This window comes from Callithrix jacchus, chromosome 17 (genome assembly GCF_049354715.1).
Source record: "Callithrix jacchus isolate 240 chromosome 17, calJac240_pri, whole genome shotgun sequence".
In the NCBI taxonomy this organism is placed as follows: Eukaryota; Metazoa; Chordata; class Mammalia; order Primates; family Cebidae; genus Callithrix; species Callithrix jacchus.
In genome coordinates, this window is record NC_133518.1 from 68772833 (window position 1) to 69349548 (window position 576716).

A 576716-nucleotide genomic window follows, 5' to 3' on the forward strand; every position below is an offset into this window, starting at 1 on the left:
AGGTCAGATTCTCTAGGAAGTGGACTCTGAGATGGTTGTGAGCAGGAAGTCTGGGGAGAATCCTCTAGAGATCTATAACAGTAAGGGGGTAAGGAACAAAGGACTGGAAGGAGAAAGAAGGCAAACTGTGACGCAGGTCCTACAAAGATGCAGTTAATTTCAAGAGAAGCTGTAATACAAGATGATCCTTCAGTGATATCCAGGTCTTGGCTCTCTGCACCAGTGGGTCATGGGATGCTTGCTGCCTCAGGCATATCACCTTGGTGAGGAGGACAATTCCTATGAAAACCCATCAGAAGAAAAGATTCCTGGCCGCTGAGTGATCAAATACCTAAGTATTGAACTGGGGATGTGGAGACCATATCATAACATTCACTACACAGGGCCGCAATTTTCTGAAAACTCTCCAACATCCCAAAAACATAATTCTCATAAGTCCTCTTCCCACAACCACACATCTAATAAATTACACCTTCAAGAAGTCTCCACTGAACAATTCTGAGTGATTTCCTATCCCCATCCATTCTTTGATGCAGTGGGTATTTTTTTCACTTTCTAGTAGATCATCCTCTCTAATAGGGTAGCTCAACCAGTTCATATTAACAATACTCCCAAAACTTGTTATAGATCAGTTAGTCTCAAATTAAAATGATCATTTCTTGCTGGTATCCTTGGATAGTTCATTAATTGATATCAAATAATGCTGCTATTCGTTGCTTTTAATCTCTGGTTTTTCCATGATGGTCTGCCTACCTCTACACATGGGAAGCACTTCAAGGAAAGAGGGCTAAAAATTGAATATAGATATTTGTGGATCTCTCTCCAGATGGACTAAACCTGAATCACTGAGGAAGAAGCACAGCAACCCATTCTTTATGTTTCATGATATTTTTATGGAGATAAATGTTCAAAAACTACTATTACAAGTTCTCTAATCTTTCTTATTTTGAGTCAAATCATCTGGGAGTCATGGGCTCACAGCTCTTCACATTAGCCTCAGTAGCTCTTTTTTTTATTTAATTGCACTTTAGTGAGATGCCAGGAGTCAACACTGAGGTGTATGAAATACATTCCTCTGAACAACTTGTGTCTGTGTTTACTGCTGAGATTATGTTTACGACAATATATGGCATCCCGTCTGTAAAGACTTGGGAGAAAATTCTGATCTCATTACAGAATTGTTCATCTCTTGAGCAACTCTAGAGAGTTTTAATGTTATAAGTAGTGTGACTCATTCACCTCTAGTGTTCCTTCTTCTCATTGGCTGGCAGAAACTTAAGAGTCAAGTTTTTGGCAAACCTCTAGCAAATATGCATGACTTCGTTGTGTGATTTTCGTGTCCTGACCTATTTTTACTTTTACTAAACTTCCCTGAGTCATTTTTTATCATTTATTTGCTATTTTCCAGGTATCTTATTAAATGGCTTTAAATCCTTTCTGGAACAAGCCTGGGTATACACAGTCGACTGTATTCCAGTTATTAACACATAACAGACACTCAACAAATTCAGTCCATCAGTGAAATACCTTAACAGCAAAGAAGTGGCCTGTGCTACTTCTTTGTAGGACCTGCGTCACAGTTTGCCTTCTTTCTCCTTCATATGTGCTTTTGCACAGAACTCTGGGTGAAGAAATTCTAGCAATGTTGTAAGCAATTAATCGGGCAGGATTTCAACTTTTCACACCAATAACTGGTCTAACAACATTCTGTGAATTGGCATATCAGTGAACATAGGAGAAAATAATAGGGCTTGTGCATTTCCAAACAACTACCAAGGAAGGAATTCGGAAAATGTCCCACAACTTTAATTCTCTTTTCTTTTTACTTTATCTTCCTTGCTTATGCATGCATAAGCATAAAAATAGTATAAAGCTTACAGAACCCCCAGATTTCATTTAAATCTTCCTGGCCCTTTGAACGTTTACACAGTGCAAATTCCCTCTTTTCACCCACTCATGCGTTATACTTTGTTATAGGATGTGGAAATTCCTAATAAACGTCATCATGATTTAGTTGACTTTGAGAAAGTAAGGTTAAATTTAAAATATTTAGAAGTTTGGAGTTATTACATTACAGATGGGTTTGCATGTCTTCGTATGTATTAACTGTAAGTGTATACTAGAATAAGTGTTAGATGTTGCCTGTGACTACATAAAGTATCTGAGTCAACCAGAAATGAGCTCACCCTTCTAATAACTTAGGCATGAATGAGTGAATCATAAAAAAAGCCCTCCATTCCTTTTACTGAAATAATCCTGGGAAAGATGGAAACAGCACAGGCCTCTGCTTCTGATAACAGATATGAGAAGGAACCATGGAACAGCCCTGGAAAATCTCTTCTATTGTGACGACTGGTAACACACAGCATATTAGTTAAGCAGGCTCTGGCGTTAGATTGTTAGGGGTAAAACTCCAGCCTTAATGAATATTAAGTGGTCAGTACCGGGATATCCAACTTAGTCTTTCTGTGCGTCAGTCTCTCTTTCTATAAAGTAAGAATAATGATACTACCTATCTCAGAGTTGTTTCAAGGATTTAATAAGTTGATCTATAAAGGGCTCTTGGATCTAGAAAATAATAAAATTTTAATAAATATTAAATGTTAAACTCCTCTCTGGATGATGCCCTGAGACACAGATTTACCTGTTTCCTTATTAGAAGATTTGATAGGAAGTTCAGGCCAAGAAGAGCCATTACTACCGTCGTTGCTACTAGCTCCATCCATAATGGAAGATGCCATTACACGGTAGCCAGGTTCAGAACGAGCAAGGCTTGTATGCTTTGCTGAGGAAGTGGAACTTTATCCTTGAGACAAACAGGAGTCGCTGGAAGGTATAATGTAATAGGAAGTTAAGTGGTCAGATTTGGCTTTTGCAAGGATTATTCTGTAGATAAAGCACTGTTGAGATGAATGAGAGAGAAACACACACACACACAAGATAGAAGTGTGTGTTGTGTGTGTGCATGTGTGTATGCATGTATGTGTGTGTGTATGTGTAGGTTCTGGCAGATTTTTCCATTTGCCATGTAAATGAGATCCACTTACATGGCTAGTAAGGCAAATTCTTACATGGCTAGTATTCTCACACTGATCCCTGAATCCTCTATTCTGCTTGCTTCTTCATCCTCAAAAATGTAGATTCACTTCAAATTCCAGGGTGGCTACTCAAAATGTAGTCATTGTGTTTTCGTTCCAGAATTAGGAAAGGCAAAAAAAACGAACCTTCCCTTAAGAACACCTCCTAGAAGTTATGCGTGAGACTTGAGCTTACTTGTCCTTGTTGGAGCTTAGTTATATGGTTACTTTAGACACAAGTGAAGGTGGAAAACGTGTTGCTTATTCCAAGAGGCCATGTAATTAACAATATTCAACTATTAAGTGAAAGAGGGGGAAAGGTAATTCTAGGGGAGAAGTAGGAGTCTTCACCATCTCCAAATAGCTAGTGAAGAAAGCTGTATCTTATAAGACTGGGTCACCAGTTTCATGCAAAATGACCAGTCAAGGAGAATCACAGGTTTCTTCTAGTTTGGTGAAAGGATAGGGGCAATTTCATTCATCAACATAAAAAAAAACTGCTTGGTAAGGAAGGTCATGAATTCACATTTACGCATATTAAGCTTAAGAAACTGTGGGACAACTCAATGGAAAATATATCTAAACAGTTGTATCTGAATTTGAGGGACTCAGGAGATAAATTCCCACTAGATATACAGACTTGCGAGTCATCTCTAGAGCAGGTGGTTAAAAACAAGAAAGAGAATGAAGGAGCATGGATCGACTCTCCCCTTTATTACTGTGGCCTAAAATGATGAGATCAGGCAGGTGGTAACTGCACCACCCCACAGGCTCTAGAATAAAGGACTCTCTAGCGTGGCCACTCCAGGTGCTGAGGGCACGGGTTACTCTGTATCTTCACACAAGTTGAGATGGAAAGAGGAAGCATAGTACAGACCAGAACAACTGAAAAAATAATTCCGTGAAGAGTCTGTGGAGACAGACGCGTTTATTTAGAATGAAATGAGATTCCACAGGTTACAACAAAAAGCCTGCGGAGGAGATCAGGAGGGCAAGGAAGAAGCCCTGGGAAGGTATCTAAGAAAAGAGCTGACCAACAAGGCCCACATTTTTATGGGCGGCCAAAGATGGAGATAGGAGTGTCATGGTAAGATTCCCTGACAAGAACTTTCAGCAGCTGCTAATTCTTTAGGAAAAGAGTTTTCTCAAATTAGAAATAATTTGATTAAGACACGGTTTTTTACTTAGGAAGTACAGGGTTCTAAATCCAAGCAGAAGCAGAGGCCTGATGACTCCACATGTGGTCCTGGACTATAGCCTTTGGCCTACATTCAGAGCTTGAAATGGAACCAAGACAAGGAGCAGCTCTGGGACTGTGGAAGACCTTTGCAGGGGCAGATTCTTTGTCCAGGTGGTAGAGAGACTAAATTCTCTCCTTTCTGTTAGCAGCAGTCGTCAATGGTGGAGGCATATCTTTAATATATTGCTGATGATGGTAACTTAGATCAAAGGACCTGCAGCCCAAAGGCCAAATCAGATCTACTGCTCATTTCTGTAAACAAAGTTTCATTGAAACATAGTCACAACCATTCATTCAATATCATCTCTGGCTGCTTCAGTGCCACAATGGTAGAGCTGAGTAACTGCACAAAGACCGTATGGCTCACAAAGTCTCAAATACAGTATAAGTTTGCCAACTCCTAAATTAAGTAGACTATATAGAACCCTGAATATAATATCTAGCACATAGTAAGTGCGAACAAATTACGCTTGTTTTGTTTTTATTTTTAAAGTTAGATCTTGATTACCAGCATCTTTTTTATTGGCAATATGATTTTAGACACTCTGGGGAAGCGATTCATCCTTGCTCATTTACATGTTGTTGGTGGTAAAATTTACACAACTCTCCATTTTATCTAAAGGCTTGTATATGCAATTTCAGCCATATGGATTTTATGAGTGTGGAGATCATGGCTAATTCAACCATATGGAAATTATTTTAACTCAAAGGCATTAAAAACCAACAAATGATTTCATCTCTTATATATGCAATTATAATAAGAGTCAGAATGTCCTACTTTCAGATCCCAGGACAAATGAATTTAAAGGGTGTTTTAAATCACTAATACTGAGCATAAAAATGTTAGTAAAAGTGAGATTCTATTTAAGATGTAATAGTAAAGGTTGTCACATCATGAAAATTAAAAATATGCTACAATAGCAAAAGAAAACAAAGCAAGACTCATGGATCCTACAATCCATTCTCTATTTACCTTAAGCCCAAAGTTGAAAGACTTCAGCATTAAAATTAAAATCATGTGATATGACAATACACTAAATGTTAATCCAAATGAGTTTAGGGTTTGGTGGAAAGAAATTTCTCCTGGAGAGTATAGGCATTATTCCTATTTAATATATTTGGTAAAATTTGCTAGAGCATATAATTTGAGAATGGGCAGATAGAGTTAACACCTCATAGAAAAAAGTACCAAAAAGTATCTTGTTAAATAAAAGGGAGTCATAGCACAATTCCACTGCAAGGAAGCTTCAGTGTTGAGCTCAGATACTGATGGAAAGGAAATGACTAATTTGGGAAAGTCTGTTTGTGGCGTATTCAATACTTAGCATCCTGGAGGACCAGAAGAATTCACATCTTACAAAGTGTCAGGCCTTGGCCAAGATGACATGTGAACTAGTCATAGGTTGTTTTAAATGCCTGGCCAGCAACGCTTCACACTTACATACATTTTCATGAAGTTTTTCCCTTTCCTCATAATACCAATAGTTATGATGAAAATGCTCCCTATCTGCACTATGCAATGTGGTGAGCTTTATCCACATGTGGCTACGAAACACTTGAAATGTAGCTAGGGCAACTGAGGAACTAGATTTTTAATCTGATTTCATTTTCATGGGTTTAAATTTAAGTGTGTATTTCAATAGCCATAGGTAGCTAGCGACTACCATATGAGACATCACAAGTTTTTTAAATTGAATAGGGTTCTGATTATCTACAGAACAGAGAAAAGTGCTGAGGATTTTCTTTTTCCACAAGTGACATTAATTATTGTTCAAAGGTGTCTTTAGGTAGGAGACCCACCCGATCTGACCTGCTACACTCTGTACCTTTCACCCATCCTTCAAAATTTACTTATCTGTGACTCATTTCTGAAAAGCTTATCTTCCAGTTACTTACCTGATAAATTAACACAGTAAAAGATAGCCAATCAAAGCAGAAAATGTCAAGAAACGGTGCCTTCCCCTAACCACACTTTTTTTTTTTTTTTGAGATGGAGTTTCGCTCTTGTTATCCAGGCTGGAGTGCAATGGCGAGATCTTGGCTCACCGCAACCTCCGCCTCCTGGGTTCAGGCAATTCTCCCGCCTCCGCCTCCTGAGTACCTGGGATTACAGGCACGTGCCACCATGCCCAGCTAATTTTTTGCATTTTTAGTAGAGACGGGGTTTCCCCATGTTGACCAGGATGGTCTCGACCTCTTGACCTCGTGATCCACCCGCCTCGGCCTCCCAAAGTGCTGGGACTACAGGCTTGAGCCACCGCGCCCGGCCTAAAGACACTTTTAAATCTAAAAAGAAACATCACAAATGTATAAGAAAAAATAAATCTGTGCATGTGGGTCAGGAGTAGAGGGTAGATGGAAAATCTGTATACCTTCCTCCCAATTTTGCTGAGAACCTAAACCTGCTCTAAAAAATTAAGTTTTGTAAAATCCATTAATTAAATAACCAGTCAGTCAGGTTAGGGTAAGATAGGAAAAAATTCACTTAGAAATTGTAGAAAATCCTTAAAATATAATATTTGTAAGATCAAATATACAAAAAATAATACTGGTTTTGTTTATATGTACAATCCTTAGGTGTCCAAGTTATTGGATAAAACAAAAGTGTTATGGTTTTATAAAAGGAGACACAAGAGTAAAAGGACAAAGCTGACTCTGTCATGAGAGAACTTTCTGGAAAATATGTAAAAGGGAAGGAAGACTTATATGACCCCGGACTTATTCATTATTCAATCTGTCTATTGTGGTAATGCAATAAAAAATTGTGTCAACCCGTCTTTGACTTAAGTATCTATCATCCACAAATCTACCATAATCTTTTCAGTGAGCTTGCTGACTCATAGATCAGGAAATTATATTATTTTTCTCTGTTCCAGTGTTTCTATCTCAAATGGAAATCAAACACCTGTGTGACCTCCCTACAACTGAGAATTGTGTGGGGACCTCCTACAAAGTCTCACCAGGCAGTTGTGAGTGGAAAACAATTGCATCTTTAAAGAGTTTTAAAGAGTAGAATGTGCTTTCCCCACATGGCATTCCTTTTTACCCAGTTCGCACATTTTTCTTTTAGAGCCATTGCCACATTTTAACAAGTAATTGGAAAGAACTGGTCTACTTTTCTCTACTCAGGGCTTAGCTACGTTGCTGTTTTGCTTCCAGGTAGTGCTTCTGTTACTCATTCTCATTCTGATAATAAAAAGTGACTTCTCCAGCCACTAAGTCGAACCTTGGGAGAGAGAAAGCTGCATATTTTTATAAAAGAAAAAGACTCATTCCTTTTTATTTTTTATTGATTGATTGATTGATTTTTATTGAGATGGAGTTTCGCTCTTGTTACCCAGGCTGGAGTGCAATGGAGCGATCTCTGCTCACCGCAACCTCTGCCTCCTGGGTTCAGGCAATTCTCCTGCCTCAGCCTCCGGAGTAGCTGGGATTACAGGCATGCGCCACCATGCCCAGCTAATTTTTTGTATTTTTAGTAGAGATGGGGTTTCACCATGTTGATCAGGATGGCCTCGATCTCTTGACCTCATGATCCACCCGCCTCAGCCTCCCAAAGTGCTGGGATTACAGGCATGAGCCACCGCGCCCCGCCCTTTTTATTTTATATGAGTTCCACCTAATCCACCTAAAATCTACCTCAAACCTCAGGGGTATTTTACCTCAGCTACCTTGTTGCTATTTATTTTGCTGTCATGTTCTAGTTTCAGTTGTCTATATTCTGAATACTTCTCAAATTTATATAATTAAAATGTTTTTCAATAAAATTCTTAAGATATATGAAAAATTAAATTAACATTTGACATGTCCATAGAAAAAAGATATTTTCATTTTGGGGGGACACCAATCATGATAATTGACACAAAGATATGTTTTGGTAAACTTAATATCAACAGAGAAATAAATATCAATAAAAGCTAGTGCCTTAACTAGAGCTCTCACACTTTTACAAACTCTTTGAGGTGACACAATAAAAGACAAAAGTGTACTTCGACTTTTTTTTTAATTACCAATGACAGAAAGATGAAAAGGGGAAAGTTACATAGGAAGGGGGAAGCACAAAACAATTGTGTCAAAAACCTAAAGTCCACGTAATACTTTAGTCCACAAATCATATGCTGAGAAAGAAAACTAAGCTCCTAAGCCTTTCAACTGTCTAAGCAGACTCCCCCTTGGCCAAGGGACTGCAGAAAAATGTTCTGATTCCTCGCCATGACAGAATGATTAGACACACCTCAGTATGCCCCTTCCTTAGTAACTTTTAGAAACAAGAAACAAATCACGTATTCTTTTATTGCCTTTAGACTCTCATCTGAGGCCACAACTAGACCTCCCTCTTCGCAATTTCAGCTTGACAGCTCACCTGTTTCACAATGCACCCCTTACTAAAAACTGACCACCGTCCCCAGACTAGTTTTGGCCAGCTCATGGAATAAGGGACAGGGACGGTAAGGGTTTTCATATCCTCTGCTTCCCTTTTCAATTATCAAAAGGCCAAAATCACCACCATATTATGCTGACATGGCTGCTTTTGAACATGTAACCCATGAAGAGTCATGAAGCCCAACTGCTCATGTTCATGTTCCTCCTTTCCTAAAGTATTCATGGCTCCTCCTATGGCCTATTGAGTATGTGTAATACTTAGCCAACCCACTCAGCATACATTTCTGTTCCCTTTATCCTGCGTCCCCTCCAAGCGTTTGCCCTTGGCTTCCGCCAGAGACTATGCCTCTCTGCAAGATGACCAGCCTGCAGACTAGAAACTCTTTATGAGAAATAAAGCTCACCTTTCCAAATGTATGAATCTCATCATTTTTCAGTTGGCAGCAACAACCGTATCAATACCCAGTATTAAAACTGTCAGTCCTCACCTGCACTTGATAGACACTTCTCCACTTGAGTCTGCCACTCCATTCTAAGGAAACTAGGGAAAGGTCCATTTCTGAGCCTAGAGCTCAGGAAAAGAAAAACCTGTGACTTCCACATTAACCTGGGCAGTCAGAATACTTTCCTGTTCTATGAAGTGGGCCACAAGTGACATTTATAAACCAGATATATTTTTGTGACATAGTTGTCAAATCATGAGCTAAAAAGGAAGTTTCTGTGAGTGGAAAAGACATTGTTTTGAGCTGAGCTTTGTCCCCCTAAAATTCCTGTGTTGAAGCTCTAACCCCCAGAACCTTAGAACAGGAATGTTTTTGGAGCTAGGCCCTTTAAAGTGTAATTGAAAGGCCCTAAAGTGTAAATTTAGTTAAATAAAGTCATAGGAGACAGCCAAATGCCTAGGCAGATACAACGGGGTCCCTGGAGAATTGCCAACCAGCCCCACAAGTGTTGACATCAGATGCTTTTGTGCAGATGAGGAAACCTGCCAGGGCCCTGCTGAGCATGCCCACATGTGCACTGGGAAACAGGGTGGAGCCACAGTCAGCAGGAGGAGCTTGGCTTCTTCAGTTCCTGTGTGGTGGCCTGAGATTGAATCTGTGAGGTTGTAGGCCTGTTAGCAGGATGCCATCTTGCTCTGTTGCTTTTTTGTTTTATTTTGCTTTCCCCCTTTTTGCCCAGTAAAATCCTGCTCTACTTACCCTTCAATGTGTCCGCATGTCTAAATTTTCCTGGTTGTGTGTCAAGAACCCGGTTTTAGCTAAATTAAGGAGCAAAATTCTGCACCATTATGGGTGGGCCCTAATCTAACAAGACAAGGTGTTTTTGTAAGAAGAGACGATCACAGACACACAGAGAGGGAAGACTACGTGAAGACCCAAAAAGGTGGACCTCTGTGAGCCAAAGAGAGGAGTCTTAGAAGAAAGCAATCCTATTGGCACCTTGATTTGTGATTTCTAGCCTTGAAAATGGTTAAGAAAATAACTTACTGCTGCTTAAGCCACCCAGTCTGTGGTTGTTTGTTATGGCAGACCTGGCAAACTAATACGGGCACCTCTCCAAATTTTCTAAACCCAGTTGTTTCTCAAACCAAATGGCACATGGAAGAGCAGTTAAAATGAGTCCTCATGACTATGAAAAGAGTGTCATCAACCCTGGTCTGATTTCTACAAGCCTGTCATGCTGATGGCAAGACTTTCTCACTCCACTTTTAAACGCAAGATTTTCCCCAAGCCAGAGAGGATGCAGCCTGTTCACTTTTCTATTTAAAAATGCCTAGCAAATGGAGCTGCTAAGTCATTTATAACGTATGGTTAACAGGAGAACTAGAATAAAAGAAATGGACAATCTCTCCATGGCATTGTTCTCCAGACCTTTTTTCCAGCTGGGCTTCTACCAAAGGAACCACTCTGAAAAGAAGCAACTGAGGAGCAGTCTAAAATGTGAGACGTAGGAAACAATCAACCTCACTTCCCAGCACTGTGTCTTTGTCAAGCAACAGGAACACCAGGATTGCCCTAATGGAGTGGAACAATGACCTATTTATTCTGATATCCTGTCTCCTACTGCGACTTATGCCAGGTTCTTTTGAGGAAGGGCTAAACACCACATAAGCACCCTATTGTGTGCCACTTGATTGCATATGGAGTTGGGAGGCTTTGGAGGGTGTGGGAAGGGTGTTTTTCTTCCTGAAACACATGGGATGTATAAACATTATCCAGTCATTTGCCCCCCAATTTGAATTTCTAGAGACTTTGGTTAGCAGGATTTCTGAGCTGCAAAGAATATAGAATAGTAGTAGTCACACAAACCACTATGTATTTTGTTATTTTCAGCTACCATTTGGTTTCTGTACCTTGTCTGCTTTGCTCTTGTGATCATACTACCACCTCCTTAAAACTTTTTATTTTGACTTTCAGTAAATGTCATGTATTTAATTTCCCATGCCTGCATACAGAATATGACTAGTTTTTAGTACTCCATACTGATAAAATTTTAAGCTATATCTGAGACAGAGTAGGACCAGGGCTTCATTTCAGTTCATCCCCACTAGAATGTTCTCCCACGCATTCCCACTGATCACAAAACCCATACCACCACCTGACACTGTACCATTAACTCAAGGCTTTAGTCATAGAAAGAAAGTAACGTTCTATGTTGTTTCTCTGTGCTTTCATCATGTTTAACCATGCCTTTTACTCAAAGAATTTCAGGAAGTGGCCTTAGGAAATTCAAAATATCGAACCCAGGTTGCAGAGTGTCTCACCTCCGGAAGAAGTGCTGGACAATCAGTTACTCAAGACAGCCATCATAACCAGACAACGCTGACCTGCATACCTTACCCCTGATACCCATTCCTGCGCTTTTCCTACTATCCCAGCTGACTCTTTTCAGAGAGTGAAGTCAGGGATTCTCTCTTGTGCTGTCTCTCTTATGCCCATGCATGAGCTCCAATGATGCTTTGTCTGGGAGAACTCTTTTGGCCTCATGTCAATTTCCATTGCACTGAAAACCCACGAACCCATGGTTGGCAACAGATCCATGAAAAATTTATGATCCTTAACTTTGGTTGGGCATCAGAACCGTATTTTATTTACCTCTATTTGATATCTATTTTTGTGAGCGGTGGAAGATATCTGAGTTATCCCGAGTTAGTTACTGGCGGCAAATCCAGATGGGTTCACAGCAACTTCAATCCTTGCTTCCTCAGAAGAAAGAATTTGACCGAGGGGCATAAAGCAGAAAAAGAGACCAAGGCAAGTTTCAGAGCAGGAGTGGAAGTTTATTTTAAAAGGCTTTAGAATAGGAAAGAAAGGAAAATTCACTTGAAAAAGTCCATGCAGGCACTTGAAGATCCAGGAGAGAAAAGAGAACAAAAGAAGACAGCAAAAATAATCTTTGCCCATGATCCTAGGACTTTGTAGGCTAACCTCTTTCCCATGATACTTCCCTTAGGGTGGGTTTTCCTCATGCTCAGTGCTCTCCTTACTTTTGGGAATTGAACATGCACAGTATGTTTAGGTAGTTATGCACGTGCCCATCTGAGGCTTTCTTCCCTTTTCCAGTGGAGTGTGACCCAGAATATTATATCTTCTTTTTTATTTTTATTTTTATTTTTTTTGAGACAGAATCTCGCTCAGTCGCCCATGCTGGAGTGCAGTGGTGTGATCTCAGCTCACTGCAGCCTCTGCCTCCTGGGTTTAAGCAATTCTCTGCCTCAGCCTCCCAAGTAGCTGAGATTACAGGCACCCACCACCATGTCCAGCTAATTTTTGTATTTTTTTTTTTAGTAGAGATGAGGTTTCACCATGTTGGCCGGGCTGGTCTTGAACTCCTGACCTCGTGATCCATTCACCTCCACCTCCCAAAGTGCTGGGATTACAGGCGTGACCCCCTTCCTGATCCAGAATATTATACCTTAACATGCATGCCCTGGGAAGTTGCTTCTTCCCAGGGCCTGCATTCAATTTTTATCTATCTTCTTATAGCTCTCACCATATAAAAGATTTCACATTATACAGTTTGATGTTAACAGGTATGGATGATCAGAAAATGGCCTCTCCCTAACACTGCTGAACTATCATTTTTAGAGAGGAAATGTGATAATTGCTGAACCAACACCTGACATTTCTAGTGAGTGGGAGGAGAGCCCTCTCCCTCCCTGCTCATGCCTAATTACCTGTAGCATTTTCACACCGCTGTAAATAAACAACAATAGGACAAAAACTACTCTCTCTTTGAAACGCTTTCAAAACCTCAAATTCACCCACATATTTCCTACCACTTGCATTATTTTGTTAGATATCCAATGCTGACCCAGTCAATTATTAGCTTTTGTATTACATAACGTTTATTTCTTTTTTTTTGAGACGGAGTTTCGCTCTGGTTACCCAGGCTGGAGTGCAATGGCACGATCTCGGCTCACCGCAACCTCCGCCTCCTGGGTTTAGGCAATTCTCCTGCCTCAGCCTCCTGAGTAGCTGGGATTACAGGCACGCGCCACCATGCCCAGCTAATTTTTTTGTATTTTTAGTAGAGACGGGGTTTCACCATGTTGACCAGGATGGTCTCCATCTCTTGACCTCGTGATCCACCCACCTCTGCCTCCCAAAGTGCTGGGATTACAGGCGTGAGCCACCGCGCCCGGCCATAACGTTTATTTCTATTCATGAAGTTTCAAACTACACCAACAACTTTAACTTGCTAATGAGTAGCTGTTGATGGGGCTCAGAACACACCACCCCAAAATGTGACTGTAGATCTGAATAGGCCACTCCAAATATGTCTTTTTCCACATAAGGATTATTTTGAGCTGGTTATATTCACAGGCATAACTCTTAAAAGCTACCTTTCTGTAAAAGAAATTTATATCTATACAGCAAGTGTCCATTTGTAAGGGTATCTTCCTCTGTACCAAGAAGCGAAGGACTAAATCACTAGAGACTCCATAATCCATGGAGAAGGCGTCTGCATAACAAACCTCACCTTTCACTTCTCTTGCTCATCTCACCTTAGCTGGGCCTTTCCGCACACCCATCACTGTTTCAGAATATGGTGATATTTAAGTCTCAAGTTTAAATGCCTTCTTCGAGATCCATTCTGGAGACTTCTCATTTCTCTGTTTTTTTCTGATGTATACATGAGGAATACATGTTAACTCACTTCTATTTTTTTCTCTTTTTTTTTTTTTACATTTTTAAAAAGGCATTTCTCTTTTTAATGTCTTTTGTTAGGAGTCCCAGTTAAGAACTATGAACGATCGAGAGAAAATTATTTTTCTTTCCCTACGCTGTATATTCTCTTAAAAAGAAATTTACAAATCTCATGGCATATTTACATTATATCTGTCCCTGGTTCTGTCTCTTGTTTGTCACACTGGTGATGTGATGCCCTCAAACTGTATAATGTGAATCTTTTATATGGTGAGAGCTATAAGAAGATAAATAAAAATTTACAGCAAACATTGTCAAAGCTATCTTCTCTGAACAGAACACCCTGACTAAAGTGACAATGGAATTCGGATGGAAGAATTCTTCATTAGAAACACCAGAAGCCCAGGGCATGTTCAGAGGACTCTTCAGGGTAACCTGAGGGAGTGGATGAAAACACAGTAGAAGATGAAGGGGCTGGTGACATTGACATTGCATTTGAGCTTTCATTTATTCTGGTGAATCCTTTGTTGTCTAGTTATTTATGTTATATGAAAGTAATTTTATCGAACTCAGTGCATCCACTGATTCGAAAGCATAAAATACAAAGCAATATGCCCATGTAACCTGAAGTTTATAATAATGCAACCAAATGGGGGAAATATCTGAAAACAAAAAGATAATGGAATAAATAAGAAAAAGGAAAGACCCACAGTTGAATCCTATTAGATTCGTTCGATCAATGAACAGTCCTAGTCCACATCACTTTGCAGGATGCTTTGCAGAAAAGGCAGAGCACATTTCCCATTTGGTAACATACTACCATATACTAACAAATGTTCACAACTCACCACTTCTTAGTATTCTGGTTCATTAGAGAATGAACAGACTTCATTTTATCTCAGGGAAAATGCTAAATTTAAGAGTATAATCTGCTACAAAGCCTTTTATTATATAACAGGGTTTGGAAAAAGTTTTCTATAAAGAGCCACATAGTAAACACAAGATCAGGACTGCAATGAGGTAAGTCAGGCACCTCAGTCACAACATTTAAGGAAGCTCTTATTAATCCTGACCCTAAATAAATACTTGAGGCTTTGCAATCTAGTTAGTCTCTTACAACTACTCAACTTTGCCATTGTAGCACTAAAATAGCTAGAGATTATACTAACTGAATGGGTGTGGCTATGTTCTAAGGAAACTATTTATGACAATAGGCAAAGGGCCAGATTTGGCCTGAGGGTCATAGTTTGCTGACCCTAGTTTTATGGGAATACATAAAATAAATATAAATGTTTTATTATTTAATTTGTACATAAAATTTTGTCAGTATGTAGAAAGTGTTTAGTTATGCCAGCAAGTGATTTTTTTTAAAAGAAAAAGTTTCTAGAACACAATTTGAACTTATATAACACTGGAAAGAAGGTTCCAGAACTGGGATCCAAAATGTCACTGATTCCTTTAATACTTAACCCTATGCATATATATGCTCACATCTTTTAAAAATGTTTTCTTCTCTCACCCACCTACTTTCTAGGTCACCAGTCTAAAATCCTACTCATTCTCGCAGTGACTCATGCCGGTAACCCCAGTTCTTTGGGGGCTAAGGCAGGTGGATCACCTAAGGTCAGGAGTTTGAGAGCAGCCTGGCCAACATGGTGAAACCCTGTCTCTAATAAAAATACAAAAATTACCCAGGTATTGTGCTGCACTCCTGTAGTCCCAGCCACTGGGAGGCTGAGGCAGGAGAATTGCTTGAACCTGGGAGGCAGAGGTTGCAGTGAGCTTAGATGGCACCGCTATACTCCAGCCTGGGCGACAGAGCAAGACTCTGTCTCAAAGAAAAAAAACGTATTTTCTCTCTAGGAAACTGTCTCTCCTTGCCTCATCTCCTCACATACAAAATGACTCGCACTCCCTCTGTGCTGATATAGCTTTGGTTTGGAATTCTATACTGAAAGTCTTCAAATTGTCTTAGGTTATAATTAACTAATTAACTATAATTAACTATATATGTGTCTCTCTCCTTATGGAACTGTAAGGGCAGGGCTATCTTAAACTAACCTAATTTTTCTGAAATAATAAAGTATGTTGGATTATTGATGATCTTAAATATGGATTGAAATAAAATGAATTGACTTTTTTTGGCAATGAATTGTTCTTCAGGTTTTATAAGGTGCCACTCTTAAATATCTTGCTGACACTACTGCACTTGAGAAAGAAGTGCCCTGAAGCCACGTGAGAAGCATGTGTGGCAGACTCTTGGCTCTAGACCATGATCACAGCTCATACTTTGTGTTTTAACAAGCTGATATACCACCCACCAGTTAATAATTACACTCTAATTTTCTGATGCTATGTAACTCCTATTAAGAAACTCTAAGAGTCCAAACATGCTATCCTTTATTAGAAAAAGATTCATTGCAAAGTATTTTTCAAAGTTATTAAACCAAATGCTATGATGTCTGGAATTTTTTTAATAATAAGTTAGTGGGGCAGGGAAGAAGTAGCGTAAATGAAATGAGAATAGTCATGAGCTGATTATTGCCATACTTAGGTGCTGAATAACTGGGGCTCATTTTACAATTCTCTCCAGTTTGTATATGTTCAAAATATTTCAATAAAAATTAATAATAGCAATTACACTAAAAAGTAGAATATTTTGAATTCTTCCTCTGCTTTTAGTGTACACACACACACACAATTACACACACTAACGGCCTTTGCCTTTGCTTTTCTTCTTTTCTTTTTTTTTTTTTAGTCAGAGTCTTGCTCTGTTGCCCAGGTCGGAGTGTGCAGTGATCCAATCTTGACTCACCACAACCTCCGCCTCCTCGGTTCAAGCGATTTTCCTGCCTTGGGCTCCCCAGTATCTGAGATTACAAATGCACACCACCAAACCCAGCTAATTTTGTAAATTTTTAGTAGAGACAGGGTTTCATCATGTCAGCCAGGCTGGTCTCGAACTCCTAACCTTCAAGTGGTCCGCCCACTTAGGCCTCTCAAAGTGCTGGGATTACAGGCATGAGCCACCACACCCAGCTAAACATTTTTAATTTTTCCCCTTTTTCTACCTGTTATTTGTCTTCCCTCAATTTTTTTCTAGACCTTCATTCACTGGTCAGGATTTATGTTTACAGCTCTGGTAATTTTTTTATTGTTCAGAAAATGCCAAAAGCAGTGTATTTTGGGATAATGGGGATGAAAAAAGAATTCTCACATTAATACTAGCTAGTATTTATTCAGTACATGATATAGACCAAACACTTTAGTGCTAGGTGCTGATATACTTTATTCTCCTTGTACACCCGCTAGTGAGTATACAATCCTATTTATTATCCTGTTTTAGAGAAGACTTTATGTAACTTGACCAAAGACAAACAATTTGCCAATGGAGGATTGTGAATTAGAACCCAAGTGCCTGGTCTCAGAGCCCCTACTTATAACCACTTGGCAGTATAATATAAAAGAAGACATCTGGCAAAATTTAAAGTATTTACCCACCCAAATTTATATTCCCATTCTTAGTGGCTGTCCCGACTTCCCAGCTTCCAGTCACAATTTCTTTCTTAGATTATCATTTTTGCACTTTCGCAACTTTCTCCTTGGACTACTTCTCGTCAATGAATTGTTGAATCCTCTTTGTATGAGTTTTGCTGCAGTAACAAAAACTCGAAATTCTTACTGGCTTACAACAACAAAGGCTTATTCCTTGCTCATGTTATATTTCAGCTGTGGATTGACTGCAGCCAAGCTATAGGTCTGTTTCACATGTCTTCTCATTCAGTGAAATAGATGAGAGAGGAAGCTTGACAGCACAGGAGAAGAGCAAGGGCTCTGTTGCAAATTTGTGATGCTTCATAAGGATTCTATGTGAAATTCACATTCCGTTGGCCACAGGGTCAAGCTTAAAGTTGATGAGATAGAATGTTTACTCTTCTCCTAGGAAGCAAAGCAAAATGTATTGGAATAGGAAGGAATGATTGTTCTCTGATAAGAAAAAGATAACAAATAATAGTGAAAAGTGATTTAGTCTATTACTCTCGCTCTAATATCCATCTATATCACATTATTTACTTCACCAATACTCTTTGATCGTGAGGTACTGTTTTAGCATGCCTCTACATGCTACCATTCTCCATTCCCTAGTTCAAGGTTTTTCTTGAATCATACAAATACACGCCTTCAGAGTTCTTTAGTCCAACCTTCTCATCTTAGAGAAAATGGAACTTCTTATTCATTCTTATTACAAGGACACGGGTGTCCTCAAGTGTTTTCTAGTGTACTGTCCATGGTTCTCCTCAGAATGGAGAAATAAAGGCTACCAGCTCCCAGACCTTTGGTGACCAAGGTTACATTTGGAACTAAGAAAAGTATTGTTTAGGGTTTCATGCAAAACAAAGAACATAAACCCTAACTCATGGCCTTAAACATCTAAGGGGTCCATTTTCCTTATATGATTAAAAACCCCAATGGAGACTTTCCTGGACTGGTACAGTCAAGAACACAAGTTCCTTCTAATTTTCTATGTCACCTATAAGCAATGTTCTACTTCATACTTACATGAAATAAACTGCCTCTCTAGCCCCACGTCTATGTTGTTCACAGAAAGAAAGGTAAAAGAACAGAGAGTAATGCCCTTCTTAAGTAAGATAAAGGGGCTAACCCAGGATCACCACCTGCTTATATCTCATTGGTCGAAATTAGTTCACTAGGGAATCCTTATTTCCAAGGAATTCTGAGGTCAGTATCTTTATTTTGTTTAAGTTTTTATGTTGAAATAATGACAGACTCACAAGAAGCTGCAAAAATTACATCAAAGATCCTCTGTAGCCAAGATGTTGCATCCCGCAAAGGTAACCCTTACATAACTAGAGTACATTATCAAAATTAAATCTGCATCAGCAGTTCACAGTTAATTAGTGTAGATGACAGGCCCTCCTAAGATTTCACTAGTTCTTGTGTACATTCAGTTTTCAGGTTCTTATATGTTCATGTACATAGTTCTGTGATTTTATCACCTGTATAGATTTCTATAACCATGGCCACAGTCAAGATACAGAACAATTATATCACCGCAAAGAAACTCCAGGCGATGGGTCTTTTTAACTACACACATTGCAGTTCTGAACATAATCAGAGATCCTGCTAGGAAGGAAGAAGGGGAAATGGATTTGGAATAGGCAACAAGCAGTACCAGCCACAAAGGACAGCTATTTTTAAGAGAAGGAGTTTTCTGTGATCTTGGAGGTATAAATAGAGCCCATCCACCCCCATCCTTCCTCCTGACACATACACTTCTTTTGTTCTTTAGAAACCACTCAAACAAATGCCATACAATTTAATTTATCTCATGCTGTAAGGCTGTAATGACTCCAGTGAGATGTGGAATTCAAGATTTCAAGAAACAGCAAATATATGTCTGAGTTCAATACCACTAAAAACACCCAAGAGACCAATGAAAGAACAAAGGGTTTTTGTTGTTATTGTTCTAATGAGAATAATTCCTTGACACAGGACCAAAAATCAACCAGTGGAGGGAAATGGAAAACCCAGAGGGTCTCAAATTACATCATGTTTGGGTAGGGGGTTGGGGGAAAGAATGTCCTCTTAAACAGAGGCCCAACCATTACGTGCAGTCCAATTCCAGAATTGCCTGAATAAGATCCATCAGTTTCCTTACTACAGGACCTGGGGAACATTCCATGCTGTTCTTGAACAGGAAAGTTCTTAAAGTGACAAAGGTGAGGAGAAATGAATATGAAGGTACATACGGAGAATGTTCCTATTCATAATGAGATAAATATATTTCCCAAAAAGTACAGACATATGTGAGAAAATAGGGCCATTTCCTAGGTGATCTTTGCTTAAATGTTGGACAGAACAAATATTCTATCAAAACAAGGCCAAGCTCGATCCGATTTGATTGACTGGTGACTAATAAAGGCAATCTCATGATATTCTGATAGTTTATACAAGATTTTTTTTTTCCCTGCAATCGTTAGCTATTAGTGAGTCTACTGAAAGCCCTGCTAATATAGTCAGCAGTAGGCTGATCCAACTCTGGGAAAAATGGACCCAGTTCAAGTAATTGAATAGCTACCAAGAAAGCAGTTTGCCTTTTGAGCACGTCTTTTAAAACACTGCGTTTTTCACGACGTTTGAGGTAGGCTTCAGGATAAGATGAATGACAGAGACACCAGAGTATGCAGTGTAAAAATAAGAGTCAGGGCTGGGCGCGGTGGCTCACGCCTGTAATCTCAGCACTTTGGGAGGCTGAGGAGGGTGGATCACCTGAGGTCAGGCCTTAGAGACCAACTTGGCCAACCTGGTGAAACCCTGTCTGTACTAAAAATACAAAAATTAGCTGAGCATCATGGCAGCCACCTGTAATCCCAGCTACTTGGGAAGCTGAGGTAGGAGAGTTGCTTGAACCCAGGAGCTGGAGGCCACAGTGAGCTGAGATTGTGCCACTGCACTCCAGCCTGGGTGACAGAGCGAGACTGCATCTCAAAATATAAAAATAAAATAAAATAAGAGTCTGGATTGAAACCCTTGTGGTCAGACTTCAAGACAGCCAGCAACAGTAACCTGACAGTGATAACCACTGTTACGTTCCAGCTCTCCCACCATTGAGCAATGCATGCATCATTTCTCTCTTCCTTCAATTCACCATGGCCCTAGTTCTAGGACCTACCCTCAATAGCTAAGAGTACTGAAGGAAGGAACACTTTTTTTTACTTTTTTTTCTTTTTTTTTTTTTTTTGAGATGGAGTTTTGCTCTTGTTGCCCAGGCTAGAGTGCAATGGCATGATCTTGGATCACTGCAACCTCTCCCTCCCAAGTTCAGCAATTCTCCCACCTCAGCCTCCCAAGTAGCTGAGATTACAGGCATGTGCCACCACACCTGGCTAATTTTTTGTAATTTTAGTAGAGACGGTGTTTCTCCATGTTGGTCAAGCTGGTCTCGAGCTCCTGACCTCAGGTGATCTGCCTGCCTCAGCCTCCCAAAGTGCTGGGATTACAGGCATGAGCCACCAGGCCCGGCCGAGTAATACACTTTTTAATGGACTCATTTTGTTTTATGTTGGAGGTTAGCTTCTGAGCTCAAAGATGCTAAAGATCAGAGAAGGCCATAGAGCTAATGAGGACTTCTCAAGTTCCAGGTGCTAAATAGGCAACATACAAAAGCAAAGCAGATCAGCGTATCACAATACGGAGTAGGAAGGTCTGTGCCTGAGTATCATGAATGCTTACACAATGACTTAAAACAATAAAAATGTAATACAGAACACATCGACGAAGCACAACAATGTGTTTGCTGGCTACTCTGAGGGACAAATTCAATCTGGGATCCTCCACTATGAGATTGCGACCAGGTGTAAAGCGAATATGAGACCCCTTGCATTCTTCCAAAACTTCTCACTCTTTATTGAATAACTTCAATCCAATTTTCAGCCTTTCTCATAGTTCCTTCCAGTCATAAGCATTTTTGCAGAATATGTAGCACCTGGAACTTGAGAAGGCCTCATTAGCTCTGAGGCCTTCTCTGAATATTTTATTATTGGTCTCTAATACAGGATATTCACTTTTCGGTTGATATACAAAGCCTGAAAGTCAACATGCTAATTAGTCTTACAGATTGAATACTGAACTGTGATGACTGGAGTCATCAAACAGCTTCTGGTGAGTAACAGATGACTAAGCACAGAATTGTCAAGGTCTGAGGGCTTGAGTTTTCTTGTGGCCCAATTCTCAGAAGAGAAAATAGAGATAGCTGATTTTATTTTATTTTATTTTTGAGATGGAGTTTCACTCTTGTTACCCAGGCTGGAGTGCAATGGCGGGATCTCGGCTCACCACAACGTCCGCCTCCTGGGTTCAAGCAATCTCCTGCCTCAGCCTCCCGAGTAGCTGGGAGTACAGGGGCGTGCCACCATGCCCAGCTAAATTTTTGTATTTTTAGTAGAGACAGGGTTTCACCTTGTTGACCAGGATGGTCTCGATCTCTTGACCTCATGATCTGCCCACCTCGGCCTCCCAAAGTGCTGGGATTATAAGCGTGAGCCACCGCGCCCAGCCTCAATAGCTGATTTTAAGAAGAAATCCTGTGTTTCACAATACAAACTAGGTTTTAGTGCTACCAAGAAAATATTAAATGATTAGTAGTACAGTGTCTTTTTGTGATCAAAAGACTTCAAATAAAATTTTTTCTAAAAAAATTTAAATTATGTATATCCTTATATTGAAAAGCTTTAGCAGCACTATGCCACTGAAGAAGGAATATGGTCGCATGAAATGATGTAGTGACGCATGTCTCAGACTGGCCCAGGAAGGTATATTTTTGATGTGGTGGATTAAAGATGGTTGGGAGTTCTTTATTCTCTTTCCATTGGGATATAGAGTTTAATTCTTTCCCCCTTGAACTTACATTGACCTTTTATGTCATGCTTGAACAATAGAATGCGGTAGAAGCTACATTCTGAAACTTCTAAGACCAAGTTTGAAAACACTTTGCTACTTCCACCTGGGTCTCTTGGAATACCGACTCTGTAAGAAACTTGAGCCACTATATGAGGAGTCCGATTGCGTGGAGGCTGCCAGGCTGGATAGGTCATGCGTAGGCACTTTGACAGTCTTACCTGAGCTCAGACTCAGACCAGAGCAGCCACCAGATAAGTACCACTGAGTGACCCTAGTCAGTTCTTTGAGCAGCAGAAAAATTGTCCATAGGAGGCCTCCCAAATTTTCCACCTACACAATCATGAGATAAAATGTTTGCTTTTTAAAACTACTAAATATTAGGCTTTTATGGGGAATCGATAACTAGAACCCAGATGATTTATAACACGGTTTAGTTCAAAGCTCATGGTAGAGCAAGCTCTAAATAGGATAATGGCAATCACTAATATAATACTTATTATGTCCCTGGCACTGTTTTAAGTAGCACATGTGCTCCTCACAAAACTTCATAATTAAGTACTGTTATAATTCATATGAGGAAACTGAGGCACAGAGGATTACGTAACACGTCCACAGTCACTCAGATAATAGGCAGAAAGGTTAAGATTCAAAGTTAGGCAACCTGGCTTCAGAATCTGAGTTCTTAACAGTTACGTTGTAATCACAACACTTTTTTTAAGAAGTTAGTTTCCATTACTCAACCCAAGCAAAGGTTATCCTAGTGTGCCCACGAATCCTTTTTAACAGGATTCCTGTTTAGACTCACTCTGTTTTTCTGTGCTTTACTTTCTGTGCAATAAGCTTCATGAGCCAGGTGTGATGGCTCACATCTATAATCCCAGACTTTGGCAGGCTGAGGCAGAAGGATCGCTTGAGGCCAGGAGTGTGAAACCAGCCAGGGCAACATAGTGAGACACCATCTCTGTAAAAAAGCTTAGCCAGGCATCATGGTGTGCACCTGTGGTCCCAGCTACTTGGGAGGCTAAGGTGGGAGGATCACTTGAGTTTTGGAGATCCAGGCTGCAGTGAGCCATGATTGTACTACTGCACTCCAGCCTCGGTGACAGAGTGAGATCTTGTCCCCCCAACAAAAAAAAAAAAAACAGCTTCACAAAGGGCCAGGCACCCTGGTGTGATGATGGAGGCAGAGGTCCCAGGATACCATACTACAGAGCCTAATTACTACACAATACTCTATTTATAAGACTTCTCAGGGAAAAATTCCTTCCTGACATCTGGATCAGGAATAGTTACAATTGTTCTGAACAATCGGTTTGCTTCAAATAACTACTAGTACTTGGTTTAAAAATAAATATATATATAGCATCTCAGGTTATGCTTTTTTTCTCTTTCTCTTTACCTAGGCTCTATATCATGACTCAGCTCTTGCTTCTCTTTTGATTTTGCTCTAAGTCTTTCTCTGTAATTTGTACATAGTTATACGTTTTTCTAAACACCTTTTGGAGGAAAGCAAGGTATGCCTATTAATCAATGTCTGACATGATGACTGACAAGGTCATTTTGAGTGCTCGTGAGAGTTACGTAATTTACCTTTGGGTATTCTGATCTTGAATCTGAACTAGAAATGTACGTGTGTGTGTTGTACACATTACACCATTGGTCACCCAGCTAGAAATGCTTTCAATTTTTAATATCATATTACTTCAAAACGTTCCTGGGAAAATATTCCACTAAAAGAAGATGACCCAGTGAAGAAGAAAAAAGTTTGTTACAAACAACATCAATTAGAATGCTCTTAGGTAAAAGAAACAAAAATACAGCTAAGAAGGCCTACAATTCAAGGATATTAATTTTTATATAACAAGAAACTTAGAGGTAGACGCTTCTGGCTTTCAGTTATCAGCTGCACCATGGTCTGGCAGAAAACAAGTGGCTCTGTCATTCTTCTGGCCTCTCCTTGGGATGACGAGGCAGCTGCCACCATTTCTGATATAACTTCATGTGACCGCCTCCAAAGGCAAAAAGCAGAGGGCAGCCAAAATGTCAAGAAAGCTCTCTTCAGGTATCCTGCTGCTTTTATCACCAAAAAAACCCTTTTTCATACTGGCTCCAGAAGACTGCCTCTTACTTATGTTTGTTCGAAACTGGGTCGCATGGCCGCTCTTGGCTACAAGGGAAGCCAAGAAGGTCAGCATTGGCTTTTTCATCCTTTTTCCATCCTGCAGTAGAAAACTAAAAAAGCCCAAATGAGGATGGAAAGGGTTGTTAGGCAGCCAAATGTTGCTTTCTTTCACAATTCAATCAAAAACACAGGTGATATAAAACAGTTAAAAATGGGTTTGCCACTGGCTGGGCACAGTGGCTGATGCCTGTAATCCCAGAACTTTGGGAAGCCAAGGTGGGCAGATCACAGGTCAGGAGTTCGAGACCAGCCTGGCCAATATGGTGAAACCCCGTCTCTATTAAAAACACAAAAATTAGCTGGATGTGATGGTGGGCACCTGTAGTCCCAGCTACTTGGGAGGCTGAGGCAGGAGAATCTAAGCTGGGAGGTAGAGGTTGTAGGGAGCCGAGATTGTGGGACTATACACCAGCCTGGGCAACAGAGATAGCCTCAAAAAAACAGAGGCTCAAAAAAAGGGGGTGTGCCAGGGAAATAACTATCAGAATTGAGGTAGCCTTGAAAATCTGACTGTCTTGGGGCTGGCCTGTTATATGTTAGACTTGATTAAAAACCACATTCCCCCACCCCCACAAATGTTAGTGAAATTCTCACAAGAATGTTCATGTTAACTTTTTGGTTCTTTCCAAGGGGAGATACAAAAACTATTGTTTAATCAAGTTTTGAGGTTGTCAGTAGTCCACAGGGATGGATTACCTCTTGAGGTTGAAGGGCATGCCAAGTAGGCCAGTCTTGAGAATGACAACGTGCCTTTGTCAGAGCAGCTGTTTTGTTTCCATCCTGGGTTTAAAAAAGCATTTAGCTGCTAGCAAAATATCCGATAAACATGAGTAATTTGTTACAGCTGCAGTGTAGGGCTTCCCAAAGTGTCATCCTCATCAGAATCTCCTAAAATCTAAAATTCAGTTTCCTAGATCCTATACCAGCCCCATAAATTAGGGTTTCTGATTCCTAGATTTTTGGTAGAGCCCAAGTTTCTGTATTTCAAGTAAGACTGCAAGGTTCTTCATAACCCATACTGCCCTAAAAAGACACCTCTTTAAATAATCGAGGATGTGTCCAAAGATTGACATGTAAAGATGATTGGTTGTTTTTAATTATATTTTTTAATTTTTCTTTTGCTTTAAATTCTTGTGTTCGACATTTGGCTTTGAAATTTTCTTAGAGATTCTGAAATTACGTATCTGGTTTCTCTTTGCTTGTGTCCATTTAAAGAGTAAAATATTCATTGAAAATGTTATGTATAAATCACTTCTTGGCCCCTGCCAGAAATGTCTTATTCCTTTCATCAATGAGGCAATATTTTAGAATAATTGTTTTAAATACCTGATATGGTTATTTTCCCCCAGGAATTTAATAAAAACAGGCAAGCACAGACAAATGCAAGTGGTTTGTAAATGGCTGAAATTCAGGTACTCTTTTATTAGATCACAGCACTGTGAAACAGATTAAATTTCAAGCATGGAGACTTTCAACATTGTTCTTGTGATTTCACAGCATTCAAATGCATTCCTTGGCACTAATAATTACTCTCTCCAATAATGCAATTGTTCTAGAAATTAAACAGACAGGTTCTAAATAAATTATAGTTTCTTTTTGTTTCTCACAGTAGTCAAGAATAAACTGTAGATTAATTAAATTCTCTTGCATTCGTTTTTATATGGTATTGATTTTCAATTCAGAGGTAAAGCTTATCCTCTCATACTGAAAAAGCCTGTTTATAAGATCATTTTAATCCTCTTCTGAAAAGATTTAATTTATAATTGTGTTCTCTACTTTAATTGATTATAACGAATGATGCAATGCATAAATTATGCTTCAAAAATGCCCTTTATTACATGGAAAATGGGGACTGAGAGCATTCTCATACATAGACTTTCAGTATGTTTTCATAATTCTTCTGGAAATGATATTATATTTGAATAAGTACCCTCTGCTATTACAATGGAAGCATTAAATAAAAGAATGAGAGCATGGATTTCTGTCACTCAGGAAAGTCCACTAGACTCATGACAGTCAAGAGCAGCAGCATTGTTTAGTGACCAACCATGATAATTCTGTTCAGGCTTCCTTTCCCCAGTCTTTGCCTTCTTCCGGTCCCCTGCTTTTCTTTTCTCTTTTTAATTCCAATTACTTTTCACTTTTTGTTGATCTTTAAAATTCCTTATACTTTGTGTAGTTTAGGAAAATATTAAGGTAATAAGGAAAGAATAAAAATTGAAATGGACAGTGAGCCGCAGTACATTGCAAGTAAAGCAAACAAACAAAAATGTATCCCTGACTTACCAAAGCAATTAACACGAAATGTTAGCACCAGAGAAAAGGAGTATGTAAAGAGACAGCAGCAAAGACCGTTCTTACCTTAATTAACTCTTTCACCGTAAAAATAAAAGAGGTTCATTAACATGTAGAGAATCTGTACTTTAATTTTGTCTGTTCAGTTTGGGAATTTTCATTTGTCTCATTTCCATTTCCATTTGTATTTATATCTTAATAGAAACAGCCAACATAATCCCAAATGGACCTCAAAGTCATGATGTAGAATGGAAACCACTGACAAAAGATAACGCTCCTTTTCTCCCAGCCTAGTGGGTGCAAGCTGGATCGATTAAACAGATTTGGACCAAACTAACAATGGTTTATAAAAGGTGAAGCTGTGAGCTTGGCATCAGATCAGAAACCACTTTTTGGATGCTCTACCCAAGGAATAAAGTCAAGCTCCTCTTATTTAGCATGATGGAATCACTTAGGAAACCCAAGAATAAGAAATCTCACAAAATTCAGAGACCATAAACTGGCCAGTAGATATGTATCTGTCTCATCAAGGTTTTAATTTTCAACATTTCATTTCCAACATTCAAAAGCATAGGATTGAACATTTAAAAAGAAGGTAATTGATCTTTCTGGAGAAGTAAAGGTATCTAGCAATACCAAGCCTGCCTGTGGCATTGATTGGTGAATATGGAGCAGATGTTACCTGCTTGGCACAGAATGTGGTCTGCCAGGTTTTTACAGTCTCCACGCCTCCCTTTTACTCAGTCCTTGCCATCTACACTCACGGTTATGACCTCCTAGCCTCGGTAGGGATGTGTGTGTCTTCTGATGTAGCCTAACATCTGCACTTTTTCATATGAGGAGACACAGTTGTAAGAAAGAGAAGCCTTGGCTAAGGTTGCAAGCCTACAGTCGGAATCGGCTGACCCCTCAGTGGGTGAAGGAAATTGTAACACAGTAAGTCAAACTTCTTTCTGCTGAAAAAGATGATGTGGTAGCATTCCAGATGCAGGTGAGTGAGAATCTCAGAGGGCAGAATGTGCAGACGGAATTCCTTACCTGGATATGCTTCTGCTTTCTCCTAATAAACTTCAGAGTTTCCTACTGAAACCGAAGGCTAACCGGATTAGACCTGCCAAACTTGCCTCTTTGTTTTTAGTCACTTGCTTTCGGATGACTTTGAAACACATCTAGCCAAAAGTCACATAAACAATATATATCTAAACTCTCACTAGTTTCCTTATAGATAACATCTCCAATGTATGGGTCACCATGGCAACAATTGCTTCAGTTGTTTTTCAAGAATTTGGGGTCAGTTCTTGTCCAGTAAACCACCTGAGGCCACTGGCCCTTCAACTGGGCCTATGTGAATGTTTGATAGGTGACCTTTTGACTTCAGAGGGCGAATAACTCCATCTTCCAATCATGCCACACCACTGTGTGAATGAGTTTTGTGAAGAGCCATAAAGCTTGACCACACTAGTGTAGATTACCAGCTGCCTAATATTTCTTTATCTCCAATCACCTTTCTCCACTCCACTTTGCTCCTCTATGCAATAAATATCCTTAAAACTAGTCTGTGGGTGGTGGATTTGAGATCTGTTTTCTTATCTACTTACTTAGCTTCCTGGTGAGTAAACTCTTCCTTTGCTACAAAACTTTTCATCTTAGTGATTGATACACTGAGCAACAAGTAGAATGGGCCTGATGCAGTATTGATATCAGGGATTTGAGGTCTACTGGTATTATTATCAGCAACAATATTAACCTTAATAAAAAGACAAAACCTATTTTCTAGTTCCCAATTAGAGGTGATTTAGCCCTACCCTCTATCAGATTTTCCAAGAAGAGTGGCGTTCCAAGGCTGGGCCTGCCAAAGTTGTCAGCCTCACACACGGTGCAGTAAGACAGATGTAGTGCACAGAGCAAATGGTAAAATAATCATAAAACTAACTAAAAGTCAGTCTACTTTATTAACACTATGCCTTAGTGGGGAGGTGGAGCAAGAGGGAATAGAGAGCTCCACTGATTGCTTCCCTGCGCCCCAGGCATTAACACCAAGTCAACAACTTATCTTCACAGAAAAATACTTTCATAAGAACCAAAAATTAGATGAACACTCATAGTACTTGGTTTTAACTTCATATCACTGGAAGAGGCACTGAAAAGATAGAAAACACAGTCCTGAATCACCAAGGCCACCCTTCCCCCATCCCCCACAGCAGCAGCATGGTAGGAAGAGCATCTCTGGGCACTGAGGGAGGGCGAACACGGCAATGTGGGGGAGACGGTTAACTCAGTACTGTCCTGTTAGAGCAGAAAGAAAAAAGAAACCAAACTCATCTGAGGCTTGCCCATAGAGGAAGCATCTAAAGCAGCCTGGGCCAGAGAGGAATTGTGGATCACAGAAATCTGAATTTGAGTGGCCAAAAACCTCACTACTGAGGGCCAAAGTGCTCTCAGTCTCTAAGTAAACTTAAAAGGTAGTCTCAATTATAAGGATTAAAACTCATAGGTGACTACTAGGGCTGAACTAGGCCCAAAGAGAGGGGTCTGGGGAGGCATGTGACATACTGAGACACCAGCTGGGTAGTCAAGAGTGTACTGGAGTCACCCCTCCCTTAGTACCAGGCTGCATGGTTCACGGCTCCCAAAGAAACCCCTTTCTTCCATTTCAGGAGAAGAGAGGGAAGAGTGAGAAAAAATTTGTTTTACATCTTGATACCAGGTCTGCCACAGCAGATAGGTGAGCGAGCTTTGGGTGGCTCAGAACAGAGAAAGAGAGACTCCGTATGCTTGAGAGAAACTATGGGATGAGACCAAGAGTCTCTGCCTGGTAATGCAGAGAATTTTCCCAGATCTTGTCCAAGACCATTAAGACGGTACCTCTATAAGCCTGCAAGAACCACAGTGTTATTTGGCTTGGGGTGCCCCCAAAACAGAAACAGCCTAGGTCACAACAAGCAAGTCCTTTTAAATATCTGGAAACCCTTCCCAAGAAGGGATGACTACAAATAAGCCCAGACAGTAAAGACTACAATAAATATGTAACTTTTCAATGCCCAGACACCAGAGAACATCTACTAGCATAAATGTCACCCAGAAAAACATAACCTCATCAAATTAACAAAATAAGGTATCAGGGACCAATCCTGGAGAAACAGAGATATGTGACCTTTCCGACATGGAATTCAAAATAGCTGTGCTGAGGAAACTCAAAGAAATTCAAGATAACACAGAAAAGGAATTCAGAATCCTACCAGATAAATTTAACAAAGAGATTGAAATAATTTAAAAGAATCAAACAGAAATTCTGGAGCCGAAAAATGCAATTGGTATACTCAAGAATGCATCAGAGTTCTTTAACAGCAGAATGAAGCAAGCAGAAAAAGAATTAGCTTCAAGACAGGCTATTTGAAAATACACAGAGGAGACAAAAGAAAAAAGAGTAAAAAACAATGATGCCCACCTACAGGATCTAGAGAATGGACTCAAAAAGGCAAATCTAAGAGTTACTGGCCTTAAAGAGAAGGTAGAGAAAGAGACAGCAGTAGAAAAGTTTATTCAAAGACATAACAGAGAACTTCCCAAACCCAGAGAAGGATATTAATATTCCAGTACAAGAAGGATGTAGAAAACCAAGCACATTTAACTCAAAGAAGACTACCACAAGGCATTTCATAATCTGACTCCCAAAAGTCAAGGATAAAGAAAGGATCCTGATGCCAGTAAGTCAAAAGACACAAATAGCATCCAATGGAGCTTTAATACATCTGGAAGCAGACTTTGCAGTGGAAATCTTATAGACTAAAAGAGAGTGGCATGACATATTCAAAGTGCTTAAAAAACTTTTATCTTAGAATAGTATACAGTGAAAATATTCTTTAATCATGAAGGAGTATTTATGACTTTCCCAGGCAAACAAAAGCTAAGGGATTTCATTTATAACAGACCTGTTCTGCAAGAACTAAAGAGAATACTTCAAAAAGGAAGAAAAGGACATTGATGAGCAATAAAAAATCACCTGAAAGTAGAAAACATACTGTCAATAGTAAGTATACAGAAAAACACAGGCATTAGAACACTGTAACTGTGGTATGTAAACTACTCATCCTAAGTAGAAAAACTAAATAATGAACCAATCAAAAATAATAACTGCAACAACTTTTCAAGACATAGTACAATAAGATATAAACGTTAACAAAAAGTCAAGAAGTGGGAAGATGAAATTAAGGTGAATCATTATTAGTTTTATTTTTGCTGTTGCTTTGTTTATGCTAAGATGGTTGAGTTGTTATCAGGGTCAAATAATCAGTTATAGGAGACAGTATTTGCAAGCCTCATGGTAATATCAAAGCAAAAAATATGACAGACACTCAAAAAATAAAAAGCAAGAAACTAAATCATATCCCCAGATATGATTGCATTAGAGGAAGACAGGAATTTTTTTAAAAAGGAAGAGAAGACTATAAAACAACCAAAAAACAAATAACAAAAAAATGACAGGAGTAAGTACCTACTTATTAATAATCATATTGAAAGAAAATGGACTAAACTCTCCAATCAGAAGACAAAGACTGGCTGAATGAATGAAAGGGCAAGAACCATTTATCTGTTTCTACAAGAAACACTTCATTTATAAAGACACCTCGAGCCTGAAAATAAAAAGATGGAAAAGATTTTCTATGCCAATGAAAATCAAAAAAGAGCAGGAGTCACTATACTTACATGAGCCAAAATGGATTTCAAGACAACAAGTAAAAAAAAGAGACAAAGGTGGTCACTACTTAATGATAAAGGGGTCGATTCATCAAGAAGATATACCAATTTTGAATGTATGTGCACCCAACATGGGAGCCCCAGATATATAAAGCATATATTTTTAGAGCTAAAGAAAGAGATAGACTTCAGTACAATAATAACTGGAGACCTTGCCCCACTTTCAACATTTGACAAATGTTCCCAAAAGAAAATCAACAAAGAAACATTAGACTCAACCTGCACTATAGACCAACAGATCTAACAGATACTTACAGAAAATTTCATCCAAGAGCTCAGAACATATTATCCTCAGCATATGGATTATTCTCAATGATAAACCATGTGCTAGGTCACAAAGCAAGTCTTAAAACATTCAAAAAATTGAAGTAATATCAAGTATCTTCTCTGACGACATTGAAATAAAACTAGAATTTAAGAAACTATACAAATACACGGAAATTAAACAATATGCTCCTGAATGACCAGTGAGTCAATAAAGAAATTAAGAAGAAAAGTGAAAATTTCTTGAAACAAATGATAATGGAAGCACAACACATCTAAATTTATGGGATACAGCAAAAGCAGTACTATGAAGAAAGTTTATAGTTATAAGTGCCTATATCAAAAAGAAGATAAATTTTAAATAAACAATTTAACAATTTACCTTAAAAAACTCGAAAACCAAGAAATCAAACCCAAAATTGGTAGAAGAAAAAAATAATAATAAAAATCAAAACAGAATTAAATAAAATTGAAATGAAACAAAAGATCAATGAAACAAAAAGGGTTTTTATGAAAAGTTAAACAAAATTTCCAAAGCTTTAGTCAGACTAAGAAAAAAAAAGAGAAGATCCAAATAAATAAAATCAAAAATGAAAAAGGAGACATTGTAACTGATAGTGCAGAAATTCAGAAATGAGCAACTATGTGCCAATACATGGTAAAATCTAGAAGAAAGTCACAAATTCCTAGATACACAAAACATATCTAGATTGAACCTGGAAGAAAACTAAAACCTGAACAGATCAATAATAAGTAACAAGATCAAAGCCAGAATAAAAAGTTTTCCAGTAAAGAAAAGCCTAAGACCTGATGGCTTTACTGCTAAATCCTACCAAACATTTAAAGAATTAATACAATCCTACTCAAACTATTCTGAGAAATAGAGGATCCAGGAATGCTTCAGAATTCATTCTATGAGACCAGTATTACCCTGATACCAAAACCAGACAAAGACACATCACAAAAAGAAAACTACAAGCCAAGAGCTCTGATGACTATTGACACAAAAATCCTCAACAAAATACTAGCAAACAAAATTCAACAATACAGTAAAAGGATCATTCATCATGACCAGGTGGAATTTATCCCTGGGATGCAAGAATGGTTCAACATAAGCAAATCAATCAATATGATATATCATACCAACAGAACTAAAGATAAAAACCATATGATAATTTCAACTGATGGTGAAAAAAGCATTTGACAAAATTTAACATCCCTTCATGAAAAAAAGCCCTTAAAAACTGGAGATAAAAGAAACATGCCCAAACATAATAAACGCCATATACAACAGATCCACAGCTAGTATCATACTGAAAGAGGAAAAGCTGAAAGCTTTTGCTCTAAGATCTGGAACATAACAAAGATGCCCACTGTTACTGCTGTTATTTAACATAGCACTGGAAGTCCTAGACTGAGCAATCAGACAAATCAGAAATTTGTAAAGGGCATCCAAATTGGAAAGGGAAAAGTCAAATTATTCTCACTTGCAGATTATATGATCCTATATTTGAAAAAATCTACAGACTCCACAAGAAAACTATTAGAATTGGTAAACAAATTCTGGAAAGTTGCAAGATTCAAAATTAACATACAAAAATGAATAACATTTCTATATGCCAACAGTGAACAATATGAAAAAGAAATTTAAAAAATAATCTCATTCACAATAACCACACATACAATTTAATACATAGGAATTAACTAACAAAGTGAAAGATCTCTATAATGAAAACTATAAAACACCAATGAAGGAAATTGAAATGAACACACACAAAAATGGAAATAGATTCCATGTTCATGGATTGGAAATTGTCCATACTACCCAAAGCAGTTGACAGATTCAATGCAATCCTATCAAAATATCAATGACTTTCTTTGTGGAAATAGAAAAAACAATTCTTAAAATGTATATGGAGCCTGGCACAGTGGCTCACACCTGTGATCTCAGCACTTTGGGAGGCTGAGGTGGGGAGATCTCAGGAGTTCGAGACCAGTCTGACCAACGTGGAGAAACCCTGTCTCTACTAAAAATACAAAATTAGCTGGGCATGTTGGCACATGTCTGCTATCCTAGCTATTCAGGAGGCTGAGGCAGGAGAATTGCTTGTACCCAGGAAGTGGAGGCTGCAGTGAGCCAAGATCATGTCACTACACTCCAGCCTGGGGAACAAGTGTGAAACTCTGTCTCAAAAAAAAAAAAGTATATGGAATTACAAAAGACCAGTATAGCTAAAGCTATCCTAAGCCAAAAGAACCAAACTGGAGGAATCACATTACCTGACTTAAACTATGTTATAGAGCTAAACTAATCAAAACAGCATAGAACTGGCATAAAAACAGACACATAGACCAATGGTTTAAAATAGAGAACCCAGAGACAAATCCACACAGCTACAAGGAACTCATTTTTGACAAAGGTGCCAAGAACATAGACTGAGGAAAAGACAGTCTCTTCAACAAATGGTGCTGGGAAAACTGTATAGCCATAAGAAATAGAATGAAACTAGACTTCTATCTCTTGCCATATAGAAAAATCAAATCAAATGGGTTAAAGACTTAAACGTAAGACTTCAAAGTATGAAACTCCTACAAGCAAACTTTGGGGAAAATCTCCAGGATGATGGTGTGGGCAAAGGGTTTTTGAGCAATACCCCACAAACACAGCAAAAGCAATCAACGCAAAATTAAACAAATGGGATCAGATCAAGTTAAAAAGCTTTTCACAGCAAAGGATACAATCTACAAAGTGAAGAAATAACCCATAGAATGGGAGAAAATATTTGCAACCTACCCCTCTGACAAGGAGTCAATAACTAGAATATATAAGGAACTCCAAAAACTCTATAGAGAAACAAATCGAATAATTTGATTTTAAAAATGGGCAAAATATTTAAATAGACATTTCTCTTAGGAAGACATAGAAACAGCAAACAGGCAGATGAAAAGGTGCTCAACATCCTTGGTCGTCAGACAAATGCAAATCAAAACTGAAATGAGGTATCATCTCACTCCAGTTACACAGGCACATAGTAAAAATGGCTTATAACCAAAAGACAGGCAGTAACAAACGCTGGTGAGGATGTGGAGGAAAGGGAACCCTTGTCCATGTTGGTGGGAATGGAAATTAGTGCAACCGTTATGAAGAACAGTTTGGAAGTTTCTCAAAAAACTGAAAATAGAGCTCCCATATGATCCAGCCATCCCACTGCAGGGCACATACCCAAAAGAAAGGAAGTCAGTATAACAAAGAGATATCTGGGCTCTTATATTAGTTGCATCCTGTTTACAGTAGCTAAGACTGGGAAGCAAACTGTGTCCATCAATAGATAAATGGATAAAGAAAATGTACATATACATTATGGATAAATAGCCATAAAAAAGAATGAAATCTTGTCATTACAACAACATGAATGGGACTGGAGATCATCGTGTTAAGTGAAACAAAGCAGGCAAAGGAGGACAAACATCACATGTTCTCTCGTTTTGGTGGCATCCAAAAATAAAATCAATTGAACTCATGGACATGAAGAATAGAAGAATGGTTACTAGAGGCTGTGAAGTATAGTAGAGGGCTGAGGGGGGGTGGTGATAGTTAATGGATACCAAAAGATAGAAAGAATAACCATTTGAAAGCACAATAGGTGACTATAATCAATAACAATGTAATTGTATATTTGAAAGTAACTTAAAGAAGGTAGTGGACTGTGTGTAACTCAAAGAATAAATGTTTGAGAGGATTGATCCTCTGTTCTCCATGATGTGCTTATTTCACATTGCATGCCTGTGTCAAAACATCTCATGAATCCTATAAATACATATACCTACTATGTACCCACAAAAATGTTTTAAAATAACTTTTTTAAAATACTATTACTAGCAAATCTGAATAATGTCGGTGACATAGAGATTTTCCTCTGTAAAAATTGAAATGTGTTGTCGGTTTAAGCTCTAAAAGTTGCTGCGGTTACAGTTGAATTTTAACCATATATATCTGTGTGTGTGCGCGTGTGTATGTGTGTATGTTTTAGTCATTGTGTGTGTGTGTGTGTGTGTGTGTGCACTGCTGAAAAGGACACCACAGACTGGGTAATTTATATTGAACAGAAACATATTGGTTCACAGTTCTGAAGGCTGGGCAATCTGAGATCAAGGGGCTGGCAGCTTGCAAAAGCCTTCATGCTATATTGTTCCATGGCAAAAGGGCAAAGACGGGTGGTAGGGGGAGAGAGAGAGAGAGAAAGAGAGAGAGTAAAAGGGTACCAAACTCTTCCTTTTATAACAAACCCATTACCACAATAATGAACCCACTTTTGCCATAATGGTATTAATCTACTTACTTTCCTCTTACAGCCTAATCACTACTTATTAGCACTCACATTTCAACACTATTATATTGGAAATTCAACTTGATATCTGTGGTGTAAGAGGCAGAAGAGGCAGCATCATTAATCTCCAAAGTGCCTTCAGGGTCATTCTTCCAGTGTCTCATGGCTAGCCTCTGACTTCATTCTACCTATGCTAATCTCACTATCAAATGGTCTCTTGGCTACACCCTTGGTTTCCTCTTCTGAAAAAGTTCTTCCATTTTCTACAACAGGGCCAGATTGAGAACATTTAAATCCTAAAGTAAGTCTAAAAAGTTTCATATTTTTACTACAGTTCTCTTCTGAAACCTCACAGACTCATCTTACTGCTCTGTTTATGGCAAGACAGCCTTTTTCTTGCCTGTTTCTCCAAATTCTTTCACTCTCTGCTCATTACCACCAATTCCAAAGAGCCTTCCACATTTTTGGGTGTTTTCTATGGCAACGCTACACTTCACTAGTACCAGTTTCCTTTGTCCATTTTGTGATGCTGTAATAGAATACCACAGACTGGGTCATATGTAACAAACAAAAATGTATTGGCTCATGGGTCTGTAGGCTGAAAAATCCAAGATCAAGGGGCCAGTATCTTGCAAGGACCTTCTTGCTATGTCATTCCATGGCAGAAGGGCAAGGAGAGGTTGAGAGAAGGAGAAGAGGGGGCCAAATTCTCCCTTCTATAATGAATGTACTCTTGTAATAATACAGGTTTTAATCCATTCACTCCACCGTCATGGCCTAATGGCTTCTCATTAGGTTCTACCTCCTAACACTGTTGCATTGGGGATTAAGTTTCCAACACATAATTTTGGGGGAAACACATTCAAACCATCACAATATATAAGTAGCAAATTAGCATATTTTATAATTTCTACATTAATAAATTTTATATTCTACATGAAAATTGAGAGAATCCTCAGTTAGATAGCTTGACCCAGAATACCTAGACTCAGCTATATAAATTCACTTTGAGAGGAAGTCGTAACAGTGTGAAATCCTTTGAGCTTGCTTCAGGCTAAAGTTCTGTTTCCGACTCCTACTGCGCTACGTATTCCTGTGTTTAACAGTAGCGTCAGAATAAACAATGATAGCACAGTGATTGCACAGACAAGAAACAAAATTTAGGTGACTTTAATATGTCATTGTATGATGTTTTAATTTCTGTTTACAATTCTTCAAGAGCAGAAACATTTAGAAGCTTTAGAATCAATTACGCTATTGAAAAAGAAACAAAGTTATGGGTAGTTGCATTTTCTGAAATTTATTATAAAATGGAATTATCATCTCTGCCAAATGTATCCTTGTGTTTAAGGCTTTACATAACTATTTTGTATATGTTGCTTCATGTTAAATATCTTTTCTGAAATGAAAGGTAATCGAATGTATTATTTGATCAACTGTGAATGAAAAGGGTTAAAAACCCTAGCTAGACTATTTTGTTTTCAGGAATATGGTGAAGATGATTAATTTTGATGAAGTCATCAACAATGACAGAAATTAAGCCTCAAACCAAACTAATGTAATTATTTATTAGTGTAAGTTACCAGTAGGAAGGTATACACATTCCTCTTTGTTCAAAGAATTGTTAAAGTAATTAAAAATATTAATCTATTACATTGCATTTCCTTTCTGGTCAGTTTTATTGTTATTTCTTTTACTTTAGGGTGAATATTGAAAATAATTTTTTCTTATAAGAAGTGTGGTGTTCACGAATGTTCATTGCAGCACTGTTTACAATAGCAAAGACCTGGAATCAACCCAAATGATAGACTGGACAGGGAAAATGTGGCACATATACACCATGGAATATCATGCAGCGATCAACGATGAGTTCGTGTCCTTTGTAGGGACATGGATGAACCTGGAGAACATCATTCTCAGCAAACTGACACAAGAACAGAAAATGAAATACCGCATATTCTCACTCATAGGCAGGTGTTGAACAATGAGAACACATGGACACAGGGAGGGGAGCACTACACACTGGGGTCAGTTGGGGGGAATAGGGGAGGGACAGCTTGGGGTGGGAAGTTGGGGCGAGATAGCATGGGGAGAAATGCCAGATATAGGTGAAGGGGAGGAAGGTAGCAAATCACACTGCCAAGTGTGTACCTATGCAACTATCTTGCATGTTCTTCACATGTACCCCAAAACCTAAAATGCGATTTAAAAAGAGAAGGATGGTGTTAAGTAAGATAGGATCAGCTCTGGGTATCAGTAATGCTAGATCTTTCATAACGCAAAGCACTACCCTCACCCCAAACTACATTCTCATGATTTGTCAGATGTAGGAAGCAGATGTTCAGCTGTCCTGCATCTGGACTGAATTTAGTGCCTGCTTATTATCTACATTAAAATTCTGTGCACTGTGATGTTTTCCCAGACGTCCCATTCCTAGAGAGGAAGACACTAATTCTCTCCTTGGTTGATCCTGTTGCACTTTGTCCACAAAAGTCATGAATATGACTATTTATTATATGTCATGAATAAATAGATGACTGACTTTCTTAGGAGACATGAGCCCCTATGAAACGTGGAATGTGCATCAATTAATTTCTACCACATTTCAGATTCTCAATAAATTTCGTGGAATAGATGAATAAATGCATGCATAAAAGAATAGTGCTCTCATCTGTGAACATGAATACATGCCATTTATATTCCTATGAAATTAAATAGATACATTTAAAAGGAACGGTACTTTTAAAGAGCATATTCTAATCTAATATCATTGATATCGCTGTAATATCAAAACTTGTATGTATCAGTAAATCTGAATAAATTCTTTCAAAATTCTCAAATAGCCAATCAATGAAATGAGAGCCCAGAATAATTTAGTTTCCCAAACATCAATCACCGTGTACCACTTCATTATTTATTTATTTATATATGATTACTTTGCTCTAGCTCTTCCTATTTAAAATAAAAATCTTAAATACATACCTTATCCCTGTTGTAAGAAAGAATATCCATGAATATTAGGATTTTATGTGCCTATTACATTTTTTAATGCACACTAAAATAAGTGCATAAATACTGAAATATATCATGTCTATACTACTATCTAAAATCACCTTGTATATACCATGAGAAATTCTGGCAGAGTGGAATTGGGGCTTTGGGGTGAGATGAACTGGTATTCATCTTCGCCACTTCCAAGGTAATATAACCTCTTTATGTGAAGCATTTAGATCAATGATTCATATAAATATAGAGATAGCACCAGCCTCAGAAAATTTTTGTGAAAATTAAATATGTAAATTATCTAATGGAAGCCCTGCATAGATTATTAGGTGCTCCACAGTTATAGCTGCTAAGATGATACATGATACATACGTCTCACCGTTCAGAACAGACTGCACTCCCTCTCTCTCCACTTCTCACTTTCTCTAATAATCTGTTGGCCACTCTTATTATCAATATAGCCTCAAAGAACAAGTGGCCAGATGTTTTTTGTTTGTTTGTTTGTTTGTTTGTTTTGAGAAGGAGTATTGCTGTGTTACCCAGGCTGGAGTGCCTTGGCGAGATCTTGGCTCACTGCAACCTCCGCCTCCCAGGTTCAAGCAATTCTCTGCCTCAGCCTCCCGAGTAGGTGGAATTACAGGTGCCTGCCACCATGCCTAGCTAATGTTTGTATTTTTAGTACAGAGAGGGTTTCCCCATCTTGGCCAAGCTAGTCTTGAACTCCTGACCTCGTAATCCACCCGCCTTGGCCTCCCAAAGTGCTGAGATTATAGGTGTGAGCCACCACACCCAAAGTGGCCAGATTCTATGCTAAACAGATATTACTTATAGCATTGCATAGGATAAAAAATAAATATGAACAATATAGGGTAAGAGCAAGAGACAGAATCGGGGCTTCTTCTCCGGGTGCTGCCTTCGTAAGTTATCTGCCACCTCAAATATATCAAATGGGCTCTCTGGACCTGTCCCTTTATTTAATAAAATTGAAGGAGAAAATTCTTCTATTTAAAAAGGTTGATGAAATGTTTCAATGTTTGGCATCCTTTTGCTTTCTTATTTTTTCTCTCTTAAATTTTTTTCTGATTCTTACTATGAGAGTATTTGTGGGGCAAGGTTCACTGTGAAATGAAAGGCCTTCTACTGGAGTTTCACAAAAGGGTTTTGCAAGTTCAAACAGTTTTCACTTCAGGTCCTGAACCCTTCTATTTAACCATCAGCTGAGACCCTTATCAGCGTGTTCTAACTTCCTCCTCCTCTTTTACTCAGGTGGCACTGACTTGCTTGTATTTATTCTCTTGTTGGAGGACTTGCACTCTCAGAGAGAAAGTCAGTTAAAAACAAGAGCAGAAATCAATAGCTGGAATCTTACCAGTGGACAGGAATTTTAGTTTACTTTTTTTTCCATAGGGAGAAGAGTGCTTAGAGTTTTGATTGTATGGTAGAGACCTCCAAAGCATTTAATTAAGATGTCTGAAGCAGATAATAACAAATTTAGAGGGCTCCATGAATGATCATCCAGCAGACATCCTGGAGACAAACACACACCAAATGCAAAAACATGTTTCTCCTTCTGCCTCTTCATCCTGTGGACTCAGCAGGCTGACCAAGCATGTCCCCCAGAGGTCAGTCCCACTGTGGTTAGAAGAACATAGATTCTTCCTTAAGGCAGACCTGAGTTATTATCCTGGATCTACCGCTATCAACAGTAAGACTAAACGTTACTTAAGATCTCTCACTCTCAGTTTCTACCTATAAAAACTGAGTTGAGAAATAAAAATGAGATCCCCTATCCCCTAATCCACTGAACAGACTCCCTTCTTGGCCAAGGCAACTCCAGAGAAACCTTCAAAACTGTGTTCCTGGCCGTAACACGACCAGAGGTTGGATATGCCTCAGTATGCCCCTTCCTTATTAAACTTTAACCAGAATTCTTTCCTAAGAAGTAAGCAGAAACAAACTCTGGAAAACTAGCAATAAAGGATTCATTTCTTTATTGCCTTTAGCTAGTCATCTCGGGCTGCAACTGGCCTCCCTACCCCTCTCTGTGGTTGCAACATGACAGCTCACCCGGTTTCACAATGTATCCCTTCCTAAAAACTGACCACTATCTCCAGACTGGTTTCGCTGGCTCATAGAGGATGGAAAGTGATGGTTTTAGTGACCTCTGCTTCATCTTTTGATGTCAGAGGGCCAACCCAACCCCTCGCCACATCCCTGCCTGCAGATCATGCTAAGGCTGCCATTTTTTAAACATGCAACCCATGAAGAGGCATGAAGCTCAGTTGTGCATGCCCTTGGTTCTCCTTTCATAAAATATTCATGACTTCTCCTACAGTGTATTGACTATGTAAATTCAGCCACTCTGCTCAGCATAACTTTCTGTTCCCTTTACCCCTCCCTCAAAGTGCTTGCTCTCATCTTCTGCCAGAAGTGATGCTTCCAGATAGGATGGCCAGCCTGCAGACTGCAACCCTTTATGAGAAATTAGGCTCTCCCTTCCAAATGCATGAACCTCATCATTCTTCAGTTGACAGAGTTGATACAGAGTTTTATGGTTTACTAATCAAAACAGTTTACTGATAAACTGTTTCAACTATTTATTACCACCTAACAAACCACTCCGGAACTTGGTATAATAATGAGTACATTAGGCCGGGTGCGGTGGCTCACGCCTATAATCCCAGCACTTTGGGAGGCTGAGGCAGGTGGATCACAAGGTCAAGAGATCGAGCCATTCTGGTCAACAAGGTGAAACCCCGTCTCTACTAAAAATACAAAAACTAGCTGGGCATGGTGGTACCCGCCTGTAGTCCCAGCTACTCGGGAGGCTGAGGCAGGAAAATTGCTTGAACCCAAGAGGCGGAGGTTGCAGTGAGCCGAGATCATGCCATTGCACTCCAGTCTGGGTAACAACAGTGAAACTCTGTCTCAAAAAAAAAAAATTGAGTATGTTATTATGCTTATGAATTTTTTATGTCAGGAATTCAGATGACATAGCCAACATGGCTTGACCGTACTCCACAATGTCTGGAACCTCAGTTTGGATGACTCCAACTTGAATGGCTAGAATTATCTGGAGACTTTTTCACCATCAGGTCTGATGCCTGGGTCGGAAGGACTCATAGCTAACGCTCACCGGCCTCTCTCTCAATGTAGTCTCAGGGCTTTGCCTTGTGATTTCTCCTCCAGGCCTCTTCATCAGGTAGACGTCAGGATGGTCAGACTTCTTATATAGAGCTCAAATGCCAGCAGTGAGTGTTTCAGGAAACAAGGTGGAAGCTGAGCAGTCCATAATAACCTAGCCTTGAAAATCACATAGCACCCTTTTTACCATGCTCTATGGGTCAGTGCATGTTCTTTCTAGCCCTGAGATTCAAGAGGCACATACATACTATATGTGAAAGCATCAGTCCTAATACCTGGAATATTGTTGGAGTTCCAGAAATGTTATAGATCATATTGCCATAAATCAATTCTCTGTTGTAATAATACTGTAATAAATAAATCATAAAATATGTGAGCCTATACTTTATAAGGCACTTTTGCATTCATTAACTCATTATGTCACAATGCTCTGGCCAGTTAAATCTTTTTCCTTATTTTGGAAATAAACAAAATAAAATTCAGGAAGGTTAAAGTTGTTTACTAGAATCATGACAGCTAATAAGTGGTGCCATTGAGGACAAAACCCAGGATTTCTGTGGCAGGGTATGGTGGCTCTTGCCTGTGGGTCCAATGCTTTGGGAGGCCAAGGCAGGAGGAGTGTTTGAGGCCAGAAGTTCGAAACTGGTCTGGACAACATAGTGAGAAAACATTTTTCAAAACTTAGCCAGGTCTGGTGGCACACACCTGTAGTCCTAGCTACATAGGGGGCTGAGGTGGGAGGTTTGCTTGAGTCCAGAAGTGAGTTTTGTTTGATCCTACTATTCCAATCCAGCCTAGGCAACACAATGAGATCTTGTCTTTAAAAATACCACCATCAAAAACAAAAACAACAACGACAACAAACCCCAAAACAAACCAGGATTTCTAATTCACAATGCAATCTGCTTCACTTTGTAGAGTGAATGGTAAATAAAAATACATGCAGTTATGTAAGTACACAGTGTCTTATATCAGGAAGATCTGGTAATCATTGACAATTTCATCTCATCAGCTATAAAACTTGCTCATGTGTGTGTGTATACTTATATATAATACAAGTTCTTTTTATTTATGTTTCTTTTTACTAAGTTGTTAGAAAAATAAAGAGGTAACAACTCACATTTGTAATATGTTCTGTGAAAATATTCTTTGGCTAAATCCTCCCCTTTTTGCATTATAAGAGAGAAAAATTCCTAGCAGACAGCCTTCCTAGAGCCCATTAACGGTTATTTATATCTCAACACAAATTAGATTCTCAGCCTTTCCACTATGAGTTGTGTGCCTTGAAGGTGACACTCAATAGTCTATTTCACTTCTCCCTCAGTGGGAACTGATCTTATATCAAGGTGTGAAACTGATGGGTAAACATTTAAACCCATCCTCCTCATTAAAGAAAGTTTCAGGAATGATCATATGACCACAGTTTGGCTAAGAAGCAAGAGAAAGTTTGTTGGGGCTTCTTAGAAGGTTTTCCTAACTCTTTGGAGAGATATAGGAATTTTCTTTTTCTCTTTCTGTTTTTTTTTGAGATGGAGTCACCCAGGCTGAGCGCAGTGGCGGATCTCAGCTCACTGCAACCTTCACCTTCTGGGTTCAGGGGATTCTCCTACCCCTTCTGGGTTCAGGGGATTCTCCTACCCCAGCCTTCTGAGTAGCTGGGATTACAGGTGGGCGCCACTACGCTCAGCTAATTTTTGTATTTTTAGTAAAGATGGGGTTTCGCCATGTTGGCCAGGCTGCTCTCTAACTCCTGGCCTCATGTGATCTGCCTGCCCTGGCCTCCCAAAGTGCTGGGATTAGAGGAGTGAGCCACTGTACCTGGTGGACTCAGGAAATTTAACACTGACTCCCTCAGGATCTGCATCAGAAAAGCAGGTTTTCCAGGTGAGAGGGGAAATGCTGAAGATAAAATCCATACATAGAGAAGGACATGTCCAAGAGAATCAGAAAAATGCAGCCATATTAGATGCTGGGAGTACCTTACCCTGATCCCCTAACCAACTAAAGCATGCCACTGCTAATAGCTGTTCTTTCCGCCTAAGAATTGCTCCATTTAGATGAGAAGCTCGACTCCCCTCTGCTGGAAGTGACACACCTCGTTCATTCCTGAAACCCTCAGCAAATGTCTGACTGCCATAGAAGTACGGAAGACCACCTTCCTGTTTCAAGGTGGGACTGGCTTTGTGGTGCAATTCACACCCCGAGTTCCCTGTGGAATTAGGCAGAAGCCAATTCCAGTTGATACCACATCTTTGCTTCACTCCTCCTCTGCCCCATCCTATTTTCCTCACTCCCTTTCTTCAGAGGGCTTTTCCTCCACAAACTACATAGACCCAAATACCTGTCTTAGATTCTGCTTCTTGGGAACCCCAACTTAATGCAGTGCCTGAAAGCATTATTCAGCCATGCATGACACCTGCCCTGTCTGTGTTCTGCCAGTTGTGTGCATTAGTACAGTTTCTTGTGTTTGGAGACAGTATGTATAAGGTTTTTCTGTGACTTGTAGCCTGAAGTTTCCTCAGGAATAACAGAAGTGAATGGTCTTTGGGAAATCTGAGTCAGAAAAGGTACATAGCAGGAGCTAGGTATAAAGGACAAGATTTGTCTTTTAGTGTAGGACAGAACACAGGAATCTTGCACTCAGTGAAGGGCAAGGGGTTTCTGAGATAAATATTACTGAAGGTATGCAAAATATGTGTTTCTGTGAGGTAGTATTTGCATGTACACCTTAGGAATTCCAGGAAGTCAAGCCAAGTCATATCCATTAATGAAACTGTAAGACGACTGAGAGGAAGGAAGCAGGAGGAGTTCACTCAAATGACCAAATATCATTGCCACTATCACACATTACAATGAAGAAAAAACTTAATCCCTAAAGGGGTTATGTGGGATATGGAATTTTAAGGACTTATCTTGAGTCACAAGACCCATGTCCCCATCTTTAGGGTGTAGCTGGATGTGGTAAGATCTGGGCCTGTGCTGACCGATACGATTGCCATTCATCACAGGTAGCTACTGAGTACTTCAAATGTGACTTGTCTGAATTAACATGTACTGTAAATACAAACTATAAATGAAAAATCAAATTGACACAAGAACAGAAAATGAAATACCGCATATTCTCACTCATAGGCAGGTGATGAAAAATGAGAACACATGGACACAGGGAAGGGAGCACTACACACTGGGGTCTATTGGGGGGAATAGGGGAGGGACAGCGGTGGGGGGGAGCTGGGGAGGGATAACATGGGGAGAAATGCCAAATGTGAGTGAAGGGGAGGAAGGCAGCAAAACACACTGCCATGTGTGTACCTATGCAACTGTCTTGCATGTTCTGCACATGTACCCCAAAACCTAAAATGCAATTAAAAAAAAAAAGCAAAGCAAAGCACCTGTGAAAAAAAAAAAAAGAAGAGCTCGATTTGGACAAATCATTGCCTCAGCTCCTGGCTGTAATAAACTCCTTCCTCCTGTAAAAAAAAAAAAAAATAAATAAATAATAAAAATAAATTAAAAAAAAAAAAAGAAAATCAAAGACAGTACAAGAAAATTAAAATGTCTCTAATAATGTTTTAGTGATTTTTGTTTTGAACTATCAATGTTTTATGTATATTAGGTTAGATATTATTAAAATTAATTTTGTTTCTTTTTATATTTTTTAATGTGGCTGCTAGAAATTTTTAAATTACAACCGTAGTTTACCTCAAATGGCTATTAAACAGCACTGATATGAATAGTTTAAGGCACAAATCTGTGTCATGTCAATAACATGAAGTTCAGGTGTGCATCAAGCTACTAAAATTTCCTAAAGAGAAGCAGCTTGTATTTATAGGTACTATTAGCATGAAGACATCATGATTAACTAGATAATTAAAAGCCAAACATCCAGGAAATCTAGAGAAGATGAAATCATAATAGGTTCAGTTGAATACTTTACAAAATGACATGCAATACGTATACATGTGGGTTTTTTTTGTGGCATAGTAAAAATGGCTGAAATAACATCAAGGTACATTGTAGCAACAAATTAAAAAGCAATTTGTCAATAAACTTACTCAGAAATTCATAGAAGATGTTGCCAAATGTTAGAGCAAATCGCACAGCGTAGAAAGATGATCTACAAGCTGAATAAAAATACAGATGTGTTAACTCATCTCAACTAAGATTATTCATTAAATTTCCTTTGTGATGTACCAATGCCTTGAAGAAATACATTTTGGAGACTGTTAAAAGGAAAGATGTGCATAGAGGAAATAACATATTCTTAAGATATTTTAGCAAAGCATTGTGACTGCTTTGACAATTAATAGAAAAAAACAAGATTCTGAAGCAAAATAGCAGAAACAGCATTCTCTTCTTCTGTGATAGTTGGATCATCTTCAGCTAAAAGATTATATTCCCCAGTCTTCTTTATAGCTGAGTTATGGTCAAGTGATTAGATTCGAAACAATTAGAAGTTATTGGATGGAACCTCTGAGAAGTCCCCTTAAAAGGGGAGAACATGCCGGGCGCAGTGGCTCAAGCCTGTAATCCCAGCACTTTGGGAGGCCGAGGCGGGTGGATCACAAGGTCAAGAGATCGAGACCATCCTGGTCAACATGGTGAAACCCCGTCTCTACTAAAAATACAAAAAATTAGCTGGGCACGTTGGCACGTGCCTGTAATCCCAGCTACTCGGGGGGGCTGAGGCAGGAGAATTGCCTGAACCCAGGAAGCGGAGGTTGCGGTGAGCCGAGATCGCGCCATTGCACTCCAGCCTGGGTAACAAGAGCGAAACTCCGTCTCAAAAAAAAAAAAAAAAAAAAAAACAGGAGTGGGGAGGAGAACACAGAAATAGAATCCTTCCTTTTTTTCCCTTCTTGGGCCCAGATAAGATGATCAGGGCTCCGGTTGCCATCTTATCACTTTGAAAGGAGAAGCCACATGAGAAGTATGGGGACAGAACAGTATAAGGAGCTTACGACACCATGGAGCCACCATATAGGCCCTAAAGGTCTTATTTTATATAAGGGAAAAAAGTTTGTATTTTCACATTTTTTAAACTGATAAAGGCATACAACCAAACATTTTTGGAGATCCCTGGCCTGTGAGAAAGCATGAGCACCCATGATTGGTGGTAAGGACTGGATACAGCAAAGAGTGAGTAAACTAGGTCACAGGGGAATAGGAAAAAGTTTAGGGAGGAAGAAAAATGCCTTTCAGAACTGCACCAAGCTCCACTAACATAGTAATTGAAAGCCAAGGAGCTCTCTTTTGCTTAGGTTCCTTCAGAGGCACCCTAGAGCTTTCTTGAAAGAATAAACTTCATCATCAGCCTTGGCCACCACTCTATTCTCACTTCCTGCCACTCCCCTTCCTCTCTTTTGCTCCACCGTTCCTTTTGAAGACTTGTTCAAACATTAATTCTTTATCAAAAGGGCAAAGTCCAGCGGAAGAATGAGAGAGAAAAGCACAGAAATGTAGATAGGCCACATTAAAATCATTAAACTACAACTCATGACCAAGACCAAGTAGTCATATTATTGGTTGACGGTTAAGTTTTGATTGTAAGAGGTTGTAAAACTCAAGAATCAAGGCAATTTTTTATACAGACAAGTAGAAGAGTCCATTCGTTTCAAAGCATTGTGGCACTAACTTCAACAGAAGTCTCATGGCTATTGAACTCACTTTCAACATCACAAAGAATGAGTTTTTGCACTTTTCTGTCTATTCCTTGCTTGTTAACAATATAAGGCATATGGTTTCAATTTTTGAATCAGAATATTTAAGTTGCATCTCCACTTTTTCACCTTCAATAAATAAATTTTTCTAAAAGCAGATTCTCCATATAACAGATTGACTTTGAGCCCTTTTTGAACTCCTTATGAAATCTTACCAAAAATCTTTGCCATGTTTATTCATTCAACAAATGTAAGGTCAAAATCTTAAAAGCTCAGACTTGTGTCTTCATAAAGAAAACATAAATCTCATAATCATAAATATATATATATAATATACACACATAGATCATTTCACAAAATACTTCATTTAAGGAAATTGAGCTTGAAGGGCTGTATGATTTAAGTTTACACAATGGATTCTCATGATTTCAAAGTCCTAGCCCTAGCTGCAATGAAACATTGGTCTTGTTTCTTTTTAATATAAAGGATTTTTATTTATACTCAAATCATGATTTGACTGACAACCAAAACAAATTAATTACAGAGATAAAATTTTCTTTTTTCTTTAATATTCACATTTGACCACTTCCTAAGATTATTAAATGGTTTGTAGCAAGCAATGTAATATTAGGTATACAATTGTAATGCTTTAACATAACTAAAAAGGAACATAGGTAATCAATGCTATTGTTATTGCTAGATAATGCAGACTAGAGTCTATGTTTACATTATTTGCAGTGTGACATTTTATATAAAATAGATTTTAATTTAAAAAGTAATTAAGATTGTATCAGTAAGGACCCTTCATATGCATGTTATAGAAAGCCCTATTCAGATTGATTAATATAAGGAAATCTATTGACTCATGAGGTTGAAAAGTTCAGAATTAGGGCAGGTTTTAAGTTTGATCCAAAGGTCCACAATGTCATCAGGTCTCATTTTCCTGGAATTCTCTTAGCTTTACTTCCTCTGTGTATTTTCTTCATCCTTTAGCTGGCTTCCCTCATGTCAGAATGTTAAGAAAGCCGCCAGTGACTTCTAGGGCTCCAGGCCTTCTTCTTCGGTGGAGGAGATTACTTTCACCACAACCATCAATTAAAAAATCACATGATTGTATCATCCTTCATCATCTTATGACTTTCAAACTAAAGATGTGAGAAAAAAAGATGCAATTATCTTGATTGACTTGGGATCATTGTGACTGCTAGAGATAGGGGTGTAGTCAATCTCATACGAACCTTATGTCTGTTATTTGAGGTAGAGTGAAACAAATCCATGAAAGACCATCAGAATGTTTCCTGCTAAGGAGATAAGCAGTATTTCTTTTCTTTTCTTTTTTTTTTTTTGAGATGGAGTTTCGCTCTTGTTGCCCAGGCTGGAGTGCAATGGCGCAATCTCGGCTCACCGCAGCCTCCGCCTCCTGGGTTCAGGCAATTCTCCTGCCTCAGCCTCCTGAGTAGCTGGGATTACAGGCACGCGCCACCACGCCCAGCTAATTTTTTGTATTTTTAGTAGAGACGGGGTTTCACCATGTTGACCAGGATGGTCTCGATCTCTTGACCTTGTGATCCACCCGCCTCAGCCTCCCAAAGTGCTGGGATTACAGGCATGAGCTACCGCGCCCGGCCGATAAGCAGTATTTCTAAAGCATACTGTTTACTTGCCCTAATATTATGTCCAGTCATGAAAATATACAGTTCTTGCTCTGGAAGAAATCACACACTAGACCGTGTAAATTTTACCTATAAGGAAATTACAGTCTAGGAGAGGAGATAGTGAAGTGATCAATAAATGTAATATTGTGTGACAAGAACTGCATAATCAAAACATAATCTTGGAATTACATCGAGCTTGAACTCAAGCTCTGCTATACTACTGTAGTTGTGAAGCCGTAAACACATTCCTTGTACTATGTTGGTGTTTGCCTTCAGTGTTTGCCAGATGGCTACAGGGGATGCAACCATCTCTTCATACAGTCATGTCAACAGACCTCAAAGAGAAAGTTAAGATGTTAATTATAGGGAACAGTGGGTGGGGGTGGGTATATGGGAACTCTTTGTACTGTCTTTTCATTTTTCTATAAAGCTATAACTGTTCTAAGCAATAAAATATATTTTTGGAAAAAAAAAAGAAGTTATGCATCTCTTAAGAGCGACAAAATTCTGTCTGAATCCACCTCTCGCATCTACCCACTATTAGTCCCAAGCACACAGTAGGTATACAATAAATATTCGTTGACTAAATGAATGACATACCCTAATTAAGTGGTAGCAGTTTGCACTACAATTAGATTCACTTGGGAAGGCAACCAAAATACGTCCTCCTAAACCGTCCTCACAGTTAGTGTGTGGAAGGATCTTAGCATAGTGTATAGTAATGCAAGAGCTCAATCAATGGTTATTAATGTTGTCTTAAAAATATTTCGTCTGATCAGGGAAGCTTTTCACAAGATGAGTCACTCTGACCATTGAACACAGAGGCAGTGTGAAATCTCCCAGCTGAGAAATGACAAAAGAAGGAAGCCAGAATTAGTGAGGGTGGGGAAGGTAGACTAAGGAGATGCTCAGTACTCAATTTCCAGTTTGACATCATCTGGCATAGAAGAAGAGTCTAGAAAGACCTCAAGCTTTCTGGCATGATGGAACTAGTATTGGTAGATGTTGGTGTCATTTGTTAAGAAATGAATGCCAGAGAAGTGTTTGGTTTGATTGCAGAGGCAGAGGTGCCAGTCCTGGGAGGAACATAATAAATCAGAGGTGTCTGCAGGACATTCTAGTGCAGATTTAATTATAGTGCAAACTGCTACCACTTATTAAGTGTATGTCATTGATTCAGTCAACAAATATTTGTTGTATACCTACTGTGTCCTTGGGACTAAGTTTAAGCATTGATAAGCCTTCTCTTGCGTAATTTTTGAGAGAGTTGGCCAGTGATCTCCAGCCATCACTTCTGAGGCCAGTTTTGGAATCCATCCACTGCCACATCATTGATAGTTGATTATCTTGTTGGCAGCAACAAAGGCCACATTACATGTGTTAACCCAGGAGTGTTTTCATCAATCTCTCATTATAATTAGAATCAGGCTGCATCCTCATTAACTATTTCTCTTTCCATAGATGTTGGAGAACCTGACAAACAAATGCTTGAAAATGTATTGAGTGCAGTTAACTGATGAAATACCAAATTCAAATACCTGTTTAAAAAGCTCAATGTTATACACACACACACATATATAAAACTTTTGTTATATATGTACATATATATATAACAATATGCATCCATGCTTTACAAGTTATAAAGAGTTTTCATAGATATGATCACGTTTGATTTTTAAGAAAACATTGACAGGCACGATTTTTAAATTAACCTTTTATTTTGAGATATTTGTAGCTTCACATATACGAAATAATACAGAGAGATTCCGTGTACCCCAACTGAGTCTTCTCTTAGTGATAACATTGCAAAATATGCAGTGCTATATCACAACCAAGAGAATGACATCCATACAGTCAAGATACAGAACATGCCTGTCACCTTAAGCTTCCTCATGTTGCCTCTTCGTAGTCACACCTGCTCCCTACTGCTTTGCTCCTTCCTTCACTCTTGACAACGACTAATTTGTTCTCCATTTTTATATTTTTGTAATTTCAAGAGTATTATAAATAGAAGCATATAGCATGAAAGTTTTTGCAATCAGCTTTATTTTGTTGGCATATTTCTCTGGATATTTATCCAGGCTTCTGGTATCAGGCTGCATGTATCAGTAATTCATTTTCTTTTATTGCCGAGTACTATTCCCATGGCATAGATGTATCACGGTTTGTTTAATCATTCACTAATTGAACAACATTTGTGTTATTTCCAGTTTGAGGCTATTAGAATTTATCTGCTATAAACATTCCTGTCCATTTTGTGTGTGTGTGTGTGTGTGTGTGTGAACACACATCTTCATTTTTCTGGAATAATACTTAAGACTACTTCTGTTTTCCTATTTCTTCTGGTTCTTAGTTCTCTGTTTACATTTTTCTCCCTCACTCAAACATTTTTTCCAAAAATTATATTTTGCCTGGCCTATAGCATTTTGAGTGCATTTCTTTGTACAGCTTATTTGTGGTTTTACTGGTTATATACATAACTTATTGCAGTTCACTGGTGCCACTATTTTATCAATTTGAATGACATATAGAACTATCACCTGTTTTTTTATCTTTAGCCCTTCTTCATTTGCAATAATTGTCTTAAATATTTCCTCTACATACATTTGGAGCCCCATCAGGTGGTGTTATATAATATGATTTAGAAAACTCTAAAGGAGAAGGAAAATTTATTGTGTTCACTCATGTTTTTACTCTCTGTATTGTACATTTTCCCTTTCTGATTTCCAAGTTTCTTTTATCATTCTTTCTGTTTAAAACACATTTTTAAGGATAAGTCTTGAGGCAACACATTCTCTTAATTGTACTTCATCTATGAATGACTTGATTTCCTTTTTGTTCTAAAGGATATTTTTATTAAACACAAAATTCTGGGTTTAAATTTTTTTTCTTTCAGTGCCTGAATATATTATGCTGCTTCCTTTTTACCTTCATAGTTTTGGAAGACAAATCTGCTATTATCCTTATTTTTCATCTATAAGTAAGACGTTTTACTCTGGCTGCTGCAACATTTTTTTTTTTTGTCGTAGGCTTTCAAAATTTGAATTATCATATATCCTGACATCAATTTATTTAGCCTTATTATTTTCAGGCTGTGTTCAGCCTCTTGAATCTATAAGTTTATGTCTTTTCCAAAAGTGAGGAGTTTTCAGCCATCATTTCTTCAAGTATGTTTTCCGTTCCTCCCTCTTTCTCTCCTTTCAAGACTCTGGTGTCATAAGTACTAGATATATTATTACAGTCTCACAGACCTCGAAGGATCTGCTCTTTTTATTTTTCCTGCCTATTTCTCTTTTTCTGCTCAGATTGGACAATTTCTATTGTTCTGTCTTCCAGTTCATCAATTCTTTCCTCATTCCTCTCCAATCTGTTTTTTATTCCATCAAATGATATCCTTATTTCAGTGATTATATTTTTCATTCTAAATGTCCATGGGTTTATTTTTCATACTTTCTATTATTTCTTTGCTGAGATTTTCTATTTCTTGGTTGAGGTTGTAATTTTGTACCTGGCATTGGTCCTAATTGCTTGTTCTTTAACATTTTTAGCAGATAATTTTAACATTTCTGTTTCTTGGTGTTGAAATTTATTGACTATCTTTTTTCATTAAGTCTGAGTTTTTCCTGGTTCATGGTATGATGAATCATATTCTATTGAAACCTGGACATTTTTGCATCGTTACATAATTTATGATTTATTACAAACCATTTAATAATTTTGACACTGCTTCAATGAGATGGGAGGCACCACTTTTTTACTGCTCTTACTTACCACCTTGTTACTGCCAGAAGAGCTCTGGGTTCCCCCCTTGACATCCAATGACACCTGTGTAGTAGAGGCAGGGAGGAGAGAAACATCTCACTATTTCTGGGTACAGGTTGGAGTTCCAGCTTCCCAGGTGGTCTCCATGGATGTGGTAATGGCTTCATTACTCTAATAGTGAGAGTCCTGAATTTCCAATAGGTCTCTTCTGATGCCACCACAGCGAGGAAGGATAGAGATACCTCGTTACTGCTGGATGTGGTTCAAGCTGCTCACGTGGTCTCCACTGGCACCATGAAAACAGAGGGAAGCAGAGTGGGGATGCTATTACTAGCCAGTAAGGATGAAAATCCTTCCTTCTAACTTGGCCTTCTTTGATGCTACCATCGTAGAAGTGTTAGGCGTCCTCATTACAGACTCACAGGGTAGAAACCTAGGCTCTTCATATATCTTTTATTGACATAGATAGGTGTGAGGCCGCAGTATTTCACATGGCATTTTGTTGGAGAACTTATTGTATAAAATGTTTCTGTCTTGATAGGTTGCCTTTTTCCTAATGCTTTGGCTAGAGAGAAGCTTTTGCTGGAGCTCAAATTTTATTTATTCTTGCCTATTGTGTTTATAGGTTTCTGGCTTCTTCAGTTCATATCTGAGATACATGAAGCAAGTAGGAAGCCCACGACAGTTACTGCCATGTGCTTTCCCTAGGTCCGGGCATCCCAGACTGTCTTGTCTTTATCTTTCCTCCTTTTATAGCCTTCTTCCATTTGCCTAATACAGAATGTCTAGGGTTTTTATGGTACTTATCAATAGGAATAGGAAAAATGTTCATCTTCATGGAAATGAAAGTCTGGCATGACTATCAAAAATAAATTGGACTCAGGCATGTGGAGTAAATTGCTCAGGGCCACCCACTTAGAAAGTGAAAAATCAAGAAAGAAGTCAATAATAAGCACCCTAGAGCGCAATGGCCTGAGTTTGGTTTCTAGATCTCTCACTCACTCTAAATATAATTAGCAAACTGTTTTTGACCCCAGGCCCCTTTGAGAATAGGATAAAAGCTTGAAAAACATACTTATGTAGAAACATATAACATATACCAATTTGTACTTCATTTGAATTAGGAGATCCTGGGATCTCCTAACCTAGAATTCATGTTTTGGAGAAAAAAATCATGTTATAGGCCTGTATGTAGGGAAGAGAGAAGCCACATTTATAAGAACAGAGCAGAGAATCACATTCTGAAAGGCAGTTTGCTGGTTCAAGTGTGGCTCTCAGAACCAAGAGGCTCTGAGGCCTTGAATGAATAGAGAACAACCACAGGGGCATCATGCAGTGCCAAGAGCAGTGATTATACTAGAAGACACCATCCTCATCCCCACTTCCTCAGGGATGATTCGCCTGACCAGACAGCTCCACTGGGCTCCTCTGTATGTGTAGATATCATCTGCTAACTGATGACCACCAGGCTAGGTAAGCTAGAGCAATGCACTCAGGGCGCTCTGGCTCCAGAGCACTTTTGGGCCCTTTCTGGATAGGAATCAAATGATATTACTTGGATATTGATATAGGATATCCCTTTCTGGATAGGAAGCAAATGATTTTGCAAATGGACTTAAGCACACCAGTGTACCCGAGCTGGGGACAGCGGTAAAAGACTAGCATAGAGTTTGACACCCAGGACAACAGAAAAGAAAGGTTAAGAAAGCTACGAGGAACAGAGGAAGGAACAGTCAGACAATCAATTTGTATTTTGGCATTTACTAGCTAGGTGGCCTTGGACAAGTCACTAATGTCTTTGAATATCGATGCCTTCATCTGTAAAATGTTAATAACATAAACAATAATTATATATTAATAATTTTCACATCATGTTTTTTTCACATCATATAGTTTTCATATGTAGTAAGATAACATACATAGAGTCTCTTTGTGAACTGGAAAACACTATACCAATACTATTTTCTAGGTCGAGCCAGAGATTTATACTTCTTCCAGGAGTAGAATTTTATGTAGAGAATTGTTACCTTTTGTAAGATATTTATGTAAAAGATCGATATGAAAACACAGAACAAGTCTACAGTAAAACTGTGAACTAGTTTTCTCTACTTAGAGGAAAATGTCCTAGGGAACATGGGTGCTCCTTATAAAAAAAAATATGTTTTATTGGAGCAGATGGCTGAGGAAAAAAAAGTAGAGTGTAATAAAAGCTATCTACAGAATTAGTCAAATAAAACATTAAGTGTTACAAACAGTTCAATGTTGTAACTGTCTTTTAGGGGTTTTACAAGTGGAGGCAAAATGATGATGATAAATATCAAAGGCAAACTCTCAACTATTTTCTCTGCAATCCTGAAGAACTGGGAGCATTCTGATAGCCTTTAGGTGAGGAATGACTCAGTGAGGAACAGATGATTCAGTTTTGCTGTAAGTCAGAGACAGGCATTCGCCATGGCAACTCTAAGCAATAACCAAAAGGTCCATTGTCAGATTCAGGAAGGAGGCAACCCTTTGAAATGCCTGAAGGCAAAAGTGGCACAGGGTGTTCAAATGGTTCTGTGGGTTAATAATTAAAAACCTCTTGAGACTTGCGCAAATGATTATGCAACAGCACCTATCACACTGTGCATGCCTAACCTCTGATACACTAAAGCATCAGTGTTTTGTTACCAAATAGTATTTGCGATCTTTCTTAGCCATTAATCTTAAGTTTCTGCATTTCGAGAGCTGTTGTGAATTGACCAAAGTCAATTTGTCATTGATAAATATTTAGTTAGCTTTTGTAGATGGGAGGAGTTAGAAATGGGTAAGAACTCAAGGTCTCCCCACATCCTTTATACCCAGGTAACGTTTAACAATAGAAATAAATCTCAGATTGAATTTTCTACATGTACACATTTTTATTGGCAAGGCCGCATGGACCTCTTCTGTAAACTAAGTGAAGACTTTGCTCTTGATCCTTCAGCATGCTGTGACAGTATTTTGCAGGAAATCACCGCTTTAGAAAAATGTGAAAAATGTGGAGCAGTAGGATACAGTTAGTCTGAGATCAAATGTCAGACTATTACAAAAATGGCGTAAGACAGGACTGGAGGCTTAGGCCTAGTTTACTCCAAAGGGTGTAAGATCGTATGACCTATTCATGCCACAGGAGGCATGCCTGACAATCCTGTAAGCCAGTCTATATATTTGGAGCACAAACCATGTCAACAATGAAGATTTATTTCTGACCTCCATTATGCAAATTAACAAAGTTTCTGAAGTTAAGAAGAAAAGGATTGACTGAAGCAATTGCAGAAGCTTTCCAGGGGTGCAGACTTGAGAAGACTTTTCCAAATGCTACCACATATTTGAAATATTTATTTTTGATTATGGTACAAAATTTCCAGTAAATCTGAAGTATTTGTCGAATATAACTAATATGCACTCATTGTATATGTTTTAAGATGTATAGTATCATGAATTTGAAGTACATACCCATTAAATATAACTCTTAAAACTGTTATTGTAATCTTTTTTCTGATAGCAACTAAATAAATCCACCTTAAGGTAAATATTTTTAAGTCAATTAACCTATATTGGTAAGTGGCTTTGTACTTTTGAAAAATGAATAATTAAAACAATTTGTTGTAATTAAAGGAATTAGGTTTGATGAAGTGTCTGACTTCCAAGGTTTGTGGCCTAGTTTGTTTAGTAACTATTAAACTGAATGACTGTGGCACTTGGAATGTAATGTCCAAATGGGAGTGTCATCCAGTATTTTTAAGGAAGCACATATTGAGTTAGAAAGACTGAAACTGTTTGTTGTAATATTCCTTTTTTAAAAATTAAGAATTTGAGATGAATGTTTTACCGTGATGAAATTTATTAACGTAACTATCAAGGATATAAATTCTCTCTCTGGAAATGAAATCTGTCTTCATCTGCTTGTGCCATTTTCACTTTTACAAAGCTTATTTCAGCATTTTAAGAAGTTTTGTGCAGGTGTTTAAATTCTGTGATGAGCATTATGACCCTCATTTTGCGGTCAGGCGTTGTGGGGCCAATCCAGATTTTATTTCTGAAATTCACAACTTTCAAAGTCCCAGTTCTTAAATATTACAAATGATAGAGTTTAGTCACTGAAGCATCCTCTTATTCACTGGTAATCATTGAGAAAAACATATGGATCAGGCAAAAGAAGCTAAAGATGCTAAAGACATGGTCCCTGCCTCAGGAAATCACAGCCTAGTGAGGGAAACTGAGAGGTGGCTGGTGTCATGGCAGCAGATGACAGCGTGGCTTAGAGCCTGGGTTCTACAGCCAGGTGTGCTCAGCCAGAATTCTGACTCTGCCATCTCTTAACCTCTCTCTGGTTGTTTCCCCACCTATAAACTGATTATGTATGACACTATCTACCTTATAGGATTGTTTTGAGGATTAAAGTCATTTATTCATATAAACGTTCTGAATGGCGGATGGCATGTAGAGATAAATGTGCCCGACAACACATGTTGTCTATAATTATTATGTTAAGTGTAAGTTGCTTTGAGAGCTGTCTCCTGCTAGAATTTCTGTGTCATTCCATGTCAACTCAGGTAGGCATTCCTACCAGACCGAGCTCCGTATTACCTTTTAAATCTATTGACTTCCCTCTAGTCTCACGGTTATGACTTTTTGGTTATTTCACACTTGTTTTCCTGACAGTCGTATGTCCTTGGATACATTTTCCAGACTTTGTAATCATTGACTTAAAAATCTAATCTGATTATCCATTATCATCTCCCTCCCATGATCAAAATCTCCTTCAAAGTCTTTTTATTATCCCCATTCTGAAATAAAAAACAGGGCCTCTCAGACCCCAAAAGTTATGCTGGACCACTCTTGGGTGTTGAGATTCCTTAATAGTGTGTAAAAATAAATAAAGCCTAAAATAAAAATCATGAAATGTTTTACATTTATGTGTTTGTAACATGGGATCACTTTAAACATATACAATACAGAAATATGCATAACTGTGCAATTCACAAGATAACTAAAGAAACCATGCAATTCTCAATTCATAGCTGATGTGCCTTTGTATTTGGTACACAGGTTAACAGATTCTGGTAACTGAAATGTCCTCCTCTTTCAATTTCATCAGTGGATTTCTCTGTATTAGAAATGATTTGGGCTGGAACTAACAGTTTATGCAATATCAATTATTTATCATAGTTCTGCAAAGTGGGGATCATCTTGCTAGTTCTCCTCTCCCTGGTATTTACTGGGGCTAGAAAAATCCAAGATGGCTTCTTCACTCACATTTCTGGTGCCTCAGGTAGGAGGGCTAGAATGGTGGGTAGCTGGCCATTTCTCCATGTGACCTCTCATATGACTAGCTTGGGCTTCCACGAGGCATGATAGGCTCTGGGTATTCAAACTTTGTACGTGGTAACTGATTATATTTTTTAAATTGTATTTTGTTTATTCTTTTTTTTGATACAGGGTCTCACTACGTTGCTGAGGCTCGACTCAAATTCCTGGGCTCAAGCAATCCTCCTGCTTCATAGCTCCCTAATAGCTGGGACTCCCTAGTCTCCCCAATGGCTGGGACTACAGGTGCCCTCCACTGCATGTGGCAAAACTGGTTTCTGAGAGAGGAAGTCTCTTTTTGAGGCCAGTCGCAGAATTGGCACTAATGGTCAGTATCACTTCCACTATATTCTACTGGTGAAAGCAAGTTACAAAGCCAGCACAGATTTCAGGAAAGGGAAAATAGACTCTATTCTACCTCTTATTGTGCAGACCAATGTGTGAGTACAGTGAAACAAAGAGGAGATGGGGGCCATCTTTACAGATTATCCACCATACTCAAATAATGTCTGCATTGAGGCAGTTGCTGGTATTGATTCAGTGGTTCTATGCTGATAGTTTTGGCCTTCCTCTTGTTGTTGACAGGTGATTGGAGCATGTCAGACTGTTTTACCCTCTTCTAATTATGTTCAAAGGTAGGAAACAGGTGAGGGTGAGGAACAGAGTCCGTTTTCTTAGGCACTTCTTTTTGAAGCGGTAGAAAAAGAAATTTCCCATGAGCCCCCATCAGATTTCTTCTTGCAGCTCACTGACAAGAACTGGATCATATACCCACCCTTAGACAAGATTGGCCTTTTCCTTAAGAGGAGCTGTTTCCAAATCCTAAACAAAATTAGTGAACTAATGGCAAGATGGGAGAGAGAGTGGACTGTAAGTAAACAAGGAATGACGTTGGTCATACTCTTTAACTGTATGTATAATTTAATTTGTAGATAACCCTAAAAGTCTAAATTGGAGTCCCACTGCCTTCCTTATCTTTAGCCCCCATAACAAACCTCATGGTAGTTCTTGTCTACAAGATTTGTAGTTTTACCACCTGAAAATTATTTAACCTTGCTTTTCTATGATTCCTTACCCTTTACATCCCTTATGTCTCTTAGCTATTGCCTCAAAACTTCTGGATAGCAAACCAACCCAAATTTAGTGATTTAAACAGCATTGACTTATTCTTACTCAGACTCCTACGGATAAGCTAGAGGTAGGCTTGAGATTGGCTGATGAAGGTCTGGCTTAGATTCAATCAGGAGGTTGGTTCATATCGGTTCCACATGTCTGTCATCCTCCCTGCATTTGACGTTCTTTAAGTGCCTTCCACTGAAAATAACCAGTATACCAAAGCAGCGTGTTCTGGGGTGGCATTTCCTGAAATCCTTCACTGGTCAGGTGGCAAGGACGAACCATCTGATCAACTTGTTCTGGAGAGTGGAACAAGTCTGGAGCTAGACAGGACTAAGTTCAAATCTGGGCTCTGTTCTTTTACTAGCTATGAGACCTTTGCCAAATAATCCCTTTAATCCTCAAATTCTTCATTTGTAAAGGGAAAGATTAAAATAATACTGCAATGACATGCTCCAAAATTTAACAAAGATTATTTTTGGATAATAGGGTTAAGAATCCTTTTAACTTCTGCCTTAAAAAAAAAAATCTATATTTCCTACCCACAATTAACATATATTACCCTTGTAATTTTCAAAAAGCTATTTTTTCAAAACATACTATTAATGCTTTCTGTACACGTGACATAATTGCAAGTTCTATTAATATCTGTGAAGAACTGCAAATAAGAGAATGGATTAAGAAAACTGATATTATTTTTCTCTCTATTGAAGACAAGAAACACACACTGACTATTATCTGTAGAGCACAGAGTGTGGTTCTATGTTGAAAAAGGAATATTTTGTGCTTTCAAAAACTTTACAACTGGTATGGAAGCATTCCAATAACAATAATGCACTCCATGTTAGAATGGGGCAAACATTTTAAAAAATGGTTGTATAAACTAAATGCTCCCTGGATTATCCCTGGGAAAGGAGCGAGCACAGTCGGTGAAGCATCACAGAATACTTCCTGGTGGAGCTAGCATCCAGGATGACCCACAAACACTGTATGACCCTCACAAACTAACTACAGTCTCAGTGCTTATTGGTTTGCTTCACAATAAAAGGAAAATTGGTCAAGAGATAAGAGCTGAGAATGAGACTGGTTAATTTATAAGGAGAGGAATCTCCCTGTTAACTGCTCTAGCTGACAGTAACCTCAACAGCTACATGACAAAAAGCTCAGGTAAGCAGGAAGTTCTTCCCTCATCATAGCTGAGAGATGCAAGCTTTAAATAAACCACACTTTGATTCAGTTAAACTGTGTGCATGTGTGTGTGTGTGTGTGTGCCTGCATGTGTGCACGGGTGCATGCAGAGTTTGTAAAACTGGTAAAATAAAGATTGTCAACTTTTAAAATTTCTGTTCAAATTGATATTTACTGTTTTTCAACTCTTTAAGGGCTTAAAAATTATCTTCCTTGTTTTTTAAATACTGAATCAGGCTATTATTCTTTTGTTCGCATTTGCACACGGCCCACTTTTTGACATGTATACATTAACTGCTGATATGAACGCACAAAATATTACACTAAAGCCTTATGTGGGAAAACAATGTCTTGATTGAGAGTATCAGACATTCCTTTCAATAAGAATTTCAAAAGGAAGGGCATCATGACAATTTTTTTTTCTTTTTTTTTTTTTTTGGTTTGTTTTTGAGACATGGTCTTACTCTGTCTTCTAGGCAGAAGTGCAGTGGCAAAATCATGGCTCACTGTGGCCTTGATCTCCTGGGCTCAAGTGATTTTCCCACCTCATCCTCCTGAGTAACTGGCCCTACAGATACACGCCAACATGCCTGGCTAATTTTTAAATTTATTTTCAGTAAAGATGAATTCTCACTATGTTGCCCAGGCTGATCTCGAACTTCTGGGCTCAAGTGATCCTCCCATCTAGGCCTCCCAAAGTACTGGGACTGCAGGTGTGGGCCACTGCACCCAGTCCGATGAATTTTTAAAATTATCAAATTGCAATATACATGAGTTTACATCTCCATTATTTTTATTATGATGATTTTCAAAAGACTAGTCTGTACTTGGCAATGCTGAATTCTGATTTTTCTCAATTTCACAGGAGACTGAAGATTAAATCAGAAATGTTAAGGGCCAACAAAATCAAAATCAACGTTAATGATGTATGATGACGAAGAACACCAGTTAAACATTCTCCCATGGATTCAAATACCTAGCCACCAACAATGTAAAGCATCTGTCTTTGTGAAAATTATGGAAAAGAAAGCCTTTGGAACCTATTGGACATTTATTTGCCACATTGCATTTTGAGGAGAAAGAAAGTACATGTATGCAATCCAGAGGAACTCCGGCATATGAAGGAAAAAAACAACAACAACAAAAAAGAAAGAAACCCACATACTTCTCCATTCTTAAGAAAAGGAAGTAATGGTGACACCATTCTCGGCTAAAATGTAGTCTGTTTTTATCTCAAACTATTAGGTAACAATGTCTTCTCCAGAGTTATGAAGTAACCAGAACGATCAATTTCCTTCTAAATTTTCTTCTAAATCTTTATTGCTTGATTCATTTATTCATCCAACATATATTTATCAAACATCAATTATGTGTTAGATGCTGAGGAACGCAATAGTAAGTGGAGGGAAAGATATATCATACCTGCCCTCAAGAAATTTGGAGTTGAGTGGAGGATAGGAATAGAAATTAAAGAATGACACAAATAATTATAAAGGAATGGCTGTAGTAAGTGCTTTAAAAGAAAGGCATATGGTGCCACGAGAAACTATAATAAAAGATCTACTCATGGAGGTCAGGGAAAGTTTGCCCATCAAAGAAGTTATGATTCAATCCACAAAGACAAGGAGTTGGCTGGGTGAAGAAAAAAAGGACAGAGGAAGGAAGTTTATACTGGGGAAGGCTCTGTGCATAAAGAGTAGGAGGAGTACAGAGGCACATTCATGGAATTTGGAGAAGGCTTTCAGCAAGCAAGGAGAAGCCAAAGGAATGTTTTACAGGAGAGGTGGAGGCTTGAAGGCACGTTCAAGTATCTGGTTTTTATCTTCTCTTTATCTCAAGAGCAGTGGGAAGCCATTAAATGATTTTAATCAGAGGGTTGGTATAACCAGTTTTGTATTCAGCTCTGGTTTGAGAAACTGAGTGAAAGAGCCCAGAATGGCCGTGGCTGAGAGTGACTGGTGGGAGACTCCTACGTAAGGGACGGCCGTGGCATGGGCTGGTGGCAGAAGAGGCAATAGGGAGAAGATCTGGAACTCAATCTTCCTCCATTGCCAAAGTCACACCAGCCTTGGTAAGGCAACTAATTGGTGGGAAAGAAGATGCCTAGCCCTCCTGATTTCACTGCGCTTTCTGCATCTTCAGCATGAGAGCTGGGAAGTGTCAAAACAAGCAGAGGCAGCTTGGCTGTTAGGTGGAGCAAGAGTTAAAATTCCAGGGTGAAGCAAATGAACTCTTAGAATCACAGGGAAGATTTGGGAGTTGGCTTTGGGGGAGGGCTATTTACCTTTATTCCCTGGAGACGGCGGCACAAACCCTGGCCTCTGCCATCTTCCTCGTAGGTAAAGGAATTCATTGAGTCGCTGGAATATCTGACCAGAGGGCTGTACAGAATCATATCTTTGAGAGCTGGAAGTATGTTCATCACATAGTTTATTATCCAGTCAGGACATATCAGAAAGAGAAAGGGGGTTCTATTAATATTTAAGCTATAAAACAAGTACACCAGGAACATCTTGGGCAAATCTGGTTGCCCTAGCAAGAAAGGAAATTGGAAAGTTACTCCTTTTGCACATGAGAGGCTAAGTATTCTCTTTCTTGACCTGTATTAAGGGAATAAAAGCACAAGCATTCAGCTGACTCCCAAGCCACTTTTAATTTTACAGTTTCTGCTATACTCTATACATTCTGAAAATTACATTTCCAACCATTATCGCTTCGTGATAGGTGATCATTCAGTTACTCACTCAGCCTCAGGAAGAGGCGGTGCAAAGTGGGAGGCTCTATCAAGGTGCTCACTAGAAAAGCAGAATCTCAGCCTGCCTCCTAGACCTACTGAATTAGAATCTGCATTTTCTTTTAACGATATTCCCGGTGATCAAGATAGACATTAAAATTTGAGAAAAACCTCTAGACTTTGACCTACAGTAAGAAAAAATTTTACAACTTGACAGTGTATGCACATACATACATGGCTAGAGACACAACTGAAGCAAAAGTTTAGTGAAGTCATACTTACCGTTACTATTTTATTCGGGAAAGAAATGTGCTCCCGACTCACTAGATTTGAGTATTGACTGCTGAATCTCAACGTGTCATTTGAAAGCGCATCTCTCAAGCACCTAGGGGCAGGGCAGGCTGCAGACAGCTGAGGGGAGGCGACCGATGTTCTGATGGACCAGGGGAAACGTGGACGTTTTCTGATGTTACTTTGTGAACTACGTGCACTTAGTCACTCCTGAGTAAATCCCTGGAGCAAGGAACTCCTGAGTGGGGCGGGAGGGCGGTGAGGGGCAGCGGAAAGTCGGCCAAAGCGCTCGCAGGGGCTGGGCTAGGAAGCATGATTGGCAGCTACGAGAGCGCGGGGGCCGGGCGCGGAGGAGCGCAGAAGGCTGTCGGCGGAGCGAGGTCCTGCCCAGCTGTTGGCGAGGAGTTTCCTGTTTCCCCCGCAGCGCCGAGTTGAAGTTGAGTGAGTCACTCGCGCGCACGGAGCGACGACACCCCCGCGCGTGCACCCGCTCGGGACGGGAGCCGGCCTCCTGCGCTGCTTTCCTCGGCCGCCGGGGGCCTCCCCGCGCCTCACCGGCCTCCAGCCCCTCCTGGCTGGCGAGCGGCCGCCACATCTGGCCCGCACCTCTGCGCGGCCGGCCCGGCGCGGGGTCCAGGGAGGGCGCGGCGTCCACGGAGGGCGCGGTGCGGAGGCGCTGCCAGGGGTCCGGGAAGGCGCCGTCCGCTGCGCTTGGGGCTCGGTCTATGACGAGCGGCGGGGTCTGCCATGGGTCGGGGGCTGCTCAGGGGCCTGTGGCCGCTGCACATCGTCCTGTGGACGCGCATCGCCAGCACGATCCCACCGCAAGTTCCGAAGTCGGGTGAGTGGCCCCCAGCCCGGGCTCGGCGGGGCGCCGGGGGTCTTCCTGGGCTCCCCGCCCCTCCGCTGCGCTTGACAGTCGGGCCCGGCCACCCGGCGCCCGGGCGGAAACCAGGAAAGTTTCCCCCGCGGCACCCGCGCAGCCCGACTCCCGTAGCCGCGGGGATGTATGAGTTTTTCTCGAAAAAGAGAAGGAAAGTTCAGCTGCCAGGGGCTCGGGGCACGTTCGGTTCCCTTTGTGCGAGCAGGAAAGGCGTTGTGCGGGCCGCGTTCGAGGCGAGCCCCCACCCCCGGAAAGGGAAGTTTGAGAAGTTGGTTATCTGAAGGCGGCCGGGAGCCGCGGCGCGGGGCGGCAGCCTGAGCTGCCAAAGCAGCCAGCACACCTGGGCCCCTCCGCCCGCGGCGATGCGGCGCGCCCACCCAGCTCTTTCCCAGCCACCCCTTCCAAAGGCCAGCTCCTCAGTCCTGAGCGCCAGGACACGGCCACGCATGCCCTCAGGGCCGCTTCTTGGCCCGGAGTTATTGGATACAAGTTTCAAGAAAATAAGCGATTTCCAAAGGAAAGTTAGCTGGCTCCACTGACGCCTTGGCATCACGGATGGGTAGGGAGTGGAGACGCTCAGGGAAAACCGGGAATCCTTCAGTAAATGCCTACTAGGTGCTAGGGGCTGGAGATTTTGCCTGGAACAAGACAGTCCTGTCTTCAGGGAGTTGGTGTTTCTCTGCAATGATCGTTGGTTGGAAACCGAAGGGTTAAAAATCCCAACTAGGCTACCCACCTGACCGCTGTCTCTGAAGGTTTTGAAGAAAACACACACACACACACACACACACACACACACACACTATATATATATCTATATATCTATATATATGCATATGCATGCAGGAAAGGGGGTTCTTAACTATTTGTTATGGAAAGTGTAAAACTCCTGAGACTTCAAAAGTTAGACGTTTTTTTTTTTTTTTTGTTTTTGTTTTTTTAAGACTAAGTCGCCAGGCTGGAGGGCAGTGGCACGATCTCGGTTCACTGCAACTTCTGCATCACAGGTTCAACCGATTCTCCTCCCTCAGCCTCCTGAGTAGCTGGGATTACAGGCGCCCACCACCATGCCCAGCTAATGTGTGTATTTTTAGTAGAGACGGGGTTTCACCATGTTGGCCAGGATGGTCTCGATCTCTTGACCCCGTGATCCAACCGCCTCAGCGTCCCAAGGTGCTGGGATTGCAGGCGTGAGCCACCGCGCCCGGCCAAAAGTTAGACTTTTTGCAGCTATGAGCCAAATAACAGTATCTGCAGCTTGTCTGCCAGATATTTATCTGCGTATTTAGGCAAGTCATAGAACTTTTTCTAGGCGGTAGTTTCCTCATCTGGAAAATGGCAATGTTGAATCTGAGTAATTTTACATCATCTTCATGTTTAACATATTATGTGTCGTGCCCCTCCCCTCCTTTTCCCCCTGGCACTTCTGGTGACTTGGAGATGAGCCATGTAGACTTTGGGTGAAAGGAAGAGGAGCTGACAGTCCACATCACCCCGAGGTGTTCATTTTATGTACCCAGGGGCAGATTCACCTTTAGGTTTGTCTAGGGAAAAATGCACATCACAGTCTGCTGTAAATTTCAGAGTACATGAAATAGATGGAGAAGTTTTAAAAAATTATTGCTTACATTAAAGGTGACATGGAGATGGAAGTTTTTAATCAAATTATGAAGAAGCACTATTGCAAGTAAAAAGTCTTAACGCAAATTTGAGTCGTATGGTTTTAATAAAATCTGAGTGTTTTGTTCTTGGCATTTTTCCTACATTGCAGTACCAGAATGTTCAACTGTCTTTCATTTTCCTCTAGACTCTTAAAACCTGAATTATATTTTGCTAATAAATATTTAAAATGGCACCCTTAATTTTCTGTGAATGTTAAAAATCATTAAAACGTTTGTTCCAGTGTATAAAAGAAGGAAATTAGTAGGCCCTGATGTTGTTAGTTAGATTCTGTTTACAAGGATAAGATTTATGATTTGCAAATTCCAGACCCAATAGTCATGAGTCAGTTTCATTTCATCTATATACACACTTTTAAACAATTAGCTTAAAAGTGTGGTGGCTTTTTATTTGGGTTTTTACACAGTTTTGCAAGGCCAACAGATTTCATACTTTTATAGAATTGAAGTTGCAAAATGGTTGAATTAATGAATCATTTTTAATTTGTATTAATTTGATTCGAAGTAAACTTTCAAAGTTGGCTGAAGGTTGAAGACAGATCTATTGAAGACAGGAAACCTAATTCTACTTACATTTTAATTTTTCATGTAAGGAAATAGTTTCAGATTTTTTCTAACAATTGGTAAACTGAAAACGTTTTTCAAAATATCTTAATGCAAGATAAGATGTGAGGGAATGAGACTGTTTATAAAACAACAGGCTGCTTTTATGTCACCTATAAAAGCTGAAAAATCTGTCTTCTGTTTGGTAACTTGACAAGTATGCAGAGGATTTACATATAAGAACAAATTTCACTAAGAAATACATAACATTTTTTTGTATTTGTTCTTGACTTTGTTTAGATTCACTCTTCCTAAATGATCAAAACTGAGAAATTACTCTTTTGGGGAAAACCGTAAAGTGTACAGTAACTCTTCAGGTCTGAAAAATATGACTTTTACTTTTCAGCTTCCTAAAAGTAGATTCTTATTGAGGGCAGAGAATTTATAAAAGTGTCATAGGAATACAGGTTTTTCAGATCACTATAATAACATGCTATTGTGTCAGGGGAAGAGACTAGACATCATTAGGCCTCAAAGCTGATCTTTGGTCTACTTGTGCTTTTTTTTCCACTCATAAAACGCATTTTCACCTTTAGGCCACTTCCTTTAACAACATCTTATTTTTAATGAGTTACGGTGTATACAAAGTACTCAGCACGTTTTCAACTCATTGCCTTCCTTTCAATGTAGCAGCCCCTAATGATGACTGTTGTCCCTGTAGTCAACATAACTGCTACATGTTTTCTACTCAGTTATGAGCATGACTTTTTAATTTTTTCTGTAAGGTTAGTTTTTAACTCTGGATCAAAACGGCATCTCATCGATATCATTGCAAAAAGTGGCAGCTTTTTCTTCTACCTTCTCAATCGTATTTTCCGAGTATCTCTTGCCAGGCAGGACGCTCAGACCTGGGACATCATCTGATGATGAAAAAGACAGACCTGGTCTTTGCCTTCATTGAATTTAGCAGCTGGGAGCATGTTATGAGCAAAGAAAAGGATGCATGTTTTAACCTTTTATCCTTGGAAGCATTATCGAATACTGGTGTTTTATTTTCTACCCCTCATTTTCAAAAGCCTACTCTTTATTGTTGCTGTATACACTAGGAGGATGTACGTGTTGAATGTTTCCTTCTTGGTCCCCCTGAATATATTTTTGAATCAATTTATTTTCACTTTCCTATCCCTGCCTTATTATGGAGCCTGAGTTGAGCTGCGTTTAATTGCATTCTCCATGCTGTAGCCAGCATGATGGACCCGACGCGTTCATTTAGTGGTTCTCTTTGAGGATAGTCTGGTGGTAGAAGAGTGAAGGGTATAAACTTTGGAATCAGGCCATCCTGGTTCCAGAGCCACTTCCCGTTTACTGGCTGTTCAGCCTGTTGTAGTTACTTTACCTACTAGTCGTCCCTGCTCTCATTTGTAAAGGAGAATTACGGAGTTATGGTGAGAACTAAATAAAATATTGTTTTAAAATGTTTAACATGGTGCCTGCAACATAGTAAGTGCTCGGTAAATATGAGCTTTTGTTATTACTATTATTAACTCCTGAACTGGTCTTACCAAGGGCCTCCAACCTGGTTTTGATTTGACTCTGCTGCTTGACATCTCACCACAGCTCACACTTTCCCAGTCTGTTTGTGTCACTGCACATACACATAGTGTGAGCAATTTAGGCAGCTGTGCCTTTGTTCAGGGTGTCTGGAACTCCTGCTACCTGGTTAATTTTCACTCATCTTTTGAGACTTAGTTTAAGTGTCATCTTCTTGAGGGTACCTGCTTTGAAATGCCCCAGTTTGAGGTAAGTATCTCCTATGAGATACACACCTCTCACTTAGCTGGTAACAATATCGAACTGAAGTCATACCTTTACGGAACTCTCTTGCCCATTAAACCTTTCATCCTCTCAATCTTATTCGGTTGTCTATCTCTGGGGTCTCCAGCAGTGCCTGACACATCATTTAGCGCCCAGAAAATGCTGAGCTGAGCCTCCGCTTCATCCTACTGTATCGAGTGCAACTGAGGTCGACCATTGAACTAAGCAGTCACTGTTTACTAGGTGTTTTTACTTTCAGTTAGAATAGTTCTAGCTCTGATCACAATAAGCGATTTGACTGTTTTTAAACTATGGAATTGGTTCTTGTATTCCAATGAAATATGGAAAAAGATGTTTCAACTTCTGACAAACATGATGGAAAGCTGCTAGAAGTTTTCATGCAATTCTTTTAGCCATAAATTTTGAACTGGTGTAGGACCTTGAAAGCCACTGCAGAACATTAGATAAATTCACCAGAGAAATTAGCCAGTAGCTACTGATTCTTCTTTTATTTTTATTTTTCTAGAAGGATGTCGGAGAGAGAATTTTATTACCAATGAAGTGCTGCAACCTGAATTCAGTTTTTAAGTTTCATTCTTTGTCAGGTTTTATGTTTTGGTTTACAAAAGTGAAGCAGAGATGGGTTGAAGGGAAGTGTGGTCCTCTAGCCACCACTGCCTACTCTAGAGTAGTGTGGATATTATTTAGGTCTGATGCAAACCACCAAAACAGTTTTAAATAGGGTGCAGGAGAAACACACTTTCTTGCTATAGCCATGGCATTATTTGGCCAAGTTCCTCATGAAAGCGTAACTCTGGTACCTTGCTTAGCGTCTACCCTCAGGTTCTTACCTACAGCTTCAGCAGATTAAGTTGGGATTTTCGGTAGAACAGATATGCATTCGCAGTAGGAATGCCCGTCACTTATTTTGCACTCTCTGCTTTCCTGGTAATATTTTGCTCCACAGATACTTGTTGCTTGTGACTGAGGCAAGATAATGACTCTTAGACTTCATTGCTTGGCATGCCAAGAGGGTTTGGAATGCTGTACCAGCAGATTGGCTCATCTCAGGGAGAGAAGCTGGGGAGAAGGAAGAGAAAGAGAATTAACGTTTGAGAACCTACCCTCAGCCAGCCACTTCGCATTACGTATCTAATTTAATCCTAGGAGGAAATCTCCAAGATAAATTTTATTATCTTTACTTTATAAATGGAAAGATGGATCCTGCTCAAGCTCTCTCTGGAGATTTTCCTGGGTGTATGTGTGTGTGGCCCAAGCTTCTCCTGCTTGCGTGCTGCTGGGTTCTTTTCTGTCGTCTCTCTGTGTGTATGTGTTAGGAGGGAGGCTGAAGAAGGGTGAATGGATATCAGATTTGAGAGCCGGGAAGCTTAGCATCTAATGCCATCAGTTCACTGCTCCTGATGTAATTGATTTGCTTTGCTTACATCATCTGCCTCCTTCCTGACTGACTATCTTTGTGCCACAGAAAATCAAGATAAGGCAGAGTTTCTTTGCATAAGGAAACGCTACACCCTGCAGGTTGATAATCGTGTCTTAGTGGCAGGAACCATGGTAGGGGTCCTGTGGTTTAGCCACTTATAGCAGTTGGACATATCCCATTTGCAAAGATGTGTATTGTAACCCCCAAATTCTAAGCATGTACGAAAATCATTTGTGTGCAATCAAATGTGTACAACTGCTGATGAGGGCAGGAAGAGCAGTATCAACATAACAGGAAGAAAGGGACAGTTTGACTTTTGAAGAGGGCAATTTGAAAACTCGTAGTAGGTTAAGATCCTCTTCCTTACCCGTAACATCAGGATTACTTCTGCCTTTTACTTGCCACAGTCAACTTTTTAGGTCTTAGCACCCAACAAGGAGCAACTGTCCTCTTGGATGCAGTCAGTTTAGTCTGTTATGGCCTCCTGCTTAGACTCTTGCGGGTTCCCTAGCATCTGTGTTTTGTTTGGAGGCTTGAAGCTATCCTTATTAGAAGAGATTTAGCTTCAGGGCCCGTATCTATGACTGGGGAGATTCTACCTGGGAAAGCTCAAGGCATGCAGCTCTTTTCTTTTTTCTTTCTCTCTTTTCTGTTGGAATATTTTCCTCCAATTTCTTTCAGCTCTACAACTAAAATACAGGCCTATTGTTATGAACACAAGTGGCCTCTGTCCTGGGCTTTAGATGGCATTCTGCTGTCATTCTTCTCTGGTCAGAGCTGTGCCTATGGGGTGAGGTGACTTCTGGGCCTTCCAATCTTACTCTTTTTATTTTTAGACTATGATTTGGTTACCTGGGAACCCACATCCCCTGCCCAGAAGCCCCTGAACTGGTATCTGCAGTTTGCATGGATCCTTGGAGCCATCGTCCTGAAGGCCTTCATTGCTACTGGTTGAGCAGTCTGCCTGTGGGTGCATCAAGGGATAGCTGTGTGTGTGTGTGTGTGTGTGTGTGTGCGTGTGTGTGTGTGTGTGTGTGTGTGAGAGAGAGAGAGAGAGAGAGAGAGAGAGAGAGAGAGAGAGAGAATGAGCACTTGGTTGTCCACATACACACATATCACAAGGTCCCTCTTGATGGAGCAGGCAGTGGAGAGGAAAGCAGATAGATGGATTATCAGGGCACAGGATAATGTCTCTCTTCAAACCGTCCATTTCTAAGGAAGGACTATGAATATTGTAGGAGTTCTAAAGCTGTACCTGGTCTTCCAAGACTTGAAAAGATGTATTTGTCAGTCAAGGCAGAAGGATAAAACCTGTTTTATTGGGCAGTTTGCTAGCTTGATTTGTAACTTTAAACGTTTTGACTTGTGGTAAATGGGCCTCTCTTTGCTCACTTGCCTTAGGCCTTCCCATGTTGGGGGTGGGTCTGCAGCAGCTGCAGTCCTTTGCAGAGATGTTAGGGAGAAATTAGTTTGGTTAATTGTATCATTTTTTCCCCTGGAATAGATAGCATCAAACATAAGAAAAAGATAACGGCTGCTTTGTATATTTCCTTTGGGAAACGTAGTTTTTCTTAGTGTTGTCCTGAAGGGAACTTGAGCTCTATCCATTTCACTTGATCTAGCTGCTGTTTCACTGATCTTTTTTTGTTTTTTTTTTTTTTTTTTGTAGATTTCCTAGTGTCTTAGTTGCATTTCTTTGTGTATTGAGACCACCAGAGCAAGGCGAAGTTTATCTGAATGTTTTTTCCTCCTACTGTAAATATTTTATTTGAACCATCCATGGTTCAAATAAAAAAGAGGCTTGCTTCTTCTCAAGCCTCTTTATAGAAAATAAGGAAAAAGTCTTCCCAATGCTTTGGAAGATATAAGGCTGTCATTGCTTCATTTTAAAGAACTAGGGATTTGGCTGAACTAACATGAATGCCTTTGAAAGAAGATACGGGTTGGATACATATTTTTAGTATATGATGTAGCAGCTCTTTTTAAAAATATAAATCATTACAAAGTCTTCATTTCCTGTGTGTGGGGGGGAGGACGATAACATTGCTGCTTTGTGGATGACTACCTTTCATGCCCAAACTCTGCAAACTTTTCTTCATAGGGAAATGGAATTGGCCTTATGCCCCCTGTAGCTTTATTCAATACACTTCATGGACTAATTTCCCAATAATCACAGCAGCTACCACTTAGTGAGATCTTGCTACTGCCTGGCTCATGCTGAGTGCTTCAAATGTATTAACCCTCAAAACAACTCTACAAGGTAGGTTGTATACTATGCTTATTATAAATCCTCCAGAGTTGATAAACTTGCCTACATCCACCTCGTTAGCAAATGAATAGGTTGGGATTGGAACCAAGGTGGTCTGTTTGGGGATCTAGACTCCTAATTGTTATACTGTACTGAGACTAGTCTGCCTTAATTGACATAAACTACTTGTCCATTATAGCATGGGTATTGGAAGCCTAGGGGTTAAGAGAAATAATATCCAACATTTTTCTAGTATTTTAGCATTCTTTCTGTATTATCCCATCAAATTTCCTTAGTGTAATAAAATAACACATGGTTCATACACCAGGTAGTCAAGCATCATGCCTGTCTTGTGACCTAAATGGGAAAATGAAGTATATACCTCAAGTGATACAGTCTTAGCTGAATCATGGAACAATTATGCCATCAGGGAGTTCTGAGTAAAACAGGCGATTTATTTGAAAGAACTGGGAGAGTTGATAGATCCATCAGATATGTTGGGGGTATATATGCTAGGCTCAGGTGGATATGCTATGAAGTGCTTGAACTTCATCTTCAAGGCTACCTATAGACTTTCTCCAGGTTCCAGGAGAGGTCCTGGCAATGTGCTTAACAAGTGTCATCAAGTTAAATATTATTTACGAAATCTTGCAGTGCTCAGAATCATACAGCTCACCTATAAAATTAACCTGATAAATGTTTTCCAAATTTGGGGTCAATCCAAAAAGTTTGTATGACCTTACCTTCAATGAGTTATGAGGCTAAAAGGAACTTTTCCAAATTATTCTGACTTACAGTTCTAAAGGGAAGACTGAATTATTTTTCTATTATCTCAATAGAGAATATTTAAAATGTTATTGGAAGAGATGCTCTAAAAGTGTGCAACCAAAAAATATAGGAAAAGTACTTCCAAGGTATGTCAGTCAGTTAATAAAAATATTTGTTTTAAAAATACTTCATATTTGTAGTTTTTATAGCTTTTAAAAATTTGTTGTTTGTATGATACTGTTTTATTTTTATTTTTTTTGTTTTTCCAGAGATGATATCTCACTCTGTCACTCAGTCTGGAAAGCAGTTGCATGATTATAACTCATAGCCATGGGTTCCTAGGCTCAAGTAATCCTCTAGAGTAGCCGAGACTAAAGGCATGACCCACCATGCCCAGCTAACTTTTTTTTTATTTTTGTAGAGATGGTATCTTACTATATACCCAGCCAGGCTGATCTTGAACTCTGGGGCTCAAAGAAGTCCTTCTACCTCTGCCTCCCAAAGTGTTAGGATCACAGGCATAAGCCACTGCACCCGTCCTGTATGTCATTTTAATTTTAAATAAATATTAACTTTATTTTTAATTTTGTATTCTTCCTCTTAAAGAGTGCCCCTGAAATTTGCAAGCTTTAGATTCCAAAGACCTGAGTCTTTGACTAATGGTAGGATTTGTTTGTTGGTTTAGAAAATAAATGTTAAAAGATGCCTCCTCCTCCTTCCCCTGATCACAAACAGAGACTGAAATCTGCATTGTTATTTCACAAAACCAAAATATTTTTCCTCCAGGTCTAGCTAAACCCTTCATCATTTTCCTACTTTAGAGCCCCTTGCCAAGTAGAAAAGAAGTTGCAAAGATGTAATTATCACAGACCTTCATCTTGGATGAAAGATAACCTAGCGCTGACCCTTAGTTTGAGACTAGAAAGACTCTACGCAGGAGACAGCTGGTAAAGACTTAAGGTTGTGCCAGGAATCGAGGTGTCCGGGTACCCAGGCTGTCTTTCTTCCTGCTGGGTTTCCTTTTCCTTCTATACGTTGACAAGAATTGGATTAGATAAGAGTTCCAGTATTTTCTCTTCTGAGACTTTTTTTATCTTTTTTTTTTTAAGAGATGAGAGACCATGTTGGTCAGACTGGTCTCGAACTCCTGACGTCGTGATCTGCTCGCCTCAGCCTCCCAAAGTGCTGGGATTACAGACGTGAGCCACCGTGCCCGGCCTTGAAACATTTTATTCACTCTTACCTCTCTACTACTTTGTTAGTAGAATAAATCATTGAAGTTGAGTTAGAAAATCTTTAGCTAATCAAAATAAAAAACTAACAAAAGTCCTAACAGGTCAGAATTGAGAAATACCACAAACTTCCACTGGTGTTTGTTGGAGATGACTACTATTAAAAAAAGAAAAGAAAACAGCATAGCTATTTTGAGAATTTCCTACTACAGGTGTCTGAGCATACATCCTGACTAAATAGCATGTTTACTTCAGCTAGAGCTCGCTCCTTGCTAAAGAAAAGGCTCAACTTGGTTTCCGTGGTAATATTATTTCTCTTTGGTTAGTTATGGTGTTTTCATTCTCCCCTTCCTCTGAACTGGTAACAGTGTCTGGGAAAGTTTTTCCTAAGGTAGAAAATTATGAAATGCTCTGCTGTGCCTAGGAGAAATAAGGCTAAATGAACTTTTATATTGTTTGGGAAAAAAAGGGAAACTATCCATTATAGCATGGGTATAGATATAATTAGTGTTCTGCTGCCCTTCAAATATTTCTCCACCACTTTTCTTAAAATATTCTCAGAAAAGACAGAATTTGCAACAGATTGGCAGTTTTCAGACTGCTGTTTTAGGCAGGGGAGTAGCTGCTGGATCCCATAATGGCACTTCTGTAGAGTGTTTAGACAATTGTTAGCATAGACTAGGAATCTTTCAACTTTGGCTGTGAGTGACTACCCTGTTACTACATGTCGAATTTTCATCCCATTCTCTAAAGCTCATAGTATTGGGTCAGGGGGAGGAAAGAAAAAAAAGAAAAAAAGATATAATTTGTCCTTCAAGTATGTGAAAATGAAAAAATCTAATAGCAACATCTTTGATACTCATTATTTTGCAGTTCTTTAGATTGCATTGTTGTAAAATCTAATAATCTCAATCCCTTTGGGTACTCCTGCTTTTATTTTTATAATTTATATTGTTAGAATGAATTTCTGTTCTCTTAGGCCTTTGTTCATTCTACTTTCTTAATACTTCAGGAGCCTCATTCCTTCCTGAGTATTACGTTTCATAAGTTAGTATATGCATCGAGGCCCAAATCTTGAGCTCCAGCATTCTGACCCTGAAAATGATGGTTTCCTAACATCTTCTGATAACAACATCTGAAGATGTTCTAATACCTTGCTGCTCCTAGGAGATCCAGGGACCAGCAGCATCAGCATCACTGATGATTTATTGGAAATGAGAATTGTGGGCCCCTCCCCAGACCTCCTGCAACAGAATGTGCACTTTGACAAGGTCCCCAGGTGATTCCTGTACACATTGCAGTTTGAGAAATCCTGCTGTAATAGCGTTAAATTATGTTCCCAAGAGTAACCAAATGATCTCCAATGGTTTTAGTGGATCACATCAGGCTTGTTTTTGTCAGTAAAGAAGAGAAGCATTCAAGGAAGAGTTGTACTTATTTTTACGAGAGTCTTCTGACTCCTCCTAAGCTGTTTTAACTGTATGGTAACTATTATAACATGCAAAAGCTAGCAGAAGACAGAAGGCACTGGGGCAAGTCAACTAAATCAGCCAGTTTTTAACCAGTCTGTTTCCCCAATCATCCTTCATGAGTCTTTTGTCCACTGATTGTCCTTCCCTTGACCATGGTGAACTGTAGAACCCAAGGACCCATTTCTGTGCTGCACTCACTGCATTAATCATGTTTACCTCATTAGGCATTTACTCACAGATTGCTTTGACATATGTAGGCCTTAATTCATTCCGGAGCTGTTAGACCTCAGCATTTCTTAAAACATGTAGCACTCTGCTCCATACAAAGCAGGTACTCAATAAATTAGTGATTCGATGACGGGTTTTCAGGAAGTGGTTTTACTCTTCAACATTTTTTAATCCTTCTCTTTTGTCTTGAGGAACTTATCTGTCTGATGCTGGGGAAAGACTCACTAATTCTTTCTTGAATCGCTCAACATTTGTTTTAGACTGTGCTGAGAGTGCCACGTAGCCTTTTTCATTGATTTGCTTCTTTATTTTGACACCGTAAGGCAGCTTTTTGTGCCTTGGTTACTTTTGCCTTCCAGAATTATGGGTCTGTGTCAGTTAAGAGTCCTCTTAAGTAACATAGTGGTCACAATAACGAGTCCTTACAGGCAGTTTCTAATGTTTCCAAATAATTTCATTTTCTGACATTTTTTGTTTTGTGTTTGACATCCGAACTCTACTTGGCAAGAAAAAAAAAACATAAAACTTTCCATTGCAACTCATATCTCATGTTGCTTCCTGTTGCATCAAATCTCAAGTTATTCATCAGAAAAGTTACACAAACCGTAACCATTCGCTTTTATGTTTGCCCTTGAATTATGCCACAGTAACAGAAAGCTGAACTCTTACTTTTGTCATCTGTAAAAATCACCTAATTGGTTTCTGCTTATGGACATGTTTTGTTCCTTCTCTGTCAATAACGCAGGCATTGCCATCAGTTAAATCTCCTCCTAGACAGCATTCTGAATAGCTGGCACCTGCTAGAAAGCCTTCCATGGATTCTATGAATCCTAGATCATCACAGGGCCTTCCCTTTCTCTTTGAGCATGGGGGCTGCCTCAGTGTCCCTTGGCTTCTAAGAGAGTGCCTTGTGCAGATGAGACACAGGACCAGTTTGATGACTGCACATGCAGATGAAGCCATACCTCTTACCCATCTTCTGTTCCACCCTTGGCATCCTGCATGCCCTGGTCCCACTGGAACCCAGCTGCCTCACACATGTTTTTTGCTTACAAATTTTCTAGCTTGTGACCATTCTCCACCACTTCCCCTGAGTTTTACCATTCTCTACCTGTGCCCTACAACAGCTCCACCCTTTGAAATAATGCCTGGTCTAAATGTTGCTTCTTCTATTGGGTCTTCCTTGATTATCCATCCACTGCGATTCTTTCTCCTGCACATAGCCTCTCTAACAAGTCTTGCATTCTCATTCATATGACCTTGCTTGCCAAGCTACCTGCGCTATCTCTGTGTGTTTTAAACTCTTATGAGAATGAAAACTCTTTGAGGGAGAAACTCTGTGTGATTTTGCCATAGCTCTTCACACACATTCTCACTAACTGTGTTTGTTTATGTGTTGTGTTTGTTGCTGCTTGGAATTCATTGCTTTTAAAGGCCGAGGAAACTTGCTTTTAGATCCAAGGCTAGGAGTGCTACCATTTTTTTGTCTCCTAGATGACTTACCTCACCACCAAGTATGAATGTCAGTGGCTTAAAGCCACCTGTGGCATTGTTTGGCAGAACCATAGGCTTGTGGAAAATCTTGTGTGATCTGCTTTGTGCAAATTGGTCTTTACAGTGGAGACTTGCTGTTTCTGTAGTCTTTAGTTTCTGTGAATTTTGGGGAGCTGTGGAGTGTGGGTGTTAAGCTTGATTTTCTCTCTATCACCAGTTCCACCTTTGATTCATTTATCCTCTCATGTGTGAATCCTTTGCAGAAGGCTCAGTGCCTTATGACTACAGAGGCCAGACAAAGTGATAAAGTAAATCACACCATCTGACACAGACAATTTTTTGCCACTCCTGCCTTTCCTCCTTATGAATTATAGATTATCTCAGTCCTTGGGATTGCTGGAATAGGGATGGCTGAAGGTGTCTTGGTACAATGGAGAGTGCCTGAAGATACTCTTCTACCTACCTGAGGGTAAATAATCCCATGTTGCAGAGGTGACCTCCGGTTGTACTTTTTGGAAAGCCCTATTAAAATGACACATGCTAAGGAGACTTAAGTTTGAAGCCTATCTTACATGGGTACTTAATAAAAGTAGGTTTCCAAGGAAGGTCTTGAAGGTGGCCTTCAGCCTTTTCCTCTGCCATAGTTTCCATCCATCTGGAATAAACATGCAGTGTAGGTACCACAAGTAGTGTTCTCTAATGCAAGCAGAGCTTCCAGATGTGTCTCCTGCCTCCCTTCCAGCCAGGTTATCACCCATGTAACCCCTCCTCTATGGGAATTCTGGAGCTACCACTGACATCATAACATGACATAGATTTGGACTGGCAATGCCCTACCTTCTCTGTCTATAAGGAAAAGGAGATGAAATAAGAATTTTAATTTTTTTTTTTTTGAGACAGAGTTTTGCTCTTGTCATCCAGGCTGGAGTGTAATGACATGTTCTCGGCTCCCTGCAACCTCTGCCTCTCGAGTTCAAGTGATTCTCTTGCCTCAACCTCCTGAGTAGCTGGGATTACAGGCGCCCACCACCACGCCTGGCTAATTTCTATATTTTTAGTAGAGACAGGGTTTTGCCATATTGGCCAGGCTGTTCTCAAACTTCTGACCTCAGGCGATCTGCCCACCTCGGGCTCTCAAAGTGCTGGAATTACAGGCACAAGCCACTGCACCTGGCCAGAATTTTAATATTCTTAAGTCTTAATATTATGTAGCATTTACTGGAAATGGTTGAAATATAATGCTTTTAATTTAGCATGTCATTGTAGGTTTCAAAACTACTGAAAACCCTTATCTTCCAAGATTTTAAGATGATGTTAGTGAGAAATGTTTGTGATAATTAGATCATCACTTAAACTTATTCAGCACTTAACAAAGCATTTGCATGAACTCTGAGTATCTGGTTATCAGTTTATTAATGAGATGCCTGAGGTGTCTTCAGGGAAGAGGAGAGGATATGTTAACTTACTAAATGACTGCTGTAGCTATAGTAATCCACCGATGAGCCAAGCCTATTGGCTTTGTTACTCCCAAGGTAGAACTTATTTCATATAAAAGCAACTTGACTAAGTATTAGATGTCTCTGTAAGTCATTTTCTGCCAGCCAAAACAATTTTGTTCTTCTTTATATCTTTCTTCAGACATACATCGTTAATAAGTTCTGGGAAAGGAAGTGCAAAACAATACTTGACCTCTGATACAACGTACTGTTTTGATTGTGATCGACACTTTAATAAAATCTATCATCAAGAAAGTCTTTGGAGTGAGTCCGTGAAAAGCTTGGGAAAGTGATCGATAGGGTGTCACTTTTCTTAAATTATCTTCCCATGTTGCTTAAGATGACCAGGGAGGCTCACTTGGCTCTTGTGCTCTCTAAATTGATGTGTCCTCAAGTTACAAGAAAATGAGGTGATCAGACTCGGCAGATTGTGTTGGTTGAAAGCAGCCACTTAGACCTCAGTTTGCTATGGGCTTCTGTGTACTTTATTGGTGGTGACCAAGATGCAATGAAAGGTCCTGATTTTGTCCACATTTCTGCCCACACCCTTTTTGGTGCATACCTTTTGGGAATATATAAAATGCTTTTCATTGTTAAAATAGCTGTTAAATAATATTAAAAGCCAAAAAAAAAAAAAAGCCATGAAAACAGTCATTTGTCTACTTCTGCAGACAGGTAGAAAATTAGTACCAGGAAAGCAGAAAAGAGAAGTGATTTGAATAATTTTGCTATGACTGAGACATACGGGTGAAAGAGCACCAGAGGGAAAAATGTGTAGTCTGATAACTTTCAGGAAAACATATTGACCATGTCTAGTTATAACGGTCTTTTAATAATCTCACAGTAATGGAGAGCTTCATTATTTTCAAAACAATTTCACTTGCATGCCATCTGTAACCTTAAAAACAACTCTCTGTGATGGATGTAATTATCCTGTTTTACAGATGTGAAAATGGAGCACCAGAAAGATGAAATCATCCGTCCAGGCTGTAATAGGACTGCCCATCCACTGACACATAGTAAAGTATCATTAATTCATCTTTTCATGTTTCTATTTTCAGTCATTGTGCTCCCTCACTGCTTAATTTGTAAGTAAATCTAAGATAACAATCTACAGTCTCCTGGAAGTTTCATAGCTAAATTGTCAGGGAGGCGGTTGGTGGCAGTGTAGTTGGCGGCGGACTTTTCTTGCCTCAAACACTAAAAGCCCTATTTAAGACTAGAGAATTTCCTCTTTGAGGGTTTTGTCCACCAGTCATAAGAGAGTTCAGACTATGTAATGAGTCATTTTACTTTTCCCCTTTTCTCATGGGCACCGCTTCTCTTTTGTACACTGTGTGGCCTTCCCTCTTGGAAGTTATGTCACCATTGTCAATAGACAAATGCTGCCCTAAAGGGCTATAGTTCAGTCCTGTAGTTTTGCTGTTCACTAGAACTTCAAGTTGCCTCACCTAATCAGCGATCTGGGCATCTTTACATAGGAAGTGTACTTCTTCATCATATAGACATACAGGTCAGGTATTACTATCTTTGGCTTCCTTTCTCAGAACTTCTTAAACATGAATGGCTGAATAAAGATACAGAGAAGAGACTGGGCGTGGTGGCTCATGCCGGTAATCTCAGCACTTTGGGAGGCTGAGGCGAGTGGGTCACCAGAGGTCAGGAGTTCGAGACCAGACTGACCAACATGGTGAAACCCCATCTTTACTAAGAAATACAAAAATTAGCCCGGCATGATGGCAGGCATCTGTAATCCCAGCTACTCAGGAGGCTGAGCAAGATAATCGCTTGAACCCAGGAGGCAGAGGTTGCAGTGAGCCAAGATGGCACCATTGCACTCCAGCTGAGGTGACAGAGCAAGACTCCATCTCAAAGAAAAAAAAATAGAAAAAGAATCACTTTGATTAGCAGAAAGTGTGTTTGGCTTGCCATCATAGAAAGCTAAGCTATACTTCTGCTTTTCTACTACTAGCCTTATAGCTTTGTGTGAATGTTATTTTTCCCCACAACATGAAAGAAAAATTGGGTCATGTTGTTTTATTTAATTTTTGTTAAAAAGCACATTAAATTAGCTCTCAGATCATGGTATGGACGCCTTTCTCTTTTCCACCAGTGTTCTTCAGGGTGATTTTTCCAGTGGGCTTGGTTGGGGCTGTGTGGATCCTTGTGATGCTTTGTTCTCCGTGGGGATTTCCCAGCAAAGAGGAGCTTCATTAAACAATGACTGAGCTTATGGATTTATAATTGGAGTGATTTTCTTCGACTGTAATAAATTTCAGTGTTACCTTTTTCTGAACGTCCTTTTTAAAAGGGATACCATAGCAAATCTTCTGGAATAATACCTTTTATATAATCCTTTAAAAATTGTCATTTTTACATACTGATTCCTGTTAAGGCAGATGTTATTGTATCAATAAAAGACTCAAATTTTGAGCATATTAGAAATTTTGTTTCTTTGGGTCTGGTGTGTAGGTGATGCTCAATGTATATTTGTTTAATGGAATAAAAAAGAAAAATATCACAGATCCTAGGAAGAGAAATTAAGTTGCAGGGATATATTGTTTGTGTAATGTCTGTTTAGCATTGCGATTTTCTGAAGGGAAGGCTAGCCACAGCTGTTAATTGCGATCTAAGGAACTATTTGCCTTCTTAACTTCTTTGCTAGATTATCTAAAGGGAGATATGCTTTCTCACATTTGTTTCCTTGAACTCACTCCTCATGTTGCCTTGTAGGGTCAAAACTTTAGAAATACAGTTTGTCAGGAAACCTGCTCCTCAGATCTTTCAGACATGTCTTCCTTTAAGCTTACTGTCCCCTTGGGAATTGGCAAAGGATTTCTACCCTTTAAAAAGATAGGCACTTACACACTTAAAAATTAATCTAAAATTATTTTTCAGGAAGAATTTATACAATCACAATTAAATGCCCTGCAGCCAGTTATGTTTATGATTCCTGCCTCATCTCCAAATGGTGTTAGAGTTTGAGTCATATGTGAAATTATTTGGGTTGGGCTTGATGGTACATGCATGCATACATATATAATAAGGTTCTGGTTGTAATGCAGTTTGTAGTTTTTCTAGTTACAGCTCAGGGCAAAGATGAGAAGCGTCTCATCTTTGGGCCTGACTGCCCCTGTCCAGTACTGCCATGCCCCATCTCTAACTACTACATTTTTTCCTATTGAGTTCTCCAGTCCATGTAGGATAAGTCCCTTCCTGAACTCAGTTTGTTTTTCTAACCCTGGCTGCACGTTAGGATCACCTGAGAAGTTTTAGAAGAATTCCAGTGTGTGAGCCAAGCACCTAGAAATTCTGACTCATTGCCCTGGGTTAGGACTTTGGCATCATCATTGTTTTAAAAGATCCCCAGATGATTCTGACGGAACCATGGAGAGAAACACTAATCTAGCCTAAACAAGTGAGGTTACAAATGAAGAATTTAACCCAAGAGGTCAAAGTACTTGATTTCCCACTGCAAAGAAATGCCATTTACTGGGTTCAAAACTCCCATCTATTGACTTTAAATCCAGTATAACAAATATGTGCAAGGTTTTAGAAGGTTTAGGAAACTTATCTGCAGAACAGAGTAAATATAGGCCCTTTTAAAAGGATACCTCACAATAAAGATGGATAAAAACAGAGGCAGAGCACTGTTGGTGGGGCTGGTGGTGGTGGGTATGGATGACTTTCAAAAAGAGAAAACACTTGACCTGGGTCTGAAAGGCTGGGTGTGATTGAAGGCAGGCACCATTGTTCACTTGTTAGCCCCAGGGCCGTGCTACTCCACTTTTTTCAAGGAAACAAAGGGAAGCTGGCAAGTGCCTGTCTGGGGTATGTGTCTACCAGCCATGTAAAGGCAGTTCTTCAGCTCTGTCAGCCAAAGCCAAAGCAGGCAATATTTGAGCCACCTTGGACCCCTCCTGAGGGGCAGCATCAGACACCAGGCACCCTTTCAGACATCATTCTTGGAGTCTCTTCCCACCTTCATGTAAACCTCACAGCCAACAGTGAAGGCACTAAACTCTTTCCAGGAGCTGGGTAGGCTGCCTCAGGGATGCTCTTCTTGACCTTAAAATCTACCTGCTAGATTGGGTAGGGGAGTAGAAATTTTGGTGGTAGAAAAGCCAGCAGTTGTCAAGTCAAAGGGTTTCTGATAAAAGAAGTTTTGTTCAGCAGAAAGGTAATCAGATTATGGGAGCCTGAAGTGCCAGTTTCGGCTAAATTCTCTGAGTCACGGGCACATTGTAAGTAGGGGAATGATGTAATAAAACCACTGGAAGGCCAGGAGTTTGTGATGGGAAGGTGTGCAATCCCTTTCTTGTTTTCCCGTATGGCTCTGCAGATAGACGAAGGCAGAAGAGTTTGTGCATCAAGGCAGCACCTGGACCTTCTTATTTCTGATCCCACAGTGGGTCTAACATTGCATCATCAACGTGTTATATTTGTTTAAAAAACAATAGTTCCCTCATTGAACCTCTAAAGATGTGTGGGGAAGCTCTTAGAGGATCAGGACTTTCAGTATCCCTCAAGTTATTGTTAGGTTCCGTCCAGACCTCATTCCACATGCAGTAGCCTAGGGACATCTCTGGAACAAGGTGTGACAAAAAACAAGGAAATACATTTATTAATTTCAGAAAATGCCTTGTTTTTTGTTTTTTTTTTTTGAGCTGGAGTCTTGCTCTGTTGCCCAGGCTGCAGTGCAGTGGCACGATCTCGGCTTACTGCAACCTCTGCCTCCTGGATACAAGCAATTCTCCTGCCTCAGCCTCTTGAGTAGCTGGAACTACAGGTGCGTGCCACCACACCTGACTAATTTTTTGTATTTTTAGTAGAAATGGGGTTTTACCACGTGAGCCAGGATGGTTTCAATCTCCTGACATCATGATTGGTCCACGTCAGCCTCCCAAACTACTGGGATTACAGGCGTGAGCCACCGCACCCAGCCAGAAAATGCCTTCTTTTTCCTAGGCCTCACTCATAGATATTTTCCTGACAAGTCCCTACTTCAGATTTCACAGAAATATGCACCATCCTTTGGAATTCTGAAGAAACTCAAGATTCAATTGAGCTGAGTCTCAGTGGCATGCATTTTATTACATCTAATGCCATTGTAATATGTTTGAAACTGGGGAGACAAGACAATAGGTCCTTACGTATAAACCACTACAAAGAATTCACCTGAGTGTGGAAGGTAGCTGGTAGCTTAAAAACCCTGTATTTTGGAGGCTGTTACTTCATAATCCCTGTTATGAAATTGGGAAAAATGATGTAGTTACTCTCTAAGATGGTCTTAGATGCACAGTTGAATAGAACTTTCTGCAAAGATGAAAATATACCTGTGCTGTCCGGTGTCATAACCATTAGCTACATTTGGCTTGAAATGTGGCGGGATAGATAAGGAACTTAATTTCAAATACAGATATAGTTTTAATTCAGTTAACTTGAATTTAAACAGCCACGGGTGGCTGCCAGCTATCATCATGGATAGGACAGTTATAGGGCATCATTAAAGTTCCCATTCTTCTCACACCCCAGAGAGGTACATTGAGTTAGTTTCTTAGCACCTATAATCATAGTGGGATAGATTAAATTACTTGTACCTCTCCATTCCTGTGCTTTGGAATTAGAGGCTGTTTGTCCTGGAAACCTGGCAGTCTAATGTTTGTGGAAATACTCCTTAGTAGTGCACTATAATTATAATATTTTATTGTGGGGGGAACCAGCCAGGCCTTTTTTTATCATCTGTGTTTTTAGTTTTAATCTTAAAAGGATTGTAAAAATAGTACTGTCTTGTGGGAGAAAAATATGCTTAAAGTCTATGAGCATGGAGTGATAGAAATTATAAACCATTCAAAGTTCTCCTGGAAGTTCTGGGGAGAGGGAAGTTAAAGCATAGCAATCTCCTAGGAGAAAACATGTCCTGAAGATTTGCTTTTAATTGGGTTCAGTTTTTATCAGAAGAACCCTGCAAAAGTGGGTTCCCGGAGGGCATTTGGATTTTCCCCTGGGAATATATTCCGCCCACCTTGGTCACCTCTGTGCTGTATTCTCCTAGAAACTCACCTTTATTTGACTTGCTGTGACTTAAACGTCCCCCCAACCCAAAAAAAAAAAAGCTTTGGAAAAAAAAAAGTCAGTTTTTTTCTTTTTTAAAAAAAAAAAAAGTTAATTTCCTTTATTTAGGCTTGTGTGGGCTTTGACTGGAAACTTAATCTGTGCGCCTGGGCTCTGATTAGGTTTCAGTCATTGAAATGGAGCTTAATAAGAATTACTTGATACCTTAGGAGCCAGAGGAGCCTCACTTTTATCTTAGGCTCAGGGATTTGCATTTGGAGAGGTTGTGCCAGCTGACTTGAGCCTTTATAGGTTTCAGCTTGTTGCAAACCTAGTTGGGTCCATTTCTCTCACTTCTGAGACCTTTTGCTGCTGCCACTCATAGCTAACGGATTTTCCATGGAACACTACTCCTTGTCACTAATTGTCTTCTCTCCCTACCTCAGCAGTGACACTACAGACAGCCAGTCATTCAATACTAGACACATTCCTTAAGAAGCTGGGAAAGAACTTGAATTACACAAGGCGTCCAGGCCAGCAGTCATGGCCCTTTCCAGCGATTACTTTTCTAGCTCTGCTCTGCTTCTCCTTCTAGGTCCCTCTGGGCCTTCGTTTTCAGATCTCCTTGGAAGTTGAGGAACTCAGGTCCTTTTGAATTTCTTTAGATTGGTGTTGTCCTGTAGCAGTTTCTGCAGTGATGAAAGTGTCCTGTCTCTCTTCCTGGCCCGATGTGGCTATTAAGCACTTGAAAATGGTTAATATGACTTGTAAGTGAATATTTGATTTCATTTAACTTTAGTTAATTTAAATTTATAAATCTACATGTTCTCATGGCTATTGTGCAGCTCCAGATTATGCCCTTGACATGTACACAGTGTGTCTTAGAAGAGTTCTTTTGGCTCTGGCCCTCTGCTTTGATGAACCAGCTCCTCCCAGGGGGGAAAGAAAAACTCTCTTTGACTTCAGAACTGACTTCCTTTTGTTGCTAATTTAGACAGGCTAAGCCTTGAGCTTTTTCTCTTTAAAACTCTTCACCGACTGTTTATACGCTCCCTACCTGGCTTCAGCATGTCCTTTTTTCTTTTTCCTCTAGTCCTATTTTCTCTGTGACCATATCCTTATTTTTTATCCAGCAACCACAAACATGCATTCATTTTCTACAAATACAAATGTTTCCCCTGGAACTTAAGGATGAGGTACGAAACTTGGCTTCAGAGGCCTTTAGGGATAGGAAGGCTCTCAGTAAGTGTTTATGGAGTACCAGCTACTGTGTGCCAGCCAATGCTTGAGATTTGGGGAGTGCAGAGTGAATTAAACAAAGTCCATGTGCACAAGCTAACAAACAAGATTCTCTCAGTGTGTCAGCAGATAAGTACGGTGCAAGGGTCTGAGAATAACCGTAGATGCATGTAATTTTAGAAAGGGTTGTCAAGAATGGCATCTTTGATAAAGTGATATTTGAGCAGTGATTGGAATGAAGTCAGGGGCTGAAGAAGCAGATATCTGGGTTAAGCTCATTCTAGTTGGAGGGAACAGCAAGTACAGTGTCCTAAAAACAGACTGTGCTTGTCATTTCCTCCCCTCCTCCCCCGGTTTCTCATTTTTGCTTCTCCATGCATTTTGCATTGCATGGCATGTTACCTTTCTAACAAGTGAACGCTTGTGTGGCGTTTTTACTGCCTAGAGGATTTTCACATGTGCTTCCAGCATGTTTCCTCTTCATCATGACCCTACATTTGTAGAAATACATTTTTACACTGGACATTACAGGAAATTGAGTCAGTTCGCAGCTCCACTGGTGTTGGTAAAAAGATTATACTCAAATAGATAAAAGACTATGAAACATAGTCAAAATGTACTTCTCAGTCACCTCTGGCCACAGGATTTCTTTTTTTTTTTCAGACAGTTTCACTTTGTCACCCAGGCTGGAGTGCAATGGTGTGATCTCAGATCACTGCAGCCTCCAACTTCCAGGTTCAAGTGATTCTCCTGTCTCACCTCCCAAGGAGCTGGGATTACAGGCGCACACCACCACGCCTGTCTAATCTTTGTATTCTTAGTAGAGATGTGGTTTCACCATGTTAGGCCGTAGGATTTTATGCATCTGGGTTCTTATCCCGAATGAGCTAGGTTTAATAGATAAGATTCAGTGTGGGGCAAATTTAAGGTACCAAAGTTAGGTACATACTAGAACTTTCATAAAGAGCTGTCTTAAGAAATAGAAAGCATTGTAATTTGACTAGCCAAAGGTAATTCAAAACATTTCAAAGTTTAGGTCACTTATTCCACTCTTATCTCTAGAACTAAATGTTATTTCAGCACACAAATGTGGTCATTCCCCATGGATGGAAGGAACCACCTGTGTTCCAGAACTATGTTGGAAGATTGCACTTTGGAGACTGTGCAGGGTTCTCATTTTGCATCTTAAAATCACTGCTGGAATCTATCTTGACTTCTGTAGCCCATTGACAATTGTCATCATGTAAATACTGTCCTTTTTTTCTCACCGACTACCATGGTTGATGTCTCCCCTCAATTTGTGTTGAAACTTAATCCCCATTGTGGTGGTGTTAAGAGGTGCAGGTTTGGGGGAAGTGATTAAGTCAGGAGTAGATTAGTCCCACGTAAGAAGGCTGGAGGTAACCAGCCTGGGTCCTGTTGCCCTTCCAGTCTCTGCCATGAGATGAAACAGTGCTGATCCTCTCTAGAGGACACAGCAACAAGCTGCCATCTTGGAAGCAGGAAAGGGGGCTCTCACCAGACATCAAACTTGCCAATGCCTTTATTTTGGACTTGTCAGCCTCTGGAACTATGAGAAATATGTTTCTGTCCTTTATAAATTACCCAGTCTCACATATTGTATTATGGCAGCCAAATAGACTAAGTCACCAACCTTAGTGGGTTTGGTAGCAGGACTGGGGAGGGAGTAGATCTTTTATTGTTTTTTGTTTTGAGTCAGAGTCTCGTTCTCTTGCCAGGCTGGAGTGCAGTGGCATGAATCTCAGCTCACTGCAATCTCCACCTCCAAGGTTCAAGCAATTCACCTGCCTCAGCCTCCCAAGTAGCTGTGACTTCAGGTGTGGGCCACCATGCCCAGCTAATTTTTGTATGTTTAGTAGAGATGGGGTTTTACCATGTTGACCAGGATGGTCTCCATGTCTTGACCTCATGATCTGCCTGCCTCGACCTCTCAAAGTGCTGGGATTACAGGCATGAGCCACTGCGCCTGGCTGGGAGTAGATATTTTACTCACAGGAGGGTAGCATTGTGAAAGTTGCAGCTACTCACCACAAGGAGACCTTTATGCTCTTTACTGCAAATAACATCAAGGTCATGACAGCAATGAGTAACGCAGAGGAAAGGCAAAGATCAGCCTTACACTTTTCATCCAACTGCACTGTGAGAAAACAAGCAAAATTGCCCAGTTTAAGGGCAGATTCTCAGATTTTGTTTCAGATTTCCTGCCCTTTGTTGTCCTTTCCAGAAGCTTTAACAATACTTGAAACCTATTTCTTTCTTTTTTTTTTTTTCCACTTCCTCTGCGTGAAAAACACGAAAGGGGGTGGTTTCAAAATGTTTGGTGTTATCTTAGAAACCAAAGTGAATCTGAATGTGCCTTTTTGTCCTTTGGGTGTCATTTTTAAATGAAAGGGACCTTTAAGTTCATCATGGCCAACCCACTTGTTCGACTGGTTAGCGAACAGGCACGGCGTTGGGTAATTGCTCTTGACAGCTCATGGTCAGTTCAGGGCCTTCTCTACTGCAACCTGCTCCCACTCCCGGCGTGGTGAATTCTCCTCCAGTAGAAGTCGTACAGCAATGTTTTATAATTAATTTTTACATGAGCAAATGAGCTCCAGGAGAGAAGATTAAGGAGTATTGCTTTCCATATATCTGGATGGTCAGAATCCTTTTTAACTAGATATTTAAAAATCTAATACAATTATTGTGGCTCATATTCTTCTGTAAATCTTTCATCAGCTGTGAATCAAAGTATACCAGTTTTATTTCCTTGAAAAATAAGCCAAACATAATTTTATTTCAACATTTTAGAATCCCACAATCTTAAGGCGCATCATTGCCTTCCCATCTCTGCATGTCAAACTTTCTAATTTTATTAGCATGTTACGAAATAACACACTAAGTGTCTCAAAGCCAAATTAGATCAGCTCTCACCTGATGAATGTGCAGGAGTCAGCAGAGGATTTGAAAATTGAACTCGATTCTCAAGTTACTGCCTCTTTGCCAGACTTATGCTCGTTATGAACAATATTTAAAAACCAGATTATTTGGTTCTAGATGGGTTTTTTTAAAGATCCTAAAAACACTCTTGGTAACTTTATTGTAACAATGATTGATTCCATTATATCTTTGAAAGCTTCAGGGTGCAGTGGTAACAAAAAGTTAACTATATTTCAGTTTATCTATTCATTCATATTTCCCAAAAGTTTTTTAGAAGTTATCAAACTGCTACATTCTAGTGATGAGTAGGAGTAGATTTACCAAACTCATACTTACCTTGTCATTTCTTTCCTGTAATTTTCTTCAGTGTGAAGAGAACACTGAATGGAATATTACCTTTTTAACAAGTGAACATATGTGGGGCCTTTTTTATTGTCTGGAAGATTTTCACATGTACTTCAAACATGTTTGCTCTTCATCATGACCCTATATGGTGCCATTTCATAAATCAGGAAATGGAGATTTCAAGATATTAAGTGGCCCACAGCTAATACATGTAAGAGCCTGAACTCACACTCAAATTTTTACCTTAAAACTCTTTGGCTTCACCAAGCCGACGTTATTATATACATCTCCTAAAATAAGTGAAGTAATTGCAGAGAACCAAAGCTCTTGGGTAAGAAACTTACTGCTTTCCTGTCCTCTGTATACTTCCTTCAACTCCTAGTGACCACATCCATGTATTTGCCTTGTACCGGAACATGTGTAGAGTTCTACTCTTGAACTTTTATGATGGAATGTCTATTTCATTGTTGACTGTCAGGAAGGATGAGGGCTTATGTGTCACCACTGGCATTGTCTCTCATTAGCTTTCTCTCATTGACCTTTGATAAGTTATTTCATCTCTTTGACCCTTAATTTCTCCATCTATAAAATGGTAATGATACAGTTATATGGTGGTTGAGATAAGTAAATGAAATAATCATCACAGTACTTAGTACTGGTCTAAGCATTTGGTCTGCATTCAATAAATTGTGGTAATGGTAATAGTAATCATTATCACATAGATCTGATTTCTAAAGTAGATGGCCTCTTTCCTTGAACTGAAATGTGATTATCCACATTAGAGAATTAAATGCATGTTAAAAATATCTATATCAGAGAGTTAAATCGTGACTTTTTACATTCTAGTTAGACCCTAATATTAGAAGAAAGAATTGAATGGGCAGATGAAATAATCATTCATTGTAAAATTTCAGGTGACCACAGGGGCCAGGTGGGGAGTAGGTGACATGAAGGAGTGTCCAGGAGGAGGCAAATTTGAGGACACAGACACCTTCTCAAGAGGAGCATCACAGCTCACAGCCAGCTGACTGTTACCATGGGATGAAGTAGGCCCACTGTTGTCTTTTTTATTATTTTAAGTGGAATTAAAAAACCAGCTTGGCATGTGAAATCTCCAGATTTTAAAACTTGATTTGTGTTTTAGAAAGAGTTCAGGCCAGATGGAACACGTCTGTGTTCTGTATCCAGCTCTTGTACCCACTGGAGCAATTTCTGCTTTAGCTTTTCAGTCTGTGCCCAGGTTATCTGGTTAGTAGAAACTAAGTACCTTGGACTTGTTATATCACCTTTTAAAGGGATGCCTTTCCCAAATATGGTAGTACTCTGGCCCTTTTCCAGAGAAAATACAGAAATCATCTGTTTTGAGCAATATTTTCACATATTTAATAAAACCGTAATTAAAAAACCTTTCGGGTACCAGGCATGCACAAGAATCCTGCAGCATAGTTTGAAAAAATAGAGCAAAAGCCTCCACAGAGAGATGTATCAGTGAAAATTCTGCTCTCACAGGAAATTGATATTCGGGCGAAATTCCATGCTTAGTTGAGGCGACTGGCTCATTTTAGGGGCTGATTTTTCTGATTCTCTGTTAGTCACTACCTTTTAAAAGTCTGTTCTTATGAGATTTTGTATTAGTTTCTTCATTTTCCATTAAGCTACCTCAGTACTTCGAGATAAAGAATTGTTTAAATCCTAAATGAATAACTTAATTAAAAAGCACACCTTTATTTAGACCTTTCTAATTTCCAAGGCTTTTTTGAAGAAAATCATTTTGTGCATTTAAAAAAATTCCCTAGAAGGACTTAAACATCTTGAGGAAAGGACCATGGCTTAGCCTGTCCTCCCTTTCTTCAACGGTTAAAATTCGAGGGCTCTCACAGAGCAGCAGATTTTTGTTCATGTTGACTAATTTTGCTCATAACAAATTACATTATTTGAATTGGAATGTTATAAAACTCCGTAAATCGTGTGTCATTATCTTACCTCCCTGATTGTGCCATTTACCAGTGTTGTTCTGAATGTCACCAAGATCGTTATTTAATTATCTTTTATTTTCAATAATAAATTATTTTCCTGTTGCTACAGTACACCAAGTCCTATCGACTGAGGGAGAATTGTTTTCTCAGTTGCTATCACTTTAGGTAAAGTACCAGCTTTAAAGCACCTCTCAGCAGAGGCATAAAGTTATTATTTTGACAGTCCATGACATAGTGCTGCATTCTACTCTTTCATTTGATCTAATAGACCAGTTGCATTTGTGCAGCTTAATTTTTTCAACTGGCTTCCTCTTTTCCTCAGCCCCAAATCCTACATTCTGGTTTTCAGCTCATGTCATAGTCCCTCCAGTCAGTCTTTGCCAGAGAAATCCACTGTTAAAGTGAGCTTTATCAAGGAGAAACTTAAAAATGTCATGTATTGATGTCAGTATTTGCTATAAACTGCTTGCTTCTCCCCAGCTTTCAGAAATGTATTTTATTCACAGGAGTCGTATTAGAGATGAAAGAGCATGCATGATTGAGAAAGCTAAAATTGTTTTAGTTCTTTGAATATGGCACAAGTGGTCTAAAATACTCCCTTTGGCCATGATGTAGATATTTCCACCTGCAAGAGTCATTTACAATGTTTAGGTTTCTCCTGCTATGTGGCTAATATCTCAGACAGATCCCCTGCTACTAAAAATAAACAAATAACAGAAAAACAAATTAAAATTCAGCAAGTATTGGGGGGACTCAAATTGTACTTCATTCCTTGCTGATACAAATAAGCAAGAAAACCAAATATGTGTTTTTAGGATTTACTTGGAGTCATTGGGGCTGGGAAGTGTTAAATAGGAAAGGATGCAACTGAAATTCCAGCTCAGTTATTTTATATTTGTCACTGGAGAAAGCCAATTATTTTTCCTTTCAGCTACAGCTTGTTTCATTCTGTAGAAGACTTAAAAAAAAACTTCCTTGTATATTACATTTAAAAAATTTTAAAGATACAGCCAAGATTTCAGTTTAATGTACCTCATTGGATGAATTCCTTTGAAACAAGTAATAATTCCTTAATCCCTTAATTTAATTGTTTGGTAAATACAAATTTATGTTTATGCAGTTTTTTTAAAGCAGTCATAGCAAACTACTAAATTCATGAGCCAAAATGCTAGTGAAACTCAAACCTACAAAGCTAAATTCCCTCGGCTGAACAAGTCCAAATGGGGAAATCACACACATAAACACATAAACACACGCACACACTTCCTGTGTCAGCTCTCTCTCCATTTCTGACCTCATGTTTGCATTTAAAGGCAAGTAAATATTCACGATTCACGGGAGGTTGCAGTTGTTAATTTTGCCTCTCAAACTAGAATATAAGCCACAGGAGGGCCAGGACCAATCTGGTGTTTGTTTTAGATCTCTTTGTTGTGTTGACGGTATCCCAGACATTTGATATCTTTAATTGTTGGCCTGATGGTAGGCAGTTTCAGTGTGAAAATATATATATGTGTGTATATATAAGGATATTTATTTTTCACTAGGTTTCTTTACTAGAATTATTTATTCTTTCAAAGAGATTTTAGAGTATTATGTCATTCTTGAAAGGTTTTAAAAACAATATTAGTAATACAAAAACATGTGCATGAATAGGGAAATGGATGCCTTTGAGCTTATCTTTATTTTCTGCCCAAGTGGTGGTCTCCCTATTAGGTCTGGTTTCTCCACTTGTGATCCTGGTGCCCACAGGCTATATGGGACTGTCACTTGAATGAAAGCTGCATGCATCTGCCATGACAGAATCTGCCTTGAATTTACTTACTTATAATGAAAACAATTTTTTTTAAGTACAGAAAAATAATAGAAAATTCAAAAATGACAGAGGGTATGAAATAAAAAGTTGCTTCTCAACCTCAGTTTTCTGACCATTTGTTTTCCTTTTTCAGGGTCAAATAATGTTTGATTTTCATGTTCTTGCATCTACTCCCAGAGGTAGTCTACATGTATAAGCACACATGAGTGTGTGCACGTGTGTGTGTGTATTCTTTAATAAGCAATAACAAAACAGAAATGGTGGTGTGTCAGCCAGGGTTCCAGTTGCAAACAGATGGCACCCTCAAATTAGGGAGATTTAAGGAGAGTTTAATAAAGGAAGTACTTACAAAGGTGTGGACAGAGTCAAGGGAAACCACCACAGAAGGGGAGAAACCGTAGAGCAGATACTTGGGATTAGTAATTGCTGTGTTGACTTGCTAGGCCTGAAGGCACAAGGAGAGGGAAGAAGTAAGTCTTGGAAGTGACCTCCTCAAGGGAACCTGTGATCTCCAAGTAAGGGACTCAGCCAGCTGGAAAAAATTCTCCAGAGAGGGAGCCAGAGCACAAGTATTATAAAGGGGCTCCTCATTGCTTCTTTTATATATTGCTGGGTCTCCCCATTGGCCAAACTTAATGGAGATTGAGGGCAAGACAGCTGATGTAGCCCATAAAGATGAGCCTCCTGGAGCAGAGAGGCTGGTGACCAAGGGTGGAGAACAGATCTCTAAAGGCAATAAAAGACACCCAGCCCAAGTAGTAGCTCTGTACATTGGTCTCTACCTTGCTTTTTTTTTTTTTTTTGAATGCTATAGGCTGGGCTTCAACACTTACAAAGATAGCCACAGGGAGCTGCCCCCTGCTTTTTAATCATTGCTTTGTATACCTTGTTTGGATGTGTCTAATTTATTTTACTAGTCTTCTCCTGGTGAATGGTTGAAAAAAAGAAAAACCTATTTGTCCTTACAAACAGCACTGCAGTGAATTTATCAATGAATATCATAAAGTTTCAGAAGTGAAAGTGCTAGGCAAAAGGTCATTTGCATTTGCAGTGTTGATAGGTAGCAATAACATGTCCTGAGATGTTATACCAGTTTACACCCCATCATTATGAGAACGCTTGTTTCCCCATACTTTGCCCAGCTTACTGTGTTATCTGACTTACGGATCTTTTTCAATATGAGTTAGGTGAAATATGGTATGCATTTTTAATTTGCATTTCTCTTATTAGCAATGAGGTGACATCCTTCACTTTTAGAGCTTATTCTCTGGTGGCAGGGTCAGGAGTTAATATTTAAAGCAGCATTTTTTTAACACAATGTAGAGAACTTATATGTTATTTGATTCCAGTAAGCATTGATAATGATTTTAAATTATGTTAGTTCTTCTGGCACTTGTGAGTACTTACTATTTAAAAGCAAGAATTATACGGCATTGCCATTTCACAGAGATTTTAGAGTATTAATTATGTCATCCTTGAAAAGTGTTTAAAGTGGTATTACTACAAAAATATTTGCATAAGAAGGACAATTGATGCCTTCAGGTGACTTGTCTCTGTTTTCTTCCTGCACACATGGTCTCCCTGTTAGCTAAATGATGGTTTCTCTAGTATTGACCCTGGCATTCCAGATACCATGTGGACTGCCACTGAAGGAAAACCCTGCACCTCTCTTCTCTCAAAGGTGCTTACAATTACAGAAAGCATTAGGGTTCAAATACATTTTTTCAAACTAAAAAGAAGATATTGTATTAGAAGTTCCAATGGTAGTGTGCAATAGATTTTCAGAGAAAGGAAATATTCCTAAAATGTTCCTATCTTTGGCTTAATCACAGAGTGTTTTTGTTTCTTCGGTTGGTTGGATGGTTGGCTGGTTGTAGTAATTGGCCAAGGTATCTGATTGGCTTGTGAATGTCTTTCTTTCCTGAAGCATTATACAGGGAATCCTCCCAGATTGCTTGACTTGCTTCTTTGTTCTGGGTGGGAGAAAGTGTGTGACTGGCCAATAGCCTTGTCCTACCTTGTCTCAAGGGTCAGAGCTGCTATTACCAGCATCACAGGCTATGGTGCTGTCTGCCAAATGGCTGCTTCAGTATCTGACTCGGAAATGCTGGAGGCAATTAAAAACGTTCTTTCAGAGAACAAGGCTTTCAATTCTGGTCCCATATGGTGATCAGGGCCCCTGAGCTTGCAGTCATTTAAGAGGTCAGGCTCAAGAGAAAAGCATATGGAAAGAACTGGCAGATGAGAAATGCCTGTAAAAAGTTGAATAATAGGTACTTAATTTCACTTAACTGCCAAAGGAGTGGAGAAAGGGAAACAATTATCAAAAACTGGGTTGTCCACAGCATTCCCACTCAGAACGTGGTGGGCTGGCAGCAGGGCATCACCCGGGGCAGAGCTCCCTTCTTGTCTGTAAGGTCAGTTTTGTGTGTACGTGGCTAGGTTCTGATGCCAACTAATCTCGATGTTGCTGTGAAGCGTTTGTTGTAGACGTGATTAACAGCTAAAATCATTTGACTTTAAGTAAAAGAAGTTACTCTGTATAATGTGAGTGGGCTTTATCCAATCAATTGAACAGCCTTAAGAGTAAAAACTGAGGTTTCCTGAGGAAGAAATACTGCCTCGAAACAGCAGCACTGATTTTTGCTTGAGTTCCCAGGCTGCCAGTCTGCCCTGTAAATTTCAGACTTGCCAGCCCCCACAGTACCACCACGCTACACCTGCAGGTTAAAAATATTCCCAAAGGATTTGCGTGTATTAATATTTGAGAGGCAGTGCTCTAAAACAGTAAATTCTATTCACCGGTTGCTATGGATTATTCTTTGAGATGATACATTTAATTGTGTCAATTTCAGTGGTCTTACTATGAATACTTAACACTAAGCAAGACATCCACAGGTATTTGTAGAACAAATAAATTTCTTAGTTTCCCGTACAAACATTCCAGAAAAACAACAGTAGGTAGATACATGAATTCAGTGATACACAAATGCATGAATTCGGTGACACGCAAATACATTTCTGACAAAGTGTTTAGGATTATTTGTTAAGCGTTGAGATTTTACTTAATGGTTCAACTAATAATAACCACCATTTCAAAGATTAGAACTAAGGTCATATTCAGAATTCCTAATATTTATCTGAAATGGGTCTAAATCTTATTAGGCTGCTCATCTGACCCTCAAGGACAATAGTACTGTTCCAGAAATAGACACAGCTAAGCAGTCAATTCATATTCTTAAGACCTGGAACCTCTGTCTGTAGGCAGTGAGTTTGGGGAAAATGTGAGATAAAATGGGGAAGATGGTATGACCCAGAGTGAAGGTTTTGATATTATTCATGGGCTTATTTGAGGAGAAGTGAAATACTGTGGACCATGTGATACTGTCATATGCTGAGACACACTACCCATGTTTATTTCCTTTAGTGGATGACTTTTTAGGTGAGACACATTCTTATTGGAACCTCTTTTTGGAGAACTTTATGAATAACAAATGTGCCTGTTAGGGGTAGAAAATTCTCTAAAGATGGTTGGTTGCTCACAGAGTCTGTAGGAACTGAAATACAGTTATCTCTCAGCGTCTGTGGGGGATTGGTTCTAGGACTTCTCAAGGACGCCCATGTCTACAGATGTTTAACTCTGTCATGTAAAATTCTGTAATATTTACATATAACCTGCACACATCCTCCCATATCCTTTAAATCATCTCTAGATAACTTGTACCTAATACAGTATAAATTCTATGTAAACAGTTGTTATACCGTATTGTTTAGGGAATGATGACAAGAAAAAAAGTCACATTCAGTATAGCCACAACTATTAAAAAAAAAAAAAGTTCCATCCACAGTTGGTTGAAACCACAGATACAGAACCCACAGGTACAGAAGGCTGAATATATGCTGCCTTAATATGAGAATATCTTAACTAAAGAGACTTCAACTAATTTGACAATCTGGATTAACAGCAATTGTGAAGTTAGTTTAGGGTTTGCTATAGGGTTGATTAGGTGGGTTTTGTATCCTTGTTTAAAGGAGAATCTTGGTTCCTAGCTATGCACATGTATGCATTTACTTTCCTTCCCATTCCTTTGACTTTTTAAACATTACATATTAAACATAAGGAGATGTTGTTTGATATGTGAGGTCGTGACTGATAACATCTTTTCCTGTGGATTGGAGTGCACAGATGCAATGTCCCACACAGCAAATGACAGTTACCCTCCCCTCCCACTGGCTCCCATCCCACTCTGACTAGCAGTATGCTACTTAGCACGTAATTAGTGACGCTTGAGGATTTTGGGGTTGGCTTGAGATGCTTTAACTGGAGCTTATGGGCCTCAGAGAATCTGGGAACCCTGTTAGATGATCTACAAATGTTGTATTTGTTTCTCTGGCCCGACTCCAAAGTGCATTCATAAGGCTTATATCTAACTTAGGTGACCCCAGCAAAGGTTAAGAGTAGCTTTACCCTCTGAAGTTAACTACCTGTTCTACCAGTACCACGTGGTATGCATAGAAGGACCTGACGGCCGCTGTCACACAGAGGAAAAGAATACTGGTTTAAAACACAGCTTGGAATGTATATGACCTCAGGGGCTAGCTGGGATTGTTAAGCTTGGGAGCCTCCGAGGGTCAACTAATAGGGAGTTGCTGGCTGGTGGTGAACCTGTCCTGCACACAGGCTTTGCAAAAACATTCTGGTTAAGTTGTAGCAGTGGTGGCTTTTGGTAGCTTCTGCCATAGCAAGGAGAAAAATACAGCATCCCTGGCTGGATCCTTGTGAAGGGATATGCTGTATCTTTGGCAGCTTTTCCTCGTACACAGTGGGTGCTCAGCATGCGTAAATTCTTACTGTATGCTGCCCCTCCCCCCATGTGCCTATGCCTGTATTGCAGTACAGTTGCTTGTTTGGCTTTTCTTCAAAATTCAACAGAGAAGATTCTCTTGTTGGGTCTACCCATAAAGTGACATGTACTGTATCTCTCCAGGGGCCCCATTACAGTGGCTTGCCTGGAGCTGTGCAAATTAGTGGTCCTTCTCTCTCTCTCGTCCCCCATTCTTTCCCTCCCTCCTCCCTCCCTTCCTCTCTCTCTCCTCCCATCCTTCTTTCCATTCTCTCCCTTTCTTTTGATGGTCCTTTTTTTCTCTTCCCTGTGGACTGTGTTCTGCAAGCATCAGACCTAAACCACTTGCACTTGTCAACACATCTGTGGCCACCACTGCTCCTAGCCCCCATCTCCTGTGTTTTCATTTCTGTCTTATCACTGCTCACTCCTGTCACTTTTCTCACATTTCTAAGCTCTTGCTAGAAGAGGAGTGGCCAGCACAGAAAAGAAATTCTCTCTATCTGAGGTGTGAAAGAGCCAATCACCTCTCCTTAGATGAATGTTTTTCACAAGGGAACTTTTTCCAGCCTCATCCAGGTGCTGTCCCCTCGGCATAAGTTGTCTATGTGTTTGCAGTGGTGGGAGAGAGGATTGCTGTTTTGGTTTTTGCTTGTTTTTTTTTCCAGCTAATTATAGGTCAGGGTTCTCAACCTTGGTTGCACATTTAGAATTATCTGGGCAGCTTCTAAAAATCCTGATGCCTCAGTTACCTTCTGGTAAATTAAATCAGACTATCCGTGAGTGGGACCCCTTCACTATTTTTTAAACTCCCCAGGCGATTGATTTCAACATGCACTCAAAGTTGATAACCACCAATCTTAGCTAAAATTCTAAAATGTTGGAAGGCTGAATTTCAAGTCATGGAAATTTGATTTTATATTTATAAACAACAAACCTTCCTAATCAGCAAATAGATGCTTGTCCAAAGCACATTCTATACAAAAAATACATTAAGTATGAAATAAACAAAACATGGTTTCACGTTTTTTTTTTTTTTGCTTTAACAATGGTAAGGAAACATAAAGGGTTAAATTGGTTGTTTCAAAAATTGATCCAAATATAACCATTTTAGAAGAAAATACATATTCATTGTTGTGTTTCTCCCAAATTTAACACACAGTTCAGAGAGCATTTCTGCCTATATTTTTAGCTAAGCATAGAGCTCTTGGTCTGGGAGACACTGAGAATTTCAAAATAGCTTGTTACCTAAAAATATACTTCCTGAAATGAACTTGAGGCCTGAGAGGGATGAATGGCTTTATTTTTTTCTTCTATATTTACTGTTACCACAAGAAAGCAAATCTTACATTTATATGTGTTTATATTTTTAGAGACCCAGGAAACAGGTGCTATGCCCAAGCTACAAAGACAGTTGCAGGGCAAAGTATCTACGACAGAAACCTAAAATTCATAGGACAGAGAATGACTGTGGAAGCGCATTGAAAGTGCTCCTCTCTAGGCAAGAGCATACGGAACACGAGGCTTTGCTTGTGCCTCTCTAAGGGTTGTGCCTTGGAAAAGTATCTCACGACGTTCTGTGGCCCAGCAACTCGTCCAGCACCCCATGCAGTCTAAGTCCTTAATCCTTCTTAGTCCAGCCTGTGAGTCTTATTCCTGTTTGTTGGTTGAATGCCTAGTAGCCTTGTCATACTTCACTGACTGTCCAAACTAATGTCTTTAGTTAACACCATCACCATCTCATTGAGGAAGAAGATGGGGAATGGGGTGTTACACCTTTTTAAAAATTGCCTTTAGCATGCAGCATGTGTTTTGCAAAGAATAGCCTGTCTTCCATATTTTATTGAATGAATGTGAATGAATATCACATTTATAATCACACTCTAATCTGAGTGAAGAAGCTCTATATCCTGTCCTACTTCACATCAAGGGTCAACCATGAACTGCTTGTGTTCATCCTGTGTTCACTCATTTATCCAATAATCATTTTTGTATGTCTTCTATGTGATAGGCTCTCTTCTTGGCACTGGAGCATCGTGGGTAAATGAGATGGATTATTAGCAAGTACGTGTTGCAGATAGTTTGTGCAGACAATAAAACAGACTCCTATGGTAGTTACTTGCGGGTTGCTGGAGGATGAAGAGGTGGCATTTAATCAGAGACCAGAAGAGTGACAGGAATCTCAACAAAGGGAATAGCAAGTGGAAGGCCTGAGGAGGGAATGAACATGGCTTCTTCCCAGAAAGGGGCAAGAGGTTGGTGATGGTGGTGGTAAGGGATGAGGTCAGAGAGGGACAGGAGGCAGATCCTTAGGTGGACTCAGCTTTTATTTGCTGTGATCCTAACTCCAATGTCTCACCAGTGCTTGGGATTGTGTCTAGGAGGCACTCAGAAAGTGCTGGTTAATCAACGGATCTTCCTCAAACACAGAGAGAAGTTGGTAGAACTAGTCCCTTGAAAAGAAGAGCCTTACAGCTCGCTCAGGAGTAGGTCAGAAAAATGGCAGCAAAGTCTTGTGCCTCCTTTTGCATTGCACTTCATGACTCTGTGAGGTTGCAACCTCCCTGCCCAGCTGGGCAGTGACACTCGCCTGGCTCCCACATCCTCTGTGCTGCCCTCTATTTTGGATCACCCTGACTTGGTCTGTTTCCTGTCTTCTTCACCCAGCTCAACTATAATTTCCTTAAGGGTACTTTTATTTGTGGGCCCAGTACTCTGTACAAATAAATAAATTTGTGGGCCATCTAGGATTTTTTACTGAATGATAAGGTTTCTGTAGAAAGCGGGTCTTATGACAGTCATTGACAAAAGCAAGTGGCTACTCAGCCATCCCCACCCCTCAGCACCCCTCACCACCGTACGATGGATTTGATGACAAATTGCAAACATTAGGGAATTCTAATCTGATGTGAAGGAAGTATTTTGCCTTTCTTCAGAGTCATTCTCACGACATCAAGTTCACTTAAAATTGCATAACATCTTCAGGAATTCATTGGCAGGCTGCCTAGCAGTTGGATGATCATTTAATGTATCTTTCTCTTCCCTCAGTTAATAACGACATCATGGTCACCGACAACAATGGTGCAGTCAAGCTTCCACAACTGTGTAAATTTTGTGATGTGAGATTTTCCACCTGTGACAACCAGAAGTCCTGCATGAGCAACTGTAGTATCACCGCCATCTGTGAGAAGCCACAGGAAGTCTGTGTGGCTGTATGGTGAGAGAGCCTTTTAAGAAGTTATTCTTTCTTTCCCTTTTTTACATAATATGTTCTCATAGTACATAGAGGCAGTGTATCTCTGTCCCCTAAGCATGAACATCTGTTCCATCCCCTTTCCTTTAGAACATCTCTCTCTTTGGATTATTAAATGTAGTTTCCAGGGCATGTATGTGTACGTTTATGTGGGTATGTTCTGGTATATAAAATGATCTTTAATATAATAAATCTGGAAATTCTTCCTTGTATCAAAAGAGGGATTTGCCACTTAGTAGTCATTTAACTGATACCTCCTCAGTGCCCCATAGTGATCGCAGGAGCTTTGTTCTCCGGAGGCAATCTCAGGTCTGGAAGAAGAGGTGATGAAAAGTTGGCTGTTGGAAAAGAAAACCACCTGCCAAAAATGGGGAATCTACTTGGAGAACCAGAAAAACAACTATTTTTTCAGTCAGAAATCCTGGTTATATCATTCATATAACTATGGGGATAGATATGACTTCTTTCTCTTGGCTCAAAACAGCATATTTCTTTTCTTTTTTTTTTTGAGATGGAGTCTTGCTCTGTTACCCAGGCTGGAGTGCAGTGGGGCAATCTTGGCTCACCGCAACCTCCACCTCCCGGGTTCAAGTGATTCTGCTGCCTTGGCCTCTTGAGTAGCTTGGATTACAGGTTCCTGCTACTACACCTGGCTAATTTTTGTATTTTTGTAGAGATGGGGTTTCACCATGTTGGCCAGGCTGATCTCGAACTCCTGACCTCAGGTGATCTGCTTGCCTCTGCCTCCCAAAGTGCTGGGATTACAGGCATGAGCCACTGCGCCTGGTCAGAACTATGTATTTCTATTTGATCACATTTTCTCCTCTCTCTCTCTCTCACTTTCTCTTATTCCCCCCAAGTCATATACACATCTCAGATAGTTCTTATACATACACAGTGAATACTCATGAATCATCTGGTTAATTCATGGTTATAGATTGTGAGCATGAACAAGATACAACTTTAATCTTTAGAAGAGTTGTAATTTATAAAAGTGCATAAATTTATTAATGGGCTATGACATTTTGAAGACTTATTCTAATGTTTGGAATTTATTGGCCATTTTTAAAAAAGTAACTTCCATGGCTCCTGGCTAGTTGGCAAACCAGAATATAAAGCCAAGTATCTCTCCCCCTTTTTTGGGAATTAGTCATTTGATACCCCCAGACCATGCAAAGCCAGCCTTGATGATAGATTTGGAAACGTTGAAAATTTCTGTACCTACCAGAGGATGAACTGGTTTCTTAAGAACTGAAGGATTGTTAACAGCAAATACCTGTCATGACATACTTGCCAATATGATGCGGTACATATCCATGTCCACTTCTAGGTAATACTTTCAAAGAAGGGATTTGGACAAAGAGTGTCTTCAGAGGAAAGAGACCATTGTGGTTAGAGGCCTAGAAATTATGCTGTCTGAGGCGTGGCCTGGGCAAGTCGATGTGGTTAGTGCAGTGGAGAGAGGTCGTAGGTTCTGCTGATTAAATGGAAGGGCTCTCAGGTAGAAAGTTTAATAAAGTTGTTCTGCATGACTCTGAAGGAGGATCCGTAGAGGGAGGATCCATAACATTTACAAGAGGACAGACTTATGCTTAGCATAAGTTTAGAGATTTTCACAATCATGGTTTCCAAACAGCAGAACGGGCTTCCTTTTCTGTAAGCGCCAAGTGAAGATCAGGAGAGGCTGGATGACCATGTGTCAAATAGAGTGCAGGAAAGACAGACACCAGACTTCGATGGCCTCAACACTTCCTTCTGTGGTTTCTTAAATATCTACGGTGGTGTGAGCGCTTATTTCTGCTCCCAAAACGCTCTTTTAGTTAATAATTTTGTTTTGTTACCAGTAATAGAAGCCCAAATTGTTGAGTGTGAATCGAGTCTCTCTAGAATAGAAGCTTTGCTAGCCTCAAAAAATATGAGCACTTTGAAGAGAGGAGGCCTTCCTGTCTTTTCTGTGTCCCAGCTGTGAAGAGTAAATACAGTGAACATTATTTTGACCTGTCTTGGCCAAAGAAAATTCTCGTGTGATACAGTGGTATTGATAATGAGAAGGGCAAGTATAGGGGGCGCTACAGTGCCCTCCTTGATCCTCCTTCATGACCAAGGCACTCTCCCTGGGAGGGCTGGCTGCTGAAAGGTCGCTGCCGAGTTTCCCCTCCAGTGATGAGAGCTGCTTCATTCATCTTGGACACTTTTCATGGGTAGCCAGCATCCCATGGCTAGTTGATGCAGAGAAACAAATTCCTGGTTATTTTGCTTTAATATGGGACATCTTTGAGGGACCATGTCACTTTCAGAGCTTCCAAGGGATTCTCTGAGGCCTTTGCTGCAAGCTGCATTCTCGTTTAGCTCTTTCCTTCTGTGCAATACTGCTTGCTGCCTGTAGTCCCTTACAGATGCATCTCCAAAAACCTCCTGCACAGAACTCTCACAGCCTCAAGGTCTGTTTCCAGGAAACCTAAACTAAGTCAGGAGGCTATTGTAAAAATAGCCAAATGTGGAAACTGAAAGGCTCTACTATGATTATAGATTTTAGTGTGTTTTTTTTTTTTATCAGTTTTAGTGTTGTTTTCATTCATTCATTCATTTAACTAAGGTCATTTGTGTGCCCATTCCATGTAAAATGCTTAAGCTCCTTCCAAGGCTATAGGAATAGTTTAGAACCAACATTAATTTTATCATATTCGTCCTTCTTTCAGTGGAAATTGACAACCTCTTCAATGTCTCAGAGCAAATGTCACAGGACAAAAAACATGAAGTCTGTATTTACTTGCTTGTATTTACCTTTCCTTGCTCAGCTGCATCCAGAAAGGCTTTGAAAAGTTAGCTGTGCCTGGCAGGAAGCCCTGTTACAGGAGTGAGTGAAGAAAGCACTTAAGGACTTTACCAGGTCTCAAGCATTACAATTGTTTTCTCTCTGTGAGTTTAGTTCTCTAAGCAGCGAAAAAGTGGAAAACCAGAGGCTCTGGAAGAGCTGCCCAATAATTACAGAGCAGCTGTTTTTCATGGCACACAGTTCCCTCTTTGGCCTCTATAGTCGTCACAAGGAAGAGGGACCATGCCTTTCCCTGGGCACAGCATGCCTTCAGTTTATTACCAAAACCAAAAACAACCTACACACACACACACACACACACACACACACACACACACACACACACACAGACTGTGGAAGCAGGGAGGAAAGTGCTCTTGTTCCCTGACTGCAGCAGATTTGAAGACTGCTCAGTAGCTTTGGGGTTAAGGCTGGGTAGATTTCTAAATGACATCACTTGTATGATCATGCTGACTTTCATTTAGATTCATTTGGTGTCCTGATAGCCACCCTCAGCTAAGTGTTCTGCTTGCCACTCTTCCTGTCACAGCAGGGACCAACTTAGCAAAGCCTTGCTCCTCTTGTGCCTTCTGGAGCTCTACTTTAAGAACCTTGAGCCCTTTCACAAGCAGACACATGTACCTCCACTGGAGTCCACTTTGGGCTGCATGAATGTCAACACTGGCACCATTCCTGCCTGGGCTGTCCTCACTCATACCCTTGCCCTTATCCCTTTGTCAACATATCGTCCTTTAGTGTCCTTGACTTAAGCACTAAGAAGGTGGTATTGGTCAGAGTTGCTCTTTCTCTCATGGGGATGGCCCCACATCTTTTACAGGTGCAAACTGTGTCTTAGCTGCTGCTCACTTCCAGCCTGCCTTCCATGTTCCTTGTGAGCAGTGAGCTTTTGTGCATGGGGCAGGGAGGATTAGGGGGAAATTGGTGAGCACAGGCATGCATTGGCTCATGTGTGCACTCAGAACCTTCATAGAAAATTACGCTAAAAAACTGACTGGACCTAATTAGCCCTTCCTTCCTTCCGCTCCAGCTCTAGACAGAGAGAATGCAATTTAAGACAATAGGTATTTTGGATCTGAAAAGGACAGAGGTGAAAAGGAGGATGTTAGACTAACCTTATTGGACAGTCATCTAAGATAGTATGTTCAGGAGGGAGCAGAGTGAAGTGGATAGAGAGGTGATGCCCTTTTTCAAGAGAACCAAAGTGTTCTTTGGGCTTTTCAATTACAATAGTGGGCATTAACCATGTTGTTTTAAAATCTAATCTATACTGAGAGCTAATTGAGCACTTCCTAGGGCTTAGGGAAAATTCTGTGTGAGAAATTCTCTGAGCCCTGGGCTGAATTAGTCTTCAAATATATGCTAGGAAGGGATACTAAATGTAAAAGTAGTTAATGACAGCATAAAATATTTCATTGAGCTGTGAGTGAAGAACACCCTGAAATCCTTTCCCTTTTTTTTTTTCCTGATTGCGCCTTTCTGTAATTTGGGAAAGACTGCAGTTCTTTATCTGGGATGGTTCTTCCCATTTTTCTCAGCAGAACCAGCTGTTGACAAGGAGTATGCCCTTCATACACAATGCTCTGAGGCCCAGCAAACAAAAAAAGAGGAACTGTGACTATCTCCCCAGGCACGCTCTTTGAACACAGTTTAGCTAGACAGGACAGAGTTTGCCAGTTCAACTGAGGGTGTGATGTGAGCTTTGCATAACATTCAGGATGGAAGATTTAAAACGATCCTGAGTACCTAGGAATGTTCTTTTTTCCCATGCCTTCTCCTTTAATGATTTAATTCAGACTTAAATATGTAAAATTCTCCAGCAGGACTGCCCCCATGGAACACTGTCTGCTCCATGTGATGTTTATAACCACAAATGGGTTCCGAGAATAAACAAAGGAAAAACAGAAAAAAGTAGAAAAGCACAGGAGACCAGAGGACAGCCTGCGAATGCTGGAGAACAGGAATCAGGGGCCTTTGTTAGGGAACAACTTTGTGAAGGAAAAGTAGTCCAGATTGCCTTCCTGTATGGAGGCCATAGTATTCATTTATTCTCCTCCTCTCTCTCCCTCTTCCCTCACCCTCAATGAATCTCTGCACTCTAGGAGAAAGAATGACGAGAACATAACACTAGAGACTGTTTGCCATGACCCCAGGCTCCCCTACCATGACTTTATTCTGGAAGATGCTGCTTCTCCAAAGTGCATTATGAAGGAAAAAAAAAAGCCTGGCGAGACTTTCTTCATGTGTTCCTGTAGCTCTGAAGAGTGCAATGACAACATCATCTTCTCAGAAGGTGAGTTTTCTCCTCAGAAGGGACTGGGCCTGACATCTGTGCCAGTTTTTTGCACTGTTGATCTGAAGTGTCACGGACCAAGTTCCTCCTGTGGTGGATTCTGTACAGTGGATTACGAGCCCGTTCCGCTGGTGGGAAGAGGGGCTTAGGGAGGAGCAAGGTTTGTACTGGATCCGATCAAATCTAGTTGACTGGGGCAAACATTATTATTTGTCTTTGACAAATAGTTTCTTTCACCTAGAGCAGTGGTTCTCAAAGTGCAGCCCCTTGAGCAGCCAGCATGAGAATCACCTGGGGACCTGTTATAAATGCAGATTCTCAGGCCCCACTAAATCAGCAACACAGCGGGTGAATCCCAGCTATCTGTATTTTAACAAGCCCTCCTAGTAGTTCTGTGCAGCTAAAATTTGATGACCATTATTCTAGAGATTTGGATGGGGTTGTTTAATCCTGGAGGAGGACTTGCTTTATAACTGAAGCTGTTTCTTGTACATCGTCCCAGGTAGGGTACTGGTCATTGATCCCATTTGAGAGAAACATTGAAATACAGAGAGGAAATAATAAGTCAAAGTTTACCCTTGGAGCCAGGAAAAGAGTAGATTAGATACTAGCCTTCATCTTTGAAGTTCAGGGTTCACTCAGCTTGAAAGGAAGGCACACACTCTTCCCTCAATTTTTAATAAGAGAAGTGACGTTCAGTGGTTGGTTTTTAATTACAAATTAGTATATGTTCTTTATCAGAAATTCCAAACAATCCAACAGTGTGTGAAAATTAAAAATGAAAGTACATTTCCCTCATCCCCTCACTCCCAGTGCAACAGATTATCTGTATTGACAATGGACTGGACGCACACACTGAATGACAGTATCTCTGTCATTCATTCATATCTCCCACTCCCAAACACTCCCTGTCTTCCTTTCTCCTTCCCTCCTTTCATCCTTCTGTCCATCTTTTATCTGTCCCATCCACTCATCCATCTTTCACTCCAACTGTTTTATCATATTGTAAATGTTATATTGCAACACTTTTTACACCCAACCACTTTTACAGTTCTTTCTAAACAAGATGGAACACATAGTTATACTGTACATCTTTCAATTTCAGTCTAGAATTTCATATTATCTTCCGTGATGGATCTAATCATGACCCTGTGCATGGATTATTTTTGTATCGTCAGTTTTTCCACTTCGTGCTACATTAAATATCTTTATCTCATGTATTTGTGCTAATATTTCTGCAAAACAGATTGCTAGAAGTGAAATCTCTGGTTTAGAAATATGTGCATTTTAAATTTGAATAAACACTACTAAACTATTCTCCTCCCAAAAAATATGTAAACACATGGATTTTCATGTGCCTTCTCCAACACTGGGGATGGATACATCTTTTAATTTTACCATCGTGGTAGTGTAAATAAATATTAATAGTACTCTTTTGGCTCTAGGAATGTAAATTCAGGGAAGCGAAAGGTTAGTTTAGTCAACAATGGGTCTGATTTAATTAAAAAATCTTTTTGGAACACAAGTGCTGGCTCTACACCCTATCTCTGCTGCCACGTGTGTTCCACCTCCGAGAAGGGATGTGTCCTCGTGTTTCGTGTTTGGTGCTCAGCAGCACTGCACATCCAGCTTGTTCTCTTCCTGTGTCCTTCACCTACTGCCATTCTCCCTCTTCCTGTCCAGCTCCCCCTAGGCCAACTTCTCAGTGAACTGAAGGCAGGCACACCTTGTCAGGGCAACACTTTCCAGATCACTCTTCCTTCCTATGTTCCCTTCCTACAAATGGTCCATTTCTCTCATTTTCTTTCTTTCTTTCTCTCTTTCTTTCTTTCTCTCTCTCTCTCTCTCTTTCTTTCTTTCTTTCTTTTTCCTTTCTCTCTCTCTCTCTCTCTCTCTCTTTCTTTCTTTCTTTCTTTCTTTTTTAGATGGTGTCTCGCTCTTTCACCAGGCTGGAGTGCCATGGTGCAATCTTGACTCACTGCAACCTCTGCCTCCCAGGTTTAAGCAATTCTCCTGCATCAGCCTCCTGAGTAGCTGGGATTACAGGCATGTGCCACCACGCCCAGCTAATTTTTGTATTTTTAGAAGAGAGGTGGTTTTACCATGTTGGTCAGGCTGGTCTCAAACTCCTGACCTCAGGTGATCCACCCACCTTGGTCTCCCAAAGTGCTGGGATTAGAGGCGTAAGCCACTGTGCCCGGCCTCATTTTCTTTATGTGATTTGAATTAGGAGGGAGATCCAAATGATTAAATCATACTAAACATAGTAATACCCGATATTCTGACTTAACCACATCAGCTTTCTTCAAGTAGTTCACCTTTTAAAAGAAGGCCTAGGCTAAGCCAAAGGAATTAATCTGTAACACTAGAATACCCAGGCACATTTACTAGCACTGAAGAAACTTTTCCCTCCTTATGTATAGTGGCTTGTCTACAGTAGACACGTTTATTTTATTCAAAAGGACAAAAATTGATAAATGGCCTGCAAGTTGGATCTATATTTTAGTATTGAATTTCTTTGTAAAAACATCTCATACATTTTCTATTTTACCATAAGCCTTTCAGATATTAATGACCTCCATTTTCAGAGTGTTTCAACTCAGGTGATCATCATGGGCATCCATCATATTTTTCCTCCTATTTATTCTCAGACTTTCTTATGAAGTGAGATAATAAGCATAAAGGCGATTTCTCACTGTACAGTTCAGGAAGCCTTTCACAGCTGATGACTCAAATGTCTTGGTGATTTCAGAGTCTTCTAAAATGTTCCAGGAGGTGGGTTGGTGGGGTGTTTGCTGTGTAAGCATCTCTCTTAACTGTGGTGGGATAGTTCTTCCACCTAAAACAGCAGACAGTAGGAGCAACATTTTGTGTTCCATTTCTCCTTATTGTCACCATCTCTTCTTTATACTGAGGAATGAAAAGTTTTTGTTTTTTTTTTTTTGAGATGGAGTCTTGGTCTGTCACCCAGGCTGGAGTGCAATGGCATGATCTCAGCTCACTGCAATCTCTGCCTCCTAGGTTCAAACGATTCTCCTGCCTCAGCCTCCCGAGTAGCTGGGATTATAGGCATCTGCCACCATGCCCAGCTAATTTTTGTATTTTTAGTAGAGATAGGGTTTTACCATGTTGGTCAGGCTGGTCTCCAACTCTTGACCTCAGGTGATCCACCCGCCTCGGCCTCCCAAAGTACTGGGTTTACAGGCATGAGCCACCGCACCTGGCAGGAATGAAAACTCGTGATGTTTATTTCTCTACTCCAAGTCCAACAAGGTGGTGAACACAAAAGCTATGAAGCTCATTGTGGCTGTGTTATTAGTGGTACAGCACTCTTCTTGCTGCCAGGTTTCTGATATGCAGCTGCACAATGGATGTTAATTACGTACATCTTCCTTTTCTTAACATGTAAGGAAAAAAGGGTTGGGCCGCAAGATTTTCTTTTTAAGTATAGACCATTATTTCTAGTGCTACTATTAATGACAGTTAATATTCCAAGAAAACATACTGTTGCTGTGTAGGGAGCTCAGCCCTTTCCAAGCATGACCTCATTTCATAGCCACCCCATGTGGGTAGGCACTGTTAGTATCCTTATTCACTCAGGAGAAAAACCAGACTTAGAGAAATGTAACACTTTATCTGCAATCAGACAACTAGGGAGTCTCAGAGCTGGGATTTATATTGAGATATGTAAGGCGCTGAAACCTGTGAAGGTTTCCTGTTGTCCTTCTTTCTTTCTTTTCTTCCTTCTTTCTCTCTATCTCTCTATATATTTCTAAACAGATAATATATGCACATGAGAAAAAAATTCAAATGCTAGACATATTCAAACACCTACACTAAATGGTGCAGAGGTTTAATATTTTGTTTTTGTTTTTTGTAAACTAGGCTTAGTTTTCTATAACGGCAAAGGAACATAGTAACATCTTGACATCAGAGACTGGGTACCTTTTTCATAGATGCCCATTCTTCAGAGGACTGAGGTCATGGTTTTTAGAATGAAAGAGTTAAAGAAACCTGGCTGTTTTTTTCTTTGAAATAGGTACCTAGCCTTAACTGTGAAATCCCCCACTGGGACCTAGTGCCAGTTCCCCTGCCTCCCTACAGTGGCCAAGGGCAGGCAGGAGTCAAGAAGGAACTAGAATGGGGCCGGGGTGTGCCCTGCACAACTATTCTCTCCCAGTCATGCTTCCTTCCCAGTCTCTCAAGATTCCCTCCTGCCAAAACATTTTGTGTAGCATTCTAAGGAAATCAGAATCTACTCCTGTACTAACCAGTATATAAAATTCCTGTTAGAAGAGAGGGTGTTGGGATTGGTCATGATGGGTAGCCTGGTGACAGCTGTCAGTCAGACAAGACCTGGTGGGCACCAAAACTGAAGCCAGCACAGGAGGTAGGAGAGGAAAGAATCCTGAGCAAAATAGCCACCCTGTTTACTTGCAGATGACATCCCCACTTTGCAAAAACTTGATGTGGTTATTGAGCTCTCACTGAATCTGTAAGAATCAAACACAACAACTCAGTTTATTCATTTCATAAATGGTTTCCAAGTGCAGTGAAGACATTTGATTTGCAGAACACCGAGCGAAGAGGTGATTTCTGCTGGTTTAGGTAAGAGAGAAACAGTCTCGTGGTAATGCTCAAGAATGAGGCGGTTCTCCTGGATTTAAGGCCTATTCTACGGCTCATTAGCTCTGCTGTGTTGGGTCAGTGACCTGACATCTCTGTGCCTCAGTCTCTTCATCTGTAAAATGGAAATACAAAGCGGGTAGGAGGTGCTGTGAGGATTGAGTCGATTAATGCATGTAAAGTGCTTGTAGCATTGCCTGGCATGTCACCGTCTGTTAGCTCTTAGCAGTAGTTGGCCTTTCTATAGAGGGTTGGGGACTTGTCCTAGTCTGAATACAGGAAACCAGGCCTGTTTAGCCTAGGTCTGTTCTAACACTGAGGTTTTGTAGTTGAGTGCTGACTCTGGTGCATAAGCCGAGCATTTGGATACCTACATATCACATACACCACAAGGTTTTGGAGGGGCTCACTCTGCTTTAATCCCTGTTTCATCCAGTTTCTTTTTCTCTCCACATGCCTTCACAGAGGCAAGGGGAGCATGCTGAGTCTAGAATTTCTAATCAAAGCTAACCACATCCCTGACATTGTTGGATAATATTACAAATTAGGCACATTGTTCCTGTTTTGACTCAGAATCACAGCGGGAAGCAGCTAAATAAAACTGAAACAACTCACAAGTGCCTTTCACATCAGTGATTAGGGTAATCGCAGTTATGTCCTTGCCAAAGGGATTCATTCCCTCTTCATTTTTTCCATGGAAAGCCTGCTTTGGGCCACAAGGCCTTCTCTTTGAATGACTGTGCCATTATTGGCCGAGTAGTGCTGATAAATGGTACCTGTGGGTTGTTGTGGGAATCAAGGAGATGATGCTTGGGAGTGCCCAGCACAGTGGCTGGCACACAGTAGGTGCATCCTTTCTTACTCCTTCCCTGATGAAAGAGAACGCTCTGAGCCAAGGCACATACCTCTTCTGAATGGTATAAACCATTGCTACTGAAAGTGTCTAGACCAGCAGCAGCAGGATCACCAGGGAACTTATTAGAACTGCACAGCCTCAGGCCCACTGGGGCCTCTTGCATCAGCATCTGCCTGTAACAAGGCCCTCAGTGATTTGTTTGCATATCGAAGTGTGAGAAGCACTGTTGTGAACTCACCAGGTTGGGATGGAACCAGAGATGGAGGTCTTGTTAACTTCACGCTAGTAACTCCCTGAGCTAATGAGCCCGTGAGGAATAAATTTGATCTAAAACCTGGTCACTTGGAAATGAGCATTACTCAGTCAGCTTGTGTAACAGAAGCTTCCAGTGGCATATGGGTCTTTTTGAGCAGTGACTATAAAGGTTATTTTTATTTTTATTTATTTTTGTTTTTTTAATTTTTTCAAAGGGAGTCTCACCTTGCCCAGGCTGGAGTGCAGTGAGTGTTGGGATCTGGGCTCACCGCAACCTCCACCTCCTGTGTTCAGGAGAATCTCCTGCCTCAGCCTCCCGCGTAGCTGAGATTACAGGCATCTGCTATCATACCCAGCTAATTTTTTGTATTTTTAGTAGAGATGGGGTTTTACCATGTTGGCCAGGCTGGTCTCAAATTTCTGACCTCAAGTGATCCACCCACTTCGGCCTCCCAAAGTGCTGGGATTACAGGCATGAGCCACTGTGCCTGGCAATAAAGTTTATTTTTTAAATATACTCCACAAATGTTGCTCTAGTATGGATCTTAATGTAGAGAAAATCAGACACCTTTACAGTAAGCATTTCTATTGTTTCCATGATCATGTTCATGTTCATTTATTGCATTTGTATTAGTTTATCTGTGAGACTGTCCCCTGTTATTTCTCAAAGCAAGAAGACATTTGTGAATGTTTTCAGGATGCATTTTACAAGGTATTGTTTTGAATTAGATCTACAGAGGAAATGTTTGGTAGCCCAGGAAAACCCTGGAGAGTAATAGTGTGGGGCTAAGAAGAGTTGGCCTGAATCAGTCCGTTCCTGGGTATCTGCTGGAGGTGGGTAAATGGAAAGCAGGACGGTGAGCCAAGGAAGGTGAAGGGAGGCATACCACTGGACCACTTGAGCTCCCAAATGACTGTATCTTGGCCATCCTGCTTTTCCTGCTAACTTAGACCTGAACTGCTTATTCTAGAAAACGAAAGGCACTGGGGCCACGTGGGAAAGGGAAAGCACTGGACTTAAGTCCTGGACTTTGAGTAGTTTGTTTGCAAAAGCAGTGTCCCACCCTTTTCCAACTGAAATGTAGGCAAGGTGGCGGCAAGCCCATGGCCTTGGATGTGGGAACGCAAAGAACAACCGTGGTGATGATGGCTGCCTTGGACTGCAGCCTACTCTGAATGCGCACACCTGTGCCAATCGCTTTCAGGTGTGTGGTCTTGTTTCATAGAATCATTACATTTTTATGATGAAGTGAAACCTGTGAATTGTCTCTTCCAGACTTTTCATTTTAATGGCAAAAAAAGTGGGTTTCCAGAGAGGAACTGGAATTTTCCAGGATCCCATAGTTGGTTCCTCATTTTTTGTCCATAAGAGAATCATAGAAGAACCAGCTAATCCCATCTCCTCCTGAAGGAATACCCTTACCCTTCCACATTCCTGTTGTGGTGGTGTGTTTGCTTTCTTATCAGTCTTACACCCATGGGAGGCTGCACACCTTACATAAGAGGCTGCCTTTCTGTTTGCTGAACAGCAGCCCAGACCCCTGCCTGGCATGTTCTTGGCAAGAAGTGCAACTTCAGGCTGACGCTGTTTCCATGTGTGTGAGAAATGATGTGTATAGATGATGGCAAATAAGATGCTTATCTATTGGGAAGACAGCTGAGGGCAGGGCTGAGAGCATGGCTTTCCTGCTGAGATGATGTGTGTTCAGATCCCAGTTCAGCCATGTCTAAGCTCTTTGTTCTTGGGAGGACTGCTTCACCTGTTTTCCTCTCTGAAAAATGGGAGTAGAAATAATGAATACTTTTAACAGGATTATTTTGAGGATAAATGTATTTATTTATGCAGAGAACTTGGCATGGCAACTGGCATAGAGCAAGCACTTAGTAAATTTTGACTGTAAATAGTTATTACTGTTCCTAGATTCAAATTTCTTATCTTTGGCTTTAGTCAGATGAGTGAGGAGCTTTGTACCAACGTCATGTATTCTCCTCCTCCCTGAAAATTCCTCCACCTGAGTCATATTGAGGTGCTACCCATCATAAGGAGTCCTGTGAATCAAAGTGATGTGTTTACGGTAAAGAACGTTGGGGATGTGGTTCACTACATGGTACTGGTATCTTTATGAGGGAGCCAGGAGAAATTTCTTTTGGCTTTGTTTTAGGAAGGTGTTTTCTTCATGAGGACCTGTTTGCTTCTTATCGTAAGGATACTTTGAAGCATACCGAGCAGGGATCAGCAGACTTCTTTGATAAGGGGCAAGATAGTAAATATTTTCAGCTTTGCAGGGGATAGAGCCTCTGTCGCAGCTACTCAACTCTGCTGTAGTAGCAGCCACAGACAGTGTGTAAGCGATTGGACGTGGCTGTGTTCCAGTACGACTTCATTTACAGAAACAGGTCTCAGGCCAACCCCTGATAGAGATGTTCATGGTTTTTGTGTTTCTCTCTCAAATGCTAACTACCAGCAAAGCTTAGAGTCAAATCTGAACCATGCTTTGAGCTAATACGTACCTACACATTTAGTATACTGACATCAACCTTGCTTACCAGTTTTTACCCTGTTTTCTCACATTTACCTTAATTCTAGCTCCTTTCTTGATCTTATCTTCTTTCACTATGTGTTTTTTTTTTTTGGAATGGGATAGGACTGTAAGTAAATAAATCAATTATTTTTTGCTAGCTTTGAAACAAGGACTTGAGAAACCACTTCTGACTCAAAGTTCAATCTGTGTGGTTAAATAGGGAAGCAGACCATAAGATGTATGCTGTCACCGAGTGGCACACGTTGTGACTCTCAAGCTATATGCAGGCATTAGCAGTTGGTCTGGTGATACACGCTGTCTAACTTGAGAAGTTGAGGGAAGGGTGGAGAAGAGGACTTCTTGTAGCCACAAAGTTTCATTCCTTCTCTGATTGTTACAGCATTTCTTTTAAGTAAAAACAGCCTTTTTAGTTTGCAAGCCTAACTCTGGCAGGAACACAAATGATTTTTTTTACAGTATCAGACACGCGGTTTCCTGTCTATGTTTAACTTGCTAACAGAACATCTCAGCCAGCTGGTTCCCTCTGGACCCATTGTGTCCTTAATGTCGTTGCTTTACGCCATCCAGCAAACCCACTCGGTGTATTGATCGCATGCCTTGAGCATTTTCTTGACTTGTGTTGCTTTCTGAGTAAGGGAAGTCTTAGAAATGTTGCCCTCTTTCTCCCAAACCTCATTTTGTGTTTGTTCAGCTCCAACATCAGGGAGCTGGCTTCTTGGGGAAACGCTTAGTTCTTGCGTGTAAGAAATGAAACGCATAAATGGTGTTTTGGTAGCTCTGGGGGATTTTGGGTATGCTGCCTTGGAACTGTACACTCAACACTTCAAAATAGCTGGCTTTCCAGCTGTGCATTTTTGTTTCAAAAGAAACAAACCAGATTTACTTTCTGGTCTAAATGCAGACAAAAAAAAATAAGTGTGGAAATATGGTAGAGAAAAGTTGTTAGAAGAGGAAGAAAATTATGGATTAAAGTTGCTAGTCTCATTCCTGGGAAGAGAAATCAGTCATTTGAGGTGATGACTCAGAGCTGAAGTAGCCTTTGGTTGTGAACCAGCCTTGGTTAGAATTCATCCATATGGCCCTGTGTCTGGCCAAGGAAATAATAAAGATTTTGCATGCTAAAGGACACTGTGACTCAGTTGAAGGAAGCTTAGAATGTATTTGAAGTGACTTAAGGCAAAAGCAACTCGCTTTTCAAGACTTTTTTTTCCTAAGTAGCAAAGTAAACAAAACTGCGTGGAGGCCAGATGTGATTTCTGGTTGTGAATATTTGTACTCTAGAACCTCATTCTGATGTGAATCATGGCAGAGTGGAATCCAGTATGGACACAGACTGTCTCAAATTCCATCCACTGGAGATGAGTGGCCAGGAAAGCAATCAGACCCATGCTGCTGGTGCTGTAGCAAGGTTCTGGTGGCTTCTACGAAGTCCCAGCTTCTCCCACTGTGGCCTCCATGTGTTCCATAGACTGTACACCCACGAGTAATGGCCAGAAGGGTCCACTTTTGCTGCTTTGAAAGTGTCTCAGTGTTTCACCAGGGGGAAAGAAAAAAGCTCAGGTTAGCTAACCACAGTGAAATTGGCTTTTCTTTCCACCCATATAAACTCCAGCATTTGGACATCTGGGGGACTTGCCTTTGGAAAATCTTTTTTGATTCTAAATTGCTCCTTCATGTTAGCTGTTATGTAAAATATCAATTTTACCATGACAAATTATGCTAATTTTTAAAAATGAATGTTGACTTTTAAAGAAATAATGCATATTTGCTTATTTACTTTTAAAAATATGCATAGATATGCTTTTTGTTGTCTAATTAGAGGATATAGTTGGTTCCATTGTCAAGAACAATTTACCTGAAATTTAGTCATTAAAATTCTTTCCATGCCTTCCATTTTCCAGGCCCCATCCTATTGAAAATACCTATTTCTTCCACCAGGCTGATGTAGTCATTCTCAGCTTTGGCTGCACATTGGAAACAACTGAGGAAATTTGAAAACTACTCATTAACTGGGTCTTACTCCTGCAGTTTCTGACTTAATTGGTCTGGGGCCTGGTATCAGGAATTATTCTTTAATTCTTCAAGATATTTTAATATACAGTCAACATTGGGAGCCACTGGACTCAAGACAGTTTGTTCTGCCAAATCTTTTTATATATTCATCATGTTCCCCATGTGAGCTGGAAAGGGACAGTAGCAATTAAAGAATGGCAAGCACCACAGGAAGGAGCCAAAATTCTGCCTTCTAAGGTTAGACTAAAAGAAAAACCAACACCTGTTTTACCCCATCCACGGAGGAATAACAAGATTCTGTAAGAGAGGATATTACTGTGTTTTCTACAATTTACAAACAATTGCTTTAGAACAAGGTCAGGGTCCTCATTGGGAATAGGCATCTGAGAGTTTAAAACTGATTTAATTATACATTAAAGAAAAGCACGTTTTAAACCTCAATGTGTCCAGAAGGTTGGATGGCAAGGTTTGGGTGCCATCGCCTTGGCAGAGACAAGGCAGGGACCAGGGAGGCTGTGTGTGTGGTTTTAGGAAGTGAAAAAACTTAGGTGGGAAGGAATTGCAGAAGCCTGTGATTCACACAGAAAACGAGAGAGAGGATGTATTTTAGCGACCTAACAGGTATTGTGAATTATGAATGTGCTTTTCCAAAGTGGTCTGGTCTCCCTGTTGGAGAGGATCCTAAAATAACTTAAGAAATGTATCTTGCTTTCAGGTTTCCTGAGAACATGAGGGCCCCTCGACAGATTACAAGGTATAATTCAGACAGGCAGCCAGAAAACGAATTACAGAATCTGGGTAGGTGTGGGGATCCTAACAAAACCTAAGCTTTTAGTAGTCAGAGGACCGTAATAACACCGAAAGGAAAATGAAAAACAAAAGCTTGCTCCAAAGCACATATATCAGGTATGAAGCTCTGTCTGTGGAGGGACAGATGTGTCATCATTTCCTGGACAAAGCCTGGTACCTTCTAGGCACCCTCCTAATGTTGCTTGCCCTCCTTTTAAAGTCAGAGCAAGAGCAGTAGCAGGAATCTATATCCTAAGGAGGAACATGAAGGGTCAGAGCACAATGGAAGGGGTGCCTGACAGTAAAGGCTGAATCAGGGTTTTAATTGCCCAAAATGACCAGTTTTCCAAAACTGGCCGGATAGACGTAAAATCAGACACATAGGTTCAAACCATCAATTGCAAAGGAGCACTTATCAAAACACTGGCTGGGCATCTGCTCGTGATAAAGACCCTAGGACTTAGAGATGAGTTAAGGTCATTTTGAAATCAGGATGATCTGGCTGAAAGAATCAAAGCAAAACCGAAAGAACAAACCACCAAGAGCTTTAAAATTCACTCGGTGGAAAGGAGGTGAGAGTCTCCTGTAATCTTTGCTACACAGATTACATTCCAAGTATTGTATCTGTGTCTAGCAAAACACATGATGAAGAATCTTAAATAGCAAGCGTGGTTTCAGAGAACAGATCACTTTATCCTTAGGAAAAAGGTCCTGGCGTTTATTGGGTGCTATATGCTGGGCAGGCTGACTTTAGGGTTTGATAAATATGTCAGACTTTAGAATCTCATAAATACATGTCTTGAAAAGTAACTGAAGAAAACATGGCTGTTCAACCTGAAAATGAAATCATTTAGGGGACATGCATTTAATGTCCAGCAGGAGTTTACGAGCTCTCATCCCATGGAAACTGGACGCATTTGGTTCCCTTTGGCTTCAGAGAACAGTAGAAGGGTCAATAATAGCAGTACACAGAGGTTACATTTGACTTAATGTAAAAAAATCATTTTAAAAAATCCCAATGTTTAGACTTTATCTCAAGATATCTGCAGCTAGAAATGTTGGAATTTGATTATGGAATGATAACAAAGGAGCGGTGTCTTTCTACCATCACATTTTCAGGTAGAGCTTTTACCTCTAGCTCTCATGGGTATTCTAGAAGAGGTTGTCATAGTGGGTTAGAATACGTGCAAAGCTTTTCCATATGGGAGGGAGGTAAAAGAAATAATACAAAGGAGACTGTGCATTGGGATAGGAGAGGTGGGAATAGCTTTGTTCTGAAATATGTGCAGTTAGAATAAAACAACCACATTGATTGGAGAGAAGACTTTCATCATTTGATGAAAAAATACTCTGAAAGTATATCCAGAATGTCAAACAATACTATCAATAGCTGGAAGTTAAATTCAGTCCTGCATTGCTAGTGAGCTTACTGTCCTTCAGTTACTTAATTAAAATGATTTTTTTATTGTTTGCCTAAATTGTGTGCTTTTTACTGGGATGATGGATAGAGAATCATATCTCATTCTACATTCTTCCACCAGTTAATTGACTAGAAAATTCTCATGGACCATTTTCTTATTGGCTGGTACCGAATACAGTTGTACGAAAGCTTTGCAAACAATTCCACTAAGAAATTTTTTGTAGGAGGAATGCATCTCTATGGCAGAGTACCAAGAAACTTTATTTTTGCTAAACTCTTTAGCAAAAATAAAATTTACCTCTGAAACTTGAATGTGTAAATGAATTACCAAGAGAACTTTTAAATGCAGATTCTGATTCAGTTTGTTGAGGACAGAGCTAAGACTCTGCATTTCCAGTAAGTTCCCAGGGGATGCTGTTGGCTTCTGGGGGCTCACTTAGAATAACAAGGTACAAGTTATTCTTTCTGTAACATGCCAACGAAATTTTTTAACATGCAGAAAACAGTGGTGACATCTTTGAACTGTACAATGTGAAGCATATATGTGAGTGCTTAGCTTTCTCTCTCTCTCTTGCTGTGTGTGTATACAGACATTCAGACACAGATACACTCACATATATACATCTAAATATACGTCACAGTCCATATTCAAATTTTTTCAGAGTTATGGGTCTCTTGTTTAAATTTAGAATCCAGTCAAGGACAACACATTAAACTTGATTGCTGTGCCACCACACTGTGATTTTTGGTTTTCATGGCATTGACTGATTTGAATAGGCCAGTCCATTTATTTTATAAAGGCACTTTCTAGATTTGTCTCATGGTTTGATTAATTTGGATTAAACATTTTTGTAAAGATTCCACCAGTATTTTTATTGTAGGAAGTTTTTTAAGAAAAGTAATTCTGCAAAAAAACAGGGTTTTCCATTTGTATTCAGTCATATTAGTAGGAAGACTGCGGATGCATACTTGGATGATAAAAGAGTTTTAAAAATACTCAAGGGCTGGGCGCATCTGTAATCCCAGCACTTTGGGAGGCCGAGACGGGCGGATTATCTGAGGTCAGGAGTTCAAGACCAGCCTGACCGAAATAGAAAAACCCCATCTCTACTAAAAATCAAAAATTAGCCGGGCATGGTGGTGCAGGCCTGTAATCCCAGTTACTCTGGAGTCTGAGGTAGGAGAAGCACTTGACTGCAGGAGGTGGAAGTTTCAGGGAGCCAAGATCGTACCATTGCACTCCAGCCTGAGCAATGAGAGCGAAACTCCATCTCAAAAAAAAAAAACTCAAGAAAACGAAAACTGTAAAAGTCAGGAATAATAACTACTTTTTAGAGGAAAGTATGGATCTCCGATTGAGTTGGGGAACATGAACAGTTCTGGGGTGGCCAGCAAAATCATTTTCTGATTTCTGAGAAATAAATTTGATTCAAAATACAGATATAGAAAAGAGCATAAAACAAGTGTCTGGCTTAGTGAATTATTATAAGGTCAACACTCTTGTAACCACTGGCCAGGTCAGAAAATATTTTTACTGGCCACCCCAGAAGTCTGTTCTGAGAAACATTAATTTTCTCTCTCTTTCTGTGTGTATGTGTGTGTGTGTGTGTACAGACATTCAGACACAGATACACTCACATATATATATCTAAATATATATATACACATCTAAATATATATATATACACACACACACACACACATTACAGTTTAAAAATCTGTGTTTTCAATCAAATTTAATATATTGTCCTTGACTAGATTCTGAATTTAAACATCAGACCCATAACTTTGAAGACATTTGAATATGGACTGTAATGTATATATATTTAGATGTATATATGTGAGAGTATTCATGTCTGAGTGTATACACACACACACACACACACACACACACAGAGAGAGAGACAGAGAGAAAGTTGATGTTTCTCAGAACAGACTTCTGAAGTGGCTAGCAAAAATATTTTCTGACCTGACCAACCCAGTGGTTATAAGAGTGTTGACCTTATAATAATTCACTAAGCCAGACACTTGTTTTATGTACTTTTCTATAACTGTGTTTTATTTTGGAATGAATTCTTTTTCATAAGAGAGAAATCAGAATAATAATTTATGAAGGCTATCCCGTGCTCTTGGGCTAAGTATATTTATTATTTTAAATATTCTTAGGATAAAGGAAAGAGGGAGAGAGAGCTAACTTTTGGAGACAGGGTCTCATTCTGTTGTCCAGGCTAAAATAGACTGGCGTCATAGCTCACCGCAGTCTTGAACTCCTGGGCTCAAGTGATCCTCCTGCCTTAGCCTCCTTAAGTAGCTCGGATTATATGCCCATAACACCACATCTAGCTACTTTGTTATTTTTATACACACAGGGTCTTACCGTATGGCCCCGGCTGGTCTCAAACTCTTGGGCTCAAGTGATCCTCCCACCTCAGCCTCACAAAGTGCTGAGATTACAGGTGTGAGCCACCATGTCTGCCCCCTATTTTTTAAAAATCATCTGAGTGGCTTCAAAGCTTTTATTCTTTGTGTACTACCAAGCTGTCTCCTTAATAATGAACCCAGAGATACATTTAATAATTCTGAAAATATCCAACCACTTCAGTCACAAATAGAGGCCAGACTTAGTTGCAGATAAGGAGCCGTTTGCAAATGTCAGAGTCTTGATACATAAATACGTTTTTAAAGACAAATGTCAAATTCTTTTTTTTTTCTGTCTTCCAAAGATAAATGTTAGTATGCCATAAAAAAATACAAACTGGCAGAAAACCTCAAGGGGAAATCGTATGATATACTTTCCTTTGGAGTGACTGAAAAGTAAACCATTTGTCTTACCACTTGAATATGCATGTACGCGCACACATGCGTACACGCGTGCATGCATACACATTCTTCCAGCCTCTTTTAAGTCCTTTGTTATGCTGACATTAGTTTCTAAAAGGAACTTAAAACGGAACCTCCCTAAATTCACTTTTAAATAAAAGTCACTTGGATCAAAAAATAAGAACATTCAATTAAGGCCAACTTGGTAAATAAAATTCTATGTGGATCAGTTAATGTGTCTTGATAAAAAACAAATCAACATAGCGGAATCTGGGAGATAGGCTCCTACTTTAATATTTGAAGTAGGTTGGCAATTCCTCCACTCAATAAAGGAGTTGAGGGCAAAAATTTACTAGGATACTAATTTATCTGAGCAATAGAAAGGGACATGGATGATAGTTTTTCACATACCTTGGTATATTAGTACACAAATGGGCATCAGATCTCAAGAGAGATATTTGTGAAGTTGGCAGTGAAGCTGTAACCACAAGGATGTTCACATGCCAGCATGTTCATCTAAAGCAAGAGTGTAGATGCAACTGGCTGAGATTCAAAGAAGGAAACTGTGCTAAAGAGAGATAGCTGAGGGGAAGGAAGAACTTCCGGTCTCAAGTCATTATGTTAATTATAACATTAAAAGGACAGCATTCATTTATTGAGTGCTTACTAGGAACAACTTTTACTTAACAAGAATACTTATTTACCAAGCAGACAAAAACGTAGATGCAACCAAGACTCAGTTTCCTCCTTTGTTAAATGGGGGTAAGAGAATCTGACTCTTATATAGGGTTGTTGGAGAAATAAAGTGAGATCATGTTTACAAAATAAACTGCTCAGTGCCTAACCCAGCACTGCACATTGTATATGAGTTATCTTTCTTACTGCTAGAAGATTTCGAAGGAGGGCTTCTCCTCATTCTCCTCTGCAGAGCTCCCTTCCCGTTCCACAGAAGCTCTGACAGCATCCAGAGTTGTCCACGTACAGCACAACAAATCAAGCCGGGCAGATCTACCACCGGCTCTAGTTACCAGCTTCCAGAGAAACCCAGCAATCTCACAGTCTCTGTTCTAGGCAGTCCTGGAGAAGAGACTAGAGCCCAAATGCCTTCACTCTACCAAGGGAACTTCCCTTTTTGTGTGTATGTGCCATGGACTTCTTGAAGTAAGGAAGCCTGTGGACTTCTCACAGTGATGTGTTTTAAATGCATAAAATTGAGCACAGAGTATTTCAAAGAAAACCAATTACATTGAAACACAATGATCACATATCTTAAAAATGAATTTGTGTTACAGTAATATGTATTTCTATAGTAATCCTTTAAATAACAATAGCAGCAGATCTAAACAATTGAAATGTCTAAGTGATGAGTGTCAGTTGCATGCTGAGACATATGCAGCAACAAAATCATAGGTCCAGCTAATACTAGGAAGTGTTATTTTCAATTAAAGGTTAGAGAATATAAAAAATGCAATTTTTGCCCATTCAAATTCACAGACCCACTGAACTCTATCGAGGTCAGGCTAAAAATGTTTACGATTATAACCTCATTTTTTTATGGGCCTTGGAGAAATGCCACCCTTGTTTTCAATGCCCTTCAGAGCTATATCTAGTATGGAGGGTCCCAACAGTGCAACAATTATGTTTCAAGCCCTGCTAAGGTCTAGGCCCTGAGAATAGGTTCTGAGAAAAGATAAAGGTTTTAAGGTTCTCCTTCACAGAAAACGTTATTTTCTGGCAGGAAAATGATGCATATTTATAGAAACACTGCTAAAGTGTGGTTCTTAGTTCAGAACAAAGGAAAATAATCTCTAAACCCAAAATTTACTCCTTTAGACATATTATACTAGAATTGCCAGTGTCACTTGGTGGATGGCTATAAAATCACTTGGTCCAGGCTACACTAATAACAAACACTTTATCAAATTGGGTGGTTATATAAAGTCATTCTTCTTTTTTTTTTAACTGGGTCTTGCTCTGTTTGTTACCCAGGCTGTAATGCAATGGCAGGGTCATAGTATGCTGCAGCCTTGAACTCCTACCTTAAGTAATCCTGCCTCAGCCTCCCTCGTAGCTAGGACTACAGGAGGCACCACAGTGCCTGCCTAATTTTTTGTTGTTGTTGTTAGTTTGTCTAGAGACAGTCTCACTATGTTGTCCAGGCTGGTCTCAAACTCCTGCGCTCAAGTGATCCTCCTGCCAAAGTGCACGAATTACAGGCATGAGCCATCACACCTAGCCTAAAGTCATTGTCATTCTCAGTTGGTTCTCACCAATACGAAGTTTAGAAATCAGGCATGGGCTGGAGATTAGAAGTCTCTCCAATCAGGCAGTGCTCATTTTAAATGCCAGCTTTGCTGTTGCCTAAATTTTTCATCTTGGAAAATTACTTAGCTTCACTATCTGTAAAATGGGGTTTATAATAATAGTAGTTTCTACCTCATAGGGTTTTCCTGTCAATTAAATTTAAATATTCTATAAAATCCTTAGCACACAGCCAGGAACTTAGTAAGTGTTCAGTTTATGAGTTTCTCTGAAATTGGCAGCTGATGAAAAGAAACATTTCCTGTTGGTCTCCCAGTAAAAGAGATGCTAGCGTACCTACACCTACGGCTGTTGGTTTTTCTAGTAGCAACCCAAGGGTTAATACTGCCAGAAGGTGTGGGTGGCTTCTGTTTAGACAAAGCCACATCCCAAAGCTTCCTTCCAGCCTTGGTTGCTATTGTTAGAGTTTTTCACCACCTCTTTGAAGTTTCAAGATTGATAGATGTTATTCAAGAATTCCCCCCCCCACCCCCCAAATTTATTAAGTGCAAGTTTTCTAAAGAAATCACAGGAAATTTTAGGAGAAAGTAAAACTTTGGCTTCTGACATTGAACTAGGGATTTCTAGAATCTTCTTCAGCCGGTGCTGCACATAAGGGGATTTCTGTTCATGTGTTTCCTTTAGGCTAAAAAGGAATTGAAATTAGCAAACAAGACTATTTTTATAGATAGTTAGGAATTATAAAATAAAATTGTCCATGACGAATCAACATTTCATTTGGATGTTTTCGTGAATTAAGGACACATCTAAGTAGTTATGTACTTATTATTTAATTTTTTTCAAATTTCATTTTCATATATGTGAAAAAAAAATTGACTACATATTCACATTTGGCCAAAGTGAAGTCTCTTCAGATTCTGCCAATGAGATGTTATGATAATAACACCTCTAGGACAGGGGTCAGCAAAGTTTTTCTGTGAAGGGCCAGATAGTAAATACTTTACTTTCTGGGCCAGATAAGGTCTCTGTTGCATGAACCTCTTAGTTTTATTATTTTTTTAAACAACTCTTTAAAAATGGGGGAAAAATCATTCTTAGGTCATAGGACTGTACAAAAGCAGGCCATGGGCTCTTGAGCAATAATTTGCCAAACTCTGATATAAAATATAAAAAAATTGAAGAAATATTATTCCACATAAGTAATCATTAAGCTTCTAAAACAAACGTTTGTTGAACACTACAAATTGCCCCATTCTGCCCCAGGTGCGGGGTATATCTTGGTGATCAAAATAGATCTGGCCACTACCCTGCTTTGTCAGGAGAGAAGCAATCGGATAATCAACTGGATTTATGATTATAAGCATTCCATGCAGTTACAGACACAGAGAATGGAGACAAGTGGGTACTTCAAGCTAACACATTCATTGGATACCTCAGATAATAGAGGTGGAGTTTCAGGGAGGGAGCACTGTGGAAGCGGCAAGTCTAAGTGGAAATGCTGACTGCTCGATTGGCTGTTTGAACATTAGTTCATCTGCCCCCTTAATTTTATTCTCCAGGTTTATACTTTGCTGGACAATAGGGACAGTCCATACATCTCCACAAGAGCGTCTTTTTTTCTTTTGCATTCAAATCGTTCTGTAATTGCTTTATCCGATCCCATTTCTGCCCTACTCTTGCCTGTTCTTAGTCCCAATCCTAGCCTCCCAGAGTCAGAATTTATGTTTTTAAGGGTCAATCACCAAATTTCCTCACTTTCCCTGTATTTTTAAAATGCATTCATGTGGCTTTCCAAACAAATGATTTTTTTTTTCTCTTGGAATTCTCTTGCTGGAATTCTGATATCTTGGGGTTACTATTCTAGTTATTAGACCCAAGATTTTCATCTAGAATACTCAGTGGAAGTTGGCATTTCTACTTAAGAACAAGTAATCATATTAGACTTAAGCCTTAAAAATTGATATGTACTAGCATCATTTCTCACTGTGTTTTGTTAAAGTATGAGATGCTGAAAGAGCTATGTTGTCTGGGGTATGTCACCTGGGGTTCATCATCATGAGCCAGGAAAATTTAGGACATGAACACACATGAGGAGTTTAGGAGCGTAGGTTTAACAAGCGGAAGAGAAGTGAAAGAGAAACAACTCTATAGAGAAAGGAGCCTCCAGCAAGTGGAAAGGACAGGCTGGTGAGGCATGCGCTGGATTTTATGGTCCGGTTTGAGGAGGCGGTGCCTGATTTACATGGGCTCACAGATTGTTTCGATCAGCTGTGATGTTGACATAGTATGTGGGGAAGGCTGGTCACCCCACCCTAATTTCATTATGCAAATGGGCCTTCCAGTTGATCGGTGCCATTTTATCTGCTCTTTACCATACACATGGCTGACAAAGAGAAGGAAAGATGGAGCCGCCATCTTGAACATGTCTACTCCTTAGTTCCTGCCGGCATTCACCAGTACAAGCTCCCAGCTTGCCTGTCTATGTCTGCAGCTCAACTTTGCAGGCTGCTCTTTGTTAGAAAATGATTCGGGGCTGCTTTTTATTACAAAGAAAAGCCTTACTGAGGACTCCCATGACCTTATTATCTGCCCAAGTAATTTCGTCTTGACTCCTTTATCAATACCATTTAGCTAATGGGTTCCCTTTGAGGCAACGTGGTAAACCTCATTCCACCTGGACCATATTCTTATCACTTTTTGTTCGTTTTTTTTCTATTCAAACACCTACAGTAGGTAAAAACTGACAATTGAATAATCAAAAAATCATTCTTTGACATGGAATTCAGTTCCATAGCACCCACCCATTTTTTTTCCTTTCTACTCCCCAGGTGTGGAATGGTCAGTTTGGGAGAATTGCTCTTCCTTAGGCAGATTATATATTCTTTCTCCTTAACATAGCACTATTTCCACTCATCACTGACTTCTCCCATTCTTCAGAGACCAACTTAAAGGCAGTTTTTGCTACTGTGCCTTCCACGTTTCTCTAAGCTTTTCCACATTCCTCTAGTATGCAGATTGCACCGTACATTTAGCTGTATCCCAGATGCCATATATTGCTCATTTGTATATATGCCCTAAGTCCTCTGCTGAGTACTCTTTGAGGGCAGTGCCATGCTCATCATAGACACTCAGTAGTGATATATGTGATGAATGATTCCAGCATCTGAGCATGAGGCCTCCTCATTAATGGGTACTTTGGAGGGCAGGTGGATGACACATAAAGCAGTAGAATTCTGGCATGTTTGCCCAATGAAAGCAGCCCAGCACAAGCTCCCATTGAACTAGAGCTGCCTTTTGCTGTCTCCTGCTCACTGTATGTTTCTATTCATGTCCTTCTTCCAAAGAGGGAAAACTGTTTCACCAGTGCCAACAAGGTCAGCACATGAACCAAAGTTTGATGCACAAGCTATTATAGTTAGATGTCTGGTGCTAAGGACTCTCCTCTCCAGCCCACAGGGGCCCGCATCAGTATTCCAAGTCATAAAACTGCAGCATTTCCATTTTTAACTCATCTTACCTTTGTGGCAATGTTTTCATTGTTACTATTATTCTATGAAACTACAATTTGCATGCACACTGAAAAGAGGAATGTTGGGTAGATGTAACATTACTGTCCAAAGAGATCCTTTCCACGGACTCCTCCCCTTTTCACCCATAGGCCCAGAGCTGTTGTTTCAGGGTCGCCTGAATGCTGATCACAGCAGAACAAGTTGGAGCTTGAAAGAGCAAAGACCATGGTGGAAACTGTGGCACTCCGTGTGTTTTTACCAGATGTCATACTTGCAAGTTTTTTGAAGGCAGAAGCTGTGTCATTTTCTTCAAGATTCCCATGCCCTGAGTTTAGGTAACAGTCAGTGAATGCTTCTTTTTATTCAGAAGCTATGTCATTTTTTTCCATATTCCTAATGCCTTGAGTTTCAGATAACAGTCTGTGAATGCTTTCTCCTTTTATTCGGCACTATTGAGGACCTGCTGTGTGCTAAGTGCAGTTTACGGTAGCGAAGAAGACATGGTCCCTGCCAGCATGGAGTTCCACATCCACTGGGGGTGGTGCGAGTGGGGAAAGACAGATGTGAAATCAAGAGGTGGAGTCCTAGTTCATTTAAGTTGTACTGAATGGTTAACTAGGAAAAGTATAGGGTGCTATGAAAATGTATAAAATAAGACAATTTTCCAAGTTTTTCTAGGCCTTCCTTGAGGATTGACATATAAGTTGAAGTTTGAAGGAAGAGTAGGAGACATCAAATAGACGGCCAGAGGCAGAGAAGATGGAATGAGTGTGCACTGACATCTCTGAGATAAAAATTAACAATATAGTATCTACAAAACTATGCAGGTGTTAAAATCTGTAGATGTGCGGGCACGAACCCACTTCTCGATAGAACTTACCTACTACATCCAATTCCTTCTCTCCTTGTTTTGTTTCCACATCAGACTATAACACCAGCAATCCTGACTTGCTGCTAGTCATATTTCAAGTGACAGGCGTCAGCCTCCTGCCACCACTAGCAATCGCCATATCTGTCATCATCATCTTCTACTGCTATCGCGTGAACCGGCAGCAGAAGCTGAGTTCATCCTGGGAAACCGCCAAGCCACGGAAGCTCATGGAGTTCAGCAGCGAGCACTGTGCCATCATCCTGGAAGATGACCGCTCCGACATCAGCTCCACGTGCGCCAACAACATCAACCACAACACGGAGCTGCTGCCCATTGAGCTGGACACGCTGGTGGGGAAAGGTCGCTTTGCTGAGGTCTATAAGGCCAAGCTGAAGCAGAACACTTCAGAGCAGTTTGAGACAGTGGCAGTCAAGATCTTTCCCTATGAGGAGTATGCCTCTTGGAAGACGGAGAAGGACATCTTCTCAGATGTCAACCTGAAGCATGAGAACATACTCCAGTTCCTGACGGCCGAGGAGCGGAAGACGGAGTTGGGGAAACAGTACTGGCTGATCACCGCCTTCCACGCCAAGGGCAACCTACAGGAGTACCTGACACGGCATATCATCAGCTGGGAGGACCTGAGCAAGCTGGGCAGCTCCCTCGCCCGGGGCATTGCTCACCTCCACAGTGATCACACCCCTTGCGGGAGGCCCAAGGTGCCCATCGTGCACAGGGACCTCAAGAGCTCCAATATCCTTGTGAAGAACGACCTGACTTGCTGCCTGTGTGACTTTGGGCTTTCCCTGCGACTGGACCCTGCTCTGTCTGTGGATGACCTGGCTAACAGCGGGCAGGTAAGTTAGAGCTAGTGCTGAATCCCCTTTACCTTGCACCTGGCCTCACCCTACCTCTTGATCCCTATCTCCTGGCTCTTGTCTCAAACAGCCCTGTACTCTGGACACTGGTCTAGGGAATCTAGCCAAAGTATGGAGTCTGCCTTGAGCCTTCTCTGCTCTCTCCTGTCTGAGCAGTTTTGCTAATGGACAGCATTTCTCCTCCTGTCTTCAAATCCCTTCCAGTTCAGCACATGTTCCCTCCTGGATCCATCCTCATTTCTCTTCCAGCAAATGTTTTCTCTTTGCTTCAAGCATTGTTAGTACTTGACCTCTGTTTTCTGCCTCTGTTATGGTCGTACTCAGTCCTTTCTACTCTGTACTAGCTGTAGCTTTGTTGGTTTCTCTGTATTAATAGCATCATGGAAGGTAGTCTCCCTGAAGTCCAAATCTACATCCACGTGGTCACCCAAGATATCTAGCACAATGCCTTGAGCAGTGAAAGTAAAGTAAGTACTTGTTGACTGAGTGAGCACTTGCACTCGTGAAGTTCTCTCACAGATTAAAATGGAAACGTTTTTGGCTTAGAAACTATCAGAAGGGGATGAGAAATCACCACAACAAGCCCTTATAAGTGATCGGCCCAGCCTTTTCACACAGTGGTGTCCTTGGAAAGCGGCACTGTCTTCTTTTTTTGAGACAGAGTCTCACTCTGTATCCAGGTGCCAGGCTGGAGTGCAATGGCTGAATCTCAGCTCACTGCAGCCTCCGCCTCCCAGGTTCAAGCAATTATCCTGCTCAGCCTCCTGAGTAGCTGGGACTACAGGCATACACCACCACACCCAGCTAATTTTTGGATTTGTAGTACAGATGGGGATTCACCATGTTGGCCAGGATGGTCTTGATCTCTTGACCTCATGATCCGCCCACCTCGGCCTCCCAAAATGCTGGGATTACGGGCTTGAGCCACCACGCCCGGCTGACGCTGTCTTCTTGAGCCAGGTGACAGGACCCACGTTGAAGCGTTCTGTTACTGCTCGGCCAGCCCTGTGTCCATGGCAGCACACACAGTATTGAGGTAAACATGTCGAAACGCGGACAGACTAATGTGCCAGGATAATGAGCCATGCAATGACCTCTTGAGAAGAAAAATTTTTTCTAATACAGGCCAATAAGAAGCATTCCTTGGCATGATATCAACTCACGTGGCTTCCCTAGATCCTTGGGAAGGGAGGACTTGATCGTTATTTAGTCAGTCAATACATACTACAATACTAAATATTTAAGTGACCCATTCTCTGGAACATGTTTTTTCCTTTTTCATATGGATCTCATGTTTGCATATTATCAGTCAGAGAGATTAGCACAGACCTAAGTGTCAAAATAAAACTACACGGCCCACATGTCAAAATGATAAAGTGATCCAGATTTGGTCTTTTACTGTGGAAATACTTTTATACAATTTAATTTAGTAGAGATGTTATGCAATTATATTATATCCTTTGCACAATGGAATGTGCCATGGGATAAACAAAGATTAAGACTCAGTCCTGAAGTGACCAAAACTGATAGCAATAATTATTTTTACTAAGTCTTGGGGCTTCAGGAATTAAAAAATATTTAATTTTGAAAAGCAAAAATAAACATTTAAAATATCACAAATATTATCTCCCAGGTTATCTGTAAGGATGTTATTGAAAAATGTGATGACATAAGTCATGGGGTTAGATAAGGCAGTCTGGGGTTTGGCACTTCCTTATTTTGGCATGCTTTGTTTATAGTCTTTAGAGGGTTTTCAGGGAGAGAACATCTATTTTTAAAAACAGTCATCTATCTGTACCTTTCTGTGCATTTCTCACTATTTAAAAGAACACTGTGAGTTTTTTTTAAAGATCCTCTGCACGTGTCACAGACCAACATCAGCTGTATTGTGAAAATTAAAATGCAGCTGGAATTAAATGATGGGCCTCACTGTCTGTTTTTGCTGTAGGTGGGAACTGCAAGATACATGGCTCCAGAAGTCCTAGAATCCAGGATGAATTTGGAGAACGTTGAGTCCTTCAAGCAGACCGATGTCTACTCCATGGCTCTGGTGCTCTGGGAAATGACATCTCGCTGCAATGCAGTGGGAGGTATGTATGGATCAGCATCATTGTGTAGTGGTAAACTTGTCTTCAAAATAAGATCATGTGTTGCTTCAAGCATCATTCCAGGGGTTACAAAGCAGTTATTAGAGCTAGTTGAGATCTGGTATTATACAGCCATTCCAAAACTGTTTGGGGTTAGGCCAAACAGCCTGGGTTTTTAAGCTGAAAGCTACATTTGGAGCATAAAGCTATATTTGGAACATAAAGCTTTCTATCTCCTTTCATAAAGCTTTGTATAATTACTCTTCTCTTGACACATCTCTCCACAATTATTTAAATATCTGGCAAGAGATGAATTCTAATACAGTGTATAAGAATTACCTCTAATGATCATATGGATAATATTCAGATAAGCATCTGAATTCTTTTTCTTTGTGTTTTAAGGTTTTTCAGAATTCTATCTGGGAAAAGAATTTGATTAAAAATTTACTTTTATGGACATGACATTCTTTGGTTGGGCAAAAAAATCATTGTTTGAGATATTTGTTTAGGTTTTGATAATTCTAGTGAAGAGTTTATTGAGGAAGGCCATCCTGTCACTCGTTAAGCCTACAGGACTGATTGGGAGACCTAGTTTTCTCCTGCAAAGCCCAAGGTGTCCAGCTGGCTTGCTCTTTTTTCTCCCCAGTTCAGCCACCTACTTATCTTTCCTTTTAGGATTATTTTTCCCTGAACACACTGCCATAGCCCCCCAGATGCCCTCTGCTCTGTCTTCTCTGCAGGTTGTATACTGAGTCCTTTTCATTGTTAGAGGCTATTACCACTATTGACCGTGAGACTGTAGACAGGATGGCCACAGACCTCTGGGGTGCCAGGGCGAGGCTGTTGTTTAGGGAGCATTGCTCCCTGATTGCAGGAACAGTTGAGGTTTACATTGCTATACCCTTTCCTGACTCTCTCCTCAGTCCCTTGGCGGGCAGAAGAATGACACACAAAGCAAGGAATTCTGGCATGCTTCTCCGATGAAAGCAGCCCAGTGCAGGCTCTCATTGCACTAAAACTGCCTTTCCTGTCTCCTGTCCACTGTATGTTTCTATTCATGTCCTTCTTTATTTCTCAGGTGAGACAGGGTCTTAGGTCTCACCTGAGTAATCTGTGTATCCAAGTTAGTCCTGGTTGGCTGCCCATATATGAGGCCAAGCTAACTCCATTTCATTTTTAACTTTTTGTTTTGTGATAATTTTATACTTACAGAATAGTTGCAAAAATAGTGGAGTTTCCATATACTCTAAACTCAGCTTCGTCTGGTGTTAATATCTAACCTAAACCATAGTATGACTATCAAAAACAGCAGATGAACCTGGGTTCAGTGTTCTTAATTAATCCATATGCCTATTTGTACTTTCAAGTCCCCAGTAATGTTCTTTTCTTATCTGGGATCCCGCATGGGTCTGATGTGCTCGCCTCCTTAGGTCTCCTTGACCTGGTGACAGTTCCCCAGTCTATTTTTGCCTTTTATGACCTTGACGCATGTGAAAAATTTAGAACAATTATTTAGACCATCTCTCACTTTGGGTTCACTGATGTTTTCTCATGATTAGATTGAGATTACATATTTTGGGCTAAAATACCACAGAAAGGATAGCGTGCCTATCTTCAGTGCGACATGTCAGAGGGAACAAGATGTCTATGTGTCTGATTATTAATGTTAAATTTGGTCCCTTGGTTAAAGTGGGACCCGCTGGGTTTCTCCTCTGTAACAAACACTGTTTGTCCACTTGTAAGTATACATACCTTTGACCTGTTTCTAAAGATACTATACCTGTTTAGTAAAGGTCCTAGAACTTTCCTATTCATAATTTACCCAGTAATTTGATGATGTATGACTAATTCTTGCCTATAACAATTAATACTGTAATGTTTGCTTAATGAAGATTTTCTGTTTCTCCTGTTCCTTCTGTATTTATTGATATGCATTCTAGTTTAAGAAAGAACTGTCTCTTCTGTCACCATCCCTATTTTTTGTTTACTTATTATGTATTTATATCAGCAGGGGATTTGGGATACTTGTTTTATTATATGGGTATCCAGTATTGTCATTTTTTATTTTGTTGCTTAAGTTGCCACAGCTTGGGTCACTGGTCCAAACTACCCAACATTTTGCCCACGGCAGATTCAGTTGGTTACAGGCTGGCTCTGACTCTTCATCCTATTCAGAATATGCATAGCCAATTCTCCAGCATGGGTCCAGGTCACCCTCTCCCATCCTGCACCCTGCTGAACCTCACGTGTTTTCCTGAGACCCTGGCATGAGGAAGGCACTTCCTATCTAGCTGACATATTTTCTAGTTTCCTGACTGAGACTTCTTCCCCAGCACACTTCCAAAAGTTAACTTTGGTTTTCCTTGCACAGTGAAATTTGTTTAACCAAGTTTCGATCACTGAGAATAATTTTCTGCTTGAAAGCTTGGACAGTTCCAAAATGAATCTTTAGACAGGTATGAGTTGTGTCAGGGACAATGCTGTTGTCACTGTCAGAATAAATTTACCTAGATTTCGGTATCGTTTCCTGTCCTTTCAACCCTGTTATTCCATAAACATGAGCGAGAGATTGTGTCTGTGTCTTTCCCTCTGTCAGTGCAGCCAGCTTATTAAGGCCCTAGGTGAGCTCCCAGCTTTCATTGTTATCACTGACAAAAACCCTTTCCTGTTGATATTTGCTGAGTGTGGAAGAATTTAAGCTAATGAGGAAGAATGGAGTTCACCAACTTTTACGAGGTCTAAAAACAGATACAGCATAAACAAATTTTCCCAAGGAAGGAACTGGTTTGTTCAGCTAGTCTCAAAAAATCTTTCATAACCTTAGGATAAGAACAGCCCTAGGGAACCGGAAAGAGGCCATCCCACTTCTCATTGCCTTTGATCTTAAGCCCGCAGTCCTGTTGCTCCCATCTTCGCTCAGGCTGCAGACACCAAGGTTATTTATCCATTCTCACGCTCGTCCTGACACAGAGCTCTTCACTTGATTAACTGTGTGAACTCACATAGTAAGCTCCTTCTCCCACCTTGATTCCTGCTTTTAAATGCACTAGTGGTTTTTGTTTGTTTGTGGGCTTATTTTGGGTATGTCTCAAAAACCTCAAAGACAGATTTTCAGCCAGGTCTTAGTTTTGGAGATTTTCTTTCACATTTAAAAAGTCCTTTAGAAAGCACACGAAGCCTAAAGACAGATACATTCCCTCCAACTGACTGTATCTTCCTGCTGTCCCCACTGTAGCTTTTGTAGAAACACAGTTGGAAAGACACGTCTTGACCTCAAGAAGCTTGTAGTCTATAGAAAACAGTCATTTGGTTTTTTTTCTTTCTTTCTTTCTTTTAAAAAATTTACACATGCAGATATGTTTTTTTACCTTACAAATCAAATAAATAATGAATCCCTGTATTTGATGTTAGACTTTTAATTTTAAGGTATAAGGAAGAGGGAATGCTGTAAAAGGTCTTTACTAAGCTTGAATGTTTGCAGTTTGCAGTACAACATACGTAATTACCATTTTTTAAATCAGCAGTCTCATTCCAAAAAAGGAAACGTGCAATATGCTTACCTTTGTATGACGAATTATAGATGGACAGTAAAGGGAACCAGATCTCCAGGGTCCTCTCTGTAGCCTGGAGTCTGTGTGTGCTTATGGGATCACAGATGGGGGCCACTTCTGTGCTATGGAAGGCTTATGATTTGACCCATGGAGCCAGTGAGCAAGCACCTACAGAGAGACCTACTTGAGAGGTGTGGTGCACCTCGACTGCGTGCAGAAGGATGGTGGGATCCAAGTCTCCAGTGAAAACAGCTCATTTACATGACAAGTGTAGTGATCCACCCACTGAAGGAGCGTAAATGTGGCTGCTTGGATTTCTTAGGATGACTGCCACTGGTAATGTGGATATAGCACCCCATCCTGTACTGAGAGAGTCCCCAGTTGTACTGAGGACTTTTTTAAGCTTTGGAACATTGACCTTTCTGTTACCAATTGTTAATGAGCTGTTGCAGAAGTGACGATTTGTTTTAGTTTCTTAGATGTTAACATTACACTACTCAGTACTTGAAGAAAAACGTTCTAAGTAGCAGAACATCTAACTGAATTAAGTAGGATCCAAGCATTAGGGACAGAAGAGTCCACAGAAGAATGTGAAATCCCACCTGTCCTGCCTGTAAGCGACTCCTTATGTTTGAGCCCAGACTCGTCACATGGAGATTAAGGCTCCAAGCTCACCTCCACACCCACTTCTCATTCTGTGTTCATCAGTTCATCATCATGAATGTACCGTAGGTCTCACCTCCAGGTCACGCTATTTACTGGCACTGGCACACTTAACTAGACCGTTTTTAACAGGCAAGTGCAGTTCAGTTGTGATAAATGCTTAGGAAGGGAAGGCAGCGAGCTCAAGGGACTGAACGCCCAGGTTGGCTACAGGGAGGGCAGTGTTAGGGTCAGGGAGTGAGAGCTAGGTCAGCTCTTGGAGGAAGAGGAAAACTGGGACGTCCTTCTGAGTTACTTCTTATCAGCCAGCGTCTCCTCTGCACAAGGGACCACAGGGAAAGCAGGAAGAACAGCACTGCACTGGAGAAGCCTCACTTGTATCAGGTGAGAAAATAAACAGATGATAATAGAGCTCTTCAAAACTTCTGTGGTACAGCTTCATTTAGCACAAAATTCCACCTGGGAGCTCAGGAGATGTGTTGCAGTTAAGTGGAGAGAGAGGTCAGAGAGAAAGGCTTCTCACTGAAAGTATGCTTGGTCCAGATGAAGAAAGCCATAAAGGAATAACTACCACCTCCTGAACACTTGCTCCAGACATTAACTCATTTAATCTACCAAAACACTTTGAGGTATGCACTGTTATTAATCCCATTTTAAATGAGCAAACTGAGGGCTCGGGAAGTGGGAAAGTTGTTGAGTCAGGAATCAAAGCCTTGTTGTCTGACTCTGCAGCTCGCAGGCCTTACCATTCCTGATATACTGCTCTGGAGAATGTGTTTAAAAAATGGTAGCTATGACCAATGGAGAGTGTGTTTAAAAAATAGTAGCTATGGCCGGGTGCGGTGGCTCACACCTCTACTCCCAGCACTTTGGGAGGCCAAGGTGGGAAGATCATGAGGTCTGGAGTTTAAGACCAGCCACCCAAGATTGTGAAACCTCATCTCTACTAAAGATACAGTGCAGTGGCTCAAGCCTGTAATCCCAGCACTTTGGGAGGCCAAGGCGGGTAGATCACAAGGTCAAGAGATAGAGACCATCCTGGTCAACATGGTGAAACCCCGTCTCTACTAAAGATACAAAAAATTAGCTGGGCATGGTGGCGCGTGCCTGTAGTCCCAGCTACTCAGGAGACTGAGGCAGGAGAATTGCCTGAACCCAGGAGGCGGAGGTTGTGGTGAGCCGAGATTGCGCCATTGCACTCCAGCCTGGGTAACGAGCAAAACTCCGTCTCAAAAAAAAAAAAAAGGAAAAAGATACAAATATTAGCCAGGAGTGGTGGTGGGTGCCTGTAATCCCAGCTACTCGGGAGGCTGAGGCAGAGAATTGCTTAAACCTGGGAGATGGAGGTTGCAGTAAGCTGAGATCATGCCAGTGCACTTCAGCATGGGCAACAGAGCAAGACTCCCATCTCAAAAAAATAAAATACACACACACACACACAGTAGCTGTGATTCCTATGCTCATTATGGATAGGGTAGTCAGAGCTACTCTCTGCATCCTGGCAGTTGATATGAAGCCTTTCCAGCCGTAGCTGAGGGGACAATTACACATTTGAGGAACATTCAGTGATGGCCTCACTTCTCTGGGTGAATCCCTGTTAACAGCCCCTAAGGCTGTTAATTTCTGTAGCGGTGTCACAGTATTGATGCCTTAAAATTTGAGACAACTGCTTTATCTTAATTTCTCTAAAGATGTATTTATTCATTCATTCACTCAAAAAGTATTTATTGAGTACCTTTTGTGTCGCAGGCATTATTTAAAATGCCACGGATACAACAGTTTAAAAAGCAGTATCTTTCCTTGAGGGACAGGAAGTCTAGTGAAGAGCCAGTATTTAGAGACAGGTAATGAACAAAGGGATATAACGTGGGAGGTGGGTGAGGTGGATGGGATGATTTTAGGAAGAAAAATAGGCCGGGCGTGGTGGCTCGAGCCTGTAATCCTGGCACTTTGGGAGGCTGAGGCGGGCGGATCACCAGGTCAGGAGATCGAGACCATCCTGGCCAACATGGTGAAACCCGGTCTCTACTAAAAGTACAAAAATTAGCTGGGTGTGGTGGCATGTGTCTGTAGTCCAAGCTACTCGGGAAGCTGAGGCAGGAGAATTGCTTGAACCCAGGAGGTGGAGGTTGCAGTGAGCCGAGATTTTGCCACTGCACTCCAGCCTGGTGCCTGGCAGCAGAGCAAGACTCTGTCTCAATAAAAAAAGAAAGAAAAATAGACTTGGGGGATAGATAACGAAAGAAGGTGTCATTTCAGACATTTTAATCCTCTGAAAGAATTCAAAAGAAAAAAGAAAACAAATCTTTCAGAATTGTTTGAAGTAAGAACAAGACAGAAGGAGGTGATTGGTGTGTTACTGTTTTATGAAAAAAGAGAAAATCCTTCTTCATGAAATCGCTATTCAGCAAGGACAGAACTGGAGACTGGTTCTCTTTTACAAAGAAATCTCTGTCCCAGGCGTTCAGTCTGTTTGGTGTTCATGCAAGTGTTTGTGTGTTGTTTGGGAGGCGGGTGAAGGCCGTCCATTCAGGGCCCCCGTTGGTGAACACAGCAGGCACAATACGCACGTCATCCCCAGCCAGACTGGCCTACAAGCACACTGACTTCCACATCCCCAGTCATTTAGGCCTTTGAATAGAAGCTGACACACAGCAGCCAGCTGAGCAAGTATTTCACAAGGAGTAGCACAACTCCAGGAAGGGGTCCTTAGCGCATTGGCAAGTTGCTGCAGCCTTGTGGGATGGACAAAACAAAGTGCAAATGAACCAAAAAGAAAGGGAAGGGGGTGGGGGGAAGAAAAAGAGAAAAAACAGGGAGGCGTTGGAGAGAAGGCTGAAAAGAGACCGGGATTGAAACACTTCCTTTTCCTGGATTTCAACAGAGCACGGATTGGAAAGCAGATATGAAAACTCAGGGGTACCACTTTAGGGAAAACCATCAACAACTTTGCTGCCCGGTTACGTTAAACTACAGTCAAAGCAACAGCTGTGCACCAGATGCTGACTCTGAGGGATACCATTGCTGTCCCAGAGACCTGCCCTCTGAGTGTTGCGGAACTGGGAAGAGACAGGCAAGCATAGTTTTCTCTCAAGAGCCCTTTGAGAAAAATTATAAGAAGCTGCAAGGGCCAGGCAGTTGTGGGTGGCTTCCATCCACGAAAACACTGCAGGGAGAGATAGTGGGAGGGAGATGGAAGGAAGAAAAAGTTGTTTTCAAGCAGTGAAATAAAGAGGTTTTTAAGAAAAGACTGTTTGAGGCACTCAAGGAGATCTTGAGCGTTCAGCTCTGCTTGTCTGGTTTCAGAAACAGTCTGATGATGAGACAAAGACTTGGCTTGATGAACTAATTCTGCTGTGTAGGCATATGTCTTGGGTGGAGTGCCTCCCACCCTGGAACAAGAATTCGAGTGCAAGTAATTTATTTGGGAAGAGATTGCAGGGAATGCCAGTAAAAGAATGAGGAAATGAGTCAGGAAAGGGACGGAAGCCAGTAAAGGATATCTTATCGAGTGAGTTCCCACCATGGGCAACTGGAGTGCCCCTGCGTGCAGTGCAGAACACACACCTCAGTGTCATGCTGCCTGACTCGAAGGTAGCTGGGTGTTTATCTTTCCAGCCCCATCAGCCTTTGCTGGAGGGTTTGCTCCCCAGCCCTCCTCGCCTGTTCCACCTGGAGTTGTGCCAGCCTAACTGGAAGAGCCAGTGCAATGGGGTTGGGAGGCGGTGGTGCAGCTGGCACTGCAGGATCACACTGAATGATGGCAGGCGGCATGTGTGACTGTTCTCATTTTGTGGATATAGGAAGTGAGGCACAAACTCTCGACATCTCTCTTCCAAGTCCTCATACCTACTTTTTGAAGGAGTTAGGGCAGAAACAACAAACAGTACCTACGATGCACATTGTTAGCTCTACCGTTTTTTTTTTTCTTCTTTTTTTTTATTGCATTTTAGGTTTTGGGGTACATGTGCAGAACATGCAAGATAGTTGCATAGGTACACATGTGGCAGTGTGTTTTGCTGCCTTCCTCCCCTTCACCCATATTTGGCATTTCTCCCCATGCTATCCCTCCCCAGCTTCCCTGCCGCTGTCCCTCCCCTATTCCCCCCAATAGATCCCACTGCGTAGTGCTCCCTTCCCTGTGTCCATGTGTTCTCATTGTTCATCACCCGCCTATGAGTGAGAATATGCAGTATTTCATTTTCTGTTCTTGTGTCAGTTTGCTGAGAATGATGTTCTCCAGATTCATCCATGTCCCTACAAAGGACACAAACTCATCATTTTTGGTTGCTGCATAATATTCCATGGTGTATATGTGCCACATTTTCCCAGTCCAGTCTGTCATCGATGGGCATTTGAGTTGGTAGCTCTACCACTTTTTAAGTGCTAAACTCAGTCTTACTCTCTCAGCCCTTTGCTTTTTTCCTTAGCAGCAATTCCAATTTTTTTAAAAAGGTGTTTCTTATTATAGGTTAGCCAGGTGTAACATTTTCTCTGGACTCAGCCCACGCACTCCTGAACTTGCTTTCTCTGCAGTTCTTCACAGGAAAAGAGGCCCAAGGTCAAGCATCATTTGATCACATGTGCAGAGAGGAACTGCATTAATTCTGTTGCCAACTATGCCCTGATCTGATGCCTGTGGTGAAAATGAGATTCTCATCCTTACCTCACCACCAGTCACATCTACTTCCCGAAACCCAGAAAGGACAAGTGTTTTGGGCTTAACGTTGGTAAATAATAACAGCTAAGGAGAGGGCTGCTCTTTGTAATTTTTTTTTTTGCATAACTTGTTTAGAAATGACAACTAATAACTTTCCAACAGATCCCATAAAGTTCCCTTCTCACAGTTATATGCTGAGGAGGGCCCCATCAAGGCAGGAAGGGACACCTTGCCACGTTTGGGAAGGGCATATTCCTACCGGGGACTGCCCCAGCTCTACTTGCTCTGGTTAGGGGAGAAATCTCTGAAATGCTTGGCAGAAATGAGCAAGCATGAAAGCTTCCTAAAAAGGAAACGCAAATTTCTTCAGAGTAGCAGTAATACAGTGTACAATTCTAAATGCCCTTCCTGGAATCCAGTGTACTCTTTGGGCCTCAGTTTTCTCAACTGTAAAATGAGGATGTTGGATCTCATCTCTGAAGACTTTTTCAACATTCTTTGTCTGACTCATCTGAAACCCTTAAAATATATTTAATAACTTGTGTTCTTTTTCCTGTGTCAAAACGCATCTCACATTCCTTATGACGCATTTAGAGCAAAGCTACCCCAGTGTGGTCTTTGGAAGGTGCTGGGTCCTCAAACTCTCTGTTTCTAATTTGCAATATAAAGACGGAAACCAAGATGTGTTTAGTAACTTTAATAGCAGTTTGATGTTGTGACAACACTCAAGTGGGATTCATTTTTTTTTGTAATTAATTTCTACTATATTTTACCAAAGCCTTTGTCCCCAGTGAATGCATGGCAAAACACCTTGGCTTGTATAAAAAAATAGATTGAGAAGTGCTCATTTATAAGGGAAAAATTTTAATCACTTTGACTCTCACTATTCAATCTAAGCCACTTTTGTGAAAGAAACAGTGGTTAGGAACTGGGGAGAGAGTTGCATTTCTTTATACATGATTGTTTAGCAATTTCATAGTTTTAATCGCATACATTTTCCAAAATAAAAATATTTTAAGCACTATCATGAAAAATAAATAAGATACGCAGTTTGGACCCAAGGATTTTGCCAAAGTGAATTAAACATCCCCGTCTCCAGCTGCCTGAAACCCTGGGGAAAAAGTCGGAGTGTCAGAGGTCTCAGGCCATCAACTTGTTGCCAATCGCCAGCTCTTCCCAGTTCCCCAGGATGGCCTGGGTTTTGTTGTATGAGGTCTCATCCTAGGATGGACCATTGGTGTCCATCTGGGCTTTCTGCCTTCTAACCTCCTGTCACAGGGTTCAGAGTTTCACCCAGGTGTCTCTGGCCACCTTCTTCTTCCGCTGCTGAGTCAAAGCAAATGTCTGAGGCATTCTGAGGGATACTTACAACTGAGGAGCAGTTGAGAAATGCCGTCCCGGAGGGAATGGCCTCCATGTTACATGGTCATCCTACAAGTCCTAATGGAGGCCCTGGGAATGGCATTGCCTTAATGGCCATAGAAGGAAGAACAAGCAGCGTTGCCTGATCACTGCAACTGAATAGCAAAGATGTTAACTGAGAGGCACATGTATACACACTGCCAAACGTTAAACCATCTCCATACACATGGCAGGGCATCCGGAAAAAAATGGGGGTGGGAGAAGGATGTCCAACACGAGGGAGAAGGGTGAAGAAGAATTGCAAAGATCCATAGTTAGAAAGAAAAAGCAAACATGTGTTTAGCTGTTTTGGAAAATCTATATTACATGAATAGGACATTTTTCAGAAGTTGAAGAAAGGCCAGCTTAAATCATGCACATACTGCTGATCCCCATCCCCACTCCTGATCTGAAAAACGAATATTAAAATATTGGAGTATGACAGTTTCGGTCAAATGATGATCCTGCCTCTCCAGACTTGTCTATTTTAAACTTAGGAGGAGCCAGAAGAGCCATAAATTCTCTCAGTGGGGCACAAGGAGCCAGTCCTTTGCCAGCACCTTTCAGACTACCCGTGACCTCCCTTCCTCTTGAAATTACCCGTAAGTCTAAGATGGGAAGCAGGCCTTGTATCCCTTGGGAATATCAGGGAGTCTTACAACTTCCCAAGATTTTGGAAAACTAGGAAGTGACCCATTTATAAATCTCTTTGCTCTGGGAAGGGATTATTGCCTTTGTCTTCCTTTCTCTAAAAGCATTCATTAATTTTTCTTTAAGTAAAAATATGCCTAGTGCCATCTCATCTCATTCCCCATGGAAACTTGCTGTGATCCACAGAGCACTTACACAAAAATTAAAATAAATTCTGTAGTTTATGTGATTCAGAAGATTAGGACTCGAAATGAATTGGTTTGGGTTTATAGTCTCAAGGACAGGACTTTTTCTTTGTTCTCAAGGACCATCAGCCATGAGATTGACAGCTGGGGTTTATTCTGATCCCATTTTCCTCCCCTGATGTTAGTCATGTCCTCCCCTGTCACTTCTGACCGTGAGTATAGGGATTGTTGTTGATCAGAGGAGAAAGAACTCTCTGAAATGCCTGGTGGAAAGGAAAAAGCATGAAAGCTTCCTAGAAAGGCAAAGGCGTTTCATCAGAGTAACAGTAATACAATGTGAGATTCAGAATGTTCTTCCTGGTTTAGTAATTTCACCTTCACGAGAAGGGGCTACATCAAGTCTTCCCCAGGGTAACTTTGCAGCCACAGTCAGATTGTGCAGATTCGCGGAGACAAAGGCTTGGGCAGAAAGGAGAAAGCACTTCCTTGGAAGTTGTATTGGGCCAGCTCTTCTAGAAGTAGAGTCTGACACAAAGACTTTTGTCCAATAATTTATTGAGGACAAGCTCTCAGGAGAAGTAAGTAAGAGAAGCAGGAAGAGGAATAGAAGGAGTTAAGTAAACTTGTAGTTCAAGAGAGGTCTAACCTCAGCCTGATCGCACAGGAAGCTCTGGGGAGTGTGAACTGCACCAAGAGCCAAGAGAGTTGGTCTATTAAACTTCAACATCAATTTGTCATTGGCGATAGGCCATCTGTGAGAGTAAGGCAGTCATGTCCAGGAATCTCCAGGATAGGCATCTCCCATCAGCCAAGGACAACCTCCCAGAAAAGGGTGAAGGTGTGAGCCCTTATGAGCCAACACCTGTGGCAGCTGGAGGCTATTGGCCCTAGCTTGGTAAAGGAGACCTCGGCAGGTACCAACTAAAATTGCTACAGAAGCAAAAACAATTAAAGATGGAAACTCTGTGGACTGTACCGTATCTAAGGAACAATTTACTTTTTATTTATCCTTTACTATTACATTGTAGTACACACATCTCAAGGTATGGTATCATATTTGATTAGACTGGATTACAAGATAAATTTAGAGAGGAACATGGAGGTAGATCAGTTCAGTCTGTTCATTTTATAGAAAAGAATAAATAAGTATGTGAGAGTAAACACTTACTGGAAACCAGATCTGATTCTCAGTTTTCTCTTTTGCTTGAATTCAACCCAACTCATGTTTATTAAATTCTTACTACGTATAAGGCACAGTTATAGGCACTGAGCAGATAACTGAAAGACACAAAATTCAGCCACTGCCTTGGGCCTTCGGCGTTTACAGTCTGGTAGAAGATAGGGAATAGAAGAAAAAAATAAGAGTGTAAATATTATGCAAATCACAATTCAGATCTCACCCAAGAGCAGTGTGGACTTAGTGCTTGCGCACTTGAAGGCAAAAGCATGACACACAGGAGGATGGTTTGTGCTTGTCTCAATGTGATGGGAGACCTTCATCCCAAATTCTCCTGTATTTAAAACTATAAAAGAGAAAATATCCTGGCAGCTCTACTATTTGGGTGAGGCTGAAGAAGATAAATATGCAAATAGGGTTCTGGGAAAGGGGAAAAAAGAAATCAACACAAACAAGCCATCCCTTTTCAAAATGTCATCTTGCCATGAAAGCTTCTTCAATTCTTAGCCTAGAGGTGCAAATTTATTGAAAGTTTTACTCATTAAATAAGATTATTTTGAAGCAAAAGGCTAAAAATGCTACTTAATTTGGAGAAAAGTGTTGAATCTAGACCGTTCTCTCCTTTCAGCCCAGATATGTTTTAGTATCGGGTGTTCTGTCTTTTTAACTATCCTGTGCTCCATTGACACCTGTATTAGTCTGCTCATTTAAATCGGTGTTTTGTTGTCTTAGTCATCCAGAGTTTACGTACTGCCACTTTGGAGAATCTAAGATTCATTCATTCATTCACTCACTCAACAAAGCATTTGTTGGCCGGGCGCGGTGTCTCAAGCCTGTAATCCCAGCACTTTGGGAGGCTGAGGTGAGTGGATCACGAGGTCAAGAGATCGAGACCATCCTGGTCAACATGGTGAAACCCCGTCTCTACTCAAAATACAAAAAATTAGCTGAGCATGGTGGCGTGTGCCTGTAATCCCAACTACTTGGGAGGCTGAGGCAAGAGAATTGCCTGAACCCAGGAGGCGGAGGTTGCGGTGAGCCGAGATGGAGCCATTGCACTCCAGCCTGGGTAACAAGAGTGAAACTCTGTCTCAAAAAAAAAAAAAAAAAAGCATTTGTTGACAGCCTGTTGCATGGGAGACCCTTGCAGTTGTCACCACGAGAATACAAGACTGCGAAAGGGACTCAACTTGCATCCAAATGCTCACAGTCCAGTTAGGTGAAAAAAATAAGCAGGTGAATACATTAAATAAAATATGGTACATGCAAGAATAGAGCGCTGCCCAGAGCATCTAACCAAGATTGTCTCTAAGGCTGTTCAAGGAAGTTTTTATGAAGAAATGGAGCTTAGCTGAAGCCTGAAGCCTTGGTGAAGGGTCACCTCCCCCGTCGTTTATTTTATAGAGCATTATCTTTTTAAAATTTTGTTGATGTTATTGTTAATCTGTCCCCTCTGTCTTCCCACTAAAACAGCATTTTTCCTCTTTTAAAATCAGTGATATAATAAAGAGTCTTTGTAGACAAGTTTTTTGTTGTTGTTGCTGGTTTTTTATTTTTTATAGATACGGGATTGCACTATGTTGTCCAGGTTGGTCTCAAACTCCTCGACTCAGGCAGTCCTCCTTCGGCTTCCTAAAGTCCTGGAATTATAGACATGAGCCACAGCACCTGGCCTGTAGACAATATTTTTTCCTAATCACTACTCTCCATGATTTTTTTCTATAGCAAAATAGGCATAAAATTCATCTGAACCATCTTTCAGTGTTCGATGTACTGGCACTGAGTGCATTCCCAGTGTTGTACAGCCATCACCGTTACTCGTTTTTCTGTAACGTTTTCATTTGCCCAGCTGAAATTCTCAACCCATTAAAGCATAACTTCTCATTTCCCCTTCCTCCCAGGTTGCCCCTGGATAATCACCATTATACTGTCTCTGAATATACCTGCTCAAGGTGCTGCAGATAAGCAGATTCATACAATATTTGTCCTTTTATGTCTGGCTTATTTCACTTGGCATAATGTCTTCAAGGTTTATCCACGTTGTAGCATGTGCCTTTTTATGCCTCAATACCTACATGAAACTTAATACCCCATTTTAAGTCTCTTTGTATATTCTGGGCCTTTGGAGGCTCCCAAACTATTGTAATACGTAAGATGTTTCCACTTCCCAAGAACCGGTTTCACTCTTTTGGTGCAATATCACCCTGTAGAGAATGCCTGTGTTCAAATGTAAGCTCCGTGACCCTGTTGATCACTCTGTCCCCAACTGTTAGCATAGCACCTAGCACACTTTTAAGTACTCAACAATCATTTGTGGAATATTTCTCTAGCTCTTCCCCTAATCACTCCTTCCTTCTTACTTCAATCCATTATTATTAAAATTTGCTCTTCATCACGAATTTGTTACTTTGTGCTTTATGCTCCCTGGCCAGGCATCTCACCACGCCCATTTCCTTGGCTGCACACGCCACTCTCAGTGACCCTGTGTTTGCTGGCTTTCTTCACAGAAGTAAAAGATTATGAGCCTCCATTTGGTTCCAAAGTGCGGGAGCACCCCTGTGTCGAGAGCATGAAGGACAACGTGTTGAGAGATCGAGGACGACCAGAAATTCCCAGCTTCTGGCTCAACCACCAGGTAAGGCGTGACTGTTCAGAAAGGTCAGTAAGATTCATCCAAAGTTGTCTCTTAGGTGACAGAGAATTCTGGAATATTGGGCTTAAATCTGAGGGCAGGTCCCATTGTGTTCTATGGTCCTGTTCAAGTTCATTTATAAAGAAAATTTCAATGAAGTGGATGACCCAATTATTATAGGTTCCAACCAGCTGATAGATACTCTGAGAACTCAGAGATAGGCATCTGGAGGGCATTTGTCACCTTCTCCAAGCCCCCTTGGTTCTGGGTTAAAACATTCTGTTCGTAACCTCTGCTACTCACTCACTCCTGAGCCTTCACGTCAGGAGTTTACATTTCATTCCCTCTGGATTCCAAATGTTTTCCTCTGGGAATCTTCAGGTCTATAAGGAAATACTTAGCAGATGCAAAACAAGCAGAGTTTGTCAGGCAGCTGGACGGAGAAGTGACTGTGACATGCAGAGGGTTGTGGACAGGTGTCTGCAGGCTGTGCTCACAGACTTTGGAGCTCTCAGAGAGCACACGTGGGAAAGAAGAGACCTACTCCTCACTCTGGAATTAAGGAAAGCAAAGAAGAGAAAAATGCTTGGGAAGGAATGAGAAACCTGTCTGCTGGGAACATCCTAACGGCCTCTTATATTTTCTTGTCTGGAAATGGTAGCTAAGGCTGTCGATAGCAGGGCAGTCATTCTGGACTTAGAAAGAGGCCGATCCAGATTGTTTGTTTGGGGGCACTTGGATGAGGGCAATGGTCAGAGAAAAAAGAACACAATAGTTTGTGAGTGAGACAGAGGTGGCCATGTGTTTGACACACCCAGGAAAGAGCCCTTCGTGGAGAATAAGAGAGAACAGTGTGGCCCAGCTCACTGAGAAAACTGTTCTTCCTACTGACTAAAACCTCTTATTGCCTCTTTTGGATGAATTCCCTCAACCATGAAGGCTGAGGCTAAGTTGTAGGTTTCCCTAAGGGCAAGGCACATTCAGATAAGAAACAGAAACAAATCAGGCACAATCGGGAAGACAAATGGAGCAGGAAGCCTGGTCTCTGCCAGTCCTGGCCCAGAGCCACTTCAGCAGACAGACCTTACTAAAGTCCTTGGAGGGGCTGGGGGTGAACCAGGCTGTGGTGGGTCACGGGCTTCTCTGGACTTGACTCTGAAGAGTCAAGACTTCTCTGGAGTCTTCCTCCTTGACACTAAAACTGTAAGAATGTTTCACATACATTCTGAAATCAGAATATGCTGGAGTGTTATGTTTCTTTCAAACTCTGTTGCCTCCTCTGCTATATGGTTCTTGTAATGAAGCCAGTATTCATGATGAAAAAATTCTGAAAAGAATTTGCATAATACATTTTTTCTCATAATGAGGTTTGTTGCCCTATTGATTTCAAGTTAATGCTTAATATTTAATTTAATTTACTGCCTGTAATTACAGTGCCAGAATAAAATAAATGTTACTTGTGTACCAACAGTAGCACTCTAATCTTAATAGGGCCATCAGTCAATACTGTCAATTAGGTGAATTATGAAGTTAATTTAACATTATGAACTCATGGGGTGGGGAAGGAGAGATAGGCTCCTAGGTGTGTTTGGAAAGTTGTTGGTATTAGAAGGCAAGTAGAGAAAGTGCCAGCTCTCCCAGGTAGTTTTATGATTTGTCCACCCCACTCCAGCCCACCTGTGTGAGGGATCGCCATTGGCAACGTTGATCTCGTAACTGGGGGGAGCACACTCTGTTTCCACTTATCACACCATTTATTTAACTCCTGCCTGCTTTTTTTCCAAAAAGGATTGGAAATGATAACGAAATTATTTGCAATGCGAAATAAAAGTTAGGCCAGTGAGAGAAAACTCTTGCCACTTCCTGGGTGGGATCTCCTGGATGGGCTCCTTGGATGGGGCCTTGATTCGGTTGGGGTGAACCTATGAAATGGCGTAGCGTTAAGCATACCTAACCCACAAAGGCAGCTGTTTCATAGGGTCCGACCTGATGTTGTGGGAGAGGAATGGAGCATCCCGGAGGTCACCCATGGGAGCTTGTAGACGCCGCTACTGAATCACTCCACAAGATGCGTGGCCTTTCCAAATAAAACCACGCCAAGGCCTGCATACAACTCTGACTGGGGTAGTCAGCCCTGTTCTGACAGAACAGTGTGTACGACCCAGTGTATATGACACTCTAGAAAAGGCAAAAACTACAGGCACAGTAGAAGATCAGTGGTTACCAGGAGTTTAGGGGACTGGAGGGAGGGATGCATACGTGGAATGGGGGGCGGGGGCAGATAAACTATTCTGTATGATACTATAATGGTAGATGCGTGTCATTATACATTTGACAAAATCCATGGAGTATACAACACCGAGAGTGAGCCCTGATGTAAACTCTGAATTTGATTGATAATGATGTGTCAGTGTCAGTTCATCAGTTATAACAGATGTACCACGTAGACGCATGATGTCAAGGGGAAGGCAGTGATGTGTGGGGAAGGGGTTTGTGAAAACTCTACTCTTGCCATTCAATTTTGCTGTGAACCTAAAACGGCTCTAAATAGAAAGGTGTGAGAATGATATTAGCGGCTACGACATGGGGAATTTTCAGGTGTTGTGAGTGTTAGTGTACCCCAGAAGCCCAGCAGAGGGTCCCAGTGCTCTCAGGACCTATTGTGATCAGGTAGTACCAGAGCCAACAGGTATGACAGGTTTCCATCATGGCTGCCACCAGTACAACCCCCTCTTTCCACGTGGAACTGGCTGGCCCGCAGCAGAGGGCGCTCCGTCAGCACGCGTTCAATGCATAGGCACTTTTGGACCCTGCCCTCACGATAGCAACAGGGTCAGCAGGCCACCTTGCCCTTCGCACAGCCCAGCAACTCATGGTGCCCTTTCCCGCTACAGGGCATCCAGATGGTGTGTGAGACGTTGACTGAGTGCTGGGACCACGACCCGGAGGCCCGTCTCACAGCCCAGTGTGTGGCGGAACGCTTCAGTGAGCTGGAGCACCTGGACAGGCTCTCGGGGAGGAGCTGCTCTGAGGAGAAGATTCCTGAAGACGGCTCCCTAAACACTACCAAATAGCTCTTCCGGGGCAGGCTGGACCAAGTCCAAAGAGGCTGCCCCTTTCACCAAAGAACAGAGGCAGCGGGAAGCTGCCCCTGAACTGATGCTTCCTGGAAAACCAAGGGGGTCACTCCCCTCCCTGTGAGCTGTGGGCCTAAGCCCAAACAACAGCAGCAGGGAGTGGGTGACATAGAGCATTCTATGCCTTTGACGTCGTCATAGGATAAGCTGTGTTAGCACTTCCTCAGGAAATGAGATTGATTTTTACAATAGCCAATAACATTTGCACTTTATTATTGCCTGTATATAAATATGAATAGCTATGTTTTATATATATATATCTATATATTTCTATATCTATATATATATAGATAGATAGCCATACCTTGAAAAGAGACAAGGAAAAAGATCAAATATTCCCAGGAAATTGGTTTTATTGGAGAGCTCCAGAACCAAGCAAAGAAGGAAGGGACCTATGACAGCATTAGGTCCCTTTTTAGCATTTGACAATCACACATGCAGTGGTTCTTTGTAAAACAGGGAACTTTGCACAGGGAAAGAGGCTCCATGTCTCACAGCCAGCTTTGACCACATGGCACTTGCTTTTGCAAAATAATCATTCCCTGCCTAGGGGTTCTCTTCTGGCCATGGAACTAAGTATAGTGGCACTGTTTGGGGACCTGTGTGCCTTTGTTTCTCCTGGACTTTTCAGTTAAGCTCCAGGCACCACATCTGAGGGGCTCCTTTAGAAACTCTCTCTCAACGTAGTTTAGAAACTCCGCCCCATCTTTTAATAACTTAAAGGTTTTGAGCCCCACTTTTTACCTTCCTGGGTTACAGAAAAATCGGAACAGATTTCCCCATCCATGCAGTGGCCCCACCATCTACTAATGAAAAATAGGTCTTTTTTTATCTTCCCCCTAAACTTACATTACTAGTCTCTGCTCCCAGCCTTCATCCTTTCCTAAAAAGGAGCAAATCCCCACTCAAGGCTTCATCTTTTTCATTACTTTTTTCATTATACTTGACTTGATTCTCTAATTTTGTATTGAAACACCAATCAATGGGTTCCATCTTTCTGGGCTCCTGAGTGTTCAAGTACAGTTTGGCCTAATGAAGAGGCTTTGAACTGCACAATACTGTCATTGTCAGGATAAGACCTTGGGCACTCTAAACATATGTATTATTTGGTCAGCTCAGAGTTTCAAAAAGCGAAGCCATGTTATAAATATTTGGAGATTTTGCAGAAAAATCTGGATCCCCAGGTAAGGATGGCAGATGGTTTTCAGTTCTCTGCAGTCCATGTTCACAAAATCTGAAGGTGTGGAGATGCTTACAAAGCCGCCTCAGTCCTCACTGTAGACATTAGCTCTTTCCAGTGCCTACCCCGACCCTAGTCTAGGAATTAAATCCGCACCTAACCAAGGTCCCTTGTAAATCCGCACCTAACCAAGGTCCCTTGTAAATCCGCACCTAGCCAAGGTCCCTTGTAAATCTGCACCTAACCAAGGTCCCTTAGCATTTATTCTCTGGCTAGATATGATTTTGACTACCTTGTCTGGTGTTAAGATTTGAAGTTGGTCTTTTATTGGACTAAGGGGGAACTCCTCTAAGGGTCCCAGTTAGCCCAAGTCTCTTTTGCTTCTATGGTAATAGTTTTACCCTCTGCATTGAAGAGAGGAGCCCTTTACTCCAAGAAGCTTTTCTCATGGTTACCGTTCTCTCTCCATCATGCCAGCCTTCCCTACCTTTGCAGAAATTGCTGGAGGACTTGAATGCGGGACATGTAAGTCCCATTTTGCAGTTAGGAAATTTGTGTCCACAAGGACAAGAACAAAGTGTGAGCTTTAATACTCCATAGGAAACTTTTTAACCAACAGAGAAGCATCAATGCTGCGAGTGATCTCTTTTTTAAAACTGTTCTGGAAGCTACTTCTTTTCAGCCAAATAGGAATATTAGAGAGGGACTGGCAGTGAGAAAATCAGCTCTGTCTGGATGTTGGAAAGTCTCATTTTATTGAGATTTTAGGATACATGCAAAAGTTTGGAACTAGACGGCACCTCTGGGCACCCTGCTCTGTGTGGATGGGCTGAGAGTTAAAGCCAGTGTGGCCGCAGGTGCATAGATGTGCCTAGAAATTCCACTTGCACCGTTGGGCATGCTGATACCATCCCAATAGCTGTTGCTCGTTGACCTCTAGTGGTGAGTTTCTAGAATACTGGCCCATTCATGAGACATTCAAGATTCAAAAGAGTATTCTCACTTCTGGGTTATCATCAGCATAAACTGGAATGTAGTGTCAGACAATACTGTGGCATGTTTTATTTATGTTTTTTTTCTTATTCAAGAAAAAAGACCAAGGAATAACATTCTGTAGTTCCTAAAAATACTGACTTTTTTCACTACTATACATAAAAAGAAAGTTTTATTCTTTTACGGAACACTTCAGCTGTACTCATGTATTAAAATAGGAATGTGAATGCTATATACTCATTTTATATCAAAATTCTCAAGCACTTATTTTTGTTCTATGCATTGTTTGTCTTTTATATGAATAAAATGTTTATTAGAGCGAATAAAGCAAAATACTCAGGTGAGCGTCGTGCCTCCTGTTCCCATTCCTAGTAGCTAAGTCCATTTGCCTCATTTGGTTGTTTTGCAACTTATGTGGAAAACATCACCAGATAAATCACCTCCAACTTTTTCATCTTACCATCTTCCTCAACTGACAGTCTCACACTCCTTAAAAAGAAAGTCACAGAAGGCCGGGCGCACTGGCTCACACCTATAATCCCAGCACTTTGGGAGGCCAAGGCAAGTGGTTCACGAGGTCAAGAGATTGAGACCATCCTGTCTAACATGGTGAAACCCCATCTCTACTAAATATACAACAACAACAAAAAATTAGCCAGGCATGGTGGCGCACACCTGTAGTCCCAGCTACTCGGGAGGCTGAGGCAGGGGAACTGCTTGAACCCAGGAGCTGAAGGTTGCAGTCAGCCGAGATCGCGCCACCGCACTCCAGCCTGGGAGACAGAGTGAGACTCCGTCTCAAAAAAAAAAAAAAAAAGTCACAGAAGCTCAGTAATTGAGATGCAGTGAATGCTGCTCATGCCGTGCCCTCCATGCTGGCATTATGGCATAATGTCCCTCTGACTGCCCAGAAGACCTCGTCCCACAGTCTCAGGCACTGCCTCTATCCATGTGGCTGTTTCTTGCAGGATTTTCACAGCCGATGCTGCTTCTGTTTTCTCTGTTTCTCATACTAGCAAGCTGTTGGCTCTCTTCTTGACTCTTGTCATATTCTATGCTTCCCTTTTCTGTCCAGATACCACATCCATTTAGTCCTTTTAATTAACTAACCTGAATGGTGAGACGAATATGCCTTAGGAAATTGGCTCCAGGTCATTCCTTGTGGCAAAGTGCACGAGACTTTCTGCCTGAACTTCATGCTACGTGTTTTGGAATCTGGGAGATTCTGTGGCTTTTCTCAGTTATCAGCTGGGCTCTAAATAGGTTATGTCATAGTGCCTGCACCAGGGTATTTCAACCTGAGCACTGCTGACTTCTTTTTGCATTGGATGATTGTGTGCTGGGAGGAGGGAAGCTGTCCTGTGGACCACAGGGTGTTCAGAGCATCCCCGGCCTCCACCCACTAGATGCCAGTAGCACCCACCCCACAGCTATGACAACCAAAAATTTCTCCAGATCTTGCCAAATGTCTCCTGAAAGGCAAAGTCCCTCTCAGTGGAGAACCGCTGAGCTAGATGATGTGGTCCTCTGGGCCTCGGTTATCGTCTTGTCTTTACTAGTAGCAATTTTAGCCATTACTAGTTGTAGAGGCTACTTGCTTCTCCATTTAGCAGCTTTGTGATCTGCGAGAATTACTTAACCTCTCCATGCCTCGGTTTCAGCATGTGTAAAATGAGATTTCACAAGCCTCATCCTACACAAGATAAACTGTGGTAAGAAGACACACTAGGTTTTGAAGATGGGTCTTAAACTTTTTGGAAAGCCTTCACTACATGCTGGCCTATGTTAAGTTGGTTTAGTATGCCGAGGACTGCTTAGGCAACGACGCAGATTTTTAGGTAAAACAGAGGAGAATGGGCACATTCCCCAGGTCTGCAGGACAGGAAAGTGCATGTCCTGTGTGAGCACTGATAATCTGAGAGCGCTCACTCACCGAGTACTGGCTGTGTCATTGGATCAGATCCACCACTAGCTTGGTGAAGTACGTACTATGCCCATTTAACAGACGAGGAATTGTATGGTCAGAGAGCTCAAATGAGAAGCTTAGGTCTCAGCAGGTAGAGTCTCTAGGCAAGGCCAAGTTGTCTTGGAACTGGAATTTGGAAAACCTGACATGCCTGGTTCTTTACTTCCTGCTGTTTCCTGAGGGATCAACCTGCCCAAGCAAGACCAAAAGGCAACCCCATGAAGAAAAGCCCTGCTGCTGGGTCACTGTTGTCATCGCTCTCTGGGTCTCTGCTCAGTGGAGGCAGAAAGGATGCTTTTCCACTTGGATTGCCTGACTTCCTCTGCATTCACATGATAAGTGTTGTCTAGATGCTTGCTGAGAGAACAGTGGAAGATGAGTGAATGTGTGTAGACTGTGTTTCCTAATGTGTGAAATGTGTGCTCGCATCTGAGATGATTTAAGATTGTGACACCTTTATAAAAATAGATCCACCTTTATTTTAGTGGATCATTAACATGTATTAGAAAAATTCATTAGCACAGTAAGTAAGCCTGGGCTTTTACAAATAATGTTGCTCAAAATATGGCTGAGATTAAAAACTTGAATTGATTTTTAAAATACATTAAGTAGATGATACTTATTCATGGCAACTACAGGAGGTGTGAATGCAAATGATTGAAATTAGGGAGCTCTACCCAAGGAGGCAAATTCATATTAATTGCTAACATTTATTGAGCAATTGGTAAAGGCCAAGCACTCTTCTCTCTTTTACCATCTTTATCTGCTTGAAGCCCCTCAACAACCCTGTGAAGTATCTTACCCCTATCTTATAGAGGAGGAAACTGAGGCAGAGAGCAAGGTCTTGTAAGGGTTGCAATCGTTAGCCTGAGAATTTGAGCTGAGACAGCTGGACTCCGGAGCTCAAACTCCCACCTTGAACACAAGATAAAGCTGGTGTTAGAGGGTAACAACATGGAGCCTCTGGAGACCTCAAGGGTCTGATTCACCAGTCCAGAATAAGGAGGAGGCAGATGCAGTTAGCACTGGAGAGGAGGGAATTAGCCACGAGGGAGCCCAGGGAGGAAAAGTTATTCCTCAAATGCTCATGGACTCTGGGCTCCAGCCCAAGAGCTTCAGCCAAAACAGGAGCCAAGGTCTTCTAACCCCTCTCCCTTCTTCCATGCTCTGTTTTGCTGGGGTTATTTTAGTTCCTGCTACTGCAAGGTCAGGAACATTCCCAACTGGCAATCAGTCTCCAAGTGCCCTCAGCACGGACTCAGCCCCTTGCACCAGTCAGCATCCTTTGAATGAAGTCTGTATTTGTGCCCAGGAGTTCTTATTTGTGGTGGCAGTTTTCATTTTAAGCTTTTTATGCAAATGACACCCTAATGGTCCTATCCTAAGGAAAATTCTGTCTTCAGGTGACAGAGAACTTTTCATTCAAACAAGTGTATCTATCCTTTTTTTTTCACTGAAGCCACAACAGTTGGCATCTGCTCATTTTCTTCATTTTCCTCCTCAGATAGGCTAACTAATCATTGCTTATCACATTTCCAATTAGTTTCTTTTTTTTACTCGAATAATTACAGCTCCACACTCTGTGGGTTTGGGGCCAGGCCTTTCAGGCCTACTTTGCAAACCGTGCTGATAAAGACAAGATTGTGAACTTGCCCACATTACATGGGCTGCCAATCAGCCTCACACGGTGTAATTTAATTCTAATATACCTCCTGATCTTTGGTGCATTTAAAAATAACTTGTTAATAGTCTTCCTATTCTAATTAAGCTAAAATTGCACACACTGTGAAATGCTTGCTCTCTTGCTCTCTCATGTACACACACGCACACCCCATTGATCCTTAACAATCATTTCTATAAACAGCCTGTGTAGCACAGTGCTTCTGAAATTCTCCTCAAAGTCTTCCCCTTACCTACATGCACAATAATAGAAGACAGAATAAAATAACTGTAGCCCTGTACCCTAGGTTCATTAAAATGTTCATAAGAAATTATCTAAATATTTATAACAAAGTGGTAAAAATTGGAACCTCTACAGCCAAATCTCCTTGGTTCAAATCCCAGCTCTGCCACTAACTGTAGCTTTGTGCAGGTGTTTTAACTGCTTTTATTTCTTGGTTTCTTAATGTGTAGAATGAGGATACTGATAAGATCTACTTGGGAAAGTTGTAAGAGTTAAATGAAATACTGAATTTTTAAATGGTTAGAACAGAGACCGATGCAGGTAAGTATTTATTATTATAATTCAGTTTTTGCATTCTTTAAAATGAAGCTGTGTTTTTGCAACATTTTAAAGATATATCGTTCCCAAAATCTTTGGGTAAAATTTACTCTAAGGAAGATGAGTGGTGTTTAAACCGTAATTGTGAGCAGACCACCCTTTTTCCTTGAGGGGCTTTCTCAATCGGGTGAATGGCATGGCTGTGGTGGGACATATAGGGTCCTGTGAGACAGGAAATCTGGGGGGCTGTCTAGCTCCATTACCACTCTTTTTTAAAAAATATTTTGTTGCGTTTTAGGTTTTGGAGTACATGTGAAGACTATGCAGGATTGTTGCATAGCTACACACATGGCAATGTGTTTTGCTGCCTTCCTCCCCATCACCTATATTTGACCTTTTTCCCCATGTTATCCCTCCCCAACTCCCCACCCCCTGCTGTCCCTCCCCTAGATCCCCCCCATAGACCTCAGTGTATGATGCACCCCTCCCCGTGTCCATGTGTTCTCATTGTTCAACACCCGCCTATGAGTGAGAACAGGCGGTGTTTGATTTTCTGTTCTTGTGTCAGTTTGCTGCCACCCTCTTCTTTTATGGATTCGCTGTCTTGTTCTTTGGTTTCATGTGAGAATCATCCCTGCCCTGCCTACATTTCTCCAGAAAGCTAGAGAAAAATGAAAGAAGTAAAAACACATGGAAAATGTATTAAAATATTAATGCAAGGAAGCAAGGCATAAGCTTTGCTGGAACGTTAGCTCCTCATTCATGAGCAACATCACCACAAGCATTTGGAAATATGTATTTTATGTAGGACCTGTATTTTACATATATGCTAATCATCCTAGAAGCCCTACAAGGTACATATTATTTTTTTCCATTTTTCAGTTAAGGAAATTATCTAAATTTACACAACTTGAACCTAGGTCTCTGTCAGTACAAAGCTATCTACTCTTCCAAAGTGTTTTATCCGTATTTATCTCCTCCAGCAAACATTAGTTGAACTCACAGTGGAGTATCACCCAAGGTCGGCTGGCATCTTGAAAGCAATAACTATGTCAGCATCTTGTCACAGCACCTAGCAAAGAGTGGAGGATGTAACAGTCTTTCAACTAAGTTTTGTTGAAGAAAGAAATGAAGGCCCTTTGTCTTTAGAAATTCACAATTCAGCTGAGGAGACAGACACATACTAACCAACAACAGCACATGATCAGCATGTCCCAATCGGTAATGCCTCTGGAATAGCACAGCCTGTGAAATGTCTGACTTTTGCTGAGAAGCTCCTAGTATGAGTTTGACTGCTGTCCCACAGCTACTTATGTGGCTGTAGTGCTATAGCCTCTGTTGATACCCTGAGAGGACAGCCTTGTTCTTCCAGGGCTCTTACAACTCTCTCTCAAGGAGCTTTTATTAGATCCCTGGAGCGACTATAAAACATTGCCCCAGTTTTGGAGACATAAACCAACAGAAATTTATTTATTATCTCACAGTTCTGGAGGCTAGAAGCCTGAAATCAAGGTGTCTGCAGGTTTCACTCTCTGGAGTTGTTTGTGAGGACATTTTTCATCTGATTTAGGACCCCCTGGGTAATCCAGGACGATATCATCTCAAGATGCCTAACTTAATTACATCTGTAAAATGCATTTTTCCTCATAAGGTCACATTCACAGGTTCTGAAGACTAAGGCATGGACAGATCTCATTGGAAGCTATCATTCAACCCACCACAAAGCTTTAGTCAATTCCCCTGGGATGACATCGTGGAATGCTTCCACGATGAAAGGATACCGAGCTCAAAACTCTCCTTGTTCACTGGAGGCCTTCCCAAAGATGACCGACAGCTTCACAGATTTTATTTGGTTTCATTTCCTATCTTAATGGAAAAAAAAGTGGGAATGGTCATACTGTATAATGATTAAAACATCATGTAAGGATTACTCCTTATCTAAATGTTTGCCCATACTTTGTGAACATCTGTCATTTTTCCAGCAGTTACAATTTTTTCTTTCCAGGAATATGGGAATGAGGTGAATTTGACAACTTCTCCCCCACCCATTGTATCCTCTTTTAATGTCACCCTGTGTTTACAGTCCCTGACACAATGTAGGAGCAATCCGTGGTACTCAAAGAATGTTACGGAATTTAACAGCATGCCAAAGTTAGGAATAAACTATGACTATGTAAATATGTATCTCTGTCTTGATCCAGTCTCTTCTCATTAGATTACGCTGGGCCACAGGAATACCTTGGGTGAAAAGGGAAAGTTGGGTTCTAGCCCGAGTCCCGTCACTAAGTCTCTTAGCTCCATGACCCTTGGATATTCTAGGTATTACTACTACACAACTTAGTGGCTTAAAACAGCCTTTTTATTTTGCTCAAATTTTCTGCATCAGACGTTTGGGAAAGGCTTAGGTTGAATAGTTTTCACCTGGAGTTTCTTCTACCATTGCAGTCTTTCTTCTGATGGGTACTTTCTTCTGATGAGAAACCAGCTAGGCTGGGTACTCAAAATGCCTCACTGTAGTGGTTAGTGCTGGTAGTTGACTGGGAGCTCAGTTGGGGCCATCATCTAGGATACCTGCACATGACTTTTTCGGCTGGCAGTTTAAAAGACAATAGTTCTAATATGACATCTGGCTTGCTCTAGGGTGAGTGTAGAACCTGTGGAAACTGCAGGGGTATTTATGACATAGCCTCAGGAATTATATAGTATCACTTCTCGCATACTCTATTGAGCCACGCAGTTGCAAGTCACCCAAATTCAAAGCAATGGGACATAGCTCCCCACCTCTCAATGGCTGACGTGACAAAGAATTTGGGAGCAATATTTTAAAATCACCACAGGTACTTTATACTATGTGAGAGGCTTATTCTTATTTGTAAAGTGGGACTACGTTTCTCTAAGACTCTTCTAGGACTTCAAGTCTATGGAGCACTCTCCTTTAATAATCTTAATTTATAGGTGCTTACATTAGTATTCAGATGCCAATTCTATTCTATCATAAAATACTCATAGTGCATAGAAGTTTAAAAAATAGAAAAAAGCTCCATTTCAATGCCTAAATCTTTATATATCTATATATTTAGAGTTGTTTTCTGTGTGTAGTGCCTGTGTGTGTGTGTGTGTGTGTGCGTGCATGCGCGCGTGTGTGGTGAACCTACCAGTACATTTTGGCATCTTTTTTCAGAATTAAACAAGCCAGAAAGACATTCTAAAATTTTGTTTTTAAGGACCATCAGTTGCCATTATAACCAAACATACTATAAAACAGTAACATTTAATATCCTAATTATAGTGGTCGTTGACCTTAGATTGCAAACTTAGGTGTGTAAGAAATATCTTACTTTGCTGTAAATCTGTGTTAATTTTTATTCTGAACCCCTGTCCTGCTGAATTGGTGTCCTGCTGAAATAGCGCTTCATTTTTGAGACAACCTTCCCCACTAACTCCTGAGGTTATGTCATTCATCCAGGCCTCACACAGTTGGAACAAAGCGGGAGGGGCTGAGGAGTTGTGGTACTCAATTGTTCGTGAAACCAAATTTACTGGGAAATGCCCATTATCCCTGTTTGCTGGGCTTGTTCAGGTCTGTCTCTCCTGTGGTTTCTTGCCTTGCAGGGAGTTTGCTACTATTCTCCAGGAAACAGAGTGTGTCAGGTCTAGACTAGCTTTCTGGTGCACCACAAGCAACTTCCTTATATCCTCCATATCCTCAGGGTCCTGCCTGGGAGCAGTAGGCAAGCGCCCTCTGCTCTGGAGGTCACCACAATTCTCTCTCCTTCAGATCCTACAGATTCCATATCCTCTGCCTTTTGCCTTGCCCAGGCTCTACTCCTGCTCTTTTCTCAATAGTTTTTGATAGCCTATCAGTATCATTAGCAACCAAATGATAGCAACCAAATGAAGCATCAGGATGATGCTTCACTTCATCCTGAAACCGTCCCTGGGGAAGGAAATATTTACATTCCATCTTTCTACTGCTTCAGAGAAAAGAAGAACCAAATGACTATTTTTTCCACAATAAGAGTGAATGTTCACATCCTGCTACAAAAGAATACATCAGGCTAATTTACATGCATTGCATATCCTCCAGTATATAAAGGGAATCACACTTCCATCAGATAGGTTTTGGAGTCTGTGTTCAACTGCTTCCTAAATCTCCTGGGTCTAATGGAAGATCAGCCTCTTTCATGACTGATGACACTGAAGAACTGCCAAAGAAAGAGAAAAATGGCAGACTCAGAGTTTATTGCTGGGATGAGATAATACAGATTCATAATCCCAATGTGATGTTTCACATTCAAAAGCTCGGAAAAATCGAAATAACTCCTAGCTCATTTGGCTTCTAAACCTGACCCGGAGTAATATGAGGCTATTTTTAAGTTTTTATTTATCACAACGTGGGTGCATATTTATGTGTTATATACCAGAAATATCCGTATGATTGATTATGCGAGTGTGACCTACTTTCTGCTGCAGGGTTTCACATGTTGGGGCTCAGAAAATCAAATCCTGAAATATGCTGCTTTGAACTTCCAACTGAGAGGACCTGAGGAACCCCAAATGCTGAGTTCCTTATTTGACTAAGAGAGTTTCTTCCAGAGGACATTCAATTGTCTTTCCCTCCCACCCCTTCACCCCCATAATTTCATCAAATGGAGGAGACTAACTCATAGGAAAGAAGATTGGAGCTGACTCCACACTTGGAGCCCATAAAGACGTTTTCTGAGGCTACTGTCTGTTCTTTAAAATATCATATGTTCCTCCTCAAAAATCGTCTATATCTTCCACTTTTCTTTCCCCTATGAAAAGTGTTGAGGTTTATTCTGAGCCAATGTGAGTGACCATGGCCTGAGAACTGTCTCAAGACCTTTTTAAAAAGTGTGACTGAGCTGGTCAGGTTACAATTTGATTTTATACCTTCTAGGGAGACAGGAATTATAGGTAAAATTATAAATCAATATATAGAAGGTATACATTGGATCAGCCTATGTGGTAGGATTTCTTGAAGGCAGGGTTGAGGAGGTGCTTATAGGTCATAGGTAAATTTGAAGATTTTCTGATTGGCAGTTGGTTGAAAGAGTTAAGTTTTATATAAAGAATTCAGTAGAAAACAAATGCTTGGGTAAAGATAAGGGCAGTTGTGAAGGCCAAGATTTTTGGTGTGTAGATGAAGCCTCACAGATAGCAGTCTTCAGAGAGAATAGACAGTAAACATCTCTTTTCAGACTTTAAAGGTGTCAGACTCTCCATTAATCTCATCTAGATCCACGAAAAGCCTAGAAAGAGAAAGCCTGACTCTGTTAATGGAGATTTCATTCTACAGATGAAAATTTCTCCCACAAAAGATGGCCATGCAGGGCCATTTCAAAATAAGTTGAAGAAATGTATTTTAAAGTAAAATATGTTCACTTCCTTCAGGGTCTGCTATCTGTCCTGTGATGCTATACTAGTCAGATTGGAATTTGATGTCTTATTGCCATAGTCTGTCTACTCAGTTTTATGATCACTATTTTAACGTTAACGCTGGTCAGTTGTGTCTACACTCCAAAGGGTGGGGGTATGATGAGGCATATCAGATCTCCATTCCCATCATAGCTGGGAATTCACTTTTTCAGATTTCTCTGGGCTCTCCCTGGACTAGAGAGGTTCTGATTGAAACTGCCTTTGCAAAGATTGTGTCAGAGAAATCTAGCATGGCTGATTCCGATTTGCGTCTAGCCTCACAACCTGGCTGTTTTTACTCATTCTTTGGTATAGGCCAAGCTAACCATGAAACAGGACTGAATTCTGCTAAGATCTACTCTCTATAATCCATTACTGCTCAAGAGTCAGGTGACTGGAGGTCTCAAGATTTGTGACTTATTTCTCCTTTAGATAGCATCACTATTGTAGAACCTAAGATTGCTTTTTTGAGATGTTTTTGAGACTTTTGCCTTCTGGCAACCACTCACTCCCCCCAGACTCAGGACTCAACTGGTCCTGTGGCTGTTTACCCAGAGTGCCCCTCCAGCACACAAGGACTATTTTCCATGCCCCTGTGATTGCATCCCCAGCTAATCAGCAGCACCCATTTATTAGTCCCCTGCCTACCAAACTATCTTTGAAGAACTCTAATCTCCAAGCTTTTAGGGAGGCTGATATGAGTGATAAGTGCAGTTCTTCTGTGTGGTCTGCCTCATGTCAATTAAACTATTTGCTTGCTACAATACCACAATCTCAGTGAATTAATATTGTCCATGTAATGGGCAGGAAATGCTCACCAAGCAATTACATGTTTAGTTAGCTGAGGGGGCTTAGGATTTTACTTTTGGTTTGGAAGGGGATTTAAGTTTCAACCATCTGAACTGTCTTTGAGTTTTCATACTTTTTGTGACTATTGTATATTTGCTTGTTAATATATTTGTGTCTTTTATCCTGTTAATCTGTTTATTGTCAGTTTATTTAGACAGACTCAATGATTAAACCTTCAGAGGAGAAGTGTAAGCTTCTCTGCACACATAATATCTACCATATTATTTTTTCAGAAAGTTGCCCAAAATTCTAGCTTTCTAAACCTATCTTATTCTAGGGATTTGAGATAAGGTTTGGAATATATATATGAATCAGTAAGTCTCTTTTTCATGGTATTTCTTCATGTGCCCATTACAGGAACAGAAAAAATAATTTTTCCTGGACCCTTGTAAATTCTCAGCTGGGGCCCCAATATAAAATGACAAAACAAAAGAAAAACAAACAGAAGTTCATTAACATGTATAACACGTAAAACAATGACTTTTTCTGTAGCCTCTGCCTCCCCCAACCCCTGTCCCCCCAATCTTTATAAACTCCTACGTTTAAACCATGAGACTTAAGGTTTTAAACACGAGCTGCCTGAATCTCCTTGCTTCGTACCCTACAATAAATGTATACATGAGAGACACTGAGGGAAAAATGAGGAAATCTCAAAAAGATAGCTTAGAATTCAGGCATAAATACTATCTTCAGCTAAAGACAAAACAGAGAAGGGTGTCAGGGAGGAGGAGGTAACTAGGAAAAGTATAGCAAAGAAGAGTAAGTTTTGTAATGCAGATGTCTTTAGTGATTTACTGTCTTTCTCTTATGCAGAGAGAGAGAGACACACTTAACAAACGGAGATTTCTTTCATAAATGCAAATTTCCCATAGAAAAGGGTTTACTTCTCCTTTCTTTTCAGAGCTTCTCCTGTGTCTGCTGTTTCTCAAAATAATTCTTACTCTAAAGAGGCATATTTTTGGGCGGCATATTCTGGTCTACATCATTCAAGCTAAATCATGGGGCAGGATGATTTTCAGCATACCGTTGTTAAAACTGAATACCAGGAAAGACTTTTTAAAATTTCAAATGCTTGTGTTTCTGAATATCAAGAGGCAATCTGTGAAGACATTCAAAGCAAGGAAGAAGACAAGAAGCATAAGAACAAAAACTTCTGATTTCCCCACCACCAAGTCTGGCTAAAATTTTCCACTTGAAGAGAGACAAAGGAACTAAAATGAGATAAGATGTTCATGGGGCTGAGGGGCAGTGTGCTGCAGGCTTGGAGGAACCAGGCAGACTGAAGCCAGACCCCACTGGAGTAGCACTTTATACTGTCAGCCCATGACAGCAGCATGGATACTAAATCAGAAGCTCCCAAGTTTCAGATCCATTCCAGTGAGAATCATGTCTCTTGTGCCGAAGAATAACAGCAATAGTTTTTCATACTAGCAACTGGTAAGAAGCTCCCATCCATAGCAGCCTACTGCCTCCTTAATGTTATTCAGTACCATTTCCAGTGGCCCAAGAGACTTTTCTCAGGCCTTGTTGGGAATTAACCTAACTCAATTTTGCCAGTCAAAATTATCAAATTCTTTTGGTTATCAGCAGTTTCAAAATGCGTGGAAGCCTAAGGTTACAAGACTCCTCCCAAAAACCTCCCCAGCAGACTTCACTGAAAACAATGTCAGTTTGCTTTAAAACACAGTCTCACAATTGAGACAGAGCAGGGACCCCTCTTAGAGGCCTGCAGCCCACCCCCCACCACCAAAACATGATAATAAAGGAACATCTTGAGTTCCTTTAAGGGAAATTCACACCTAGCTAACCCAGAGAAGTAAATGAGCAGCTTGATAAGCAAAAAGATGAAGATAGCCTACCTAAAACAATTGCTAAAGAAGTTAGCATCACAAGATGTTTTGTTCCCCATAGAAACTAAAGATAATATCTTAACCTATCTTCTGGAATTGGTTTATAGAAACCCAGACTCCCACCAAATGGATCCATTGGCACATAGACCTCAGATAAGGGGAACTGAGGACTGAACTATGATCTCGTTCCTCGTTCTAAATTTCTTTCTGAGGGAGGAAGTTAAACCCATGAGCTAAAGCTAAAATTCTTTTCTGCTGATCTCAGATTTTTAGACACAACTTTACTCTTGATCAATCACAATTCAGAAAGTCTGAATCTACCTTTGACCTACAGGCCTCTGCTTCACATTTTTAGGTGAAACCAATGTATAGCCTCAGTGTATCGATTTATAACTTTTTCTGTAACCTCTGCCTCCCTATCTTTATAAACTCCTACTTTTAAACCATCTGAGAGTTCAGGTCTTAAACATGAGCTGCCTGAATCTTCTTGCTTGGTACCTGCAATAAATACCTTATATCTGTCATCTCCATCCCATTGTCACTGTTTGGCTTTGCTGCACTGGGTTGGCAGACCCCAGATTGGTTTGATACTTTACCATAACCTCAAGGAAGTCCCAAGTCTCTCTCTTTAGGTACCATCACCAGACCTCACACTTGAGAAAAGAGCAACAATGTTCTAAAGTTAGGGAGCAGCCACTTTACAGTTGGTGTCCAACAACCAGAATCTAGTAAATTAGTACCTGGACATTGTTTCAAACCGAGCTTCAAATACCATTATAAAAGATCCAGATGCCTGAGCTAGCTGGACTCCATTCACCTGAAGATGGGAGGGATCTTCACAATATTTTTAGTCCATCCACATAGTGCTATAGTTTGGATTTTTGTCCCCCAAACCTTTTGATAAAATTTGATCTCCAATGTCATTAATAGGAGCGTTGGCCATCACTTTTATCATCCTCAGGAAATGCATCCCACCGCTCTCTTCCTACACGTCTGTGCTCTTTATTTTATTTCTGTATTTCTGTGGGCTAGATTGCTTCCATTTCCCATTTTCCACCATCAGGAATAATGCTGCAATTAATATTTCCATGTAGCTTTGCTATGTTTTGTTATTTCCTTAAGATATGCTATAAGAGGTTATGAGTATTTTTATGGTTCTTATGGTCTCTAGCCAAATTATTTCTCAAAAGCATTGTATCCCCTTTGATTCCCACCAATATGTAAGACATGTATTTCACAGAACATTCACTAGCTCTACATATTAGCATTTTTAAATTTTAATATTCAACAATTATGCCTCACTAATGTTATTACTTGCATCTCTTTTATTCATAGAAGTTTGAGTTTTTTCATATATTTGTTTAGAAGTTATATTTTTGTGCTGGGAATTATCTGTAATGTCCTGTAGGAGAGAACAGATAGTATCTTATTGTCACACATTGTAAGATTATTGCCTAAGATCCCTATAAAAAAAAGAACAAAAATAAAAAAACAGATTAACAGGAGAAAAGCATAACATTTTTATTTAATGTAAGTTTTACATGACACACGAGCCTTCACAAATGAAGACCTAAAGGCCCAAAGAAATCTATGTAGTTTTGTGGAAAGTTGTGTAACGTGTGACTGGAGGACAAGGGGGCGTGATCTAATGGTAATAAACGGGGGAGAAGCCAGCAAGAGCTGTCTGTTTAGAGTCTTACTGGCCTTCAGGTATAGGACGGGGCCCCTCTGGAATGAAGGTCTCATGTCCTAATTTCAAGGGAGGTAGGGCAGGGGATTCTTTTATGGCCTCCTTCAGAGGAGACAGGCAAAAGAAGACCAGTGAGGCTTCCTGTTTCTGTGAAGTTTTTTGTCAGTTTACTTCAGCTTAAAATAGTCATTATGCCAAAGAGACATATTTTGGGGTATTGTGTTCTGAGCCCTGACAGTCCTTTACGTATTTGTCTATGACGCCTATGTGATTTTATGAATTGTAGTATTTGCCAGAAACAATTTCCCAGAGTATAGGGAATTTATTTTACCCATCACTAGCTTCACTGCTAAAATTTCTGTAACAAAAGATAGATAGAAAAGAAAAGAGCAGGCAAATGTATTCACTTGTAAATTTTTTTGTGACATGGGAGTCTTCAGAAAGGAGGACCGAAAGAAACAGGGAAACCATGTATTTTCATGCTTGGGTTTAATGAAGAGTGGACAGTTGTAAAGTATGACTGCACACAGAAGATATATTGTTATGGTAATAAACTGGGGGGAACCTAGCAAGGCCTGTCTGTTCAGATTCTTTTCTCTCCCTGTGTCTTCAGAGATAAGGATGTTCCTTCCTCTGGGCATAGGAAGGGTACCTCTCTGAGGGTCTTATGTCCCACTTCAGGGGAGAAAGGTGAGCAAAACATGAGAACAGCCTTCCCGGTTCTGCTATTTCTCAAATGTCAAGGTGACAATTTTGAGAGTAGGGTGTATTAAACCCCACCACCAGACTTTCATTTGCCTTTTAATTTTCTTAACGTGTACTTAAAAATATTCGTGGAGTATATTCGCTCACTCTATTTCCTTATGAATTCTCCTGTTACATTCATATTTAGAAGTGTTTGTCCAAAGATCCAGTAAATGTCCACCTCTATTTTCTTTAAGATTTTCTATGGCATGATTTTAAAACCATTAATTACTCTCTCCAGAATGAATTCAGGTGTATAGTGTGGGGTTGATTGAAGATTATTTATGTTTTCTAATTGCTAAACAGATGCCCCCAACATCATTTAATGTGGAATAAGAAAGAGAAATTTTCATTTATTGTCAATTTGTGTTTCCTCGTGAAGGACGCAGTACATTTGTCCTTGTAATGGAAACATCTTTGGACCATTTTGCTCCGTAATTCAGATTTCAGTACAAGTCTGCCATAGATAATATTACTTCTAATTAATGTTTGTGTATTTTAATTCCAGAACAGCAACAAAAGAATATTATGGCTGTTAATGTTTCTGTGTTTGTTTTCATATGCTTCTTTTTTTGTCTCATCATAAATTATTTTATTAGAATAAAAATTAAAAAGTCAGGCCTATAAGATGTAGTCAGCGTTAATAAAGACATTTTGTCATGTTTGTTTCAGAAGGTAGCCTTTCATTTGAAAAGTAACATAACATTACAAACACATCAACATCTAAGTAACTGTCTTTACTTCCTAGTCTGTCTCTATTAACCCTCCAAGTGCCCAGTTCTCTTATGACTTAAATGTGGATCTTTCCTATCCATAGATGTATCTAAAATCTAAAGTATTATTTTCTGTATATGTTCTGTTTAATTTATGTAAATGGTTTTCTGTATATATTGCTCTACAACGTTTTTAAAATTTAAGATTACACTTTTGAGAGCTATGTTGATGAAAATAATTTATTCATTTTAATTGCCATGTAGTGTTATCACATGAATATAACAAAATTTCTTTATTTGCCTTACTCAGAGACATTGGGTTATTTCTAATGCTTTTTATAATTAAAAAGTACTGAGTAGACAGCCTTGATCTATTTTATTAGAAGAGAAAATATCAAGGTTAATTAACAAAAACAAAATAATTTAGATTATAAAAGTCACTGAAAAGATTGAACATATTTTGTGAAGAAACAGATGAAACAGATAGTGTAAAGAGTAGAAGACAATGTATTTGTAACCTCAAAATGGAGGATAAATCTGTCAGTTTAAGCTCTAAAAATTATGTCTAGAATCTGTATGATGAAACCTTTAATAAATTAATGAAAAAAGAAAGATAAACATGAATGAAATGCTAAACTCCAATCACGAATTGGAAGACTCAATCTTAAGAAACCAATTCTCCCCAGATATATCTGTAGACTTAATGTAATCCAATCAAAATACTAGCAAGAATATTCTAAAATTTATATAGAGATACAAAGGAAATAGACTAGCCCAAACAATTCTGAAAAAGAACTAAGTTGGAGGTCTCATACTATCTGATTTTTTTAAAATGCCTATAAAGTTACAGTCATCAGAATAAGGAGCCCAGAATAGTAACTTATTTCTAATAACTTTCAGAAAAATCTGAATAACACAAATAGAAAAAGAATCTCTTATGAATACATAAAATCTCTCCCTTCACAAAAATAGAAGAGAGGCTGGATGTGGTGGTTCATGCCTGTAACCCCTGCACTTTGGGAGCCCAAGGTGGGCAGATCACTTGAGGCCAGGAGTTTGAGACCAGCCTGGCCAACATAGCAAAATCTCATCTCTACTAAAAATACAAAAATTAGCTGGGCTTGGTGGCGCATGCCTGTAATCCCAGCTACTTGGGAAGCTAAGGTACGATAATCACTTGAACCCAGAAGGCGAAGGTTGCAGTAAGCCAAGACTGTGCCACTGCACTCCAGCCTGGGCAAGAGAGTGAGAGAGACTCCATGTCAAACAACACAAAACAAAAAACAAAGGTAGGGGAAAAAGAAAGCAATTTTATTATTCCATAAGCATTAAACTATAATGTAAGGAGCATCACAGGCGATTGGCTAAGGGGATTGTAAAAACGGAAAGAAATCACTCCACTTTGTATAGCAAAGCAGATGCAATACATTACATACATGTGAATTGTCTTTATCAAAAAGAATAATAAATCTTCTTATATATTTGTGAAAAGCAGGAAGTTACAATAGGAGCCAAGCACCTAGGCTAAAACTCCCACAGAAACTGGAAGACAGAGCTCATCTTCCTTGATGTTGGCATTTCAAAAAGATGGCCCAAACATTCCCCATGAACAAAAAAAATCTCTGAAGTGAAAAACTAGCAAGAGACTCATTTAGCTTTTAAAGAGATTTAAATACATCTCAACATGACAGATAAAACATTTGCAATCTATTTACTAAAGGAAGTGCTAAGCAGAAAGAAAGGGGGATAATGATTTCTCTGTCTTTTGACATGAAAAAAAATTACATTTTTAGTATTTATGTTTATACTTTATACAATATACAAAGAGAGCTTAATGGATAAAGAATAGTCCTTTCAATAAATATTAGAAAAATTTAGTGTCATATACAAAGTAAATGAATCTCAACACATGCCTCATATCTTATACAAAAATGAGTTCAAATGGGTTATAAACATAAATTAAAATGTGTAAAATTAGAAAACTTATAGAAGAAAATACAGGAGAAAATCCATGTGATTTTGAGTTTAGAAATGGTTTCTTTTTAAGATATGACACCAAAATTAAAAAATTAATACATTTCAGTTGATTAAAATTTAAACTTCTGTTTTATGAAAGACACTAATAAGAAAACAAAAGGAAAACCACACGTTGGGAGGAAATATTTCTAAATCATATATCAGTAAAAGACTTTTATCCAGAATACATAAAGAACAATGTAAAGCTTAATACAAAGAAAACAACTCACATTAACAAAAATGGGCAAAAAGCTGAACAAGAACTTTATCAAATAAAAATACAATGGCAAACAAGTATGTTAAAAATATCTCAACATTATCAGTCATTACAGAAATGCAAATTAAAACTACAAGAATGTAGAGGATTCTGCAAGGATGGTGGAGTATAAAGCATCAAAATCTGACTCCTCAAAGACAACAATTGCACTGGCAGAATTTGCCTGATATAACTATTTTGGAACTCTGAAGTCTATTGAAGGCTTGCAACTTCTGGGGGAAAGCTTGGATGGCAAATTGCAGTTATTTTAGTCCATTTCAGCTCTTAAAATAGTGGTAGATACTACTACTAGTAGCTCTACACCAGGGGTCTCCAACCCCTAGGCCACAGACCTGTACTGGTCTAGGGCCTGTTAGGAACTGGGCAACACAGCAGGAGGTGAGTGGCAGGTGAGCAAACATTACCACCTCAGCTCTGCTCCTGACCTCTGCCTCCTCTCAGATCAGTGATGGTATCAGGTTCTCATAGGAGTATGAACCCTATTGTGAACTGTGTATGTGAGTGATCTTGATATCACGCTCCTTATGATAATCGAACTTATGCCTGGTGATCTGAGGTGGAAGAGTTTCATCCTGAAACTATCCCCCATACGAGGTCCATGGAAAAATTGTCTTTCACAAAACTGGTCCCTGGTGCCAGAATGGTTGGTGACTGCTGCTCTACACCTCAGCCACATGGCACGCTATTGTGCACATGTTCCTGGAGCAACTTGCACCCAGCTTGTAGGACCCAGGGTGGACAAAATTAATTCTGCTCTAAACAGTGGGGATCCATGCTTAATTGCTGATTGTTGCTTCTGATCACAGGGGTGCAGACGCAGGTGATGGCATTGTTGTTGTACCTTCCCTAATTGTGCAAGAGTCTTTTCTAGCTGAAGTGACTTCCAGGAGATGTAAAAGCTCGTGCTCCCTCCTCTTCATTTTTCTCTTTTTCCTTTTTTGGGACTCAGAAATGAAAGGTTATGGCATTCAAAAGCAAACACATATATGAAAGAAATTAGAAAATCACTATGTGTGTCCAAGGAAAGACAGAGGCTCAGAAAAGATCTGAGAAGACTTTTAAGTTCATATCTGAGGTTGATTTATGGCAAAGATATAGTCTACAGCAACAATGATAATCAAAAACAAAAAACCATAATAACAATACCAAAATGTACTTAAATCCCAGGGAAGGCAGAAAATCTGATTTCCAGAGTTAGCATGTTATTATTTACAAATGTCTAGTTTTCAACAACAACAAAAATTACAAAACAAACAGGAAAGAATGGCTCATTCAAAGAAAAAAAAATGATAAAAATAGTGCCTGAAAACAGATCTACTAGACAAAGACTTTAAAACAATTATCTTAAAGATATTCAAAGAACTAAAGGAAGATGTGGAGAAAATCAACAAAATGATGTATGAACAAAATGGAAATAGCAATAAAGACATGTAAAACCTAAAAAAAAAAAAAAAACCCAAACCAACAAAAACCAAAATTTTGGAGCCAAAATGTCAATAACTGAAATGAGAAATTCACTACAGATATTCAAAGGTTTGAACAGGCAGAAGAAAGACTCAGTGAATATGAAGGTAAGACAATGAAAATTATTATGATAAGAAGTAGAAAGAAAGAAGATTTTAAAAAGGTGAACACAGCTTTTGGGACATCATCAAGTGAATCAACACACACATTGTGAAAGTCCCAGAAGGAGAAGATAATAATGGAGAGACTATTTGAAGAAATAATGACTGAAAACTTTCTAAATTTGATCAATGATATAAATATAAACATTCAAGAAGCTCAATAAACTCCAGGTATGGTGAATTCAATGAAACTCAAACCAAGATATGTTATAATAAATCCTTTAAAAGCCAAAGGCAGAGAGAATCTGGAAAGTAGAGAGAATTGACTCATTACATATAAAAGATCATAAATGAGATTATTAGGAAATTTCTCATCAGAAACTCTGGAGGCCAGAAGACAATTGGCTGATATATCCAAAAGGCTAAAAGAGAGGAAAAAAACCTGCCAACCAAGAATTTTATATCCATCAAAACTGTCTTTCAAAAGTGTGGGAGAAATGAAAACAGTCCCTGAAAAACAAAAGCTGCAGTAGTTATTACCATTAGACCTGCCCTGCAGCCAATACTAACAGGAGTTCTGCAGGTTGAAATGAAAGGGCAGTAGACAGTAACTTAAATTTGTATGAGAAAATAAAGATCTCAATAAGCACATGAGAAATTTGAAAAGTAGTATTATTGTAACTTTGGTTGGTTACTCCACTTTTTGTTTTCTATATGCTTAGGAGATTCACACATTTTTTTCAAATTGTGAGTTTAAAAGCTAATATTGTATTTATTTGTAATTTTATGTTTTGTTTTCTACATATTTTGAGAGACTAATTTATTAAAAGAAATTTTTAGTTTATGTTTTTGGACATGCAATTAAAAAAATGTAATTTTGTTATGTTAAAAATTGGAAGAGATGGCTATGGAGTAAAAAGGAGCAGAATTTTTGTATGTTATTGAAGTTAAGCTAATATAAATTCAAATTAGAGTGTTATAAAATTAGGATGTTAAATGAAATTTTCATGGTAACTACACAGAGAAAATAGCTATAGAATATACACAAAAGGAAATGAGAAAAGAATTTAAATATTTCAATACAAGAAAAATCAAATAAACATGAAACAATAATGAAGGAAATGCAGGACAAAAGGCTATAAGGCATGTGGAAATAAGACTCTTATTTTCAGTAATTACTTTACATATAAGTAGGTAAAACTCTCTAGTCAAAAAACAGACATTGGCAGAGTGGATATAAAAATATGATTCAATTATATGGTGTGTATAAGATACTCAATTTAACCCCAAAGATACAAATAGCTTGAAAGTGAAACGATACAAAGAGATATTCTATGCAATATTAACCAAAGAACACCTCATTTCTACTAAAAATACAAAAAAAATTTAGCCAGGTGTGGTTGCACATACCTTCGGTCCCAGGTACTCGAGAGGCTGAGGCAGGGCAGGAGCCTTGCTTGAACCTGGGAGGCGAAGGTTGCAATGAACTGAGATAGCACCACCACACTCCAGCCTGGGCAACAGAGTGAGACTCTTGTCTCAAACAACAACACAAAATTATTCAGAGGAGACTTCAAGGGTAGGGGGATTTTTGCCTAACTAACATGAACTCTGTTTATAGGGTTCTTGCTATAAACAGGCCAAGGTCTTGGACATCAAAGGTAGGGGATGAAGTGCCTGATCAAATATCAAGAAAGGAAGATTCTCCCTAAACTGATTTTGCAGAATTCTGGCTAAAACTGGACTGCACAGGATGTATGAAAGCCCAAGATGAAGGCCTAGTTGAGAAGAGTGCTCAGAGGAACCTTTAAAGATTGGTTAAGGGGAGAGTCTATCCATAACTGGAATGAAATGTAGATTGTAACAAATAAATCTAGCAGTAATAAAATGCATGAAGGGGATAGGGAAAAAAACTTCACTGAAGGGGATAGAGAGACAAGAAGCTGACCTAAGTAACTTTGGAAAACAATATTTTTGTGTGGGTACTGTAAAGCCAGAGAGCAAAAGAACTGTTCATAGACACCATGCTCCAACTGGTAAGTTTTTTCGCACAAAAGCACAGGTTAGCAATTCTAGAACTAATCTACATGTATAATACTCTATGTGCATAATACATTTGAACCAATAAGTAAATGTATTGTAGATAAGACAGCCAGATTTCTTATTGCCAGAGAAAGGAGTTACAAATAATCAAGGGATGGAGGAGAGGGGGAATGTGAACATGAACCCTGTGATGTCCCATATCCTCTAGCTACCAGGTCTCCCCAGTTTTTCAAATCTGTCTCTTTAACTCAAAGAGTCTGCTGAGATCCACCTGGGTTTCTCTTCCTGTGCCACACTTAAAAAAAAAAAAAGAAACCAACCAACAAACAAAATAACTTTCATTCATTAAGCTGGAGAATCACTGGGCTCATTAGCTTCCTATTTCTCAGGGATCACTGTCCTTCATTACTTGATGTCCAGTGTCTTAAAACCTTGTTTAATGTATTCGTCTTGCTGTTTTGTTGTTTCATGTGACAGAATCTGGTTCCTGCTACGCCATCTTGTAGAAACGAAAGACTTTCTTTACATTCTTTAATTCTAGCTTTTACATTATTTTATCAGCCAATCTTTTTATTGGTGTGTTTATTTTACTTAGGACAGTTTTCTCAAGCCAATCCTGTGCTTAATTCATCTAGAACATCAAAGTATTTTATATTTATTCATTTATTATCTAAATGTCCAATGATCATTGCTAATATCTGCTGTTTCTAGTGCAGAGGTGAACGATAGAAGCACAAAAAGTATAGGCAGAATACATCAGTTACTGAATTAATAGAATAATACTTCCTCTTTGGGATTATTTAAAAATTAAGTAATATCTGAGTAGACATCAAGCACTATAATATGTTTAAAAAATAACTATATCTTCTACCCACAATTAAATCTTACCCACCCCCCAATCTCCCTCTCTTTTTCTGATTCTGTGAGGTCAATTTATTACTCCTTTTTCTCCCAATATGCTATGATGTTTTCCATTTCTTTCCCAGCGATTCAGGTCTGTCCTTTAAGTTTGTGAGAAGCCCATAGCAGCTTAAACTGGTTGAGTTTGATGCTCTACTTCGCCACTGTAGCTCACTCAGGTCAACTCTCTACCAGGAAGGAAACTGGCATCTAATCTTTGTGAAACCTAAAATATGCTTGACTCTTGTAATCCAGAATAACTGCTGCTGAGTATTTTTTTCCATGTTTTCAGGATTTAATGGCTATTTTGGTGGAAAAGAGAGAAAAGGGATTTCATGGGCAATTACTCTTCAAATTAAGAAAAATCATCTGTAAGCATCAAACTCACAATGGGGTCCATCCAGAGTCACCCAAACATGCAGTGACTGCTCTTAATTCAGCAAACTCTTTGATAAATATTCATTGGATTTTTTCATTTTTTATTTTGAAGATAAGAACCAAAGGCAATCCATTTAGATAGTGTCAGGCCTAAGACTGTAAGACATCTAGTTATCATTACAGCAGGCAGCATCACACAACAGTCAGCAAGCGGGCTTTGAGAGCAGCAGCAGCAGCAGCGTAGATGCCAGTCACTGACTTCTAATTACCAAGCACTTCTTAGAAGACAGCAGTTGGCACAGTGGCTGGTGATCCAGTTTTGCTTCAGTTTTCAAATGCGGTAGTAAGTTATGATTGTTGATGTGTTTCAGTTTTCTGAATTGTGTTACATCTCTTTTTGGAAGTTATTTACTCATCCAAATTCATTCACCCACTTGCCTACTTAACTAGCTTACTTCCAAATTTCCAAAAAATGACAACCATTTTTTCCACTTACCCATAATCAGAGACTCAATCAACCTTCCACAAATGCCTTTAGTCATAATAGTGCACCCTTACCATTGGTCCTTTAGAATAGTGTGATCCACATGCAGCTCCTATATTAAGCTGCTGACTTGTGAAGGTGAAGCTTAAACGTTAGCTAGTGTTCGGGTCAATGGCCTTGGTACCAATTTGATCTCTTTTAGAAATTAAGTATTTGTAGCTCTATCAGGCTCTGTTAACTCTGCCTTACTTGCCATCTTTGGAAATTGGATTTTATTGTTTAGGCTTGGCCTATGCAGCATTCAATCTATTCTTTTCCCAAGGTGTAAAGTACAGAGGTGTTCACTGTATTTCAGTTAAAAATCCTGTACTTCCTTTTTGGCTTTAGAGAACCCAGACCTGCTACCAACACTTGGCCAACATCCTAACCAAGTCAGCCCCAGCCCTAAAACTACCATGCCTTCAACCTAGAATCCAGTCCCCAGCCTGTAACTACATACGTACACCATAGGCCAGGAGTAGAGCTGTTGTGTTAAATCTGTATCTATTAAGATATTTTCATGATCTTAAAACTCAGACCAATAGAGACTGGAGACACTATGCTAGATCATAAATATCCAGGATTAGTCACATGAGTGTTATTGTACTGGTTTAGCTAGCTATAGCAGGGGTGGGACAGGCCTAGGTGCCATACAATTACTTTATTCATAATCTCTAGGATCTGTTCTTCACCCTTGTTTGTTCACCTTAAAAGAAGAGATGCAGAAATTCTCACCTAGACCTTATTATGCAGCTACGACTACATATGGACATGCTGAGCTTGCAGAGAGTAAAGGTTTTTAAAAACTCACAATTTTCATACCAGATTAGGAAGATATGTGTGCTCTTCGCTTGCAAGCAGCAAGTCACTATAACATGAATGTGAAAGCTCCCTAGATGCCATTCAGGTTGGATTGTATAGCTCTGCCCTCAGAGATGTGAGAAATGGTAAAATTTATTCACAGGCTCCAGACGGCAGACAGTAAAACACTGGGTTGGGATATTTGTCCCAGAATGAGAAGATTTTCTCCTATAGATCCAAATTAGAGGCCTTAGAGGGTTCTGAACACTTGACCTAGTCATTCAACTAAAAAGTCATCCCACGTGTTGACTTAGATATGAGATGAAAGACATATTTTTATATTTAGCACACATTCTTAAATGTGTCCCAAGAGAAGGGAGTTGAGGAGGTAATGACATTTGCTCAAGCATCCATTGCTCATGCTCTTACGTACCCAGCCCATCAGCAGAAAGGGACCACACCTACAGAGAGAACAGCTGTGTTTCCATTACGTTTTAACAGTTTTCTCATCCCTTGATTTCGGGCAGATCATGACTTACCTGGAGAAACCTCAAAGCTTTCAAATAACAGAATAAAAATCACTTCGGACTCACCATCCACATGAACCATCATTTGAACTATGTGTATACTACATGGTTATCAGCTTTCAGTAAGAATTTCAAATTCCAGAATATTTCCAGTGTGAGTCTGTATGCTGTCCACGGAGTGCTCACTGCTCCATTCATGACTTGTAAAGTCTTAAGATGGTTGCTCTCTTCTCATACTCTATTGTGAGGAAATATTTAAAAATCAAAATCATGCTTAAGAAGAAAATTGTTCCGAGATAAGTCAAGTCTAAATTTATTTTTAAGAAGAAACTTTTCTCTTTCCCTGTAGGGGCACATTTACGAACCAGAACACATTATGTCTCAATTTGTAGCATGTGTTTTAAAATTAGAGGTGACTTTAGAGCTTTCTCTAAGGCAATCGGTTAGTTGTGTTGCATTTATGATATGTCCCTCAATTAAAAAGTCATCTCTAAATACAAAAGCACCCATCTGCCAATCTTCCTTACTTCCATAATTATATATTGAGCAATTAATTACTATGTGTCAAACCCTCTATAAATATTAAAGTCTAATTTTTTTTAATGCACAGAGATACGTAATTACAAATAGTCTCACCTATATTTTAGGAAAAGTACCGCAGCTTATATTGGTGCAGACACCGTTTGGGTGGGTAGAGGGTAGGCAGAGAAGCCATCCTTAAGGAACTGAAAATCAAGCTGAGATCTGAACTGTAAGGACAAATTTAGTTAGGTGTAGAGAAAGAAGAAGGAAATCGGATTTGAGGAAAAGAGAGTACATGCAACATCTAAAGGTTTTGACATTAAGAGGAGAGGAGGGGACAGCTGAAAGAAGACTGAATTTTCTGGACCCCAGCATGAGAAAGGCAGCAAAACATAAAGCTGAAACTTCATGGAACCTGGAGGCATGCAGAGCTTTGGAAGCCACTTGCAGAATTTTATCCTTATCATGAGAATTCAAATCACTGGCTTCCATATAGCTTAACTATTAGGACTGAGAATGAAGACCACTTACACCATTGATATTTAACTGTTTATTCTTATTGCTCAGAAAGTTTAGGTTGTAAATCAATGAATAACTTTATTGTTTACTTTAGGAAATTCCTGCCAACTAATTTATCCAAATACTTGACTCATCTCTCCCATCAAGACAAAAGGATGCTCACCTACAGAAACAGCTTGCTTCTCAAACAGCAGTTTATTTATCAAGACTTTCACTTTGCTGTGTTCATCAGACCTAAACAATTACATGACAAATTGTATTCCAGTCAGTTTGTCTTCTAAGCCACTTATGACCAGACCCAAAGCCTATAAATATCCTCTTCCTTCCCCTTTCTGGGACACCACTAAAACTCATTCAAGGCCGTAGGATAAATGGACTTAGCTTTTCTTCACTAACAGGCTTTCTGGTAGTCTTTGGCAGACTTGGCAGTTGCCAATCCTGGGAGCAAAAAGCTATTGAAGAGTTTCAAGAAAGTGAAAGATATGACCAGTGTTTTCATTTAGTTGCAGTTTGGCGAGGAGATTGGACAAAGCACAGAATCAGTGTGTGGATGAGGTGGTAAAGAGGCCATTGCTATAGTCCAGGGGAAAGGTACAGAAGCGTGGAATTCAAACATGACCATCGAGGTAGGATAAATGGATGGATTGGAGATGTGTTTGAACGTAGGTCCAATAAGGTACACTAACAGTGGAGGAGAGGGGAAGTTAGTGGTGTTAAGCATTAATTTATGAATTTTTGGTTTGCCAAACTAGATAGAAAGCAGTGTCCTTCACTGAGATGGAAAACATAGAAAAGGAATAGGTTTGGAGAGGAAGGTGAGGCTGGGGATAGGAAATCATGAGTCAGTTTTGGACATGCTGAGTTTGAGGTGTCTTTGAGAACCTCAAGTGGCATTGGCAAATAAGCATTTGGACATGTGGTCATGGAGCTTGGAAAAGGTCTGAGAAACAAAGCAATGGCCAAGTACTCAGGAAATAATTATTCTCATTTCCACTGTGGTTCCTGTTTAAATTTCTTGGTATATGCACTCAAAGAGCCCTTTATACTGCTATCCTCCAGCGTTAGTGGCAAAAAGCAGAAAGGAAAATTCTTGAATTCTGGCTTCAGAAAGACGTCAGGGCAGTATGATGTAATCATTGCCTTCTAAGACCAAATGGGTTTTTAATGGCCTTGACTTTCCACATAGCTATACCAACATGACGAAGTTAAGATCCTCAGCTCTGGGGTGAGGTGGGTTTAGATTTGACTCTTGAATCTATAACTTTTGAGCTTGATAATGTTAAGAAATTTTCCTAAACTGAGCCTCAGTTTAAGTTTCCTCATTTATAAATTGAGGATAATAATAACTACTAATAACTCACAGGGTATTACGAGAAGGAAGGAAGTGCATGTAGTGTAGCTGGCCTAGTACTTGATGTATAGTATGGACTTGATAAATATTAGCTGTTGCTCTAATCATCCTTGGATTCCTGCAGTAGAGGATTCTCAAGCTTGTAGAATTTTGGCCATAAGAAATGCCATGCCTGCAAAATTAGAGAGTTAAGAAAACAGGAAACCTATACTGTGTTTCTACTGTACTTCACCCCCACACCCAAACGCACCCCCAACCCCATAGGACTATACTTTAAGGATCTGAGTGTCCAGCGCTTCATTTGACTAATCTAATGCCCATAGAGAAGAAGTGGAAAACAGAATGAAGACTGAGAGCTCACAGTTTTTCTCCCCTTGTGACTTAAATTTAACCTGGGGTTATTTTTGCATCATTAGGTGAGTTTTCCCTTAAAAGCGAGTCAAGAGTGCTTTTATTGCACTGTTGCTACTGAACTGTGGTCCCTAAAGCTAAGAGATTGATGAAGAGGGAACTCCTTTCTGAATCCAGTTGGATTAAGTGATTTAATCCATTTTTTCTTGAGTTAAATGATATAAAATAAATCCTGCAAACATTTGAACAAATCAAACAAGTTCAACTTGGTTAAAATAAATTTCCACATGATCAAACTAGCTTACTTAGAATGTGCTCAAAACAGAGAGACATAAAAATTACTTCAAACTGCAGTTAGGCCAGTTCAACTTAGCTTAGGCTACTTCGGACTAGTGTAAATCAAAAGGAATCAAACTGGTCCTGAAGAGCTTAATTTGAGTCTGTTTTTTTCCTGTTCAAAACTGGCTCTAATTGAGTCAAGGGGATTGAGACATTTCAAGTTGTATTAGGTAAGCATGAACCAGGCAAGCTGGCTCTGATCAGCTAGGATGAGACAAATTGAACTCTAAACAGTTTAATTGGAATCAAGCTTTCTCAGTCTAGGTTAATTTCTGTACTGACTGGAAAAACAAAACATTGCTTTAAGAACTGGTGTCCCACCATGCTTGTGTCATGGTGGCAAAGACAGTGAGTTGACTGCCAGTGTCCATTCTCATAGTTTTCTTGATTACTAACGGAACTACTTATGTGGTTGTGGACGTCAGTGTGTCTCGCTAAAACAAAGCAAAAAACAAACAAAAAGCTACATTTTCTAGTCTCCCCTAAAAAGCAATGTGGCAAATGGAGCAGACACTGAAAAATAAATTTCTTCTTATTTCTTGTGCCTGAATTGTGGAAGAAATGGCTGGAAGAAATGGCTGGAACCACAGAGTTGCAACCATGAGTAAAACATGGTGACCTCATTCATCTCCATGAATTAAGGATAGCAGAATAAAAATATATAAGGATCCTGGGTCCCTGATAACATATTGAAGGTACCATCCACTGTTTCCAAAGCTGTCAGTTCTCCTTCCAAATCTCCTAGGCACTTACCAGTCCTACTGAAGACTTTAGCTTCAAGCATCTGTACTCTCTGTCCAAAGGATTCCTGCCACAGGACCCGTGGTGGGGACTGCCAGAGAGCTACTGCCCCTGGGATCAGTTATCAACCAATTTATCAACCAATGGATTAACACCCGTTCTTCCCAACCCTCAGATGGGACATTCCAAGGTATATTCTATACCCTTTCCCAAATGTAGTGGGTAGGATTAAGCTTCTGTTGCTCAGCACTAATTTGCTCACTAAAAATCACTACTGATTCTCTTCCCTTTCCTGTCTCACCTTACCACTTTCAGAACAGTGTTTTCCGGCACCACCAAACGAATAGGCTACTTGCTCTAAAATCTTTGTTTCATGCCTGCCTGTGAGGTTACCAAATGTAAGACCATCTCTGAATCGTCTGTCTTCGAACTTCTTTTGAATTAGGAAACATAAACCCATTTAATTAAATCAGAATTATTTGAGCATTCTCTTATTTGCTGCTAAACCTCATCATATCTGATTCATTTAGCAGTGTAATAATTTCTTAAGCTTAAAATCTCTTTGTTATTACTAGATTTTTTTCCAGGGAAGAGCAACTACTAAAAACTGAAAACCAGAAGAGGAATTTTAAAGCCTTTGGATTTAATAAGGACTGATAAGCACTAAAATAAATACTGAAAATTATATTCTAAATGTTTACTTTTAGCAAATACAATTTCAACAAGTAAATGGCTTCTGCATTGCTGACTAGTAAGTTTCAGTTCTTACTTGACTCATCCACAGCTTTTGACAGAGTCGGTCCCTTCCTCCTTTCTGAAAAATGTTTCTTTAATTGGCCCGTGGGCAACCACTTTCTCTTGGCTTTCCTTCTGCCTCATTGGCTGCTCCCTTCCAGTCTCCTTTGCTGGTTTTCCCTCATCTCGAGCTGGTATTCCCAGACTCAATCCTTGGCCCGTCTCTCCTTTTTATCCACAAGCATGCTCTACATGATATCATTCGATCCCATCATTTGAAATAGCACCCCTAGGTTGATGGATCTCAAATTTACATCTTCATCCCCAACTTCTCCCCTGAAGTTGACACTCATAACTAATCATGTATAGTCCATCTGTGGTTGGCTGGCTTTTAGACAGCTCAAATTTCACATGGCCCAAACCAGGCAAAACCACTCTTATTGCAAACTTCAACTCAGTAAATGGCAACTCCTTTCTAATGGTTGCCCAGGCCAAAAGCATATGAAACTAGCCACAATTCCTCATTTCTCTTTCAATGATCCACTCCGTAGCCAACCCTATCAACTCTACCTTTTTTTTTTTTTTTTGAGACGGAGTTTTGCTCTTGTTACCCAGGCTGGAGTGCAATGGCACGATCTCGACTCACCGCAACCTCCGCCTCCTGGGTTCAGGCAATTCTCCTGCCTCAGCCTCCTGAGTAGCTGGGATTACAGGCATGCGCCACCATGCCCAGCTAATTTTTTTTTGTATTTTTAGTAGAGACAGGGTTTCACTATGTTGACCAGGATGGTCTCGATCTCTTGACCTCATGATCCACCAGCCTCGGCCTCCCAAAGTGCTGGGATTATAGGCTTGAGCCACCGCGCCCGGCCCTCAACTCTACCTTTCATTGCTTCCAGAATCTGACCCCTTTTCACCATAAGTCCACCAACATGTTAACATGAACTACCATTATTTCGTGCTTGAACTCCTTAAACTGCTTCCTGTTTTAGTTCCGAGTCTACCCTTTCCCCACGAACACTTAATTCTCTAGGCAGTAATCAGTGTGATCTTGATTCAAATATAAGTTGAATTACATCAATACCCTGTTCAGATTTTCCACTGTATATTCATCTGACTCTAACCCTTTACCTACAGAAAAGCCTTTACCTACAGACCCGAGAGTCACCAACTCCCAGACACTGTTTATATTCATCTAACTCTAACCCTTTACCTGCAGAAACCTGACTCCTAGACACTTTTTTACTTCATCATTTACCACTCACTGTCATTCACTTGGCTTCAGCCAGACTCACCTCCATGTTGATGCTTGGGTATGTACCCTGAATGCCTCTGACTTAACCTCACCCTCTATTTGGAAGATCTTCTCACCAGCCACCCTCATGCCTCCCTTCCTCACTTCCTGGAAGTCTCCACTCAAATGTTACCTGAACAGAGTCCACAACTAACCAACTTTTCTACCATAGCACGGCCCACCACTCTCTCCCTTCCACACTCTATCCCTTTACTCTGTTTTTCTTCAGAATATTTATCACCACCTGACTTGTTATATATTTATGTGTCGTCTGTCTCCATTAGGATGAAAAGGTTAGAAGAGACAGGACTTTGTCTATTGTATTCACAAGACTAGAATATAACAGGTACACTATAAGTGTTTTAATGAAAGAACAAATGCATCATAGTCATACTTTTATCAAAAAATTATTTTTGATTTGGTCAAATACCTGATTATTATGGTATATTTGAATATTTCAAGAAAAAAATTATGGAATTTTCAAAATTTCTGGTAGCAGTTTTGTTTTTCATTGATAAGGAGCTGCCCTCTCTCAAAAAAAGGCACAGCAGGAGTTAAGCTGCGGCTGAGATCCCCATGGCTTACCTAGTCATTAAGAAAGACTAAACAGTAGAGTCCACCGTTTGCTATAATCGCTTTTTCCATTTTATTCAAGATGTTAAACTAAAATACAGACAGCTTTCAGCCTACTTTTTCAGTCAGTAAGCTAAAAGGCCAACCAAGTCCAGTTCAATTCTAAAATGTATTGGTACAATCCAGTAAGGAATTGTACGAGGAAAGAAAAGGCAACAACACTAAATATAGTTATGTTCCTTTTTGTTTAATGAAACCCAAATCGTTGCAAACATTAATTTTAGATATATTTTATGGAGATATTAAAACAAAAAGGCAAGAAGAAATGTAAAATAAACACACACACAAATAGGTTGCACCTGAGAATCTGAAGTAATCCAGAGAAAGATGTAATATTCTTTGACCAATAGAGATACTGAGAAACCAGGCACACTAAAATGAAAACAAGCAATAAAAGCAAATAGTCCTCAAAATTTAAATGACATGAGTTAGCAGTGGAGTATGAAAAGGTTATTGAACATGCTAAGTCTAATACCTTAACACTCTTCAGTCATTCATCTTCTAATGCACAGCTTTAATTAATCATAACCTTATCTTGGTGAACTCTACACCCACACCTATGAATTCTGTCAATTTCTTAGTGAAATAAAACTCTCCTAGAAATCTAGGACCAGTGTCAGAGTTAGAATTAAATTCACCCACTCACAGGAGAAATGGAGGAAGTGTTTCCACTGAAAGGCTACTGATTCCCAGATTCTCTCATCTAAACCCTTAAGAAGCTATATTGACATTTCCAAGCTTAGAAAAGGGAATGTTGTACAACCCTGGACTTCATTCTGTTTATTCCCTATGAGGCATGGAGCAAGATAAGAAACAATCTCCTCAAGCTAAAAGAGGAACACAGAAACAAATATGTGTGTGTGTGTGTGTGTGTGTGTGTGTGTATATATACATATATATGTATATATATCACAGAAACATATATATATATATATTTCCCAAATTTGTTCCCAAATTTTTTTTAACTAAAAAGCACCCCAGTTCAGGTATCTTGAATAAAGAAAATTAGTCACAGATGAAAACAAAAAAAGCCTTCCAGTGTCTACCAAGCAAAAACTAATATGGATATTATGTGCAGTTTTATTTTGAAGACTAACAGCTTATTAATTTATTAATAGAACCTCTATTTTTCTTTCAGTTATTGTGCTTTGAATTACATATATATATATAAAATGTCCATCCTTGGCTAATGACACAAATGACATTGGGAAGTGAATTAGGACTATTGATCATTGACTGAAAGGGCCATACTATGAAGTGTTTGCCTTTTATTCTAATCTCTAACTGAGAAAAGAATAGAATAATGTTTACTTTTGAGATAAACTTTCAGCCTGCATAAAACATACATCTTTATGAAGTAAACATCTTATATAGTTTCTCTCTTTAAAAATAGCTTTGACATGCTTCTGATGTCCTTAAATATTTGTGCTCCAGATGCCATAGTTATATTTTTCAAAGAGTGGCTCAGGGGCTTCTGAAATATTAGATATCCCTTTGCTGGCATAACATTAGTGAGTATTAGATCATTACAAGGTTTTCCTCAAACCAGTGTTTCTCGGATTTTACTGTGCATCAGAATTCCCTGAAGGGCTTGTTAAAACGCAAAATACTAGGCTTCTCCCCCAGAGTTTCTGATCCAGTTGGTCTGGGGAAAGCCTGAGAATCTGCATTTTTAACAAGTTCCCAGGAGGTACTTTGATGCTGATATTCCAGGGACCACACTTTGAGAAATAGCGCTTTAAACTGTTAGTTTATAAGTTCTTTAAACAGCAATGTAAGCTTAGAATCCAGAACCCACATGGCGCTTCTTAAACTGTCTTCAGAGCTGTGTTCCGGGGACATTCCTTGAGAAAATCATTTTTTTTTTTAACATTCTTTTAGCAACAGTAATGCCAAGGCAGCTAGAGAGTCTTTAATATTCTTTGCTTAGCTTTTTGGTTTTGCTGGACCTGGACTGGTAAATTTCCTATTTCTCATCAGAAGGGCTGCAATCTGCTATGTATCTCCAAGATGTTCTGGATGTAAACTCTCCCAGGACAGGATCTATGCCTCTGGGGGACCAAAGCCACAACTACATGTCTCTACCCAGTAAGTCTATCTCATCCAGGAGGAAGTCCATGTCCTCCCGGCTCACTTGCGGGCTGATCACCACCTGGCGGAAGAAGTTGACCTTTCCCCTGTGCGGCTGGTAGCCCAGCATCAAGCTTCCCTTCTTCATCATCCTCTCTTTAATGGCTGGGGCCACCTGTGTGGGGAGAAAAGGGGAGGAGGGTGAAAGACCATAACACCAAGGCATTTCAACAGCATCTTCACCAGCCATTTGACATTTACTGGGAATCCACTGGTGTGGATCCCGTTCTCATGCACACAAAGTTGACACTAATAATAATTTATGGAGGACTTATGACATATGAGTACTGATTCAAGTGCTTTGGACATATTAATTAATCTTCAGAATAACCGTGAAGAAGATACAACTACTATGCCCATTTATGGTAGAGAAAACAGGCACATGGAGATTAAATAAATATCTCAAGGTCCCAGACATTTTCTCCCTAAGCCCATACTCTTAAGTGTAAATCATTATTCAATGCTGCCTTGTTAAAAACAAATCAGGTGTCCACAGGGATTACAGTCTCATTCCCAAATTTGTCTTAACTAAAAATCGCCCCAGTTCAGGTATCTTGAATAAAGAAAGTTAGTCATAGATGGAAAAAGAAAAGAAAAGAAAATCTTCCTGCTGTCTACCAAGAAAAAATGTGGATATTATGTGCATTTCTATTTTTGAAGACTAACAGTTTATTACTTAATTAATAGAACCTATATTTTTCATCAATTATTGTGCTTTGAAAATTTAGGGCTAAGGTTCCTAGAAAAAAATGAAAGTTAGATATTATTCTCACATATGAAATATAAACACTGTCTCTAATTCAGAGACGTAAATGCGGTAATAACATAGGAAGCCCATATTTTAAAGATCTGTAGCTGACATGAGACGTACAGGCCCTGATAATCCAGATACACAGATTTTTCTAAACGTTTAATGTTTGAAGAAACTAGTCTAATTTAAGAACCATATGGGAAAATCTCAGTAGTATGACCACCAAAGAGCTAAGTTTATAAACTTTCAAAATAATGACGTTCATTTTTTATATACTAAGTTAAAATATTAAGAATGCACATTTACTATCTTGGAAATACAAGCAAAGTTTTTCCATTTGAATTTTACTTTAAGTCTGAAAACTTTTTGAGTGTGTCCTATGAGAATATATGGAAAGAGAAGATGAGTTTCTATGTTTGCCTTCTAAGGAAGATGAGACTTACTTCTCCAGAAAGGAGGAATGCATATAGAAAGAACACCAGGCAGGGTGTGCTTTTAAACTCCTTAGGTGAGGGTCATGAATCTTGGTTCCCATGAGTTCTCTCTCTCATAGTGTGACAATCCCAACCCACTCCAGTTTTTGAACATACCCACATTTTGTCAGCAAGTCACACTACTTCATATGACACTCACCACAATCTTAATCTGCTCCAAAACTGATGGAAGAATTGAGTGTGTTAGACCTCTGAAGATATTATGTGTTGGGCTTAACCACAGACACTTCTCAAGGGATGTTTTAGGGTAATTTGAACTCAATACATTTTTTTCCATATGTGCTCATTTTAGAATATAGGCCTCACAAAACATGGACTATACAGTGCCTACAATAACAAAACAAACACCCTATTGAGCAAAATCACATTACCGTTGTAGCAAAAGATTGGAAGTTTCTTACAATATAACAATATACGGAAAGAAAATATATGGGTGTAAAGAAAAAGTGTAGAAAAAGATGATGTTGGAGGTCAAGTTAGTGAAAAAAGCCTGGGCCACAAGGTTCTATACATTTCTGGATGTGTGTGACATATTTTTTTTTTTTTTTGAGACGGAGTTTCACTCTTGTTACCCAGGCTGGAGTGCAATGGCGCAATCTCGGCTTACCGCAACCTCCGCCTCCTGGGTTCAAGCAATTCTCCTGCCTCAGCCTCCCGAGTAGCTGGGACTACAGGCACGCGCCACCATGCCCAGCTAATTTTTGTATTTTTAGTAGAGACGGGGTTTCACCATGTTGACCAGGATGGTCTCGATCTCTTGACCTCGTGATCCACCCGCCTCGGCCTCCCAAAGTGTGTGACATATTTTATTCTGAGCTTTCTACAGTTTAGAAAAAGGTAATTAAACAACAGCCTCCATTCACTTAAAAAGAGTGACAAATGTCCAGTTGATGCCGAAAGCTGGAAGCCAGGCAGTTAACTCTCTACCATACTCATGCACAGCTGCTTGAAATCCATGGATTTGTATGCATTGGATGAGTTTTCTTCCAAATCCATTTATGCAAGTAGTATTTGTCATTAGAACTGTAAAATCTAGTAAAATAATATGTAAGACAAAGATAGATGAATGCCAAAAAAGTGATTTGTACAAAAACTAAGTTGAGTTTTTTGGAAAGAGCAGACGAAGGGGGATGGCGAAGCATCATGGTGGTCACATTAGGTGGGGTGAGAGAACTGTAAAAGCTTTTGAGAATCCAGACTGATGTGTGTTGAGATCACCACACAGGTGTGTGAGTACTTACTCCACTTGAAGAAAGCCGAGCTGCCTGAGATAGGTGATTCTCAAAGAACGTAGTTTATGCAAGAACAGCGAAGGGTCCTCTGGTCATCAGACCTCTCCTTAAGAAAAGCTTCACTTGCTTTTGAAAAGTATTTGGAAATCCTCACTAGATGGAAAAAACCTTTCCATCAAAAGATACTGATGTACAAATATAACATTAAAAATTTAAATACAAATATACAAAGATTAAATGGGAAAATATTCCACATCATGTATGCATTACATTATTTTCTAAGAGTATTTGCTTTAACTGACTAATCCTCCTCACCCTAGGTAGGAGGGCTTCTCATGCGTATGGAGATATAAATGGGGCTTCATGCATAAGCCTGGGGGTGCGTGGGCATGTGTATATACACATTAATGTGCACACTCACATATAATTTAAACCTCTAACCCACCATACTATACTGCTCACAAAATCTCTCTCGCCACAGGGCAAGGGAGAACCATGCTTTGACTTAGGTTCATGATGAAAGTACATTTGTTTTTAATTCAAAGAACAAGTGGCCTTCAGAATGTAAACTGTGAGAAAAAGACAATAATACTACCAGTGCTAAATCAAGATTACAAAGACCTGGTCTACATTCATCAAATGTCTGGCCAGAAGGGCCGCAAATGATCACTTTTGGAGCTTACAGCTTGCGGTTCTGTGGTTGTTGTTTTTGAAATCAAAATTCTCTTCATATTCATCTCCATCGTCCTCCAGGTACCCAGATGTAACTGGCTCTGGCTTATAGCCGATTTTAAATTCAAAACACGCATGTTCTTGGCTCAGGCCTAATTTGCATAGTCTATTCCTGTTTACTTTTCAATACTTCTATTTTTTCTTCTAAAATGGGTTTTTATGCCTTATCTTTGGAGAGCATTAGAATTTTGATTCTAGCACATAATGTATCTGAGGCTCACATGAGGCAATTATTAAAATGAATCTGTCACGTTTGTATTTCTTGTGAGGAAGCCAGAAATATTTTCTAACGCGAACAAGAAAGGTAAAGGAAGAGGGCACCTCGGATGTTTTAATATAAAGATACTTTGGATGTTTAAATTCTTGCTCTTATGTAAAGCACATGAATGAATTTCCATGGGCAAAATGCAGGGAATGAAAACTAAACTTCTAGGACAAATTTTGTTACTGACTTTCTGAGATTACAAAGACATAACTAAATATATGACTCAGAGAACTAGCTAAGCAAAGGTTTGACAGTACAACACACTTTTATTTATGAGTCTATAAACTATAAGATTAATTCCTAGAGGTATTTACCACCAGGCAGAAAAGGAAGGGCTCCCTCGTCTATGAACACTTCATGGGAAAGAGAGTAATAAGCAACACCAAAGCTGATATTCATCAAATCTCTATCACAAACTATTCTGCTGGTAGTCGTCGTTTTTAACAAATATTTTACCAGTTCTTTACAATTTGCAATGTTCTTTCACATGTCTGAGTCCCATAAACTCAAATTAAGGCTTATTTGGAAGGAATCTACATTTTGGCAATTTAGGGATGGACCAAGCACGTTCCCACTAACAGTGAGCTTATCACCTTTGTGCTTAAAAAAAAAAATCAACCATTTTCTATTTATGAAGCATCAGGCATAATCCAGTGCTAGGTAATTTGGATATTCCTTTTCGCTGATCACAGCAGAGAAACAGTCCCAATCTGACAGGATGGCATGGTCACAGGAGAAGGAAAATATGCATGAACTAAATGTAGGTATCTAAATATCACTCCTAAATAGGGCACACATAGAGGAAAGCAATTTGGCCAGAGTGAGATTGCTTTCCAGCTCTCAATTATTTTACCGCTGTGTTTCCTTCAAATTGTAAATCAAATTCTTCCCTTGTGCCTCAGGGTACTGGTGTCTGCATCTTAAATGGAGGAAGATCCTGACATTTCTATTTGGATCAACAGTGACTTAATCTACACATTTCTGTAGAATTTCTGTCTCCCCGCCCCCACCCTTAAATTATGTTCCATCAACAGTTTAGTCATTTAAATAGAGTTTTGTTGTCACATCGCTGTAGCACGAAATAGGATTTGATATGTAAAAGTTGCTTAAACTCAAGGAAAAATAAAATAAAATGACCTTCTTTCTGACCAAGTACAGCAATTTGATAAAAAGCTTCTGACCATGCATCATTGTTGCCTTTGATTAAAATAAAATGATAATTTCTATAAAATGACATTTCTTCTTAAGAGCAGATTCAGTGTTTAACAAGAACAGTTTTAAAAAAATACGAAGTATTTTTCAGGGCAGGGTATGGTGGCTCACACCTGTAATCCCAGCCATTTGGGAGGCCAACACGGATGGATCACTTGAGGCCAGGAGTTTGCGACCAGCATGAGCAACATGGTGAAACGCCGTCTCTACTAAAAATACAAAAATTAGCTGGGCGTGGTGCTGCATGTTTGTAATCCCAGCTTCTCAGGAGGCGGAGGCATGGGAATCATCTGAATCTGGGAGGCAGAGATTGCAGTGAGCCAATATCACGCCACTGCACTCCAGCCTGGGTGATGGAGTGAAATAAAAAATATAATAAGATACAAAGAGTTTTTCAAACTCTGTTGGAAAGGATCAGTTTTTTCTCCAATGCATTATAAACTAATACTTTTGTAAAATACAATAAAAATCAATTACCAGCAAAATGAAATAAAAATACAAGCCCAATTTTCTTCATTCTTAAGTTCAGTAGTAAAGTTAATTTGTTAAGGTGGCTATAAAAGTTTCTAGATGGAAACTGAGGATTTCCATAAATTTCTTATTGCAGACTGGTAACACAGATGGGTTGGGATTGCTGCTGGGGCTTTCTTCCAGTGCAGTTTTTCTGGAACAATCACAAAAACTCATTTGCTTTCTACTTTCCTCCCACATAATCCAGGTTCCCAATATGTCCCACTTTCTGTGTCAACTTGAGGAGGGTTTTGCTGAGTGGGATATTGAAATCTAGTTCATGGAAAAAGCTGGCATGCAATGTTCATGCTTGTACCTGGCACCCAAAACTATCACTGTGACTTATATACCTCCTTCCCTCATAAAGTCATCTTTTTCTTTCTTTTCTTTCTTTTTCTCTTGCTTGCTTTTCTTTTCCTTCCTCCCTTCCCCCTTCCCTCCTTTCTGCCTTCCTTCCTTCCTTCATTCCCCCTTCCCTCCTTCCCTTTTTCTTTCTTTCTCCCTCTCCCTCTTTCTTTTTCTTTCTTTCCTTCTTTCTTTTTCTTTCTCTTTCTCTCTCTTTCTCTTTCTTTTTTTGTAGTTTGGGGTCATCTTAGATTTTCTGAGGCCAGGTGGAAATACACCGTGTATCAAGGCAGGGGCCAGAATTCAAGGCATGAACAGCATCAAGGGGAGAACTTAAGTGAGAGGATTTCAGTCCAAGAGAAGCATTAACATGTCAAGACAATTCAGACTTTGATGGGCTTTCCATGTGCCTCCCCCTTCTAGGAGGGTGCACCAATGCAGTGGTAATCTAGAAGGCAGAGTTTTCCCTGCCTCACTCTACTCAGGAGAAAGTAGCCACAATCCTCAAAGGCTGAAGCTGATTAACTATCTGAAGAAAAGCCAACCTAGAGAGTCTTGAATGCCAGCTATTGCAGATGTGAAAAATTAGACATGTGAGAAGGCATGAAATTCCTTTATTTGCTTATTAATTTTTCTGGTATTTATCTTCATAACTAAAGCATTATGGTTGGCAGTGAATGTAAGGTCATCAGAACCATGGTAGATCACAAAGTCTCATATAGATTTACATCTCTGTTTTCCTTTTAGTTGCAATTTTTGTTTAAGTATATTCTTCAGTGGAAAAGTGGATTTCATCTGTTTCTGTTGATAAAAGAGCTCAACAATGTGTCTCATACAAGTACTTCTTAAAATCTAATGAACATTCTTATCTCTGAACTTCATATCTGACCATAAATATGAACTGAATTATTCTGCCTGTAAGCATGAACTGAATTTTCCTTTACATGTGCAGCTCACAACATGTAGAGATGAAATGGGTTTCAGATTTGGCTAAATATATATCCTCCAGTGTGTAACCTCCATGTTAGCCAGGACGGTTGTTACTGAATGAACAGCTGTTGACAGAAAGCATTTCCTTATGGTCTAAACATGTGATAGTGTGAAAAGGAAAGTGATTGTTTTAGTCTTAAAGAAAAAGTTTTTCGTGGTAATGGTTAGCTTTACATCTTTACCATGTACTAAGTGGAATGTCTCACCAAATTAAAAAAAAAAATGCTAGCCCACAATATAGAAGCTTTTTTATTTGTATATCCAAATATGTCTGCGTAATTTGTCTCTTGTCCCAAATGAGACAACCTACGTATCAGACATTTGCCCTTCCAACACAGCTTTTGTCCATAGCCATAAACTGCAGAAATTTTGATTATCCTTCGTCACATAGTCTATTTCCACCCCCGTTAAGGAAGAAACTATTTGCCAAAACAAGTACTTAGCACCTTCATATTTCTTAGAACACCTGACAACTTAAGAGAGGAAAATAACAGCTTTCTTAGTTTGTGTTCAGGTACCATCTAAATCGCTCCATTGTTTTTTCTTCCTAATTTAGTCTTAGGTAAAATGATCTTATTTCTCGTTTTTTTCATCAAGTTACACATTTTCCTTTTGGAATAGATAAACAGCAAGAGTGCTGCCCTTTGTTGAAAACTAGTTGATCGATGCAGCAAAGGAAACAAAATCTCCCATTGCATTGTGTAGAAAGGGTCACACTCCGCAATTTAACCTTCTGGGCAATTGTTTGGTAATGAAGAATTTAGAACATTTTTCTTAAAATTCCAAATCAAATGAAATTATTGCAAATATTTTTTTTCTCCTTCTTTAAATTGGTGTTTTGGCTGTATAGTCTTAATGAAAAAAGAAATGTGAATGTTGACAGCAACTTTATTCAAAGCAACACAAATGTGCTCAAAGTACAGAATGGATAAACAAACTGTGGTATATCTATACAATGGAATACTATGCAGCAATCAAGAGGAATAAACTACCAACACAACATGGATGAATCTCTAATGGATTATGCTAAATGAAAGAAGCCAGACTCAAAGACTACCTTCCAAATGTTTCCATTTATGAGGCATTCTGGAAAAGGCAGAATCAAATGGCTAGAGAAGAAATGAGTAGTTGCCAGGACTTGGGCTGAGGGGAAAGGTGACTACAGGTCCTAGGGAATTTTGTGCCTCAGTGCACTGGTGTCTGCATCTTAAATGGAGGAAGATCCTGACATTTCTATTTGGATAAACAGTGACATAATCTACACATTTCTGTAGAATTTCTGTCTCCCCCCCACCCTTAAGTTATGTTCCATCAACGATTTAGTCATTTAGAGTTTTCTTGTCAAATCGCTGTAGCACAAAATAGGATTTGATATGTAAATGTTGCTTTAACCCAAGGAAGAATAAAATAAAATGACTTTCTTTCTGACCAAGTACAGCAATTTGATAAAAACCTTCTGACCATGCATCATTGTTGCCTTTGATTAAAATAAAATGATAATGTCCGTAAAATGACATTTCTTCTTAAGAGCAGATTCAGTGCTTAACAAGAACAGTTTTAAAAAAATACAAAGTGTGTTTCAGGGCTGGGTATGGTGTCTCACACCTGTAATCCCAGCCATTTGGGAGGCCAATGCGGGCGGATCACTTGAGGCCAGGAGTTTGAGACCAGCATGAGCAACATGGTGAAATGCCGTCTCTACTAAAAATACAAAAATTAGCTGGGCGTGGTGCTGTATGTTTGTAATTCCAGCTTTTCAGGAGGCTGAGTGGAATAATGGGAACTGCATGGGTCAAGGATTTTGGGGGACTCTGCCACACATCAGATAGACATATTTAAATGTATCCAACATACTTATTAACTATAATTCTTGTGTAACTATAGAAGATTTCAGTTGAGTTGTGATTGACTGAGTTAACATAATCTTTATTATGTTTCATTTTTTAGTTTTCCTTCTCCATTTTGGATCCATTGTTAAAACTAGCAAGTATTTTAATGTGGCCCTACTGAATTCTATGCCCTCCATGCTTATTTTGCCTGATGATTAAATAAATGAACCCTGTTCACACTAGTGTGATCAAATATCCACTTTGCTCAGGAGAGATCCACTTTATACCTCTTCCTGTAATTATCAATAAATAACCTCTCTTTTCACGGCCATAAGCGTCCCAGTTCAGATGATAAACTTTATGGATTAGACTGACCATGTATAGACCAACAGACTAGCTTAGACTGACTTGCAACCCAATTCCTAAAATTCTCTGTGACTTTGGGCCAATATTTAGTCCCTCTGGGAATAATCTTTCTCTTCCATTCAGAGCTGATAATCCTTTGCAGGGTCCTTAGGTGGAATAAGTGAAATAATGAGAACTCAGTGAGTATAGTGCTTGGCATGTCAGGCACTCAGTAATGGGAAGTAATATTATTTATTTCTTAAAATAAATTTGTTTTTAATCAATTTACACTCACCTGTGGACTTTAATTACATTATTTCATTATCTTTTGAGACATGAACATTTGCAAGTGCTACAAAAAACCTGTCATAATTCATTTTCTCCCCAAAGTGTCTAAACTCTATTTAAATATTTGTGAGCGAGGCTACAAGATTGAAGTTTCAAAATTAAATATTGCACCTCGTGTATGCCATTAATCTTCTATTTAAATTCCAAGATTTTTTCGAACGTTGATAAACTTGTGTTTTTCCTTTAAAAAGTAACATAGTCATTGATAATCTTGGCAGATTTTTTGGAGGGAAGTTTTCATTAAAAAATACGGGCAGGGATGACTTTTTGTCATCTAGAAATTTCTATCTGTTGTATAAGTTGTTAGAATACAAAAACATTTTATAAGTTAAAAAAAGTTACCTTTTCTTGGACCCATGAGAAGGCCATATACTTAAAATTCATGAGCTTGTTTTCAGCATTGTGCATTCTCCTTGTGCTTTCTTGTCATTTATGTCTTTATCAAAGAAGGGTTGAAGAATACTATTTTGTATTTCCCAAACGTACATGAAAATACAAGTCACCTAGATCCAGGCCCCAATCAGAGCAGCTAAGTTTGAATTTCAGTCGGATAAGCCTCGTGGTCTGTATATTTACCAGGCAACCCAAATGCTTTATTTCGTAATGTAAGTTTGGGAAATATTCATGAATTATGGCCTCTTACTTAGGACTTTGGGAGAGGCAATGGTGAGGTTGGAGGTGAGAGATGGTGAGAGGAGTTTAGAAAAGGAAAAGCAATTTTGACAGAAGAGAGGAGAGGAAATTGAGAATTTCCTTTTCTTGCATTGCTTATGTCGATTTTGTAATAAAACAAACCAGCAACCTTCAAAGAAGTTGTTAGCCAACTTTTTCGTTAATCATAAAACCCAATAATGTGTTTAAAATAGTTAACCATGGCCCAGGAAACAGTGAGCCTCTTAGTTTTGATTGCTCGAAGAATCAATTATTCTCTCTTAATATATTTTCTGCCTTTTTTTTTAACTGTCTAACCCTTACTCATTTCCCCTGATACCTTCCCTAATCCATAATTTAGAGGTAAAACGCATTAGTATAAGTCTCTCAAGCTTAAATTATGTAAAATCGGTGGTCTATAGCCCATGAAATCATATGCATCTAAGATCATTTTAGCTTGGCAGAAATGAAGAAATAAGCCATACTTTGATTGGACATACCATTTTCAAATATGAACTTTTACCCTTATTTTACTCCTGGGTATATCTGAAAATCAGATATGCACAAAGTAAAAAAAAAAAAAATGCCTTATTCATGTTCTTTCCAACACAGCTGAGCAAAGCCACAGATACAGAGTTTAGAAACCCCAAAAGCCAACACAGTGAGCTTCACATTTGGTGTTTACAACGTAGCGACGACGATGACAGCAATTCAGATAAACCTAATGTCAGTCGTATATTCAAGGCAGCTGAAATGAACAGTCATAAAAACAAACCAAACTGAACTGAAAGCTTTAGCTGAAGAATGGACACAATAAACATTTTATACACTCTATAAAGCAAAAGCTTAATACTCAATTGTGCCTCAGCAGCCATCTGGGCTAATAGCTCCCGAGTAACCGGTGTGGTCCAAGTCCCAAATTTCCTCCTATGTTGGGAGACCCCTGTACTACTCCCTAAATGCAGTTATTCAGTAGGTACCAGAGGTGGTACCAACTCCCCTGGGGCATTCGGAATCATGGCAAAGCATTTTGGTTGGTTGCAACGACTGTGGAGTGCTACCTGCAGTTAGTGTCCCATGGTTAAGGGTCCCAGACACCTCACAATGCTGAAAATAAATCTGCACAAGGAAGAATCATGTTATTCAAAATGCCAGTAGCGCCTCTGTTGAGAAACCCTTTTAAACCCCCATAATCCCCCTCGACACCTCTACACTTTTTCTTGACACCTTCTGAGACCTTTCAGTTTCTCTGAGGAGTCATGAACCTTGCTTTGGCCCAGAGCAAAGTAAATGGCATCTTAAGTGGCTTAAAGGTATGTTCATGTTGTTTTCCAAGGATTAGTAACATATTCAGTGAGTATCACTCCATCTGAGAGGAGAGAATGAATACAATTCCAGGTTCCTCTTAGGTTTGATGGGCAGTGGTCCAATATTTCTGAAGATTGTGTCTGTCCATTTTAGCAGAAACACAGTGCTTTAGTTCCAGCACTTCTGCCTATTACAATAAGTGGGTCATATTCATGAGTTTTTAGCCACACAGATGCCACATTCACACCTTACCCACACACTTAGTGAGATGAGGAGCACCTGAAATACACTCTATAGCAGATGAAAATTATGACTCATTTTCTCATGGGTTTTCTTGGGGCAACTTTCTTTGAGAATCCTATTACTTTTCAATCTTTGGCATTGGGAAATTAGCAGCTAAAATTTTGTCTTTTGATTTATTCCACTCTAACTAGCTGCTGACAGCCAATGAGGCTCTTCTGGGCATAAATGCAAAACCCCTACCTAGCAGCACAGGCACAGATGTGGGAAGTGGCCCCTGTGTTGGCACAGCAATCATTTTACATTGTAGAACCTGCATATTAGGCTTGGGAGGCTTAGCTTCCTGAATTACAGAATTACTGGTTTTATAGTAGATTCACAAGAAGTGAGCCATGGTGTTATGCCGCTCTGACCGCAGAGACAGCTTGTTCTGCACAGACTGCCCAGACATTCCAATTATGCCTCGGTGAGATTCCTGTATCCACTAGCCTGCACCCTCCTTCCTGTACCTGTCCTCCTGTGTGACTATCTACCTGCCCCCACCAGCCCATGCCCACCCGCCTGCACCCCTGCACCTGCATCCTTATCTTGTGTATAGGTTTTTTACCACTGATTATTTGCTTCAGGAGTAAACTGAAGTCTAAATTATCTTTCTGACTTTTTTATTTGGTGGAATACAGGTGTTCATTACCCACACACAGTTAGTTGCACACACACACAGGGTGTGTTCTCAGCTCTCCCTATACCTTCTCTTTGCATCTCTGTTTCTAAGTCGTTTTCATATGTTCTGCACTTCTTCATTCAGCTGTGGTGCATCCTAAAACACCTTGGTATTCCAACCTCAGAGGCAAAACCTGAACTTTGAGTCATATGTTTTATGTACCTTACTTTACTTCTGTCACCATATCAAAAAAGCTACCATGAGGACATTTTAAAATAATTAGTATTCCTGTATTACTCATAAAAATATTGAGAAAATCTTAAGTGTGTTTGTTCCTCCTTGAAATCTTTAAAAATACTATTAAAAAGTCCTTAGCATTAATGGTGTAAATATTAAGCAACAGTTTTTAAAAGCAATCTAGACCATTTACTTAAGTAATGAAATGCTTTTGACTTGCACATTTTGAGAAAATTAATGAAAGCAAGTTACACATTGTTTTATATGGAGCTCGCTCAATACTCTGACCTGATGTTTAAGGTTGGAAATTCCTCTTTCCTCTAAGTCATGATGTTTCTATTGTGTCCAGGGGGCTACAGGCGACAGAGGGATAGAGGGGCTCCCACAAGAGGCAAGAAGAAAGCAAAGCAGGCAGGACCCACCTCTGCCTAAACCAAGCTCTGCTTCACCTGCTTCATATGTCAGAGTTCTACAGAAGAGTTTGTGTAACAAAAAGGGCTCTGGCATTTAAAACACAGAATTTGAATTCAATTGGTAATGTATTTTTGTTATCATTCAAGATCTTTATTTGGGAATACCTGCAAAATAGCCCTCAAGATGTCAGCTAAGGGAATTTCTACACACCACGTCTAAGGGGAGAAAGTTGCTCTTGGAGTCTGGCATTCTTTCCCAATTTGAGGAAATTGTGAGAAAGGTCCTAGAGGGACATGTTGCTTTGCTAAAACCAAGCTTCTTTTGCTTAGGAGTTTAGGGTAAGTGACATGGTGTCAAGTTATGTTCAAGTCAAGTAATGATAAAATAAATTACTGTTCACATAACTGAACCTCTAAGTAGGTCCTAAAGGAGTTACATAACAAAGCACTATCATCTTCCCACCAGGTAATCACTATTCAGCTCCGATTTTCTTACTCTCCCATATGTACCCCCAGGGTTTCAAGGTATCTACTAGCCATTTGAATGTCTTCTTTTGTGAAATTCCTATTCATGTTCTTTGCATATTTTTGTTTTGGGTGACTGTCTTTTTCTTACAAATTTAGAAAAACCCAATTATTATTAAGAACACCAATTCTGATTTTACCTGTTGCAAGTTATCTGCTTTTTACTTTGTTTTTAGTTATTTCCTGAACAATTTTTATATTTATACAAACATATGAGATTTTCATATTTATACAAACATGTTTCACATATATGTTTGTATAAATATAAAAATTATAAACATATATAACACATGTTTATATATGAGATATAATGTATATGAGATATATGTTTGTATAAATATAACAAACATATCTCACATATATGTACCACATATATAAACATATATGTGAGATGTTTGTTATATTTATACATATATACCACATGTTTATATATATGTGAGATATAATGTATATATATGTGAGATATGTTTGTTATATTTATACAAACATCTCACATGTATGTACCACATATATAAACGTATAAACATATATGTGAGAGATGTTTGTTATATTTATACAAACATATATCTCACATATATATAAATCTCACATATATATGTGAGATAGGTGGTTTGTTTCTATAAATATATATAGGTGTTTGTATTTTATATATCTGAGATAGGTGGTTTGTATAAATACTATATATATTATATGATTCTATATATGTTTGTGTGTGAGTGTATTCCAACTTTGGTGTCATACTTAAGTGCTCTCTGCCATACCAAGATTACAAGAATGTGTGTTATTTTCTGATTTGATTATGACATTTAAACTTTAATCTGTTTAAATATTCAATTTTTTTTACCTTGCATAAATTAGAGATACACTCCTATACCCACATTGAACCAGTAGTCTCAACACTGCTGATGGAACAAGCTGCCTTTCCCCAGTATGTATTACTGGAAACATGTTCAATTCCTATAAATACCTGGGCCTAAGCCTTCTATTATGTAAGACTGATCTGTCTAGTCTCAGAATAATCCAAGTTGTTTTATTTATATGATTTTATAATATGTTCGATTCCTAGAGAACTCCCCTCTCAAAATGTTCTTGTCTGTTCTTACCAATCTAGTCTGAAGTGTTTTTGATGAGTTTAAGAAATCATTTAATTATTATGATTAGAATTCTATGAAGTGCATGTATAAATTAGAAAAAAATTAATCCTCTCACCTAAAATCATGGTGTTTTTCAGTTTCAAAATGAGGTAGATTTAAAAAATATGACTACAAGTGTTTTGACACTTTTCTCAAAGAGATTTCTTGAATGGAAGAGAGCTTGTGGCACATGAATCACCAGTAGGCTGCAGTAGAAGGGATCCTGTATGGCCTCCAAGGCAAGGTCAGGAGAGCTGGACCATCATCCACCTTGTTCTCAGGTAAATTGACTCTTCCAAGCTCAGCTCTCCTGAGCCACCATGAGGAATCTCAGGCCACATGGAGAGGCTTTCTTGTAGGTGCTCTGATTGACAGTTCCACATGAGACCCCAACTAAGGGCCAGCATTAACCACCAAACCTGTGAGTGAAGACGCTTCCAGAATATTTCAGCCCAGACAGTAAATCACCCTCAGTTATTTTAGTCTTTCCAGATGAGACTCCAGACAGCATATTCCCTCTGTGCTCTGTCAGAATTCCTGACCCACGAAATCCAAGAGCATAATAAAATATCTCTTAACGGTGCTACATTTGGAGTGATTTGTAAAACAGAAATTGTTACTGGAACATTAAGGGTTTTTTTCTTTTTTGGCCTTAAACTCCTATAGTTTTCTTCCATAGATACTATATATTTAAGTTAACGCTTAATTATTTAATATACTTATGTTATTATGGTGATAAAATTATGCTGACTAAAAAGCTACCTTCTGATGTAATTTTTCATTTTCTAGCTTCTAGTTTCTTACATTTTATGTAGTTATTCAACTTTGTACATCTACTAAAGTTCTAAAAGTATTTTGTTCAATGTCCTTAGGTTTTATAGATACACAATCACACAATTTAAAATGAACCTATTTGGGTCTTCTCCGTTCAAATATTTTAAAATCCATGTCTTTTCTGGCCATTATATTGGCTACTACTCCCAGAACCTCATCAACTCTCGGTGGGAAAGCCAGACGTTGCTAATTTGTTACTGAGTTTAATGGGAAGGCATTTCATGTTTAATATATATTGGTCCAAACATAACACAGGAAAACAAAATAATATGACCATGAGATAACCTCTAAGCCTTACTATTAATCTGGTAGGTCATTCAACGTGTATATTTTAGCACATTTCAAGTAATTTCTTTTTTGCTCCATTTATGCCAGAGAAGTCATTTTAGATTACGTTTTTGATTTACTTGTTCAGAGATGGAAAGAAAATGATGAAATTGCCTTTTAAAGGCTGCTTTTGCTTAGCTTTAGAAATAATGGAGATCTGCTGAATGAAGCAATAAAAACAGAACCTGTGCGGGGTCCCGTGTGCTACCCTGGCTGACGAATCCATCTCCTCAGACGGTTTTTCAGAGTCCAAAAATGCGACATAAATTTTTTTTTGACCTGCGTGAGTGGATTATTGCGCGGCTTCCTGAAATAATCCTCTCATCTTTTAACACAGCTCTGACCCAGTTTGAGAGAGTGTCTTTAATATCTTGTTCTACTTCACTGACCTCGAGGCAGAATAGCCAGAAATATATGCATTTAACAGGCAACTTTCATCTTCAGGCTCACAAAAGGTTCGGCTTTCTTTAAAAAGGAAATGGAAACTTATATCACCGGGCAGCTTTTCAGATGATTTTACTTTCTGTGTTATAACTCCAGCAAATAGGAAGCAGAGACGTGGTGTGACCGAAGGGCCTCAGAATAGCGCATTCCAACCGAGGGAAGCAAACCAACAGCTGTCACAGGGTCTGCTTCTACCTCACCGTTGATTATTCATCAGGTCAAGGGCTGTCATCCCAGAGAGAAAAACAGAAACCCACGTATGGTAGACAAGGAAAGTGGGTTGCTGGAACCAAACACAGAACAGTAGCCCATCCAGAGCAGTGGGCTCGGGAGGTACTTTCAGAACACGGTAACTCTGAGAATTTGTAACACACGCGGATTACCCACGTGGGTGGCTCAGGAGCATGGGTGTTTTCTAGTTGGTAAATAGGAGACTGCTTTGTATGGTTATGGCCTGTGGTAAATTTTTTTTTTTTGAGACAGAGTCTCGCTCTGTTGCCAGGCGCCTGGCTGGAGTGCAGTGGCACGATCTCGGTTCAGTGCAACCTCCAACTTTCGGGTTCAAGCAATTCTCCTGCCCCAGCCTCCCAAGTAGCTGGGACTACAGGTGCGCGCTACCACGCCCAGCTAATTTTTGTATTTTTTAGTAGAGATGGGGCTTCACCATGTTGGCCAGGATGGACTCGATCTCCTGACCTCATGATCCGCCCGCATCGGCTTCCCAAAGTGCTGGGATTACAGGCATGAGCCACCGTGTCCGGCTGGCCTGTGGTAAATTTTGTTATTGTTCTTCATTATTGAAATGTCATTCTTGCCTTCTCCTCATAACCCATACACAGGGCGTGCTGCAGGATGAGTACAAATCTCTGTTCCATTGCCAAGTGACCACTTCTGAGCTGAGAGTCCTTGTGTGTTTCTGCCAGGCTTTCTTTCTCCTTTCCCTTTGCCACAAGAATAGCATTTCCCGAACAGGGGTCCTTCTTCAGTCTGGATGCCGGGGGAAAGACCAGGTAGCATAGCAGAGCTGTGCCTGACCCTCAGGGCATGAAGCTTGATCAAGAAATACACCTTTGTATTGTAAACCATTGAGTTTTGGCTGGGAAAGGTGGGTGGGTGTAGGGAGGCTTATGAAACCTCAATCATGTAACTCAAACAGAGGTATATTTGGTTAGATCTAGGTGAGTTCTACTTTAGAGGAAATCCTGGTAACTCTTGTTTTTTTGGAAGTCATAGCTCTAATTAATTTTCTCGCCATTCAAAGCCCCCAAACCCTGCATTTGGATACCATGCATTTAGACTTCCTTAGGCAAAGTCCAGGCAACAAACTGATGATTCTAAGCTATTATTCAAGGATTATCTGCCACCATAAAGGTAGTTTAGTCATGTAGATAATCTCAATCTATAATACAGGGGTTGGCAAAAATAGCCAGATAGTAGCTGGGTATGGTGGCCCCTAATCTCAGCACTTAGGAAGCCAAGGGGAGAGGACAGTGGGAGGCCAGGAGTTTGAGACCAGCCTTGGGCAACATAATAAAACTCCATCTCTATAAAAAACTTTAGAAAAAGTAGTCGGGTGTGATGGCTCATGCCTGTGGTCCCAGCTACTCAGGAGACTGAGGTGTGAGGATTGCCTGAGCCCTGGAGTTTGAGGCTGCAGTAAGCCATGATCACGCCACTGCACTCCAGCCTGGGCAATACAGTGGGGCACTGTCTCCAAAAAGAAAAGAAAAAAGCTAGGTTGTAAGTATTTTAGGCTTTGCAGGCCATACAGCTTCTGTCGCAACCACTCAGGTTGTAGGTGAAAGTAGCCATAAATAATAGAGAACAAATGATAGTGGCTGTTTATTTACTAAAAATCGGCAATGGGACGTGTTTTGCCTGTAGACTGACCCTTGCTGTAGAATAAGAAACACTAACAGCAGTGAAAAAATTCTAAATAACAAGCCTAATGAAGAATGTTCTGCAACTGTGTTTGTATGGTTTTAAAATGAAAAGCTACCCAGGAGCCACTGAAGTACATGGTTAAGTTCTTGGTTTTCCTATATGTAAAATCCAGACGGTAAAATCTATTTCATAAGATTTTTTAGGCATAATTAGGATGAAATATAAAGTGTGCACGAGTGAGTAAGTGCTCACTGAATTTCAGCTTCTTTCATCTTTGTGCTACTATTCAAGACTCAAAGTAGATTCTCAGTGAAGGCCTGTTTAATTCATGGCAAGTTAATGAATGAGGTCAAACAGTAAGAAGGTGAAGCAGAGAATCCTTTAAGTCAACATTTGCTGAGCAATTTAAACATACGGTAATGAAGAATAAATATTAATATATGTCATGATTTACATGTCTATTAATTAGATCCCTAATGATATTGATCTGACATGGAAATGCCTTATGTTTATTGCAGGGGCACATTTGGAATGGTAGAAGATAATTATCTGTGTTCCACACCCGAAGCATGAAATTCTGTCCATGCAGGACAAGGGATAGAAAATCAAACCGTATTGCTATCTGCTGTATTAAGAAGCTGCTCAATTACACAGAAGTCAGTTTTGTTATTCATTAAACTCAGATTGGGACATCAAATTTTGTCTCAAAAAGCAGTGAATCTCGATATGTTGCTCCATGTTGTGTTAAACACCTTTTATCATGAATAATTAGTGTCAAATGTGCTCAGGAGCTCATGGCCCATATTCATCGTCTTTGGTGCCTGGGCCATAGTGAAAAGTGTTCAGATATCTGCACTACCTCTTGCTTTTTGTAAATCTAAATGCCACTAGAGAAAAGCATATTTATTTTTCCAATATACCTTCTGTCTAATTTAACATTTAAAATTTATCTTCCTAGGCCTCCACTTGGAGTTCATCCTGTTCCAAAAATATTAAAATTCTCTCCCCTTATTCTTTCCATTTCTTCTTTTCGTTTTTTTCCTTTTTTGCATTCCAGCTCTGCGGCCCGGGCTGGAGTGCAGTGGTGGGATGTTGCCTGACTGCAGTCTCCACTTCTAGGGTTCAAGTGATTCTCCTGCCTCAGCCTCCTAAGTAGCTGGGATTGCAGGTGTGTGGCACCATGCCCAGATAACTTTTGTAGTTTTAGTAGAGACAGGTTTTCACCATGTTTGCCAGGCTGGTCTTGAACTCCTGCCCTCAAGCGATCTGCTGGCCTCACCCTCCCAAAGTACTGGAATGACAGGCATAGGCCATTGCACCTGGCCTCCATTTCTTCTATTGCCTATATAATGACTAACATTTTTAACAATCTCAGGATGTCTGGTCTGTCCACATGATGGATAACATGGCATGCATCAAGACACACAATTATCTTTGAAGACATCAGGTCATGTGTGAATACCTCCCCTCCTGAACTGATGTAAAAAAATAAAAATAGAAATATTTTTCTGTAAGACCTAGGCATATGCTTCAGGAGAGTTCCACCTTATTCACAGAGTAGAAGAGATGTTTAGGGTGAGTGAAATTTCTCTGAGGTGACAGCATTGTTGTGGGCTTGAATAAACACGTGGGGAAAGGAGTACAGAACCAGGAAATGACTTAATACACATTGAATCCAGATGCTAACGTAATTGACACATAGTGGCAAGGGAGATAGCAGCAGCTGTACCAGGCCCCCATTCATCTTGCATAGTGTTTCTAGAATATGGAAAAGTTGCCTTGGCACCACCTGGACATGTTTCTTAAAATTACACAGGTACTACTCACTGCAGACCTACTGAGCCTTCAGTCTAAGAAGTTGTTTCTAGAAATACAATTTTTACCAAATTTTCCCATGATTCTAATGTGAAGCCAAGTATGGGACCCTCCTTATTAAAGGAGCATGAAGAACATGAGAGATGCCAATAGTCATCGCCACCAATATTTTCACAGGGGCCTGAGAAAACAGCACCAAGGCACAACTCACGGGGTGAGAAGGCGACAGGTGGACCAACACTTGCTATAAGGAATTTTCTTCTCTTTTTACTTTGTACCTTTCCTTCAGCTGGGAACAGTATCTAATCCTGGGCCATCAGATTTCTCACACACAGAAATGCCAACACATAAAAATGATATATACTGGAGATGCAAGAAAAAAATTGGCATTAAGATAATTGACAATAAAAATTTCTATTAAAATAATTTTTAAAAAGTGAACCGGATCTATCCTATGTACAAAACTACTGTCTATAAATTCAACGTTGTATTTTGGCGTTTCTGAGGGCCAGCAACGCTGGGGAGTGAAAATGAGATATGTGAGTTTAAGCATTAAAAGCCTGAAGGATACTGAGAAATCCCTCAGTAAAAGAACACAATTTAGGCCAGGAATTTTCCACTCTTCATCCTCACAGGCCCTTTTTGGTACCTTGTATAATCATAGCAGACATATAGGAATGTCTCTGCGACATCGTGCCTGTCAGGTTCCTGCATTTTTCTTTTTACCTCTCAAATGATTTTTACTATCACAGGCCCGGAGTACGTGATTTGCACATGAAGCATATGAGCAGATCAATCAATTAGAATCAGGCTTTGTTCTGTTTATGTTGACAGCCAAATGATCACAAGAATAACCAGGCCATTGTTCCCTCCCCGGGACTTAGCATCCAGCACCTTGGGTTGTCTGAAAGTTCTTTCCAGGGAGCTGCCTCCAGACCTTAAACATACCATGAAAAATATGTCTCCTTGGCTACTGACAATAATGAATCAACTCTATATATGTATCTATAAAAAGCATGGTGTATTTGTTTATCTGAATACTAGAGAAGGAAGGGTAGGAGAGAGTGAAAGAAAGGTGGAATTGACTAGAGTCTGACATTTCACAAACTTCTATTAAAGGATAAATTCACATCTATCCATACATTTTTTTGGACAAATGTGCAAAATCCTCAAATCTAATTCCTTCTGAAAAGACAGTCTCCAATATATTTTCTGAATCAAATGGATTTTTAGTTTTTTTTTCTTTTAAAAAAAGTTAATTTATAATTTCCTTTGAAATGAAGACTCTAGACATCGCCATATCTAAGAGAATATAAACCAAAGATTTAAATAGAAACATGCATGATCAATCCACTTTCTTGGGTTTATCCTATTCTGTAAATATTTTCAATCTATTACCCATCTGTCCACCCTACTCTACTAAACTGATTCCAGTTCTCGTCAGGACTGTGGCCTGGTTTAACTGACTGCCTTTGTCAGGGAGTTAAAGTGAATCCGTTCCTGACGGACAGCACCAGCTAGATCATTAGGGCCACCAGTGATGAGTTTAGCAAACCTCCCTGCCAAAAACACAAACCCATTCAATGGCTTAAAAATGCTTCCTGTCCAAACTATCCCTCAAATATTTACAAGTATATCCTCCCAAAAAAATTCAACAGCATCCAAACCTAATTATTCATCAGATAGTGATGAAAAGTCCAGTCCTTCTTGAAGCCAGAGAAGGGAAGTTAGGTGAGTTAGAAAGGGATGGCTTTGTGTTTTTCTCTCCTTCCTCCTGGACCAAATCAATGGCACAGACACTATGGATTGATTTGGAACACCATCTAGTGAAGGATGTGAGGAAGTGCACGAACACAGAAAGAAAAACCCCACATTAATTCCTGCTTCAATTCGTTTAACGTTTCCTTTCAGACTATTTTAAATGGTTCTGGGATGAATAATGATGTAACTTTTTTTAAAGTTATGGAAAAAGCAAAACAAAATGACCAGTGTGTACTCCAGTACCAACCAGATTCGACTAATTAGTCCACCTGCCTCTTTCTTTCTTAGCCCTTTCCCACTGAATACAGTAAGGCTGTCAGAAGCACTCCCGTGCAGTTGGTACAATCAATATTCTCCTTCTACCAGAATGCCAGCGTCTGGTATGGCACCAAACGTTTTGAGAAGAATGATGCCAGGGCACCAGATTTTCAAACAAGCATCTATCAGTCAAGGTGTTTTTCAGTTAAATGAATGTATAAGAGGCTTTAGCTATCAAAAAATTAAAAAATTTTCTGGAACTCAATAGCTTTTATCGCCAGAAAATCGGTACCAACAGCACCTATTTCACAGTGTGCTGCACAGAAAAAGCATTCAATAAATATAATATTGTTCAATAACGAGAGGTGGCAGCTAGAACTTTTAACCTGGGAAGAAAGCTGAATATAATTCAACCATTACCTTTTGAATTCTTCTATATACAACTGTGTCCTCAGCTTATTTATTTTTGAACTTCTCAACTCCACATTTCAATCTGCACCCCTTGGAATATTGATCCGTGTGCTGTTAGCACTGAATAAATGTTATATGACTTCCTCTAAACTTCCCACAGAGATTAAAAAAAGACAAAACAAAACAAAAACACAACTCCCCACATTCAATATTGTGGTTCTTTTACTATAATTAATTATCAATTCCCTAATCAGTCTTGCCTTCATGTATCTTATTCTGAGTTTCAGGAAACGGCACTGCACCATTTGTGATTGGAAGCTTGCTTTGTGTTTTCTAGCTGTTGCTTTGAAGTCACATGGTCAGCCTGCCATTTGAGGTATTATAGTCTCTATGAGTAATTGATTCTAGCCAGTCTTAAATGGAAATAAATGCTGTGTTTGTGTTGCTCAAGATGCTAAATTTTCCTTTTTAGGTGAAGCAAAAAAAGGTTTCATAAGGTCTGAAATCCTCAGTGAGAGGCCGTTAGGAAGATGGTGACCTCCCATTACACCACGGTCTTCTCTCTCTAATCGGAAGAAGACAGGCCAGAATGCTAGAGTGTCTCTCACTTTCTCCTTTCAACTCTTCTGTTGTTTGAACAGTGACTAATTAGCTGCCACTGTGTTTAATCCAGCAATGAACTAACTCATGCCTATTTTTAGAAACAGGTGAATCTTGGGTCATTTCTTCAAGAAGCCAACACTTTGGACCAATGGGACCTACTTTGATCTTAGAGAACAGAACAGTTTTCAAACACTTCAACTGTGCTTCCCTGATTGTGTGTGTGTGTGTGTGTGTGTTCCTTGAAATAATAGGGAAGGAAGGTTTTGACCTGACAACACGTTTTCAATCTTTGCTAGGCAACACCTGAGAAGCACCTGAACGCAGGCAGAAGGCCTCTACTGAGTGGCTTAGAACACAACAGTTCATTCGCCCCAGCTGAACACCAGGTACGAGCTCCAGAGGCCCTCTACTGAGGATGATCAGATGATTAGCATGTCCCTGCCCAGGGAGAGGCAATAAAACATGAAAACAACTATGATGTAAAATGAAAGGGTTAGCTGTCATAACTGAAAAATAAACTGTGATGGAGATTTAAGACAGGGTATTCTACAGCCAATGATCAGGGCCAATGGAGAAGAATGCTTTGGGCAGGAGGTTTTGTACTCGAGACAAAGGTCAGGAGATCGTGCTGCCACTCAGCTGTGTGTTGTGTAGGCAACTTATGATCATTCAGGTTAAAGTACGCGAATTTGCAAGTAACTCCTCCTCCTCGTGCTCCCTCTTCATTAAAGTAATTTAGAAAAGTCTGCAGATTATCCCCACATAATATTCCTCTCACTCTGGCTCTGAAATGTTTTCATAAAAATGGGAGAGAAGGCATTAAAATTATAATCAGAAGGGCACCTAACTGGGGATGCTGGTTTCATAGAAAAGTACTTATTTCTCTACATTGTTGTTCTGGTGTGATTATTAAAAGAATCCTTTTCACTTTCAAAAATGTCCTGAATTGGGCAGTTCATCCTCTGGTCACCAGACACCCTTCGACAGTCTATCTTACGAACTTTGTAACACCACATGGAGTGGCACAACAGGGCATGCTGCATCGTCCACATCCACTGACAACACTGTCACTGTTGGCTTCCCTCTGCTTAGGCTTCCAAAGCACCAGGCTACTGAGATACCCAAACATCACAAAGGCAGGGTTATGTGAAATGCTTGTGGAAAGAGTACCAACTGATGTCTCCAGTGGGAACAAAGGATGGAGAAGCCCACTGGATAAAAATTTCTATCTATCCCTTTTCTCTCCTTGTAGCCATTTTTTTAAACACAGTTGCTACAACTAATTGTCAATATTAGCAGCATGTACAATATAAAATATACACATACATATGTATAATTTGTCCTGTGGCTTCCTATGGATTTAAATTCTTATCTTCTCCCAACTAACTTATTTTCAGCTTGACTAAAATGTTGCTAATTCATCCACCTTAGAGAGCTCATTTTTTTTTTTTCGATGAACACTAGGCCCTGGGAGATCCTATAATAAATACAGCATTGTACATTTAAATATTTTTGGAAGATACAGGACATTATCTGAGCCACAGGGTCAATCTTTGTAACAAACAGAAGTGTACTTTGAGAGAAAGAAGTAAATAAGTATTGAGACAGCAGAATAGGAATGAGAGTAACTGGGGTTAAGACAGAACCAGAAATACAGCAGGTGCAGCCAGTTCTAGCAAGATTGGGCCGCCCACGGGCCATATCCTGACTCCTGAGACAGCAACACAGGAGTCTCCAGTTCAGCCTCTGATTGCCTGCGGGCCAAGCCTTCACTTCAGTCTCTGATTTGTCACAGACCAACCCGTCATAGGGTGTAACCAATTGGAGCCCTCCAAAGGGCACCTAGGGGTGGTGCCAAGTTCTTTGGGCTTTATAAAACCTCAAGATTTCAGTAACGAGCTCCTTAAGCCGCTTGTTAAAGAGGTTCTTTCTGCTCTGTGAAGTGTCTTCAATTAATCTGCGCTTTCTCTTTCCTTACTCCATTTTCTGTTGCTTCGGTTTTCGTTTTTTTTTTTTTTCCGTTATTTCATGCCTTCAACTTCCAAGAACCTGTGGACAACTGGATCTAACACTATTTTATAAGCAAACTGACTATATCTGGCTGAATAGCAAAAAAGCTTTCTAGAGTTTGAGTGGAGGTTTCTGTAGAAAAGAGGCTAATATGAAGATTGAAAGAGAAACAGTCCGTCTAGACTTAGCTACAATTGTGTCCTGTAGACACGAAGATCTATGTGCACCGAGAAACTGAATTAGATTTCTGCTGCGCTGGTGCCCCCCGATGGTCTTACCATTTCACGGCCCATAGTTTTTAGGGAAAAGCCCCTTGAAAAGTTTTTGTTTCTGACTAGGCACAGACGTAGGATTAAGTGGTAGGGCTAAATCTATTGCTTTCCTTCTCCCTAACCAATCTTTTCTCTTCCTAACATCCCTTTGAATGGCGGAGGGTAATGAGGCCAAAGATGAAAAGAAGAAAAGAGGCTTGCTTATGGCTGTCTGAATAAGATAGGACGAGATTCTGACGTTAAACCCAGCAGGCGGAATGCTTCCAAAGGCCGCCCAGGCCCTTGTCCTGAAACCTATTTCATTAAAGCCCTGTCGTGGTTTCTCATTCCACATACAAAGTGGCACCTGAGTACTTCACTGAGAAGCTTGAGCAGAAGATGCAGCCCTCACGTACTGCTGCTCGTCAGATTTTTGAGATAATTTCAGGGTTATCACATTCAGAGACGTGAAATACTAACCATATCTCAAGTTATTCAGAGATAATTTCAGGTAACAGCCTCTTCTCAACTTAAGGGAGGCCAGATTCACAATCCGAGCACTAGCACAGGCTGGCACGAGACAAAGCTTAACTTTGATTTCAGGCACTGTACGGCCTGCTTCTGCCTCGCTGACAGTTACTGACTGGTGCAGTTTAAGCACAAAATCCATTTACGTGGTGTACTTCACATGGAGGTGTAGAAATGTAAGAGGATAGGAGTAGCAATGGAGTCTGCTCTAGCCAATCTCCGCTTTTAAATAATGCCTTGCATCTAATAACTATAGTTACTATAAACTTATGGTAGCCTTGGGAATCAGGATGCCGTGGGATACTTCGCATCTTTAAATCACAACCACTCATAAGCCCAGTTTGAAGTTAGCGTCTTTGTTTTGTTTCCCTTAAACATGTTAAAGGAAACGTTAACTAGGGCATACTTCATAGCACCGTGACAGTAGCGGAAGGGACAAAGGGACTGAGGAGCTTCTCCCTAGCTTTTCCTTTGTGGGTATACAAAAAGCGTTGAGGTCCAAGGATTTGCTTGTTAGCATTTGAGCGATGTTAACGACAGGTTAAAACAATCTAGGCTGCTGGAAGGACGAGTGTTCTATTTAACAGAATTCTCAAGTTCTTGAAAAAAGCAGATAGAAGTCAAACCAGTATAAAATGACGGCAAACTGTACAGCTTCTGAATTTATTTGCAAACGATCTTCTCGCCAAAAGTTTCTAACACTCCGTCAGCAATACTTAAGTACGTTAAAATATTTAGATCCCTAAAGGAGAACCATAACGGGCATCTTAAATCAGCTTTAAAAACGAAATGCTGTTACTGCCAAACAAATGCAATGGTTTTATTAACAGAAAAATTTCCTTCTTTTGTTCTCTAATCCTGCTGTGACTTCAATCTTCTAAGTAACCTTGTGAAATGCTAACCACATTCCACGAGCCTCCACCCCTGACTGCAGGCAAGCTGAAATTCCCTTCAGATTGTGTGAATGCACAGTTCCAGTTTACGTTACATGCTCTACACACAAGTGTTTTTTCTGGCATTTACTCCTTTGATTCAGAAATCATTCCTCAAAACCATGTGTTTTAAATCCTAGTTTCAAATACACCTTTTAAAAATATCTATGGCAGGTTTATGCACAATATGCATTCTGCTTATTTATCTTGGTTAATAGAGGCTTTTCCTCTATTTTTAAACTACCCCCCCTCCCCCGCCCCCGAGACAGTTTGGCTCTTGTTACCCAGGCTGGAGTGCAATGGCGCGATCTTGGCTCACCGCAACCTCCGCCTCCTGGGTTCAGGCAATTCTCCTGCCTCAGCCTCCTGAGTAGCTGGGATTACAGGCGTGCACCACCATGCCCAGCTAACTTTTTGTATTTTTAGTAGAGACGGTTTCACCATTTTGACCGGGATGGTCTCGATCTCTTGACCTCGTGATTCGCCCGTCTCGGCCTCCCAAAATGCTGGGATTACAGGCTTGAGCCACCGCGCGCGGCCTATTTTTAAACTTTTTAGGAAAATCTCCAGGTGTCTTTTCCATCTTAAACCCAAATTCTGTTAAGGAAGGATAGTTTCTTGTAGAAAATAATTAAATCCCTGCTTTGCCACTTACTATTGAAAGTTCTTCCAAGTAAGCATCCAAAGACCAACAGACTCGTGATAACTTGTTCTGAGCAATACCTAAATCTTTGTTTACTGTGGGATGTGGCTTACACAGAATCTCAACTGATTTTGATAATGTGAATCCAGTGGCACAAGTATAACCATAAAAGGAAAACTTTTTAATGATTAAACCTACAAACACATGTGTTCCTTTGCAATAGTTAATTCATAACTTGCAAAAAACAGCCTCCTTGTACGCTTCAATCTGAGGCTCCTCACTCAATACCTTTGGTTCAGTGGACCCTGCAAATAAGGTAACTAGATCATTGGTGAATCAGAAGAGGAAGCAGTTGCCTAAAATGACATCACTATTCTAGGAGCACACTAAAAGCCACGGTCACCTACTGATTTTCCCCAGGAGGAGAGGCAAGGGTTACTTGCATTACCAAATGTATTCTGTATTTTCCACCTTCAAATAACTCAATTAGTAACAGGCTTTTCTGAAAAAGCAACTGATTGCTAATGAGGCCTCCAGATGAGTTAAAAACCCTTCTAAGAAAAATAGATGAGGTTGTGTTAGCTGGCATTTGAAGTATGCCTTCATCCTTTTGCTTTCCCCATGGGTTACTGCAAGTTCAAGGTAATGTGAGGGCCAGAAAGCCTGCCATTTGTGTAAAAAGTACCATATGCAAGCCTTTTGGGGATCAAACTATAATTCTGTCAAACTGCTGAAATAAGTTATCAAGTAGCATCTTTTCCTCCAGGAAAGAGAATATCCAACCATAAGCTTTAAAAGCATACATTCTAAAGGGATATGGAAAAACCTCACGGGAATGCCAATGACACTCCTGAATCCTCAGTTCTAGAAGCATCAAGAATATGGAGTCCAAATTCTGCTAAGCTTGACAGATGACAAGTGTATTACCTCAATAGCTAAATATTTAAGCTTCATGGAGTGGAAGATATTTGACTGTAAATGAGCCAAGAATACAAAATTTAAAAAACTGCCTGTGAAATTATACTGCAGACATAAAATCTCAACTGCCTTAAGAGCTCCAGTTCTTTTAAAAGCCATAGCTGACAGAGCAAATTAAAGCAGTGAGATGTTTACTATGTTTAACAGATAAACTGGTAAATGTAGAAGATGTAATTACCCAGCATGTTTTTTTAAAAACGAATTTTAACTGTTCTATGAGGTGGCAAGAACTACAGGGAGGGCACTGGTTTACTTAAGTCTCATGTGCTTGGGGAGAAATTTCGTTTTTCAGTAACTGATAATAAATGGTCAAATATTGAAAAACCGACTTGCATGGAGAAAGGTCCAAAGGGAAGCACTTGACCATTTCAGCATCTCTGAAAAGGTTGAATACTGTTCAGTCTAGCAAGATACCCAGAGGATTATCCTATCGGGGATAAAGCCGTGCTTCACACAGAAATTAGCCATTGAAAGCTGACTTGGGACTCTGCATATGAATGTCAGGTACAGACGACCTCCCACCACAATACACGTACCTTACTGTACATTACATCCCAACTGTATCTTGCATACAATAGGAGATAATTAGTGACTTCAAAATATAAACGAAGATGTTTACATGGTAAAACCATCAGCTTGATCATTAAATAATAATCAAGGGCACTCTTATTAAATAGCAACAGTGCGAGTTGCAAGCCAGCTCTTGGAAGAAGAAACTATTTTAAAACCTTAGAATAACTGCATAGAAACTTCTAATAAGCTTAAAACTTCTCTAAGCCAGCACTGGAATAAATGATGAGTATTCACACATTTAAAAACTTCAGTAACCTGAAGGATAGGTGAAGATTTTTCCGCACTCTGGGAATTTCTTGGGCCTGTCCTAGCAGGGATAGCTCCTTTGCAATATCATTAAGATGGGTTATTGTCCATTTTTGACAGTTGCAGAGAACATATTAGCCTGATAGTAGTAATGTCACCCATCAGACTACAAGCTTATGCAGGTCTTGGAGTCCTAGAACACCGACACACTGGAAATGCTCAAATCTTGTTGAGTGAATGAAATTTAAAAGGCAATGAGCGGTTGTGGCCACGCTGCCGACCTCGAGTGGCAGTCGGCTTCTCCACGTAGAACCTTGGAGGAGGAGACTTGGAATCAAATCTTCTCCCTCCCCCTCTCCTGCCCCCCGTTTCTGGCTTTGTGAGAAACCTTATCCAACACAATGGTCAGCAATCTTGCCAACAAGCCTAATCCTCGCTCCATGAACTCCTGTGGTCAAGAAATCTGATGTAGAGGCAAACTGTGGGCTTCTCTGTTCATTAGGGCTTTGCCCTCGTTCATTGTTAATGAGAAACGCTTGCTCTGCTGTAGCAGAGGATGGCAGAATGATTGCTGGCCAGGTTTTGGATATTAACCTGGCTGCAAAGCCAAAAGTGAACTGAGGAAAAGCAGGTGTGAAACAATCCGCAGCGGGGATACGTACGGGTCAGTAACAGAACACCCTTCTCGGTCCCCTCTACTCGGCTCTTTTGACTTGTACTATGACTTAGGACGTACAAAAATGATTTTGCACTTTTTCCATAGAAAAGGAATAGTGTGCTAATTCTGAGCCAAAGCCTCAAGATAACTGGTCTTGCAAATGTTTGCTCTCTTGAAACCTTACCACTGGCAGGAGAACCCTGGATTAGCCTGATTGGGCAGCAGAGATCATGTGGAGGTGAGTTTAGTTGTCCCAGCTGAGGCCTGCCTTGTCCAGCCTTCAGAAACGGCCAAGCTTCCTACCTGTCCCATAGCTGGTGGCAAGTGTGAGACAAGCCAAGACCAGTAGATCCATCCAGACTGTAAATCCATGAGGAATGACAAAGGCTGACCATGTTAAACCACTGAGTTTGGGGGTAGTGTTTGTATGTAGCAATAACTGGTTCAGCATTGTAGCCACCAATCGGAGTCTCTGGGGACGTGCTGGAAAGGAGTGGTAACGGGTAGAAAATGTGTGGGTCTTGAGAATTAATGACAGCTCTTTCGGCATTACTTCTCAGCTTCCATCAGCGTTTCCAGGGTGGTATTCACAATGTCTGGCTTTAAGACTAAGATTGAACTTCTGATCTCAGCAGAAAGACTGCACTTAGAGTGCTACGTGAACAACTAGACCTCTCCTTCCAAAATGTCTTTTAATAAGATGGTCTCCTGGACCCTATCAAATCTCTTTACGCTGTCTCAACAAAAAGTCAAATACCCAGACAGGTCTTTTAAATATAGCCTCTGAAATCAACCTACCCAGCCTGACATTTAAAAATCGGCTGATACAGAATGGCAGGAAGGGGATTAGTTAGCAAAAGTGAGAAAGTGACTAGATCAGAGGCTAGGTCATCAGAAGCCTATAAAAAGCATAAATGTCTAGGACAATTTGCATGGAAAGTAACAACTCAGTCCTTTATTTTTGCAAGTATATGCTTGTTCACAGAACTGTGTACAGCCAAAGCTAATGTAATGCCATCAGTAAATATTCTAAGGATAATTACAGGCCTGTGGATTAGTGGAGTTCTGTAAGGTTGCCTCTTATTTCCCAGGGCATAACGCCTCCCACAGAATGAAAAAAAACCAGACCTAAAATTTCAATCCAGATAGTTTTTGGGATTAGATCAGATTCACAAAATAAGAATTTAAAGGAGTTCTACAACTCCTACAAATATACCCCTGTTTAAACAGTTCTTAGTGTATCTTCTGGATCTCAAGTCTTCCTCTTCTCTTATCAGAATACACCCGTAGCAAAGCAGCTCAGAGTATCAGCAGTTCAACAATTGAATATGTGAGCTTACGATGGAAGGGTCAGGTACCCAGTACTAACAAATGCAGGTAACACTTGCTGAACACGTTACTATGTGCTGAGTACCATGGTGTTCATTATCTCAGATTTGTTTTCTCAACCATTCCATGAGTTAAGTATTAAACCAATTTTACGGATGAAACTTCACAAGATGGAGTAACTTGCCCTAAGTTTCATAGCTTTCATAGTTAATTGCATACAGCCAAGAGCAAAATCAAGTATGGATGCCAAAGAACTGCTCCAACCATCTGAACGTCTTGCCTTGGCTTAACCCGACATTCTTTGTACAACACATTATCTGCCAAGTACTAAGGCAGTCACATATACAGTTGCGTGAAGCAGGTATTTACTCTTAGTGAACAGAGATTGCTTGGCAGCTTGGTGGAGCACTCGCTTTCTGAAGGAGCCCCTCCTGAGCTAATGAGTTTTCTCTGGGCTGCTACTTGCAGCCTCCCTCCAGCTCTTCCTTCTGTCAGATCTCCATTTCCTATATTTTGCTTTGCGTCGCCCTTGATGTGTGTTCCCCTCTCCTCGGCAAGAACCCCAGTGATTGCGCTTGAGACCTTTAGGATCAGATTGGCCCTGCCAGTAACTGACAAGCTAACAACAATCTACTTCAAAGAAAGGATGGGTGAGAGGACGAAGTGATTATGTAACGGGCCTAGCACAGTTAGCTCAAACATAAATGCAGCCTTCCACGAATATATCGACTTGGTGGAAGAGTAAACTATTGTTGGCTTATTACTGAGGTTTTCATGGTGACTCCATCCAAAAGGACTCCATTGTGTTTCCATAAGGCAAGTCTTTATATTGCTTCATAATTATCATAAACGGAATCCTGAAATTTCCTGATTCAGGAAAATTTAGGCAGCACTTGGTAAAATCTGATACAAGTGTCATCTTTTTGATAGTCCTAAACTTCCAGTGAAAGATACAGGGGATTGATGGAACATTTGTTCAATCTCCTTCTAAATAAAGTCCCTTCCTCTATTGCAGAGGCTTACACTTCCAAAACTCCCTTGCAGTAAGAGTCTGACGTAATTTAAAGTTAGCCACATGTACCAACACATAAGCCATGATTTCAAATGAGTGTTAAGTGGGAGAAGAGTCATAAAAATTCGTCTTCTCCAGTGCAGATCATGGTAGAGGTGGTTGGATTTAGTGGTGGCTGAGGCAAATTCACAATTCAAGCCTCTGCAGATTGGAGCAGAAGCAGCAGCTCCCTGGGAAGCCCAGTTCTGGGGTAGGACTTGGACATTCTCTTTTTAGCTCTCCAATGATTATGTAAACCTTAAATTCGCTATAAATCTTCCAAAATTAATGTTCTCCATGCACTTGGTTTCTAAACAATAGCTGAGGAGCTCTTGTCCTTCTTCCTGTACTTCAGTACTTGTTCCTGCTCATAATTCTTGTTACACTGGACGTTCTATACAGTAACTCTTAAACACATCTCTCTCTTCAAGTTGAAAGCTTGGGAGATGCTATGTCATTTTCACCTTTATTTCCCATAGTGCTTGGCCCAAAGTATTTGCTGAATTGAACTGAAACCAGTTTCCACAGTAACTGTGGCAGGCTCAAGCCTAATTTTGAATTGTCACTAGCTTTCATTCCACATTCTGTACATGGCAAAGTTATGCCTAAACTGCTAGTATTAAAAGTGGTCATCCTTTGTGGTAGATTAGGTTCTTGAGAAATAATAGTGTGTACCCTTCCTTGGGAGGAATATTTCCCTGCTCCACTGACATTGGATTTGTGCATATGGCTGGATGTGGCTAACACTGCAGTGGAGTAGTCTGCAATATTTTTTAATGCTGGGCTTAGTTACGCGATTCACTTTGGCCAAGCCGATGTCAGCAGATACGATGTAACAGACTCAAAATGCTCTTATGCAGCTGGGCTCTGGTGCTCTGCCTCTGCTCCTGCCATAAGAACATGCCTCAGTCCAGTTCAAGGAAGAGGAGAGATTCACAAGAGCAGAGCCACCCCCAGCCAAGTGCAACCTAAATTAGCTACCTAATATCTCCTCTTACCTGCAGATGCATGAGGGATAAATGCTTACTGTTTGATATCACTGAAGTTTTAATTGCTTCACAGCATTGTGCCACTGAGTCATGTTTCGGGAGAAAAATTTTCTCAAAACCAGAAAGAAGGCACACCCTGGTGTGAAGTTTCATACTTCCCTCTAGGACACCTTCCTGCTCAACCGTCTTCCTCCAGGCTCATCTCCTTCATTTCCACAGCAATACACATCACTCCTACCCCAGTTACCTGCTGCTTTACATCTTTGCCTTATCAAAAGATGGTACTCAAAAATTTCGCGCTCTTCATTAAGCTTTCTTCACTCATTTAGCATTTTCAGGCACCTTTATCACTCTACAGAAAACTCCTAAATCATCTGTCCAGCCCTGAACTTTCTTAATTCATAGGCACCAAGTTCTAGCTACCAACAGACTGTCTCTAGCTGGCATTCCTCCTAACATCTCTTACATAAAACTCAAGCCACATCCAGCAAGGTGTCCTCAAAACTTGTTTCTTCATCTTCCAGGCCATCTATACACAAGATTTGCTATCTGCCTCTCAGCATGCCAGACTCCACGTTTAATAATTACCACATATCTTTAAGTGCTCTGACAAACATTCCAAAGGAGTTACTTACGTTAGTGGAGCTTGCAAATCAAAGGAATACTATTTGAAGTCATCTTCATAAAGCGAAGTGACTTTGGTTGTGACGTGGTCCTCAACTGGTTCTGATTTCGGGACTTTTACTCCATATATTTTCAGTTGGGGGCAGACAGGGTGGTGAGGGCAGAATGTGCATCCTCATATGCTGACAGATCTCAGGTCATCTGGTAGAAGGGAGAGGACACGGGGAAACCAACTATTCCTGCTTCAGTTATTAAAATTAAAGGCTGATGTCCTGTGATGGTCTACTCAAAAATCAATGTAATAAAAACATTGACCCAGACTGGCAAAACAAAGATTAAAAGTTACCATGCAGAACACTACCCACATTTTTGCAACTAGATTGTTTTCATTCAAAAAGGATATAACGCTCTCAGGTTTCATATAGGCATTTAATGAAGGATCTCTGGGGAGACTCTGGATGTAAATCTTGTATGTTTTATTTACTTAAAATTCCAGCTTTCCCCTAAATCAGGCTATGTCTATCCCATTATACATTATTGAGCAATGTTCTATCATGGATGGCAATGAGAATTCTGAGCCTCCACAAAGACAGCCTATCGGAGCTCCTCACCAAGCTGTCAAAATTAATTGGTGAATTCTAGGCATGAGCAAACAAGTTAACCAAATATATGTGGGGTTTATTGAAAAAGCCAAGTCTTCCAGGCACCCAGTGTCAGTGGCGCACACACATTTTCACATTGAATTAAGTGCAGAACCTAGGGGGAGAGATGCTCATTTTCACTGCATGGCATAGTTTAGCTCCTACAGTAGCCAAGTTTTAGTGCAAATAGTTACTGGCTAAGCTTGTTCCCTGACTCTGAAGCTGACCTTTGTTCTTTGCCCAGAAAGTCTGAGTCTTAAACCAAACTTGATGCAATTGAAACTATCAATCTTCAGCTGCCCATAGTGATTACCAAAAAAAAAATGAATAAGATTTTGAGGTATCCATTTGTGTGAGGGAAATGGACAAAGTAATTTTATTAGACCAGTAAGTAAATCCCGATCACTCTTTCTATGCTATAATTGCCACAGAGCATCCCCTCCACCCAGCACCTCTACCAATTAGATTCAAACCTATGGTCAATATTTTTAACTGTAATCCTGAAACAGTACAACATAAAAATGCTGCCTTTCAAAGGATACCTAACATGCAGTTCACATGCATGTGTACTTGTATTATATGTATGTAACATCTGGGGCTGTGGGAGGCGTTAGTCCAATACAGTGTCTGGAACCAAGGCACAAAAGAGCTGAGATCTTGAGCACAGATCTTCGCACTGTGACCTGGGCAGGTGAGAGGTTTGACTACAGGAGGAAAAGTCCACACCACTAAATGCCTTGACTGTCCTGCTTAGAAACTCATCTTTTACAGAGAAGGCAGCAGGGAAAGTCTAGTGAAACTTACCAGCTTGACCGTAAAGACCCCCACCCAGGCATTGCTGAGGGCATTAAGAAACAGACCCCCAGATGGCCCCCACTTAGATAGAACGAAGTGGGGCTAGCAGCCTTCCGAGCTGAAAGCCTCAGGGGCTGATGGCATTCCAGGCTGTGAGGGCCTTGAACAGACTGACCCACTTATTCTCTGAACAGGTGATTATTAACAGGTGTTCAGTGTTTTCTCAAAGAACCAAGATAAACTAGCTAGGCAGCTGGTGCCAGCTTACCACTGATTCTGGAAAGTATTATCCACAAGGGAGACATGGAGGCAGCGTCATATATCTCCATGCTTAAATAATTGTTCTAACCAGTGTGTGATCATATACTGTTTTGCTACTTTAGAATGCCCAGGTTCAGGGTGGAGGCTAGGTTTTCCTTGCCACTGTTCTTAGAAAACAAAACATTTTATCATACACTCAGAATTTCTCAGCAGTCATACACTTAGCATTTCTCAACAGGAATCGGAGTCAAAGGCTGTTTAAAGGCCTCTAACAGCCAAGAGAAGCCTGGGGTTATAGGCAACGCTAGGAGTTAAGTGAATTATGTTGAGGTGATTTGTGGCAGTAATCTAGAGAAGTGAGGACATATGCTTCAGAAAGCTTCCTTTTCTACCTGGTAATTCAACATAAAGTCCTTTGGCAGACTAAAGTTCTCATGTGACTTTGAATTGTCACAGCAGGAAAAACAAAGCATTTCTGAACTCATACTTCAAACTGACCTTCAAAGTCAAATTCGAAACTTAACATTCTTATAAACCTTGAATTTTAACTTGTGGGCACATATAGTAGGTGTATATAATCGGGTACATGAGATGTTTTGATTCGGGCATGCAATGTGAAATAAGTCTTTAGGGCCATATCTTAATCCATGTTTACATCCAGAGAGACATATAGCTATACATAATCTTTAGTCAGCATTTGACCAGAAAACTCTAAATGAAATGCGAAGTTTGAGAATCTTTGACTATATTTGGAAAATGACTTCACAAATACTCTTGCTAATACAAAAATCGTTCTGTTGATTTGCTTTTTCTTTGTAACAAATATAGGGAGGCCGAGGTGGCTAGATCATGGGGTTAGGAGTTCAAGACCAGCCTGGCCAAGATGGTGCAACACCATCTACTAAAAATACAAAAATTAGCTGGCCGTGGTGGTGAGCACCTGTATTCCCAGCTACTCGGGAGGCCGAGGCAGAGAATTGCTATAACCTGGGAGGTGGACGTTGCAGTAGTAAAGCCACTCACTGCACTCCAGCCTGGGCGACAGACTGTCTCAAACAACTTACAGGGTATTCCTAGTAAAATTCAAAACTCTAAATAGAGGATACAGGATTTAAAATCTTATTTCATCACTTAGAATATAGAAAATCTTAACATAAGAATGCAATGTATATCATAGACCTGTTAATATTTTTACTGAAGTGATCTTTTTAAACTTCACACAAAACAGATTGCCTAAGATTTTCAAAATTTTCAAAATTGAGCTCTTAAACAACTGATGCATCTAAAAGTCATAAGATTTTCTTTGAGACATTTTCCCTACTCAAACTGAGAAGATATACAGTAGAAACTAATTGCTAAGACATGATCTGATTCTGGTGTGTTATAGAATACAAGAGAAACTTTGTAATCTAACTTTGCAACTTATAACTCATAAGAAAAGTAAAACTCAGGACCAGTGCATTATAAATTGAAAATCAAATTGAGCTTTCCTCCGTAATAAAGTGGAGCCATTCAGTATAGTTATATTTTCTTAGTTTCTTTCATGCTACCCAGTCCCTTGTTAGAATTTTTCTAAGCCCCTTGATGAGCATTTTATTAAATGAAGGAGGGATATGTCCCAAGCATCAAGAGTGGCACAGAATAGATGCTCAATAAATGTTAGTGAACCGGCAAGTTCCCATGAGAATTGTCTGATCATCTTACACTGAATTGTTACTTCAGACGATACACATGATTCGTACCTAATAAACTGCCACAGTATTCGAGTCTACCTCAGTACACTTCAGTGTCAGCTCACCCCAGGTTGTACTGACAATCTCCGTCCAGAATTATGCAGGTGATATTAGCCGACTAAAGCTCTGCTGTGGCCCTGCCAGCATTTAAATTGTCTATCCCTAAAGCAGTGAGGGACTACCATTTCTAGAACATCTGCAAAGGACACTTTCATGAGAAATGGCATAATCCAAGGACAAGATTGTAGGAAGAGCCTGACAATGGAGGTTTAGCCATCTGTAGTCACATGTGTAAATTGACTTTTTTCATCCTGACCTGATTTGGCCAGCAGAACCAAAACTAGATAGCAACTTACAACAGGAACTTTACTAGATTTACACAAGACGGAGGTCGTCATTCAAAGGCAACACAAGGAGAGCCATCAAAATGTTCATCTCCCCTAAAATGCCTGCCTTATTAAGCTGTCCTTATCCTGAGACTTCCCTACCCAGATCACCACTCAACGTGGTGGCTCTTGGCTCTTCTGCACATCAAAAGCCAGATACAAAGATCCTAGGTTTTCGCTGCAGACCAACTCGATCACATGTTCACGATGAGGAGATACTCTGTAGAACTACAGGTGAGATAATGGACACAGAACCACAATGTCTCCAGGAAACCACGATAACCATGTCACCCAAATTCATTTCATGCCTTAACTGATTCAGAAAGTTATTACGCCTCTACTATGTGATAGCAGCACTGTGAAAACGTATCAGAAGAACAATCAACCCCCTCATTACTCAGTACCAGGGCTTGTTTCGTGGGTGAGCAGCTTGTGCAGCTGAACAAGGCCCTGCCCTCAGAAGGGCATGCTTGGTTTAATGCTCTGCTGTCGGCATCTTGGAATTCTGGGTAATTTTGGCACAAGGAGCCCCATGTCTTTATTTTGCATGAGTTTTTGCACTAGCCAGGCCTGGAAGGTTGATACTCAAATATGACTAACCCTAGTATGACACATCGCCCTACCTTAATCTCCTCTGCAACCTACTAGATCACAGGGGAATGGCAGTGCATTATCCTTGGATTAAAATTCAGCTATTTTCTCCTGTGCATTGAATAATTTCTCGTTTCTGTCGCCTCTAACTTGACATCTTTTCCAACCCCCTTGAATGTTACTTTACAACTGCAACTGCCGAGACGGGGGAAGTAAAGATGTCAGAGCATCTGGAAAGGGTACTCATGCTCAGGTGCCAGGAAATAAGTCCTGGGAAAGCTGCGGGCAAATCTTCTAATCTTATGTTGGAGTCAGATATAAAAATTTTCTGGTTAAATGATATTCGCTAAAAGCTACAAATGCCTTACACAAGACTGCATCATGCCCCATTCAGAGGAGAAAACAAGTATAGATCTGGGGCTCCCGGGAGGAAACTTAACATGACGTTTCAAGAATGAAGAGGTGGTAGGATATAGGAGCGGGACACCAGGGACGAAGAAAGCAAAGTGAGGGTACAGGGAGATAGGAATGCTAACTTCACTCTAACCCCGAGCTCCAGGGCTGGCCTCGGGATGAGCAACCTGCAGTGTCGCAAGGTTCTGAGCTGGCAAGGGCCCCATGCTTGGACTTGGTAACGCTCTACTGTTGCCATCTTGAAACTTTTGGTAACTTCTGGAAAAGGGACCCCACACTTGTTTTATATCGGGCTCTGCAAATCATGTAGCCTGTCCTACTTAGCACTACGTAAAGTGGTTTACACGTACTGTCCTACTTAGTCCCCGAAAATCTGTAACATGACTGATTTTTCTTTTTTGGATGAGGAGACAGGCATGGAGTGGTAATGTACTTTGCCAAAAGGCACACCACAAAGAAGTGATGAAGCCGGAACTTGTATTCGGGTCCTGGGTTTTTCTGACTGCCAAGCCAGTATGTCTAATGACAGTGGTAGGCTGGCTTTCCAAGTAGACAGGACCAGGTGGCTCAGCTGGCTACACTGCAGGGGACAAGGTAAGAAGGTTGAGTAGATCGGATCCCTGTAGTTCCTGGATGATGGACTCTTTCCTATGGGAGGAGGGGAAACATGAAAGAGTGACATAATGAGAGTTGGGTTTTGGGGAGTCTATTGTGATAGTGTTAAGGTATTTTGAGGGGTAAACCAAGTCAAGACCTCTGGGGCTCATGGTCCTTCAAATATGAGGTAACAGGTTTAATAATGAAAACTTTCAAGTATTTACTGTCAGGCACTATTCTAAGCACTTTACAGTATGTAAGCATGATGCCATTCAATCCCCATCAAAATTCTGCAAGGTGTAGGTAGCTTTTAATATCCTCATGTTATTGACGGCAAAATGAAAGGGAAGCAAGTTTTTTCAGTAACTTGCTCATGGTTATGGAGCCAGTGAATGGCAGAGGCACTATTAACTCCAGAATCAGTGATTTAATCTTCAGTAAGAATCTTCAAAAATGTCATTTTCTAACTCAAAATATTGTTCACATTTATGGTTAGAACCCTCTTATCAAAGAATGCTATATTACAAAGGATCCAAGAGGATAGTTTAGCAGACTTGAGAATCTATCTTAAAGCAAAGTCATTTAAATCCTTGTGTTATTGGCACAAACACAGATCAATAGAGCAGACTGAAAATTTTTTTAAAGTAACACATAAGTGCCCCATAATAGTGTTGGGAATTACTTTAAAAAATTAGAATAACTGGATAATACTGAGAAAATGATCAGGTTAGATTCATACCTGGTGTGGTACACTAAAATAACCTCAATGTGGATTTAGCAGTTAAATAAAAATTGAATGACAGTAAAACCAGCAGGAGATGGAATGGAACATCAGATTTATGAGAAAACAGTAACTTCAGCCTTGAAGGGAAATAAATCATGAAGGAAAGAGACTGATTCGAATACGCAAAAAATTAACTTTTGTTCAATGAAAATGGCAAGACTAAAGGACATCATACTGAGGGCAATACTTGCATTCCATGTTACAAAGACAGCTTTAAAACCCAAAGCATGTTACCCTTACTGAAATGTATAAGGGAAATATCAGATCTCAAAATACACTTAAAATAGGAATAAATGCATACATTGCAACAATCGGTAAAGAGAAATTGTTCACCCTACTAACAGTTAATACACGTGTAAAATAAGACAAACTTGATAGAATTTTTACCTTTCTAAACTCTACCCCCTACCCCTACAACACCCAATGTTCAACACCCAATGTCAGATTGAACCTTGTGTACTCATTCCTTACTGCTGGCATTGTAAATGTGTACAGACTTAAAAATTAGCAATACAAAGCTAGTCGGGCTCGAAGTTGCATGAATTTTTTTCGTAGTCAGCAACTACATTTTGAGCACTCTACCTTCTGGAAAAATAGCAAAAGTAGATATGAGCCAAATGTTCAACTGTTTACAACGGCCCAATCCTGGAAATCTAAATGCCCCACATCATGGGAATTGTCTTATAAATGAAAGGCACCACTTATAGGGCAGGACATTTGAAGATTTTTATTTTCAGGAGTTTAGTCCAAAGGGATGAGGAAAGAGACCGTGAAGCAGCTTGGGGGTGGGGGGGGAAATATTAAGGAAAAATTGTCATTATTTCTTTCATTGAAGCCTGGACACATTTATCAATTGAGGGGAACAAGGTAATAGAGGAAATAAGAATGAAATTTTGAGGAGAGGAAGAGTGAAAAGGAAGGGGGGGGGGAGAAGGAAGAGTGACTTCAGGTGGAATGGCCTTCCCAGGCAGAAGCCTCGAGGAGGAATGTGGGAAAGTTTGAAGACGGGACATGACTTCCTCTGAGGCAAAGATGAAGAAAAACATACTTGAAGAGAAGGAATAATTTGATCCTGAGAATTTGACTCCTCAGGTGAGTCTTCCTTGGTCTGGCAGAATCTGATGCCCCTGCCACGTGTGATGCTGTAATTCTCTAACGTTTTCACAGCATTTGTTGAGTCTGCATTTAGTGTCATTTTCCAACTACGAAGGAAACATGAGCAGAAGTGCCACCAGGGGGCAGGCTGGGTACTGGCAAAAGAACTTCAAAGACCCCCATGGAAAGCGGTTTTGTTTTTTTCCCCTTTTGGTCCAGGGTCCGTTCTTTGTTTTTGCAGCAGTAAAGACTGCATCAAGTCCAGGGCAATTTCCTTAATGCTTGTGTTGTGGGTATGGATTTTGCTCCATAAACCCAAGTGTGCAAGAAATGTCACAATACTGGATTTTCTCTAACATTAAATATAACTGCAAGCCACCATAACACTAGTCCAGGTTGAAAGTCATTATTACAGCTCCCACAGCCCCAAAGGATTCCATAGAGGTAATGAGGATCTTATTCAGTGCTTATGTTTAGGTTATTGGTTCATCCTAATTACTGGTGAAATACGACCTGAACCAACATGTCTTGGTATACTGACAGTGCTGTATCCTACCCATTAGGATATGGGCAAAAGTTCCAACATCTGGAACTTCTAGGTTATGCACATCAGGAAAGCTGAGGATGATTTCTATCTGCAGAAATTCCATCTCTGGCACCCTCTGGCTTGAGAGAAATTTCTCTCCTGCTTCCCCCTGTGCCTGCCTCTGCCTCCTTTATGGTCTCATCATGGGCCAGCTTAGGCTATCAGAAAACCTAGGAAGATGGACATCTTCACACACAAACCTCAGGAGAAAGGCATGAAGCCCAGAGGCCCCGTCTAGTTCTTTGAATCGGGAAAGGGGAAAACAAGAACAAAATGCACCCACACCCGTATGTCTAAATCATGTTGCCATATTTGCCACAAGGTTATAGACCTAAAAATATCCACTGGACAGGTCTGATGGTGTGACAGTTTTCTGGTAGATGATGGAGCTCAGGTATCCTTCAGTCAGTGGTGGGCCAACCCCAGAATCGTGGCCATGGGGAGGAGCAAAGATGAAGGGACAGACTCTCAAAGAGCTAAGTCACACACACACACACATACACACACACACACACACACACACACACACGTAATCAAGGATTAATGAATCTAGGTAAGAATTGCAAGCTAAAAGCCTGAAAGCCAGATCCATGTTACATTTTAAAATCACTTGCCAATACTGAAAACATTAAAAACAAAGGTTATGCAAGCGTCTGTATATTTAACTTCTTAAAAAATAAGATCTGGCAACCCCGACCTGCGTGCCTGCGTGGCAGTCATTAGTAGGAGCTGAGCAGAGGTTGCCTTCTTTAGCTGGGGCCAATATCCTTCAGTTTCAGTCCCTGTCACTCCTTACCAGGTTATGCCCAGGCTCCTCTCATTTATGCTACTTGTCTAGCTTCTATACTTATTTAGGTTTGCAACTCAACTGACTTAGATAAAATCATACAGACATGGTGATAACTGGCCCATAAGCATTAATTAAGCTGTCTTTCCTCGCTGTTCACCCTGATACATTTGGAAATTCAGAATGACTTCGGTTAGACCTTACATGAACAAGACACTAAAGCAACAGACTTCAGCGATGGACTCGGCTCATGTGGAAATGTTACACAAAGCCAGGGCACTGCAGTACAGAGAAGCCCGTACTCAAGCCTCGTGCCTGTGTGCCAAACAGACCCAGCGTACAAAAATGTTCAGAAAACGGCTTTAACTGGGTTCCTTAGCCTCATTTTCAGTCTCACTGAGGGTTCCCAATGGATCAGTCGGTCACAGTGAATGAGTGTTGACTGTTGTGAGCTGTGGGTGTCCACTCCCATGGAAATTCCTCAACCAGTCTCATCCTGCCCTCGGGCCCGTGAGCTCAGCCTTAGCTTGTAGAAACGCCAGCTTCATTCTAATTTTCAACAGGCCAAACTGGAAACTTGAGCCACAATAAATTTCAACAGTCCAACAGAAACGAGAGGGGAGACTATTAAACTCGGGGAAAAAAATTGAGGCCATCTGTACTTGTCTGGCTTTTGGAGAGTCAAGTTATCCATCAAAACACTTATGAAAATGTTTAAAGGCTACAAAATACATGAAATAAGCAAGGTAATAGTTTAAATGTGTGTTGAAAGATGCTAAAGGAAAACGCACCATGAACTTCCCCTTGAATATGTGCATCCAACAAGAATTTTATTGGAATCTTCTGTTAATTTCATAAATCCAGTGGAGTATAGTTAGAAAAACAATGATTAACTGGGAAAGAGATGAGCTTAAAAACAAGAAAAGCACTGAGTATTCCCTGCCCTTCAGCTGAAGGAACACTCCAGCTTCTTCAGCCGATTGCTGAAGCCGGCCATACTAACATCAGAAGAACCTAAGTGGCTTCTTGACCCTGAGTTGCAGAATGGCTTAAGAACAAAACTGGTTACTGCTAGAATGCACGACAAACTGTCCATAATGTCTACCTGACGGAATACTCACAATAACATCTTATCCGAGGTCTTAATACTTTGGGGAAAAGAGCATATGATATCTGCAAAAACGTAGGAAATTCATTAAGCATTGAAATCTGTATCCCAGTCATGCTCCAAATAAGGGGAGCTTCTTAGTCACATTTAGAACTACCTTCTTTAAAAGGCACTTCTACATTACTCTCCTTAAACGCAAATTTTGAAGTACAGCTTGAAAGTGAGCGATACCTACTAGGAAATAGGATTTTTGAAGGATATGCTACAAATTCTATAGCACAAGGTTTAAAAACTTCATCCCTGAACATTTTTTAAACTGCCGCAACTTTAAAGACATAGGTGCTTTTCATTTACAACTGAAAAATGAGTGAATATACTGTTGATAATGACTAAGAAAATCAGAACTGTGAAATACACTGAAGCTTTCGCTTGTGATGAACTCGTGCACAGGTGTGTGTGTATGCATATCCCGAGTCCTGAGAGATCAGAAGACATACACGGAATTGCTGTTAAAGCGGCTGGAAATGAGTCCAGATATTAGACACGCAAAAAGACATTCAGGAGATAAATGCAGCGAGGAGAGACACCGAAACCCTCCCTAAAATCCAAAGCAGCAGCCTGTGCAGGTCTTTCCTGTGAGGCTTCCATGGAAGCACGTCACCCTACCCGGTTTATGCAGTCTCATCTTTTAAGTGCTGTTAATCAGAAACCTACCAGGGAGAATACTAAATTCTTGCTAAAGATACTTGGAATACCGAGGTTTATCACCAAACAATAAAACAACAAACCCATCAAGTAGATTTTAAAAGATTTATTCCCCCTCTACTCTTGAGGAGAAAAGAGCTTGTTATAAATGACGAACATTAGTCATCTGCAGGTCAGCAAATGAAAGTCAAAATAACCATGCATGAATACAAAGACAGCTTGTTAATTTTAAGAATGTAAATCTTGTTGGCATAATGTAGAATTTATGAAATATTTGCAAAAGAGAACCTACATGAGAACAGTGAGTAATTATGGAGCAAAACAAGTGGAATTTTCAATTAAATTCCTTGGGTCTAACATCTCCCATCTTTGCATTCTATCCTCAACTTCCTCATCAATATCTGGTCACTGAGGTAGGTTCACAAGGAACAAACACACAAACTTATTTCAGGAAGTTGCTTTAGAAAGCAAAGTACAACTCTACCACAATGCCGGAAGCTTTTGGAGAAATCTAGGAAGCCCATTGAGGATCACCATGAACCACCATTAGCAATGCCTCTCAACTTAAAACCAGTGCAGATACTGGATTTCAGCAAGCGGGGAGAGATAGGAAGCGATGGCATTAGACACGGTACCTGGGAACATGTCATGAGAGAAAATAGTTTTCAAACTAATTGAATATTGTGTAATCATGATCCCTAAAGAATACTACAAGAAGAAAATATTAAAACATACTTTGATATTTAAAAATTGGAAACTCATTCTGATTAAAAACTTCATGTGTTAAATGTACATGCTATATTTCTAAAGTAATACATGTAGATAACTTACAAATGGTGAAAACATACCACATCGGGGTGAATGCTTGATTTGGGAACACAAGTTAAATCCCTTGGGTATACAAGGTTGAAACCTGGATAATTTTGTCTAGATGAAGCACTCAAGGAAACCTATAGCTTCATTAGATCAATTCTCCACTAAGGTGTTTTAATACTGTTATTTTCACAAGCATACACTGAGTATAGAAAAATTTCAAATTACAGGGACGTATAAGAAAAAATCACCTACAGCTTTATCTCTAGAAATATTTTGGCACCTCTTATGCACCCTTTAAGCACACGAAGTATTTTATCTACTTAAGTATATATAAGCACAAAATTTCAGTATCCTACTACAGTGGCTGTGTTAAACCCCTTTTTGTGAATTACTTTGGAACACAATTTTGTGCACTAATTTTATAAGTTATACACTAAAATTTAACCAGTTCTCTCTAGTTGAACATTTCTAAAGTATTTGCCATTTTAAAATAATGCCTATGAATGTCTTAGTAGCTTTTTCTCTCATATTTTTATAACTTTAATTTTAGAAACATTGAAAGAAAAATGAAGATTTGATGTCTCAAAGTTGGTCTCCAGAAAAATGGTACAAAACTTATGTACCCATGAGCGGCTTACAGGAGTCTGACACTCGCCACCAGTGGGCATAACCATTACACACTACAGTGTTTGTCAATTTGATTAGTGGAAGGTATCCATGACCTAGTTTCCCACGTGTTTCCTTACTCCTCAGGCCCGACTTACTCAGTACCAGGGGTCTCAGTACAGAAAGTCTCAATGGATTGAGTTTGAAAAGTGCCTTGGGATCGGACAAGGAGGGCTTTGGATGCCCAAGAAACAAGATTTGGATTCTAAGATATGGCAGGATTGGACTTCATGCTGTGGGACAGTGGTTCTCAGGGAAATGGTACTACATTCCTAGAGAATATCTTGGAAATGTGGGCAAATGCTTCTGATTTTCATGAGTTTGAGGGGGCTGCCACTGGTGTCTAGTAGTAGGTGGAGACCAGAGGTGTCAGCTACCCTGCACTGTGTAGAGCAATCTTGAGTGACATTGAACTGGCCCATGTTTTACACAACTTTCAAATGTCCTAGTGGAAATGCATGAAGTAAAAAGCCTGATTGTAATTCAAGCCCAGAATCTGTTCTACATACCAGGGCCAAATATTTTGTGACCATTCTTAATAGTTTTCTATGTAAAGCAAGGGAAAAATTGTGTCCTCAGTTTATGAAGTTGTTCATTTTTGAAGAGTGTCATTAGTACCACACTGTTGCTATTTTCATCACCAACATCACTTAAAATAGTCCACGTTCGCAAATGGCTTACATTCACTGTTTCCAAGAGTATATGCAGGAATCTCACTTTCTCATGTCCTCCGATACTGTCATGCTCCAGCATTTACGTAATGAAATTTTTAGTTAAAAACTAATTTCTTTCATGTTGTATAGAAGGTCTTATGTTGCCTCTTAAACTGTAGGGAGGTCATCTATTCCATTGGTTTCATTTTAGAAGAGTAAAGTATATTCTTCAATGTTTGCTGTAAATAGTGATTATTGACTGACAGGGTTGAGTACCTCTGCTCTATGGGATTAGGGGACAGGAAGCAAGTCAGACCTCCAGAAGAGTGACATAATGAAGCAGAGATGGAGGTAAAGGGCTGACAGTAAAGAAACTGGAAAAGGAGATGGCAGGAGGGAAAGAGAGAGATACAAGATAGGGAAGTAACGAAGACCTGAGCGAAGATATCATAGTAACAGTAAGAGCATTTTATGGAGGCCATGTTAAAAGAAGTCATTGGAACTAGGTGATACAGTATCAGTTGTCACTGTATTGCTAGGCCATAGGGTGATTGTGCGCATATGTGAGACTACTTGAGAACACATACTTGCAAGCACACAATACGCTTATACCCTCCAACTCTCCAGTTTCATTACCAAATAATTCCCCTCTCCTGCCAAAAGGAAGATTTATCACACCAACGATTCTGAAATCTGACAGCTCAACCTGACAGTCTGAATCGGAGGGGCAAAGCCTTGATTTGTGATTCTCAATCCAAGATAAAGCCTGAAATAAATTTCAAGTGTGCGTTAAGTATGCTACAGGTTATAAATCATATACTTGCATTCTCATTCTACAGTAAGCATAAAACCACAACATTGATAGATGTTTCCCTTCCCCCTTGCCAAATTCATGCACACATCCCAACTTGCACAAAGAGAAGCTTAGAAAATTAAATTTGGGACCAATGATAATTTGTCTGCAACAAACATTTTTTCTATTCAGTAGCAACTATAACAAGTTGTGTGTTATTAGATAGGCAAGGAGAAACCATGGTTGTAAATGGGGGAAAAAGCATTTCCAAAATTAAGGGAGAGTCATGGGTATTTGCCGTAAGGTAATCCATGTTGGCAAATATTGGGGATAAAAGAATGTCCCAACTCATGTTTAATTTCCAATTAAGATAAAAAGTGCATTAGGGGCCAGGCATGGTGGCTCACACCTGTAATCCCAGCACTTTGGGAGGCTGAGGTGGGCTGATCACCTGAGGTCAGGAGTTCAAGACCAGCCTGCCAACGTGGTAAAGCCCAAAACCCTATCTCTATAAAAATACAAGAAACTAGCCAGGCATGATGGTGGGTGCCTATAATCCTAGCTACTCGGGAGGCTGAGGTGGGAGAATGGCTTGAACCGTGAGGCAAAGTTTACAGTGAGCTGAGATCTTGCCATTGCACTCCAGCCTGGATGACAGAGCAAAACTGTCCCAAAAAGAAAGTATTCTGCATTTTCTGAGATTAACTTAAACATCCATTTTCTAAAAACGAGAGTAAAACGTCCCCAAACATAGCAAGTCTATCTAGTTCTTCTAATCCCCATTACATTGTTTTTCTTAATCAAAAACCAATTTCTAGCTTAGTGAGGAAAAATGGTGACCGTATCTTGTGATTTCTCTCTAACCCACCAAGAAAGTCAGCCACTTTCCATCAAATTGAAAAATGTTCCTCTAAACCTCACCACTAAATTCTCATTGTCTAGTTCCTGTTTCTTTTTGTGGGTTACTTTAACATCTGAAATGCTTTCTTAAGCACTTTGCTATTTTGCGTGTGACCAAAATAGACAAATCCCAAGGTCTATGCTAACTGCCTGAAATGGGTAGGAGTACAGATAACACCATCTCTTCCCCCATCTTTGCTACCTGATAAGGTTTGATAAGAGGTAGAATACTTCTGCATAGGTCATCTATTATGTTACACGTTAGGAGGTTTGAGCCATGAATAAACAGAAAATGGCCTGAAGCTAAAAGGACATGCTGCCAAGTGAGGCAATCAGTGACCATGACTTAAATAAAGGCTATGCTCTGTCCTCTTCCTTCTAATGAGGCTGGGGCAAAAATCCCAAGCTCTCTGCTGCGGAAGACAAGGCTCCCTCTGCCTCCTTCTGCCTGTTGCTCTTATCTTACCTCCCATCACTGCTGCTTTGCACCCCTCTGGTCTTTACATCACTTATCTCTTGAGCCTGAGTCCTTATGCTGTGATTCTTCCTGGAATCTACTTCACAACTGTCCTGACATCTGCTTATTGTTCAAGACTCAGCTCTAGTAACACACATTGGGGTAGATAACCCTTTCTATTTTCACCACAGTTAATCTCTTTCAGGCACTTACTCATTACCTTGTGATTGTCTTTACTCATTGTTTCTGGGAACATTGAGCTTCTCAAGGGCAAATATGTCCTTGAGATGTTTGTATTTCCAGCAGTAGCATAGTACAGTGGACCTCAGCAAATGTTTGTAACTTGCCTGAATAGGGAGGTGTTATTTTTCTTTTAAACTGCAAGTAGAAAGGCTATGGAACAAATTGCTTACAAGGTTCCCCCTGATGGGGGATGGGGAAGGGTTTGCAAGTCAGCTTTTACTAACCAGGGTCCTAACCACTCAAGGGGTAGGGAATTAGCTGATCTTGATGGTGCCAACTCATGAGAACTTGCACTCCACATGTCATGGCCGCATAATCCCCAGTGGAACTCCCATGGATTCATGGTCAATATGCATTAGGTTCACAGAGCCAGAAAGTGGGATGAAGTAGTGTTACTCATGAGACTCCATAGTTCTTGGAAATCTGGGTTAGAGGCAAGATTATAACTGGCAGGGCCATGCTAGGTGAAGTGTAGATGAGACAAGCAGAGCCTGGAGCCAGGGTACTCTGCTCACCCTGTATCGTCAGTCCCAACAGCTGTGTGTGAAGACCCTTTCAAGCACATCTTGTTGATCAGCTGCAAACCCATTGCTTAGCATTTCTTAATCTCCCTGGGTGTAAGACAATCGGCCTTTAGTGAAGACAGAAGGTCTCACGCTCAAAGGGTATCGGATTTAGACTTTTAACATTATTTTCAAGTAAAGTGACATAACGGTCACAGATGCAGTTGCAGAGTTGAAATCAGTAGTCATCACACAACTTTAACTTTGATCAGACGGCAATTCCTGAAATGCACCATGAGCCAGAACTTGTAACAAATTCTATAATCTCACAAACAACGTAATTGTCTTTGTGTGAGTGTGTGTCAACCATGTTAACTTGTTAATGTCTACAACTGTTTGGCCTGTCATTACTTTTGAAAGCACTGGAAGACACTTCTCTAGATAAGGCCTAGCAAGCCCAGAGTTATTTACAGGATCAACCGCTGACGTGCACTGAATCAAACTCATCAAAAAAAATGCATTTACTTACCAAATTAAGTTTTGCCCAGTACTCAGGTCCTTCTTCCATCTCTCTGAGGCTCGGTGGAATGTACCAAAAGCAAATGTTGGCATATTCAGGCTAGAATTAGACAAAATTTAATACTTGTGTTATCCTAAGGTTTATCTTAGAATGCCGTTAAATACTTCTAAAACTCTTAGCTTGTTTGAGTTACCATGTGTGTAAAACTTTGACAAATCAATCTGGGAGTAACAATCCCTTCTGCCTTACTTCTGATTACATCCTATTGAAAACTTTTCTTCTCCATAGTGTGCACCTAGAGGGTTCTTACATCTTGACAAAAATGTGCAAAGATCCGGAAGAAAACAGTAAAGTCTGAAGCGGACTCGAGCCAGCTCTGATCATCAGTTAGTGCCTGCTTACACACATGCTCAGAGGTCTGGATCCTCTGTCAACGGTGATCCTTAAGTTATTTGCTATAGCAACATAGGCTTCCAATAATTACTTTTTGAGGCAGCCAAAATTGGTTTCTATACCTGACGATTGCAAAAGCCCTGATTACCTGTGACTTGATAGCAGCGTGACAAGCTGGGTTTCACCACCCAGCACTATGACCCTACCCAACACTGCTTCTGAAAGAACATCACCTTGACTCTTGGCTCTCAAATATCAGTAAAAGTGAATTAGCTGGGACACCTATTCAAAATAGGCGTAAGATTGAGTTTGTGTTCAGAACATCCGGTGTCTGATTAAGTCCATCCTAGAGAAGGTTAAAGAATTGGCATTTTATGAAGTATGTCAAGTGATTCTGAAGTCGAAAGTGTATGTTGTATGAGAAACTCATCTATACAGAGATCAGAACCCAGTCATCTTGCCTGCCAATCTGTTTTTCTATCAGACATGATTTGCTTAAACATGGGATCACATTCTAACGGCTTTAGCCCAGCCTTTGTCACACAGACAAGTCTTTGTCCTCACTGGATGAGAAAACAGTGCTATGATCAGAAGCCTGGTACTCAGTGACTAGGAGATTTGGGCCATTATGTTGGAAGTTCACAAATTAGAATTGTATTCAGGACGGTCATACCCGCCTTCCTCATTCGATGCCTCACACTGACGGTATTTGAACTGATACTCGTTTTCTGCTGTAAACAGTTTAATACCCAATGTTATGACAGTTTTCAACCGTCAGAATTAGGCTCCAGTATATAGTTTCACAGTATTTCATAAAGAGGAAAGACCTATTTTACCTTAAAATAAAAACTGGTGATACAGTTGTGATTTTAGTGCTTTCTAAATCATAAGTGAATGCCCAGAAACATTTCCAGTTCAGCGAGATAAGTTCTTGATCTTATCCTTTCATCTCTGAAATTAACATTCTTATCGGAATTGACAAGAAAAGAGCTACAAATCTTCAAGAGTAGTTAAAAGTACTGTAACTCAATTTTTGCAAACATTTATCATAAGATGATCCTTCTTACAAATCTACACAATTGATACTTGGTTTGATTTATTGAAAGCAATGGCAAAAACTGCAATGACTTTTGCACCAACCTAATTGATTTGATTTCTCTAGGATAGACTACTGAACTTGCAAATTCTTTGACCATTTAATGTGAACACTTCTCAAATGAAGTTACTATACCTGACTAGAAGTAGAAGAAAAAGATAGTAATTATCTGTCACTAGATTGTGTTATGTCAGTTATCAATTTATTGCCTCTCAGCTACAAATCTACCCTTTTTGGGTATCCTAAAATAATGTAGGTGGACTCTGCCGATATTTCTTCCTTGATATCTGGTCCAGTCTTAGACTTTGTCAGCAGAGGGTGCTGGAGGGATAGTGGAAAAGGAGGGAATGTCTTTCTGGTGTGGTATGCCTACCTCACGGGTTTCCTACTATCTTCAGCACTGGTGAAAAGAAACATGAGCAGACCCCCACCTGCCAACCTCAGCAGCTTCCCCTAGCACACCCCTTTCAGGTGACCTCACAGTTGACAGGCAGCAAGTGGAGGTCCCATAAATGGCTTTTCCTGGCATAGTCCCCTCCGATAGTTTCATAGAAGAGATGCTAGCTAGGCACCTTGTGTTGGATGACTTTTCTGACTCTCTGGTTGGCTTCCCTCAGCTCAGCACTCCAGACTAGATTTCTAGTGAGTACCACCAATGCAACAGCCCGGTATACTTTTCTGCTATTCTGTGAGCCAAGGTTATACCCTGAGGTCTAGACCTCAGCCCTGGGAAAGGATGGCTTCTTCCTTGGGCGTTCTATTTCAGTTCCAGGAGTGGTGGCTGCTCTATCTGCTGCTGCTGTGTATTTTTAGGGTTTTCATTCTCTCTCTGAGGCAATCCTGCATTACTTCAATCCCTTGTTAATTCTTGATATTACACTTTCCCACTTTAAATTACCATGCAGTTCTTGTCTTCTGAATGGACTCCTAACATATCACCAAATTTGTTATTCTCTTTCATTTGCATAGGAACGTTATAAGAGTTGATGCTGTTTTATCTGTTTTAGGCTCTATTTTACAAGTTAGGACTTCGACCTAGATCTGTGATTTCTTTTGCCCAAACACATTAGAAAGGAATGGCTTCAGTGCTACATTGCAAAGCTTATAAAGCCCTTCCGACACTTCCTTTCATTGGAAGAAATTTGATGCTTCATCTGGAATCTCTTCACTTTGTTCACTTCCAAAATTAAGAGTTGAAAAGAACATGTTTTTGAATTGTCACGCAGATATATTTGTTTCCTGTCTCTTTGCCTCTATAGCTTGTATTTTACATAATTTTTTTCCAGAGAATTCACTTAATTGATTTTCACATGCAGGCAACCACTACCTCACAGATGAATATTTGCAGTACAATCACTATGCAATTTACATATCAAGATAGAGGTCATAATTTATTCAATATTATCCTTGGTAATTATTGAGCATTTTAGCTTTCAATACTTAAAGGCAAGTATATTCTCTGAATCCCACAAAGGAAAAGTACTCGCTAATATAGTAAATTAACATAATGGACTCTATGAATTAAGCTAATTACTTGTTTTTAAGTCTATACAACACAAAAACCAATGAAATATAACGAAAATTACCACCTGCATCACTGTTAACTGATAAAATCACAAGCAGTTATGCAATCACTTACTTCCATCAGTAACTTGAATCCTTCTCTCTTCTTGATTTCATCTACTAGGTACCTAAAATTAAAAGCCAGAACATTTATAATCTACAACGTAAAAATGTCATGAGTATGACTGATGTATGGCAAACCTGATTCAGACAGGGCTTGGATATAAGAAAGATACAGGTAACAGTCAAGGTGTAGGCAGAGCTATGGATAAATACTCCGAACTTAATGTAATTTCCTTGGCCGGAGTAAAAGGATGCATCTTTTTGAGAGATCTGTCACATGTTAGCATAGACTTTAACCCAGCGTAAAAAGCCAAACAAAGCAGGTTGGATATCTCTGAGCATGTGGGTCTTACACTCATTCTAAATGGGGGATCTAACATAGAAACTTACATTAAATAGCTGGCACAGGGTAAAGTGTGTGTGTTAAGATCAAGGAAGATCAATGTAATCTTAGGCCAGCATAGAGAGAAGAGGGGGCTGATGAGTACCATGCTAAAAATAAGTGGGCCGATTATCCTCAGCAAACTAATGCAGGACCAGAAAACCAAACGCTGCATGTTCTCACTTATAAGTGGAAGCTGAGCAATGACAATACATGGACACACACTTGAGCCTGTCATGGGAGGATGAGGGAAGAGCATTAGGGAAAAGAGCTAATGCATGCAGGGCTTTATGCCTAGGTGATGGGTTGATAGGTGCAGCAAACCGCCATGGCACATGTTTACGTAACCTGCACATCCTGCGTCTGTACCCCAAAACTTAATACAATGAAAAATGGCTTGAGGGAAAATAGTGAGCTGTAGCCGTTGATAGAATATCTATAAAGTCAATGTGAATGTCAGGTGTGATTCTTTACCCCAAGTAAAGAATATAGATGAGATATGGTATATGAGTGAGAAGAGACTAAAATAACATTGAGAACATGGTGCTCTATATAATAACATTGACTCGTCTTTTCTAGGCTTGGCTTTTGTCTGTACAAAAAAGTAAAGATGGTTGGCCTTAAACTAGTGATTCACGAGTCTCGAAATACTGGGTAAACTGTTGTGAATGTTTAAAATCTAGGAATCAAATCTAAGGAAATAAGACATGCTGACAGAGATGTCTGTCAGAGCATTTATTAGGATACTTGTACATAAAAACCAAAAACACACCGAACATAAGGACTGCCTTTGAAAACTACATTCTAGTAGTGGAATTATGATGCAATGATCATGTCACTAAATCATATAGTCAACAAATATTTAAAGATAAAAACATGTTCCTTTTGGGCCTCAAGTCTCCTACCTGTAAAACTAAATATAATCTTTTCCCATCTGAAATGGTTTTTTAAAAAATTACAAACATGAAAAAATACCGACTATGAAAACAAACTGTTAACAGCATTTTAGGAAGGCCATTCTATAATGTTGAATATGGAATACACTAGTTTGTAAGGTGTTTTTTCCACATTTATATAGCTTTTTATATTAGGTTAAATGTGGATGTTTGCATACAGTTGTCTTTGAAATATATAAACTCAGTATTAACTAGTAAGATGGGAATCTGAGTAATGTTGAGTATACACATGGGCACACGTTCAAAGCATTGAACATCATTCTCAACACTTTCAGAAGATGTTATGTAGCTATACAATTTTTAAACCTTTTATCACACTTCCTAGTTTCATAAACCATTCCATTCCTCAGTACACACCAGAAAGTGTTCAAAATCGGTGACAATTGAAGTGCAAATTAAAACCATATGGGCATCCCTAGGGGGTACTATAGGTTCGGTTCCAGAACACTACAATAAAGTGAATGTTGCAGGAAAGGGAGTCGCACAATTTTAGGGGTTCCTCAGTGCACATAAAGGTTGTACTTACTGTATACTGTAGCCTATTGAGTGTGCAATGGCATATCTAAAACATAATGCCCATGCTGTGATTAAAAATATCTCATTGCTAAAAAGTGCTAAGGATTATCTGAGATGTCGGTGAGTTGTAATCGTTTTGCTGCTAGAAGGTCTTGATGTTGATGGTTGCTGATTGATCAAAGTGCTGAAGGTTGAGGTGGCTGTGACCGTTTTAAAATAAGACAACAGTGAACTTTGCCACATCGCTTGACTCTTCCCAAAAGATGTTTTTGTAGCAGGCAATGCTGTGAAACATTTTACCCAAAACAACTCTCAAAAGTGGAGTCGATCCTTTCAAACCCTGCTGCTGCTTTGCCAGTGAAGTTCAGATAATACTCTACATCGTTTTTTTCAACATTCACAACATCCTCAGTAGATTTCTTACAAAACCACTTTCTTTGCTCATCCATAGGAAGCAGCTCCTCATCCATTCAAGTTTGATCATGAGACTGCAGCAATTCACTCACATCTTCAGGCTTCATTTCTGATTCTAGTTCTCTTGCTCCTCTCACATCTTCAGTGACCTCCTTCCCTAAAGTCTTATACTCTCAAAGTCAACCATGAGAGTTGGAATTAACTTCTTCCATACCCCATTAATGTTGGTATTTTGACCACCTGCGAATCATCGGTATCTTCAATGGTGTCTAAAAGGGTAAACCCTTTTCAGAAAGTTGTCCATTAACTTTTCTCTGATCCATCAGAGGAATCACTTTTATCACAGCTATAGCCTTACAAAATGTATTTCTTAAACAAGATCTGAAAGTCAAAATAACTCCTTGATTCATGGGCTGTAAAACGAACGCTGTGTTAGCAAGCATGGAAACGATATTAATCGGCGCTCCGGGGTGACTGCATTGTCAATGAGCAGTAACATTTTGAAAACATTTTTTTCTGAGCAGTAAGTCTCAAGTCTAAACAGTGGGCTTCAAATATTCAGTGAACCATGCTATAAAGTGGTGTGCTGTCACAGGCCTTGTGCTTCCACTTACTCTGCCTGTGCTCTAAGTTTAGCATAAACCTGAAAGGTCTTAGAACTTTCAGAATGGTAGATGAGAATTGACTTCCACCTAAAGCACCAGAAGCATTAGTTGCTAACAATAGATTCAGCCTGTCTTTGAAGACAAGCATTGACTTCCCTCTGGCCATTAAAAACCTCCTAGATGGCATGTTCTTCCAATATAAGACTGATTTGCCTACATTAAAAACCCATTTGATGTAGCCACATTCTTCAGTGATCTTAGCAAGATCTTTTGGATAATTTTGCTGCAGTTTCTCCATCAGCATTTGCTGAGTCACCTTGTACTTTGATGTTATGGAGACGACTTCTCAAAACTCACGAACCAACCTCTGCTAGCTTTCAACTTTCTGCATCTTCCTCACCTCTCAGCCTTCGTAGAATCGGAGAAAGTTAGGGCCTTGCTCTAGATGAGGCTTTGGCTTAAGGCTGTGTCACGGCTGGTTGGATCTTCTATCTAGAACTCTAAAACCTTCATATCAGCAATAAGGTTGGTTGGCTTTCTTCATGTGTTCACTGAAGTAGAACCTCTAATTTCCTTCAAGAGCTTCTCCTTTGCATTTATAATTTGGCTGTTTGGCGCAAGAGGCCTAACTTTGTCTATCTTGGTTTTTGACATGCCATCCTCACTAAGCTTAACCATTTCTGGTTTTTTTCTTTTTTTTGAAGCGACAGCCATATGACTCTTCCTTTCATTTGAACACTTAGAGGCCATTGGAGAGTTATTCATTGGGATAATTCTGATATTGTGGTGTCTCCGGAAACTGAAAAGCCTGAAGAGGGGAGCGATGGGGGGAACGGCCAGTTGGACAGCAGTCAGAATACACATTAAGTTTGCCGGCTTGTACGGGCACGTTTTATGAGCCCCAGGACAATTACAATGGTAACATCAAAGAACTGATGACTCAAACACTTTTATGAGAATTATCAAAATGTGACAGACATGAAGTGAGCACATGCTGTTGGGAAAATGGCCCTCTCCAGGAAGGATTGCCATAAACCCTGAATTTGTAAGAACCCCCAAAACACAGTATCTGGAAAATGTTAAGCACGTAAAATGAGGTATGCATGTATTAACCATGTTCCTCAATGATACCAGAAACACATTTTAGTGACAACATTCAGTGCTCGTGAGAATATAGTAGAAAGCCGCTACAAACCTTTTAAAATTAACACTCATCTTAAACCCAGTTTTGAAATACTGGTGTACCCAGAAAAAAGTTAATACCAAGGATATAATATATATAAATACATGTGCACATAGATGCTGTTATATCTGAAGCTCTGTACTGTGGGTACGTAGGTGTATTCCATACAAAATAACTAGAAACGATTATTTAGAAATTAATGGCAAATTAAAATGTTCTATAGTAACAATGTAACATGATGTAGCTGTTAAAATGAATCAATTATATCTACTTAAAGCACAGGATGATAGTAAAAAGTGAGATGCTGAGGGATAATTTGAGTTTTTAAACAATCTCTATCCACATGTGTATATAAACACAAAATGTGGAAGGATACTTTGTGGGTGCGGGGGGGCTATCCATTCTTTTTATATCCCTTTTCAGAGCTTCAGGTGTGGCTACTTGTTCAACTTTTGAAAAAACTTAGACATGTACTTTCTACCTATTAGAAAAGCTTTGTGAACCAGCCTTTTTCTCACCTTTTCAGGCACAAATGTACTCACAATCTGGTAACTCAAAAGTTTGAGTTATTTCAGCCTGTACTGAGGCTATGAAGAAAGCTTTCTCCTGAAATTTTGGGATTCACTTTACAAGATTCTAACTGTACAGCTAAATAACTTTGTGAATCTAGGCAAATTCCTAAGTCTTCCCTGAGCCTGCCCCCGTTTCCTCATGCATGTAAAGATGTACAACAAAATTGGTAAAATCCTTCCCTAACAGATTATGGCTACACAAAACTTCCATGTATTACCCGTAGTATAATTTTAAAATGCTTCTGTCAAACTGGCTAAAATCCTCCTGGGGGAAAAGCATCCTAAAACAAAGCTGAATAATTTGTCTGCTCTTTGCTAACCACGTTGATCTGGGTTTTGTGTTGGGCTAATGTTCCTGCTACAGTAACTCTGTAAAGTCTGCTGATACCATTTGGCTGTCTCCTCACTCAGATGTCATCTTGAATTGTAGCTCCCCTAATCCCCATGGGTCATGGCAGGGACCCAGTAGGAGGTAACTGAATCATGGGGTTGGCTTTCTCATCCTGTTTTCGTGATAGTAAGTCTCACAGGATCTGATGGTTTTATAGAGGGCAGTTCCCCTGCACATAGTCTCTTGCCTGCTGCCATGTAAGACCTGCCTTTGCTGCTCCTTCACCTTCAGCTATGATTGTGAGGACTCCCCAGCCACATGGAACTGTAAGTCTATTAAACCTTTTTTTATTTAGGTTCTGGGGTACATGTGCAGATCATGCAAGATTGTTGCATTGGGTACACACATGGCACTGTTTGCTGCCTCCAACCCCCCATCACCTACATAGCAACTTCTCCCCATGTTATCCCTCCCTTGCCCCCACCAACAGACCCCACTGTGTGATGCTCCCCTCCCTGTGTCCCTGTGTTCTCATTGTTTGATATCTGCCTATGAGTGAGAACATGTAGTGTTTGATTTTTCTGTTCTTGTCAGTTTGCTGAGAATGATGGTTTCCAGATTCATGTCCCTACAAAGGACACAAACTCATCATTTTTTATGGCTGCATAGTATTCCATGGTGTATATGTGCCACATTTTCCTTGTCCAGTTTATCATCAGTGGGCATTTGGGTTTGTTCCAGGTCTTTGCTGTTGTAAACAGTGCTGCTATGAGCATACGTGTGCATGTGTCTTTATAATAGAAGGATTAATAATCCTTTGGGTATATACCCAATAATGGGGTTGCTGAGTCAAATGGAATTTGAATTTCTAGGTCCTTGAAGCACCACACTGTCTTCCACAATGGCTGAACTAGTTTACACTCCCACTAACAGTGTAAAAGTGTTCCTATTTCTCCACATCTCTCCAGCATCGATTGTTGTCTCCAGATTTTTAATGATCACCATTCTAACAGGCGTGAGGTAGTAATCTCAATGTGGTTTTGATTTGCATTCCTCTAATCGGTGGTGATGAGCATTTTTTGTTGGCCTCCTATGTCTTTTGAAAAGTGTCTGTTCATATCCTTTGCCCACTTTTGGATGTTTTTTTTTTTTCTTGTAAATCTGTTTGTTCTCTGTAGATTCTGGATATTAACCCTTTGTCAGATAGGTAGATTGCAAAAATTTTTTCCCATTCTGTTTGTTGCTGGTTCACTCTAATGCTTGTTTCTTTTGCTGTAAAGCAGCTCTGGATTTTAATTAGGTCCCATTTGTCTATTTTGGCTTTTGTTGCCAATGCTTTTGGTGTTTGTCATGATAGTCCTTGCCTATGCCTATGTCCTGAATGGTTTTGCCTAGGTTTTCTTCTAGGGTTTTTATGGTGTTAGGTCTTAGGTTGAAGTCTTTAATCCATCTGGAGTTAATTTTAGTCCAAGGTGTCAGGAAGGGGTCCAGTTTCTGCTTTCTGCACATGGCTAGCCAGTTCTCCCAACACCTTTTATTAAATGGGGAATCCTTTCCCCATTGCTGGTTTTTGTCAGGTTTGTCAAAGATCAGATGGTTGCAGATGTGTGGCATTATCTCCGAGGCCTCTGTTGTGTTCCATTGGTCTGTTTCGGTACCAGAACCGTGCTGTTTTGATTAGTGTAGCCTTTTTCTTTATAAATTACTCAGTCTCGGGTATGTCTTAGCAGAACGGGAACAGACTGCCCCACCCAGTATAACACTCCAGCTGAGTTGAAAGAGGTGATTTGAGGCAAGAGGGGATGCAGCTATTACTATGATAACAGAGGTCTTGCACCAGAATTTTCAAACTATGCTCCATGATATACCATCGTAATGGTTTTCCACATAAAAGGTTCCACTATCTAAGTTTGAACACTGCTAGGCATGTCAACTAAATTCTTGTCTACACTTGGAAGGACACTTGGCCAGGCATGGTGGTTCATGCCTATAATTCTAGCACTTTGGGAGGCCGAGGTGGGCAGATCACTGGAGTCCATGAGTTTGAAGACTAGCCTGGGAAACATGGTGAAACTCCATCTCTGCAAAGAGATACAAAAATAGCTGGGCATGGTGGCTTGCATCTGTGGTCCCAGCTACTTCAGACTGAGGTGGAGGATCACTTGAGCCGGGGAGGTAGAGGTTGACGTGAGCCATAATTTCACCACTGGCACTGTCTAGGTGACAGAAAAAGACCTCAAAACAAACTACTTGGCTTAACTCATGAGGCCATTTGTCAAGCTGGTCGGATTGTTCAGTAATATCAGGAAACAGTTATTTACTATAATTTCAGCTAGCCATGCTCAGTGTTGGGGGGGGGGGGTTTCCTCTCCCGTTCACAAGACAACTGCTACAGCTCCATATGTCCCATTTCCACTAAGCAGCCTCCCAAGAGTGGAGGGGGCTATAGAAAAAGCACTTTTAGGGTGGGGCACGGTGGCTCAAGCCTGTAATCCCAGCACTTTGGGAGACCGAGGCGGGTGGATCACAAGGTCAAGAGATCGAGAGATTCTGGTCAACATGGTGAAACCCCGTCTCTACTAAAAATACAAAAAATTAGCTGGGCACGGTGGCATGTGCCTGTAATCCCAGCTGTTCAGGAGGCTGAGGCAGGAGAATTGCCTGAACCCAGGAGGCGGAGGTTGCAGTGAGCCGAGATCACGCCATTGCACTCCAGCCTGGGCAACAAGAGCGAAACTCCGTCTCAAAAAAAAAAAAAAAAAAAAAAAAGCACTTTTAGGTAAGACTATTTTCCCCAAAAGTCTTCACCAGATCTTGACTGAGCCACATACCCTCCCCTGGACTAATTGTTGGATTGGTTAAACCAAAGTTCCCAGCTTGAACGTTGCTATGTGACCAAAATCAAGGGTTCTACTGGGAAGAGAATTGTCCTTGGTGAGCGATCAACAGTGTCTGCATATTGATTAAAGTTAAAAATGCTTCATTACAGGACCTCTCAGTTTCAAATGCCCTAATGAGTACTTTGAATTTCCGAGAGAGGAATAGCATGTCCTAAACATTTAACCATGGAACCATTTTTTTGAGGGATCATCTATGAAGATCTCTTGGAAGTCGACTAGCCCACATCATACTTTCATAAATGCTAGCGAAGAAGTGTTTCTACTATAAAGTACCCTATCCTCTTCTTAAATTCTTCAATGAGTTGGGAGCAAATCCAAAAAGTTTTAGGTCACCTCTGCCTATGTTTCTAGGGATGATTTATTTCACAACTCTTTCGATATATGAAAACAGTCTAAAGACAAAATACTTTTAAACAAACTAATCTTATGTACAAGTCAAAAAAAAAAATGTATTTTCAGTTTGGGGACATATCCAGAAACCATAAGCTACTTCTATCAAAAAGCATTCAAGTAAGTGGACTGAAAAAGCAATAACTTCATAAAACTCATCGTCCCTTCCATTAACCTTGGCACAAAAGAGAAGAGGAAAAAATATAAGCAAGAGTTTACGCCAATCGTACTGGGGTAATACTAATATTCTGGCTTCATCTTGGCATATAAATTAATGATAAACTTCCTGCAAAAACAATTTTTCTTTACAGATATGCTTGTAACATTAGAGAATCTGTTTTCAGACTGGTTTTATAAATCCCTCCCCCTTTTTATATCTAGTCTTTTGCAAGACATTCTTTCATTTCTGAAAATAGCCTTTCCAGTCCCTTTTTCCTCAGCAGCCATTTAGAGCCTCTCTGGACCACTTTTGACCAAGTTTCTCTCCTAGTCTCATTTGAAATTTCTTCCGATGCACTGAGCCTCCCAGAACTCCTGAGATTTTTCCATCCGCCTTCTGTATGCTGGGCATCTATCAGCACATATCACATGGCTTGTGTAATTCATCAGACACCCATGTGCTCTATTCTGTAATTGTTATCTTCTAAAAGAGCACCATTATAAAGATAAAAACAAGGATTGTTCCCTGGTCTTCTGGACTCTGTGCCTCCCATCACCTAGAGAGACACTGGCACCAAAGCACCATTGTGTAACTGCTCACCTTTTCCATACTGATAACAATAAACCCTTTGGTATCGATGCAAGTCATGAAATAATTTCCATCTGAGAGATTACAGAGATAGTGTGTCAAGGGAATAGATAAATGATACTCTGGAGACCAAACGAAGCAGCAGAGTAGGAGTTCCTGAGCTGTTTGTTGTTAAAGACTTACACACATGACTCTTCTAGGCCTGCTTGAAGAATTACCCCTTAGTGGATATCTATTTAACCTGAATGCCATAACAAAGTCCTGGAAGGTGCCCTCAGCAGCAGGTAGCCTTGGGTATAGTAAAACATTTTATACTTTTCTAGGATAATACCGGAAATGTACAATCATTAATTTTAATCATCACATGCCATTCTAGGCTCTTGATGTCACTGATTTTCAAACAACCAAAGGAAAACATTTTAGTCGTTAATATTTTGTGGCAGAAATGTTCTCTCTCCAATTGGGTTGACAGGGTCAAATGGAAATTAGGAAAAGCCTTAGAGGTCTCCTAGGCACTAATTTTTTCCTTCTTGCTAAATTTCTGACAACCCATAAAATTGGAATCATTGTCCTCTTAAAAGTGTCTGCTCTTTCTTTCCCAGGGGAAGAGGAAGAGGGCTATCTAATCAGTGTAGTGATCATCATTAGTCTATCAAAATCTTGTCCTTAGATCTTAGCCACAAAAATTTCAAAACTAAGTTCCGTTTAGATTTGGGAATATGGAAACATTATTTCTATGGAATCAGTATAATTCTTCCTGTATTATCAAAGGAAGAGTCTCATAGCTTTTCCAATATTTTAGAGACCCTGACCTAGGGTCTAGGGAAGTTGATATTTTAGCTATAAGAGCATACCAGTAATGTGCTCCTCAAATATTAACACAATGTGCAGCTTTACTTTTCTAGAGTTACTGGCTCTCTTGGCACTGGGAAGAGCGTCAACTCCTCTTACAGAATGTGTGTACTGAGCCTAGATGAGGAAGGTACCACTGCATCTAGGCTTCAGCAAACAGAAGAGACCCCAGAATTGAGTGAATATTCTGCCATTGCTAAAAACTATAAATGAATCGGTAACTTGAAATCATAAAAACGAACCCCTTCTGTTGCTAACTTATAAATCTTATTTCTAGAGAAACTCTCTCCAAGTTTATAATTTCACATTCATAGCAAATTACATGCCTCAAAGTACTTTGCCCTTTTTCTTGGCATTGGAGGCAGACTTTTGCCCACCCCAGAAAGAAACTGTTGGATATCAAGAGTGTGGAAAGAAAAGGCAAAAAAAAAAAAGCATTATGAGTAACAGCAGGAAAGAGGAGGGATTATTTTTCAAATATTTAAATATAGGTCACAGTCTGCAGCAGCGCTCACTAAAATGTTAATTCAACTTGACAAACATTTACAAACACTAAATGTTTGTTGAATTGAATTGAAATGTTAACATTTATCCTCCTGTGATATTTCTCCACAAAAATTAGAAAGCATTCTTAGACTGTAAACTGAATTCCACCCTGAGATGTTAACTTTATAATAGTCATAAAATATTTATATCTAACCTTATTTCAAGACACCTCCCATTGAATTATTTCAAAGCTTAGACAAAATAATGCAGAGATTCTACCCCATTTAAATAGTGCAAGAAAACCCACAAAAAGGGAACAACTTCCTGGACTTCTAATTTAGTGGGCAGCTATAAATATTTATGGTAGACCCTAGAGTGTCTTTTCACCACTGGGTTATCTCCCCACTTCTAACAGAAGCACTTTAACCCTACCTCTGACAAAGGTACCTTCCTCGTCTAGGCTCAGTACACATTCTGTAAAAGCAGTTGACGCTCTTCCCACTGCCAAGAGAGCCAGTGAATCATCACAACTACTGAGGGCATCACATTACCCTGGCAACCATGACTGATTCAGAGATGAATACTGACCTCACTCTCAAATAATGAAACTTTCCTCAGATTGTTGAGAGAGGAGTGCTGTATCTTTTTGACCTTAAACTTGAGATCAGAAGAACATAGATTTGCACTCTTGCAGCCACCTTCTTCCATAAGAATAAACCCAATCTGAAGGAAAGAACTGAAAGATGCAAAGAGACTGAGGACTGATGTTGTTTAAGCCCCTAGACCAAGCCTTCCAAAAGCCATCACTGCGTTATTCTTTAAAGCCTTAAGTTACCTTTGCTTATAATACCTTGAGTTAATGTTTCCGTCACTTACTACCAAGAGTCCTTATGTAATCAGATTTTCAAATTACTTTATTACCATAATCGCCAGAATTACTGACTTCTACAAGTCTTCTGAAAATGCCTAAAGCCATATCCAAGAATTTTGCCACGTAACTTTGCAATTCTTCCTGCAAAAAGGGAAGAGGATACTTCCCACCTCTTCTACATTGGGCTTCGCCCTATGAATTTTCTTTGACCAAGGAAGTGGAGTGCCATCAGCCACAGAGATGATGCAATCAGGCGTTTAAAGTGGGCTTACATAATTGGCTTCCCTTCTTGGCCTTCTGTCATGGCTATCAGAATAATATGTGCTGGCTCATCTGCTGATTCATGGAATATGATACATGGAGAGTAGACCTGAACACCCAGCCACTACGGTATCTAAAGCCCCGTTAGCCAACATGCAGACCTCTGGGAAAACACTTGTTTTAAGACATTAGTTTTCGGACAAGTCTGAATTCCAACAGGGCAGTCAAGTTCTAAGGCTCCAAAATGATCTCCTTTGACTCCATGTGTCACATTCAGGTCATGCTAATGCAAGAGGTAGGTTCCCGTAGTGGAACAGCTCCACCCTGTGGCTTTGCAGGGTACAGGCCCGCCCTCCCAGCTGCTTTCATTGGCTGTTGCTGAGTGTCTGCAGCTTTTCCAGGAGCACGGTGTAAGCTGTTGGTGGATTTCCCATTCTGGGGTCTGGAAGACGGTGACCCTCTTCTCACAGTTCCACTAGGCAGTACCCAAGTTAGGTATTTTGTGTGGGGGATCCAACCCCACATTCTTCTGCACTGCCCTAGCAGAGGTTCTCCATGAAGTCCCTGCCCCTGCAGTAATCTCTTGTCTGGGCATCTGGGTATTTCCATACATCTAAAATCTAGGTGGAGGTTCCCAAACCTCAATTCTTGACTTCCGTGCTCCTACAGGCTCAACATCACATGGAAGCTGCCAAGGTTTTGGGTTTGCACCCACTGAAACCATGGGCTGAGCTGTACCATGCCCCCTTTTAGCAATGGCTGGAGCAGCTGAGACACAGGGCACCGAGTTGGTAGGGTGCTCACCGCATGGGACCCTGGGCTCAGCCCATGAGATCATTTTTCCTCCTAGGCTTCTGGCCTGTGTTGGGAGGGGCTGCCGTGAAGACCTGTGACATATTTTCCCCCATGGTCTTGAGGATTATTCAGCTCCTTGTTACTTGTGCAAATTTCTGCAGCCTGCTTGAATTTCTTCTCAAAAACTGGGTTTTTCCTTTCAACTGCATCATCAGGCTGCAAACTTTCTGAACTTTGATGCTGTTTCCCTTTTAAAATAATGCTTCTAATATCACCCAAGTCATCTTCTGACTGCTTTACTGCTTAATTTCTTCCTCCAGACCTAAATCTCTCAAGTTCAAAGTTCCACAAATCTCTAGGATAGGGGCAGAATGCCAGCAGCCTCTTTGCTAAAACACTCCACTTTGTTCCAGTTTCCAGCAAGTTCCTCATCTCCATCAGAGACCACCTCGGCCTGGACCTGATTGTTCATACTTCTGTCAGCTTTTTTGGCAAAGCCACTCAAGTCTCTAGGTGGTTCCAAACTTTGCCACCTTTTCCTGTCGTCTTCTGAGCCCTCTAAATGTGCCAACCTCTGCCTGTTAAGCTTTATTCAGCAGCACCCCATCTTACCAGTACTAATTGACTGTATTAGTCCATTTCCATGCTGCTGATAAAGATATATATCCGAGACTGGGAAGAAAGGTTTTAATTGGACTTACAGGTCCACATGGCTGGGGAGGCCTCAGGATCATGGCGAGAGGTGAAAGACAGACACTTCTTGTATGGCAGTGGCAAGAGAAAATGAGGAAGATGCAAAAGCGGAAACTCCTGATAAAACCATCGGATTTTGTGAGACTTACTATCACAGAGCAGCATGGCAGAAACCGCCCCCAGAATTCAAACTACCTCTCACCAGGTCCCTCCCACAACACACAGGAATTATGGAAGTATGATTTAAGATGAGATTTGGGTGGGGACACAGAGCCAAATATGATACCACCTTCTCTTCATTAGGTCTCAGTTGAAAGTCATTTCCTGCAAGGAGCCTCTGCTAGTGCCCCTCAGGAACACACTAGAGAGCCCTCCGAGTGGTCATGGAGACTCTACCTCACCTTGCCAAAAAGGAGGGTCATTTTTATCTGACTGGGATCTTGGAGGGAGGTGGTAGGATTACTGTTTACGATTCCTAACACATAGTAGGTACTGAGAAAATGTGCATTCTTTTTATCTCACCTAATACACTTTGAATAAAAGAAGATGCACTTTGCAACACATCCCAAGTGTTACTTTCCTTATTCTTCCTATTACAGACACAAACGCACAGACAGAGGGGCTAGTACCTAGATAAAGCCAGAGCACGATTAACTCTTTCTTCAAGGCCTAATGTACCCAGGGCCTTCCAGGTCATCCAGAACTTGAATGCATCTGGTCTTCTGCTGCATTGGATAGACTTGTCTCCTGTGTCATAGCTGACATCGTAGAATTTATCCTGCTGGAAGAGGTAAGATGCCTTGGCAGAGTAGCATTCTTTAAGAAGATCCTTTGAAAAAGAAGAAAAAGATTACAAGACTGTTCCACTTCAGAAAACACTTGGTTTTAAAAGCAAACACACATGCACACCATGAATATATTCTGCCTATGCTAAAGGTACGTCTCACTGTCTTACATCAGACACAGGGTACACTGACATACACAGTACCCACAGTGTTATCAAAAGCTCAGAGTTGACAATGCTAAAATCCATCTTTCACAATTTTACTGAGTATTGAGAAGCTGAGAGGACCATGTCATCACTGAGATCTAGGTGGGCCAGCTTTTCGGTATGAATAAAACCATATAACTCAAATCTTTCCATTGGCAAAAAAAAAAAAAAAAAAATCTGACATGTTACACAATTTCCTAAGCAAAATAATTTTTTCATATCCATTTTCATATCCCTCTTTCTCATATCCATTTGAAAGGCTAGATCTGACATAACCCAGGGATAAAAACCCAGGGAAAGAGCTCTGGAAGAGGTAAACAAGACCCAACAAGTTTACACTGCCTCAAAACATCAGCTGTAATCCCACCAGGCCTTTTGTGTTTGTCTCCTGTTGGTTTCATTTGCAACAAAATTCCATTTGCATTTACTGACTTGTTAAGTAGGTGATAATTTACATTCATCACATTATAGGACCTTTGCTTTGACCTCAAATCATCAAAGTTGAAGCCATGTTGTCTTCAATGTCACCTAGTGTCTACAAAAGCCAAGATTGCCCAATGGATCATTCACAGCCCTGACGACTCCCAAAGCATCTTCATATCCAGAAAACATTAGCTACTTGTGCTCTTCAGTGGACCCGATGTACTCAATTTCCCTGAACCACTACATCATGTCTCATCTATGTCTTGTCTTAGACTGTTTGCTTGAATCTATTTTAGGATACTTGACACTTTCCCAAGAATATATGCCGTCTATAAGCTGTGAAGATTACTGACACTAAACATAATCTGCCTTGTTTCCTAGGTCTGCCCTTCCAACAGGTCCCATCCTAACTTTCTTCCCTTTTACCTTCCTCTGCCCATCTCATTGGGCTCAAAAGAATAACTTGGGTATTTGGCTGCTTTCTTGGCCTTGCTCCTGTGCTTTCCCCATGCGATGAGCAGACACTACATATATTCTTCTTGTGTGGTTAAACAGGTTCTTGGGAGCAGGGATCATTCCCTATCCATCGCCATATCCATGTAGCTTAACACTGTGCTGGGCACAGAGCACTCTCACTAAGTATCAAGACAATGACTCCACTCCCAGTGCCCTGACATGTGGAATGAATCGAATAAACACAGACAGATGAGCTTCTCATTTGGTGCATTTTCGAAACTTTAACAATGCAAAACTAGTGCTGTACAGGAAGCCACAAGAAAGTTTCCCAGTAGACACAGGGGTCCTAGAAAATGTTCCCTTCTAATCAAAGTGGATTAAATGTGCTTCATTTGACTCAATAGCTTGTGCTAGTTAGTTGAATGAAAAGGAAATCGCCAGGTATCACATATCAAATGAAAGCATAAGTTTGCTGTCTCAATTTAAGCAACATTGTCTTGTGTAGATACTAGTCGGGATCTAAATATGTTCCATTACGAAAAAGTATGATTTTATACTACATAAAAATTGTATACCAAATATAACCAAGAATTGCTACATCCCCTCATCCAGTATCCACAGTAAACTGAGTATGAACCAATGACCAGGCTGGGCACTGTGGCTCACACCTGTAATCCCAACGCTTTGTGGGGCCGAGGCAAGAGGATCACTTGAGGCCAGCAGTTTGATACGAGCCTGGTAGACAGTGAGACCCATTTCTACAAACAAAGTAGCTTGGGCATGGTGGTATATGGCTGGGGTTCCAGATACTTGGAAGCTGAAGTGGGAAGATCAGTTGAGGCTGAGGTTGAGGCTGCAGTGGGCTGTGAGCACATCACCACTTGCCAGCCTGCACAACAGAGTGAGACCCTGTCTCTAGAATAATAGCAAAAGGAGTACTAGTTTGCCTTCAGCCTGGTTACAATGGGTATTTTTTTTTCTTTTTTTGGGGGAGGGGAGATGGAGTCTTGTTCCGTAGCAGGTTGGAGTGCAGTGGCGCAATCTCGGCTCACTGTGACCTCTCTTCTGGGTTGAAGCGATTTCCCTGCCTCAGCCTCCCGAGTAGCTGGGACTACAGGTGCGCACCACCACACTGGGCTAATTTTTTGTATTTTAGTAGAGATGGGGAACTCCTGACCTCGTGATCCACCTGCATCAGCCTCCCAAAGTGCTGGGATTACAGACATGAGCCACTGTGCCCAGCCCCAATGGATATTCTTGATAGATACAGGGAAAGAGCAGATTGTTCTGACCTGAACATAAAGTAGAAAAATCCCTTACTTTTAAGTCTTAGATTTTATTAATATCTCTACACTGGTCACAGCTGCCACTGTTGCATCTCCCTGCCCTCAAAAGTCAGGAAATTTGGTGGTTCCCATGGCAACTACAGTCTGACCATATATTATAACACTAAAAGGCCACTGTTGGTACTTCAAGAACAAATCATGCACACACATTCACAACACAGGCGCGAGCACACACACTTGCCTTACGATTATAAATTTACTGTCACCAACCATGAAAGATTAAAAAACTCCAAAGAAAATGAACTTTGGCCGTTTCTTGAGCAAGTTTTAGGGGCCCTATGGTAGTGATTGAAAGGGAGAGGAGGCTCATCCACTATCGGAAGACAAATTGTATCATAAGTAGAGAACCAGAGAGCCCAGAAAGCAAAGAGCAGAATGAACAGTTGGCCTGCAGTAGTGGCATAAATTTATTGCACTAAATTCTCCCACCTTGGGAAGGTTTCCTAAAGAACAGCTGGAAGCTTGGGATTTACTTTATCAAAAGCTTTGGGAGAAAAGTTTTCACTTTGCATTTTAGTTTATGTCCTTGTATTAAAATGGATGAGGTGTCTTTTAGTTTTAAGACAACTAAAAAGATGCTCAGATCTCCAGAGAATACACTTAAAAATATGGTAAAACTTCATGGAAAAAAATTGTTATGCAATCAAAGAGAAGCACCATATTTATCTTGCTCATCTTCATAATCTTAATCCTAGCAGGACAACAAATATTTGTGTGGCTTTCAGAGACAAAGATCCAGTGGAAATAGAAGTTGCTTTATATTAACTCAAATTGTTCTCAGGGATTAGCAGACATTGTATTTAGGACTTTAATACAGTGGCAAGTGAAAGAAAATTAAAAGGGTATTTTTATACGCTTGTGTTTTTGTAAAAAAAAAAAAAAAAACTAGTCATATGTAATCTTCAGGCACAGCTGAATCTAGTACTGAATAATACCCATTATCGGGAATATGTCCTTGCATCTTGTTCTATCGTATTCTGTATTGGCCTAACACTCTACACAGAAAGCTGGTAGAAGCTGTATTACTAGCACCACCAGCAGAAGTTGTCTGTTCATTTCCTGTATCCAAACAGAGCCTCTCTCCATGCTCAGATTTCATTTAGAAACTTCAGTTTTCAGGCTTCCTCTTTTTGACTCATATTTAGTCTTCTCTGAGCCCTCGAGGTCTCCACCTTGACATTTATCTCGCTGTAAATGCATCACCCCATTGTAGCAAGAGTCTTGCTAGTCAGTTGGGAAAGAATCCCCCACCCCAATATCTCATCTTTATCTGACCAAATTCTTCATCCTTCATACTTGTTACCTGATTATTCTAGCCTGCCTTCAACAAGAATCTTGTGAGATGCCTAACCTGTATCCTCTTTTATTCCTAATGTTTTCTTAGTCATTTTCCACCCACTGACTCCCAACCTGCCCCTTGGCTAGGAATCCCTACTTGTCCATGCTGTATTCAGAAGTGAACCCAGTTACAATGAGGTCTGTCTTCCCCACTGCAGTAGTTCCTGGGTAAAGTGTTCTTACGACTTTACTCTCTGGTTCTGGTTTTAACATTACCCACGTAGACAGACTCTTGGCCTCCCAACCTCAGTATCTTAACCTTTTTGTGCAAAGCTAGCAGGAAGGCAATGGGCAAAGGAGCCTTAAAAACAGGGCTTTTAGGAGTCGGGCCCTTTTGCAGAGCAAAGCAGAGGAAAGGAATGAATAGACTGGATTATACAGGAAAGAGAAACAGGCAAATGGCAAGCATGCTATATGAATACGGAAACCACAACTTTCACTTTCCTTCCTTGCATTCACAACACCTAACCTAGCATATAACGATAATGATCAGAACTAACGTGTTAGCTCTTACTATCTTCTACACACTTCATATGTAAGAACTCATTTAAATCTCACAATAACGCGATGAGAAATTCTTTTGGTCAACTCCATTGTATATTTTGCAACACAGCAAGTTAATTACCTAAGTTCATGTAGCTACTAGGTGATAGGACTAGGTTTCAAAGCAAAGCTGCTTAGATTCAGGTCCCTAACTCAATTCTACTTTATTGTATCAATAGTGGGCACTTAAATACACATGAAAGAGGGTGCCCCGTAAATACTCATTAAGGGTTTTGGAGAGGCTGGTGAAAAGGAAAATGGCAATAGCACTCTGAGCTAGAGGTCAAAATAACTATAAGACCCTGTTCCAAACTGTTTTTCCCTATAAATGACTTGTGATCTTACCACTGGTAATACCCTGTTTATAAAGCATTTTGAGATCTTTATGAATACTTGTGAATCTAGCAATATTATCCATAATGCATCTGTAGGTTGCATATTCTCCTGACCAAGATTAGCCAAGCCATCTTTGATTTCCACAGGCCAGATCAGATTCTGCGGTCTCCTTTCAGTCACTGACCACATGGATCTACTAAGCCAAGATTCTGTACCCCAGCAGTCCCCAGCCTTTTTGGCACCAGGGACCAGTGCTCATGGGAGACAATTTTCCACAGATGTGGGGTGTGCTGTGGGGGAGATAGTTTCGGGGTAAAACTTCCATTTCAATCATCAGGCATATAGAGTATCACAAGGAGCATGTGACCTAGATCCCTCTTATGCACAGTTCACAATACGGTTTGCCGTATGAGAATCTAATGCCATGGCTGATCTTACAGGGGGCAGAGCTCGGGCAGTAATGCCTGTTCACCTACCACTGACATCCTGTCTGACCCAGTTACTAACAGGCCATGAACCGGTATATGGGTCGGTGGCCTGAGGGGTGGGGATCCTTGCTGTACACCACAAAAACCTTTGTATCTCTTCCTTGCAATCACATTTTTCAGCTCACCAAAGCAGCAGCCAAAAGTTCTTCCTATATGGCCCTTCCTATATTCTGTCCTATGTCTTCATATTTACATGCAAAGAATTGTCTAAATGACTTAGAAAATATATTAATCACTTAATTCATTTCAAAATTATATATTGAGGACCTATTATACAACAAGGACTCTCATACCCGGAGCCTGGGGTATACAAGCTCATGAAGGTGCTAAGTATCTGGGCTAATATTTGTTGACATGTACAAAATCAAATTTTGGTGCAAATGAAGACTTGCTTGTGTAATCTAGAATGTAAAAGTGAAACTCTAAAATGATACCATGTGATAATGGCTTTCTTTATTGAACAAGCATTTGGTTGGGTACCTTAATGTGAAAGCTGTGCTAAGCACTAGAAACATAACAGTAAATAAGTCACCATCCTTAAGACGTTTCAGATGAGAATAGGAGCAGGAAAAAAAGGCCACTGCTGTCCAGTGCTAGAATAGGAGAACAACGTGCAACAGCACAAAGGACGATCATCTTCACCACCTTAGATGACAGAGGTGGCTTTTCAGAAGAAGCTGAGAGCTGAAAAGTGAAGAGCAGCTGGACAGACAAGAGGACAGGAGTGAATGAATACAACTGGAGCTGATTGAGGGTGGGGTGTAGCTGGAGAGTTCAGTCTAGAAACCAGAGTAAGCCAAGTCACCAAGCATCTTAAATACTACAGTGATAAGTGATGGAATCTTCCCAGGCCCCTACAGATATTACAACTTAAACTTCATTCGTGATCTGGCAGAATAAAGTGAGTCGGCAGATGTGAATTCTGCTTTTGATTTAATCACTTGATGTCAGAGCTCAAAGCCTGTCACTTAATATCTTGGGCTTCATTTTTCTCACTGGCCTAATGAAAATGCTGTTACTTGTTCTCACCATACATAAATATTACAAAAACCTAAGGAACTAATGTTAACTGGGAATACTCTTTAGTCTTAAGCCAAAAATCTTACCCACCATTCCTCTTTCACATATTCCAGTATCCCCTGACCCCTTCCAGCTGTCACTACCTATTCTTCCTTTGGTTTATTTCCCCAGGCAAGCTGCAGAACAGAACATCAGCTCTAGACTTCCTCACTGTTTATGAAATGAACATATTACAACCCTCACCCACCTTCTTAATGGGATGTATTTGTCACACAGTTACAGAAGTAGGCTGAGCTGACAAACATATTACAAGAAGTTTTAAAGCAATAGGAAGAGTTATCCATGGTCTACATCCTTTAAATGAAGCTGATCCTGACGTAAGTTTCCATACTTGATGGCCCTTGTAGACGCTGTGGGTCTTTACAAGTCTCAGAGTAGTTTAAATGGAAGACCCCAAAGCCATCACATAAAATTAGAATGACCCGGGGCATGTGCTAGGTGGACTGAGAGCTAAGAAGCCATCAAGTGGCCAGGTGTAACTTCAGTTTTCTCCAGATTCCTTAAGAGGGAAAAACTGTTAACTCCTGAGTAGTTGGCATGGGATGGAAGAGTAAACAGAGGACAATGGCTGTGTGGCTGGACGTGGTGGCTCACACCTGCAATCCCAGCACGCTGGGAAGCTAAGGCAGGTGGATTACTTGAGGTCAGGAGTTCGAGACGAGCCTGACCAACATGACGAAACCCTTTCTCTAAAAATACAAAAATCAGTCAGGTAAGGTGGCATGTACCTGGAGTCCCAGCTACTCAGGAGGCTAAGGCAGAAGAATCATTTGAACCCAGGATGTGGAGGTTACAGTGAGCCGAGATCATAACACTGTACTCCAGCCTGGGCAACAAAGAGACATCATTCTTACCACCCCCTGCCCCCCCCCCACCAAAGTCCGTGTTTTTCCCAAAAGGATGCAAATCAGACTGAACCATGTAGAAGGTCAGTGTGTTAGGTTGGGCCATGAATGGTCTGAGATGGAAGACAAGGAAGAGGATGGGAATGAGCCAAGTGGAAGACAGGGCAAAGAGGTGTAAAAGAAAAAGGATGCACGGTCTGGTGTGATGGCCCCTGCCTGTAATCCCAGCACTTTGGGAGGCCAAAGCAGGTAGATCACTTGAGGTCAGTAGTTCGAGACCAACCTGACCAACATGGTGAAAACCCTGTCTCTACTAAAAATATAAAAGTTAGCCAGGTGTGGTGATGCAGCTCTCACCTACTCGGGAGACTGAGGTAGGAGAATAGCTTGAACCCCGGATGCAGAGGTTGCAGTGAGCTGAGGTAGCATTACTGCACTCCGGCCTGGGTGACAGTGGGACTCCATCTCCCAAAAAAAAAAAAACCCTCAGCTTTGACTGCTATCTTCAAGTGCTAACGTACAGGTCAGTGCAAGGCATCAGTTTAAATGGGTGCATTCTGAGCTTGTGGAAATGAGCAGACCATTTGGATATCATCTAACAGATTCTTAAATTAGCACGCCACTTTTATGAGTCTTGCCTTTTTTTGTCTAAATATATGCTGCTGCATGCAGTCGGAAAGTAGGAAAAGAACCCGCTCTTCCTTTCTGTAAATGTAAGTCTACTACTTTTGTCTGTTTCCCTCAGTATTACAAATGTTCCCTCTTTCTGGCTTTCAAATGTATACAACATATTACAAGTCCTATGGTAAGAATAAAAGCAGGTCCTCAAAATCATGTGAAACCTCACAACCTTTGCCTTTATCTTCACTCTCCTGTGTCTGTTCCGTGTAACCTCTCCTAGTCTCATGCACAGTTACTGAATGATGGTGGGGGGTGTGCTTCATATACTCAGCTCTACTGTAAGATATTTACTCATAATTGGAAATTTGCCTTCAACTTTAGCCAGTACTCCTTTCCTGCATCTACTCACAATATTTCTGCACTTTGCTCTCTACCTGCTTTGTAATATAGGTGAAAATATAATCTTCCATTTCTAATGTCTTTAAATAGACATATTTCATTGTTTCCTATGCCATGTCTTTATCTCTTTACTTGGATTTAGTTAATTCATTACCTTTCTGCTGTAGCTTTTTCATTCTCCGTCAGAGTAGAAAATATTTAAAATCTGGTTTGCACACAGCTTGGGGAAAAGTTTTTTTTTAAAAAGGGTCAGTTTTTGTTTTTTAATTTGCCACCAAATCTGAATTCCTATTTGCCTTTTCCTCTGCAATCTGAAAGGCTAATTGAAGACACATTGTGCTCCATTGGACGTTTCAATGTCTGTGGGAGGTTCAAATCATGATATAAAGGTTTGCTTCTGTTGCCAGTTCTGAATCATTTTTTTGATACTGACTCAACTATCTTTCCCATTCCATTCAAGCAATTTGCAATCACCTACAAATCAGTCTCTGCTCAAATCTTCAATTAGTCCTCCAATTTTCACTTCCCTCCTTCCCCTGATTGCTTGTACTTTCTGGAAGACGTTGTATGTAGACATTTGCTGATTTTTTTTTTTTTTTCTGGTTTGTTTTTTAATAGCTTATTTTCAGAGGTGGGATTGTAGGAAACTTTCATTTGAGTTTGTTTTTATATTACTTGGATCTATTACAAGTATAAAGAAAAATGAGTTTTTAAATACTTATTCCTCCAAAAAAAAAATCATTGCAGAAAATTCATACTGCAAGAAGAGTCTATGCATATTGTGTGGGGCTATATACTTTTTTGTCTTAATCAAATTTAAGGAGCATGAGACTACAAGGAGATGGCAACCTTGCTCTAACATTTTCTCAAATACTCTGAAGTTTGTAAGCTAAGTAATGAAGTTTGCTAATACATAAGGTGCTTGTGATTGAATTTTTGTTCTGGTGAACAGTCTGTTCTCTTCTGCCATAGTGATATATTTGAGATCGTTCTGACATTTTGACGTCCCCTTAAGTTTATTTTAATCTAGCTTCTCAAAAACTGCTGTGCTATCTGCCCTCTTGACAAACTGGCTCGATGGTTTGCCCGATTCAAGCTGTTTCCGGAAAGTTTCTGGGTGCTGTGTGCTAGGTTTCCAACAAAATGTGATTTCCTCTTGTTTCAGTTGATTGACATAATGCTTTTAACTTCAGTTACGTGTGAAAATTCATTCTTTGAGAAAACATCAGCATTTCAAGTTCATGATATGAAAGAAACGTTTTACATGATATATACAGACGGATATAGACAGTGATTGGCCCTACCTTTGGCCCTTTGGTTGATACGCTCTTGAAAATTCTTAAGTTGCCTTACAAAGCTGAGGTCCGTTGCTTTTCTTAATACATTTGACGTTTTTTGTGGTTCAAAATCCTCACTTTCCCCCTGTGCATATTTACTTCGTAAGTTATCAAAGAGCTCCTACAGCCCTGTGCCCAGCTCAAGGCAGAAGGGCAGGAAAGGAGGCGCGTGCGCAGTGGGCGGTACTCCCCAGGTCACTCCCGCGAGCCCCCAGCCCTCTTGGCGGCACCCACCTCTGGCTCGCCTTTCTTCTCATTTGTCACCCTAGCTACACTCTCTCCCAGTCACCCACAGTAGTTTCACAGCAAAATGGGAGGATGAAATAGCAACCTTCCACGCAAAATGAAAGTGGGAGGGGGAGGGAAGTCCCGCCCCTGCATGCTACAAGGGCGGGGCTGGGAACACACCAGCCTTCTTGATAGCGGTTTACACGTTCCCAGCCATGAATTGCAGAGAGGTCACAGGCACTGGATCCATTTGACATCTGTAAAAAAACACTGACTTCTGGAATACTCTAAGCACGTAATGTTGAGATCAAGACTTCCTTTTCCCTTCCAGAAAGCCTCCTGGAAGATTCCAGAAAGCTTTAAGTTTCAGGGCTTGCAGACCTGTTAGGGATTTTCGGAGAACTGCTTGCGTACTTTAGTGCAAGATCTGAGATATTTTCTCCCAGAGTGTAAATCTTCCCTAAATACCCCTAAGGGTTAGAGTGAGCTGCTTAGAAAATGAGGAGACTGAACTAAAAAATATTTTTAGAAATGGAACTTAATAATTTTAAACCATAACGCTGCCTACGAGAGAGGAAAGTTGGACTCGGTTTCTTAGAGAATGTGTAAGTGCCTCTATAAATAGATAAGAAACATTTGATAGTGCAGAGATCACTTGGCAATACCTCTGCATGCCCTACAAGCATTTAAAAATAGTACAATCGGGCTTCTCTCTTAGGACAGATGGAGATTTTTCAACTTTTTTCCCTAGGCATCAATCAGCACAACTTCTCTATTAAAGATAATCTAAAACAGTGTTTTTCAAACTGACTACAACTCGTAGTAAGAAATGTTTAAATACTGACACAGTATCCACCCTACTACACATGAAACTGAAAGTTTCATGGAACAGTACACATTATTACCATATGGAGTGCATACTGATTTTTTTCTATTTCAGTCTATTCGGTACTTTAAAAGGAAAAAAGCTGCTATGACTTACAACTGAATGTGTAACTCAAGACCAATTAGTACAGTAGTTCTTAACCCTGGATAACATTAGAATCATCTTCTCTCCCACCCCCACCCCAAAAAAAACTATTTCAGGGTTCCTACTCCAAGCCAAAAAAACACAGAATTTTCAGTGTGAAGTAAGGGCAGTGTTATTGTTTAAAATGTTTCCCAGGTGATGCAGGGTGCAGCCAGGATTAAAAACCACTGCATTGATGGGTCTTGATCTCACACTGATAAATCCTGATCATCTAGACATTTCAATCAACATTACATTCAGGTTAGGACTAGAGAAGTCTGAAATGTTGTTTTTCTGATAACATATAAATCAGGATGACTATCTGACTTTCGGCTATTAGTACCCATTATAAAGAGTTTACTCGTGTGTAAATACAAGTGAAAAAGGTTTTTTTTTTTTATGTAACCCAAAGAGAATATGGGTTACATGTGGTCCATGCTGAAGTCTTAGTGGGAGAAAAAAGCTCCAAACTACAAAACCTGTGTCCATGGGTTATGCTGTGGATGAAATGTGCAAACAGAACCGAGAACCTTTGATCTATTTAACCTTTGCTTTGCTATGTGTGTTATTCTGTTTTTATGCTGCTGATGGATACACCAGAGACTGGGCAATTTATGAAAGATTTTAATAGACTCAGTTCCACATGGCTGGGGAGGCCTCAAAATCATGGTGGGAGGTGAAAGGCACATCTCACGTCAGCAGACGAGAGAAGAGAACTTGTGCAGAGAAACTCCCAAACTCCCCTTTCAAAAACCATCAGACCTTGTGAGACTTGTTCACAATCATGAATAGCATGGGAAAGGCACGCCCCCATGATTCAACTTCTTCCCACTGGGGCCCTCCTACAACGCAAAGGAATTGTGGGAGCTACGATTCAAGATGAGATTACCAAACCATATCACTGTTGTGACATGGAAGAAAAAAACCATTCATTTTCAGAAGCTAATATCAACACAGATAGAACTTTCCTCACTTGGCTCTGATAGGAAGAACTGTGATCCTTCCTCTTCCCGTATTACTGCTGAGTTTCTGGGATTCCATCTGAGACCCTACTTGGGGATTTACTTACACCCTACTTTGCTGCAAAATGGATTTAAGATAGCCTACAATATATGGTAAGGTTAGAGGACAGGAGGAAGGAGAGAAGAGACAGGAGAGGTTGAGGGAGATAGAGTAGATGGAGGAAGAGAAGGGGGAAAAGAGGGAGAACAGGTGGAGCAGGAAAAGAAATGAGATTCAAAGCAAGAGAACGCACTGAGGAAGCCTGACTGGTGTCTACACACAAAATGCAATGGGAAGGGAGATGAAAGGGAAGAGACTACAGAATTTGACAGTTTTTTGCATACCTAGTAACGGATGCATAGTGTAGCAAAGACATTCAGTAATCATTTGCTGCTTCTGAACTTTGGGTATTTATTGTGTAACTGTCAACTACATCACCTTGCTTCATTTTCATTCATCTGTAAATTGAGGACAATGATATTGCATTGCAGATCTTTGGATTACTTATGACATGTTTAAGTAAATGCCTGGAAAATATTAACACAGGACTTCTTCAGTCTAGATGGATTAATTGCTTCTCTCCAAAATAGGTAGACGGAAATCTTCTTTCAACTTGGACAAAACAGTGAGTGTGCTGCTTCCGGCTGAGGCTAGAAGCGCAATTCAAGAACACAATACTTAACAAAATCAATTATGTCCCCAGCTTGTTGTGATGCTGTTAACAAAGGCATGGTTTTCTTTTCAACTGAAAATTTCCCTTTAGCAATAAAGCCTGTGGTCTACATTTCTTGGAGTTTGAGCGTTCTTGAAGTCTGGCCTCTGAGGCCTGGAGTATAGGTAGATTAATTTCACAGAAAGGAAAATGCCATGCAGGAAGGCAAGTTCTGAAACACGAGTTCCCTGCCCTTCTTTGTATAAATCTTCAATGGGATTTGTGGGACATTCCTGACATTATCACCATGAGCAGTCCTATTTGAAACTATCCTTAAATAACAGTTAAAAATTTAGGAAGTACTTGGCAGAACCTTTGAATAGAATAAAAATGTAGTGGACAGTATTATTTTTTTCCAAGGACTTATAAAATACAGAAATGTACTAAAGTTGACAGTTTTCACTATAGTAATGGATATTTAGACAGAAAAGTCTGTATTTGCACATGGCTTACTCCTTAACATCGACGTAACAAGGAAAAAGGAAATCATTTACCGTGCGCTTACTACCAAGTTAAGAATACACTGCACACATTTGAACGTTGGCTCATTTAATGTTAGAGTAGTTTTTCAAAACAGAAGCTGTCTTCATTATACAGATAAAGTACCAAGGTTCAGAAAAGTTAAATGACTCATCAAAGTCATGCAAGGCAATCCCAAGAAAAATAATTTGAACACAAATCTTGCTGGGTTTTCAAGGTCCATAGGTTAATTTACACACTGAGAAATCCTATTCAATCCCAGAATTTCCCAGTTCAAACCACAGCCTTAGAGACTGAGTAAAGTCAAGCCTCTTCTCTGGATGTTCTAAAACAAGGATAAAGCAAGTGATTTCATCCTATGTAGGACAAATAGAATCTTATCTTTTTAGGACCAGGTAGTAAATACTTGCAGGTTTGCAAGCCATATGATCTCCATCACAACCACTCAACTCTATGGTTGTAGCATGAAAGCAACCATAGAGGATACTTAAATGAGCATGACTCACTGTGTTCTAATAAAGCTTTATAAGAACAGGTGACAGGCCAGGTTTAACCCAAGGGCCATAATTTGTAGACCTCTGCTTTAAGAACTTCAGTGAAGACACACTGCATAAGATGGTCATTTCCAAATTTGTAGAGGTAGAAAAAGTCAAACATTTACCTGAAGGCTCCAAAACCAGAGACATTTTTCTTGATTAAAAGTATTCAAGACCAGCCTGGCCAATATGGTGAGAAACTGTCTCTACTAAAAATACAAAAATTAGCTGGGCATGGTGATGGGCACCTGTAATCCCAACTAGTCGGGAGAATGAGGCAGGAGAATGGCTTTAACCTGGAAGATGGGGACTGCAATGAGCCAAATCGTGCCACTGCACTCCAGCCTGGGCATCAGAGCCAGATTGTCTCAAAGAAAAACTGTCATTTTCATTAAGGCAAATTTTTAATCCCTTTTACACAGTAAATATTTAGCTTCTAAAAGAGATACTTAAACTGCCATTGTTTATTTTCCTTTCTGGATTTGAGAAACATTTTACACAATTCCTCTAAGAATGGCATTTGAAAATCAAGACCCATACTGGCTTATAATTTCTAATTTTCATTGTTCCCCCCATATCCCAAGAAGAAAAATTATTCTGTAATAAAAGCTGGTTAAATTCAGGTTCATCTTGTTTTACTGAAAATAGCAAGTGGAAGCTATTACTGGCAAAAGGAGCAAAAAAGGAAGCGGAGAGGGAAAGCAGACAGGTCTCTGGTCAGTTAGGAAGAGGGATGTGTGATGTTTATGATTCTCTGGCACAATCCTAGGTCTCTAGTATGAGAATTAGTTTCCAAACCAAACAAGAAAACTGTTGTCTGACAAATGGCAAGTGTCCCGAAGGGAACAAGAGAACCAGATGTATTTAGAACAACCATGACTGCAAATCCTAGGGGGGAGTGACTATATCTACAAAATTTCTGTACAACCTTGGCTGAAAAGAAAAGTGTAATGAGAAACCCTACAGGCATGAGTCTGGGGACCAAACGGAGTTAGGCGGAGATTTATAGGTCAGTTTAACCAGACTGGCTGCGGAAATGAGTTAGAATTAGCAAAATCATCAGCATTATGACTTCATTTTGTGTAGGTTCCAGAGGGGATTAAACAATCAGGTTGTATTTTTCTAAATCAATGTTTTCTATTTCTGGAAATTATTGTAGCTTTAAAATTCAGTTTTGGGCAGGAAGCGAGGTTGATCCATTACCTGCCATCTTGTTTCAGGCACATATGAGTGTGGTTAAAAGCATGGATTATGGACTGAGCAGGACTGACTGAATCCCAGTTCCATCCTTTACAAGCTTCCTGGTCTTTAGCATGTTATTTATGCTTTCTGTATTCAGGCTCCCCATCTGTACAGTGGGAAGGGGAATAGTCCCTACCTCATGGGACTGAAATGTGGTTTTAATGGATACTATATTTATACACTCGTTTTATCTGTTGAACTTGCCAGGACATGAGAATCCTCCACAAGGTAAGGAGCCTCTAGTTGAGTATAGATGAGAGGCTAATGGCTTCACTGTTAAAGGAATTTGTGATAGGTACTGAACAAATGTTTGGCTAGAGAGGAGGTCCCTAAAGCACCCTGGAAAAGCAGAAAGGCCCTCTGGAAGGAGTTGATGCTTGAGGTGTGTTTCGTGAGAGAAGCAGTAGGACTCAAGCAGGCAGAGTATCTGGTTTTCCACACACAGGGAATAACTTGCCTATAGGAAAACAAATGCACTTTTAACATGGTGTTTTAAAGGCCTCCGTATGTGATCTGAAATTGCTTCCAAGCCTCATCTCCCAGAACATTGTTCCTCAGCCAGATACCTGGCACCTCACTTTGCTCTCCCCGAGACCACATTTTTTTTTTTTTTTTTTTTTTTGAGACCATCTTACTCTGTCACCCAGGCTGGAGTGTGCAGTGCTACTAACGCGACTCACTGCAACCTCCACTTCCCAGATTCAAGTGATTCTCCTGTCTCAGCCTTCTGAGTAGCTGGGACTACAGGTGCATACCACCATGCCTGGCTATTGTTTGTATTTTGAGTAGAGACAGGTTTTCACCATGTTGACCAGGCTGGTCTTGAACTCCTGACCTCAGGTGATGTGCCTGCCTTGGCTTTCCAAAGTGTTGGCTAACAGGCATGAGTCTGGCCCACATATTCTTAATTTCTGACAGTTCAGTGCTTGTCAGAAATTGAGGGATAACTGTAGTTGACAGTATCATACAGTAAAGCATACCGCACCCTATTCGTGTCCCGTGTCCAACCACTGATACAGTCCCCAAGCCTGTTGGTGCCCAGCATACCCTCTAAAAAGTCACCATGGGCTCACAAATAGTGCCCACATCCCAACAACCTAAAATGAACCCTGGACATTTTCCTTCTCCCCTGCCTTACAAAACCCATGAACCTGTTACAATGAGAGGCAACATGTCTTCTCTATAAGCTCGTCTAGCCTGGCATGCATGTCTGTTTTTGGTTCTAAATAATTATAAATACCTTGAGTGTAAGTGACAACCTTTCTCAAAATTGTCTAAAGCTATAGAGGCATTGAGACAAATCCCCATACAGGGATTGTTAAACTCCATGAGTTCAAACTAATTTATTACGTTATAAATCCAATATCGGATTCTAGAATATACTTAAGATTCCAGCTCTGTGAAATTAACCTTGCCACCGATCACGGGTGAGTCATTTCCTCAATCTCAAGCTTTTTAAACGAAGAAGACATCTGAAGAACCCTACTTCCCTAGAGATTTTCCTTTCAGATTTCAATTGAACCTTTTAAGTGAAGGGCCCTGTATCTTTCAAAATTGGGAAATGAAATCTATTAGAGTGGCTAACCCTCTAATGCTTGATGTTGTGAGCTCACAGGTAGAAAACAATCTTTTCCTTATTACATAAAAACTTGTGGTTTACAACAGCTCTGAAAACAGCTACGTATTTCATTGCGTTTCACTACCTCTCTGGCAAGTTGGATATTGAAATGGCACAAAGATTCTGACAGTACTCTAAATGAATGCATCAGTATCTCTAACTGGATGTGTAGAGGGTTTCATCTGCACTATGGCGCTAAGACTGGTAATAAAAGAATACAGTGTCAAGGCAAAATCAAAAGGACACGTAATAGCCACATGTGCTATTCCATGACAAGGGCATAATGAAATGTACTGGGAAGAAGGTAGCCTTATAAAAGAAGTGCTGAACTTCTGATAAACTGCTATGGAACTGGAGAGGGGGAAGATAAATTATATCTTCCTTGTTCTTTTTCAGTATCTGGGTTACATTTAAAAATTGGCAAGACATTGTCACAGCAAGAAATGAAAGATGTTCATTGTAGGCACACTTTAGGCTCCTTGCCCAGTTCACAATGACCCCTTACTTCCCCTCTCATCCATAGAGATGGGCATAATGAACACTCGCTCCATCTCTTTGCCCCACCAATTGGACCAGAGACTAAGATTTAAAAATTTGCAGTTAACAGAGATTCTAATTTAGCTTTGTTGGTCTCTTGGGCAGAGACAGAAACATACTGTGGAGGTGCCATATTTTACCTGTCATGAGAACATAACAGCAAATATCATTGTTAGATGTCTTTAAAATTATATCACTTTGGATGTTATAAACTATTTTTCTTTAAAACATTTCTGATTTGGGCTGGGCATGATGGTTCACACCTGTAATCCCACACTTTGGGTGGCTGAGGTTGGCAGATCACGAGGTCAGGCGTTTGACCAGCCTGACCAACATGGTGAAACCCCATCTCTACTAAAAATACAAAAATTAGCTGGGCATGGTGGTGCACACCTGTACATGGAGTAGCACAGCTACTCCCCATACCACCCAGCTACTCGGGAGGCCAAAGCAGGAGAATCAAGAGGTGGAGGTTGCAGTGAGCCAGAATTGTGCCACTGCACTCCAGCCTGGGTGATAGTGAGACTCCATTGAAGAAAAGAAAAAACTTCTGATTTGGAGCCACCATGACTTCTAATGCATAAGATTTAGTCTGGTCATTTCCAGAAAAACTCAAATTGACCATTCAGAAATAAAACATGATCAAGATTTTTTTCTTTTTAGGGGTAATTTCTTCTTCCTCTTGTTCATTTCATGTTACTGTGAATTTCTCAAATGCTGCTGAGAAGAGTTGCCAGTTAAAATACAAAATACCTCATTAAATTTGAATTTTAAACATTATAAATTCACAAAAGCCATTAATATAAGTATGTCCCCTGTAATATTTGGGATATATTTACACTAAAATACTATGTTTACTTGAAAATCAAATCTAACTGAGCCTGCTTTCTTATCTACTGAATCTGGAAACCCTATACTGAGGGGTGAAATTGGCTTTTCCAGTTTGGTCGCTGCTGTCATGTGTTGAGCCTCCACCCCTAGCTCATCCCAGGGTGGTCTTTCCACCTTCCCGCTTGTGCCTGAAGACCTGCCATGGACTCTGCCTGTCGGGTCACTTGAGGCCTGCTTCTTGCTTCAGGCCCCTGTTGCCAGGCTGCTTGGTGTCTTGTTCGTGTTCAGTCACTTTTGGATGATCCCCATCCCAGCCACTCTAAAGCCTGCAGGAACACATGGCGCTATCCCAGACGCACTCATGCCTGGAGAAAGGGGCCATCTCTAGTTTCTGCTTGACCGTGACATGGGAGATGGAGGAGGAGGCTTCCCACATTGAGGCTCAAATTCTAGGTGAGTCTCAAAGAATCTATTTTCCTTGGACTTACAGGAAGGTTCTATTTCTTGGTGCCCTAGGTTTACACTTAACATTTTTCTCTTCAGATAGTCCTCTTCCCTCCCCAACTCTGAGGCCTGTTTATCTACTTGGGAAACGGTGTGGGAACTGAAAATGGTTTTCCAAGAGTAACTACAGAGTGTAAAAGATAAAAATTTGTAACTCTTTATCTCTGGTTTCATTCTGATTGTTATCTGAGTACAATAAAACCAGAATTTCACAACACATCTGAAGCACTTGGGAGATTAAAATCACTTTTATGAGTCAGTCTTTGCTCAGAGTAAACTAACATGGTTATTATAGATTAATTAGAAAATTATTTAGATGAGAACATTTCAAAATGGAACTTAAGGAGCTGAGCCAAAACTGCCCTCAAATGTAAAACAGTATTCTTATAGAAGAAAAACATAAATCAGATGAAAATGAATATTCTATAAATTTAATAAGGACATGAAAAATGCAAAATGATTCCTTGTGGAGAGAAAATAATCAGGGAAAATTTTAATTAAAAATTAAGATTTCAGGCAGGAATGCAAGATAAAAATAAATGTCATATTATGCTAAGATCTTTGAAAATCTGAGAAAAATATATTTGAGAAAATATATTAATGAAACTGGCTCAACCACAGCAGAAAATAGTTCCATGCAAATGTATACTGAACACAATTATTTTCCCCAACATTTCTAAAAATGGATACATGTTATTAAAATTATTTTAAAAGCCATATTAAAACTGCACTCAAAATACTATCCAACCACAAGAGAAAACATAATAGATTATCTGTACATAAAGGTAAAAGTCCATTAATACACTAAAATAATTTACTGCAATAAAATGAGGTTAACCCATAGTACCAAAAATCTATTAAATTTAGTTTTGTTCAAGAATTACCTTATTTGATAATAGATAGTAAAACTGAATTTCTCAAGAGAATTTATAAAGAATATGTAACTTAGGGAAACTTGAATAAAATCAGTCTTTTAGTGAACATTTTTTGAAAATTTGGTGCATTATAATTGTAACCAATATGAAGCTTAGATATTAGAATGAAAATGACAATTTATATTGATACAATCATATTCTTAAAAATGCAAGAGTATAACTTAAAATCTCTCAGAACCAACTAGAAATCTGGCATAGTTAAATATAATTCAAAAGTTTATCTTAATATTAGTCTTAGCAGTTAGGTTTTACAAAGATAATTAACATATAATAGGTGTAAATAATCCTAGCAAAACATACACAGGGTCCTCTATTAGAAAAACCATTGAAGCAGTAGGTCGGAAAGCTAACATCATACAAAGATGTTAAGTCTTCTCAAATTAACTTATAGGTTTAATATACACCTTTAAAAAAAAATCCCAGTGTAACTTTTTTAAACTTCAATTTTTTGAAAACTGGAAGAATAAGTAGATAGTCATTTTGTGAAAGTTAATATAGACTTACCTATTAGTTGAAATCTATTCTGAAGCTATAATTACAGCAATGTGGACTTGGCAAAACAATCAGTAGCCGTCTGATCCAATGAATGGCATCACTTTAGAAATGGAATATCAAGTTATAGTCACTCCTTATCTAATCTTCTGACCCTTAATTAAAATTTCTCTAGTTTTCTCCTCCAGTTTATGTACTCTCAGATTTCTGAAATGCTATGTTTTTTAAAAATTATTTTTACTTTAGACGATTCCACATTTCCTCTAGTTGATAGCAGGTTTGGTACAATATTGGTTCTCATTTGGTGCATCTAATGGGAAAACTCACTCATATCTGGTTTCACTGGGAAACTTTCTCTATAGATGAATAGTTAACACGTGTCACAAAAAGATGACTAAATTCCACAAGAATAGATGGCTGGCTGATATTTTCAAATACCAGTATCTCTTAATTGAAGACAGGTTTAGCTTCCTGTGTTTCTGACAGTTACTGATAACCTCAGTAATTACAGTTGTAAGAGGTGTCTGGATGGGGACTGAGGTGAGGAAGGAGGTCTTGCAAATTCTGTAATGGAAGGAAAGCTTCTGAAAACATATGGACTTTCGTGTAATGCACACCACTGAGCTAGGCTCGAGGTGCTGAATTAGCTGCTTTCATGGTAATGGTGACGATGATTAAAGAAATATTCTCAAGCTTCCCTAAACCCAAGTAACCTCTGTTTTTTAGATCATGAGGGGTAGACATGGATAAAGAAAGCAAGGTGCTGGTTAAATAAGCAAAATATAATAACATATACTTATCAGCATAGAGAGATTAATATGTATCAAGAAAATTTTAGATGACTTAATATTGGCTGGTGTTTTACAAGTAATTTTTATGTTCTTAATTATGTTTGACTGTTTGATACTATGATCATATATTACTTTTTAAATAAGGAAGTAAAATACCAGCAACTGATATTTTAAAAGTCACCTCTGTTGCAAGTTTTCTTGACCAGGCTGTTCAGCAGTGTTCTCTTATCTACATTCCCCAACTCCTCCGTTCTAATCATTACATCACTAAAGAATAGCATATGTTAATTGTTTGCTTAAAATGCTTTCCTTCTTAGATTTTGAGTTAACTTAGGGTAGGGAGCTTGTCTTATTCACTGAACATAGTAGTCTCTACATATTTGCCAGTCGAATGAAAGGATAAACAAATGGTATTTCCCACTGGCAGTACTGAACAGCAGCTGATTATTAAAAATCCAAAAGTGGCACATATCAATTCTAATGAAGGAATAGGGGAATTGAAGATCCTCCCACTGAAGACCGCCAAGAATCCTGGAACAAAATGTAAAAACTGCATCTAATGAAAAGCCTAGCAGACCTCCACAAGACAGGGATAAAGTACCGGAGGTACAAAGAAGGAAAGGGAACTCAAGGAGGTAAGCCAGAGACGTGCCTACTCCAGGATATTTTCAGACTCAGGACAGCCGAGACAACCAGAACAGTGAGAAGGGAGGGAACAAGGAATAAGGTCCTGTGTCTACCAAGTGTGAGACTGGAGTATTATCACTTCTCACCAGCAGATATCCTAAAAGCTTCAGGAAACAAAATTCAAAAGTGTTCATTGTCATCAAAGCCAAGAAAGGAATCCTGTTTCTTATTTGGGACCCAAACGTCTCCACCATGAAATGGAGATACAGGCCACACCCTGAAGATGCAGAAAAATGTCAAGCATTGGTCCTGAACTGCTAAGTCCCTCAGATACAAATAAAAATGAAAATAGATTCCATTTTTATAAAGAAAGATAACTTCACTTCATGTCTCAAATTATTCCTAAGGGTAAATTTTCAAATAAAAAGTAAGCCAGCAAGGGTTATGAGGTACAGCTCTAGTCAATATGAGAGCCAGGAATCGGATACAAATAATCGTAACAGCACCAAAGGGAAACTAGGTATTGAAGTTAACAGAGGAGATGGCAAATCTATGCTTACAGTGTCCAGGCAGATAGAGGCTAATCTTGAAAACATCAAGAACCTAGAGACACTATATAGGTAAATGGAATCCATTAAAAATCATAACAACCAATATGACATTGCAAATTGTGCAAAGAAAAGCAAGTAGAATGATTTATTCCAAGAAGTCAAAAGGGTCTCGAGTATCATATCAGTAGTAGTAAAAGAGAAGGCCTTAATGAGCACAGGAACAGAAAACCAAACACCACATGTTCTCACTCATAAGTGGGAAATGAACCATGGGAACACATGGACACAGGGAGGAGAACAGACACGGGGGCCTGTCACAGGCTTGGGGGCAAGGAGAAGGGAGAGCTTTAAGACAAATACCCAGTGCATGTGGGGCTTAAAACCTAGATGACACGTTGATAAGGTACAGCAAACCATGGCACATGTACACCTATGTAACAGACCTGTACACTCGGCACATGTATCCCGGAACTTAACGGCCTTGTTGCTGTGAGTTAGTAGTAAAATAAAAGGTGCAAAAAGAGGCAGATGCTTAAAATCCTTTAAAAATAGTGAAACCAAATTCTACATCTATTGAGGCAGGGGTAGTGTGCTTATTATGACACACATTTTTCTATTATGTTCATTCCAGGTTTCCTTTTATTACCTTAATCTTATGTTTCTTCCTTTCTTAGGTTTTAATTTATATAATCTTCCTATGTTATGGGACCCTAATCAGTTTTGTTCAAGCTGGGATGGAAAAAATTTAGTACGTAAATAGAATCCTCTCTCTGGGACATTTTTCAACTGCTGGTCTCTATTAAAGATGACAAAAGGACACAGGCAGAATCTCATATTTTTTCTTGTCAATTCTTAGCACATCTGAAATCCTGTGATGACTGGCAGAGAAGCAAAGGTTGGAGTTCCATACCAAAACAGGCTGAGTGCCAAGATGAGTGAATTTGTTACCTGGAAGGGCATTAGAGATTCCTGCACCCTCAGGGTTCTGCAGAAATACACAGGCAGAAAACATAAAATCCAATAATGGGCAAAACCCCAACTCCTCTAAGCCAAACTGACCAAATAAATGTAGCTTAATCAGTAGGACCAGGTGGCAGCCACCCAAGAGTTTTGAAGGAACTCAAGGATGAAATTGGGAGACAGTTGGCCAAGATGCTGGATCCAACGTTACAGTCATTTCCAGCAAACTGGCAGATTGTGAATGTCATCCTGTTCACTAGAAGGGGTCGAGAGAGGACCCAGGGAGCCTTAGAAAAGCAAGTATCTCTTCTACTTGTCCGGTCTCCAATAAAAGACGGCATCATTAGACACTAAAACAAAAATAACTTCCTAGGGGAAAGACAATATGGTTTCTGAAAAAGGAAAGCATGAGTCACTGATTTATTACTGGTCTCTGAGGCATGTAGATAAAGGGCTAAATGTTGGCACAACCCAGTCAAGATTTTTTTTTTTTTGAGACTTGAGTCTCACTCTGTCCCTCAGGCTGGAGTGCAGTGGCACGATCTCGGCTCACTGCGACCTCTGCCTCCTGGGTTCATGTGATTCTTCTGCCTCAGCCCCTCAAGTAGCTGGGATTACAGGTACACACCAAGATGCCCAGCTAATTTTTGTAATTTTAGTAGAGATAGGATTTCACCAGGTTGGTCAAGCTGGTCTCAAACACCTGACCTTGTGATCCATCCACCTCAGCCTCCTAAAGTGTTGGGATTACAGGCATGAGCCCCAGAGTCAAGATATTTTAAGTGACAACATGAGATGGGATGAGAGGAGGTAATGGCTATATCAAGCCATATGGATAAAACCATTTCCATACCTTTCAAAAAATTCCTATGTATTGGCAAGAAAGGGACATACATGCTTTGAGACTTGAAAGATCAGGATATGTGATAAAGGACATGTTACTTCACATTGTGGGTAAAAATCTCAAAACACTTGCCATTTGTTGGTATTGGAAATAGACACAGATTTGGTCACTTCAGGAAACATTTTTATTGAAAATTAACTGAGGCCTGGGTTTATACTGAGTAGTGGAATGACAGTGGCAAGTGAGACCCATTCGGTCCTTGGGTAGTTCCCAGTGTACTACATAGATGATTCTAAGAACTGTGGTGCCCAGTGCAAGCCCTGCATTAGGACCAGTGCACATTTATGCCTAGGTGGTGACTGATGATTGAGGTCAGATAGTACAATCACAGTTACATAATAACATGTCTCTTGGGGCCAATGGAAGCAATATACTGAGCTATATGGGGCATAGGTCTAAAGCAAAATGCAAATTCCCTAGTTAAAACTAACGGCAATGGTAAGACCAACAAATTCTAAAACTCAATCTTATTGGTTTGGTGGAGAAAGAGAATGGAGTTTGGACACATGAGGAGCTAACATTATTCCTTTACCTTCTAGAGAAAGAAAGCAAAAATGACAGGTGTTTGGTTACTGAAAATCGTGTTTTTTAATGTGATGCACCTACATCTATGGCATATGCACGAAATTTCCAAAAGCTTCATGGAAAGAAAATTACCTGTTATAATTTTTAAATCATAGGAATTAAAAAGACTTTACCAATCATGAATTTAATTCTCTCTCAATTTGATGTAATGCTCAACCTTGCTGAAAGGTCTGGGAAGGATTTTCTGAGCTCAACCAAGAACAGCCAAGACACAGAATGATCTCTCTCCTACAAGTCTAATGCTTCTCTTTTCTAATCGGTTTTAAACACCTACCTTCCCCTTTTTCTGCTACATTAGCTGGTAGGCTGTCATTCTAAAGAAATTTATAATGTAACTGTACAGAAAGTGTGTGTTCTCTGGCAGGAGAGAGAAAAACTCAACGATCAGACTGCTCAGTATTTTCAAACCATCTAATGGCATTTCCATAGGAACTCCATGAAGAAAAGACCTAGGAAAGAAATTCCCAGAAAAGCAGATAGCTTGTTCTAGTTTCTCTGATTTAGAGAAAAATGTATCTTCTTTCCTTATTTCTTTACTTTCATGTTTTTTAACTGGCATGTAATAATTTGTAACGTCAGTTATTCAGAACAGAAATGAAAATGGGGCTAAGTAACCTGCCTCTCAGCTATATTTTCCAGCAAAAATTCTCTTTTCCTGGTGACCACACTGGGAAATGGCATTGGTCTTTTTTTTTTTTTTTTTTTTAACATTACAGTATGTGGCTCCAAGCACGTTCTCAATAACTATGTTGAATGACTGACTCTCTCCTACTCTTTTCTGCTATTACTTCTCCAAAATTAAAAGTAGCAGGGAGGGTCTACATTCTGAGCCTCCTCTAGAATGAAGATAAAGGAAAAGCATTGCAAGCTTATCTCCAAGGCCTCACATTTGAAACCTAAAATTGCATGTCAATACACTGAGCCAAAGATCCCTGAGAAGGAGGTATAAAATGTCAGTCGATAAAATTAGAAGGAAGATGTTTGCATCTGTGTCTGTAAGTGTACAAATGTCTTGACTATCAAATTGAGAAAACTAAATGTCTGATGTCAAAGGTTAGAACACACACACACATGGACGCACACATGCACATACATACTCATTCTGCTCAGGATAATGTAAATGTTTTTGAAGATTGGGAAACTTGTATTAAAGCATTATGAAAGGTAGCTATTCTTTCACTTCTAGGGATTTATGCTAAAGGAAGACTAAAGGATGTGCTAAACGATTTAGCCTCAAAGATGGCAACAAAATTGGTAACAGGCAAAAATTAAAAACATCTGGTCAGCAGTAAGAGGTGGCCAAGCTAATTATATCAATGATAGGATTTTATGTAGTTAGTAAAATTGTAGTAGCATCCATATTAACATGAAACAACTTTCATAATTTTGTTACATAGAAAATGCATGCTAAAGATTTTATAGATGATGCATGATGCATACATGCACATTTAAATGTATGTCTACATTGGGAACTCCATAAAGGGCATCTTCAGGTACTAGTATTGTTTTTTACTTCAACTTTCTTTTGATCTGAATTTCCAGATTCATTTATGATAAAAACAAATTATTTCTGAAATAAAATACTAAAAATGGACAATTTTAAAAAATCCATACTGTCAACATAGTCTTCTGGAAAAAAACATGGAAAAAATTCACTTGTTTTCTGTAGCAGCTAGACTGAGTCAACAGAAAGGCATTGTGAGTTAAAATTGAATGATAGCGGTAGGTAGAAATAGAAATCATTTATACTTAAAAAGCCATGTTATTTAGTATGTTTTCATACCTGTTGGGTTTTATAAACTATAAAAAATCTGTCTCGTAAACTCTAAAAATCAAAAAGCTGATATTGAGGTTTTTCTCCATTTACCTGATTCTTAGAATATATTGCCTTTTATTTTAGATCAAAGCATCAAAACTGTCTTTGATCTAAAACAGCCATGCAAATCCTGCATTTACATCTGAAGTCAACCTATTTATAATCAGATATTTTAAAAATCCCTAATTTTCTTTTTATTCCTGTGATTCAAAGAGGGTTAGTGATAGTACAACATCTATGCTTTGTCTCTGAAGCAGCCCTATTTGCTAACACAGGAAGTCAAAAATGCAAAAACTACCAGCCAATCAGGAAAACAGCACTGTGAATGTCAGCACTTTGTATGTACAAATTAGAGAATTAGTTTTTCCCTGAATAGCAGTATATTTACTTGGTAATTTACTTTCTTCTAACCTAGAGTTATCCTCTTACGTCAACAGAAGTACCAATTAAAATCACTATTCATCGGCGATCGCCCTAACACGAGCTGTTAGGACCTCAGCAATAGAGCTCATCAACTATAATTTTAATCATTGTATCGTAGAGTTTTCAAACGGAATAATTTGGAGTGGGGGAAAAATTCAAATTCCTAGTTACTGCTGAAGGCAGATATTTCTGAGGATGATTAATGTATTTAATCAACCAGTTTTTAAATCCTAGGGATTTTTCCCCTTTTCAGAGAATACATGCTAGGCACTAATGACCCACTGCTGAATATGATGAAATAGTCTTTCTCCTCATGCAGCTTACATTCTAGTGGGAGAGAATATTACATGAGAAATCATAATTACAAATGGTAGTTATACAGACTTATGCAAATCATGGCAATAGTAACTATAAGCACTTGAGAGGAACAGAGTCTGATAAGCAATATTGAGGAGGTGCCCATTTATCTTGGTAAGTCTGGGGACTCCAAACAAGAGGTGACAATAAGCTGTCACATGAAGGATGAAAATCATTCACTTGCCTCACATTTTGTGTGGCTCATACCAGTTACCCAAAATATGGCACCTTGGAGGTCACTCTGACCTCCTCACCTTTCTTCCATGAAACATGGCCATAAATTACTTGACCTACCGCTCCTAAAAGGAGGCTGTTAAGACCCTCACTCCAGAGGGGTCCTGCCTATGCTGGGCAGGCTAAGACTGGACAAACAGGCCCTCCAAGGTCCCCCCTGCCAGCTTATGACCATACTTTTGCAGGATTGTCCAGAAAAATCGTTTTCCCTGGGCCTTTGGATCTTCATCTCTGAAGGTCCTTGTTTCACATAAAATTTTGGTTAAACAAGTTTGTTAGGCTTTTCTTTTGTCAATGACTTTTGTTATAGGGAAGTCAGCCATGAACCTTGCAATGGGTAAGGAAAAGAGATTACTTTTTCTCTCCTACATGTTCTTCTGTTTGGTTAGCATCACTCTTTCTGGTCTTCCCACCATCTCCCTGGCCATTCTGACTCAGCCTTCATGGGGTATCCCTCTTCTATCCAGTCTCTAAATGCTAAAGGTAAGTTCTAGCCTTTTCTTCTCCTTCCAAAGATCCTTCCAAGGTCTAACCCATTCCTATGACCTCAGATATCATCTCAGTGTCAACAATTTCTGTAATAGACTTTACCAGTCCAAACTTCTTTTCTTAGATTTGGATCTATATGTCAACCTCCTATCTAATCTCACTCGAATATCTCATAAGAACCTCAAATTTAGTACGAGCAACACTAAAAGATACTTCACTCTCAACTCTCCTCCTCCTGTGATCTTCATGTAATTTTTACATGCTGTTCCTTCCACCTGGAACATCATAGGTCTTCCTGCTATGTATTACCGAAGTACCATACTCTTTTCTGTATCAGACGTGTGCATTTGGCTGCAACTAACAGATTACCCAACGGAGATGTTTTCCGCAGTAAGAACATTTAATTTTAACCACTTGATATAGAAGGTCTGAAAGGAGTCACGTTTTGGGTTGGTGCAATATTTCAAAATTATCCAAAACCAAGACTCTCCCTTTTCTGTCATTCTGTGCATGTTAATTTTTTAAATTTAGGGTAATTGCCTTATGGTAACCCATATACCATGTCTGACACAATTGCATTTAAGGTAGAAAAGCGCGAGAAGAATGCTCTCTTCTGTAAAATTCTTCTCCAGGCCCTCACCCCATTTCCTTATATCACATGGGTCATATCTGTCATACGATAATTGCAGGGGAGGCTACATAGCTGAATATTAGGAGATGGACAAGAAGAGAAGGTTGGAATGCCTGGTGATTTTTACAATCAATAGTCTGATATTCACTGGTGCACTTATCAAAATGGCAGTTAAAAAATTTAATATGTGCATTTTGTTCATTGTCTTCCCTGTGAGATTATAAACTGTTTGACTCTGAGGAATATGTCTGTCTTGATTTGATGCTATAAGCCTAGAAGCAGCAGTGTCTGGCTTACGTAGATCAGTTATGCTGAGTGATGGAATGAATTAACGATAGGCAAGAGAATAACAGGCAGAAATCCAAGTACAAAAGAGCTAGAAAACTGCCAACACAAAACTTAAACTGATTGCCATATCTCATATCTCATGGTTCAGTTTTCTATTCCATTTAAATTGAAAACAGTCTTTTCATTTTTTTTTTTAAGGCAATTTTTTGAAAGTCCTCAGTTCTTTGCGCAGTGAATAGAATCCTCCTAACCTCTTAATTCATGCCATGAAAATAGGCCTGGGTATTACTGTCACTAAGATCCAGGAATGAGTTCTTTAAAAAATAAATAAAACCCTGTTCAGGAGTTGTATGATCCAGAAAAATTTAAATTACCTCAAGTACATAAATGTAATTCAATTGTTGGCTAAATCGCTCAAATGTCATTTAATAAGAAAAATGTAAAAAGCTAGAAAGTTATTTGAAAGTAGTCATGAAATTGTTGGTCTAAGTTTTTCACTCGGTATCACACCAACAGATAAGTTTGTCATTCAGATTGGCTGACTTAGGTAGAAAACAAATGTAAAATACTCATAAAGGAAGCTTGATACATTTTAGTTCTTATACCTAGACCAAAAGAGAACTTGGGTTTATTCCTATCTCTGTTCCATCCTAAATATGTACCTATGGGCATGTTGATTAGGTTCTTTGGTTCACTATCAATACAGTAATCTTAAACTACCTTTCAGTTACAAATACAGTCACACCATAATTTTAAAACTTAAAGAAGTTAAATGGTATGGAATGCATTCAACTATATCCAACCTAATGAAACATTGAGGAACTGATTCATATTCCTGGTAATGTCTATTTCTATAGAAGCAAAATCTGTTTCTAGTTTGATGGACATTCTGTTTGATCATGTCAAAACACGCAAGGCCCTCACATATATCACAATTTAAAAAGTTGTAAATAGCTACACATGCAAGACTAGCTTTCGAGATTAAAAATAGTTTTCATTTGAAATAAAATTCCTTAAAAACAGAAAATGACTTTAGCATTGGCAAAGGGAGTTCCCTACGAAAAAAAATGTAAACAGATGGCTGAGAAAGATCACCCACATGCTGAACACAGATCTTGAAGAGGCATTTCTAAGAATGAAGTAGCACTTCCCAGCCCGGGCCGCTTCCCACAGGGATCCTTATTTAACCCATGGAAAACAGTTTATACCTCCGGCCAAGAGGAGCCTCAACTTTTTTCCTACTTGCCTCACAGTAATCCAGACAACTTTCCAACTCTCCCAAGCATTCCTAAAGAGGCTTAAGTACCAGCCACTTGGGACCAGCAATCCCCTAATAAATCAGTGTTCGATGATCAGCCCTGAACAAATGTCTTCCCATATAAACGGGCTGTTAAGCCCTTGCTAAGCATATTAAGTATTCAATTTAATGTATGACACACATCTGTTCCACTTTCTCAGTGAGCAGAAGTTTCCAGATAACTTAAATCCCAGACTTAATCAAGGAGAAAAAAAATTTGGCAATGTTTAAAACTCAGTTTTAAAATATCCAAATGAGGGTGAGAGAGACCATTTTGCTGTAACTAATGAGATTATATCATACCTAAATCAAATCCACAAAATTACCTGAGCAGAAACACTAAATCTTTTATCTAAGCTAATTTATCTTTCCTTCAGAGACCATCAACATTTCCCAAAGACTTTCAATTTACACCTAGCCCAAGTCACCCAGAGATAAGCAAATATGAAGCCCTTGGCAAAGGCAGTGACTTAACCCCCGGATGCCCAAAGACCACAAGAGGGAAACTTACAGAATTGTCTTTCACAAGGAGAGCACAGCACTGGATCCCAGCCATCAACATCTTGTGTGGGTTCCAGGCCACAGAATCAGCCCTATTGTTTAAACAAAGGGACAGAATAGGGAGAGGATTCAGTTAGTTTCTACAAGGACTAGAATACTATCATCGGCATCTACATTCAGTACTCAGTTTACTGCTTTACAGAATTCCTTATCTGAGTGGTTTAAGGAATTTGAAGGGGTTTTACTGGTTTATTTAAGCAAAACAATTACTTTATTTTTTCCTATTTTCAAAATATTACTTAGTCCAAAGAGATCCCTTAGCCTGATGAAAGTTGGCTGTACAATGGGAAACTACATTTACCTGTGGATGCCATGCAGAAGCTTGCGGTGCTTCCTCGACATCAAAGCTGAGCCACCCCAAGAAGCCTGTGGAGATATTTACAGAATCAAAGCAACGTTATTTCAGTGTTTACCATTGGGTTGTTGTAGAAAACCTTCAGTGATAACCTCGATCTGCATTATTTCATATTTTATGTCATGTTAACAAATTTGTACCCTAGGAAATTTTGATCACTGACTCTACTCGGGCAATCACAACTTCATCACAATAGATGAGCCCCCACTGACCCGTAGAATTATAAATTTGCACATCATAAATTGGTATATTAACCAACTGAGCTATGTGTGGATGAGGAGTTTCAAAGTCCATGCCCTCTTGAAGCTTAGACTCTAACATAAACAGCAGCTTCACAACGCTAACATTTTGCCATCACAGCGTATGATGAGACATGGGCTAAGCGCTAGCATTCTACATAATAACGAACAAGGCATGTTATTGACAAGGTGGATAGATAGAAGACCAATTAGGATGGGCTAGGTGTAAATATGTTAATGAAAAATTAGATCAATTTAGCCAAATGGCTTTTAGAAATATCTGCAAATGAAACTGAGACAAATGAGAGGGCAAGCTTGGGACATAGGTTATTCACTGGAAGTAAATTTTGTGAGCAAAGGAGAGGGGAGCTAGGATGAAATCCCATAGTCAACAGGTCTGGAGCAAAGGGAGAAGAACTGATGTAAGAAACAAAAGTCAGCACGCTTCTTGAAAATGGAGCAGACATAAATTTTAATTTGTAGGATCACTGTAGTGAGAGGATTTGAGGGGACTAGCTTGAGCTGTACTGAATACTTCCCAAGCTTATTTTTAAATCTTAAAGCATTCCGTTAGGAATGCAGTTATGATCACTTCCACTTTTTATAAGTAAATTTCAGAGGTGTTCAGGTAAATTGTCCAAGGTCTCACTGATGACAAAATCAAATATGGGATTCAAAGCCCATTCTCTTGTCGTGATAACATCATGATTTAAGGTGATAATCTGGCCAAACTGAAGAGTATAGCATGTAGAATGAGGATGGCAGAGACGCGTTTAGGCAACAGGTGAGTTTAGGAGTCACTTAGGATGTAGCAAATTCTTTTTGGCTATGGAATTTAAAGGCATAGGTAGACCTTAATATCATGTAGAAAGATGTGGCAAGAGTGTGTGCACCATAGATATGGAAGATGAAATGAAGTAGCTCCGTGATCCCCAGAGTATTATAAAAGCTGGTCCCATTAGCTAATAATTAGAAAGTATAGTACAAGTAACTTGTGGCCTTAAATCGTACTTAAAAAAACTTTCATTGACAGCTGAGTCTAGGGTAAAGTGAATGAGTCAGTAGGGTACATAATTCAAGGAGGAACTCGGTCTCAGAGCCGGAGTCTTGCAAGGCTATAAGAATGCTGCTTAGAAGTTTGAGCCTTGTGAACCCCACTGGCCTCATATTAGCACCAGTCTTGATCCCATGGATTAGTCTCCAACAACTCCATGGGATCCCCAGAGGTTGAGCTGTGATGTGTTTCAATGGTGTCATGTGTTCAAATCCCAAAGATTCCCAGGTAAAGGGTGAGTAACTGGGTGTTGTCAGTCCGGTTCCCTTCCTACTGCATTTCCTCCCTTAGTCGGATTCATGATGGACCACGTGCCACTGAGGCTGAGCTGCAAAGGCAAATGTCTTCAGCATCTAGGAAAATCTTATCCCAGCCTACAGCTGAGGATCTCCAAATCTGGGTTTTGAGAACTTGGTCCTTGCAAATATTAAGAGGAGTTACAGACCACATTTTTCTTGGCTTTTATTACATACCCTAAATCCGAAATTACCTACTTTTCTCATTTTTATCCCCCAACCTCTCTGAGAACGTATCAGTGACAACTACAGGAAGGATTAGTCCACAGACCCCATCAGTTTACTTGCTCACCCTTTTCATCTGCCCAATATCCTATACTTCTACTCCTTCATGTCCCCTGAGCAAGCCTCTGCCTACAGTCCTTCTCCAGAAAGGTAAATAATAATCTCCCAATTCTAGTGGACTGGATTTAAGTTTTGAAATCACAGGGACTCTTTCAAGGCATTAGTTCACCACTTTACGAAGTACTTTGGCAGGGTTAGGAACAGCTCATCCATAAATTTATTCCTCCAAAAAAAAAACCAATATAAATGCCCTACTTCAATTTGCTTCACTATAATTCCCACTCCAGAACTTGTGAAATTATCAAACCAGTCACCTAAATGATGGAGCTTGGCTTTCTGTCTCAATCAAGATTGTCATTTATTAAGCTATTACTATATGTGAGGCACCACAGTATACCATTTTACATATTTTTGTCTTTAATTGGTTAATAAATTAGTAGTAGGACCAATCCTAAAGGGAGGTGAAGGCAGGAATGGAAATGAGATTTGGCAGCCTCTAAAGCCCAGGATTTTAAATATGTTTGCTGCTTTCTATGGGACTTGGAATGAAGAATGGGTGAGAGAAGAGGAAGGTTTGTTGGGAATGAGAGGCTTTCCAGCAGCTACAACCTGATTTAAAGAGCTAGACCAGTCCGACACTCTGCTCTCAGAAACTAGCATAACAATTGTCCTCACAAAGGAAAAACAGTACTGGAGGTGAAAGAGTAATAAAATTAGTTTTTCTTACTTAGATTAAAAATGCACTATAATTAACCAAATTGAAGACACTATCGAATGTAAGCATCCCCATTTTTTTTGTATACTAACAAAAACTTGACATCAAAATGAGTTTGAGAAATGTTAAAATTTTTCTTAAATAAGTGCATCTTAGAATTGATAAAATATGGTATGAATGCAGGGCAGCATGGTTTTATTGAAAACCCAGAAGAACAAGTAAATGTCATTTCATTTTTAAAAAGAGATAAAGTAAATAGCTTTTAATATTTTAAAGCTTTAAAATACCCTTTAGAAGACTTCCAACAGGTCAAAGCGATTATTGCAATTTAATATTTTCTTTTTAAAATTGAAGTACCTATAATATAGGAAGTTTCTTCAAGATAAGCAACATGTTCCTGGAATAACATTTTGATTTGACACCCACGATAACAAAGGATGGGGAAATGCTGTCTTTGATAAGCCAGGTGGGCTGGTGTCAAATTTGATACTACAGGCATTTGCCAGAGGCATGCTATACACAAACAGGATAATTTGCTGTGGTTACATATTCCCTTATAAAGATGTTTTCTTCAAAGACTCAACCTTGAATTTTTAGAAAACCGAATGATCTTTTCATTCATACTTAGAAATCACAACTTTCTCTAAGCCCCATAAATCTCTTAATGTCATTCCCAATTTAGAAGCTGCTGTAGTTACGGTTTTACATAAACTATTTACTATATTTTATACAAACTACATAAACTCTATAATCCATGTTTTTGATGAGAGTAAAATATTTGCTGATGTGTTTGATTTTCCCCTTATTTCCAGTTACAAAGATGCTCATTTCATATTATCTTTAAGAATATAGTGTATTGTTATGCTTCTAAGTCTATAAAAATCAATAAGTTGAAATATGAACAGATACAAATGCTAAAATCACATTAAGAAGTCACAAATAATCTTAAGGATTGCCATTGGCATATTAATAGAGGCAAGCACTCCAGTGAGCTTTATACTACTGTTGCTTTTACCAAAAGTTAGTATACAATCAATGTAAACTTTGAATCTCATCACACGGTACTATGTGATATGATTTGACTGAAATATACTTAGAAAGCATAAAATCATCTAAACTACAAAATTACGTGTGGGTATATCCTCAAAATATTGTTTCCTTTCGTTCAAGTCAAAAAATATTTCTTCTGCTAAGGAGGATCTGAAACTGTCACTTACCAGAGGAAAACTCCCAAAACACCATGTGCAACTGTCTCTTCTTTGGTTAGAATCAAACTAACTCCTAGTTTCACAAAATTTTTAATTTTAAAGAAAATTAAGCTCAACAAAAGTTCATAGTTGGTTGAATTCAGTATTCTAACCCTGGATAAGTAGAATTTTTAAAGTTACCTTTGATTTAAGGATAGATGTATTTTGAATAACCGCAGGACTTACAAGAGTTAAGACAAAAGCCAATCCTTTGTTAGAAAATGAGTATATTATCCCAACCCCCCCTGAAATAATTATGATAGATTCAGAGAGAACTTGCATTCCTTATAGCATCCAATTATGTAACGTAGCTTTTTGCATTTTCCAGCTGTTTGAAATCATAATTTTAGAGCTAGAATATACTTCACAGCCCACAGCCCCCCACACCCCCACCCCCGCCACCCTTTACAAATGAAGAAATTGAACTCCAAAGGGCTGAGATCACAACGAAGAGGCAGATGAGAATCTCAAACCAAAGTCTCTGGGCTCCTTAATCCAAAATGTGTCCCTTACACCAGCCTGCTTCTATGACAGATACGAGGACCAAAGATGGTTCACAGGAGTGGAGAAAGTGAAATAGAATCCAGTAAACTAAAACTTTACATGAAGTCTTGGAATCTTCTCCTTTATATTTTACAGAAAATGGAATACTTATTTCCCCCAGTTTGAAATACATACAAATAAGTGTTGGGGACCCCACATCTAGTTTGAGAATATAAAAAATTTCATACCAAGGCTACAGACAGACTAAAGGTTAAACAGGTATGTACACATAAATGAACTTACATCCACATGAAGCCAGAGGCTGTGCCTCTCACAGATATCTGCTATTTCATCCAGAGGGTCAAAAGCTCCCAACACAGTTGTACCAGAAGTGGCACAGACAAGAAACGGTGCTGCCCCCTGTAAGAAGGATCCACACACAAAGAATTGTCACCATCACCACTTAGGTTTGTCCTGTAGTAGCTGGGAAAAGAGTTACACAATCAAAGAGTTACTGTGTTTCTTTGGAGTTAGTCGTTAATTCAATGAGTGTTTTTAAATGTTGTCAATATGTGACCTCTTGGCATTATAAACACATTAAGGGAACTTAGAAAATGCAAAAGCTAAGTGATATTTTGTATGACTCCTAATTGCTTCCTGAAAAAATACATTGAGCCTCTATTGTGCCATCATTGTCATCTCAAAAAAAAAAACCATTGGAAGACACTGAGCTCCAGGAGTGAAACCATGCATGCCTGTTTGCTTGTCTCCTTGTAAAGTAAGTGCAGTGATAAAACAAAGAATGTAGGATGTACTCAGGCGCAAATTCATCAGAGGAGAAAAGGCCACCTCACTGGGATACATTCTCCAAAATCAGTGCTGCAACAGAGGAATCCATTGGCATGTGCTGGAAAAAATCTGTCACTCCTACCATAGTTATTCCTCCTCACAGCTGATGACTGCATCCTGTGGAGTGAACAGGTGCTGGTGGGAAAGAGGAAATAAAAGGGAGAATGTGGGTGCACACACACATGAATGGTTATCTCGGTCAAGCTAGCCACACCCTTTAGTGGGAACAAAGAACTCTATGCCAACCAGATAGAAGAAGAGTATATGAGGTGTTTCCAAATGGGTTGCTCCCCAAATGGTGGCAGACATTTGTTGCTCGCTGTGTAGGTGCCCTGAGGAAAACTTGTAGACAAATGTGGGGGTGAGGGGAGCAACTAGAATACTAAGATTGTAGAGCATCTGAGAAATAAGTGACAGAATGTTTATGGTCTCTAAAAGTTGTTTTTTCTCCATTTAGCAAGAAGCCATTTTTTCCCCTTAGTTTTATCGTAAAGTACATTCTCATTGCAATATGTCTTTTTATGTCCTTTAATGCCAGGACTGTTGTGTTTGAACCAAACTCATTCCAACTTAACTGACTTTTGACAGAAAGATGTTATTTCTCAGTGGAAAGTGGGGCAGTGCGAGAATATGTGGTTCACTTCTCTAAATTGAGATGCATACAGCTCAAACATACAGCAAATTCATTTGCCATCTTTGGAGACAGCTGTGGCAAATAGAACCAATCCCATCTACCCAAAACTTTTAGAGCCAGGTCAGTAGGTGACAGAGTCCTGGAAAAATAAAAGGCTTTGAAAATCCTTCCCTGTATTCAACTACTGACAAATATACGGCTTTATCATACCAGTGACCTAAAGGAAGTAAGATCAGCTTTACATCAATCATTAAAAGCAATAGAAAAAGTAATTTACTAAAACCATTTAAGGTGTCTTTAATGGTTGGGCTTTTCCTCATAAACTATATGACATCCTGACAGTCATGAGAAAATACCTTTGCAAGCTATTATAGTCTATTAATGAGGTTTCTTCACCTTTTTAAAAAACTCACTATAAATACTAGGCTTAGAAATTAAACTTTTGCAATCTGGATTTAACCTTCCAGATTCTCTTCCCCATAGCTCATGCTGTTAATGAGAAAATTCAGTAGGAACATTACTGATTGCATGCTGCCAGTGAGCTGTATTGTTTAAGAAAGTTTGTCATTTCTAACTCATAACTCTAACAAAAATGTCTAAATATTCAGTGTTCATCCTCATTGGAGTGTTTCAGTAAGCACTTTAGAACATCTGATGCTTTGTGGTTTTCACCATCTATGTAATGACATCAAGAAAAGGTCACTGTGTAACAGTTTTCAATGGCTTTTCATAGGCCAGGGAGTTGAATCCCAGCAGGAAAAAAAAAGTTGATGTAGTATTCTGTACATCTGAAACAATATAAGTTAAAAGCCTGAAACAAAACAACTAGGTCTGAAGCTACTGAGAAAAATGAACCCGTCATCATGTCTTTTTATTACAGAAGGGATGCAAGGTTGGTCCTTGGTGAATCCAGGCTCGAGCATTGGCTGACTTGAAAGAAAACTGAGGCAACACACCAACTCTAACCCCATTGTCCTACTTTTACATGTGCCTAAAGCAATTTTTACTTTTCAAAAACTTATTTTTTGAGTTCTCAACTTTAGTCTTATGTCTGTTTCATGTACTTTCACTGTCAAAACAAAAATTTGAGCAACAAAAATGATAATGACTGTGGTGGAATAAAACCCTTTGCTAGAAACATGAATTCTTGATGTCACTAAAAAAATTGGGGGATTATCCTTAGGGGATGCTAGGCAGCAAACTACTTTAAAAATATAGACGGGGAAAGAATAAGATGTTTATCCTGTCTTGCTGTGTAGTGTTTCCTTAAGGAAAGAAAATAGGGAGGAGGGATATTTTTCTTTATAATAAAATGCCTGACAATAAAGGAAGGAGAGAAGGAATTAGAACATCACTTAATGAAATAATGGGTCTAGACAATGATCATCAATGGAAGCAAAATCCATGAAGTGAGAGGCTGATGGAGGGTATTATGATGGATGGACTGACAATACCAGACTCTACCAATCAATACTATTACAAAGAGACATGAGATGTCTTCTGATGGCAGGACCCATGAAGACTCCCTGGCTTAAAAAAAAAAAAAAAAAAAACTCCAACATAAATCTCATTGAGTCACAAGATCTAAGCGCCAAATTACAGAAAACAAAGAACAAACCGGATAGTGTAGAAAAGGGGAGCAATTAAGGTCTCAAATTCATGATGTAATCCACAGGAATCTATAATGTGGAAAACTTGACAGGACAAAGGACTTGATCTTTTCAACAGATCAATGGTAGGGTGGGGGGCGCGGCGAAGAGGAAGCTATAGATCAGAAGATCAGAAAACATTTACAACTAACATATCAACCAAATGCAATTTGTGAACTTTATTTGAATCCTTAATCCAGAGAGGCCAACTTTTTTTTTTTTTTAAAGGTAGTGGGGGAAAGTTGAATAAAGATTTGATATTAAAATGACATCTTAAACAAAACTAAGGGATTATGTTTTTTTAAAGCAAGTATATATCCTTCAAAAATATACTGAACTATTTATAGATCAAATGCTATATCTGGGGTTTGCCTCAAGCCCATCTAGTAGTGGTAGGGGAGGCTATGTGGTACAGATGAAATAGGGGCATGAGCTAATGACTGTTGATTATAGAATGGGTATATGAACACTCATGAGTCTCTTGGTTTTTGTGTGTTTCGGTTTTTTAGGATACACTTAAATTTTTTTGTAATGAGAAGTTTAAAATTTAAGAAAAAGTGGGGAATAGAGAACAGAAAGGAGAAATAAGGGAAAAAAGACAATCGTGACACAATTAATATTCCCCACCAATAAGCATTAAGGACATAATGCAAATTATTTTTGAGTTTGTGTAGAAAGAAATTAGACTAGAAAACAGTATCTATGGTTCTCAGCAGAATGAACTTACAAGTTGTTACTCAATTATTCTCAAGTCAAAGAAATCTGATAGTGTAAACCACCAGATAACATCACGTTCACTTGTTATTGGAATATTACAAACTGAAGGGGATGCACCTGAAGTCAATACATTTATAATAGCAGAAATTTTAAGCCAAACATTGTGATCTGGCATTCCCCAGAACTAGGTGATTTTTTTAATGAAAATTTGAAACAAAGTAAAACAGAACTCTAATATTCAAACTTAAAAACATTAAAAACCCCATCCTTGTTAGAGTGTAAACTCCTATGAGGATAGATGCACTTATATCCCAGCACAGAAACCAGGCTTTTCAGTTTTCAGTGGTTAACACCTGACTTTGTTGCTACCTATTGGAAAGTTACCAGAGAATGGCCTGAAGCTCCATCAGCAGGCAGTGGTGGGATGGGATGGAAGCAGTGAAGCAGATGTACTAAAGCTAAGAGGCTTTTAGTCCAAAAAGCAAAATGGTTGACACCCAAATAATGACACACTTTTTTTAAAAAGCATTAGGGCCAACCTTGGCTGCAGCACAGCAGGTGCCCAGAGCCATGCCTTGCCTTCTCCAACATTTCAGTTTTGATATATTTTAGCAGCTAAGGAAGAGAGGACAGTCTGCCATTGAACTACTAGACACAGACCCAACAGAGGGTGATGGTAATAGATGGGTTTTGGGTTGGAAGCACCCTGTAAGAATAGGTTGGTCAAGAAATCGGGAATCATCCTGAATGCAGCCCAGAGAAAACCGGTTTGTCCTGCAGATTTCTCAAAGGGAGGAGTTATAAGGAGAGGAGGAGAAGCTGGGTTGATCCTTAGAGCTTATTCTAGCCTAGAACCCTGAATACGAGTGATTTAATTGTCTCCAGCCACCTGGGAACAAAACATCCGGGGAAACTCCAAGATGAGAGCCAAGTTCTTGGAAATAGAACATCTGTAAATGAGTTTTCCTGTTTTAATTCCAACATGTTGTCTTCTCTCTCCCACACATAAAAATGGTTTTGGCTGTTTGCATTCTCTCCTCGCTATTCTTTCTCTCATAAGTGCTCGCGTGCTGCGCCCAGGCGCGCACACACATAAGTACATTCTTTCCCTCCTCCTCCCCTCTCACCTCTTTTCTGGCTTGACAGACTTTCTTCTCCAGTTCCTCAGGTATCATTTTACCTCTAAGGGACACAGATTTGAGACTTTCAGTTATGTTTAGTAGTTAACCGACAACGATACTGCTTTATAAACCGCATGAATTTTTCTGTCCACCCACCAGGCTTCCGGATCCTGTCCCCATTACCTTCCGTCTGTTTCCACAAAGCAAACATTCTCGGTGCCAATCCCAAGAAAAGAGGCTGCCTTCTTCATCGAGTAATGACACTGAATTAAAAGACGGGAGAAGGGAGAGACATGAATACATGGCACAAAAAAAGCACTGCTTATTATCCAAAGTAGATGAAGGTTAGTATGGCTAAGCACCGTCTTTGGGATATTAGCATAAAGAAATAATTTGATTTTCTTAGCATAGTAATTGAGAACGTTCACTTTGGGGTCAGAGAAACCAGGATTTAACAGCAAGTATTCCAGTTACAGCTATGGAGTCTTGAACAAACAATATATACTCTCCAAGCCTCAGTTTCTTAATCTTTAAAGGGGTCATGCCAATAATGCCTACCCCATCTGCTTGTGTTAGAATAAAATGGATTAATAATATATGTAAAGGGCTTAGCACAGAGCCTGGCATGTGGAACCAATCAGGACACTCAAGCCTGCTGTTTTCTGTGCCATTGAGAAAAAGTTTCTTCCGATGCTACTCATAAGATAGAGTATTAATGGGAACTTAGAATCTAGTCCACTGCTGACTTGAAACCCTCTGAGAGGGCAAGACTCTCTCTCAAATATTGCAATCACAGGCTAGAGAGGAATTTAATTATTTCCTAGAGCAAACAATAAGTTATAAGTGCTGATCAGACACTTGACCAATCTTGTTTAATACTGAACACAAGATTGAAATAAGACAAGAATGTGGCCAAAATCAGAACATAAGTAATAAAGAAGCTACTTGACTCTGTTATAGCATGAGTGAAGATAATAGATGATCATGGAATTGTCTGGTCTATTTATTGTGAAATAGTAGTATGTGCTTTACATTATCGGGCCTTCTCTATACTACATAAAGCCCATAAAATAATTAGCATTCAAACGTTGGCCATGTCACTCTTCATACATTAGTGGGGGCAGGTGGTCAATTAATTTTTTCATGCCAGAAAAATGAAGGTGCTAAAGGACATTATCATACCAAAAAAAAAACCTTAGTAATTTGTAGGTATGAATACATTAAAAGTCATGCCTTCACACTTCACTTGATATATTCCCTCAAATGTGGTAAATTTTTCCTCCTTTTGTCAAGAGTTTTATTGGGAGCTCTTTTTGTTAACTCCGTAAAAATAAATGCAGAAGTAACATCAGGAAAAATGAAAGCATTCTAAATAATTTACAAATATCTAATAGGACACATCCAAAATGTCTATGGGATTCTTTCAAGTTCTGAGAAGACCGTATGCATATTGAAGAGTAATAATGTACACGGAAGTGTAATTCTCTACTTGCTCCACCAGCGTGTGCTGGTTGGAGGTAACCTGCCTGCCATAGCTAAGGTGACAGAGCTCCAGTGAATTATTTCTCACCAGAGAGTTGGGCTCTGGCAACCAAACAGCTATTGATTTCATCGTGATAAATGCCAGCCTACCCCACTGACATCTAACTATAAGGAAAATCACAATGCTCTCCCCCCCGGAGAAATAGCAAAATACCTTCAACCAATGGATCTGCTGAATACAAAACTTTTAATCAGAATAAGAATGGTGGAGCTATCCTTAAGTACCTCAAGGCAAAGTACAACCCAATGTCAATCTCAGATAGAGACAGATCAAAAAAAGTCTGAAAAAACTGAAGTTTAAATATCTGAAAGCTTCAGAGAAGGAAGTAGTCCTGGAAGGGGGAGAAAAGAAGGGGATGCTTCAGACATGCTGAGTAATTTCAAGGAAGGGAAGAGCCTAGAAGGCTGGAATTCAGGAGCAACAACTGCATTTAGAAACAGCGGCCATTTCTATCACTGGCAACAGATAAGTCAGTTGTTCTTAGACCCAACCTCCCTATAGGTTTCATAAATCTACAGAAGACGAAAAAACTCTCAGCGGGTGTCATTTCTGTAAAGATAAAATAGCAAGTGCCTACATGAAAGACAACATTGAGCTGGAGTTTTACTTTCTGGCTCCCACAAGGATCTTTTTTGTTTCTATGACCTTGAGCTTCTTGATGAACTGCTGCTTTCTCCTCAATGCACCCTGTGCCCTGGACACCTAGACTCCAGTGCTGACTAATTTGATTCTCAAGTTAGCTGGTAGAGAGAACAGGGCATATAAATGTTAGATGTTAAAGAATGAAGAGTGTCCAAGGGATGTCTCTAAGGACACACAGCTTGTTTAATTCCCAAGGAGGCCAGAGCCAGAAGCTAGACAGAATGAACCCAGCCTCATGCTCTGCAGGATATCCTGTGAAGCACCTGCTTGCCTGTGGAGAAGACATACAATCACATCCCATCTCAGCTCAGCCTCACCCCTCACCCAGTGACCAGAACAAAGTGAATGAGGCACCTGGGGTGCAAAAGTTGCCTCACTTGCCACTCCTAGCCCCAACCCTGCTAAAGAGGAGCGAGGCCATTGATCACTGGCCTGGGAGGTAAGGGTTTCTTTTTCACCCTCACTTTTCAGTGGCAAATCATGATCACTACTTCATGCTAATTCCAGAAGTGATCTGAATTATACAGGAACACTTCTATACACCCAAGGAATTTATATCAAAGTGCAAATCAAGCCATAGATTACTTCTATTTCTCCAAAAGTCCCTTCTCTTTGATTTCTATTTAGCAGTAGAGAGGCCATTTGGATATACTGGCAGTACAGAGGTCTTTGTCATGATCTTGTAGATCATGTAATTCAATAGAATTACAATAAAAATCTAAAGTTTGCAGGGCCTGGCACGGTGGCTCTCGCCTGTAATCCCAGCACTTTGGGAGGCCGAGGCAGGTGGATCACAAGGTCAAGAGATCAAGACCATCCTGGTCAACATGGTGAAACCCCGTCTCTACTAAAAATACAAAAAATTAGCTGGGCACGGTGGCGCGTGCCCGTATTCCCAGCTATTCAGGAGGCTGAGAGAGGAGAATTGCCTGAACCCAGGAGGCGGAGGTTGCAGTGAGCCAAGATCGCGCCATGGCACTCCAGCCTGGGTAACAAGAGTGAAACTCCATCTCAAAAAAAAAAAAAAAAAAAAATCTAAAGTATGCAAGAACACCTTCAGTTGTGGGTACATAATATTCTGCATTTGATGGTATAAGATAGAGATGGAGTAATTTGGGTTAGCACAAAAACGGGAAGAGACCACCTAATAGAACAGTACTAGGCCATGAACCAAACACCTAAAAGAAAATATGGGAGACGGCTGGGTGCAGTGGCTCATGCTGTAATCCCAGCACTTTGGGAGGCCGAGGCAGGCAGATCATGAGGTCAGGAGATTGAGACCATCGTGGCCAACTTGGTGAAACCCTGTCTCTACTAAAAATATAAAAATTAGCTGGGAATGGTGGTGCGTGCCTATAATCTCAGCTAGTCAGGAGGCTGAGGAAAGAGAATCCCTTGAATCAGGGAGGTGGAGGTTGCAGTGAGCCGAGATCGCACCACTATTCTCCAGCCTGGAGACAGAGTGAGACTCCATCCCCAAAAAAAGGAGGGGGGCGGGGGTAGCAAAAAGACTAACACTTTAAGACTGTTCAGTAAACACTACCTTCTTTAATTCTTTTTTAATGAAATGAATTGATTTGTTGTAATAAGTAGTAAAGGCAGTCAATAAAATGTGAATTAAAATAGTGTGAATGGTATGACCTGACCCTGAGGGAGCAGGGAAAGGAATGAGCTGCAAAGTAGTGTCTCAACCAATGGAGTGAAAATATAAATTCAAGGCTACAGTGTGCTCAGTGATGTCATTTTTCCGTGGAATTCACACCTAGTTCTTGTTTTTTCTGGCTCCAACTTCTGCTGGCATGTTAGCCAAGGCATCTATTTTGCCTCTATTTGGAAATTTTTTAAAAACCACTTAGTTCTGATTTCACAACTACATAAGGTTTCAATTTCCTTTCACTCCCAATTCACCAGCCCCACCTCTTACTGATCTTTCCCAGGCATAATCTTTATTCTAAGCTTCAATATAATATCATTCCCCTTTCCATGGCAATTATTCCAGAAAAGAACTCCAGCAAGTTATAAACCAAATGAAGAATGAAAAAGGCAAAAGTAAAAAACCTGAGCTGACAACGAGCTTTCCCAAGCTTGGAAAATAGCAGTTTGAATGCAGAAGAGCCTCTGCATTTGTAATCTGCGGGGTGTCTTACATTGAAGTATCCGGGGCTGAAGCATGAAGAGGGAAACTATTCCATAATACTCCCAAATAATAAAGCATTCTTTTCCCAGCTGTCCTCATTACCAAACATTCTTCTCTTGGTACAGAAAGAACATCTTATGCAGAAGGGCCTTGACTGGCTGAGTTAAGAATCTTGGGCTACATGATTCCTCCCAGGTGCCTCCCTTCACTCAACTCCCACTTTGTGCTTGGTGCTGAATGAACCGGAGCAAACGTAAGACGAGGCGAGAGGAAAACCGTGATCAGATTCTCTTCTGAGGAGAAATTCGTGCATCATTTGTCCTTTTGCAATAATAAACTAACTTTTGCACTTAGAAGAAATGATAGAAACAGAAAAGCCCAGCTGGAAATAACAAACTCTGATTTTGTCCACTTCATGGTAGTAACTGGATACCTGGTATTATCTCAGAAGGTAAGAAGCTAAACTCGTTCTGCCAGGAACCTGGGTGATAAAGCAGTCGCAGAATGGACAGAGACATCCCCTGGAATCGCACAAGAATAGGAAAGGAAAAATGATCTCTCCCATATAAAGGCTGCACTTAAGCTGTGCCATCTACTGCTACCCACTTTGTTATAGCCAGCTCATTCTTCTCCTAATATTTAAAACAATCTATTATGTCCCAGATGCTACTTCACATACAACTACTCGTTTAATATTTGCCAAAACTCACAAATCAGTGATGACTGTGTGGCTGCTGGATTTTTCTAATGGTTCCAGCTGTTCACTGTCCCATGTATTCAAACCTTTGCCCTGGTGACTTTGCAGCAAGTCCCCCCATGAGGTGGAGTCTTTCTTCCAACATCCTGGATCTGGGCTTATGGCTGGGACTTCGCCAAGAACATGAGGCAGTGGTGTCAATGGCCAGTTCTGAGGCTGGGACTCAAGAGGCCTGCTATGTTGCCATGCGCCCTTTCAAACCTGCACTATTACCATGAAGGCACACCTAGACTGACCTGCTGGAGAATGAGAGAGACCAAGGAGCAGGGAGGCGTCACGGGAACCATCCCAGCTGAGCCACTCATAGATGGGCCATAAGCCCCACCAAACTCTAGACGTGGAAGGGGCCCAGCCAAGAGCAGCAAATCTGCTCACCTATCTTGAGGCTTATAAGTGATAATATACAGTTAGAGAATGTCAACTGTATATTTGGGGTGATTTGCAGAGCTGATAAACTTATTTTTACAAATTTTCTCTGTGCCTGTTTCCTAATAAACCTACTCAAAGTTACTCAATAAGTGATGGAGGCAGAAATGGAATCCAGGGAACCTAACTCAAAGCCTATGCACTTATGCACTTACGCACAGTCTGACCTCCTACTTTAGCGGAAAGTAAAATAAGAGATGGAGAACTGGCAATATCTGTGTGTGTTTTCATTGTTGCTGAATATCTTCCTTTTCTCTTGTGAGGTAAGATACACATCCCTTATATTAGCCAATCAAAGCAATCATTTTACAAGGAATGTGAGTAGAAGACATAGCTAAGATCCATACTGTCCATCTAAGTACTAACAAATAAGACACTCAAAAAAAAAAAATCAGAGATAGCACTTTTGGATTAAATATTCTTTGCTTAAAATGTTGTTACAGACTATACATTTTAAATGTAATTATACAAAATTGAACCAGGACGTCAGCATATTAGTCACACAGGGATAGGACAAACTCGCATCAGGAGTCCTCAAACAAGCCCTCTTAAAACATGCATTGTCAGAAAAATCTATATTCAATACCAAGAATAATTTTTACCTCTGCAGATGTGAAAAGGATTAATCTTGGCAACCCAAACAGCCCCTTCTCCTTAATATCGGGATGATATTTGTATCTAGCTAAATTAATTGCATACATATTGGACACTGAACCACCTGCAAAAACAAAAAATGGCATATTTATAGCATGAAGTTCTAGCTCACGAAATGCTGAATACAGTAGGAGGCGTGAATGGCCATGGGTGCTTCAGTCTGATGAAAAATCACTGGGACAGGCTCATGAACACTGTCCTGCTCCCATTACTCTGACTATTTCATTACATACCCTAATCTCTAATTCCAGAACTTTTATTCTCAGAACAAAAGATGAATTTTGGTTGATTCTCATTTCAAGGTTTTCTCAAACTAAAAGCCTCAATCTGTGAGCTCTGGACTTAGGGCCAGTGCCTCGGTCTCCGTAGTTAATATTTTTTTCTGTCTGTCACCTAATCAGTAAAATTGAAATGATATTTGCCGGTTTCTGGCTCCAAAAAGGACTCTAGGATAAACAAATGTAATTCAGAAGTCTTAAGTAAAATTGATTTTAAAATTTAGAGGACTTATAGCCCTTCCAAACTCCCAGCAGCAAATCAACTCATTTGTGTTAGATATAAATCCTAAATTGTAGGCATCTCATTAGTTAAGTATGTATGTCATTTAGCTTTAATACAAAGTATCACTCTGGAGAAAGGCACAAGCTAGATTCTCACCAAAGAGAATTATTAATATCCAACTTTTTGTCATGTGAATCTGCAAGGAGTTCCTCATACGGATACATTTTTACATGCTTGTAAGGTTGATCTCAATAACTAATCGTACTCACCTGGGTTAAATATTCCATCCCCTTCTTTCCAGCCAATAAATTCAATCATTTTCTTCAGAACAGCTTCTTCCACTAACAGAAACACTGGGGACACCTCATACGTATAACTAGATGGATATAAAAAACACTTCACTTCTACGACTAGAGTCAAAACATCCCTTTGGTGTTCCAAGAAATGCACACAGAGTTCTATTAAACCGAGTGGCTGCCAAAGCTTTGGCAGTCTTTGGAAATTTATCCAGTGAAAAGAGAATTACCCCATTAGTGACGGCACTAGTCATAGTTAGATAAATACCAATAGCTGGTGGCCTTAGGCATCTGTAAGCTGCTGCAGCACTCTCTCAAGAAAGACCTCAATTCCGTGAGGAGAGAGAAAGGCAATGCATTTGCATTCCATGTATTAGCTATGAGCAATGGCCATTTCACTCTTTGGATGCTTGGAATACTGCCTTGAATGCTGTTGATGATCAAAGAAAATCCATTGTCATGGTAATCGGGTTTTACCAGATCACTGCATTGAGTATGCTATCATCTCTTCCAGTTATTCTAAGTGGAGACTACTCTGCCTGCACCAGGGTTTCCTCTGCTACACTGTGTCTGTATTAATGAGGAGTGTTCTGTGAGATATCTTATGGGATAATTTTACTACAAAGCACCACCAAATCCCCTGTTGATGCAGGATGTGTTGCTCTGGGCTGGAACGCTGTTATCAGTCATTGCTGTTTTAGCCCCTTTAGAGATAGCCTCAACTGCAGGGAGCCAACTCCTCTGAGGTCACACTCCTCCTTGTGGTGGTCTACAGCTGACTGCTGGAGAGGTCTGGCTCTCTGGGCTCAACTTCAGATCATTGAGGGGCCATGGTAGTTTCAGAGATCTCCAAGCATTAGCCAAGATTGTCATGGAACCTGCATGGCAATTTGACTCCTATCTCTGCATCCTCCTCCTCCTCCTTCCCCAGTCGCCCATGTGGATGCCAAGGGTACTCCTAATCAATGTCCCACTCGCTAAACACCGTCTAGAGCAGCTTTCCTGGGAATCAGTGTTGCAACAGTCACCGTACCTTGTTTGGTAATGTTTATCTTCTCTTTCCAGACAACTTGAGGTTGACTACATACCTATGATCTCCTTCTCAAGAGATTACGTGAAATTGTATCTAAACAAATGTGTGCTCTAAATAAAGTTAAGCAGACACATTTAGATGTATCGTGACAGAATTTAATGCAATTATTTTAACATCTGGTAGGGAAAAATGGGATTAAGGCATAAGTTTATGTATCACCTATCTACGTGTCAACTCTACAGATATTATGCCATCTTAAAAAGATTGATTGTTTTTTAACCATGCTATGAAACCAGTGTACATACACCAAAAGTATGAAAATGTTTATATGAACCTACAAATATATATATAATTGTTACTTGTTCATAACAAAAAATGTATTAAGCCTATCTTTGAAAACTGGCTCAGCTGAACCTAGGAATCGGCCTGGAGGTGGAGGGGAAGATAAGATAGAGCACACTCATGGGTTGGCATATTTTGAGTGGACGGTTTAGCTTAGCACAATTTAATACTTCTTCAATCTGAAATATTTAGAGATTTTTGACCTTCTGTGAAGAGTTAAAAAAAAAAAAAAAACCTGGGGTATACAAAAAAAGATAGAAAAATATGTAATTTTACTGTCTCTTCTGACTTACACTCACTGTAACTCCTTGTAACCTGGAATCTGCTCTCATCACTCCATCAAAACATCCCTAAAGTTTCCAGTGACATCCATGTAGCTAATCCAGTGGATGCTATTTAGGCTCTTAATTAAATATTCAATAACATGTGACACCAAGCACTCTCCTTGTGGCTGCCACGGTTATACTTTTGTTTTTTTTCCTTCTATTCTTGCCACTGTAAGCTAACCCAGCTCCTCCTAACCATTAAGTGGTAGATGTCCTCAAGGCCCTGTCTTGAGCCCTCTATCCCCACTCTATACTCTGTGACCTAGGCCGTGGTTTTTTTTATCTTGCCTGCCCATTAAAATCACTTGTTGAACCTTGTAAATATATCAATGCATGGGACACACCTACAGAAATTCAGATTTAATTGGCGTGGGTTGGCACCCAGGTATCAATACATGTTTCTAAAATTCTCAAGTGATTCTCATGAGTAGTCAGGGTGGTGAATCACTGACATAGGGAATCTCATCCACGTCCACCATTTCAATTACCATCATGTTACCGATAACTCTTAAATTTATACCTTTCATATAGACATCAGAATTCCAGGCCCATGTATTTCTCAGCTTAGTTCATATGTATTCTTGGATGTTTTAAAGTCACCGCAAACTCAAATGCCCACAACTGACACTGGAACTGCTCTTGCCTCCTTCACCACACGCTTGAAAACCAGCGCTCTCTCCCAGTGCTTATTTCTATGAATGAAATGACTGAACGCAGCTATGAAAGCCAGAAACCCAGACGTTGCCTCAGGAACCACCTCCCCCTTATCTTTTTCAAGATGTGTATCCAGTCCTTTGTTTTATTTTTCGAACACATTCTTTGCCGCTCTATTCCTACCTCTTCCCTCCAGGTCCAAGCTACTTTCCTCCTCACCTGACTAAAGAAATGCCTTCCTAATGGGTGCCCTCCAACCTACCCTTCATATTTTCAGAGATTTTTTTCAATAAGCAAATGGCATCTAGTGATTTAGAAACCTTCAATGGCTTTTTGTTACATTTAGAATGACTCATAAACATGGTCAACTGGGCCCTATATGTCTGCCTCTTTATTTCTCTCTCTCTCTCTCTCATATTTTCCACTACAGTCCCTGTATGACTCTCAGCTGTACCCACACTGACCTTTCAGGTCATAGAGCATGTCATACTGTGTCCTGCCACAAGGCCTTTATACACGTCATTCCATCTATTTACAACTCATCCCTCACCTTTTTTCCTAATAACGCTTATTCTCCAACTGTAACCTTTACAGCGTGCACTTTCCTGAGTTCGCAACTAGGAAAAATTGCCCCATTCATATTAATACACTGTGTACTTTTCCTTCAGATGAGAGTTTAGATTTTACATTAATTTTTGTGGATCACTTTGATTAGCATTGTTTTTCACCAGATACTGTGCTCCATGAGGACAGAGTCGAGGTTTATTTATATTCAATGTCTATCACTTAGCACAGAAAAGGGCTTTCATGCAGGTACAAATAAGAAACTTGATTAAGCAATTTTTTATCTGTTAAATGAAGATGATACCTGCCTTTTCCATCTGATGGTACCACTATTTAAATCAAATAGCTATTTGAATATTAATAAGCATTATAAAACTGTTCCATTATTTACAATGACACTCTGAGAAAGAAACCGTTAAATAGAAATTTTTAAAACAAAATTTCATCTACTTAGTCTCTAATCCATATTTGGTGTAAAATTTCTGGATCATGGCACTTACACACTTGGATTCAATGCTTCTGTCATAAATCGGGCCACCAAGGAGTAATAATCAAGTCCAGCATACAACTGGTTGAAGAATCTTGGGTGGTCTGTAAGTTTAAAATGGAGTATTCATCTATGCAGCAATAAAAAAACCTGATAGAGCATTAACATGAATCTTTCAGAAAATGAAGCAGACAGACACAAAGACTATATATAATGTAATTCCATTTACATGACATTCAAAATCAACTAAGATGTCTAAGGTGAGAGAGGTTAGAATTCTAGGTACTTTGCTGAAAGAATTACGGATTGGGAAGGAGCTTCCGAGAGCCTCTGGAGGCCTAGAATTGGTCTATATCTAGATCCAGGTAATGGCTCCCTTGCATAGCTGTATACAAATTCATACTGAGCACTTAAGGTTTGTGTACTTTATTGATTATAAATTACCTCATTCTAAAAAGTATTCAAAACAGCATTATATACAAGGAAAATCATGTTGAAGACCCACCTCAGAGCCCTTGCTGCTGATCATTGTTTCTAAGTAAATTCTGAGTTGTCTCTCAAGAGCTTTGATTTACCTGCTCCTCTTTTTCACAACCTAGACCCAAACCAGACCCTTAAGTATTATTTGAACACAGTTTTCCCAAGGATCACAGGGTACTGCCTTTTTTCTGAAAATATCAATATTAACTTCTCTCACTTCATATACATTTTGCTCACAACAGAGTTCACCCCAGGCTACGGCAATGAGCAGCATTCTCATTTTTCAGATTAGACCCATGCGACTGGCAGTATGTAAATGGGGTAAGATGTGACTCATCAAGCGCTTACGTACACTTATGATTCAATTTGCTTCCAAGGCGATCGCCTTTAACACACAACGCCTCATCCCAATTTTAAATTGTTTCCCCTCATATAAAAGTTCTTATAAAGGTTATTGGCTTTACACCATGTGAATAATCACACCATACACTCAGCTAACTGGCTTGACAGTCTCAATCACAGGAAGCTCAGCATGACAGAACAAACAGGCAGGAGTCTGATTTCCGAATACTCAAATGTAGAAATATTTTATCTGGTGACCTCTCATTACAAATTACAGCATCTGGTTTTAGTTTATTTTAGGATTTTTTTTGGTCTTTAAGGGTTCAATAGAAAACAAAAAACTCAATCTTTTCAGCTAAAACATAAAAACTTCCTCTGATCTGGCAAAAATAAAAGGCATGGCTACAAGTAATTTTAATAAGACTTTTTTCTTTAGTTCTGTGTTAATTTATGATTTCCATGGTAACATGGAAAATATCCAGTAAACTGAAAAATCTGCATTAAATGTCATTCTACACTTCTGACAGGCACTGTAGTAATAAGATACATATCTCTGCTTTTGAAATGCTAACTGGGTTTTTGATACATACACCAGACTTTCCCAAGAGAATATAATCCAATTATTTTTAGCCAGAATTTTATTATGTTCTTTCCACTAAATTCAGTCCAGTGCTGGAATTTACAAAGTAATGCCTGTATGGTCTTAAGCACTAGATTACCTTTACATTATACTGAGAAATGTTTTGGAAGGTTATTCTCCCATTTTTGAAACTTGTTCACTGGGTGAACAGGATATTAACAGGTAAGCTGGAATGGGGCCTCAGTGTAACATTGACATCCCATCACTGCATGTACAAAGATCTCAGTAGTTAGGACAGCACTGTAATAATAATTTCAGCAAAAAAGAATGTACTCATTTGCCTTATCCACCTAAAGGTTTTTATTTTTTGATTCTGCCAGATTTGATCAAATAGTTCGGCAATTACCAATATCCTAGAGTTAATCCGTGTCTTCCAAATTAATCTATTTCTGTTCATATTAAAGGTGTCTTTTGAATTACTTTTTGCATACTCTGGGCCATCGAGATTTAAAATCCCTTACCAAATTTATGTAATCAAAATTCCATTTGCCAGTTTGGTCTAACATAAGAAATAAGTGGCAGTGGTAATACATGCTCTTGATTACAAATAGTACGAGGGTTGGCAAGGAGAAGAGGATATTTACATACAAACACTAACACCAGCAGTTGTCCTATCAACTTCTCTTCGGCCTTGGCAATGGATCTGGATTAGGGATTAAAGGGACCATTGCAAAAACATCGGAACCACTAATTTTTTTAATCCAGATTTCTTATTCCGTGAACATTGCTATGCTTAGCTTTGAGAGGTAAATAAATGCTTTACAAACGTGACTTGTCAGAGGAACCGATCAAGGAAACAAAGTTCTTACTAGTTTTGACGCTATAGCGTATGACATCCCGGCAGAGTTCCAATAGTCTGTGTGGTGGCTCGCCCGAGTCCCTCATCTCCAAATCAAGAAGCTGTTTCAGTTGTTCAGGAGGCCTCCATTCACACACCTGGAGATTCAACCGTGACACAAAGTGAGTACCCACCACAGACAGGTGTTGAGAGGATGTTAGAAACATGGACTCTACAAAGTTTCCAGGCTCTGGGAGATGTAAACGTGCAACTATAGTTCAGACTAAAAGAACTGACAGTAATGTGGATGTTGATGGGACAGATGAGGGGCACCATCCTAGATTCGCAAGGTTAAGGCAGATTTCCTAGAGATACTGATATCTAAGTTGTTACACAGAATAAGAGTAGAGTGAATCATGCAAAGCTGAGGGGTGTGGTCATACAAGGGAGGTTCTAGACGAAAGTGACAGAAGTAACAGATCAAAACTAAAATCAAGAATAAACTCAAAAGTTCGTATCCTATGGTACGTCTGAAAAGTCACGTAAGTTTGGTATGGCTAGAAGATGGATTTTTGAGAAACGGAGCGGTAATAAATCGGAATAGTGAAGTAGTTTTCTCTCTGCGTGTACCCTGTCCTATGCTGTCTGCTATCAACCTAGCAGCCAGAATGAGGCTCCTAAACAAGCCACGCCCATTCCTCCATTCAAATACATGCCATGGCTCCCTACTTCTTTCCAAGTAAAAGTTGAAGTCCTTACAAAGACTTAAAATGATGCTTTATGATCTGCTTCTCCTGGTTTCATTTTTTTCTCTAGTCTCATCTGGGACTACTTCCCTTCTGGCTGACTCTGCTCCTACCTCCCTGGCCTTGCCGTTCCTTAACTACAGGAGCGATGTTTTCACACTGGCGTCTCGGCACTCTGTGCCCTCTGCCAGAATGCTTTTTAAAATATCTTATAACTAGACCCTCACTTATTTCAGAGCTTTGCTAAGAAGTCACCTTCTCAATGCCGGCAATCCTGAATTCCTTACCTAAAACTGAAATCTACCCATTACCTCTATAAATCCCCCTTAACCTTTCCTAGTATTCCTTTTTCCAAAGCACTTACCACCCTGTAATATACTGCTATTTATTATATTCTACATAATCTCCATACAAGCAGATGTCAGTCTTTTTGCTCACTGATCCCAAGTGAATACTACAGAGTCTACACATAATAGTGCTTAAGAACAATGGGTTGACTAAATGAATAAAAGAGATAAAAAAAAAGGCTCAGGTCATAACGGGATTTATGTGACATGTTAAAGTTTGAATTTGGCTCTAAGGAAGCCATTTAAATGTTTAGAACAGGGGAATAAAAAGATCATATTTGTGTTTGAGGCAATTGCTCTAGCTATGTGGAGATTCCAAATAAAATTGGATATAAAGGTAACTTTAATAAACCAGGCAAGAGAAGGTAAGGATCTGGATGAGGGTCAATGCTGTGTGAATTAAGTATCTAGTTTTTGGAGATATTTAAAATGCAGAATCACTAGAAGTTGAGAATCAGTTAGATTGTGAGGGTGAGAGGAATGAGCCCGGGATCATCCCTAGGATTTCAGCTGGGACAGCAATGGGGATAACAGGAGAAGGATCTGGTTGGGGGTGGTGTGGGGATGATGCGTTTATGAGCAAGTTTAGAGCAAGGCACCTTCAGAACATCCAGAAGTTGTATAGCAGTTGATCTGAGGCTCTTGGAAAAGATGGGGGATGGAGCTCCAGGGATATACTATGATAATACAACAGTAGATGATGTGACTCAAACTACAGCAAAGAAGAGAGGTGCAGAATCGTTCTGGGCATCACCAACACTTACAAATGGGCAAAGGAAGAGGAGCCTGCCTGTACTGTGAAGGACTTCGCAGAGGGAGAATTCTAAGAGTTTAGTGCTATCATCACCAAGAAAAACCAATGCTTTAGGAAGGAGCTAGGGGCTCACCACTGTCAAATACTGCTAAGAAGCCAAATTAGATAGACTGAAGCGCTCATGGGATTTATCAACAAGGAGGTGTTCTTGGCAAGAGCAGCTTGACTTAGAGAGGTGGGGGCGGAGGCCAGATTGCTTTGAAGTGAGGATGTAGGAGGTGAAGAAATAGGAGAGAGGGAGTATAGATAATCTCTAAAAAAATTTTGGCTATGGAGGGGAGGAGAGAGAGGGAAGTAGCCAGGGAGTGAAAAGACTAGAAGGAAATATCAAATTTTGCAAGTAGTATGAAATTAAACTCTGATGCTGTAACCATGACAGGCAGAGGTCAATTAGAAATGCTTGAGACAGTCAAAAGGAATGACTACTGGTGCATTCAACATGGATGAATCTCATGCATTTTGTTGAGGGTAAACAGCAAGACTCAAAGACTATGTGATTCCATCAACATGACATTCTAGAAAAGGCAAAAATCATAGGGAAAGAAGATCAGTGATTTCCAGGGGCTTAGAGGAAAGGGGGGGTTGATTAAAGAGGGGCACAGAATAGTTATAGTCATGCAGCTATTTTAATGAAGATATAGAACAGTTCCATCATATCATAGTGATAGTTGTATGACTTCTCAAAACTCACAGAATTTACCCAAAAGGAGTAAATTTTACTGAATGTTTGAGAACTGGCTGATGAAGAATTTTCTACTAAAGAAACTATCAATGATCATCACACCAAGCTTGGATATTTATTTGCAGGCTACCTTTTAATGGTGCTTTGTTGAATCTCAGACAAGGCAGGCTAAGTTAGTGGTATCAAAACTTCACCCCCTTCCCCCAGCTCCAGCATAGCTTTCAATCCACCTTACCGTGGGTAGCCTGTACATCTACAACAATGTGATTGATTTTGTGGTTCCTTAATTGACAACTTATGATCTTAAGATCTTCCCCTTCTCATTTCTTTTTATTAGTCCTCTATGTGAGCCCTTCTTTCGAGGCTAAAAAGTCCCCTTGCTGTGTTAAATACATCTTGTCCTTGTGCAATGCTCTTTCCATTATTGACCTTCCTCCTTTCTTCCCACAGAAATGAGTACCCTAACCCCAACCTTCCTCTTCCCCTGCCACCACCCCTCAAAAGTCTCACTTGCCTTTTACCTTCCACATCTGAGCTCAAAGTACCTACCTGCTCCTGTTTGAAATCCCAAAAATCTGCTCCAGTCTCAAAGCACTTATAACATCCTCACTGGGAACCCTGCTGTCTTTTCTAATGAAAACATATCCTTCCAATTAGATTATAAATTCTGTTCAGAGCTGGGCCTTTACCTTATTTTTCTTTATATTCTCTAGGGCTGAATATAAAGCCTTACTCATAGCTAATACTCAGTTAATATTTAATGACTGAATAAAGGCCAATAAGAAAATAACCTGCCAGAGGAGCAGTGTACTGCAAAGTAAAGCAGGTCCAAAGTATCTCAAGTACAGAGAAGACCAGAAATTATGTAATTATAAATATACTCTCCGGATAAACAAGAAACACCATCAGGATTCTGCCCTGAACATAACTATTCCAAGTTCATGCGTCAATCTATTTTCCTATTCGTTTTCCCACAAGCATGTGATCAAAAATGCAGAATAAATCATCTCATATTTTTTAAGAGATTTATTTGTAATATAACTAGAGTAAAAATCTCTTCCTTACATCCATTTGTTGATAATCAAACTCCAACATGAAAACAATGTGATAAAGGGTAATCCAGTAATTTTTAAGAGGCATATGGAGGAGTTAAGAGTGCAGCTTGTGAAGTGAGACTGCCTGGATTTGAGTCCCAGCTCTGATGCTTGCTTGTGTGTAATCTTGGGCAGGATATTTGACCTCTTTGCGCCTGACTTTCTTTCCCAACTCTTAAAGGGTGGTAATAAATAGTATCTGTCTTTTAGTGTTTTTGAAAGGATTAAATACATAAGAAGTTAGTCCCTAGAGAATACTAAGTACTCTTAACAGTAGATGCCATAGGCAGCAGTTCTTATATCAATTTGAATTGAATTTGAGCCTGAATTTAAAATCTACAACCAGTAGCTGGTACCAGGAAAGGAGTCGGACTTAACCACCTGATATTTCTAGGCTAAATTCAGACAAGCTCCTGATAAGAACCTCAAGATAAATTTTAAATGTTGTCACATCCTTTTCTATCTTCTGCTTTTCATGAGCAACATGGAGGTGGACTAGAAAATGGGAAGCAAAGGGCATTAGAGAGTGCACAAGTCAGATTAGCAGGTGACTTAGCTATGTTACTTCCTAGGGCAGGGAGTTTCATCCCTGTGCTTCATAGCCTTATGTGATTAAGCTCCAGAGTCTCAGCCAATCTTCCCACGAATGATGACTAGAAGAGGAAGGAGTCAACCCTTCAAGGAAAGCGGACATCGCCTGGAGGGTCTACACTTTGTATCTGGATATCCTTATGAGAAAAGGTATAGAGGAAATTAAAACTTGACCTTCCCATTCCCCTCATATTCAGCCATACTGATTTGGGGAAATCTATCTTTCCCATTTCTGCAGTTTCTTATGGGTTTTAATTTTTACCTTCTCATTGACATCTGTAGCCTTCAAAACCACCTCTTCCATTATTAGCCTACAGGCCTCTTCAACAAATTTTTCCCCTGCTTTTGCATCTGTCGTAGGGCCATTCAGCACAACCCCATCCACAAGAACAGCACTCTTCTTACTAGGAATCATCTCTTGTTGATCAGTATCTCCTGGAAGCACACAAACAGTTTGAGATATAATCTAATTACATCACATAACAAAGCACAGGGGACAAAATACATCTCTATCCCAGCTCCAAATGGTACATCTTTTAATACGTGAAGGCATCATTTGAGGTGTTGAACTGACAGTTTCTTATGGCACACAATGGTATGATAGAATTAAGGAAAATTTTAGAAAGAAAGCTCATAATCTATGGATTAAGTAAATCTACCTTATTATATAAGTGCCTCTGTACTGGGCTGAGTTAGTCATGGAGTATATGACCCCTCATTCAGTATAATTGCAGATCTGATGAGGAAAGGTACCATTCACATACACCAATTGCCATGATAGATGGTGTTTGAAGTTGAAAAATTTTCCGTAATTAGAGAAAGCAACTATCCTAAGAGAGCAAATACTCATTGGCATTCCGACACATGCAAGAATAATTAAATGATTTCCATCTAATCCTTTCCTCTGAGACAGTCATCACTCTACCACAGAAGAATTTGAGATTGAGGAAGAGGAGTTAGGCCTTTGGAGAAAAGGATGAGGAAAAAGCCCTTCAGATTTTATCTACAACTAACACCTCTATGCTGTACGTATCCCCTTAAAATATAAATAGTTGTTTTAACCTTCAGAATCTGGTACATTGAGTAGACAAATCCTATAATTAAGGTAGCAAGCTTTTAGCTTTATTTCCTTGTACAAATTCCTTAGCATCTCCAAGCCCTAGGATGAAGCTTTGGGCAGAGATAAAATAGCACCTCTCCTTACCCAAAGTTTTTTCTCAAGGAAGAAATAACACATTTCCAGATTGAAATAACAAATTGATTTTTATAAAGATCCATCATGTATTTGAAGTATCTGAGTTATCAAAGTATCTAAGAGGGATCACCTGGTCACCTTCAACAAAGTGAATACTGAAATCTTCAAAGGCAGAGAGCTAGCTGCTTGCTTCTTGAACTGGCACACATGAATGTTTCTCCAAATGTATGTTTCCTCTTCCTTTAGGTGTATGTGGCTGTTGGCCAATTCCTCTATGAACTAGATCACAAAGTTTACACAGTTCGATTTTCCAGGCTCGCAGCATCTTGTTTAGCATCAGGGAGTGTGTAAATGTAAATGCAATCCATTTACATACAGGAAATGTCAATGCAACCCATTTACATACAGGAAATGTCAATGCAACCCATTTTACTCATTCTTGCAGTCACCTTTCAAACGCATGTACAAAAAGATCATCGTAAACAGAAGCCCACGTCTGTTTCACGCACACAGACACATACATACACACTCTCTCTTTCTCTCTCTCTCTCTCTCATAATTTGTTAGGGATACCATATTTTTCCTTTTAACAAACCATTCCTAAAAAGCAGCAATATAAACATGTCACTAATCTTAATTTCATGATTTAAGTCTATGTTTAAATGTTTCTCTCTATTACGGATACTGCTTTGTCCCTGAGAGCCCCTAATTAATTTTTCAGCCATTTTCTGCACAGAGAGTGATAGAGGACAGAAAGCGGCACACATGGTTTGTGTAAACCCATATTAAATGCTTTTAAACTTTTCAACCTTGTAGTTTAAGCACAGCCCAAAGAATGGGACTGAGCACGTTCAAGACTGTACATGCCGACCATTGCTTAAATGTTACAAGTCAATGTGAAAATCTATATCTGAGGAGAAACGTTACTGCCTACCCAAAATAGCCCTCCTCAGAAATAATTCTGGCAACTCAATCCAGATATTCAACCAATTTCTAGCACAAGCTTTGATTTAATCCCATTCTCTTTCTAATCGGTATGTTTCTCCTCCTTACGTATGTTCACTGAATTGTTGAAAGTTACAGAAACAATTTCTAAAGTACTTTCCAGCACTGCCCCTCACACAGTACTTTCTATTTTGAATCCATCTTAAATAGTCTGATAGTCTACAAAAAAAAATCTTCTAAATATATGTATTTCAAACATTTCTACTCTTACTGAGGGCTCTAAAATACTAACATTTATCATACCTTAGATGCCATCTCCTCCTCAAAGTTAAATATCCTGCTAAAATTCTATGGCTTCACAAACACTTCTGTTACTGGCAGACACGAATGGTGTCTAGGAAAGCACCAGATAAATGTCACAGGAAGATCCCCCAATTTGGGAAAGGGGGAATCTGCAGCAGAGGATCAATCTCTTGTCCTCTCACTGAAAGAGAAGCCATTCGGAGCTCCCCTGATGAATGCTAGTTCCATCCTCCACTTTCACATGAAAGGAAACATTTAACATGGTTTAGGGCCAAATGCTGCAGCCCTAGAATTGAGCTTTTAGATGGAAATGTGCTCTGCACCTGAAGGCACTTTCCTCTCCTCCCAAATTTTTCAGATCTTAAAAATAGAGTAAGAAAGAGGGCAATTATTCCAGGAATTCTAGTTATGTGAGTAGGCAGTGCTATTATTAAGCACACAGAAAAAGTTAAGGTTTTTTTAACCTCATTAGTAGGATTTCAAGCTTTTATTGCCCAGGGAATAGCAGCAGCTCTATACCCTACTCAGTCTGTTTTTCTCTCTCCCTCACCCCCTTCTGTGAGTGTGTCACACAGAGATGCACACGCGCACACACACACACGATAAAATAAAAAATGTCAACACCCACTCATAACCAGAATAGCAGTGAAATTTAAATTATCACTGTCTTCACACCAATGAATTAAAAAAATCCCCATAATTCACACAATTATCTAGGAGAAAATACCATAAAAATCTATACAGAATTGGGTCTAGATTATGCGTCATCTTTGATAGGTACATTTTATTTCTGTGGCCAGATGTGATAATATGCCTCTTTCTCCCATAGCATTTTCCCAGGTCAGAAAAGGCTCTCTGGAGATTCTGTAATAAGTCAAGGTGTGGTCTATCCGAGAATGCATATTCAGAATTTTCATAACTGGTGGAGTTTATAGTGGCTGTTAATGAAGTCCTTCAATTTGAAGAATCTTCCATGAAGAATATATCTAGAATATGACTGCTTTTTATCAACCCACTTTTACCACCTTAGTTCAAACCACCACCAAATGCTAGAGTTACTGCAGCAGTAACCACTTTCCTCCACCCTTGTCCCTCGTTCTCTGAGGTCTATTTCGACACAGTAGCTCCTATGTTCCCTTGAAAAAACAAGTCTGATTACATGACTCCTCTGCTTAAATCACTCAATGACTCATCTCATTAGACTAAAAGCTGATGTTCTAATAACCTCCAAGGCCCATTTCCCTACTATCTCATGGACCTCAGACCTCATCTCGTTACTGTCTTCTAAGCTCACACAGCTCTATCATCTGTGGTCTTTTCACCATTCTGATTCTTAAACATCAGCTTCTCAGGGAGGCCTTCCTTGACCACCACATGCAACGCTGCAACCACGACTGCACTAATTCCTCTGCTTTGACTCCAGAGCAGTGACTACCACGGGACATCCAATGTCCATGTAAATTAATATATATATTTTTTAATATGTCTCTCCAATAAAGGTTAAGCTCTGTGAGAGCATGAGTTTGTGTCTGTTGGTTTCGCTGTTATTTCCACAGCACCCAGAAAACGCCTGGCAGTTCGTAGGAGTTCGATGAACATTTTTTGATTATTAAATGAAGTTCTTCCTGGTTCCTTCAACCAACCAGTGATAATGTCTTCCTCCTCTGAGATGCCATTGCAGGTCGTCTGTATGCCTTTCTGAACTGATAGCACAGCAAGAAGACTGGACCTGACTAAGCAGGAAAAGCCTTTGGCTGGGGAAGCAATCGACATAGAACACAGTTAATGGGAAAGAGAAGAGACAGTGGAAGCTGAGAGAACCCCGTGAACAGTCAGTAAGGCAAACGTGGGTTTCTGTTCTCTGCATTAGTAAAGGATATCGCGGCTGAAAGACCCTTTCCTCTCCTCTCTATTCTTGTTACTGCAGCCACTCTTTCTGTGCTTATTTTCTTTGGTAGTCATGTGACTTCCAAAAGTCAGTCCATGGGCCACAGGCTCACTCCAAACACCACACTTCCAAATTAGAAAGCCAGTCAATTCCTAAAGACTGTAACTTCTGCATTTTTTACCAAGTCCTCCCCTGCATAGCTTCCAAAATTCTGTAGAGGCTCAACTTTTGCTTTGTTCAAGAGAGATCTATTACTGTCCCTTGATTAACAAACAATTCTTCAGCTTCACATACTATTACATTCTGAGAGACAGCTCTTCCTTTGGCACAGAATTAAATGAATTAATACAGATAAAGCCTTCAAGTGCCTGGTACCTGGTGGGAACTAAATAAAAGTTAGCTAATAGTACTAGGTAACAATAGTATTTATTAAATACCTAAATGCCACTGGGTACACTGGCTCACAACAGCAATCTCGGCACTTTGGGAGGTCGAGGAAGGCAGATCACTTGTGGCCAGGAGTTTGAGACCAGCCTGACCAACATGAGGAAACCCTGTCTCTACCAAAAAAATATAAAAACTAGCTGGGCATGGTGGCATGTGCCTATAGTCCCAGCTACTTCGGAGACTAAGGCACAAGAATCACTTGAATGTGGAGGTGGAGGTTGCAGTGAGCCAAGATCATACCACTGCACTCCAGCCTAGGCAAAAGAGTGAGACTGTCTCAAAAATAGTAATACATAAATGCACAAAGGAAACGTGCATGGAATGGTAAGCTGGGACAATAGAGGGAGGTATTCTCAGATTGATTGATTGACTGGGTAATAAACTCTAGACCAAGTGGCTGCTGAGTTATCCCCTCTGGAGGAGGAGGAAGAGAAGACCAGAGTGGTAGGAGGTTCCCTGTGAGAAGAGCAGAACTTCCTCCACAATGTTCAGACAACAAGATGGTAGCAGAGTAGTTCAGCCCATACTGGGTGGTAGGCAGCTGCCCAGACCTCCTTTCTTTCCACCTTTCACTGTGCTTACCTGTGTAGAGGTTTTATTTCTTATACCAGATTATAAACATACAGAAAAAAGCCATGTCTCATTTTACTGACCATTCCAGAAACAGTTCAGCAACTGGCTTTCGATGCCTCTCTGAGGACTGCCTGGTTGACTGTACCTTTACTTTGGAAGTCATCTCATCTAACCTATTCACACAATCCAATAATTCCCTCCACAACCTGCGGCCTAGACATGAGGAGAGCTGACTTCTAGTCCCGCTTGATCACTCCTAAATTCTCTGATCCTGAAATGATACAACCTCTCTGTGCCTGTTTCCTCATCTATAAAAACTGGAGCCCATCTGAGGAAAGTACTCTGCTAGCTTCTGAAAAATTTCTGGGAAAATTAATGAAGATTCAGAATCCTGGATTGCTGCCCAAAAGGATTCTACCTGGAGCCTAGGATCGAAAATGTCAGCAAGTACTCAACGTATACTCACACTGAAACACAATAACAGTGGGTGTGGGAATCACTATTCGGGTGACCTCTAAAGTCCTTCCAAAACTTCAGATCTTTAGTTGTCTTGCCCTTCTTTCATCTTTTAATAATTACGTGTTTATCTGAACAAATGCTCATCAATCACTGAAGTTCAGAGCTAAAAAATTACAAGATATATCTATGGTACTTACTGTGTCCCAGGCCCTGGTCTAAAAGTTTTACAGGTTTCACAAATGTAATTGTAATCAACTCTAGTTTTTCAGAAGAGAAAAATTGAGGCACAGAGAGGGTTTAATTGGGTTGAATTGCCTTGCCCAAGGTCACAGAACCAGTGAGTAGTGAAATTGAGGTAAATTTTTACTGAGTACTAAATATTTAGTGAGGTTCTACGAAGGATCAGTGAGATTCTGCTTTATGGGTGTCTACCATTGACAAGGCATCATTACGGAGTTAATAATGACAGCAAGATGAAATACTGTCCTCGGAGAATGGACAGCCTCACGGTGCTGAATAATGGCAATAGAAGATAATAGGTGTCAAGTAGTGCCACACGGAAGACACCAATAAAATGTTCTGAATGTAAACAATGTAGACATTTGAAATCAAGGGTTATGGTTATAGAAGTTGAGGTGTCGGGGAAGATTTTAGAATTAGACCTGCCTTCTCTTTGAACATCTGCAGTAATAAATGATAATATTAAAATCTCATGACTTCTCAAGTAACAACTCCATTGGCAGTTGCCCAGACCTCCCACCTAGTCGCGTTCTCAATGGTCACAAAACTTATCCCAAGAGTGACTCCAAATATGCATTTATGTCATGTCCACAGGCTTTTATAGTAAATGAGTAAAGTACGTGGAATTGTTCTTCCACAGGACTATAATCCAAACATGTGAAGACTTTTATCAACTCTTTATTTTGTCAGTAAAAACTGCTCTCATTTTTCCAGTGGTTTCTGATAGTCTGTGGTCCGTAGTCTGGACCAAGTTGCTTTTATCTTATAAAATGAGGCATCACACACAATTCCAGGTGTGATCTCACCAACTCTCAATATAGTGAACTCATTTTTCCCATCCTCTGGTCACCATGATTTCATTAATAAAGGTTTTCTTGACACCAGAGTGGATTCCAAAGCCTAAGCTTTAAATCCTGGCCCAAATTCCAACTGCTGCTGTGACCTTACTCATGTTATTTCACTTCGTGTGATCCCTATTTCGTATCTGGCAAATGGGGAAAATAGCTACGAGTCACTGAAAGGGTCAGATGTGGTCATGGGTACAGGGTACTAAACAAAGTGCCAGAGACAGTGTAAAGAACTCAATAAATGACAACTATGAATGAGGCTTAGTCTATATGAACTCTCTCGGCACTACATTACACTGTTGGCTCAGGTAGAAGTTATAATTAGCAGTCTTGGGGTTTTGTAAGAGAGTCTGCCAGTAAAAGCCAAGTTTCCCATCCAAGACTCTTTAATTGTTAAGAGTAAATTAGCAATAGAAAAAAATGTTTGCTTTCAAAGGACAGAAAATGAGAAACAATGAATCAAAAGCGAATCCACGCAGCTAGTTGTGGAGGCCAAGGAGCTCTTCAGAAAGTTAGTGCAGATGCTGGGGGACCAAAGGGAGGTAGGAGGGTCAGGACTTAGGGAATCCCATAGGCCAGTCCAAGACAGGCTGAGAAGCAAAGCTTGAGAAAAGAGCTGGGTAGTAGTAGTAATAGAAGCCTGCTGTGTATCAAGCACCCAGCCTAGTACCTGTGGATACAGAAGTAAACCAGAGTCTCTGTTCTCAAGTTAAGTCTGGAGAGAATATTTAGGAAGCCAGGGAAAAGGAAACATGCCAATGAGAGGGTAACTATAAACAAACTACAAGGTAGAAGACCATGGGAAATAAACAAGTATTAAGAAATAATACAAAGCAGTGGGGACAGAAGCTCTGAAGCTCCAGGTAATAGCAACAAATGTGGCCACTTAGTCTGGATCTAGCCCTGTGATTTGACAGAATCATAAAGAAAGCTTTGAGATTGAACCATTTCCACAGTGCAATCCGCAAACTTGAATTCAAAGGAGTAAACAGAAAACTATGCTTACAATTTTGTCAGCTAGAGATGGGTATCCAATTTTTTTTTTAAAGGAAGAGCAAGACAAGAGAATTTTAATCATTTCTTTAGTCTAATTTGGGGTTAAATTCTCCTTAGCCGAAATCCACAGTGAGTAGATACTTCTTATGCATACTTTCATGAAATATTTATAAAATATTTATTGAATTAAAAAAATATATATATATTTATTGAATTGCTACTACATGCAAGGTGTTAGGGCAGGCACTATAGAAAACTTCAAGTCTAAATAGACACACAGATGGTAACCCCAAAATCCAAACAGGGAAGTTAGACATGTTTATGAATACTTGAAATCCTATCCAAAAGGCATAAAGTATGTGAGGTCAGACAAAACACACACTGAAATTCCAGAGAAGAGTATTGCTTCTGAATGTGAGAAGCAGAAAGCCCTTCTGGAAGAGGTGGCATTTGAGACAGACCTCCATACAGTCATTCCGCTAGTACTTCTATTTAGTACCTGATATGTATAGAACTCTGTGAGGCATTCAAGGTTGAGCAATGAACTGGAAAAATTTAGTTGGGGTGGATAACGTGTAATAAAACAAACATAAATTATAGTAATACAGACTCTGATAAATGTTCTAAAGGAAAGACCTGAATGACTTGATAGAATAAGGACAAGGAGCTATTGTAGATATGATTAGGAAAAGGTGTTTTTGAACAGGAGATTCTGAATCAAGTAGTAAAAGAGAAGGAACCAGACACAAAATGATACGGAAAGAGAATGGTGCATGGAGAAGGAACAGAAAATGCAAACAATCAATAAGATGGCCTCTTTAAGATGTGGAAACAGACAAGTGGCCCAAGTGTGAGGGCAAGGGATAGGAAGGGTGAAACTGGATTTGGAAATAGGGACCGGGAGCAGATCAGGCAAGGTCATATTTTACTCTAAAATCAACAGGAAGCCACCTAAGCGTTTTAAACAGAGGAGTAACATGAACTGGCTTTCATTAATGGAAGATTACTCTGGATGCCATATAGAGAAGGAACTGTCCAAAGATAGAAGTGGAAATTGGGAGACTGCTTAGGTCGCTACTGTGGAAGTCTGGGCAGTGGGTAACGGGAACTTTGGTCTGGGTGATAGCAGAGGAGATGCAGATGCTGCACCTTGGGAGACATTTAAATGATAAAGCTTAAAGGACTTGCTTATAAATTGGATGGAGGAGTCAAAGAAAAAGTATCTAAAGTAATTCTCAGGTTTGAGGCCCAAACAATGAGCTGGATGGTGATTGATGGACCCACCTATGCTGATCTGGGGAATGCTGGGGCATAAGATCATCAACGTTTTGATCACTTCATAGGAATTGGTCATGACATAGAAACAAGTGTCATGCCATGGATATTCAGGACAGAAAAAGCAACGTGAACTGAGGCAGAAAAGTGTGTGTGCGCACGCGTGTGTGTGTCTAGGAACCAGTCTAAATGAGGGAAGGAACTTTTGAGAAGGGGGAAAGAGACCAACCTTGCAGGGACTTCAGTAGAAACTTAAGAATTCAGATGTTACTGAGTGAGCAATAGGAGGTCACTGAAAGCTGTTGATGGGATAAGAAAACTGTCTTAGAAAGATAAAGTGGGGACTGGTGTACGGTTTCCGTGGGAAACCAAGAACTGAAGGGAGAGAGAGATGATGGTGATAATCCAGGCCAGGGAGAGAGGACATGAACTAAATGGTAGACAGAATGGTAGGTTTATGTTTGCTTATACTCTCCCCTACAATACTGTTACTGAATTTGAGCCAGGAATGCTGTATCTTTGTAAAGAGCTCTACAATTGTTCATGGATAGACAGCTTTTCTATCCTCCAGTTAAGGCTATGTTCTAAAAATGATCATTGGATATAAGGCGACAGAATAAGATGGGAGAAAATCACTGTGCATCAGCTCCTTTCTCGCAGAGCACAGATGAACATGTAATATTTCTGGGACGTAACATGTTCCCATCACCCAGAGTTTTATGATATGAGATTACATTATGTTATAATCTCAGATACCAGTCAGATAATTCCAATGCTACTGAACCGCCAAGGCACCCCCATGAACCAAAGAGCCAGATTTATAAACACCATCCAGCTTCCGAGAGAATGTGCTGTCCTCAGAAGGGAGTCTCTGAAACAGCCAGAAAAAATAGCCGAAAGTGCTCTACCAGGAGTCAATAAATACATAGTACACCATAAACCCTACTTACTTTAATTTCAGTAATATTTTTTTTCACTGGGCACAGGCCAGTATTAGGTAACCTAATTTTTCAGGAGAGTAGATTTTTCAGAGACATTTACTCCTATTGGGCAAACATTACTTGATGTGGGGCATGTCTTGCTATCATACATCTTAGCTAGTCATATTGATAAGGCAGCTCTCTAAACCACCTCCACCCACCAACCTATTTCTACATCTTTTGAACTTTTATGATGGGTACAAATTAAGCTTGAAAAATCTTATGCAATTGGGCTCCATGAAAGAAACTGGACTTGGCATACCCATTCAGTAAACGTTATCACTGTCCTTCAGTCCCAGGATGGAGACTTCACTTCATCCTATGCTTTAATGTGGCTCAGCAGTAGCTACCGCACCACACAGTATTTTCCTCAGGAGCTGTACTGTCTCTTCCTTCTTCTCTTCATTACCCACTGCCACCAAAGTTTCTCTTGGGATTTGCTGCCTCTGACATCTTGGCCGTTTGTCATTTCTTATCCTTCATCCTTTTCTCATCAATATACATTGTTAAAATACCAGGTATCACTCATTGCTTTAATGGTAACTTCTGTGTTTTCTGCCATTTAAGGCTGAGTAAAGAGAAGTCCTGTTTTTTGTTTGCATATTTACCAAAGGGTATTTTTGGCCTAACTAGCATCTCCGCTAGAACCACCCTTCCTATAGAATAGGATCTTGGTAATACCGTCAGTTAAGTAAAGATCCTTTTCCAGGTATCTCCAAGTTCTAAGTTTTCCAGATCTGCAGAGTCAACCTTGGTTCCTGTCTTATTCGAGACCTAATTATTTCTAATTCTGTGACTTTTTTAAGATACTACCAGTAAACTCCCCCTTTGGGTGAGCAGGAGTCATTCTGTGCTCTGTGAAACTAGAGAGCCATAATGAATTCTGAGTAGCTTGGATTCTGTAGCCATTTCCAACTGATGAAAACTAAAACCAACTAGACACCCCTTGCTATGTATCCTCTCTCGATCTTCAGAATCTCTCGTCTATCTAGACTGTTTTCCAAAACTTGAAGGTCAACCAGTTACTGTCAGAAAATAAATAGGCTGTTTTTTTCTCTTTAACATTCTTCCCATGTAACTTCTGGATGCTTGAGTTCAGTTTGTAGAGTGCAGTCATAGCAAAAAGAGTCCAGGGCAGTGCTGTGAAAAGAAATATAATGCAAGCCACTGACACAAGCCACCTGAGTAATTCTATCTTCTCCAGTAGCTTTTCTAGTTGTAGTGTGGCATAACAGAAGCAAACACATAACTGCACTTATAATAATGTTAACATTTTTTTTTATCATACCAGGCTGGAGTGCAGTGATATGACCTCTGCTCACTGCAACCTCCACCTCCCAGGTTCAAGCAATCCTCCTGCCTCAGCCTCCCGAGTAGCTGGGACTACAGGCATGTGCCACCATGCCCCGCTAATTTTTTGTATTTTTAGTAGAGACAGGGTTTTACCATGTTGGCCAGGATGATCTCTCTCTCTTATTGATCCACCCACCTCGGACTCCCAAAGTGCTGGGATTATAGATGTGAGCCAATGTACCTGGCCAGTTAATATTTAATGGATAATTACAATGGACCAGGTACTGAGCTATATAATTCATATAGGTTATTTCATTTATTTCACAGCCTTATGATGATAGTATCTTTATTAACGATTTTATAGATAAGAAAACTGACGTTGGAGAGAGAATTGCCCAAATCATATAGCTAGTAAGTGGTGGAGCCAGAATTCAAAGCCAGGCAGCCTGATCCGAGATTTTGTGTTAATAATCATGTATTCTACTTTTTTCCACAAAAGGCAAGAAGATACTGCTTTCTGTGTCTTATAAACCACCCTAAACTATTTGGATACATTTTTGTACTCCTAAAGCAATAAGCAATTATCTTAGAAGTATATATTAAATTGCAATGTGTTACACTTTAATATATAGTTTTGAAACCAATTTGCTCAAGTGTTGACTTCAGGATTTTAAATGCATTCCATTTAACCAGCAATTTAAATGAAAATTTAAATAAATGCTATAAATGGGTGCCTCATTTGCATCATCTGTTGATTAACTCTGATATGGGGCTTATCTTAACCCATGGTTCTGCCTCCTCCTTAGGGCTTTGGTGAATCATTTTCTAGGTGAGCACAGGGCAATTACTCTCGGCTCTCTTGCGTCTCAATACACATGTTGTGACATTCACATGTGGCCACCTTCAGATACAGAAAACTGTACTTACCAGAATTCCTTTACAGAGTTTCTGAATGTGATTGGAAAACACATATTGAGCAGCTCATTGGAATGGTAGTAAAACCTTTCCAGGGGATATATTTAAATTAAAACAGATGGTCTAAACTGCCTTCTAGGGAGGGAGGACCCTGTTACCTGCTGAGTAGGGTTTGCAAATCTGGGGCCAGAGCAGAATTGCTTAGTGAAGTAGGGAAGGAGGATGTGGCTGAAACTTATATCCCTTTATGCCACACAGATTCAGCTTCACCTCTATGTAAAATTGGAGAAAATATAATTAAAAAAATGTAGCTTCCTGGGAGTCACTACAGTAACATAAACTACATTACAGATGGTACTGCTGGAATGGCAAATTCAGGTGTCCTGGGGGATGCCCACACATCTCACTGCTACTGTCATGTTGAGAAATGAAGTATTCACAGAACACTGCCTAAGAGATCATAGAGACACTGGCCTGGGTTATTCCTCAGCTGAAACTCACTGAGATGTGGGTTTGAAATCATCTAGGATATGTGCCAAGGATGTTTTTGGCCAATTATGTGTATGATTTAGGGATCTTAGAGCTTTAAAAGCACTTACATACAGATCAGTTAGCAAATGTCCTCATTTTGAATTCTAGAGAACCGAGGTTTGATGGCACAGAGATTGCTTGAAGCCTGTGTAAACCTTTCTAAAGATTCATCAGATCCACTAAGTGTTACCTACATTCCACCTCTCATAAACATCTAGAACCTATTTCATATAATCATAGCTAGCAATTATTTAGTGCTTACGCTATGCCATATTTTGTAGGTCCTTTTGCATAATGTGCTACTGTTTACAAACAACTCTTTGAAGATATACAATTAAACTCACTCTGGCTAAGTTAAGCAGAGAAAAATTTACTTGAGGGGTATATCAGCTATCTGTAGTTGGACCAAGAATTTAGTAGCTTAAAGCAGCATCAATGTAATGTCTTGGGGGTAATTCTGGTCTTGCCTAGGTCCTCTCACACAACTGTTTCCAACTTTTGTCCACTGGCTTAGAGCTGAGCTCAACCAGGAAGATTACGATGGCTGGGTCTTTTTCTCTGTGTAGGCTTTTATTATCTAAGAGATCAGACTGGTCTTCCTCACAAAGTAATAGCAAAGGCAAAAACCACAGCACCTTTTGAGATCTCAAATTATTTGTCACAAATATCACTTCTGCTGTCTAGTGGCCAAAGCAAGTCACAAAAGCAGCCAGACTCAAGGATAGAAGAAGAAGAAAGCCCACCTCTTGATGACGGAAGGCAGTGTCACGTTGCAAAATGGTATGCATACTAGGAAGGAAGGATTTTGAAACCAATTTTGCAATCTATTGTAGTCAGCCTCTGACCAAAATTATTCATATTCCTGCTATCCACATAATATGCTCATTCCCATACGAGGACCTCCCAAAACCTTATCTTATTATAGGATTAGGCTTGAAGTCTAGAATATCATGATATGTGTCTTGTCTACAGGAAGACAAGACAGGTCAGTTATGTTCTTGGTCCAGAGACCCCTAAACTAAAAACACAAGCTATCAGATGCCACACGCATCATACAATAGTGATACAGGCCAGGACAATTTCTGCAGACACTCTCGGGAAAGAGTAGGAGGCAGAGGGCAATCACTGGCTTATGGCAGTTCTGAAATCTCACTGGGCAAATACTTCAGATATTAAATAAGGTGTGATTATGCCCTCTGGGGTGGTTTCCTAATCTAGTGTTCTCCGTGGTCCTTGGCTCCACTCTCTGGTAGATGTGAAGCAGTGACCCAGCCTCTCTTTGAGGTCAAATGCTGTGATGGATAGATACAGACATGCCAGCATATTGCAGTTTATCCTCACTCTTTTCTCATCTAGATGCTTCGTTATTGATCCCACAGATGTCATTCACGCAAAAGAAAGTTTCTCCAGCCCATTTCACTATTATCCTTTGGCAATTGGACATGCCTGGATGCCCAAATTTTGCTACAAGCTTCACCTTGGCCGTTCTTGCCCGTTCTTCAGAAAGGCTAATTTGTGACTTAATCTCTAATTTCCAATTCTCCCTTATGAATGCTTTCTTCTTCAGTTCCTATCACAATTGTGTAAGGTCTAATGCCTATAATACATTCTATACTCCATAATGTTCTGTACATATATTACTGTATTTAATCTTCACAAAACCTGCTCAAGTTACATACTAACATCCCATTTTATAGATTAGGATACTAAAACTCAGAAGACAAGTAACTTGCCCAAGGCTACACAGCTAAAAAGTATCAGATCAAATTCGAATAGGTCTATCTGATTCTCAAGCCTATGATTGTTACCCCCCACCCATTCTCCATTTATGGAAAGAGACGGGATAAGGACAGTAATGTGTACTGATAAATTGATTTCTGAAGACAAGAACACTTGCCTATTTCTATGGTGTAAAGACCCCAATCATGGCTAATTTCATGGCCAATTTTAAGACTGGCTAGTAATATTTCTGAATATTTAACACTTGTAACGAACAAGTGTGAGGTGGTTTTGGCATACCTCTGCATGGGGAGCCAAGAAAACAAAAGTTCATCAATTAAAAATAATAATTACAAGAAACAGAGTAGAATGTTTCTTCAGGTGTCTCTTCCATGCACAGGCTATCTAATTTCCAAATGCTAGCATCTTTATATCTTTGCCTGTAGCCTATTTTGGTTAGAACTTGTCCACTCTCATGGCAAGCATGAAGCTCTGAAAAATGAATACTGATAGCTCAGCATCCTTCAACCAATAAGTGGTAGAAATTGATGTATTAATACCCAGCTTTCTTGTTCTTCATATGCGGTAACACTAATGTCGTTTTCATTAACACCCAGAGTTACCCAGCAGGATTAAGCTTTAGTTACCCATGGTGATAGATGCCTTACTTTATAATGCATCCTCTATTTGGCTGTCTCCCTGGAATCACTTATGTCAATGGATCAGAAAGACACTGTACTAGGCACTTATACTGCATGGTTTTGGTACTAAATATTCATAGCACCCTATAAGGCAAGTATCATACCCAGTTCTACAAATATGGAAATGGGGATCAGAGAGGTTAGTTAACTCTATGGAGATCATGTAGCTGATATAGTAAATAGCAGAGCTGATATTCAATCTATGATCGATTGTAACATCTCTTTCCACGAAACTATCCAGCCTTTCTTACCAGGAAGATTGGACTAACACACATGAAACAATAAAAGAACAATCAAATGCTAAGCTGACATAATGTATTGAACAATTTGGGGTAAAACTGTCATCAAACTCTGTCATCAAACTTATGTTCTGCAATTACTTTCTAAAATTCTCTTTTGTTGTGCCATCAACTTGAAAAATAAGGTCACTGACTAATATTAGGAAATCCAATTTTTCATAGATTTTCTTTCTCTATCACTGCATCATACAAATTATGCACTGAAATAAACTGAGTGTCATGGCAGAAAATATGATGAAAATGCATATGAAGGAAACATGTTGCTTGGGTATATTTTTTGGCCCACATAGCATCTGAAAAATCAGATATGTCATAAAATATCGACTAAGTCTCTATTGATTTTGTAAGTCAATACAAAGTATGGGAAGATCAAACAACACAGCATACAGAGTGCTGACTTGGGAATAGTCTTATCAGCTTACGGCATCAGCAAAGGGAGAATTTGGATTTGACTTTTGTCTGTTTAATAGGCAAAAACTGAAGTGTGGAAATTTAAGATGTGTGAACGCTGTAGCATTAACCATATAGATTTTATATTTAACAGTGGCTTGCTGTCATCAAGTAATTTAGATAGTTGCTCTATAATATTTAACATAAGGTCCTGAATACAGTAATTATTAGCACTATACCAAAAAATCTCAGATGCTGGTAGAAACACCATATAAATTCCAATTATGATTTGATCAGTATCTTACAGGTTTGATTTATTGCTTCGAATTGCCTGCCCTGATGATATACACAAAAGGAACTCTCTGGAATTGGGGCTGTGAGTTTTAGTCCTGACTCTGGCCCTAAATAGCTCTGTGGCTGCAAGTACTTCAACCTTTCTGTCTAAATGATACTCGGTTAAATAATGCTCTACAAAACACCTTGTCACTCGAACAATGATTCTATGGCTAAAGCCCATTTTTTAAAATTAAGTTCTTATTCATGTAATTAACAAAGATCACATTCTACCACTTCTAAAAGTGGTCCTTATGAGTGCTCTTCAGCACCATAAATTTCTAAAAATCATCCAGGACCTTCATGGCAGTAGCTCAGGGAAGGAAGTGATGGGGAGAATATTAGCAGGCAGTCTTTAGGCCCATGAAACCTACTTTAGGTATAGAAATGTAATTTTATGTCAAGTATCTCTCTAAATTATTTTGCTTAAAGATGGGAATGAATGCATGAATACGTTGGCTTAAAATTATGACCGATAGACATTTGACACCCATCTCTTTTCCTTCTTTACACAATGTAGCTCTTCTGAGCCCACTTATCACAGGACACTCCACTCAGAGGCCATGAGACACAGCTTTGCACATATTTACATTTGGCAACTGCTTTTCTCCAAAGACAGTGCCAGTGGCAATGGCACTACTTGGAGCAGTGAATTCCATTTGTTTTAAGGCTGTTGTGGTGCTGTTATTTTTATGACACTCGGATATGCAGAGAAAATATAGTATCTTTATTTTGCTCTTTAGTCTTGTCTTCCATATGAGCCCACATTGCTGAAAAAAGGTAACTATTTAGTCCAATCTGGTTAAAACATGGACAGATATAATAATTCTTTTAGACAATGTTCTGTTTAACTGTGTAAATGTGTTTGATATATCAGATTTCTACTAATACTTTCTTGATGACTTCTCAGTACGTGAGGAGAAAAGAATGTCTCATTCAACTTCAGGGTGGAGAAAGAGTGATGGAGTCCTTGGGTCAGTGCAGTGTGCACTGACTGGCACCTTTGTCCCTGGGCAACCTCCCTTGTCTACATCTTTACTGCATTTGCACCTGGCAGTCATATGGGACACACACTCATGGCCTCTTATCTCTCATGTTAGTCAGAGACTGGAGTTCTCTCTGGATGAGGTGGTCTCACTTTGGCTTTCGGTGATGGTATAGACATTTCTTGCCTTATGCCACATGCTTCCTTGGCTCTCCAAAAGAGCAAATTCATCCCATAGCTTTTGCCTTCATCCTCATCAGAGAAAGCCCATTGGGAGGACCAAGGGTACTCAATCTACCCTTCTCTGAGGACAAAAAGGCTTTTCTGAATCACCTCTACCCCTTAAAGAGATCAGTACAGGCACTCCCTCTCCATCCTACTTCAGTGAGCCACCACTTCAGCTTTGATAAGTCTGCAAGGTGACCTCCTCCAAGAGAAGCTGATAAAGGCCTCTATTGTTGCTTATCGTATTTCCATAAAACTACCATATAACCATCCACCGTCTCTCCACCCCTGCTTCCATCCCAAGTAATAAGAAATCAAGAACGTGCATTTCTGCACTGACCTCTCTTGCCTTAATCCTTTTTTCTCTTCTCATTGTCACCTCATGCCAGAAATGGAGATCTTTCAGTGACTTTGCCTGCATTAAATATAATTTTTTCATGACGGTAGCCTCACAGATAACCATTGAAGGTGTCAAAAGTATCTCTTCTGCACCAGGAGCAAAAATCCATAATTTGGTTCTTTAGGCCAAATTGGTTAAGTTAAAGGGAAAATAAAAGAATTTAGAAAGCCCATGGCAATAGCCGTAATGGTAAAACTTGTTTTGCTTTGAAGCTCCTGTTTTGACTGCCTGAATCTAAACAGTAACTGCCTTTCTCCTTGCATTCTACTTACAAAGATCAGAATCTTTCCCAGGCAGACGCTGCTGGCATAAAGGAAGAGGTATGTATTAAGGCAGCAGAAGAAAAGCACAGTAATTTTGTAAATGCATGCCTGAAAACAGTCCTCTGCAACTGTGGGTTCTACATCTGTGGATTCAATAAGTATTTTACAATATTAAATATTTTTAAAAACAATGACAGTACAATAAAAATACAATTTTTAAAAATATGTAACGACTATTTATATATAAATTACATTGTAATAAGTATTATAAGTAATCGAGAGATGGTTTAAGTATACAGGGGGATGTGCACAGGATATGTGCTGATATGGTTCGGCTGCATTCCCACCCAAATCTCATCTTGAACTGTAGTTCTCATCCTTATGTGTCATGGGAGGGACCTGGTGGGAATTAATTGAATCCTGGGGGCGGGATTTTCCTCTTCTGTTCTTGTGATAGTGAATAAATCTCCTGAGAGCTGATGGTTTTATAAAGTAGTTCCCCTGCCCATACACTTTTACTTGCTGCCATGTAAGATGTGCCCTTGCTCCTTCTTTGCCTCTGCCATGATTGTGAGGCCTCCCCAGCTGTGAGGAACTGTGGGTCCATTATACCTCTTTCCTTTCTAAGTTACCCAGTCTCAGGTATGTGCTTACAGCAGTGTGAGAATGGATTAATACACATGCAAATACTACGCCATTTTAGATAAAGGAATTGAGCATCTTGTGGATTTTGGTATCTACAGGAGGTCCTGGAACCAGTTCTCTGTGGATACAGAGGGATGACTGTACTCTAAGATTGTATGGAGGTGAGGATTAAATGACTGACTGTAAACTTGTTAAAAATGGAAGTGTACTCTCAAGTTGGTCAATTTTGTGGAATATAAATTAGATCTCAAGAAAGCTCTTAAAAAATTACATGCATGTAAAAAGTGAAACATATTTGGCCACTGTCTTGTAAGCTGTACTATGATGGAAAAAAGGAAAGAATAGGCATTGTCCTTTGCCCTAAGGGTTAGAGATCAATCACATTCCCAGTGCAGTTAAGTGGGTAGAAAGCTGTAATATTCCTTTCAACTGGGACTCACCTGCCAATTCTGTTTATACGTATATCTCTTGAGCAATAAAACATCAGTCTTTTCAAATCACGGGCATAAATTGTAATATGCACATATACATTTACATAATAGTTTCATGTACATACATTTTGTATGCAAGCTTCTTATCTGATAAAATCATATGACTAGAATATATACGTGGATGCAGGAAAATGCCAAAAATTAGAACAATGTGAAAATAAGATACTTAAACTTATAGTAGATCCTCTTAACATTTTTTTCAGAGGCAACCTAAATTACACTGTAATTCCAACCTTTTGCGGGCTAAGAAAACTAAAAGATAAAACCATGACCAAGCTTGTTAAATGTCATACACAAAAGCAGCAAGTGGTGATTAATGCTGCGACTGGCATTCAAGAGGAGGAAAATATCACTGACCTTCATGGGAGACCCTGATGAGAAAGATGGCAGCAGTATAAAGTTATAAAAACTCAAGATCAGCAATCTCAGATTGTTCAAGGAAGGGACCAACAACTGGACACATCTCTACTCTAGAAATATTACAATATGACCAGTACTATCCATAGCAATGTCAAATACCAGAAAAGGATAAACTTGTTGTGGTTTGAATGCTTGTCTCCAAAAACTCAGGTTGAAATTTAATGGTCATTTTAACAGCATTAAAAGGTGGGCCCTTTAAATACTATAAAATGTGATTAGGTCATGGGGGCTCCAGCCTCATGGGTAGGATTGAAGTTGTTGTAATAGCAAGAAGCTGTGGCCCCCTCTTGCACTCTCTTGCCTCTGTCTTCCATCATGCAATTATGCAGCAAGAAGGCTTGCCAGATGCTGACCCTTCAATCTTGGACTTCCCAGCTCCAGAACAGTAAGCCAGTAAAATTGTTATAAAGTACCCATTCCGTGGCATTCTGTTATAGCAGCACAAAATAGACTGAAACTATTTAGAAACTTACTTGCCTCCCTGTGTTACACACTTTCCTAACCTTAAGATAGTTTTATTTTTTAATTAGGTGTTTTTTGTTGTAAACATGAATAAAATTTACCTTCTTAGCCATTTTTAAGTGTACAGCTCAGTAGTGTTAAGTATAGTCACATTGTTTATTTGCACATATATGTTTCATATTGCAAAACAGATCTTCAAAACGTTTTCATCTTCCAAAACTGAAACTGTATACTCATTAAGTAATTCCACTTCCCCCCTCACAATCCACTGGAAATCACCAGAACCTGTTTTCTGTTTCTATGAATTTTACTACTTTAAATGCCTCACATAAATGCAGTTATATGGTATTTGTCTTTCTGCGACTGACTTCACTCAGCATAATGTCATGAAGGTTTATCAATGTAGCACGTGACAGAATTTCCTCCCTTTTTAAAGACCAAGTCGTATTTCATTGCATGTATACACTACATTTTGTTTATCCATTTATCCATGGTCGGATACTGGGGTAGCTTCCACCTCTTCACCATTGTGAATAGTGCTCCTATGAACATTGGTGTACAAATCTCTTCCACCCTGTTTTCAGTTTTTGAGGTAAATACTCAGAATTGCTGGAATAAGGCAGTTTTATTTTTTTCATATTTAATACTATCTTACATAGCAGTTACACCATTGTACAATGTCACCAACAGCATACAAGTGCTCTAGTTTGCCCACATACTCTCCAGCACGTGTTTTCAGGTGGTGGCATTTTTTATAGTAGCCATCTTAATGGGTGTAAGGTGATGGTGTGGTTTCCATTTGTATTTCTCTAAGGTTAGCAATAGCATCTTTGCATACATTTGTTGGTTATTTGTATATCATTGAAGAAATGTCTGTTCAAGTGCTTTGCCATTTTTAAGTTGAGTGGTAAGATTATTATTTTTTGAATTGTAGGAGTTCTTTATTCACAATATTACTGGATGTATTATTTGAAAATATTCTCTCAACCCATAGATTGCCTTTTCACTGTTGATTGTATCTTTTGATGCACAAAATGTTTTATGTTTGATGTAGTCTCATTTGTCTATTTTTGCTTTTGTTGCCTGTGCTTTGGTGTCATATTCAAGAAATAATTGCCAAATCCAATGTCATAAGGCTTTCCCTTTGTGTTTCCTTATAGAAGTTTTATATTTTTTGGTCTTGCACTATATCTTTAATCCATTTTGAGTTGATTTCTATATACAGTATAAGAAAAAGATTCAGCCTTCTCTTTTGGATGTGGATATTCAGTTTACCCAACACCATTTGTTGAAAATACTGTCCTTTCTTCATAGAGTGGTCTTCAAGCCTTTATCAAAGGTCATTTGACTGTATATGTGAGGGTTTATTTTTGGTTTCTCTAACCTATTCCATTTATCTATACATCTGTCTTTATGCTAGTACCACACTCTTGATTCCGGTAGCTTTGTAATGTTTTCAAATCAGAATGTGTGAGTCCTCCAAATGTTTTTCTTTTAAAATTTATTTTTGCTTTCAAATTCTTTGAAATGTCATGTGAATTTAAGGATAAATTATATGTCTGCATAACTAATGCCATTTGGATTTTGATATTGTGTTAAATCTGCATTGCTCTGGGTAGTATAAACATCTTAATAGTTTTCTAATCCATGAGCACAATATGTCTCCACTAAAGACCTAATATTCCATTGTATGGATATACTACATTTTGTTTATTCATTCTCTGCTGATGGACACTTGTGTAGCTTCCACCTCTTTATTTTAGCAATATTTTGTAGTTTTTAGTGTACAGGTCTTTAATCTCCATTTTGTTACTATTTTCATGCTATTGTGAATATTTAAAGTTTTTAAATAAAAATTTTAATTTGTCTTTTAACAATGTTAGCAGTGAGACAGCTGTAGAAAGACAACTGTTATCCTACTTGTCTCAGTCCTCCAACTCTATCATATTTGCTCATCCAACTCCAAATGCTTTCCTGTCTTAGTCTACAAAATTCTGCTATTCCAGTGCCAGTAAGGAACAGTAGAGATGCAGTCTATATTATCTTGAGGGTCTGAGGACAACATTGTAGTCTGTTTCGAACTTGAAGGGCCACAGCTGCAGTAGTCACAGAAGAGACAACATTGAGTATTTGAACCACATCTGGGGACTTGAGATGAAGCCCAACTGGGGAAGGAAAATGCCTTCCCTGAGACAATCCCATTGCATGAAAACTGATCTACTATTCAAAAATGAGCATCAGGCAAATACTCAAATTGGAGGTCTCTGTGACTCCCTTCTTGTGCAAGTCTGTAGCACCTGTTGAAGGGACAGGCCTTAAAGAGGTGGTGTCAAAAGAAGCAGAATCAGATTTAGTTCCCTACATCCATGAGAGAGAGAATCTGAGCACAGGTTCAAGAAGATATCAAACTGAACCACCATAATTTCATCAGTAGCCAAAAAACCCCAAAAAACTATCTCCTACACTTATTTTTCTATAATAATTTTTATCTGTGCTATTTCCATTCTGACCAGAAAGAATCTTTGAAACCACTCATTTTCAGTTACTCTATTAAGAGTGATAAAGTCAAAGGTGTCCCTTCCTCATTATACAGTGCATTTGTTATTTGGTTTGGATGATATATTTAAACTAAACCTTATTAAAAATCATACTCCCCACAGATTTTCATGCATATGTATACGTACAATTCAATGTGATAAATATTGAGGGGGGAAGGTAGAAAATACCATTAATGTGCCAGGTACTTAACATATATTCTCCATCAACTCTCACAAAACCCTAGGAGTAAGTGGTGTTTCTTACCCCCTTTATTGCATGGGGTAGTGAATTTGGTGGCTCATTGCTATTAGTCAGAACCTGAGCCTGAGTCCATATCAGAACAACACACTTTGTTCTTCCCTTTGCAACCCTGACAATCGCCTACTGTTTGTCTAATGCCAATTCAACCAAATACAAATTGGTCAAGATGATCATTTATAAGTCAGTATTTCCAGTCACTGATTTCCAGGAATTAGGATTTCTGGCATGTTCCTAAGCAAATTTCTAACTCCTCATTATGCCTTAAAACATTCTTAATCTTTTTCCAGAATTGCAGTGTTCCCTCATTTTTTACTTCTATATTTTTAATGAATTTCCAGCCAATTGTTTTATCTGTGATTTACAGATGTTAAAACAACTTCAGTATCCATCAATAGGACATTAATTAGAAAGCATTTTAGATTCTAACGTAAGAATTTTTTAAACAATAGAATGACATTCATGCCTTTATTAGATGATAACCAAGCCAGAGGGATAAAGCTAAAAAGCCTGGGCTAAAGTGAGAAAAGCATTTAAGCAAAACAAAAGCTCCATCCCCACCGAATTATGTTTTTTCTTTTTGACAGAAACAATACAAACTCATTACAAAAAATATGAGCAGTGGCTGAATCTAAGAAAAATTCCATTATCCACCCAATCATAGACAATTAGTTTGAATTCCTAGGTGTAAATATTTTCAATTCCAATTTCACATGTATAAATGGATGATTATTTTTCAACAAAACAAGCTTTTACTATATAAACTATGTTGCAATCTATATTGAAATAATTCAGCATTTACATTTTTATTTTAAATTTAATGTATTTTTAAATAAATTTTATATATTTACACTTTCTAGAGCTGCGGTCTCACTATGCTACCCAGGCTGGTTTTTGAACTCCTGATATCAAATGATCCTTCTGCTTTGTCTTCCATAAGCACTGGGATTATAGGCGTGAGCCACTGTGCCCAGCCTACATTTTTAAACTAATATTTATTTCTAAGCATTTAATGAATATAAGTATTTTATTATTCATGGAGAAAATAATTGCCAGAAAATTAATAAAGAGAACAAAAACGGACTAGAAATAAATACAAAAAATTCTAAATATATTTTAAAAAGGCTTAAAATGTAAGTTTTCAAAACTGCCCCATAATGCCTCACAATGAAAATTACTAATATTTGAACTAATTGGTAAATGAGAACATCAATTTTACCAATCATTACAATGGTTAACGAAGCTAATACAAGAACTGAAGAGTTGAATGTGAAAAGCTCAATAAAACACTTGATTGCCTAATAAGCCTCATAGAGAAAATGACTTCATACTTTTTTCTTTTAAGCATTAGATGTTAAGTGTTAGATTAAGGAGTGCAATTTAGTCAAGAGGACTAGATATGTCCAAAAGAAGGAGCAATGTGGAGACATTTCTGCACACCGAAAGACAAGGTGCTGACTTCTCACCACTAGTTTACAGTATCCAGGGTTTCTGCAGAAGCGAGCAAGACCCTCCCACAGGGGTAACTGTGCAGTTTTGCATTATAAAGAACAAACAGACAAGAACAACAAATCTGGGCTGGTGAGAAGAGGACAGAGCAAGAGCAAGTGATGGGAGCGGGGTGGGATAGTGATATCTGAGAAAGGGGCTTCATTGAAGGAGGGGACTCTGACCTAAGCAGTGCGGTTGGAGCCTGTTGAAGAATGCAAACTTCTCAGCATGGGGGTTAGCTTCATGCTAATAATTCATGTTGTAACTCTGCTCACCACAACTGTGTTATCCAGAGAGGACTAGACAATTCTGACAGCTTTGGAGCATCCAGCCTGAATGGAGCCTCTGGGTCCCAATCTATATTGCTGTGTGCAGCACATTCACAGCCTAGAGCTCATAGCAGTCAGCATAAGATAGAGAGTGGACAAAACCAGGGACAATGGAGTTAATACGGTCCATTGGAGCTTTAGTCTCAAACATACTCTGCCACTTCTTTCTATTTAATGATAATCACAATAGCTAATACAGAGAGAGCATGTGCAGAATGAGCTAGTGCTAAGTGTTTACAGTTATCATTTCACATCATCCTCACCATTCTGCAAGGCAAATTGTTACTAGTTACAGATAAGGAAGCTGGACCTCAGAATTGGGCAGCATGCCCAAGGGCATAGTTCAGTGCCCACAGTGCCTAGACTTCAGTAACTGTTAGAGCCTGGACTCCAATGTGGTGTGTCACCTCACCTCATTAGACCTGTTAATGAATAGAGTCCTTAGCATATGCAGTCAAGGACTGAGGAGGAGGATATGCTAGGGTGGTACGAACTGCAGTTAAAAAGAAGGGGCTATGGTTTGAATGTCCCCTCCAAAACACATGTTGAGACTGTGAATTCCCAATGTGGCAGTACTGAGAGATGGGGTCATTAAGAGGTCATTGGATTGTGAAGTTTCTGGATCTTTGAGAAAGCATTTATAGACTATTGAGTTAATGAATTAACAAAGTTTACTCATTCATACCTCTATTCCCAAATGTTAATTTGTTTTAAACTATCATTTCATTTTCATACTGTTATAAAGAAATACACAAGGCTGGGTAATCTATAAAGAAAAAGTTTTAATGGACTCAGTTTCACATGGCTGGGGAGGCCTCACAATCATGGCAGAAGGCAAAGGAAGAGCAAAGGCATGTTTTACATGGTGGTAGGCAAGAGAGGGTGTGCAGTGGGACTGCCCTTTGTAAAGCCACTGGTTCCCTCCCATGACGTGTGGATTATGGGAACTACAATTCAAGATGAGATTTGGGTGGGGACACAGCCAAACCATATCAAAAGCCATCTTTACAAAGTTTCTTGTTTCTGGAGCTGCCTTTGCAGACAAATGATACTCAACAGTGGCCACCTTGCAAACACCTCAAGCACAAGCGCAAAACGGGAAACACAAAGGACGTATTCATGAACTGCCAAAAAAATGTATACATAAAGGAAAAGCCAAGGGCAGAAATGAGACCAAAAGTTAGTACAACTGACAGCAAAGCTATGTATTTAACATGGCAACATGCTGAGAAATTAATATTCTTAGTCACCGGATTCCAGTTAACTTTTTTTCCTACTTCGAGTTTCTTTTTAAATCTCGCAACTCTTTTAAGTCAATTATGCTATTTTGGAATGCTGAGAGGTTGGAAACTACTTAAATATTCAAGAAGAGAGGAGGGCAGATTTAGAAAATTAGCTGAGAAGATAACCTTAAGTGCCTAGTGACAGGTGGTACAGTACAAATGAGCTATACTATACATAGTTTATATTTCTTGTACTGGTTCCTCCTTGTAAAAGCAATACACATAAGGATCAGAAAATATAATCAATAGAACTTAAGGAATATCCACAATGCCATCTACCTAGAGACAATGCCTGTTAATTCTTTGTTATCTAGCCCCTAGATCCTCTTGCAGTATGTAGAATACATGGAATGCATTCCCATCGTATTCTATACTGTACCATAATTTAGCCATCTAGCTATTAAATACTTAGATGTTTCAAATAATGCCCCTTTGTTTGATGTGTAATCAGTTACTAATTTTTACTATTACAAGCAATTTCAAGGAGGCAAAAATAAGAATTTAAGATTTAAGTGCAAAGATGAAAAGGACTCTAAATCATTCATGCGTGAGTTTATTGAATGAACATATGTTAAACATATTTACCTACTATGTGCCAGGCACTTTGCTAGATGCTGGGGATGCGGTAAATAGATGTGTTTCATACTCTCAGAGACATCAGGGAAGAAACAAATTTAAATAGTGATGAGACGAGCAATACAGGCTTTACCAAATACATTAGAAAAACCAGTGAACAGAGATAAAAATTCTTGAAACATCTGTGGTGGTAATTCCATTATGGCAGTGACCAAATTGCTTTCTGAAAATCACCTCCCTACAAATCACCTGGACTCTTCATTCTTGTCTTCTAATATGTAAATTACTCATTATTTCCCTAAAACTGAAATCCCAAATCACAAAGACTCAGCAGCAAACCAAATGTAGAGTGGGGTCATCATGCAGCTGGTGGATGTTCTTCATCAATAGGTGTGTGTGAGATTGTGCTTGCGAGAATTATGGAGTTGAGTGACCATCACCCTGGGCTCTTTCTGTAAAATCACATTGTGCTAACACATTCCAATAACCTCATTCACTTTCACATACAATTTTCTGAACATAAGTATTTATAACCTACCTGCCATGCCTTATCCCTACCTTACTCATGAACAAAACTGAGGCTCACAGAGAGGAAGTCATGTATCCAGGGACACAGTCTGAACAGCCTGTCAACTAGAGTATTTACTTTGCTGCCTTCTTCCTTCCTGCCTGCCATTACCAACAAGAGAATAGCTATGGCTCAGGGTGAGTCTGCCTGCTCCCAGGGTACTGCCTTATAAAATGGATTCATGTGTCATCTGAAAGGAACAGAATCAGTAAACCTACCCCAAGAGAAAGGATGTTAGAGAGTTCATCCCATGGGAGGCTGCCCCTTTCCCACAGAGCCATTCTGCTTTGATTCTTAGCAACCACAGGGCAGAGCACATACACACGCTCCTGAGAGAGGCAGCAACCTGCCCCCTCAGGACTGTCACATTCAGCCCTACCATGCAAACCTCCCAGCACTGACAGCTTGTCTTCCCATCCTTCCCACCCCAAAAAGGAAAGAATGCTACTGTAATTTCAAGGAACTCAAAGCGACACACATATCAGGATCTTCTCCAGCATTATTCCTGTGTCCCAGCAAAGGCAGGTGAAGGACTCTGCTCCAGATCACCTGCCCATATTCTGTAACAAAGGCCAGGGCCAGGGATTAGGTGTTAGGAGTGTAAGGTTGTGTGTGTTCTAGAGTTTAAGCCTGGGTTGAATGCTCAGAGCTGATATTTACCCTCTCAAAGCCTCAGTTTCCTTAAAAATTGATAATAAATAGTACCCCCACTGACTTGTTAATAAGGGTTAAATAAGATATTTGTAGCTCAGCATAGCAATAGCAGGGACCATGCATCCAGTGATGCATTTTGCCGGTTGTGTTTCATTTAAATGATAAAAAGTAAAAAGTGAAAAAGTCACAGAGAAAAAGAGGAAAGATATAGAGGGGCGAAAAGCACAGGAATTTTGGTCCCAAAGGTCATGATTTCAATTTTATTACAACATACCAGTCTTACAGCATGTAAAAGTCAGCATTTCAACAAGAAATTTCTGACCACCTATAAAAACTAGAATTTTACTTAAGCATGTTTTAACAAGAGTTAAAGCTATTCAGGAAGAATGGAAAGTTGTGATATTATTTCAAATGGTAGAGAAAAAACATTATTTGAGTCTGAAGAATCCTCCATTTTTAATATAATGAAAATTTGAATATCATGTAACTAATTACTCAAACCTCTCTTGCATGTACTATGGCAAGATGATAAACAATATCAAAGCCTAAAGAGAAGAATAAGAATTCTTTATCTGCAACAGGAATCCCTGTGGTATTCTTCCGTAATGTATAGGGCTGTAACATACGCAACAAGAGAATTTAATACGATATCATTTGACATACTAATCCAATGTCACCTCACACGATGTCATCACACATACTTGGAGGTTGACTAAGTCTGCCAGATAGTTATCTTGTACTTTTAAAAAATGCCATAGGAAGCTTTTCGCATAATTAGTTGTGTTCCTGCCTTATCACCTGCTCAAGTATAACCAGACGGTGAGCAACCCAAGAATTCTGGTGTTTCCAAAAATTCAGATTTAAGGCCAACTTTGAACTTTACTATTTATAAATCATATATTCAGCTGCTGAAGTCACCACAAACTACAGATGTGCTTTGTTACAAGGCACATGCTTAATTTAGGAAAAGTAGATCCCTTGCTTGCTTTTTTTTTTTTTGTTAAAAAGTTTCTATCATATTTCTGAAGTCTATGCTATATGGCTTTTAAACAGGAATTAAGATTGAAAACAAAACAGCAGGGTTAAGAAGGTCAGATACAATTATTCTGACCATCCTTTCTTCACATAAGCCTCCCATATTATTAGGATTCTTAAATAACCTAATTTATAATTCTCAATCCATTCTCAAATAGCCAAATGATTTATTTATTTGCGATGGAGTCTCGCTCTGTTGCCCAGACTGGAGTCCAGTGGTGCAAATCTCGACTCACTGCAACCTCTGCCTCCCAGATTCAAGCAATTCTCCTGCCTCAGCTTCCCAAGTAGCTGGGATTACAGGTGCCCATGCCCACCACCATTCCTGGCTAATTTTTTTGTATTTTTAGTAGAGATGGGGTTTCACCATGTTGGCCAGGCTGGTCTCCAACTCCTGATCTTAAATGATCTGCACATCTCAGCCTCCAAAATTGCTGGGATTATTGGCATGAGCTACCATGCCAGGCCTAGCCAAATATTCAAATAAGTATGTGCTGACCCTTGAAACATAAAAGAATCTGATAAAAAGCCTCAGCAGTTTAAAGTGTCAGTTCTTTTTTTTTTTAAGTTTTATTTTGTTCTTAATTGAGATACAATAATTATCTATTTATGGGATACGATGTGATGTTTCAATACACATAAATTGTTCAATGACCAAATCTGGGTAATTAGCATATACCTGTTATTTCTTTGTGGCAAGAACATTGAAATCCTCTCTTCTAGTTTTTTAAAAAATATACAGTACATTATCATTAACTATATTCACCCTCCTGTGCAATACAACACTGGAATTGATTCTTCCTGTCTAACTGCAGCTTAGTATCAATTGACCTACCTTTCTACATCCCACCCTCCTCCCCAGCCTCTGGTAACCAATATTCCAACTTCTACGTGCCAGCTTTTGTGCCATATATAAAAATAGGAATGCTAATAACACAACTTTTAAAGTAATTTTTAAAAGAGCCTCAGGACAGTTATGCTGGAAACTCTCAATGGGACAATAAAAGGTGAAATGTTTCTTTCAGCAAAATGGTTCTTGCTTCAACTACTGTGCAAAACTCCCAGCCTTGAAAATGACTGATCCGCAGGGAATCCTAGCTGAGTTACCTGACCTACCTGTTGAGCAGAAGCCCCAGCGAGCTTCCTCTCTGAGACTTCATTAAGCTGCGTTCAGCACAATTCAAAAAGGTTATTGATACAAAGAGGAGTTTCTCCTGGAGGATCACTCCTAAAAGATCAGCAACTAGTTACTGAGAATACCTGAATAACAAGAATAAGCTTTCAAAGAAGGAGTAACCATTATTTTACAGAAATAGAACGAAGTGACACCGGAGTTATAAAGTCGGCTTGGGGAATTCTGCACAAGATGTTTAAACAAGTAATGGGCCGGTTCTCAACCTGCGGCTCTGATCCAAAGAGCCTTAAGGGCATCACCCACTCTGAGATCAGGGTAGCCTCTTTGAATCCCTGTTTATAGAGTAGCTGGCTGCAGGTGAGAGAACTGGGATGATGCTGTCCTTGTTCCCCTCCCCCCACCCCCCTTCCCCCGCCCTCCCGAAAAGAAGCAAAATGATCTTTTTTTTTTTTTTTTTTTTTTAAACATGGCAGGTACTTCTAGTCTAACTAGGGAATCCTGCAGCAGTTCGCCAAGCCGTAAAATCTCCATACGCATTTATTTCACAAACCTCCATTATGCCTTAGCACGGTTCTTCGCCCTTTACATAAGTTAACTCATTTGATCCTTATAATAAATAATAACCTTTTAGGTACGGAAAAGAGTGCAAAAAAATCCATGAAGATCGGGACTTTCTACCCACCCCAGCCGCTTTGCAAGGAAATAACCAAACTTCTAATCCCCAGGTCGAAAAGCAAGGAGATTAAAACCCAGACTGGAAAGGTTAAGGACAAAAACCGCAGGCGCGCGGAAGCAAGTCGTTACCGTCCACAGGGCCCTGGCGGTCCCAGTCGCCGCTCATCTCGACTCCCCCACTCCGCGCTGCCCCGGGCGCGGCTTCCGCAGTCTGGGCGGCGACTGGTTGCTGAGGCAGCGCCCCCCGGGGGACCGGCAGGTGCACCGGGCAGCCTCCGAGCGCACACCAGTGCCAAGTGAGGGACGAGGGCAAGCGCGCTCCTTTCCCTTTGCGATCCGAAGCTCCAGTGCCGCGGCTCTCTGCTAATATTTAGAGCGCTGCTGGCTGCGTTGCCACAGGCTTGACCCAGGGCCAGGGTCTCTCCTCCTTTGTGGGGAAGGGGTGGGAAAGTGTGTATGACCCTGGGTAATCAGGGTAGGATAAGGCTGGGTGCGCCTCTACGAGCCCACCCAGGATACAGGCTGGGTGGGCAGATGAGTGGCTCTCGGCCAGGTGACCTTTCCAGCGTCCAGTTCTTCGGAGTAACCACTTAGCAGAGCCTCATCCACCCAGAGGAGCCCCAGGCTAAATATGATGCCTGCACCAGGTCATCAGCTGAGGGAACCTATTTTAGGGCAGCTGTGGTGAACAGGATCCCCTATCCATTCATTCAGCTCTGCCCTGACATTTAAAAGTTCTACAAGCAAATACTTCTCCACTTTCAGTTTTGTGTGTGTGTGTCTGAAATTTTAAGTGTGGCAAAGGGAAATGGTATGGGGTGGTGGGCATGTTGTTACCTTATAGTAATGAGCAAAAGGAGGTGGTAAAAGGTAAAATATTGTAAAAGGCTCGGTATTTGTCTGGTCTTTGGATTAAAATTTTCTCACACTGTATTTGTTCCAGCAAGCCTTTGGAATTTTACTTTCAGTCATGTTCCTATTGTACATCTAAATTTAATTAGTGAGTGCAGCTTTTTTGTCATTCCTCCAACAGGCTTTGTGTTTAAAGTTAAATTCCCTTAGGCGCTTTTAACTGAGGCTGTCGATGTGATAGAAAGAATCAGTTAATGCCATTTCAAGCACATTTATGACAACTACATTTTTGGAGCTGCATTCGTTTTCCAGATCTCTCAATGGACTGAAAAAATCCTGCTTTACATTTGCAAATGCCTAGTGTCACTTCTTAGCAGGTGAATTTTTTCCTCTGGTAAGCATAATTGTAGTTCATATTAGTGAAGATAGTGCAGACCTTTCTTCCAAATAAGAATAGATTAGTAACTCCGATTGTTGGTATATTAGAAATAAAGTCAAGACCCTGCAGATAAATTTCATAGACTGTAAGTTTCTGAGAACCCCACATACTCTTTTGTATCCAGTCTCACCAGAAAAATCAGATCTATAACTTTAAGAGTTAACCTTCTGTAACGCTATTAAATATAATGAAAGAAATGCAGTAATGTGTTGATTAATGATGGGGATACATTCTGAGAATGCATCCCTAGGCAGATCCATCGTGCAAACAACCTAGAGGTATTTACACAAACCTAGATGGTAAATTGTACAACACACTTAGGCTGCATGATATAGCCTATTGCTCCCAGACTACAACCCTTTACAGCATGTCACTGTGCTGAATAGTGCAGGCAACTGTAAGACAATAGTAAGTAACTATGTACGTAAACATAGAAAAGGTACAGCAGAAGTACGACATAAAAGATAAAGATAAAATAACATGTTACATCTGCATAGGGCATTTACCATGATTGAAGCTTGTAGGACTGGAAGTTGCTCTGAGTAAGGCAGTCAGTGAATATTAAGTGAGAATGAAACCCTAGGACATTACTGTACACTACTGTAGAAACACTGTACCTTTAGGCCATACTAAGCTTATTAAAATATTTTTATATTAAAATATTTTTCTTTAAATTAATCCTAGCTTATTGTAATGAATCTAAAAATGTTTCTCTAAGTGTTTTAAGTTGGTAAATTTTTGACTTGTCAATGCAACTTAAAACACATTGTACAGATACACAAAAATATTTTTATATTCTTATTCTACAAGCCTTAAGGTTTACTTAATTGTTTACCTTTTTAGTTAAAAACTAAGACACAAACAAATATATTCACCTAGGCTTCTACAGGGTCCAGATCATCAATATCCTTGTCTTCTACCTCCACATCTTGTCTCGCTGGAAGGTCTCCAGGGGCAATAACACACATAGAGCTGTCATCTCCTATGATAAGGATGGCTTCTTCTGGAACACCTCCTGAAAGACCTGCCTGAGGCTGTTGTACTGTTACCTTTAAAAAAAATATATCTCTTCTCTTCCTCTTTCTTCCTCTCCTTTACTTATTTTTTTTTTTCTTTCCTTCTCTCAAAAAAAAAAGAAATCAACTTGTAAACCTCTAGATCCAGGTCGGCAATGTCTCTTTCATTGCTTGCTTTCCTTTCTTCCCTTCCCTCCCTTCCTTCCTCCCTTCCTTCCTCCCTTCCTTCCTCCCTTCCTTCCTCCCTTCCTTCCTCCCTTCCTTCCTCCCTTCCTTCCTCCCTTCCTTCCTCCCTTCCTTCCTCCCTTCCTTCCTCCCTTCCTTCCTCCCTTCCTTCCTCCCTTCCTTCCTCCCTTCCTTCCTCCCTTCCTCCCTACCGTCCTTATTCCCTTCCTTCCTGCCTTCCTCCCCCCCCAAAAAAAAATATATATATATATATATGTATGAGGATTGCATTATAAAATAACTTAGTATATAGTTAATATAGTATGATAAATGTATAAACCAGTAACGGTTGTTTATTATCAGGGATTATGTGTTGCACATAATTGTGTGTGCTGTACTTCTATATGACTGACAACACTAGGTTTGCTTCCACCAGCATCACCACAAACACATGAGTAATACATTGCACCACAACATCACAACGGCTACAGCGTCACTACGTGGGAGGAAACTTTCAGCTATGGTAATTATACTCTTAAGGAACCACCATCATATATGTGGTCCACAGTTGACTAAAACAGTATTAGGCAGCACGTGACTGTATACACCCCAGCAAGTTTTTCACTTTTGTTTTTCTTAGCATTTAAATAAGAAAATCCTCTCCACTCCAGTTCAGGATAGTGACCAGTGGCAGCTGCTGCTAAATTTCATATTTCTCTTTACCACAAAGCAGGGCCTGCAGGGGCCACAGTCAATTTACAGACCTGGACAAAGACCCGCCCCCCAAGCAGGGAATATACCTTTCAAATTTTCTTAGATTGAAACCAGAAACGGCCCTATCGTGCACCTCTTACTGACTTATTTCAACTATCACATTTATCCCTGTAACAAAGGCATTGTCGAGTAATTGAAAAATATAATACACGTTCCCTGTGCCAGACACTAAGGATTTTGAGACAAATCCTATCCTCAGAGTTCAGTATAATTGAGAGAGAGATGCTTAAAACCAGCTAACCTTTCTTAGATGTTTTATATTCTGTGAAAGATAAGGGGTATTGAGGAGCCACAGCTGAGGGGATGGCTAATTCTAACGGGGATATTAAAAAATGTCTCCAACCGCAAGTGACCATTTTGAAATACTAGAAAAATTCACTAATGATAGTTTGTCATGTACTGTGAACTAGGTACCCTCCCAGATGTTTTCCATACATTCCCTTTTATAATCCTTGTAAGAATAGGAATTATTATTGTCCCATTTTGCAAGTGGACAAACTGAGAGTCAGATTAAGTAACTTCCTAAGAATCCAGAAATGAAGAGTTTCAGAATCAGAACGGGAATACAGCTGTCTGCGGTTTAAAAGACTGTTTCCCATCTCTACAGTGCACTGCATTGATCAGCAAAGATACTTTCTACAATCCTTGTAGTATAAAACTTTTCACGTAAACCTTTTGCAAAAAGTCTTGCAAGTAAAAAGAAAAGCCACGTGGTGTTGCAGGAAGCTGGACTACACCCAGGCAGTCACAATTCCCTCACACAGGAAACTCCACTTGTCGTGACAAGATAGAGCACACAAAAGGCTCTTTAAAAAGAACTCGGAAATCAGTATCCCAGGCAGGACTGCTCTGGAAATAGCATTAATTTATAAATGTATTCATTTGCTGGGCATCTATATTAAACACTTTTTATGGAAGCTAACTTCATCCCAAAAACAGATTTTGAAACAATTTGTTGTTTCAACAACAAATTTCATTCTAATTGCCAAGGAATTAGAAATGTGCATGAAGAGAAAGAAAAAAGGGGGTTACTTCATGCCAAGTTTATTTAAAGTTGAAAAATATGCCTTTTGCTGAATAGAAAGTGAAAGAAGATCCCAAGGTTCTATTCCAATGAGAAAGTCTCTACCAGTTACATCTATCCAAGAGGTCCTCCAATTTTTGTGGGTCTGGAAATCTGGAGGCATACTCAACAAAGAGGCAGCAAAATGCAATGATTAAGAATCCACTGGGAGGCCGAGGCGGGTGGATCGTGAGATCAAGAGATCGAGACAATCCTAGTCAACATGGTGAAACCCCCGTCTCTACTAAAAATACAATCCTAGTCAACATGGTGACTAGGTTATACTGTTAACCCCGCTTTACAGATGTGAAGTCTTAGGTTAGTTTTATCACTTGCTCAAGTTACTCGCTCATTGGATAGTATTGGACCGACTCAGTATTGAGTCACCATTGACTGGACTGGTCAGCATTTGAGTGTAGTGTTTGACACTAACGACTGGATTCTTTTTTTTTTTTTTTTTTTTTTTTTTTTTGAGATGGAGTTTCGCTCATTACCCAGGCTGGAGTGCAATGGCGCGATCTCTGCTCACCGCAACCTCCGCCTCCTGGGTTCAGGCAATTCTGCCTCAGCCTACTGAGTAGCTGGGATTACAGGCACACGCCACTATGTGCAGCTAATTTTTTAGTAGAGACGGGGTTTCACCATGTTGACTAGGATTGTATTTTTAGTAGAGACGGGGTTTCACCATGTTGACCAGGATGGTCTCGATCTCTTGATCTCATGATCCACCCGCCTCGGCCTCCCAAAGTGCTGGGATTACAGGCTTGAGCCACCACGCCTGGCCCCAGTTACTGTATGTTTCAAGCTGAGCTCAAAACTTCCAGGAAACATCATTTAGGTTACAATCTTTTGCACACTTTGATGCTAAACACCTGAATAGGAACACAGTCACTTCACAGAGCTCTAGGCCAAGAGAAAGAAAGAGCTTAGCAATTCACAGAAGCAAAAGTGGGAAGGTGGAGGAGAAAAAATGAGAAAAGGATCTAACATGAACTGCTTGCAAACCACCTAAATCACATTTGCCTATCCTAAGACTGGTTTCACAGCAATCAATTGGGAGGATATCAAGGCCACACAGGCTTGACTAAAGGTTGGTAAAGATGGAAAATCAGACTTGGCAGTTAAGCAAGAACCAAGCTCTGGAAGTTCCAAAAATAGGAAGCACAGCAAGTAATCTTTTATAGGGATGAGTCTGGTGAAGGGCCCCCTTTGTCCCATTGCTGCAAGAAAGCCCCATTGCTACCTTCAGATCCTATCTCAAGTACTCAGAGAATCCAGTTTTTTATTTATTTTTATTTAAATTTTAAGTTCTAGGATACACGTGCAGAATGTGCAGGTTTCTTACATAGGTATACATGTGCTATGGTGGTTTGCCTAAAGGAGGGGTCAATAGGTGAATCCAGTTTCTTTGTATCACTTGATCAAATCAATAAGGTGTGTGTGCCTGATTACCCATGTCATGCCTGGATCCAAGGATAGACACAGGATGAATCTCCTCCCTTTGGCTTCCCTGGGTGGTAAAGTGGCCCCACCATTATCATTCTCCAGGAGGGACTCACACATGTAGGAAGGAGGGTTAGCTGCAGGACATCAAAAAAGAGACATATCAACCACAGTATCTTAATGAGCCAAGCGGTGTTGAGGACTTGGCATGTAATATTCACCATGACCCTGAGAATCAATCATTGTAACCATCATTCTATAAATTAAAAATTAGGCATTTATCTAAGAACCCATAGCTAGTAAGCAACTGATCTGGGATTCTAACTTAGGCTCATGGATTTGAAAAGCTCTTCCTTTTGGCAATTGGTGACACTACTCTCATGGTTTAGTTTATCTGGATTTGACAATTTTTTTCTTTTTTGAATCTGCCTCGCTGGGTCTAAGGTCAAGGGATTTGGGGGGATGACAATGCGATATTCAAGGCCATTTGGCATGGAACATTGTTCTTGTAGCTAGTAGGCAATGCGGACACCTGATGGTTATTTTTCCAATGATCAGGCACTCATTCAAATAATTCTTATTGAGCTTTGATGTGAAAGGCACTGAGCTAAACGTGGCACATGAATAAGTCATGGTTCCTTAGAGAACTGACAGGGGAGATTGATATGTAGACAGTTAAGTCACAATACATTGTGTTACATGCAACAATAGAAGCATGCACAGAAAAAGGTACAGAAGCAGGGCTGACCAGGCAGCTACTTGGACCCCTTTAAGTAACTTTTCTGGAAGTTTTGTCAGAAAGGATGGGGTTGTGCTCAGTAACAAGTAAGTCCCCAAATCAACTAAAATTTATTTCCCACTCCTGCTAAATGTCTGCTATGCATCTTCTGTACTTCATTGCCCAGCCGGGCCCTAGGATGCTGAAGTCACCTCTCTCTGGGCAGGCTCACTTAAGAGAGGGAAGAGTAAGCAAACCATACCCTGATTCACACACTGTCTATCCAGAAAGAATACTCATCATTTCTGCCTATAGTTCATGGGATAAAGCAAGTCACAGGGCCAAAACTGACACCAATAGGACAGAAAATAATGATGATCTTCTCCTAGGGAGGAGCAGCAAGTGTTTATAAACAAAAATATAGTCCACCACATGAGCCATCTGTGAGAAGGGAGCAACAAGAAAGGCCTTCCCAGAGAGCAGAAAGGTGAAGTGTCCTGTGGAAGGTAAGATCTGGGTTTATCCTGGATTCAAATCCAGTTTCTACTACTTACTATTGTGTAACCATTGGAAAGTTACCTGAATTAACTAAACTGCCATTTCCATTTCCTCAGCAGTAAGTGTAAAATAGTACCTATCTCATGGGGTTCTTGTAGAGAGAATAAGTGAAACATTTAGCACAGTGCCTATTGCACGTAGTACATTCTTAAATGTTAATTAGCATGAAAAGCTAATATTTTAGCTGAATTTTGAAAAATGAATACAAGTTTCCATGCAGATGGGATTAAGAAAATAAGGTAGAATACTAATTTTCCAAGCAGAGGGGGCACGTATAGCCCAAGCATTGACCCCTGACCCAGCACCAATAATTGAGTCAGTACTTCCTGGAAGGGTTAAAGTGGGGAGAAAAGGATGTTCAGAGATGAAGGTAGGGAAGAGAACAGGGCCCAGGCCCTGAAGGACATATAGGCCATAGATACAAGCCTAGATTTTCTCCATTGGCAGTGGAGACCCAAGGAAGAGTTTTAATCTGGGGCAGATGGAGAGAGAGAGTAGCATCATGGAACATGCCATGAGGCAGGAGTGAGGACAAGGTGAAGCCAGGAGTGGGGACTATGCTGTGTAATAATCCAGGTGAAAGGTGGCAAGGGCTGCCAGCAAGGCAGGGACAGTAAAAACAGAGAAGGGTCTGACAGAAGGTAGTGTCCGAGGAGTGTGCCAGAGCTGTGGGGGTACCAGGGTTTCTTGCCTTTTCCACTGCTGAAGCCCAAACCCAGAGTGGCATGAGGCGCAACGCATAAGCAGTCGTTGAGTAAATGCATCAGCAGGACTTGTGTTGTGAGCGGATTCAGAATGGTGGGAGAACCGGATGGGGTATCTTTTCTCTCAGTATGTTCCAGATTTCTCTAATTATTGGACTCACCCAGGGTAGTCACTAAATATACAGATTCCCAGCAATCCCTCAACCTAGTACCTCCATCTTTTGATGAGCCTTAAAATCTCTTAAGAAGAACTACTGATTACTGGTGAGAAACGAATGATTAATTTGGCAAATTCTGCTAAACTGATTATTAGTGGTCAAAAGGGACAAGGGTGCTGGGTATGTCAGTGAGGTGCCATGATGCAATCTGGGATTGGGCATTCATTCTTCGGTGCTATTTAGAGATGTTTCTAGGTGTCATATTCATATTCCAGAGCACTTATACTAGGTTAGTGATGTCATTTGAAGAAAACAAATGTCTATATTATAAGTTACATGATTTCCACCTGTTATTACCCTTGGGTAACATACAAATCTTTCTGAAGTTCCCCCACATTGGGATCGTATCTTTGGGCTAGTGAGAAAGGCAGTGGCAAAACCTCTTCTAGAATATTACTTCTCAGAGTGTGCTCTGCAGACCAGTGCTGATCTGGGAAGTGCTCAGAACTGGCCCATGAAAGATAAGAATAAAAATTGAGGCCGGGTGCGGTGGCTCAAGCCTGTAATCCCAGCGCTTTGGGAGGCCGAGGTGGGTGGATCACGAGGTCAAGAGATCTAGACCATCCTGGTCAACATAGTGAAACCCCATCTATACTAAAAAAAAAAAATACAAAAAGTTAGCTGGGCCTGGTGGCGCGTGCCTGTAATCCCAGCTACCCAGGAGGCTGAGGCAGGAGAATTGCTTGAACCCAGGAGGCGGAGGTTGCGGTGAGCCGAGATCGCGCCATTGCACTCCAGCCTGGGTAACAAGAGTGAAACTCCGTCTCAAAAAAAAAAAAAACAAAAATTGAGGTGAGTCGTTTAGACACTACAAGAGAAAACACCTCAGTACTGCTGACGTCTTGAACCTGATGACTGCGGTGGGAGCTTTCCTGTGCATTGGAGGGTGTTTAGCTGCATCTCTGGTGTCTTCCCACTAGATGCTAGTAGCACTCCCCTCCCAGTTTTGACAACCAAAAATATCTCTAGATAGTGGCAAATGTTCCCACAAGACAAAATGTCCCAGGTGAGAACCACAGCTTTATAACAATTTAATAGAGTAATTTTATGCCTATGAATCTAATAATAGGAAAAGAAAATTGCATCGTTTGAGTTCTTTAATTTCATTTTCTAGTAATTCATTATCATATTTTGCTCTTAATTCATAGTTTTTTAAATAGCCCTTCCCTATATATAGCTTAAGACACACACAGAAAGTCACTGTAAAATACAGAAGTGGTCCTTAGAAGAAGGGGTACAACCTGGACTATCATCCACTGCCATAGTCAACATTACAAGATGACTTATGAGGAAATTAGCCTTTACTTTTATTTTATTTCTTTAACCCATCGAGGGAAAGTCTCTAACATTCCCACTATCACTAGAAAGAGAGAAGCAACCAGCACTAGGTTCTCCATTCTCCACTGAGAATATGTCGTTCTTCTTTCCTTTCCCAGGAGAGATGAAAATTTGCTGGAGGGACAGGTGGGGAATAACGTAGAGGTAAACTGTGAAAACCTTTGTATGAGAGAAAGCCCTAGGCAAGAGGTCATGAACTGCCTAACCACAGGTTAAATTTAGTCTGCAGACAGATTTTATTTGTCTCGCATATTGACTTTTTAAAAATTAATTACCAAACTACTTCTCATAAAAATCTCGATTGCCAGCATCTCTTGAAAGATCAGAGTCTTTGGCAACACTGGGCCTGCCTTATGTCACGATGTCAATCACTGAAGCTGAAAAGCAGCCCGCCATCCTCAGCCCTCTTCTGTCCACTGACAGCTCACTTCCCGGTCCATGTAGGCTTGCAAGTTGGCAATTTCTTGGCAAGGCCAACAGATCATTTCATCTAGACACTTGGGGAAATGGAGGTGTCAGAGGATTTGGCCTTTGAGGATAGAACATGGTAGAACCAGGGACTGTCCAAATCCAGGACAGGGCAGGTGAAAGGCTCAACTGCTTGCAGTTGCTAGACAATTTGGTTCCTGGATCTTGGAGGCAGGTCAGCTTCAGACGGGACTAGCAATATGGGCACCTCTACAGGTGGATAAAGATTGCCTGAGCCTGATCTTACTGTATTAATTGCAAATTCAGTCATGAGACATGACTGCCTTGGCAGCAGTGTCCCTCATTAGCTGGTGTGCAGGATCTTCTCCCATCACTATTTGGTTTTGTAAGATTCAAGGAGTCTCCAAAATTTGATTGCTAGACAATGTCTAACTAACCTGTCACATGAGCACTCAAACAATGGACCTTAGGAAAATAACGAACAGTGACCTTGATTGCCCTGAGTGCCGAGGAGAAAGAGTCATCTGTTAGGAAAACCCTTACTTGGTATCTACTATGTGCAGGCTTTGAGGTTCCAAAGACAGATGAAACAAATCAGTGTTCCTCACCCTATGATGCTCTTACTGAGGGAAGTCAGCTATGTAAAAAGATAATCAGGACACATTGGGTGAATGCTATTTCAGAGGACGAACCAAACCCGGGAGCGGCCAAAGCATGAGTAACATCTTCTCTTCCTGGAGAAGTTGGGGCCTCCTGGAGGAGATGGCATCTCAGCTGGGCTTTGCAGATTTGGTGGGTTTATTAGATAAAGAAAAAAAAATAAAGTATTGCAGCCGAAGGAATCAGCTTGGGTAAGTAAAGAGGGCTGGAGGCTGACTTAAATGAGTAGCAATTTCGTGTGGCAAGAAGAGTGTGAGTAAACAGAGTGGTAGGGACCCAAGAAAGGGGTGAGATCAGGTCAGTTCATGTCCTCACATCAAGGTGACTGGAGCTGGTTGGTTGCATGAAAATTCAACAGTTATGTGATCTTATCAACTTTGTTTCTTTAGAGATGAAATCTGATGGCATATTAAAGATAGACTGGGCAAGAAAAACTGGAGGCAGTCACACTCTGAAGCTTGTTTGCAAGCCTGAACTGAGGCAGTGACAGTAGTGAGACTTTCTCTGGGAAGTTCAAGACTTGCATTAAAGATGAGGTGCGAGAGAGGAAGGCGCTTTTTGTCTCGGGAAGATTAGGTGGTTGATGAAACTCTTATCAGAAATGAAAAAGAAAACCAGCAAAGAGCATGTTTAAGGCGATGTGGTAGAGAGTGAGTTGTTTGGGACAACTCTGAAACAACTGTTCAAAATAGATGTATCCAAAACGTGCCGAAAGTGTTAGAGCAAGAGAGGAAGAAAGATGCTAGACAGAGATTTCACCAATGATTGATGAAGCCACAGGAGTGGCTGAAAGTGCCTGAAAGAAAAACAATATCCAGGACAGAATCTTAGGGAAACTTCAATTTAAGGGACAAACACAAGAGAGGATAGGACAATAAGGAAAAGAAAGGACAATGAGAGAATTGGGAACATGAAGACTGACTAGAGTGATAGAAACCAGGGAAGGGTGTTTCCAGAAGCAGTCAACCCTGCAGGTCTCCTGCAGGACATGCAGAAAAATATCCACAGGATTTTACAATTAGGAGGGCATTAGAGACCTTGGTTAGAGCCACTTCAAAGGAAGAGGGGTGCCAAGAAGCCAGAATGTAGTAGGCTGAGGCATGCACTCAGGGTTGAAGTGTGAAGATCGTTATGCTACCGGAAAGTGGTCCTGATACTGACACCAAGAGAGGGTTCTTGGGCCTCGCCTAAGAAATAACTCAGGGTGAATCCATAGAGTAAAATAGCAAGTTTATTAAGAAAGCAAAGGAATAAATATGGCTACTCTATAGGCAGAGCAGACTTGAAAGCTGCTGATTGGCTGTTTTTATGGTTATTTCTTGATTATATGCTAAACTAGGGATGGATTATTTATGAGTTTTCTGGGAAAGGGTGAACAATTCCCAGAACTGAGAGTCCCTCTCCTTTTTAGACCACATAGGATAATGTCCCGATGCTGCCTTGGCATCTAAAAACTGTTAGGACACTGGTGGGAGCATCTTTTAGCATGCTAATGCATTGTGATTTGTGTATAATGAGCACTGGGGATGGCCAGAGGTCACTTTCATCGCCATCTTGGTTTTGGTAGGTTTTGGGATGCTGACCTCTTTACTGCATCCTGTTTTATAAGCAGGGTCTTTGTGACCTGTATCTTGTTCTGACCTCCTGTCTCATCCTATGACAGACAGCTTAACCTGATGGGAATACCGCCCAGCAGGTCTCAACCTCCTTTTACCCAGCCCCTATTCAAGATGGAGTCGCTCTGGTTCAAACGCCTCTGACAGTAAGGTGGACTACTAATTCATAAATTTGATGTTAAAGCTAACGCAATAGGCTAGAGGCTGGAAGCAGGCTACCATTGAGGTATATTTCATCTCCGTTTGTCAGCCTTACTTGCTGGGGATGTCTTAAGCTTATTTGTAGAGAGGGAAAAGGCCCAGTGAAAAGAGAAAGGCTATAAACTCCTAGAGACTAAGGCTAAAAATCCTAGAGGATTCCAGGGCATGTTCCAAGTGAGGACTCTGGGAACGTCTGGGAATGAGAGGAAGACCACAAGCCCTGCTTTTAGGTGTAACGGGAGGAAAACTGACTTAAGGGAATGTCTCATGAAAGCCTAGTAATTCTTAAGGCCTGGCCATGGGAAGCATGAAAGCCCTCCCCCAGAACTTGAGAACTTCCCCAGTAGACTCATGAGGCCCCTCCCAGGAGCCACCAAATAAGAATCACTGGGAGAAGGGCCCCAGGACCTGCATTTTAAACCAGCATCCCAGAAGACCACCATGTGAGAAATGATAGAAAGTAATTACACACCCTCTGAAGCCAAGTTGCCTGGGTTCAACTTTCATCTCTGCCATTGACCAAATAGATGATGTTGGGAAATTTACTAAATCTTTCTGTGCCCTAGTTTCCTTCCTCTTTTGAAAAATGGGCCTGGTGGGACCTACCTCAAAGGGGTATTGGTGAGGAGTCATTGAATTAGTGTAAGTACAACAGTGCCTGGCACATAGTAAATACACAAGAAATGTGGACGCCTTGCTTTTATTCCACATTTTCTGTCAACAGTTCTCAGTTTATAGTATGAGCACGGATCACTTGGGGAAGTGCATTAAAACTCCAAACTTCGCTGCGGAAATTCCAGAGAACCTAATGAAATTGGTCTGAGATGGGCTCTAAAATCTATGTTTTAAACAAGCCCATTTCTTCACCCTCTCCTTGCCCCCCATAATTCTAGTGTCAGTGGGCACAGGACCACACTTCCAGAATCATTGTTCTGTAGGATGGCGCCCATTAAGCGAGCTGTGCCCTTGCTCTCAGCTTTGCCTACTTGCAGGAAGGTCAAGATGGCCCTCAAGCCTCTTCAGGCCCTCAGGAAACTGGACATTGAGAAGAGAAAGGACTGCCAATTGGAACTAATGATGAAGACTTTTAAAACAACTTTTGGTTTTGAAAACCTTTGACTCTGAAAGTATTTTCACTTAAATTAGACATTTGTCGGCCTTAATTGGTACTGGTGGTTTCTTGGGGGAAAAGCAATTTGGAAAGAGATACATGTGTACACGTAGGAACTAACTTTCAGAGACATGCAGCAATTTTTCTGGTGTATTTATAGCAGAGCCATTACTATGCGTGCTGACTTCGAAGGTAACATCACAAAAAACAAGAACAATAAAACCTAAAATGTAAATGAGCTCAGCAAACCAAGCACTTTCTTCCAATTGGGTAATGGTTCTAAAATTTTAACTTGGGTATTCAGCGCAAGGGATGGTTATTTACATAAATAAAAATAATGGAAAGAGTGACTGGAGGTGAAATTAGATTCCTCCTGGCAACTCCACGTAAAGAAGGGTAATTGAAAGGGAGTAGACAGGTGTCTGGCCTCCTGTGTGCAATGCAAATAAGCCTCACTGGCTTGATTTGTTTTCTTCCACGTTTAGATAAAGTACCATGAGTGCTGGCTTTAAGTTGGGTGAGACTGTTTGCAGGTGATGTCAAGGTGTCCTGGGTCCTCTTGCTGATGAAAAGCAGTGGCCAATACGGTCACCTTCTGTTCTCTAACCCAAAGCAGATTTATAGTTAATGGGGTTATCTGTATTTTTGATTAAAAAAAAAAAAAACACGTGATCTTTGCTGCTTACAAGGCCTTTAGACCCATTGACCAGAGGTTGCAAATGGGCTGTCTGAAGCCATAGCTGGCCTATGCAGGTTTCCTTCTTGGCCTGCATAATGTTCTTAAAATGTCTAAATAGTTGCCAGGGTTTTTCTCTTAATTGGGAGAATTCACATTAAATTCAGATTTCGAGCTCTTAAAAAAATGTCGTGTCATGACCTATATTCTTGCATAATTAGAATAAGCTGGAGCCAAGTAGCAACTGCTCCCTTTATATAGGAAATGTATTTTCTGCGATATCCTCTCTCATCAGTTTCTTCTGATCTATTCCCATCTGAAAAATGGGAATAGCAGTTATGCCTCTTTCATAGTTACTGTGATAAGCAAGGAAGTTGAGGTAGGTAAAACACTTAATGCCCAGCATTTAGCAAATGCCACAGTCTCCACCCAGCCCAATTGATTTACATTCCTGGCAGGCACGTAGTTTACATACATTTGCATTTGTGACCCTTGCTAAGTCTTGCAAATTTTTAAAAGTAGATACCAAAACAAGAGAAGGTGCAAAAGTTTCTAAAAAGCAAAGGAGTTTGAGGGTCTGTAGCACCTTTCTGCCAATAAAAAAAAAATAATAAAGCTGGCCCCAAGGAATTTAAAATCTGAGGAGAACCAGGACTACTTTGCTGAGGGGAAAAAATGGGGACAAGGCTGTGATGCTTTAGACTCAGAACGCTGTCTTTGTTAAACTTTATAGGGTAAGTTTGCAGCTTTAGGATTTTTCCTTTTTTATTCTTTATCTCTCCTCCTGTGGTTATGAGTAGTAAAAATCCTTAGAAACCCTCAAATAATTTGGCATGGGTTTGAGTTAGTATTAATAGATAAACCGTTCAAGACAAGATTGTGCTCCGAAAAAAAATACTTAGTAGGAACCATCAAGTGGCGGGAGTCGTGGGAGACACCAGCGGGGTGGCAGTCTGTCACCAGGATTGCTGCATCTTACTACACTGGGTATTTTCCACCAGTCTTCCCAGAACCGCCCCCCTCCACAACTTTCTCCACCTGCTTGGGGGTCCCCAGAGGCTAGCTTGTGTGGACTCTCACTGGCTTCCAAGACCTTGGGTGTCCAGCTAGATTCAGCCAAGGGGAGGCTTGGTGAGAGATGAGAGGCGAAAAGGTGAGGTTGTGTGTTTATTGCTGCGCTGCCCCCATCCCCCACCCTGCTTCTGTCCTGAGGCAGCCTGGCTGTGTCTCCCTACCCATGACCCAGGGCTCCTGCCAGGCAGCCCTCTCGAATCAGCTGCTTTCTCCGAGTTCTGGTATGTCCTCTCCACCCTTTTCTCCTTCAGGCAGGTCCAGGGATGGCAAAGTGTGCCCACTGTCACCAGACCAAGGAGACCACACCAAATTCAGGGCTTTCCTAAAGCCCACTGGCTCCTTTGAGAACCGTCCTTTTATTAAATTCTCGATGCTTTCAGCCCAGGCATGGGTTTCCTGCCAGGAGTCTGATAAAGTTATCTACCATATAATATCCATCACCACTTATACCCTGCTTGTGTTTAAGAACAGGGCTTTCGAAACCACCTATGCCATGTCCTTGTTAGTAAATTCTTGCATTTGATCCTGTTTATTATATGCTAAGCAAAATAATACAAATATAAAACCCACTTCCCATGGCATCCTCTGCAGTAGTTTCCTATGACTGTAAAAAATCGCCACAAACTTGGCAACTTAACACACATTTATTCTCACAGCTCTGGAGGTCAGAAATTTAAAATCGGTTTCACTGGGCCAAAATCAAGTGATCAGTGGGGCTGTTCTTCCTCCAGAGGAACTAGAGGAGAATCTATTTCCAGCTTCTAAAGCGACATTGCTGCATTCCTTGGCTCATAGCCCCTCCCTCCATCTTCAAAGCCAGCAGATTAGCATCTGCTTCAGTCCTCGGACTCCTTTCATCCGTCTTTGCAGTCACATCTCCCACTGCCACCTCCTTATAAGGTCACTGTGGTTACACAGAGGGTACATCAAGATGATCTAGGATAATTTCCCCATCTTAAGACTTCAGCACGATCACATCTGCAAAGTCCCTTTTGCCATATAAAGAAGCATTCACAAGGATGTTTCATGTCCAGGGATTCTGACATGAATATCTGTGGGGGTCATTATTCAGCCTACCACACCTGACAATTTACCTGAGCGGGAGTGAGGAAATTGACCAGGATGATTTTTTTCTTGAAGGACAGGAGGAAGCGCTAACACACACATATGACAGCTCTAACATTCTTCACACAGCCTCACAGAGCAGGAGTATACCCTTAATTCCAGCTCTAGAAATACCACTGTAAGTGCCAACTTTCAAAATCCATTCATGTATTCATTCTTCCATCTATTCATTTATCAGTCAACAGTCAAGTCTGTACTAGGTCCCAGGCACTGTGGTAGGACCTAGTACAGGTAGGTAAAATACATGCCCTCCTCTTAAGGGGATTACGATTCATGGTGATGGGTGATGGCAGGAAATGACCAGATAAGTAAACTAGAAAAATACTGTGTTTTGAATGCTGCTACAATGGAGGTATGACAAGCAATGGGAGGTGCTGCGTGTCCTTGAAGGGTGATAGAAAGTTAGTGGTTTCTTATAGTAATACCCTGTGTTTTTGAAAGATGAGCTGAAATTTGCTAAGCAAATGCAAAAGACAGTAATATTAAATAGCCTGGTGTTTTTGATGAAATGTGAATTTTTCTTGATGACTAGAGCACTGGTCATTCCATTTAGCTACACAATTGATTCCCCTGGGACTAGGGAGAATGATTAAATACAGATGACTCAGTTCTACCTCAGCTATTCTGCTTTTATTATAATCTGGGGTGAGTTTTTAAAAATAAGTATTGAAAAAAAATTGCAGGTGATTCGTTTTTGTTTTTTTGAGATAGGGTCTCTATTGCTGAGGCTGGAGTGCAGTGATGTGAGCACAGCTCACTGCAGCCTTGACCTCCTGGGCTCTCAAGCAATCCTCCTGCCTCAGCCTCCTGAGTAGCTGGAACCACAGGTATATGCTACCATGCCAAGCTAATTTTTCTGATTTTTTTAAAAATAAAGGCAAGGTCTCATTTTGTTGCCCAGGCTGGTCTTGAACTACTGGCCTCAAGCGATCCTCTGACCTTGGCCTCCCACAGTGCTGAGATTACAGGTGTGAACCACCATGTCCAGCCCCGGGTGATCTGAATGTGCAGCCGGGTTTGGGAATTGCTAGCCTAAAGCAGGATGAACAGTAAATGTGGAGACAAGAGACCAGCCGAGGGAGGGGTGTAAGCATGGCTCCTCAGAGTCGTGTGTCTTCCTAAGGGATGGCCAAGGAGAATCATTTGTTCTGTCTTTATTTTTTTGTTTTCAGTAGCGACTTCCAACAACCTCCTTTCTTGCTCCAGTGGCAGTTTTATGGCATTTGCCTCCAGGCTGCCTTGGCTTCTCATACGTTTATACAAAAGCGTTAGAGCTGGCTAGAATTGAACATGTTTAGGTGCTCCGAATTTAAGTAGCTGGAAAATGATTATGCTGTGTATTACACATAGGCCCACCACAGACTAGCCACATGCCCTTAGGCAAGGTCTTCTGAGGCTGATTCCTCATCTGAAAAATGGGGATAAATATGTAGAAACTCACATTTATTGGTGATTGTGATGTATAAAATACTTGTGAGAGAGAGAATCCTTAGAGCAGTGCCTGGCATACTGGAAGTCCTCAGGAAAGCTTCACCTTCTTATGATCTGAACTTGCTACTTAAAGGGAAGCTGGGGGGACTGCTGGAAACAAAAGGATATGATTATACAGAACAGTGACGCTCTAGTCCTCAAACACAGCCCCCAGTGAAGCAGGCCTCCCATACCCATGCCTTGGTGTCATCACCTCCCAGTGACTCTGGGCTGGCTCTGTGATTCACTTTTGACTGTAGAATGTGGCAGAAAAATGTTAAGCGAATGAAGACAGAAACAGACGAATTTTGCATGTTCTCACTCCTGTGGGAGCTAAAAATTAAGCAAATGGACTCACGGAGGTAGAATAGAATGATTAGCAGAGGCTGGGGAGGGCAGGAGGAATTGGAGGATAAAGTGAGTTCATTATGGGTACAAAAATAGAATGAATAAGATCTAGTGCTTGGTAGCACAATAGGTGACTATAATTAACAATAATCTATCGTATGTTTTAAAATGACTAAAAGGGTGGAATCAGAATGTGCCTAACACAAAGAAATTAGATAGATACTTGGGTGATGGAGACCCCAATTACCCTGATTTGATCCATTATACATTGTCTGTATCAAATAATCACAAGTATCCCATAAATATATATACCTGGTATGTATCTATCATAGTTTAAAATAATTTTTTTTTTTAATGGAGCAAAATTAACACTACGTAACTTCTGAGACTAGGCCAAAGGAGCCCTTCAGCTTCCATGGGGACTCTCGGAACACTCAGTCTTGCTTCCACTCCCCTGAAAGGGCTGTACTATGAAGAGGTCCAGACTAGCTACTTGAAGGCAGAACGGAGAGATGGAGATGTCTGGTCAGCCGTTAGTCCTTCTGGTCGTCCCAGCTGAGATGCCGGGTGTGCACGTGAGGAAGCCCTCTTGGATATCGTGTGCAGTGAAACTTTCAGACGACTCTAGCCTTAGCTTTCATTTGATCATGATCACATAAGAGTCTCTAAGCAAGATCTGCCCAGCTAAAGCTAGTCAACAAATAAACCTATCAAAGAAAAACATGTTTTTAAACCATGGAGTTTGGAAGTGGTTCATTATTCATCAGTGGATAACCACAAGGTAACAACAGTTCTCTTCATCCAACATTTTGTAAACACGTTATCTTACACTCGTGGGCATCTACAAGGAGCACTCGAGACAGGTCTTAGGTGGTGGCTGGCTTCCCTCAGAGTGAGCATTTCAAGAGTTCCAGGTGGAAGCTGCAAGAATTTTGACCTTGTACCACATCGACAGCCAAAAGTGAATCCTAGGGTCAGCCCAGATTCACTGGGAGGTGATGTCACTAAGGCCACGGATATGGCAGGCCTGCTTCACTGCGGGGACTACCTTTGGAGACGAGCTGTCACAGGAGCAGATAACCTAGACTGCCACTGCCCCCACGGTGTAAGGCCGCCTTCTTAACTGGCTTAATTGTTGTAACTTGCAGTCAAATGATTTTTCCATCCTTTTCGTTATATACACAGAAGAACATTGAGAACTGCTAAGTGAACTAATGAACAAACTGAATCGGAAGCTTTCCAGGCCTGAAGGACCCTGACTCCCAGCCTTGCTTTTGTTTGCCTGCTCTGCAGCTGATTAGGTCCTGCTGAGGCTCTGATTGCTGTTCAGGAAAACCAGGTATTCAGCTGTGTGGTCCATTGATACTGCTTCCTCTGCTATTGTCTGTAAAGCAAAGTTAAGGTCTTAAAGGACAGAAAAAGTGGCCTCTCTTTACATTTTGCTTTATGTAATCAGGAGGTTGTGTGTTTTGTAACTGCATTGATGAAATTATCCAAATGTCATGAAATCCGTGCATATCAGAGCAGTATGTTCTGGTTAAATGCTATTTGGCTGGGTTAGAATTATTCCCACCACACCTACCACATCCTGACAGGGTGAAAAACATTTTAAGATTAGTGTAATGACTGTTTCCTTTGGTCTAAGCCTTCCCCCCCCTAATTAATTGACTTTTTTTTTTAAGGGCAGTTTCAGGTTTATAGAAAAGCAGAAAGTATTTTGAAAAGAGCTTCCATATATCTTGTCTCCTTACCCCTCTCCTCAATTTCCCCTATTATAAATATCTTGGGGACTCGATGTGGTAGCGTTAATGCTGTAATTCTAGCATTTGGGGAGTCTAAGGCAGGAGAATCACTCGAGGTCAGAAGTTCCAGACAAGCCTAGGCAACGTGGCAAGTCTCCACCAACACAGCCTGTCTCTACAAAAGAGGAAAAAAGTCAGCAGAATATAATGGCTCATGTCTGCAGTCCCAGCTACTTGGAAATGGCTCAAACCTGCCGTGATTCTCTCATCTCAGAAAACTGAGGAGATCCCAGGAGTTTGAGGTAGCTATGATCATGCCACTGCACTCCAGCCTGGAGGACAGAACGGGACTCTGTCGTAAAAAAAAAAAATCTTGCGTTTGGTGAGGTATATTTATTACAATTGATAAGCCAAGACTGCCACATTATTAACAAGTTCAGTAGTTTACATTAGGATCTACTCTTTTTGTTGTACATTCTATAAATTTAAAAAATGTATGTTATGTATTCATCACAAATGTATGTTATATATTCGTCCCTGGCTCCAAAATCTCTTGCATTCTACCTTTTTCACATTTTAATGTCCCAGAAATGGAGATATTCAAATACCATAGATGGCTACAAGTAATGTAATGTGCTGTCTCCCTCCTCTTCCTCTCTCTCCTCCTCTTCCTCTCTCTCCTCCTCTTCCTCTCTCTCCTCCTCTTCCTCTCTCTCCTCCTCTTCCTCTCTCTCCTCTTTTTCTCTCTCTCCTCCTCTTCCACTCTCTCCTCCTCTTCCTCTCTCTCCTCCCTCCCCTGCCTCTCTCTCTCCTCCCTCCCCTGCCTCTCTCTCTCCTCCCTCCCCTGCCTCTCTCTCTCCTCCCTCCCCTGCCTCTCTCTCCTCCCTCCCCTGCCTCTCTCTCTCCTCCCTCCCCTGCCTCTCTCTCTCCTCCCTCCCCTGCCTCTCTCTCTCCCCTCCCTCCCCTGCCTCTCTCTCTCCCCTCCCTCCCCTGCCTCTCTCTCTCCCCTCCCTCCCCTGCCTCTCTCTCTCTCCTCCCTCCCCTGGCTCTCTCTCTCTCCTCCCTCCCCTGGCTCTCTCTCTCTCCTCCCTCCCCTGGCTCTCTCTCTCTCCTCCCTCCCCTGGCTCTCTCTCTCTCCTCCCTCCCCTGGCTCTCTCTCTCTCCTCCCTCCCCTGGCTCTCTCTCTCTCCTCCCTCCCCTGGCTCTCTCTCTCTCCTCCCTCCCCTGGCTCTCTCTCTCTCCTCCCTCCCCTGGCTCTCTCTCTCTCCTCCCTCCCCTGGCTCTCTCTCTCTCCTCCCTCCCCTGCCTCTCTCTCTCTCCTCCCTCCCCTGCCTCTCTCTCTCTCCTCCCTCCCCTGCCTCTCTCTCTCTCCTCCCTCCCCTGCCTCTCTCTCTCTCCTCCCTCCCCTGCCTCTCTCTCTCTCCTCCCTCCCCTGCCTCTCTCTCTCTCCTCCCTCCCCTGCCTCTCTCTCTCTCCTCCCTCCCCTGCCCCTCTCTCTCTCCTCCCTCCCCTGCCCCTCTCTCTCTCCTCCCTCCCCTGCCCCTCTCTCTCCTCCCTCCCCTGCCCCTCTCTCTCTCCTCCCTCCCCTGCCCCTCTCTCTCTCCTCCCTCCCCTGCCCCTCTCTCTCTCCTCCCTCCCCTGCCCCTCTCTCTCTCCTCCCTCCCCTGCCCCTCTCTCTCTCCTCCCTCCCCTGCCCCTCTCTCTCTCCTCCCTCCCCCGCCCCTCTCTCTCTCCTCCCTCCCCCGCCCCTCTCTCTCTCCTCCCTCCCCTGCCTCTCTCTCTCTCCTCCCTCCCCTGCCTCTCTCTCTCTCCTCCCTCCCCTGCCTCTCTCTCTCTCCTCCCTCCCCTGCCTCTCTCTCTCTCCTCCCTCCCCTGCCTCTCTCTCTCTCCTCCCTCCCCTGCCTCTCTCTCTCTCCTCCCTCCCCTGCCTCTCTCTCTCTCCTCCCTCCCCTGCCTCTCTCCTCCTCTTCCTCTCTCTCCCAACTTTCCTTCACCTGAGAGGCTCCTATTAAACTGCCAGCATATTTTATAATCCATGGCATCTTAGCACTGAGGAAACATAGCAGTAAGGAGGCCTGATGTGTAGCCTGGTGTGTACTCTTATCCTTTGTTGCTTATCACTGAGAGTTACTATCAGGACCTGCTCCCTTCTGCTGCTCACTGGAGTTGTGGGGGAGGTTGCCTAATGCAGCAGCCTTTCTGTCATGTGCACATGTCACTTTCCTTCCTGCTGTCAGAATCTGATTTTGTGTTCAGGTGGTGTGCTTTGTTTCCCCTGCTTACTCCTTGAGGTCCCCTCATCTCCATCTTTCTCCACCCTGCTCTGCCCCTGGAGACTGCCCTGTTTGGATTACATCAGTAGGTCCCAAGACCTTTGGCACTCAGTTTTATTAGCAAGGAGTTGGGACAGGAGAATGGAAGGACTGAGGAGGGTGTTTATTCTCCAGGTTCCCTGGTAAAGTTCACCTTAACCTGGCTCTGTTCCTCAATAGAAGGTCATGGCTCCTCTCAAAATGGCTGACTCTATGGGAATCTTTCTCTTTTTGAATCTCATAAACTCTCTTTCCCCTCATTACATTGGCCTAGGGATGGTAGCAGCCTGTGTTTTTATACTGTCCCTTGTAGTTTCCCCAAACCCTGGCTACATCTTTATAATGAGCCTGCTTGTAAATTCACCCTCCTAGAATTGTCTTCATGCGAATGGGCCATCTGGTTGCTCTTGGGTTCTCATCTGATACAGGCTGTAAATGGAGATTACGTTAATCTCAGGGAGAGGAGACCTCAGTTTCAGGGGATGAATCATACTTAGTCTAAACAATTCTTGGTGGTCCAAATCATTTTTTACAGATGATTGATCTCAGCCCTAAATTCTACAGGTTCCAATAAAAGTAAAGGGAAGTTGGCTAGGGGACTTCTCTTTTTGAAAATAAAGACCGAGTTTCATGATAGACATTTGTTCTCCCCTGGATATTGGTGTGAGTTCATGATGTCCAGAGATGCAGCTGCCACTTTGTGACCATGAGGTGACCAAAAAAAAAATTCAAAAACCCTGTCATGTATAGAGTGAGGATACATATATTTATATGTATATCCTCAACGGTATTTCAGAGCCTTGCATGAAATCTGAAACCACCCATTTTGGATTAATCTTCTTTGATATGACTACATGCCCTTATGTTTTATGCCACTAAGAATCGGCAAAACCCATTCCTACCTGATAGAGTGACGGTGGGGGTTGATAATTAAGGTAACACATAAAACATTCTCCAGCTCAGGGTGTGATGGAGTAAGGATAGGAAAACGCTTGAGTCTAAGATGAAAAGGGGTACATATTGACTTGCCCTGATTGTTCTATCTTCAGTATGAAGCTTTTACCACCCACTGGACTTGTGCCATACCCAGTGCAATATCAGAATCCACTGCATGAGACGCTTCTTGGTGTTTAGAATCTGACTTTCTTAGCCAGATGACACTGAGTTCTTACTCAATGTTTCTATAGCTCCTACTCTGGGTTTTTCCACTAACTGCCTTTGCTGATATTAGACTCTAATCCTTAGCCTGTCCATTTGGAAGAACAGTTTTTCTGTATCCAGGGGCAAGATAACTAATAATTCCTTAGTACCTGCTCAAACCAGGCAAATATAGTATTTAAAACCCTAACAATCCTGCAAGGTAGAAACTTCAATTATCCCCATTTTACAGAGAAGAAAACTGAGGTTTTTAGATAAAAAAAAATTGCCCAAGTCTACCTTAAACCTAAGCACTTATTTCTAGTATGCTTAAAGTAAGCATCGATTCTGAGCACACCTGTCTTATTCATAATCTGGAAACTGTAACTCCTTCCTGCATTTTCCCTACTGCTGATCTGTCCCTTGGTCTCCTACTGTTCCTCAGCTTGGTCAATGCACAGCACTGATCAGTCATGTTCTTCCTTGGGCCCAATTTTGCTCTCACTTTCAGACCCCATTCTGAAGCTTTGGGGCTGTCCACACCCACAGGGTGACCTCAGAGTCCTTTACAAAATAAATAGACTTCACACACTTGAGTGAGCCTGACATCTTTTCTGGATAAAAAGCAATGCCTAATTTACATCTTATATAGTCAGTTAATTTTAAAATTTGGCTGCTTACTCTATACAGACCGTCAATTCATGCTAGATTGACACATGATTTTTCAACTTTACAATGGTGTAAAAGTGATACGATACTCTCATGTTGCTGGGCGTGGCTCTCAGTCAACCATGTGATCACCAGAGTAAACAACTGATACTCTACAGTTTACTGTGTTGCCAGATGATTCTGCCCAACTGTAGGATAACACAAGTGTTCTGAACACTTTTAAGTTAGGCTGGACTAAGCTGTCGTGTTTAATAATTTAAGTGTATTAAATGCATTTTTGACTCACAATATTTTCAACTTATGAGTTTATTGGGATGTAACCCCATTGTAAGTCAAGGAGCATCTGCATAGAAGAATCAAACAAGATAAGTGTTTTGCCATTCTTCATGTATGTTCTGAGCAAAAAAGAAGCGACAGGTCAAAAAGATAGTGGTATATTAGATGGTCGGAAAAGGCAGAACTACTCCTTTCTGTCATGCTTCCATTTTCTCCATTATGAATAAAGAGCCTTAAGCTGGAAAGGTCGAAACAAATGTGATTGAATAAAAAATGAACCCATATTTGCTGAAGAGTTGATTTAGTGCTCAGAGAACTGGATGGGGTAGTGACAGCAATTGCAGATGTGACTGTAGAATTATTTGAAAACGTGAGGAAAATACGTGGAACAAGAATTTCCAAAAGATCAATGGTTATCGTTTATAAAGCTAATATTCAAAAGATCATGTATGTGTGTACCATCATTTCAATTTCAGAAATTTTACACTACCAAGTTTGTTATCAATTCTTGATTTTTAGGAGAGAGTCATTTGGTCATTCATTCTCATTAATTTATTTTAATCAATACTTGTTTACTGAATGTTCATTCTCTGCTATCCAGTGGATATAACGATGAATGTCTGTCCAGGGAAATTCCCATTTAGGATGACACAAATTTAAGCCACTATACTGCCCATGAAAGAATGCTGAAAGGAAGACACAGCATCTTGAGGATAAGGTGGGAGGTGGTGTGTCCGGGGGTGAAGGAAGTAGAACTATACTGTTCACAGAGAAAGCAGCTTGTAAAGAGATTTAGGTTACAAAAAGAGATGACTTGGTTGCATCAGTGTGGCTGCCTATTAGGGAGGGATGAGGAAACTGTGGGAGACAAATCAAAAGCATATTTTATTTAAAGGCAGCAGGGGCATTTAATAAAAACCACTATTTTCTAGTTATACATTTATTCCAAGAAAAAAGGGAAACATACAACTTGTTAATTTCTTGTATAGGTCTATTTCTGAGTTTCTTTTTTTTGAGACGGAGTTTCGCTCTTGTTACCCAGGCTGGAGTGCAATGGCGCGATCTCGGCTCACTGCAACCTCCGCCTCCTGGGTTCAGGCAATTCTCCTGCCTCAGCCTCCCGAGTAGCTGGGATTACAGGCACGTGCCACCGTTCCCAGCTAAGTTTTTTTTGTATTTTTAGTAGAGACGGGTTTTCACTATGTTGACCAGGATGGTCTCGATCTCTTCACTTCGTGATCCACCCGCCTCCGCCTCCCAAAGTGCTGGGATTACAGGCGTGAGCCACCGCGCCCAACCTATTTCTGAGTTTCTAATGTGTTATATTGATCCCTGCGTTCGTCTTTAAACGTATGTTTAAACAAATCCCTAGAAAACAACATGAGACTCACTGGAACCCATCATGGTTCTTAGGACATGCTTATAATTCTGCTAAAAGTTCAGGTATGAAATTTGTAAATATGGGACAAAATGGCCACTTGCTTTTGGTAATGAATTTGATAAGAACTTTCATACTATCTTAGTAGCCAAGATGACAGCTAGATAATCTTATAGTTGGGTAGATGCATTGTGACTGAACAATTTATGTATTAGAATCAGCCTTTTTGGTATCTGTATTTAATCCTTTACTTTAAAATCTTGATTTAAATAACTTGAATGAAGGCACATGATTATAAATGTCTGTCATGCCAGCAATAGTACATTGGAAAATCAGGTTCAGAGAAACTGTTATGCTCTAAATAAGACTAAAACCTGAGATGAAAATTCAGGATTTTGGTTAAAATTTTTGACATGTCAACTAAATGTAATATGAGGATCCTATTTGGATCCTAATTTGACTAAACCAGTCTTGAAAAACACTTGAGATGAAAGTAGAAAATTAAATATAGACTGGGTATTAGATAATATTAACAAAATATGAATTTTAAAAGTGATAGTGGCCTTTCAGTTACATTTAAAAATGGTTCTAAGAGCAGTGACTCATGCTTCTGATCCTAGCATTTTGGGAGGCCAAGGCGTTTGGATTGCTTGTGCGCAAGAGTTTGAGACCAGCTTGGGCAACAAAGTGAGACCTACTATCTACAAAAACTTTAAAAAATTCACCCGGTATAGTGGCATGCAACTGTACTCCCAGCCACTGGAAAGGCTGAGGCGGGGAGGATCCTTTGAGCTTGGGAGTTTGAGATTGCATTGAGCTAGAATCCCACCACTGCACTTCAGCCTGGGTGAAAGAGCAAGATCTCGTCTCAGAAAATAAAATAGTTTTTATCTTCTAGCAATACAGGAATATTTATAGGTAAATTATGTGACTATGGGATTTGCTTTAAAAGCAGTACAGGAACAAACAAAAATCATGGGAGATAGGTAGATGAAATACATACACCAAAAAAAGGTAATGTTGAATCTGAGTGAAGGGGATTTGGGGGAGATTAAGTATCTTCATGAATGGGATTAGTGTCCTTACAAAAGAGGTTTGAGGGAGCTCTTCTGCCCTTCCCCTTTTGCCTTTCAGCAAGGAAGCACTCACTGTGGATGGTATCCATCCAGAAAAATGGCTAGGCTACTTGCTTTCCAACCTCCTCCCCTCTAGAGGTGCAGCCAACCTTCTGTTTAGCCTGCCCTGTAATGGCCAGAGGCCTCCAGTGTTAATGATGTGTGTGTGCACACACGTGTGTTGAGGGAGAGGAGGCTCAGACGGGTCAGAGCAGAGAAAGAGATCAATTTCTCATGCAGACTATCAATGACTTCAGTCCAGCCATATAGGACACCTCCTGGTAGAGCATGATCTGCTGTCCCGTTGAGAAAATTATAAAACAAGCTCCTCCCACTCAATAGTCTCATCATGGGAATATTACATGTGGGTGTTTGCAAGTCTTCTGGGACTATATCTTGGAGGTACTTAAGCTTACTCTAACCAACTGTCAAGGAGCCTTCCTATCTGGCTGAATGTCTCTTCATTTTGTCATTTGTGATGTTTCTCAGGAGTCTTTAGGTAAAAGGAGCTACATGCTTATATTAATGCTTTCAAATAATGAGGTATCTAATTGTATAAATAAGTGGCTCTACTTCAGAAAAGTCAGCTACAGCTTACATCCTATAAAGTAATCTAATCACAAAAGGATAAGAACAGTCACAATAATAAATGAAGAGGCATAAATGTCAGGGGGAGGTAAGTGTAAATAATGTGCTAAGGTAAGAAAATACGTCGAGGGTAGGGAAACCTAAAGGGAGAGGGAGAATTTTTCTGAAAAATGGCTGAGAAACAAGCTTGGTAATTAAATCACCACTTAGTCAACTTATCTAATTATTGTGACATATAGCCAGACTCAGAGGTGTTTTTAAAAAATCAAGTTGTACATTTTGTAAATTCTTCTACAAATCAATAGGTAGGATCACACAGCAGAAAGCCCATTTATAATCCAATGAAGGGGAAACTGGGGAATAGGGAGATGAAGTGACAAAGTCACGCAGTTAATTAAAGACACAAATTAGGACCCAGATCTTTGAACTAATTGATTACATTTTTCTCCAAACAGATTAATACAAATAGCCATCTACAGAACCTCAAAGTTCTAGAAAGCCAATAAGGCTTATTTCTTAGCTAATGGAATTTAGAGTTTCCATTTCACTTAGTTCAGCCTACGGAAGACCCTGGCAGGAGATTGCAATGTGGTTGAAAGAAGAAATAAATACAATTCCATTTTCTCTTTCTTCCCCTTGAGTTGTCTCTCCAGTAGAAGCTGAGTGGTTTCAACTCTGGTCAGACAGACCCCCATGATGGTTACAGCTCCTACCAGGGGGCTGCAGCTTCTGCAAGGTGGTAAAGTCCAGTGGCACTGCCCCTGCCTTTGTCTTACCTCCCCAGGCAACGGAAGCATCTTTCTGCAGTTGCTATTCTGAGTTGTCTTACCTTCTTCCTTTGTTTTTTCAGTTCTTATAGCACTCTTGTTATCAGGTGTTCAGAGCAAATTCCTCTCATTAAACTGCTCAGATTCCATTTTCTGTCTGAACCCTGCTACTCAAACCCTTGGCAAATCCCAAAATGTAAAGAAATTGATCTACCTCATGGTCCATTTTATTAGAGTTACGCACAAAGAAAATTTCAATTCCAAAACCTGAAAACAGTTGTCTTGACTACGGTCTCAAAGAGGATGCAAAGAGATGAGAACACATTGTCTAACATGCCACACATTTTTTCTATAGTTTATTTGTGTCATTCGGTTGCTCCCTCAAAACCAGTGTTGATTATGCTACCTTCTTAAACTAAAATTAATGCAAAGTTTCCAAATAAATGACAAAATAAAAAATACTTATTTTACTGAGATTCATTAATGTTAAAGATTACATTTATGTTTTTAACTGCAAAATAGCCATAGTTTATAGAATTAAAAAACTCTCAATGAATCAATTTTAAATATTTGGTCTCAAAATAAGCAATGATACAATAAAATTACTTTTTTTTTATTAAAAACAAGAGAAAAATGCTGGGATAAAACAAAATCTGGTATGTTGGCAGATTTAAATCCCAACATACCAGAAACTACATTAAGTATAAGGAGGCTAAATATTCTAAATTGTTGGACTGTATAAATTAAAATTTACTATATGCTGCTTTTAAAAGACCTAATCACCAGAATCAAATAAATCTAGTAAAATATGTAAATGCTCTACACTAAAATCTAGAAAACTTGAGATAATGACATAATACCTACATTAAATATATAGACACACCATATTCAATAATGGAAAATCTATATGGTAGAGATGTCAGTGCTCCCTGATCTGGAGAGAGCTACCTGCTCCAATGCTGACAAATAACTAGTGAGCTGGTTCTCAGGTCACCTCTGACCTGGTGGCACAGAACTCTAGCTATGGAAGAAGCTAGTGTTGAAATGCATGGTACTAGAAGTAGAAGTCTTGCTAAAGTACCTTTTTGGAGAAAAAGTAGGCAACTGAGAATAGAAAAGTCTTACAAGGAAAAAATTGGTGGAAATTGAGACTTATAGGACAAATGAGTACAACAGAATCCAAATGTACTTCAACCCTTCTACTCCCCACAAAATGCCACATATTAAAGAAAATGCACTTACTGCCCTGACAGAAGAGGGCACTCATTTTTTTTCTTTTCTTTTCTTTTTTCTTTATTTTTTAGATTGAGTCTCCCTTGCCCGGACTGGAATGCAGTGACACCATCTTGGCACACTGCAACATCCACCTCCTGGGGTTCAAGAGAATTTTCCTGCCTCAGCCTCCCATGTGAGGGTGAGACTATAGGCACATGCCACCACACCTAGCTAATTTTTGTACTTTTAAGTAGAGATGAGGTTTTGCCATGTTGGTAAGGCTGATCTTGAACTCCTGACCTCAAGTGATACACCCTGCTCAGCCTCCCAAAGTGCTGGGATTACAGACGTGAGCCACTGTGCCCGGCTAAGAGCACTCTTAAACTGAGAAACCTGTGACTCATCCAAACCCTTTGCTAATTTTTTTATTGATGATCCAGTTAAATCTAGACATTTAAAGACAAGATAGGCAAGATCTATATAAAGCAATTCTAACAAGAACAAAGGAAATGGGAATTGTTACTATCTGATGTCAATTTTGACAGTCCGATGACAAAAGGAAAGGCAGAATAAACTGTAAGACAACATTGCAACATGAATGATATGCTATGAATAAGTATTTACAAATATGGAAACGCCTTCCGTAAGAAACGTAGAATAGGAGGAGCAGAAAATAGGAATGTGAAATCATCAAACCTAGAAAATAACTTGAATTTAAGTCAGGTGTGATGGCACATGCCTGTAATCCCAGCACTTTAGGAGGCTGAGGTGGGCAGATCACCTGAGGTCAGGAGTTCAGATCCAGCCTGTCAAACATGGTGAAACCCAGTCTCTAGTAAAAAATACAAAAAAAAAAAAGCCAGGCACAGTGGCGCACACCTGTAATCCCAGCTACTCAGGAGGGAGGCTGAGATATGAGAATTGCTTGAGCCTGGGAGGCTGAGGTCGCAGTGAGCCAAGATCACACCACTGCACTCCAGCCTGGGTAACAGAGTGAGACTCTGTCTCAAAACAAACAAAAAAACTTGAATTAGAAAAACAAAAATTATATCAGACTAAATCTTAAACTCCCCAAGGGGAAATGAAGTTGACTAAAATATAAATGAAGGAACCCTGAGGAGATGAATGAAAATATTTGAGAAAGTAAAAGGATCCAAGATCCTGTACAAGTATTCTTGAAATAAATATAATTGGAATCCATGAAGAAGAAAAACAAAACAATGGGATACAACGAATATTTTAAAACAACACCAAAGGAAACATTCCAGAGGAAAAAACTTTTAGAGTATGTATTGAAAAGGTCCACTGTGTGCTGAGAATTGTCAATTCCAAGCTATAACCTAGAAAACCATTAGATCATAAAGATAAAGAAGAAATACCATGGATCTTTCAGTAAAATTGCAAAGTCATTTGCCAAGGACAGAAAAAAATCAGGTGTGCATCGCACTTCTCAATAGCAGCATGCACAATTTTAAAAATTGGAGCAACATTTTCTCAAAGCTCAAAAAGGATCAGCCAGTATTTAATCAGATAAACTTCTGGAATCAAAGCTATTGAACAAATTTAAACATTTATGAACTAAGAAATATTGTGTACATTCTTGAAAAACCGGTTAGAGTATGACCAAGAGATGATTGGGAAAGTGCTGTCAACATTTTGAGTATATATGTATATGTATATGTATTTATGTATATGTACTCAATAGACCCCATTTTTCCATACTCATATTGAAGCCATATCTGAGACAAAAACAAAAACAATGGTAATGGGGGGAAATGGTTTGTAAATTTTGTATGTTTCGAAAGAGTTGAAACCGTACAACTAAGAAGTGAAAGAACCATTCAGGATATAGGCATGGGCAATGACTTCGTGATTAAAACACCAAAAGCAATGGCAACAGAAGCCGAAGTTGACAAATGGGATCTGATCAAACTGAAGAGCTTCTGCACAGCACAAGAAACTGTCATCAGAGTGAAGAGACAACCTACAAAACGGGAGAAAAGTTTTGCAAGCTACCCATCTGACAAAGGTCTAGTATCCAGAAACTACAAGGAACTTAATCAGATTTACAAGAAAAAAACAACTCCATCAAAAAGTGGATGAAGGATATGAGCAGACACTTCTCAAAAGAAGACATTTATGCAGCCAACAAACATGGAAAAAAACTCACCACTGGTCATCAGAGAAATGCAAATCAAAACCACAATAAGATACCATCTCACGCCAGTTAGAATGGTGATTATTAAAAAGTCAGGAAGCGGTAGAGACTGTCAAGGATGTGGAGAAGTAGGAAAGCTTTTACACTGTTGGTGGGAGTGTAAAATATTTCAACCATTGTGGAAGACGGTATGGTAATTCCTCAAGGATATAGAATGAGAAATACCATTTGACTCAGCAATTCCATTACTGGGTATATACCCAAAGGATTATAAACCAATCTACTATAAAGACACATGCACATGTTTGTTGCAGCACTATTTTCAATAACAAAGACTTGGAACCAAGCCAAATGCCCATCAATGATAGACTGGATAAAGCAAATGTGACAGACCTATAGCATGGATTACTATGCAACCATAGAAAAGATTGACCATGTTCTTCGCAGGAACATGGATGAAGCTGGAAGCCATCATTTTCAGCAAACTAACACAGGAACAGAAAACCAAACACCGCATGTTCTCACTAAGAAGTGGGAGTGGAACGATGAGAACACATGAACACAGGGAGGGGACCATCACACACCGGGGCCTGTTGGGGGGTGGGGGGCAAGGGGAAGGGAGAGCATTAGGATATTTAATGCACACAGGGCTTAAAATCTAGATAACAGGTTGACAGGTGCAGCAAGCCACCATGGCATGCGTATACTGTGTAACAAACCTGCACGTTCTGCACATGTATCCCAGAGCTTAAAATTCAAAAAAAGAAACAAAAGAGAGTGACTTTCTATTAGAGCAAGAGTATGGGACAGTAAATTGGCAGCTGAAGCAGGGGAATCCTGGAACAAAGCAGAAATGAACATACTCCCATGTAGGTGACCCACCCTATGGCAGAGTTTGGAAAAGTATCACTTATTCCTTTCAAAGAAGAGCCCCCATTCCAATGTTTCAGTGACCCAGTGATTTTATGTGTTCTTAGATGTTGAAAAGGTGTTGTCTTTCCCCAGCCCACTGAACATCTGAACTTATCTTGAGATACCAGAGAAAAAGTCTCCTCATGACTACTGTGTTCAATCCAGGAATGGAGACCTAGTGCGTTCAAAGAACTGGGCCAATACTTAGGCTGATTACGTGATACCCTTCTCATATGCTCTTCAAGAATTTGTACAACATGTATTTTCAGGTGGACCTGCCTGGTGGACAAAAAGGTGCAAGAAAGGAGAATGAAAGAAAAAGAAAGTAGAATGAGTTTTTCATTGTCATATAGGTAATAAATGGGATTCAAAGGACACCATTTAAAGATGGCAAATCAAATAGAAGCCTAAGTAAGGAAAGGGAAAATGAAAACGTTATCCAATACATTAACATACAGGCAAATACTGCAACAAAAATATAAACTTTTTCCTAAATACCAAAAAAGAAAAATTTTAAAGCAAGACAGACTACCTAGGGTCAACACCAGGGGAGCGACCTGAGCCCATCATCCGCAATTCAGTCACAAAACAGATATTTTCACATATTTGAGTTATATACCTACCCACACATGAATGTAAGTGTATGTAAATGTATAGGTGTGATCACGTATCAGTTTGCTAGGACTGCCATTTGAAGTAGCGCACACTGGTGGTTTAAGTAACAAATTTATTTCCTCACAGTTCTGGAGGCTGGAAGCCCAAGTTCAAGAGGTCGGTAATAGAAGCATTAATGCACAGGGAGGGGCGTACATGGGTCTTCATGAAGCATGAAATCTTCATGCAGATTTTCTTCTGAATTCTCTCTCCTTGGCTAGCAGATGGCTCTCTTCTGCCAATGGTGTCTTCACGTGGTTTTCCTTCTGTGTGTATCTGTATACTAATTTTCTCTTTTTACAAAGACCCTAGTCATATTGGATTAGGGCCCACACCAACAGCCTCATTTAACCATATTACCTCTCTAAAGCCCTATCCCCAAATACAGTAACATTCTGAAGCCCTTGTGGGTTCAGACTTCAACATTTAGACTTTGGGAAGATACAATTCAGCCCTCAACAGTGTATAAACACTTTCAGTGTGGCCTTTTCTTCCTTTCTGCTTTCTTCTTAATTCCCTAATCTGTTTTTCATGCCACGTAGTTCTCTCCTCCTTCAGTGTAATCCATAGCATGCATATTTCCATGTTATCTTTCATACTCGTAGATCATAAACATACATACACATAAATCTGCATGTACACATACATATTTAGAAGGGCTTTTTAAAATGCACAAAAGGGACATGCATTATTCACCCCTTTCTGCATTTTATTTTTTTATTAAACCATAACTCATACAATATCTGTGAAGAATTCTAACTCGTTCATCCTGAGAACTTAATGATATTCACAATATCCATGGCATAGATGTGCCAATCCACACATCTGTTTCTCTGATAGTTTTGTGGGCACTAGAACTCATGCCACATGAAGACCCATGTACACCCCTCCCTGTGCATTAATGCTTTTATTACCACGGGATATACTGCAGAAGTGGGATTTCTAGTTTGAAGGATACTCCTGTTTCTAATTTCACTAGATGCTGCCAGCTTGGCTTCCAAAGTGGCTGGAACTCTCCACACTCTCATGAGGCTGGAATTTTATCCCTCTTTTAAATCTCAAACAGGAAAGCCGAGAAGATAATGTGTTCATGCTTATTAGCAGCAGAGGTGAGGTACAAACTACACCTGCCTTGCTTGCCAACCAGTGTTTTTTCCACCCCAATACTCAGCCTCCTGAAGCAAAAGGTACCTGTCCTGCAGCAGCCAGGTGTGGGCATGTCAGCGTGAAGAACTTGTTTTCCCCTGATTCTTTATCCACTAGGCTGGCTGTACCCTCTCTAGCCTGCTGAGCCATAGGCGCTGGGCTTAACACCGTTTACAACATAAAATTGGCCCCTCATAAAAGTGTAATGATGCATAATTTGTAAGAATAAGGATTCTGCAGGACAGAAGTGGGTACTAGAGCTTGATGTCACTAAATGTTATCTGGGAGGTCATAAGAGGTAGCTAGGGCAGTGAGAAGTTGGGGCCTCTGCTACCTGATTGAAGATGTTATCCAAAGACTATATTTGAAAGTAGAAAGGGAACCAGAAGCAAGTGCTGTGGTCAGTTTTCTTATCTCTCTACTTTTTAGTTAGCATTTTTGTAAATAACAAATGTGCCATTCAACTAAGTCTTGCTTACTTAGCACATTTTGAGAGAGGGAGAGAGATGGAAAGCAGCATTAATTTCAAGAATAAACAAGCTGAAGCATCTTTCTGCAGATGCTCTTGACGGAGTTCGTTTTGAGAACACAATTACGCCTCTGGACATGTACACTGGAAAAGGTTAGCTATAATAATTCAAACAGCATTGTCGTAACAATATCCTTTCCAAATACATTGGAGAGAAAACAGACAAGTTTCTGTTTTGACCACAGGGGGAAACATCAGCTCGGCGTTTGAATGCTTTCTAGCTTACAGGTGAGGCATTCCACCTATTTGTGAGTTATGGCAGGAGCAGCATGAATAACAACATTTTATTTTCTCCTTAGAAAAATATAATAGAGGAAGGGCAGGTCGACATGGGAATGGCAAAACCATAAAATTCAACAGGTCTAATTCACACTTGATCATGAGCACACAAGCAATGGGATGGGACTATCTGGGTCTTTGGCAGAGAGGAAACTTGTAGGGAAAATAAGCAAGAAAACCCAGAGTGATCCAGTTCTGCACGATGGGGCAATATTGTATAATCCCTCTAAGTGCAGTGTACACTGCTTGGGTGATGGGTGCACCAGTATCTCAGCTATCACTGCTGAAGAACTTGTCCATGTAACCAAACACCACCTGTTCCTCAAAATTTGGGAGTGTTCAATTACCCAGCACCATTTATTCAATAGGGTGTCCTTTCCCCACTTGATGTTTTTGTTAGCTTCATTGAAGATCAGTTGGCTGTAAGTGTTTGGCTTTATTTCTGGGTTTTCTATGTATGCCTATTTTTATAGCAGTACCATGCTGTTTTTGTAATTATATACTTGCAGTATAGTTTGAAGTGAGACAATGTGATGCCTCCAGATTTGTTCTCTTTGCCTAGCCTTGGTTTGAGTATGTGGTCTTTTTTTTATTGTTGTTGCTCCATATGAATTTTAGGGTTGTTTTTTCTAGTTCTGTGAAGAATGATGATATTTTGATGGGAATTGCATTGAATTTATAGATTGCTTTCTGCAGTATGGTCATTTTTACAATATTGGTTCTACCCATCCATGAGCATGGGATGTGCTTCTATTTGTTTGTGTTGTCTGTGACTTCTTTCAGCACTGTTTTGTAGTTTTCTGTGTAGAGATCTTTCACCTCTTTGGTTAGCAACAGTTTCACTTCCTCTTGACCAATTTGTATGCTCTTTATTTCTTTCTCTTATCTTATTGCTCTGGCTAGAACATCCTGTACTGTGTTAAAGAGAAGTGGGGAAAGTGGGCATCCTGTCTTGTTCCAGTTCTCAGGGGGAATGCTTTCAACTTTTCCCTTTTCAGAATGATGTTGGCTGTGGGTTTGTAATAGATGATTTTTATTCCCTTAATATGTGTCCCTTCTATTGCCATTTTGCTGAGAGTTTTAATCACAAAAAGATGCTGGATTCTGTCAAATGCTTTTTCTGCATCTATTGAGATGATCATAGGATTTTTGGTTTTAATTCTGTTTGTGGTGTATCATTTATCGACTTATCCATGTTAAAGGAACCTGCATCCCTCGTATGAAACCCACTTGATCATGGTGTATTATCTTTCTGATATGCTGTTGGATTCAGTCAGCTAGTATTTTGTTGAAGATTTTTGCATCTATATTCATCAGAAATATTGGTCTGTAGTTTTCTTTATGTCCTCTTCTGGTTTTGGCATTAGGGTGATTCTGGCTTCATAAAATGATTTAGGGAGGATTCCCTCTTTTTCTAACTTTTGGAATAGTTTTATTATCGGTAACAATTCTTTTGTGAATGTCTGAAAGAATTCAGCTGTGACTCTATCTGGTCCTGGAAATATTCTGTTGGCATTTTTTTTTAACTACTGTTTCAGTCTCGCTGCCTGTTGTTGGTCTTTTCAGAGTTTCTATTTCTTTTTTCATCTAGGAAGATTATTTCCAGCAACGTATCCATCTCCTCTAGGTTTTCTAGTTTTGTACATAAGCATGTTCATAGAAGCCTGCATAATCATCCGTATTTCTGTGGTATTGCAATATCTCCCATTTCATTTCTAATTGAGCTTATTTGTATCTTCTCTCTTCTTTTATTGTTAATCTTGCTAATTAATGGTCCACCTATTATATCTTTTCAAAGAAACAGCTTTTTATCATTATCTTTTGTATTGCCTTTATTTGTTTCAATTTTATTAATAGTTCTGCTCTGATCATCTTTTCTTCCGGTGGGTTTGAGTTTGGTTTATTCTTGTTTCTCTAGTTCCTGAGGTGTGAGCTTAGGTTGTCTGTTGCTGCTCTTTCAGACTGTTTGATGTTGCCATTTAATGCTATGAACTTCCCTCTTAACACCACTTTTGCTGTATCCCAGAGGTTTTGATAGGTTGTTCAGTTCAAATAATTTTTTAATTTCCATCCTTATTTCATGTTGACTCAAATATCTTTAGGAGCAGATTATTTACCTTCCATGTGCTTTTGTATAGTTTTGAAGATTCCTTTTGGAGTTAATTTCCAATTTTATTCCACTGTGGTCTGAGAGAGTATTTGATATAATTTCAATTTATTGAGACTTGTTTTGTGGCCTGTCATATGGTCTGTCTTGCAGAATGTTCCATGTGCTGATGACAATAACGAATACTCCGCAGTTGTTAGGTAGAATGTTTTGTAAACATCTAAGTTCATTTGTTCTAGGGTATAGTTTAAGTTGATTGTTTCTTTGTTGACTTTCTGTCTTGATGACCTGTCTAGTGCTGTCAGTGGAGTATTGAAATCCCCCACTATTACTGCGTTGCCATCTATCTCATTTCTTAGGTAATTGATGTGCTTTCACCTCCAACAGTTTTGTTTCTGAGGACTCCTTTCAACCCACTGGAGTCCACTTGGCCTGATTAAAGAGCTAGAAATGCTAAGAAACTTTTTTAAAAAGCTACCTCCAATGGCTAAAGGAGTATAAAAGCCCCAAACCCCTTGCCTCAGGAAGCATCAGCTCTGAAGTGTGGCTTGTAACCCTCAGCTCCCTGTGGGATTAGGCTACAGCTCCCCTCTGTGGGACTTTGCCTTAGATTACCCACTTCTGCTTGGCTTCCTCCCCTCCCTGGCTGCTGCTTTACTCCATTATTGGTCTTTACTGAGAACATTTTTTTAATAAATCACTTGCACACTTCTGGGGAATCAATCTTAAGACAATTAGGTAATAAATATTAGTGGGACTGAAGAAACTGAACTAAACCAAACAAGTTTCTCAAGGTGTGTTGTTGCATTAAAATAGCTTTTGAGGATTTTATATTACCTTTCTAAAAGTTTGAATGTTGGGCCTGGAGAGTACTTTTTCGTTACAATTCATAAAGTCTAGGAAATTCAATCGCAATCATTTTCTAAAATGCATAGTTTTTCTAACATTTGTTTATAAACCATACATAAAATTATATAAATAACTTTAACACAATATTGTCCAAGCAATTTGTAATTGTGCTTCATACTAGTATTTTTAATTTTATTTTAAAATAATTATTCAGTAAGGTTATAGAAATTGTATAAGCAGTTTCTGAGGTATCTCTTTGGAGATATGGAAAGATACACATACTATCTTTTTATAAACCCATCCTTTCTTTTCCAAAGAAAAAAATATGCTGAATTCTCTTTCCCCTTCCACCTTCCCATGTGACTGTACCAGTCATGGATATATTACCTCTCAGCTCGAGATTCACCCCTTTGCCGGCTCTGTGATAAGGGAGGTGGGCCTTATAAATATTTCTTCTTTGACAGCCAGCTCAATAAACTTTTCAGTAGAGGACACTGGAGGGACATGGGAAAAGGAAGGGGATTTCTCCTTCTGGTTCTGGTGTGCTTCTCTTGTGGTCCTACTTGTGTTTCTGCAGAGTGGCTGACATTCCGTGGCAGTGGCCCCACAGCTAGCAGCAAGAGTCACCTGCTCACGCTGGAGTTTAGCGTACCCCCAAGGGCATCTAGTGTGTTTCGCAGGGACCTGGCTCATTTCCTGGTGATTTTCTAATGACTCAAGAGTATCCCACCACACACACAGGCAGCTTCTGGGAAACTTCTTAGAAAATCTACCTGATGGCTTTCCAGGAAGTTAAGGATTTCTACCTCCTATTCTCCTCAGCAGCTTCCTGGTGAATGTCTTTGGCATCCTCTGCCTACCAGCCTCAGCCTCATCCCACTGTTTTGACAGCCACAACACAGTCAATTTCTCTACAACTGAGTGGACTTAAACCACACCTTGGCCAACAAGGTCTGAATCCAGCTGTGGGAAGAACATCCCCCTCTCAAGTTTGTTCCTTCCTGGGTTCCCATTCTCAGCTCTAGGGTGTCTTTATGAGTTCTTTCTTCCCTCCTCTTAGACAGTTCCCTGTGACTCCATTCCTGTGTTAATAATTTTTTATTATTCTGGTCTTTCCTTGTTCTGTCTCCTGATGGGGCCCTAACTTACATAATGACTAAGCAATGCAAAATACTGAAACCTTCAAACATTGCTAGTCCTCTAAATGTGTGAGTATTTTAACGAAGGTTTTTTTTTTTTCTAAAGAAAAAAAAAAGTATTTAAATAGGCCGTGCCTTTTAAGTCTCTTTTTTAAAAGTTGTTCTTCCACTCTTTAAATGGTTTTCAATTTGAGACAAAAAAAGTTGCCAACTCTAAGAGTGACAGCTCTGACTTTTTATATGGTTAATATAAAACCCAGAGCTGCCACTCTTGGAGTAACTGCCTAGTGCTTGGCACTTTACAGATGACACATTTTATTCTCAGAAAGCTCAGAAAGGCCCACACCATCATCCCTGTGGAAGAGAAAAGGAAACTGAGGCTCAAAGATGTGAAATGATTTGCCTGATGTTGCATTGCTGGTATGTGCTGGCGGGTGGATCAATAAAAGCCTCTTCACTGCCTTTCATGGTGTCTCATGTAGACACAAAATAAAACCTTTCAAGCCTTTAGTAATTTGATTAGTTCCTGCCTTTATTCCCTAACATCAGTTGGATACTTCCTATGGTTCACGATAGGTTAAAAAGCAAAGCCTGAAGGAGTTTTCATGTCAAAAGCACTTTTTTCTTAAACACTTGGCCTTGACCATGCATTGCACTTTGTCCTGTCAAAAAGGCCCTAAATTCCCAAGCAAGCCTGTGCAGGAAGTGCAGGGAGTGGCATTTTCCCCCAAAGTTGCTATGGGCCCCTTCCTGCTTGCATGCTTTGCAGCACTTTGTGTTGATTTGCCCAGTTTTTCTGCCCTTTTAGGTCCCTGTGCCTTGGAACTCTGTCTCAGCCTGTCCCCTCAGATACTGCTCCATTTGGGGGCTGCTTGTTCCTCTTCTGACCTTTAGCTCTTCCCCTTCAGCATTTTGGCTTCTTCATCCTCTAGACCTGCTCTGCTCTTCCATGTTTCATGACCCATCACCACCACTGCTGAGCCTGCCTCCCCAGCCACACAGGGCTATGGGAATGGGCAGGAGCTTTTCTAAGTGGAGAATGTCTGTTTCACCAAGGCACAGATTTGGGGGCAGCTCTGATCTACACTGAGGCACAAGCAAGACAATATCTTTATGGAAGCAGCTCTTCTGGCCTCTCCTATTGCCTCCAGCAACACATGTTGTTATGTCTTCCCAGAATACTCTTCTCTTCTCCCTTGCCCATGTCTTCTCTTCCTCACAAGGCTGATCCTTCACCCCAGCTAGCTGTCTAAATTCTATTCATTTCTCTGTTCAACTGTAACATTATCTTACAGAGATGGATGGAATCTCTGCTGCAGTGCTACACTGTACTGGCTGATTCTTTGCATCAGGAAGTAGGAGCATCTGGAGTCCATGGACTGTGTTGGATTAGTCTGTATACACTGAGGCTTAGCATTGTGCGGCATGGAAGTCCCTTAATACAGATTGAAGGAGAGAAAACGGGAGTGAGGAAGAAGAAAGAAGGCAGAAAGAACAAGCAATTAGGGAAAGGGAGGCAATGTATCTCTGTCTCTCTTTGGGCATTTGTAACATTTTACCAACTGAAGTAAATTTATCGCCTGACATTTAGGATATCTCCAAAAAAGAAGTTTAAGGTGGCTCTTGGCTGAGCCTCTGTTCTAGCCAGTGACTTTGCTCAGAGACTGAAGGAATAACTCCACCACCATTGCTACCATCACAGTAGAAATAATGTTAAACAACGAACACTCAGCCCCTGTTATGTACCAGGCTCCATACTAAGCATCCTCTATGCATTATCTCATTAATCACCACAGTCGCCCAATCGGTGGATACTGCTCCTCTTTTCACATAAAGAAACTGTAGGGTAGAGATGTGAAGTGATTTGCCGAGGTCACACTGCTTATTGATAGCAATATGAGGCTATTAAATCAGGCTGTTACCTACCCAAGCCAAACTTATTACTATGGGGCTTCTCTAAGGAAGTGATGTATGTTTTCATGCCCAGAAAGGCCCACAAGATAGCAGAGTGGATCCTAAAGAGAGACATAAAACTTTGGTCAATAAAAGGTATTTAATGAAAATTAAGACTATAGTGAGATATCATCCTACAGCAGTCAGAATGGCTATTAAAAGTAAAAAAAAAAACAAAAAACAAAAAAAAACCCATGTTGGTAAAGATGCAGAGAAAAGGGAAAGCTTATACACTGTTGGTGGGAATGTAAATTAGCACAACCCCCGGAAAAGAGTATGGAGACTTCTCCAATAGAACTAAATATAGAATTACCATTCAGTCTAGCGAATCCCATGATAGTATCTTCCCAAAATAATTATATTGAAAAGATACTTGTAATTGTAGGTTTATTCACAACAGCAAAGACTTGAAATAAAACGAAGTGATCATCAATGGTTGGATAGATAAAGAAAATGTGTATATGTAAAATGGAATACTATTCAGCCATAAAAAATGAAATCATATCTTTTGAAGCAATGTGGATATAGCTGGAGGGCATTCTCTTAAGTGAAACAATTCAGAAAGTCAAATACCACAGGTCCCCACTTATAAGTAGAAGCTAATTAATATGTGCACATGAACATAGAGTGTGGAATAATAGATGCTGGAGACTCAGAAGGGTGGGAGAGGTGGAAGGGGGGTGAGGGCTGAGAAATTACTTAATGAGTACAATGTAAATTATTTGAGTGATGGTTACACTAAAAGCCTGAACTTCACGGGTGTAACTGCACTTATACCCTTAAATTTATACAGATGAAAAAATACGTTTCAAAACCCACAAAACCCTAATGCATTAACGTATGCCAACATTTCTTTATAGAAGCAAAATGAAAGTTTCTCAGAATGAAATCTGACTGCTTATTTGAGTGGGCTGGGGATGGAAAGTGGGGAGCAAGAAAAGCAGAAGCAGCAGATGGAGTAGTTTACACAATTTCCCACTAAATTGAAACAACAAATAATAAAATAGCTATTGCACTCAATTGGGAGGCATCAAATAGAATATCGTAAGGTAAATATAATAGTGAGGATCTTGAGCAGAATCGATTCCCCGACAACCAGGAGAGAGTTTGTCTCAGGTCACAATGCATGTCCTCCACTAAACAAGGCCCCCATATACTAAGTGAGGGGAACATACATTCGGTGGAGAACACACTTTCAAAGAGAGGGCAATTGAATTTTGAACAGCAATGTAACAAGCTTCACAAGAGTTGGTTTCAAAATTAAATGGTTTGTATGACGATCGCTTTGACTCTGTGCATCAAAACATAAAATACTATTTTACATGCATTTCCACAGCCCATTTCTCTATAATACCTCACTGCTTTGACAAGCATGTTATGCGAGAAGGAGATCACATACAAAGGGATGTGGGCTGCCACGGGACCAGTCATATAGGAGTCCTTGTGACTTGCTTAAGATGATTCAAAGATCAATACAAAGAAATGTGTCTTGCCTCTCTCCCCTAAATCTTGTCTGGAATCTCTTGGAGGGCATTTGCTGCTTTGAGTCCTCAGCTTGGGAAACTCTTTGCCTTGGTTCTGCACATATTAAATTTCAGAATGGTCTACTCTCAAGTCATTCTCCATAATGGTCACTTGTTGGCTGATAGGCCATTTATTTAGATATAAGTAGAAGGCAGTAGGACACAAAAAAGCATCTACTTCTAACTCCCTGTCCTCAGCTAAGACTACATATGAAGTATTTGTGGTACATTGTTTGCAAAAATGACCACAGTTCTTTATCCTTCCCTGTATGCATACTCTTTGTACTGTGGCTAGCAGCTTCTCTCACCAAGAGAAAAGTTTAGTTCATCTGCCTTTGAGTCTTAGTCTTGCTTCAACCAATAGAATGTGGTAGAATTGACACGATGCTGATTCTGAGCGTGAGTCACAAGAAGACATGCACCCTTCCATCCATTTTCTTGGTCCCTGCCTTTGCTATATGAATAAGCCTTTGCTAGATGAATAAGCTTCACCTTGACTAAAAGGTGAAGGGTCACTGCACTAGACCAAGTAAGCCCAGTTGTCTCATTAAAAGCCTCAGTGGTATGAGAAGCCCAACCTGCATCAGTAAACCTGTCTACTTCACCTTCAGCTCACCACAGGCACATAAAGGAGCCCAGCCAGGACTAGAACTTTTCAGCTAAGTCCCACCTAAAACGTTGACTCCAATCATGAGATAAGCAAATGACTGGTGTGCTAAGCCCCTAAGTTTTATGGTTTTAAAATGCACAATAGCTAACTGTTACATCATCTCAGTATCAATTCTTTTATTGGGAGGAAATTCTGATAACCATCCCTCTTCAACACCAACAGTTGAGAGAGGCCAGGTTATGTGCTAGTCGAGTCATCAGGGGGCTCAATTTCAATGGCTCTGGAGCTCAAATTGGATGACAAGAGAAAGAGAGCTCAGAATACTCTAAGCCACATCATATCCAGGTGTAAAATATGAGGCATAAACATGATATGTAAACACCAAATACCAATGAATATTCCAGAGGGCAAGTTAGGGTCACATATATGGGAAACAGACAAAAAGTGGAAGATAAAGAAAGGTAGATTCTTTTTTTTTTTTTTTTTTTTTTGAGACAGAGTCTCACTTTGTTACTCAGGCTGGAGTGCAGTGGCATGATCTCCACTCACTGCAACCTCTGCCTCCCAGGTTCCAGTGATTCTCCTGCCTCAGCCTCCTGAGTAGCTGGGATTACAGGCATGTGCCACCATACCCGACTAATTTTTGTATTTTTAGTAGAGACGGGGTTTCACCATGTTAATCAGGATGGTCTTGAACTCCTGACCTTGTGATCTACTCACCTCGGGCTCCTAAAGTGCTGGGGTTACAGGTGTGAGCAAAGGCGCTTGGCCGGCAGATCTTTTAGTAGCTACCTCTCATGCTGGTTGTACTGGTTGTGTGTACCATGAGGACAGCCACTGGGCATGCCTGCTCACCAGGATCTAGCACACGGGAGGAGCTCAGGGAATATTTGTTGGGTTAAATACAGGGCCAGACAATTCATGAATACTTGTGACTTATCTTTCTGCATCTGCTACTAAGTACATAAGAAGCATGGGTCTTTCTTCCTAGGAATGTCGCTAAATACTCAGAGAAACCCTTAATTAAAGAAAGTTAAATATATATAATATATAAATCATGCATGTATTATATATATATTAATTTTTAAAAGCATATGTTACATTTTAGGGTGTATACTTTATAGATTTTATAGTACATAGTTTTAAAGTATATATTATGGATATATATATAAAGATTATATATGTTATATGTTATATAGCTCTTTGTGTTGGTGTCATTCTAATCATTTAGCAAATAATCCATTTCACACTTTTAGTAGCCTTAAGAGGTAGGCATGAACTTTATATTTTCCCCATGAAGCACTGAGGCATGGAACATTATACAGTTTATCCAAGGCACAAAGTTGGTAAGTGGCAGAGCCAGCAGTCCTGCTCTCGAACCTCTGCTCGAAGAGCTCCTTACACTGCTGCCTCTCTTAAAATCATCTCTGTTAACATAGCAGTGCTTTAGAGATTACCTAGGTCAAGTTCTTTCTACAGAGAACATTTCAGCCTAGGAAACATACATGACTTTCTCAATGTCGTGCAATTAATGAAGAGTCTGGACCAGAATCCACATCTCCTGACACAGGTTCTTTTTCCTCTAGATCACATGGATAATATAAAAAGCTTTATTATGGGCATCTTTATTTCCATAAGGATTTGATATTTTGACACTGACATCTTGGACTCTAAATTTCTTTTTTCTTTTTCTTTTCTTTTCTTTTTTTTTTTTGAGATGGAGCCTTGTTCTGTTGCCAGGCTGAAGTACAGTGACACAATCTTGGCTCACTGCAATCTGCCTCCTGGGTTCCAGTGATTCTCCTGGCACAGCCTCTGGGGTAGCTGGGATTACAGGCATGCACCACCACACCTGGCTAACTTTTGTATTTTTAGTAGAGATGGGGTTTCACTATTTTGGCCAGGATGGTCTCAATCTCCTGACCTCGTGATCAGCCCTACCTTGCCTTCCAAAGTGCTGGGCCTACAGGCATGAGCCACAGAGACTGGCCTTGGACTCTGAATTTCAAACCCAGGATGGAAATATAGTATAGACCAAATAGGAAGAGTGGTAGGGAGGAGAAGAAAAAATTAAAAGGCAAGTGTTAGACTTTCCAGTCCATAGATGATCAAGTTATGCTGCAATAGAACGTGGGTCTCACTCACTAATAAAAAATCTATTAGAAATTTTTGATGCTGCAAAACTCAAGTTTCTTGTTTTGCATGTGCTGGGAGGGGGCTGGTGTTTTCATAGACAGCTTCTTGAACTTTTGTGTGTCTATGAATTATGTAGGGATCTTATTACATGGCAGATTCTGATTAAGAAGTTCTACATGAGGCTGTAGATTCTGCAGTTCTATCAAACTTCTAAGAGATGCCAATGTTGCTGGCCCCTAAACAACATTTTGAGTAGCAAGGCTGTAGAGCACTTGGCTGGATTCTTTAAATAAGATCTAAAGTCCTGATATAAATTCCACTCAAGGACCTGAGACGATCTTGAAAGTAAAGCCCTAAAGTCTAATCAGAAGTCATTTAGAAACCTAGGTACATGAGATACATAAATATAAATGGAAAATAAATATATATATATACATAAAAAATATAGTTTCTATTTCAAAAAGGACAAAATACTCCCAAAGATCAAAACTATAAAAAAAACTTTGAGATAACCCAGAAAATTTTGACTCCTAGCTGGATATTTGATGATACTAAGAAATGATCATGTTTTCATTGTAAAATGGCGTTATGTTTCTAAAAACAGCTCTGTTTGGAGGAATGCCTACTGAACTATACACAATTAAATGTTCTAATACTATTCAAAACAATCCAGTGGTGTTTGGGAAGATGTGGATGATAAAACAGGTTAGTCACAGAAATTAGTCCTGAAGCTGGGAGATGGGAATGGGGGTAATCATGCTAGCTTTTCTGCTTTTTTATGTATTTGAAATTTTCTAAATTTAAGGTTGTAAATAGTTATGCACAAAAGGGAAAGGAGGGAGGAAGGGAGAGAGATAGGAAGAGAGGGGGAGAATAAGAGAAAGAAGGAAAAGAAAGAAAAAAAGATATTCAGAGAAGATAGTCTCTCATCCAAGTTCCCTGCAAAAAAAGTAGATTCAGCAAAATAACTGGTGATTCCAACCTCAAGCCAGGTAATATTCTAAGACATACTATTGAGATAGTGAAAGTTACGTTTTTAAAAAAAGACAAGATCACCAGGTCCTTCTCAGGACAGATTGCTAAGGACTCCGCCTTTTTTATTATGGCTTCTTGACGGGCATGCTAGAGAGATCCTGTTGATTTAAGGCCTCTGAATTCAGCAGAGCATTTGTCAAAGTCTTCTGTGATCTTTATAAAGAAGGCAAAAACTGTGGATCAGATGATAGCATGGCAAGGTGGATTTACGACTGGTTGAATGTTCACCCCCATGAGGAATAGATTAGGAGCCAGCATCAGGCTGGAGGCAGCTCTTTAGTGGAAGACTGAAGGAGTCCTGTTCAACATGTCGTTTTTTAAAAATCAATGACAGGTGAAGATACACAAGATGTTTTGGCCAAATTGACAGGGGACATAAGGTCTAAAGGACTATCTTATAATATCTTTGCCAACAGAATTATAATGTAAAGACATCAACATGCTACAAAATATCTTTGCCTAGAGAATTATAACCTAAAGACATATCAACATGCTACAACTAAGAACCAGTGTTAGCAGGCTGAAATTTAATAGTGGTTTTGATCAATCATCCAGGAATATTGAAAACGAGAAAAAGGCTTCTCCGTGGACGAGGAGCACGTAGGGGTACTTGTTCGCTACAGATGGCCACGACTCCTCCCTCTGAATTTTGCCATCATCCTGTACTGTTTTGGGACGCACTGACTTAGATTTTCTTTCATTGAAATTCCATAAGAATTAAGAATGTAAGCAGCTGCTGAAGCCGATTTGATCTGCTAATTTCATTTGAGGGTACATCAAAACAATTACTTTTCCAGAAGAGACAAGGAAATAAAAGCAAGAATAGTATGTGTGATTAAGCATTTACTCTGGTGAGGCATTGCACCAAATATTTAACATACATTATCTCATTTCATACCCACAGAACCCTTTCCACAAACACGTCATATGTGGTCCAATTAGAAGACAGAAGAGGCAACTTAGAATGTCACAGCAGCTGCTTAGTAAATACTTGCTAACAGACTAACTTTAGCTTGAAAAAGGAATTTTATGGTGTCCGTTGTTCTGGTTATATATCATTACATTAAAAAAACTACTCAAAAATATGGCTTATAACAGTCATTTATTATTGTTCTCTCATGGTTCTGGGAGCTAACTGGGCTTAGCTGGGCAATTCTCACTCCGTCTCTCAAGTTTTTGCAGTCAGATGGCGATGAGAGCTAGTATGAGGGGGAAGAAATACCTTCTCATCCATCACCAGGTTCATGGCTGAGAACCTAATAACAAAAGACAGACTAACAAGAGAAAATAATACGGTAAGTCTAAGGACATGGGAGACTTCATGAGGAAATGAAGACCCAAATAAACAGGTAAACTTGAATCTTTTTATGCTACATTTGATAAATAGTTGTGGAGAAGTATAACTAGACAAAGGGTACATCATCTAGTGGTAATAAAATAAGGGGACTTTAGCAAGGCCTGTTTGTTCAGATTCTTCTGTGTCCCTGTGTCTACAGTGATAAGGGTGTTTCTTTCCTTCATGTAATAGGATGGCAACTCTGGAATTGAGGGCCTTATGACCTGCTTCAGGGAAGAAGGGCAAGGAGAAAGTGAGAATGACCTTCCTGCTTCTGCTAGTTTCTCAAATGCCACATTTGGGGAACAGCAGGTCCAGAACCACATCACTGGAATAATCTCAAAAGCTGTTGAACTCCACTACTTGGAAGTTGCATAATCACTCAGGATTCAAACGTATGTGTCACAGCAATAGAGTCCAGCAGTAGCTAGACCTTCTGCAATCCACCCTAGAAACCAGTGTGCCTTCTGCATTCTTTTAGTCATCAGTCACCAAAGCCTTCCCAGTTTCAAGGGGAGGGGCTAGAGACGCCACCTCTTGACAGGGGAGGGAAAGGGTTTGGAGAAAGTTTGAGACCAGAAATGTGATTGAAGCCAGTTTTAGAAAATACAATTTGCCACATCTGCCTAGGAATATTTGGGGTGGAGGTGGGGGACTAGAAGTATATTCTATGTGGACAGAGAAGGTGGTAGGCCAGGTCAAGCAAAGTAAAATAGAGACAAATTTGGGTTCAGGAGATGAAGATGTTTTTAAGGTGCTGGATTATTTTAAGTGGGACTGAATTTTCTGCCATTGAAACGGGCTCTCAACACATGTCTAGGGTCTGGTATGGTGAAGTACCTGATCCCTCCAGCTCAGTGTGCCAGGACTAATCTGCTAGAGGTACCAACCTAGGAGTCAGTGGCTGGAGCAAAACATCTTCATGAGAACAAGAAGGGCAGAGGACTGAGCAAAGCTGACAGTTAAAATGTTTTTAATTTTTAAAACTTTTTTAAGAGCATGAAACCCAGGCTGCAGGAGTGGGGTTAGAAGGTTTAGTGAATATGGCAGAAGCTGGACGTGGACTTTTATGTTGGGAATTTGAACAAGAGTTTGAAACCAGAGATGATCAAACAAAAGTAGATCTAGAACTAAAACTTGGGAGGAGCAGAGCAGGGAAGGAAGGCACAGGGACCCTGAGCAGTGGAAGCGCAGCCTCTGGTAGTTAGAGCACACTCCCTAGGCTTGATGGAGAGAGAAGGGGGCACTGCCAGAAGAAAGTCAGCTTGGCCTAGGGCAGGCAGAGACAAGAAGACAAGCCCCACGTGGAGCACTTGGATTATAATGGACAGCGAGGCGCCTTCTGAAGCTAGGACTATTAGATTCTCATAGGACTGGGGGTCATGTAGTAAACGATTGTCCATCTCTAGGCATTTGTGCTTCTCTGGGTGTTATGAGTCTTAACAGTGGATGTTTTCTGCCCTTTGATAACTAACCAATAACAGCCTTGGCATGCCACCCTCAGGGTGCAATTGAAGCCCTTACAGTTCCATGGCCTTGCACATCAGTTTACTGCATGGTTTTGAGAAGGTTTATTTCTTAGTTAAAACCCAGGTCTGTTGAACAAGCACCACGAAGCCAGATGGTGTCTTCTGCTGCCCTGGTAAAGGTCATTATTCCCATTAGGCTTGGTACATAGTCGAGAAACCACAATTGTATTATATTCATTCATTTGTCTATGTAGGCTTCAGGAAAAGTTTCATATGTCTTGACAAGGTAACACAGATTCAAGAAGATAAAACTGGTGGTGAGAAAACACAGATCTGTTTCAATAAAGAAAAACTTATCTTGGATCACCAAAAGGACAAAGAACACTAAGCTGGCTTTTGTGGCAGGACTATGAGCCAAATGAGCAATTGGTATCAAATGGGAATGAATGAATGGGCGGAACAGATGGCACGATAGTGATCTTCCAGCAACCTGGACTGACGCGCTTTGGCTAATAAGCCAGCAGCCCCATATTGTACTCAGAGACATGCCATGCTAAACCCTCAGGCCTGGGGCATCTATGCCATGCTAAATCCTCAGGCTTGGGGAGTCTACTGTCAGCTGCTACACTCTGGTCCCTTCCCATATTACATAGAGTGGCCATTATGCCAGACCTCTCAGTTATACATCAATCCAATTACAAAATAATTTATATTTAGATACAATTCAGTAGATAATGGAGCATGATTCTTGGCTTTAGCTTAAAACCTCTTGGGAACAACACAGCAGCTGGACTGAAATGTGTTATTCTTTATACCTTTATGTTTACCTTACTGGAGAGAGTATAGCAAGATGGATTAAGTCCCAGCTTCAAACAGTGGCCCAAAGGTTCACAGAGAAAATGTAGGTTGACACCAAAATGCCTACCTGTATTTTGAATTGTAGAATGTTGTAAGTTGGAAGTACGTTTAGAAACTACCTAAACCAATCTTTAATCTGATGCATGAGAAAACTGATGCTGTAGAGGAAAATCATGTACCTTCTGTCCATTTATTTTGTGGTAGATTACTTCTCTAATACACACATTGAGAAAGAATGGAAAGGACAGAACTCGGGCTTGCAGAGTTTTAACTTTCAAACCATGCCAATGTAGAGTGCTTGTTATATCACTTTGCCACCTTTGCAGCATGGCCTAGTGGAAGGAAAGAAACTCTGGGGTTTAGGAATTCTGTAACCTGGTCTCCACTCCCTCCTAACTAGCTCTGGGACCTTCTCTTATGTCCTTTTCCGCCTTTCTTCTTTTATCAGACAATCTAGCAGCGTGTAGAGTACGTGGTTGATAATAAAGAAATGTTTGATCAATGAATAGATGCACTTAAGCTCTAAAATATTATGCTTTTTCGCATGGTAACAAGAAAAATAGAAAACGCTTTTGAAAAGGAAGCTTCTTCATCTATCAGAATATGGAAATATCTGTATTCCTGGATTTGTGTTAAGATAAATGAACAGTAATTTTGCTAAAATATACTTTCAAAAGAGCAATTAAGGGCATCATGATACCCCAGAGATGTTCATTTATGTCATTAATTTTAGGAAGATGCGCACTTCATTTTTATTCACTGGAGAGTCAAGACCCCTGAGAACAGCTTTATAAATTGATCTCCCTTGAAGCTTCCTAGATCTTTCTTAAAATGGGGGTCCATAGAACAGCAACATCAGCCTCAGCATCACCTGGGCACTTCATAGAATTGCAGAGGTTAGGTCCCCACCCAGATCCACTGAATTTGAGAATCTACATTTTAACAAAGGCATTATGTAATTTGTGTGCACACTAAAGTCTGCGTAGATCAGTCCAGCAGCCTGAAATCTTTAGCAAGAAGCATCGTTCTATACAGTTTATGGTTTCCTTCACTTCTATCAAAGAACTTGTCATGCACATAATATATTTGAATGGCCAAAGAGAAATACTCCATGAAACAAACTTCAAGAGGCCTTCTGAGTATTTCCTTAATTATTAGGTTAAACTATGTGAAATCACAGCAACTCAGTATTTTCAATGATAAAAATGGCACTTTTGTGTATTTCAACATAATATCCACCATCTAGTGAATGCTTATAATACACCAGGCTTGATGTTACATACTTTGCAAATGTTACTCTAATCCCCAAAATACTCTATGAAGTGGACATTATTAGGATAATTTAATAGCTGAGAAAGGTAGACATAAGGGAGGTTAAGTTCCCCAGGTTACCCAGCCAGTTATGAAAAAGCTCAGATCCACATCTAGCCCTCAATCCAAGGCCCACTGTTTCTCAAAATGTGAACTTCAGGCCATCACATTAGGTCCATGTGGGAAGTGTGTTAAAACGCGCATTTCTAGGAGAATGATCCAAGATGGCCTATCGCTAACATCCCGAGATTGCAGCTCTCAGGGAAGGCGCGGAGAACTAGAGGACACCACACTTTCAAAGTCTGGTTGCTCACAGAGCAGAAGATCCCCCAGTGGAGGAAACACACGGGTCACCAGCATGACTCTCGTGGCCGGCGCAGCGGTTCCGCCGGCACCTCAGCGCGGCAGCTCTCGGAGCAGAGTAAACACATTTGGAGAACCTGCACGGGCCCCCAGCACAATACCAGAGCCCGGCGCAGCGGCAGTGACGGCACCTCGGCGCGGCAGCTCTCGGAGCAGAGTAAACACATTTGGAGAACCTGCACGGGCCCCCAGCACAATACCAGAGCCCGGCGCAGCGGCAGTGACGGCACCTCGGCGCGGCAGCGCTCGGTGCAGAGTAAACGGGACAGGTTCCCCTTCTGACCGAGGTTTGGAGCCCCGGGAAGGCAGAGTCGCCTACTAGGGACACAAGAAGGAAGCCCGACAGGAGAATCCTGGGCAGAAAAGCACCATCAGCTTTAACGCCGCTGCTCTGGCCCTGGGAACTAACAACCTGGACGTCCACTCAAGAGACCTAATCTGAAAGTTGGTAATTTCAAAGACGACAGGAGGATAAATTTACAATGACGGGAAGAAACCAGCGTAAAAAAGCTGAGAATACTCAAAATCAGAACGCCTCTCCCTCTAAAGATGATCACAGTTCCACATCGACAATGGAACAAGGCTTGATGGAGAACGAGCGCATCCTGATGACAGAATCACTCTTCAAGGAATGGATAATAACAAACTTCGGTGAGTTAAAAGAACATGTTGTAGCCCAACATGAAGAAACTAGGAACTTTGAAAAAAGGTTTGATGAAATCCTATTGAGAATAGACAACTTAGAGAGGAGTATGAGTGAATTAATGGAACTGAAGAATACAATACAGGAACTCTGAGAAGTATGCACAGGTTTAAACACTCGAATTGTTCAGAGGTCAAAGTCCAACTTAATGAAATAAAACGTGAAGAAAAGATTAGAGAAAAAAGGATAAAAAGGAATGAGCAAAGTCTCCAAGAAATGTGGGACTATGTGAAAAGACCAAATTTACGTTTGATAGGTGTACCTGAATGCGACAGAGAGAATGAATCCAAGCTGGAAAATACCCTTCAGGATATTATTCAGGAAAATTTTCCTAAACTAGCAAAGCAGGTCAACATTCAACCCAAGGTAATACAGAGAACACCCCAAAGATATTCCTCAAGAAGAGCAACCCCAAGGCACATAATTGTTAGATTCACCAGGGTTGAAACGAAGGAGAAAATACTAAGGGCAGCCAGAGAGAAAGGTCAGGTTACCCACAAAGGCAAGCCTATCAGACTTACAGCAGATCTCTCAGCAGAAACTCTACAAGCCAGAAGAGAGTGGGGGCCAATATTCAACATCCTCAAAGAACAGAACCTTCAGCCCAGAATTTCATATCCAGCCAAACTAAGCTTCACAACTGAAGGAAAAATAAAATCTTTTATGAACAAGCAAGAACTCAGAGATTTTATTACCACCAGGCCTGCTTTACAAGAGCTTCTGAAAGAAGCATTACACACAGAAAGAACCAGTATCAGCCTTTCTAAAAATACACCATAAAGTAAAGAGCACCAACATAAAGAAGAATTTATACCAATGAATGGATAAAACAGCCGGTCAACATCAAATGGCAGTAACCCTAAATATAAATTGACTAAATCCCCCAATCAAAAGACACAGCCAAAACCCAATGGCATGTTACATCCAGAACTGTTTCACATGCAAGGATACACAAAGACTCAAAGGGATGGAGAAAGATTTACCAACCAAATGGAGAGCAAAAATAAATAATAAATAAATAAAAAGCAGGAGTTGCAATTCTCGTATCGGATAAAATAGATTTTAAAGCAACAACGATACAGTGGTAAAAGGATCAATGCAACAACAAGAGCTAACGATCCTAACACCCAGATACGAGACTTAGATTCAATGAGACAGAAAATTAATAAGGATATCAAGGACTCGAACTGAGATCTGGAACAAGTAAACTTAATAAATATTTATAGAGCTCTCCACTTCAAATACACAAAATATACATTCTTGTCAATACCACATCACACCTACCCATAAGCTTAAATGAAACATTGATTGGCCATTATTAATACCCAATTTTTTTCAAAATAAAGCAATATTTCCATTTACTCTCCCTCTTTTTCTTCCTCTTTCTTCCTCTCCTTTACTTATTTTTTTTTTTCTTCTCTCAAAGAAAAAAGAAATCAACTTGTAAACCTCTAGATCCAGGTCCACAATGTCTCTCTCATTGCTTGATTTCCTTCCTTCCCTTCCCTCCCTCCCTCCCTCCCTCCCTCCCTGCTTCCTCCCTTCCTTCCTCCCTACCGTCCTTCTTCCCTCCCTTCCTGCCTTCCTCCCCCCACCCCCGCAAAAAAAAATGCGCATTTCTAGGTGCCATCCCAGATATGTTGAGTCTGAATTTCTGGTACTTGGTCCTTGTAACCTACATTTTAGTAGCCCCTCTGTGAATTGGGCATACTTTCTTTGAGAAAAAATTGAATCCATTATTTTCATGCACTGACTCTCTTCCAAGTAGGTGATGGGAAGTCACTGACATAAAAATTCTACCTTACCCAAGTTGGTTCAAGTTTGATCTCTTCTCTACTGAGAGCACTAACTGTTTGCCATTTCTCAGTCTCCATGCCTTTGATGGAGCCTTGCCTGAGATTCCTTCTCCATTCCTGCAGTGTTTGTGTCCCTATCAGACAGAAGCTCCCAGGGCTGATAAGGTGACTCCTCTCTGGACCCCACTATGTGATCTGAAACGAGGCACTGAGTAAGATGCCAGTATGTGCTTGTAGTTGACCTAAATAAGGAAATTAATGCACTTATCAGATTATTGTACCAGGAGTAGGTTTTCACAAATCAGGGAAAAAGAAGAACAAGGAGATTGGTGGGCAGAGAATGTAGTTACATCAAGACCTTGAGAAAGCTCAGAAAAGAAAAAAGCCTTAATGATGCCACAACCTTAGGAAACAAAAATTAAACTTATCTTTAAAGAACACATTAGCCACATTTCCAAATCATATGCTCATTATATTTTCCTTTAGTCTCTAGGCACCTTTTCAGATAAAGTGCCCCTGAATTTAAAACAATGGGTCTAATTTTGAATATACTGTACATCATCCAAAAAGTCCAAAACCAAGAAAACACTGCATTCATGAGACATCTTTCGGATTGACATTTGTCCCCTTGCCAGCTTACAACCATTTTTATCTAAAAAGACTTGCAAGTATTTTGTTTGAAAATATTTATTAAAAATTTTTTCTATGTATGAATGATTAATTTTATGCATCAACTCAATTGGTTCATGGAGATACTTGGTGAGATACTCTGAGGGGGTCTTTGGATGAGATTATCATTTGAATGGGTAGACTGAGGAAAGCAGACTGCCCTCATTAATGTAGATAGGGGCTAGGAAGAAACCTTACCTCCCTGAATGATTGATCTGGGACATTGGTCTCCTGCTGTTGAACTGGAACTTAACACCATTGGCTTTTCTGATACTCAAGCTTTTGTACTCAGGCTGCAACTTACACCACCACTTCTGCATTTTCAGCTTGCTGAGTGTAGATATTCAGACATCTGTCTCTGTAATCACAAGAGCCAATCTTTCTCTCCCCGCTTCCTCTACACACACACCCTATTGTTTCTACTCTGGGGAACGCTGCCTATTACAATGTTTTCTCTCTTTCATACCTTCATATATCTTGTACTTGAAAACTTAAGAAAAAAACATCTTAAGAACCTTTTATTAAATAAAAGAACATTATTTTTTCTTTGAATATGTTCCTGCTTCAAATGTTGTAGATCGAATCATCCAATGCTACTGTAATCTGTTTCTTGTGTTTCATTATTTATAGAGGCTGGAAAGCTAAGAACTACATTTCCCAGACTCCCTTCAGCTAGAGTATCCTGTTGCGAACTAGCTGTTGCCAAGCAGGTGTATCAGCTCCAAGCTGAGTGAGCAAAAGTGAACATGGTAGGTTTATGGCTGTCTGGAAGCATGGTGGCAGAGATGGTTGGGTTTTCTTCATGGCAGCAGTTGTGAAGCTTCTGGTACCTGAGCAGTCCTGAGATTCCGTATAGATAGCAGCCAAGGTGAATGCTTTCTGAATAGCAGATTTTCTGTGTGTAGCAGAGGCAGAATGGCTCTTGAGTCAGCAGTGGAAGCATCAATTCCCATGCAGGATAGTTTTGTAGTGTGCCTCTGGGAGTTTTCGCTGAGAGCTCAGCCTACATTTGTTTCTCCAGCGCTTAAAACAATCCGCACATCCTAAAAAACACATGATAAATTCTTTCCACTTCATCCGACTAGAGTAATATTCTATTACTTGTAGCTGAACTCTGACCAGTTCGGCAGCCTGAGGTAAGAAGTCTCAACGCCCAGTGGACTAGGAGTTTGACTCTTGGCACATTAGTTGGTCACAATGCTTTGATTCTAGAGGCATCTCCTACATATCTGTCTACTCTGAATTTAGAGTTACTATAATTAAGCTTTCCCAATGTATGTATTTTCATTCAATCAATATATTACCTACTGTATTAGTCTGTTCTCATGCTACTAATAAAGACACATCTGAGACTGGGTAATTTATAAAGGAAAGAGATTTAATTGGCTCACAGTTCTGTAGGGCTGGGATGGTCTCACAAAATTTAGAATCATGGCCAAAAAAAAAAAAAAGCAAACATGTTCTCCTTCACATGGTAGCAGCAAGTAGAATGAGTGCCCAGCAAAGGGGGATGCCCCTTAAAAAAAACCATCAGATCTTGTGAGAAATAATTCACTATCATGAGAACAGAATGAGAGAACCTCCCCCCTCCCCCGAACCCATAATTATCTCCACCTGGTTTCTCCCGTGACACATGACGATTATGGGAACTACAATTCAAGATGAGATCTGGGAGGGAACACAGCCAAGCCACATCAACCTCCATGGCTTTTTTCCTTCAAATTCCAAGAATCTTGTGCATATCTCTCGGCATTTTATGTTTCATCATAAAACAAGATTCTGTCTTTCCCCTTAGAATCTGCTTCCTTTCGGACTAAAGATCAGTATGTAGCATAATGGCTGTGATTGCCTGGGTTTGATTTCTGGCTCTGTGTATTAGTCCATTCTCACATACCCAGTTTTATTGCTATAAAACCATACCTGAGACTGGGTAACTTACAAAGAATAGATGTTTAATTGGCTCACAGTTCCACAGGCTGTACAGGAAGCATGATGCCTGCATCTGCTCAGAAGGCCCCTGGAAGCTTACAGTCATGTGGAAGCTGAAGAGGGAGTAGGCATGTCACATGGCTGGGGCAAAAGCAATAGAGCCAGGGGTGAGGGGCTACACACTTTTCAATGACCAGATCTCACACAAACTTACTCATTATCGTGAGGACAGTACCAAAGAGAGGGTGCTAAACCATTCAAGAGATATCTGCCCCCACGATTCAATCACCTTCTGCCAGGCCCCAACTCCAACACTGGGGATTACATTTCAACATAATTTGTGCAAAGACACACATCCAAACTCGATCACTCTGATACGTGCCAGCTGTGTGAGCTTAGGCAAGTTGCTAGCCTCGCTGTGCCTCACCTCTCCATCTGCAAAGTGTAGAATAGCTGTTGCATTAGAGGAGTTAATACACATAAAGTCTTAGCATAGAACTGTGCTGTACAAACGTGCAGCCACTAGCTGTATGTTGCTATTTCCACTAAAGTTAAAGTTTACTTCCTTAGTGGCACTAGCCACCTTTCAAGTGCCTGATAACCAAGTGTGACTAGTGACAACCTTTGGACAAAACACATGCAGACATTTCCGTCGCCACAAAAACGTTCTAGAGCTTGAGCACTTAACGAGTTCTGAATAAAACCTAGTTTTTATGCTCCAAGACCCCGATAAGTTCAATTGCCCTCATAAAATTCTGGATCTTCAGATCTCCCTCTAGAACACAAAGATTGTAAAATCTCAGTCACCCTCTGCCCTGTCTTCTCTTTTTCCTTTCTTCTTTCCTTCCCTCCTTCCTTTTTTCTTTTGTTCCCTATTAACTCTCTTCTTCTGTTCCTTTCTTCCTTCCTTCCTTTTTTCATTCATTCCTCCTTTTACTACTTCATTCTTTCGTTTCTTTCATCCTTTCCTCATTTCTTCCCTTCTTTCCCTTTTCTTTCTACCTCTGTGGAGGAAACCAGAGAGTTTCCCGGTTGGGATTTCCTATTAAACTACCCTAACCCTCCAAGTTTACTATTCCAAGGTAACTATCACATTGAGCTCAGGAGCCCGTATTACTCTCACACCAACATCTAGAAAGTTCTCAGTTTTGTCAGAAAGCTGAACCTGTCTTTGCACCAACTTCATCCTTTCTATCAAAGCATAAGATTTTGACAAGATAGATGTTCTCCGATTAAATTACTTGTAGTCTCACTGCAATGAGTTCAACCTATAATGATTGCCGTGGGCCACTGTTTAGGCCTCAAAGAAAGAGGCTAGAGGAAGCTTTCTGTTGATGATACTCATTGAAAAAGATGTAACCACTAGTCCTTCCTAAAAGGATCATAACGGATATTGATTCTTAGTTTGGGAGTTTGCCTCATTAAAATACCAAACAGAATGAGCTATATTGATTGGTTCATTTTGTTTTATAGGTTTGTTTCCTATGTAACATGTAATTGTATTTTATAGTAGCTATAATATGCGAGAATTAAAGACCTAATTTGGCTAAACAAGAATTGGCTTATAAAATATGAAACATTTTCTCCCATCAAACTCCTGGATAATTAGACAAAAATTTAAGAAATGTTATCTTTGCTGATTGTTTTGCACTGTGGTAAGAGATGGAAGAGGATAAATAAACTTTTTTCTTCTTGTTGTTACTGTTTAATTTTCTTAGCAATTAAGCCACCAGTAATGAGTTTAGAGATTTCAGAGAGGACTTTCTATTTTTTTTCCTGAGGTCTATTAAACTGTATTTTTTTCAAACATGATTTCGCCTCTAAAATTTGAAAATGAGTTGCAATCAATGGCATGATGAAGGCTGCACAGGTTCTGGAATAATTTAGACTGAAATTCAAACTTTGTCTTTTCCCTTCTGTTTGAACTAAGACAAGTTGCTAAGTGGGATACTTTGAGATTTTAGAAAGTTGTTCTTCTGTACACGAGTAATTTAAAATAATCGCATCATCCTCCCTCCTCTTTTCAGTAGATAGATTGTACTGCACATGCTTTGATTCTGCACTTGGCCAGCTGACAAGCTTGGGCCAATGGGAAGTTAGCAAAGTGCACACAGCATCTTGAAAAATGCTTGCATGGTTGGGCTTGCTCTCTTGCTCTTCTGCCACAGCTGTAAAAACACCTATTAGCAACCTAATTCCAAGAAAAGGAACAGAAACAACTAGAGCAGAGCCACTCACAGCCAACCACAACCTAGATTAGCTGACTCATAGCCAACGGATATATTTGTCAATTAAATAATTATTGCTGTATGGTGCTGGGATTTGTATCACAGTTAACTGATATAGCCTCTCGAGCTTCCTTTTACCCATTACCTTCTCCTGCTGTTCATGAAGATGGTTCTCTATAAGTATTGCCCTGACGGGTGAGAAAGCACACAGCCAAGAAAAAGATCAATTGATGTGGTGAATGCATATGTGTATCTCCATTATCAAAACAATTATTTTGATCTGTAAGAGGTTTGTTGAGACAGGAAAGAAGTTATGGTTTTCAAGAAGTAGCTACCTGGAAGACTAAGAACATAGCTTTTATACTATGAAACATAATAGGGGATAGTGCTACTAAAATAGAATAGAATAGATCACAAGAAAATAAGATAACGGGTAAGAATCTGTTAGGAGGGGGCTAGAATTCAGATACAAGAGACCTTACGAAGGGCTAGCTAGCTGAGTCTAACAAAAGAAAGATGAAGAAAAAGCCTAAGATTTCTTTGTCGGTTCTTTTTCCTTTGTTTAAGCCCAATACTACAAGTTTCTTTTAGAACTCAGACACTGTAAACCGCAGATTCACAGTGGCTGAGGGAGTTATCAAGGTAGATGAGCTTAGAGAAGCCTCGTAAAACCTACCTACTGCAGTGATAGGTGGTAAAAATAGACAATGGGTTTGCCCCTCATCCTAGGGAATCCTTGTACATTAGCACAAGGAAGTAGTGATTGAGCTAGAAGAGGAGACCAGAAAAACTGGAAAAGGAGCACACAGAAACATCTCAGTACAGATGCGAGGCCTGAAAAATGGGAATGTGGCTTCAGCAAAGGAAGTGGGATCTTGTCCAGAGTGAAGGATGTCAGCCACTAAGTCCTCAAGTCCTGTCTTATTTGACATTATCCAAGAAAGAAGCAGAATGCAGGACACTTTTTTGCATCTGAGGATAATGCTAAGGTTTTCTGAGTAATAAATAACAAGTATAAGGAAGCTATAGAAACATCCTATGAAATCAAGGGCTAAAAAGTGGCAGGCGATATTCAGTATTGACAAGGGTCTGATAACACATTTCAGGAAAATGGTGTTTCATGAAACAACATCAAAAGTGTCTCTAGAGTCAGTTGATTATAAATGACTAAAAAGTAAGTCCATGAAAACAAAAAATGGGGAAGACAGTATTAGAGGAAGATGAAAAATGATAAGTATTAAGTAACTTAGCAAAAAAAAAAAAAAAAAAAAAAAAAGGTGCCGGTAATGTGAAAGGAGATTCAGATCACGGAGCCCCAAAACCCTCAGAAAGCAGAGCTGCAGGATGAAGGAGAGGGCAGACAGCAGAAGAACTGGTATAAAGCTTATATTAGGAGATCCTCTCTACTGCACCCTCAGCTACCAAATAACATTCTTCTGCCAGGCCCAGAGACCGAACATTTTTTCTGTAGAGAAATTCAATGAGGGTAGGTCCAGTTCCCATATCGTTAGGCACCATATTGAAAACAGAGAGCTAAGGAAATAGCGACATGATTGACAGGCATATCCCCATCCTCCTCTACTTGTTTACAGCATGCTAGCCTACAAGTCTGTAGGTAGTAGGCAGGTGATTGGAAATCTTTTCTGTAGAAATAGATTAACCCAACAGAAAGACACACAGATTTCCCTGAATCCCTGATTCACCTTCAGTGAAACACAGTGGTTTGAAACATATATATATATATATATATATATATATATATAGCTTCTAATCAGCTTTTTAGTACTTTATAAAATATGATGAGATCTCTAAGGATCACCTGATATTTGTGAAAAGTTTTTAACATCAAAGACTTAGACTGGATTGGCTGCATGTAATCATTGACCAGAAATAACAATGCCTCAAATATAAGGAATTAACATCATTTTAATGTTTAAAAAAGTTAAAAAGTAGGCATTCTAAGATGCGTATGGTGGTTAACAGTCATCAGAGACATAAGCTCCTTCCATGAAGATGACAGAAAAACTGTTTTATCAACCTAATGCTTAGCTTACTGCTTCAAGTAATCTCATGGCCCAGTAAACTACTAGAGCTCCAGCCGTCATGTCCAATTCCAAGCAGTAGAGAAGGAAAAAGGGCAGAAGGGTGAAAGGAATACCCTTTATTTGTGTCAACTCCCTTTAGGGAGGCTCCCCAGAAGCCCTACAAAACACTTCTGTGTACCTTTCATTGGCTAGAACATGCTCAGATGAATATATCTAGCTACAAGGGAGGTTGGAAAATACAGGCCTTCAACAGGATAAATACCTCTCCTGAATATAATTGTTTTATAGATGAAGGAGGGAATGAACTTTTGGTAAACAACTGATAACACACACACGCTCTCTCTCTTTCTCTCTCTCTCAATAAAGTAACTTGAAAAAAACAAAGTTTATGTACTAGAAGCATAAAACTCCAAATATGATATTTTCAGAAAAGATATTCACCCATGAATAAAGAACAGATTTCTATTTAAAAGAATGACAAATCAAAGAGCTACTTGAAATAAAAAATTACAGTAGCCACAAAAAAAGGTGGGGAGTGTGGATTAAAATATTTATATAGTTGAAGAAATCTTACAGGAAAGTGAAAGCAAGAAGATTAAGAAAAGAACAGAAAACTAGAAAACCACTCGAGAAAGCCAAATATTTTAATAATAAATGCTTAAGAAAAAGATACCAGGAAAAAGAATGAGAAGAATGAAAGAAAGAATTAAGTTTTCTGTTTTCTGAAGTGTATGTGTTTCCATTTGAAAGTGCACATTGAATGTTTGATAAAATAAGGGAGAAAGTCACACAAGATATAGTATCATGAAATATCAGAATACCAGAGATACAAATTAAAATTTCCAGAATGAAAAGTATTCTCAAAGCAATGCTGAAAGGTATGATGCAAAAATGTCTTACAAAATATGAAGAAAAACAATATTCAGCCTAGAATTCCCTACTCAGCCATACTAGCAATGGAATAGGGTGGAATAATCATTTTCAGACATAAAGACCCAAAATATTTACCTCCTATGTACTGTTTCCTGGAAAACTACTGAAAGATGTTGACCATTGAAATGATGGAATAAATCAAGAAAGAAGATGATGTGAGGCCTGGGAAACACAAGATCCAACACTGGAAGAGTAAAGGAAATTTTCAGGATGAGGACAGAAGGACGTTTCTGGACGCCAACCTTGCAGCAGACCTAGTGCAACCAGTCAAGATTGTCGGAGGATGATAGAGTGTTCCAGGATAGATGGAGGCCAAGGAGGGTGGATCACGAGGTCAAGAGATCGAGACCATCCTGGTCAACATGGTGAAACCCCGTGTCTACTAAAAATACAAAAAATTAGCTGGGCATGGTGGCGCGTGCCTGTAATCCCAGCTACTCGGGAGGCTGAGGCAGGAGAATTGCCTGAACCCAGGAGGCGGAGGTTGCGGTGAGCCGAGATCGCGCCATTGCACTCCATCCTGGGTAACAAGAGCGAAACTCCGTCTCAAAAAAAAAAAAAAAAAAAAAAAAAAGCCAAGTCTTTAGAATTGATGAATAAAACTATGCTGAGAGAGCCTTTAAGTTTCTAGCAAAGACAGTTTAGACCCATAAAATACTTTGAGATTAACAAAATTATAGTAGCTACTTTCTTTAATGAAAAACCTAAAAATTTGTATGAGAAAGGCTACATGATGCAGGATAATTTATGGCTACTCTATAAACAATGTTTTCAAAGCTAAAACAATACGTAAAAGTTTAACCAGAAATTGTGATATAACCATGTTAGGAAGATGGGAGAGGGGAGTTTAGGAAATAGGTAGGAAATACATAATAACTTTAACAATAAGCACAACTTAGAAAAATGGAGGTAAATATGATGAAAAAGAGCTAAAAAGAATTCAGAACAGTTTCCCCTAGGGAGTGGGGCTCCTGAAAGGGGGTAGGTACTCTAGATTCCCATTGTTTTCATGATAAACATTGTAGTAGCACCTTGACTTTTAGCACTAGGACACTTAGGATTAAAAAAAAAATTAAGCATGTATGGAGAAGGAAACAAAATAGTTTTATTTGCCCCTTTATTAAAGTTAACTTCTAGGCAGCATTTTAAAAGATTGGGGGCGCGGTGGGGGGTGGGGAAGGAGAAAAGAAAGTGTCAACGCACTGTTTTAAGTACAGCTTCTACATTCTTGTACTCAGACTCCACATGCATTTCAGAAAAGCTTTATTGAAGCCGAAAAATACCCAAGAAGTTCATGTTAGTCCAGAATTGAAGCTGCTGCTCGGCAAAGGCACCACTTTTGCCAACAAGCGGCTCTTCCCATTACCTTAAAGCAGGGCTAGTTATGAGGTAAGACTTTCTGTCCGATCAGGCACAGTCGCTGTCGCCTGTAATCCCAACATTTTGGGAGGCTGAGGTGGGTGGATTACCTGAGGTCAGAGGTTCAAGACGAGCCTGGCCAACTTGGCACAACCTCCTCTCTACTAAAAACACAAAAATTAGTCAGGTGTGGGTGGCACACGCCTGTAGTTCCAGCTACTCAGGAGGCAGAGGTAGGAGGATTGCTTGAACCCGTGAGGCAGAGGTTGCAGTGACCTAAGGCCACGCCATTGCACTCCAGCCTGGGCAACAGAGGGAGACTCTATCGCAAAGACTTTCTGTCTGGAGAAATGAGAAAAACATTGTCAAAGTTTGATGTTATGAAAGATTCATAGAACACTTGACCATAATGAATAAACGTTGTGTAGGAGTAGAGAGAGGAACCGGCAATGAGGGCATCCCTTAAACCCTTCCCTCATCTTTTCAAATAGAAAAAGTATTTCGTAACAGGCAGAAATGTGATAAGGCAGTAGGAACACTAATTAACAGTAAGACAGTTAATCAGCGTCATTTATGAAGCTAGTTCAGTGTAAACATCTGAAATATGTCAAGTACTCCATTGGTGAGTAACTGATACAATATGGATCAATCTCATATGTGATGTTGAGTGAAAGAAGCCAGGACCTAATGTATTCATTCATTTTGCCACTCTCCTTTAAACCATACATATGATTCATATACTCTTCGAGTATGATATATTTCCCAACTTAAACAATTCTGGAGGTTCACTCCTGCAATATTTTCTAGAATACAGTGTTTCTACCTAAAAATACTAGTATCTGGAGTAGATTATTCATGTTTGCTGAAAACCTAGTATGTTGTAGCTACTTTATACATATACACAATATTGAAAGTAACACTGAATTATTTGTCATTGACATAAGTTAAAGATTAGGATATTAAGGCTCAGAAAGATGAAATAACCTTGCCCAAGACCCAGACATGCACGCAGATCTATTTGGCTCCAGGGTTTCTTCTCTTTTGATACCGCCCGATTGTGAGTACTTCTTTTCTTTTAAGGGCATATCTAAGAGGAAACCAAGGATCATTTGGAGTTGTGTGCAGAAAAATCTCAGGTAAGGCAGTTAGGGCTCTTACCACTCAGGAGACAGTGGTGGTTTCTTTTTTGCCACACAACTCTTGTCCCTGCAGAGGGCACCTGAGAGCCTACTTCAGCATAGCTCTTCGGCCATCTTTCACCTTTCTGAATAATTATGTGCCCCGATGTTCTGAGAAAGTTCCATCCTGGAAATTAACTTTGTCTATGATACGGAACCATTTTTCCTTCCTGGTGGGAAATTAAATGAGAAAACAACTGATCAATGACCAGGAAAAGCCAAAAATTAACAAAACCTGAAAGTGATGGCTGAAACTGCTGGATACGTTAGATGAATTATGTAGAATATCCCTAATGAGATTCACTAGGATTTGACTCTTGCCGAAGAAAGTAAATAGAGCCTTGGTGATTTATTTAGGAAATTGTTTAAATTCACTTGATCGATGGCTCTGAGGCCCCAGAAGTGATACAACCTACCCAACGTTGCTCTTCTTTCTGGAATAAAAAGAAATTAATAAAAGGAAGATAACTAATGTTCCATTTTGGTCACAAAAAGAATGCCTCACTCTGATTCTTCAGGAAATCTCTTTAGGTTGGATAAATGGCAGAATACAGAATCTGCCCTCTTCCCAGCCTGTTTCATTTCTAAAAGCACCAAAATGAAGCTTCCAGAATGGAGATAAGTGCTGCTGCAGACAGCTACACACAACTAATTCTTAAAAGCAAAACTGAAAACAGATTAATTAATGTACAGAGTGCAGGGTGCGCCAAGAGTGCAATAAAAATCCATCCCACTTAGCGTCTACCCGTGTTTCGGTCAAACAGCATTTGCTAAGTGCTATATACTAGATTATAAGGCAAAACTATGGTGTAATTCTCAGATGCCCAAATATATGTCTCAAATAAGAACAGCTAAGCTAACACCATTTATAATGTAATGGATTTCTTAATATTGAATTCATAAACGTCTGCATAGCCTATGCTACCAGGACTGTATCTGTGAAATTCTTAGTGAGCTGGTTGACTCAAACCAGGGTGGCAGCAAAAGATGTTCTGGGAAGGATGAAGTCTGGATCTGTTTTGAAGATGGAACCAAGAGAATTTTCTGACAGATCAAGGTAGGTCATGAGAAAGGTAGAGATGACTCGGGGATTTTTGACTTTTGAGCAAATACATTGAGAAACTTCAATAAAGTGAGATGAAGAAGATTATGGGAGCAGCAAATTCACGGGGTCCGGGAAGGTCAGTTTGGACATGTTGATTTTGAAATATCCACCACAGCTCTAAGTAGAGAGCTAGAGTAGACAGCTGAATGTATCAAGAAAGAACTGGGGAGAAAGACAATAATTACTGTGTGCACACTTGGTTGTAGGGACTTATATTCATTACCCCATTTAATTCCACAGAAGACTGTTAGCTATTCTACCTGTTTTGTTTTATACTGTTTAATTATTGAATATCAAAGAATTTGAATAGCTTGGTAAAGGTCCTACAGCTGATAGATGGAGAATCCAAATTCAGGTCGTCTGATGCCAAACCAAAGTCCATGCTTTTGTTTTTGCTAAGCCATGCATCCCCAGGAAAATGCCCTTTGCACTTTTTTTACACTTTAGAGATGTGAATGTTTCACTTACTTCTATTAATTAGAATGTAGGTTCCATGTTCTAGAGACCCTGAACGATAGTGGTTTAAATAAAACCATTGAAGCGATTGCTTTCTTATGATGGGCTGACGGGGCAGCTCTGCTGCTGGGCTCATCTTGGGACCTGGGTCCCGCTATCTTCCTGCACCACCATATCCGTGGTGGTTCTCTTCCTTGATCAGATCAGAATAGTTGACTGTCAGGGTCACAATCTAGGCAATTGGATAGAGGAAGGGAGGAAGAAGATCCCAAACTGAAATTTCCACTCAGATCCTGTTGGCCCAAACTTAATTATATGGCCACCCCTAGCTTCAAATCCATCTGGGAAATGTCTGTCAAGCTAAGAATCAGGATTTCTAGTACTTTGAAAGAAAAGAAAATAGATGTCCGAGAACAGCGAGCATTGTTTACCACATCAGCACAAGTTGGCCCAAGTCTCTCAATGTCTTCAGATGAATGCTTACGAAACAGGTTCACTTGATATAGATTTTAAATCGGAAAAAAATGATTAAAATTTCAATTATTGTGTGAACCTGAAAAATTGCCAATTATTTCACATAAGACAGAAGGAAACACAGTATTTCAAAGGATGGAGGCAAAGTGACTGTTAACTGTGTTTATACTATTGCTATATGGAGCCACCACCTCAGCTGGTAACAAAAACACTCGTCATTCTTGGCCAGGGTGAGTCTTGAATGACGGGAGTTTTGAATTATCAGATGTCTCGAGTAGTGCATCTGTCACATAAACTGAGCATCCAATATTCTAATTTTCCTTTCCATGATCCAGCATCCAGACAGTTTTTTTTTTTCCTTAGAGCAAAGCAGATCTTGTCAAAATAGCTGCTGCTCAAAACAGGCTGCCAGTTTTAGGAAGATAGGGTGAAAGAAAGCAAGATCTCCTCTCCTCCTCTCTGCTTCCATTATCAAGTAGAATAAAAATCAGAGTAATGATCATAAGCAATGAGAGAAAACGCTTAAATGTAAGTCCCAAATTTGCATTTCTAGCTCAGACTTCTAGCCCAAACTGAACTCCAAATTCATATATAAAAGTCTCTCTACTTTGGTCTGGTAGATATAATTTCAAAATGTCTAAAGCTGAATTCCTAACATATTTATACCATGCACAGACTCCCCATCTTATGTGATGGCAACTGCATCAGATAGTTACCTCATCTCTCCACAGTTCAACAGTTTAGGCTGATTCTTCACATTTCCTCACAGCCACACCCAATTTGCTAGAAAATCCTTTTAGTTCCCCCTACGTACGCGCAATCTGATGACCCCTCACTGCCTTCACTACTGCTATCACTGTACCAGCCATGATCTCTCCTGCCTGGATTATTGCTGTATCTCTTGTGCTATCTGCTCCCTACAGTCTACCCTCAGCAAAGCAGCCAGGGTGAAGCCTAGAAAATATGATTCATTATGCTCTTCCTCCGTTCAAAGTCTCCAGTGGTTTCCTATACACTTTATACCAGTGCCCAGAGTCTTCATAGTGGTCTTCAAGGCCTGTGGGATCTGCTCTGCTACCACTATCCCCCTTGCTCACTCAGCTGAATCCACACGGACCTCCCTGCAGTTGCCGGAAGAGGCCAGCATTTCTGCTCAGGGCACCTGCTCTCATGGCCCTGCCTGAAATGCCCTTTCCTCCCATCATCCCCTCTGCTCACTTTCTCGCCTCCTTTTTGCTCATATCTCACCCTCTAAGTGAGGCTTCCCTCTGTCCCCTATTTAATACCTTAACTACTCTCTTAGTATCTAGATTCCATTTGTCATATTTATTTTTTCATAGGGCTCATTATCTTTCTTAGTTCACCACGTGTATTCTCGCTCCATGTGCATTTAGAACACCAGCCCTACATGGACAGATCTCTGCCTTGTTCATCACCACACGCCAAGGCCTAGAACAGCTTACTGATGGCATTCGCTCAGCTCCCAACTCACATTTGTTGGCTAAACGTTTTTTTTTTTTTTTAATTTGTAAAGAGGAGAAATTTAATTGGTTCACGTTTCTGCAGGCTGTTCAGGCAGCATGGCTGGGAGGCCTCAGAAAACTTCCAATCACAGTGGAAGGCCAACCAGAAGGAGGATCATGTGAAATTAGCTTATTAAGCCAGACACTTAGTTTTGAGAAGAGCAGTGCTACACTACCAAGAATTTCTGCTAAAACAAACCATAAACCTGACCTACGTCTCTAGTCTACTGACTTCTCCCAGAATATAAGCTCTTGCATTAGACTTGAAATCCAAATCGTATCATCGTGGATTTTAGAAGAAAACATACATTTCCTTTGTTTTTGTTTTTAAGGTAATAGTAATAAAGACCAGGCAGTATGAAGAGCAGTGAATGCAGTGAACTCTGCTTGTGTCAAACAGGCCTGTTGGTTTCGCTATGTAGCTTCTATAATCGCAGACAGTTGGAATAGGGTTTCAGCAAGTTACCAGCTTCACCTCTGCCTCAAGAAATCACTGAGCCTTAGTTTCCTCACTTGCAGGACAGGGGACACTCACAGCCTTGGAGGAGGGCTGAATGAGTATATAAACAACAATTACTTAGCACGGTGCCAGGCACACTGCAAATGTGCTGTTTATTACCAGCTCGGGTTTTACATCAGATCACTAAACTAGCATTAAAATAGAAATTAAAGTCTGAATATCTAGTTTAAGAGAAGAAAATCATGATGAAAATGAGGGTAGGAAAATCAAACAGGTTTGAATAAGCCAAGTCAACATTTAACGTGCAACCATGAGATACTTCAAATATAGGAAAGTAATACTCATACTAGCAGTATTACAGCCAGGTATTTTATTTCGAGGAAAACAGAAATCACTTACGTCCTTCTCGTTCTCCTTTCTCTGGTGAATTTAGTGTGCAACCTACCTGTATATGGTTTATACTTTTACCATATAGATGCATTACGTCTTTAGTACACATACTACATGCCTATATAAACAATATAGTGTTGCGTTATTACATTCGTATGTTTTTGTTGCTATATGTTCTCAAACTCCATAGGAAGATATTATAATGTAAATATTAATCTTTTCTCTCTACATCCAGTGTTGGTGATCTATTCATCCTGGTTGTGACACAGCTTTAGTTCTGTATGGCAGGAATCTGCATACCCTTTCTGAAGAGGACTGAACAGCAAAGAACCGGATGCTGTAGGCTTTGCAGGCCACATGGTCTTTACCACAGCTGCTTGACTCTGTGTGGTGTAGAAGAGCAGCCATAGGTCATACATAAATGAGTGGACGTGGCTGTATTCCAGTAAAAATTTACTTACAAAAACTAGGGGTGGTCCTGATTTGGCCCACAGGACATGTGGCAACCAAACACTGCTATATAGTATTTCAATAAAGAAATATACAATCTTCTATTTTCATGATGTGCTTATTAGTTTTAGCTGTCGACGGGTGGGTTAAGGGCTATGCAGGTAGCAGGTAAAGCAGTGTTTGTGGATATATCTGTGAGAATGTCTTTAGGCTGGCATTTCCATTAGTGGACTGAGCAAAGCAGATCTGCCCTCAATGAGGGGCGCTCTGTCTGATCTGCTGAGAACCTGGGTAGGACAAGTCGGAGAATTTGCGCTCCCTCTTTTCTGGAGCTAGAATGCCCTTCTCCTGCCTCGGACATCAGTACTCCAGGTCCCCTGGCTTCTGGATGCCGGGACTCGCACCAGCAACCCACCCTGGGTTTCCAGGTCATCAACTTCAGACTGAGAATTATACCATCAGCTCAGGTTCTGGGACCTTCAGTCTTGGACTGAGGCAAGCTATGGACTTCCCTAGTTCTCTTGCTTACGCTCCGGGACTTCTCAGCCTCCATAATTCTGTAAGCCAATTCCCCTAATAAATTCCCTCTTATACACCTGTGTCTATATCCTATTAGTTCTCTCTCTCTCTCTCTCTCTCTCTCTCTGGAGAACCCTGACTAATACACATGATAATGGCCACTTAAGTTGTCGACCACTTTTTTCTAAATCACCCAGTGCTTCAGCGAAGAATCGTATACATGTTCCCTGCATCCTTGTCTGAAAAATCTTCTAGATCAGTGCTGCTTAACCTTTAATGCGCTTGTCACCCACCTAGGGATCTTGTTAAAATGTAAACGCAGTAGGATGGGAGGAAGGCCTGAGATTCTTTTGGTCTAACAAGCTCCCAGGTGATGCAGATGCTGCCAGTCCATGGACCACATTTTGAAAAGTACGACTAGACTAGAAAACCAGAGTAAAATTGCTCTTCAAGGTAGACAAAGCCATTTCCATGCCCAGCAGCAGCATACGCCAGTTTTATATCTGTGTATTCTCACCAACAGTCTGAATGTTCACTTTTTATGTCAGCAATTTAAAGGGTATGAAATTAGACCTTATATTTGTTTTTATCTGATACCTTGAGGTAGAAGATCGCTTCATATGTTTTTTTATGTATCTGGTCTTGTTCTTCTGTGTATATCTTGTTCACTTAATTGTGTTTTTCCCTGTAGCTTTGTATGAATACTTTAAACATTCTACATACTAATCTTTTGCCTATTAGATCCTTTGCAAGTATTTTCTCCCAGTCTGTGTTTCTCTTTCAACATTGTTTTTACTGGCAGATGATCTTAATTTTAATATGATATACTTCAGCCACGTCTCCCCTTAATGTTTGCATTTTAGAACTTTGCTTAAGAATTTTTCCAAAGTTCCAAAGCCATAAAGATATTCTATTTTCTTCTAACTATTAGACAGGTTTTCTTTTTCTATTTAGTTTTTAACTCATCTGAAATGGATTTTTACAAGTGATATGAGGCAAAGAACGAAGCTTTTTCCTAACAGAAAACCAGTTCTCTCAACATCATTTGTTAAAAAGGCCATCCCTCTTCCTTCTGCTGATGGTGATGTTTTGGTAAGTGTCTCTGTCACTGGTGATACTTGTGTGGACGTACTGGTCTGCTTGAGGGCTCTGTTCTGATCTAGTATCTGCACATCACTACCACGCTGTCTTATTTACACTTTTAAAAGTATTGATGTCTGATAAGGTACCTTTTATTTTCTTTAAAACTATCTTAATTATTTTAGATGTTCACTTTTTAAGCTATTTTATTAACTAAGTACGTACATATAAGTGCATGTAAATACATAAAAATGTAGCTCAATAAATGTTTAAAGACTAAATATACCTGTAAAACCAGAATGCAGATCAAGGAAAAGTTGGCTACCATCCCCAAAGCCCTGTCGTGCTCTCCTCCTGTCACTAACACCTCTCTCCAAAGGGAACCAATACTGTGACTCCAATATCATTGCATTAATTCGTTTTGTTTTAGTATTTTACGTGAATGGAAGTATGTATACTTTCATATATTCAACTTTAGTAGATACTCTCCAATTGTTTCCAAAGCGGTTGTACCAATTTACTATCAACATGAGAGTTCTAGTGGCTTCGTATCTTCACCACATTTAGATGTTTTTAGACAAATGGGATGTCTGAATCCCATTTTGGCCAGTTTGGTTGGCATGTAATTCTATCCTATTCCAGCTTTAATACGCATTTTCTTAATAACTAATAAAATCGAATGCCTCATACATTTATTGGCCATCTAGGTATCCTGGGTCCTGAAGTGTCTAAGTTTTTAATTCATTTCTCACTGTTCCCCTAAGCATACTCTTTCTATTCCTGTTTCACAGTTTTGCCTGTTGTGAGATGTTTGTTTTTGGTTTTGTTTCTTTGTTTACTCTGTCACCCCGGCTAGAGTGCAGTGACATGACCTCAGCTCACTGCAACTGCCTCCCAGGCTCAAGCAATCCTCCCACCTCAGCCTCCCAAATAGCTAGGATCACCATGTCCAGCTAATTTTTTGTATTTTCAGCAGAGATGGGGCTTTGCCATGTTGCCCAGGCTGGTCTTGAACTCCTGAGCTCACAGGATCTGTCTGCCTCAGCCAGGGATTGCAGGCATGAGCCGCTGTGCCTGGACACACTTTTGCCTTTTTCTTTTCCCCTTTGTAAACAACAGTCCATCCTACCCTGCTATATAGACCACATAATTCTTTCTTTTCCACATAAACTTTCCTTTTCCTTCCAGGCCCATTATGACTTTCTTGATCTCTCATGCTTCTGCTAATTCCCCAATCAAATGATGTATCTATGCCCTTTGATATTTTTTAGTTTTTTTTTTTAACTTACTGTTGATAACACATTCTTCCTTGAACTAGAAGTATCTTTGTACTTTTCATTTGCCCTCTATTTCAGAGTTTTCAAACAGTGGGTAGCAACCCATTAACGGATCATAAAATCAGTTAGTATTTCGCAACTGATATGGTTTGGATCTGTGTCCCCACCCAAATCTCATGTTGAATTATAATTCCCAACATTGGAGGTGGGGCCTGGTGGGAGGTGATTGAACCGTGGGAATGGTTTCTGATGGTTTAGTTCCATTCCCTTACTGTTGTCTCATGATATAGTTCTCAGATCTAGTTTTTTGAAAAGTGTACAGCCCCTCCCCCTTTGCTGTCTCTCTTCAACCTACTCCACCCATGTAGGTTGCGCTGGCTTCCCCTTCACCTTCTACCACGTTGATGAGTTTCCTGAGGCCTCCCCACCCATGCATCCTGCACAGCCTGTGGAACCATGAGCCAATGAAACCTCTTTTCTTTACAAATTACCCAGTCTCAGGAATGTCTATACCAGTGTGAGAACAGACCTATACAACAACTATAATTTTTAAAATATGAAAGAGAATAGATTAGAAATGGAATGTAAGTAAAATATAAATACGAATATAATAAACAGAAAAATCAAATTAATTGCATATAAAAAGGGTAAATCTTTAATATTTTTATTTCATATCTACATATAGTCACATGGTGGATTGTTATAAAATGTATTTTTAACATTGAACTACTGTCAAAATGCTTTAAAAAAGACAGTCTTATTTGACTTTAAGTTCCATGAGGGCAAAGAAAGTCCTCCTTCATCTTTTATTCTTCATACGGCTGTCATATTGCCTTGTACATGCCTTGTACATGGGCCAAGACATGTGATTTGAATTGAATTGATCCTTGGAACTTGGAAATTTTGCTTTCACTTACAAATCATTATTACCACTTTGCTATAACCTCTCATTTAAATAAAACATCCACCCCAAAAATGATGGCATTAGAAGCAATTTCAGATCCCTGCCTTTTATTGGAAGCCCTAGAGTCCTCTACACCAGCATCAGTGTGGTAGTGAACCAATCTTGATATATAAATGTTTTTGCTACTGGTTCACAAAGAGATAGATGAGAGTAAATATGTTGAAACTGCTATAGCAATTTGACACAGTAGTTGTATGTTTGTTAAATATAACAATTAAAAAATTAGATAGTAAATGTTTTTGTCAGTTCATTTTTTAAGTAATTTTTATTGTATTTACAAAAATAGAAGTTCAAAATGGTTTAGAAAACAAAAAAATGGTCCTACAAAAAGTTTGAGAAGCACTGTTCCAAAATATAAATGGAAGATGTGCATTTTAAAATTATGGAAAGTACAAGCCAGGTGTGGTGGCTCATGCCTGTAAACTTAGCACTTTGTGAGGCTGAGGCAGGAGGATCACTTGAACCTATGAGTTCAAGACCAGCCTGATCAATATAGTGAGAACTTGCCTCCAAAATTAAAAAATAAAAATTTAGCCAAGTGTGGTAGCATGTACCTATAATCCCTGCTACTTGAGGTAGGAGCATTACTTGAGCCCTGGAGGTAGAAGATGCAATGAGCAATGATTGTGCCACTGCACTCTAGCTGGGGTGACAGAATGATACCCTGTCTCAAATAAGTACAGATTTCTTCCATAAGCTTCCTGATTTTTATTGCTAAAACAAAGTATTCTATATAGGCTGGCTTTGTTGAAGTCACAGCGTATATTTGCTATCGTTTTATGGATATATTTGTGTATTTTATCTGGAATACCTGCATCTTCTGACCAATGGCCTCCAAATCTTTTTGACCATGCCCCTTGCACTAGTAAAATACTTTGAGAATATTCTCAAAATATTCAAATGCTCCCATATATGTATATTTATTAGCATAAATTACATATTTATTCAGGTATTAGGTACATTGTAAAACACATATCAAAAATATAAAGGTTGGGGCAAAAAAGAATAAATCTTCATGGAAGTTCAAGTTAAACATTTTTCTCCCAAAGGTGCATATACTCTGACTTTGGAGATTCTTACCCTAGATTTGGAGCATCAAACTTTTTTGGGAAGGTCCAAAGAATATTTTTAGCTTTCAGACTCTGTTGCAAGTACTCAACTCTGACTTTATAGTATGAACACAGACATAAGCAACAGGTTTAAAAATGAGCATGGCTGCATTTTGGAAAACTTTATAAAAACAAGACTTGGACCAAGAGCCATTGTTTGCTGATCTCTGCTCTAGGTTCTAGGGAAAATTGCAAATCCCATGTTCACTCTCCTAGAGAATGTGAGTTGTAGTATAAGAAGCCAGAGAAATAAAATAAAAACCCAATTTCCTTTTTTTTTTTTTTTTTAATTTATTTTTGAGATGGAGTCTCACTCTGTCATTCAGGCTGGAATGCAATGGCCCGATTTCAGCTCACTGTGACCTCCACCTCCCAGTTCAAGTGATTCTCTTCTCTCAGTTACTGAGTATCTGGGATTACAGGCGCATGCCACCACACACAGCTAATTTTTGTATTTTTAGCAGATACAGGGTTTCACCATGTTGGCCAGGGTGGTCTTGAACTCCTGAATTCAAGTGGTCTACCCGCCTTGGCCTCCCAAAGTGCTGGGATTACAGGCATGAGCCACTGCACCCAATCTCCCAACCTTTTTTTTTTAAATAAAGTACAAACTAACTTCTTTTGTGGATGAGGAAACTAAGCCCCAAAGAGATGACCTTCCCAATCATCCCAGCAAAGAAATACTACTGTATATAATTGCAGTTCATGCTTACTAACTAGGTCTTGCACATGTCATAAAACTATCACCTTTAGTAACAATCAATTATTTTATCAATAAAGGAAGTCCTGCCTCAGCAAATTGTGATTTCCTATAGTTGTTTTTTCCTCCGGTTTTTCATTATATCACTCCAAAAAAATATTGCATTTAGGGTTAAGGAAGTTTGGCAGAATCCCTTCTAACTAATTCAGTAAATACAAAAACACAAAAAGATGGATTTTAAAAAACCCAGTCATTTGCTTTCAGGGAGTCTCGAAAATTGGCAAGAATTCAGATTACAGATGGAAAATATTCTCAAGGGCTTCATTTCAGTAACTGTACCTGGTATTAATGATCCACGTAGGTGTTGCTTAAAAATGCACAATCAATACAGTATGCAAACAACATGCTGGCCAACAGAATGCAGAGGGCTTTCACACACACTGCTCTTAAGAAACAAAGTCGTGGTTAATTCATAGCCAAGGACACAACTAATGTGAGCAGTAAATAACGTCTTGCCGTGCAGGTCAGCAGATCAAGAAGAATGTTATCCTGAAAGGGCTCAAGGACATCAGCTAATACCTCTTTATTTGTTCTGCTTCTGCACCTAGGGCATGGACTAGCACGCTATGGACAGCTGACATTTGCGAAATGAATGAACGAATGAATTATAGGGCTACTAAAGAGGACTGAATTCTTTACAGAGACATCTTAAAGTTCTCATTGCTTTTACTTTTTAAATTTCTATTTCATTGAGACTGTTGAAGACAAGGCTGAGAATCTTGGGAAATGAATCTTTTGAACAGTGATCAGGACTAAAAGATGGAATTAAAATATTAGGCCAACGATCTGTATCTTCAGGTAAAGAGTGTGCAAATAAATAAAATTTATAATTTTTTAAATATATTTTATTGTATCCCTTTCCAAACCCAAACTCGTTGTTGTAGGAATCTGTCCAGACAACAGAAGATTTCCAAATTTACTCTATATTTAAAATGAAAACGATGAGGCTTGGCTTTGCAACTTTATATAGCAAATTCCAAAGGTTTGGGAAAATAGAATTCACGAGTGATCATCTCCAAACAGCTTATAGACATTCCTGCTAAGGTGCCACCTTCCCATTCTTTATCACCCCCAAGAAATTCCTCAATGAGAACTGATTTTGAGTGGTTGGGAAGAGGAAGGAATTCCTCTTTCCTAATCCCAATCCCTCTACCTACTGGTAGTTTGGTAAAATTTCTTTTAACAAAGGACCACAAGTTTTATTCCATAAAAACGTAAAATGCAAGTTAAATAGAAAAAGAAGAAAACAAAGCTGTCGACTTAAATTCACACTAAGGGGTAAATAGCTTCTCAGATCTTTTCCTGAGAGTAGGTTCTGATGGCTGCAGCCTCCATGAAGAGAGCAAGGCACTGGGGAAAAGTAGAACAAATGTTGCCTCATTTACATTTTTGTTTGAGGCTGTCCTGTTTCTGCATTTAGTGCAAGTCTCTACCTGGTCAGTGCCCAGAGATTTGTTCCTGTCACTTATAATTCCAGCCACCAGTCACCTTCCTTCATTACCTGTGCTTCCCCTCCTTCTCTACCTGACTGGTCTTCACGCCCCCAGAAGTCATCCAATCAAATGCAATTCCAGTTTTGTCCCTGTCTGTCTTAACGAAGCCACTCCGAATGGGATCAAATGGTAGACAAGTCTTTTGAGATAACCGTGGCCCAGCTAATTAGTAAAGGACTCGGGTTTTCCCTAAGGTGGTGCTCTAGTCAGCTCCTGAGGTAGCAGCAGGAGGCTTATCGGACAGTATACTCAGAATCAGCATCCCTGAGAGAGGAAAGTCATTGCAGGCAGGAAGAGAAGTGGAGCTACAATATAGTTGCAGCGAAGGTCTCAGTCAATCCGACCTACAGATTTGGAGCTAAGAGGGCCCTTCGGAGTTGTCCTGAATTGAGGCAGGAGAGCTGCACCTTTATAGCCCTGCATTGACTAGCCACTGTATGTAGTCTGCGCCTGAGAATGGGCATGATCTTGGGGCAAGGCATCTTTTCAGCCAAGCACAAATCCCCAAGAGGACAGTCACCTAAGGGCCATCAGCCATGATTAGCACTTCCAGCAGCTGCAGAAATAAGCGCTTCTTTCCAAGAGGGGGATCTTAGTGAGGTATCGTGGTATCCACTAAAAATAAAGTCACTGTTCCTTTTAAGCACAGACTTTAAACTGGGGCTCAGAAAAGGAAAAAAACCACTCATTATTTTGTTAGAAACTTTACTAAGATTTCTTCTTCCTTTTAGAAAAACATGTCACCCACAGTAACACACCAGTGGTTTCCAAGTTGCCAATTCAACTCACATGGATCAATCTGCATTTGCAGCTGTCACATTCATGATAATTCATGCAGATTTCCGTCGCTTCACTGTAAGGGTAGTCAGACCTGTGAATTAAAATATTTGAAATTTCTATTATAAATTTTCTGTTCTCTTTTATATTACAGTTAAGAATATGTGTATGAGTAATATTTATACAAATTTTATTTCAGGATAGTAAGGGAAACATGGCAAAATATTTTGTATGAAAAGAGATCATGCCAGGCACAGTGGCTCACACCTGTAATTCCAACACTTTGGGAGACCAAGGCAGGTGGATCACGAGGTCAGGAGATGGAGACCATCCTGGCTAAAACGGTGAAACCCATCTCTACTAAAAATACAAAAAATTAGCTGGGTGTGGTGGCACACACCTGTAGCCACAGCTGCTTGGGAGGCTGAGGCAGGAGAATCACCTGAATCCAAGAGGCAGAGGTTGCAGTGAGCTGAGATCACACCACTGCACTCCAGCCTGGTAACGGGGTGAGACTTTTTCTCAAAAAAAAAAATCAAGAGATCTGAGAAAAGTAATTTAGGATGGAAGCTTGCCTTAGAGTAATTCTAAACCCTAGCTGCTGCTTAAAAACATCTAGGAAGCTATAAAATATCCTGATGCCCAGGCCATACCCAAGACCAATTAAATCGGAACCTATGGAGGAAAAACCAAGACATTATTTTTTAAGCTCCTCAAGGAATTGCAACAAATAGATAAGGTTGAAAAATCCGTGTCCTGGTGCAGTGATTCTCAAACTTAAATGTGCATCACAATCACCTGGTGATTGATCAGGCACAGATAGCTGGGACCCACCTCCACAGCTTCTGATCCAGTAGCTCTGGGATAGGGCTGAGAATTTTTATTTCTAATCGGTTCCCGAGTGATGCGGATGCTTCTGGTCCAGGATCACAGTTTGAGAGGCAAGGTTCTAGAGGCTTTGCCTGCGTGATCAGAGTCGGCTCACCACATTTAGCAGCTCTTCCTTGACCCTGGTCTCTGCCATCAAACATTTTGGAAATCTTCCCCTTTGTCAACTTTTGGAAAGACGCTTTCCCCTCTATGCAGCTATTTCCAAATGCCACGTTTTTCTACCCTCTGAGGAGCAACCACCAGCCATCAGAAAAGACAACCTCTAACTTCTTCCATAATTGTTTCATCTCCTTTTGTTTTGGATTTATTTGTCACTATAGACATGGTTCTACAAATTGCAGAACTAAAAACACTCCTTCAAAACTAATTGCTTCTGTTGCACTGTTCAATCCTAACACTTACGCTATTGAGAACAAAATGCACTCACTGATCTCTTTTCGCACTGGCTGTTTTTTATCCCGAGATGGACCATATATACCCGCTCTTCTCTATTATATAGCATTTTGTTGTCAGGTTCTAGAAGTGCATTTGTTTTGACTCAAATCAAGCAAAGTCCATTAATAACACAAAGATGGGCAGCAGTAATTTGACCACCACCATCTCTTAGCTCCTCCTAAAATCGGGCTGTTTCACAGGAGGATTTAAGATAGGATTTGTTTATCCCCTACTGCCTGCAGTTGCTTCAGTGAGACGGACAGGTTAAGAATATGTGTATAAGTAAAACCCCTATAAAGACTCATACCTCAACCTCAAGCACTAAAGCTGAAAAGGAAATGTGGCGATTCAGATAAAAATTAACTTTCCCCTTTAAGAGAGCCTGAGGAAAAGAGGGACAAAAAGTCCTCATTTTCTCTAGCAAAAGAAAAATAGTCGCACAATTTTTCAGCTCGGCCAAGATTAATAACTTGTAATGTGAAGATATTGGCTTCTGTTGAAGTGAATATCGAGATGTATTGACCTGTGGAGTAAATATTAACAGAGGTGAAACTGAGGTTAATAACAAACCTCGAGGGATAATACATCTTCATATTTGCTGGGATAAAAAGTCAGCCCATATATTGCTCATACATACATTCAAAAATCTCTTTAACCAAAAAGCTCTGGAAATCTCTTTGCTATGACAGGTTGTTTAAATATATGGCTGAATTTCCATTTGTATTAACATTGTCTGGGTACTAAGGCAGCCAGAAAAGCAAGACATTAATGGCTTCTTCTGAGGATCATAAGCAGCCAATCAAAAGGCAGTTCTTTATTTGCATATGAGATTTGATTGGAAGAGATTGATCCTAACCAGCATCTCATTCTCCTCAATCTCACTGATGTAGGCAGTGTATTGATCTGATCCACACTAATATTCAGCCACCTAATAAGCCCATCTTTTCCCCACATACAAAATATTCTAAGCTACAACTTCATACACAGTCAAATAAATATGCTCACTGTCACCAATAACAAATTTTATAAACAAACGTTAACAAATTTTTTTAAAAGAATAAGAAATATGTTTACCTTAACAAAGTTATGAGATTTCTGGGCATTGGTGCCAGAGGAATTCTAGCTCTACGTCTTATTCGCTCTGTGACATCAGGCATGTCACTTCATTGCTCTGTGCCTGAGTTTCCTCAACTGGAAAATGAAGATAACAACAGCACCTATCTCATAGGGTTGTGGTGTAAATTAAAGAAGTCAGGACGTTCAAAGTGCCTTAGAGTGTGCTCAGACCATACTAATGAAATATATATATATCTATATATATATATATATATATATCTTACAGTTAGAAAACAGTCTTTTAATACATATGTATATACATATAACCAAATACATGTATACTTTAAAGTTATAGAGAAAAGGATCTTTATATATATATAAAACCAAATATATGTGTGTGTGTGTATATATATATATAAAAGTATTAAAGTTATAGAGAAAAGGGTCTTTTAAGATCATGTGGCCCCAAAGTTTCAACCCTTTGAGGGCATCTGTCCCATAGCTTTCTCATGGATAGCCTTAACCATTGACTGTAAAGTGTCGATATTACTGATGTTTGTTTAAATTTAGATGCCAATATTTAAAATTCAGGCAAATTCCATGTAAAATAATAAGAATACACAGCTTTTCTCACAAAAACTTCAGAAGACACAACCACAGGTGGTCTTATAGTCTCAGTGGCCAAAAAGCAAGTGCCACTCAGGGCCAGCTGCCTGCTGCAGAGGGCAAGTGACTTTATTTCCACAGTGCGAGCATGCTATTTGCCACAGTCGCCACCGTTCTCCATTACTCCCTGTACTGAGACTGAGGATAAACAGCCAGGTGTTATCCCACTGACATTGTTGCTTTTCTTGTAGTAGAAGAAAAAATAAAGAGAAATTTATCCTCACACCCATGTCTGTTTCAAAAATGAGAAACAGACGAGAGGCTCACTCTTCAAGAAAAATGTGAGCCAGACATGCTTGTTTAGACCATAAAGCAGATTTCTGAGTTTAATATACCAACAAAGTTCATCTGTAGAAAAAAGAATACAACTTAAACCTCCATTAGGAAAACAAACCATGAGAAGAACCATGACTGGTATGTGGAAAAGATGCCTGATGAAAAGCTTAATGATCTGTAAAGGAGACTGAAATTTTAACAGTTGATTTTGTGAATGTGATTTTGTGGCGCTGCTGTGATATGCAGTGATGTACACTTTTTACATTTATGTCACCTGCTCCGTGCATGTAGGTATTTGTATTTCTGATCCCTGATCTAAACCAAATTATCATTATATAGATGAAGAAACTAAAGCCAGAGAAGTTAAGGGAGTTGACTAATTGTAGTGTACTAATTAGAGGCAGAGGTGACAGTGTAATGTGGGGTCCGTTGGCTTCATTCCATGTCCTTTCTATTATTCAAATACAAATGGCTTCCACTGTGACTTCCTGATGATCCTTAAAGTGAATACACACCCTCAGGTGAACTGAATTTCAGCCTCTATGGTCTCATTTCATGAGACCACAAAGAGAGAGATCTAAATTCTCAGCCTTAACTCTCCAGGTAGAAAACACTAATCCCAGTGCTAGAATTATAATTGTTCAAAGTGTTTTCAAGATGGAATAAAATGTTTGATCTACTGGTTCCTGTGTCAACAGACCACCATAATTGATGTGAACACTTAGGCCTTTATTGGTGGAATAAAAATATTAAGAGTAGAAGCATAAAACAAACACTTAAACAGTAAATATACATTTGGTGATGTGACATCCCATCTGTTGCCAGAAATTTCTTCGTTTTCTCATCTCAATACAGTAGAAACAGTTTTCTTTTCTTTTGAAGAAAATGCAGCATTGTTTGATAACTTAATCTTAGCCAACTCTGATTCACTCTGATTTTATAGTATTATCTCATTCACTGAACTCTATGAGCCCACTGGTCAGACAACTTTAGAAAGACTGCATGAGACATGCCTAGAAATATAAAAGCTGGGAAACACTTTAAAAACCCCCATGGAACTATGCCCTCTCATACAGACTGACATGCAATTTATTAAAGGCAAAGGCAACAATATTAATTAATATCTATGATCATTTGCCCAGTGCTTTTATTTTCTATGCTGTTGCTGCTGCTCCTTCAGCCTATGGCTTTCTTAACATGTAAACTAAAAATTCTTGTTCTATTGCTTATTTTATTTTTCGTTAGGTGATTTTGTTTTGTTTTGGTTTTAAGTTATTAAATGATCCTTTTTATTCAGTGTTTATACCTTCTCTCCCCTCTGACTCCCTTTGAAGGTGATAGGGGCTCTAACGATTGCCTCAAGGGAGGGATCTAATGCCTCAAGGGTGGATACTGCTGAAAGGGTAGAAATCGGCTTTCAGACTCTGGTTTATGAAAGCCTAAACTAATCAAGAACTTTGCTGGTCAAATATCAAGAGAAAGGGTGTAGGCTGATGGCAGAGATGCAACTGTCAGCTCCATCACTGCATTCACTCTCAGCAGCTCAGCACTAAGTAATCTACAGTTTACCACCCTTTGTGGAGGTTTGAACTGCAGGGAAAGGGAAGGGAAACTCCAAATAAATTGGGAGAAAGGGGGAATGGATGGCTCAAAATAAAAGTGAATATGTGGGGTTTTAAAAATTATATATACATATATATATATGTGTTTTTATTATACTTTAAGTTCCAGGGTACGTGTGCAGATCTGGCAGGATTGTTACACAGGTATACACATGCCATGGTGGTTTGCTGCCTCCATTCTCCCTCCCCCCATCACCAACATTAGGTATTTCTCCTAATGTTATCCCTCCCCAGTCTCCCCACCCCCTGCTCTACCTTCCCTGGCCCAATAAGGGGTTTTTTCAAATTAGTTTTTCTGGCGTATCTGTGTCTGTTACCATTTAAAAACAACATTCAAGCATCAGGATTATTTTGACATGAAGACAGGGTAAACAGCCCCCTATTAGTATTCAGTAAGGAACTCAACCCTGTTTTAACAACTCTGTATAAAACTCCCTTAAAACCTTTTCCCCACCACTGACATGGGTATGGGACCAGAAACAAGGCTTTTATCTCTGCCTCCTCCATGTCCTTTACCCCTCAATCCACTTATCACTACCTTCTCTTTTCCCTTCATCTCTGTGGTTGCAAAGCCCTGCAGATTTTGCCACGCCTCAGTGCTGTGACTTATCCCCTCCTCTTTTTCCTTCTCAGCACTGTTTTAACTAAGGCCTTCATTGCCTCCTGACTCACCTATTCTCCTAGACTTCTGACTGGTCTCCTTGTTTTCACTCTTGTCCTGCTCAAGTCTATTTTCCATTTAGCCTTCGGAGCAAACCACAATTCAGATATGGCCATATCATTCCATCTTGAAGTCCTACATTACAGCTTCCCAGGTATGATTTTAGATGAGGGAGAGCTCAGAGGAAAGGGAGCTATCTGCCGCCTCAGGTTGCTCTTCTCTTGTCTGCAGCTCACAGTACCCTGCTATTACTAGGCTATTTCTTTTCTTAGTGCTTTGCTTTCATGACCCTTCTGCCCCAAATAACCACCCTAACCTGCTCTTTCTCCCCTTTCCCACAGGGCTCACTCTTGCTTAGCCTGAAAGCCTCAGAAATCCTTGCTTTCTCTGAATATTTGACCAGCTGCTCCAACAGATGGATTAGCTGTCCCTCCTAATGCTTCCTTTCACACCCTTTATAACCACTGAATTGCTTTCTCAGCATCCATTTATGTGTCTGTCTCCTGCAGTAGAATATATGAGTTCTGCCAGGGGAGGGACCATACCTGACTCATTTCTTTATTACTAAAACCTATAATAGCTTCTGTATGGTGGTCTTGAATGAATTTTGGTTGCATGCATGATAGATGAAATATATATACACAAACATATACATACAGCTTCTCTCTCTCTCTCTCTCTCTCCCCCCCTCCCTCCCTCCCTCCCTCTCCCTTTCCCTTCCTCCCTCCCTCCCTCTCTCTGTCTCTCTTGGAGGGATTAAGGGATTATCCTGGAAGATGAAAGATGTAACTCCTAGATTGGCTAATGCCCCTGTTGAATTGATATACATGCCTGCCCTGAAAAGAGCAAGGATTAGAGATTAAATAACTTGGATAAAGGATAAGTAAGTTTGAAAAGCAAAAAGAAACTGCAACAAAAGATAGTTATTCACAGAAGCAAAAAACAAAAGTCATGAAATGTGTAGGTAATGACACAAGTGAGGAAGAAATGGACATCTATTGACTGTTTTGATTACCAAACCAGGTAAATTCTGGATGCTGTACATATGTTAACCTATTTTAATACTGCAAAAGTTCTCTTACATAGATATTATTCCCTACAAATGAGAAAGCCAAAGCCGAGAGAACAAATAATGAACACTAGTGTCAATGGTTAATAAGAAATTTGATTTGAACCTAGGTCTGAGTGAAGCCAATATTGATGCCCTTTCTGCCACACCATACTGCTTCTAAAATTTTACTTTTTTTCTCCATTTGTTCTTGGAGCAGGGGGAAGGGAATAGCAGGGCACAGTGAATATCTCCTGGCATAATAAAATAATTATAAAAATACATATAAATTAAAATGTACTTGGTACTGTTGTAAGCAGTCTAAATACACTTTTTATTTAATAATATCACAATTCTATGACTGAAATACTGTTGTGATCCTCCTCATTTTACAGATGAGCGAACTGAGGTACAGAGAGTTCATGAACTTCTCCAAAGCCACACAAATTGTAAGCGGCAGATACGGGATTCAAAACCATAAATTTAGCAGCCAAGGGGATGCCCTCCACTATTCTGCCTGTGACATCCCCACATGGGACCCAGAAAGAAGACAGCCAGAAGAACCCAGAAGACAAGAAATCCATATTGCAGAGACTTTTCCTAGTCACTCAATGGGTTTTCACTATAGCTGTATGCAGTTAAAGCAGAGGTATATATTAGCACCCCATTACACAGACAACCTTCACAAGACCTTCAGCTTGAGGCCCAGAGCTTGGAAAAAGCTGAAAGTCCTATCATTATAAATTAGACTTCCATAGGCAAAACATGATAAATTAGGTTTACTTCTGGAAAAGCATTCAAATCAATAAAAAACAAAATAATCACAAAAATACATGAAAGAAACACAAATGTAAGCTTTCATAAACATTTCTTATGTGAAATGTTTAACATAAGTTTGGTTTCTATATACTAGACTTGTTGAAGGTTATTAAAATAGAAATCAATGAAGTCTGAATTGAAGATAATTTATTTTTCCTAGCAGACTTCCCTGTAGCAAGCATAGGCATATGTCATTGCTTTAGGCATCTCGGACCTAAATTCAAAATTAATTTGTCTATAAATTTTTTATTCTAATTTGTTGTGAACAAATGAAAAATTTTTGCACAGTAAAAGCTGGGAGAAATCATTTCTACAGTGTCCTCTTTTTCAATAATCTCTTGCTCTTCTATTTCAGTAGTCTTCTGACAATTACCTCTACCTGATTTGTCAGTATCGCTCATTATTACAGTCATTATCAACTACCCGCTTGGTTTTGGTATTTTGGGTTCTGATACATCATAACAAACATTCTGGCATTTTTTAAATTGATGTGACACTATTATTTTATCTAAATCTTAAATAGGAAAATTATTTGCATATTGACTACATATTTTAAAAGTTCTCGGTGGCACTCAAATTTTGTATTAAACAAAGTGTTCTTGTTTAGAAAGCATTTTTTCCAAAACCCCAGATTTCTCAAGAAGATGAAGAAAATGACAATTGGTTTAGTAAAACTTCACTCATAGAATAATTCTTATCTTCTTCAAAGGCTTTCTGTACAAGTGGTATATAAATCTGACAGCTTTGAAATTGGAACAGGTAACTGCTTAAAGTGGTAGAAAATAAAACCAAAGAGGACACAAATGAAGTTGATAGTCTTTCTTTTAGATGAAAAAGACTGCTCTTCCTCTCTCTGTATATATAGATATAGATATACCTACATAGATTATCTATATCTATATATCTATATATATAGTGTTAGTCCATTCTTTGATATATGTGTGTGTGTGTGTGTGTGTGTGTGTTGATATATATAGTATTGGTCCATTCTCGTGCTGCTAATAAAGTCATACCAGACACTGGGTAATTTATAAAGGAAAGAAGTTTAATTGATTCACAGTTCTGTGGGGCTGGGGAAGCCTCAGGAAACTTACAATCACTGTGAATGGCATCTCTTCACAGGGTGATAGGAGAAAGAACGAGTGCCTAGCAAAGTGGGAAGCCCCTTATACAACCATCAGATCTCATGATAACTAACTCACTGTCACAAGAACAGGATGTCGGAAAACACCCTCATGATTTAATTATCTCCACTTGATGCCTCCTGTGACGTGGGGTTTATGGGAACTAAAATTCAAGATGAGATTTAGGTGGGGACACAGAGCCAAACCATGTAATTTCACCCCTGGCCCCTCCCAAGACTCATGTCCTCACAATTCAAAACACAGTCATATCCTTTCAACAGTCTCCCAGAGTCTTTACTCATTCCAGCATTAACTCGAAAATCCAAGTTCAAAGTTTCATCTGAGATTTCCACCTATGAACTTGTAAAATCAAAAGGAAGTTAGCTACTTCCTAGATATAATGAGGGTAGAGGCATTGGGTAAATACACTGTTCCAAATGAGAGAAATAGGCCAACACAAAGGGGCTATAGACCCCATGTAAGTCTGAAGAGAAGTAGGACAGTAATTAAATCTTAACACTCCAAAATAAGCTTTGAGTCCATGTCTCACATCCAGGTCATGCTGATGCAAGAGGTGTGCTCCCACAACTTTGGGCAGCTCAGCCCTTGCGGTTTTGTGGGGTACAGCCCCCCCTCAGCTGCTTTCATGGCTGGCGTTGAGTGTCTGTGGCTGTTCCAGGTAATGGTGCAAGCTATCAGTGGATCTACTATTCTGGGGTCTGGAGGATGGCCCTCTTCTCAGATCTACTAGGCAGGGCCCCAGTGGGTATTCTGTGTGGAGGCTCCAACCCCACATTTTCCTTCTGCACTAGCCTAGCAGAGGTTCTCCAAGAGGGCTCCACCCCTGCAGCACACCACTGCCTGTCCATCCTGTGTTTCCATACAGCCTCTGAAATCTAGGTAGACGTTCCTAAACCTCAATTCTTGCCTAATGTCTCTTAACACTACATGAAAGCTGCCAAGACTTGGGGTCTGCCCTGCTGAAGCCATGGCCTGAGCTGTACCTTGTCCCCTTTTAGCCATGCTGGAGCACCTGGGACACAGGGCGCCAAGTCCCCAGGCAGCACACAGAAGGGGCACCCTGGACCTATCCCAGGAAACCATTTTTTCCTTCTTAGTCTTTGGGCCTATAATGGGAGGGGCTGCTGTGAAGGTCCCTGACAGGCCCTGGAGACGTTTTCCCCATTGCCTTGGTAATTAACATTTGGTTCCTTGTTACTTATGCAAATTTCTGCAGCCAGCTTGAATTTCTCCCCTGATAATGGATTTGTCTTTTCTACTACATTGTCAGGCTGCAAATTTTCCAAACATTTATGCTCTGCCACTTCTTGAATGCTTTGCTGCTTAGAAATTCCTTCTAGTAGATACCTTAAATCCATCTCTCTCAAGTTCAAAGTTCCCCAGATCTCTAGGGCAAGGGCAAAATGCTGCCAGTCCCTTTGCTAAAGCATAATAAGAATCACCTTTGTCCAGTTCCCAAGTTCCTCATCTCCATCTGAGACCACCTAAGCCTGGACTTCATTGTCTATGTCATTATCAGCATTTTGGTAAAAGCCATTCAACAAGTCTCTAGGAAGTTCCAAAGTTTCCCACATGTTAAGTTTCTATCTGAAAATTAGGCAAAATGAAGGCAACGTGTGCATTAATACCATAATTGGCAGTACATTTTGTACAAACTTTTCTAGCTGCTGAAATGGCTCTTGGGTGTTCTCATCAGGAAATATAAGAAAGAAGATGCTTTATTGTCAAATAATTGTATACTTGTTTCTCTGCCTCCAGGGACTTTTGAACAACTTTCAGGAGCTAAAACATGGAAAAAGCAAATAACTCCATTAATAATGGGAAAAAAACATGAACAGACATTTTTCAAAAGAAGATATGCAAGTGGCAAACATGAAAAAAATGCTCAATAGCACTAATCATCGGATAAATGAAAATCAAATATATAACGAAATGGCATCTCACACCAGTCATGACTATTGTTAAAAAGTAAAAAAATAATGGATGCTGGTAAGGGTGCAGAGAAAAGGGAATTCTTATACACTGTTGGTGGGAATGTAAATTAGTTCAATGCTGTAGAAAGCAGTTTGTAGACGTCTCAAATAACTTAGAACTACCATTCAACCCAGCAATCCCAATACTGAGATATCTACAAATAAAAACAAACTGTTCTACCAAAGAGACACACACACTCATATGTTCATCACAGCACCAGTCACAAGAGCAAAGACATGGGATCAACCTAGGTGCCCATCAATGGTGGACTGCATGAAGAAAATGTGGTACATATACACCATTAAATACTATGCAGCCATTAAAAAAATGAGGTCAAGTCCTTTGCAGCAATGTGGATGGAGCTGGAGCCCATTCTCCTAAGCAAACTATCAGAAAAAGAAAAACCAAATATAAGCATGTTCGCACTTACAAGTGAGAACCAAACATTGGGTACTCATAAGCATAAAGATGGCAACAACAGACTGGGGACTACCAGAGGGGGGAAGAAAAAAGGGAGAAAGGGTTGAAAAACTACCTATCGAGTACTATACTCGGTACATAGGATCATTCATACCCCAAGCATCATCATCAAGCAATATACTCAGGTAACAAACCTGCACTTGTAACCACTGAATCTAAAATCAAAGTTGAAAAAAAAGATAATCGGAAATTAGAAGTAGTACTTTGGTGAAACCTTCACTGTGATTCTTCTATTTGGATTATGCCACAAGGTATATATAGTTTAAAAGAAAAAGAAATGTTTATCATACAGTAAAAAGATTTAACATTTTTTTCTTTTAAAAAAGAGAAAACTCTATTTTTAAATGTTTTATAATTCTTATTTCTTTCTGATGTAATGTGCTTTAGCATAATACTTTATTGTTGTCAATGTGTATTTAGCATTTATATTTTCAATGCATTTATAATTTTCCAAACATTTTATATTTGTTTTGTGATAGAAATATATTTAGTTGCTGATTTTTTAAATTATTTTATGAACCCTGAGCATGCTTTTAAAATTAGCAAGAATAGCAGAACTATGCAAATTAATTAACAAAATGCTGTAACCTTCACTCAGCAACAGTAAAAAACTTAGTAACTATGTTTTTGTTATTTTTATTTAAGATAAAAATAAAAATGAGGTTATACTTGCAAATAAAGCTACTGTAGGTGACTTGTATGTCGTTTAAATTAAATTATGCTTATATTATCTGTTTGGAATAACTTTTCAAATTTTAATATACATAAGAATCACCTGATGATCTTACTGAAATTTAGGTTCTGATTCACTAGGTCTGGATTGGGGCTTGGGATTTTGCAAATTTTAACAAACTCCCAGGTGGCATTAATGCTACTGGTCCAGGGACCACTCTTTGAGTGTCAAGGGTCTTCTAGAGTACCTCACAGCCCACCATGTGCATTCAGTCATTCTCCAATGAATGTTAAAGCTCACTATCAGGTAGGGTTGTCTTATTGCCTACGATTTAAACAAATGGAAGGGGGCACACTGGAGCAGTGAGGTAAGATAAGATAGGTGAGGTGATCTTGGTCTTACAAGTTGGCAGGAGATTGCAATTTATATAGAAAAAAATCTAAGTTAAAGAGTCTTATGAAGGGAGACCTAGGAAACATTCTGTACATCGTGTACACACAAATTGAAGTAGGAGGAACTGAGAGCATTTTCCAGAAATTCCTTCTTTCCATGAACGTTACTGAAAGAACATGGAGGTTGAGTAGTGTGTTGACCTGGGACTCCTGGCTGTTCTTTCACTGCCAGGAAGCAGTGAGCCTCAGGCCCAGAAATCCCTACGGAGCCCTGGGCAGTGGAATCAGCAAAACAATAGAACTAGGACACCAGCATTCACTGCTTGCTTTGCCATCTTGTCCTTCAGGATGCTCCCCGCTGACTGTGCCGAGCTAGCTTGGTCTGCAAGCCTGTGCACTCTCAATGCCTCTCTCTTCATGGCACTGGTTTCATCGTATTGGGATCATCTGTTTGCTCACCTGTATTTTCCCTTTAAACCTGGGATACCCTGAGGGCGTGAGCTTCTCATACTGTGTCTGTTGTATGTATAGTAGTTGGCACAGTGTCCAGTTTTTGGCTGATCATGATCACTAAATATTCAGTAAATGAATGAGACCTTGAAGATCACTTAACCCCTCTGAATCCCATTTTTCCATTGTTAAATTAAGAAACAATCTAAGACATTGAATCTATAGCTGTGCTCCTATAGCTGCCCACCTCGTTTTCTATTTTGCTTTTACCTCTATATCTAAATAGATTTTAACCCATTTATGTACGAGGTTGCAATTTTTTGAATTTTTGCAATCAGATCTTTGTGATGACCTTGAGCAGTAGGATATAAATAACTCCCACATAATTAGCGTTCCAATAATGGAACAATAAGCATAAATGGACTAATGCCCACCCTCTAGCGCAAGATTCTATTTAACCTACTGTGACTCACATTGGGCTTTAAGATTCAGTGTTCCTGATTCTTATTTCTGATTCTTGTTCTTGGATTAGGGAGCAGACTTCACCCAAGCAATGACAGCAGACTTCCCTATTTCTTTTCTGTCTTCATTAAGCTCTTCAGGTAGTGAGAAAAAGATGCATTCAGATTACCTTGGGGAATCAGGCGCTTTGTAAGAAAGCAGGGGAGGCAAGAAAGTCAGGAACCCTCCTTAGCATGGAAAAAACACTCAGGTCCTTGAGCCTTCCCAGCTGGGACTGCCTACAGGCAATATGGCAAGCTCATGACAACTCAGGATGCAGCAGAAACTCCAGTGTCTCACCATACTCTCCTAAGCAGGAGCCCATGGCTCCCTGCTGCCTTTGCTGCATGCTCTGTTAGAGGTAAGGGCCAAAGATTTATGTGGCATGAGGGACAGCTTCTGTACGCAGAACCACCAGGAAATCAGGGACACTGTCATTACATTGTTAACACCGTAGTGAGATATGGGGCAAAGAGCCCACTCTGTGACCTTTCAGACTGTCCATGTTTACCTTCCAGTTCACTGACCTTCCTCATGGTATCCCCTTGTCCCAACCAGCAGGAGTCAGTCAGAAGATATTTTTTTTCTTGGGTATGTCAAGTTTCATCACATGGGCAAACTCATCCTATACATGTTCCCATTTCATGAGAAGGAGCAGTATCAGAGAATATTGCAGACATAGTCTCTGAGGTCCCTAAGTGCTCACAAAGTTATTTAAACAAATGGTAAAATACGATGCTTTCATTCTGATGCAATTGTGTAAGTGCAGTATGGATGACTTACTAAGGATGGCCGCAGCATTTAGGTGTCTGTGTTGCACTTGGGTTTCTGATCGCAACAGTGCCAAGATGTACCCTTGATTATGGTGAGCTGATGACAAAATTAGAAACCATCAGTTTGTAAATGCTAATAATTCTCTTTCCAAGTAAACAGAGGACCTCATGGTCTGTACAAATTAGGGTTTCATGAAAGTTCTATTAGAGAAGAGTCGTGGAAAGTTTGTCCTTCCCATGGCATCGCATAACAGGCTATAGGAGACATGTGAGACTTTCTGCGCAATTTCACAGTTACATATTTACTTTGAGATTGGCAATTTAGTTCCAGCAAAAGAACACCATGCATCACATTGAATTTATGTTGTCAGTTTGATTTTTTATGGTCTCCTACTTTCAAAGATTTGCTTTGTAATTTGTTTTGGTTTCATGCCATTTTAAGAAATATAAGCATAAGACATTCATCAATACTTTGGGGTTTATATATATCTAAGTAAAGTTAAAATTAAAAACAGTTTAAGCCAAGGTTGGAAGCTAAGAAAACTTTCCTTTTTTAAACTGTTCATATCTTAGTCAAGCTTCAGAAGCAACAGTCATCCCTTTGAAAGGCATTAATCCCTTGGTTTCAAACACATTCTTCATGAAGAAACAAGAAAAGGCCCATAGTTGACTTCAAATGAAAGTACTCTTTGTAGAGGACTCTATTGGAATATCTCCAGCACACCTGTCTCCCAGCTTTTCTAAATGATGGCTGCTAATGGCTCGTGGCTGCCTCCTCCTCTGAATAACTGGCCTCAGAAAAATGGGAGACCACACGGGAGATTACACCTTTGTCACCCAACTGAGGACACCTCACAGCCATTGACTGGGTGAGGGTACAAAAGGCTAGACTTCTTGCCTCAAGCTAGGCTCAACTCTGGGGTACAATTCATGCCCCAAAGCACACCATGGGATCAGCAAAAGCTAAACTTTAGATGATACCACATCTGCCCAAATTCTTTTCTTCTTTATTTGGATTTCCTTATTGCTTCTCTCCACAGAGCATACCCCCACATGCACCCAAATGCCTGTCTTAGTCTGTTTCTAGGGAACCACACCTAGGTCACCCTCCTAATTTATAGAAAGCCTACTTAGCCCTAATATAGGGCCTGACATTTGGGCCCAAATAAAGTATCTGTGGAAGTGACTTTTTCTTCTCTTTCTATTACCACGAATAAAAGACACATATCTCATTCTCCAGGACATGTCGGAAGATATCTCCAAATGTGATTTAATTACCAAAGACCTCTGGCAGACTGAATATAAAGATTGCTGATTTGTGTTGTGTGAAAATCTAAAAACCTAAATGGTTACTTTTAAACATTTTTAAATCTCCAAAATGAAATGACCCCTTTTCTGGATCCAATTGTGGAAAACTTTCACTGGACCAGAGAGATCAAGATCTCCCTAGGTATTCATTGCTGTAGCAAAGTGAACATTTGGACCCTGGACAAATACATTTGCAGTCAGTTCTCCATCATTGTCCACCTCTTTCCATTTGGTAGAAGCAACTATGTCTCCAGCCATAGAAAATGAAGTCTTGATTGCCAGTCTCCATTACCTAAAGTATCATGTCATCACGCTTACAGAAATAGACATTTTTGCATTTTTGCTGTCGCTCTATTGCCTTCCCCCATTCACACCATCCTAGAAGAAAAAGGAAGATGCACCTGCAAATTAAACCGAGTTAATAATAATGGCCATTGGCTGGGCGCGGTGGCTCACGCCTGTAATCCCAGCACTTTGGGAGGCTGAGGCGGGTGGATGACGAGGTCAAGAGATCAAGACCATCCTGGTCAACAGGGTGAAACCCCATCTCTACTAAAAATACAAAAAATTAGCTGGACATGGTGGTGCAGGCCTGTTATCCCAGCTACTTAGGAGGCTGAGGCAGGAGAATTGCCTGAACCCAGGAGGCGGAGGTTGCAGTGAACCGAGATGGCGCCATTGCACTCCAGCCTGGGTAACTAGCGAAACTCCATCTTAAAAAAAAAATAGCCATAGGCACCAGCTTTTGAGCACATGTCAATTGCTGTACAAAGAGTTATATAATCATTATCTAACTCCTGCAACTGCCTTGTGGGGTAGGTGCTGTCTCCATTCCAAGTTAGGGTTAATTTTTCTTGTGTTACAAGAAGTCTGGAGGTAAGCAGATTGTGCTTGTATGACAGCTCTATGAAATCATCACCAGCCCAGTATCGTTCTGTCTTTCTGTTCACCAGATATTTGGCTTTCATCCTAATGGTCATGAAGTAGCTAATGTGTCTCCAGGCAGCACATCTGTAGTCTAAGCAGGAGAAAGCAAGAGGAAGCCATGCCTGTTCTCTAGTGTTGATCTATTAGAAAAGCCCGTCTTTTTCAGGGATTTCTGCCTCTGTCTCAAGGACTGGAACTGTGAGAATGAGATCTGACCACGCTAAATGTGAGGGAGGTGGTCGAATATTTCACTTTATAGCTATTTTAATAGCATTTCTAACTAAATGTTATTTGTTGAATAAAGCATGTCTTGGTTTGCATGGGATAGTCCTGGTTAACACTGGTAGTACATGCATAATCATGAATAACGTACCCTTTTAGCCTCCAGTGTCCCCTGTTTGGATGATAAATTATATGGTTAACCTTTCTGTAATAGAGATGGCAGCTGAAGTGTTGAGCAAACCAACCTCTAGTATCTGTCGTACTCCAGCGACCAAAATAATTGAAAATCAATGTAAATCTTAATTTATAGTCTTTCAAGAAAACACCAAAGGAGAGTATATTTCTAACACTCTAAACCTCTTTCAGATTTTCTTTCTCATTTCTCCTGCTGTCAATATTTCATACATGCATGGCTGATACCCTAAAGTGCCTCTCCTTTTCCAGTGTAAGGTTCAGAAAATTCTTTTTCTAACTCAATCTGTGTCGCCTCCTTTCTCTCCTCTCCTATCCTCTCTCTGGCCCAGGCCTTTGACGTGGAGTCCACTTAGCCCCTCTGCTTACCTCACTTTTCTCTTTGCCCTGCTCCACAGAACAGTAGAATCTGTTGCTTCTCTGCACTCCCCCAACCCCCATGAAGAAATCATCTGCCACGGTTGCTATTTATAAGCATCTTGTACCAGGGTTAGAGTAAATCTGAAACAATGCAGGGAAGAGCCCAGAGGAACAGCCCTGAGCCTCAACTGTCCTACCCATGGAGCTCCACAAATGTTAGGTAGCAAATCTCATTCAGGCCCATTTGAATCGGGTTTCTCTTACTTGTAAGCAAAAATATTTTAACAAATACACTGATGTTTGTACAACTGAGGAAATCTCGGGAGAGACTCTTCCGTCCTTTGACGGTAGTGAAGGGAGGAAAATGGATTTTAAAATGTGTAAGTTAATATATTTTAGTCCTGTTATACGTTAACATAATTTTTGTTGTTGTTAAAAGTGTTAACAGGAAATCACAATTTAACTGTTTTTGTTTTGCTTTGTTTTGTGTTTTGAACAACAGCGGACAGGGATCCTTTAAGAAATTTAGTAAAGGAAGTAAATGTGTTTGCTCCCTCTGAAACGGATAGACGTCAGCCGTTCTATGCTAAACCATTTTAAAATCAAAGCCAGTGCCTCACTGAGCTTGTGCTGGGGGGAGAGATAGTCCAATCTCCTCTGTTGTGAGGAAAAATACGGAACATGTTGTGTGTGTACATGACAAAGAGATGCCATGGGACCATCAGGACCCGTGGAGAAGATACAAGCAGAGCAGAGTGACTGAGCTGTTCATCTGGCTCCAGAAATAGGAAAGTTTGATAAGAGGCTCCTTTGAAGGCCAAACCCTCTTGCTGGCATTGTATAATTAATTACTAGAGCTCGTAGACGGATTGCTGGCCATCCCTCTGATAGAGCAAAATAATGGAGGCAAGAAATTTGGTGCCTAGAAGGGGTTGAAGCATTAAGAACAGGCCCCAAATGGGAAGCTCTCATGCCTCACAGGTCTTTCTACTGTGAATGATCCTTTAGAAGCCAGCAAGGCAGAGAAACACAGGGTCAACCTTATAAAGGGCATTAGGAAACAATGAAAGCGAAATTAGAACAGACAAGCAAAGGCAGGTTGGGGGGTATCTTAGTCAGCTTGGGCTGCTGTAAAAATATGACACATTAGGTGACTTGATTTATTTCTCATAGTTTTGGTGGATGAGAAGTGCAAGATCTAGCTGCTGGATGATTTGATTCCTGGTGAAGTCTCTTTTTCTATTCTGCAGTCATCTTGCTGTGTGTTCACATGGCAGAGAAAGACAGCTATCTTATTTTTATAAGGGCATTAATCCCATCACAAGGGCCCACACTTACAACCTTATTTAAACCTAATTCCCTCCCAAAGGCCCCACCTCCAAATACAACTAAATTAGAGATTTGGGTTTCCACATCACAGCTTGGGGATGAAACAGACACTCAGTCCATAGCAAGAAGGAGGAAATCACAGCGGGTTTTTAGAAAGTCCATGTCGATCTGTAATTTATGTGCTGTGTTTCTTTAAATTTTGTCATTTATTGTAATGATCTTTGATGCTAAAAACAAATATAGTAATGGGTGTTTAGAATCTTACACTAATTTTTTTCCAAAACAAGAAATATTGATGGAATCCACTTCTTTGTTCTGCCTGTAGGTCATTTATAAATTCCAGTGGATACGTTCACTATCAAACCTATATTCCATAAACCAATGCCTGGTTGTACACCATAAACTATATACCATAAACCAATGTCTGGCTATTTCCCTGGTAATCTCAGCTGGTGCAGGACCTGCCCAGTAAATCAAAATAAAGAATGACGAAACTAAGTAGCAGAAAACCACAAAAATTCATTGTGGGAAGTGAGGGCTGGAGGGAAGGCAGGCATAGGCAGAAAGCAGCTTAATGGATGAAAGTGTACAGAATCACACCAGAAAGTGGAAGGACTTGTGATAACCCAAGGATGCTGAGATAAATGGAATGTGCGTAACCTGCTTTGAACACTCTGCTCAGGAAAACAGACACCACGTAAACATGACATCCTACTGTGTTTCTCACAAGGCATACAGAAAGGCATCTTAGTCATTTCAATAGTTGAAAAATGTTATATTATCAAAATGAAACTAGATTTAAACTATTAAATAACTGCATTCACCCAAAGTATTGGTACCTATAGCAAAGCTATTTAAATCAATGGATATAATTTTGAGAGGGATTGGTATATTATTTCACATTTATTTTAAGTGGCAATGGGATACTGAATGCAGATAAGACAGTTAACTGAATTCTAGGGTATAGACCACAGGTAGAGAATAAAATATTTAATTTATTGAACACTGGCATGGTGGTCAGTACTGGATACAGATTTTGATGCCATTTATGACTCCACTGTAATCTAAACAAGCAGAAATAATCTTTCTCAGAAGAGAAAGACAGATGTAAATCAGCAGAAGATAGGAAAATATTGTTTTGTTTTATGGTGTTACATAAAGCCCACCTGATAGAGAGAGGAGGAGAGAGAGAGAGAGAGACGAAGTGAAGGGAGAGGAGGAGATATAAGGAATCGGCTCACACAATTAGAGAGGTTGGCAAGTCCAGATTTTGCAGGGTAGGCCAGGTTAGAGGCTAGAGACCCAGAGAAGAACTGATGTTGCAGTTTGAGTCCAAAGGCCATGGGCGAGCAGAATTTCCTCTTAGGAATATTAGTCTTTTCCTTAATGTCTTCAACTGACTGGATGAGGCTCACCTACATTATGAAGGGTAGTCTACTTTACTCACAGTCTACTGATTTAAATGTTAATTTCATCTACAAGAGAAAAAATACCTTCATAGCAACATCCAGATGTATTTGGCCAAAGTGCCATGGCCTAGCCCTGCTGACAAAAAAAATTAGCCATCACTGTCACCTTATCAATATTTGATATACTGACATTTTTCATTCAACTCTATTCTACTTTGTGAAAAAAAAAATTTCACAGAGGTCGAAGACCTACTTAATGAAATATAACGAGAAGACAAGAATAGAGAAAAAAGGATAAAAGGAATGAGCAAAGTCTCCAAGAAATATGGGACTATGTGAAAAGACCTAATTTATGTTTGATAGGTGTACCTGAATGTGACAGAGAGAATGAATCCAAGCTGGAAAATATTCTTCAGGATATTATTCAGGAAAAATTTCCGAATCCAGCAAAGCAGCACAATATTCAACCCCAGGTAATACAGAGAACACCACAAAGATATTCCTCAAGAAGAGCAACCCCAAGGCACATAATCATTAGATTCACCAGGGTTGAAATGAAGGAGAAAATACTAAGGGCAGCCAGAGAGAAAGGTCAGGTTACCCACAAAGGGAAGCCTATCAGACTCACAGCAGATCTCTCAGCAGAAACTCTACAAGCCAGAAGAGAGTGGGGGCCAATATTCAACATCCTTAAAGAACAGAACCTTCAGCCCAGAATTTCATATCCTGCCAAACTAAGCTTCACAATTGAAGAAAAATAAAATATTTTATGAACAAGCAAGTACTAAGAGATTTTATTACCACCAGGCCAGCTTTACAAGAGCTCCTGAAAGAAGCATTATACATAGAAAGGAACAACCAGTATTAGCCTTTCTAAAAATATACCAAAAAGTAAAGAGCATCAACATAAAGAATTTACATCAACGAATGGATAAAATAGCCAGTTAACATCAAATGGCAGTAATCCTAAATTTAAGTCAACTAAATTCCCCAATCAAAAGATACAGCGAAAACCCAACTGTATGCTACATCCAGACCCATTTCACATCCAAAGATACACAGACTTAAAACAAAGGGATAGAGAAAGATTTACCAACCAAATGGAAAGCAAAAATAAATAAATAAATAAAAAGCAGGAGTTGCAATTCTTGCCTCTGATAAAATAGATTTCAAAGCAACAAAGATATAGTGGTAAAAGGATCAAAGCAACAATAAGAGCTAACAATCCTAACACCCAGATACATAAGAGTCATAAAGAGTTTTAGACTCAACGAGACAGAAAATTAATAAGGATATCCAGGACTTGAACTCAGATCCGGAACAAGTAAACTCAATAAATATTTATAGAGCTCTCCATTTTAAATACACAAAATATACATTCTCCACCTTAAATACACAAAATATTGATTGGCCATTATTAATACCCATTTTTAGAATAAAGCAATATTCCCATTCTCTCTTTTTCTTCCTCTTTCTTCCTCTCCTTCACTCTTTTTTCTTTCTTTCTTTCAAAAAAATAATACTACTAAATAAATCTTCACAGTGGATGGAGCAAGCTAGACTTTGGTACCCATCTCCCAGACAGAAAAAAAAAAAAAAAATTTTAAATGATGGTCATAAACTAGTGGATTGATTTCATGACCTGCTCCAAGAATGCAGCTTTAAAGTGTAAAAAATACTGGTCTAGGAACCTGACTAAAAGAGGCTCATTAATTTCCTTGTGCACCCACTGGAGGCGGGAGCTGCAAAAATGTCCTCCTGCCCTCAGGAGGGGAGGGGAGGGGAGGGGAGGGGAGGGGAGGGGAGGGGAGGGGAGGGGAGGGGAGGGTCTAAAAGCCCAAAATGGAGCGATAGAATGTGTCTGTTGAGCCTGAGAGTGGCACGTATATCATTCCAAAAGTTGTTAATGACTTGAAGTCTTATATTTGGGAAGAAGGAAAGACAGAAGTGACACCATAGACTGATAACTGCAGACTAGACAGAAACAAGGAGACCTCAGTGGACAAAGCGACCAGATGTTTCTTTGACAGAGTAGCATAATGTGACTCCTCCCAATCCAGACAATTTCATGGTCAGAGAATAGCATTGCTGAAATGACTGGGTTCATTCGCACCAAACAGTGGACTAGGAATTTGGCATAGAAGTGTTTAGTTGTCTATTGTTACATGAATAACCTTCCCAGACAACCGTTTTAAAGCAACAGTAATTATTTTACTTTTACCCGGTACATTTCTGGAGCTTGACTGAACTCAGCAAGATTGTTTTCACTCAGCTCTTTTGTGGAGTTGCCGGCAGAGAGTGGCTGGGGCTAAGTTGTCTGATGTCTGGCTTACTCATGTGACTGGTGCCCAGACTGGAAAACACCATCAGCTGGGGCTCCTCGAGCAGCTCTCTATCTCTATATGATAGAGAAGCTTCGTGGTAGGTAGAGTGAGAGATCCAGGCAGAAGCTGTCTGCTCTTAGGACTTTGGCTCAGAAGTCACACAGCCCCACTTCTGCCGTACTCTAATAGCTGAGGCAGTCACAAAAGCCTGCCTAGTCTCACGAGCAGGCGAGAGAGGCTTGACTTCCTGATGAAGAAAGCACAAGTTCTGGAACATCACACAGAACCAGAAACATTCGTGCAGCCATTTTTGGCAAAAAAAAAAAAAAAAAATCTTCTTTAAAAGTTCACTTAGAGGGAAGTTAAATAAATTTCTTGCCTGTTCAAATTGAGGCATGGAAATTTATACCTATCATACTAGTAATGATTTGAGACTCATTCACCCTACAAGGGCCGGGAGCCACACAGGCAGCTCAATGTCCTCATTTTACAACTGGGGACACTAAGACATAAACAGGTCAGTGACTTGTACAAGGTCTAACAGAAAGTCGATGTCAGGGCAAGCCTACATCTCAGGTCTTTGAAACCCATCTTAGTTCCCTTCCTAGCCTCTTTCACTCTGGTCTGTCCACTGACTTTCACATGCTCATTTACTGAACAGAGCTGAGTGGTCAAGGACACAGAGTTCTTGCTGTTAAGAACCTGATGGTAGTAGAGGTATCCGCCAACAAGGGCCACACTGCACTCACGTATGGAATAAAAGGAAACACCACAAGGTTTCCCAGATGTGAAAAGGGCAAAGACTTCCCCAGCAATGATGTCCTAAACATGACAGGCAGACCCACCCATCAGAACAGACGCCAGCCATAAACAACAAGTAAAATAGTACCACTGTGCCCCAACTGGATACCACCTTTGCACCCTCCCTGAACCAAGGTAAAAGACATTTTCCTCATTTGTTTTATTTTTAATTTAAAAAAAATTTATGTATTTTTTAAGACAGTGTTTCACTCTGTCACCCAACTAGAATGCAGTGGTGTGATCATGGCTCACTGTGGCCTTGATCTCCCAGGCTCAGGCAATCCTCCCATTTCAGCCTGCCAAGAAGCTTGTATTACAGGCATGCACCACCATGCCTGGCTAACTTTTGTATTTTCTGTAGACATGAGTTTTGCAATGTTGCCCAGATGGGTCTCGAACTTATTGGGTCAAGTGATCTGCCTGCCTTAGCCTCCCAGAGTGCTGAGATTACAACATGAGCTTCCGTGCCTGGCCTAATTTCTTCTGTTTAAATCCAAGACTATTCATAGCTTTGGGGTAGAAATTTCAGGTTACAAATTCATTTGTTCTAAGGAAAATAAAATAGGATTATCTAAGTGCTGGCAAAAATGTTTCAGTTTCTCCTTAAATACTTTTTAGAAGTTAAATCACAGCTACTGAGGAAAAATGATGAGTCAATAGAAACCAAATCATGATCAGATGAATTAAATTTGTCGCATTAAGTTTTTTTGTTTGTTTGTTTGTTTGTTTGTTTTTCTGAGACGGAGTTTCTCTCTTGTTACCCAGGCTGGAGTGCAATGGCGCAATCTCAGCTCACCGCAACCTTCGCCTCCTGGGTTCAGGCAATTCTCCTGCCTCAGCCTCCTGAGTAGCTGGGATTACAGGCACGCGCCACTATGCCCAGCTAATTTTTTGTATTTTTAGTAGAGACGGGGTTTTACCATGTTGACCAGGATGGTCTCGATCTCTTGACCTCGTGATCCACCCGCCTCGGCCTCCCAAAGTGCTGGGATTACAGGCGTGAGCCACCGCGCCCGGCCTTCTCATTAAGTTTTTTAAAGGAAAGGCAAAGCATTGAGAAGAATTTTTTTTCCAGTAGATTTTATGTTAATAGTCATCACTTTTCCATACATAAGACTTATCCAGTCTTGTGTTATGGAAACAGGGAAGGGGGTACCAAATGCAGGAATATAATTTCACTGCAAGATTAACTGAAGAACAGAAAAACTATAGTTAAAATATAGCACTTCATATTCTATTATTTAATAATAGAAGAAAAAGAAGTATACGCGAAGAAATTTAACATTGACATCTCTGGTTCCAGTGGGGAAATTCTGTTTGACTGCCTCTCCCTCCGGATGGAATTTAAATGAACAATACAGACTTCACAGAAACCTAGCACACTGGATCTGGAAAAGATCTTAGAGAAGATTTTGTCAAAATGCTGCATTTTACAGGTGATGTTAAGGCTGTGAGAGAGAAAGTAACTCACTCAGTCACACAGCAGGTGTAGCAAGGACCAGGACCCAGGACTCCCACCCTCGTGCTGGGACGTGGTTCACATTAACACCCACTGAAATCTCAGAAATATTTTAGCAACAGAAGGATGTGTAGTTAGAAACTGGAGAATCCTAGAGAAAGAAGGGAGTTTCAGAGGCATCTGCTCTTTGCCTCCCAGCATCCACTTTGCCTCCCGGGCAACAGACTCTGTTTTTGTTTAAAGATCTACAGTTCAGCCACTTCTATCCACCAGGTTGGAAGACATCATAGACGTCATACTGAATGCTGAAACATATGACCCAGGTCAAGCCAGTCCCCACAGTGCAACTCATTCCACTGTGACTGGCTCATGGATGGACACTTTACCCAATGAGACCCAATGAAAAACAATCAGATTCTCGTTTCTGTTTTTAACTTGAGAAAGGGTTTTAGTGTCTTATTCTTTTAACTTAAGGAGGAAGAAATATCAGACTTGAAGCCACTGAAGTGATGTTTACCCTGCTTAGATATTGAGAACGAAGCCAGTACAGCAGAAGACAGAACCAAGACATGCAAGAAACCACCCACAGGAGACGTTGCTTGGACACTGAATCTAGTCATGTCGGAAACATGTACTGTTTAGTTACATGTGCCAGTGAAATCCACTTAATCACTCAAGGCAGTTTATGTTAGATTTTCCATCCCGTGCAATTATAGGGGTTCTGCCTAACACAAAACCCTAGAGATAATCAGACCTATCCCCTGCCAAAAATGAAAAACAAAAACAAAAAAACCAAGCAAACAAAAATGCTGCAGCCAGAGAATTGAAACAACTTGTGCAATATTGCAGAATTCAAGTGGCAAAGCCAGGCTAACTCCCAACCTTCTAAACCCCGGATCAACTGCCCTTGTGCTCTGAATCATTCAATAGGAGTGAGGCCTGGATCAAGGGATGGATTCCTCAAGGAACCAGCATGGGATGAGTATTGTCCCCAAATAAAATGAAGATGGTGCAAATCTAAGCCCAGGGACGGGTCTGGATAACAAATAATGAAACTGAATCCAGAAGTGAAAATTCAGACCGAATCAGGAGGAGAGAAAAGCTGCAATCTGAGTGGAAACAAGACAGGAACACATAATATGGGGTCAGGATTTGGAGGAGCAAAGAAAGGAGTTCAGGCCCATAGGGACTTCTGAGGCTCGTCATTGTTGGTTGTGTATTTGGGAAACCATCCAGCACTTCTAAGGTTAGCAATAAAGTTCTCTAACTCCCGTTGTATATGGCTTGCTTGCTTTCCTCAGTGAATTGACCCAAAGGTCAAAGTGAAGGCAGATGTGACTATGCTGGGTATTCAGAAACCAGTGATCTAGTCCCAGCTCTGTTGCTGAACAGCTGTGTGCCCTTGGGTAATACTGACAATGGACTCAAACAAGGCATTTGGATTTGTGTAACATAACTGAAATTTGCTCATGGGAAACCTCAGATGGGGTTTCAAGTGGTTTCTCTGAAGATAGATGATGATGATGATGATAGATTAGCTAGATAAGCAGGTAATCATATACATGGCAGAAAGTAGATATACATATAAACACCCACTATATTTACATATACATACATATACACAAACACATAAACATTTATGAATTGTATATTTCCCTTAAACTTTAAACTCCGAATTGTTTAAATTTCTGAATGGCTCTCTCGGTGCTCAGTAAAGGTCACCCTCACTGGTTTGTCACACACGATTTTTCATGAGCTGATCCCACCTCTCAAACCAGTTTCCCGGCTCATTTTCCTTCTGCATTCCTAATGTTCTAACCACACTTAACCACTGCTGGTCTGCTTCTAGAGCTTTGCTCATGTGATTTATTCTGATTGCCTTGTCTTCCCTGTTCTCTCAACCTGGCAAACCCCAACTGATTTTTCAAGAACCAGCTCAAGCACCTTCCTCTCTGTTATCTTTCTAAACTCCCCAAGCAGACTTGGCCACTCTTTCTTTTGTCCTGCTACAGTACCTTGTCCAGACCTCTTTTGCCTACTTATTTCTATGATAAAATTGTTTTCTTATGCATCTATGTCTAGTGTTAATTTGTAAATTCCTTGACATGATCCATGATAGTCCCATGTGATATTATTGGTTCATTATTATACAATAACCCATTGCTATTAGATTTCTAGCCTCATGGGTAGGCTGGACTTAGGATTTGAGGGAATATCTCATGGTGCTGGAATCACCTAGGAAAATACCTATAGAGCCCGAAAAAAGCATGTAAATGTGTAAGTGGGAAGAGCGTCAGACAGCAGGGAATGAGAAGGACTGTATTGAACTGAGAGTGCTTGGCCTGTGAAAGGGAGCAGCCCCTACTCAGCTGTAAGTGCATCTCTAAGCCACACCTCCCTTCGGGTCTAGCTGGAAAAGCACATGCTTTAGAGTTTAGGAATTCCATTATCAGGTCTACCCCTCACTCACTGTGGAATATGAGCAAGTTACTGGACATCTCTGGGATTCAGGGTTCTCATCTACAAAAGATGATTAGCTGCTCATAAAAGCTCCATCTTCCTTATCCTCAGTACACAGCCAATTCTGTTTCCATCTTCTTGTGCGGTGAAGTGAGATCACATTCTTTTCTGATCATCGGCATGTGAAGGGAAGAAAGGCACATTCCTTCCTGGCCTGGCCCGTAAAGACCTCCTGTCTTAGTTTCAGTTACCTCAGGAGTAGATCATAAGGATGAGAGTACATGTAGTTTATTTGAAAGATGATCTCAAGAAATGCCAATGGAGGAGGGAGAAAAAGCATCTGGGAAGGCAGGAAGCCAGTAGAGGATGTAGAATTCAGCAAGTTACCATTCTAGGCAACTGGAGCTTAATCCTACGGGAAACTCTGAAAACAGCATAGAATTCCCTCACTACACCTCCACCAAAGAGTCTAATGACCCTTGATGTGGGATAGTTATATGCCAACCATCATAGGTCATTATTTGGTGGCCATGAATTAGTTTCTGAGCACTTCTGGCCTGCTGTGCATATGGGCAGAGAAGGTTCACATGGCCAGAGAAACTTCTCAGGAGAGAGATGCAGGCAGTGGTCCTGGTTTGGAAGTGAAACTGGCATGCACTGAATGGAAGGGGCCAAGGCGGTGTGAGTGTGGCCCTGCCTGCTATCCTGACGTGTGCGGCATCTTATTCTCCTCCTTGCTCCACAGATGAATGAAGGGGACTCCAAAGCCTTAGAGGAAGGCAGAACCATGAGACTGAAGGAGGCTGAATCCTAAAATGACCACTGGAGGGCTGCTTGCTGGCCCAGAAAACCCAATTTTTCTGTACAATGGCAAGAAATAAAAAATGTTTGCTAAGCCACAAAAATATGGAGATTATTTGTTGCACCAATTAGCTGATTCTGACTAGTGCAGGGAAAACGGAGATATTTATGCAGCCAGCCATATCTACTGCTTAAATCCTGGGATCAGTGGGTAACAAACAATGCCACCAAATCACTATGTGGTTCGTAAAAATAAGTATGAAATGCCAGGTAAAAGCTCTTGAGGCTACAAAGGAGTAACAGGCAGGCTGACATAAGAAAGAGTCTCTGGGTTATGCAAGAAACAGGGTTCTTGATCATTGCCCTTTGGCTGTATTGTTTCTGCTTTCTCTCTATGGAGAGAGCAGCTTGGATTAGATCTTACAGTGCACTGGCTCTCAGGTGTTACAGACCCATCTAAGATTACACATTAAAGCTCTCCAGGTGGCAGAAATCAGCCTTGAATTTGCAACTGAACTGTAAGCACAGTGAGAAGGAAAGATACATTTTTCATCTATGGCTCTTGCTCAAAAGAGAATTCAGCTTTATGGTTACTGCCCAGTGTAGACAATGATGACAAGACTATTGAGAGGTCCAAGGAGGAAAGAATCAAAAGAGACCAGTTATGGTGAGGAGCTGACTTCATGCTATATCGAGCCACCAGCCTTCACAGTGCAGAGTATTAGCGTTTCTTGACTGTACATCACTTGCCAAACACAGTTCTGTAATCCCATTTGGTCTCCTGACAGCCTCAACAAGCATTATCACCCCCAGTTTTGAGGAGGGAAAAGTTAAGTTTGGAGAGGAAAAGGCCTCTCTGCAAGGTCAAGAGCCAGGGAAAGGCTCAGTCCTCAGACGCCGGAAACAATGCATATTTCACCACATCCTGCTTCCTCCTTTTCTGGCTTCCTTTCCATGTAATGCACAAACATAAGAAACAGAATATATTGGGAATCTGTGAGGTCAGTGAACTTAAAATCACGTTTTCTAAATATGCATCTAAATACTTATTAAATTAATTTTATTTAAGCGGTTATCAAATTTATGTAAACAGCTCTAAATAGTTTCAATAATTCGTGTGATATGTGCAGAATAGGCATCTCAGAACATTTTAAGGAACAAACTGAATGTACTACTTGTTCTTTGATAGTCTTTTTGTATGTTGACAAAGTTTCTATTTTCTATTTTTCCAACTTACAACCGGTAAAATTTCGCTCTCCTAATGTCTTTGCTGCTTTTTCATCTCCAGCGTGTCATTCCACTCCGCTCTCCCTCCCCTCTTCTCAACGACGACAACAAAACACCACATCTCAAAAATCTTTCCCAGCAGCTGCAGTCCTCAGGAACCTATCTCCTCCTATGTCATCTTGCATTATCCCCTTTTTCCACGGCAGCCTTCTTGCTGAGGGAGACCACTCTGCCCATGTTCCCTGATAAAAATAACCAACATTGTGTGAAACTTTACAATTCAGAAAGCAGTTTCTTCCAAGATTAAGTCATCCGATTTTCACAACCCAGAGAGGAAGGCAAAATGAATATCATTAACTCCTGTTTCAAATGAGAAAATCGAGACTCGGAGGGGCTATACAATGTGCTCAGGATCATGCAGCTGGACGATGAGTAAAGAATCAAACCATGGTTTTCTCTCTCCATGCCCCGAGCTCTTTACACCAAACGATGCTGCAGCTTCTCTCCTGTCGACTTCTGAAACAGCTTGCCAAGTGACCCCAGCTCATGCACTCCCTGGTTCCAGGTCTGCTACCCTCAGCTACCAACAGCGACAGCAGTTGAGTAACAGTTGGGCTCTCAATGGGGAGCCATCTCAACCTTCCTTTACAAGGCAACAAGATTGTCATAGAGACAGGTGAACCAATAAGGAGAAGTAAATCATCAGAGAAAAGCCTGTTGCCACAGAGGCTGCACATGCAGGGACTGAGGATCTTCCCCAGATACTCCCAATTCCCTCAAAAGTTCAGGAAAAAACACTGACCCTAGAAAACATGTGGGACTCAAGCATAGGAATGTCTGAGTCCAGCTCTGCTGCCTCTATAACCTTGGATGTGTTTTAACATCCCTGAACCTCCAAAATGGTGAAGAGAATATTAACATAACAGAATATGTTTGAGCATCAGCTGAGATGGACAAATAAGTGCTTAGGCTAAGACCTCAATAATGGAAGCTATCATCAATATTTGTTAATTTATATGATAATATATGGTCCTAATAATAATTATAAGAAAACTGTGTACCCCAAAATAAACATAGATGCAACAAGGAAACAAGCTTCCAAAGGAAGCTTTGCAAATAACTACTGCTTTTCATATCACCACACCAGTATCCAGTATCAATCCTATTTCATCCTGTGTATGATTTTTCATAAATGAGACAGGTGCTTCACCCAGAATCATTCTTTGTTCACGAAAGGAGCTGACTAAAAGGCACATGTAGCGCAAAGCAAGGTTAATATCGTTCAATCTAACTGTGATGGTAAACTGCGCTGGAGAACGTCTTGGATTTGTTCTCTGATGAAGCCCCCCCCCCGCCCCAGCAAACTCTTGGTATATGGAAGTTGCTAAAGCATCATTCAGAAGGAAGGAGAAAGAGCATCACTAGTGTGGCTTCAAAGGGTAAAGAGCTATGTGATCCTAGGGAAAGTTAAGTCTGGTGCTCTAAACTCAGAGGACCCAGACCTGGATTGTTCTGGAGAAGCCTAAGTTTCATTCAGATCTTGACCCTTTGAAGGGCCCTAACATTCTCATCTGGAAGCCAAATTCCCACAGTTGAGATGTTTTAGCATTAAGAACTAGAATAATTAGAAACACTATGTGAGAAAAACAAATTTTGTGCCCACATTGAGTTCACTGCACATATTTTAGTGAAACTTGACTTTGATAGTGTGATGGCTAATTTTATGTGTCAACTTGACTAAGAGATACCCAGATAGCTCATACAATATTATTTCTGAGTATGTGTATGAGGGTGTCTTTAGAAGAGATCAGCATTTGAATCAGTAGACGGAGTAAAGAAGATCTACCCTCACTAATACGGGCACACAACATCTAGTCTGTTTAGGGCCCAACAGGAACAAAAAGGCAGAGGAAAGGTGACCTCTCTCTCTCTCTCCATGAGGTGGGACATTCATCTTTTCCTGCCTTCTGACATCAGAACTTCTGGTTCCTGGGCCTTGGGACTTCGGGACACCATTGGCTCTTGTCGTTCTCAGGCCTCCAGACTTAGACCAAATTATACCACTGACCTTTCGGTTTCTCCAGCTTACAGATGGTGGAATTTCTCAGCCACAATAATTGCGTAGCCAGCTCTCATAATCATGCTCCCCCTGCACCCTCCGCACCTCTGTTAAGTATGTGCAGGTATGTGTGCGTGTGTTCACAAATATCTGTTCTGGAGGATGCTGACTAATACAGATAGCTAGAAATAACTCATTGGAAAATTAGAAAATGTGCTACTTTGAGGAACTAAATTATCCTTGCAAAAGTGTTCATTATCTTAATTAAAATAGTAGACATAATTTCTATTTTTAGAACTTTAAGGACTCTCTAGACTTGGATGAAAAATGGATAATTCATTTATGCATTCCATTGCACTTCGTGTATATATATAGAGAGAGTGACTTTTCTTTTCTAAACACTATGCTAAGTTTTGAGAACAAATAAGAAATAAGTTCAAATTAATGCCCTCAACAAGCTGATGATCTGGATACAGAAGTGGACATGCATCAAAGTATGATAAATGATGGCTGAACCTGGGAGGGTTATGTCTTTCAAAGGTGGCTCTAATTATATCTCTAATCTCACATTTTCTTCTAGAACCTGCAATCCCCCATCAAGAGGTAGAGTCACACTTTTAAATCTGAAAGCCACAAAATAACGCCCTTGTTATCTGCGTTCTGCAATGACATCTTTGAGACAGTGCCTCTCTGGATAGAAAGCATCCATTTCTCTCCCATATGCTACCCATCTAGCATGGAGGTGGTCTGCTAATCCAGTCCCGCGAGATCCAAGGCAGACGCTAGCTCCATCTCAACACGTGCTTACACAGTCACCCAAGAAGGTGAAGAGAAGGTGTGGAACTATCCTCTAGCTTTTAAAGCTTCTGCCCTGAAGAAAGAAAAAAATCACAACTAAGGCTAAAGAGAAAAGCCTGCTGCAGAGGCTACATGCAAATGATCAGGAGGATAATCTGCCTTGGCTACTGTCATCGTCTGCTCTGGCTGCCATAAAAAATTACTACAACAGAAATGTATTTTCTCACAGTTCTGGAGGCCAGAAGTCCAAGGTCAAGATGCCTGCACGGTCAGCTTCCGATGATGGTTGTCACCTTGGAGATGGCTGCCTTCTCACTGTATGTTCACAAGGCCGCCTCCTGTGTGCATGGAGAAAAAGAAAGTGCTTTCTGGAATTTCTTCTTAAAAAGGCATAAATCCTATCAAATCGGGGCCCTGTCCTTATGACCTAAATTAACCTTATTATGTCCTTACAACAGATACAGCCTCATTGGAGCTTAGCGCTTCACTATATTAATATTTGAAGCACACATACATTCAGTCCATAACACCTACCATTTTTGAGAAGGGTAAATACGAAGCCCACACTGTGACTATCCCTGTAAGAATGGATTCTTCTATAATTAAAAGCAAACTATGAAAATAGCCTCAGGCATAAAAACACTTTATATTTTTTAGATATTGTAGATTTGTTCCCATTTCTGTGCTTATTTAGAAAACAAAATTTACCACCTGGTAAATTATTTTTTAGAAAAAGCTTTCATCTTAGTGATTAATCAACAAAATCTTAACTAAGAAAAAGTTTGCTTCTTCTCTGTTCTACACCATAAGCTAGAGGTTTTTTTAAAATTCAATTAAAGATATAAGATATCCCTTGATGTCACATTGTTTTATTATGAGTTTATGTTTTCCTATCTGAAATGCAAACCCCAACTTTTGAATAGTCGTGCTTTAGATTACAGTGTAGAATCAAAGAGACCAGAGTCAGAGACTGTGACAGTTTGTACACTGATGTAATAAAACCGAAAATGAATTTTCTGCAAGATTATTTGTTCTTATCGCTGGCGCATTGTTTTCTCAAACAACAGTTTTCGAGATGGCTATTGCATTTTGCTCTCTCTTTAACAGACGTTTACAACGAACCTAAATCAAACAAAACTGCTTCTGTTTCTAAACCTACACATGACGCGGGGTATAGTTTGTATTTTAACAAATTCTTGTCAATATATTCAACCAAGAAAAGAGAAACAGTGACAGGAAAGGAAAAGAGGGAGGGCAGAAAGAAGGAAGGAAGGGAGAAGGAAATAAGAGGGGAAGGAAGGGGACCATGGTTATAATGGGCCAAATTTTGACACTATATTTCCCTTGTCTCAAGCATCTCAACTTGGACCTAGACTGTCATAGCTGATGCGTAGCAACATCTGGGCACTTGTACAAACTAACAGGGCTAACTCAAGAGAAGGCAATTTTTTTTTTTTTGAGACAGTGTCTTACTGTCCCCAGGTGCCAGGCTGGAGTGCAATGGCACAATCTCGGCTCACTGCAATCTCTGCCTCCTGGGTTCAAGCAATTCTCCTGCCTCAGCCTCCTCAGTAGCTGGGACTACAGGCACGCACCACCGTGTTGTATTTTTTAGTAGAGACAGGGTTTCACCATGTTGGTCAGGTTGGTCTTGATCTCTTGACCTCGCGATCTGCCCACCTCGGACTCCCAAAGTGTTGGGATTACAGGCATGAGCCACCGTGCCCAGCCAAGAAAGCAATTGAAGTGAAACATTTTGCATAAAACTTTCTACCTGATCTGAAGGGGGCAAAAACAGGTTCAGTCAAAAGCAGCTTGGTGAAGAGATGGGAGATAAAGACAAAAACAGTTCTTTCCCAACCTGGCCTTAGGAACTCATTGGACAAAACACTGTTTTCCTGTCCCTGAATTCCTGCTTACCATTAACATAATATCTTCGACTCTCCCAGAGGTATTTTTCTCTTAGCTCCTCCCCACCGAGAAGTGACTACTCTGGGTGATGAGACTAGGAAAGTGTCCTTGCAGCTGCATGCGCCTCCTTGGGTCTCCCTCTGTGTCTATTCACCTGTCCTTTCTTCATTCAGTGAGCCCTGTGGGGAGGACCCAGCTTGCAGAGAAAAGCCTGAAGATGCCCAGGGATTCTGACTGACTGGATGTATAAACTCAATTCAGAGAAGAAAGTACAGAAGCCTGTCTGGTCCCTTGTCTGTATCTTACTCTGAAATCTAATTTTTTAGTGATAACACTGATACTCTTGACTTTTGTGTGAAAATACTAACAGCCAACCCTTATATAATGCTTTTCATGTGCCAGACTTGATTCCAAATGGTTTACATGTCTTAATTCATTTAATCATGATAAAATCCTATGAGGTACCTGGTAAGACAGGATAGTAGGCTCACGGAGATGTCCACGTCCTAATTTTCAGAACCAGTGAATATATTACATTGCATGGCAAGAGGGGAATTAAGAAATTAAGATTGCTAATCAACGAAACTTAAGGAGATTATCTCAGAATATTCATGTGTGCTCAATGTACTCATGTGTAATCGACTTAAATGGAAGAGAAAGGCAGAAGAGTTAGCTGCAGAGTAAAGAAACATGAGAAAGACTTGACTGATCATTGCTGGCTTTGAAGATGGAGGAAAGGGACCCATGAGCCCAAGAATACAGGTGACTTCTAGAAGCTGGAAAAGGCAAGAAAACAGATTCTCCCCTAGAGCCTCTAGAAAGGAACACAGCTCTGCAAACACCTTGCTTTTATCCCAGTAAGGCTCACTTCAGACTTTCCATCTCCACATATGTAAGATTTTCAGTGTGTGTTGTTTTTAGTCACTAAGTTTGAGGCAATTTGTTACTACAACAACAGAAACTAATACTGATATTATCTCCACTGAGTGGTTGACAAAACTGAGGCATGAAATGTTAAGTGACTTGTCCAAGGTCATACCCAGACAACTGCTGCCAGAGTTGAACCTCTGAATCACTGTGCTAGCGACCTCTTTAGTGCTTTCCTCGATTAGATTAAATAGGTGGAGTGAGGAATGCAATTAACGATTACTTTTACAAGTCTCAACAACGGGGAGAAGATAACCACCAACATCCTCGAGTGTTTCCAGTTCTCCACCTTTGGCATTCTCTCATTTGATTCTCACAGCAACCCCTGGTAATAGACATGATTAATACATTTAACAGATGAGAAAACTGAGGTTTACAGAGGTGAAGCAACTTGCTCAATTGGCGGGATGAGTAAGTGGCGATGGTAAGAGCTGCACATGGCAGTCTCACAGGCAACTCATGCCTGTTCACATATTGCTGAACGTAAACCATCCACAACACACCCAAGCCATCCACAACACACAGCCATATCAGTACCACTCCACAGCTCTGACGACAAAATTATCCCATGAACCGGGGAGAGGAGCATTTTCAGCTTTCTTGTGCGGAAATAGCCCTGATCAAGGCTCATATACTTATGGCAACACCAATTTCCACCGGGCAAGATGCTGTGGATATCTGGAAGATGTGAGTGCAGCTGCTCTGACCTCATTCGTGATTACGCAGTCAATCCCTAGAGGTTTTCATACATATCCAGGGCAGAGAGCTGAGCCTTTGGGAAAAAGCAGGTGCAACAATCAACAATGTATGAACTATTAATTGTACTGTGACCCTGCCTGTATTCATAGGCTGGTGAGTTTGGGACAAGGCAGAGAAAACTTTAATCAGTGCATAAATGAGCTGTTGACATGCTACTCACAACGACAAAATCTTAGCAACACATGACAAGCACTTATATCTCACTCAGATGCCTGGAGTTTGGCCCATGTAGGCTGGACCAGGTAGAACTTGGCATCGGTATGAATCAGGTCCAAGTCCGCTCCATATATCTCTCATTATTTTAGAACCAGCAGGATACCCAGGGATATCTTTTTCATGGTGATGTTAGAAATGCAACAGGGACAAAGGGAACATATGATGCCTCTTACAGACTAGGCTTGGAATTTGCACATAGCAACTTCCATCCTCTTTGACCAAATCAAGTTATCCTAGCCAAGCTCAACACCACTGGCACAGTGAAGTGTATATATCCTTCTCATGGAAGTGGCAGAAGTGGGAAATATTTGCTGACCAATAATGGATTACAAATCAAAGTCCATGAGGAGAAACAGATAACCTCAAAGTTGCAAATGTCTTCCTTTAGAGACTCATAGGCTCTCCCTCTCTTCTCTACAAACTGGTTAACTGTGCTCTTGGAGAAATTCAATATGGCATTCCTCATCTTCAACTTCCAACACGTGCGGCTGTCTGCTGGGCCTCTTGAACTCCTGTAACATACTGTCCTTAAATGAGATCTGGGTTCACAGCAGGCATGGAGTCCACTCACAGCAATGAAAAACTCATGGAAATGGTGCTTGTAGACATTCGATGGGCTTGTCATGTTGATGTCCGCCTGCTACATGGACAGTCAGGTGCAGCCTGCTTGAGAGTCTTGCTATGTGCGTAATGCCCAGCTCAGTGCAAATTTATCACGATGGGAAGAACTTTTGAAGTACACTGAACTCAAAAGGCAAGAAGGGAAATTTGCCTTCTCTCAACCAGTGACCAGATGAAATAACAGGAAAACAGATGAGGCCCTTAACTGTATAGTTCTCATAATAAGTTAAGAGCACAGCTTGCAAATGTTGACAAAGGTAGGGAAAGAATCTGATCCTTTCCTTTGAGAGAAGAAAAAAAAGCAGATGACAACTTTGCAGAGCATGAATGTGTTGTCTATACTTAGAAAATGTCAGACATAAAATGATAAATGTTCTAGCTTTTTACAAGATATTAAAAGGAATCCAGGCTTTCCTTGCCTGACTCTGAGGAACACCATCTGAGGAAAGAACTAGAATCCCTTAAGCAAGTGAGAAACATGGCTTTTGAAGTTTTATATTGCTCCATTTTTTTCTCTTCCTGTACTCTTGATTTCCTTCACAGTTACAAAGAAATAAAAGTAATGGTATGTTTTGTCCTGGGATTTTGTTGGACTGAAGAAAGATGCTCCTAATTCTCTGCTAAGCAGTTTTGCTACTGACTGTGCTCTGCATTCATGGAGTTCCTGCTCAGGAGGGTGTAATAGAAAGGAGAACAAGCTTTGGAGTCAGACCCTTGGAGAGGTCATCAGCATCAGGTTCTTTTTCTGTAGAATTACGATGCTGATTTAACTCAAGATGTCATTTTGAATATCAGCAGGTAAACTTCAAAAAGTTAATATCAAGTTGGAAAAATTTTAATCTTGAATTATGAAATTTTGATCTCCTCCTTATGGCTACTCTGCATTAATTAGAACATGTATCTCCCCCATTTTCTCCTTGTATCCATGGCAGGATTGTGGCTAATCCATAAATCCTCTGTGTTATTATCTTTAGCCAAATCCCAGGCAATCATCCTTCAGGTAGGCTGATCTTGACAATACAAGGTATACCTTATCTTTTGACCCCATCATGTCTGCATGTGGTTTCCATAGTTACAGATAAAGGGGAAGAGAGCTCAGGGATGAGGAGGAGGTCACATTGTCTTAAATCCATCAATAAAGAGATAACACACATCACTTCTACTTCTAGCTCATTGATTAGAACTAGTCATATGACCAGGTTTTCTGCAAAGGGACTGGGAAATGTGAAGGAGTCGATTAACATTCATCTAGCAGTAACTGTATCTTTCATAGAGGCTTTCAAGAGAACCACGGCCAAGTCTTTGATCACTCTGATGTCATGTGGCTTTAGGTAGGGTGAAACGAATGTTTCTCTGGGAAGGTTGAACATACAGGCACATTCGAATTCCTCCCCATCTCTATAATGTGATTATTTTATGAGCTCAATGACAATGAGACTAATATTTAGAGTTCAAGAAAAACATAGTAGTATTATTGAGACAGAGTCTTGCTCTGTCACCCAGGCTGGAGTGCAATAGCACAATCTTGGCTCACTGCAACCTCCACCTCCCAGGTTCAAGCTATTCTCCCTGCTTCCGCCTCCTGAGTAGCTGGGATCGCAGGTGCCTGGCTAATTTTTGTATTGTTTAGCAGTAGAGACAGGATTTCGCCATGTTTACCAGGCTGATCTTAAACTCCTGACCTCAGGTGATCCACCTGCCTCAGCCTCCCAAAGTGCTGGGATTACAGGTGTGAGCCACTGCACCCAGTCAAAAATCTTAATTAAGAATGTGAACAAAAAATAAAGTACAGTACCCAGAGCTAAGATTAAGGGAAGAATTCTGGAAACCTGGAGCCTGTTGATAGGCACCAGACAATTGGAACAAGTCAACAGGATGCCAAGAAGAAAAGAAATTTCAAATGGTGTGGAATACATAGAGCTTGTTGCGAACAGGTATCTCAAGAAGGCCTCTCTGAGCACCACTATAGGCCAGCACAACCTGTTTGGAAAGTGATTTACCAAAGTGTCAAGAGCGTTTTAAATGTCCCTGTACTTTGAACTTGGAATTTCACCCTCGAGACATTATCCTTAAAGAAAAAAAAAAAACTTTTTTTCCCAAAGGTAGTGGCACGCGCGCTCGCACGCTCTCTCTCTCGCTCTCTCTCTCTCTCTCTCTCTCTCTCTCTCACCCAGGCTGGAGTGCAGTGGTGTGATCATGGCTCACTGCAAACTCAAACTCCTGGGCTCAAGCAATAGCTGGGACTACAGATGGTTTCTAAGACTTTATATTAAAGAAACATTTCCTAAAACACTTGAAGTAAAAATTCATCACAACTTTATAATATAAAACAAATGGAAACTAGAAAGCTTATGCATAAATCTTTAGGTAAATTATGTTATGTACACCTAGCGGACTCTGTTTATAAAGAAATGATTATATAAATACCAATTAAGGGTCATTTTACCAAACAACAATCCTATACTCTGCAAAAGTGTTAACTCATACAAACCGGAAGACAACTGAGGAGCCTTTTAAGATTAAAGGGACTTGCCACTAAATTCAGTGTGCTCCCCTTGATAGAATCTTATTTGAAAAAACATTGTTATAAAAGACATTGAAGCCACTGGCAAAATTTATATAAGAAATTATTATATCAATATGAAATGCCCTAAATCTGATCACCCTTGTTATTATATAGGAAATGCCTTGTTCTTAGGAGATCCACGCCAACACATTTGGGCGTCAAGGATCATAAAGTCTTCTACTCAATCAGAAATAATTCAGAAAAAGAAAAAGTGTTAATAATATTGTCTATGTAGTAAAGATAAAGACAATGCAAGTGTGTCAGATATATTAACAATTGATGAATATGGATAAATGGGTGTTTAATGTACTATTTTTGCATTTGAAGTTTAAAAATTTTTTTCAAAGTTTAAGAAAATGCTCATCTGGAGAATGTTTATGATATAAGATTAAAAAAACTTTCAGGGTATGTCATCATGTATCCAGTATAACCTTAGATAATTTAGAAATATCTCTCTATATAGAAAACATGCCTAGAAGGAAAATATGAAAATATTAACCACAACTAAGTTCAGTGGGTCGATTGAACTGGGAATGCTTTTGCACTTCCATTTTTTTTCCTATATTTTCTTCACCTTTTTGATAACCATCTATCACTTTCATCATGAAAAAATAAATAACTACCAAATACATAGGAACAAACAGTCATTTTTCCCCATCTTTCCAACTATGAGCCTGAAGCCAAAATTCAGAGCATTGACAGAGGGAAATGAGTTCAAGCTGTCAGCTATTAAGGTGTGAAAGTCTGTGTTTCAGGGGTTGCCAAGTGACCTTTAATGAACACCTGTCTGAGACAGAAAAATCATAGTATTCCAAGTTAGGGCTCCGTGTATAATTTAGCTTTAGTATCACAGTGGGGCTGCTGGGTATAGCTCCAGCTTTAAGATTTGTGGCCACGCTGAGGAATATTTTTGAATTTGGCTTACTCTTCACAGACTTAAGCTTCAAGTTTATATGGTGTAAAGTATCTAACCTTGACTCCTGATCATAGACCAAATGGGTTAAGCCTAACTGATTCATAAGACTGCAAACCTCTTTCAACATTGACAAGGTCAGCATCCTCTCAGGTCCTGGATCCTGGCCCCAGCAACTCCTTCCCACCAGCTCCTAACTAGTTTCTTCTGAGTTCACTATCTGTCACTATTCTCTGGCTCCTGTTCTCAAAACCCACTTCCTCCCCAGGACTCCTCCTAGAAAAGGAGTCTTGCCCCACTCTTGTCTGTCTGAAACAACTCAGCACTCTTAACATTCTCTTCCTCCACATGGGCAACCATCCTTTAAAAGCCTCCCTTCCACCTGTTCTACTGAGCCAGGGAATTCTCTCCAAGCTTCACTCACCCTTGCCTCTCACCCAAATCCATTACTCTATTTTGCTAGAACCACATATGTCTTTGGAATCTCAGCCCATTCCTTCCACCCATATAGACTGATGTTTCTGACCATTCTCAAGGCAGCTCTGGCTGGGTCAACAGCTTCCATTCAGACCCTAAGACCTCTGCCTTTGTAGAAAGTAGGTTTCAGTTTGTCTGAGCTAGAGAAGTAGCTATCAATATTGCCAAACCCTACCAGGGGGACCACACGCCTTCCTACCTCCTGCTCAGGGACCTCTCCAGGGGGGTGCAATGATTCTTAGCTTTCCTCTGACAGAACAGACCATCCTGACACTGCCTCTAAGTTCTTATTCTACTGAGCTGACAGGAATACCAACTACAATCATCCTAGAGTCTCCACACTCCCCAGGGTTAGGCAAAGTTATGCAATGTCATTCTCTGCTTGCATTAGCAGTCAGGTGGGTTCTTCAGTAGGCTTAGAGCCAATTCATGTTCCCTACTCAGAATCATCCTCACCCCGCCTTGCCCTTATATAATGACTGCCTATGTCAATTCTCAAAGTGAAGTCAAATGCCCAAGTCCATGGCTATGCGGTTTCCACTCTTCTTCACATAGAGGCAATCAAGAGTCTTCAACCTCCACTCACACTCCCTTGGTTTATGTTTTTAATTATAGATCACTAGGAAAATAGAATCACTTGGACAGAAAGTTTCCCATGTTTATATATCCACACCTATTCCACTCTCTGCTTTTCCTTCTGATTCAAGCATGAACTGTCTTTTCTGCTCCTGCATCAGTTTACTCCAACCAGTGGACCTTTTCCATCAGCAAACGGCACACTCCAGTATCTTCCATAAGGCAAATGCTAAATGCTTAAATTCATCTCAAATCCTCCTCCAGCTACGGCCCCATTTTGTCATTTTTCATCACAATAATACTTCCGATCTATTGTCCCCATTTTAACACCCCTTTTCTTCCTTAATATATCCTAATTTGAGGAAGGCTAATGCTTTTCTTAGAGCCAAGAGTAACCTCCTTATTTCCTCTTGAATTCTCATCTCATTCACCATTTCAGCTCAATACAGTTGACCACTCTTCCCTTGTTGGACTATTTCCTTCTCTTGGTTTTCTGTAATAATTCTAGACTCTTCTTTTTTTTCCAATCCCACAAACCCCTCCTCAATCTTCTTTGCGAACTCCTCCTTTGATTTCCAAATGTTGGTCTGCACTGCTGGAGATCAGTTCTAGATCACGTGCAAGTCTCCCTCTGTGCTCTCTGGGATCTTACTAAGACCAATGGCTGTACCAAAGACTCCCAAACTGACACGTTCACACCAACCACCCCTCTGGGTGCCAAACCCATATAGACAGATGCTTTTTTTTTTTTAAGCATGTTGGATGTCTAAAGGCATCAGAAACTTTATGTGGTCAAACAAAATTCTTGATTTCCTCTTCTCTGTTTCACAGAGAGAGACTTGCAGGTGGCCTGAAACTGATCTCCAGCAGTGCAGTCCAAACTCTAGAAGTCAGGTAAAGAAGGGGGATTTAGCAGGGAAGATTGAGGAGGGGCTTCTGGGATTAGAAAGAAACCAAAAGAGAGTCTCTCTCTCTCTCTTTCATGCGCACACGCTCTCTCTCTCTCTCTCTCTCACTCACACACACACACACACACACACATACACATGCATTCCCTCCCAACTCAAGTTCTATTTCAGTTAATGCCACTAGTCCCCAGTCCTGAAATCTGAAATCCTCTTTGCTTCCTTTCACGTCTTATTCCCTCACCTCCAAACCTGCAAACCAACAACAAATCCATTAGTTTTTCCATTGAACTACTTCTCAAATTTATTGGCTTCTCATGCCCCTGCTACCACCCTGACCTCGGCCACACTGGCCCCTTGGCTCTACTGTTGCAATAGCCTTTAGTCAACCCCACTCTCCACTTTCCCTGCTGTGGAGTCCATTCTCCACACATAGCCAGAACAACCTTCTTCAAATATAAATCGTATCATGTCACTCAATTCTTCAGACCTTCCAATGGCTTCTTAAGATGATATCCAGATACCTTGCCACGGCCTAGCAGAGCCAGTTTCCCCAGTTCTATCTTTCAACCCTCTCCCCGTCGTTCATCATGCTTTGTCCATACTGTCTGTATTTCTGTTCTTGAAACCCACCAAGTCCTCTCCTGCCTTTGTACTTGATGTTTCTTCTGTCTGGACACTCGGCTCGCAGATCTTCACAAGACTGGCTTCTTATCATTGAGCTTCAGTTTAAGATTCATCTCGTGCCTCTAGTCCCAGCTACTCAGGAGGCTGAGGCAGGAGAATTGCCTGAACCCAGGAGGCGGAGGTTGCAGTGAGCCGAGATCGCGCCATTGCACTCCAGCCTGGGTAACAAGAGTGAAACTCGGTCTCAAAAAAAAAAAAATTCATCTCGTCATAGATTTTTCTTTTTCCTAATCTGAATTCATACTCCTCACTGAGTTGCTTCCCGAACAAGTTACTGTCCTCAAAGCCCTTATCACCATAGGAACTTATGTGAACATAGGTCTTTCTCATGTGAATTGGTGCACTGCTGGCTTGCCCATCAGAATGAAGGCTCTCTGAGGGCAGAAATCTCACTGATCTGGCCTCTGTTATGTCTCAACACCTAGAGCAGAGCACAGCATAGAGCAGGGCCTCAAAGCATCAATTAGTAAAGGAAAGAATCAATCTCTAATGACTGTAAGCTCAAATTAGAGATGGATACAAGATGGTTTGGGAGAGAGAAAATGTCAGAAGAAAAGTAAGTTTGACAGAGTAACAGTCATATTCCAGTCCTGCTCAGCTTGCCAAGTTTGTGAGACTTTGGCTTTAGGGTATGTGAAAGAACACACATGGAAATGCTTTCCTGAAGAGAAGTGTCGTCTTCAGACAGAGCTTGGCCAGCATTTGCTCCTTAAATAACTACTCACAGACCCTTGCTGAGACCAGAGCTACTGGCCAGCCTCCTCCTGCACTGGTGATTTCCCTGGTAGAAACCTGCAGGGCTTGGGACACTGGGGCGGAACCTTGCTACTTTCACCTCTGAGAAAGGAGTCACTTGTTGCTAAGTATTCTTTGCGGGTGACATCTTCCATTTGTATAAAGTTCTTGGTGCCACCAAGTGAAGTGTCAATTTACATAAAGTCATCTTTAAAAAAAAATACAGAGATGTGCATACAGGGTATGGTTTAAGGGGAAGCATTGACCCAAGTCTGTGGCTTGATCAGTACTTGAATCAAAAAGATGTCTCCACTGGCGGGTTTATGGCACTGAAATCACGGGTGGAATCGAAAATACCCTTCCAGTTTGGAGGCAGGAAATCTTGTAATGCTCCCTAAATATCAATTACTTGTGAGATTCTTAAGCATGTTTATAACAGATTTTTAAAACTGGATACAACCACTATATTTCACTTGAATGCCACACACTATGTGGTATCTGGAAAGTTACTCAAACTTCTTGTAACTCTGTTTCTTTGTCTATAAAGCAAGGCTAATAATATTGCTCAGGGAAAATATTTCCACCCCTAGTTAGAATGTGAAAAGTCTTAAGAGACCACTACTACCTTAATAGGCCAAGAAAAATTATCAGACCAAAATGCATAGAAAAAAAATGTTTAAAAATAGAAAAAAATCTAAGATGTAAAAATAACATCAAATGGTCTAACATACACAAAATTGGAGTCTCAGAAGGTATAAAAAAGAGCAAATGCAGCCAAATAAACATTTAGAGAGCTAAATGCTGAGAATTTTAAAAAGTGACATGAGACATCAAGCCACATACAAAAGCTCAGTGCACTCAGCCCAAATAACAAAAACAAAATTCCACCTAAGCCCTTCATAGTCACTCTGCTGGAAACCAAAGATAGAGAAAATCCTGTAAGCAACCAGAAACAAAAGACAAATTACATATGGAGGAGACGGGGAAGAGGAGACTGACTACAGGCTTTTCATCAGAAAAACTGAAGGCCAGAAGATAATGAATTGTCAACTTCAAAGTGGCAAAAAGAAACTGTAGAATTCTTAGACTTGTGTACCCAGTTTGGCTCCCAGACTTCACCATTAGCTAATAATAAGGGGTGGTACTTTTATTGTGTACTCAGTGCCAGGAATGGAGGATTCTGAATGAGTGTTTGCTCTGCATAACCAAGGGTTAGTAAGATGTTCACCTAGAGCAAAGGCCCGCCCCCTCCTCCAGCAGCTCTAAGCTCAGTAGAACTCCCACGAGGAACATCTTTCATTCAACACTACGGCTCTTAGCCTTGGATGCCATTAGAATCACTTTGCACATCAAGCCCCACACCTTGATGTCCTAATTTAAGTGTGTGGGGTTGGGGTCTTGGCATTTTTTTTTTTTTTAATTTACCAAGATGATTCTAGTGAACAGCTAGGATTGTGCCCTGTTGTTTAAATAGGATTATTTATCCTTTTAAGGCAGATACGATTTTAAATTCCAACAATATTTTTTAGGTTAAACCTTAGTTAACAGTTACCTCATTATTTTAAAAAGGGATAAGCAGAACTGTCTTTGGCAAGGTTACTATATCGCTGATTTGCTCTCAAATTGGATACACTTTGATGTATCTACTGGATAGTTTTAAAATATACTGACCCATGAATCTCCAGAAATTCTGGTTTCCCTGGTATGGGTTACAGCCTGGACATCTGAATTTTTATAAAGTCTGCTTTTCTAGGGTCTTGAATTTCCATTTATTTTAGGAACAGGGTCTTGCCCTGATGGCCAGGTTGGTGTGCAGTGGCACACTCATAGCTTGCTACAACCTTGAACTTCTGGGTCCAAGCAATCCTCCTGCCTCAGTCTCTCAGGTAACTAGAACCACAAGTGCATGCCATCACACCTGGCTAATTTTTTCTTTAATGATGTTTTCATTTTGTAGAGATGGTATTTCACTGTGTTGCCCAGGCTGGTCTCAAACTCCTGGCCTCAAGGGATCCACTGGTCTCAAGCTCCCAAAACACAGAAATTACAGGCATGAGCCACCGTGAGCAGCTTGCTTTTAATATTTTTAGGAAGTTTATGCTCCTGGCCAGAGGTTATTCAGGCCAGCAAGAGATTATCATGGAAAACAAGAATGGATAAAATCGGATGAACTCTCTGGCCTCTGGACTGTTGACACCTCCACGTTTTTTCAGCTGCCACATTCTTCTTCCAAAGGGCCTCCTTGGTCACCCTGCAGCCCTCTGCCTGCCAGTGTCTAACTGGCTGCCTGCTTCAAGAGCCGCTCCTTACAGAGACCTCACATGAATTTCCCTTCTCCTTAATGTCCAGCCATGTAATAGAAACCCCATTACATCAGAGTTGAAGGGACTGCCAGAAAACAGATGACTGCTGCTCTTTGAGTGTGTTGGAGGCAGCCAGCACAGGCCCATCAGGGAACTGCGGATTCCTGAGCCTTACTACAAGGCTGTCAGGCCCCTCAGCACTGTGACCCAGCCACAATGGTCGGAAAAACAGCCTCCTGATCACTGAGCTGTGCTATTCCCTCTCCGCTGTCCTCTGGTGATTGGTGGGGAGAGTGTGTCTCAGAGACATAAATCTGTATGTCTTCAGCGTGAATGTTTCCTCCCTTGATGACACCACCTCCTTCCCAGGAATATACCATTTAGTCACAAGGAGGATTTAGCCGCTGGGCAATCCAAATGCCATTTCCACTGATTTCTATAAATCCGGTTTCGGGTCTCTGATATTCTTGCTTCTGGGACTGATGGTACATCCACAATTTTCTTCACCTATATTTTTTCTTTAGTGGCTATGTTTTTTCTCCTTTATCAAGATTTGGAATGTCTCAAAGAGTTCTCCCAAAACTATACATGTGCATCACCTAAGGTGTCTGCAAAAATCTCATCTTTCTAGGTCTGCCACAAACCCACTGATTCATACCTAAAACAGGAGCAGATATTGGTATTCATAACAAATACACCAGGTCGTTGTAAAGATTGAAAATCACTGATCTGAGGCAGTGTCATGTGTCTGAGAAAACAAGCACCCTAGATTCTAGTTTCCACTATGCAGTTTCCTGGTTGAATGACCTTGGGCAAGCTCTCTGGGTCTGTCACCTCCTCTGTAAAATGGAGCTGGTATCTTATACTCCTTATGGAATTGTTGTGATGGTTAAATGGGGGTAATATACATGGCATGTTTAGAAGAGTGCCAAGCCTATAGTAAGATATCCTGGTCAACATGGTAAAACCCCGTCTCTACTAAAAATACAAAAAAATTAGCTGGGCATGGTAGCACATGCCTATAATCCCAGCTACTCAGGAGGCTGAGGCAGGAGAATTGCCTGAACCCAGGAGGCAGAGGCTGCGGTGAGCCGGGATCACGCAATTGCCCTCCATTGTATGCCATTGCCTGGGTAAACAAGAGCGAAACTCCGTCTCAAAAAAAAAAAAAAAAAGATATCATCATTATCAATCCATTCAGTAAGTGAAGATTAACCACATGAAGTGTCAAAAAAATCTTCTGCCTTCCTTTATCTTTACGTCAGCTAAAAGTGCAGCACAGAAATATAAACATTAAAGGGCCGCAGAATTTAAGACACTGCTAGTGAATCAGAGAGAAGATGAGCTGTAGACTCAGGTTGGGATTAGAAATAAGCTCGACCTTTCACTAATTGGGAAAATTTTAATTCACCCACTCAGAGATTGTGGTCAATAATAAGACCTTGCTGATTTATGAACTTCCTTCTAAAGTTAATATCTTATTACATTAGGAATAATCACATATATACATAGTTGTATGTGGAGGAAAATGCAACCACTACATTCATTTTTCTCTACAAAAAAAATAGGTTTATAGAAAAATTGAGCAGATAGTACAGTTTCCATAAATGTACTCTTCCCTTCCCCTGCAGTTTTCCCTCTTATTAATATCTTGTATTTAGTGTGATATGTTTGTTACAATGCATAGACCAATATTAAAATATTATTAACCAAAGCCCATAGTTTGCATGAGGGTTTACTCTTGTTGTTCAGTTATGGATTTTGACAAATGCATGATGTCATGTACACACTATTACAGTACCATATAGAATAATTTCACTGCCCTGAAAATCCTCCGTGCTTTATCTGTTCAACCTCCTCCCTCCCCTGGCACCCCTGGCAACCACTGATCTTTTACTGTCTCTATAGGTCTACTTGTCACAGAATATCATAGTTGGAATCATGCAATATTTAGACTTTTTGGAATGGCTTCTTTTCTATAGCAATATGCATTTAAGGTTTCTCCATGTCTTTTCACAACTTGATGTCTCAGTTCTTTTTATCACTGAGTAATGTTTTATTGTGTGGACATACCATAGTTTGTTTATCCAGTCACCTATGTCAGTTGCTTCCAGTTTTTAGCATTTATGATAAAGCTGCTATAAACATTTGTATGAATGTTTTTGTGTGGATGTAAGTTTTCAGCTCATTTTGGTGAATATGAATAAGTGTGATTGCTGAATCACATGGTAAGACTACCTTTATCTTTGCAGGAAACTTCTTCTTTGCCCAACTGTCTTCCACTGTGGCCGCACCATCCTGCATTCTCAACAGGAATACGCATTAAGTTCCTATTGTTCTACATCCTTGCCAACGTTGAGGTTGTCAATGTTGTATATTTTCACCATTCAGTAGGAATGTGGTGATATCTCTTTGTTGTTTTGATTTGCTAATTTCCTAATGACAACAGATGTTGAGCATCTTTTCATATCCATATTTGCTATCTGTAGATGATATTTGCTAAGGAGTCTGCTTCAGTGTTTCTGCCTACTTTTAAATTGGGCAGCTTATTTTCTCATTGCTGAGTTTTAAGAGTTCTTTGTATATCCTTCATCTGGTTTATATTTGGATACAAGTCTTTCATCGGGTATGTATTTTGCAAGTATTTCCTCCTAGGCTGCTGCTTTTCATTCTTTTAACAGTGTTTTTCAAAAAGCAGAAATTTTTAATTTTAATGAAGTGTACCTTATTTTTTTTCATGGATCATGTTTCTGGTGTCTAAAAACTTACCATCAACCCAAGGTCACCTAGATGTTTCCCCGTGTTATCTTCTATAAGTGATATAGTTTTGCATTTTACATTTAGATCTATTTGAAGTTAATTTTTGTGAAAAGGATAAGATCTATCTAGATCATCTCTTTTTCTTTCTCTCTCTCTCTTTTTTTTTTTTTGCATGTAGAGATTTAGTATTCTTTCTTCATTGAATTGCCTTTGCTACTCTGTCAAATATCAGTTGACTGTTAGTGTGTGTATCTATTTCTGGGCTTTCCACTCTGTTCCACTGAACTATGGGGTCTGCTCTTTCACCAATACTACGCTGTCTTGATCACTGGTGCTTTATAGTAAGCCTTGAGGTCAGTGAGTGTCAGTCCCTCAACTTTGTTCTTCTTCAGTATTATGCTGGTTATCCAGAATTTTCTGCTTTTCCATATTTTAGAATCAGTTTGCTCATGTCCGCAAGATAACCTTCTTATATTTTGATTGGGATTGCACTGAATCTATATATAAAATTAGGATTACCTGACATCTTAAGAATTTTGAGTCTTCCTTCTAATGAACATGAACGAACTCTCCATTTTTTCAATATTTTGAAAATTTCTTGCATCAGTACATGATTTTATCAAAACTCTTCTTTTGCTTTTTCATTACTGAACTTCTATTATAGTTTTTCTTTCTCTGTACCCAAATATTTCTAAGTTGAGATATATGTTCACATATGTGTGTAAGTATATGTCTGTGTATCTGTCTCTGTTTCTGTCTGTCTGTACACACACACAAATATACAAGCACATACATGGTTGACATTTTAAAATTATTGTCAGGTTATGAAAATACAATCATGTTATATAAACTTTTCTGTATTGTGCCTGTTTTATTCAACAACCTCATATAAATCCCTCAGAGATTTAGTCTAGCCTTAGCCTTCTAAAAAAGTGACTGGAATATCCAGTGGTGTTGTGGGTCACTATAATTTGTTTGTTAATTCTCTATTTAGTCATCCATTCTGTGTTCCACTTTTTCTCTCCACTATAAATATCATTATAGTATACCTTTTTATAATATGCTTTTACATGTTGGTGATGTATTTCTAGAGTAGATTCCAAGAAATAAAATTTCAGGTTCAGAGTATATAACTTTTATTTAATAAGTATTACAAGGCTGCATCTTCAGAATTTGCTAATATTCATTTATGTATCATGAAAGCATGGGGGAAAAAATTTATCTATGTTCTCACTATGAATTACTGTTATCATTCTTTCAGAGATTTTCTCACTCTAATGGGTATGAAGGAATATCTCTGTGTTACGCTTATTTTTTATTTCCCTGGCTACTGGTTGAATTTGAGCACATTATTTTATACTTGTCAGCCATTTGAATTATCTTTTGTTAATTATGCACATATTTATGACTTTATTCTGTCTAACTGTTCTTGTCAATTTTACAAGAGCTTTTTATATATTATAGATGCTACCCTTTGAATGCCATCTTCATTACAGTTACTTTCTTTTGAGATTTTTAAAATTGACTTTGTTTATGAGCCACCTCATTCTTGGCTTAGTTTCTACCATAAAGCATCAAGCATTGGCTAAGATATAGGGAGTACTTGAACTTCAAAAGAATCAGAGTCAAAAGAATGGCTGGACAGTGCATCCTCAGAAGGCTGCAGGATGGTGAGAAACTCACAGGGAAACCAAGATCATTCCACCTGAGAAGAGAATACAGGGCAGGTGGGTTAAGGGGGAGAAGAAAGCTATTTCAATCTCTGAATAGCTATTATGTGGAAGAAGAATTACATTAATTATAAATGGTCACAAGTGATAAAACTGCACCAAAGAAGCATTGTAGGCAGTCGGAATTAGGACTGATATAAGGAAGAAATGTCCCAATAGTGATAGCTGTCCTAGAATTGAATGGTTGCATATGATTTAAAGGTCTCCATTAAATTTCTGGAGATGACGAACATGAGGATAGAGGACACCTATTATGGATAGATTTCAATCATTCAGGAAAACTAATATGAACAGGGGAGGTATTTCAAAGAAAATAGAGTTTAATATGGATAATTCACTGATCACCTAAAACTGTTGAAAGGGCTGGAGAAGTTAAAGGCAGGAAGTAGGCACTGGATTTCAGCTTCGTTGCTATTGTTATAGTCTCACAAGGCAAAGAAATGCTGCTGTCCCCCAGAGGACCACAACATATTGTACTCCACTGCTCCTCAGCAGTCCTGAGTCAGGTGAATATCAGAAAAGCTCAGAAGCCAAACAAATTGCATGTATGCAAAGCCGTATATAATCATCTGCTGCCATAGGTAGGGAAAGAGGAAAATGGCTTCCACCTCTACTCCACCCTCATGTAAAGTACACCTAATAAATAAGACATAAGTTATAGCCACAGAGGTGGAAACGAGATTCTGGGAACTGTAGTTCACAGACATCCAGCCCCTGAAGTATGGGAGAGAGTTAGAAGGATAGGGAATGCTGACTGTGAGACAACATCTAGTGCAGGATTTAAGCATCTGTTTGTGGGGATAGGTGAAGGGGTGTGCTTGGGCTTAAGCTACATGGCCCTGCTTAAAATATCAAGAAGTGGGATTCCATAGCACTCTGCTCATCCCTTCTTTCTGAAATTGCTTTTAAAGGTTGTTTGTAATAACAACCATCATGACATCCCTGAGTCTCCTCTGCTTTATCCTTGGGGAGCATGAACAGCATTGCCCCTCTAAATACAAAGGCAACCCGCCACTCTGTTGCTTTTATAGATTCTGTGCAAACTGTATTAAATAGATGTCATTTCACTGAAGCTGATCATTTCAGTGACTGTTAGAAACACAAGCGAAGTATTTGATTCAATTTATATGTATACTAAGGAGCACTTTCTATGAACTGTTATTTTTAAAATCCAAGGGGTTCAGAGAACCACTACTGTTGTAGGCACAATCATGTGCATCATGTGCTGCAATAATTCTCCCACCCAGCCCCAGAATGACCACTCTGGCCTCTCAGTAGCAGGGAGATGAGGAACATAGGTTTGCCTACCTGGGCTAATTACATCATGTGTGTGTAGGTCTCCTACTTCCACCCCATTTTTGCACCAAATTTCAGAAACAATTCTATTATACAAGGTCACGTAATGAAAGTTAAGAAATTAATTTTACTGAGGAATGAGAAAACTCACAAGGGCAAGGTCAGCAATATAGAAATGCATGTTGTACTTCAGTCTCTCATTATCCCACTGAAAGGCAGGCCAGGGCCAGTGAGAAGGTGTGGAGATATGTCCCTCAGACCCCGCTTCAAGGGAGATCTGCCATAAAGGGTACAGCTAGTGATGAGCTTCTCTTTGGAGGCCTCTGAGATCTACCACGGTAAGGTCATGCTTTTCCTGAGCAGCTCCCAAACAATGACTGAGCATCATATGGGTACTAGGGCCTGGCCATTTTTGCCCAATGTGGAAATCCTATATGATCAGTTTTGTACTGGCTCTCTCCATTAGGCTGGCAAAAACTATCCCAGAACTACATCAGAGCCCAAGGTTCTTTCTCCCAAATCTGCCTTCCTCTTCTCTTGACACAGGTCTCAGATCCACATTGCGGTCGTGAAGTCTTTTCCTGCTCCCCCTGATTACTCTTCATCTTTCACAGACATTACGCACAGCAAATTTCTTGTGCTCGTAACTGGATCTTGCTGTATGTTTTCTGGATGACATCATCTAGATCTCATCCAGATGAACGCAGTCAAGGCGTCTGCGACATAATGTAGTTTTTATTCCAGAGGAAGTAGCCTTTCTCCCTTTTTTAGCTTTCCATTTTACCTTGGTATAGTAAGGGTAAAGGAAATAAAATAAAATAAAAGGCTCATTGCCAAGAAGTCTGGGTTTGGGATGCCAGCGGTTTATAAGAGTTGTCTGAGAAAGCCAGCTCCTCTGATCCTGGGAGAGAATTGGCTATTGAGATGATAACAGATTCTGCTTCTATAGGAAGTTGATCGTGAATGTAGCCTCTTCCACTGGCAGAATGGGGGTCCCAATTCCAGGTGGCTCATTGTCCAGATAAGCCAGGGTAGCCCCCAGGAGTATCTGGAAACAGTTTTCATTGTGCAATGCACAAACAGCAGTGTTCTTTTTTTTCCATACATCATAGTGATTATCCAGAGAAGAAGCTCATTAGGTAACCTGGATTCTATAACTCTCAATCTCTAATTCAGACCAGGGCTGTATATGCATTCCCTACTCTTTAAACTTTTGATTAAAAAATTGTTCCATTTTTCAAAAGACGACATACAAATGGCAAACGGGTATATGAAATAATGCTTAACGTCACTAATCATTAGGAAATCCAAATAAAAACCACGAAGAGACATTATGTTACCCCAGTAAGAATGGCTATTACTAAAGACAAAAAACAGATGTTGATGAGGATGCAGAGAAAAGGAAACCCTTACACATTTGTTTTTGGGAGCACAAATTAGTACCACCTCTATGGAAAACAGTATGGCGATTTCTTAAAGAACCAAGAACAAAACTGCCATTAGATCCTACTACTGGGTATGTACTGAAAGTAAAAGAAATGAGTGTGTCCAAGACGCCTGCATTAGGGATGAAACTGGAGGTCCTTGTCTTAAGTGAGACAACCCAGACACAGGAAGAAAAATATCATACGTTCTCACTCATCAGTTGGTGCTAACAATGTGTTTACATGGATATAGAGGGGAATGACGAACAATGAAGAGGGCTCAGAGAGGGGAGGATGATGACAAATTGGTTAAGTGGGTACAGTGTATGCTTTTGGGTGATGGACACTCTAAGAGCTCTGACTTGACTTCTACACAGTCTATGCATGTAACAAAATTGAACATTTACCCCATAAAGTACAAATAAAAAGGAAAAATGATTTAAAAAATAGTCCCAGTTGAAGAGATATACACTGCCACTCAGGCAACACTCTCTGTGCTTCAATTCGGAAATCCAGTTTTGCTGACAAATCAGCAAAAAGATTAGGTTTTACAGGGATTTATTCCCTCATTTCCCCTCCAACATGCCTCTTCAACCCCTTTCTACCCTTAACACCATACAACCATCCTTCTTTTCTCCTCACTTTATTAGGTACACCTCCAATTGCCAGGAAGAAAGGATCAGCCCAATTCCTAGTTTTGGACAGTTGATCTATGCCAAAGGAGCAGAGTGGCATCACTTATACCCACACCTCTTTGTCTTAGGGCAGAGAGTGAAGAAATTGAAACAGAAACAAGATAAATTGTACAAACCAAAGTTACAGCAGCTGTTCTAGCAGGAGAATCGATTACTTGGATATCTGACTTGGGCCGCATGACCTACAAGTCAACCTCTGCCCTTACCCCAAAGGCTAAGCACAGAACTAAAAATCTGAGACCAACAGAAACATGGCAGACGTTCTGATGGAAGTCAAAGGGATAGGGTGTAAGGTCCAATCTGGCCTGTAAGACATAGAATGTGGCCAGAGATTTATTTGGTCCAATGCTTCTGCTTGCAGATGAGGAAACTGAGCTGAGACAACTGAAGATACTATACGTAGGCTGTGCTCTACCAGAAACAGCACATGGGTCTCCAGACCTTTAGGCCAGTGCTCTTTCCTGAATGCCTTATTGCTTCTCAGTCATTTAACATTTTTCTGTCACACGTTCTCCACGCCCTTTGGTGTCGCCCTCACCACAGAAACACCTAAATGAGGCCCTTGTTTTCCCTCTACTCCCAACAAATATATCACACAGAAAGCAGACATAATACGAATTATCGAAGAGCACTATGATTTGCCTGCGGCTGATTCCTTTTATTTTTTCTGTATAACTTGCCCTCTTCTGTCTCACAGTCCCATTAGTATCCACGTTTATTGCCTTCTTCAGAGAAGGTAGAAGCAAGATTTATAAAGTTGATGAGGAGCATTGAAATCCTCAGTTTCAATAAGCAGTAATTGGTAATGACATGCAAGAGCTTCTTTTGTGCATTGTCTCAATTTCTTTACAGCTATTATGGGTGGTCATCTGTATGATCAGCACAAACATTTCCCCTGTTCCAGAATCCACACCCTTTTCACGGGTGGCAGCTTTGTTTTGTCAGCTTAGCTGAACTGAAACTACATTTCCAAAAATGTCCTCTATCTGGTTCTGGATGACATTTGCCACAAGAAAAACTTCATGTGAGTTTTAGAACAGGGAAGTAAAGCAGAAGCCATTTCCCACACTCTGAAGGTGGGCATAGCACGCACTGTGGCAGCTCACCCACATTCCCACTGACCTGCTGGCTCCCCTTGATGACAGGGCCAGCCCCACAGGTCCTCCAGCTCCTGTTGGAAATCCTCCTTCACCTTCTGTAGCTCCTGATCCGGGTCTGTGTGCAACTCACCACACACACCAACAAGAGCACCAACTTCTCCTGCAAGTCACTCATGGCTTCATATCTGGGGACAGTTAGAGACTAACATGGATTCCAGTTGTTGATTCTAACCACGTGAGGTCTAACTTTCTTTTCCAACTGCTGACCCCAGTTGCCTCAGGTCCAACATCAGATATAGAGGCAACAGTCTCACATGGGCTTCTTAACCAGCTCCCACAATTGCTTAAAGTTCAAGCCCTGTAATAAATCTCTTATCGTCTATCACTCACTACAGTTCTGGTTTTCCAATCACATGCTAAATGACATGCTGTTGACTTCACAGTTACCCCACTACCACAGATAAGGTAAACTTCCTCACCTCTTGACTTTGATTTTGGCCCGATAACTTGCCCCGCTATGACACAAGCAGGGACTCGCCCAGCGGGAGTTTCTCCTCTTTCAGCTCTGTCATCTCCATAAAAGCATACTCTGGCCACTCCTAGTCCCAGGAGGGAGGTGAGATTCATGTGGTGCAAAGCCACCTCGGCCAACGCAGTCAGCAAAACTGTGTCAGCCAACCCTAGAGCCACAATGCAAGGTAGAACTGTCAAATCCAGCCCAGCCTAGATCAACCGAACATTGGCTGACCTACAGATGCATGAGTAATAATAAACACTTTTATTTTTAAAAGCCATTGAGTTTTAAGGTGCTTTGTTTTGTGGCAACAGCTAACCAACATGCTGCTACAATACTTTTATGTCAGAAAACATATTTTATTCAACTGTATCTTTTGCCAAAGACATAATTTTTGTGTTTCAAGTGACTTTAGCAATCCTTCAGTTAAAAAAAAAAAAAAACTCCTTTTATTTTACTTTATAATGTTGTTGTAAAGCACACAAATACTAGAGATAGTCTGGGTTTGAATTTTGGCTCAAACACATGAATTGTGTGATAACTTTTTTAATCTCTGTAAATCTTGGTTTTCTCTTCTGTACAATGGGGGTGAGATATTACCTAACTGGCTGGATTTAACATAAAATGAGGTAAAGTTCTTAACATAGCAACTGTGCATAGTATGTGTTCAGTAATTATCTGTGTGCATGTGGGTGTCTGTGTGGGTATTCTGCTAAGAATGCGGCCCCCAAGTGTTCATGTTCACTTAATATTTTGATTTGTCATTCACTCATCTGCCAAGTGTTGGATACACATAACAATATTGTATAGTAAGCATTTGTCATAGGCCCAGGCTGTGTTCATCACACAAAGATGAACAAGGCCCAGGCTGTCCCTAAAGATTCCTATCACCTTTGCTATATTTCAGCTACTCCTCAACTAAATCAATTCTGAAAGTGGCAGTATTTCCACCCAGTGATGGGAACAAGGCTACCAGAGTTAACAAAAAATACGTTTTATGATTCTGTACACCATGTTAGAAGGTGAACAAAAAGACAAATGTGTTGAGGAATTTTGGTGAGGGCTGTATGTTCTATTATGCTAAATTACCATCATCATCTTTATTGCAAGCCTCTCAACTATTATGTGAAACAATTACAGTGTTTACATTCTCATTTATGATTTCTACTCTAATTTTTCTTTTGAATGGATGATGTAAAAGGAAAATAAATATTCCAGTTTTATTTTTCTTTCTGAAAGGAACCTCATTAATCTAATTTTTTGTAAAATGGGATTGATTCTTTTTGTTACTGACCTCACTCACATTTAGAATGTGCTTACCACATGCCAGACACTGTCTTGAGCATATGATAAACATTTATTCATTTCCTTTGACAAGAACTTCATAAGTAAAATTTTATAGATATTCCCATTTCATAGATGAGGAAAAGGAGGCAGAGAGATTCAGTAACCTTCCCAAGGTCACACACGTAGTCCACAGCATAAGCAGGATTAAACCACTCCAGATTCTAGCTCTTTAGCCCCAACTCTGCCACCTCTTCCATCTGCTCCTAGAGCAAGGAGAACCTATGTACTCCACATGTTGATGCTTAGCCCAAATCTTCCCAAACAAAACATTCCTCAGAATAATGTCTTTATTATTCTGAACCCTTAGCCTTGAGTGATGCTCACTGTCATCTTTAAGCATAATTTCCATTTAATAAATGTCCTCTTGTTATTGACAGAAATTTCATTAACTTGATCGTCTCTTGAGCCTGGCAGAAAGGATTATCACATTCAGGAAATTGGAGAGAAATGGGTTATTACTCTGGAGGCAAATAGAGCAAAGAAGAAAATAAGGAAACAGGAAAGGCAGAGAGAGATACGTGCAAAAAGAGGCAGGAGAGGGAAATGAGGAATTGAAGGGTCGTGGTCCGTGCAGGTTTCTCAGTTTCTGCTCTCCCTCCCTACCGGCAGGCAATTACCCAAAGGCTCAGGAATGATTGCTAAGCAGATGATATGGAGATCCCACAGGGAACTGTAGATTTCTCCCACGGCCAGCCCATCAAGGAGCAATGAGAGAACAGCAGCAGCAGCAACAGCAATAGCAGTGGCTGGGAATGGAGGTGAGATGAAGGAATGTGCCCTGAATTTTTTGACCTGAGGCTCCTGGAAACTTCCCTCTGCTCTGCCTATTCCTAGGGAGCCAAATAGAAAGGGCAAATGAAAATGCATCCTTCAAACAAGCCTAGGAAGAAAGCTGAGTGGCAGAAGTTCAAAGGCCCGAGTCATCATTTTCAGGCCCCTGTGGACAGGTGGATTCCTCTGAAGCAGAGCATTCCTTCTTAATCACTTGGTGACTTTCTGTTAAACTATTTGCTGACACAGGTCTCTGTCGCTGGAAAAGACCATTTCCTGCATTCAGACCATAGGAGCCAGCCTCATTTCTGCCCTGTCATTTGAAATAATTCTTATTATTTCTGTCCTGACTTTGCCTAACTACCCCTCCCTTGGCACTCGTAATACCTTAATGCTACGGGTAGCTAAAGCAGTCACTTGGCTCAGCAGCAACAACTCAATATTTGAAGATGTTTAAATATAACAGCTTCCTAACTGGCCTTCTCATATTCCCTCGCCTCCCTTCCCATCTATTATTAGCCCAGCAGTCAGAGTTGTCTTTTTAAAAACATAAATAAAATTGTGTCACTCACTATCCTTGCAAAAAAACTATTTTAAGAAATAGTTCAAAGTAAGTTACATGTCCTTGTCCAAGCACAGGCCTTTGATTACCTTTCCCATTCTCATTAGGGACTATCTCAGTCTCCATCCTGCTGCCACACTGGCCTGTTTCTCTAAGGCACCGTGCTGCCCCCCCACACCCACCCAAGGGCCTTTGCACCTGATGTATCATTAGCCTAGTACTTGCTCCTTTTACTGGTTAACTTTTACTTGTCCTTTAAATCTCCGAGCTAGATAGTCTCCATTTCACCTACAGATCCACCCTCTACCTTCACCTCCCTATTCTCTATCTCAGAGGGCTAATCTCTATGAACTACATTAATGGTCTTTTTTGCCCTCTAGCTCTGTAAAAATATTGAAGGGAGAAAATAGAGTGAAACCAGAGCATCTATTTTCCTGGATCACTCATTGTGAAAATCAACTCTTCACAACTGTCAAGGATGCTTTATTGGTCAACTACTGCTGTGAAGCAATCACAAAGTCTCCCAAGGCATATAGCAATAAGTATCCATTTCTTAGGTGCCCTCAGGTCATTTGGAAGGTGGGGGGCAGTGCTGATCTAGGCTGTACTTACATGGGCAGCAAAAGAGCAACCCAATCACAGAAGTACTTTTGACAATTTAATTGTCTCTCCTACTAAACTGTTAACTCCATGTTTGTTTTGCTCAAATTTACATTCCTATTTTTTGCTCATTTTTACATTCCTATTGAGACAGCCAGGAGGGAGGGGGTCCTCAAAGGAACTCCAGCCAGCCTACACACTGGAATGGAGCCTTGGGAAGTTCATACCTGTTTGCAGCAGGAAGGAGCCTGGCTACTTCTCTTCCTGTTTGCAGAAGGGAGAAGCCTGGCCCCTCCTCTTCCTGGGATTCAAATGACTGGGTGGGAAGTATTCTAGCAGGGACTCTGCCCTTGCAAGAGTCCCTGTTTCCCTTTTTTCTTCCTCTTCACCCAATAAAATCCTGCTTTGTCTGCCCTTCAAACCATCTGTGAGCCTAAATTTTTGTGGCCGTGGGATGGACAAGGACCCTATCTTTAGCCGCACTGAGGAAAAGCCCTGCAAGATTTTTGGCGCCCAACATGGGGCTTGAGAGGTGGTGAGTGAAACGGGGACTCAAAACCTCTCACTGTTGACCCTAAGCATTTTCTTTCCTTGACTTCCGAGGGTGGAGATAACACGTCCCCACCTTATCACTCCTGGGCCTTTTTATGGATTTTTCCCTTGTTTTTCAGGATGGATTGAAGAGCAGCAGCTCCCCTCCACCCTCCTCTCCCTGATGGGGCTGAGACACATAGCCCAAGGTGCTGCCAGCTACTGCCTGGCATTTTCTGCCACACTCCATGGAGTCTCCTCCCTGTGCCAGGGAGGCCAGCTCTGACCCACAGCAATTAAACTTGTCTCCACGGTGGAGGAACCACTTGCATTAAAATAAGAGGTTCTTCCCTAGGCATTTTAAAACTTTCTTTTCTTTCCCCTTCTCTACCCCATCAACAAGTTAACTTTTAAAGTTTTTTTTTTCTTTCTTTCTTTTAAAGACATTTTTTACTAAGCCAGGCCCCACAACTATCACTTTTTGTATTTTCTGCCAAGTTTTGGTTGCTAAATCAAGTCTCCATCTTGTTTTACATCCTGAGGGCGTGGCTTGTAATTCTGGTGGCAAGGCTTTGTTTAGCAATCCTGCCTTAGGGAATCAGTTTCTTTCTGGTTTGATATCTGCATGTTCTCCTAGCCCTCTCTCTTAAAGGGCCCCACCCAGTGACTGGGTTTTCTCCTGCCTGTGTGTATACTGTGTGTGATGTCTGTAAAATGAGTTCTAGTTAATTTGGCCTAAAGAAAGAGAAGAACTTGGATCAAATTTTTGTTTTGTTTTGTTTCGAGATGGAGTCTTGCTCTGTCACTCAGGCTGGAGAGCAGTGGCGCAATCTTGGCTCACTGCAACCTCTGCCTCACCGGTTCAAGCAATTCTCCTGCCTCAGCCTCCTGAGTAGGTGGGATTACAGGTGCACACCACCGCACCTGGCTAATTTTTGTATTTTTAGTAGAGATGGAGTTTCTCCATGTCAAATATTTTTTAAGGGAAGTTAAAAGCTGTGGTACCTTTCAGTACACATGACTTTAATCTTTGAGAAATAAAAGCAGACTTAAAGATTATTGGTAAAATGCAGGTATCATTAAAATGTAAATAGGTGGGCTAAATATAGAAGGTCAGATGTGAGGTTTGCTAAATGTTTTAAAATTATAAACTGCTTTTTTGGGTTTTAAAAACTATTTGAGTTACTGGTTTCACAATTGGGGTAAGGCATAGGGACATATGGAACTAACCACACCCTTAATTATGCTGAGTAAAACCTTGGCTTCACCTAGCATACAATTAAAACAACTTACCAGGTTTCACCTTAAAAGTTACAAATTGCTAAGGGTTACCATTATGACATGTAGTGGACACTACTGGAAATAGATTTACATCCAAGGTATGGGAGAACAGTAAAATGTGTGGGGTTGTTGTTTTTGTAAAAAGTTATAAGAAGACATGGAAATATAAACTTTGGGCCTAGGGTTAAAGGATTGTTTTAAATTAGATAGGGAAAAGCTGAAGGGCTCAAAGAAGTGGTGGAAGAATTACAGAAATTAATCTTGCAGAAGAGGTTTTCTGTGTGAACATATTGACTAAATTCATAAAAGGGTAATATATGGCTTTTTGGTAAATTGAGCATTGAAATAAAAGAATAACAAGGTTTTCCTAAGGTGCTAATCTGTTCTTTGGCAAAATTTGTAAAGGGTTATAAAAGGTTTTTGCTTCTTTAAAATTTCTGAATCATTTTTGCAAAAGAAATACCTTATGGTAATCTGGAATTCTATTTTATAATATTAAGTGTTTTAAACCCCAAACATTTAGCAGCCTTCCCAAAATCAAACTTCTGTTTCAAAATTGTCTTCCCTGGCACCTGGCCTTTTGGATACTTCAGAGGACCCCTGAAGTGTCCAGAAAAGAGACTCAAACAGGGTTATTTGACATGGTTAGGTACATGAAATTGCCAAACTATGTTCAATCTTCTTTAGATTATACCTTGGTAAATAATGCTAATATATGTTCCAAAATTGTACGGGATTTCTAAAACTCTAATGTCTATAATATGCTACCAATCATAATTAAGGTTGTTATGTTAAGTTATTGTAAACCACAAAGTTAACACTGGACATTTTGTTATTCACAGACAATTGTCTTATTTTAATCCTTTTTTTCAAAGATAGTTTATAATAAGCTATAGAACTTTAACAGGTGCTCTAAAATACAGGTTTCTGATAACTTCAGAGATTTTAACATTGAAATAAAGAGAAATGTACAGGACTCATGAAGAGCTAAAATGTTCATGAATATCAAGCAAAAACAGTTAACGAAATGGACTGAACTCAGAAAACTGAAGCAACCTTTTTGACTTTTGCTTGGAATATTGCTGATCTTTGTTTTGTTTTTCAGAGTCAAGGAAACTGATTTTGAACTATTTACAGTCCTTAATAAGTAAGCAAGCTATATTCCTATGATCAAAATTTGGAGCATGTTTGTTTCTCTCAGCCTGGTTCTTCCAGAATTTAGAACCTATTTATGAGCACTCTTATGGCAATATAGTTGTTTGCATCAATGCAGTAGGAATCCATTTTTCTTTGCAACAGGACACAATTGCAGAAACTGACAATTTTACCAAGGCTTTAACTGGAAGGGTATACTGCCCTTTAAGGAGTCAATTTTGACTTGCAGAGTCAATGAAAGCCCATTGGGGAAACTGGCCTCATGCCCTTGTCTATGCAGTACCTGTACAAGGTTCCTGACCTGTGGTCAATAAAAAATGTCACTTTCTAGCAGGTCCCAAGTTTATCTTGGGAGCTTAAGATGACAGTAGCACCCAACTTACAGGTATTTGAGGATAAACCCATGGTTGGGCTCAGCTTGGAAAGACCTTATCTGAGATTCCTTGGGGAACAGTGTTCCATCAAAGCCAATCCAAAAAGCCTTTGTAGAAATAATTATTCTTGCTGCACTTTATGCAAAAAATGAGGCCAAGTATAAGACTAAAGTGTATTTTGCAAACCACCAGTCCTACGATGATTTGTTTCATTTAGCAAACATGAGGACTGGAGAGAGAGAAATCATGTTTCAAATCTTATACATTCATCGTTAAATTCTAAACTCATTAGTTGTTTTTAAGTTTTTACCTACATTTTAGAGTAACCCTGCTCATTCCTGTGAACCTACCAGTAATCTCTTGCCACAGCTCAGATAGGTCAAAAGAAATGGGTAATGTAGACATACAGATCAATATTCTAGTTCTGAGCAAGTATCCTGCAAATCCTGCCATGTGATGGAATAAATAGGGTGCTCATTGCCTGGAGGTTTCCTTTGTGGGAAAGTAAGACCAAAGGAGCTAACCAAAGCCAAGCACCCTGCAACCACATTTTAGAAAGCATTACAATATCTACCAGTCATCTGAGTGTGTCACAAGACATCCTTTTCTCTCCCTTGCTGGAGGAGGACTTCATTCCACAGCTTCACCTTAGCATTTGGCTTATGATGAGGAGTCCATGCAACCCCCTGAGACACATTTTTGTCCAAAACTTAATTCGACGCTTCCAGTCAAAGCTCTAGGTTACAAAAAAAAAAAAGATCTGAGGGAGCCAGTGGCAAATGACAACAGAGGTTAAAAGACACGGCGCGAGTGAGTGTGGTTGATTCCTGCCAATTAAGCCAACACCAAGCTTCCTGTTTCACGGATAAAGGCCACATTAATACCCATGACATAAATGAGGTCTAGGGAACTCCAAGGCTACTGACAGTAGGGAGAAAAGAGGCAGAAGTGAGAGCTGATAATTCCTATTCTCTAGACCCTCCCTGCTTCATGGGTGCAAGCTACTTTGTCATTCATGATGGCACCTGCCAAGATCGCAGGGACTCAAGGATGCAAGGAAGAAAGAGGGAAAGAGGATGATCTTCCCTCTCTCCCTCATGTACCCTGGATATCTGCCAGGAAGAGAAGGGAACCAGGGACACCTGCTCCGGTCTTTCCAGATGGGTTTCCATTCATCTTCAGCCTGTATCCCTTTGCGTACATCCTGAACCCTTGGGACTCCTTTTTTAAAAAAAAAAAAAAACCTTGTTTTTCCTTTCCTCTTCTTCATTCTTTCTTCACTAAGAGGTAATTTTGTCTCTGTACTCTGGGATACTTCCCTCAGATATATCTTCCAAACTTGAAAGGGTTAATTTCCCAAACCTTAAACTAATTGGCTTAGGATTGTGCTCAGGGGAAGGAAACCCAGAAGCCCAACATGCCAGAAAGAGTAGAGCTTTTTTTTTTTTTTTTTTTTTTTTTACTAGTTGGGCTTTTGGCCTCCCTCTTCATGTACAAACTGGTTAAACGCTTTGGAATTTTTGAGCTGTCTTTACCTCTTCCCCTTGTTTCATTTTGATACATGTTTTCTAATAATCCAGTTTGTCTGTTCTTGCTTTCAGGCCATCAAACTCCAAACAGTGATGCAACAGGGGCCTCTGACAATGGCCCCTTCTGCTAGGTACCCTTAGATCGGCCTCTGAGGGACCTCTGACTTCTGTTTCCCTGAAACAGTACTTCTTATTAGCAGGAAGCAGTTAAGATCAGTCTTCATCCTTATCCTTAATCTTATCGCAGTTAGGTGTACTTCTTTAGAGGGGGGAATGAGATAGCAGGAGGAAGGGGGTCCCCGAAGAAATTCTAGCCAGCCTGTACACTGGGGTGGAGCCTGGAGAAGTTTGCACTGTTTGCAGTGGAGAGGAGCCTGGGCCCCTCCTCTTCCTGTGTGGAACCTGAGACTCGAATGGCCAGGTGGGGTGGAGGCAATGCACTCTAGCAGGGACTCTAGCCTTGTAAGAGCCCGTTTCTTCCTTTTTTTCCTTTGCACCCAATAAGGAAAAATTACCTACCCTTCAAACCATCTGTGAGCCTAATTTTCCATGGCCGTGGGACAGACAAGAACCCAGTCTTTAGCTGAACTAAGGAAAAGTCCTGCCCCACTATCACCCAGAAAAGGCCCTGGCACATTGTAAGTTCTTGGAAAATATTTATAGAATGAATGGGTGAAACAGGAAGATTGCATTAGATACAGCTCAGTGCCTCCATGCAAACGGGCAGTAGAGTCATCAGAAGGGCTGGTCTGTTCCTCACATGGAAGAAGAATTTTGAAAAGACATTGACCTCCTCTGAAGGCAGAGGTAAACATGTCACTATAAAAGCGACAATTGTTTGGGAGGCCAAGGAGGGTGGATCACGAGGTCAAGAGATCAAGACCATCCTGGTCAACATGGTGAAACCCCGTCTCTACTAAAAAATACAAAAAAATTAGCTGGGCATGGTGGCGCGTGCCTGTAATCCCAGCTACTCGGGAGGCTGAGGCAGGAGAATTACCTGAACCCAGGAGGTGGAAGTTGCGGTGAGCCAAGATCGCGCCATTGCACTCCAGCCTGGGTAACAAGAGCGAAACTCCATCTCAAAAAAAAAAAAAAAAAAAGCGACAATTGTTTGCTAAAAGTGGACAACTGATTGTGTACAAAATAGCCTTAACACCATCAAAGTCCAGCCCATGAAGGGATGACCAAGGCTTCAAAGACACCTAGGATGTCGTTGTACAGAGGTCGGTTGCTCAGTAGAGTCCCACTGATGAACTGGGAAGTAAAATTGGAATCAAAATGAACTGGAGACCTACTTATTCAACCTCTTTGAGCCTTGCTATTTTTCTCTATAAAATGTGATAACAACATCTGCCTTAATTATTGCTGTGAAAATGAGAAAAGATTATATATGAATGAGTTTTGCAAAAATTTACACAATGTGTCATGCACATCATTGATTGTTTTGGAGGTGGTAGTTGTGGTGGTGTTATTCACAGCTGTAACAGAGAGCAGACGAAATAAAACATTTCAATAGGGCTCTCTTCATAGAACATAAAATGGTTTGTGCATGGAGTAGAAGGGGGAAATAATGAGATAATTTGGGCACAAATTAATGCTAATTCTTCCACTTTACGTAGTCTCTGCTGCTGATAGAAGAGTGGTATCTGAAGATGAGAAGAAAAAGAACTAGAAGAAAAGAAAGAATTCCAAGTCATTTTAGGTTTTTGACCTAGAAGAGGTAGTGTTGCAAATCACTTAGGGTCAGACTTCTGTGTTCCGCAGATCCAGCTTTGAATCCCAGCTCTACAACTTGCTACCTGTGTAATCCAGACAGTGTGCTGAACCTGTCTGAGCCTCACTTACCTGTAAAACAGTGCTCAATGTTATTCCCCTTGTTGGCTTGTTGTTACTTTTAATTTAGATAGTGTATGTGTTTCCTGGCACACAGTAAATTTTCACACATACACAGTGGTTGTCATACTTAAAAGAAGCGTTCAGAGAAATAGAAGACTTCAAAATAAGTGCAATAGAGTCAGCCAATGTTACGCATCTTTCTATCCTCCATACCCGTTGAATGAACTCTGACTTTCATATAAAATTCACTAAATGGGCCTTGGTCTTTATGCACAACTAGAAACCTAGTAATTGCCAGCAAGAATGACTGCGGAGAGACTTATAATCAAACCAAACACCTCCGGTTAGGTTCCGGAGGCTTTAATGTCTCTGCGTTGGATTGTCTGCCTTCCCACATCATCACTTGGGATTCCTTGGTCTACATGTCCCAAGACCAGGACCGAGTAAGCTGCCACACGGGTGATCACTGTTTCACCTGGATCAGAATAGGACCCCTTCCATTTTTAGGCATAGTCCTCTCCACCCAGTCTCCATTAGCCTTCTAGCCAATCCAGACTTTGTCGTGTTAAACAATATGGATGAATATCTGCCATAAGCCTTCACAGTGACAAAAACATACAAGTTGAATTTGGGTGGCAAGAGAAAAGAAACCTCTGAACAATTCACATGATGGTGTATCATCTGTCTGGTACATTTTCTCCAGCAGTTTCTGCTGTCTAGCAGATCTCTTATTTTCTTATCGGTACTGTAACAAATTACCAAAAACTTAGTGGCTTTTAAAAGAATACACATTTATTCTCTTACAATTATGGAGGTCGGAATTTCAAAATGATTCTTGCCTGACTAACATCAAGGTATCAGAAGGATAAGTTTCTTCTAGATTCTTCATGGAAGAATTCATTCCTTTCCTCTTCCAGCTTCAGGTGGCTGCTGGCAATCTTAGGCTTATGGTTACATCACTCCAATCTGTTTTCATTGCCATATTATCTTTTCCTGTCTTGTTTTTTCTTTAGAGACAGGGACTGACTATGTTGTCCAGGCTAATATTGATCTCCTGAGTTCAAGTGATCCTCCCACCTCAGCCTCCTGAGTAGCTGGGACTACAGGCACATGCCGTCATGCCTGGCCCTCCGCCTTTTTTTTTTTACATGGACATTTAAATTACATTTAGGCTTCACCTTGATAGTCTAGAATAATCTCCCAGCTCAGGATCCTTGATTACATCAGCAAAGTCCCTTCTTTGCCATATGGGGTAACGAACACAGGTTCTGGAGATGAGGATACAGGCATCTTGGAGAAGGAAGGAAGAAGCATCCCTTAGTCTACCACAGGCTCATCTCAGAAAAGCTGGCATAATCAATCCACTCCTTAAATGTATGAAAATAGTTAGCAATTGTACTGCGTCTTATCCCAAACTTCACTATGCTTCACATACTCTTCAGTTACTGAGAAGACGGCCATAGCTAGGTCTAAGAGAAAATCACAGAACCCTTTATAAAAAGCCTCAAACTATGAATAACCATAGCTCACGTTTAGAGATTTTGCTTAAACCTAATCACCAACAGAGTTTACGTCTCCCTCTGGGAGAGTCACTGGCATATATATGTGTCTGCACATGACCATGCACCTGGATAACACATACATAGTGCCTTCAAGCAGAGGCTCTGTCCTTTACATTCTGGGAAACACAGCTCCCCTCTCACCCCAACACCCACCTACAAAGATGAAACTCAACCATGTCAAATCATTTCTTTCTTTCTAGAGAGATGCCACATCACTTCTCACTGCCACCTATCACTGCCTATTTGTCTCTGGTCATTCACATCAAAGCAATCAGCCCAAGTCTGTTTCTCTGCGGCATCCATTTAACCAGGGCATAATGAGAGGAAGGAGAGAACACACAAATCCCCATCTGAAACTTTTCAAACAATTTGAAATGACTCCCTGGGATCAGTTAAACCAAAGATGTTATTAGTGCAAAGAAACATTAAAGAACAAAAGGAGAGTGGGAATTGTGCAATATATACTGGGACATGTGGATGCCTTCGTGAGTGTATCTAAAAAGTAAAAGACGTCTGGGCGCAGTGGCTCAAGCCTGTAATCCCAGCACTTTGGGAGGCCGAGGTGGGTGGATCACCAGGTCAAGAGATCGAGACCATTCTGGTCAACATGGTGAAACCTTGTCTCTACTAAAAATACAAAAAATTAGCTGGGCATGGTGGCGTGTGCCTGTAGTCCCAGCTACTCAGGAGGCTGAGGCAGGAGAATTGCCTGAACCCAGGAGGCAGAGGTTGCGGTGAGCCGAGATTGCACCATTGCACTCCAGCCTGGGTGAAAAGAGTGAAACTCCATCTCAAAAAAGTAACAGATGACATATTCATAAGGGGAATGTAACTTGCAACTAATAAAGCAAGACTCTGTTTGGACAATAGCATCTCACTGTATGCATATTTAATATATATGATTACAAATTTAAAGAGCTCGCATAAGATGCATAATAGGCTCCTCCTGTTCGACAGACAGCCGCATCTTGTCTCCCATCGCCAGCCACATCCCTGAGACACCATGGGGAAGGTGAAGGTCGGAGTCAACGGATTTGGTCGTATCAGGCGCCTGGTCACCAGAGCTGCTTTTAACTCTGGTAAAGTGGATGTCATCGCCATCAATGATCCCTTCATTGACCTCAACTACATGGTCTACATGTTCCAGTATGATTCCACCCATGGCAAATTCCATGGCACTGTCAAGGCTGAGAACGGGAAGCTTGTCATCAATGGAAATCCCATCACCATCTTCCAGGAGCAAGATCCCTCCAAAATCAAGTGGGGCGATGCTGGCACTGAGTATGTGGTGGAGTCCACTGGCGTCTTCACCACCATGGAGAAGGCTGGGGCTCACTTGCAGGGGGGAGCCAAAAGGGTCATCATATCTGCCCCCTCTGCTGATGCCCCCATGTTCGTGATGGGCGTGAACCATGAGAAGTAGGACAACAGCCTCAAGATCGTCAGCAACGCCTCCTGCACCACCAACTGCTTAGCGCCCCTGGCCAAGGTCATCCATGACCTTTGGTATCGTGGAAGGACTCATGACCACCGTCCATGCCATCACTGCCACCCAGAAGACCGTGGATGGCCCCTCCGGGAAACTGTGGCGTGATGGCCGTGGGGCTCTCCAGAACATCATCCCTGCCTCTACTGGCGCTGCCAAGGCCGTGGGCAAGGTCATCCCTGAGCTGAACGGGAAGCTCACTGGCATGGCCTTCCGTGTCCCCACTGCCAACGTGTCAGTGGTGGACCTGACCTGCCACCTGGAAAAACCTGCCAAATATGATGAGATCAAGAAGGTGGTGAAGCAGGCGTCGGAGGGCCCCCTCAAGGGCATCCTGGGCTACACTGAGCACCAGGTGGTGCCCTCTGACTTCAACAGCGACACCCATTCTTCCACCTTCGATGCTGGGGCTGGCATTGCCCTCAACGACCACTTCGTCAAGCTCATTTCCTGGTATGACAATGAATTTGGCTACAGCAACAGGGTGGTGGACCTCATGTCCCACATGGCCTCCAAGGAATAAGACCCCTGGACCATCAGCCCCAGCGAGAGCATGAGAGGAAAAGAGGCCCTCACTCCTGGGGAGTCCCTGCCACACTGAGTCCCTCACCACACCGAATTGCCCCTCCTCACAGTTTCCATGCAGACCCCTTGAAGAAGGAGGGGCCTAGGGAGCCCCACCTTGTCGTGTACCATCAATAAAGTCCCCTGTGCTCAGCCAAAAAAAAAAAAAAAAAAAAAAAAAAGATGCATAATAAATTGAAATGTGGGGAGTTTCACCATGTTAAGCAAATGTGATTTAAAATGGTTTTCCACTAAGCATATTCTATGACAAGGAATGGATGCATATATTAGATTGGTGCAAAAGTAATTCTGGTTTTTACCATTAAAAATAATAGTTTATTTGAGAGGTGATCCCAGGAAACACTGGTGAGGGAGTGGGGAAGTGAGAAAGGGAAGGAAAGGAAATTAATGTAGGATGAATTAAGGTGCAGAATATTGCCAGTGGGGCTCATTCCTTTAGGGCCCCTCTAGAAGACTGTATTGCAAACATTTCAGAGTGGCCCATATAAGGAACAAGGAAGTTGGAGTGTTTATCCTCCAGTACCTGTCCACAATTGGTAGGGAGCTGCTCCTTAGGGCATGAACCTGTGGGTACATCTAGCCTGTCCCACAACAGGCTGAGCCCTGCCCTTGACATCAGAGAAAGCTCTCAGGTTGTGAGTCACAGGTGTTAGTAGAAAAGAATGATTCTTGTGTACAAGGATTGTGATTGCTAAGAGAATCCAAACAATTCACAGACAGTGGCTCTGCCAAAGTTAGAGATGGGAAATATGAATTATTTTATCAGTGCTACCCCCATGTGTCTCATCACATGAACACCACAGCACCCTGTGTATCATTCTAATGTTTAAGATAGAAACTTCCATAGATGCAAAACACCTACTTTTTCTGCTGCTCAACCAAACAAATAACCAACTGTCCCAACACTTGGCATTTGGTGAGCCCTTTCATTTCTGAACTTTTAAGAAAGGCTTGGTAGCTTCAGCTTCTCTGTATCATGAAATCTGGTGAAAGAAAGAAGAGAGCTAGATCAGCAGTAGCAGTGAATATAACAAAGATATGGCATCAGTTTAGGTGCCCATCAACAGTGGGTTGGATCAAGAAAATGTGGTACAGATACACTGTGGAATACTATACAGTCATAAAAAAGAATGAAACTGTCCCTTGCAGCAACATGAATGCAGCTGGAGGCCATGATCCTAAGCAAATTAACACAGAATCAGAAAACCAAATATTGCATTTTTTCATTTCTAAGTGGGTACTAAACATTGGGTGTAAATAAACACAGAGGATTCCCAAAGAGGGATGGGAGGGAGGGGGCCAGGGTTGAAAAACTACCTATTGGGTGCCACATTCACTATTGGTCAATGGGACCATCAGAAGCCCAAACCTCAGCATCACACAATATACCCATGTAACACTCCTGCACATGTACCTCCTGAATCTAAAATTTGAAAATAAGTTAAAAATTTTTAAAAAAAGTAATAGTGAATCAACAAAAATGCTTTTGTTGCTGTTGCAATAGATTGATAAAGGAGATCTGAGGTTTTAATTTTGTCACTCTGTAGTTTGCTTTCATCTTTTTTTCATTATCCTTTCTTTATACAGTTGTGGGAAGTCTGTAAGCCAGATTATGCACCCAGGGCTAACATAGTCCTGGCACACTGTGGGCACTCAATGCATTTCGATTCTTGCTTTCAAAATTCGGATTTGGAGGGTAAACTAACAGCATTAATGTGTTCAATATGGTTTAGCTGTGTCCCCATCCAAATCTCACCTTGAATTGTAAGAATCCTCATGTATCAAGGGTGGGACCAGATGGAAATAATTGAACAATGCTCGTGGTTTCTCCCACACTGTTCTGGTGATAGAGAATAAGTCTCAGGAGAGCTGTTGGTTTTATAAAGAGGAGTTCCCCCGCACAGGCCCTCTTGCCCACCACCATGTAAGACATGCACTTACTTCTCCTTTGCCTTCCACCATGATTGTGAGGCCTCCAGAGCCATGTGGAACTGTGAATCCATTAAACCTCTTTCTATTATAAATCACCCAGGCCTGGGTTTGTCATTATTAGCAGTGTGAGAACAGACTAATACAGTGTGGCCTTGTGTCCTAAAAGTAAACATTTGATTCAAAATCCTGTTATATATCTCCAAAATGCTCCCAAGAGTGATCAGAATCAATCCTGTAGCTTCCCTTCCCCTAGGAAACACTTCCTGTATCTGAAGCGGGATCCTGGAGTACAACACCTTCTTAAAGAGCCAAGAGCAGTTGGAGGAAGGGCCGCCTTTCATCTGCCACGACTAGCACATTCTAAAGGCACTTGATGCAAAACCATCTGTACAGAACAGATCTATTGAACAATCTGAACTTGTCTGGGCACAAGTGAAACTGTGATGTTTTTTTCCGGTCATTCTCTTTGGCCATTTTTTGTTGAATCTCCATTCCTGTTGCATATTTTGGAAGGATTCTGTATTTTCCCATTGTTTGATTTTTAAAAAGTTCAGTATGCTTTAAAATTTCAATCATATATTCTATTTACCAAAAAGAGAAGTGGGAACAGACAGATTTGTGAGGGAAAGACAGATACAGCAAAACTATCTTGCGTCCCACCCCCCTCACCAGTCTTCTAGGTGTGGTTCGCATTAGTTCGGTTTTGTTGTTTTATGCGACACTAAGAGGAACCATGTAGAGGAGGGAGGAAATGAGAAAGGACTAGGATTTGTTTAACTGAGACAAGGGAGGCTTATTTCTACCTGAAGTCTTTAATAATGACATAGTGCTGAAAACAGTGCTATCTTCTAATAAATCTCCTCTCTTGCTCAAGGCTTCTCCTAAAAATCCAAAACCGGCATTTAATTGCCTACAACACCTCTCTACTTGGATGTTTTGTAGGAACTGAGATAGGTTGAAAACTAAACCCCTTGACTTTCCTTGAGCCGTGCCCCTCATTCTGTTTAATCCATTTCTTTTTCCACTGGCCCAGACATTGCATTTCCAATTATAGAAGTTACAACCATTTGATGATTATTTTATTTCTCTTTCATGTTCAGAATCCCTTTCATACTGCTGGTTCCCATGGCCACTTGCTATTCAGGTCCTCTTACCTGGCTGACATTCCTTTTAGATGGGTAGTCAGTTGCGCCCATGAAAGACTTACTTCTTGTCACACCAAGGAGTGGTGGCACAGGACATTCTGTGACCGCCCGCTCTCTCCACACTAACATTGCTCACTAGTCCTCTTCTCCACCTACTCGAAAAGACACAGGACAGCGAAATTTGTAAATGTGCTGCAGACAGACATCAAACTTCGTATCGCCCTAAAAGAGCATCCTGTAGGGGAGAGAATACACAGCGGCCTCCCCTGCTAGGCCAGTGACCAGAACTGTGACAATTCTCCCCTGCTCTCCCTGTCCCAGTTTTCTGCTTACATAGATTTGGGGAAATATGGGATGCAGAGAATTGTAAAGGGCAACGGACCTATTTAGGTTGCCATTAAAAAATTATTTTCAAAATTTATATGCAGTAAAATTTACTTTTAGGAATGTATACTTCTATGAGCTTTGAAAAATATGTAGAGTTGTATAACAGCTGTGACAATGAAGGTACAGAACAGCTTCATGATGTCTAAAAATTCCTCATGCTTCCCATTTACACTCAAATCCTTCCCATCCTTAAACCCTGGAAACTACTAATTTTTTCCTAATCCTATAGTTTTATTTACTTCAGAATGTCATATATGTATGTAGCCTCTTGCATCAGGCTTCTGACACTTAGTATAATACATTTAAGATTCACCCACATTATTGCTGTTTCAATAGTTTCTTTTCATTGCTGAGTAGCATTTCACTGTATGATTATAACACAGTTGATTTATCCATGCACTAGCTGAAGGACGTTTCGGTTATTTCCAATTTTGAGCAATTATGAAATAAACTGCTATAATCTTTTATTTATTTATTTTTTTGAGATGGAGTTTCACTCTTGTTACCCAGGCTGGAGTGCAATGGCGCGATCTCGGCTCACCCGCAACCTCCGCCTCCTGGGTTCAGGCAATTCTCCTGCCTCAGCCTCCTGAGTAGCTGGAATTACAGGCACGCATCACCACGTCCAGCTAATTTTTGTATTTTTAGTAGAGATGGGGTTTCACCATGTTGACCAGGATGGTCTCGATCTCTTGACCTCGGGATCCACCCGCCTGGGCCTCCCAAAGTGCTGGGATTACAGGCTTGAGCCACCACGCCCAGCCCGCATATAATCATTCTTACATAAGTTTTTGGAATCACTAGCTAAGTCATATGGAAAGTATAAGTTTAACTTAACAAGAAACTTCCAGACTTCTTTCTAAAGTAATGATACCACTTTCCATTCTCACAAATAAAGTATAAGAATTCCAGGTGTTCAGCATCTTTAACAGCATTTGATATTTGGTATTGTCCATGCCTTTCTTTCAAAAATTCTGATAAATTTGTAGTGGTATCTCATTGTGATTTCAATTTTCATTTCTTTAATGACGTTAAAGATTTTTTTATGTGCTTCTAGCCAACTATATATACCAACTTTGGTCAAATACCTGATATTTTTGCTGCCAATTTCTAGTTTAGATATGGTGTGGTCAGAGAACTTATTTTGCATTATTTTCATTCTCTTAAGTTAGATTTTTTGTTCCCCAAATGTAATATACTTTGACTATTCCATGTGCACTTAAACAGAATGTAGACTCTTGCTGTGTGAAGTGTTCTGTAAATGCCTGTCATGTTGATAATGTTGTTCCAGTCTTCTACATCTTTACTGATTTTCTGTCCACTCATTCTATTAGTAAATGAAAGAGTAGTAAATCTTTCAGTATATTTTCTCAGTGTATTTGTGTGAATTTGTCTACTTTTCACTTCAGTTTCGTTAGTTTTTGTCTCATATATTTTGAACTCTCTTTTTTTTTTTTTTTTTTTTTTTTTTGAGATGGAGTTTTGCTCGTATTACCCAGGCTGGAGTGCAACGGTGCGATCTCGGCTCACCGCAACCTCCGCCTCCTGGGTTCAGGCAATTCTCCTGCCTCAGCCTCCTGAGTAGCTGGGATTACAGGCACGTGCCACCGTGCCCAGCTAATTTTTGTTTTGGTATTTTTAGTAGAGACGGGGTTTCACCATGTTGACCAGGATGGTCTCCATCTCTTGACCTCGTCATCCACCCGCCTCGGCCTCCCAAAGTGCTGGGATTGCAGGCGTGAGCCACTGCGCCCAGCCCAACTCTCTTTTTAAGTAACCACATATTTACGATTGTTTCATTTTGGTGAATTTACCCTCTAATCATTATGGGATGTTCTTTTTATCCTTAGCAGTTTTCCTGTTGTGAGATCTATGATGTTTCATACTCATATAGCCACTCTAGTTTTAGATTGACTAATGTTTACCTAGTAAATTTTCTTCATTATTTACTTTTGACATACTTTTATTACTATATTTAAAATAGAACATTTGTGGACAGCTAAGCTGAGTCTTGTGTCTTTTCTTTGCTTGCTTATTTAGACTCCAACAATCACTATTGATGTGTTTAGGTCACTTAAGTTTAATGTAATCACTGATATAATTGGATTTAGAGCTAACATCTGATTGTCTCTTTGTTTACTCCTTTTTTTCTGTTTCTTTTCTTGTCTTCCCTTAGATTATTTTAGTGTCTTTTAATATTTGATTTTGGTTGACCGATTGACTCTTTGACTACATCTCTTTGAATAACTTTTATGATTTTTCTGATGATTTAAATATACATGCATTTTTTCACGGTAAATTTAGAGTTAATGTTTTACAGCTTTTATAAAATAGAGAATCCTGACAAATCTATAGGACATTGTGCCCTGTCTTGCATATTTCACTTGTCATATGTATTGCATCTGTATAAACAGAAAATCAACCAGATAATGTATAGTATTTGCTATTAATAGTCATGTGCATTATTAAAAACTTAGGGGAGAAATCAAGTTATATTTCCCTAAATATTTACTGCTTTTGTTGCTCTTCTTTCATTTCCGAAATTCCAAGACTCCCTTTGTATTATTTTCTTTCAGTTTAAAGAGTTTCTTCTAGCATTTCTTTTAGAGTGGGTCTAGTGGTAACACATGTTTTTGCTTTTTTTCTTCATTTGAAAATATCTTTATTTTGCTTTTATCCTTCAAGGACATCTCCACCGAGTATATAAATATTGGTTAGCAGCTGTTTTCTTTCATCATTTTAAATATGCTGTTCCATTATTTTCTGTCCTCCATGGTTTCTGATGAGAAATCTATAGTAATTCAAGTGGTTGTGGGTGGTTTTCTTTGAATTTTACCTTATTGGCATTAACTGAACTTCTTGGTACTATAAATTTATTCTTGCACCAAATTCAGGATAATATTTCTTCAACTCAGATAATATTTCAACTATTTTTCTGCAAAAATCTTATTCTCCTAATTTTCTGAAATTCCAGTAGCATGAATGGCAGATCATTTGATGCTGCTTGATAGGGCCCTGAGGCCTTGATAATTTTTAAAAAAATTAATCTCTGTTGTCCAAATTCAATCATTTCTATTAATATATCTTTAAGTTCACTGACTTATCTATCTTCACTCTACTATTAATTTCATTCCTTAAATTTTGGTTTCAAATATTATAATTTTTATTTCTCAAATTTATATTTTGTTGTTTTTGTAGTTTCTTATTTTGTGCTGAGACCTTTTTATCTTTCCACTCAATTCAAGAGTGTTCTTTACCTCCTTGAATTTAGTTATAATAGCTGTTTCAAAGCTTTTTATAATTCTAATGTCTGAATAATTTTATGTTTGACATATGCTTATGCTTTAAAAAAATTTGGCTGATCTCCTGGCTCCTTTTGCTGAATAATTTTTTACTGCATTGTATTCAGGATGTTTCAAATATTATGTTGTGAGACTATGGGCTCCATCAAAATCCTCGAAAGTTTGCAAGGCTTTCTGAGGACGGTTTCAATGTCAGTTTAGCTTTCAAGGCCTTCACTGTATTGTGTGTGTCTGACCGATTATATTTTTGTTCAGGTCTCAGAGCTTTGCTACAATTCTTCAGGTTTCTTCCACCTGTGCACTTCTTGAGGATGAATCTGAAACTGCCTTTGCAAAATTATAACTGAGGAAATTATGGTAGTGAAAGAAATCAGACCTAACCAACTCCATTTTGCTTCTGACCTGTGAGCTGTCCTTGTTCATTTCTGGGCATAGGCAGAACTAACTTTGGGAAGGAATTTAGTTCATGGTTTGACTCGGAAACAACCTTGATAATAGCACTTTTCTAAAAAGACCCACTTCTTGCTGGGGATCAGCATGCCTTTGCAGAACTAACAAATTAGCTACAAGTTTAGAGGTCATACAGCCTCTGGCTTCAAGACTCTGAACCTCCACAAATTGCTCCTGGGGGTAACATCATGATTGTAAAACCTAAGATTAGTGCTTGAGATACTTTGTCAACCCTACCCTCAGTGGATTAGCTGACACCACCCAGATGGGTAATCTGGGTCAACCAGTTCTGCCATCCCACTCAAGAACAGAAAACACCAAGAAAAATTACTTCAGCCCCCTATGATTCCATCTCCAACCATGACCATTCAGCACTACCCACCTCCCAAGCTTCTACCTCAAAATTATCTTTAAAAACTCTGATCCCTCTAATGCTTGAGGAAACTAATTTGAATACTAATAAAAGTCTGGTTTCCCACACAGCCAGCTCTGCATGAAATACCCTTTCTCCATTGCAATTCCCCTGTCTTGATAAACTGGCTCTGTCTAGGCAGCTGGCGAGTTGAATCCATTGGGTGGTTACAAATCTAGGACTTATGTTAATTTATATACACAATTACAATATTGTCTTTACCAGTCGTCTTCCAGGAATTGCCCATACTTTTTGTATTCAAAGGGTCATTTTTGAACCTGGGAAGTGTGTTTAATCTTCCTGCATCCCATAACTTATAACTGCATACTAAAAAAGTAAATATTTCTAGTAACTTCCTGGTTACTGGCCCTACATTTCTCCTTATATTTGCAGTACTGACTCTACCAACAAAGAATGTGATAAGAAAGAAAGGATGTAAGGATAAATTGCAATTTACTAGAAAAAAAAATGCTGTGTTACCTTAATCAGTGCCTGAGACTTTGTTCCCTAGGCCTTAACCACTGTGTACAAATGCATTTGTGACCCAGTGATTGTCTCCACTTGCTGAGGCCTTCAGGAAAATTCTGCTAAAAGCAACTGGATTTGGAAAAGATTTGGGAATACGTTTAAATGATCACTGGGAAATCTGTCCACAACTCAGCTAATAATGCCAGGAACGTAAATATCCTGTGTGTTGATTTAAATCTCCTGTTTATTTAACACTGTAAAATAAATGCTGGTCTTTTAAATTTGTAAATAATATGGTTAAAATGAATTCACCCACTACAAACAAAATAACCAGATATTGGAAATTCTGTGGAATAAAAATCATTTGTTATCAGATATCATTGCCAATTTTTCTAGAATGCTGAGTTTTTCTATTACCAAATTTCACATTCTGTTGCACCATGTCCCCTTTGGACAGCATTGAGATTTGTGATACAGGATATTACTGTTAACATTGATGAGCTTTGCCTTGATGGCAGAAGTCTTCCTAAGAAAGTTGAAAAGTCTTTGTAACATTAAGTCCAAGAGTAATGAAAGGTCAGTGGATTTCATCCAGAGTTCCTACACATGAGAAAACTTCCTAGAAATGCATATTTATATCAGTGCCCTAGCATAGACACGTATTCACTGTAGAGGGAAAGGAAAAATTCCAAGTCATAGTATGATTTTTTTTCATCAAAAAACAGTAGTTAAGACAAAGAAAGCAATACATGAAAATGTTTGTGTCTACATACATTCTTTGGCGCATTTTGTATTAGAAAAAATAGAAACAACCTAAAAGTTTACTTATAGAAGAATAATTAAGTTAATTATGGTATGACCACTCAAAAGATTAATATGCAGCCAGTAAAAATAATGTTAAAAGGAGTTTTTATTGGTATAGCAAAATCCATACTTTATAAAATAGAATATATATGTATGTGTAGATAACATATATATGTATGTACAAAAGTATTTTCATATAGACATGCATGTACATATTTTCCTATATATACGTATATGCATGTGTGTGTGTATTGCAAGCCTCCTTTTTGAAACTACCTCTAAGGAGTAATTGGCAACTTAGAGATATTTTAAGGGCTTTATGAACCAGCTATAGTGCTGAATTTCTCTATTATTTTGTTGTTACATCATTAAACACAAAGTTAATTTCAAGAGACCAAAGAGAGTATGAAATGAGTCACTTTAACTCTTGATGAATAACTGAGCTTGACTATAATGAAATAAATAGCAACCTAGGATCAATGAAATAGCCTAGAGCAAGCAATGTCAGTGACTTCACACACCTAGTGGCTCTGAGAGTTCAGGGAAACTGATGGTATGACTGGTTAGCTCCATTTTATATCAAGAAGAATAATTTGACCATTTGCCCAATCACCTCTAACTATGTTGCTTGAACTCAATTCAGGAATTCATAGAAAAATACTGGACTCTGATGAAAGATAACCTTCTCTGTGTTTTCACTGTAAAATAGCTGTAAGAGGAAAAATAGAGAGAAAATTACAATAAAAAAGTACTAAAATTAAGTTGGTAAATGTCCATCAAAAAGTGAATGCATAAACATATGCTGATATCATCTTAGAATGGATTACAACTTTACAACTCAAAGGATAAACTGTTGAAACATACAACAGAATAGGCTTGCTTAGCAAAGAAGGTAGACAAAAAAGAATACTTACAGTATGACCCACTTGTATGAAGTTCAACTATAAGGAAAACTAGTCTGTGATGACAGAAAAAAGATCTCGGTTTTCCTGAGTCAGGAGATTGGGGGATAGTGGGAAGATTGACTGCAAAGGGGCTGTATTAGCCTGTTCTCACACTGCTATGAAGAAATACTGGGTAATTTATAAAGGACAAGGATTTAATTGTCTCAGTTCTGTGTTGCTTGGAAGGTCTCAGGAAACTTATAATCATGGCAGAAGGCAAAGGAGAAGCAGGCACCTTCTTCATGAGATGGAGTGAGTGCAGGCAGGGAAAATGCCAGTTGCTTTTAAACCATCAGATCTTGTAATACTCACTCACTAACACAAGAACAGCATGAGGAAAACTGCTCCCATGATCCAATTCCCCCTGCCCCCGTCCCCACCCTTCACACGCAGGGATTATGAGGTTTACAACTCAAAATGAGATTTTGGGTGGGGACACAGCCAAACCATATTAGGGGCACAAGAGAACTTTCGGGTATGATAGAAATGTTTTATGTCTTGATTGTACTGGTTACAGGAGTGTGCATCTTTATCAAAATCCATCGACCTATTATAGCTGCATTTTATTCTGTGTAAATTAATTCCTCAATAAAATTTAGTAAAATTATAATAAAAACAGGTTGATATCAAGGCAAAAACGATCATCACAGTTAAATAGATATAATTATAACGTTCCATTAAAGGAGCATTTATTTATAAAAGGATTTCCCTGCTGAGTGAAGGTCAGCTGAGTGAAGTTCAAGCAGTTTTTAAAAATAGCTGAGCATGGTGGCATATGCCTGTAGGCCAAGCTACTTGGGAGGCTGAGGAAGAAGGATTATTTAAGCCCAAGGGTTTGAGGCTGCAGTGAACTATGATCAGCCCAACGCAATTCACCTGGGCAACAGATGAGCCCTTGTCTCTAAAAAATAAAAATAATAATTTTTTTTAAAGCACCTGGATATGTTTTAAATTTTGATTGGTATAAAGATGCAAAACTCAGTCTTTTATGAGCCTCTAAAAACAGGGGAAGAAGCTCATAAATAGGTGCCAGGCACTTTATAAAGATGATCTTATTCAGCCTTCACTCTCATTAATGAAGATCCTATACCAGCAGTATGATGTCACCCATTTGGTGACATGGTAAGTAACAGAGGTCATCCTCTTGTTCAAGTTCTCATGGTGCATGGCAGTCATGACTTCAGAATTCATTTCCCCTAAAACCTATGTGCACTCTTTCCATTACGCCATACTAAACCTTACTATCTTGAAAATTGACAATAATAGTAGCAGTAATAGTAATAAAATTTATTGACAGTGTTCTACGTGCTAGGAATGCATGTAAGATACCTATATTGTATTATTGTCTAGACTTACACCTATACCTAGATAGAGATATATAAAGGGTCATTTAATCTTTACACCAACTTTTAGAGGTAGATACTATTATTATCCTCATTAAATATGCAGCTAAGGTGCAAAGAGGTTAATTTTCTCAAGGTCGCAAAGCTACAAAATATAAGTTATTTAACCATAATCCTCTCCCGAAAACACCCTTGCGAATAATGCCAGCCAAGGAAAAAATGAGAGAATTTTGCTAACCTTGCTTTCAACCTTAATTCTCAATATAACTCAACATAACTATAATTTTAAAATACTGCCTCTTGCCTTCAAACTTTGCAAACTTGTGACGGTCCATTTTGATTGTAGCCATATGGTACATGAAAAAGAACTGGTTATTGCAAACTCTGCTTTGCAAGATCAATGTGAATATTATTATTCATCATTTTTAAAAATCATGGACTAGCAAACTGGAAAAATACTTCTGACAGGTTTCTGTAGCAAGAAAAGCAATGCATTATGTCTGACACCGTGAAAAGGGGATGAAGAAATCAGGGCTTAGAGCAAGAATTGCCAGCTGGAATTGACTATGGAAAAATGGGGCTGGCTTTCTTGATCAGATCCGCTTCAAAGCAGCAACCTGTGAGTCAGGGATTCTCATTTCACTGACATATGCAGGTTTTTACCACACTAAGCCCTTTAGGGCAAATGCAAGTGTGGAAATGTGAATGAGGTCCAACCTTGTCTCATACGTCATCAGCACAACTGTCGGCTAAGTTTTCACCAAGGAACTTTTATTCATAACAGTCGGAACTAGAAGAGAATAACAGAATCTATCACACTAACACCACTTACATGTGAATCTATTTATATGTGTATACACTCATATCCATACTAAAGGTAAGCAGGAAGGATGCCAATCTCAAAGATGATTTAAATAATAACTAGAGCAGTTCACCAACTTAAACTTTCCATTGGTTATAACATACCATTTGTAACTTCCTTTAAAAATCCCCACATTTGGGCTGGGCGTGGTGGCTCACGCCTGTAATCCCAGCACTTTGGGAGGCTGAGGCGGGTGGATCATGAGGTCAAGAGATCGAGACCATCCTGGTCAACATGGTGAAACCCCGTCTCTACTAAAAATACAAAAAAAAAATAGCTGGGCATGGTGGCACGTGCCTGTAATCCCAGCTACTCAGGAGGCTGAGGCAGGAGAATTGCCTGAACCCAGGAGGCGGAGGTTGCGGTGAGCCGAGATCGCGCCATTGTACTCCAGCCTGGGTAAGAAGAGCGAAACTCCGTCTCAAAAAAAAAAAAAAAAAAAAAAAAAAAAAAAAAAAATCCCCACATTCATTTAGCTGTTATTTACATATTTTCAAATTCTTTTTTTATATATATCGTAGAAACAAGGTCTCACTATGTTGTCCATGTTTGTCTCTAATTTCTGGGCTCAAGCGATCCTCCTGCCTCGGCCTCCCAAAGTGCAGGGATTACAGGAATAAACCATAGTGCCTGGCCTCAAATTTACTTCTTTAGACCCCATCTCAGTCTGAGAGTGTGGTCTCAGGGTGCTCCCTTCCCTGTTTGGGTGCAGGCTTAGCTGCAAATCTTCTGTAGAAAGAATTCTTGGGGTGGCTCTCACCCTCTCGTCTTCTCACCAGGTAGAGTTGGCAGGCGAAGGCATGCAGACTGACTCTCCCTCGTGGGCAGCAGCCACTGTCGCATCATCAAGGGAATTCTGCCCTTCTTGGATTTCATTTTGCTAGATAGACATGGTTTGTTGAGTACTTTTTTCAACAGAGTATAGACATAAGGTCTATTTTATCTCATTTCTACTTTTATCTCTATCAAATCCACATTTTCTATCTCAATATCATCTTGGAGAAATTCTAAACTATTTCATCAATATTTCTTATTAAGATAAGTCTGGACCACTTTTTAATTTCAAACTTGTGTTCAGTTCAAAGCTCTCTGCACTACACACCCACCAGACCTGTGGCTGAAGGCACAGAGTGGGCAGAGGAATGAGACTACTTTGCATACACCCCTCCCTCCACAACTCCACATCTTCTGAGGTTCTCCAAAGCAGAATCTTCATCATCACTTACTTGGGCCCCTAAGCAAGACTGGCTCATCATATCAACTTTGCCTCCTCTCTGGCCTTCACCTTTAGGCTTAAATACCTCAGGTCCTCATGCCAGTCCTCCAAGTACTTACAAGAACGTGGGTTGGTGCTTCACAGACACTTTAAGTTTCTCTCTACACCATAGTTTCCTGAAGTAGGCGTCCAGCTCCATTTCTACCTTCCACAGACCTCCAGCATGACAACCTTTTCCAGTCTGCTCCCCATGGTATCTACTGCTAGGATCTTCTCATCTAGAAGGCACCCCTCCGGGGCAATACATCAGGACCAGCAATAGCTCAGCTTCCTTGCGCAGCGTCCTCTGGACCAACAGGCTCATCTTTGCCAAGCTGAATCATGGGAGTGCCGTACACTTTTCTGCCTTCCTTCCTTCCCTCTGTTTCCTCTCTCTTTTCTTCACTCTTCCTCCCTGCTCCACACACAGGGGCCAGTCAGCAGGATCACTGTTGAAGCAGAAGTCCAACATAAAAATAAAAACCTCCTCTTCTTGCAGAGCAGATACCTCCAGTCTTACAAGTGCTCTCAAGGACTTTACCCCTTCCTTGCTGTCAACAGGAAAATGCAACCCTCCTTTTCTCCTCTGCATGGATGGGAGGAACAACCTCTCTCTCCTCCCCATGGTGGTCTTCCCACAAGACTGCTGACCATGGCCGTCTCCTACCCAAATATTTTCATTATATAGACAGGAGGGACAGTGGGCTGGGTTGCTAACAGTTAGAAGCAGAGCTAGCTCTGCTGCAGTTGATAAGCCCTGGGCTGGAAGTGTCGGGTCTGGGATTGCCAAAGTATAGGACTCTAAGTTAAATTTAAATTTCAGATTTTAAAAACATCATTTTTTAGTATAAGTATGCCCTAAATATTGCATGAGACATTCTCACTGGATGACTAATTTTCTATTTTTAATATTTCTATTTGTTCTTTTTTTTTTCCTTTTTATTCTTATTTTGAGTTCAGGAAGTACATGTGAAGGTTAAATGGATATATTGTGTGGTGCTGGGGTTTAATGTGCAAATGATTTCATTGCCCAGGTACTGAGCATAGTACCCAATAGGCAGTTTTTGTTCCTCTCACCCTCTTTCCTCAAGTAAGCCCCAGTGTCTATTGTTTCCTTCTTTGTGTTCATATGTACTCAATGTTTAGCTCCCATTTATAAGTAAGAACATGTAGTATTCAGTTTTCTGTTCCTGTGTTAATTTGGGTTCCAGCTGCATCCATGTTATTGCAAAGAACATTATCTCGTTATTTTTTATGGCTGCATAATATTCCATGGCATATATGTACCACATTTTCTTTCTTCAGTCCACTATTGATGAACATCTAGATTATTTTAATGTTTTTGTTTTGAGAAAAGTACTGCAATGAACATACATGTACATGTATCTTTTTGGTAGAATGATTTATATTTGGTGAAATTGTTTATATTCCAATGAATTGCTGGACTGAATAGTGGTTCTAAGTACTTTGAGAAATCTTAAATTGCTTTACAGTCACGGAACTCATTTACATCCTCACCAGCAGTGTTTGAGCATTCCCTTTTTCTCACAGCCTTACCAGTGTGTTATTTTTTGACTCTTTAGTTAGCCATTCTGTCTTGTGAAACATGGTATCTCCTTGTAGTTTTGGTTTGTATGTCTCTGATGATTAGAGATGTGGAGGTAGGTTTTTCATTCAATTTCAGAGCTTATTATTAGTCTGGGCAGTATTCAATTTCTTCTTGGTTCAATCTTGGAAGGTTTCATGTTTCCAAGTTTTATCCATTTCTTCTAGATTTTCTAGTTTGTGTGAATAGAAATGTTCATCATGGTCTCTGAGGGTTTTCGTATTTCTGTGGGGTTGGTGCTAAAGCCTTCCTTGTTATTTCTGATTGTACTTATTTGAACCTTCTTTTTTTTAGTCTAGCTAGTGGTCTACCAATCTTATTTATTCTTTCAAATGACCAACTTTTGTTTCATTAGTCTTTTGTATGAATTTTCGTGTCTCAATTCTATTCAGTTCAGCTCCATTTTGGTTATTTCTTTTCTTCTGCTAGCTTGGGTTGGTTTGCTCTTATTTTTCCAGTTCCTCTAGGTGTAATCTTAGTTCTGAATTTGAAATCTTTTGATTTAGGTGTTTAGCACAATAAGCTTTCCTCTTAACACTGCTTTAGCTGTGTCCCAGAGATTCTGGCATGTTGTATCTTTGTTTTCATTACTTTCAAAACATATTTAGATTTCTGTCTTAATTTCTTTCTTTACTCCAAAGTCATTCAAAAACAGGCTGTTTAATTTCCATGTAATTGTATGGTTTTGAGAGAGCTTCTGGATATCAATTTCTAATTGTTTTTGTGGTATGTTTGGTGTGATTTTAGTTTTTCTGAATTTGTTAGTAATTGCTTCCAAATGTGTGGTTGATCTTAGAGTTGTTGGGTGGACGGTTCTTAAGATGTCAGTTAGGTTCATTTAGTCAGGGGTGGAGTTTAGGTCCCAAATATCTTTGCTGGTTTTCTGCCTCAATTACCTGTCTGTCACTGTCAGTGGGGTGTTGAAATCTCCCGCTGTTATTGAGCAGTTATCTAAGTCTCTTTGTATGTCTCTAACTTATTTTATGAATCTGGGTTCTCCAGTGTTGAGTTAATATATATTTAGGACAGTTAAGTCTTCTTGTTGAATTGAGTCCTTTATCATTATGTAATGCCTTTCTCTGTCCCCTTTGATCATTGTTGGCTGAAAGTATTTTATCTGAAATAAGAATAGCAATCTCTGTTCTTTTTAGTTTTCTATTGCTTGATAGATCTTTCTCCATCCCTTTACTTTGAGCCCATGAGTGTCATTTCGTGTGACATGGGTCTTCTTAAGACAATATACAGTTGAGTCTTGCTTCTTTACCCAGCTTGCCACTCTGTACCTTTTAAGTGGGGCATTTGGCCTGTTTGCATTCAAGGTTAATGTTTGACGTGTGAGGATTTGATCCTGGCATTGCAGTTGTTAGTTGGTTGTTATGTAGACTTGGTTGAATAGTTGCTTTAGAGTGTCAGTGGGCTATATATTTAAATGTGTCTTTGTGGTAGCAGATAATGATCTTTCCTTCACGTTTAGCACTCCCTTAAGGGCCTCTTGTAAGGCAGGTCTGGTGGTAATGAATTCCTTCAGTGTTTGCTTGCCTGCCAAGGATTTTATTTCTCCTTCACTTATGAAGCTTTATTTGGCTCGGTTTGAAATTTTGGTGTGGAATTTCTTTAAGGATGCTGAATATAGACCCCCAATCTCTTCTGGTGTATTAAGTTTCTGCTGAACATCTGCTGTTAGCCTGATGGGGTTCCCTTTGTATGTGGCCTACACTTCTCACTAGCTGCCTTCAATACTTTTCTTTTTTCACATTGACATTGCAGAATCTGATGATTCTGTGTCTTGGGGATATGTGCCTTGTATAATGTCTCGCTGGGGTTCTCTGGTTCTCTGAATTTCCTGAATTTGCTTGTCATCCTCCCTAGCAAAATTGGGGAAATTTTCATAGAGAATATCTGCAAATATTTTCCAGTTGCTTGCTCTCTCTCACTCTCTTGGATGTCAATGAGTCATAGGTTGGGTCTCTGCATAATCCCATATTTCTAGGATGTTTGGTTTATTTTTTTAAATTCTTTTTTCTTTACTTTTTCTGACTGAGTTGATTTAAGAAATGGACTTTGGGTTCTGCGATTTGACCTCACCTTGGTCTATACTGTTGTTAATACTTTCAATTGTATTATAAAATTCTTGTTTCCAGCTTTTCAGCTCTAGACAATCAGTTTCCTTCTTTCTTAAAATAGCCATACTGTAGGTCAGCTCTTATATCATTTTATTGGATTTCCTTAAATTCCTTGGATTCGGTTTCAACTTTCTCCTGGATCTTCATAATCTTCATTGCCATTTAGATTCTGAATTCTATGGCTATCATTTCATTTTGTACCTTCCTCTCTGGAAGGCACTGATATGATTTGGCTGTGTCTCCACTCAGATAATTAAATTGTATCTCCCAGAATTCCCACAACCCAGAGGGAGGTAATTGAATCATGGGGGCCGGTCTTTTCTGTGCTATTATCAGGATAGTGAATAAATCTCACAGATCTGATGGGTTTATCAGGGAGTTCCTATTTGCTTCTTCCTCATTTTCTCTTGCTGCCACCATGAAAGAAGTGCCATTCACCTCCTGCCATGATTCTGAGGTCTCCCCAGCCATGTGGAACTGTAAGTCCAATGAAACCTCTTTTTCTTCCCAGTCTCAGGTGTGTCTTTCTTTTCTTCCCAGTCTCGGGTGTGTCTTTATCAGCATCGTGAAATCATACTAATACAGGCACATAAGCAAGGCATCATCTTGGAAGCAGAGAGCAAGTCTTACCAGATACTGAATCTGCCAGCACTTTGATCTTGGACTTCCCAGCCTTGAGAACCATAAAAAATAAATTTCTATTATTTATAAGTTATTCAGTCCAAGATATTTTGTTATCACTTGTCAGCCTTTGGCTAAGATCAAGTGAGGCATTTTGTTCTAGCAATAAGAAAGGACTAAGAGAGATCTCATATGTTACTCCTTAGTCATTCATTTCAGAATGTAGAATGTTCTGGATTTTAGCCTTGGTCCATAGGCAACATTCTGGAACAACAACAACAAAAAAAGGGTGATTTTATTTCCAATTTTCCTTATTCATGGTGCCAGAGCCATTCTGTATGTGCTCACCTGTCTGGAGAGCCAGACAGATTCTCTGAGCACCTTTCCACTGAGATCCAGGGAAGGCAACAGACCATATTCTTTCAGAGCTATGTACCTGCTTAGCTTGCTGGTTACAGCTATACTGTTATACCCTCCGGCACTTCCAGCTGGCTTTCCTACCCTAGTCCACAGTTCAGGAATCTTCAGCAGTTCAGATACATTCACATCCACAATTATGAACATTTATACCTATGATAGGTATGATTTGTTGCACTCCAACTGACAGTGCAGAAACCTGATTACCTGAGAGCTGTGTGACAATAGGCCCAAAAGGAGGCCCAAGTAGAAGTCCGGCCACTGCCACCACACAGTAGCCAGGGTGGGCTGGAATATCTGAGGATAGCAAATGTTGTAGTTGAAGTCCAGTTTGGACCACAGTCTTTGACCTGAATGACCCAAATCTAGATATGCTTGGATCAACACCTGCCTTCTGCACCTTTTTCTCCTGTTAAGCCCTTGTAGTGGATGTACTCTGTCAGTGTTTCACCGACATCCCCAGGAGTCCCTTTCCCAGCTTCCATTTGATTTGGCTGGAAACAGGCTATACCCATGACTATCTATGGATGACTAATCTTCAGCTCCTGGAGCTGTTTTGCCCACACAGAGAAAGAACAGAAATACCTGTTCCCACTTCTTTCTTTCTCTTTGGCCTTTGAACAGTGAATGTTGGGTGAGGGAGAACGAACGTCCTATCTCTTCCTTCCTGTAGAAATAGCTCCAAGGTGTCCTTTACATTGCTGAGCTCCCCTGAGTGTCCAGCCAAAGCTGCCCTCTCTGGTATTTCCCTATACTACCACCTAGCTTGGCTTCTTCCCCATCCTTGGCCTTCCCCACCTCCCTTACTAGTTTCTTCTCATACTTCCTTGATAAATCCTTCGCATGTGTACTTTTACTTCATGGTATGCTTCTGCAGAATCCATTTGACATTCCATTTTGACTAGGAGCAGAATAATACAGAGGAGGCAAAAAAAATTCTGGAGAGAACTGTTGCCCCTTGAGTTCTTACACATCCTACCACAATTCTCCATTCATATGTCCCAGCTCCCTCCTACTGGCATTAAATTAAACTGCTCAGAATGAAAGCCTTGAAAAATTAAATAAAAAGCTTTCATTCTTTGGAATGTTTATACAGATGGATTTTTTTGGAAAGAAAAGGGCATTTTAATATACTTGCAGATAATTAGCTCTAACAGGAAACTCGAGAGTTTCAAAGTCATGATTTTGCCAAAAAGAATTGAAACACATGGAATGGAAATCTAAATTGTCATTTTCTAGAGTAGTTAGATAATTGTGTAAGTGTGTTAGGAGGAGGAGAGTCACTTTCTAATGAGTAGAAAACTTCCAAGAATTCTATGCCACACTGACTAAGCATTTTTAGAGAAAAAGTCCGACTGAAGTCAAGAGCATAGGCAGTAGGGATGTTTTCTAATTTAAGGGGATTATACTCAGGCAACTCAGAGAGTTATATTCTAGAGAAAGGAAGGCAGTCCCTTCACACTGCCTCTGACAAGGAGGCGAATCAGCTCTCTGCCTTCGGTATAAGCCAGGTATCTTTGTTTGCATTCTGCAGAGGCAGTGTCTGAAGCAGGGGTTCTTGTGCACGTGATTTAATGAGAATGTGTTCACAGATAAAACATGTGGGGGAGTAAGGGAAGCAGGATATGGCAGATTAAAAAAAAATGCTATTTTGCATGAAGCCTAGTCTCAAGCATCCCAGGGTGAGCTCTGGAGTTGTTCTCCCCAGAAGGAAGGGAGTTTGGGCTCTTGCACCCTTGGTAGCAATCATTCACTGGACACAGGCTGCCTGGTGGAGGTAGGTGGGATGGGAGATGTGACCACCTAATGTTGCTGGGTATGGCAGCATTAGCCAAGGAGAGAGATTCTCTGGAGAAGGCAGTAGCTGTTGGCAACCAATACCCACAGTAGCTAGGGGTGAGCACACCAGCCTAGTAAAGAGATGTTGTGTGGGGGGGTGTTCCATAAGCCTCTGTCACACTAAGTTACCCCAAAACCTTGATGTCCCAGTGGAAATCCCACTGCAAGATGACTTGCTCTGCTAGCTTACACACGCCGCCATATTCAATAGTTTTCTAAAGAAGAAAACCTTAATCCTGAAATCATTCCTTCTATAATTACCCAATGCTGGTGCCTGACCAAAGGAAAATTATTTGTTTCTCATTTGCAACTCAATGTTTTGGCCTTTATTAAAAGATGTGTATCTCATCCTCCCCAAGCTTTCCATCCTCCCCCCGGAAACCTCACCCAGGCTGCTGCATACTCCAGGGTTTTGGTCTCGGTGGATGGAATCTTATTTTGAAGAAGCCAAACGTGATGGATTACTGAAATCTGTTGTTCCGCCAGCTCAGCTGACAGACTAAGTCCCTGAGAACAGAGATGAGCAGTCCTTTCAGGGTTTTGCCATTCTGATACTGAGGAGATTTAGAAGAGGCCTTTCCAGCATTTGGGGATATCTGCTAAGTATCAGAAGTCACAGAGCTTGGTCCTGTGGGAGACTGTGGTCACAGGTCAAACTGAGAAGTTCCAGCACCCTGATCGTCTCTGATGAAATCTGAGGAAATCCATGGATTTGTCCGCACGCAGCCTGCCTCCCTGGAAACCCTACAATGGGCAGAAGGAGGGCCTGTGGGAAATGCTGCCATTGCAGGTGAGAGGCTGAGAGAGAGGGCCCCAGGGCTTGCCTCGGAATTACTCCCTGGATTACAAGAAAGCCTCCGGCACGCCCACGAAGTTCAAGAAAAGTGCCACTGGGGTCTTCCTAGTCAATTCAAACTAAATGACCACTCTCTGAACTGCTGCATTTTGAATCCAGCTGCAGAATCAACCAGCACAGACTTCGGAGAGACTGAAAGGGGGCAGGGTGCATCCCCTTTGCCACCGTTCTGCTGCAAGAGAATAGTTTCCATTTAGCTCAGGCCTGTCTGTTAGAATTCACACCTCCATCCTCCCCACTGAGCACCCAGGACGGCGGTGGGAACTCTGTGTTCAGAGGCTCATTTTCATGGGGAGAAGTGTGAAAAGCACGATGGTGGGTGGTGACTTTTGTTTGAAATGAATTGTGTCTGGGAGCCTTTTGAAGAGCAAAAAATAGATCTATTTATTGACCTCAAGCCATCCATGATATGGGATATGATCTTTGGCACAAAGAATAGAAAAGTAACTCCCCAATATTGTAGCTATCTAGAGATGAAGACATTTTTTGGAGCTAAGACTGTACTTCTTCACCCTCATTCCTGATGCTGGGCTTCCTGTAGAATGCTGAACTGTATTATCTGTTTCTGGGCATTGCATAGAGAAAGAGAAAGAGAGAGGGTTGTAGAGGGGACTGGTAGCTACATCTGTTATATCGAACTCAGCACAGAAAGTCAACACCAGAACAAAAGTATGCCAAATTACAGGGTTTATTGCCGGCGACCACGGAGGACTCACGTCTCTCCAACACGTGGCCCCGAAAGAAGAGAGACAAGACCTTTTTATACCCGCAAAACCACCTTGGGAGTGGGGGTGGAGATGGGAATGAAAGCTGTCAATCACCTCCCAGGCTAAGACGAGGGTGAGGGGCTTCAGAAATTCCAAGGGCCAGTGGATTCAAATCACCTTCTGGGCGGAGAGGAGGGCGAGGGGGTTCCGGACATTTCGAGGGCCAGGGGACTATTTGACATTCTGATTGTTATTTAAGGGTTCACAGATGCTAAGATTAGCATTCATTTACACATCGTCTGGGTAGGGGTGGGATCCATAGATTTTCAGTTGCTTGGCGCCAGGATGGAATGATCTGGGGGTGCTTACTCTGGGAAACAAAGGCCAGCAATTCTGGCAGATAAGAGAAGGTATGCAGCTTTACCTCTCTTTGCGTCCTGCAAATGATCTAGCAATTTACAGAAACCAAGGTTAGCAGTCCTTGAGGAGAATGGAAACATTTTTGTCTTTTATAAGATGGCAGTATACAGGTTCCAACTCAAGTTAGCTATATCACACATCGATCTGTAGATATACCATAATAGTCTTCTTTACTTGCCTCTGTGAGACATGGTCAGACAGTTCGCCGCACCTTGTTAATAGTAATTGGCATATTGCTTCTTGAACTCTTGGCTAGAGTAAGTGTAGTGCCTGCTCTTATCAGTTTAATTGGCATCATTTTCTGAGCACTTATATAGGTGCCACATACTGTGACATTTATCTGTATTATCTCATTAAATTCTTAAAATACCACATTAAAAAAAGCAATTAACTATAGCCACATTTAAAAATAAAAAAGAAAGAAAGAAAACAGAGGCTCTGAACATTACTAAGCTTGCTTAAAGCCACACACCTAAGAATCAATACTAAACCTTGAACTTTGCTCAGCTTGAGCCCAATGTCTGATTTCTCAACTACTGTGTCATTTAATTAAAGGAAAGTACCCTCTAAAGAGTAGCCATCATTCAACAGGCACTCAGGGTGGCCTCGGGAAGGAAAACAAACGCAAGGAGAAACTGAATGCGCTTTAACATTTGAGAGAACTGGTTTCTCTTAATGCGTCAGCCTGTCATCCGTGCTGTTTGCAGCTCGAATCATAGGGTGGTTGTGGGTTGAGGGGAGCAGTCACCATTGAATCATCTGTGTCCTGTAGCTAGTCACCTACTAAATCCAGTGGATTCACCTTTGCAATGACTCATAACCAGGCTTTCTTACTATATTTTTTCCTCCACGTTGAGCTCAGCCTTCGTCTCTTCCTATTCAGATAACATCAACTTCCGCCCCACTGGCTTCTCTGACTCAGCCCTCCTCACTTATCCTGTCGGCCTGCTCACTGCCAATCATGGCATCCTAAAATAGTGTGCCCAGCATTTCACTACGCTGCTCCAACATCTGTGATTGCTCTTGGTCTCTGTGGACCTAAGTTCTGTCTTCTGCTTTATAGTGTCTTTGTCTCCCAGAGCAACTCTCCATCCCCAGTCTGTCCACTTATCCATTAACTGCCCTCCTTTTACACCTGGCCATGCTTGTATCATCCTCCCTTCCTCACATTTTTACCTAAATCATATCCAGATGTCAAGGTCAAGTGTCACTACACCCATGAAGGTTGTACTTTCAACCAAACCACTCAGTTCTTAACTTTCCTCTAGATAGGAGAGACGTTCTAGTTTGGATTACTGACCAAAGGAAAGGCTCACATAAGTATCTGAATGTAGAGATGTTATTTAGAAGTTACAGGAAGATATGATGATAGGGTAGTGGAGAAGAGGGCCAAGGTGGGAAAGGCAGCCACTAAGAGGTGCATTCTCAAACCAGTTACCACTATGGACAACTGGAAGTTAGTCCTGTGGGGAACAGGGGAGCCGGTGTAAGACACACTTCAATTATCTCATCCAAGGCATGATGGAGTTGGTTATGGAATCACCAACCAATCATCAGTCACTGCTAGAGGGCTGCTCCCAGGAGGCATTAACTCCTCGGCACTTCTGTCCTAGCAAAACAAGCTCCGGTGGCAAAAGAAAGCCCCGGTCCAAAGAAATACAGGTGCTGGAAGTCGGCAATCAGGTGGAGCAGGCAGAGATGGTAGGAGCAAGGGGACATGGGTGGGGCATGTCCCCACCTGCTACAACAGCCGTATATTTTATTACCCAAACCCAGGCACTTTTGACAGCGAAAAGAAATACTATTAATAATTACTGTGATGTAAAAATAACCAAGATGGTTCTAGGCCAATTAGTATGTATGGTATTTGCATTGATGACTGTGACTTTTATATCTGATTCTCCCCATCTCCACTCAGATGATATGATTCTTTAGGGTATGTGCAGTGTGGTCTAGTTACACGTTCTTCATTGAAGCTGGTACAGTGCTTAAGACAGTAGATGTTCACCCAGGGATGGCTGGACCTGGGATGGAGCAGTCACCAAAAATTCAATTTATGGTGCTATCCAAAAAGCACCTTCTTTGAAGTCAGACGGTGCTGAGCTGAAACCCAAACCCCACTGACTTACTGTTAACTGAGATGTGGATATGGCACATCTCTGAACTGTGTTTCCTTATCTTTAAAATGGAGATGATGATAATGTGTTCTTATAGACCGTGATGACCTGTAAGAAAGTAACACTTAATATTCAGTAAGTCAAACTATAGTAAATTAAACTATAGTCCTTATTATTGCAAAAGCTACCTTTAAAAAAATATTATTGATGTCATTTTGCTCATTATACTTCAGTCACATGCTGTGACTGATACTTGATTTGTCTCATCCCAGTGTTTTGTTTCTTCCCCATGACTGTAGACGTTTTCACATAGCAGCAGGATTGAGCTTTTATAAATGGCACTTCCATTTGTGGAGGCAAGAAAGCTGGAATTGACTGGGCATTCTCTAAGTCAGGGGTGAATAAGAATTTGGAAAGGGGGAAATATTGGCTGCAAAGAACGTGAGAGAATAAGACCTGGCATGAGCTATAACCTTGACCGGCCAAAATCAGAATCTCCAAATTAAGCGTCACTATTTCTTACCATCTAAGAGGGAATGAATTAAGAATGAAGTCACAGTAGAAAGATACCTGACTTTCCAAAAGGAGAATTCTGATACTTCAAAAGTAAACAAGTATTACTTAAGCTTCTAAGATGTGTTCTGGGCCGGGCACAGTGGCTCACGCCTGTAATCCCAGCACTTTGGGAGGCCAAGGCGGGTGGATCACGAGGTCAAGAGATCGAGACCATCCTGGTCAACAAGGTGAAGCCCCGTCTCTACTAAAAATACAAAAAATTAGCTGGGCATGGTGGCGCATGCCTGTAGTCCCAGCTACTCAGGAGGCAGAGGGAGGAGAATTGCCTGAACCCAGGAGGTGGAGGTTGCGATGAGCCGAGATCACGCCATTGCCCTCCAGCCTGGGTAACAAGAGCGAAACTCCGTCTCATAAATAAATGAATAAATCAATCAATAAATAAAAAGATGTGTTTCTAGCTTATCTCCATCACTATTACCTTTGATGTCCCCTCAAAGGTATTCTTTGTATTCACAGGATCAGAAGAAATTAGAACAGATAGACAGAGGGAAGAACTTAGAGGTCCAATTATTAGTTCGTTTTGCAATGAAGCTCAAGAACACCAGATTGACTCTATTCAGAAACGAGCGAGGCAGAAATATGAGATGAAGATGGAGGTGCGTATTCTCTCACTCTCCCTTCTTACGGAGACCTTTGTAATTTCTTTTAATGCCTATAATACATGCATGTCATAAAAAGTTGATAGAATGGTACTAAAAAAAAATAATAAAAATAAAAATGTAAAATGCAGCAATAATCTCTTTGACCCCTTCCTATCTGAAAGTCTCATTCTCCAACCAGCAATTTTAGTGATTTTAGCCACTTAGATATTTATTCCGAAATTTACTTCCGCATTTCTAAATAATATATGTGGAAGAAATGACTAGTTCCTCCTATCCATTCTCTCTTTCTTCCATGGAATTATATACCCCAATTTCAAGCTGAGCTTATAACTTTCAGAAATGTTTTTTCAAACTCCTTTTTTAGTTATATATAGTTATGCAATTAAATCCTGGTCAAAGGAATGTAAATAAAGACATTCCATATAACTTTCAAGAACGTTTTTTAAAGGACATCTGAAAAACATCCTTTGATTGCTTCTTCATTCTTCATTCTTGGTGGCTGAAATACAGATGTGATAACTGGAACCTGAGCAGCTCCATTGAGCCATAGTGGTTAACTTGGGAAAGGAACCCCCTCATTCTGGAACGACAGTACAGAGGGAGATAGGGTCACTGAGAACTTTATGAGCAGAGTTATCACTCTAATCCTGGAACTAACTAGGTCTATGTTGACTGAGAGAGAACTTTCTGCCTTAAGTCACTGTTACTTTGTGGTTTCGTTTTTTATCGCTAACCAAAGCATATATTTTATTGCTTTTTCTTGATTTATTGGTCTTAGAAATTTTCTATTTGTGACCAATACTAGTAGATAAATATCTAGCTTTCTCTTTAAAACCAATTTTTATTATTTTTCCATAAGTTACTGGGACAGGTGGTATTTGTTTACATAAGTTCTTCAGTGGTGATTTGTGAGATGTTGGTGTACTCATGACCTGAGCAGTATACACTGTTCTGTATTTGCAGTCTTTTATCCCTCACTCCCCTTCCCACTCTTCCCCGCAAGTCCCCGAAGTCCATTGTATCATTCTTATGCCTTTGCATCCTCACAGCTTAGCTCCCACATATCAGTGAGAACGTACTATGCTTTGTTTTTCATTCCTGAGTTACTTCACTTAGAATGATAGTCTCCAGTCTCATCCAGGTTACTGTAAATGCTGTTAATTAATTCCTTTATATGGCTGCATAGTATTCCATCACACACACACACACACACACACACACACACACACACACACATACACATATCACAGTTGACTATTTTAAAATTATACTTTAAGTTCTGGGATACATGTACAGAATGTGCAAGTTTGTTACATAGGTATACATGTGCCATGGTGGTTTACTTCACCCATCAACCTATCACCTACAATAGATATTATTTCTAATGTTATCCCTCCCCTAGCTCCCCACCCCCAACAGGCCCTGGTGTGTGACGTTCCCCTCCGTGTGTCCATGCATTCTCATTGTTCAGCTCTCACTTAGGAGTGAGAACATGTGGTGTTTGATTTTCTTTTCCTGTGTTAGTTTTCTGAGAATGATGGTTTTCAGCTTCATCCATGTCCCTGCAAAGGACATGAACTCATCCTTTTTTATGGCTCCATAGTATTCCATGGTGTACATGTGCCACATTTTGTTTATCTAGTCTATCATTGATGGATATTTGGGTTGGTTCCAAGTCTTTTGTTATTGTGAACAGTGCTGTAATAAACATACATGTTGATATGTCTTTATAGTAGAATGATTTATGATTCTTTGGGTATATAACCAGTAATGGGATTGCTGAGTCGAATGATATTTCCAGTTCTAGATCCTTGAGGAATCACCACACTGTCTTCCACAATGGTTGAAAAAATTTACACTCCCGCCAACAGTGTAAAAGTATTCCTATTTCTCTACATCCTCTCCAGCATCTGTTGTTTCCTGACTTTTTAATGATTGGCATTCTAACTGGCATGAGATGGTATCTCAATGTGGTTTTGATTTCCTTTCTCTAATGACCAATGATGATGAGCTTTTTTTTCATATATTTGTTGGCTGCACAGATGTCTTCTTTTGGAAGTGTCTTTTTATATCCTTCACCCACTCTTTGATGTGGCCGCTTGGTTTTTTCTTGTAAATTTATTTAAGTTATTTATAGATTCTGAATATTAGCCCTTCGTCAGATGGATAGATTGCAAAATTTTTCTCCCATTCTGTAGGTTGCCTGTTCACTCTGATGATAGTTTATTATGGGGTGCGGAAGCTCTTTCATTAGATCCCATTTGTCAATTTTGGCTTGTGTTGTCATTGCTTTTGGTGTTTTAGTCATGAACTCTTTGCCCATGCCTATATCCTAAATGGTATTGCCTAGGTTTTCTTCTAGAGTTTTTATGGTTTTAGATCTAATGTTTAAGTCTTTAATCCATCTTGAGTTAATATTTGTAAAATATGTAAGAAAGGGGTCCACTTTCAGTTTTCAGCATATCACTAGCTAGTTTTCCCACCATCATTTATTAAATAGGGCATCCTTTCCCCTTTGCTTGTTTTTATCAGATCAGATCAGATCAGATGGCTGTAGATGGTTGTGTGGTGCTATTTTTGAGGCCTCTGTTCTTTTTCATTGGTCTATATATCTGTTTTGGTATCAGCACCATGCTGTTTTAGTTACTGTACCCTTATAGTATAGTTTGAAGTCAAGTAGTGTGATGCCTTCAGTTTTGTTCATTTTGCTTAGGGTTGTCTTGGCTTTATGGAATCTTTTTTGTTTCTATATGAAATTTAAAGTCATTTTTTCTAATTTTGTGAAGAAAATCAATGGTAGCTTGATGAGGATAGCATTGAATCTATAAATTACTTTGGACGGTATGGCGATTTTCACAATATTGATTCTTCCTATCCATGAGCATGGAATTATTTTCCATTTGTTTGTGCCTTCTCTTATTTCCTTGAACAGTGGTTTGTAGTTCTCCTTGAAGAGGTCCTTCACATCCCTTGTAAGTTGTATTCCTAGTTATTTTATTCTCTTTGTAGCAATTTTGACTGGGAGTTCACTCATGATTTTACTCTCTATTATTGGTGTATAGAAATGTTTGTGACTTTTGCACATTGATTTTATATCCTGAGATTTTGTTGAAGTTGCTTATCAGCTTAAGGAGATTTGGGGGCTGAAATGGTGGGCTCTTCTAAATATACAATCATGTCATCTGCAAAAAGAGACAATCTGACTTCCTCTCTTCCTAGTTGAATATGCTTTATTTCTTTCTCTTGCCTGATTGCCCTGGCCAGAACTTCCAATACTATGTTGAATAGGAGTGGTGAGGGAGGGCATCCTTGTCTTGTGCTGGTTTTCAAAGAGAATGCTTCTAGCTTTTGCTATTCACTGTGAGTTTGTTATAAATGGCTCTCATTATTTTGAGATATGCTCCATCAATACCTTGTTTGTTGAGAGTTTTTAGCATGAAGGGATTTTTAATTTTATCAAGGACCTTTTCAGCATCTATTGAGATAATCATGTGGTTTTTGCCATTGGTTCTGTTTATGTGATGGATTATGTTTATGATTTCCATATGGTGAACCAGCCTTGCATCCGAGGGATGAAGCTGACTTGATCATGGTGGATTAGCTTTTTGATGTGCTTCTGGATTCATTTGCCAGTATTTTATTGAGTATATTTGCATTGATGTTCATCAGGGATATTGACCTAAAATTTTCTTTGTTTTGTCTCTTCCAGGTTTTGGTATCAGGATAATGCTGGCAGCATGAAATGAGTTAGGGAGGAATTCCTCTTTGTCTATTGTTTGGAATAGTTTCAGAAGGAATGGTACCAGCTCTTCTTTGTACCTGTGGTAGAATTCAGCTGTGAATCCATCTGGTCCTGGGCTTTTTTTGGTTGGTTGACTATGAATTACTGTCTTGATTTCAGAACTTGTTATTGGTCTATTCAGGGATTTGACTTCTTTATTTAGTCTTGGGAGGGTGTATGTGTCCAGGAATTCATCCATTTCTTCTAGATTTTCTCATTTATTTGCATAGAGGTGCTTATAGTATTCTCTGATGGTAGTTTGTATTTCTGTGGGATCAGTGGTGATATCTCCTTTATCATTTTTATTGTGTCTATTTGATTCTTTTTTCCTTTCTTATGTGTTATTCTGGCTAGCTGTGTATCTACTTTGTTGATCTTTCAAAAAAACCAGATACTGAATTCACTGATTTTTTTGAAGGGTTTTTCGTGTCTCTATCTCCTTCGGTTCTGCTCTGATCTTAGTTATTTCCTGTCTTCTGCTAGCTTTTGAATTTGTTTGCTCTTGCCTCTCTAGTTCTTCTAATTGTGATGTTAGCATATAGATTTTAGATCTTTCCTTTCCTGTGGGCATTCAGTGCTATAAATTTCCCTCTACACACTGTTTTAGCTGTGTCTGATATTGACAGTGGGGTGTTAAATTCTCCCGCTATTATTGTGTGGGAGTCTAAGTCTCTTTGTTTGTAGAGATTCTGGTACATTGTGTCTTTGTTCTCATTGGTTTCAAATAACTTCTTTATTTCTGCCTTAATTTAATTATCTACCCAGTAGTCATTCAGGAGCAGGTTATTCAGTTTCCATGTAGTTGTGTGGTTTTGAGTGAGTTTCTTAATCCTGAGTTCTAATTTGATTGCACTGTGGTCTGAGAGACTATTATGATTTCTGTTGTTTAGCATTTGCTGAAGAGTGTTTTACTTCCAATTATGTGGTCAGTTTTAGAATAAATGTGATGTGGTGCTGAGAAGCTTAGTTTGGCTGGATATTCTGTTGTTTTGGGATGGAGAGTTCTGTAGATGTCTGTTAGGTCCACTTGGTCCACAGCTGAGTTCAAGTTCCAAATATGCTTGTTAATTTTCTGTCTTGTTGATATTTCTGATATTGACAGTGGGGTGTTAAATTCTCCCGCTATTATTGTGTGGGAGTCTAAGTCTCTTTGTAGGTCTCTAAGAACTTGTTTTATGAATCTGGGTACTCCTGTATTGGGTGCATATGTATTTAGGATAGTTCACATTTCTTGGCGCATTGATCCTTTTACCATTATGTAATGCCTTTCTTTGTCTTTTTAAATCTTTGTTGGTTTAAAATCTGTTTTATCAGAGATGAGGATTACAACTTCTGCTTTTTTTTTTTTTTTTTTTTTTTTTTTTTGCTTTCCATTTGCTTGGTTAATGTACCTCCATCCCTTTATTTTAAGCCTATGTGTGTCTTTGCAGACTGTGAGATGGGTCTCCTGAATACAGCACACCAATGGGTCTTGAATCTTTATCTAATTTGCCAGTCTGTGTCTTTTAATTTGGGCATTTAGCCCATTTACATTTCAGGTAATATTGTTATATGTGAATTTGATCCTGTCATTATCATGCTAGATGGTTATTTTGCAAGTTAGTTGATGCAGTTTCTTCAGAGTGTCAATAGTCTTTACATTTGGTATGTTTTTGTAGTGGCTGGTACCAATTTTTCCTTTCCACATTTAATGCTTCCTTCAAGACCTCTTGTAAGGCAGGCCTGGTAGTGACAAAATCTGTCATTTGCTCATCTGTAAATGACTTTATTTCGCCTTTGCTTATGAAGCTTAGTTTGGCTGGATATGAAATTCTGGGTTGAAAATTCTTTTATTGGCCCTCACTTTCTTCTGGCTTGTAGGGTTTCTACAGAAAGATATGCTGTTAGTCTGACGAGCTCCCCTTTGTGGGTAATTTGACCTTTCTCTCTGGCTGCACTCAACATTTTTTCCTTCATTTCAAACTTGGTGAATTTGACAATTATGTGTCTTGGGGTTCCTTTTCTCAAGGTATCTTGTCGTATTCTCTGTATTGCCTGAATTTTGTACACCAATAAAACATAGGTTTGATCTTTTCACATAGTCCCATATTTCTTAGAGGCTTTGTTCATTCCTTTTCATTCTTTTTTCTCTAATCTTGTCTTCATGCTTCATTTCATTGAGTTGATCTTCAGTTTCTCATATCCTTTCTTCCACTTGATCGATTCAGCTATTGATACTTGTGTATATTTCACAAAGTTCTTGTGCTGTGTTTTTCAGCTCCATGAGGTCATTTATGTTTTTCTCTAAACTGGTTATTCTAGTTAGCAATTCCTCTAACCTTTTTTCAAGGTTCTTAGCTTTCTTGCATTGGGTTAGAAAATGCTCCTTTAGCTCTGAGGAGTTTGTTATTACCCACCTTCTGAAGCCTACTTCTGTCAATTTGTCAAACTTATTCTCCATCCAGTTTTGTTCCCTTGCTGGCAAGGAGTTATGATCCTTTGGAGGAGAAGAGGCATTCTGGTTTTTGGAATTTTCAACCTTTTTGTGCTGGTTCTTCCTCATTTTCATGGATTTATCTACCTTTGGTTTTTAATATTGGTTACCTCTGGATGGGGTTTCTGTGTGGACATCCTTTTTGTTTATGTTGATGCTATTCCTTTCTGTTCATTAGTTTTCCTTCTAACAGTCAGGTTCCTCTGCTGCAAGTCTGCTAGAGTTTGCTGGAAGTCCACTCTAGATGCTGTTTGCCTGAGTATCACCAGCAGAAGGTGCAGAACAGCAAATATTGCTTCCTGTTCCTTCCTATGAAAGCTTCATCCAAGAGGGGCACCTGCCAGATGCCAGCCAAAGCTCTCCTGTATGAGGATTCTGTTGACCCCTGTTGGGAGATGTCTCCCAGTCAGGAGGCAGGGAAGGCAGTCTGTCCCTTAGCAGAGCTCAAGCACCATGCTGGGAGATCCACTGCTTTTCTCAGAGCTGGCAGGTAGGAATGTAATCTGCTGAAGCTGCACCCACTGCCGCCCCTTATCCAATGTGCTCTGTCTCAAGGAGATGGGAGTTTTATCCATAAGCCCCTGATAGGTCCCATGCCTTTCTTTCAGAGTTGCCCTGTCCAGAGAGGAGAAATCTAGAGAGACAGTTTGGCTACAGCAGCTTTGCTTGATGTGGGGGCTCCTCCCAGTTTGAACTTTCTGGTGGTTTTGTTTACTATCTGAGGGGAAAACCACCTACTCAAGCCTCAGCAATGGCAGACATCCCTCCCCCTACCTTGAGCATCTCAGGTTGACTGCAGACTGTTGTGCTGGCAGTGAGAATTTCAAGCCAGTGGATCTTAGCTTGCTGAACTCTGTGGGTGTAGGATCCACTTTGCAAGACCACCTGGCTCCTGGCTTCAGCCCTTTTTTTGGAGGAGTGAACGGTTCTGTCTTGCTGGTGTTCTAGGCACCACTGGAGTATGAAGAAAAACGCCTGCAGGCAGCTCAGTGTCTGCCCAAACAGCCACACAGATTTGTGCTTGAAACCCAGGGCCCTGGTGGTGTAGGCATCTGAGGGAATCTCCTGGTCTGTGGGATGTGAGGACTGTGGGAAAAGCATAGTATCTGGGCTGGAGTGCACCATTCCTCAGGGCACAGTCCCTCATGGATTCCCTTAGCTAGGGGAGGGAGTTCCCCAACCCCTTGGGCTTCCCAAGTAAGACAACGCCCCACCCTGCTTCCGCTTGCCCTCTGTGGGCTGCACCCACTGTCTAGTGCCAGTGAAATGAGCCCAGTACTTCAGTTGGAAATTCAGAAATAACTGCCTTCTGCATTGGTCCCACTGGGAACTGAAGACTGGAGCTGCTCCTGTTTGGCCATCTTGCCTATTTGGTCCCATTATCTAGCTTTCTAATAACAGCTACCCATCTCCCACTTACACGTCCTTCATCTTAGTGTACCATAATTCATGCTGGGTAATTTATATTCACTGCTAAACCAAGTAGTTTGGTGGCAAATATAAGTAGCATACTATGAATGGCTTCTTTCTTATGCAGCTTCTCATTTTACCTAGAGTTAAAAATAGTCTTTTTCCTTCATTTACTTAGTTTTCTCTTTAGTCATGGCTAATTCTTTCTCCATTGTTCAATAGCTTCTCATTCGCTTTTCCACAGAGGGCAGTGTATGGGATCATCCATTGGTTGTACTTTTATTGTCTGAACTCTCCCCACTGGAGCCTTTGTCCTCCTGCTGTCTGGGTCTCCTGCACAGCTGTCATCCCAGGTGTTTCCTTCACACTCATCTGGGGGCTTTCGTCTGCCTCACTGATGTGTGGGATTCTTGGTTTCCTTAGCACCAAGTGTCCTACTTTCTTGGTTTCTCACTTATTGTGGAAAACTGCTTCCAGTAGTTTCCTGAGAAAGGGTATGTAGAAGGTAAATGACACCGAATGTCTATTTGGTGGAATACAGACACAGGGATGGGCTCAGAGTTTCTGCAGGGTTCAACACATCCAAAGACCCGGATGAAGTGATGCAAGTAGAATGTCCCCTCCCTTCTCACTTTCAGTTACAACTACATAGTTGCAGAAGACAGAGAAACCCCCTCCCCTCAATGGGCCTTTTCAGAAGGAGAGACAAGGCATTCCCGTTGCACCTGGATATGAGATGCCCAAGAACTCCAGATGTTTATCTTACAAATGCTTTTCTTAAAAATTGAAAATGTTACTTTTCAAAAATCTGACTTTTCCTCTGTTAACTTACTCCCCAGGGGCAAAATATGTTATGTGGCATTTTTTCCTCTTGTTGCCTGGAGTGATAGATTCTGAAAACCACTCCCCAGAGCGTATTAGCTGTATAATTAACCACATAATATTTTCACCTTAAAATCCTTCAGCAATGTACAATGAAATCAGTAGATTAAACAGCCCACAAGAATAGGCATCCCTCTTCACCTAGGAAACTACACCAGTTTTGTTTCTTGGAAGCCAGGAGCACTGGTCTTCCCCTCCTTAGGCCTCTCAACAACCCTTCACTCCAGACTGCCAGGCATGCTACAGAACTGGGGAAAATCCAGCCCAGGTTTTCTGCCATTTCTTTTGCAAGCTTGGATGGGAAGCTTGTAAAATCTATTTTGCTCCAGGTAGAAAACCAGCCATGATGAATTAATCCAATATACTTTCTTGTTTCTTAATTTAAAAATTGTAGCTTGAGGTATATTACCTGAAGGCTCTGCAGCAGACAAACACACAAGACTCAAGAATGCAGAGGGAGAAGCTGTTTCCCACTACGTGGCTCTCTCTGACCCAGAAAATCAGGCTGGTGATATTATTGCAGTGTAGCATAAGCAACATCAGCAAATCAACTGAGAAATCACTCCCTAATAGATTCTAATTGTAATAAGGATTGTGTAGCAGCACTCCATCCCAAAAAATTGCACAGGAGATACGGGAAGTTTTTCTGCCATTTTGGAAGCTCTGGTGTTATTTCCCTGCTCTCTAAGGAAGCAACAGCAAACAGTTCCTCTCTTTGGCTGTATCTTCTCATTCTATTTCTCGTGCATACCCTTCAAAGCAGGGGTGCCATGTGCTAAGCTAATATTCTCATATTCCCTCAGAAATTGAAGCAATGTATTTTGAAAATATAGCATCATGAATGTGAAATAAATGTGGAAAAGATGGGCCTCGCCCAAGTTATCTTCCCTGTACTTGGTTTTTAAGGTCTTCCATATGTCAGTATATGATAATTCTCCAAGACCATTTTCAGGCTACTGAAAATGGTATTTCCAAACTTATTTGACCACAGAATCCTTTATTTCGGGAAGGGGAGTGGATATTTCCTTCTATTTCACAGACCACTTGTCTGAGGAGTGTAGTTTAGAAAAAAGAATGAAGGCAGAGCTAGACTTTAATGCCTCCTGCTCCCATGGTATATTTCAGGATTGGTGTAATATGAGTTTTGGGGAAACCAAGAGATAAGCTTTAAAAATGGCCTTTGTCATGTTTTGTGTGTTCTACTTCAGTCATGTTATTTAACCTCTATGAGATCTACTTCTCCATCTGTAAAATGGGGACGATAATACTCTAATATATATTTAGAAACAATTGCATGAGATATTATATACAAAGCTTCCCACTGAAGGCATCACCTTAAGTGGGTGCCAAAAAGACTAGTAGTCTTTGTGTTTTATTTAATCTTCTCTATTCCCATGTCCACCTCACTGCATCAAGGACCTCAGTGTTACCCCGTCTGCTGATGTCTAAAATGACTTTTCACAATGAGTGAAATAGATGTGACAGTGCACAGATAACCCAAGAAGAGGGAGTTATACTAAAGAAGTGATTCTCTTGGACACAGTGGCTCACGCCTGTAATCCCAGCACTTTGGGAGGCTGAGGTGGGTGGATCGCAAGGTCAGGAGTTCAAGACCAGCATGGCCAACATGGTGAAAACCTGTCTCTACTAAAAATACAAAAATTAGCTGGGCATGGTGGCAGGCACCTGTAATCCCAGCTACTCAGGAGGCTGAGGCAGGAGAATCACTTGAACTCACCGCACTCCAGCCCAGGCCGACAAATGAGACTCCCTCTCGGCAGGGGCATAATGGGCGGGGAGTGATTCACTAATATTAAGCGCAGCAAAATTATTTGGCAAGAACTTTTTTAAAATACATTTTTATAAATATCCATTCTCAAAGGGTATTTTAAAATACATTTTTATAAATACCCGTACTCAGGAGATGCAGGGTGAGGCTCTGATTTCTGTATCTTTAGCAGAATCTCCAGAGAATTATGATGTACCCAAAAGTTTTGTAACCATAAGTTTTAAAATATATATCTATATCCCTCTAGATCTAGAGTTAGGTAATATCTGACACTTTTGTGAGAGCAACTAGCAGAAGGGAGGAGGTGAGGGTCCTGGTGATTAAGAAATAGAAGCAGGGAAAGAAGACAGGATCAGAACAGAAGCTCTAAGAATGATCTCTGTCAACTTTCCATTTCTCCTCAAAATGTGCCTGGGATGGTGGCCAGGAAGTAGAGAAAATAATAGTGTGGCCAGAGATATGTGCAGCTTGGTGGCTTTTGAGACTTCCAAGCAGGCCCCATCAGACAGCTATACACTGGGCCATGGTAAGTGCTGCCATTGGTCCCAAAGTTACTTCCAGCTCTGAAGTGACCTTTACCTGTACCTACTACAGAAGCCTGATGTTATAGTCAATAATCCCTTGACAAGAACTTTTAGGGACCTGGGAAAATCTAGATACTGAATTATTACAACTCTAAAGCTCTTCATCTTGTCTCAAAGAATGATCAAGTTGAGCAGTTCCCCTCCTGGTATCCTAGTAATCTTCACGTTTCACCATCCTCTCTTGAGTGGAACGACCAGATATGCTCTCCCATTTTACTAGTCCAAAACTGGGATGTAATCATGAATGAAAGTGGTCCGGAAAATAAAATCACAGAAAGAGAAGCAAAGCAGCCAAAAAGTAAGTAAGTTCATCCCTGAATTTCAGGGTTTCTATGAGATTTTAATGACTGACATATAGTGTCCAACAGGGCATGGTCCGTAGTCTGGTGTTCAGTGGGAGAGGAACAAGAGACACTAGGTTTAGCCATCAGAGCTGTCAGTCATCATAAAGATGGCTGTAGCCATCTTTAGCATGCAGAGATGCTCTGTCTCCCAGCTAGCCCCAGGGCTCAGCATGCAGCAAGAACGCAATACACTTTAGCTGGCTAAGTACATTGATGGTACTGACTCCAGCACCAACCATCAAAATCAGCACATTTTTGTGACAGACATACTGTATGTCCATTCCACGATGGCCTCGGCATTGGAGCAGTGGTTCAAAAGAGATACTAGAGCATCACAGTGCTACGTACTTACAATCTTGTCTGGAAGACTTATACTCACCTGTGAGTGCACACATTCATGCATGCACACACATACACTCACACACTGCACTCTAAATACTCCAAACAATTTACAATCAAATGGAAAGTGGTGACGTGAAAACACGATTCTGGAATTTGGATTAAAGAAAAATTTGGAATGGGCTGGAGTAACCTCAGGAGGAGAAAGTAGTGGAGAGAACACTGGTGTGGAGTCAGGCAGTCACAGACCCAAACGCGAAGTTCTTGTGATTTAAATTTAATTTCCTTTTCCATCAAATGAGATTAATAGCACCTGACTCACGGATGACTTAAGCAGTTAGAACATTGAGCAAGGTAATATCTTACAACATATTTTTGACAAACTTTTCATGTCGGGTAGTAGAGTGGGTTGAATAATGACCCCAAAGATGTTCATGTCTTAATCCCTGGCACCTGTGATTATGTTACCCTGCTTGGTTAAAAGAAACACTTTGCAGGCCGGGCGCGGTGGCTCATGCCTGTAATCCCAGCACTTTGGGAGGCTGAGGTGGGTGGATCACGAGGTTGAGAGATCGAGACCATCCTGGTCAACATGGTGAAACCCCGTTTCTACTAAAAATACAAAAAAAAAAAAAATTAGCTGGGCATGGTGGTGTACACCTATAGTCCCAGCTACTCAGGAGGCTGAGGCAGGAGAATTGCCTGAACCCAGGAGGCGGAGGTTGCGGTGAGCCGAGACCACGCCATTGCACTCCAGCCTGGGTAACAAGAGCAAAACTCCGTCTCAAAAAAAAAAGAAAGAAACACTTTGCAGAGGCAATTATGTTCAGGATCTCGAGGTCAGGGGATTATACTGGGCTCACACCTAGATCACTGGAGTGGGTCCAGTATAATTACAGGAGTCCTTAGAAGAGGAAGGCAAGAGGCTCTGAGTCAGAGGAGGTGGTGTGAGGACAGAAATAAGGGTGGGATGAGGCAGGGCCACACACACAGGAAGGCAGAGGGCTTCTAGAAGCTGGCAAAAGTCCAGCAATGAATTTTGCTCTAGACCCTCCAGAAAGAGTACAGGCCTGATGACACCTTGATGCTACCTTCATGAAAGCCATTTTGGACTTCTTTGCTCCAGAACTGTAAGGTAATGAAGGCGCGTTACTTTAAGTCACTATGAGTGTGGTAATTTCTTACAGCAGCAAGGATAGACTAACGCAGGTTGTTTTTTGCTAGCTGCCACTCTCCAGCCATCGAGGCTAAGGCATTCATAGATTTGGGAGGGCAACAGAGCTCAGGCAAGAACTGGGCATTAGGTATTCAGCTTTTTACATTCAAAGTAGGCTCCCAAAGTACATTCAGAGACAATAGTGGTGCAAGCTGTAACGTTCATTTTATAAGAGCTGAGAATTTTTGAGAGAGAAAGAGGAGAGAAAACACTTGTTGCTGGTTCCAAAGATCTGAAGCTTGTAAAGTCAGAAGATCAGAGGAAAGAGGGTCTGTCCTGAGAGAATTTCAGCTGCCACACAGGGAAAAGAAAGAAGCCTGGACACAACCTAGAGGAACATGGAAGAGGACAAGATGAAAGGCAATATGTGGCCCTCCTGTCCCATAGGGAAAGCGGACAGGTAGACGTGTGTGAGCCAGTAAAACAAATCAGATGGGTTGAATTCGAGACATGCTGAAAGTGAAAGGCGCTTTCCAATTCAACAGTTCTAGGAGGAAGCCCCCTCAGCGTGTGCTCCACGTATCAAGGAGGACTATAGAGCAGAAATGGAGGCTTCTGGCATTTAGGCAGTGGGAGTACCTGAGACAGGACTCATAGTTTCCACAGAGATTTGCAACTCTTCGTGTTCCAGCGGAGAAACCCAGTAAAAGGCAGAGAAGGTCCAGGCATAGGGTGCGGCGTGGGTGTGTCAAGGGCGTAGACCTTACTGCAGTCCACGACGTGTCCATGGACAGTGGCAGAGGCAGCAAGCAGGCAGCAGGAACTGAGCAGCAGGGCAGCCAGTGGAAGGCACCCTTCCCTTGCAGCTACCATGTGGGATATGTTTCCCTTTGTATTCAGGTACCATCCTGGAGAGGAAAAGAGGGAGAGCAGACACCCTAAAAATGAAGATCAGTCTTGATAGTGAGTTTCAGCTTTGCATTATCTGAAGTTAAAGCCTAGATTGAATATTGACCCAAAAAGAAATGAAATTTTGAGCAGAAGAACCTGAGTTGTTTAGATAAAAAATTTCACCCACCATAGAGTAACATTAATTTGATAAGAGAATTAAATTGAATCACACTGCTAGACTTGCACACTGTGACTGAGTTTTAAATCTGTGTGTGGGTGTAAAGCGCCTGGCACACAGTAGGTGCTCAATGATATTTATTAGCCTTAATATCCACATTAATTACCTAAATTTCCTTCTGTGGATGAAGGAAAGGATTTGTCTAGAGAAAAACGAAGAAAATATTTTTGGAAGGAACAAGAATCCAGTCTTAACAGAATGAGCAGATATCTATTGCTTTTCCCTGCATTTTTCCTGCCCAATTTAGGGACTTCCTCCCCGTAATAGCAATGTGATCTTTCCCTGGGGTCCGACCCTTCCCTGTTCTTTTCATGTTATTTGAATATGCTGATCTCATCCCCAGCTCTGGGACTGGGTACATTAACGAGGTCTGGTCAGTCTGAATATTGTAGCTCTGTGTTCATTGTGGTCAATTCAAGGAAATAGACAGAACCCAAGTTTTATTCCACTAGAAATTCCAAGGGCTTTTCTTGGCACCATTTAGAATGAGGATCACTTTCTGTTGGGGTTAGTACACTGAAAAAAGTGTAAAAAAGCCTGGATTTCTGTTGCTATCTTGACAAAATAAAGGAGATCCTCCTTAAAATTAAAGCAGGAGAGGAAAAAGAATTGGGAGATTTACAGAGAAAGATACCAGGAAGATTTATTTGTGCACCTGGACTCACTCATAATTAAATCCTTGTTTTGCTTAAGCAAATTATGTTTCTTTCACTATCAAATATAGTACCTTGAATAAAACATACAGGTATGCACTTGTTATGTCCTCAAGACACGGGACTTAGCCTAGCTAGGGAGCAGTCTCCAAGGTGAATGATGGTGTCAGAAGAGTCTGCAGAGGTAGGGTAGCAAATATCACGAGGTTCTTGACTGCCAAGCTTTCTGACTTGATTTTGGTCCAAGAAGCAGCAAACAGTCAGAGCAGGTTAAGGAAAGAAGTGACATAATGAAAAGATTATTTGGGGGAAATAGGCCTGGCAGCTACGTCGGGACTGATTAAAGCAAAGGCTCTTAACCTGGGGTTCATGTCCTTAGGTTGGAAAGACTTGACAGCTTTATTTACAGTAATCTCAAGTGAAATGTGGCATTTCGTTCTATTTCGAATGTAGTAACAGACTGCAGTAGTATCAGCAGGACTTGTATATTTGCCAACATAAAAGTCACAGATATTTTTATTTACTGTTACCATTGTTGTAGGTCTATCAAAATACTACGTATACCCATTATTGCCTTAAAATTGTGATGCTTACTGAACCTATCACTGCATATTGTTGTATGAGGCATTAAGAGAGAAGCACATGTATTACTGTAGCATAAATTTGTGGGAGGAAGATTTCTATTTCAGTAACTATATTTTTATATAATTGGTTTACTTTGTAATCCTATGTATTTTACTTTGTACATTTAAAATCGTTACTCAGAAGAGGCCTGGAGTTGTGCCAAAGGGACCCATGGCACAGAAACACAGAAGCACATGCGCAAAAATTAATGATGAAGAACTCCTGCTTTAGAGAAGGCATAAGGTCTGGAAGCCAGAAGGCTAAGGCAGAGGCTGTGACACATCCAGTAATGAAGTCTGGTGGGTTTCAAGTCAGGAGAAAGCATGAGAAGGAACACATATTCCCAAGAGACTTTGAACAAAGTTTCAGCTGGATCTAGAAGAGAAAATGAACCTGTGCAATTCAGGCAATAGAGAGAGCTCTAAGAGAGCAAAGACTCCACGTTTTTAAACCTGAATGAATGGAACAAAATGAGTACAAAGACCCCACGTTTTTAAACCTGAATGAATGGAACAAAATGAGTACAAATGAGTACAAATGAAACAAATGAAGAAATGATGGAAACGGAAAGTGTGGGGTGCTGAGCTGGTTTAGGATCAGTTTGTGATTTACTTTAAGATAATGATAGGATTTCCCGGCTGGGCGCAGTGGCTCAAGCCTGTAATCCCAGCACTTTGGGAGGCCGAGGCGGTGGATCACGAGGTGAAGAGATCGAGACCATCCTGGTCAACATGGTGAAACCCCGTCTCTACTAAAAATACAGAAAATTAGCTGGGCATGGTGGCGCATGCCTGTAATCCCAGCTACTCAGGAGGCTGAGGCAGGAGAATTGCCTGAACCCAGGAGGCGGAGGTTGCAGTGAGGCAAGATCACACCATTGCACTCCAGTCTGGATAACAAGAGTGAAACTCCATCTCAAAAAAAATAAAAAAGATAATGATAGAACTTCCCAAAGAAGACAGACCAGACCATAGGAAAACCAAAATGTCTCCTAGGAACTTGGCTCAGAAGTCAGGGAGGGCTGGGTCTATTTGGAAAGCTTCTGTGCAGAAGTGACAGAATGAAGATAAATGCTTTCTCCTAGGGAGAGGTGTGGAGGAGAGCAATGAGGACAGATTCCAGAAGAAACATGGAAGCTGGAGAGCAAAACTCAGAGATGCTCGTCTTAGTAGGTGCAATAAAATAAAGCAGATCCTTTGAAATAGAAAAGAAATATGTAGAACAAAGCCAAACTTAGAAAGCTAGAAAGGGGAGGATTCAAAAGAACAATTTTGCTCAAGAGATAGGAAGGGAGAATGTAAGAGAGGTGACTGGCTCTTATGAAATTGTGACTAGTACCCCTGATTTATTTATCTTGCGTCTCTTGGCAATCTTTAGCACAGTTTCTGGCAGTTTTTGAAATGTTTTCATGGTAATCAAAGTATCAGAGACTATGGGCTCTTGATACTTTCTATAACCTAGGAAGTCTGCCGTTCCTCAACAGTGAGTGCTTTTGCACATGGCATGTGCATTGTGCAGCAGGATAACAGGTGGCACCTTCCCTACACCTTTATTAAGCACCTTCTCTGTGAGAAGCCCCAGGATGATACACAGATGAAGAAGTTAGAGTCTCTGCTCTCAATAAGTTTGCAAGTCATCGGGTATAAAATTGACAGAGGCTAGTGTACTAACATCTAACTTTTTTCTTTCTGTTTGTCAATTTAACCACGTTCTCAAGCCACCATGTCTTTTCAGGAGAAAATTCTAACTTTTTTCAACTCAAAGTCCCTCAGAATCTTCTGGATTTAAACTTGGGCAATTGATGGCTAAAATGTAGTCTTTAGAAGATCTCCATTTAGGACCAGCTGTGTAATTTTGGGAGCCTGATATGGTTTGGCTCTGTGTCTTCACCCAAATCTCACCCTGAATTTTAATCCCATAATCCCCGTGTTGTCAAGGGTGGGAACAGGTGGAGGTCATTGAGTCATGGGGGCAGTTCTCCCATGCTGCTCTTGTGATAGTGAGTGCGTCTCACACAATCTGATGGGTTTATAAGCATCCTGCATTTCCCCTGCTTCCACTTACTCCATCCTACCACCCTATGAAAAAAGTGCCTGCATCTCCTTTGCCTTCTGACACAATCATAAGTTCCCTGAGGCTTCCCCAGCCATGTGGAACTGTGAGTCAATTAAACCTCTTTTCTTTATAGATTACCCGGTCTCGGGTGTTGCCTCATAGCAGTGTGGGAATGGAATAATACAGGGCCCCATTGCGGAACCACAGTGTGGGGCCACTTGTTCAAAACTATTAATCATTTCAAGACAATAACATCGAAGCATTAAATCAAGCGTGAGGCCTTTCTGAACTTGAGATCCTGTTACAGACCACAAGCCCTGTTTCTCTTCTCTCTCTTCTTCCTCTCCGTTCCGTAAGATGAGACTGTTTAAATGTCTTTACTTTCCCTCTATCTATGTTTATGAGGCCAGTTTGATACTCGTGGAGTGTTATCCAGGGAGTAGACCTCTTTTTCTTCAGAATCTTCCTTTAGTGCCTACATTGTATATTTCCATTCATTTCAACACTGTCCATTGCTTACCATCCTGGGGTCTATTCAGAGTCTCTTCTCCATTATTTGACTCACATGATACATGGATAGTCATGTACATACTTTCTCTGACTTATTACAAATTTACAAATTTCATTCTTTCACCCTATCAGGTGAATAGTCTCGGCTGCATATAAGATTCTTGAGGCACAGACTTCTTATCTTGGAAGCATAAAGAAACATTATTCCACTGTCTTCTGATTTTCAGTGTTGCTGAAACAAAGTTCAAATGGCAGTCATTCTTTTTTGTTTCTATGTAAGTAACATTTTTTGCTATCTTGAAGTTTATTGGATTTTCACTTTACCCTTTAAGTTCAGCGATTTTCCCAAGATATCCTGAGTTATATGGCTTTTCTCTTTAATACTGCCTGCTCCTCAGAACACTTTCAAGAACTCTGCAGACTAAGGCTTTTCTTTAGCTTCTATTCTCTCATCAGCTCCGATAAATTTCTTTTTATTATTTCTTTATAAGTAAGTTCTCCTCCATCTGTTCTTTGCTCTTCTGGAAGTGCTATGGCTTGTATGTTAGGTCTCACGGGTCTATACACCAATTTGCTTAAGTTCTTTCTGTCTCCATGATTTTCTTCTCCTTGTAAGTCTGCTCTGAGTTATGAAATAGTCCTTGCTCTTGATCTTCTACTTCAGGTCTCAAAGGTCATCACCCTCTTCACTTCATCTACAAAACTTTTAGATTAAAAGATTGTAGCTTGTATTCCCAATAATTTTGTTTTCTTTGTGCTCTGGTTAAATCTCCTTTGGTGTCCTTACCGTATTGTACGCGAGAACTCGAATGTGTTTTCTAGCACCTTCATTTCTCTGAAGAGCTTTCTGGAACAGTGCTCAGCTGCTTCTCCTTTCTTGCTCTGAATTCTATACCACTTTACCCCGGGCCAGAGCCACCAGGGATAACACAAGAGAAGGCAGTGGAAGAGTCTGCCCTGAATGTCAGCTACAAAGAGGTACAGTATCTGCCAAGAAGTTAATAACCAACTATGGAAGCCAGTCTGCCTTTTATTTTCACCATGCAAAGAAATTTAAACAATGTCAGTGATAAAATACACCTCTTCCTCTAAAATCTGTTGGTCTAAGTTTAACAATTGCTATGGCTATTGCTGAGTTTTAATTATATATATAAAAGCTTAAAATTAGCATATTTTGATTACTTATCTTTTAATAAACATTGTATACTACATGGAAGTTCATTCAGAAAACTTTCAGTTACAAAATTGGCCCGTAACACATCAAAACTCAGTTATGAGTGCCTATGAAGGTTAAGTTTAGGGCGTACAGAATTGTTTCAGCTCACTTCAGACTCAATCCACACCTCCAGTCTCTGTGCTAGTACAGATTCCTACATTTAAACAGTGGATTCTAAATAGACAATGATAGCCCAGTAACCACAAATGCAACAGAAAGGTACTTGGGTTACTGGAGTTTTATTACTCTGTGAACACTTGGAGTTTTTATTCGTGTTCAAAATGTTTTAAAATGAAAAAGAGAACAAACTATGAGCCATAATAGTTTTGCTTGGGAAGTGAAAAGTTTAGTTCATACTTGAATTTTAATTACATTTTAAATATTAAAATGTATTGTTTTTCGTTATTTGTTTAAACACAAATTAAGTGATTATTACCAAATACCAAATATCACTGAAAATAATGTTGTCATAAAAAGGAGGGGGTAATTTTAAGTGCCCTGTCTTGGATCTCAAATAAATAGGTGCTCCCAGGGTTTAACTCTGGGGTACCTTGGCTGACAGTGATGGTACCTGCTGTTTACCATGGATCAGTGATGGCCCAGCTGACAAATTGCCATTCCAGAGGAAGTACTGGGGCAGAGTCTCTGGACTCCCTGGCTACATCTGGAGACACTGGTACTCTTAGGGTCTTGAAAGTAGGAAAGGACTCACTCTGCTTTTTCCAGATCCATCCATCATAGCTTCTTAGGATCTGGCACCAGCAAGAAGTCCCAGAACCACTCATCAGATCAGAACACACCTGCTACTCAGACCCTGGCTGGACACATTTTCTCCAGGAAACTATACTGTGATCCTCCTCACCAGGAGTGACTCCGCTCTTATTAGCCCCAGGGAGCCAGCTCCCTCCATGATCTCCAGCAAAGTCCAAAACCTGCTGAAATCTTTCAGATCATCCTATCTGCACAAAAATCAGATTTGAGTTGGGCACAGGTCAGGTGGCTTTGTGAGAGCAGGCCACCGTCTTCCCAGTGTCTCCAGCACTGGTTCACACAGGCATAGCTTCAGATGTGTAATACATAACTACAGTTTTTAGTAACTAAACTTAACTCAGCTCTTTTGTCACTCTTTCTGCTTGCAATTGAGAAACTTCACTTTTTCAATCAATGTGAACCAAAAACCGACAGATTTAAACAAGCCAATTCAGGATTTAAATTTTTCCATTGAAGACACTTTCTATCCTCCTCCTTTCCCTCTCAGTTCCCTCTTGTTGACACAGGTCTAGATGAGAAGAAAAGTATAGCTCCCTCTACCCTCAGATTCCCAAACAAACATCTGGAGATCTCCATCATGGTCACCTCCTAAGGAAGATACACTAGGCATTGTTTTTTTTTTCAAGATAAACGTTGTCTAAGCTCCAGGATCTTCTCTTCCTAATTTATTCTTCCTGTTGGATGGTTGGACCTTTCTCTTGTGTGGGATTCAAAGGCTCTTATGCCATGTCATACCTCCCCATCTCTATTGTGCATAGTAAATACTGTGTTCTCAAGTTCCTCCAGACGTTATGGTTTATGTTCGCAGCTCAGCCATTTGGAATTTTATAACAAATTATTACTCAATGAAGCCTGGATCTTGAAAATAAAAATATCTTCCTAAGTATTAAGAACCGAAACTCTCTATGCCTGCCCAGATTACTCTCCGCATGAACATGTCTATTCCAGGACACTGTTGCCCAGGACCATGAAGTTCCAAATTGTATATTTCGGGGACTCCTAGAAGTACTCAACATGTAATCATTGGTAACTCAAACAGGTTCATCAACAATCCAAGACCTGCTTTGAATTATTTGCCTTGAAATTGTTGCCTTGTTGTGTTAACCAGCTCCACACTATTTTATCATGCACCTTGCCCAGGCCTAATGGAATTGTGAATATCCCAACTTCATTCTTCCCTTATTAACACAGTCAAGGGAGTGATCTCCCTTACGGAAGCAAACATTAAACTTGGACTTACTTTATCAATAGAGTACCGGGTAATATTTAACAGCCAACATTTAACACTGTACGGTGGTATTATTTACAGAGGCTTATTTTAGAAATTTTAAAAATGAGTTTCCTAGGCTATATCCACTATTCCCTGAGGGCAGTTTGTATAGAAGGGTAAAGTAATGGGTATAAGAAATAAGGTGTAGAGAAGGATGAGGAGGGAAGGAAGAGGAAAACAAGGAAGAAGAAGAGGAAGGGGAGAATAATAATTTATTTAATCCTCAAAATAAAAATAAACCAACGAGATAAGTATTATCATTATTACTCTAATTTTACAGACAGGGAAACTGAAGCATAGAGCGGAGGTAACTTTCCCAAGAGCACACAGCTAGCAAATGACAGAACTGGTAATGGATTCATGTAATCTTCCTTCTGTTTTTAAACACTAAGATAGTAACCTATTGTTTATAAAACAACAAAAAATGATATAATAAATGCCACAGCATTTATATAAGCAATAGCACTGAACAGTCATCAACTCTGCCCAGGGGTGGCATGGGATGGGGAAGACAGGGATCTCCTGGGATTGATATAAGTGGTGAGGTTCGAACTGAGTCTTTAAAGATGAGCAGGTTTTTCCCCAGGTAAGCTGAATGTGCAAAGGCCTAAAAGTACCAAGCGGTGTGGAGTATTCAGAAAAATGGTAAGCGGATTTTCCATATGGTTAGACCTTGGGGAAGTGTGTGAGGAGAGACAGGCACTGTAAGGGACGAGACCAGCAAGCTTCAAGGGCTAGATCATCCAGGGTCTTCTGGGTTGAGCTAAGGAGTCTGATTCAGAATATGAATTCCTGAATATTGCTATGAGTAGCATATTTCACCATCCTTCCTGTCTCCCAATAGAGGCTCTAAAATAGTCAAAGAAAAGGAATTAGAAATTTCTGCTCTCGGCTGGGTGTGTCTCACGCCTGTAATCCCAGCACTTTGGGAGGCTGAGGAGGGCGGATCATCTGACGTCGGGAGGTTAAGACGAGCCTGACCAACATGGAGAAACCCCATCTCTACTAAAAATACAAAATTAGCTGGGCATGGTGGTGCATTCTTGTAATCCCAACTGCTTGGGAGAATTGCTTGAACCTGGGAGGTGGAGATTGCAGTGAGCCAAGATCATGCCATTGTACTCCAGCCTGGATAATAAGAGAGAAAACTCCATCTCAAAAAAAGAAAAGAAATGTCTGCTCTCCCAGAAAAAAATCCAACCACCACCTCCCGCTCTCATTACCACCCAAAAGAAAAAAAGAGCTACTACAGTGCAAAAGCATCCAGAGAAAGAAGGTGAATTGCATCTGCAGGGAGACTCCTCCATTGAAACAAACACCTCAGTTGTCCAGCTGAAAAAGCACCTCAGGGCAATATCATCGCTGTGTGTAGGAAAGTTTTCCACTTAAGCCTTCTCCATAAAAATTCCTGCCCCAGGCACTTGAGCTAACACAGAAACATATGATGGTTTGAAAAGCTTACCTCCTGTCAGGTGCCTTTTTCTTCCTCTTGGTGCCATCCTATGTGACCATGTACATGTGCAAAAGGCAGAAGAAAGAAAAGCTGGACTGGAGCAGAAAGACAAGATAAGTTTGTCATCAATTCTATGACCTGGGACAAACAACGAGTCACGTGGGAAGACGGCAGAAGGTAGCATTTTCAGCATGAATGAACACTTCCTAAGAGCTAGAATAAAACCAGGGCAGAAGTCCTCGAGACTTCAGACACTCTCATTCTCAGGGTGAGAGCCTGCCCAACTCAAATGAGCGAGGAGGAAAAACACGCTTCTGTTTCTGAATTCCAATACCGCTGCAGCAATCTTCCCTTAAAAAAATGGCAAGGGCCTTAGCCTGAAGTATTAATTCAGAAATTAGCATTCATTTGCATCCATTTCTCATGTCCCCAACATTATGAATAAAATGAACTACTTAATGAAATCAATTGCAGAAGTATCAACGCTGTTATCTGGAGCACGACAGAAGAGAAACGCATAACACACATGTATCTAGAACTTTTCATTGTCTGCCACACAGCAGGAGCTTAATAGGGGCAGAAGGATGGAGTGAACGACTGAATAACCAGAATGACTGAATGAATGAATAGCCTCCCTTACTAGCTAGTCCAGAATGAGTGAATGAATGAATAGCCTCCCTTACTAGCTAGTCCAGAATGACTGAATGAACAGCCTCCCTTACTAGCTACTCCAGAATAACTGAATGAATGAATAGCCTCCCTTACTAGCTGTTTTTTAGATTCCTTGCCCTTCCTGTACCTCAATTTCCTGAGTATAGGAAGCAGTGAGTATGGAGTGGTTGATGTAGTTAACCTGCTGTTAAGTGGATGGCACAGTCCAGTTGTGTCTCAGCAGCCTGCAAGCCAGATCAAGGCCTTGCCACCAACTAAATAACTGTATCATCAAATCATCACCCGTCACCCATCACACATAGCCTTTTCCCAGCTACCCGAAAATCAGGGTTCCCCTTTTTCCTTGCCGGGTAATTAGGTACAATGGTCAGTCAGCATGTTGGAGAGAAAGTGATTCCAAGGCATTGTTCTCCAAAGAGCTCCCAGGATCCTCAGTGAGCAGGACCCTTGGAAGGGAGGATTCTTGGGACCATTTGATAAAAGGCACATGCACCCAAGATGGCATGATTTGGACCTACCTCAGCAGCTCGTCCTCACAAGCCTTCCTCAGATAAATTGAGAAATGAGATTTTCAGTCCCTGCCACAACTTCTAGCAAAGGAAGCAAATGAAGTTGTTTCATTCAAATGGGTCAGCCAGGCTTTGCTGAGCTTTAAGCTCCTGTCTGCGAGGAACTTACCATCTGTTTGGGGAGACAAGATTTATGCCCAGGGAACCACTTGAAGGTGCAGTACAGATAGTATCTAATCAAGAACTAACAGACCACAAGGGAGGATTTCATCCTCTCCCTTCTTTTTTGCCAGTGACAAGGACAAAAAATGCTTCCAGAGCACAATAAATATCTCCTGAAACTGAAAGTGAACAAGACTTCAGCTAAGAGGCCCTCAGATGCCTCACAAATGGTGATTTCTGGACTGCAAATGCACATTCTTTCAGCTCCATAGTACGCATGTGTAGCGAAAACAAGGAGGGATTTTCTGTTGTTCTCAGATGAAAGCCAGGGAAGTAATTTGCCTTCCACAAGCTCATTTTAACAAATGGGTGCCGCTCTTGCCTGGGGGACTCGTTAGAACACAGACTGTGGACCCTGTCCCCAGAGTTTCTGATTCAGTAGGTCCAGACAGAACTGGGGACTTGTATTTATAATAAATTCCCAGGTAATATGGATGCTGATAGTCAGAGGACCACACGTTGAAATCTGCTAATTCAGATGATTGTGTGGGACGTCATGTGTAAATGTCTGTTCTGTACACATTATAGGTGATGCACAGTCCTACATAAAGCTGTAAAGTGGGGTAAACACATTTCTACATAAAGCCAGGTAGTGAGATGATGTGAGAGGAGAGGGGAAGGGGTAGAAAGGGAGGGGAAAAGGCAGAGTAGGAAGGAAGAAGGGAAGAAAAAGAGGAAGGAAATGATCACTATGGAAGTGGGTGGAGGGTTTGAAAAATTAACTATGTATAGTCTGATAACATAAAAGAGAAGGAGCAAGCAGGAATAAAAACTAATGGCCTCTTTCTGCTATAGTATGAGAGAGACAGCAGTGGATGGGGTGGTTTCGGTGATCTGGAGCTGCAAAGCATCTCTAAAGCCCCTACTGAGCTCCCAATGGTTGTTACACAAAGATGGGACCCATTGCCCCATTTTTGGGACCCATTGCCCCATTTCTCAATTTTGAGAATTGCCAAAGTTGCCAATTTCTCAAAAAATGGTGATTTAGAATTTTTGGATTTTTGTAAGATCTACCGATGAGGTAATGCTAAAGAAACTCACAATAGGAAAGAAAATGATGTATTCACTACCTGGAAGAGACCAGGATTAAGCAGTTCTCCAGAATTTGCCAGTAAAATAACCATTGACATGTCTTAAAGAATACTAAAATGATCTCCTCTGGCCAGAAGGCAAGAAGATCTTCTCAAATTTGGTGTGATGGGGCCTTAAAAGCCTGCCAGGGACATTAGAACCACACTGAAATGTGACTTCTGAAGAGATCAATGCCATCTGCACTCAATGACAAATGTTCATCCCCGACCAAGAAACCGTGGACATTGCCACTTAATGGGAGTTGGGTTGCCTGAGCAGGGCTCTCCGGACATGGTCACGGTTGAAAAAAGTGGCCTCAGTATGGATTTCACATTGGATCTACTTCCAGCCTTCCTTCACTCTAGTCCAAGGAGGAGGTCAAGCTCACAGGGCTGTTACCAAGAAAGCAAGACAAGACAAGCTTCTTGGGGGGTAAGACTGTCTCATTCCCCTCAGTATCTCCAGGGCCTGACATGTGGCCCAGCACAACATGGAAGCTCAAGGCTGCTCACCAGAATAAACATCTTCAAAATGAGACCTGTTTAGAGGATTGGCCCATTTTCTTAAAAGCCTCTATTTTCCCTTCTATACTTTTGTCTCCACCAAGTCCTTTACTTGTCCTGCTCCCCAGGCCACTTACCCAGGGTTCTTTTGGTCCTCCTGTATCTGTATCCATAAAACACACAGTCATTTTAGATGTTGAGTCATTTTTAGAGCCATTATACCAGGGAAGCCATCCTGCCTTTCACCCCTTTCTCCAGGGGGTTACAGAATGAGGGAGTAGGTACAAGAAAGAAAAGCTAACTTGAAATTTTAAATCTTTTTTTTTAAAAACAGCTTTTAATTAATAGCTTAGGCAGTCTCCATAATCCCCAATTCAAGGCTCCCCATAAAAAGTTAAGGTGAATATGTGGCTTAGTTTGGAGGCTGAAATAGGGTCTAGGGTGATCAACTATGTCAATTCGCCTGGAACTGAAAAGGTTCCAGAGATGCTGAACTTTCAGTGCTAAAGCCCAGAAAATTCTGGGCCAACTGGCATAAGTCGGTCACCCTCACCTCCTAGTTCCCCTACCAATCTAAATATTTGAAGCAACACAAGAAAGAGGAAATGGGACTCTAGGGAGAGGGAACACCTTGATCCTGCACACACTGTTACAGGCACAGGATAAAAAGGAAAAAGAAAATCCTGAAGCTCCTGCTGATCTTTAAGGTCTAGTAGTCCATTCGCAAATAAGATAGAGCCCAATCAGATTAGTAAACTGTTCTTTCTTGGAAGCGAGAAGCTATGAAAGGAATTAGAGGGAAGGAGGAAGAGTGCTGGAAGGGCCTGCCTACCCCCAAAGCATTAATTCTAAGGTGCATTCCTTCCTTTTACTCTTCTAAGAGCCGTATCCTGCCATTTAGAGACTTCTAGAAGGGCCATCTCCACAGATTCTATTTTTCCTTAATGCTCAAAAAAAATGCATGGAAAATGTAGTTTTGCAAATGGTTTCGGGAAGCTGATTGCACTGACAAAGTGAACTTCAGTATTCTACAGAAACAAACGTGTCTTCCACTCACGTTATTTCACCATGAAATGACTTCATTCAGCAATAGTGTGTTAGCTACCATGCAGAGACACTGCAATCCCCAACGATTGTTGGGAAAGAAGGAAGGAGCGGGAAAAAAAGGCTGTTCAAAATGGAACATAAACATTATTTAAAACAATTTTCTGAAAAACAGTGATTGCAAAGGCTCGAGCCAGGACAGCTGAGAGCAAGCCATCAGAGTCCTCTTTCAAGACGCAGCTCCCTGTTGCTGTCAGCAGACCAAGGACTTTTTAGCATCTTGGAAGAAATGTTAAATCAATAAACTACTTAAAAGTTGCTGACAAATCAGATGCTGTTCTATACAAAGCCAAGCCCCACTGCCAGGGAGAAGGTGAAGACCTGAACAATTTTTAGACTGAAGGGGCCATTTTCCACCAACACCCCATCCTGTCTTCTAACATCTGAAACATCTCAGCTCACATCAGGAGCACAGTCAGAAGTCCTAGTTGATTCAACTAAGCCTTCAAGGTTTAAGATCCCCTAGAGAACACAAATAGATCGTAGTCTTCACCAACCTGGTGCTTCACATCAATTTTGAAAATAACTGCTGACTGCAACGTAATCCCTTCATCTGGGTAATACATTACAGTTTTAAGGTCATTTCAAGCCATCATGTCATTAGCTTACCACAAAAACCCTCTGAGTTTGGCTAAGCCAGTGTTCTACTTATTCCATAGCTGAGAAAAAAGAAGCTAAGAGAGCCCTTAGTGACTTGCTCTACGTTGCATGGCTAGAAAATGACTAAGCCACATCGAAAACCTAAGGTTTCTATTTTACGCCTCTGAAAATTTAGTGATTTCATCAAATCCACTCAGAATTTTCTGATACCTCCTTTATCACCTGATAATAATTTATATATTCAGCTCTAAAAGAACAAAATTCTTGGTGTCTCCAATAACTATGCTTACTTTTATTTCTGAATGTGTTAGATTCCTGTGTTAATAGTTGCATAGGTTTTTAAATTTTATTTCCCAAATTCAATTATTTAACAAGTATTTATTGGACTTTTCAGTGCACAGACATTGGTGACACAAAAACAAGTAAAACGGTTCCTCCCTTCACAAATCCCACAGTCCAGAGCTTGGTTTGGAAATGTTTTTATGTAAGTATTTTAGTCTTCATGGCCATATTGTCTCTATCATAACGACTGAATTCTACCATTGCAGGGAGAAAGCAACCACAGACATTATGTAAACAAATAGATGTGGCTGTGTTCCAATAAAACTTTATTTACAAAAATGGGCCATGGGCAGGATTTGGCCCATAGGCTGTAATTGCTCTAGTCCTGATCCTAGAGAGAGTCTCAAAGCAGAAAAATTCAACACTGAGGCAATATGTTTTGTTGTCATAATTGTTGTTTAAAGTATAGTTCATAAATATATTTTCTGATCATAAAAGTAAATCCATAGCAGAAAATTTGAGCATATGAAAACATTAAGGATAAATCATCAGTCATCCTGGCAGGAGATAACTGCTGTCACCTTTTCTATATTTTTCTAGTGTTGTTTTTATGCATTCATCCTTTTTAATGCAAAGGGGCTTCTGTCTGTATGATGTATCCTTTTAACTTGAAGTGTCCTGAGAAGTCACACCTGAAAAGAATATCATACTTAGAAAGAATAACTTCTTTCTTTTTTATTTTGTTTTTTTTTTTTTTGACACAGAGTCTCACTCTGTTCCATACATACTCTGAAATCCAGGCAGAGGTTCCCAAACCTCAATTCTTGACTTCTGTGTACCCGCATGCCCAACACCATGTATAAGCTGCTAAGGCTTGAAGCTTGCACCCTCTGAAGCAGCAGCCTAAGGTGTACATTGGCCCTTTTTAGCCAGGGCTAGAACTGAGGCAGCTAGAACACAGGGCACCATGTCCTGAGGCTGCATAGAGGGCATGGTGCCCTGGGAAACTCTTGTCCATGAAACATTTTTTCCCTCCTGGGCCTCCAGGCCCTTCATAAGAGGACCTGCCATGAAGTTCTCTTACATGCCCTGGAGATGTTTTTGCCATTGTCTTGGTAATTAACATTTGGCATCATGTTACTTATGCAAATTTCTGCAGCAGCCTTGAATTTCTCCCCAGGAAATGGAGGTTTTCTTTTTGATTGCATTATCAGGCTGCAAGTTTTCAAATTTTTTTTTTTTTTTTGAGACAGAGTTTCACTCTTGTTACCCAGGTTGGAGTGCAATGGCATGATCTTGGCTCACCGCAACCTCCACCTTCTGGGTTCAAGCAATTCTCCTGCCTCAGCATCCTGAGTAGCTGGAATTACAGGCATGCACCACCATGCCCAGCTAATTTTTTGTATTCTTAGTAGAGATGGGGTTTCACCATGTTGACCAGGATGGTCTCGATCTCTTGACCTCGTGATCCACCTGCCTCAGCCTCCCAAAGTGCTGGGATTACAGGCTTGAGCCACCGTGCCCGGCCCAAGTTTTCAAAAATTTTATGCTCTGCTTCCTCTTGAATGCTTTGCTGCTTAGAAATTTCTTCCGCCAAATGCCCTAAATCATCTCTCACAAGTTCAAAATTCCACAGATTTCTAGGGCAAGGGCAAAATGCTGCCAGTCTCATTGTATAGCAAGAGTGACCTTTACTTCAGCTCCCAAGAAGTTCCCCATCTCCATCTGAGACCACCTCAGCCTGGAATTTATTGTCCATATTACCATCAGCATTTTGGTCAAAGCTATTCAACCAGTATCTAGGAAGTTCCAAACTTTCCCACATCTTCCTGTCTTCTGAGCTCTCCAAGGCTCTTGGACCTTCCAAATGTTCCCATATTTTCCTAACTTCTTCTGAGCACTCTGAACTGTTCCAACCTCTGCTTGTTACCTAGTTCCAAGGTTGCTTCAACATTCTTGGGTATCTTAATGGTAGTAGCCCACTCTACTGCTACCAATTTACTGTATTAGTCCATTTTCATACTGCTATGAAGAAATACTTGTGACTGCAAAGTTTATAAAAAAAAGAGGTTTAATAAACTCATGGTTCCACATGGCTAGGGAAGTCTCACAATCACAGTGAAAGATGAAGGAGGAGAAAGGCATGTCTTACATGGTGGCAGGCAAGAGAGTGTGTGCAGGGAAACTGACCTTTATAAGACCATCAGCTTTCATGAGACTTATTCACTTCACAAAACAGAATGGGAAAAACCTATTACACATGATTCAATTATCTCCCACCAGGTCCCTCCCACAACACATGGGGGTTATGGGAGCTATGATTCAAGATGAGATTTGGGTGGGAACATAGCCAAACCACATCAAAAACCAACTCTGATCCTCTGAGATTTGATTGGGGAGGTTGATTGGGAAGTGTTCTGTAAGGCAGTGAGGAAAGCAGAATAAGACTGGGGAAAATATAAACTACATTGCAGCTAGAACTGAGACCTCAACTAATCACATGGAAAGCTCTGAATGGGGATGGACCTTAGGAGAGATCCTCATCTGTGGCAAGGGCATCAGGCCTTTGTATCCCCACATCACCAGTCGAGCCCCTGAGGAGTGAGTATCATAAGCTATCAACAACCAACACTCCCAGTAGTGCAGTAAATGAGTGCCACGGTCCTGAATGGGGGCCCTCTGTGGTAAACCACAGTATCCACTGAGGGTGGTACTTTTCAAGAAGTCCCTAAAGGATAAATGTGAGCTATCCCTATATTAAAGAAGAGAGAAGAGATTTATCAAGACAAAATAGTTAAAGCAAATGCTTTTTGAGGTGAAGCAGCCTGAGATATTCAGAAAATTTCTAATAGACCAAAGTGTTCATGGGAAAAGAAGTAGTTAAACCTAAAATATGTTGAGATTGGCTTATTAACCTTTCATACATTTCTTGTTTCTCCCTACTTAGACTAGCATAATTTTCTGCCCAAAGAGAATATTTTAATAATGTTTGGGGACGGGGAGTGTGGAGGTGAGCAGTGAAAGAATAGGTGGATGAGTGGTGAGTGAATGGGCAGAGGGTTGAACGGATAGTGAGTAAATGGGGAATGGGCTGATGTGTGGGGAATGAATGTTGAGTGCAACACCATTTATTTGGTTAATCATTCCTCCTCAGGCTCCTCAGGCTCCCTGGAAGCAAGAAATATACCTTTCAAGGAAGGAATGGCTAGTAAGCTAACGTCTTTAGGAAGAGATCCCTGAGTAATAAGTATATTGGGAGTAGGTAAAGCTCAGGGGAGGAATGTTAATTTGCTTCCCTCATGTACCACATCTTCCTGGCCCCTATAGGCAACTGAGTAGGCAACCCTTCAAGAAGGTAGTGGTTATCCCTTCAAGCATTTGATGAAGATTTGATGAAAATACTTTATTAGGGAAGGAATCTGATAGCCCCATTAGGCAATAAGACAGGGAAAGGACAGCAATGAGTAAAGGTGGTTTTATCAAGCCCCTACCGCTCTGTATCTAATTTTAATCCACTCTGTATCTAATTTACCCAGATGGGTAACTCTGGGAAACTATGTAAAACATGTGCCTCAGTTATTCCCTGTGTGGAAGGAGGGAATAGGGATATTTATACATCAGGTCTCAACAGTCATTGTTTAAAGGCTGCAGGGTATGATGGTAAATGTGGTCTTCCATTGCCTTGGAGAATACCTTCAGGAAATAAAATACAGATACTCGCATTTGGAAACCTCAGGAGTAGGCCATAGATTCAAAGGATAAGGCAGGGAACTGAGCATGGTCTACAGTTCCTTCACGGCTGTATTAAGCGCCTGGCAGATCTTAAGTCCCCCAAATAAATGTAGATAAATGAATGAATCAGTGTAAATCAATGAGCCATTTGATGGGAATGTGACACTAATGGCCTGATTTCAGGCAGGAAACTAGGCAAGTAGGGGACATCGCTGAGGCAGGATTTTACACATGTATATATAAGTCAGGCACAGCAACCTAACTGCACTCCTCCTCAGAAACTGCTCCTACAGGAAAATTATTCAATGTTTTCAAAGCGCTTTAAAAGAATCAATTTACTACATAATTGCAACATAATAATGATTTGTACTTAATACATTGGAGTCAGTGACAGTAACAATTATAATAACGTGCTCAGCTGGCACAACAATTCAACTTCAGGAATATTGTACACACTAGTTTGTTGCTTCCATTTCTGTTTCTTTATTTTGACTATCTAAAAGTGTCTCCATCACAATTTTCCCAAAGACCATATTCAGAAGAGGAGGTCTGAAGAGGAGATGTAATCACTGTTTTGTTTTCTCGTTTCTTTGTTTGTTTTTTGGGGGTTTTCTTTTCTTTTTTTTTTTTTTTTTTTTTTGCATAAAACTTGTGTCTCTGCCTGTGTCATCTCTTGTAGCTGACATGTATGTTTCAATGTGATTAATGTTACCCCAATGGCTGTCATGTTACATTTTCCTCTTTTCAATAAAAACTCCTAGCATTCCCATAAGCTTTTATATTTACAAGGCACTGTCCCTTTAGAGATGCTTGTGTGGTTTTTATGAAAAACCTGGAAGTGACTCAGATGTAGGAGTTGTTACAATAAAACCCTGTAATGTGAGATAAATGAGGCCAAAAAAGTAATTGCATAAAACACGGGATTCCATTATTAGGAGGTTAATGAATATATACATCTTTTATTTTTAGTTACCTTATAGAAAAAGAAAAAAGTTTTTATTTATTAGATGTATAGGAATTTAGCTTTATTATAAATAAAATATGGATTGAACTTAAATCCTCCACTGAGTGAAGATCAGTCCTAAAACCCAGTTGCATTACACCTAGTATAGCTAGAAAAATCCCAGCAACATCACATTTACTTGCAATGATGCCCCAGTAAGGATAATAAATGTAATCATCACTCTAGCTATGGCTGACTTAACATTATGATTAACTTTTCAATAGTATTTAACTATATTGTTTCCATTTTGCAAGAAGCTGACGAGTAAACTGAGACTCGGGAAGTTACGCGGTATTCCGAAGATGGCATCATCATTATTTACTCACCACTAAAACTAGAAGCCAAAACTAGTTTTTATCCAACCTGGTGGTTTAGCTATCACCTGGCACACTACCTTTTCATTCAGACTGACAATAATTATTCATCACTCAACAAATATTGAAGTTCACATAATAAAATAATTAGCATTTGAATCAACTAACTTCTAGTCCTTATCCTTAGAGATATTCTATTTTAATGTATTTATAGTATGAGCACAGATAGTTTCAGTCTACATTCTTGCTCAACATTATGCTACATTGTCAATTAGTAGTGATTCATACATGATAGAATTTTTTTTCTTTTAAATAAGAGAAGTCTGGAGTCAGGCAATTCAGGATGTCATGGTGGTTCACAGTCATCAGAGGCCAAGGCCCTTCTTTTTCTCCTTTGCCATCCTGGAGCTTGGTTTCCAGCCCAAAGATGCCTTATCTTTCAATCATGGCCTCTAAAGTTCCAGTTTTCACATGTGTGAAGCTGGAAGCAAGAAGGAAGGAGGAAAGGGCAAAAGGAGTATATGTCTCAGCTGAGTCAGAGCCTTTTAATCAGATTTCCCAGAAATCTGATTCAGCATTTCATCCCACTGGCCAACACTCAGTCACACTGACACACTTAGCAATTGAGAAAGCTTAAAAATGTATTATTTTACTTGAGTTTATTTGCTGTCCCAATAAAATTAGGATTGTGTTTTCATAGAATAAAGGAAAAAATCACTGAATTTCATTTTCACAAGAATGCTTCATAAGAAACCATGCCAAAACTCAGTGAATTATAGCAACAAGCATTTCTTTCTCATTTGTATGTTTTAGATCAATCAGGGATCACAGATTGAGGATGGTCTCAGCTGGGATGACTTTTTTTTTTTTTTAGATAAAGTTAAGGGGTACAAGTACAATTTTGTTACATGGATACATTGTGTAGTGGTGAAGTTTGTGTTTTTAGTGTATCCATCACCTGAATAATATATGTTGTACCCATTCAGTAATTTCTCATCATCCACCCTCCCTCCCACCCCCTCACCCTTTGGAGTCTCCCATATCTACAACTCCGTACTCTATGTCCATGGGTACACATAATTTAGCTCCCACTTATAAGTGAGAACATATGGTATTTGTCTTCTGTTTCTAAGTTGTTTCACTTAAGAGAATGGCCTCCAGTTCTACTCATGGTGCTGCAAAAGACGTGATTTCATTCTTTTTTATGTATGCTTGACTATAGGCTAGGACTTCAGTTCACTCTACTTCACCTGACTCATTCTTCTAGAACAAGAGGGCTACCTGGGACAAGTTCTTCCAGGACACTAGCAGAGGTGCGACAGAGCAAGCCCAGTCATGCTAGAATATTTCAAGACTTGACTTAATCTATGTCCAGTAAGATCTTATTGTCCAAAGCAAACTATATGGACAATCCCAAGTTCAAAAGACAAGGAAATGCATCTTGGCCTTGAGGAGACCACAGCAAAGGGAGTGAGGTGTACTTGCTGTATACCTCTATGACAGGAGAGTGTTGGGATCAGAAATTCTATCTGTCATGGTAAGCAGTGCATAATTTTCTATTATAACATTGTCTTTCTTCTCTCACCTCTAACTACCTCCTGCCTATCTTGTTCCTCCCTGTATGCAGTTCCAAGATGGATAATACCTAAGCTGTAAAAACTCATAGGCTCACCCAAGACTGTCCCCATAACAAGCATGATAATATTCTTGGAGAATCTGATATACGATCCCTAGAGTTTGGGGTGTGGAGAGAAGGGGAGAATAGTGCCTGATTTTGCCTGGAGAGGTTAGAAAGTAGAAACCTGCTGTGGGATCTCACATTCACAAAGCAAAAAGAAAGGCTAGGGTAGAAGTGGCTCTGTGCTACTGTAGTTTAGTGAGGAAGGCTGGATATACCCATGGTACTATCAGATGCCTTGGAGTAAAGCAGCCTGTAGCTTTCTTGAAACCCCAGTGAGGGTTTCACTAAGAAAGAGAAACTGCAGAAGTATACCAAAAGAGAAAATAAGATAAGGGACACTCACCAAAGATCAACAGAGTATGCATCACCTCTGTCAGTGACTAGGGTGGTACTTTCAAGAGGATTACTATATTTCCTAACTCCAGGGTTGCAAATCATATCACAGTCCTACGGAGTTAGCAATACATAGCCTACATGGCCTAAAGCATAAGTCCTCACAGTGCATACTGTATATGTTTCTCTGAAATGCATCCTCTATTAATATAACAAAGACATACTTCCATATCAATAGGTTGGGCCTGTTTTTTTAGGAGTTGTATAGTGCCCTATGGTATAGATTTACCAAAATGTATATAATCACTCCCTTAGTAAAGGGCATTTCCGTTGTTTTCTAACTTCGTTGCTACAAACAATATTTCAAAGACATTCTTTTACATATGTTTTCTATTATTATCTCACATCATACACAAAAATAAATTCTGATAAGTAAAAACTTACAAATAAACAAGTATAAAAGAAAATATTAGAAAAATATAAGATCATGCTCTTATACTTTGGGATTTGGATATCCTTTGTAAATATAACACAAAATAATCCCCCATATAGAAGTTCTATATGGATAAACATAATACATAGTTTAAAGACAAATATATTTGAAGCTAATATTTGCAATGCATATTATAGACTAGTGGTCAAAACTACATTTTATTTAAATATCTTATATAAATTTATTTTTTAAATGAATAAACCAATAGAAAACTGAGCAAAGATAATTTGATAACTCACACAAGAAGAAATACAAATGGAAAACAAGACACTTGGTCCATAAGTGAACCAGAAAATGCAAGTAAAAACAACAATTAAAATATAACTTTTAACAAATTTTCAAAACTTAAAAGTATTGGTAACATTTATTGTTGGGGGGAATTTTAACAATAAGAACTTTTCTGCTTACTGAAGGTAGGAGAAAATACAATATTTTTGCAGGTCAACTGAGCCCTATTTACAAAGATATTATTTAATAACTCAGTATTTCATTCCTGGAAATTTATTCTAAAGAAATAAGTCTACTTGCACACAGAAATACACCCACACTCACAGACACACATACACATTTCATACACAGGGATGTTTTGTTAAGCAGAAAAGAAAAGAAAAGCATATGAAAATAACCTAAATGGACATTAAGAGGACAATATTATAGAATACTTTGCAATCATTAAAATAAATGGTGAAATAAATAAAAAAATAAAATATGAACTCAGACAAATGTCCACAATATATTTTAGAGGAAAAAATGGTGTACAAATATATGTAGCTTCATTCTGTTTATCTAAAAATAATTTTTAAATTTTTCATTTTTATTTCATAGTCTTGGGGTACAGTGGTTTGTGGTGACATGGATAGGTTCTTAATTGGTGATTCCTGAGATTTTAGTGTACCTCTCACTCAGGCAGTACACACCATACCAACAGGTAGTCTTTTATCCCTTACCTCCTCCCAACCTTACCCCGAGTCCCCAACGTTCATTATATCATTTTTATGCCTTTTTGTCTCATAGCTTAGCTCCCACTTATAAGTGAGAACATAGGATGTTTGGTTTTCCAACCCTGTGTTACTTAGAATAATGGCTTCCAGCTCCATCCAAGTTGCTGCAAAAGACATTATTTCATTCTCTTTATGGTTGAGTAATATTCCATTGTGTATATATATATATATATCACATTTTCTTTATCCACTCATTGGTTGGTGGAAACCAACGTTGGTTCCCTATCTTTGCACTTGTGAATTGTGCTGCTCTAAATGTGCATGTGCATGTGTCTTTTCATATAATGACTTCTCTTCTTTGGGTAGATGATACCCAGTAGTGAAAATGCTAGATCAAATGATACACCTACTTTCAGCTCTTTAAGGAGTCTCTATACTGTTTTCCATAGTGATTGTACCAATTTACACTCCCACCAGCAGTGTAAAAGTGTTCCCTTCTCATGATATCATGCCAACAGCTATTGTTTTTTGACTTTTTAATTATGGCCATTCTTGCAGGAGTAAGGTGGTATCTCATTATGGTTTTAAGAGTGATGTTGATCATTTTTTTCAGGTTTGTTGGCTGTTTCTATAGCTTTTGAGAATTGTCTATTCATGTCATTTGCCCACTTTTTGATGGGATTATTTGTTTCTTATTGCTGATTTGTTTGAGTGTCTCAAAGATTCTGAATATTAGTCCTTTGTTGGATACACAGTCTGCAAATTTTTTTTTCACTTTATGGGTTCTCTGTTGTTTACTTGGCTGTTATTTCTTTTGCTGTGCAGAAGCTTTTGTAGTTTAATTAGGCCCCATTTATTTCTGTGTTGCATTTGCTTTTGGGGTCTTCATGATGAATTTTTTGCTTAAGCCAATGTCTAAAAGAATTTTTCTGATGTTATTTTCTAGAATTTTAACAGTTTCAGGTCTTAGATGTAAGTCTGATCCATCTCGAGTTGATTTTTATATAAGATAAGAGATAGAGTCAATTTCATTCTTCATGTGGCTTACCAGTTTTCCCAGCATCATTTATTATTGAACAGGGTGTCCTTTCCCCAGTTTATGTTTTTGTATTCTTTGTTGAAGATCATTTGATTATGAATATTTGGGTTTATTTCTGGGTTCTCTATTCTGTTTCATTGGTCTACATGCCTATTTTTATACCAGTACCATGCTGTTTTGGTAACTGTACCCTTGCTGTTTAATTTGAAATCAGGTAATGTGATGCCTACAGATTTGTTCTTTTTGCTTAATATTGCTTTGGCTAGATGGGCTCTTTTTTTTTTCTATGAATTTTAGGATTTTTCTTCTAGTTCTGTGAAGAATGACAATGGTATTTTAATGAGAATTGCATTAAATCTGTAGATTGCTTTGGGCAGTATGGGATTTTTTTAATGCATTTGTGTAACTCTAGAAAAATTTTAGAAGTCACCAACCCAAATGCCCATCGATGACAGATTGGCCTGGGAAAATGTGGCACGTATACACCATGGAATATTATGCAGCAATCAAAAATGATGAGTTCGTGTCCTTTGTAGGGACATGGATGAATCTGGAGAACATCATTCTCAGCAAACTGACACAAGAACAGAAAATAAAATACCACATATTCTCACTCATAGGCGGGTGATGAACAATGAGAACACATGGACACAGGGAGGGGAGAACTACACTCTGGGGTCTATTGGGGGGAATGGGGAGGGACAGCGGTGGGGGGAGCTGGGGAGGGATAGCATGGGGAGAAATGCCAGATGTGGGTGAAGGGGAGGAAGGCAGCAAATCACACTGCCATATGTGTACCTATGCAACAATCTTGCATGTTCTGCACATGTACCCCAAAACCTAAAATGCAATTTAAAAAAAAAAAAGAAAAATTTTAGAAGTCATTACTCTAAAGTAAGTTCTGTTGGATAGGGGGTGTTGGATTGGAAGCTAGAGAATTGTTCTTTCAATTTATGCATTCTATTCTTTTGAATTTGTTACAGGAAGCATATATGTTTTATTATTTTTAAAATAAAGATTTAAAGAAGAGAAATTGTTTTTGCATCTGACCCCTGCATGCCTGTGCAGGATAAGGTTTCCTTCAGGGTAAGCAGGGGTATGCTGGTGAATCAGCTACACTGGGGAGCGGGGAAGAAGGGAGTCCTGATGTGTAGTGTTTGTTGATTTCCATGATGCAAATATTCCCACCATGTTCAATTTCAAGTGGCTCACAATATACCTGAATATTTAATATTATAAATGTTCAATAAATCCATTTTTAAAATCAGCTGTTGAAGAGAACTAGACTGCCAATACCCTGAATTAGTAAGTCAGGTGAGACATTCTGCTCTAATGGAATGGAAACTCTGCTGGCTAGGGCAAGTTTCAACCTAGATAGTTCATAGCACATCTGTCTCTCTCCCCAACTCACCGCTAAGCATTCATGGTTCAAAGCCTCTAAGGCTGGTGTAGTCTCATTACAGTTCTACAAGGTCATTCACTTCCCCAACTTTCTAAGAGATGCTTCACCCTTTGGAAGTAGGTCATGTGGTAGAAGCAATGTCTGCCAGGAAGGATTCTTCATTCATTTCAAGCTCAGGCGGCCTCCCGGCAACTGAATCCTGCAGATGGTACACACAGAGAATCTGGGTGAACTTCTTCCTTTACAGAAATATTTCTGCAGCTGGTAAGGCCTGTAAGCTCTAATGCATCTCCTTGCCAGGTGATGCTCCGTACTGAAGCAGTTAACAAGGCACCTGGCAACTCACCCAGCCAGGAATTTAAAAGAATGCCTGCCCCTCATTTGTTCAGTCTAATGGCACAAGAATCAAAGCAATATTGTACGGTAAATACTATGATGGCCAGGCCTATTTGTAGCATTTGTGGGGGCTATGAAACCTGACTTCATTCTCTTCCCATCCCAGGCTCTACCCACACGTCAAGGGTCCTCATGTGGACACCCCCACCAATATGTCCAAATTTGATCCACCATCACTGTCACCCTAACCATCCACCCCTTGACCAACATTCAGGACCAGGAAGGCACCCCAGCTAAGCCACTCACCCTCTGTAAAAGGAAGGTTGGAAGAAACTTCTGCAGTCACTTTGAAGAGGCTTAAGGCCATTTGGGCTGGAAATTACAAGGTCCTGGTTACTCAGAAAATGTTACAGAAGCAGGGACAGAACTCTTCACCCTGTGGGAGGAGTTGGTAAGGGGGCCCAATCGCCTGGGAAGTATTGGGATTGGGAATAGGATATGGGGCTAAAACAACAACTAACTCACTGTTGGCCAGAGGAAGACTTCCTGGAGGAAATGAACCTTGGCATATGTGTAAAATTTAGCCAATCAGAAAACAGGGTAAGGGATTCCAGATAGAGGAGCCACATGTAAAACTGCCTTAATCACTAAGAATTATTCACAAGAGCTGTTATTCATGAAACTATGTGCCTTTTTGTTTCCCTTCTTCAGAAAGATGCTACTACCCTTAGCCCTAAAACCTAAGAAATGAGATTCGCAATAGTTGGGTTCATCTACAGAAGAGTGATTATGTGTTCTCCTAAAAATCTAGATGGAGCCCCAAATCTGAAGCAAATGACATCGATTCTCCATTTGCCATGCTGACCAGTGGTTTAACAGAAGCCTCCCACCCTTGCTCTTAACTCAACCCAAACTTTCTTCTCCTCCTTCCTCTCACTCCAAAGTTCACTATGCTCTCAGATGTACTCAAGACAGACAAGGCTGGAAAAGGAATTAGTAACATGGTGTTAATTGGGGTAATGAGTTAGCAGATAATCTATTTGCATTTTTATGGCATCCTTTAAGGTCTTAATTTAACTTCAAAGTGTAATTAAGGAGGAAATTTTCAGGTCATAAGCAGGTCCCTTGGGAAGATCTGGGAAGTCTCTCAGGGTCCCTGAGGAAAAACTCTGTGCCTCCTGATTGTATTTCAATAACTCTGGATTGGGGATTAGCAAACATTTTCTGCAAACAACCAGAGAGCAAATATTTTAGGCTTTGTGGGTCATGTGGTCTCTGTCACAAATATTTAACTCTGCTGTTGTAGTTCGAAAACATCCATAGATGTGACATAAATTGGATGAGTGAATGAGTGAGTGAATGTGGCCACGTTCCAATAAAACTTTGTTTACAGAAATAAGTGGAGGTTCATGGTTTGCTAATGCCTGCTCTGGGGTTTAATTCACTCTGCTTTCCTCTTGTCACTTCTGGGAAACACAGCCCTGCTTTTCAGGTAGAATTGTACGATGATTCCTTGAAATTTTGCCACTGAGAATCATCTTTGCTATAATTGGCCTCAGTGAGTCAAGCACCTATAGTCAGACAAGACCTATTATAATATCTTGATATCTTATATTCCTGTATGCCTTCTTATTTTTGAAAGATCATCACGTGCATTACTTCACACTTGGGTCCTCGTTCTTCCCTGTCGCTTGGGGAAAGTAGCGTAGTTGAGTGGTTAAGATCATGAACTCCTGGAGTCAGGCCAGCAAGGCTATGTTAGTCAACATTGGCTAGATACGCTGTGGTAAAAAATAAACTCACTTTGTTCCGACATAACAAAGGTTTACTTCTTCCTCATGTTACACATCCAACACGGTCATCAGGGTAGGTGGCTCTGCTCCACACAATTATTCCGGGACCCAAGCTGATGATGGCAGCTCCACATGTGGACTATCCCCCCAGGCGCTGCAGTAAGAGAAGAATGAATGCAAAAACTTTGCCTATGCTCTTCTAATTTCAGCCCAGCAGTGACACACTTTTCTGTTTAGAGCCCATTGCCCATAGCTAGTCATATGGCCACAACTAACTGTAAGGGACTCTGGGAGATAACTGAAAGCAGATGAAATGTCTAACAAGCACCCCAGTTTCTGTCACTCATGACCTTACCAATGAGTTGCTGTGTGACCTTGGACAAAGTACTGAAATACTCTGTTCTTCGATTTTCCCTATGGTAAAGCAAGAAAAACAATAGCCTCTGACTCAAGCATATGGTAGTAAGATTTGATAACATGCATTTAAATCACAGTGTCAGCACTTAGCAAGCATTCAGTAAAATTTAGCCATTAATTATTACTAAATGATTGTGAGAAAAATGCTTTATCCCTCTTGGCCTATGTTCCTTCATTTGCAAATCAGGTATGTCAATAATGCAGTCTAGGATAGCTATTAGTTTAGATGGCATGATACATTTAAAAAATCCTAGCACCATGCTTGACATATCATAAACATTTAATAAAGGTGATTTTCCCTTAACATATCGCAATCATGAATTGATCATTCTTTTGAGTTCTGGTTGCAAAGGGCTATTTGTGAGCCTAATGGACTGCAGTAGTATTTAAGATGCTGAGCAACAGAAACCCCAAAATACAGTATTTCAAAACAGAAGTGATTTTCAAGATTCTCGATTCTCCAGAGGCAGCTTATCACTCAGAGATGCAGTATTGCGTAGTGTGCTGTATTGTTCTTTCCACAACTTAGTTATGCTTGGAACTACGTTTCCCAGAATGATTTTTCTTGTATAGTCTGCGATTGCCAAAAGTGAAGCTGGATGAGTTTGGGACGTGGAAATGAAGCGGGAGTCATTATGATCTGAAGTTCCATGTTTGTAGGGAACGTGGAGGGACAGACACTGAGGTGCAAGTGGGCTTCGATTTGTCCTTGATCTTCCTTGCTGCAGAGAAGCAGCTTTCTTTTCCAACTGCAGGTCATGATGAGCAGTGGTGAGCCCCAGCCTATTACCACTGGTCACGGAAAGCAGATAGCCTCCGTGCATTTCATCAGCTGCTTCCTCTGTGGTTCCATGTCAACAGCTAGATGGGTTTAGTAGCTTCCGGATTTCCCCGAAAGCTTGTACTCTATCACCCAATCCAGGGCTGGGTAGTGACCTGTTAAGGGCAGAATATAGCCCCCCAAATTCACATGTTAGAGTCTTAAACCCCAGGACCTCGGAATGTGGCTGTGTTTGGAGACAGCGTTTTTCTTTGTCTTCTTCTATTTATTTATTTTCCTTCATAGAGACAGGAGCTTGCTTACTAATCCCAGGCTGCTCTCAAAATCCTATGTAGCAATCCTCCACTTCAGCCTCACAAAGTACAGGGATTACAGGCATAAGCCATCATGTCTGACTCAAGGAGATAGTATTTTTAAAGATAATTAAGGTCATGGCTTGGGCCCTATAACTCACTATAAGGACATATGACTGGTGTCCTTATAAGATGAGGAGATTAAAACACAGACATGCACAGAAGGAAAGACACAGGCAAACAGCTATCTATCTACAAGCAAGGAGAAGGGCCTTAGAAGATATCAGCCCTGCTGACACCTTGATCTTTAGACTTCTATCCCCTAGAATTGTGAGAAAATGAATTTCTGTTGTTGAAACCACTAGTCTGTGGTACTTGGTTATGGCAGCCCTCACAGACTAATACATGTTCTTTCTCCAGTCCAACTTTTGTTTGTGTCCTTTGCCTCTCCAGCTTTTCCCACAACTGGGTAGGTTCTAAGTCATCATAAGCCCCTTATGACCTTAAACAAGAAAAAAACACCAACCCCATTAAAAAATGGGCAAAGGATATAACAGACACTTCTGAAAAGGAGACATACATGCGGCCAGCAAGCATATGACAAAAAGCTCAATATCACTGACCATTAGAGAAATGCAAATCTAAACCACAACGATATACCGTCTCACACCAGTCAGAATGGCTATTACTAAAACGTCAAAAAATAACAGATGGCAGTGAGGTTGTGAAGAAAAAGGAAAACTTACACACTGTTAGTGGGAATATAAATTAGTTCAACCATTGTGGAAGACAGTGTGGTGATTCCTTGAAGACAGAAATACCATTGACCCAGCAATCCAATTACTGTGTTTATATTCAAAAGAATATGTCGTTCTATAATAAAGACACATGCATTTGTATGTTCATTACAGCACTATTCGCAATAGCAAAGACATGGAATCAACCTAAATGCCCATCAGTGATGGACTGGATAAAGAAAATGTGGTACATATACACCATGGAACACTATGCAGCCACAATAAAGAGTGAGATCTTGTTCTTTCTCCATGGCTGGAGCAGGAGGCCACTATCCATAGCAAACTGATACAGGAACAAAAATCCAAATACCACATGTTCTCACTTGTAAGCGGGATCTAAATGATGAGATCACATGGACACATGGAGGAGGACAACACACACTAGGGCCTGTCAAAGAGTGGCGGGTCAGAGCAGGGAAAGGATCAAGAAAAGTAATGGATCTATACTTAAGAGCTGGGTGGAATATCTGTACAACAAACTGCCGTGACACACATTTACCTATGTAACAAACCTGCACATCCTGCCCATGAACTCCTGAATTTAAAAGTTAAAATGAAAACATAAATAAATACACCCGTTATAATACTCATGGTGGTCCTGTCTCCCAGATTGAACCCAGACTGATATACAATTAAAAACATAGCAATTAAAGGTAGCAATTAAAAACATAGACTCTGGGGCCAGCTAGTTGAGCCAGAAGTCCACTCTCTGATTTTACTTTCTGTGTGATTTTTTTGGGCTGTTACTTAACCTCTCTGTGTCTCAATTGCCATATAAGGCAATTGAAAAATGGGATAATAATCTTACCTCACTTGAAGAGTGCTACAAGTAAAACATTCAGTAAATTGCCTAGCACATAGATAACACTATGTGTTGACTGTGATCATACCATCATGATTATTATTTGCTTCCTATTTAAGAATTAAAACACTAACTCACAAGGTTCTCTTTCCCTGACATGGTTTATTACATACATGTCTATGTTCTCTTCTAGACTGTAAATATCTTGAGGATTGTTACCATAATTTATTTATCTTTGCTTTGTTCACATGAAACTTCCCTTCTCATCTAGCAGGAAGACATGACTGGCTCAAATGGAATGTTGAAGTGAGAATTTGGATTCCATTTGGGCCGAGGGAGGTTTAAGGTCGGTGGGAACCAGCCTTCCAGATGCTTCCCATGACTCTTGCCTCCTGGTCTTCATGTTCTTGCATACTCTCCTCCCACACTAAGTAGGAATGACTTGTATAACGACAATGACTTGTATGGGACATCTTGAAAATGATGGGTGTGATTATAAGGCTAGGTTATCAAAGAAATGGAGGCTTCTGCTTTGCATCACTCATTATAGAGGAAGCCAGTTACCACGCTATTAGGACATTCAGGCAGCCTTATGAAGTGGTCTACATGGGGAAGAAGTGGGGCCTCTTTCCAACAGCCATCACTTGCCGGGCATGTCAGTGAGCCGTCTTGAGAGTGGGTCTGCTAGCCCCAGTCAAGCTTCCAAAAGACTACCATCCCAGTGGATGTCATGACGGTAACATCTCATGAGAAACCCCAAGAAAAGCTGTCCAGACAAGTCACTTCCAAATTTCTAACTCACAGAAATTGCATGAGGTTATAAATATTTACCATAGTTTGTTACACTGAAATAGGTAATATGCCATCCAAAAGATTACTCGAAGTTTACCTTGTTTCATCAACAGCAATGATCTACCAGGTGCTAACTACCTGTCAGGTGACATGCTGAGCGCTTTGTGAGCATTATTTTATTTAATCCTTATAACCATCTTATTTGATGAATAACTGAACTAGGTTTGTACTATTATCAATCTCATTTTCAAATAAACTGAGGCTTAGAAAAAGCGACCAGCTTGCTCAAAATCACCAACTAGATGGCGATATAGCTGAGACTCACTCCACATCTGCGGACACCACACCCACCCAGTTTTGGGTGTCACTAATAATAGCCTATTATGCCTCTTTAGGAGAGCTGTCGAAGATCTTATATATGATATTGGTTTCCTGAACACTCGGAGTGCAAAGCCCTTGTGCTGCAAATACTCCCCTGCTTGCCCTTTCTGACATGAATCATGCACTTGAGCTTCCTACAGCTTCCTGGGTGCAGGCTTCCTGGAAGATGCCAGGGCACCTAACTAGTCACAGGCTTGCATTTTGCTAACATGCTCTCCGGTCACTGCAATTCAAGTTCTCACAATTCCTTCCCCATCATTACGCTCTAATTTCCCTTCTGGCTTCCTTATTGCTCTACTGGGGGAGGAGGATGGAGGGATTGGTTTAATAGCAATTTTATACTTCATTCTAAAATCTTCATTTGGAAGAAAATCAGTTCAGGAGATTATCAATCTTATAAGAACTTATAGTTGCTTTTGGTTTTTATAGCTATTTATATTCCATTTGAGTCCTTTTTATAAGCAGAGTCTGTCTTGAACTTCTTGCTGGTATCATTTTTGCTTCATTATGGGGGATAATTTCATTTCACTTATAGGATAAGCCAGCTACTTCCTGTTAGTAAACTTCCTTGACTGTAAGCATCTAATTAATCAAGACACGTTCTCACAGCATGTTGCTCTAAGCCCTAGAGTATGCAGTGTAGGAGAGACCTTTTAAGACTTTTATCTTCTTAATATGCTAGGTGTATTAGTCCATTTTCATACTGCTGTTAAAGACACACCTGAGACTAGGCAATTTACAAAAGAAGAAGGTTTTTTGGACTTATGGTTCCACATGGCTGGGGAGGAACTAGGGGAAGGTAAAAGGCACATCTCACATGGTGGCAGACAAGAGAAGAGAGCTTGTGCTGGGAAACTCCCCCTTATAGAACCATCTGATCTTGTGATACTCATTTACTATCATGAGAACAGCACAGGAAAGACTTGCCGCCATGATTCAATTACCTCCCACTGGGTCCCTCCCACAACATGTGGGAATTCAAGATGAGATTTGGGTGGGGACACAGCCAAATCACATCACTAGGGGATCGACAGATCTTTATTGTTTTCTTTCTAATTATAAATATTATACAAAGTTGGTTGGCATACAACCATTTCATAAACACATAACACACAAAATAAAAGTACCCTCAGTCTTTTACCCAAGAGATAATCATTGTTTACAATTTAGAGCATAAATATTAAACTTTGTTTTCCCACACGCACTAAAATAATTAATTTCAATTGTCTTCTTCAAAACACGAACTCAGTGTCATATTACATACTGCTTCTCCCTTATGGTCTTTTTTTCTGTCAGCAATATTTCTTGGAACTATTACATCTTGGAAAGCTGTTTCCACATCAGTGTATGTAGATTCTCATGCTTTTGAACAGTTTCTGATATATGATGATATGTTCAGTTATTCCCATACTGAAGGATTGGGGGGTTGTATTCTTTTTTCACTGACAATCTATGCTGAAATGACCAGTCTTGTACATATGTCTTGCACAGTATTTCTGGAGGATGAGTTTCTATAAGGGGAGATTTTCAGACAAGATTTGCTAGCGGGACCAGTTTATACTCCTACCAACAGTACCTGAAGTGGCCTGTTCCTTCCCACCCTCACAAACGCTCGATATTATCTTTTCTTCTTTCATCTTTGTGCTATGCCTAACTCATATTATAATTAACGCTGGTGAGAATAACAATAGATTCCTTTTCCCCTTTACAGGTGATTGAAAAGGGAATTCCCTAAGTGATAAATAGAAGACTGGTTTGCCCAGGAGTAATTAGCATTTATATAGCTCCTCATTTTCAGAACTAATTCAGTGTTAACTAAATCACATTTATACACAAACAGAAATTGGACATTGGGGAGAATTATTCAGGCCCTTCTGGGGAGTTTATGCTCTGCTGTTCTTGACTTAGTCTGGTGACCTTGAACTGGTGATTTCCCTTAAGATACATCAATTTTTTGGTGTTTAAGAATCACTTGAGAGGACTTACAAAAAAAATGGACATTTCTACTCCTTCTATTTCCCATTTTGATTCAAGAGGTCCTAGGCGGGACATTTTCATGTCTTTTGGACTTCAGACAAAGAAAGTTTAATGCTACCCCTAAATTTGGTACACTGACATTGTTACTGCATGGAAAGCCACGTTCTTGTTTTATTCAGTGATTCCCCTTTATTGCCATTGCCAGTTTCAACTCCCCTCCCCACTATACACAACCATTTCAATGTATTGGATATATATTTCCAGAATTTTAAAATATCTTTTAAAAATATGTATTGTGGCTTTGTATGAATTATATATATATATATAATAAAATAATATATGTGATATATAATATGTGTACTATAAGAAAAGAATCTATGTAGCATATAGTCAAACTTCCATAGCCATAGATTCTGCATTCATGGATTCAACCAGATTGAAAAGCATGTTGAGTACAATGTTGAGTCCACACAAACAAAGTGATGTGTAGGTATTGTTCTAGGTAATCTAGACATAAAAGTACACGAGAGGATGTGCATGGTTCTATGCAAATACTACACCATTTTACATAGGGAATTTGCATACCTGCTAAGTTTGGTAACCTCAGGGGGTCCTGAGTCCAATTCCCTAAGGATACTGAGGGACAGCTGTATATATAAATTAAATTCTGGTATAAATTTTTCTGTTTCTTACTTTTTTCTCTCAACACTCTATTTTTAAGAGTTAGCCAGATTGCTGTGAGTGCATCCCACAGAATTTGTGGCTTCTAGCTGCTGCTTAGTATATCCCAGTATATTTCCATCACCCTTTACGTATGCATTCTCCTCATCATAGATAAGTACAGTAGGTTGTGTTCAACCCCACCTCCTGCTACTACAAATAAGGCTGCAATGAATGACCGTGTTCATGTCCTGAATGAGAATTTCTCTGGTGTTTATGCCCCAGAGGGTTGATTTTTAGGATCACATAGTTGCTTTTTAAATTTCTTATAATGACAGTTTTAAAAAATATACAAAAGTAGAGAAAACTGTATAATGAACACCATATATCTATCTGCCAAATTTAAAAATTATCAATATTTTCCTCTACTTCAGCTCCTCTTCCATTCTTTTATTGCAGCTTTTGAGAAACATTTCCGACAGCATGCCATTTTATTACAAATATTTGCATCTCTTATACATATATACATTTAAAAATATGACCTCAACACCAATATCACACCTGATAAAACCAACAATATTTCTTTGATATCATCTAACATCCAGTCCATATTCAAATTTCCCTGATTATCTCAAAGATAACTTTTGTAGCTCATGTGTTCAAATCAGGCCCCAAATAAGGTGATACATTGTATTTGATTGTTATGTTTCTTAAATCTCTTATCCTATAAAGTGTACCCTTCTCCTCCTTCACGCCATTGCCTTTTTAAATAAATAAGCTGATGAGATGCTTCACATTCTATATTTGTCTGATTGTATCATCAAAGTATTATTAGTTTGTTCCTCCATGCCCTGTTCTTCCTGTAAACTACAAATTCGATCTAAAGACTTGATTAGATTCACATTCAGTATTTGTCATAGTTGGTTCCATGCACTTCACATTGCATCTTATCAGGCGTCACATAAGGTCTGATGGTTCTGCTTTCACTGATGATAATTTGATCAGCAAGTTCAGATCCTAAAACGCTGATTTTTTTTTTTTAACGAAACACTTAATCTGCAAGTCTTCTAATGATTTTGGCACTATTTTATTAAGAATTGAAAATGGTCATTTAAAATTTTTATCATTTCTCTCTTTACTAGCAGGAGTTTTTTCTATAAAACCAACTCTCCCATACTAAGTAGGCTAATTTTCCTGAAATAGAGTTCATATGGGCAGGCAAAATATATATATTTTTCATTTTCTTTAATCATCAATTATTAACAAAAGGTGTCATGATCTAACTACCTTCAAGAGTGACCAGAGGGTTTTTGGGTCAGTTTGTTTTATTTGTTTGTATTTTAATGCTCAAATTTTCTCATCTTTAGCTAATAAGATTCTTCTATTTGGATCCAATGTCCTTTGGACATGACTCTCCTGGCTTTTGATACCTCCCTTGATTTCTGCTCATCAAAATACTCCAGACTCATCTTGTCCATTTCCCACCCCAAATATGAAATCAGCCATGTCTTCCAGTCTTTTTCATTTCTGTGAGGAGTGGTGTTTAGAAACCGGCATCTGGGCTCCACTGGTGCTCTGTGTTACAGGACTGGTGTTGCTTCAAGGCCCAGAAGATGCAGTTAGGGAAATCATTATAAATAAGAAGAAAAAAGTTAACATTATGGTATTTTAAACTCTTTGATTTTATACCTTTCTCTTTTCTTTTGCACTAACAATTTTGGTAGCCAACAACTTTAACATAATGACTTATCTCATTTCCCATCCCAAATACAAAGAATACTTTCCAACTAACTATGCCAATATGATTAATAACAGCAGCCCTACAGGATTCTTTGCAGCTCTTTTTGTCCATAGAATTGATCCCATTAAGGATGTACAGACTAGAAAGTCTAATCAAATGTCATGTGAAATGTTTATGCTCATCTGTGGTCATATCAGGGGTTGGCAATTTTCTTTTTCCGTAATGGCAAATATTTCCAGATGGCAAATATTGTAGGCTTTGTAGGTCATTAGTCTCTGTGACAACTACTGAATTCTGCAATTGTTGCAGAGGAGCAGCCACAGATAGTAAAGAAACCAAGGGGTATGACTAGGTTCCAATAAAACTTTGTTTAAAAAAATGGGCATCAGACCTGTTTGGTCCTACAGACTGTAATTTGCCAACTCACACTATGTCACCAATGTGATACACAATTAGATATATTTGTTTTATTCCTTTTTGACATTTAGAGAACAAACTTTTTATTTTATTTTCTTATATTCATTAATTTACTCATTTATCTTTACTTTTTTTGGCGGGTAAGCGTGAAGTTATGTAAGTTTCATAGGAAATTTGATTTAGGTGATCTATGGACTAATTTTGAGAAATCCTGCCCTAAAATCAATGCAAAACCCCAGAGCTGGAGAACGATTATAAACCTGAAGCCAATTGTCAGCTAAGTACTGTCATTTGAAGGATATTAGAGAGGTGCTCACACCTCAAACCTATTCTTTACATTCTTACTAGTTGTCCCTTTTTTCTGTTATATCACCTATTACATTTGGTAAAATCCAAATATTTCTTGAGTAACTATTTAAGCATTATCAGCCATGGATTTGTTTATCAATTTGCTTCAGAGATTTAGACATGAGGCAAAACAGAGATGAGGAGATTGGTAGAGGAGAGCAAGGGGGATGGACCCACAGTGGAGCAACCTGGAAGGCTGAGTTCCTAAAGGAGGTAAGCAACTAAAGGCATTGAGTGTTTTAGGAAAGGAAGGAGGAACTTGAACCAGGAGTAACTGACCACTAAATGAAATTAAGTCCACTGAAATCAGGAACTACCATCCATTTAGTCACTGCTATTAAATACCCAACATCTGGATATTATTTTGTTCAATTCATCTTACCAGTGTGATATTTTAAAGGGCAAAGTGTGATGTACCTAGCAAGTGTGATGCTAGACTGCAATAGAAGCCCATTGTCATCTTTTGTTTAATGCCCAGCTTGCTGCAAGCGTGTGAGTTTTCAGCCCCTCCTTAGCACACTGGTAGAGGTAGATAGTAGGGAGACTTGGACACACAGACAAGGTATTATACGGGAGAAGGAGAAGAAGAAAAGGCCAAAAGGTCAGGGAGGCATCACAAGATATACTCTGCTGCCTTCCAAATTTGCCTTGTTTTGTTTCCAAATTGGCCAGTTTTGGTAAGATGCACTTTGTATTGTGAGCAATGAACGTATATTATAATATTCAACTTCAGCACCCAGTCTCAAAGAAGCTTAATACCTAAAAGTAAAAATAATATAAACAAGTAATTATTAGAATTTCTGTAGTACCAGCAGAGATCAGGGAGGAAAACACAATAATGAGAAACTTGAAAAAATATTACCTGTTATGACATAAAATAATTTGCCTTTAAAAAAATTTTTGAGACTCAAAGTAGCATAAATAAAAAGTGTTTTGATCTTACAGTAATACACACCTGGGTCTCTAATTTTTACTGTGTGATCCTGACCAAGTCACATCAATGTTTTGAGCCCCATGTTCCTAATTTATAAAATCTGGATGATAATATTTCTTTATCAGGCTTGTTTTTTAGAGATTCCCTTGTCCTCTTTTAAACACTTATTGACCACTGAATGACATCAGAATATGCCACCCCAAAATATACGACTGTGGCATTTGAATTATTTTGAGCAGAAGGCAACTGGGAAACAACAGACGCAGAAAGAAACATTTTCAGGGCTTTCCTTATCTGACTAAAAGCAGGAACTTCTGAGAAATGAGGATTGCCATTAATCCAATCTCTGGTAGTGTTTTTGGCCATAAACTAGATGGAAAAGTTAGCACCTTGATGAATCTTCACCAAAAAAAAACTTACTAAATTATCCTCTGTCTTCATTAATTCCCCTGTTATTAACTTTCCCACAATGTACTGCCCCTAGAGCTAAGCCTCTGTTTTCCTTTGTCTAGTCACTTCACAATTTATCACTCTTTGCTAAAATGGTATATGAGCTCTTAGTCTGCTTCTGTGTTTTCACTTCCATTATGTGGAGGCCTTGTGTATGTAAAATTAAAGTTTGTATGCTCTGCCTCCTGTTAATTTATCATTTAACAGTTCAATTCACAGTCCTCAGACACTTAAGAGGAAGGAAAAGCTTTTTCCTCCCCTAGAATGCCTATACTACTAATAAATGTCAAATGCTGCTAGGAATGCAGGATACAGGATGAATTGGGTTATGTTTTCTTCCTTTCAGGAAAAGATCTATTGAATGTAGTATAGTTGAATGGAGTCTTAAAAGGTGATTCAGTATTCAGTGGACAGAAACTGGGGGGCAAGGCTGGGAATACAGAGCTATTACACGTGGAGGACCTGCTTAAGTGATTATATTGAGGTAGAAAAACAGCATCAAATGTGCTTCAAGGGCTTGGTGTATGTTAGGTGCTCAGTAAATGTTCTTTTTCCCGTTTTCTGCCTTCTTCTCTAGCAATAAACCCAGTTCGTGCCATAAGTATTATTTTTAAAAATTGAGAAGGTGCTATAAGTGCTTAGCTACTCCAGGTGTGGTCTATGGACAAGAAGCCTTGGCATTACCTGGGAGCAAGTTAGCAATGCAGCATCTCAGGCCCCCACTGAAGGCCTGCTCATTAGAATCTGCATTTTAACTAGATTACCAGGTGGTCTATATGTACATTAAGGTTTTAGAAGCATTGCTAGAGAATAAGCTATAGAAATAATTTCTGTGATGGGGGAAGGATGGTTCCGGAAAGCAGAGAGCTTTGTGGGGGGCTCCTAAAATGTGGTGGTTGCAGTGGCAGTGAGGTAAGGGTAGGGCATTTGCACATGATCTGAGATGGTTTATTCCGAGCTGCCACTTGCTGCAGATTTACCTCGAGGTGTCCTTTATCCTCCGTAATGTCTCTCTTCACTAAGTACCCTATTTTCTCCTTGTTGGTCTTGTTCTTAATCTTTCTCTTCAGACATTGCAATTTAGGAGGCACATTCTTGATGCAAATAATAAAAGGCTCAAATACATAGTCCAGGCCTTCTTTAAACAAGATTAACCAGCTCCTGCCAGAAGTGGAGAACTGTTAAATGAAGTTTCTTAGTAGGGCCTGCTGAGCTTCTTTTCCATCCCTTCTTAGCACCACAGCACCTCGGAACTCCCAGAGAAGGAAATGGCTGAAATCTCCACTTTGAAAAGGCAGGAGCAAGCGCCTCTTCTTTGAACAAGGTAGGAGACAGAAATAAACAAACACTTCCAATAGTGCTAAGGGACAGTGGGAAAGTTGTACATACAATCCTTGCCTTGGCAAGGCAGGATGAATGGCAGTTGAATTCTTTTGAAAGTTGTCAACTCTGCCAACTCTGGGCTAGATTTTTTTTTTTTTAACACATTTCACTCTTCCCGCACTCGCACTCCTGATTTATACAATTTAAATAATCAGGTAAAAACTAGGTCGGTAATGTCAGGGTGAAAAACCTTTTTCTCTACCCGCTTTAGTTCAGCACTTGGAGGAGTGCAAATTAAACTGACAAAAGACTAACAGGAAAAAAAAGACAAGGTTTATTCACATACATTTATTCAGGAGCTTATGGAAAACATTCCTCAAAGAAGAAGTTATAATTTGGGGCTTATATACTTCTTCATAGGAGAAGGGGAGGGAGAGAAAAAGTGCTTATGGAAAAATGAATGACTCTGGGCACAGATAAGTTGGCCCTTAGGAGAACAGATGGGAAGTATGATAGTTTTATGGTAATGTTAGTTTATGTGATTTATCTGGTGATAGGAATCAATCCCCCCTACAAATAGGAATGAATTCTTTCCTCACCCATTATAGGAAAGCCTCCTTTGAAGGAGAATCTATGGCAGTTGAATTCTTTTGAAAGGCTCTGCTTTTTCAGGCAAATAAGGGCAAGGTGGGGGTGGGGGGTGTCAGGCAAAGCCTCCTTCTGCATATGCTGATTCTCAAATGTCTTGAGCTCAAAATAATTTTATGCCATAGTGGTATATTCCAGACCCCTTCACTAATTAAGAAAATAAAGGGGCATATAAAGAACATACGTGCTGTCTCTCTCTAACACACACACACACCATCTCCCACTATTCCCCCGAACTGGAAATGACTATTAACATTTCGATGTACTTGTTTTACAATCCCCTTTCTCTTCATTTTTTTTTGGGGGGGGCATATGGTTGAGGTTATACTACATGTACCATTTGGGTTCTTACTTTTTCAACTTAACATTTAAAAAGTGTATATGGAAAACCTTCTTAAAATTTCAAATTATGAAATATTTCAAACATAAACTGAAGTTCAGAAAATAATGTAACAACCACCAGGAAACCACTGTCAGGATTTACAAGATGTTAACATTTTACTAAATTTGCTTTGGGTCACTCTGAGAAGATGTCACAAATGCAGGTAGGGCCTCTATCAACTTCCTCAAGCCTTACTGCTATCACTTCTATCCAAGGGTCACCACTGCCCTGAGACTGGTACATTTCATTCCCAGGTCTACTCTAAACTTTTGTCAATAATACATACTAATGTTTTGAGAGGTTTTAAATTTTACACAAATGGCACCATATATCCTTTTCCAACTTTCTTTTCATCATTCAATATTAGGTCACCTTGGAAAAGAAATAGTCTTTTTTCCATTTAATTATACAAATGGGAAGCAGGTACTCTTGTTCTGTTGGAAAATGTTTTAGCTTTGCCAGGGCCGAGAGCTTAGAGCTGGTCGCAGTGGACTTAGGTGGTACATCACATGATGTGTTTATTTGAATCCATTAATTGATAAATAACTCAAGGAGCATTCTGGAAGAAATAGCAGCAAGGTCAAGACACCATTTTTCTTACGTTTTGAGTTATATATATGGGGGAGTAAAAGCAATCTTTTCCTCACTCATCACAAGCTTTATGGCTTATACCCCTATGAGAAAAGACAGATTAACAAAAGAAAAGCATAACAAATTTATTTTAAAGTTTTATATGACATGGGAAACTTCACAAATGAAGACCCAAAGACTCAGAGAAAACTGTGTTTTTATGAACTGTGGTACGTAAGTGTGAGAGGAGGACAAAATGGTGTGATTGAATGGTAATATACTGGAGAAAACTCAGCAAGGCCTGTGTGTTCAATGTTTCTGTGGCCTCTAGGTATCAGACAGGATACCTCTGGGATGAGGGTCTAACGATTTCCTTTCTGGGGAGGCAGGTCAGAGAATTCTTTTATGATCTTCTTCAGGGGAGAAGAGTGAGAGATCAGAGTGACATTCATGCTTCTTTGGTTTTCTCTATTTCCTTCAGCTTAAAATACTCCACATGCACCAAGGTGTCATATTTTGCAGCATCCTGTGCTGAGACTCCCTGACATTTAGACACATTTAATGGACCACGTGGTCCCTGGCAGGAAAATCCAACAAAGAACTCTGAAGGAAATCACTGCATGAGTGGAGCTGGGAGTTAAAATTGAGACTCAGACCTCAACACAAAACCTGTTTTATTGGTATTGACTAGAGGATGGTTGCATTATGGATACAACATATGAAGTTCTGGAAGCAAAATGTCACCCAGTGCTGACCTGGCTTACGGGCAAAATATGGGGGTGTGGGTTGGGGGGATATGGCAAGAGCCAGTCCTGTGAGCATATTTTGTTGTGATGACCTTGTGATGTGGTAACTCCGGAATGTAATAGTCTTTGTCTCCTATGGTTGGATGCATCACGTGTGACATGCTGCAACAGACAGTATCTCAAAGGGCAGCTAAGAACAGGATTGTGGTCAAGTGCACTACACGTTCTGCTTTCCGGTGGGGTTAAACTTTCTGTGTCCTTGGGCTTATCTTGGGGATGGGTTATAAGACAGTGAAGGATGACATCCATACCTTCTTCCTCACCTCTTGCAACAGATTTCTGAAAAGCAAGCCATGCTGTTAGAAGCCAGACAGCAGTTACTCTTGGCATGGAGTAATGATTACACAAAGACCAAGAAGAACTTCTGTGCCCTGGTGATGTTTTGTTCCTTGATTCGGGTACTCACTTAAAGCAAAATGTTAGCTTGTAAACATTTATCAAGTTTTACATGTATAATATGTCTAATTTTCTGTATGTATAGGTATGCCTCAGAGATATTATAGGTTCAGTTCCAGAACATTGCAATAGGGAATATCACAATTTAAAAAATCGCACAAAGTTTTAGTTTCCCTGTGTATATAAATATTATGTTTATACTAAACTATACTCTATTAAATGTGCAATAGCATTATGTCCAAAAAATCAATGTACATACCTCAATTTAAAAATATTGCACTGGCCAGATGTGGTGTCTTATGCCTGTAATCCTAGTGCTTCGGAAGGCCAAAGTGGGAGAATCACTTGAGCCCAGGAGTTTGAGATTAGCTTGGGCAACATGGTAAGACCCTATCCCTACAAAAATTCAAAAAATTTGTTGGATGTGGTGTCGTGTACCTGTGGTCCCAGCTATTTGGGAGGCTGAGGCAGGAGGATCACTTGAACCCAGGAGGTTGAGGCTGCAGTGAGCTGTGATCACACTGCTGCACTCCAGCCTGAGCAACAGAGCAAAACCCTGTCTCAAAATAATAATAATAATAAATACGTTATTGCTAAAAAATGTTAACAATCAACTGGGTCTTCAGAGAGTCATAACCTTTTTGAAGGTGGAGGGTCTTGTTTTGGTGTCGATGTCTGCTGACTGATCGGGAGAGTGGTTGCTGCACATTGAGGTGGCTGTGGAGCTTTCTTAAAATAAGACAACAAAGAACTTTGCCACGTTAATCAATTCTTCCTTTCACAAAGAGTTCTCTGTAGCATGTGATGCTGTTTAATAACATTTTACTCGAAGTAAAACTTCTTTCAAAATTGGAGTCAACAATTAGAAAAGTATTGAACTTGGTTGATGTACAGCTTAAATACTGCCTTGATCGCTATGCATTATATACATGTAACGAACCTTAATGTGTACCCCATACATTTGTACAACTTAAATAAAACATTTTTTTAATTTCATGATGGAAAATTTTAAACATACCTAAAAGTAGAAAAAATATTATCTCAAAATGGAGATACTGGCACAATTGAATATGTTTTAAAATAATAAAACCAGTATCAACGTCTCGTCAAACTTGTTTTATCTATCCCCTCTCCAACTTTAAATTTAATGTTGAATAAAAATGTTTCTAAAAAAAAAAAGTTGGGGTTAATCCTCCAAATCCTGCTGCTGCTTTGTCAACTAAGTTTATGTGTAGTTCTAAAACCTTTGTTGTCGTTTCAACAGTGTTCACAGCATTTTCACCAAGTGTAGATTTCATCTCAAGAAACACTTCTGTTGCTCATCCGTAAAAAAGCAACTCCTCATCTGTTCAAATTTTATCATGAGATTGCAGCATTTCATTCAGATCTTCGGACTCCGCTTCCAATTCTAGTTTTCTCTCTATTTCCACCACTTCTGCAGTTACTTCCTCCACTGAAGTCTTGTTTTATTGTTTTGGGTTTTTGTTTTTGAGACAGAGTCTCATTCTGTCACCCACATTGGAGTGCAGTGGCATGACCACAGTTGACTGCAGCCTCAGCCTCCCAGGCAAACAATCCTCTCACTTCAGCCTCCTAAATAGCTGGGACTCCAGACATGTGCAACCATGCTAAGCTAATTTTCTGTTGTAGAGACAAGGTCCCACGATGGTGCCCAGGCTCAAGCGATCCTCCCACCTCAGACTCCCAAAATGCCAGGATTCCTGGTGTGCGCCACCATGCCCAGCCTCCACTGAAGTCTTCAACCACTCATAGTCATTCATGAAGTTTGGAATGAACTTCTTCCAAACTCCTTTTAATGTTGACATTTTGACCTCCTCTCATAAATCACAAATGTACTTAAGGGCATCTAGAACAGTAAATCTTTTCCATTCGATTTTTAATTTACTTTGTGCAGATCTATGAGAGCAATCTCTATCTACAGAAGCTATAGTTTTACAAAAGGTAATTCTTAAATAATAAAAGTTAAACATTATTTCTTGATCTATAGACTGCAGAAGAGACGCAGTGTTAGCAGGAATGAAAAGAACACTAATCCCCTGTACATCTCTCAGAGCTCTTGGGTGACCAGGTGCAATGTCAATGAGCAGTAATATTTTGAAAAGACTATTTCTTTTTCTTAGCAATTGGTCTCAATGACGGGTTTCAAATATTCAGTAAGCCATGCTATAAACAGATGTGCTCTCATCCAGGCTTCATTGTTTCATTTATAGAGCACAGGCGGAGTAGATTTAGCGTACTTTCTAAAGGCTCTAGGATTTTCAGAACAGCAAATGAACATTGGCTGCAACTTAAAGTCACCAGTTGCGTGAGCCCCTAGCAAGAGAATCAGCCCATCCTTTGAAGTGTTGAGCCAGGGATTGACTTCTCTCTAGGTATGAAAGAACTAGATAGCATCTGCTTCTCATAGAAGGCTACTTTGAAAATCTGTTGCTTAGTGTAACCATCTTCACCAATGATCTCAGCTAGATCTTCTCAGTAGCTAGCTGCAGCACATGAGCACATGCCGCTTCATCTTGCGATTTTATGTTACGGAGATGGTTTCTTTCCTTAAACGTAATGAACCAACCTCTGTTCGCTTCAAACTTTTCCTCGGCAGCTCCCTCACCTCTCTTTGCTTTCATAAATGGAATGGCGTTAAGAGTCTTCTTTTTGACTGGGCTTTGGCTTAAGGGAATGTGCTGGTTTGATCTGTCTAGACCACTAAAACTTTCTCCATACAAGCAACAAGGCTGTTTTCCTTTCTTATAAATCATGTGTTTACTGGAGAAGCACTTTTAATTTCCTTCAAGAGCTTTTCCTTTGTATTCTCAACTCAGCTAACTGGTGCAAGAGCCCTAGCTTTTGGCGAGTCTTGGCTTTCAGCGTGACTTCTCTAAGCTCGACCATTTCTAGCTTTCTATTAAAAGTAAGGGATTGCACAATTCTTTGTTTTACCTGAAGATTTACAGGCTCTTGTAGGCTTAGTAATTATCCTAACTTCAGTACTTCTGTGTCTCACTGTCTTACATGGGCACGGCTCACAGCCCCCCACAACAATTCCAACAGTAGCATCACAGACCACTGATCACAGGTCATGATAACAAATATAATAATAAAGGTCCTTGAAACACTTTGGTAACGTGAAAATTACCAAAATGTGAACACAGAAACATGAAGTGAGCCCATGCTGTTGGAAAACTGACTTGCTTGATGCAGAATTGCAACAAACCTTCAGTTTGTAAAAAGCGCAGTATCTGAGAAAGTCAATAAAGCAAAGTGTAATATAATGAGGTATACCTGTATATCATAATTTCAAGAAAAGTTTCATTTGTTTGTTTGTTTGTGTTCTGAGATTAGGTCTTGCTCTGTCACCCAGGTTGGAGTGCAGTGGCGCGATCTCAGCTCACTGCAACCTCTTCCTCCCAGGTTCAAGTGATTCTTCTGCCTCGGTCTCCTGAGTAGATGGGACTACAGGCACACACCACCATGCCCAGCTAGTTTTTTTGTATTTTTAGTAGAGATGGGGTTTCACCATGTTAGCCAGGTTGGTCTTGAACTCCTGACCTTAGGTAATCTGTCTGCCTCAGCCTCCCAAAGTACAGGGATTACAGGTGTAAGCCACCATAACCAGCCCAATAAAAGTTTTTTTAAATAATTTTATTTTTTATTTCAAGCTGGTGAAGTGAAACCTACACATGAATGATTGTTACAGCCTGAAATGTATTTATCAGAGTCATTGCCTCTAGTTGAAGATTCAGGACACATCTTCATTTTTCTACCTGATACAGCTCATTCTCACAACTTAATCATTTGCCAAATGTTCTCTCAACAGAAATGATGTTACTTTACTTCTCCACACATTCTCTCCTCCAGGCTTCTCTGCAGTTTTATTAGAAAACACTAGAAACCTGTTAAAAGAGATGATCAAGCATGGATGGGAATGAAGCATTCTCAGTCTCCAGGACATGACTCTGGGGCAAATGGATAGATCTGAGAACAGATGGTGCCCACCACACACACCGTTCCCAAGGGTCATGAGGCCCAGGCTTTGGCATTGTCACATCTATATTTAGCAGCCTGAATTTGCCTCATTGAGGTCTCAGTGCGCATTTTACAAAGAATCTTGGTACTGCTCACAGAGAGAAGTATGAAACCAAGAATATTTCTTCCCCCTCCCACTCCTCTGCCCCCATAGGGCCCTGCTTTCCGTTGGACATGGCCTATTCCTACGGCAAGTTTGTGCATTTCTACCCTGTTCTTCCTTCTAATACTCTCCTTATGTGGTTTTTAAAGGCAGGCTCTTTGGATCACTTAATTCTGTTCCAAAACTTGCCTCTGCCCTGCCAACAACTCCAAACTTTTCCCATTAAATTACTGTTGGTCAAACATCTTTCTTGTCAAGTCCTCACTAAAAGATTTCAAACGCAGCAGAAAGGATTCCGTTGACCGCAGAGAGAACTATTTCCTTCCCTGATACAACATGGGTCCATCGGCAATAACCAGTGCCTATTTTAGGTGGGCTGGAGACCTCAAAACTTTCCAAATGTAAACCTAAATACAAGGATTTCTGTGCATTTCTGGAAAAATTGTGCCCTAGTAGTACCCTTTGTTCTTTGCAGCATGACTCCTAAATTACTTTGTTCCAGTATAGTGCCTGACACATAAAATATGTTCCATATAGGACGCAGAAGGAAAGAGAAAGAAAAACAGAAAGGATGGAAGGCAATACGAGACTGAGTATCTATTTGTAGTCCAGAAGTCTCTTTCATTTCTTTCAAAATCAACTTGTTCGGCAAAATATTCTGTAAAATAATTATTCTAAAATCAAAAACAGGAAACTCCACATATTTATAGCCTCTTCTTGGATATTTGCTATTAAAAGTGCTGGGAAGTCCTGCGATAGAGAAACACGTTTGATTCTGATTTTTCCAGAGTATTCCACAGAATTCTCCTCTACAAATCCTTTTCTAATAATCTGTTCACATCCTACAGGACCAGTGTCCGCCAGAGGACATTTTGGCAAATGTAGCTTTAACTCCACTAGATATGCTTTAGAGACTGCTGGTATAAATTATTCCCTGCAAAGAGCTTCTGAAACCATGATTATCAACTACATAAATGCCTCTGAGACTGCACCAAGATCATCCTGATTAAAAAACGTGCCCGTATGAAGTTAAGAGTGGATGACTCTATACTGCTACACATTTAGTGCATCCTAAACATTCCCTGAGCCTTTGATGGGAAGATGCTGTTGAGCACCAGGGGCTGACAGCTAAAGGAATGCCAGGCAGTATGGGTGTCATCACTGGGTGTGTAATGTTCCATTCTGGGGTCATTACAAATGAACCGCATGATTGAGAGACACATTTATTTTTGTGTCATCTGATCCTGGCATTCAGTTCCATTCTGTGTCATTAAGTTAACACAGCCAAACAAAGCATCGATTACTCTCTTCAAATTCAACTGGAGCCTGCCATGTTTAATGAGAGGGAAGCAAGGGATTATTGAAAGCAGAGTTTGCAGATGTCAATTAGCCAATGATAAAAGCAATCTGAGCATATATTACACAAAAAAGAACAGAAAGTTGGTCTGGTTGGGATGTCTCTCATGCCACTGGGAAGGAGGCAGCATATGACTTCTCAAACAGATTTTTTTTTTTTTTTTGTCACCAGATGAATATTCTACGTGTTACCCAAGTGTGAGGATGGGCTGACATCTAGTGGACAATGAGGTGGTTGATATTTTTCCTACACATGGCACTGTAGAAACGAGTAAGCTGCATAAAAATGGTACTTGAAAAGGCTCAGTTTAAATACAATTTGAATTATAAATATAGACTTCTTCGTTATGGTTGAGACCAGTTAATTAAATTTGTATCTAAGTTAATGTTACATTTTGAAGATGTTTTCCATTAACAATACCATTCCATTGTCTTGTGAAATAGTTGTCCATAATTAGATGCCCACCAGAATTGACGGCTATGATGTAAAGACAAATAACCTTATGCCAGAAACACCCAAAAGATGGCATAAAGTGATTTTCATTTTATACAAGAAAAATGTCTACGTCTCAAACACACATGCCTCAGTAGATTGTAGCCACCTGCCAGTCAGGAATTTAAGAATTTTAAGAAATTTGGCCAGTAATTTACAAAGCTGAGTACAGTGGTCTCATGTGCTACTCTGATGGAGGAAGAGAAGGGCATTTCCAGTCAAAAGATAAGGTGTATGTGTCCAGTTTCCCTTGTGTCATTGATCACGAGCATCTGTGATATCGATCTTCGTTATCCAGTTTATTGAATGATACCATGTAGGAAGTAATTAGTGTTGAGATGTGAGGAGAAAAATAGACAACATCTGTCTCTTCAATTCTTGAAGTGTGAACCAACTGAGAAATAAAGAAGTAAATTAGACAAAGATTTAAAAATACAAGTTTTACGCTTGGTAAAGCAGATTGGAGAACGCTGTTCAAACTGTACCCAACATAGATCTTTCCAGTACTGCCTTTTCCTCCTGGATTAAATTTATTCTCAAATGATTGCAGTGCTTCTATCCAGTTCCTGTCTAGTATCTATGTTTTCAGAAATTGTATGACTTGCTCACAACCCATATTTATCCTTCTCTAATACACGGTGCTAAAAGTTATTGAAAACCTGGGAATAAGGTAAAGGGAAAATAGGATATTTCCTCAATGCCATACTAGAAGTTTGCTTGATAGGCCTACACAAATGATTGCTTGATTCTCTAGGAGAATGTACCTGTTTTTGACTTACTACATATGTTTTTGTGCTGAAAGATTGAATATACAAATGGAAAGTTGCCAGACCATATATAAAAATAGACCTCTGATCCACAGCCTGCAAAAATCATCCCAGGAAACCAACCCATTATCTATAGGAAGCCGGCCTACTTCTGACTTATAGCCAGCCTGACTTACAGGAAATCAGACCACCGTATTCCATCCAGGAAGCCAAAAAAATAGCCCCTGTAACAATTGGCCCAAAATAGCCAGGACCAGATTGATAACTGGCAGTTTCTTTAATTCCTGTTTCTATTTTCAACTTGGGACCAGCCAGATAAAGCCAAATAGACATCCCAAGCAATCACATAGGATGGCCCATATCTAGTTAGCCTGCCTCCAGCTTCCCCATGACAGCACCCTTCAATCAGGATACCCTCAAAGCCTTCCCTTTTTGCCACGATAAAGCTCTATGCTCTGCCTGCCTTTGAGTCTCTTCCAAAACGCATGTAATAGATCGATTCCCTTGCTACAGCAAACTCTGAACGGTAGCCTTTGTTTCTTCTGATTTCGTTGGCTTTCATTTACTTCCACCTTCCACAAAAAAAGAGAACCTCGAAAGTTAATGTTTATTGCCCCATAGAACATTAACCAGTTTTGTATACAGCCTAGCAATCTTATTTTAACATTCTTTTTGCTAATGTCTAGAAATAAGTGTTCCTCATATAATCTTGGAACCAGTTCTACTATCTCACTTGTTCTCTCATTAATGGGTTCACTGTACTGCTGACAAGTATTCATTCCACACCTGCATGGCAATTATGAGTTGAACTCTGAAAATTACACATTGACACCAGAAAAGAAACAGAATCCCTGTGAACATCTAAGAAGAAATTCATATCTATTTTCTTATCTGTATTAACAGAGGAAACTGGATACTTATTAGGTCTACAAGGTGTCTTCAACTGATTTTCGCATTGTAAAATTGCTGTGCCATAGTTATTTGTTGAAGAGATTTACCAAACTTCCTCAAATCACGGACTTATTTTTAATTACACAGCTGTGAGTGCCCCAACTGGAAACTTACATTAGTTAGTTTTTGCTGTGTAACAACACGCAATCCTGCCTTCAGCATTTATTTTTCTTGCTCATATGTATGCAAGTCAGTTGGGTAGCTCTGCTTTAGGTGTGGGTTGGGTTCACATCTGCTCCCCCTCTGGTCCAGAGACTACTTGGGACAAATTCTTCTTAAGATGATGACAAAAAGGCAAGAGAACGAGCTCAAACATGCAAGTAAGCCTCAGTTTATGTCATACTTGCTAGGATTCCAATGGCCAAAGTAAGTCAGGGACAAGGCAGGTATACCCCTCCTACAGCAAGAAGCACTGCAAAGTCACATGTTAAAGTAAGGATGTGTGCACCTCTAACAGGTAGGGAGTCATGTAATCTAATCCACAGCAAAAACAAAACTGTAAAGGAAGGAAGAATGCAGCTGATCAGTTTTCAGAATGCTGGCTTCCAGTCACCGACCAGATGTGGGAGAAGGCAAGTGGGGATAGGACTCAATTCTCAGAGTGAAAGACCCTGAGTTGGTGTAATCACAGATCTTGAAAATCTGCAGAGCTATTTGGCAGAGTGAAAATCACAATTTCAGAAGAAATTCACCATTAAGCATGAATCAAGCTTTAAGCCTTATGGCAGCCTCTGTAATGCAAATCTCAGGATGTGTCAGAAAAATTAGGTACTTTTGCCCTATTGTGCTCCAGTTCCTGAAAGCACTGATTAAGGCAGAAGTAATCAATGCCCTACCAGCAGAAACTGAGTCCATGGGATTAGAGAACATGTATATTCTGAATATGCTACATAACATGCATGAAAATCTTATGCAACCCAATTCTGAATAATGTTTTGATTCTCTTTGCTCTTTCATAAAACCAAACTAAAGCTGAAGTCTAACTCATTGATATATTTATATATACTCCATAGTTATCAAGAATTAGTATCTGTTAAAACACCAATAGCTTATTGATTGTGATGGATGACTTGTTAGGCTTAAATTTTATTATTTATATAAACTTTACCAAACTTTGAAAATGCTCTATTAAACGAAATTAAGAAAGGTCATTGTTTTGGATTGAGCTTCTGCACTAAGGCCCAGCAGACCAGACCAAACGGAAATGGAGTCACTAATGGCTAAATGCCACATAATCAAACTGGAACTTTAAGAAAGCAAGCAAATGTCCAAACAGACCAATTTCTCCTGAAATCAAGAGATGTATAACAACCAAGTGTATCTGAGTCAGCGTAAGTTCCCTGTGCTTCAACCCTTCCAAAAAAAGTAACCTGCAGTAAACCAGTAAACCAATCTGCTTCTTAAAAATTCCTCGATTTCCTTATTCCCACCTCACAAAAACCAGCTGTTCTTCCACGCCCAGAAGAATACTCATTCTATTTTATTAACTAAGGGGCTCGCTGATTCTAGAATCATAAACAAAAGCCAATTAGATCTTTAAATGAATTTAGGGGGTGGTCATTTTGTCTTTTGACAGCTCTTACATAACTGAAAAAACCTTTTTCCTTTTTTTTACTTCAAATAAACTATCATCAATACTCTTTGCCATGCAGCCCACCCAAATATCAGTGTCTAATTACATAGCCAACTGTTGTAAAACTTCAGATACCTAATAGGAAAATACTTCAGTCTGCCGCCCAAGTTGTATTTTCACGAACCATTATATCCTTGAGGTTCTCCCATTGTTACATGTGGTTTTAGTTCACTCATTTTCAGCACTATACTGCATTCCATTGTTGATACATTTTTAAAATTCAATTTTGTATTAATAATTATTTTGAGTTATTACTACACTTTGCCACCCCAAAGCATTCTTGTTTCTTACCTTGTCATCTATCTGTACCCATGTCTTAATGCTAATACATACTTCCTAACAGACATGCATCAGGGTTGGAGTTTAGCCTTAACTTGTCATAAACATGGAGAGAGAGGGACTTGCTGGTGTGACCTGTCGCCCCTCCACAACAACATCCTGTGAATGATAAAAGCCAAAATGACTCTAGTAAGAGAAACATTCAAGATACTCCAGCCAGGGTCAGGCTTTGTGGATTTCTTTTTTTTTTTTTTTTTTTGAGGCGGAGTTTTGCCCTTGTTACCCAGGCTGGAGTGCAATGGCTCTATCTCGGCTCACCGCAACCTCCGCCTCCTGAGTTCAAGCAATTCTCCTGTCTCAGCCTCCTGAGTAGCTGGGATTACAGGCACGCACCACCATGCCCAGCTAATTTTTTGTATTTTTAGTAGAGACGGTGTTTCACCATGTTGACCAGGATGGTCTCGATCTCCACCTCGTGATCCACCCGCCTCGGCCTCCCAATGTGCTGGGGTTACAGGCGTGAGCCACCGCGCCCGGCCCGCTTTGTGGATTTTGACTAGCTTGCTTATGCACCTGTGGTCAGTTGGTGGAAGACTGACTTGTCTAGAATGGGCTTACATTTCTCCAGATAGGCTGGCTGTTGACTAGGTTACTGAGCAGCTGGCTATGTGTCTTTTATCATCCAAGAGGCTCCAAAGGTAGGGTACCAAGAGAGAACAGAAGCTCTCAAGGCCTTTTGAGTATAGATAAGGGCTCTGAATTGGCACAGTATCGCGTCCTCCATCCATTCTGTTGGCTAGAGCAAAATACACAGACAGCTCATATTCAAGGGCAGTATTTCAGCTATCAATTTCTATGTAAGAAACCACCTCAAAACACAGTAGTTTAAAAAAACAATCCTTTGTTTTGCTCACACATCTGCCCTTTGCAGAGATTGGTAGAGAAATTCATCTCTGCTCCAATAGATATCAGCTGGGAAGCTAATCGAGGGCTGAAAGATTCACCTCCAAGATGGCTCCATCACCTGGCTGGCAAATTTCTCTCCTGTGATACTCACCAGGGGGAGAATGGTTGGGTCCGAAGAGCAAGCATCACAAGAGACAGGAAATAACAGCTGCTGGTTTCTTAACGCTTGACCCACACACTGGTACAGCACCACTTACACTACACTCCTTTTGTCCGGCGGTAATACCCAGATTCAAGGAGAGGAAACATAAGCCCATCTCTCAATGAAGGTGTGTCAAAGAATTTGGGGGCTGTACTTTAAAATTGCCAAAGGCAGTCTCTAGACCTCACCCTGGCTGGAAGGGATAATAATGTCACCTTGTAAAGTGCATGGAAGCTGGAAGGGGGTTAAAGAACTAGAACCCTTTCCACAACCTATCTATGTGAAACAGATATTGAGTCTCTATGTGAAACAGATAGGTTGTGGAAAGGTGTGAACAGGGAGAGGGAAGGAGTTTCTGATTCAATATTTTTTCTGCTCCTTTTAACTAAACTATTATTTACTTTTTCAGTTTTATGTTAGCTATAACTTATCAAAAGGTAAATTTTGAAATACTGTTTTAAATGGTTTAGAGGACTTTAAAAGGAAGCTTTTATAAATGTCTCCTTTTTTATTTCAAAATAAATGTTAGCCCTTTGGCTCCCCTCAAAAGATGTGAAATCATGTTTTATTGACGGGATAACTATTATATGCAACAGTGCATGTAATCATCTTATTCCACTCGACGGGATGAACATAGCCATTTTTCACACAGAAAAGACAGTCAAGTGCTCATTTACTGCTCTGTAATCAACGTAACATTTCTCATTCATATGAGCTGCAGAGTCATTGATTAGACATGGAAACTCTGTGAGCTGTGGCAACCCTGAGTTTGCCTTTGGCTTTCCTCTCTGTGCCTTGTGGAACACAATTGAAATGACCTAGGGGCCAGTAAAATGGAATTACTCATCAGCCGTCCCCAGACCCATTTATACCTGCTCAGACATTGCTCTATGGGACACAATCTTTTCTTTGGGGAGAAAAATCTAAGTCACATGCATCATTTAAATTCCCAAATCCTTGTTTTCCTTTTCTAGGCAGGAATCTGATTTCACAAAAGGGATTTGACCTAATGGAAGGCCAAAAAATAAAATACTGATACAAAGCAGGAACCTATGCTTCTTCATAGAGTATGCTTCTATACTTAGAGCATAAGTACAAGGCAGCATCATGGTACAGCCAGGAACCTATGATTCTTCATAGAGTA

General features: G+C 40.1%; 3 protein-coding genes and 2 long non-coding RNA genes across 17 annotated transcripts; 3 read left to right on the forward strand and 2 right to left on the reverse strand.

Annotated features, from left to right (window-relative positions):
- Positions 1–42732: 42732 nt before the first annotated feature.
- LOC144579949 (uncharacterized) lies at positions 42733–64197 on the reverse strand. 3 transcript variants are annotated; one of them, XR_013528706.1, is made up of 4 exons: positions 63977–64197; positions 63245–63366; positions 46304–46372; positions 42733–45718 (listed from the first exon to the last, which is right to left on the reverse strand). It is a non-coding gene; the product is annotated as an uncharacterized LOC144579949 (long non-coding RNA). The 3 variants fall into 3 exon arrangements; XR_013528707.1 differs by lacking the exons at positions 42733–45718; positions 46304–46372 and adding exons at positions 47075–49053; positions 53335–53611; XR_013528708.1 differs by lacking the exons at positions 42733–45718; positions 46304–46372 and adding an exon at positions 47075–49053.
- A 199-nt stretch (positions 64198–64396) lies between these two features.
- Positions 64397–152378, forward strand: TGFBR2 (transforming growth factor beta receptor 2). Of its 5 annotated transcripts, none has more exons than XM_078354483.1 (8): positions 64397–64426; positions 80229–80303; positions 101547–101715; positions 106687–106877; positions 128896–129698; positions 131668–131809; positions 146602–146729; positions 149621–152378. In XM_078354483.1, exons 2-8 carry the CDS (start codon positions 80237–80239, stop codon positions 149798–149800), a joined length of 1680 nt encoding a protein of 559 aa, XP_078210609.1. In that variant the 5' UTR covers positions 64397–64426; positions 80229–80236; the 3' UTR covers positions 149801–152378. The 5 variants fall into 5 exon arrangements, with proteins under 5 accessions (XP_078210609.1, XP_035134464.1, XP_002759726.1 ...); XM_002759680.6 differs by having other exon boundaries at positions 64414–64826; XM_035278573.3 differs by lacking the exon at positions 80229–80303.
- A 30811-nt stretch (positions 152379–183189) lies between these two features.
- GADL1 (glutamate decarboxylase like 1) lies at positions 183190–470724 on the reverse strand. 6 transcript variants are annotated; one of them, XM_035278805.3, is made up of 16 exons: positions 470613–470724; positions 447760–447870; positions 308253–308425; positions 303748–303874; positions 301490–301580; positions 298044–298150; positions 297222–297337; positions 291298–291377; positions 291121–291175; positions 286448–286564; positions 281772–281836; positions 281421–281502; positions 251257–251456; positions 237686–237737; positions 234567–234656; positions 183190–185268 (listed from the first exon to the last, which is right to left on the reverse strand). In XM_035278805.3, exons 3-16 carry the CDS (start codon positions 308403–308405, stop codon positions 185095–185097), a joined length of 1509 nt encoding a protein of 502 aa, XP_035134696.1. In that variant the 5' UTR covers positions 308406–308425; positions 447760–447870; positions 470613–470724; the 3' UTR covers positions 183190–185094. The 6 variants fall into 6 exon arrangements, with proteins under 6 accessions (XP_035134696.1, XP_035134697.1, XP_035134698.1 ...); XM_035278806.3 differs by lacking the exon at positions 470613–470724 and adding an exon at positions 470156–470337; XM_035278807.3 differs by lacking the exons at positions 447760–447870; positions 470613–470724 and adding an exon at positions 340920–341036.
- LOC118148970 (uncharacterized) lies at positions 345239–358836 on the forward strand. 2 transcript variants are annotated; one of them, XR_004736103.3, is made up of 3 exons: positions 345239–345330; positions 345613–345729; positions 357937–358836. It is a non-coding gene; the product is annotated as an uncharacterized LOC118148970 (long non-coding RNA). The 2 variants fall into 2 exon arrangements; XR_013528914.1 differs by lacking the exon at positions 357937–358836 and adding an exon at positions 357144–357908.
- A 12412-nt stretch (positions 470725–483136) lies between the features above and the next one.
- LOC100404960 (glyceraldehyde-3-phosphate dehydrogenase) lies at positions 483137–484401 on the forward strand. The gene is given in 2 exon segments (XM_002759682.7): positions 483137–483698; positions 483700–484401. Coding segments are annotated over 2 exon segments (1005 nt in total). The 5' UTR covers positions 483137–483201; the 3' UTR covers positions 484208–484401.
- Positions 484402–576716: the final 92315 nt, after the last annotated feature.

Excerpts from the sequence above, each read along its gene's own strand:
- TGFBR2 (XM_002759680.6), top strand. The coding sequence starts at position 64,733 with ATGGGTCGGGGGCTGCTCAGGGGCCTGTGGCCGCTGCACATCGTCCTG. Across the intron at positions 80,304-101,546 it reads TGCCCATCCACTGACACATA|TTAATAACGACATCATGGTC; the intron begins GTAAAGTATCAT and ends CTCTTCCCTCAG. Across the intron at positions 129,699-131,667 it reads ACCTGGCTAACAGCGGGCAG|GTGGGAACTGCAAGATACAT; the intron begins GTAAGTTAGAGC and ends TTTTTGCTGTAG.
- GADL1 (XM_008983954.5), bottom strand. The coding sequence starts at position 338,919 with ATGAGCGGCGACTGGGACCGCCAGGGCCCTGTGGACG. Across the intron at positions 298,151-301,489 it reads GAAGCATTGAATCCAAGTGT|TTATACGTATGAGGTGTCCC; the intron begins GTAAGTGCCATG and ends ATATCCATCTAG. Across the intron at positions 234,657-237,685 it reads GATTCAAGTTACTGATGGAA|CCTGAATATGCCAACATTTG; the intron begins GTAAGTGATTGC and ends GTCTAATTCTAG.